At 28.1% G+C, this 576,716-nt stretch overlaps 7 protein-coding genes across 19 annotated transcripts; 5 read left to right on the top strand and 2 right to left on the bottom strand.

Annotated features, from left to right (window-relative positions):
* Positions 1–5,691: 5,691 nt before the first annotated feature.
* Positions 5,692–46,872, bottom strand: LOC129960853 (protein AATF-like). Of its 2 annotated transcripts, none has more exons than XM_056074560.1 (14): positions 46,649–46,872; positions 46,416–46,574; positions 44,589–44,724; positions 41,532–41,638; positions 39,058–39,135; positions 38,582–38,719; positions 32,379–32,499; positions 31,639–31,788; positions 31,122–31,227; positions 29,473–29,583; positions 28,532–28,665; positions 27,644–27,724; positions 26,204–26,275; positions 5,692–5,800 (listed from the first exon to the last, which is right to left on the bottom strand). In XM_056074560.1, exons 1-14 carry the CDS (start codon positions 46,731–46,733, stop codon positions 5,755–5,757), a joined length of 1,524 nt encoding a protein of 507 aa, XP_055930535.1. In that variant the 5' UTR covers positions 46,734–46,872; the 3' UTR covers positions 5,692–5,754. The 2 variants fall into 2 exon arrangements, with proteins under 2 accessions (XP_055930535.1, XP_055930526.1); XM_056074551.1 differs by having other exon boundaries at positions 41,532–41,641; positions 46,649–46,871.
* Positions 46,873–52,507: 5,635 nt separating this feature from the next.
* On the top strand, positions 52,508–67,929 carry LOC129962116 (phosphatidylinositol N-acetylglucosaminyltransferase subunit Q-like). Its single transcript, XM_056075850.1, has 9 exons — positions 52,508–53,348; positions 55,174–55,296; positions 59,535–59,655; positions 61,355–61,481; positions 62,872–63,025; positions 63,802–63,994; positions 64,648–64,762; positions 64,927–64,982; positions 67,742–67,929. Exons 1-9 carry the CDS (start codon positions 52,678–52,680, stop codon positions 67,868–67,870), a joined length of 1,689 nt encoding a protein of 562 aa, XP_055931825.1. The 5' UTR covers positions 52,508–52,677; the 3' UTR covers positions 67,871–67,929.
* Positions 67,930–122,364: 54,435 nt separating this feature from the next.
* LOC129962052 (putative RNA-binding protein Luc7-like 2) lies at positions 122,365–143,676 on the top strand. Its single transcript, XM_056075762.1, has 8 exons — positions 122,365–122,527; positions 125,020–125,117; positions 129,339–129,437; positions 131,235–131,345; positions 140,854–140,997; positions 141,345–141,521; positions 143,096–143,217; positions 143,421–143,676. Exons 1-8 carry the CDS (start codon positions 122,467–122,469, stop codon positions 143,551–143,553), a joined length of 945 nt encoding a protein of 314 aa, XP_055931737.1. The 5' UTR covers positions 122,365–122,466; the 3' UTR covers positions 143,554–143,676.
* An 11,659-nt stretch (positions 143,677–155,335) lies between these two features.
* Positions 155,336–177,753, top strand: LOC129962051 (lupus La protein homolog). 2 transcript variants are annotated; one of them, XM_056075760.1, is made up of 15 exons: positions 155,336–155,467; positions 156,362–156,456; positions 157,376–157,445; positions 157,564–157,604; positions 158,140–158,205; positions 158,302–158,403; positions 158,674–158,784; positions 161,212–161,312; positions 161,397–161,444; positions 161,532–161,598; positions 163,962–164,102; positions 164,698–164,815; positions 169,162–169,233; positions 173,825–173,908; positions 176,942–177,753. In XM_056075760.1, the coding sequence occupies exons 2-15, from the start codon at positions 156,373–156,375 to the stop codon at positions 177,082–177,084; spliced, it is 1,248 nt and encodes a 415-aa protein (XP_055931735.1). In that variant the 5' UTR covers positions 155,336–155,467; positions 156,362–156,372; the 3' UTR covers positions 177,085–177,753. The 2 variants fall into 2 exon arrangements, with proteins under 2 accessions (XP_055931735.1, XP_055931736.1); XM_056075761.1 differs by having other exon boundaries at positions 173,837–173,908; positions 176,942–177,752.
* An 18,029-nt stretch (positions 177,754–195,782) lies between these two features.
* On the top strand, positions 195,783–281,775 carry LOC129961992 (calpain-C-like). 4 transcript variants are annotated; one of them, XM_056075648.1, is made up of 21 exons: positions 195,783–196,188; positions 227,263–227,403; positions 236,776–236,845; positions 241,928–242,210; positions 244,553–244,733; positions 251,530–251,604; positions 253,854–253,945; positions 254,252–254,329; positions 256,006–256,178; positions 258,267–258,385; positions 259,799–259,891; positions 261,385–261,503; positions 263,967–264,012; positions 266,145–266,210; positions 266,307–266,364; positions 266,480–266,538; positions 269,011–269,079; positions 272,200–272,278; positions 273,866–273,982; positions 278,620–278,678; positions 281,523–281,774. In XM_056075648.1, the coding sequence occupies exons 2-21, from the start codon at positions 227,266–227,268 to the stop codon at positions 281,547–281,549; spliced, it is 2,001 nt and encodes a 666-aa protein (XP_055931623.1). In that variant the 5' UTR covers positions 195,783–196,188; positions 227,263–227,265; the 3' UTR covers positions 281,550–281,774. The 4 variants fall into 4 exon arrangements, with proteins under 4 accessions (XP_055931623.1, XP_055931624.1, XP_055931621.1 ...); XM_056075649.1 differs by lacking the exon at positions 195,783–196,188 and adding an exon at positions 212,504–212,544; XM_056075646.1 differs by lacking the exon at positions 195,783–196,188 and adding an exon at positions 212,551–212,683.
* A 3,353-nt stretch (positions 281,776–285,128) lies between these two features.
* LOC129962377 (voltage-dependent L-type calcium channel subunit beta-1-like) lies at positions 285,129–521,495 on the bottom strand. 6 transcript variants are annotated; one of them, XM_056076127.1, is made up of 14 exons: positions 425,760–426,088; positions 323,564–323,618; positions 317,908–318,024; positions 314,922–315,044; positions 313,305–313,438; positions 313,076–313,167; positions 311,217–311,347; positions 310,694–310,833; positions 309,344–309,456; positions 306,178–306,329; positions 301,981–302,076; positions 299,814–300,077; positions 292,853–292,915; positions 285,129–290,051 (listed from the first exon to the last, which is right to left on the bottom strand). In XM_056076127.1, exons 2-14 carry the CDS (start codon positions 323,582–323,584, stop codon positions 289,536–289,538), a joined length of 1,962 nt encoding a protein of 653 aa, XP_055932102.1. In that variant the 5' UTR covers positions 323,585–323,618; positions 425,760–426,088; the 3' UTR covers positions 285,129–289,535. The 6 variants fall into 6 exon arrangements, with proteins under 6 accessions (XP_055932102.1, XP_055932098.1, XP_055932101.1 ...); XM_056076123.1 differs by lacking the exons at positions 323,564–323,618; positions 425,760–426,088 and adding an exon at positions 521,174–521,495; XM_056076126.1 differs by lacking the exons at positions 323,564–323,618; positions 425,760–426,088 and adding an exon at positions 515,987–516,931.
* A 32,296-nt stretch (positions 521,496–553,791) lies between these two features.
* Positions 553,792–560,815, top strand: LOC129961879 (SCO-spondin-like). Of its 3 annotated transcripts, none has more exons than XM_056075495.1 (4): positions 553,792–553,949; positions 556,507–556,677; positions 557,868–558,059; positions 560,539–560,815. In XM_056075495.1, exons 1-4 carry the CDS (start codon positions 553,892–553,894, stop codon positions 560,682–560,684), a joined length of 567 nt encoding a protein of 188 aa, XP_055931470.1. In that variant the 5' UTR covers positions 553,792–553,891; the 3' UTR covers positions 560,685–560,815. The 3 variants fall into 3 exon arrangements, 1 of the variants encoding a protein (XP_055931470.1); XR_008783844.1 differs by lacking the exon at positions 553,792–553,949 and adding an exon at positions 556,083–556,192; XR_008783845.1 differs by lacking the exon at positions 553,792–553,949 and adding an exon at positions 556,256–556,370.
* The last annotated feature ends 15,901 nt before the right edge of the window (positions 560,816–576,716 follow it).

Here is a 576,716-nt window from a genome sequence, read left to right as displayed (position 1 = left end):
AAGAAAACGTAGGTTTTTAGAAGAAATAACAAAAAAAAAAGCTATTTTAGCACATTTAATCGAAAGATAGTTACATGGAAATATTTTATATCTGTCATCCACGAATACTCCAGGATAACATCAAGTGTAAAGGGGAAACTGGTCAGTGTTGGCTTGGTGTGGAAAAAAGAAAGTTGGATATCCAATGTGTCTCAATTCCCGTATCTCCGCACCATTTAGAATAAGCATTTAGTGAATGCGAACGAGAGATTTAGTGTGCCTGGAGAACAAGGGCGTAAAGCATACTCTACCAAATCATTTATCAAGAGGTTTGAAATGAAGTTGGCATGGCATGTAAATGTCACAATTACATAGGTCGTTTAGACAATGAAATGGCATGGGATGTCATCACGTCATTTGTGTGGCGTGGCGTGACTGCGACTTCGGCTTGGTTCGTCTATCTTTCCTTCGTCTGGTTTGTTGGAATGAACGTTGCATTTTATGCATTACGATTTCAAAACGAATATTTGCCTTATTACAACTTTTTATAGAACTAATGTTTGTTTCTTTATTATTTTTTTTTTTATCCAATGGTCGATTTTCGCATAACACATTTTACAACTAGCAATTCAATCTAAAAATATATTTATGTTTAAAAAAAATCGTTTCTTGATATTTTAATTGAAACAAGGTGCTTTTATTGATTTCATGTAAAAAATTTCTTACCCCTCCCCCACTTTATACACACACACACACACACAATAAACATTTTTGACTGATCGACTAATCTGTCAGATTTATATTCCGTTATGAAATTGCAACGAGAAGCTATTAGTGATGAACATTATTATGCTGAGCAGATGTCAAAGACTTTTGCAAGCTCTTTACCACAGCAACACGAAGGTACTTTTCAATTAACCAGACAATTTATTATTTTCTTACCGAACTGATGTGCTCTTCATAGATTGGTTCTATAAAGAATTTCTACCCGAGTGTTTCTCACTAGAAGTAAAGTAAAGATAGTAAATCTACTCTGTAGTTAACCAGGCAATTTATTACTTTCTTACCGAACTAGTGTCCACTACATAGATTCATTCTATAAATAAAGAATTTCTAACTGAGTATTTTTCACTAGTAACTAGATGAGTAGATAGTAAATCTACTAATTTTTAAACTCGGATTTCATACGCATATGATACGCATTTCATATGCATATGACTTTGATAAAATAGATTTTGCTCCTAAAACAATGCTTGATCTATCAAATGGACTATAAAAAGTTATTAGCAATCTTTCGATAAAGACGAAGGATGAAAAGTCAAATTATAAAGTAATAAAAGGATTAGGAAAGACAAGAAAAATTTGTTAAAACCTTAAGATACACAGAGACATTTGGTAATTTGAGTAGATTAATTCACGATGGAAGCAGTTACAATTGTTGCTGCCGCAGATGTAGTTTGTCTTCTTCCAATTTCTTAGTATAGAAAAATGAGACTAAAAAAATGATTATTTATCTAATTAATGAAGGAAGAATGGCTCGTACGTCCACACAAACAAATGGCTTGCTACGAATTTTTGTGATCCGTTTGACTCGGATGTTAGACCGACAACCAGGAAAACGTCTTCCATAGTTCGATGTTTAATGTTAGTAGCTCATAGGTTGAAGTCCTGTCACAAGATGCTACAAATTATCAAGCGCAGCAAATTGGTAGGTGTTAATAACATCTGGTAGCCCCAGTTTAATATATAGTTTGGTTGTCTTCAAAATGGTCACTCTAACCAATAAATAAGTAAGTATTTCAATTATAGACTATTCGTTTTAAATAGATGTTAAGAAAAAGCATGTAAATAATTTCTAAAAATATTATTCAGGTGAAAATTTTATTTAAGGGGACTAATCATTATTATCAGTTTTTTTAATGGTTCTTCAAATGAATAATATTCAATAAAATCATATTTCCCCAATTTTCCTGAGAGAAAATTGAATATAAAAAATAAAGCTGTAAGTGTGGGAGGAAATACTGGAAGGCTCTGACACTTTCATCTTCAGAAGAGTTATTTCAATGTTCACTTAATATTCTGTTGATAAAACTAATAAGAATTTGACAGATGCTTATTATTTGCTTGCAACATCATAGCCAACTTCGAAATTAAAATTTTTGGAGTAGTTATGGGTAAAGAAGCTTTTTTTTTTTTTTTTTTTTTTTTTTGCATTGCATTCTCTCTTTTTTCACAGTACTGCTTTTTTCTGAGCTGACAAGCTACCTCTGAGTACAACTAAAACATGTACTCGGATTTATGTAGTTCTTATATGTAGATATATGTAATTCTTTGCTAAGGTTGGTTTTGACTTTGTTGGTTGAGTTTAGTTCAATTAATGTTCAATGTTGAAATTTAGGGTGGGCTATTTTGTGAGGAACTTCACCATTCTGACCTGTAATTAAATAGTAAAGACGGAAATCCAGACTTATATGTTATATCAAAGTGAGGACATATGATTTATGACATCAAATATAAGGTACACCAGGTTCGATGGACTTTTGGAAGAGCCCTGTGTCTTCCGTCTCTGAAGCCATAAATCTATCATTAGATCACTTTGACTTTGAGGATAGTTGATACATAGTTAAGTGTGGTTCACTTTCGCTAAAGGAAAATGATGCTGGATAATGAAAATAATCTGTCACTAAAATATGTAATCCTAATTATAAATGGTGAATGCTAAAATTTGTCTTTAGTATAGCTATCTGCTAAAATCTGTTTCTTTTACTTAATATAATATATATTTTTAATTTATTTTAGAAAAAATTTACACCCAAACAAACATATTTAAACACTTGAGTAATCTATTGTAGCTAAACGAACTGTTTAAAAGAAAAATTTCAAATTATGAAAATCGTGTTTCGTGAAGCAATTAGTGATTATTGAATAACAAATGCTTCTTCAAAATGTTATTTACAAGTGGATGGCAGTAGTTCTCAGTATGCGATTCAAAGTAATTTCTTATACAATTCTTTTCCATTTAAAATATCAGATGTATACAAATTATTGGATTTGTTTTGAAGTATAATAGTGTCAGTTATTTGAATTCCTTTTAACTGATATTAGTTCTGAATTCATTTAAGAAAAAAAAAAAAAATCCTTACAAACATCCAAAAAGGCAATCAGTAATTATGTTTTCATTAAATTCTTGTTTCTACACTATTCAGATTTGTCAGATATCTTGGTAAAAACTCTCAGAAATGGGATAGCACACAGGGAATATAAATACCCATAACACTAGGGTTTCTGAGGAGGGGCATGGAAACGACCTGAATGATATTTATGTCACTTTTGGATAAAATAAGGTGAATGGTAAGAAAATATTACCATGTTCAGCAGCTATTTGCACTTGCTATCCCAGTAATGACAAATGAAGGCAAAAACGAATAAATCATATTCTTCCATAGACACGCTTGCTGTGCAACTACCTCCTATATTGCCTTACGAGTGCTGTTAGTATTACTAAGTTGATCAATTTTTTAAATATAGTTTTCACTATTTTTCGTTAATTTTGGTTCATGAATGAATAAATGTTGATTAATAGAGTAAAATGATGAATAATAAAAGAGCTCAGCTTATAAACAATGACAGAAATAGCTTGAAAAACTTCCAATTGTGGGCAATTATATTAAAGATATGAACATGAAACTTTTCATAAGATGGTATGGTATAGCATATAACAACAGAAAAGCAAATTATGACCAAGCATCCCCCCCTCTCCTTCAAAAGAAGTAATACTTTTTTTTAGTAGATTACTAATTTAATAGATTTTAATGATGTTTACTTATATTCATAAATCAAAATGCAATTAATATTATAGAAGATATATCCCTTTGAACAGCAATATATCATGAAAAATACTGTTTACAATGAATAGAATATTTTCCAGATGAGCATCCTCCCTTCTTTTTGTCTTTATTATCAGACATTTCCATTCACCCATCCTCAGTATTTTCATGCATTTTGGATGTTTAAGACTAATGTATTCTCTTTACTGAATACTAAATTTACAATAATCTTTTATTTTGCTCATGCTTCATTAAAACTCTTGACTGTAATTTGCAATAGATAACACCTAACATTCAAACTAAGCGTTTTGGGAAGACTATCAACAAACAAAATGTAAATATTACTCCTCAAAGAAAAGTAAATAATATAACTAACACATTAAAAAGCATTTTAGATAAAGACAATTCAAGATGACAGTGTACATAATGCTGTAAGCAGATGCATCAACACTGAATAATGTTTGATTGTCAATACTGAATAATACATTTCTACACAGTTCTACAGAAAGAACTCAAATGATGAAATCAACTTCTTTTTTGACACAGTACGGTTACACATAATATTGATTGTTGATACTTAGAACCAAAATAAAGAGCACTTTTAAGTATTTTAGATTACATTCATAACTATTCAAATGGTCATAATGAAACACTATTTGTTTTTCCTGAACTGCAAATATGAGTAGATTTTATAATAGTTTTTGTAAATGAAATAAAATTTGTATTCACTAAACTCATGATAATTATTTCTCAAAACCAAGCGTGTGATAAAAGAATATTGTAATGAAATGAAAAAAAAATGCATTTATTTCTTGTATTCAAAGCTACATATAATGAAAGCGAGTAAAAATTTACTAAATGTAATTTTTTTTTAGTTAGTGGATGGAGCTATTAAATATCCAATCATTACTAAAGCTTTTTTTTTTTCTTCTTTTTGCATAAAAGAAAAACAAAAGCACAAGTTTAAATACTTCTACACAGAAAAATCAGAGGGTAGAATGTTTCAATTTAAATTGAAATAATAAAATTCATTTAAATAGCAAAATGGGAAATTCTATGAGCTGGAAGATAATACTTGAATAAATATTTAGAAATGTCAAATGAATGAATCATTCATGCCAGCTGATTATTCATTTTCAGAGAATATATATATATATTAAGTTAAATAATCATATCAATCTCTAACCTCTCATTATATACCACAAAATACTGATATCAAAAGTGTCTCTTATTTATTCAAAATTATTAAGACAAAAATATGCAGTTTATTTATTTATTTATTTATTTATTTTTTTACTTTTTGAAACTTATGCTTTCTGATGATGTTGACTATTAAAGTTCAATGACATAAAAAATTTATTTTGACTTTTTATGAACTTATTTTCAGTATATTATAATAAACTTCAAAATATTACAATGATCCTTAAGTCTAATTTTAAATTGTTTTTAAAATGAAGTTTTAATCATTAATCAATTATCATTGCTAAATTAATAAAATGCTTTAACATTCAACAACAAAAACACAAAATTTTCAATATAAAAATATTTGATGATGACCAAGAAGATTTCGAATTTTTGATTACAAGATAGTTTTTCGTGCATAAAATTATCTTCTATATGAAATGTAACATATTGTTAAAATCATCAAAAGAAACTTAAATGCATCATAAAAACAAATTATACATTCAAAAATAATAGTAAAAATGTAAAGTGATATATACAGCTGTTTTAAATAGACAAAGCAATATCATGGTACTCTGATTTTATGCTTCTTTTAATAAGCTCCTATTCTAATTATATAATTTATTAAAGTATAATTAGAATAGGACTTTAGTATTCATGCTATGAACAATTTATACACAAAACAGAAAAAATTTGGACAAAATTTAGGAAAAAATTTATTTTAATATATACATTTATTCATATATAAAACTATAAAAACCTAAGATTATGATGAATTCATGCCAGCAAATATACACTTTAAAAAGCTTTCCCTGGAAAGAAAAAAAAAAAAAGATTTTTTTTGAGATTATATGTATAAAAAAGTAATCCATTTAGTAAAAATTGATTATTAGTAAACAAAATCATCATTATTAGTAATCGGTTTAGTAATAAAAAAAAGTAATCAATTGTGTTATTATAACAAATTAAAAAAATATTGACACTATATTACAATTTTAAACATATTTTCTATAAATTCTGATAAAAAATAATGAAGATATCTATATATAGTACTCCAACATGCAATGATTTATTAAAATTACATTCGAAAAAAAGCATCTGTTTTGCATAGCATTCTTACTGATTTTGATTTAATACATTCACAATGTCAGATCTCAGATTCATAAATTACTAAGTTAAAAAAAGAAAGAAAAAGGGGGGGGGAGTCAAAAAGATTAACGTAACAGTCAGTGTTTATATCACAGTAGTATATAAATGCCTGTTCTGGCACACCTTAAGAGCCATCAATAATTTTAAAATAACCTCAAAATTTAGAGCAAAAATAGTGTAAAAAGGCCATAATTAGCACACCTTAAAATCCATCAATAATTTTAAAATAACCTCAAAATTTAGAGCAAAAATAGTGTAAAAAGGTCATAATTAGCACACCAAATAACATCAATAATTTAAAGTATCAAGTCAAAATTTAGAGCAAAAATAGTATATAAATGCCTGTTCTGGCACACCTTAAGAGCCATCAATAATTTTAAAATAACATCAAAATTTAGAGCAAAAATAGTGTAAAAAGGGCATAATTAGCACACCTTAAAATCCATCAATAATTTTAAAATAACCTCAAAATTTAGAGCAAAAATAGTGTAAAAAGGTCATAATAAAATAACATCAATAATTTAAAGTATCAAGTCAAAATTTAGAGCAAAAATAGTGTAAAAAGGGCATAATTAGCACACCTTAAAAATCCATCAAATAACCTCAAAATTTAGAGCAAAAATAACATTAACAAATAACATCAATAATTTAAAGTATCAAGTCAAAATTTAGAGCAAAAATAGTGCAAAAAGGTCATAATAAAATAACATCAATAATTTAAAATATCAAGCCAAAACCGAAAGGCTATCGTCTTAAAATCAATATAAATTCATGCGTTGTTCACATTATTATACACATTAAAAGAAATAAAAATATAAGAATAAAAATATAAGAATAAAAATATAAAAAAAGAAAAAATTATTCATAAATACTGCACGCACCCCATTGAAAAAAATCTTTATGTTCTGTTAAAGGTTCGCCGTTTAATTTTATACATTGAAATCTAAAACCATATCGATCTACTTCTGTTATTTTAACAATAAAAGGTTCACCATATTTACAAATAGGTGTTACAGTTATTACAGGATGAATTCTAAAAGTTTCTGTAAAACTAACGTTTATTCGATCACTAGTACAACTACCTGTTAATATCTTTGTTTGCTTACCACCCATTTATAAAGATTAAAAAAAGAATTATTATTTATTCAAACACGTTCTTGCTATATACCATAATTTCATCCTTCTATAAAGTTTATTAAATTCTTCATCTGAAAGTTTCAGATTTCTCATAACTCTACAATCTGTTATTTTTTCAACATGTTTCATTATAAATTCAGAGGTTAAATTTTTCTGATATGAATAAATTTTATTCCAATTAACAGTTGTTTCTAGTTTTTCGATTATATTCATACTCATTTCATCTTGATACTGAGAAACTAAATCCATATCTAGTTTTCCAACATTTTCAAAAATAAATTTATCACTTAAAGTTTGATATTGTGAAATTGCAGGCCAGTGTACTTTATGATCATGCATTAAAATAAATTTTTCTGTTAATTTTTGAAATTTCGATATGATATCCCATTCAACTAAATGTTCATTTTCACTTATAAATTTTTCTGATAATTTTTGATAAGCTGATATATTTTTCCAATCAACTTTATCTTTGAACTCTAAAATGAAATTTTCTGATAATGTTTGATATCTAGAAATTAAATCCCATTTCACTTCATCTTTTAATTTTCTAATCAAACTTTCAGGCATACCACGTTCTTTTGAAACTTCATCCCAATTGACTTTTTCACTCATTTATTATAGGATGAAATCTTCACTTAATTCTAGTTTTCGGGATATATAATACCAATCTACTTTATCTTGAAATATTCTTATGAAATCTTCACTTAATTTTTGATGTTCTGATATACCTTCCCAATCTACTTTATCTTCAAATATTCTTATGAAATCTTCACTTAATTTTTGGTGATATGATATACCTTCCCAATCTACTTTATGTTGAAATATTCTTATGAAATCTTCACTTAATTTTTGGTGATATGATATACCTTCCCAATCTACTTTATGTTGAAATTCTCGAATAAAATCTTCACTTAATTTTTGATTTTCTGATATAAGTTTCCAATTAACTTTATCTTGAAATATTCTTATAAAATCTTCACTTAATTTTTGATATTCTGATATAAGTTTCCAATTAACTTTATATTTAAATTCTCTTATAAAATCTTCACTTAATTTTTGATATTCTGATATAAGTTTCCAATTAACTTTATCTTGAAATTCTCTTATAAAATCTTCACTTAATTTTTGATATTCTGATATAAGTTTCCAATTAAATTTATCTTGAAATTCTCTTATAAAATCTTCACTTAATTTTTGTTTTATTGGTTTTTTATAGTCGGAAAGACTATCGTCTTTAAAATAGTTAGATGAACTCATTTATTTAGAAAAAAATTATAAATCAATTTCAGCTAATTTCTCAATATAAAGATAAGATTTCAATAACGTATTAGACGTATCTTGATTATTATTAAATAATAGACGTATTATCAATTGAGAGTCAATTTTACCGTATGTTATAAAAATAATAGGATTTAATTTACCAATTTTGTCACCATATATGATATCAGTTGATTCATCATTTTCAATACTGATTGATATGTAAGGATTAAAATTAAATCTCTTTAAACAAAAGGTAATTTTTACCAGCATATCTTTCGTAAATCTCAGATCAGGAGTTAATAATGATGAAGTGAATTTATCAAAAACAATTGTAAATCTTTCGGGATAAGTATGATATTTATATTCTTGAGTTGCTAAGAATGTTTCAATTTTATTTAAGTTAGGAACATATAATCCATCATGGTCTCTAGTTAACATATTGTCAGTTTTTTTATCATTTATTTTTGTTTTTTTATCAACGTATTGTTTAGTAACTGCATCGTTTTTATCTTGAGGATTAGAAAGATTTTTTAAAGAAATACCTTTCAAATCATAAAATTCTTCAGGTGGAACAGTATTCTTTTGACTTAAAGTTAAAGCATTTTTTTCGAAATATTGCTTATTGACAGCATTCAAGTTTTTTATAGGATCTTTCACATTTCCGATAATTTTACCTTTAGCATCAAAATCACCATGTTCTGAATGAATTAAACTTCTTTTTTGCAATTCTACAATATCTTCTTTTAGTGATATTTGATTCAAATCAACATAAGATTTAGTCGCTGCATCACTAATTTCAACAGGTTCATCAACACGTTTTAATTTCTTCTTTTCCATATCATAATCACCATTATCTGTTAATTTAAATCCAATTCCTGGAGGTCCTATACGTCCTTCTGTCATTTCATCATCAAAAAGTGGATAATAAGCAGCCATTTATTATAGGATGAAAAGCGACTATCACTCTGAATGATCTTTTATACTAAACGTAAATTTATTCTCATACATATTTAAGTAACATTTATTCCTTTCCTTCAAAATAAAATAAAATATATATTCTTTTTGGGTATTATTTTCTAATTTCCAATGAAATATTAATTCTCTGGAAGATACAGAAGTAAGATTCTTATGAGCAGATAAATCTATACAGAGAAATGGATATAATTCTCCAAAATCTTTATATCCAATCATGCAACCTGTTTCTGTATTATTAGCATTATATCCTTCTTTTAAAAGAGCTGTATATGCATTATTATAATTTTTATCCGAAAAATTTACTTTATAATGATATTCAGGATAATCTTGTCCATTTACAGTAACCCAATATTCAACTATCCCTAAATTATCAAATATTAGATTATTTTTAGTATAATCTCCATTTCTATCATAATATTGGGGAATTGCATAAAATGCTGAGACTTCATCCCATTCAGTTGAAAGTTTATATGATCCATATTTTACATTTAAGTTTATACCAGATTTTTCTATTCTATAATGATCCCAATATATATCTATATATGAATTTAAAACTTTCAATTCTGTAAATTTCAAATTTGCGGCATTTCTAAACTTTACATAAGGTAAAAATAATGATATTTTCTCAACTTTTACTTTAAAATCAGGGTTTGCATCATCTGTAATAATCATATCCTTACTAGTATTTCTCGTAAATTCCATTCTAACATGAAATCCAGTCAATACTTTTCTGTATTCATTAAAGAAATCGAATATATATTTCAAAGGAATCCATATATTAACGGTTTTACTATTTTTTGTGAAATAATACCTTTTATCAAAGCCTTTGTTATAATTCTCATTTATTTTTAACTTATTAAAAAATTCAGTTATTTTAGTTGTATCTGTTAAAGTTCCATCATATTTTAATATATTTATATCCTTCGTATCTGCTGTATCTGAGTAAAAAAACATATTTTGAGCTTCAGATTTTGAATAATCACTTGTAAAATGAATATGTCTTAAAACTTGATCTAGAATTGAGCAATTTTCATTAATCGATTCGAGTGTAGTTGAGCCAATTTGCAGTTTTTTACCCTTAAAAAAACCTCCTCCATTCTCAAAAGTTGCTTTTCTATTTCCAATATTTAAATCATTTTTATCAGTAATTTTCATTTCCAGATGAATATAGGCTCCTGAATAAAATATATTATCATTTTCACCTCTAATACTAAACTTATACGTTGCATTTTCATCATAAGCATTACTTGGATTTTCACATTCTTTTTCCTGATATTCAAATTGTTCGAGATCATTATTTTGAAAATAATGAGTATCTGTCAAATCATAAATCTTTTCCATTTATTAAGGATAAAAAGTGTAAAGGTCACTTGGAATACTTTTTAAAGCCTCCTCCAATTTTATTCTTCGATAAAATTTCTTCTACTTTATCATGAAAAATTTTCTTTGTTTTATCTTCTAATACTGGTTTCACTCCTTTAATAGCTGCTAGAAACAAATCTTTAAAAAATCCTTTTCCTTGAATTTTTTCTCTTTTAGATGAAAAGCTATCTCTTTTACTTCTACGATATAATCTATGTTTATTCATTTATTATAGGATGAAAAGACTATCATCTTTAAAGGTGATAACCTTTCAGGTTAAGGATGAAAATCCTTCGTCTTTAAGGATGAAAATCCTTCATCTTTAAGGGTGATAACCTTTCATGCATCAAATTGTAAATTTTCTTTAAATAATTTCCCTCTTCTTCATCATATACAGCTACAAAATTATATTCAACTCTTCCTTTATTCAAATCTATTAGTTCATTATTTTGATTAGTAATTCTCATTCTTATTCTATATATATTCTTCTTTTCCACAGCTGAAAATATCCAATTATTAAAATCTTTAGTTATATTACCACCATGAGGAATTTTACTAACGAATGAATGAATAACATCTGAATCACAATTATTAATTAATGAACCTTTTACGATGTCACAATGAATATAAATATTATCGATTCCATGTGTAATATCTGCAATATATTCACCAAATTGATTTTCCTGATCTAATATTTTAGATTTAAAACCTAATAATTGATGAAGATTTCCTTCTGTTAAATCCATTTTAAAATTTTTCTTCAAATTAACAGAAATTAATTCTCTTTCTTCAATAATACCAAATTTAATGGGTGAATCTATTCCGAATAGTTCAATCATATAACGATTTAAACTTTTAACAGTATAACTACCATTTGGAATTTTAATGATCCTTTCATTGTTTCCTTCAATCAATTTAAACTTATTATTATTAAATTTTTCACTTATGTTATGCCAAGTCTTTTTAATAGAAAACGACTCTAAAGCTAACTTTTTAATCTTCAAAGGAGGCGAATATTCAACTGTAAAGTCTTCAGATTTTTCATAATTATCTGATGTCAATTTTAAACGACTCATTTATTATAGTCGAAAGTCGACTAATTTCTCATTATAAGCACTTGGTTCTTGAGTAAATGAATATAAAACTTCAACAGGTGATTTTCCTTTATTTCTTTCAGTTATGTATTTCATGCAAAATAAACCACATTTTACAGAAGTAGGTTGTTGTAAAAAACTAGAATTATATCTGATTTCTTTCTTAGATGTTTTAAGATAATTTACAATATTTTTAGGAATATCACCTTCTTTGAATTTGATCCCTTCATATTCATATTCACCAAAAGAATCAAAATATTCAACAAATTTATATTTAGGATCATTATAATAACAGACCCAATGAGTTCCAGATCCAGTTGAAATATCAAAATTAATTATCCCATTTTCAAATTTTCTCATTATTTTGGGTAATGTATCTATTGTAAAAACTCCTCGAAATCCTTTCTCTTTTATCATATTTTCATTAATCATTGCATCGGATATTCCCTTGGTAGATATACTCCCTTTCCATTCTTTGGTTTTCGATTTTTTTTTTTAGGGTGCCGGCCCTTCAGTCTAGGATTACCAGAGCCTGTTACTTTATCTAATACTTTTTTAGTGCCCCAGGCTCCTAATCCTGTTGCTGCACCAGTTAAAAGAGGAATAAGAAATTGTAAAAATCCCCCATTTTTATTCAATTGAGCTTTACTGATTGTAATTCTTTTACCTTCATTAATTCGATTAATATTTGTTTTTGTTAAATACAATTCATAATTCGGTGATTTAGATTTATCGATTTGTAAGGTAATTTCCTCATTTTTTCTATAAGCCGATTTTAATTTATCTTTCTGCCCATCACTTAAAAAGACTTTCTTTTTAATATAACTCATTTATTATAAGAGAAATTTATGATAATATCGTATTACTTGATCATTAGTCATAAATCCTTCTTTATGTAATCTATCTATTAATATAACAACTTGATTATATATTTTTGCAGGAATATCACTTTTAAATTGACAAATTTTATCTGTTAATTTATCTAAAAGCATCTTTTTATCTTCTAAACCTTCTCCAATATAATCTTTACCTAAGTTTATAAGACTCAGTGCTTTTATGTATTTTTTCATATTATTCATCTTTTTATCTGCATCTTGTATTTGATCTGTTTTCCTATGTTTAGACGCATTTCCTTTTGCTCGTTTATATTCATCTCGTCTATCTTTTGCTTTTTTTATTATTGTATTCAGTTCATCTGCACTTTTATTTACTAATTCTGACGGTAATTCAAAACCTTCATTTTTAATAAAAGATGTATCTAAATCTTTATTAAAATGCATCTTAAATATATCGTCAGCTCTCTCAAACATATTTGTAATATCTGACGAATAATCAGGCTCAATTTCTAAAGGAATTTTGGATGATTCATGCTGTGGAATGATTGAAAAATCATTTACAACATTTTGTATAGCTCGTATTTGCTCTTTCGTATTTATTTCTTGTTTCTGAAATTCTTCTAAAATAGGCTTATATTTTTTCTTTAAAGATTTTTGTATTCCAATTTCTTCTTCTAATTTTTCTTCATTTATTCTTCTTTTTTCTTCATCTAATTTATTTATATGTAATAAATCTCTTATTTCTGAACTTTTCTTTAAAGGGGTAATCTTTTTATTCGTTCTATTTAAAGGTTTAGATACCTTTAAGGTGATAACCTGTCGGTTTAAAGCTTCTTCATTTATTCTTCTTTTTTCTTCTTCTAATTTTATGATACGTTTTAAATCTTTCAAGTCTTTTTCATTCAAGTCTTTTTCATTCATTTATTATTGTTGAAAAACTTAAGATTTGCAACGAGCAAAAGAATATTTGCAACGAGCAAAAGAATATTTGCAACGAGCAAAAGAATATTTTTCAACTATAATAAATGATAAAAATCAAAAATTATAGTGAAGAAGAAGAATTTACAGATGAAAACCAAAATCCATATATACCAAAACATCCATTTCGTTTATTAATTACAGGAGCATCTGGTTCAGGAAAAACGAATTTATTATTGAATTTAATCTATGATTATTTAGATTTTGATGCTTTATACGTATGTGCTAAAGATTTATTTGAACCTAAATATTCTAAATTGCAAGAAAATTATACATTGTTTCAAGATCTTCAAAAAGAAGATATTATTAGCAATATTAAAAATCATAAAAAAAGGGAAAGGTTATTAAAATTGTACAACAAATTCAAAAAGAAAGAAGTCTTATTTTCATCTGATTTGAATGAATTTATTACAGTGGATGATTTAGATCCTGCTATTAAAAACTTGGTTATATTTGATGATTGCGTTACAGAAAAAAATCAAAAATGTATAGAAGATTTATTCATAAGAGGAAGGAAAAAAAATGCATCAATTATTTATTTATCACAATCTTATTATTCTACACCAATCAATATTAGAAAAAACTGTAATTATTTCATTTTTTTCAATCTTCAACCAAGAGAAATGAAACAAATTATTAGAGAAATAGATGGTAAATTAAACACAGAAGAATTTAAACAATTATATAATAAGTGCATTCAAAAACCATATGATTTCTTTATGCTAGATTTAGTGAATCCAAAAATGAGATACAGACAAAATTTTGACTATATTAAATGGACGAATATTTAGAAAAACGGATCTTTATTTACAGAAAGAGCTATAATTACTTTCACAAGATAAGCATTTCTTTATCTGTCAGTAAGTTTATTTTAAGTGGAACAGGCTTATCAGCATTTGTTTTTATTCCTTTAGCAGCATTAAGTTTAAGTGCTGGAATTGTTGAAATTATTGAAAAATCGTTAAATATTTTAGAAAGAAAAGAAGAATATAAGCAATGTTATAGATTTTATAAACAATTGTTAAATTTATGGAAAGCTAAAGCAATTTCTGAAGAAGAAATATATCAAAGAGAACAAGATTTTATTAATAGTTTAAACTATTTTCCTGTCGAAAAATATGTAAAAAAGACTCAATTGAATGGATATAAATATGTTAATAACGTATGATTTTTTATCCTTAATAAATGGTTTGTGATAAGAAAAAGACACCTTGCAGCTGTAAAAAATTTAAAGGATATTGTCAAAAATGTGAACAACTAATAAGTAATCCGGAATCAGTTAAATATGGAAAAGGATTTATAAATTCAGCTATAAATAATTTACCATTCGAATTGCATTTACCAGGTCATAATTTTACTGGTCCTGGAACTCAATTATTATGGGGAAAACATAGATTAAATCCAGATTTATCATATAAAGATTTGAGTAAACCGATTAATAGAGTTGATAAAGCTGCTTATAATCATGATGTTTGTTATTTAAAAAATAAAGATACAAAAGTAAGAAATGAAGTATGTGATTCAAATATGTTGAAAGAATTGGATGATATTGAAAAGCCAACTATTAGAGAAAGAATTGAAAGAGCAATTGTAAAACCTATTATTAAAACTAAAAAAAGGTTTGGAATGGGAGGCGTTTTCATGATATATTGTGTAAAATGTAAAAAGGAAACAGAAACTAAAGATATGAAAGAAACTGTTACTAAAAATAATAGACCAATATTAAAAGGAATTTGTATACAATGTGGATCTAAAAAGTGTCGTTTTTTAGGGCGCTAGCCCTTCAGTCTAGGGGGCAATCTAGGAAAGGAGAAAAAGCCTTAAAAGGAGAAAAAGCCTTAAAAGCCTTAAAAGTCCTTGAAAAAACATATTATAATCCAGAAACTGGTTATTGTGGAATTAACGAGATAAAAAGAAAAACAGGGATAAAACAAAAAGAAATTGCAGATTTTTTACATTCTCAAGATGTTTATACTAGATATAAACCTGTTATAAGAAAATTTAAAAGAAGAAGAGTATATGTTTCTCATATTGATGATCAATGGCAAGCAGATTTATTATTCATAAAAAAATTTAGTAAATACAATGATGGAACTAATTATTTATTAACTGTCATTGATATTTTTAGCAAATATGCTTGGGCTATACCAATTAAAAGAAAAACAGGAGAAGAAGTTACTGAAGCATTTAAAAAGGTTTTTAAAGGCAGAATTCCTGAAAATCTTCAAACAGATAAAGGAACTGAATTTATTAATAAACATACTCAAAAGTTATTCAAAGATAATAATATTCATTGGTTTACAACAGAAAATGTTGAAATTAAATGCTCTATAGTTGAACGGTTTAATCGCACTATTAATACTAAAATAAGAAAATATTTAGCAGCTAACAATACTAAAACGTATATAAATGTATTACCGAAATTACTAAAAAATTATAACAATTCTTACCACAGATCTATAAAAATGACACCTATAGAAGCAAGTAAAGAAGAAAACGAATCATTAGTTTATAAGAATTTATACCAACAAAAAGTGATTAGAAAACCGAAATTTCAAGTAGGTGATAAAGTTAGAATATCTAAATATAAAGAAACTTTTACACGAGGTTATGATCCTACATTTACTGAAGAAATATTTCTAATCTCAAAAATATTAAAAACTGACCCAATAACATATAAAATTAAAGATTTAAATGATGAAGAAATTAAAGGAACGTATTATGAATCTGAATTGGTTAAATATAATAAAAAAGACAATGACTATAAGACTATAAAATTAAAAGAAAGGAAATAATCGAAAAGATTTAAATTATTAGAAAAAATCGCAAAATAGCCCGCCAGATTCGATGTATGGAACTTCAGTTTCAGAAATTGCAATAAGACACTTCTCGAAGCGATGATAAGAAACCAGGAAGTTACGTAAATATGAATGAAAAAAGGCGTCCTTCAAGACTTTGAAGGACTTTTACAAGGTTCGTCAAAAGCTTTTGAAAAATATTCGTCTTTGATAAGAGTGCAATGAATGTAACACTGTTTAGTGGCTTCATCTTTTAAAATTTTATATTATTTCTTTTTAATATCTGATAGGTTCAAAAAATTCCACGTACACTAAAACAGTGAAAACCTAATAAATGAATACTAATTTTTTAAAAGACTTGGAAGAAGATATTTCTTCTGAATTATTTTAATTTAAATTTTACTAACGAAGCGGATGAATTACGGTTTTTTCTTTAAAAAAATTTGCGAATTATGCAATATACCACACACTTTAAAGATCTGGAATGATTTTATGAAAAGCCTTAATAAAAATGTGTCGTAATAAATGGAAGTGCTAAGAACTTGTACATACTGTCGAATTGTAAAACCATTAGATGATTTCTATAAACATCGTAATTATGGTAAATTTAATCGAGATAATATATGTAAAACATGTAAATCTGTATATAATTATACAAAATATGATTGTGAATGTGGTAAACAATACTCTATGGGTCATAAAAAAAGACATGAAAGATCAAGATATCATATTAGTCGTCTAGCGCAAAGTCCTTTAAAAAATGTTTCCTAATAAATGGAGGTGCAGTTTAAGTCAAAGACTATCGGTGAACTTAGAAAAGCTGTAAAACAGTTAAAAATTAAACAACCTAGAGGTTGTAAGAAAGATGAATTGATCAGATTATTAAGGAAATACATTAAAGAAACAGGTGAATATAAACCGGTTTTGGTAGATTTATTAAACTTGGATGTTACTGATTATTTGAATAAATGTAAAAGAGACAAAAAACCAGAAAAGCGTGATAAGATTAAAAGAGATAGCTTTTCAGCTAAAAAAATATTTGATTCTTTCGTAAAAAATTTATATGATTTTGATAAAGGTGAAATTGAAGGCCAGTTTAATCTTGATAAGTTATTTACAGTGGAAGAAGATAGAAAATGTTATATATGTGGCAAATATTACAAAATCGAAGATATAGAGGAGCATATAAAAAAAGACTTAATGAATAAAAAATCAAAAAAGAAGAGAAAATGTATGATTTGTGGTGAATATTATAACATAGCACATTTAAGTAATCACATATCAAGTCGAAAACATCTAAAAGCATTATCAAAAATAAAAGATGGAGAAATTATAGAATATGACACTGCTTTTGAATCTAGATTAAGATCTTATAGAATTAATAATTATAATAATATTATAATCCCCTTAGAGTTTTTACAAGAGAAAAGAAAAATTGTAATTGATAAAATAAGACAAATTTTGAATGAATTTAATGGAATAAAAGTCAATTTAAAATTGTTTTGTTTGTATAGGTTAGATGATGAAATTCAGGAATTTTCATTCAAAACTGAGAATCAAATTATATTAAATTCTAATGATTTACATACTTTTTATGATAATGCTATTGACAAATTAATTAATGAATCTGATGAATTTATAGCAAAAGGCTCTGGTTGGAGTCTTGAAGAAATTAGATTTTTGGAATTGAGAATAAATAAATATCAACCTTTGAGTGGATCAAGTTATATTGATTTACCTGATGAAATTAAATCTAAAAAAGCTATAATAAATGTTAAAAATACAGATAATAAATGTTTTATGTGGTCTATATTATCAGCGATTCATCCTGTAAAAAAGAATCCTCAAAGAGTGTCAAAATATGAACAATTTAAAGATGAATTGAATTTTAAAGGAATTGATTTCCCTGTTTCATTAGATAATATTAAAAATTTTGAAAAACTGAATAATATATCTGTAAATGTTTATAGTTATGACAGTTCGATTTATCCACTTAGAATAACTAACAATAAATTACAAAATCATGTAAACTTGTTTTATATGAAGGATGAACAAAATGATCATTATTGTTGGATTAAAGATATAAATAAATTGGTCGGATCCCAAATTACTGTTGATCATCGAATATTTTTATGTGATAGATGTTTAAATCATTTTTATTCTGAGGAAAAATTAAAAATGCATGAAGAATACTGTAAAAAGAAAGAAGCTGTCACAATTAATATGCCAGAAAAAGGTAAAGTTATTCGATTTAAAAAATATAATCATAAAATGAGAAATCCATTTACTATATACGCAGATTTTGAGTGTCTTTTACATAAAATGGATACAAGTGAACCAGATCAAACTAAATCATATACTATGAAATATCAGAAACATGAATCTGATAATTTTTGTTATTATATCAAATATGAAAATGAATATTTTAAACCTCCTATTCATTATAGAGGACCTGATGCAATAAAAAAGTTTATATCTATGTTAAAAGAGGATACTCTCGAAATTGAAATTTTTATAAAAGAGAAAACTGAAAAATATGAAAGTCTTAAATCAATGATAGATTTCGATAAAAATCATTACAAAAGAACTAATATTTGTCATATATGTGAAAATGAAATCTTAAAGGATTCTCCTGTTGATGGGGAAAAAAAAGTAATTGATCACTGTCATTTAACCGGAAAATATAGAGGTCCAGCTCATAATATTTGTAATTTAAATTATAAAATTCCAAAATTTATTCCAGTAAAAATCCATAATTTAACAGGTTATGATTCTCATTTATTTATAAAAGAGCTCGGATTTGATAAATCAAAAATAGATGCTATACCTAATACTGAAGAAAAATATATATCTTTCAGCAAAAAAATAGGAGGAATGAAATTGAGATTTATTGATTCATTTAAATTTATGTCATCCAGTTTAGATCAATTATCAAAAAACTTGAGAAAGATGCCTGAAAATGAGTTGAGTAAATATCCGTCAAAAATAAGAGAAATGAAATATATTAATTATTTAAAATCGAAATTTAGAGAGACATCATTACATTTTCCTGATGACAAATTAGATCTCATAACAAGAAAAGGTGTATATCCGTATGATTATATGGATTCTAAAGATAAATATGAAGAAACAAAATTACCTCCAAAAGATAAATTTTATAATAAATTGAATGAATGTCATATAACTGATGAAGAATATCAACATGCTCAACGTGTTTGGAAAGCATTTAATATAAAAAATTTGGGTGAATATACAGATTTATATGTTAAAACAGATGTATTAATTTTAACAGATGTATTTGAAAATTTTAGAGATGTTTGTTTAAAAACTTATAAATTAGATCCAGATTGGTATTTTACTGCTCCTGGTTTATCTTGGGATGCAATGTTAAAAATGACAAAAATTAAATTAGATTTATTAGATGATTATGATATGATTCTTATGTTAGAAAAAGGATTAAGAGGTGGAGTTTCGCAATGTTGTAATAGATATGGGAAAGCAAATAATAAATATATGAAAAATTATGATGAAAGCAAAGAATCCAATTTTTTAATGTATTTAGATGCTAATAACTTATATGGATGGGCAATGAGTCAATATTTACCTTATGGAGGATTTAAATGGATAAATACAAATGCAATACAAAATATTCTTAAATGTCCTGATGATTCAGAAAAAGGATATATATTGGAAGTTGATTTAGAATATCCAAAAGAATTACATGATTATCATACAGATTTACCATTATGTCCTGAAAAAAAATATAAACAAGGTAAGTTATTAACAACTTTATACGATAAAGAGAAATATGTAGTTCATTATAGAAGTTTAAAACAGTATTTGAAAATGGGTTTAAAAATTATAAAAGTACATAGAATATTGAAATTCAAACAATCGAATTGGTTGAAAAAATATATAGATTTAAACACTGAAATGAGAAAACGAGCAACTAATGATTTTGAGAAAGATTTTTATAAATTGATGAATAACTCAGTATTTGGAAAAACCATGGAAAACATAAGAAAACGAATAGATATAAGATTATGTTGTAATTATGATCAAGTTAAAAAATTAATTGCCAAACCTCATTTTAAAAGTCGAACTATTTTTGATGAAAATTTGGTTGCTGTTCATATGAAAAAGACAAAAATACTTTTTAATAAACCAATCTATGTTGGAATGAGTATATTAGATTTGTCTAAATATTTAATGTATGATTTCCATTATAATGTAATGAAGCCAAGATATAAGAATAATATTAAATTATTATATATGGATACAGATAGTTTCATATATGATATTAAAACAGATGATTTTTATGAAGATATGAAATCTATGATTGATTATTTTGATACTTCTGATTATCAAGAAAATAATCTATATAATATGCCGAGATGTAATAAAAAAATATTGGGTAAAATGAAAGATGAAAATAGTGGTGTTATTATGGAAGAATTTGTAGGTTTAAGAAGTAAAATGTATGCAATCAGACTAGAAAAATGTGAAATTAAAAAATCGAAAGGAGTTAAAAAATCTGTAGTTAAAAATAGAATATCATTTGATGATTATAAAAAATGTTTATTTGATAAAATTCATCAATATAGAACACAGAATTTAATTCGAAGTATGAAACATGAGCTGTATTCAATTCAAATAAATAAAATAGCTTTATCAGCAAAAGATGATAAAAGATATATTTTAGAAGATGGAATTCACACTTTAGCATTGGGTCATTATAAGACGATAGATTCTTAAAGGAAATAAATGGAGGATCTAGAACAACTTACACAAGAACTTATGAAACTAAATTCAAAATATTTAAGATCTGACTTGCATGAATTAATTACGAAATATATCAAAGAAATAATTAATTCATATACAAATAAAATATCTAATGCATTGGAAAATATCGATTCAAACACACAATTAATCAACTCAATTGAAGTCATTCAACTTGTAAAATTTTTTTCTAAATAAATGGAAGCTTTCAATAGACTTAAGCCACTTGTAACATATAGATTAAAAGATTTAAAGAATGGTGAATACACTCTATTATCTTTGAAAAAAATTCAATCTGCTAAATATGGATATATAGTTATTGCAAAATTACAAGTTGAAGGGCAAGAAAAAGAATATTTTCTCCCTAAACATAAATCTAATATATCTGATGAAGCAATTGATATAATTAATGAAGGCTCATATATTTTTGGTTATAGAGGTAAGGTTGATGGTAAATATGATGATTGCTATATCAAGAAAATTGAATAGTGAAACCTTTTTCTTTTTATATTTTTATTCTTATATTTTTATTCTTATATTTTTATTTCTTTTAATGTGTATAATAATGTGAACAACGCATGAATTTATATTGATTTTAAGACGATAGCCTTTCGGTTAATTTGTTAACTTTTTCCAAGTTTTGGCTTGATATTTTAAATTATTGATGTTATTTTATTATGACCTTTTTGCACTATTTTTGCTCTAAATTTTGACTTGATACTTTAAATTATTGATGTTATTTTGGTGTGCTAATTATGACCTTTTTACACTATTTTTGCTCTAAATTTTGAGGTTATTTTAAAATTATTGATGGATTTTAAGGTGTGCTAATTATGGCCTTTTTACACTATTTTTGCTCTAAATTTTGAGGTTATTTTAAAATTATTGATGGCTCTTAAGGTGTGCCAGAACAGGCATTTATATACTATTTTTGCTCTAAATTTTGACTTGATACTTTAAATTATTGATGTTATTTGGTGTGCTAATTATGACCTTTTTACACTATTTTTGCTCTAAATTTTGAGGTTATTTTAAAATTATTGATGGATTTTAAGGTGTGCTAATTATGGCCTTTTTACACTATTTTTGCTCTAAATTTTGAGGTTATTTTAAAATTATTGATGGCTCTTAAGGTGTGCCAGAACAGGCATTTATATACTATTTTTGCTCTAAATTTTGACTTGATACTTTAAATTATTGATGTTATTTGGTGTGCTAATTATGACCTTTTTACACTATTTTTGCTCTAAATTTTGAGGTTATTTTAAAATTATTGATGGATTTTAAGGTGTGCTAATTATGGCCTTTTTACACTATTTTTGCTCTAAATTTTGATGTTATTTTAAAATTATTGATGGCTCTTAAGGTGTGCCAGAACAGGCATTTATATACTATTTTTGCTCTAAATTTTGACTTGATACTTTAAATTATTGATGTTATTTTATTATGACCTTTTTACACTATTTTTGCTCTAAATTTTGAGGTTATTTTAAAATTATTGATGGATTTTAAGGTGTGCTAATTATGGCCTTTTTACACTATTTTTGCTCTAAATTTTGAGGTTATTTTAAAATTATTGATGGCTCTTAAGGTGTGCCAGAACAGGCATTTATATACTATTTTTGCTCTAAATTTTGACTTGATACTTTAAATTATTGATGTTATTTGGTGTGCTAATTATGACCTTTTTACACTATTTTTGCTCTAAATTTTGAGGTTATTTTAAAATTATTGATGGATTTTAAGGTGTGCTAATTATGGCCTTTTTACACTATTTTTGCTCTAAATTTTGAGGTTATTTTAAAATTATTGATGGCTCTTAAGGTGTGCCAGAACAGGCATTTATATACTATTTTTGCTCTAAATTTTGACTTGATACTTTAAATTATTGATGTTATTTGGTGTGCTAATTATGACCTTTTTACACTATTTTTGCTCTAAATTTTGAGGTTATTTTAAAATTATTGATGGATTTTAAGGTGTGCTAATTATGGCCTTTTTACACTATTTTTGCTCTAAATTTTGAGGTTATTTTAAAATTATTGATGGCTCTTAAGGTGTGCCAGAACAGGCATTTATATACTATTTTTGCTCTAAATTTTGAGGTTATTTTAAAATTATTGATGGATTTTTAAGGTGTGCTAATTATGCCCTTTTTACACTATTTTTGCTCTAAATTTTGATGTTATTTTAAAATTATTGATGGCTCTTAAGGTGCGCCAGAACACGCATATATATATACTATTTTTGCTCTAAATTTTGATGTTATTTTAAAATTATTGATGGATTTTTAAGGTGTGCTAATTATGGCCTTTTTACACTATTTTTGCTCTAAATTTTGAGGTTATTTTAAAATTATTGATGGCTCTTAAGGTGTGCCAGAACAGGCATTTATATACTATTTTTGCTCTAAATTTTGAGGTTATTTTAAAATTATTGATGGATTTTTAAGGTGTGCTAATTATGACCTTTTTACACTATTTTTGCTCTAAATTTTGATGTTATTTTAAAATTATTGATGGCTCTTAAGGTGTGCCAGAACAGGCATTTATATACTATTTTTGCTCTAAATTTTGACTTGATACTTTAAATTATTGATGTTATTTGGTGTGCTAATTATGACCTTTTTACACTATTTTTGCTCTAAATTTTGAGGTTATTTTAAAATTATTGATGGATTTTAAGGTGTGCTAATTATGGCCTTTTTACACTATTTTTGCTCTAAATTTTGAGGTTATTTTAAAATTATTGATGGCTCTTAAGGTGTGCCAGAACAGGCATTTATATACTATTTTTGCTCTAAATTTTGAGGTTATTTTAAAATTATTGATGGATTTTTAAGGTGTGCTAATTATGCCCTTTTTACACTATTTTTGCTCTAAATTTTGATGTTATTTTAAAATTATTGATGGATTTTAAGGTGTGCTAATTATGGCCTTTTTACACTATTTTTGCTCTAAATTTTGAGGTTATTTTAAAATTATTGATGGCTCTTAAGGTGTGCCAGAACAGGCATTTATATACTACTTATCACTGAAAAATAAATGTTGAGTTTGATTTGATTTAGTAGTTTAGTGGTATAAAAAAACATTCTTGATTATTCTGTGCCAAAATTAATTAATTAATGGTATGAATTAAAGATTTCTTTTATAACTTTTAAATAAAAGCTTATTATTTGTCATGACTTGTCAATGTTTATAGTATACAGTAAAAGGTTGTAAGAAAACAAAGTAGAACTATTTTTAATTAGATCAAATGGTAAAAACCAATCATTTTTAACAAAGTAAAAAGAAGTAGATGATTAGCTTTGAAAAATAGGTCTTTGGTTCAAAATAAATGTTCGGAAAGATTATTTAATACTATTCATAAACATAAAACTTTTCCCCCCTTTTCTGGAAAAAAGAAGAAAATTACTAAATTTCCTAAATTTTTCATTTGCTGTGTAAAAAACATACGGGGGGGGACAAAAATCTAAATCTTCACTTCTAATCATCACATTAGAAGTGAAGGATCAAAATGTGTGAAACATTGAATATAACACAATATTAATGACACTGACAGTGTCTCATAAAAACATTTTGTCATCTATATCAAGCTGCAATATTTAACAACTTCTCGTTTCTTAATTTTTTTAAAAATTCATTTAAAAATGCATATTTTCTTATCAAATTAATCTTAATATTTATTTTTAAAAATCTTTCCATTTTTCATTAATTTTGCCAACTTAAATTACAAAAATCAAATTTAGTATTCTCAAAGTGAAAAGATATTTTAATAATTTAAAGATAAAAGAAAAAGAAAATAGAAACATGAACAGAAAAAAGTATATTAGGGGCAGGTGGGACAGAATGTTACATGAGGTATAGTGTTCTGTGAAATCCATTTCAAAGAGATTCTAACATTGGCTCTAATCATTGGCTCTAATAAATCTAACATTGGCTCTCATTGTTTTTATCAGAAATCCACATGTTTTATAAGAATTCACATCATTACTTATATTTTTATTAATAAATCTCTATTTTTACATGTTAAAAATAAGATTTTGTAATTTAATTCTGAATAATGTTTCTTTTATAATGAATAACTCTTCCATAGTAAAATTAACTCTAATTCAATTGAATTAAATTGAAAGACCTAAATTTACATCATGTAATCATTTTAAAAAATATCACAAGTCTTGTCAGATGGAGTATAATGTTACGGAACAAAATGGGGCACTTTATTGTATACACAATTTGTTCAATCAACATATTTCAAACAAGCATATGTTTTACAAGGTATATTTTATTACTCTTTACAGCTCTGCATTTTTCCTTTACTGTTTTTTTAATTAGAAATATGAATGATAACATAAATAAATAGCTAATTTTTCCCAAAGATTTCTTCATACAGGTTTAAATAACTTTTTTATGAGATATTTATATTATTTTACATTATTAGTAATTTTCTTTTCTAAATATTTGTTTATATTTTGTTTCAGGTATTTAAAATGAAAAATGGGAAGCATGACCTATCATTGGTGGGGAAATACAACCAAATACCATTTCTCTATTCATTACAGCAGTTGGAGCAAACTGCTGATTACTTTGTAATAATTATTACCCCAAAAACACCTCAATAAAGTAGAAACATCTTAAATATAATACCTTTTAAATAGCAATTCCATACCCAAAACTTATTTTTGCCTATTTTAAGATATACTAAGCATGTGATTTTTAAAAATAATCAATATCAACAAATGTTTTTTGCAAAAATATACCAATTTATACATAATACATATACCAATATTAAACTTTTCATAAATATTGCACTGAACATAATAATTTTATATTTTTAATTTGTCTTACCGTGCTTCATCGGGCATTTCATTATTTTGAACTTGAGCAAGAAAGTTAACTAACTTTGGATACACATCATATCTGGAAAAGAAACAAAAAAAAATTATATAAATTTTATACTTTTTGTAGTTTAATTAAAACTGAAAATATAAAAAATATACTAGTAAGCAGTTCTAAACTTATAAACATGAAGAAGAAAAAATTTCAATAAAAGACCTTTAAAAAGGGGGGGAAAAATAATCATTTTTTTAATCTGGTGAATGTACTTTTTCATCCAGTAATTCCTAAATAGTGATAGAACAGTAAATTTAATTATTCTTTAATATTCAAGACTTCAATACAAGATCTGATTGTCCTAATTTTTGCTTAAATTTTTTATTAATATTTTAACAGGCTGATTACCTTAATTCATTGCCCTTTTTTTTTTTTTTGGAAAAAGTGAAAAATTGTAAGAATGTTAATACATTTTTAAAAATATTAATTACAATAAAATTATTCTCAATATAAGTAAGAAAATGTATTGTTTATAATATGAATCATACCAAGTAAATAACATTCTGTTCATACAGTTTAACATTTGGCAATATTTCCAAATGTTTTGAAAATCATATCTTCTAAAATGAAATATTTATGTTACATATTTACTTTACTTTTTCTCCAATTTAATTTTTAGCATATTTAAAAATACTCTATTTTTTTAAATAATCAATTTAAAATTAATAAAAGCGGTCATCTTTTTTAATAATAATTTAATCAAACTTAGTGAGTCTTAGCCTAGAAAATTTGATCAAAATGGCAACATATATATGAATATCAAAATCACATGAATATTAACAGAAAGCATTCTTGTTAAATTTATCATTAGAAATAAAATTCATTTCAGAAAACTAATAATCTCAATTTAAAACACATAAAAATTTTAACAATAAATAAATTTTGTTAAATTTATCTTTGATAATTATCGGATTTTAACTTCCTTCTTCATATGCATGTGTGTTCATGGGGGAAAAAATCCTAGTAAGATCATGCACTCCTCCCCCTCACCTTATAGATAAAGAGAGTTCACAATTGAACATTTTTCAGGAAACTCAAATTTAAATCCAACTGTTATTTAAAGCATGCAAGAAAAGAATAGTATTTCTTTGTAAAGGAACAAATAATAAAAAAAAAACTGAAAATAAATATATAAAATTATTAAATGCAATATAAGCAAAATCCGAAAGAAATAATAGCTAGCATTTAAGTAACAATTTATAATATGTTTCAGAAATATTATACAAGCAAAAGTTTTTGAGCATTTTTTTTAAAGAGTCAGGTTTTGATTTTAAATTTTGCATTACTGTAATCAGTAACAAAATTATATAAAGCACTGAATATGAAAATATAATACTACATTTCAATAAATGTGTGATTCTACTGAAAAAAATATTTTTCATCATGGATACTTACCTAAGTTTCCTTCCTTTACTAGCTTTTGTGTCAACTTTTCGCTTCATTTTATTTCGCATTTTCTGAATATCCATTTGTTTTCTAAAAACAAAAACATTACAAGTATTTAAAAATAATATGAATGAAAAAGATTTGAATAACACAAGGGGTAATACACTTCATATGCAAACATTTAAAACCCCTTTAAAAGCAGCTTTTAAATAAAACATAATTTGTACACTAACAGTATGAAAAAATTCAACTTTAATCTACATTAAGATTTTTTTTTAATTGTTTAGAACCATTAACAAGATTAAATTAGAGAACTTCAAAAATACTGATAAACAGATTTCAAATCAACAAATTTTTGTTGTGAAAACTGAGCTTAAATCTGGCTCTTATGAGGTCTCTTAAAAAATCAACAACAGAACCAAAGTAAAGAAATAAAAGTTCAATCTTAAAAAATTTAACATACAAATGTGCTAAAATATGAATAAAATATAGTTGGATATAATTTATATCCATTGCAGCTATTAAAAGTAATTCTTTTATGGCATATAAGAAGAAAAATTGTTATTTAAAATTAAATTAATGCATATGGTAATTCCGTAAACTTGCTTAATTTTTTAAAACATTAAAAAAATCCTTTCAGACACAATGTTAATTTATATATTTTCTAAATTTCTTTCAACCATAAATAATAGATAAAATTATCTATTATTTATGGTTGATTTTTTTTTTTTTTTTTTTTTTTTTTTACAAATCTAAATCAAAAACAATAGCAATATACAATAAATGATGATACTACTACAAGCTGTTAGATATATGCTTACTTTTAAATTGTTCACTTTCCTCAACGAAATATGATTAATTATTAATTCTGACTAATAAATAATTTTTATTACAAACCTTATAGCAGCAGCATTAACACCAAATGATTTACTTTCAATAACATCTTTCAATATTTGACGATAAAAATCATCATCATCAAAAATTTCAGGATCATAATCTTTCAGTAGCAAATCTTGCTTAGATACAGATGTCTAAATAAAAGAAATTAAAAAACAGCTTTATAATTATGGACAGATATTTTAAAGCAAAAAATAAGAAATATTTTATTTTAACTTTAAAAACTTTGGATTGATATAGAAGTTTTATCAACATAAAATAACAATTTCTAAAACAGATCATCAAGCTAAAGATAAACAATCACATAGCAATTGAGAAATGCACAGAAATATGTATAATTTTTTAATATTGCTTGGGCAGAATACTTAGCAAATAAATGTGAAGCACAATGTAAATAAAATATTAAATGAGAAATTATCAATCTATATAAAAATAACAAATATGGATACAGATTTGTAAAAATCAAGATCACTATTGACTAAATCTATGAACGATTTTCTTTAGAGAATTTAGAGATCAAGACATTATCACAGAAATATATAATCATCAAAACAAGCCTTTCAATCCTACTCTTTTTTCTGACAAAATCAATCTACTTTATATGTAAAAGATTAGAAGAATGCAACTATTTAACATCAAATGTTATACAAACAGTCAAATAACTCTTTGCTAATTGCAATAAACTGAACTGGTGCTGGGCAAAAGAATCAATATGTTAAAGGTTAACTTATAAGTTATCAATTTATGTAAGATAGAAACATGCATTAAATGAGTGTAGTAGTAATCTTTAATTTTACTTATTATTATAATTCTCCTAAAACTGCCCTTATCATTTTTAAAGAAAGCAGATTTTGTTAGACATAATGCCCCATCAAAAATTTTGAAATCAAGATTTCTTCAGCAAAATAACAATAGATGTATATTTTGAAAAACTGACTTACTTCTTCTAAACTCTCAGAATTGTTTAGCTCTGGTTCTGGCTTCCCAAGAACTCTGTAAAGAGATCTTTTGAGTTGAGTTCTTCTAACTAATCTTGCTTTATCTTGTAGATTCTGAAATTAATATTTCTTATCACAAAAGTATGAATATCATATGTAACAGAAAAATATGAAGTCCTGCTGGGTATGGAGAAGGTTGACACAAATATAGGGATGAGAAGTGTAATATAAATAAGCAGGCTATCAATTCTTTGATGAGATAACAGTATTTCTAGGTCATGTTCCTCCATTCCAATGATAGGATGGGATGGGATGGGATGGAAAAGGTAATGGCAATAAATATAAATGCTTCAGTCATGATTCTCAGGACACCAACCTGCCTTTTGCTATTACAATAACTATCACAGTATTAAACCCTGGTTTCTTAGGTGAGATAAGGAAAACTCTATAGGGAATATAATTACAATTTAATAATTATGTTTCTGTCAAGATTTCATCAATTAAACAAAGACAAAAATATGTCATAATTATATATCAAAATATTATGTGTTCAACAGCAGAAATAATTAAAAAAACATATAATTAAAGATTTTTTTTGATTTTGAAGATATTAAATGATTTTAGAGGAAGATATAATAGATAGTCATCATTTCCATTATAATTTTTCATTAGAAATAAATATAATACATCTCACCACAATTTCATACAAATCTATGAAAAAAATAGTTTTTCAAATTAGTAGCAATTTTTTTTCTCAATATAATGGGACAAGTGGGAGACAATATTTAATTTGAATTTTATTCACTGACGTTAATACAAATTGTAATCATTCTTTCATCTTTTGAAATATTATTAATCATCAGTTATAGCCAGATGATTAATAATATTTCACTCTACTGGACATACGATGATATAGTACAGAAACTACTGATTTGATATAGAATTTTGTTTTCAGAATTCTTCAATTATATTGCTCAAAATTTAAAGACTAATAAAAAAGTTAAACTTAACTATTACTAGTATTCAAAGTTTATATTGATTTAAAAGGAAAAAAATAATTATTATTACATTTTATATTTGAAATGTTTCAAAAAAATTATTTACAAATAAAAAATATATATGGATTCCTTCAGAAAATAGAATTCAAACTAATTCCCAAATACTGCATTTCAGACATTCAGGACAAAAGTTTAATGACAAACAAATTAATAACTAAGTTATCCTTTAAAGCTTTAAAAAATTTTATATATATACACACCCACCCACCAGAAGTAGCGAAAACTGCAACTGTCCTATAAATTTTACTCTAATGCAATAAGACAGCATTAATTTGAATATTAACAAGTTTACTTTAAAATATAATTTGTTACAATCAGGGGCAAATATAGATATTTTGGAGCCCTAGGCTGTGCACATTACAATCTTCTTCAATCAATTAAAATTCTAATGAAATTAATCAAATAATTGGTAAAAATGCTCTGAAAATATTAAAATAGTATATTGTCATTTAGAACACATAAATGCACTAAATTTGAAAGACTCAAGCACATCGGGAAATGAGTGAAAAATATATTATTAAATTCAAACTTTGCAAATATGAAATAAATCAAAAAGAAATGTATAATGAACAGGTACATAAATTTATTACTCACTTGTTCAATCTGTTTTAAAGCTGAATTATCAAAAGCAGTAAAAGACTTTTGAGTTTTGCCAGTAGCTAAACGTGTCTTTTCATCCCATTTTTGAATAATTGAATTTCTATAAAGAAAAAATTATTAATAAAAAAATATATAAATGAATCATAAACTTTCCATTAAAATTATTTAATAAATTAACAGATATTAACAATAGAATAAAAATACTTAAAAATAGTAAAAAGTGTATTATTTTAAATTAGCTAATAATAATATTCTGAATGAATAATACTGCAAAACTTTTTATCTGAAGGTATCAGCTATACTATAAAGCATTCAAAGTGAAATAAATACTATACTATACTATAAATATACTATAAAGCATTCAAAGTGAAATAAATACTATACTATACTATAAATATACTATAAAGCATTCAAAGTGAAATAAATACTATGAAAACATATAATTTACTGTTTCTTCTAAATAATTTCTTATTAATGAATTTCTTAACTAAGATCAGTATTTTTTTATTACCTGTAAGGAATCATAGATTTAAACCGTTTATTTAAAACATTTTCATAATCTTCTGCTTTAATTTTTCTTTTCACTCCTTTCTTCTCAACTTCATTAGTTTGATTAGAAATTTCCATCTCATCTTCTGTATCACTAGGAATTTCTTCATCACTTAAATAAATAAATAAAAAATTACATTTGCACATTGTTTTCAAGCATAATGTGAATAAATTTAATGCAAAAATGTTAATTTTATTTTAATATTTCAACATGAAATAAAAATTCAAAAGAATAAAATCAAACAAATAAAACTGCCATTAAACTTCCAAAAACTTCCATTCCTTCCTTCTATGAAAGGACTAGTCTAATATTTCTTATGCGAAATTAAAATTAAATTATTAAAATTTATAATGAAAATAGCAAACTACTAATAATTTATGCATTTATTACTTCAATAAATATGCAAATGCCACATATTGGTTTATTATATTATCATTTATTCTTAATTATTCAACAAACGAAAATACTTTTCCTAACCATTTAACCATAATAAGTATAAATTACTACAGTTGTAATAATAGTAAGTAAATCCTTACAAATCCAGATTATCAGACTAGTTATTTTGGAAAGATAATTAAAAATTATCATTTCTACATTAAATAAAAAACTTTTATGATGCTAAATAATGTAATACAGTGACTTGTAGCCTAAAGAATAATTTCTATAAACAATTATAAACTTCAATTGTAAGTCATAAATACCTATCATCTTCTTTGTTTGAACTCATGCTGTTGTTTGAGCTTGTAATTTCTCTGTTTTTATTGATGAGTTCTGTTTGTAAATTGAGCCATGATTTCATCATATGTTTAATACTTTGATGAGCTGAAATAAAATTAATGCATATCATAAACATAAATATTTTAAAGCACTTAAAAAAAATCTAGACAAGCAACAATCAAATAATTTTAAATTGATTTGAATTAGTAGTATAAAAGTGATAAAAATTTGCATTAGAGTAAATGATTAAAATGTTGTTGTTTTTCTTTAGATCAAATAAATACTGTTTACAAATTTATTCAAAGTAAAAAATACTGTTTTATTCTTTGGAGATATGAACCTAAAACAAAATTCTTTAATAAGAATTCTGCAAGATGATTTGATTTTGTAGTCATAATTACTAAAATTATAGCAATCTATCATAAATCAATTGCCTAATTGTATCATTCAATACAAACTAAAATAAATCAGGAAACTTTTTTTTTTTAATCTTAGATCATTCATGAATTATTCTTTTTGCATTTATTTCCACCATTTCTAAAAATAATAATTGCAGAATATACTATTTGAAAATTAGATGAGTGAAATACAAAATATTGATATATCTTAAGTTATAATTAATTTCAAGCAATCACATCAATGCTTAGATCATAAAGGATTGAAACCATTCAAATAATTCAAATGAGTAACTGGTAATAAGCAAACTGAATTTCCCTAATAGAAGTATGTTCTAGTGTGAAATGATTCAGTACATAATGAAATTATTCCAAGATTTACAGCTTATTAAAAACATGGTTTAGCATTAAAATAAAAAAAAATAAGCTGAAATATAGAGAATTAAATTTTGCAATCTGTTGAAAATCAAAAAATTTAGTATTTAATAATTTTTAAAGACTTGTATATATTTTTGAAAAACTCTTTTTAACTTTGAATAGTAAAACAATATTCAAAGTTAGGAATGCATCTTACATTCTATGAAGATTGTACCTATTGTAATACAAAAGTTGACATATGTTGTTAATTGATTCATGCCATTCAAATCTTGAATGCTCATTGACTAATTCATCCCTATAAAAAACTTTTCATTGTTGAAATCTTAGAAGAAAAAGCCTGCCATTGAAATTTTATTTAAGAAAGATGCAGGTTGTTCAACATCCACAGATGGTTATTAAATATTTACAAAGCTGACACCATTGTTAATAACAGAATGTAAAAATTTAAAGAGGAAATTAGCACAGAAGACAAACTGCCTAATGGGATAGTGAATCATATAATGTTAAACTGTATTAAAAGCAACAATAATATGATTCATTATAATGGTCAATAATAAATGGTGAAGAAACTGATTCATGGAGAAAATGGACTGTGATCCAGAAGCATGAATGTATCATATATGAAGATTTTATATTTGGATAAGAATTATTTAACAGGGTTGCCACTCAAATCTAGAAAAGAAATTCCCTGTGTTTTCTCTGTATGAATATACAATATAGGAGGAAATATACAAACAAAACAGCAATCCCCAACTCAGGTTTATATCAATGGTAAAAACAAAGGGAAATAAGGAATAATCCAATATTGTCAGAAATAATAGTATATTAAATGAAAGTCTACACTTACATACAGAAAAAAAAAAAAAAAACAATTTCTCTTTATTACTATCTAGCATTCAACTAGACAAATTTATATGTTAAGGGGGGGAAAAATTGATCACTTCCTCACACCTTCTAATGTATAGTCACACAAAATTAAAGACTCAAATGAAATAAAACACAAAATTATATTCTTGCTATCATGATACAAACCATTTAATAATATATATATATATATATATATATATATATATATATATATATATATATATATATATATATACACACACACACAATTTAATTTGTAAAACTACTTTGTGTTTTGTTGGGCTCTCTTTTTTCACTCCTTAATTTTTTTCTGCTTTTTTAAAACTTCATAATACCTTGCATACATTAATTTTGCATACTCTATCAAATCTCTTGAATTTTAAACATTTAAGGCACCTCCATAAAAGTTTATGGCATGGAGTTGTTGGCAAAAGTTTATGTTCTTGGATCAATTATAATCTTCTTTCACAATTTCAACAAGTATGACTTTGTGGTTACTACACCCACTGTCCACAGTCTTATTTCATTTGATAATAAAAGAATTATTTTTAAAAAACAGAAAACTCTATGGACTTCAAACCATTAGAATAGAAATCATCTAAATGAAATTCTTCATTAAATAAATCAAGCTGTTCTTTGCATTCACTTTGTAGATATTTCAGAAAAATTTCAAATTGGATCTTTACACATTCTGAACATGCAGTAGAAATTTGCGTTTTGGAATAAAGAAGTTGAAGCAAATCAATCATTTGTTTTCCATATAATACTGTATTGTTTTTCAAGAAACAGGAATTTAAACAAGATGCAGTTCTTAAAAGAGCACAAATTTTTGCCACACATTCAATTATATATATATATATATATATATATATATATATATATATATATATATATATATATATATATATATATATATATATATATATATATATATATATATATATATATATATATATATATATAGTCACTATTCTATTATTGGTATTTTTTCTCGGAATTTGGACAGACTAATGCAATAGAAAATTAATGAGATTTTAGAGCTATAATGATGCACTTTTATTCTTGCAATGATATAAGACATCAGCATATTTTAGATTTAAAAAAAAACCTACAAAACTTAAAATTTCCTGTATTTTTCTGGTATGTAAGAAAAATATCATAACTCCTAATATTTTCATCATTTTATAGATTATTTTTAAATTCCCTGTTTTATTTTTCCAATTTTTCAGATTTCACTAGTGCTGTGACAACCCTATTAAACAAACATATAGAATTTCAAAAATATATATTAATTAATAAAAAAAAGATTGTCCCAATTATGTATTACTTTGATACTAATCTCATACATGCAAAAAAAAGATAAAAATCAAAATATTTATATTAAATGTTCGACTCTTAAAAAGAGAAAATGATTTCTACACTGAAAGAATTTTTAACTTTTAAATCAAAAATCAAGGAAATGGGGGGGGGATGCATAGTTCATCTATACTTATAATAAAGCTCAATGTGTGTGTGTGTGTGTGTGTGTGTGTGTGTGTGTGTGTGTGTGTGTGTGTGTGTGTGTGTGTGTGTGTGTGTGTGTGTGTGTGTGTGTGTGTGTGTGTGTGTGTGTGTGTGTGTGTGTGTGTGTGTGTGTGTGTGTGTGTGTGTGTGTGTGTGTGTGTGTGTGTGTGTGTGTGTGTGTGTGTGTTGGCGCTCTACAGGCCAGGTCATTTGACATACAGCTACCAAATTTTGTTAATGTATACCTTATAGATCGGGAATGTGCACATGGGGTTCCTTTTTTTTTTTGAAATTTTATTTAGAATTTTAATTATTAATTAAAAACTAACTTTCCCGCCAAAAACATCTTCCATTTTCCCCACCGCCAACTTTTATGCCAAAAAAATCTTCCATTTTTCCCACCGCCAAATGATTAAGACTTCAGTTTTTTTTTCTCCCAACAGTAATGAGGCTAGGGTTAACATTTTCCGGCGGATTATTTCAAACGATTCTGTTTATTTTCTTAATGTTTTATGCATTTCAAATTAAACATTGTTAATTAATCCATGTTTCAGATTCGTTCTGAAGTACTTTTGAATTAAAATAACACAGAATAAAGGAAATTAAAAATGTATAATCTGCATAGCGTTACCCCAACTGGCGTAGAAAAATTCACGCATTTACCTTACCGTAACTGGAGAACAAAATTAACCCATGCACATTGTGTTCTGATTGTTGCCATGACAATCATTATCAACGGATGATTTAAATTATTTTTAGTTTCGTTGCATGCTTTTGTAAGTAAATTGTATTTATGTTAGTTATATATATTTTTTGTATATGCTTATAGTTTTAAGTACATCGTTTTTTAAGTAGTTTTTTTAAACCTGTTTTCGACTGATTATTTTAAACGATTCCTTTTATGTTCTTAGTGTTTGATGCATTTAAAATTAAACATTGTTAATGAATTGATCTGTTCATGATAAATCTGAGAAAATTTTGTTGACAAATTCTTGAGATATTACATAAATTAAGAAAGATATTCTTTAGTACCCATAAAGTTTAAACGCTCAGTGACTATTATCAGTAATTATATTATTAAAAAAAAATGCTTTGTTTCAGTAAAAAATATTATTATATTAATTGCAGATTAATCATTTACACTTTAATTTAAAGCATAAATTCCACGAGAGATAACAGAAAATTAGAGACATACATATCACGTTATGACTGAAGGCCTTTATAATATTATGAGTGAATTATATGACAATCAAAACTTGAAGTTTTAAAAAATTTTGCTGAAGAATCTATTAAAGTTGGAATTGCGTAAAATATTTAATGGTACAAGGGTAGTTTAACCCCCTGCTCGGTGCAATTTTTAAAAATCGCCAACAACGGCCTTGCGAAATGTTCGAAAGCAAAGAAGCAGATGTTCAATTATATTGCATAATAAAGATTGCCAGCTTTGGCGCGTTATCGCAACTTGGCGAAGAAGGGGGTTAAACTCCGGTTTAACCTATTTAATTATTAAAATTTAAACGAACATTAAGATTGGCGAACCGGCTGGTCGCCAAAGGCGGCTAGTAATTAAAAAAATTATTTCCTTATTAAAATCTGACAAATGATAAGCACGTAATTTTACAAGAATAAATTATTACATTTGTAAATAATTTTCCAAGCATAATAAATTATGATAAACAGAATGCTTGTTTCTTATAATTTATTATATAAACTCTATCATAAAATATAAACTGATGGATTAAACAGGACAATGATTATTATCAGAATTACCATCCTCAAGTTTTTAAAAAAAAGGGAAAACATTTTTTTTTTCCAAAAAAAAATTAGTCAAATGAATTATTTGATAGATTTATGCTTAATTTTATATTCTGGAAATGATATCTTCACAAGAAAATGAAAAGATAGAAATGATACAACATTAAAGCAAACATTAAATGGAAGCTGTGCAATGTAGTCATGAGGTTGCTGTAACTTATGCAACATTACACCGAGATTGCATTTTTCAGCATAACAAATATTGCCTTTTCTATTTAATCTTAGATAGTTTGATTATTAATCAATACAATCAATGATAAGATTTTTAACCTAATGAACAAAAAACAAAACAAAACAAAACACAAAAAATTTATTATATTAATTGCAGATTAATCATTTACACTTTAATTTAAAGCATAAAACTTTTTTTAACAAAAAAATTTTTTAATTAACTTTATTTTAAAATAAGACCTTAAAATAAATGTTTTTGATTATTTTTCTTCCATTTCTTGTTTATATATGTTTACTCTTGGCTATATACTGTATGATATTTAATGATTTCACAATAAAAAAAAAACTCTTGAAATTATAAAAATTAAAATAAATATTCAAGTAGGAATGTATTTTCATAATTGTTTATGAAAATATTTACTAATACAATATTTTAAAATAATCTTTATTTATCAAGAATTATTCTTTGTTGTTGTTTTTTTATTTACTTATATTCAAATTTCCAGCTACATCTCCATACATTCATTTATTAGTACAAGAAAATATAAGAAATAATTAGCAACTAACATATTTTACCCTGAAATAGACAAGCACAAATGAATGTTTTTACCAAAATTGCATTAAGAAATCTATTTCAAATGGACTTTTAGTAACTATTTTCAGTTACAAAACTGTGAACAATATAAAATCAAGGAAAGAAATGTTGGTCATTCTCTTTTTTTCCTCATACTTTAAATCAAAAGTTTGAAATCCTAGACATAATTTCCTGACATATGACTCATTAAATAAATTTATTTTGCATTTTTTTTAATCATGTAAAATATGTTCAGAAGATTGAATAAAAATAAAATCAATTGAACAACTTCTCTTTGATTTCACAGATGATTAAATATTATCATTACAAAAACACTCAATAAAATTTTATAAAAAATAAAGGAATATATATTTTGATATCAAAAACATTTTCATAATATTCAAACTAAATAATAATAATGCATCAAAACAGACAAAAACTAAAGAGAAAAGCAAAATTTGAAAGCATTACAACTAACACATACCTTTTTTAGAACTCTCTATTAACTCTTTGCCACCTTTTTCTTTTAATTTCTTATAAGCTGAATATTGTGGTAATTTATTAATTATCTGTAGAAGTTTTTGAAGCTTTATACGGGATTCTAATAAGCGATTCCATATCTCTGTAAATTTAAAATATATCATAATCAATCATTAGAAAAGATTCTTCACAATTTTCTTTTACAGAAATATATTTTATTTTTAAAAAACCGATCATAGTTATTGCAAATACATATGTCTCATCTAGAATATATTAATGTAAGTAAGTCCTTTTAACAAGTTAATATTTTGATTGAAAAATAGTACACATGCCTTTTACGTTTCAGAAACTTAAATTTTTATATATTTTCAGAATTATTTTAAGTTATTCACAGAATGATACAATTCTAATGCATTTTATTTTCTTTTACATAATAATATTGATATAAAGATAATATAAAGAAGAAAATGGAGAATGCACCTTTCTGATTTTTTATAGCTTGAGCTCTTTCAATTTCAGTAGTAACATCAATATTTGAAAACTGCTTAGTCATTTCATCTACAAGAAGGAAAAAAAAAAAGTAAAATTAATAAATTACATGGAAAAATTGTAGCATATCATAGTATATTTCATATATGTGTGTGTAATGACATTTTTAAATCTAAATTAAAGCTTAATTCATTTCTAAATTTTTATCTTTAATTAGACTACATTACTTCATTTTAAAATGTTCTCTTACTTCCTGGACCAATTTCCACCTTTTATTTAATTATTTCTAATCGGGTGGCCAGCACTTTGGCTGTTTGACTTTTCCTGATTTTCCTTATATTTCCAGTTTTCTAAAGAAATGTCTCTTTATATATATAACATCTACAAAATAATGTTGCTTTATCTTCTTTTATTTATTTATTTCACAATATTTTTTTAAATGAGTATGAAAAGTTAAATCAATGTAAATACAATAAGTTTAAATCAATGTAAAATACAATTCAATGCTTAGAAAAAAAAAAAATTTCAAATACTGAATTTCAGATAAGCTTCAATTATGTAAAACATCCCTGCTGTTTTACTGTTGATTAATACATTAATCAAAAGTAAGATATGCATACCCATCTAGACGAACTTTTCACCAACCTGTGATATCTCGGAACTGTTTGTTCAGATTTACTCAAGAAAGTTGCAGTAAAAAACCCATACACATTGGCAGAGTATCTAAGAATGAAATTATTGTGCTTCCTACCATTGGGTTCTTCCCTATCCATACTGATCACCAACATGTATATCAGAATTGAGCAATAATTTTACGAACAGAAAAAATAATTCATTTCAAAAAGATTATTCAATGAAAATATATTAAATATTAGCCCGCCAACAATACTAAATAATCCCCTCCATAGAGGCTTAATTTATATCATAAAGAAATAAGTAGAGAATTAGAACTTATTATTATTTTTATTTATTTATTTATTTTTGCTTTTTTTTCATTATTGCATATTAGGGAAAATATTTTATAGGTGTAAATTTTAAAAAAAGATAGCAGAAATGAATTTTATAAATTTTTGTAGTATTTAGTTTTATATACATAAAAATGCATAAGAAAATGTTGCTCTCCTCTTTTTAAAAATTTTTGGGGGGAAATAAAAAATGACATGCATTTATAATGCATCAACCGAATTAATTTCTTGTGTTTAATTTTATTTTAAAATCATAGAGCATTTTGTCGAATATATGGAGAATTTTAAACACAAAATTTTAAAAAAATGCTGGAAGAAAATATTACCAATAATAGTCCATTCCCTGTCATCCACAAGAAAAATTTTATTTAAAAAAAAAAATCTCTGTTCATAATGTTTTTTAAAAAAAGTAGACAAAAACTTCTCGGGAATAACTTGCATTTATACTATATTTTTATATAGCTGATGATGTAGTTCCTAATGTTAATTTAACAATTTTTACTATACCTAACTGTTTTAGCTAATGCTAAAGCCAGCTTCAAATGTGATTTGATCTAAAAACAATGAATTAACAAATTACATCATCAAATTAACACTGCAGTACCATAAATAATGGTAGGAAACAGGATAAAAGAGTAAAAAATTTTAGATAAGTGTACAGAATATAAAAGTAAGGCAAATAATAGCCTGGTTAATATACACAGAACAGCCAGCACAATTTGAATCAAAATTTATTATAATTTAGATGCACAAGAGTTCTTCTTTAGAATTGTAGGAACTTCTCAAAAAGCACTGATGATGATACATACCCGAAATTTCAATCACTCAGATATTTAAATTTAAATCTTCCTCAACCTATTGTTTGTGCAAAAATGTGGATGGCTTCTGTTTTTGGCTATTAGTAAATGGTTAATTTTTATTAGCTACCAAAAATGTTCCTTCCACTTAAAATATCAGGGAATTGTCATTTTCAAGGAAAATTACCAATTTAAAAAAAATCCAGTTTCAGAATAAATTTCTCTGATTTCACCCAATCTTTAAAATTCCCTGATGATTCCCAGTTTTCTGGTTGACTGACCATCCTGCTAATATATGCACTAGAAAATTGATGACTATTGCATTTTCTCATACTCCAAGCGAAAGGATAAAGATCTCTATCATCTAAACATACCTTTCAAAGATACTCCCAAGTCTACTCATGCCAACGAAATCTATATCAGATTCTCTTAGTAATTCAGTGAAGTGAAAAATTTCTGTCACCTTGCTTTTATGCCGCAATGTAAACCAATGTATTTTATCATTGCCTCTCCCCTGTACAAATTATGATTCAATCTAAAATAAATTGAAGTTAATTAAAAAAAAAATTTCTTCTTTATGGCTAAACATCTACAAAATTATGTTTACCTACTCATATACATGTGTGTCTATGCAATTTCCCCAGACTGATAAACATACAATACTAACAATACAATTAATATCATAAAAGTTATTTTTTCATACCACTTTCTTTAGTTTCATCATCGACATCACTTGACTCTTCATCATCATCATCACCATCTTCTTCATCATCATCATCCACTTCATCATCATTTTCTTCTTCCTCTTCACTGCTATTAGACATGAAGTGTAATAAATTTTGATGAATCAAACAATAAATTATTTTTGAATAAATATTTTTAGTGAAACTAAACATTTTAAATAAGTTTTAATCCAAAAATATAAATTTTTAATAATTAATTCCAAGATAATTATTTTTATTTAATGGTGATATAAATTTCAGTATTGTATAAAAGTTTAATAAAATTAAAATAATATTTCATAAATAACAGAATGCACTTAAAATATTTTTTTAAAATATATTTTATATTTTAAAAAATATTGTCTATCTTTTTAAAAAACCATAAATATGTCTCTATTAATAATAAAGATATGTGTGTGTGCGCAAGCATGCTTGTGTACATTGGCACTCTACAGGCCAGATCAATTGACCTACAACTACCAAATTTTGCACACATGTACCTCGGGAATAGGAGCTGTACACATTGAAGCATTTTTAATTAAAAACTAAGCTGCTTTTTGGCATTTTACCACAATAACTTCGGTAAATATTATCACACAAATTAAATTTTGCATCATTTCAAATATTTAAAAATTGCCTCTTGATACCAATGATACCAATTTAACAGCTGTTCAAATTTTTTCTCAGTTTCAGTGATTTTTTAAAAATAATTTTTTTAACTAATTTTCAACAACAAATTACATTGTTGCCTTAAAATTCAAATTATTTTCATTGTTCCATATAATATTTAATCACAAGATTTCCTTTCATTGTTGCAAAATTTAGAAGAAAAATGAGCCATACATTTACATTTTTAACAGATAAATGAGAGTATAATAGATTTAGTAGATAATAGATTTAGATAGATAAATAATAGATTTTGTCATGTCTTCAATAGATAGTTCAATAGACATGATCTGCTATATAATATTAAATAGAAATGAATGAATCCCTGTTAATGGGATTTGTTAATTCAATACTTTAAAAAAGCTATAATGATGATTTACTATAATAGCCATAGAAAAAGGAAAGAGCAATTTGTTGTAATTCATTAAATAAGAATACATTTCATTGATGCTTTAATTCATTCTGTCAACATAAATTAAACCAATTATCTGAATTGAATTGTGAATAGCCTTTTTCCATAGTCAAAAAAAAAAAAAATCCCACCATGCTTTTGAATATTTAAATTATGTATGATTCACATTTCTTTTCATTACTTATATCTTTCTTTAAGTAGCCATAGATTTAGTCTGCATTAGAAACTATTTCACAGTGACATTTTTTTTTTTTATTTTTACTCAAACAAGAATGCCTCTTTGACATTTTCTAGTTTCTATCAATCTAATGTTTCTATAACACTAAGCTTCTACTGCAGTGTGCATGCATTTTTGCACTGTCTCATCAGTGAAAATTTCAATTTAATTATTATCAAATTATTGATAATATAATTTCTGATTATATAAATCTAGCAAAGTGATTTTAAACATTGAAATGTAATATTAAAGATTTTGTTAAATGAAAACAATATCTTCAGAAATTAAAACAAGATCATTTTTTTCAATCTGAATGCTGTCTTTTTTTACTGTGTATCCAACATATGTATTATAAGTATATAATAAAACTTGCAATCAGAATGCAATCAGAAATAACCACAAGGCAGTGAATTACATCCCTTCTGCTTAAGAATTTGGAAAAATGAGGTTGAGACCAAAGGGTCATGCAGCAATCAATCTAACAGGAAGCATATACCATCATTGGAGTAATGCAATATGATCCACACATTATCCATAATGGGGAACAGCTCACTTATCTATATGTCAAGCTTTTAATACTCATGATGCACCCCAGTAAGGGACAGTAATAAATAAAAAATATGTAAAATATTTCTTTGCATTAATATTTAGATCAGACTGTAATATAATTTTACTTTTCAATACAGTAATTTGCTTACAATAGAAAGGATTTTTTTCCATAATTTATACTTATTTCTCAAATAACTTAACTGTTTTGTATGTCATAAACTTTTTTATAAGAAAATAACATGGTTAAGTTTTTTTATAGAAAAAAAATAATTAAACATGTATTTATACATGAGCATGAAATTGTGTTCTTTATACAACAAATCATACAAACTGATCTCAGACTCAATATTGAAAAGCAGTAGAACAATTAGAAAACAATTAGGGATTCAACAAATTTTAGAATATTCTGTATTCTGAATTTTAATTTACTATTTGTAAATGTAATATAATTATATATATATATATCAATTTGATTAAATATAAATAACACTAAAATAAATACCAATTAAATAAATCAAATTTTGGATTTGAATAATTAAATCTTAATTAAAATTATTTCATTCTCAAATATATCAAAGTATTTTATAGAAATTTTGGATATGAAAATTAATTTTTGGCATAAAATATCATAAGCTGTATTCAAACATGTTATACATGCAGAAATTGATGTTGCTGAACTAAACTGAGTTATATTCATTCAGGGATATACAATAAAACTAGTTAGTGCACTAGTGTAAAAAAACTTATTTTACAAGTTAAATTATGTAATTACCATTTTTAATAGAATAGTGTATTTAATAATTAATTAATTTAAAGAAATTTTTTATTTGATACTTTTGACAAAGAAAAATTAACTAAGAAAATTAGACATAACAATCTCTTTAATTCAAAAAGTTCTACTTGTAAAATTTCAGTATAAATAAAATAAGAAGATAAAAGAAAGTTTGACAAAAACTTATTTTTATAATGACTTTAAATAATAAACTTGCATAAACAGCATAATTTAACAAAATGTTGCTCCTTTATAGCAAATTAAAATGAAAACATTAAATAAGCATTCAAACAACTTAAAGAAGAAAAAATCTTGCAAATAATTCTATATCAAAGGAAACACTACACAAATTTTTACTATAATAAATAAATGAACGATATTTTATTTTAAAAATTATCATTCCTAAACAAAATTGGTATTACCTTTCTTTAGATTTGGAAGCTACAAGCTTTTTGAAATCTTTTATTTCATCATCACTAAAATCTCCAGAGCCTTTAGAAAAAGATTCATCATCAGATTCCTCATCTGAATCACCAACACTGGTACCACCTACACCATCTAATTGAAAGAAAAAAAATATTAATACTGCAAAATTTATTTGAATTTGTAATGTCTAATTCCATATCAAGATAAACAAAATCTTCATGAAAAATATACATGCATCTTTGATTAACTATAGTAATACATCAAAAATAATAATAAAGATAAATTTAAAATCATATTATGATTTGCTGCAAAATATTGAATTATTATACTCTTATAGCTTAGGAGTATATATTTCTTGAGGATAGAATATATAAAAGAATCTGCATTAGGTCCATTCTTACTATATAATATCTTGTAATAAAATATTATTATTAAATAAGCAAATACAAAAAGAAATGTTAAATAAGAAAAATAATGAGCAAAGTTATTTACTTATATTATATATATATATAAGTTAGAAACCATAAGATAGTTATATGTGAAACTTTTGTATAAAAATTTGCCAAGAATTTATTTCCATTTTCATAGAATAGATGCAAAACAACAGAATTTTCTAAACACTGGATATCAACTAATCTGCTGAAAATAACAATTTAAAGATGAAAAGTGAAATGATACACAATACACATATTGCTTAAGAACAATCTTCCTGACATGCATTTAAAAAAAAAAAAGGAATGATAAATAATAAGAATCACAAAAGATTTAAAAAATAAAATTGCATACATTTTAGCAATTTTCTATCAAATTTTTGTTTCAATTAATTTTCAGGAGAAAATCTGATGCTGCCATCTCACTCTTTTATAAAATTAATCCAGACTATAAAAATATATAACTTTCAATTTAGAAATTTTTTTTAAATGATGAACTACAAAATAATTCAATATTTATTGTGTGTGTATGTATGAAAAACAGAAATAAAGTGATTACATAAGAAAGTGAAAATATAAGAAACTGTTTTAATCTATGAAAAAAATAACAACTTTATAATAAAGAATTTAGAGATGAATTATATTTTTAATCAACTGAATTTAAATTAAATAAATATCAAATACATCACGTTATGATTGCAAAACAATGATATATTTTAAATTTTGAATAGTCTATAACTTTTATCAACAAATTTTGTATCAAAATCAATTGGGTGAAAAATTACAGAAATTCGCTCCATCAATAGAAAGCTACTACTATCTGATATATGAACTAGGTGCTCTGCTTACAAACTACTAATAATCATAACAGTTTTTCCCATTTTCTGTCAGTTATTGTCCAACATAAATTTTAGAGCAAAATTCTATCAGCACTTCAATCAGCAAACTTAACACTAATGTGCCCAGTAGATTTTTTATTATTATTACTTGTTTGTTTCAATTAAACATTTCGCACCAAAAGTTTATATATTTGGTTGCAAAGCTTGATTGAACATAACATTTGAAACAAATTTTGGTTACAAGCTATAGGAAAGTAATAATTCTCTTATTTTTGTATATTATATTTGCAGTAAATATAATGTGAAATTCTTTGTTCAAAATATAAAACAAATCAAATACCATAAGCATTTCCTCATTAAAAAAATAAGATTTCAAAAATCACAAATATTCCAAAAATTAAGGACTTTAACTTAATAAGACAGAACAACCTATATAGAAATATATTTGCTCTGCTATAGTTTAATGCTGTAACTAAGACTAGCAAGCATAAACAAAGCAAACATGAATGTACAATAAATATAGTAAGAAACATAAATTTTAAATAATTCCTACCTTCATGAAATATATGTCCCAGATCTCGTCTGGAAACTTTTCTACCAGCATACGTTGGATCTACGTCTTCTAATAAGGGTGCATTTTTTCTTCTAAGATCACTAATTTCACTTTCGTCGTTCTGAATGCTATCATTATCGTACACTTTTGCAGCAGAATCTAAATAGAAAATTGAAAATATCAGCATTCTGTTTTAAAAAATTAAATAAAAAGAAGAAAACTTAAATTCTTACCAATATTTACTGCATCTTCAGGATCAAGTATTAATTCTGGAGTTGGATTTGTTAATTTGGCAATTTTCTCACCTAGAGACGACATATTAGAAAATAGAATTAGAAATTAGAATTCGTATATACTCTGCATACAGGAAGGAAGGAAGGAATGAGGTTTGTTTTCCGGCGTATGCTCCTGAACGGATTCTTAGCTTGTGCCGGGTTCACAAAAATCAAAACTCGAATATCACAAAAATTTTTTTAAAATCTGTCAGAAGCCACAAAGAAAGCCAACATAGCCTTCACTTTATCACGACCCTGTACGGAGAAATCACAAATCCAGTCAAAAGAGAGTGGAACACAACCCAACTTAGCACGGAGAGAATTTCTCGCTAACTCGTATCTACTGCAAGAAAGAACAAAATGTTCACAAGTTTCTGGAATCTGGCAATGGGCACAATTTGGTGATTCAATGAGCCTACATTTATGAAGAACTGCATTTACTGGAAGAGTCCTAGATATTAATCGTAATATTAAAACCTCATTACGTCTAGATAACTTAAGTTTTTTAAGATTGAAAGAAACAAGCCATTTGTATTTTTCATAGTATTTAGAATTTTCCCATTCTAAATCTTGTTTATGTCGTACGATTTTAGTATAAACTGAACAAGTGTCTTCGGGCGAGATCCAGTCACAAATATTTGAAGAAGTTAACGCTTGCTTAGCTAAATCATCAGCCCGTTCATTTTCTGCAATTCCAACGTGGGCAGGAGTGTATATCAGTTCTAACGAGGAACATGTCTTTAAGGCATTAAATATAACGCGGGCCACAAAAAGGGCACTTTTGGGAGAATGGAAATTTAGGCATCTCAGGGCTGTCAAATTAGATAAACTGTCAGTCAATAAAATATAATCTTTATGTTCTTTGACAAAGTTCATTACAGCCAGAGCTATGGCAAAACCTTCCCCTGAAAACACAGAGTTAATGTTGTGAACCGTTCCCTTAATGACTTCCTTCGAGGAGCAGTTTATAGCCGCCACCGCAGTAGAATTCTCATTCTTGGATGCGTCTGTGGCCAGTATAATTTGATTTGGGGATAGCTGTGATTTGAACTCGGCGAACAAACGTTTAATTGTAGTCGAATCCAAGCTCTTTTGTTGGAAGCCGAAGTCATGGGTTTTAATGGTAAAATGTTCACAATCATCCCAACTAACCGGGACCATAATCGGGATTATTTGGTCCAGGGACAGGTTTTTTTGATGGCAATATTCTTCTAAAGTGCCTGCGCAGGGAAGTCTTTGGAAAATGCGGTTAGAAATTACAGACTTCACCTCGGAAATTGATCTCGAAACTTCAGTGTATTCGCGGGCTGAGAACTGATTAACAAAGAATAACACGTTTTTCTTTTCAAACCTAAGTCTCATATTTATTTCATTTGATATTTTAAATAAAATTGGGATAGGTGTCCATCGTGGGAGTCCAAGAGCAAAACGAAGGATGTTGTTTTGAATCGTTTGTAAAGCTGCAAAACCAGCTTTATTCATCATGCCAACCGTATGTGCTCCAAATTCCATGGATTGTGTAATGCACGCATTGCAAATGTTTATCAAATTAGATGCGTTTGCACCCCATCTGGGAGCAGCCAAACTTTTGATCACATTTAACTTTTTAAAGGCTTTAGTTCTGATCTGGTCGATATGCGAACGGAAAGACAAGGTTGAAGCAAACTGAATGCCTAGATAGCGAACGTTATTAGACCAAGGGATACTACAGCCGTGAAAAAGGACTCCAAACCCCACTGGCGATTTACGAGATGAGAGGTTTATAATATTACTTTTCTGGGGAGCAATATCCATATGCCATTCGTCGCACCAGCTTTCCAGTTTAGTAACACAGAACCGCATCTTATTTTTGATCGCTTCGATATTGTTTTCTTCAACTAATATAAAAACGTCATCTGCATATATAAAGCAAAAAACATCATTGGGTAAAATGCTATATATGTCATTCATAAAAATTGTGAAGAGCAACGGAGAAAGAACACTTCCTTGCGGAACGCCCCTTTCATGCTTAAAAAGTGAGGAAGACACTCCTCTCCATGAAACAAATGCTTTCCTTTCATGTAAGAACTGTGAGATCCACAGGGCAATCTTACCCTTAATCCCCGATTGTAAAATTTTTAGCATCAAGCCGTCATGCCATACGTTGTCATACGCAGACTTTAGATCAAAAGACATACCATACACAAGTTTCTTATTAGCTCTGGCTGTTAAAATTTTATTGAACAGGGCTGCAGAGAGGCTGTCACCGCCTTTGTACGGGAGGAAACCAGCATGAAAAGGAGAGAAAAATCTTTTTTCCAAATAATACCGCAAAAGCCTGTCCAGAATAATCCGTTCAAAAATCTTTCCCAATACTGATGTTAACGCGATGGGTCTGTAGGATGTGATCTCTGCTGCATTTTTCTTGGGTTTTAAAATAGGAATAATCTTCGCTATTCTCCAGCTTTCTGGAACAATCGTGTTCGCCCATAAGTTATTGAATAAATCGAGAATTTTAAATTTATTTTCATCGGAAAGACAAGACAACATTTTCTTATTTATCTTGTCCATGCCAGGGGATTTGTTTTTTGTTCTTTTTAATGCGTTTTGGAATTCCCTAAAGGAAAACGGACGGTTCAAACTCATTTCATCATAATTTTCTGGATCATCTACTGAGAAATCTAAAGGAATACGCACATTTGGTGCTCTCTTAATTAAGTTAGCTGCAATTGCATTTGCTTGAGCAGTCGGCGCTATCAGAGTAGTACCCGAAGAGAGAACAAGATTGGATTTACAGGGAGACTCATCTTTGTTTAGTAGGGCTTTAACGATGCTAAAAGCCTGATGGGAAGAAGCTACCTCCTGACAAGTTTTCTCCCAAAAACTGCGTTTTTTATACTTAACATATTTTCTGAGAGCTGCCGCCATTTCTTTGTATGCAGTCCAGTTTAAGATGGAGGGATATGATTTCGCCTTTCTTAACAATTTCCTTTTGAGGGCCTTAAGGTAGTTACATCTAGCGTCCCACCAAGGACAGTGCGAGTGTGTTGATTTAGAAAACGAGTACGATGATGAGTTTGCGCTTACCTGGAAGATATTGGTAAGTCTATCAAGGGAAGAGACATCCCCATTACCTTGAAGAAGAGCATTGACCTTCTTTGAGAATTGGCCCCAATTGATGTATTTTCGAGTATAGATAGACTTTGCATCTAAATTGCAAAAGGAAATAAAAATGGGACAGTGATCGCTGTCATACATATCATGCGAGATCTCAATATTAATCTTATTAATTATATCTGCGGAGCAGATGGACAAATCTAATAACGAAGGGGCTTGAGTCCCCTGGTATCTGGTATATTGTTTCGTGTTAAGCAAGCACATATGTTTTGTGCTAATCCAATCCAGGACCCGGTTTGCATCGGAAGATAAATGATCGCTCCCAAGTGCTGGATGGTGTATATTAAAATCCCCCAGTAAAACGAAAGGAGAAGAGATTTGCGAGTACAAGGATTCCAACCAGTTGTCATCAAATTTACCTCCAGGAGAGTAAAGATTGATAACCGTTAGTGGGAATTCTGAATTTGGTCCAATCCATATTTTAACCGCTAAGACCTCCACTGTTGACGGAGGAAGTGAGTGTGACAAAATCTGGGCAGGGATATTCTGTTCTACTGCAATTAACAATCCACCTCTAGTAGAATTTTGTCTTTCAGCTCGAAAGATTTTTTTGTTTTTAAGAGAAAAGGATGCAGACTCATTGAGCCATGTTTCCTGCAAAATTAAACACTGGGCCGCCGAAAAAGGGGGGGCCTGCAGCCAAGGGATCTTATTTTTGATCCCCCTAACATTCCACTGAATAAACCTCATGGAAAAAAATAAATAAATAATAAAATTAATAAAAATTATAAAAAAAAGTAAAAACTTTTAATTTTTCCCTTTTTTTTTTTTTTTTTTAATTATCCGATACCCGAGAAATCCTCCGCAACACTGAAATGATTTATTTCAGCGAGGGACCGTTGATCGTGCACAACGCCTGGGCTCAGAACGTGACTATATTCAAGATTGGATTCCAGAAGGGCAATTTTAGATTGTAGCGAGTCAATCGTTGCCCTTTGAGTCTCGATTTGTTTCCGGAGAGTAATATTCTCTTCTACTTGTTTCTCTAAATTTCCTTGAGTCTCCCCAATACGTGCAATGCACTGTCTGTTGACTTCTTGGAGTTTTACGAGTTCATTCCCTTGGGGTATTAGAGCAGAAATTAGTTTTGTTAAGTCTTGTAAAGCCGAGTAGAGGTCCGTTATTTGTTTTTTGGGGATTTCGGTACACTGGACCGGCTGATCGCCCTTAACCTTTTGTGCAAAAGATTGCGATTTCGCTATCCTCCTTGCTTCCTGAAATGATATGTCTTTTTCTCTAACCAGGTTTATAATCTCTTTTTCTAGATTGTAAAACCTACATTTTTTGTCGAGAGCGTCGTGAGTCTCTTCGCATCTAAAACATTTAGTGGGTACCTTACAATCCTCGGCATGTGAGCCCCCACAATTTTTACACCTCTTATCTTGTTGACACCGGAGTTGTGTATGACCAAATCTTAAGCATTTATAACAAACTTTAGGGTTTTCAATAAATTTGGACACTTTAAAGATAAGTCTGCCGATCTTTATTTCGGATCGATTAGTTTTCCCAATTTCTTCAATAAGAACAATTGGGATAGGTTCTGCCGTCCCCTTCTTTTTAAATCTAACTATTTTTGTTGCGATGATATCCTGTGAAGATAATTCTTCATTAATTTCCACTATGCTGTAATCCGTGTCAACATCACGGATGATGTATTTTGTTACAATATTCGTATCAATGATACGAATCCTTGCTTCCGGAACACTCTTTACAAAATCAGTTACTTTCTCCACTGAGCTTAAGTGCCGAGTAACTAGAACCAATTTTTTGTATTTGTTTAGGGAAAAAGTGTCTTCTTTGTGGGTCAGTGGTCCGAACGTGGCATTGATTGATTTGGGTTTAATCCATGGCGACGGGCCATTATTACTATCAATGCACAATTTTATTTTGGGGCAACCCCTTTGAATTGCAATGTTTGCTTTGTCCCTCTCCGAGAACTCATTTGTAAGAATATAATTTAGTTTCCTATCCTTATATTTCCCCTCTGACTCAAAGTCTTCTGGTTTCCTCTTCGTCATTACTGACGAAGAATCTAATACGATGCAGCCAGAATCAAAACTAGTAGAAAACGAAACAATTAAAAGGAAAAACTAGAAAAATCCTACCTTTATTTTCCAGAATCCAGTGCCAGCCACCTTGGCACCCCAAAAATAAAGAGAAAAACTTCAGCTGAAGTCAACGCAAAAACTGAAAAGCAAGCTAGGGAACCACCCCCAACAGAAACACCATAATGGATTTGTTTAGAGAAAACAAAAATCAAAAGCTGCGAACAAACCAATGGCAAAAACAAACACTCGAAACAAGAACAGCCTTCACTTCTAGCTGCCTTCCTTCCACGCACCAAAAATTAATACAGAAAGTAGAGCCGGAAAAACACAACCTTCTACCTTCCTTCCAAACCTCCTTTTCTACTCTGCATACACATGCGGCACACATTCATAAATATAAACATTGTTAAATACAATGCTATTACACTTCAGTTCATTTTCTTATTTCAATTAAACGAAATTTAACATGGTTCAAGATAATACGATGCTAGATAAAGTAAAACACTAATAGAAAAAAAAAGGAATTAATTTCTAAAATATCTTTTTCCATTCAAAAAATTGTAGTTTTATTTTATCTGTAATTTTTAAATCTGAAATATGAGAACTAGAGATAAAACCAGGCTACTTGTTATTACTGATCACGGCAATTTGTAAATCATAGCATGCTGCAAAATTCGTTAAAATTAATTTGTTAGGGTCATTATTTGTTAAGGCTCATGCCTCATCTGAACAACTTTGATTCAATGCATTCTATTTTAAAATATGAAAAATTAATTGATAGTAATGTCGTTAACTAATACGGTTTCTATTTTTATTCCATCCGATGCTTTAAATAAAATTTCTAAAAGATGTTGGGTTTTCGGATACGTTTCTTCTTCATCAAATAGTACATTAATAAATTGTGCTATTTTCTTAGAAACCGAAAATACGGACGATATTAAGAAAATTGTTGAAAAATTAGTGATACAATCCCCTACTTTTAGTTTTCTGGGTGTATTATACAATGCAAGAAAAAGAAAGGACTTCAAATTTGATGACTTAAAAGTTTTCAGCCAACAAGTGTCCTTTATTCTACGTATTAATGAGAGTTCCAATTCATTATATTTAGAAAATATTTTTATAAAATCATCTGATGCTAGACATAGTATATTAAATCAAATAATATTGTATGATAATTATGAATTTATTAAGTCACAAATGTTTCCACATAAGCATCTTTCATTGCCTGAAGATGGGGAAAATAATTTTGTTTCATTTTTGTCCAGGACTCTGAAAGACAATTGTTTGTATTCTAAAGATCTTTCAGAATTTTCTAAACATATTATCTTTGATTGTACTGAATCTTCTCCTAACTATTATCAATCCAAATTATTCATTTATCTTGCTATTTTGCTGTCTTCTTTATTTGGAATTATTTCCAAGTGCCTAACATTTTTCCCCTTTTTACCATATAGGTTTGTATTTCTATAGTTTTTTTTATATGTAATTATGTTAGTTTTAAAATTCATAAAAGGAAAATTTAATATTTTAAGTTTAAAATACATATTAAAACATAAGATTTTTGTAATATATTTATGATTAATTTATTATTTGTCTATAATTGTAAACTGAATTTTTAAACATATGATTTTTTAAAACAATTTCTTACTGGGATATAGTTTTTTAATTATCAAATACTTGAATTAGTATACATTCCACATTACTGAAATAAAATTAAAAAATCTAGACTTTCAGCTTTAAAATACTAAAATGAAATAATGATTTTGTTATATTTTAGATAGAGAAATTTTTAAGAAGTGCAGCATATTTTTATTGAATACATTTAAGAGTACATTCTAAATGTAGAAGCAAATAATATGTGCAGCCTATTAAAAATCTATCCAATCATTTTCGAGAAGGAAAAATTTTGAAATTTCAATTAGCTTTAGCTATTATATATTTCAGATTTGGCAATCTTTCTGCTTAGTTTATATATATATATATATATTCTTATCATCCAGTTTGCACTAACTTTATTTTTTAAATTAAATGCCTAAAGTGAATTCATTGTATTACATATTTTATTTCTTTAACAAGCAACATCAGATTTCTAGCGAAGCCTTCTTGTCACAGAAATAATACTTTTTAGAATCAGTAAGGAAAAATTTAAAAAAAAAATATGTTATCATAAATCTTAATCCCAAAAAGTCAGTCATAATTTGTAATGTTAATTCATTCACCACTTTATACAGTATAAAAGTACTGCTTTAAAGAATTGCTGTATATAATCAAGTCAAGTTGGAATTATCATAGTGGCACATATACCTATGCTTTGAAGAATGAACATGTTCTCTTCAGAATGATTTGCTTTAATTAATTAAAAACTAGGAAAGATTTTGATGTCATAACTTCTAATAATGTAATGACATAAAAATAATTTTATTATTTTTAATCTATTAAGGATACAAAGATTTTGTTTATTTTTCCATATTGACTGCATTTTTGTCTAAACCATACTTTTCATGAAATTTTATTTTACTTACAAAATTAATTAAATGTTATTTAAGGTTTAATTTCAGAAGTAAGCAATAGGGAGAAAAAAATTTTAAGTTCATTTATTTTTTTAAACTGCTGTTATTTTCTGTTATGTAATTGGATGTATAAAACTATATTATCCCTTTTTTTTTTTTTTTAGCTTGAAATTTGCTTTCTTGATGTAGTTTATTGCAACTTTTTATTGAATCAAAGAAATTTTTATTGAATAATCCTCTGAGATATTATGTAAATTATGAAACATTTTCTGTAGTACATAAAATCTGCAATACTGAATTATTTGAAATTTAATAACATCCCATTATAAAATTACATAGGATAGCTAATGATTAAGGAAATACAAAATATAATGATTAGAATAGTATAAGCATTGCAAAATAGTTCACTTTACATGTCTTCACTTTAATTTTTTTTGAGGATAGTAGAAATGGCAACAGTAAACTATAACTTAACCAAGCTATTTAAATAATTTCAATAAATTTTATTATTTCTCCTTGTTATCATAATAAAATAATTAATATCTATTATTCAATAAAAATGATATTATAATAGAATACTCTATTTGCTATAAAAGATATTAATAAAACTAAGTATATAACCAGTTTTCAAAATATTTCAGATTTTTTTCCCTTATACTGCTTAATTCTACATCTTTATCTTACATAATTGTGAAATTATGTTTTATTAATTATCAAAGACATTATTGTAAATTTTAATTTCAGCTTTAAATATTTTAATTCACTCTAGATTTTATGAAGTTTTCTTGAAAATCCTTACTTCAACTTCAGTTGGCTGTCAGCTTCATCAAAGACACCTGCATTTTGGAAAAATTATCAAAGAGTTCAAAAGTAAACAAATTATTAGCTTAGAGTAAGTTTTAAATTTTTAGTTGCTGTATTTATTCTTCTTTTATACTTATGTAATAGAACTTAACAATGTTAGGAGATTAATTTTTTTTTATTAAAAAATTGCTTATTTCAATGCAAGGAATAAAAGATTAAATAGAAAAAGTTTTCTATGGCTAAATATGATATATTCATGAACAAAAATAATATTTCACCTCTGTAACTTTTTTATTTACTATGTATATTCATAAAATTGGTGTTGATGAAAATTACTTGAGGGATCAGGTTTATTTAGATTTAAAAATTGGGTACCTGAATTAAAATAGTTAATTAATCTGTATCTTCGAATTTTCCCATTATGAAAGTTGGGATGTTTCAACAATTCAATTAAATTTGGCTTTAAGTATATGTGTGTCAAATTTCATCCCAAAATTTTCTGTAGTTTTGAAGATATGATTAATTTTGCTTGCTTAAAAGTTGAAAGAAGTCAACTTACTTAAAACCATATAATAAGTATATCTAAGATTGATAAAAGCAAAAATTGCATTGCATTGCAGAGTTATCTGAATCAAGTTTTCTGAAACATTTAGCGAGATTTCTGAATCATTTTCTTAATCATCTGGAAATCAATCTTTCTGAATCATTTTCAAATTCCAGTAGATTAGAGGATTTATTTTATTACAAATTTAAATATTTAATTACTTTTCAAAATATTTCCAAATTCCTTTTGGTAATTGATCCCACCCCTAGGCATTTCAGTAATCCCCAGAAACTTTATTGTGATTAAGATCTTTGATTCAAATCTTTTTAAGTGAAATTTTACTTCATTGGTAAGAAAGTAATTTGCATAATGACAATTTAAGAAAATGATTTTATCAGCTTTTATTTAAAAGAAGAAATTTTATTTTCAATTGTAAGTAAATGTTAATCAGAAAGGAAAATTATTAAACTAGGCAGTACTTTCTGTTTATAATAAAGTTATTACACTTTGATTTTATACAGATTTCAACAAAATTTTAATCATTCAATGGAATAAATAAGATTAGGATCTTAAATTGAACAGGAAAAATTTGATTTACAAAGTTTATATAATCTGGTTAAAATAACTGCACTTGAATCATATTTATAGTGATGAAACACTGGAATTAAATTTCCATTTTTATTTTCTCATATGCAAATGATTTTTTTATTTGTTTGTTTGGTGCAAAAACCTACCTAAAGTTTTTAAAAAATATATTTGGAATTATCACTATCACTGCAAAAGTGGAAGCTCAAAAATGGAACAAATTAGAATAATAAAATTTCATTTATGGTCTTTATACTAAAAATGTAGTATTATATCAAGTTTTAACTAAACTAACTAATTCTGATCTATTTTAACAATCTAGCCACATGCATACAAACATAATAACTCAACAAAGGCTAGATGGGTGAAATTTGGATTATGGTTTTATAAAAAAGATTTGTATCAAATTTTAGTCCATCTCTATCAAACAGTTGAATGTGTGTTGATCCCTGAGTATTTAGACAAGATTTCTTAGCTATACAACAAACTAGGTGTAAAAAATTTGGTATGTAGTTTTGACATTAAAGCTGTAATCATGTGTAAGATTTTCAAAACAAGTAGTTATTGGCCAAAGACATATTCTTATTACTATAAAATTACTTAAACACAAATACCTTTTCAAATAATTTCAATAATAATATTCATATGTATTACAGATGCAATATGTGTATAGCCATAAGGGCAGTTGCAGTAAAAAAGTTTAAAATGACTGTTAAAATGAATACAATAATGACTGTTAAATGAATACAATTTTTGTGTATGAATACAATATTGCAGCTTTCCATTCGGGCCCATTACATTTGCTAAAGCAGTGTGAGCATGCAGTTAGCAAGATTGTATCAAACATAAACTATAAATATATAATCATATTTTTTTAAATACTTCTTAAAATTTTATTTTAGTTATCTTTATACAAAAATGTTGAACAATTAATGAGAACAATTGATTTGTTGTCTAGTTTGAATGAGAATGACATGAATAAGAATAGATGGCTGAACTAATATCAGGAGGGGTGTAGCCATAAGTATGTAGAAAAAGAAAAATTATCATAAAACAGGTTATTCAATATTAACTTTGATAAGCACCACTTCTGGTGTCCACTATTTTTAAAATAAAAGCATCTGCAAATATAATTCAATCCAAAGAATAGGCTGTTATTGCTGCCATAGAAAAAGTGAAGATACATTTTATTAAATTTAATTGTGTGGGTAATAATTAACCATTATTAAATTTGGTTTCAATAATTTTGTTTTTTAGAGTTACATGATCTTAATTTGCATATTTCAGAAAAAATATAAAATCATATTTTAGAAAGACATGATAGTTATTCTGACCAATAGAATATTTTAAATAAATATAAAATAGTGTTTTTTCTCATAGCACTCGATAAAAAAAATTCTTTTCATCATGGGAAACAGAAACTTGTCATGATCATTGATTGTCATTTATAAATAAGATAGTGTCTAACACTCTTACTTGAAATGCTTATTTTGAATGAAATCTAAAGCATTTCAACTATAGGATTGGTACTTAAATATTAGTTAAAACTTCATAAATGTGCATTATTTGCATTACTATAGTCTGTGTATTTTCTGTAGGTGGTTCAAGGTCACATTTTCTACTGCATTACTGGTACCAGACAGCCAATAACAAGGTAGAAAATGTGACCTTGGACCAACTACAGAAAATACACAAACTATAGTCACTGATGATTAATTCTTAGGAAAAAAGGTAATAAAATCTAAATAGTTTGTTAAAAATCACATTCCAGAAACATAATTATTCTAGTAAGAAATTATTCTTAACATTCTACATTTTTTATATCAACTCATTAAATGTATTTACATTTTATAAGAAAACAAATTCCATTTTATTAAATAATTTGATCTGTAAATGGTAGTTAAAATGCATTTTCATGACAGGTAGATTGATAGAAATAATCAGAAATAAATTTTTTGCAGTCCTTCAATAAGTTGTCTTCTCAAGCCTATTTGATTAGCATCTGTTACTGTCAATCAACAATGAGAATTTTATAGGTTTTTTTTAAGAAATATTTTATTAGTATGTGCAAATTTTTTAGGATTCTGATGTTTTAGTATCACTACTTTGCTGTCATCATTTTACTGTATAACAATTCACTTTTTTATATCAGCAATATTTCAAAATTTGTAAAAAAATATTAATTTTTCTATTTATAGATTTATTTCATTCATTTGTGTTGTATAATTATTTTTATATACTTTTTTTATTTTTATAATGAATACAAAATTGAGAATTATAATTTCTGAGCTATCACAGATGTCATTTTATCATGGACATGCCACTTTTCAAAACTTTATAACTTCTTAAAATTATTTACAGATTTCACAAAATATATTTGGTGTCTAATTCCATGAATAGAATTCAATTGAACTGTAAAACTATGCAAACCTAAGCAGAAAATTTCTAGATACTATTTTAATTAACCTAGTTTATCAATGTGTCTATCGAAATAAACCTGTCCTCTTGGGTTATTTCCGTTGACACCTATTTTGTGAAGATGTGATAATAAATACTAAAGCAAAAGGTGCCTTTTTATTTTTGTAGATGACTGTACCACAATTGATTGAAGTGGTTGAATTTCCAAAATGTTTTTGCAATCCTTGTTACAATTTTATACTGTTTATTAATGTTTGTTTTATTAACGATGACATTTTTTAATGTCATTTTTTTCAATTTCAGATTACTTCCTTTAATTATAATCTTCTATTATTTGAAAGCAGGATCTTTACAATATAAGGAAAACTTTGCATCAATATATGTGTATATATGTAAAATTAATTTCACTTAATTTTATTCATTATGCTTAAATTTAGAGAATTAAGACCAAGTTGTTCTAATGTAGTTTTAGACATTTTGAAAATCTTTGAATCTCTCTCTCTCTTTCTTTCAGAAATATTGATTTTGTATTTGGATGTCATACCATACAAACAATTTTTTAGGTACGCTAAAAATATGATTTGCTTTGTAGAATATGTCAATAATCGGAAGCAGACCTTTTGTTAATATATTTGAAAAATATTTCGCATTTCTTTTAAATATGCTTCTGTTTTGCAATTTTAATCCCATGTGTATTCTTCTGTATTTTTAATAAACAATTATTTTAATGTTTATTCGTAGAATTGCATCTTTTCATTATTAATCTATTTTGATTTTAGAGTAAAAAATCTTATATCAGCTGTTGTCTTTGATTTACTTACTGGATGGCTTATCACTTTCACTTTTTTACATTCAAATGTGCCTTTGCTGTTTTTTGACTTATCTTTAGAGCAAACTAATGTAAGTATATCCTAATTTTTAATATTAAATTCTTAAAACCTTTTAAAATACTGTATATTTTAAGTTCATATATCAGTGTTCAATAATTTTACTTCAGTTATGTACTTTTAGTAACAAGTTATTTATTTATTCAAATTATTTATGGATTATCAGTTTGAGGATAATATTGATATAATTGTTTGACTTTAGCATCATTGAAATTAATTTACTAATTATATCTAATCCATGTACAAAAATTTTATTAAATAATATAATTTTAAATTGTATTTTAGAATCACTTTTCCTATATTTCTTACTCTCATTTATAATTGTTGTTTATAAGGGGATGTACTGCAGTCTTGATTGTGAATATACTGATTAAAAATAAAATAATCTTTAGATAGCTTAAATGTTATTTTTGCTAATCAAGAGATTTAAATTATGTAAATAATGATAAAAATGATGGTTTAAGGAAATAAAATAATCATGAAGACTTGTTTGGTTTTGTGTGTACTTGAACACACAAATTCATATCTTTAATGACTGTATTTATAAGAAAGAAAGAAAAAGCAATACCATTATTGAAATCATTTTATGCTGCTCACCATAGGAACTCTTGCTGTCATGTATTTTTCTATTTGTGGTAGTTGTTATAGAAGCAAGTTACTATAAGAAAAGTCTATCAGATAGGTTCATTGAGGTTTCTGACATTGGCTTGCTTAATACCAAATTGGATAAATCTGAACATTTAACCAATTTAATTTTTGTTAACAAATTATTGGAATACCGTAATATCTGTTGTAATATCTGTTCCTTTTTATGCAAATAAAAATGGAAAAAATAAAAAAATTCTTTGTATGCCTAACAATGGCATTGTAAAAAAAAAAGAAAAAAAGTCAGTTAAAAAATATAAAGTAGTATTCGAATCAGTTTGTACCAAGAAAAAATTGCTTTCATTTAATTGGTACTAAATTCAGATAAGCAATTAATATCAAATTCTTTAAAGCAAATACAGAAACTCATTTAATTGAACTTAGAAATGATAATGTATAGTTGCTAGTAGAAATATTAATCATAATATTCATAAAAGTTTGTTTATATCATAATATAAAGTGAAATGTTCATTATTAAATAAGCATAAAATGCTTTCGAAACCTATATTTATTTTTATTTTATTTATTTATTTATTTTTTGAAATCCAGTCTTCCATATTCAAAATTAGTAACTACTGTACTAAAGAAAAACACTTAAAAAAATTACATAATTTTGACTTGTAACCTAATTTAATATTCACATACATTCTGAAACTTGATTAACTTCATGAATTTTATTTGTAAAAATATTCAGATTTTTAAAATAATTCAACTACACATCCAGACATGTACCATCGCCTCAGACTTAAAGGGAGCCCAAAGAAAACTGTTTTTTTTTTTAATTTAATTTTAAATATTACTCTAAATTATTTTTACCAAAAAAGTTATCAAAATTTTCTTCAAATAGTATTCCAGACGACTAGATAATCATTTTCCTAGGTTTGAAAAAAAAAATATTATTAAAAAAAAATCCCTTCTTTTATTTATTTTAAAATAAAATTTTTAGTCATTACCTAAATTTCTTAGTGTTTCTGGCTTCCTCCCCCCCCCCTTAAATCAATTTAATATATCTCAAATTGATTTGCACTTATATTTTTGCATATATTTTTTTATTTATTTATTTTTAGAATCTAGTCAGCAATTTGCAGAAACTGATACATTGGCTTATGGGTGTACCAGCTGGTTTAAAACTGAATATTCCTCTAAATAGCGCTCTTGGACACTTTTTTCTGTATCATATTTATTTATGGGAAGGTATGTAATCTTTTGAAGAAAAGGGAATGTTGTAATTGTATGATTTGAATTAATTTAAATCACATAGTTATTTGAAATAGTTTTGTACTTTATGTTTGATATATATGAAAGAAAGAAAACAGGTTTTCTTATCATTTTAAGCAAATGAAATTAAAATTTTATTGTTAATCAAAATAAAATTACACTTAACAACAGTGGCTCTTCACTCTTTATTGTAAATGCTAGTAGTATTTTTAAGATAAAATTTAAATTATTTTCCTTAAAAATGGATATTTTAGGAGAAATTGGACTAAGTTGTAAAAATTAAGAAAAATGGTCATACAATTAAATCAAAACTAAAAATTTTGGAATTCAGTCAAAGCATTTGAATGCACATGGCAATTGCTGAAGACTTTAAAGGAATTAATCAAAATATTTACACAGGAATTTCAAAAACAAAGAATGAATTAAATTTCATTTCTCTCTCTCTCATTAAAAATTAGAAAATCTCTCTAATAAAAATCATTAGAAAAAATTGGCTAAGAGAAGCATAGAGAGTGTAAATGTTACAACTTCTAAAAATAAAAGTGTGTGTGCGTGCGCATGTGTGTGTGGGGGGGGGGGGGGTTAAATCGTACCTTTAACTTTTCCAACAATTCTTATATAAAAACTCAAAAGCAATGTTTATACATTACCATATATCCAGCTTAGTGATTCAGAATGTAAATTATCTTGTATCATGAAAATCATATTGCTTGATTGTCAGTCTATATCAAAATCAGATGACAATACTGAAAACTTAAAAATAGATGTAATGATTTTTAATATTGTTTATTGCCTATAAATTCTAGAGTGCTTTTTTATACTTTTAATCAAGTTTTCTTTGAACATTTTGATATTAATATTATTTCATATAGTATATTCAAAATTTTTCATAAACCCTTTTGAGATAATTGATTCATTTAAACTTGAATCTACATTTTTTTAAAAATCCTTCTTATGTTAAAAATAAATATTCAGTATTCTTAAAAATAGAAACAAAAACAATCAACACTATGTGCTAGTAGACAAACATAATTAATTTATTTGCTAATTTTTATAAATAAAATAAAAATGTTCAATTAAAGTAAAAAAAAAAAAATTTATGAAAATTTTTAGATAATAGAAACTATGTGTAATATTGTTAATATGTGATGATTTTGTGCATCTTAATATATAATTTTGTTCTTTAATTCAATAAATTCCTTGGAATCAAAAACATATTTCTGATCATTCTGTGATTTTAGTGTTGTATTAAATTTCCTTTCTACCATTTTTTAAGCTGTATATCACTGCAAATGTTATTCAAAATTAATTTATGGCTTTTTGTGTTATTCTATTTCAGTATTTAAAGTTTGTTTGTTTTTTTCAGCATATATGGCTGTTGTACTGCCAGTATTTACTTTTATCTTAAAGTCATCAGTTGTTATTGGAATTCTTGGAGTGACTTCTATATTATGTCTATTAAGCGATCTTATAGCACTAGCTACTATTCACATTTATTGTTTTTATGGTTATGCTGCAAGGTCAGTTTTCACTGTCATTATTTCAGTTATTTAATTTTTAAATGTAATAATTTTCATGTTGTTTTATTCCAAATAAATTATGATATTAACATGCAAGTACTTATATAATTACTCCAAAAGCATTTATTATATCAAAATATTACATTTCAATTTATATCTAATTTCATCATATAGTGACTTCTGTATTGTTTAATTTGCATTAAACAAATTATATTTTTATGTAGTTAAATTTATAGGTTATTGCTGTGAAATCAATTTGCATGTTCTTGTACTGTCTGCTTTTTTTGTCGTCGTTGTTGTTATTGACACACACACACACATATTTTGTTTTACCTATTTACATAGAAAAAGAAAATTGTTAAAAAGTATTTTAACAGCAATATAAAATTTATTTTTTAATTATTTTATTTTTCCATTAATAATGTTTAGAATAATTACTATACATTTTCATCATTTTTATTGGATGAATAGAATCAGAAAAAGTTTTACATCTATACATAATTAATCAATATGTATGGATGTAAAATACCTTTGTATATCTTTATACGTATGTATATCTTTCTTCTCCCTATATTCTTATATTAAATTCTAGCACACATGGATAGTAAGGCTGTAATTTTTTCCTTAAAAAACTGAGTAGGCATTTATTTGAAACTAAATTCTTGAAAATTTTTAAATAATTATTTGAAATTATTTTACTTATATGTAAGGCATGACTTTATTCCAAAATTCGTATACTTATTAAAACTGACATTTCTTTTTTTTTTTTTTTTAAGGCTCTATGGGTACCAAATAATAGCTTTATCATCTTTGTGGAGACTTTTTCGGGGTAAGAAATGGAATCCTTTAAGAGAAAGAGTGGATTCATATACCTACGATATACACCAACTGTTCCTAGGCACCCTTATTTTCACTGTTTTGTTATTTCTACTGCCTACAGTGATGATCTATTATGTAGTTTTTACTTGTGTAAGTAAATTGTTTCAAATCTTTTCTTGTTTAGATTTACTAATTACTTGCTAACACAATTAAATATTTTATTGATCTATATTTGCGATAAAAACCTCCTGTTTTCAAAATAATATATATTTTTAATTTTCTCCATTATGCACAAAATAAGAAAGAGGGGTTTTCTATATCTAAAAGTTTAACATATTCTTAAATGTAAAAGTAATTATTACTTCCATTGAGAAATATCATTTTATAAAATTTGATATTATAACAGTTAAAATTAATTATGCATTTCATAAAGCTAATTGTTGTTAATATCTTCATAAATTGATGAATGCATAATATTAATTAATGTTTTATTTTTCAATTAATATGATTCTTTTTTTTAAGTTTTTAGAATGTTTTATCATTTTACTGATTGATTAAGTTACTGAAGGTTATTCTGCATCTGTGACATATATTTTTTCTGCTATCAAATAAATAATATAATTCATCTCTCTCTTCCTACAGTATAAATTATATATTTCAAGTGTACCTGCTTTCCTATTTTTAAGTTCATGTGTGCCTGTGTGTGTGTATAGTGCAATGCTAGAACCAATAAGTCAATTCAACAAAAATATGCATCATTTTTATATGTCATCTCTACTTTTTTTTTTTTTTTTTTTTTTCAGTTAAGAATCATGGTGCTTGCAATTCAGAGAATCATATTGAAAATAATCCAGGCAATCAATGTTAATCCATTATATTGTATCATTTCTATGCTGCTTAGATCATCTGAGGTGGCTGGTAATTTTTAAATTTTATATTTTTCTTTAAAATTATAATTTAGATAATAAAATTATTGTACATAAAATTAAATATCACTTATCCAAATTTGTGAACTAAATATCATTACCATATATTAAGCATGAACATCTTTTTATTTTCATCTTTGCGTGTTTTTATTGCAGGTGATGTTTATTTTTCTGTTTTAAGTACTCAAGGAACTTTAACATTTTCCATGGAAGTATGTAATTCATTGATATTTGTATATTATATATTTTCTAATGAGATCTGCTTTTAATTTTTTTGTGTCATGTTCTATGAAAATTAGTTTCTTTTCTTTTTTAAATTATAGTACTGTAACATAGCTTCAAGTGCATAAAATATCTAGTAACATTTGTAACTTTCTTCATACACATACAAAGAATTTTGATGATATTTATACATTTATTTAATTTAAATATTGATTTTTTCCAAAAAGATAAATAAATTAACAAAGTAAATAATTTTTATTTTGTATAATTTTTAAATTAATATAATATTAGTTAAATTTCATTTTTTTAATTGCAGGTATAGCAGAAAAAAACCGGACAAACAAATTTTATTATAACTTAATTAACAATATATAACAAATAATAATAAGAGTAGACTGTTACTGATAAATAAATTTAATTGGTTTCAAAGTGGCCAGCTTTTGCAGTGATGCAGAGGTGCAAACGCGTATTGAAATTTGTAGCAATGGGCCGCAAGTCTTCTTCCTTTAATCTATCCCATTCCCTCAGAAACCATTGCTTTATAGACTCCAAACTTTTATGTCGCTTAGTGCAAGCCCTAGATTTCAAAATGGCCCATACAGCGACGAGTATAGGGCCCATTCTCCAGATGATATCACGTACAGAAAATATTCCTTCCACCACTCTTCTGTCTTTTTAACCTTTTGAGCTGATGCGGAGTCTAGTTGAACTCCCACTTTACATTGCCGAAGTGCGTTTTGCCCACGGAAATATAACAGCTTTTAGAATGTCCCACTGGTACACTTTTTTGAATTATTTTAGCTCCTCATCCACAAAAACCAGAGATGTTTTGCAGCTTTCGCAAATTCCGCCTCAGACCATGACCGACGTCGGATTTTTACGATGTTCAACAATTGCTAAAGTGCTTGGTGCGTCTACAGACCAGATCCTATAGTTCTAGGAGTTACGAACTTTTGGACTGTAAAGAGCTTCTCATTAGTGAAAAAGGATCTCTCTCAATGCTGACATACAGCCCGTTTCAAAAGTTTGCGGCGTCTTTGGAGCCGCACGAATTTGTTTTCTTCAGTGAGAAGCTGAACTTTCTTTGCCATTTGTTGCACTGACTGGTCCCTGATTTCTAGTTCATGAGCGATCTTTCTCATGGGAACCTTCGAATTTCATTGAACTCGCTTTTTGATAACCTTACGGCTACGGAAAATGTTCACCATACGTTTTAGTTCACTTCCTGCCCATCATTGTCAAGCTTTTTGAATCGATAGATTACATCAGACACTTTTTGCCGAGGCACAGTAAACAAATGAACGACTTCATACTGTTCGTTTTCCAACTTTAAAATAACATATATTTTGCTTGGCATTGTAAAAAGGCCAAAAATCAGTACATAAAACAAAAGATACACTATAAAATATGTTATAATTGAAGTGGTAGACAAAAAGAAATGAACAAAAATAAAAAGGAAATTAATTAACTTCTATTCTATGATGTAATAACTCTGTCCGAGTGTTTTTGCCGCACCCTGTATAAATCATAGAATAAAAGAAACATACCGTTTCTAGAGCTTCATTCCTGTACTTTTTTATTTCAAGTATTTATTCAAATATTTTTTTCAGGTGTTAAATTCTTTTACTTAACCAAAAACCATTCTAAAAATTCTAACTTTCTTAAAGAGAATTTATAATGTCTTGATCTTTTTATAGAAATATGTATGTAATGCATTTAGTTCTAATTTCCTTTAACATTTCTGCTGATAAGCAGTGAACATTATTACAATTGATGTATGCAAAACAGATATTAAGTGTAATATAATTACTTATATTGTTTACCTAATATTTTATTAAAGAATTAAAAATTTCTTTTAAATTCAAAAAGTTCTTCATTCGTAGAAATATTCTCAGCATAAATAAAACAGAATTATCTTGAATTGATCATCTTTTTAACTAATCTGTATTCATTTTCTGTTAAGATTGAATAATCATAATCATAGAAGAAACCTTGTTTAATCTAAAGCTAAGAATTTATACTTAGTGACCAGACTGCCATCATATTAATGATATGGATGCTGAGAATCAAATAGACCACACAAAATTTGTGTATCCATTATCAATTCTCTCACTATCAGCAATCAATCCTTGAACTATCCACAATATCATTATTGTGCCACTATAAGGGAGTTGAGAAATTACTTACTTATATCTCAGCTTTTTGTGTTCCTGTTATTATTCCTTATGGCTACTAATAATTGATTACATTTATCAATGATAATATATGTAATTGTAATTTATCCCTTTTTATTATATTAGAACTTAAATTGAATAAATTTGGTATTATGTTAAATTCTTCTTTTAGTTAATGACGTAAATTTGATATATTTGCTTTTTAGTGATACTTTTGACAAAAGTTTCTGAGAGAATATGTTTATTTTGTAAAAACATTGTTGTTTCCTGATCTTGATAGATTAAAATCATGAATTCAAATTATTAATCATTCAAATTATCCTTTTACAATTTTACTTTTACAACATAACTTGGGGAACGAATTTCCTTGTAATATATGATCTTAACAAAAATTCATAGTGATGATAGTATACTTTCAAAAGTATCTGAATGCTAAATTGATACATATTTAAACTTCTTTAAATCTACCTTCATCTTTAATGTTCTGTTGGTTTCTCTTTCTTTCTCTTCTCTCTCCCTATTTTTCCGTGTATATTTTGTGTGTGTGTGTATGAAACTGTTTCTTACCATTTCAGGTAACACAAGTTTCTTTCAAGACTGTGATAAAGGAAACATTACCCAAATTAGACAACACAGAAGAATATTTGACATGGAAAGAATTTTTATCTAGCCTTTTGGTTGGCAAGATTATTTACCCACTTTAGATACGGGTGTAAAGGAATTTCATATTGTCAGCTGAAATAAAAGTATTTATTTTTCATAAGTTATCATTTTTTTTTTCTCTACTTTCTTGTATACGAAAATTCAGAGGAAAAAGTATTGTAATCGTCAAAAAGTTCGAAATTTGGATTTTGACAAATCTACATGAGTTTGAAAAATACATTTTTAGAATTGTATCTGTCTGTCTGTGAACACGATGACTCACAAATGCTTTCAGTAGATGGGAGAAATTTGGTATGTAGACTTAAAAGCACATTTGCAGATTCCTGTCAGATTTTGAGCAAAATATTTTTTTAAGAAATTCGGCTATCTAAATATAAGAGAACACTATAATTGCAAAACATGAAGAGCTAGATAAATAAAATTTGGTACACAGATTTAGCATCTAAAATTAAGGTTCTTATCAAATTTTGAACCATTCTTGTCAAAGGATTGGCCGTCTGTGTATCAGTTCTTTTGCATAAGTGCAAAACCAGTGACATTAAAAAAAATGGAGTTTGATATGTGGTCTTGCGACTACAAATATAGTTCTGTGCCAGATTTTGGTTTCAATCGATCGGGGGAAAAGAGTCCAATAAACAAATCAGATCTTCGGATACTTTTGTATTAGCCCTTTTCACTTGGATATCTCCTCTCTGGCACCATTCAAGATGGTGCATCATTTTGATGTTTCATTTATGTATTTTTTTTAAATTTTGGTTGTTAAAAATACCTACAGAGTGTATAAGAAGATGTAGATTAAATTTTCAGGGAAATGCAAATTAAATCAATTGTATATATTTATTTTTTGAAGCAATAAACTAGTCATTGTATTGTGAATAATATATATTGAATTATTTTTCTGAGTTCAACACATGACAAGGATTCATTCTAAAGATCATATGATGGATTCAGTAAAAATTCTAGATTTACACCAACAGTCAATATCTTTTTGCTATTCTTCAATATTATTCAAGGCTTTCACGGCCTTGCCCTAGGTCCATAATTTTATATTGGCAAGAGAGGGATAACATCTTTATTAGAGAATATATGAGAAAGTTTTGTGAAGGCCACTCCCACAGGTTGTTTAAATTACAGAAGAAGATTACTTTTTCTAAGAAACTTTTTCACTTTCAGTTCATGAAAAATTATTATTCTTTTTTAGTTGGGTTATACAAAAACTGACTTTTTGAAAAACCGGTTTTCGAATTCAATATTTCCAAAAAACCGTTTTTCGCCTGTTTTCGAATTTTTGTCAAAAAAAAATAGAATAGGAAAAAATATTTTATTTAAATAATACAAAATAACAAAAAAGGAAATCAATGTCAAAGTCAAAATATTAAAAAAAAAAATAAGAAGAATTACATATACATATTACTTACACAAAATAACGAAAGCTCAAACAAAAATTTCAAATAATATTCATATTATTTTCATTAATTTTAGTTTCTCCTAAGAAAATAGGATTTTAAAAAACATAAAATATTACTGAACTGTGGTTAAGTCTTGTTCTTATTTTGGACATAATATTGCCTGAAATTGAAAATACTCATTCACTAGCTACTGAGCTTGGTTTTATAGTTTTCATGGCATCAAATAACAATTTTTTTTTTTTTTTTCTTTTATTCGTTGACCCAAATAATAAAAATTCAGCTTTCAGTTTTTTTTTTTTTTTTTTTTTTTTTTTTGATTTTTAAATTTTTTTTTTCAGGGTCTTCAAGAAACTTTTAAATTGATTTTTCCTTGGCTTCTTTTTAAAAGGCATTACTCTGATGAGTAGTTTCTTCGATTTGCTCGTCATCAGAATTGGTTTCCAAATAAGAATTCGGAAATATTCTACAAAGTATCTTTCCAGATAACTTAATAATTTCGGTTTTTGAAGCTAAAGAAAGTACACTAGATTTCTTCGCTGAATTAGAAATGTGCAAATACAGTATAAGAGTTGCTAATTCTACTTCTTTCTTGAAACATTTAATACTTTCAAACTTATTCCAGTATTTAAATTTTTTAGTTCATTTAACAGAAATTCAGATATACCTTTCCTTGTTAATAAATTGGTATCTCGTCGTCTAAGCTTTCCGCTGCTAGACGAATCGGTCCCAACCAATAAAATGCAAAATATTTGTTTGTTTTTTAAGAAGAGGAATATCCAGGCGTTCAGGAAAACCAGTTTTCAAATGTGACAAATTTACTTTTAAAAAAACCGGGTTTGGAGCCCTACTTTGTAGACAAATGCTTGAAAATAAATTGTACATGATATAAAAGAAAATTTCACCTTCTAATAATAGTATTTCCAAATTTTTGTATATAAAAGTGTTTCAAAAAAGCTGAAACAGGATTTTAACTTTTTACATATTGCAGATAAATAGACTTTGTAAATTGTAAAATTATTTAAAAATCATAAATTAGGTCGTGCTCATGAATTAATTGTTCGGTCAGTTTTCAAAAAGTTAAAAAAAAAAGTTTTTAAAATTTTTAGATGATTCTCTTAAATAAAATTGATCAATTAGATTTTTTTTTGAAAATTTTTATAATTATTAAAAAATACATATTTGTTTCTGAAATTGCATAAGTTGTGCCGTTTGAAAATTAAGTATAACTTAACTAATGCTCTTAACTTCATCAGTCAGTTAACTTTAGGAGCGGAATTGCCCCTTGTCGGTAATCATTTATCCCCGACGGCGAAAAATTAAGAGTTCCGTCGGCAAAAATATTTCAATTTCGGATGGAAGTTGAATATTGGATACTGATATTCATCTTTCTTAATTATTTTATCTTATCTTAAAATTATTACAAAATGAACAATCGAAATAAACGAATTTTTTTCCAAGTTTGACGGTGAACGATAGTAAGTCTGCAGAATGGCGGACACCCGATTGTTCTCGTCTATTCAGTTTGTACTGCATTTCGCAGAATAAGCAACATAGCGACAAGTTGAATCAGGTTTCCCGTTTTGTCGATTATTTTTTAGTGAGTCGACTAAGAAATCAATACAATGGATGAAAAAGGGTTTCGGTAATTGCATTTATCGACTGTTTTTTGATCACTTGTCGGTGCAGTTATTTGGGAAAATGAGTGTCGGTTTTATACAAGACCGGGATGTTGGGATAATCCAACTAATGCATGGAAGACTTTTAACTTGTTCTATCCGATTCAAATGGTACGGAACACCTAAGAAAAGAAGCGATATTTTATTTGTCCAATCATTTCTTTTTACAGCAAAAAAAAAAAAAAAAAAACTATAATTTATTACATTTTATTTCTTTATGATATTTCCTTGTTTGGTGAAGAGCAGATGTTGTCACTACTCTTGCAATGTAGGCTTGTTAAGATAAATTGCTTTGTTGTTGCCAAATGATATGAATTCAACGTAAACCAATAGTGTAAATAAATGTAATGGAAATTAAATTTATTTCTTTAATAAAATATTATCAATTGCAGTTTGATTACAAAATGTAAGTATATATGACATAGTAGGCTTTTGTCCACAGTTAATTTATATAAGAATGCATTAAATTTGTTGAATAACCATTCCAGTATGATTCAGTCATTATATTCAATTAAGAAAACGGAATTTTGATTTTTTTTTTTTTTTCCCCTTCTGCTAATTACTTTATGCCCGAAACTATATTATTCCAAATATTTCGTTTAATGACATACGAATGAACGTGTCTGTTTAAAATTATGATTAATTTTAAAAAAATTGATGATAAAATGTCCATATGTACCACTCAGGGAAAAAAAGTTTTTAAAACAGCAAAAAAAAAAAAAAAAAACACTTTTTTACGGCTTTCAAGCTTCCGATAGTTGTAAGAAGAAAAAAAAATTCTTAAAAATAACCTTCCGAATTTTAAAAAATAAAAACAAATGAATTTCAAGAACAGATTTTTTAAATTTATTTTTAAATAAATTCATTCCAAAATAATAATTTCTTAAATTCACATTTCTTCTTAAACATTTTTATTTAAATTTTTCTTAATCAGCTTTTATATTAAATGCCAATATAAAATCCAAGACATAAAACGTTAATTATTTTTCAATAAAGATATACAATTAAAGTATCTTTTTTCCAGCTTATGGAAATTTGCATTCAAATATCCGTTTAGAAAAATAGTTAAACTGTCAAGTAGACAAGCTGTCCTGTGCGTCGTGGAAAATTATTCTCACAGCGTTAATAAAATAAATTTCTTTGATAAAAATAATTATTTATTTATTACTTCACATTCGCTTCGGTAATTTAATTTAATCTGCAGATAAGAATTTTAACTAAGCTTTCTGGGCATTTATTAATCTCGAACTATGGCTTCTCTTTTTTTATGTTTGAATCGTTTGCTTCGTTTACATTACAAGAATAAATCTAATTTAAATTGTATTGGAGTTGTTTTTATTAAAAAAACATATTTGATTAGTTTTTCTTAACTTTTCAGTTGCATAAGTTTTATGTTTGCACTTAACACATACGAATGCCCGTGTGTTATCATTGTCAGTTTGACCTAAAAACACAGTTCACAATTTAGTATAAGTTAAAGAAATTTTCTTCGAAACGAAATTGCGGAATTCGAGTTAACTCAAGATTTTAGATGGGAAATGTATAAAACATATCGCGCAGCAATTTATATTATAGCAGTCTAAAACCGAAAATGTAAAACATTTTCCTCTACTCAAAGAAAATTATTTAAAATGTATTTATAGAAAAGAGCAGGATGTTAAGATTGATACGTCCGGATTATTGGAAGCGGATGCACGTGCAGTTATTCTCGTCAAGGATTGAGTTAACTCCATGTAGTTTTATTTCAAATATTTGAAGTAAAATATTTTTTAAACCGAATAGCAAACTGTAAATGATTTATATATTTTTTAAAATTATTTATTCGGATCTCTAATGTACACTTTTAACACTTTTTATTTTCTAGCATACGAAGTACGCAAGAAGAAAATTTTGCAAAGGTCAGAAAATTTACTCTCGATATTTTGATGAATCTGCACTTTTCGGATGACCGTGCTTTTGAAAAAATACATCATTGAAATTACAATTGTCTATTTTGTTGTTGTTGTTAACACGATAGTTCAAAAATACCTTGAGCTAGACGGATGAAATTTAACATTGGTATTTACACCTAATTTCCGGATTTCTATCAAAATTTCAATGAAATTCATTGACAAGAAGTTTGTCTATCCGAGTGCAAATGAACGTGATACTTAAAAACGTAAATCTAGATGGATAAAATTTGGTATACAATTTTATAAAGTGTAGATTCGATTGAAATTTTGAATTAAGACCGTGAAAGAATTGACCGCCTGCCGCTCTGAATATTTTCTTGCAGATAATCGCTAATCTATTAATATTTTTAGTTAATTTAGTTACATAAACGTCCGGTTTTAAAGCAACACTAAGGCTATTTTATGACGGAATTCATAATTTTAAACCAAGATCAGATGACAAGGACGACATCTGAGCTGACAAAAAAATGTTTTTAAATAAATTTTTTTAAAAAATTTAATTTTATAGCAATATTTTTTATTGTTTTAGTTACTGTGCTTATATTCAAGTGTTTTGCGGCGATGTTAAATACATTTTTTATGAGTACGTTATCAATGTTGTATAAAAAAAAAGTTTAAAAAGTAAAGTGAAAAGTTAGGAAAAAGTTTTAGAAATATAAAAATAAACAAATCAAGCTTAAAACATTATAATGTTCTTTTGTTTCAAGCTAAAGGTTCGAATCTCTTTTAAAATTTTTGTCCAGTTTAGTACCAAACTGAATTTTGCACACGATGGATTATATGCATGGCAATTGCGATATCAATAAATAATTCAAGATACAAAAATAAAAATATACTATTCTTCTTTGGCGATCTGTTCTTTCGTCCAGATTAATGACTTTTTATACATAAGGCATATTTTTTTTTAAAAAAATTCGAGGGTTTTTTTTTTCTTTCTTTTTTTCCCTACGATTGAAAAACATGAATTTAATTGAATCAGTTTACTATAAATAAATTGTAAATTGTTGCAGGAATGGATACAAATAAAAAATTGTATTACCACAAAATAAAAGCTGAAATGAAAATATTACTTCGGAGTTAGCGTCCAAAGAAAGCAATTTTGCGAATTTTAATTTTAAATTGACAAAGCCCTGCAACTCAATATTTCCATGGGTGCATTCGAATTCCACCACCTCCTGAAAAACATGGTAATAAATCATGAAGCGCAGAAAAGAGATTGATTTCATTAAAAAACAAAAACTATTTTTGTGAGATAATAGTTTTTGGAGATATGAATATCAAGATCCATGAATTAGTTAAGCGAAGCAGTTGAAAAAAACATTCAATAAAACAATCAGAAATGTTTGTACAAAAGTGTACTTACATTTGCCTGTTGCCATTAGACAATAAATAATATGTGCGATTTCTGTGCCACGTACATGAGCATTTTATATAGAGATTTTTTTTTTCTTCTTTCTTTTCTTTTGCTTATAAAGAGCATCTAAAAGTGATCTTTTTTTAAATTTGAGATTCTATGTTCTATTGAAAAAAAATGATTTGTTTCAGAATATTTGATCATGCTTTAAATATCTTTGATATTAGAAATTCTTTGTAGAAAAGTAACTGTTGCAAATAAATTATGTGTTCTAGATCTTCTTGTTCCAGATTACATTGATTTTATTCTTGAAAATTTTGTACCAGTTTAACTTTTCAACAATTTAGGGAATCATAAGGACAAAATCTCAGCTTCGGATAAAAACCAAAAACAAACACTCGCTTTGGATATGTGCCGTGCAAACATAGAGGAAAGGACCTGCATATGCAAATTATTCTTTTACGCATACTTCTACACCACATAGTTTCCTAATTGTGTAATGTAGAAGTTTGGAACAGAATACTGGCTTTAAGTGTTATCTTTGTCATTCAATTAAAATTTAAACTCACTTTATAATTGGCGAAAATATACCATTTACTTGTAATCAATATTTTGTGTAAAGATCGTAAAGTTAATTTTCCTGAATGTCAGAATTTTCATCGATGAAGGAATTTCCATTAATTCAGTTGCTTATTGTTGAATCAATAATGGCATCGCAAAATTGTAAATATTTCCATTATTATATGAAAGGAATGGGGCTATATCAGGATAAATTTTGCCTCACATTTTCTTGTATTCGGAATAACAAAGAAAAGCTAAATTTATCGTCGAAAAATTCAATCCTAGAATTTCCACATTTTAGGCCTCCTTAATTTTGAAAAAATTATTTCTGGAATTATATCCGTTAACACTATACCAAAAATGAAACAAACTACGAAATGAAATTTAGTATACATTATTTATATCAGAATTGCATAGAACGGGATGGATGAAATCTGTCAACAGAAAGTTTGTCAATCTATCCGTCCGTGTGTATGTGAAATGAGAAACGCAATTAACTGGGTGGTTGATATTTGGAATATAGTTTTATCATTATTATTGTTAAATAACTCTCAGATTATTAATTATCTCTTTGTTTATAATGATGAATAAAATTGCTATAACTTAACAAATCTAAGCTAAATAATTGATATTTAATATGTGAAATTGACACCAAAATTATGGCTATATATATATATACACAATCCGGGACTAATCGGCCAACAGTAAGAGATACTTTCGTATGAATTCAATTCGTTTCCCTATTTAATGAAGTTAAGCACAAAATGATCCACACTGTAGAAGTTCAGAAGCAGATCGAGGGAGGATCGCCCGATTAGTTGATATTAATGATTACTTTGTCTCTGCTTTTTTATTTTCCTAGTTTTTTTTTATGATAATTCAGCAATTTTTTTTAAAAAAATGAAGGGACTAATTGATGTTTTTAGATAAAATAAAAGAAAAATAATTTTAATTAGCAAATTCTTTTTACATGGATATATTGTATAAACTTAGTTGTAATGATTTTTTTCTTTTTTGCATCATTTTTTCATTTTTCCTGAATGAATGTTGCCATAGATGATAATCTAATTCTTGGATCTTAAATTCCCAGTTCAAACCGCAACACTGAGCTTCTAGCATTTGTGGACAATTTTGTCAAATTGTTGGCTAAACTCATACAAAAACATGATGCGCCTGCAGGAGAAACATGAGAGATACGGTTATAAGTATTAAAGTCACGTTACATAATATAATAAAATAAGTAAATTGCAAATGCCATTATGTTTCTATGATCTATTTACATCGTTATCAATATTTTAATATGATATTTAAAATGAGGAAACATTAACGTGAGTATACTATAAATAATTTTAAAATAAATTAGCTTTTTTGAAAATTTTTATTCTAAAGGTTAATTGTTTAAAATTTAACAAAACATTTCCTTTTTATACTGTATTACATGCAGATTTAATTTGATAATATGTAGCACGAGTTTCAAGCTTTATTATTAGACAAATGAATGTTTTTATTAGGCCTCAGTAGTTCAGTCTTACAATAAAATATATCAAAATCTACACTGAAAATTCCGAGGAAGCTCCATTTTATTAATTTAGAGCTATAAAGATTATCTAATGGAGGTGAGTAGCACAAATTAAATATATCTATATTTTTAAAATGGCAATTTGTATATTTTTCAGAATGAGTCACTCGCTAAATTATAGATTTTTGCAGAAGATCGGAATCCAGTCTTTCTTATCTCATGTCTATAATTAGTTAATTGGATAAATATTAAAACTATTATAAAATTCTTTACAAATACTAAAAATATTGTAATATTTTATTATTCTTAAAAATTAACGAAAGAATAAATAATTCCATATATAATTAAACAATGAACCGCGAATTTTATCATTATACATAATTGCACACAGTGCAATATTTTTTTTACAATATTCAAGATAATTTTTATGAATATAGTCTTCAGTCTAAGTTTACGTTATGAGGTAGAAATTTGCGATTTCTAGAAAAATTTAGCAATAAATGGAAGATTTATTGGTTTATTACTATTTCTTAATCCATGAAACGGCTAAATATATCGAAGTGATCTTAATTGCATAGAATATTTTGGGTAAATTTTGATTCAAATCTGCTTTAATATACCCTTTAAGTTTGTCGCCAATATGGTAAACCAGATGTAGTTTTTCTAACAACTCAATGCACATCGTTTACTCTCCCTCTTATCTTGATTCTTGACTTTGGCAAACTTGGCATCCTTGGCAATATAAAGAGGCTTGTTGAAGTAGCTTTGAACCTTAACTTTTATGAACAGCACAAAAGTTGCATAACTCGGATTCCAAGAACGAAAGTAAACCCTGATCCCTATAATGAAGTTAACAAGTGAATGGAAGCGAACTTTAATGGTTGGCGATTGAATTATGATATTTGAGACAAAGCATGGTTTCACTCACTTTGTCTCTTATTAAAGAAAAACTTTGTCTTACCTGTAATACAAAACATATGTAAACTTTGAGGGCCACATATTCTCTGACTATAGTGAAATTGCATTTCTTTTAAATTCAAATCATTATTGCATTCATTTCTGAAATTAATATTTGCATTTATTTTGTTTTTTATAAATAAATTCATTTATAGGTGCATATAAATAAAAGCCTTGTTTTCTAATCTTAAAATTATAAATAGAAAATTTTCCAGGAAAATCATGGGGGGGGGGGTTGGAATATAAACCTTTTGAAAAATTAAGCGGAAGCAATGAATTTTACAGCATTGGATTTCAACCTTTTTTTGCATAATATTAGTATTACAAGTAATGAATCATAGATTCTTTTGCATGTTCAATTTTCATCGAAAACAAATTACTTTTTGATACAATACTAAAATATTTTTACATATCAAAAAAGTACAGTGGAGAATGTTTGATATTTCACTAACAAAAGTTCTAAAATATACATGATTGCTAATAAAGAATTTTGAAACACAGATTGGTTGATATTTTTTAAGATAGAGCAAAATGGGTTGTACATCTTTAATAATAAGATCTATTCTTTTCAGTCAGGGATCAATTTGGACATCCACTACCTGCAAAAGAAATTTTATCAGAACTGTACAAGAATAAATCTTAGGATTCACAATTTAAAACTTAAAATGTTTTCTTTTTGGAATGGTCAGCTTTTATATTAAAGTTTTAAATTTGCATATCGTAAACTTATTCTAATGCACTGTTTACAGCGTGTGACAGTTTTGTTTCCTTTTAAGTTTATTATTACTGCATTATGCATTATTTCAGCAATGAATTAACCTGTTATAGACCATAAAGAAATAAACATGATAAAAGATAGTAGAATACATATTTCTTGTAAGAGAGCAGCATCATTACATGCTTGGTTAAGAACTAAAAATCAAGGATTAATGTGTGCAATTCTGGATAGAATAAAACTATTTCTTAATTATAATTATGAATTTTTAATATTTAGAGTGATGGGATACCGCTGAAAGAAGATTCGAGCTTTGAAATTTTACAGCTCTTAGATGAAGGTTGGTTTTAATTTTTAAATGATTTTCACTATTTTTAAACTTTTTATCTTAAGTAATATCTTTTCGAAACAGAAAAAGTATCATTGTTGCATTCATTGAAAACTAATGGCTTTCATATGTAAGATAAAAGTTAGATTTCACTGCAAATATATGTTACCTTAGCAGTTCAATTGACTCAAAATTAAAATAAAAAAAGCAAACTGTTTTTTTTTTTTTTTTTTTTGTGATTGGTCTAGTATATTCTAAATTTACTGTGCTGTTGGAAAAATGCAAGAGAAGTGCAGTAAATATCAAGTCCTTATTTTCTGGTAACTTTAAAACAGAATGCAAATCAAATTACATCTAAGACAGAAACAAAAAAAGAGACCATTGTATTTAAGATGAGTGGTAATAAATTAATCAACCGAGCTGTCATGAATTTGTGCTTTAACAAATTATTAGAAATTACCAAATTAATTCGAAAATGAGTAGTATTTCGAAAAAATTATCTGAGATGATCTAATTCAGAAATTAAATTTCAATTTTCCGGATTTATTTCATATATTTTACTGCTGCATCGTATTTTATTTTGTACAGCACACCAATGTCGCTGGGTTTTTTTTTTTTTTTTTTTTTTTTTTTGTTTGTTTGTTTGTTTTTTTCAAAATACTAAAATAAATGTTTGCTTTAATATTGTTTCAGCACAAAATTTAATTAGATATTTGCTTCTAACTTCACTTTCTTTCATTCAGGTTATGCTATTCTCTGTATTAAAAATATATGTAGTGCAAATTAGAAAAAGCAGCACGGGGTTGCCCATGGCATGATGAATGCAAGCGAAATCAAAGCCATAATAGCATATTATAAAGTTATGAAATCAAAAAGGAGAAAAAAATATATCGATTTTGTTCGTTTATTTTTCGTCTCGGAAACGATATCGAACATAGATCAAATCGCAAAAATAACCGAAAAGAACAAGTAATATTTAAAAAAAAAAATTTCAATTGAATTCCTACTTAGCTCAATAAAGAAAAATTTTATTTTAGTTACTTTTTATTAATAATTATCAAAAAAATTATTAAGTATCAAAAAATTATTGACTTTCGCAAGAATTGAACTCGCATTCTTCACCTTCACGTGAAAAATACTGAAATCTTTGTATTTTACCGATTGAGCTACTGTCTGTTGATTCAATTTTCATTACAAACTGCTAAAACTCTATTTAAAGTATTAAAAATTAATTAAATTTTATAACAAATGAAATAATATTTGAAAAAACTGTATTAACATCAAGTGTCATCCACTACAAGTTTTTAAAAATGTATTTGAACTCGAGTGGATGAATAAAAAGTATTTTATTAACGATTGAAAATTTAAGATATATAAATATATATAGGGAGAGTGTGAACTAATAGTAGGAATTGAAAAATATGTTTTTTTTTTAATACCATAAAATAACAAAGATTGTAACAAAATATACTATTTGAATTGAAATTGCATAAAAGTAATTTTCATGATTTTTGGAATGACTAATTGATACGCCCTTTAAAATGAAGTAAAAAAAATCATTTTGAGTTAATGAACGGAAATCTTTGGATATTATATATTTTGGATATTGTTAGTGTGTGTGTGTGTGTGTGTGTGCGTGAGTGCGTGTATTTGTGAGTGTAAACAAATCTGTCAATCGCGTGTATGTGTGCGTGTAGACAAATCTGTTTTTTACAATCGTGAAATTGAAGTTTAGAATTTTCACAAGTAGTCGTTATGATGAATACGATTATTTGTGATTATCGGTATTGGTAGGCAGTCGGTAATAATTTTTTTAAAAAATAATAATTGATTCTGAAAATTAGTAAGGATTAAAAATGAAAATCCTGTTTCGAACATTCGAATTTCATGTTTTCGAATTTTTTCAAGTCATTCTTTAAATTTTCTCTCTAATTTGGAACTATAACAGTCAAAATATCTTTATATGTTGATTTTTAACTCGTTGTTTTTCTGAAAAAATCGATGATTTTTTTTTTCGCCGGAAGAAAGAGCAGATCCATAGAGTTTTATTTCTTTGCTGATTTGGCAAGGAGACAAATTAGAAAACCATTAATCCTTAAAATTTTCACATAATTTAAATCCTAATGACGTCGCTTCAATGTCTTTCTAACTCTCTTTTATGTTGTCGAAATGTTTTTTAAGAGGTGTTAATAGAACTAAACTAAACTATATCTCTCCTTTTTAACTCGTATTCAATTATTTGCTTCAATTTTTATCGTTTGTCATTCACCATTTGATATCATTGCCAAGAAGAAGAAAAAAATAAACATGCATATTGTATGTATTGTTTTTTACTTCGTTTTTATAATTTTATTTTATGCTGTTGTGGTTTTGATTTCGATGACATTCGTCAAATACAGTTTAATTCACAGGTAGTGCTAATTTAAAGCAATTCATATTGTAGAAAATATCATTTATTTTAAAGTGAAGTCATCGAACAAATTGGTCTCATATTGAAGTCATTGTACAAATAGATCGTTATTTTGAAGAAAAAATAAAATTTAACACTTATAAAACTAACTTTTACAAACCTAGTAAAATGTTAAAGCATGAAAAGTGGAATGAAATTTTAAATGAATATAAATGGAACAATGCAATTTAAAAGATAAAGTCAAATATAGTGTCTTCATTATGGGAAATTTTTATATATCTAAAATTGAGCTGAAGAAAAAAAGACATGAAGTTTTCAGGTACATCAAGTTAATCTCTGATATGAAGACACATTATGCAAAGGGGTATATCAGAATTTTTTGTCCAGTTTTGACTGTGCTTTAATTTTGGAATTTTAATAAAACTGTACATATGAACTGAAAAAATGTTTCTAAATCCTAAACAGTAATTGATATTCTCAGTCGGCAGCCTTTTTACATCATTTTTGGGACCAAATCTCTTTAACTAAAATATTTTATTTATAGAAAAAATATCTTAGTTAAGATTCTTTGTATTATTACATTAGATTATGATTAAAGGAGACCTGTTTGGTAGGGCGTGGAATTCGCATCTCTTGGATTGTGAGTTCAAACCCCGCTAGCCGAAGACTCATCCCCTTGTATGTCGTTGCTGGTGCACGGATAAATCTATCGTGGCCAAAAAGTCCTCCAAGTCGAGACAATACCACTGGAAGTGGAGAGGTTCGATAATGATGACGGACCTTTTTTGTATTTTAAAGATTTTATTGTTTCTCCGCTTTCGGGAGTTGGATTGAGCCTTGCCTTTCGGCGTTGCTGCTTCGTCGATGATGTTATAAAGACTGATGGTTTTTTTACATATACCGCTAGAGGGCGTTACAAGTGAGAGGCGGGGCAACATGCTTACGTAACATACTCCCGCCTTGAAATTGTACAATTTCAATATTCAGACACTATATGAATTTCACACATTACAATAAATTCGACAGAATTATTATAAAAAATGAATAAATGTAAAAACAAATTAAAAAAATACTGAAATAATTCTTAAATATAAATTTACACAAAATAATACTGAAATAATTCTTATATATACACATTTATACAAATGAGTTAGTCTCTATATATTATTTACAATCATATACACATATAAATCCAATTAATTTTTTGGAAGTAAACATATTTGACTAATACCTCTTTTAATAACACCATTCAAAACTCTTATTAAAACAACTCTAGACTAAACCATCTGAACCTTTTATTAATTCTTGAATTCTACCCAGTCTCCATTTATATGGAGGCAAATCTGGATCTTTGATTACAACCATATCATTAAGATTTACATTATTCTTAGCAAACTGCCATTTGTTTCTAAGATGTAAATTATTCAAATAATTACGTTTCTAATTTTTCCAAACTTGTTGTACTAATTTAGTTAATTTTGCCATTTTGACAAATAATTAATTTCCTCTGAAAATTCAGAAGGTTGCACCTTGCTTACCATGAAGTTGGATGCTGCTTGAATTTCCATTATTATTATCTTACCTTTTATACATTTTAGAAGAACACTTCAAATGATTAATAAATCTGAAAAGATAACTTACAATTTTAGTATAGTTGTTACTTAAATTTAAAATATTCAAATAAAATTATTAGAAATATTAGTTAGTCAATTCAATTCACAAAGAGTTTTAACTTCTTTCATAAAGTCATTATTGGTATTACAATCTACAGCATCCTTTTTATGGGGAATTTCAGACTGTAGAAATTGTGGTCATTCCAATTTAGCCTTTGTTGCCAAAGTCTCTGAAGAAATATCTTGGCGCTGGTTATAATTGGGCTGATAAGACCCAAAAGATCAAACAGTCTTGCTATGACTGAAAGGACTTCCCGCTTTGAGTAATTGTTGTTCAAACTCAGAGTCACTTCAAACGTGAAAATGTCTGATGTGGGACGCCACTGCATTCCGAGCATTTTAACTGTCAAGTCTGAAAATTCAAAATTTAAGTTTTGATTATTCTCTAATAATCCAGGATGGTTTGAAACCCATTTGTGAAGTTGCATGCCACCTTTACTTAAAAGTTCTATTAACTGCTGTTGTAACGCCTTGGTTTCTGGTAGGTTATTTGAACCAGTTAAAATGTCGTCAACATAAACATCAGTAAGAAGTGCTGCAGATGCTTGAGGAAATTCACTTTTTTCTTTCTCAGCTAATGCCTTGAGTGTTCTAGTGGCTAAAAATGGAGCACATTTTGTTCCATATGTCACAGTCCGTAGTCTGTATGTTTCCACAGGAGCAAATGTATTAGATTTTCACAGAATTTTTTGCAGGTCTGCGTCTGCTTCTGCGACCAAAATTTGGCTATACATTTTCTTTATATCTGCACTAAATGCAAATTGATATGTTCGGAATCTTGGAATGATGCAAAATAGTTCCTGTTGAACTGTTCCGCCGTTCAATGAAATGGAATTAAGTGAAACTCCACTGCTAGAATTTGCAGATGCATCAAAAACGACACGCAAGGGTGTTGATGTGCTTTCTGGGCGAAACACAGCATGATGAGGAATATAATATTCGCTATTGACAATTTCAGGAGAATCTAAAATTCGTTCCATATGATTCAACTGGAAATATTCATCCACAAAAGCCTTGTATTGTATTGCCATTGTTTTATTTTTATCTAATCTTTTCCAAAGTAAATTTAAACGTCTTTCCGCCATTTCTCTTGAATCGCCTAGTGTAGAACGTTTTTCTTCAACTATTGGTAATTTAACAACATACCTTCCGGTACTATCCCTCTTATGAGTGGAAAGAAAATGTTCCTCACAGTAAGTTTGTTCATATGTTTTTGATTCGACTGAATCATCTGTATTATCACCAGGAAAAGATTCTAAGTTAAAGAAATTTTTAACAGAATTCTCCAGATTATCATTTTTTAAAATTAATCCAGAAAAGAAATGAGAATTTCTGCCGTTGATTGTTCCCGTTACTAAATATCCAAACACACTATTTTGTAAGAAGAGTGAATTATCATATGATCTAAATTTTTCTGCCTTCAATAAATCAAAGAACAACTCGCATCCGAGTAATGCATTAATTTTACTAGGAATATGAAAAGTCTCATCCGGAAGTTTTATCTCACTTGGGAAGTTAACTTTTGAGATATCAATTTCTTTAGAAGGAGTTAAATGCGTTATTTTAGGCATAATTAAAAATGATACAGTTCTGGAAAAATCATTGTCTTCATTAAAAATGGTAGTGGTTAATTTATTTTTAACGAAGAATTCTCCTCCGTTAATACCAGAGATGAATTAACCTTTTCCCGCTTCAAATCTAAAGAATTGGCCAAATCTGCAGTTATTATGTTTACCGAACTCCCTGAATCCAACAGGGCTTTTATTTTTATTTTTTGACCAAATGCGTCTTCAATAAAAAACTGAGCGGTGCATAGAAGGTTTGAAGATAGTTTCGAGTTACTTGCAAGCGCTGACTCAGCCTCAGGGGTCAGTTTTTGGGGGAACCTCGACGAGCCAGACGGTTCATTGTTTACATAAAGTTGCTCCCCCGCGTCTGGGGGCGTTACCTCTGCAAGGCGCCTACTTTTAGGATCCAGATGTATCAAAGAATTATGGCCTGATTTTTGACAGCTTCGGCAGAGGAATGTGGATTTGCAGGGTGGCTTATGCAATTTCAAACAGTTCTTGCAAATGTTATATTTTTCTAAAAGCTCGATTCTTTTAGTAACACTCAATTTTAAAAATTCAGAGCATCTTTGTAAAGGATGTTCAAATTTACATAAAATACATGGCTTTGCATTTCTTAGTTTATTCGCATTAAGAAGAAAGTTTTTTGGCTTATTTATTGCGCCTTGAAATTCCTTGTGGTACTTGCTACTTGTAGGGTATTTCCCTAATTGATCGAGTACCATCGCTCTTGATTCTAAAAATTGCAAGAGCTCCTTCAATGAAGGTATTTGTTTTGATTGTATGGACATTTCATATGCCTTTCTACTCTCTTTGTCAAGTCTTTCTAATATATTTACTAATATAGCATTTGTTAAGTCATTACATTCTAAATTCAAACTTTTTAAACTTCTCAGACTTTTATTTATTGTGTCTGTGATATTTCGTAAGCCTTTTGCAGACTCAAAATTTAATTTTTCTAGTTTTAGCATATTTCGAATGTGAATATCAACAACTGCTCGCTTATTTTCAAAGCGTTCTTCGAGAGCAGCAAACAGTGACTCAAATGTATCATCACTTGTTTCTATATATTTAGTTTCACCACGGAGGGCAGCTTTTAAATAAAATAACTTTTGATCATTCGTTAATTCAGTATTATCGTTTATTAGACACATAAATTGATTTTTGAAATTACTGAATTCTTCCATTTTTCCGTAAAATAGCGGTAAGGGAATTTCCGGAAGTTTCGTTTTTAATTCAATATGATTGATATAAGCTTTCAAATTTGAATTTTGATCATTTATATTATGCATTACATTTTCCTTAACATTATAATTAGAGAGTAAGTATTTCAAACTTACCTCTAATTCGTTTCTTTCTTCTTCGATATCCAACATTTCTTGATCGCACTTCTGGCTTAACGTTTCATCTTCGTCGATTTCTAAATAATCCTTGAATAAAATTTCTAATTCATTTTTTATTTCTTCCACAATTCCAAGCTTTTGTTGACAGGTGAATATAAATTTATTTTCTTCTTCAACCGTTGAACTATTTTCAACAAACTTTTTAATGGTTGTGAGTTTCGCCTTTATCCTTCTACGGATTCTATTTAACTCTTTGGCTTTTTGAGTTTTATTTTTCTCCATATTTTCGCTAATTCGTCTCCGGATCGCTAGGACCAGAATGGAGAGGTTCGATAATGATGACGGACCTTTTTTGTATTTTAAAGATTTTATTGTTTCTCCGCTTTCGGGAGTTGGATTGAGCCTTGCCTTTCGGCGTTGCTGCTTCGTCGATGATATAACAAAGACTGATGGTTTTTTTACATATACCGCTAGAGGGCGTTACAAGTGAGAGGCGGGGCAACATGCTTACGTAACAGGAAGTACTGGATCAGAGCTGATCGTTTTCTGATTCAGATCTAAATTACGATCGATGATTAAGTGAATGAAATGTATGAATGAAGTCCGCCCCATAAAAAGGGTTGTGAGGCATGAGTAGCTAAGTCGTACTCTTGGTCCTAGATGGCGCTATTGAAACAAGAGAAGCTCTCTCGGCTTAAAATCGCGGATAAAATTCGTCAGCGGGCTTGTCTATGACAAGTGCCATAAGAAACAACAACATGATTAATGAATCCCCGGTAAGGAGGGAACTTCAGAGTGCTTGACAGTCAATGCTTTACCGATGGGATCTGAAGATGGAGTGAAGGCCTGATGTTGTAGCTTAAATAGTATTGGCTTTGCTTGAGGAGAAGGTGAAGTGGCGAGTGTCAGGACTCATTGTGATTGGTTGATGTGAGAGTGCCGGGGTATGCTGCCGTTCGACTTAATGAGTTTTTACTGATTGATAGACAGAATCGACTATTGAGATACAGTTTAATTTTAGTTAATAAAAAGCTTGGCTGTTCGCAACATCTTTTTATAATTCCTCTGCCCCCTCCCCTCCTCCCTCATGCGCCTCTCTGCCAAAAAGAACAACATTTCATCTTTGCTAATAAATTCGCAACATTTTTATTACCCCCCCCCTCATCCCTCTACAATACGCGTCACTGCAAGAAAAAACATTTCATAACTTTCCTAATAAAAAAAAGATTAATTCCTTCTTTTATTTTATGGATCTGCGACGGAATTCTTTGAATAATTGCTTTTCATCAGAAAAGCAATTATTTAAAATCGCTTTTTTTAAAAAAGAAGATTTTTCCACCCTTTATATTTTAAATGAGAAAAAAAAATTTGCGAGTCTTCATTTAAAAAAAAAAAAAAAAAAAAAAAAGACTGGGAAAGATAACAAAATACAAATATCGGATGCAGATATTTTAGCTAGAACTTTTAAAATGCTTCGGAAAAACTGACTATATATATATTTTTTAAATTCTCAAAATAGAATATTTAAAACAAGTTTCCTCATTCATTTTTAATTCATTCATTGTTATTTATTTGTAATTTCATTATTTATTCATTGATTTGTTTTATACGATGATAGACAAATTTTTTTTTACTATCAATAAAACGATTCTATGGGCAAATTCATGTAAAAAGGCAATGTAGGCAACTGCCTAGGGGCACCGAAACTTTGGAAGTCTACGAGGATTTCAAATCTTTGTAGTATTTTAAGGCTCTTTTTTTTTTTTTTTTTTTTTTGTATTTTATTGAATTTACAAAATTTATATGCTGAACTTATTCAAATCACAATCATGTATCACTTAAATTGTGGACTATTTTTCTAACAGCACTTTTTAATTAACTCCTTTAGTAAGTTTTATATTACGTTTCTTTATGATTCAAAAAAAATATTGCTTTATAATTTTTTTAAATATTTGATCCGAATGATTAAATCAGATTTGAATTCTATTGAAAAATTTTTCCATATTTATTTTCTCGTACATGAAGTATAAAAAGTGAAAGTATTGTAATCGTTAAAAATTCAAACTCCAGATTTTGACAAATTCCCGATTTTCAAACATCTCTGAGTTATGAAAACACATTGTGAACATTCTAACTATTTGTCTTTGAATACGATAACTCAAAAATACTTCGAGCTAAACGAATGAAATCTGGTAAATGGCCTTTTCACCAAATTTGTAGATTTTTATCAAATTTTGAGTGAGATCCGTACAGAGGAAGTCTGTCTGTCCTGCTATCCGAATCAGTTAACTATCAGTTAACTGTTGGCTAATAGACTCTTTTGTAACAATATTTCGTCAATGGTATAGGCTTAATAATATGCAACCACCGATTTTCTTCACTATGGTATTATTTCATAAAACGATATTTTATAAAAGGTAAAAAACTATTTTATAAAGGACAAATTATAATAAATTTCCGGTTTCATATTAGGTTCTCCAAAAAATAACCTTTTTATTACACAGAGCTTGAAATGAAGATAGATATGAAAACTGTAACAATATATTAACTGATTTCTTTAAAAAATGAAAATCATTAAAATTTAAAGAGAATTCACTCATTAAGAAAAAAGCTTTTAATTTAATCTGTATACTCTAAACCTGTTGTATTTCCTGTACCCTAAGCCTGTTGTATTTCCTGTATCCTAAGCTTGTATTAATATAATTAATGTTGTTTTCATATCTTATAAACAAAAGCTGATAGGCAGAGACATGAGATATGCAATAGATGAAATAAGCAATAAAATAATGAAAAAATTCCAGGCGCCAAAAATACGTTAACAAAAATATGTTGGCTGTGTTACTAAAGAAACTTCATTCCATTCCCTTCAAAAAATGAAACTCAAATCTACTAAATAAATATGCAATAATGCTTCAAAGACGTTGGAAGCAAAAGAATTTTTGTATGGTTAAAGAGGTTTATCGCATTGCTTGATTATACCCTCTTGTTCAAAACAATTCAAACTAGAACGAGGAGGACGGAATGTTCGAGGAGGCACCATTGAGTCCTCAACCTCCTACACTTGAGGAAAAATTTCATTTAACTTTTAAATTATAATAACTATTGAAACTTATTTTTCCAAACAATTTAAAGTTCATAGAACTAAGTTGCTTTAGTTTTATTTAATGGAAAGAAACAAGGGAGAAAGGAAAAAAAGGGTTAGACATATTTTATTTAAAAACAACTATAGAGTTAATAATCGGAGATACAATCATTGCCATTTCTTCTATGATGCCGCCATGCTTTGGCCGGGTCAGGTCGGCCCCAATTTGAACTCGAAGCTATCACTGATTTCACTGAAAAATATATCAACAAATATCAGATATTTTAGTCAAAAGTTTAAGATTCGGAAAACTATTTAGCAGTAAATATAGCTTCAAAAATCCTTTATTTTAATTCAGTACATGAAAAATTGATTAAAATTTTGCAAAGTAATACTAATTATATATAAATTCCTTACAAAGAAACTACCTTCCTTCTACAAAAGAAAACTTAGAATTCTCTGTTATTTTGTTGGAGTTTGTAATACAGATAATAAAAATGTAACTAAAATTTTTTTGGAGTAATAGAATACAGAGTTTAAAATTAAAGTTACAGAGTTTTACAGGGAGTTAAAAAATGCATAGTTTTAAATAAAAATTTAATTAAATAAGTCATTGTCTGAGCAATTGTCGAACATAATGCAATTCGTTCATATTATTTGCTATTATTTTTCAGAAGAAAATCAACCTGTGGAAATTTTTAAGCCAAATGACGAAAATTATTACATTTGTGACAAAAAGAAAGGTGATGATTCTTCTAAGGAAATATGTGAATGGACAAACAATGATACGATTCCAAAAAATGAATATAATGGAATCACTTCAAGCAATTTCTCATCCCTTGCCGTTGAATCTGCTCCTGATCCTGTCACCATATACACCACAGATATGAAAAAGAATGAAAATACTGGATGTAAATATCCAATTTTCAGCTCTGATGGTGATGGAATGATGCCGTCTTACAGTTTTATGAACTCAGAAATTAATAGTACCATTCCCCTTAATTCAGAACCAATATATAATCCTAAAACAAAATTTGAAACGAAAGCAAGTTTACCTTGTAATATTCTATTGATTTCAACCGGGCAATTCAATTGCTGTCAAATTGAAGAACAATATGTTTCAAATGAATTTTCAAATTATGAAAACAAAGAGCAAACCAGAAAAGAGCCTTCATCATGGATTTCTAGAAATGTGCAAAGTAACAAAACGCAGTCTGAGAACATTGTCTGTGAAGATGCAATCGAAGATGGAGCTCCTGAATTTTTGAGAAGGTAATTTGTATATTAGAGGGGGGGGGTATCTATGCAATAACATAAAACATATTAATAACATATTCGTTGTTGAGTGTGTCCTGTAACGTTGTAAAGCCTTAGTATTCACGTAATTTAAATTAGATGTAGGCAAGAGGAAAAACTCGGGCCCTGTTCACACACGTTGCAAAAACTAGGATATTCAAAATTAAATCCTATTCGATTTCAATTTTTTTAGTATTATTTCATTAAATTTGTTGAAGGATTGTGTTATTATCCTTAGGCTACCTCATAGTATTTAAAGGAATTCACATTTTTCAAAAAAAGTTATAAAAAAAAGAAATTAACCAATTATAAAATTTAATAACAATTTTTCAATGTTGTATAAGCAATAGCCCATTAGTAAAACAGGACATATCTTAAAGATTCTATAATTCATCATGAAATAAATTGCAAACACAAAAAATCAGCATGATAAAAATTAACATTTAGCAGTGCTTTTTTATACATATAAAAATTAATCTTGCTATAATAATAGTAATATGATAATAATTTGATAATATATGTACTTCACAAAAAAATGTAAAATAATATTAATCATAATATGCTCATTGCTCAGATATAGTAATTAATTTTAAAAATGTTATGAATATAAACTGATGCATTAGAGTTTTAGTGTATTTAGGTTTATATCTCACACATTTCCTGTCTGAATTTAAATAAATAAATGTGTCGGTTCATCTTAGTTCATATATCATTATTAAGAAACTGACTTTTTACAACTTTGACAATAATAATAAAATTGCAAATAAATTCACTTATATCCGTTATAAAATACTATCTCCCTTCACACATCCATGATTTGAGAATCTGAAATGAAATTTCAGCACCTGTAGAGCTCCGAATAAATATTTATGTAAATAAAAATCTAAAATTGGGACTCGATCTCAAATCAAGCCATAATAGAAATTGTCAACAGGTTTGACACTGTCAAGAGATTTTAACAATGGGTTTTAGGTTTAATGACAATGTCAAGAGTTTTTCCAAAACAATGTACCATCTTCTTATGGTCACATGCGTAGCTATCTCAAAGCTCTTGCATAATGTACGATTTTGTGGAAGACCAGAAAAAAAAAAAAAAAGAAAAAAAAAAACCTTTTCAAAAAAACTTTTTTTAATCCACCGTCAGTGTCCTAAAAGACCTCCCGCCCAAGATAGCCTATTGAACAAGGCTTCCACCGATGAGTATGGCATCACCAAGATATTTTATTGAGTTCTACCCCGCAATTAAAGGTTTCTTATCCTCAACAAATTCCTAGTACTGCATCCGATGTAAACTGAGTACCGCTAGATGACAGGCCCAAACTACTAACATGCAAAAAAATAGGAGGGAATGTCTCCATTTATAAAATAAAAATAAGAGTTACAAAGCAACATATACAAAAGCACTATATACTCTTTTTTTAAAGGAATTTTTGTCGGTTATACCTTGTGGCAAAGCAATTTTGCATTCCTCTTAATACTTCAAGTGTTAATACTTTTTTAACAGTTATAAACTTTAAATGGGTCACTACCATTGCCTGAGCCTTTCAAAGTATGCATTCAGAAAGTCAAGCACTGTTAAGAGTGGACAGTATATTGTGAGTATAAGGGGGGGGGATGCAAAAAGGACTTTTTATCTAGCCTTTTGTTCCTGATCATGGACCTTAGACTGAGTCAATGTATATATTTATTTTTCCTGTTAATTTATTTATTTTTTCATTTATTTACTTATTTTTTTCATTTATTTATTTTCATTTTTCTCTTTGCTTTTATTTATTATACTAGCCGCCTTTAGCGACCAGCCGGTTCGCCAATCTAACTCGTTAAAATTTTATTAATTAAATATTTTATGTAACTCCTACTTTAATAGCATCTTCCTTAAAATATATCAAAACTTCAAATTTTGATAGTCATATAATTCACTCATAATATTATCAGTCATAACGTAATATGCATCCCTCTAATTTTCTGTTAGCTCCCGGAGAATTTATGCTTTAAATTAAAGTGGGAATGATTTATCTGAAGTTAATATAATAATATTTTTTACTGAAGCAACGCATTTTTTAAATAATATTATTACTGAAAACAGAGTCACTGAGCATCTAAACCTTATGGGCACAAAAGAATATATTTCTTAATTTATGTAATATCTCAAGAATTTACAACAAAATTTAGTCAGATCATCATGAGCAGATCGATTAAATAACAATGTTTGATTTTAAATGCATCAAACACTAAGAAAATAAACAGAATCGTTTAAAATAATCGGCCAAAAACAGGTTAAAAAAACGATGTACCTAAAACTATAAGCATATACAAAAAATATATGACTAACATAAATACAATTTAATTACAAAAGCATAAAACTAACCTAAAAATAATTTAAATCAAGTCCGCGTCCATTGAAAATAGTTGACAACAATCAGAACTCAATGCGCATGCGTGAATTTTCAACGCCAGTTATGGTAACGCAAATGCATGGATTTTCTACGCCAGTTGGGGTAACGCTTCGCAGATTAGAAATTTTTAATTTCCTTTATTCTGTTTTATTTTAATTCAAAAGTATTTTAGAATGAATCCAAAAGATCAATTAATTAACAATGTGTAATTTTAAATGCATCAAACTCTAAGAAAATAAACAGAATCGTTTGAAATAATCGGCCGAAAATATGTTAAACCTATCCTTGTTAGCTTGGGGAGAAAAGTGAAGCCTCACTCATTTGGCGGTGGGGAAATGAAAAGATTTTTTTGGCGGGAAAGTTAGTTTTTAATTAATAATTACAATTCTAATTAAAAATTTTAAAAAAGAGACCCCAAGTGCACATTTCCGACCACCAAGGTATGCATGTGCCAAATTTGATAGCTGTAGGTCGAACGATCTGGTCTGTAGAGGGCCAACACACACACACACACACACACTCACGCACACACACATTGAGCTATATAAGTATAGATTATTTTATTTTTCTGTTTTCAATGTTTAAACTGTCAATTTTTGGTAAATTTTATTATTTACTTATTATGTTTCAATGAAACTATTGCTGTGGAATATTGTGTAGGCACTTCTGCTTGAGCCATTTAGACCTTCTCCACTTTTTCTTTTTATGCTAGCTCTTTTATTTTTTGTTTCGTTTATTATTATTATTATTTTCTTTGGCTATCTTTAGCTTCTTTTGCATCTAATACATACCCATATAAAAGATTTTTTTTGAATAGCTAGTCCTTTGATAGCTATTTAAATTCTTTTTTATTTAATTATGAGCTTTTTACGGTGTAACGCCACTTTCGGCACACGCCTAATCATCATCAGAATAATCTTTTTAAACAACCGACATGTAATAATATATTTAATCCTACTAAATGAGTAGACAATTTACCAAAACAAAGCTTTCATTTTATTAAATATTTGAAATCACATCTAACAAAATCAATCCATTTAACAAAGTCACATAACAAAATTTAAACAGAATAAAAAAACATATTAAAGATATTTATAATGCTAGAGTAATATTCTGTGACAAAAACAATTGCTTAGTAACCTTTCAGAACAGATTACATTTTAAACTCCTTTTAGATTAAAAAATAATTTACATGTCTAAATTAAGCCTAATTTTTATTATTTGATATATATATATATAAATATTGGAAACTTAGTTTGTCAACGCCATGGGTATAAAATTTGACCAAATATCCAGATTTGGTGATTTTCAATTAAATGATTTCTGTTCTGTCGGACAAAAATATACATACTCATATATCTTCCATCATGCGAAGAAAAATAATTTTCTTATGAGAATCATTTTAATTTATGAACTTTCCAAGTTCTTGATGTAGGTTTGAACTTTAGAAACAAAACTTATTGTTTAAAGAGGAAATAAATTGGTTTAAAAAAGTTTTAAGTCATAAAATCAATTGAGTAAATTTACCCTAAAAAGCATATTGGTCTAAAGTAATTTAATCACTTTTATTGTTCCATTAACATCAGATGAATGAAAGTCAAATAGTTGATAAATGTAGTTAATAAATTTGCTTAACGAACGACTAAATTTATTCTTTTGAAAATCAAAATTATCTAATTATTCCTTTATAGAAATTTTCTACGTATTGATCTATTATATTTATTGATTTATATCTTATCGTAGTCATCAATTTTAGAACAAGCTGTAACCGAAAAATTTGTCAGTTGGTGGACAATGGTATTCAATTCTGTTCTTGGCTTCAAAATAGAAAGTGTGTTCAAAGATTCGTTAAGAAAGCCAAAGTAAGTCCCTTATGTTGGTTTCGAGTTAAAATCGCCTTCTTTCTTTTTCAACAGTTCTTCAGTGTTTCAGAAAATTATACTTATTTTATGCTTTATTTTTCATCTTCTTCCAAATAATTAATCTTTTCATAAATAAAAGTTAATTATTTGTTTTATTATCACACAAGGACTATGTGCAAGGTGATGGAAGTACAAAAATATCTTATTATAAAAATGCTAGAACGAATGAATGTGCAAACGTAAACTATTAAAAACGAATTATTTTGTGAAATAAAAAAAAATTACTCATTAAACATCATTGCAATTTATATTCAGATATAATTTTCCCCCTCATAATCGTCACTATCCCCCCTCTTCAAGATTGAATCCAGGTTCTTTTAAACATTGCTCTTGAATCTCATTCCTCTTGAAGCCATTGCTTCGCAGCTCCCTCTAAGACCACTTTCGGGAATTTCTATACTTTCTTGTATGGTGTGGGGTCGGCTACTCGCTAATGATGATGGGACGTGCTTCCTACCGGAGGGGTTGTACTGTGGCCAGTAACCCTTTGAACTCAATATAGTTCATGCCTGCATTGCGTTTCAAATTTCTATGTGCCGTTGAGCGGATCAAAATAATCGTTTATGATACCTTCCTGTATCCCTTAGCAATATTACAAGCCATATTCAAACCATATTCATATACTATTGGCAATCGATAAATTTGGGCTTAATTTTTCATTTGTATTTATATCACAATAAATTTTTTATTACGTTGGCATTCAATTATATGTTTTTGAAAATATTAGCAATCAATAGAAACAAATATATATTGTTATGTCTCTAGTACTGCTTTGATGAATAATTCATCTCACAGAAGGGGAAAGATTTATTTCAATGACTGCTGAATGGATACCAGGTCTATTAACTCTGGTCTCGGCTATCATTTGGCCAATTGGTAAAGAATTCAGTAAGAACTTTGGCTGCAAAAATAAAAATCTTGAAACTGTTAAAATTTTGGCGATATATCGATTTGAAGCTGAAGTACGAAATCCTCCAAGAAGTTTCTTTCCATGTCATGGTGATTATAAAATCCCGATTGAAAGAGCTCAAGCAAATAGTCAAATGAATTCGTTCTTTGAAATGTTTATCTCCAGCGATTTCCCTCTGTGTGCTTCGTGCTGTTTCGATGGTTTAATAACAATTTGTTGCCTTCTTTTTATTTCTGCAAATATTGTTTTGTGTGCGCTTCGTCTGAGTTTTGTTATTCGCGTTTTCATATAGAACAAAGTATCATCATCTGTTACAAAGAATGCTGGATATTTCGTCGCATAGCCGCCTGCCAGATTTTTCCGTAACAACATAGTGAGTAGTACGATTTCAAATGTAACCACCGATATAATATCTTCAAACAGTTACGGACTATTCATTTCATGACTATATGTTAATTTCTAGAGACAATGCATGAAATAGTCTCTAACTTTATCCACTAAATTCTATAAAACATTCTGTGTGTATTATGCCATACCCTTTGCTTTTGCACAATTAACAAGTATAATCTAATGGGTGAAAACGGCGAGGAATGATTTGATAACAGAGCTTATCTGTTCTACATTTTTTCCAAAAGTTTGCTTTATTAAAAAACACAAAGAAGATTTCTGAAATACAAAACGCTTTCTGTTCTTTAGTCTAATTTTTAAGATACGTGACGTGGGAAATAAACCTCTTATTTCCTTTTGAAAATAGTTTCCACTCATTGAAATGAAAATATAAAAGTAAAATCTTAGCATATCCTTCTTTATCTCCCAAATTAGCACTGAGCGATGTAATAATATTTTCACCAATTATTTTTCCTATATATCTTCCTTCCATCTTACCAAAATAGAGCTTTACAACATCCAACTAAAGATGTTGTATCTCTATGATTTAAACTCCATTTTCACATACTGAATTCATTCATTATCTGCCTTTATGTTTGAATCATTACAAGCTACATTGTTTTCTTAATTGCCTATAAATGTATGTTATATTTTATTTTCAACTATATTTTGAATGATTTTTCCTTTATGAAAAGTGATATTTCAACGAAATTTGATTGGAATTAATTGATTGAAATTTGGATAATTTTAAGTTGAAATCTGCATTTCCAATTCTTGTTATCTTATTAATATACTAGTCGCCTTTGGTGACCAGCCGGTTCGCCAATCTTAATGCTCGTTAAAATTTTATTAATTAACTATTTTATGTAATTCCTACTTCAATAACTTCTTCATTAAAATATTTTAAAACTTCAAATTTCGATTCACTCAGAATATTATAAAGGCCTTCAGTCATAACGTAATCTGTATCTCTCCAATTTTCTGTTAGCTCCTGTAGAATTTATGCTTTAAATTAAAGTGGAAATGATTAATCTGCTATTAATATAATAATATTTTTTACTGAAACAAAGCTATCTTTTTTTGTAATGTGATTACTGAAAACAGAGTCACTGAGCATTTAAACCTTATGGGCACTAAAGAATATCTTTCTTAATTTATGTAATATCTCAAGAATTTGTCAACAAAATTTTTTCAGATTCATCTTGAGCAGGTGTATTAATTAACAATGTTTAATTTTAAATGCATTAAACACTAAGAAAATAAACAGAATTGTTTAAAATAATCGGTCGAAAACAGGTTAAAACAAATCACTTAAAAAACGATGAACTTAAACTAACATAAATACAATTTAATTACAGAAGCATACAACTAACCTAAAAATAATTTTAATCGAGTCCGCTTCCGTTGAAATGTAAACAATCAGAATACAATGCGCATGCGTGAATTTCCAATGCCAGTTATGGTAACGCAAATGCGTGGATTTTTCTACGCCAGTTGGGGTAACGCTATGTAGATTAGAAATTTTTAATTTCCTTTAATCTGTTTTATTTTAATTCAAACGTACTTCAGAATGAATCTGAAAGATCGATTAATTAACAATGTTTAATTTTAAATGCGTAAAACATTAAGAAAATAAACAGAATCGTTTGAAATAATCGGCCGAAAAATGTTAGCCCTAGCCTCATTGCTGTTGGAAAAAAAAACTCACTGAAGCCTTACTCATTTGGAGGTGGGGAAAATGAAAGGATTTTTTTGACGGGAAAGTTAGTTTTTAATTAATAATTAAAATTCTAATTAAAATTTCAGAAAAAGGGACCCCAGGTGCACATTCCCGACCTCCAAGGTATACACGTACCAAATTTGGTAGCTGTAGGTCAAATGGTCTTTTCTGTAGAGCGCCAACACACACACACACACACACACACACACATTGAGCTTTATATATAAGTATAGATAATAAGTTGAAATATTGTCTGAACACTGTAACAGGCATGCATGATGCCAGACAACGAATTTTAGAAATGAGCTCATCACCCTTTCAGAAGAACATTCGCTCCTGTGCTAGTTTCGAGATCAGAAAACGAACAGTAGTGGTGCGAAATGTATGATGCATAGATTATTCAAAATGCTTTACGTGCAGACCATTAGACCTAGAACACCTATTTTTTGGTTCATAATAAAACATTTGTTTTATATTTGGCATAGAAGCGTAATTTTCAAAAAATAAGTTGTTGCTTAAAATGAGGTTTGAATCATGAATTTTCATTATATCTTATGTTTATTTTTTACTAGGCATCCTTTAAAAGCATAGCCAATACTGTTGAGGTTGAAATAAATCAAATTTTAGGTAAGAATTTTGCTTATTTCCCACTAATAATTTGATATCTAAAACTATAAATAACTATTTCTTAAAATTAAGTTGCAATTATACTATTGTTCATAAATGTTGAATATTAAGTGAATTATGATGGAAATGGAATAAGTTATAGCTAGGGATTTAACAAATTAACTTTCAAGGCAAGCAAGGACAGAAAACAATCGAGAACAAATATTAACTCCCTTCTTCGTACAAATTAGCTTTGAAAAGTAACAAGTAGTACTATCCCCTACTTGGTGCGCTTATTCCTTTCCCCTTCTTTTCCAATATATATATATATATATATATATATATATATATATATATATATATATATATATATATATATATATATACTAATAAACAAAAATACAATAACATAAAATAACCATATAATAGCCCTCAAACCAATTATGAAAACAAAAAGGAAAGAATATTGAGTGTTATTATATTTTATGTTATTGTATTTTGCTTATTAGTGGTCGTATTCTTCTAATTTATTGTTTTGTTTTGTTTTCTGTAAAAATGGTGTATCTCTCAGGCCTAATTTCAGGGAATTTTCGGGTCACGAGAAATCAGTACTGTTGGACATTTTAGTCAGTATTCCTCACAGAAAAAATCCCTTTTTTTTTAATCCCTGCCTGAGGGTGACACTTGAGAAAGTTTTCAGGCCGGATTCTTATTTTATTTGGTTTAATTTTGATACTTTTTTTTCCTATTAACTTGGTTTTTATTACTATTGTCTTGATTCATCTGTGTTTTAGTAGTAGCTGCATTTGCGCTCTCTAAATACAATGGTGCTTTTTCTGTTCTTCTTTTAGTTTTTAGTTTGAATCAGAAATAATTTTTAGTTGCGATTCCGAAATAATTTAGTTCCGTTTCCAAAATATTTTAATTTTAGATTGTTTCAAATAAAGGTTTTAATTACCTAATGCTAATATTTTTGGTTTTATATATATATATATATATATATATATATATATATATATATATATATATATATAGAGAGAGAGAGAGAGAGAGAGAGAGGAGAGAGAAAGAGGGTGATTCAAAACTTATCTTTCAAATTTCGTAGGGAGGTAGGGAATATCTCAGAAAATCTATTTCACATAAGAAAGTATATCCGCAAACTTCATCTGCATGGGTAAAATGTACAAGTGAAGGGAACACAACGAAATCGTAAAATTAATTGGTAACGGATCTGACCTTCATTCCAACAAGGTAAAGTACACTCATTACCGTTAGGTGATTCACAGTAGGTGCTCAAAATTGTGACCATTTACACCAACACGGGGTTCACAGCGCTGTTGCATCAGCCACCAAACATTTCTAAAGACGCCTGGCATATCCGCCGAGATATGTGATATCAACATGATATAGCTCCAGATCATAGCACAATTGTTGAGCGTGATTATCTGAACCGAACATTCGGATCTCAATGGATCAGCAGAGGTGGACTGATCTCTTGGCCACCCAGGTCACCTGCTTTATCACCCATGGATTTCATTTTGTGCTGGGCTTTGAAAGACCAGGTGTACGAGACATCCGTCGACAGTAAAATGGACCTTCTTGCATGAATAGTGGCCACCGCAGACAGGCTAGGCCTTTTGAAAATGTTCAACCGTCAATGCGACGGCGCTGTGAATTCTGTGTTCATATAAATTGTCACAATTTTGAGCATCTACTGTGAACTTGTACTTTACCTTGATGGAATAAAAGACACACACACACACACACACACACACACACACACACACACACACACACACACACACACATATATATATATATATATATATATATATATATATATATATATATATATATATATATATATATATATAATTTTTAAAGTAAAGTCGTGGCCGAAGACAGAAAAGACACTTTGAATTTTAAAATTCTCATTTATTGCATCGCGGAAGGCATGGTTTATGTACAAGAGGCGCAGACAAGGGCCGTCCATTCATAGCGCGTTACAAGATAAAAATTAGCGTAAAAAGAGAGGGAAAATAATTTTCCCAGTGCTTATATACAATGAGATTCTGATAGAGATTTCCTTACATGCGTCTACCCAGATAAGGGAATTATAGGGATCTTTTAAAAGAATGTGCTAGGCTTGCGATTTTTTATCCCTTCCCTAGTAGCGAGTGAAAGTGATTTTAAGCATTTTCACAGCGCTTCTGTTGAATTAATTAAATAGAAAAGTGGAAGGGGATCAGAAAATAAGAGAATATTTTATAATGAAGTTAATGTATACTGAATTGAGCTAAAAATTCAAATGCGTCGATATATCACAAAAATTATATCAAACTTTGATTCGATGACAGAACAGTCAACTTTTTTTTTGTAATAATGATCTTCAAGGAGTTTTCAAAACTCGATATTAGAATATTGACCCTATATTCCGTTTCAAGCTAAATAAAAATTAACGTAAGTAAACATATTTTATCATCTTTTAACATAAGAAGATCAATCCAGGGATTTTTACAAATGTAATGGCAAACTTTTAGTTAGTAGCTTTTGGCGACTAAATGACTCGCCAAGAATATTGGTTAGCTTAATTTAAATTAAATCTCTTATGCATAACTTGATTATTATGACTTCTTTGAAAAGCTGTTTTTAAGCCAGATTATTTTAATGATCTTATACCTATTATATTCATTATATGCATGAAGCATCCTATGTCCCATGCCCTCATAGTGCTATTAATGATCAAATCCTCCTAACTTTCGTGGAAATATAACTTCACTTATTCTTCATAAACTACACATACATTAAACAGATTCCCTTTTCCTTTACCTTTAAACTGTATAATAAAATCTAATTATTAAATATATTAATGTAAAAATGAAAACCGCTCGAGTCCCTTTGCAACAATAAAATTTATTTTTGAAAAATAAGCAAAGTAATATTTTTAAACATTACCAAATTGAAGGACAATTTACAGAATTATTAAATTTGTACCAGTGATAGAACAATTTTAAAATAATATAAAAGTAAGTTTTGTGTAGTAATATTTCGGTATTTGTAGTGGATAAGCATCAAATTCTAATTTAGTTTTTCAGTAATAAAAACTTTAATAAAAGTTTCAAAAAAAATGTCTCCGATATGTATATTCTGAAACAGTAACCTAATATCCCACCAAATTTGATAGCTCCGAGTCAATAAGTACGTTATATATATAGTCAACATAAATCAACTGGAAAACATTTACCTTTATTACTAGCAGAGACAGTGTCTAAAATTTTCTTTAAAAACCCTTTTAAAACTCATGTACAAACAAATTGTGCAGCCGTGTAAATTGTTAGAATTTATAATAATTCCTAGTTCAAAACTTTTCATTGAAATTGGCATAAAATTGAAAGATTGATGATGTTCACTGCTTTTCATTTTTAGAGTATGGGGTTGTATAGATTAAAGCAAATTACCTAGAGAACGAAAGGTGAATATGAAAGCTTATCTTTTCCGATGACACTTCGTTACAGGAATCTTGTGTGAAACAAAATTAGGAACACATTGAATAAGATTATTATTAAAATCATATTCCATTATTTACTTAGGTTCAGAAAATCCTCTAATATTAAGTATTATATCCGATGGATCAAGCGCACAAGCAATAGAAGAAGCCTTTAATGAAATATTTCGTGGTCGTGTGCTGGCTTCTGTGATCAATGTGGATCTAGACACAATTCCAGTGTTACCAGTTGGAAATTCAGCGGGACTTCAAGCGGCTGGAATGAAAATAAACTGCGCCAGACAGAACAATTTAGTTCTTGATGATTCGGTGATAGTGTCGACTTCAATTCTGTTGAACCAATCTGTTTCACAACGGTAAGACATTAAATCTTTGTTTTAGCCCTTCATTCTTTTTTATCATTGTTTTTCGTCAAATTTTACTAAATGTCTTATGTATTAAAAATAATTAAATATTTACTACTGAAAATTTTATATTTATATTTTCTTGGTATAACTAACTTAATAGCTCATTTAAAAATATTTTTCTTTAAACACTGGAAATAACTGTACATCATATGTATACTATCTGTTGAAACCAATCATAGCTTTTAACATGCTAATGATCAAAGAACCGAAATTGCGGAATTAGCTAAAAAAATTATGGATATAAAAAAACAATTTATTAAATAAAGGGAAGGAGCATTGAATAGCCTCGTTACCAACAGTGTGACATCGAGTTCGTTCTTCCATCCTACTTCTGGCAGGTCGAGACCAAGTGGCAGTTACAAATAGTGCAACCCTGGAACGGAAGCTCACCAACTTGGCTCATTGATAGTTAAATACTTAGCACTATCTAAAGCAACAATTGTAACGTTCTAAAGGTGAACTAACGATGTTAAAGGGCACAATATATTGTAATGCAGGGTTAGGTTTGGGGATTTATTTTATTTTATTTTTTCGTTTGATAGCTTTGATACCTTGATTATCCGAAGATGGGGTTGGAATAATGCAAATACTATGAAAACATCAAAATCGAACTTTACCTATTATTATTTCTTTTAGAGATTCAGATGCATAGATTATAATACACGCATGTTATTACAGAAAATCCTTCTGGTAAATATACTGCAAGAAGTCTAAAAAGTTCAATAATGAATAATGATACTTTATTCCACAAACATGAAACACTGATAGTAAAATAAAGCGAAAGCGTACACAATGCAACATTTATAGAAGTCACCAACACACAAGCAAAAAATTTGTAATAGAATATTATTTAACATTAATTAACAGACTGAAATTATTAATTAACAGTACAACGCTTTATTGTTCAGATTGCAACATGAAAGCTTCGTCTGCGATCACATTCCAAAAACAGAATTCACTCGGCTGACTTTCCTGTGTGTTTCCCCTTCTTATATACAGGATGATCAAGAAATAACAGGAGATGTTAGGAGCTCTGTAGTGTGTTATGTACTGGATGAAATAAAACGAAATATGGCCACTATACACATAAAAGTATGGTGTTTCGATTTATCAAAAAAAAAATAGTACCAAAAAACACCGATAGGGGAAATTCTGGTGCTGCGATCAAAAATGTTATTATATAATTTGTATATACGGGCACTTTGTGACTCGATATCGAGGATAAAAGAAAGGATTGCGGAAATTCAAGTCATTCTGCAAGAATTCGTTGGTCGATGCTTATTAGTCAAGCAATTTACCAGCTGGAGGAAAATGCCAGTGCTGCTCTTCGTGAATACCGGCTGTCAAAACAGTTACGTAGAGGACCGATGACCATAACTAACTTATGAAGAATGGTTGAAACATTTGAAACAACAGGAACTCTTGGTGTGCAACCAGGCAGAGGACGTAATGGTATCAAGCAGGAACAAGTTGAAAAAGTTGTAACTTCCCTTTTGGATCAGACGATAGGTAATAAGCAGGGTACCAGAAGTGCACATTCAGTATCACAAAAAGCAGATATCCCGTTCTCAACGATGTTGAAGATATTGCGTAATTTTATCCGTATAAGATAGCACCCATTAATTGATGACACTGATCTAAATCTTGGCAATTTCTGGTTCACTTGAAAGGCGTTATGTATCGACATGTTCCTAATATTCCTACTTTAAAAGATCAAATATCGTTACATGTCACACGAATAAATGCCGATATGCTGCGAGCCACCGTCGAAAACCTCGTATACCGCATGCAATTATTGCAACATCAAGTTGGTGGTCACCTTGAACCAAATTTGTAAGTTGCTATAATAAACGTTTTTTCATTTGTATTTGATGTGTTGCTATTTACAGTTTCCATTCACAGTTACGTATTCTTTTTCCATACATTATGCGCTTGCAGCGTTAGGATTTCCTCTATCGGCTTTTTTATACTAATTTTTTTTCCTTGATAAATCGAAACCGCATATTTTAATGTGTATGGTGGCCAAATTTTGTTATATTTTGTCCAGTACATAACATGCTATAGGGATCCGAACACCTCCTGTTGTTTCTTCATCACCCTGTACGTACTCCTATATGTTCGTAATAGTTCGTATCACCAAAATTCATGTACTTTCGAGAACCCTCGTTTTTCTTTAAGATTGCGGATCATTGACTTGGTATACATTGAACATCTATTAAAATATCTATAAAACTCTCTTCTATATTAATAGAAACAATATTACAGATTTCTTTTGTTCTCGTTCCTGTTTTTTTCACTGTTTCGCCAATTAAACGACACAGTTAATTAATTTTTTTCATATTTTATTCTTCAAATAATGAGAATAATTAAACTCCTAGGAACCGATTTTTAAGAGATAATCAATTTTTTGATTGTTGAAATGAATAGGATGTCAATAGAAACGAGATTATTATGGCCTGTAATCTAAGACAGATAACAGGCCATAAACCGTATCATTTTTAAATTTTACAGCAAATGAAAACATTATAATGTCGAGCCTTGTTCTCTTTTTTTTCAAATGGAATATAATAGTGAGAATCACTTAGCTTCCTTCTATCGCAGGAATCTGATTTAAAATGAACAATTTCTTCCACCATTAGAAGAATTATCAATTATATCTGCATCTTTTTCGATGAGCTACTTTCTGGATTTCAGCGGGATCTGAAAATTATTAATGTAAATAAATGTGTTTGTATGATCTTTTATTATGATGAATTTTATTTGTGAAGGCATATTAATGATTTTTTTATTAAATTGTAGATGGCAATTGTCAACTGTCCTTAACTTGGATGATCCCAATTTGAAATTAAGTCTGCATAATTTTACTGCTACAATGCCAGTTCCGAATGAGTATGTTATGGAAGCTGAGCGACAAACTTCGCCGAATTATCATTTGCGATATTATGGTCTAGCCGTGGACATCAGACAGGCCATTGATGCTGTCACTAAAATGACATCGCACGATGCTCAAGAGTTCCTGACTGGTGTTAGTTATTGTAGTACGTTGAAATCTGCAGCTCTTATCTTGGCAGGCATATACAAAAAATATGTGATTATATAAACATCATTGTGATTTAAAATAAACATAAATAGTATTTTTTTTAAGCTCATTGTATGTACTGGAATTTAGAAATAAAATGCCAACATGTAAAATGTCTTACATTAAATTACGTAAATGGAAACTATTTATTTTCTATGTTATTGCGTGATTATAATAAAGATATTACGAAGAACTAAGAATCTCAACGAGGCATTGGGAAAAAAATACTTTAGAATGAATTTAGGTTTTGAAAAAAAAATACTTTCATAACAACTTTGTTCTTCAGCTGTCCATAAGGATTATAAACGAAATACACCTTAGACTTAGCATTAATAATGAAATGAATATAAAACAAACCATTATTGATCCTGAAAACTTGCAGAGAATTTTGCCAAAGAAAGAGGAAATATATTTATAAAAAAGCATCCATTCTATCCACTGACCATTTCCCATCTCTTTGTCCCTTTAAATGTCAATAATGGTCTTCTTAAAGAATTTCACTTCACAACATATGAATAACTTGGCCATCTTTCGGAATCAACACTTGGCATTTCAGCACCTGTGACCCAATGAAAATATCTAAGCAATAAAAAAAAGTCTGTTATCTAATTAACATCTTACAATTTCACAAACAGGTGTCTTTTCACATCACTGTCTATTCCATATATTTAATAAAAAACACAATTATATATATATTTAATATTTGAATTTGTATAATAAAACTTAAATATATACTTTGTATTTTATTTCACATCTTTTTTTTAATTATTTATTTAATTGATATAAAAACATGTATTTTAATTTATAGGGAAATAATTATTCTACCAAATTAATTTTATATATTTAAATAAAATATATAAATTAATATAGCAGTACTAAGAGAATATATGCGTATAAACACTCTTTAACTTATTTGACACTTTTGCAATGATGACATAATATATGTTCGACATGATTTATATGATTGGCATAAATATGTTGAAATTAATTTATGACATTTTATAGTATTTATTGGCTGAAAATTAATCAAATTGGGTTTGGTCGATATTTTCTGATATGTTATAAACTATAGATGAAATACTTTTTCCATTTTGATGTGCAAAATTGCTTCTTTATAAGCATAGCTTAAGATACTATTACTGATTATAATATAAGCATTTTTTTTTGAATTTATGTACATGTTTATTTAAAATAATAAAATCAATTTCTGTTTAGTTACAAACCCTAATCATATAAATCCTTTTAAAATTTTTAATTTATTTTTAAGTGATCTTTTTGATTCTCATTTAAAATAATAAATCAATATCATAAATTTGTAAACATCCTTGAAAATATGGCGCCGCTGGACTGCAACCTAATTAGCTCATTGGAAATCACAATATTGTTCCGAATCTAGTCCTTCACATCACTCCAAGCCGTTCAATTGCTTAGCGTAGCTGTATAGGCGGGTCATTTTCAAATGCTCATTGACCGCTTCATTTCAACCCTTTTAATAGAAAGAATATTTCATTTTTTAATACTCATTTTTAGAATGCCTTAAACAGGTGATATATAGACGGCATAACAGCAATTCAATTGAGGCAGACAAAAGGTCTCATTTCCCTGAAAACACGAGACTAAAAAGCTTTGAGAATTTCTAAGTTGGAAATGTACGCGCCTATCCTTGGACTCACTTATCTCTTGACTGTCTATTCATTAAACCGTCAATGACAGTTTAAAATAATCTTTTTTTAAAACAAACCAGAGCAAATCTTTCTCGCATATCTCTAATGAAGATTTTATACCCCTCCTTCGCGCATAACCTTGATGAAAAATAACTGCAAACTATTCGTTACAATTAGCAATCGCTAATTACAATTTAGCGTAAATTTGTCATTTTTATAAATTCTATTTGGATGCTTCACGATTAATTTCTGACATTTAACAAAAAGTACTCAAAATTCGAATGTGAGATTTAGACGCATTGTTTTCTATCAATTGAAACCGCAATTTGACACAGAGCTGAGTATATTTAATCACAAAATAACACACCAAATTTCACGTATTTAAGTCATTGCATTTTTGAGCTATCGCATGTGATGTTTTCATGATTGTGAATGTACGACCGACGGAAAATAAACCCCTTTCAAATTTGGCAAGTATTTGCATTTTAGATGTGAAATTTATGGATCAATTTTATCTGCCTGGCTCTTCGCTTTGTATTTATCATATAACTGCAAAGCCGGACAGACAGACTTCTTCTGAATATATTTCGCTCAAATTTGATAGAAGTCTATAATTTGAGGTAAAGACAATGTACCAAATTTCTTCAGTCTAGCTCAAAGCATTTGGGAGCTATTGTATCTTTGAATCGTCGCCTTTATATGCATAGGAAAGTATAAACATACAGATAGTAAATCTGTAAACGAATTTGGTTCAAAATATGGTATAAATCTAGTTTAGTTATATTAACGTCCCGTTGTAAAGCAACACTAGGGCTATCTTGGGACGGACCTCATAATTTTGAACCGCTATCAGATTACGAGCACAACACCTAAACTGCCAGCCCCCTCTCCACATCACACCAGCTGGAGGACGTTTGGCCCTGACAGATTAAACGTGCAACAGTTTCCCTTACACGACGGTTCTTTGATCGAATCGGGTCTCGAACCTGAAACCCTACGGCCCATGAGTGGAGACTTTACCACCAGGCCACCGCCGTCCTGATATGGATCTATAATTTAGACGCTAAATCTGTACACCAAATTTTAGACTTTTAGTACTTTAAGCTTTGTAATTATCACGTTCTGGAGTAATGTTGTACTCAGGCGTTAAACAGACAGACTTCCTGTGAATGAATTTCGTTCAAAATTTGATAAATATCTACAAATTTTGTGTAATGACCAAACATGATCCGTCTAGCTCAAAGATTTCAGAATTTTCGAATTTACAGATACACAGGCAGATATAATTTATACCTCCCTGAGTTGTTAGAACTCAGGGAAGTCTAATGTGACCTTTTTGTATTTTCGCATGCATATAAACGCGATAACTCAAAAGCGGAGCAGGTTAGATAAATGAAATCTGGAACAGGATTTTGGCTTTTAAAATGCTTATTAAATTTTGAGTCAAATCTATGAAAATCTTGAGTGTGAATTTTCGATGATTACTGTAGGGATGACGAATATTTTCAGAGCGGTTATTACGTAACCAATATCAAAAAGTCACAAATACAAGTGATCAATACTTTTCAAAGAGGGGTGTGATTCAAATCCTTGATACGACCTTACTGATGATATTTCGATTACAGGTTTTGGATCACGATAGAAAGTAACAATCGATACGATATCACTGAAATTTGCCGGAGCGGTGACTTTACTGGAAAGAAAGAATCGATACGATCTGTCCAATGGAAGCTCTCGACAGAAATCTGTGATTGGATTGAAAAGTGAACGGACCGGTTATTGGAATTATCGGATCGTATCATTGAATTGCATATCACTGAAATTTATCGGAGCGGTGATTTCACCGGAAAGTGCGAAGTCACTGCTGCACTTTACGGGAGTGACCGATATTCGTATTTGATGATGCGCTATTCCATACAGATCATTTTTAATTGCTCGTGACATGACTGACTTTCATTACATGTACTCTGTTTACTGCTGGCGCCATCTATTGGTAGAATATAGGACTAAAGTAAACATTTTAAAGAAATGACATATATATTTAACTCATCTTTTCCAGAAAATGGTTCACTCTAATAAAATAAATAGTTTTGAGAAAAAAATAAAATTTAAGAAGTAAGCTGAAACAGATAAATTAATTCAATCACACGTTAATTAAATTGGTAAATTAAGTATTAATTACAATTAATAAATTTTATATTTAATATTAAGTAATAATTTTTAATTAATAATATGATTGAAATAACAGATATTTGGAACGCATATTTAAAAATAACAATAGCAATATTATTTGTTATTCAAAAAATCGTGGATTATGCATCTCTAGATTACTGTACGCTCTCTCTACTTCATTTATTTATTTATTTTTGTAAATGAGGAATTGAATATCTGTCTTTCGATTTTCTATAAATCAATAATTAAAGGCTCTTTCAGTCTACTGCTGAGATAAAGGTCAGTATCACCCTCGTTTGCAACTGCAATAAAAATATTATTTTTTTTATTTGCAACATTTAAACAATAAAATAATAAGGGAATATCAAAGGTGTTAAAATGATTTTTCTAAATTTTAGAATCAGAGCATCCAATTGCATGCCAAGATGAAGAACTGGATACCTGTTACTGCATATTTATAAATTATTTTTTACAAAATAACAAGTTCTTAATTTCAAAAAATTCTATACACTAGTTGAAAGAGTAAAATCTACTAAATAATTTGATATAGTTTAATAATATGAAAGATGAAAATCATAGTTAATCGAAACGTTTAAATTCAGCAACAATACGTGATTTCGTAAATTAAAATAATTCCAATGTTAATATTTATAGTAGTCAGTGTGTTTGAAATATTTTAACTAAGAACCATTTCATGCGAAGACCAGAGATTATCTTATTGGCTTAGAGAACTGATTTACATATTTGTTGGGATGAAGCGAGCGGACTATTTTTCTCGCGTAGGAATATCTGTGTGACTACGCTTCTGGCGCTTCGTTCCGGCACCATTCCTCCCGCGAACAAGATGCTGTGTGCGTAATTGTCAATACCTGTGTTCTTTTCGTTTTCTATGTCCAATAAATGTGCTGTCTTCAAAAACCATGCTGAGATTATTGAAAAGTAACAACAAATTGGTAGCAGTCCGTGGTTCTGGTTCGTGGTAAATGTTTCGTTAAAATTTCTAAGTGAACTGTGTGACTGAAACGAAACTGTCAAAAACGAAATTGCAAGCATGGATAAATTAAATGTCCCTGAGCTGAATGGAACTAATTATTTCATTTGGGCATTGAAAATACAGGAAGCGCTGAGTTTGACTAATTATTTCATTTGGGCATTGAAAATACAGGCAGCGCTGAGTTTGAAAAGATTGGACTCTGTTATATCCACGGTGAAACCAGATAATCTAAGTGAAAAAGATGCAGCAGAATGTAACCAAAAAAATTCTGACGCCGTTGCTTACATTAAGTTATCATTGTCAGATGAACAGGCCCTACAGTTCGCAGCAGAGGAAAATGCAAAAATTCTTTGGGATAAAATAAAGTCAACATTTACGGGTCAAGCAGAAGACCGGAAAATAGATGCCGGCAATGAATTGAAAAATCTTCAAATGAAAAATAATGAATCGGCAAACGATTATGTGGCCAGAGCAAGAGGAATTGCTACAAAATGTCATTCTTTAGGACTGGATGTCACACCTAGGGAGCTCGTTTATTATACAGTGCGCGGGCTGAAAGGAAAATTCTCTAAAGTGCGAGAAATTCTCAAAACCCAACGTGACAAGTCAATGGACGAAATATTAGAAATTTTACGGGAAGAAGAAAATACCTGTTATTCGCCGACGAGTACTCGCGCTGAAGGAATCAATGCGAAAGTGTTTTATTCTAGAAAAAACAAAAGTTCTGGTGTAAGGCTCTGTTACATATGCAGACGCCCAAATCATATCGCCAAGGACTGTTTTTACAGGAATAAAAATGCTAGTAGAAGTGCTCAATGTAATGAAAATAATCAAAGGAGAAATGCACAACATCGTGCCAATCAATCAACAAAACGACGAAGTGTTAGTGATGTGCTTACTACTTCTCATCAAGAAGAAAGCCTAAGTGATAAAATATGGTTGCTGGACAGTGGAGCTTCTTGTCATATGGCCAAAGACAGTATGTGGTTTGAAAAAATAATCCCTGAAACAAGGGATATTTATTTAGCTGGTAAAGACTCTAAAATTTTGTGTGAGGGAATCGGAACAGTTAAAACTAAAACTGTAAGTAATAATCCTAGAAATTTAACAATTACTAATGTTAGCTATGTTCCTGAACTAAGATATAATTTATTGTCAGTAACTTGTTTGATGGATAAGGGTTGTAAAATTAAATCGAATAATAATTGTATGTTGATTTTTGATAAAGATAATAATTTAGTTACTAAAGCATTTAAAAATAACAATAGATTAGAGTTATATTTGGAACCATTGTATAATTCAGAGTGTTATTTTTCTAAACAATCCACTAGTAATTATGAGATTTGGCATTACAGATTATGTCATTTAAATCCTAAATATATGCTTAAAATGAAATATTATATTGATATTAATGATATAAATGATTTTAGATGTGAAACTTGTGACATAAGTAAGATAACCAGAAAAACTCATCCTAATATTGATGTAAATCAAAGTTCTGAAATTCTTGAATTGATTCATGCTGATCTGTGTGGTCCTATTAAACCTGAATCATTAGGTGGCGCAAAATATTTCATGATATTGGTGGATGATTTTTCTGGCATGTATTTTACTTATTTCTTAAAAAATAAAAATGAAGTGTTTAATACATTTTCACAATTTAAAGCCAAATATGAAAATTTAACCGATAAAAGAATTAAAAAATTAAGAACTGACAATGGCTTAGAATTTGTAAATGAACAACTTGATACTTATCTTGCTAATTCAGGAATATTTCATGAAAAAACTATTCCATACAATAGTGAAAGTAACGGTAAAGCTGAAAGGGCGAACCGCATTCTTTTAGAAAAGGCTAGATCTTTGTTATATGAAAGTGAGCTTCCATTAAAATTTTGGGCCGAAGCCATTAATTGTAGCACCCAAGTGTCTAATGTAACCCCACGTAAAGGAAAAGAAAAAATACCCCTTGAAATTTGGACAGGTAGAAAACCGAAATTAAATTATCTTAAAAAATTCGGCTGTGTGGCTTATTTTCACGTTCCGAAAGTAATGAGAAATAAATTTGAAGTTCCAGGGAAACGTGGTATAATGCTAGGATACGCTAGAGAAAGAAAGGGTTGTCGAATTTATGATATCAAAAGCCGAAAAATAATAGAAGAGAGATCAGTTAAATTCAATGAATCTTTAAAAGGTAGTACGTATTTGGGGAAAACGAAAGCAGAAACTTGGGATATTAATTCACTGCTTGAAACTTCTCCAGCGGCATGCGAGATAAATAAAAAAACAAAAAAATGAAATATCTAGTTTAGAAATTCCTGATGAATCGGCAGAGGATGAGAATAGTGATTCATCAATTCTATACCATAGTAGAACTTCGCGTCAGACAGACGCCGCTATGGGGGATGAAAACGAAACACCAGATGTTGAATCAAGTAGTAAAATATCGTAAATCAGATTCCAGTCAGACGTTTGGAAATCTCAAACCTAAACAAATGTCAGCTAATGTAGTTTATAACATTCCGAATACATACTTAGAGGCAAAAAATAGTGCTGATTGGAAGAACTGGGAAAGAGCAATGAAAAATGAATTGGATTCGTTAAATAAACATGAAGTTTGGGAAATAGTAAATAAGCCTGCAAAAACAAAATTAATAAAAAGTAAATGGGTATATTCTTTAAAACAAGATAACTCTGGTGAAACAAAATATAAAGCGAGACTTGTAACAGCAGGTTTTAATCAAATAAAAAATAAAGAATTTTCCGAGTCTTATTCACCCGTTGTGAACATCGAATCTTTCAGCATGTTAATGGCACTTGCATCTAAATTAAATTTATTTTTTAAGTTCTTTGATGTTAAAACTGCATATTTATATAGTGATATTGAAGAAACTGTTTATATGTTACCTCTACCTGGTTATGAAAAATTAATTGGAGATGAAAAAGTTTGTAAGTTGCAAAAGAGTATCTATGGCTTACCACAATCTGATAGAAACTGGTATTTGACTATAAAAGGTGAATTAGAAAAATTAGGATTGATGCAACTGGACTCTGACAATTGTGTATTCATTAAAACTGTTGGTAAAAATATTTTTATATTATGTATGTATGTAGATGATTTAGCAATTTTTTCTAATAATGATGAAATGTATCAAGAGATTGTAAATAGCATCAAAAGCATATTTGAATTACAAGAGAACAAAACCGGTAAATTTTTAGGTATAGAAATTGTAATACATGAAAATGGTATTGGTCTGTGTCAATTTGAATATATTGAATCATTATTGGTTAAACATAATCTAGAAAAATGTAAAAGTGTTAAAACTCCAATTGTAAAAGGAGAAGATAAGAGTTTCCCTTCCACAAATGAACTGGTTGACATCACGATGTATCAAGAATTAATTGGTGAACTTTTATATTTAGCTAATAGAACGCGGCCTGATTTATCATTTGTAACAACATATTTGTCACAATTTAATCATAAACCAAAAAAAAGGCACTATAATTTAGCTAAAAGAGTACTAAGATATTTAATGGGTTCAAAAGATAAAAAATTGTTTTATGATAGTAAGTTTGGTTTTCTTAATGCAAGTTCTGATGCTAGTTGGGGGAATGCAGAAAATGGCAAATCATTTTCTGGTGGTGTAATTAATTAGGTAATTCATTAATTTCATGGAAATGTCATAAACAAAAAAGTGTCAGTCTGTCAACATGTGAAGCTGAGTTATTTGCTATTTCTGAAATATGTAAAGACATTATTTGGACTGTAAACTTATTAACTGAGTTAAACTGTAAACAATTTATAAATAATGCTGTAACCTTAAATTCAGATAGTCAGGCAGCAATTCAGTCGATTAAGTGCACCAGGTCTTAAAATAAATCAAGACATATGAATTTACGTTTTCATTTTGTGAAAGATTTGTTGAAAGATAATGTAATTAAATTAGAATATGTTCAAACAGAATGTTTAATTGCAGATTATCTTACAAAAGCTGTTAGTGAAGAAAAACTGAAGTATTCTGTGAAAAATATTTCGTTAATTTCTTAATTTTTGTATGTACATATAATTTTTTGTATTGTTGTACATTTAAGTTTTATGTGTAATATAAATGCTCGAAAAATGTCACTAGCAGGAGGGGTGTGTTGGGATGAAGCGAGCGGACTATTTTTCTCGCGTAGGAATATCTGTGTGACTACGCTTCTGGCGCTTCGTTCCGGCACCATTCCTCCCGTGAACAAGATGCTGTGTGCGTAATTGTCAATACCTGTGTTCTTTTCGTTTTCTATGTCCAATAAATGTGCTGTCTTCAAAAACCATGCTGAGATTATTGAAAAGTAACAACAATATTCTATAGCGTTTCTTTGATATTTATTTTCCTTTGATATTTCTTCATAGTTTTCTTATTTTTGTTCTTTCTAAAGTAATGCTTTTTTTTATAAAAAAAAATCGGTTCTTGTATCACTGATTTATAGTTTAATATTTAAATGCATTGAAAAATAATTCAAATCTTTATAAGCTACATAATTAAGAACGCAATTATGTAAAAGCCCCTGAAATTCCTAGAAATATTTTTGATAAAAAGTTTTAATAGATCTTATTATCCCTGGCATTCTTTTCTTTTTACCCCTGAAATAAAAAGATTGTTATAAACATATTTTTAAAAGTATATTTTAAGATTATATTAAAATTAAAGATTTTTTTTTAAATTTCATTCTTAGTGATTGTTAACATATTCTACTGAGAAAGAATTTATCCTAGATCCCATTCTAAAATTTGCCAGCTGTTTTTTAATGTGTTAAAGACGAAATGCATCATAGTGTTAAACCAATGACAAATCTGAGAAAATTTCTAGTATTTCTAAACCATTTTGTGCTTGTAATCTTACTGGCACGTTGATGCTCTACTTGATTATTATCTTTGTTTTTTAATATTTTGTAAGTTCCGAATGGCAACTGTAATAAAAATGGAATAATGTTATGGTATTTTGAGAATGGCTTTTGAGTAGAGTTTCTTACTTTGATGATATTAATAAGCATGATTTACACCAGAAATATATATTTCTGAGTGAAAATTTGGGAAGTTAAACAAAGAGAGTATATATTTGAACTATAAAAAACGTTTGTATTAATGTGGAAAAAGAGAAGTTTCATCCATTTTATGACTACACAAAACATCGAGTTTTAATATACTTCTGGTTCGTAAAGTACAAAGTACGAAACGAAACATCTGGCGTCCGCGACAGGACTCGTCTGCTCATTACTGAGTGAGTTTTATTTCATTTATTTCTTTATCTTATTTTGAGCTGAGCATTTATGGTTTTTGTATTTGAATATTTATGAGCTGAAATGGAAACCGCAAAGAAAAATAGAACTCAGCAGAGGAGATTGTTTACTAAAGCATGTAATGAGTTCGATGCTGAAGAAACAAATTTAGAAACTTCTGATAAAATAATCAAATTAAAAATTATCGAGGAGAAAGCTATGTTAATGATAAATTCTGAAGACAATGTTAAAGAGTTTCTTTTTTCTGAAAACGTTGAAGATGATGTTATAAATAAATAGTTAGATGAATCTGAAAGCTATATAGACCGTTGGCGGTTGTTACAGTTGAAACTGCAACAACTTTCAATTGCAGCAATGAAAGAAGTTTCGTCGAATTGTGGTGTTTCTCAGCAGAATACATTATTACGTTACCCTAAAATTCAGTTACCTACGTTTAATGGAGATATAAGAAGCTGGGTAAGTTTTTGGGGTCAATTTGAGAAAGTCGATAAAGACCAAAATTTAGATTTACATGATAAATTTGCATACCTATCCCAATGTATGGAAAAAGGAAGTGTCGCTGAAGAATTAATTAAAAGTTTTCCACCAGGAGGAAACAGTTATGAGAAAGCTATAGAACAATTGAAATTACGTTACGGCTGAGAAGAATTATTTATACAAGTGTATGTAAGAGATCTTTTATTCTTGGTTCTTAAAAAGCAGAATATGCCGAAAAAATCTCTGGGAAATCTTTATGATTTATTGGAAACAAAGCTCCGTGCGCTTGAGATATTAGGAGTAACAAGGAATAAATATGCGGTGATGCTTTTCCCACTTGTTGAGTTTGCTTTACCTGAGGAAACACTTCTAGCCTGGGAAGGTATAGATCTACAAATCGTAAATCACATGATGAGGAAAATCAAAATAGTAAAACTACTACAAAAACTGATCTAGATTCAATTCTTGAGTTTCTTCAAGATGAAGTACAAGCAGAGGAACGTATAATTTTAGCCTCACAAAACTTTGGATTTGATACCAAGCCTAATTTTAAATCATTCAAGGAGAAAAAGGCTGCAAATAATAAACACAAATATGGGGACACTCGTCAAATAGCTAGTGCAGCTGATCTTTTAACTTCGTCGAAAGAACAAAGACAGTGTATATTTTGCCACAATTTACATAATTCCACTGGCTGTTTGAAGATACGGAAAATGCCGATGAAGGACAGAGAGAATCTTGTTAAGAAATCAGGTTGTTGTTTCCTGTGCTTAAAACCGGGTCACCAAGTTCGTAAGTGTTATTCAAAAGTAACTTGTGTTAGGCTGCGAAAAAAGACATCACATTATACTCTGTCACAACATAAACCAACGAACATCTTTCTCTACTGGAAAAGAAACTGCAGAAGTAGATAGTCTTCCGAATGGTGATCAAGCGCTTGAAAATGTATCCAAAAGTCCTAGTGTTATGCTACTAACCTTAACAGTTCTCATCAGAGGTGATGGGAGAAAACGGAAGGCCAGAGTCATCATAGACACTGCTTCGCAGCGCTCTTACGTTTTAAAAAATACTGCTAGAGAGATGAAATATAAAAGGGAAAGCTGGGAATATCTTCAACATTCTCTGTTTGGTGGAGAAAATACAGAAGTGTGCAATCACGATGTGTTTACATTGTATTTAACAAGTTGTGATGAATCTTATAACTGCCATTTCAAAGTACTGAGTCAACCTGTTATCTGTGAAAGTGTCCCACTGACAATTCCTGCAATTCATTTAAAGGAACTTAATGACTATGGTATTCATGTGAACGATGATTATGACTCTCCTATCGAAATATTAATAGGAGCTGATGAAGCTGGAAAACTCATTACCGGTGGTTTCAAATCTTTATCTTGTGGCTTAACAGCAATGGAAACACGTTTAGGATGGACCTTATTATGGGACAAATACCCCTGATTTCTTCAAAAGAAAATGGAATCTCAGAAGAAAATGGATTCTTCGATTTATTAATAATAGTCGTATTTCTAGGGATGATCGAAAATATGGAATCCTTGATTCCGAGGAAATTTCTATAGCTGAATATGCAGTTATTAGAATAATACAGAAGGAAAGCTTCGTTAATGAAGAAGATGAAAAGTTGAAAACTCTGAGAGCTTTCAAATATGGAAACGACATCATCCGGTTGAAAACAAAGATTTTATATCGACCAGATAGCAAGGACTTTAAGACGCCTGCAATTTTACCCTCAAAAAATGAGCTTGTAAAGCGTATAGTGATATACTATCACGTAAAAAACGCTCATGCCGGTACTCAAATGTTGCTTAACATTTTGAGAGAGCGATTTTGGATTCTACATGGTAGAAAGATAGTGAGATCCATCTAATCAAAATGTGTTGTCTGTAAGAGACGTTCTGCAAAGAAGCTTGATATTCTTACTGCATCTCTTCCGGAGGACCGAATCCGAGAAGCTGCTGTGTTTGAGATCTGTGACATTGACCTGGTTGGGCCACTATTTCTCAGAGATAATAAGAAGTCTTGGGCATGTCTCTTCACCTGCGTTGTCTATAGGGCTGTACACATCGAATTAGTGACTTCTTTATCTACGCAATCATTTTTACTGGCTTTGCGCAGATTCATAGCCCGTAGGGGACGATGCAGCATTATCTATTGTGACAATGGCTCTAATTTTGTGGGTGCTTCTAATCTGCTGAGTAAGCTGGATTGGAGCCTTATTGTAAGTGACACTGCTCTTCATCCTATTAAGTGGAAGTTTAACCCACCGACTGCCTCTTGGTGGGGTGGATGGTGGGAGCGACTGATCGGTATTCTTAAAAGATTATTAAGAAGAGTCTTAGGTCGATCTTCTTTAACATATGAACAGATGACGACGGTGTTATGTGATAGCTAAGCCATAATCATTTCACGACCGATGACGTATGTCACGGATAATGATGCAGAGTTGGTTCCATTGACTCCGTCAATGTTCCTGCAGGATATCAAAGTGAGTGGTGCTCCTGATTGTGATAAAGCTGATCACAAGAGTCTTAATCAAGTGTCAAGTATCGGCAAAATTTACAGAAAGCCTTAAGAAACAGATTTCGGTCGGAATATTTGGGAGCTCTGCTTCAAAGACCAGAACGTAAAACAGCTTCTGCCGTAGCAGTGGGTGATGTTGTATTAATTGGAAATGACTATACGAAACGCATCAGTTGGCCACTTGGCAAAATAATAGAGGTAATGCCAGGGAAAGATGGTATTACAAGACTTGTAAAACTGAAAACTTCAAGAGGGGAATTGCTTCGACCGGTACAACGCCTATACCCTTTGGAAGTGTCAGCAACAGAGTCAGTTCTAATTCGAGAGAAATTGCCAAGTGCAAAATTAAGCGAGCAACCAATAGTTAGTCATTCAGTGGACTGCAATATTGAACCTTCGGAGGAGGAAAGGAAAACGAGATGTGGTCGTATCATTAAAATGCCTCATAAACTAGACTTGTGAACTCTTTATATAATTTTGTTATTGTAATAGTTACTATAATTTGTTGTAAGTTAAATTTTAAGATAAAAATTAACTTAGGTGGGAGGATGTCACGTTGATGCTCTACTTGATTATTATCTTTGTTCTGTTTTTTTAATATTTTGTAAGTTCCGAATGGCAACTGTAATAAAAATGGAATAATGTTATGGTATTTTGAGAATGGCTTTTAAGTAGAGTTTCTTACTTTGATGATATTAATAAGCATGATTTACACCATAAATATATATTTCTGAGTGAAAATTTGGGAAGTTAAACAAAGAGCGTATATATTTGAACTATAAAAAAACGTTTGTGTTATTGTGGAAGAAGAGAAGTTTCATCCATTTTATGACTACACAAAACATCGGGTTTTAATATACTTCTGGTTCGTAAAGTACAAAGTACGAAACGGAATACTTACAATGTTATAAACCTCCACTAAAATCTGCAATAGTACGCATATGTATTTCACTTGATGTTAACACTTACACAGCAAGAATATCATAAATTAAACCATCCCAACCAAAAGGCATAAGGAACAGAGATATAGACCCGCAGAGAGATTTCGTCCAATCGAGGAACTTAGGAACTTGTAGTGTCCAGCACCAGACCATATAATTGTGAACGTAAACTATCTAATGTGTGCAAGCAACAGAGCGCCCATTAAGGTCCACACCACCAATGGACTGTCCATGCCACTGTTTCCCATTTGAAATATGACATAATATTGCATTTACAAATTCATTATAGTATAATACCATTACAATAATGATAAAATAAAATTTAAGTATTTTATTAGTGTAAATTATTATAATATTAAGTATTAACATAATAATTGCACATTGATTAATTAATGTGTTAATAAATAAAAATTCCGTGAAGGAATACAGAACTGTGATATCGCAGCCCTGTTTTCAACTGTGATGTGCTTACAAAAGTTCCCATACTAAATATGAGGATTAAAATGCAAAAAATTAAAATTAAGCATTTATTTTTAAAAATCTAATATTGCAATTGATGAAATATCAAATAATTAAACTAAATGAATTAAAGCAAAAGATTCATCACAAGTATCCACATAAAAAATTGAAAAATGTCATATATTAATTCACGTTTACTTTATTTACTTGGTGATTAAAAACATGAACATGCCACTTCCCCAATAATAAGATATACTCTACAATATTAATACAATATTTTTATTTTTAATTGAATAATATTTAGAATATTGAACACAATTAAGGCGGGGATTCATAAATTATTCATGTCAGATTCATTCTGACTCTCTTAGTGAGCCTCATAGCATCGCAAGTCTTTCGCTTTGAACCTGAAACGTCTCGTTGGTCACTTATGTTTAGTGAATGACCATTAAAGAATTTGCACGATAGAAAATGAATTGAAAGGAAAATTTGTTAAACTTATATTTTTCAGTCCATGACATAAACAATTCTTTGCGATGGCAATTGATTTTAGAGTGTCTTCCCATGACCAACTTTAGCACCTGTGAGGTTCTGTTGGAAACAATTTTCGATTATGCTTGGTTCACAACCAATTTTCATCCTATATAAAAGATTAATTTAATTTTAAAAAGCAAATTTAGTTGTGAACAAATAAATAGATTTTTTCTTCAAATTATTCTTATTAGTTATTAATAATTATTACATAATTATTGAATCTTAAAGTAAAGTTTCTCTTAAATTCATTTGCAAGTGGTACTACTAACACGGAACTAAAAATGTTAGTAAATTGACAGATAAATTCATAAGATTCTGAAAAAAAAAAAAGTTGTCTACCCTTTCTACCCAAGATATTGCAAGATATCTACAAAAAGTTTTACGATATTCTGATTGCTGGACCATCTCGTGAAGTCATTGTAGCAATGCTGCTTGGCATTTTGTACTCATGGAATCTAGTCCTGAAAAACACAAACATGTGTACAATTTTTGTACAAACTCTGCTGCATCAAGAAATGACTGAAATTTCTATTACAAAGAAAGGCGTTCCATCAATGAGAATTCTACTAAAAAATACATTAGAAAGAGAAATAAGTAATGGATGTCAATGTATAAAAATATAAAATAATATATAAAAATAAATATTTTCCAGATTTACGTCAAAATTCTTATTATTATTTAAACGTCTCTGCAAAAAATAATTCAAGCGCAATATTTCAAAATATCAAAATTGCAATCAATAGTAAGGACAAAAAGAAATGGTATTGATATTTAAAAAAAATACTTTTTCGAAATTTATCTCAAATTGAATTTTTCTTCACCATTATAATACCTAGAGCATTCGGACGAAGAAAAAAATACTTATTTCCCATCCCAATATTTGAAATATCATTTTTCCCCTGCATTTTTATTTATTTTTATCATGAACATTCAATGATTGGTTATTTCAGTATTCTTCATATATCTGTTAAAACAAATGATGTTTTTGTAGGCAAGAAAAAAGCAATGGAAAATAATAAAAAGAGTTGAATTTGATTAATTTAAAGTTGCCACAAAAACTCGATTTATTGAAAAATTTGAATTCTGGAAAACTTTTACTAAAAATGCTGCAACTAAAAGAAGGTGAATTCTAAATTAAAATGGTTAAAGAATTATTCTTTCATTATATTAATAGTTGAAATAAATAATATATAATGAATGAATAAACTATAAAGTTTTAAAAAATAATGAAACAATATTTGTTGATAAAAATTTTAATAATTTATAATAATAATTATTATAATAAACTTACTAAAATTTTTAAGAAATTAAAAAAAATTATAGTCTTTTTTTATTATTATTTTATACACTGAATAGCAATTAATTGTTGTATGGAAGTATTAAGGACTTTAGAAAGTTTTTTTTATTTATTATCACTGTCGGCATAAAATACAGAAATATTTTACTAATGAAAATAACTCCGAATGTAAAAAATTATGTATAATTTGTTGGCTTGACTTTGAACTAAACAAAATAAATTCATCTTCTAAAGCAGACGATATTTTAACGTCATATTAGTAAAAAATTTCATAGGCCAGAAAAAAATTCATGTTACCTCTTAATTAGCGGAAAATGTTAAAATTATCAAGTTATCTAGTTTGATTAATCATCTATGAGATTCCAAATATTTAGGGAAAATAGAAGGAAAAATATTAAAATTAGCCAAGTTATCTAGTTCAATTAATCATCTATGAGATTCCAAATATTTAGGGAAAATAGAAGGAAAAATATTAAAATTAGCCAAGTTATCTAGTTCAATTAATCATCTATGAGATTCCAAATATTTCGAACCTCCAATGTACTTCCACAAATGTTGCAATCTGAAGCCATCATCTAATTAAACCAGTTCCAAAATACCGACGGCAGTTGGGTTTATTTACATAGGAGACTACAAAACTGTAGGGAACATCCCCCCGCCTCCCCAAGATGTGCGTCTCAAACAAATAAGCAAATAATGTTGCGGAATGTGATGAGCGAGGATAGAACCTAGAAACTTGTTTCGCAGCCGAGTAACAAGACCATTAGACAAAAGCAATTACTCTGGTTTCGTAGCTGTTATCTGGCTTATAAGCTTTTCCCCACAGTTATAAATTTTGTTTTATAAATAACCTTTTCTGTGGAAGACCTGCATATTTTGTTTTAATGGCTACTGACCACGGCAAAGCAAAAAGAAAACTATCTCTATATGCAGGAAATTGTAGTCCTTTGCAAAAGGTGATAAAAATTAAAGAGGGTTTTTTTGTTGTTGTGTTTTGTTTTTTTGTTCCTTGCATTTTGGTAAAACTGATGGCTGATATAGGTCAGTAAAAGAATATAAAAATATGAAAGAATTCTAAATTTTTTGATTTAAAAATAAGAAAATATTTCATTATGTATAGTATTCCAGAATTATTACCGCTTATATTATTTATCCATCCGCCTTCGACAGCAGATCCAAATCGACAGCACATCCTTCGACAGCAGATCTTAACAAATCCAAATTCTGTTCCATATATATTAATAGACAAACTAAATGTACCAATTAAAAACGGAAAAATTAAAATTTTTAAAAAATGAAATGTTCTAGATTTTTTTTTTTTCAATCTTAAATTTTCTTTTAACTCAAATTGCTAAACAGCAATTGGTACTTCGAATCAAGGATGTATGGCAACAAGTTAATTTGGAACGCATTTGTTTACAATGCTACAGGTGTATTTGTTGCCGATGGATTTAGTTGTGTGAATATTCGAAAGTTCGTTCCGAACCAAATTTTTTGTGAGATTATAAAATGTCAGCCCAAGAACAAATGCGTCGGATGTTAGATGAGTTAATGGGAACTCGTCGAAATGGTAAGTGATGGAAAATATTTATTACTTTTATATAAATGTAATTTTTTTTAACTTGTGAGAAGTCGAAATGTTAGAATCGTAGAATGAGTATGAGCCTTACAATATTTTTCAGGTTCTTGAATTTATACTTTTAAATGAGGCAAAAATAATGAGTTTAATTTCCAAGCAGTATGAAATTTATTATATTATTTCTATGACCATGAAAAAAATATTGTTTTTTTTTTTTTTTTTAATCTTCTGATGTTTTTTTACATTAGTTTGTAGCGATTTAAAAAAAACGCTCTGATCAGCGATATTTTTTTAATGTTTAATATTTCCCTTCATCAAACTTTATCTTAGCTATGTTTATCAAAATATGCTTGTATAAATAATTTTTTAGTTGAATTTCAGTAGTTCCAAAAAGAGAGATTTCGCAATAATTACTTAATTTTGTTTTTGATCTGATCGGTGTTTAGTTATATTTTTATCACATTTAAGTATGTCTATTACCGTTAAAATTGTTTGTCCTATGTGTTCTGACGAACAAAAAATGATTTTAGATGAAATGCAATGCCTGTATAGTTTTCTGGTTTTAACTTTAAAATTTTGTTTGTATAAAGCTTGCTTGCGCGTTAGAGTTAAATATAGATTTGATTTTTACTTTTTCAATAACATTGCAAAGCATTATTATGCATAAACTATTCCATCTGTTAATTATTTTGTATTAAAGAATTATGAATGATGTATGATATTATAAATTATTGTTGTTGTAACTTCTTACCTTTGTGTTATTATTTTTAATACTTTGTTTTATAAAAGTGTCAAAAATCTGTCAAAATTAACAAATGGTTTGCAAAGAATGCAATTTTTATAAATATATAATCCAAATCGGAAAAAAAAAAAAGGAAAAACAAGCAAATAAAATAATCCTGAGTAAAAAACTGTGAAACAATTGATATAATTTCTAATATTTTCAGACAGTGATATTTTATTATTGCAAATTAGTATTTAAAGTATAAACATTGATTTTGTAACTTTTAAATTAACAGGTTTTGGGAAGAATCCCACCCCATCACCTAAGTAATTTCCTTATGTCATCAATTATCTGGATACTTTATTGTTCAGATCAAATCTCATTGTAATAAAGTCTCAACCATCTTGTCTGTAAAATGCTGTTGTAACCAGACAAGTGGCATTTTTTTGTGTATTATTTGAATTTTTATTATAAAAGAAATTCAATCAAGATTTGACAAATATTATTGAAGAAAAATAAATTTTACCTGTTCTTTGAAATGCATAGATTTTTAAGTTTTTGTGTAGTAGATTATGTATGCATGATATTTGCTAAATTAACGATGATAGCAATAAGATAAATAATTTTCTGGTATAAAATCTAGGAAGAGTTGGTACTTGTTGATATTTGTGGCCCAATTTGCCAATTTTCAGATTATGCCAAGCTTTATTTTATATAAAATATGAAGATGGTTGTATTATGCCTTCTTTCTGCAATTTATTGCAGTCATCTTCAGCTAGTGATTTTAAAGAAAATTTTGATTTATCATGCTGGTTGTAAATATCAACATGTACTGAAGTTTTTTGCTAATTTTAATCAATTAAGGAAATCAAAAAATAAAAGTAACAAGGAAAAATTTTGGCATTTTTTAGTTTTATCAAAGAAATTGTTATCATTATATATATTTCAGTAGATTAGTGATTTAGTCTATTTTTAGAATAACAAAAATATAATTTTTTTTCTGAGTAATTCAGATACTATTTTTAGTTTCTTAGTATATCTACATAATGCAAATTCTTCTCAAGTAAAAGTTTACATTTTAATAATAAAGAGTTTTTCCTGTGCAATACAAAGAAAAATTTACTCAAAAATATTGTAACACATATAATAGTGAATGTAACAAATAAATAAATAAATAAAATTGAATTGAAATGTTTGTTTTGTAATTTATACTGTTTTTTTTTAGTATTTTTTATCTCAACTTTTTTATATAAAGAAGCTATTCTATTTATCAGAAAGGAGGGGGGGGGCTTCAAATTACTTCGAATATTTAAGTTGATTGTATAAAATATTATTGTTAAAGATATTGAGTAATATATATATATATATATATTGTGTAACAACACTAAAATAATATAAAATTATTGAAATGTTTGAGAAATTTGGAATATATATATTCATACATTTAAAATTTTTGGATTCATATATTTAAAAAAAAAATTATGGAAAGAAAATCTGTTTCTTAATTTCTTATCAAAAAAAAAAAATCCCTAAGTTCTGAAATGAGACTTAATCTTACTTTTATACTTAGAATTTTATTTTAAAAAGGTTAAAATTTATTAAAACATTGTTTAGTATGAGAAGCAAATTACAATTTGTAAAATCATTTTTCATATTATTCTTATAAAGTGTTTGTTAAGAACATGAACAAATTTCTAAAGTGAGAACTAAATTTGTTATTAAATTAGATTAAAATAATTAATATATTTGATTACAATAGGAGAAGATAATAGGCCAGAAAAACTTCATTATTCCAGTTCTCGTGTATGTAAAAGTTTCCTGTTAAATTGCTGCCCACATGAAATTTTAGCTGCAACAGTTAGTATGATTTTATTTTATTCTTTAGTTTCAAGATTATGTTCATTTTCTGTATTTTTGTTCTCTCCTGACTTTGGGTTCTACTTCCCACTTCTTTATCTCTTCTTTTCCAATTATTATCATACTGTTGATTTTAATTATATAGATTTAATTTTTTTTATGCTGCTTCCCTCTATTGTGTTTAAATCCTTAATTAAACAAATTATGAAATGAATCATTGATTTATTTTCAAGAAACTGCATCTACTTAAAAATAAAAAAAAAGCGGTATTGTACTACATATATTTAAAAAAGTGTTTCATGATATCAAACAATTTTAACTCTATTTGTATTAATAATTAGTTTCTATTCTAGAAACAGAAGCTGTGTTATGAATGTTTAATATTGGAATACCTGTTATTTTTCAAAAGAAAAAAAGAAGGAAAGAAGCAGTAAAATGCCTAAAAAAATGTTATTATTAATAATGTTTATCATTAATTTGATAAATATTTTTAACTAATATTGTCTTTTTTTATTTAGCAAAATAATGTAAAAAGGAAATAATATAGAACATTTAAATATGCATTTATTGCTTTATCAAAGAAAGAATCATAAATGTTGGATTTAACTTTTAATATAAATTATATCTTAATTATATTGATCACCAAATCTGATTCATTCTTCTCTGTCAAATCTGCAAAGGTAAAAAAAAAAAAAAAAAAAAAAAAATTTAGCTTAATGGAAAACCGATATTTTCTTATATTTATATCTCATTATGTACTGTGATGTTTACTTTTTATACTGCTTAAGATGCACATTAAAGGTAAATTAATATTATATTTTATTTATAGTGCAATACCTATGAATTGAAAAAGGAAAGAAATCAAAATAATTAACTACATGAAATTTAACCAGCCAACTCAAAAGACTGCAGATAAATAAGGATACTAGCAAAGTCTTAAAAAAAAAATTATGAATAATTTTATATTAGCAGTTGAATAAGAACAATTCTTAATATCAAAGAGATTGCCATGTGTAAAAACAAATTTCAATAATTCATTGCAAACAATTTTTAAGTAATTTCATTTTGATATCAACTAAGGAATTGTTTTATATAATTAATAAAACAAAATATGAGATGTTATCATTGTGAAAATTAGATAGAATGGGACATATTATATTTTTATTATTATATTTACTTTTCTAGTAAATTTCTTTATCAAAGTTTTAGATGTTAAAAAAAAGTTAAAAATCATTTATATGCTAACAGTTTTCATATGACTTTAAAAGAAAAACGAATTTTTATATAACATGGAAGTAATATTTCATGTTTATACCAATTTTTTCTAATTAAAAAGTTGTTGAATAGAATTAAAATTAGTTCTAATATTCTTTTGCATTTTTTTATACTTGTCTATTAAAACATTGTGTACCACTCGGCAGTTTTCTCATGTGTTATGCATCATCTGTTAAGGGCCTTAGGCCACATTGTCTAATCCTCATTGGAGGAAGCAATGTCATTGGTGGAAACCATACAGATCAATCTGTGAAAAGCAATATTTACTTTTCACAAGCCTATACAATGTTGCAATTATTTTGTATTTTGATCATTCAAACAGTCTTTGTCTTCTAATGTTTGGTGCTTTTGGAAATGCCCTCTTACAGGAAAAGGAGGGAAACCGATGAAACTCATACACTTCCTGGAGTATTTAACAATTTATCAGATATTCTAAGTGAGATCAAATATGCAGATAACTGTTTTGACAATTCTAGAGGAGATTCTACTGATAGCGAAATTATTAGACTTGTAGGAAAATTGCAAGATGTGCCACTTTCAAGTATTTCAAATATTGACAAAGCTGCTGATAATCATTGATCTGAAATTGGAACACAACCAGGCTTACAAATGTATGAAGATCATGCTGAGATATCTACAATTCAGTGCAACTCTGTACTCTCTGTGACCAATCTCTTTTTTTGGTGATGAATTTTTTGAGATGTTATGCAAAGAGCTACTTAACTGTCATGGTCAAACCATAAAGAAATGCAAAACACCATGCGAAAGTGGTCTCCAGTTACAGAGATGGACATCAAGAAATTTCTTGACCTAATTATTCGGATGGGTAAACAAGAGAGTCTAGCTTGAAAGACTAATTGTGAACAGATCCTTTGATATATACCACTATATTTTCACAAATATTGAGCCATAGATTTAAACAAATATAGACAGTCTGGTATTTCAATTATAATGTCAAAATGGGCAATCACTCAGGTAGATTTTTCATGATCCAGTGTAGGCTAAATTATTTCCTGTGTAAATTTTTAACAATATAGAAATCAAAGCAATAGTTGCCTTTACATGAGTGAATGATTCCATAGAGAGGATGTTTGAAATTTTACTCATACAACCTATCAAAAATAGCAAAATACGGTTTACTTGTTCAGAAGATGTGCCATAAGAATATTGGTTCTATTTACAATATAGAGATATATACTACTGAAGGGGGAAAAAAAAAATGTAACCCTTTACAGAGCCATTTTTTTCTAGTCATATTATATTAAAATATTTTTAGGCTTGAACTTAGAATAAGAAAAGGGATTCATTTAGCTTATTGGTTTAATTTGATTAATTAATTAATTTGGTTAATTAATAATTAAGTAACGAATCAAGATGCATCATTTTGTGTGAGATAAAGAACTGAAGCCTCTAAGCTTCTGACTTAATAAAAAAATTTGTCAGAACTTATGCCAACCTACATAATTTCATACAAAGATTGATAAATTTAGTGGAAAGCATACTTCCCACGGCCCTAGAAAGGGTTAAAAAAAACTGTTCTCTCAATCCTTGGTTCCTATCTTGGTATATGTCATTATATTTACCAGGATAATTATTACAATGCTACATCTACTGCTAACATTGCTACTACAAAACAAAACTATGGGACTGTTTGGGAGAGCAGAGGTTTACTGCTAAATTTAAAAATGAAAATATCAAAACTGAAGAAAGGTGACATAACATTTTTCAAAAAAAGGCAATATTCTTCTCCTAGTGTGGGAAGACAATAGAGTTATCCAATTAATCAATAGTCCTTGGCACTTTTGTCTTGACAACAAAGGGGGAAAAAAATGGGAAAGAATATTGTAAAATTTACCTGCATCAAGGAGTATAATGCTCCCATGAAAAGCATTGATTGTATGGATCAATCACTTTTGTATTGTTCCATTTTAGGAAAACAATGAAATGGATAAAAAAAGTAATGCTGTACCTTATAAAAATGTGGACTTTTCAATTCATTTAGCATATACAGTATAAATATTTTCATTTATCAATGGTACAGTATAAACATTTTCTGTTTTTGGTGGTAGGAGACTGGATAATGGATAACAATAATAAAGGCCATGGAATCGGAGACAAATTTATCCGTCCTTCTCCTGGGGGTACAAGGAGAGCACATTGTAAAGATCCACCTAAAAGGTTTTTAAGTGATATGAAGCAGCGTAAATCTATGTGTATTTCATTAACTGGAAGGGAAAAAATTTCTTATGAGAGCCTGCAGAGTTTTTCCTCTCATGGGAAAAGGACCGAATCTACAATAGATACTTATGTAAACTTTGTTTGGTTACTTTTCATAGAAGGAAAGGTTTTAAGTAGTACTATATGTTAAGAAAGTACTAGGAACTGTAATTGTTTAATTAACTGTTTAATTGGTTATTTAATTGTTTCAAAACATAATTGTTTTTGTAAATAAAAATGTTTTAATTATTGATAAATAACACATAATGTGCACAATCATCTATAGTTACAATGATTTAAATAATGTGCAGTAAGCCTAGAAACATGTAGTCCCTGCCATAGAGATTTCTATGTGATACACAATATGTTAACCAAATGTCATTGGCAAACCTTTGGCTTAATTGCAGCATGCCATTAACACTTTCAACACTACCAATGAGATATCCTATCTTCCAGATACTTCCAATTGCAGGTTTCTGTGGTCTAACATTTGTCTCTTATGCCAGTTTAGATAGGTTGAACTTTCTAATACATATTTGAAGAATACCTTTATTTTTTTTATAAAAAATATCAGCAGCTGGAATAATTGATATTTGTCTTTTAATAGAGGTTTTATCTAATTCATCCTCAGCGATGAATGTGTTAATGTAGTCAAGACGAACATTGCATTTTTTTTTTATTGGTTAATCATTAGTATTAGTTTTTGTTAATTTTCTATTTTTATTACAGCGAGGTGATATGGGACAATGCAAAAAAGTGCATGATGTTGCATTAAGAGCAGATTATGAGAATTCTTCTAAAAGATATGAATATGCTTTTCAAAAAGAAGTAAGATTATTTTTTTGTTTTTTGTCACCATTGCAAAATTTTACATATTCTTTGTGTGTTATATACATTTGATAGTTTATGCAATTAAGCAGGCAATTGTAAAAGTATGTTTGTTGTTTAGTTCCCTGCATATTGAAAATTCTATAAGCATTTAATAATAATAAGCAAGAGTGGGGAAATTCACTGCATCTTAGGGAATCTTGTAATAATAAATTTAGCATTGACTTTCCACTGACTAGATTTCAGTATTCATTAAATGCAAGCATTAAGTGCAAAGTGAAAGTAGTTAAAGAACTGCTTTCACTTTCAGCTTATATAGCAAAAGTGTTATATAAGCTGTTTACTTTTTCTAAAAAAAATCTATTTTCTAAAAAGTGCACATGTGTGGTGTTACCCTGTATGGTGGGCAATTCTGCTCACTGAGTGAGGAAATTCTATTCTTTTGGCTTTGAGCTGAAATTTTGTGAATTAAGTGTAAAAACATTGTTTTTTCGGGACTCTATAAATGTAAATATTAATTCAGTTTGATCTAAAATTTGAATACTGTTTTAATAAAATAAATAACAATTTGTTAAAATGATGAATATTATTAAACAAATTTAAAATAAAGTTAAAATTTACAAAATTTTATCATTTTCATGATTTTCAAAACTTGAATACCTTCATTATTGAAAATCACAAACCCCTGCAGCTTACTAAGGATATTGAGGGACATAAATGCTTCATCCTTTTTTGTCCCAGTATTTTCATAAGCTTTTACACTGCTACTATTTGGTTTCATCATTGATTCATTTTTCGATTTAATTTATTCTTTCAAAAATTGCTTATAAAATTTTTAATAACTTTTAATTTCCTCTCAATTAAAAACATCAATACAGTTTATACATGATATATATTTTTGCTTTTAAGAAATAACATCAAATAAACATAACCAACTATTTTTGTCAGTTTATTGAAATTAGTTTATATGGACTGTTTGCAGCAAAATTGTTTGCCAATTTTCAGATGCGTACAAAATAGCCTTTCTAGCTTCAGAGTGTGTCCAGCGAGTTTTGGTTCTTGGGAAAAGTGAGAAAACTGTCTTCCTTCTAAACCAATTTTCCAAAATATTAGATTTGTGTTGTGCAAATATGCTTCTCAGATTTCAAAGGGTTTCCCTACTTTCCTTGATTTTTTAGCTACAGTGCCACCTAACTTCAATAGCTACTTTTAATTGAGCCTAGTTCTGAGACTCCTTATTAGAGCTTTGTATAGAATTCCAAAGTTCATAAAATAAACAAGATACTCATTAGGTAAAATATTTTTAGTATGGAGTAATACTATGTCCTTATTTTGATATGGAATAATACCATGCACCATTTTTCATATTGCCCACACAGAGTTTATTTATTCAACCAGTATTGATTTAATTAAAGTGTACAATAAATTTCCTTGGTTAAAATGTACATATTGTACAAATGATGTAATATAATTGTATTCATTATAAAAGATGACAGTTTAAAGGTAAGAATCTTTTGAGAGAACAAATGCAAGACTGATACTTACTTTTAATGTACACAGTACCCTTAGCATTATACCCAATTTTCTTACGGGTGCTGAAAACCTTAATAGCAGATGCGAATTTTACACTGGGAATCTATTACATAAATATATTATTCCTTTTATAAAAAAGAAAAATTAAAGCACTTTTTAAATATTTAATTAAAATAATAGTAAAAAATTTAAAAACATTATTTTGGCATATTTATTTAGTATTCCTCACTTTTCTGCTATATTTTATCTTTATATTGATTTTAGGCTCTTCAGCATTTGAAAAGCTTTGTTGCTGAAAGTGAAAGGCGAACTCAGTTTGCTAAAGTGAAGCTTGCAGAAACACAAGAATTGCTGAGTACTGAAGAAGCTGCAAGAGTGAGTTGTGTCTTGTTTATTTATATTTTATATTTTGTATATTATAGATGCATTATCTGAGGAAGCAGAGAGTAAATTTCTTTTTCTCTGTCGAACACTCCAAAGAATAACTTGCTAGTAAAATTCTGTATATGAATTCTTGTGTATAAAATACATTCCATTGGCAATGTTTAAGCTTAATTCACATGTCATTGGTGAATGTAGTCAGTTGATTAACATGATATATTTGGCAATTAATCACTATTTGCAGTAAGCATTACATCTTTGCTCATTTGTTGCTGTTATGGTTGATTCATTGTTGGAATATTGTTATCATACAAATATCATAAAATTCCTATCTGATTATCTATAATATAAAGGTATTTTTATTTGTTTTAGTTAAGATATTTTTTGCAGTATATCTGATGAGACATATCCAGACAGTTTTACATTATTGTAGAATTTAGTGTAGTGTAATGAACAAAGTTCTAAAGCTGCAAAAAAGTGCAATTGTTAATTTTAAGTTCACTAATTGCAAAACAGAATAATAAATTACTTGATTTGTGAAAAACTATCAATAAAGTTCTTGTGGAATGATTATATGATCTTAAAATTGCTCAGGAAATTTTGTAAATTAAATTTCAAAAAATAAAAATACTTAGATTTATTTTTAAAAAATATTTGTTAATTTTTAAAAATTTTATTTTTAGATTGAAGACTATTTTAATATTTTATTAAAATACTTGTCACATAAATATTATGGCATTTTATATTTATTCATTAAATCTTTGAGAAATTTGCATTATTTTTTTCATATTTTGTCTTAATAAGAAATTTTCAGTTTACTATACAATTTTTGGATTATTTAAACCTTTGTCAAAAGATCATTCTTATAGACGGGGAAAGAAAAGGGGGAAGTCTAATGTGATGAGAATTCTTTTAAATCAAATATGCATAAAGATAGCTTTATAATTGTAAATCACTTAATGTTCTATTTAAAGCTTTTTATGCATATAATCTGTGCTTTCATTTGTGTCTTATTATACCTAATTTTTGGTAAATTTATACTTTTACAAAAGAAAATATTTTTTTTTCGTTCAGTCCCCCCCCCCCCAAAGAATCAAATATGGCTCCATGTTTTTCATGAAATTTTGCCGTTCTCCTATATTGTGAGTTGAAAAAAAGCAAACTGTGTTTTGCATATTAAACTGAATGCAACCTTTAATTGTTTTCCTTCATACCTTGTATTTCATTTCTTTTGGAAGATAATTTTCCCAAGCTAGTGTTATTTTAATATATATCATACCTTTTCTCATTTAAAACTCAAATTATTGCTGAAAACTCTTTTGCTACTGTTGTTGTGTGTGGTGTTTTATGGTGCAAGAGCCATAAAATTGATGAACATACATGAAAACTCATTTGCATGTATGTCGATGTGAAAATGTCTTCTTTCTCCACCTATCTTTTGTGGTGATGGCAAAGTTCATTATTTTTAGGTATGTAATTGATTTATAATTTCAAGTGAAACTTTGTTAAAGATTTTTAAATAGAAAAAAAAAAAAAACCTTCCTGGAATAAATAGCTTAAGCACCACAATTATTTTATGTAATTGAATATAAGTATGAGTAATGTGTTGAATGCATTTCTTAAACTTTAATGCATAAAAATAAAAGATTTTTATGGATCAAAAGTTTTTATACATTATTCTTTTATTACTAATGTGCCATCTCTTTTATATGCATTTTTCCTGTGAATTGTGTCATTGGAATGATAATGAGTTTCAGCATTATCATTCTTCTATTTTGTATAAAGGTCTCTGAAATGGTTGAGCATATTTCATGAAATTTTATATCTAGTTGAATTTTTAACATAAATAAACCATTCTTTCCTTGTGATAATCAAAAATTTTGTATATGGGCTTGAAGAATATTTAGAAATTGTTTTAATTCTTGAAATACAAAAAAATTGTGAATATGTATTATAAAAGAAAATTTACTTAATTCTTTCGCATACAATGATGAGCCTGACTCGTGCATATAATTATTGAATTTTTAATTTTAAATCTGCTATTAAGTTAAAGTATTAAATTATTTGAAATGTAAAAAATCACTTAAAATGCTACAGTTTCTCAAATGTCTTTATATTATTTTAGGAATTAAAATAATAAATGTTCCAAATAGGATATGTCATCTTTTTAGGGTGTTAAATAAATTCGTAGCTCTAGGGTAATACTGCTAGAGAGTGGTCTGACATACTTCTCTGAAGTTTTAATTGTATATTCTAGTTGGAAGTTATATATTAGCAATATTTTGATCTTAGATTATACTGAGCAGTATTAAATTGTTTTGGAATTGATTCATTGCAAATATTGGAAAAGTGTCATACTTAATTGATCAAATGCATCCGATTCCATATTGTGCTTGAAATACTGTGTAGGTTATCTAAATGTTTTCTAATGATGAATAAAAATTTTTATTTCCTTAAAATTTAATGCATTAAAATCAAGATGAAAATATTAATTTAAAATAATACCATTATTTTGCTACATCATGTTATTAATAAAACTTCTTAGCAAGTGATGAAATGCATGGATTGAAATTAATTAAAGTAATATGTAATGTTAAGAAATATAATTGTTATACTTTTTGTTTCTAAGTTATTTATAATTTGTCTTAATATTCATATATAGTGCAAGTTGTTTAAATTGATCTTTTTTTATATTTTTTCCTTTTTCTTTTTTTTTTTTCCGAAGTGCAGTTCATTTATTTTAGCTTTCATCACTTAACAAGCTAAACAACCTATCTCAGTTTTTCAGTTCCCTTGAAGTTTTTTTCTCCCTTACATAAGGCTAAATGTTCATATCAGATGTAAAAAAAAAAAAAAAAAAAAAAAAAATGAAATTTACTATCGCAAATTTCAAGTTATCATTTGAAAACATTATTATTTTTTAGGTTATTATTTGTCAATTAATTTGTTTTGAGTAATTTGAGTTTGTAATCTATTCTTTTGAGTAACTTTAAAGCTGAAACAATGTTTTCTAAAATTATAGGCTGTTCTTGAAACTTATTTTGAAACTGGCAGCAAGCCTGTTATGTAAGCTTAACTGTTTGGGGTATGTTTTTTATGCTACTTTTTAAAAAGAAATTGTGATGCTATATATATCCACATATTGCGGCCATTTTTAGTTATGGATTTTTTTTTTTTTTTTTTTTTTACATTTATAAAATTTAAGTACTACAAATTTTAATAGTTTACACAATATGCATGAAAATACATTTTATACATTTTTATTATATATTAGTCACTGCGGTCTATCAGCTGGCTTGCCATGAATATGGGATATATTTGATTTCAGATAAATCATTTAGATATAACTTCTTGGTCATGATTCTGCTAAATTGTCTGACATAAATGCCATGTTATTTGAATTGTCTTGCAGAATTTTTATTTATTATGTTCATGAACTTTTCTAATGGAGACAGTCCCATAACATCAGTTCTATTAAGAACATAAATATCCAGTTAATCCAAGATGTGTAGTGTCATGAAAAATGCTTAAATCTGAAAACCACTTTTAAGCACCTTAAAAGGGCTTAATTTTCAGAGAAGGTCCTTAAAAAGTATTTATTTTCTCGTGAAGAGCGAAGGAAGCTTTTTGTTTTGTTTACCCACAAGTTGAATTTGATAATTCGAAATCATGGTCATAAAAGCTTGTTTGCTGGATGTATCAAAAAAGAAAACCAACAAAAGAGAAGTATTCAAAGAAGGAATTCAGGGGTTTCATTTAATACATATTAATATTCATTTTCTTTTTCTTTTCTTTTCTTTATTTTGGTGTTTATTTTTCTTTTATGCTTCCTTTTTCTTCAACAATGTGCATTGCCATTTATTAAAATACTGGAATAGTTATCTGGAAGGAGCATTACGAAATACATAAGGTGTCATACTTATTGCAAATTAGAAAATGTTCGAACTTTTAATTTTTAATGTTTTAGATGTTGAAAAATTTATTTAAGTTATTCCTGGTAAGTATGTATTTAAATTTTTATGTATTATTATCGAAAAATATGCAGATTAATCTAATCAATGGAAAATAAGAAAACAAGATAAATTTGGTGCACCAAAAAGATATATTGATGAGGGTGAAAAAAACTGCTCTAAATATAGTAACATATTCGATCATCATTCTCATTAATATGTCATTTTGAGGCAATCGCTTGAACAACTTTTTAAAATTATTCAACTATACAATATTGAATTGTAATTAATCACTATATGTAATTATGTCAGTCAATTGTATAAAATCTAGTGCTTTGAAATTTAACTTGAAGCCTTTAATTATCCATAATCGTGATTTCTTTCACAGTGTAATTTTTAAATGTACACATTCATTTGAAAAATTTTTTGTTGAACCATCTTTGTTGAATTTGCCTAAGGGGGAGGGGGGGAAACTGCAGACTAAGTTTTTCAAAATTTTTATTTTTCAAGTTTTTTATCGTTTTATAACAATATTTTTTTCCTTATGACTCTTATAGAAAAAAAATTTCCCAATGAAATCCTTCATAATATATAGAAGTTTTTCCAGAGAAATGCCCAACATGAAACCATTTAAGTTAGGTGCATGAAATTTGGGAGATTATTTTTTGTGTGAAAATCGAATTTGTGTTTTAAACACATTATTACCAACAGACATAAACCATAATTTGATGCAGAATTACAATTGCAATCACAAAAGCATGTACCAAATTTGGTATTTTTAACTTGCTGCATTTTTGAGTTATTTTCTTAACATGCTTCTGAAAGTACATACCAATATACTTACAATATCTTGTTAGAATTTGATTCAAAATCTGATAGATAACACTAAATATATGTATTGAATTTTATCTATATAGCTTTTTCATCTTGTAGTTATGGCTTTAGCTTCAAACATCTAAACAGAGGAACTTGCTGTGAATAGATTTTGCTCATAATTTAATTGCAATATACAAACTTAGTTATGAAGATCATATATTAAATTTCATCCATCTTGCTCAAAGCGTTTTTGAGTTATCTTTGTCAACAGACAATTTCCCAAAAAGTATTTTTTGAACTTATGGGAGTTCTAAAATGTGGAAATTTACAATGATATTTTGAGTACAGAAAACATTTTTCCTGTATTCAGTATGGTATACTAGAAAAAAATTTCCAGATTTGAGTGGCAATCCTGGTACACATCTATGTTTTATTTATCAAAATTTTAATAAAAAAAATAATCTGTTCTTATAGTTTTGCAAAATTGGCTTATGTTTGACCTTATACAGACAAACAGAATTTTAAATGAACTTAAAGATTTCATCTGCTCTTGAATGGACAATTTTGTATGTGTGTGTGTGTGTAATATATATATATATATATATAATAAAGTTATTTGACAGGCAAAATTGTCATTGGTAACTGTTGCGTGATTTGAATATTGAATATTTTGCAATGTTTTTGTCTGTGGGAAAAGTGAATCATGTTAATGTGAAAGGAATGAAGTGCTTTTAAATTTTGTATCATAGTATTCTATGGTGTGTGTGTCATTATTCCAATTTTTACAATTATTTTGTTGAAAATGTTATTCTGGATCCCCCCCCCCTCAAAAAAAAACTGCCGATATAAACAAAAGGAAAGAGTTAAGACTTTGTAAAATTGCATTATATGATGGTACGACTTCTAAATAGGATTATGCAGTTTCAATCATTTGAATTACTCAAAACTGAAATTTTCTTTGGTGTTGTATCTGGATTAAAAAAAAAAATATTTCACTGTACTAGATCATGTTTTCATTCAGTATAGATAATTGTTGCATTTTATTATTATTATTATTTTGAAGATTTAAAACAATGTGTTCTTAAATGATAGGCTAAGTCTAATATTTTTGTTTTATTTAATCATGGAAACTACAATCATTATATTAATATTGTTTGATTTCTATATTTATAATCTCTCTTATAATGAACATTAAATTTTTTTTCATTGTTTGAATTTATTATAAAATGAGCATGTCCATAAAATTTCTACTGTTCTACCTCTAAAACTGCATCTATTGCAAAAAAAAAAAAAAAAAAAAAAGGAAATGAATTTGCTGTTATTTTTCTACTTAGATTAGTTTTTAAAAGTTCCAACATTTTCAACTTCAACATACGTTTATTACATGCTGAATAACAACCAACCCATTTTGTGACCAGCTGGTTCGGCAGGATATTGGTTTCATTTAACAAATCTTTTAAGCATAACTTCGTGCCGTTGATTTTGTCAGCAACTATTTTTAAGCTTAACCCTTAAATTCATGTTTTTTTCCAATTTTCTACATCCAGTTTCACTTACTTTTATTCAAAAACCTGAGTGTGACCATTTCCGATTGCACATTGATAACCATAGATAGTAAACCGCATGAAAGAAAAAAGGTTCATGTGGGTTACTTTGACAGGTAAGTTATTGTAAAAGTTTTTAACATTTGAATGTGGTGGGTGATGAAGTTCAGTATGTTACTTGAAGAGATAGCTTCTATTGTCGAGTTCCCTATAAAGGATGGTTTATCTAATTGTCAAAAAAATTACTTCTCATCTGTTGTCAGGTAAGCTATCAATGTCTGATGTTGTATTTGAAAATTATATTAGATGCAAGCTAGATTTTTGGGAAATACTGTATGTTACTAAAAGGCTACATACAACTTTTTTCAAAATAAATATGACATATCATTACCTGAATCTTTTTATTTACTTTTTACTTAACCTATGACTATTTTCCAATAATAAACGATTTTTTTTTTAATTCAAAACAAATAATCATGCATTTAAGGGCTAAAACTGTTTTATGCATGCCTTTTTATTATGTTCCTTGAATTTTTCTGATAGAAATCAACCCCATGACATCACAGTGCTGTTAGTAGCATAATTGTCCAATTCATTTATCTGCTATCTTTTATAGTACATATTGTATGATGCTTGACATTTTTCATAAGTACCCAAAAATAAGTAGTGTTTAGGTTTTAAATGCATTGTTTCCAACAGGTTGAACCATAATTTGATGCTTAATTATAATTTTAATCACATAATAAATTTCATATATTAAGTCATTGGGTTTTTGAGTTACTGCATTTATATGTTTGTGAAAATATAGACTGACAAAAAGTTAGCTACTTGACTGATTTAGTTCCAAATTTGATAATATCTACACTGTAGATGATAAATATGTGTTCTAAATTTCATCCATCTAACTCTTTGTTTTGTATTTATCATGTTAATTTGTATTCGAATAGCTGGGCAGATAGTTTCTCTGAATGGATTACCCTCAAAATGTGATAACAGAAAAATTTGAGAAGATAATTTTGATTTTTTTTTTAGATGATATAAAAGTCTTTTTTTTTTGTGCTATAAGATTTTCAGGTTTGAAGATTTCAAAATTTCATTTAATTTTAGTTATTTAAAATTAAAAAAAACACTTTGAGTTGCACATTTCCACATCCAAAGTGTGTAAATGTCAATTTTGGTAGCTCTAGTTCTGATAGTCAGGCCTGCAGAATGCCAACACATGCACACAGACATTCATTTTTATTATTGCTTATATTTAATTGTACATGTTAGTATATTTAATTGAAGTCTTCTTTATTTACATATTATTTCAGTTTTCTTTATCTATAAATTTTTTTCTATAACTAATTTTTAAAAATATTAAATAATTTTTTCTTTAATAATTCTAATTGCATGAATTTTAAGAATGTTTTTCAAATAATGCATATGGAGTAGTGATAACCAGATTGGACAAATCCTCAATTTTTGTTTATTTGAACTGGTTGTCTCACTGAAAATCAGAATGAATCAATAAATTTTAGCTCCTGTTCAGTAAACAGTAACTTATGTTAAATGCTTTACTTATTATTCACATAAATTAGGATTCTTATCTCATTATTATTAAAAATATTGATTGGTCTTCCTTGGCTGTCAAGGACGCAGTTTTTTTAAAGTATAGTTATAGTCAAATAATAGTTAATGTAAGAGTTGCTACAACTCTTATATTACAATAAATTTCTTTGTTATGATTTCCACATTAAAAGGTAAAATTGTTACAACCTGGCTCTCAAAAGTTTGACATAAGAATTGCATGATATCATATGAATTTTTGATAAATTTAGAGTCATACTTGGGTCTAAATTTGACATATCTGGCTATGCCTTACTCTTTATTATGTGCAATTGAAGATATATCAAATAATGAAAGTGAAGGTGGGGAATATCTGATGTGATGGTATGTATTCCTCTATAATTTTGATTAAATGCAACATTTTGTGTGTCTATAGTAAGTAACTAAAATTCATATTGTATTTGTCACTATAAAATGATCAAGTAGTAAAACTTATGTTGGCTTTTGTATTACTTAAAAAAAACATTAAGAAAATTATAGGGAATAATGGACCATCTCCTTACAAATCAGTATTTGGATGCTTGGCAAAGTAGTATTTAAGCAAAGGGAGTATTAAATAATGTCAGAAATAAAATTGCATGGCTCTTGTATTGTAGAAGATAATCAACAAATGGAGGATTGTAAAGAAGATTTTAGTATCTGGTTATGAAACTGCAAGCTATACAATCTCAAAAATGAAAGATATTTTCCTTAGAAAATATGTGCTTAATATTTCCATTCTTAACATAATAAAAGATTATAGTTCAATATTAGCTGGTTAACTTATTTAAACATCAACAATTGCATATTTTTTAATAGTTACTAAAATAATAAATAAAATTTTGCTGTGCTAAAATAAATTTCTTCCTTTCTTATATGTTTTCATAAATAGAATCACCAAATTTCAGGAGGGTCATTAAATTGATAAGAGCAGATAAATTATTATTATTAAAAGAAACTCCATTCTATGTTTTCATTCTTTAAAATAAGATCATTTTAGCATTTGTCAAATGTTGTGCGTGTGTGTGTGTGATGTTGCTGGTGTTGAATTTTCTGCTGTTAAATCTGTATAAAATATCAATATATATAATTAATGTAATCATTTAAAAAAGTGGCATTAAAGATAAATTTTTTTCCCAAAATGGATATTTCTTCTTTAAACAATTTTGTATTATCTTCTATCCTTTCATGATTTCACTATTAGTATATTTGCGTCAGCCTAAAGTGTATTTATCTATCACGATTTTTAACATCCTCAAAATGTTATTGCAAAAAAAAGCTGTTTTATATTATTCAGAGGAATCTTCCTAAATCTCATTGAATGTTAAACATTTAAAAGAGAATGTATGATAAAAAAATTTTGCTTTGTCATATTTTTTATGTATGTTTATAATTTTTTTTCAGTATTCACTGTTGTATGATGGAAAATAAAATGATTTTATTTAATAAGTTATCTGCATATTACATTGTAATATTCTTTTAGGTCCTATAATCTGTATCATACTCTTAAAAGGTTGTAAATTTGCTTCTATTAATTTGTAAGTATAAAAATCATTGCTATCTTTGACTTCTAAAAGGCATTTATTTTATTGTTAATTTTTGCAGTTGCAAAAAATTCGTCAATTTGATGAGAAAATCAATTCTTTAACAATTCAAGCTGAACAGCTTGGTTCCTCTGGAGATGTTGATGGATTTTTGAAAATGATGGAAACAGTTGAGGATTTGCAAAAGCAGAAAAAAGCAGCTGAAGTACTTGATTTTTTTTAATAGTTTGCATTTATCCTTATATCTATGATTAATGTAGAAGTGCTTTTTTATTATCATTGTTGTTAAAAATGTATGCTGCATATTCCATATTTTGTAATGGGATATTTTGAAAATATGTTATGATGATATAAAAAAATATATATAAAGTTACATTTAACATGCTTGTTTGGGTTATTCTAATGCATTCCGTTTTAATCGAATTAGAAATTATAAAATTTTAAAAATGATAGTATTTAATATATAATAAAAAGAATTTATTTTAATTATTTGTATGTAATTTAAATCTTTGGAAAAAATTATATTTGATATATTATATCCACTTTTTAAAGGAAGAACATAGAAATGCTACACCAGCTTCAATTAGTCAACAGCAAAAACTTAGGGTGTGTGAAGTTTGTACATCATATCTGGGTGTTCATGATAATGACAGAAGATTGGCAGATCATTTCAATGGCAAACTTCATTTGGGTTTTATAACCATTCGGGAAAAACTAAAAGAATTAGAGGTATGTAATTATTTAGTCATTTGTGTATTTTCTGATCATTCAACTTATAAGTTAGAATTCTTACATTTTTAAAACATGTAATACAAGTAGAATTTTTTTAGTTTAAATCAGTTAAGATACTTAAGCTATTTTGCTTCCTCTGTATTCTATTGTTATGAGAGTTCCCTCAAAATGTTTGATTTCTACATTTACCGATACTTAGAATTCTGACTTTGAGTGTTCTTATGTATTTAACTGTCTTTCTGTAATAAAAGGCCAAGTCATGGTCAAGATAATCAGTTAATAAATGATTTTTTTATAATTCAAAATTTTTTATTTAAATTGATATTTAGTGGGTTTTTTTAACCAAAATTGTATCCTTTAGAAATGAGATAAATTCTGTTGTAAATAAATTTCAAGTGATATTTTTTTATATTTATTTTATTATGATATTTTTGTAATATTAAGGTTGAGATTTCCCTTGCAGTAATCTGCTAAATACACTGCATAAGAAAAATATTAATTATCCCCTATATTATCTGATCTTTACATAAATATTTTTCATTCATGTAGTGCTGATTTAAAAAAAAATCATTTTTCACGTAAAAAAAATTCTACAGAAAATGATGTGGCTGTGCTAATTTAATAGATTAGTTGGCTTAACTCACCACCATAAATCATATTACCTACTTATTGGAAGTTGAGTATTTTTTGTTGTAAAAAATGTTCAAATCTGCAATTGCAATATTATTGAATCAAATTTTTTTATTATAAATGAAACGAAAGTTTTAATTGAAGATATAAATTATTTGAAATTTTTAAATCAAAACCAGGGGAAAATAACTAGTTGATTTTCAATTTCAAATTTAATTATGCAAGAAAACATTATTTGAATTGGGTGATTTAATAAAATTTTCCCAGTGAAAGTAAATCCCACCCCATCCCTTTTTCATATATGTATTTACTTTCTATATAATAGTAATAAAATGTTAGTAAATATAGAGTTTCTACAAAATATTTTGCATAAAAAAAATCTCAACTAGCCTTTATTATAAAGTATAAAATAAATGTTAATCTATGGCATGGGATGTCTATAATATGCTAGATGTTTTATTATTATTTATATACCAGATACATAAGATTTATTTGTTTGAGACTACTTGTAAGTTGTTAGCTTCATAAAACTCATGCATGCATTCTAGTTTAAAATTGAATTACTTCAAACAAAAACATGAACAGGATCTCTTATACATTAAAAGTAATGTAAAAGATACACAAAGAAGTAGTATAAAAGAGGGGGTTTTACAAGTTGCAGTTTAGGTTGAAATTATGTCTAATAACATTTTTTTTATATAGTGTTTGATTTTATGAGTTACGGAAGCAAAAATTTTAACTTTTATTCATTAAACTCTACTTAATAAAAATTAATGACAGAGTTAATAAAATGATTATTTAATCATGTTTCAGAAAAGGCTTGTGAAGGAAAGGAGCCTTCATAGATGATTTAAAAAAAATGAGGCTGTTGAAATTATTGTGTATTTATACTTCATTGCATATATATATATATTGTATAAACTTATTTATCTATCATTTAGGAATTAGTGGAAGATCATCACATTAAAAAACTAGTCTCAAGTGAATTTGATAAAAATAAACCAAGTAAAAGAACCCACAGTCACAGTCCTGAGCATTCAAAACATCGTCACAAGCATCGCAGGTTTGTTGAGTATTTCATGATTTTTTATATGCAGTTATTATTTTTTCTCAGCTCACTTTCAAAAAGGGAGCTTAGATCAAGAGTGCTAATTGTATGATTCTACAGCACAAAAATACTTGTATCTTGTATTATTTTATTTCTTATTTTAGGCATTTGCAAATTAAAAGTTATATCTCACAAGTTTATAACTTCTTATATTTTAGATCACGTTCTAGGTCAGAAGAAAGAAAACATAAGCATAAATCATCGAAACATGAATCTCATCACAAGCATAAGCATAGACATCATAAAAAAGATAGTAAGTCTTCACCTGAAAAAGAGCCAAAAAATGAATGATGCATTTATGACAGTTCTGTCCAACATAAGACCAAATGAAGTATCTTTTTCTGATAGAACATGTGATAAAAACCTCTTGATATTTTTGTAAATTTTGTATAAAAATAAATATCCATAAAAATACTAATATTATTTTATTATATAAAGTTTGTTTCATCTCCAGTGTATCATATATACAGTCTATAGATTTATTTTCTGTCTGATGCTGTAAATTAAATGCAGTCTGGTTCATATTGTTTGACTAATTTCTCATTATCTAGTATAACCAGCAATGATTTAAAGACTCATCAAAGAAAGAAGGGAAATGTGACAGCTACTATTAATCAAGATGCATTTGGAACATCTATCATTTGACATATGTCATAAATTTTAGGTCTTATAATTGAACCTCTCTCTCAATGTATACATATATATATAATATTGCTTTCCTGGAGCATTTTCAGGGAAAATAACATCTTTGGTAGAAAAACTTATATTGATCTATCAGTTTCTTAATAAAACTAATCAAAAATTCATTCTCAGATCAAATCCATGATCTTTCTTTAATTTAAATTCCTCGGCCCTTCTAACCTTAATCTACTCAGCTACTAGTAGATTTAAACATTTGTCAGCATATTGATATTTAGGTTGTGCAGCATCATGAAATGTGCTTAAATTTGTGTCAATTTTAAGCACAATTTTATAAACAGATCCTTAAAGAGTGCTTAATTTCCTCTTGAAATGCATTCCCCCTCCCCCCTCAGATTTTGAATATGATGAATTGAAAGCATTTACTCACCCCAATATATTCTGGTGAGGCTCCATGCTCAGCAGATATATTCTACAGACAGAAGAAGGGATGTCAATGCATATTAAGATTTAGTTATTTCCATTTGCTGGTCTTTCTTCAGCAATGTGCATCGCCTGTTATTCAAATATTCGAATTATCTTGAGAAGGCAGTACAAAATACCTTCTGTGTCAAACTTCTTGTGACCCAGAAATGTTCATATTTCAGTGTAGATGGTAAGATATTTTAAATTATGCCTGATAAATGTAAGTTCGACATTTTATGTGGTATTGTAGAAAATCACATAGATTGGTCTGATCAACCGAAAAATAAAAATAAAACTAGATGAATTTTTTGCACCAAGGAGTTAAATATACCGAACTAAAAGAAGCTGTTCTAAAAAAAAAATTTACTGTGAAACTTTTTTACTATATTACACATTCTATCATCGTTCTCATTAATTTGTCGTTTTTGAGTAGTCCCACGAATAACCTATTAAAGTTATTTTACTCTATTGAATTATAATTCATTGTGATGTGTAATTGCATTAATTGAATTCCTGTTTAATGCCATTTTAATTTGACTTGATTCAATATAATCTTGATAAATTTTCAATTATTGTGATTTCTTTCGAGTGTACATTTTTAAATGTCCCCATCCATTTGAAACTTATTATTTGTTGGACAAATCCTGCCAAAGATTAGTTTTTATTTTTCAAAAATCTTGTTAGGTTTAAAATTTTTAAAGAAATGAAGAAAAGTTCCCAAAACTTTTAATTTTCAAAGTTCAAATTTCACCATTTTTTGTAAACAATTTTTACTACTTTCTTTTTGTAATTGTTATAATTTTTTTTCCCCTAGTGAAATCTCTATATACATGTAAAAATTTGTCTTGGCTGACAAAGCAATGTGCAACATAAACCATTGTAGTTTGGAACATCAGATTTGCCAGGCAGTTGCTTCTTGGATATTAGCGGCCTACTAAAAACAAATTTTTCAAAATTTTAATTAGCAGTTTAATTTTTAAAAAATAATTCAAATGCAAGCTTTTTTTTTTAAAAAAATGACTCTAGGTATAAATTTTTTGTGCGTCCAGCAAATAAAACACAAGGTTTACAAACATAAACTAGTGGAAGGAAGTTTCAAACAAAAAAAATACTGGCTCAGATGCAAGTCAAAAGCAGAAAAAAAAATTATATACTGAAATACGAAAAGAAAAAAAAAATGTCCTGACTTGCAAACATAAATATTCAGCAATTTAGATTATATGGGAAAGGTTTGGAAACATGAACGAAATAAGATATTCAAATTATAAATATATAAATAATATATGTAAGTGGACACAGAAATACAGTCAAAATAATACTTTAAAAAAATACTGATAATATATATATACAAAATGATGTAAAAGATCATTTGTTCCAAAGAAAAGCAGAGAAAGGTAGAGCCCATGCTATATTGTCCTTTAGTAAACAATTTATAACTGTACATCATTTGAAAATGAATTTGGTATGTGCAAGTATTAATTGCTTAGTATCTTGGACTTCATCTCTGTAGCAAGAACACTTATCAGTATGTGACTAATTGAAGCGTTTCAAATAGGCTTTAAAGTTTCTGTGCCAAGTCAGAAACTTGGTAGTCCAAGCATATTACTGCAGAAATATTATTTATGCACCATCTTAAAAAAAAAAAAAAAAAAAAAAAAAATGTTTTTCAGTAACGTTTTAACAATACTGATTTTGTTTGAGTGAATGTATATATATATATATATATATTCTCTTTAGTTTTAGAAATATTTGAAAAATTAGTTTTGCACACAATTTGCAAAACAAATGTAAGATTTATTTTTAAGTCCTATTAAAAACAAATACGATATTTTAAATGAACTGCTAATGATAAACTTCCCTTCATATATTTTTAAATACATTTTGCTTAATGCATAACAATTCATCCACATGCAAATGCCTTTTTGAAAGTATAACAGACAATCTAAATTATTTAATTTATTAAAGTTTTTACGTTTTCATTATAATACTTTTTTTTATTGTGGATTTCATCTCAACAGAAAAAAATTACAATATTATCTTTAGAATTATTTATTTCCACTAATTCTTTTTCCCTAAATTAATTTTTTAATTAAAGTATTTTTAATTGAAGTTCCACTTTAACATAAAACTATTTTCTGCTTTTTTTTAAGCTACAAATAGTGCAAGAGTTGCATAAAAGAGAAAAGAGATCATTAGTTTTATAGATTCAAAAATATAATAGCCCATAAATTTGCAAAAATTATTTCAAGAAAATGCCATTAATGCATACTAAAGTTTCTGCATCTAAACTAAAGTTAAAAAAAATGAATAAAAGGGAGATTCCTGAAAATAAAATAAATCGATGAAAAAAGGTTGTAACCCGCTTTGAATTGTCCGTCTGTATATTCTAATATGTAATGTCTACATAATGTGTTTATTGGAATCGTATTTTATTTTTTTCACAGGAAGAGACACACATAGATTGCATTAAAAATTCATAAAATTCCATTAATTATAAATATTTATTAGCAAAATAAAAATATTTCCCAATTACCATTTTTATATGCTAAAATAAGCTACATTTTTTTCTTTGAATTGTAAAGTACTTAACCATATTTCATAGAAAATTTTTAACAAGTTGATACCATGTTTAAATGTAGCTAAATGCAGTGTATGTGGCAATCAAAACTGTATAGTTTTAGGTGTTAAAATACTTAGTAGTAAAATTAATAAATAATTTCCCTAAGTTGAATAATGATTGTATATAATGATATTAATAATTTCATATTAAAAAATAAATTTCTAATTTCTAAATATTGCTCAACAAAATCGTAAAAGGCTTTAAAAATCTCAATTTGTAAAAGTCTCCTCCTCTTTTTAGGTATTTTACCCTTTGAAAAGGTAATTTAATAAAGACCTCTATAAATCTCAGTTCATTTACATAATATTTGGACAAAAAAAAAAAACCTCTCCTGTTGATTAGCAGTTTACACATATTATTTACAAAGACTATGTTATAGCAGTATTAAAGGTAAATACTATTACTATCTTTACTTTATTTGATCCATTAAGAATTTAGAAATCTAGATAAGTCTATAAAATACTCTTATATAGCACATCAAACTAATTTACCCTAAATTAATATTTAAAAAAATTATTATTAATATATGATAAGTTTAATAATATTCAAATTAGGTAAGAACTTTCATACTATTATTAAAATTTTAATAAATATGATGTGTTAAATTTGAAAATATTGTCTACATTTGTTGTTCTCATGCCATGTTTCTAAAAAATTGAAAAAATAAAAAAATTGCTTATAATTAACTGACTTATTAAATTTAAAAAGTTGAAGGAAAAAAGAGTTCCAGAAGATTCCAGCCCCCCCCCCTCTCAAATATATGATTTAATCAATGTCTATAAATGATAAATTTAAAAAAAAAACCAAAGAATCAAAAAAAGTTTAGTTATTACTTTTTTTACTAAAATTTTTTTTTTATATCTTATGAATGAAATAAGTGCCCCATTGAGAACTCCGTCGGAGCTTCCAAAATCTCCTTCAATCTGAGTTGAGGCGCTATAGCGAATTAATTTTTGCTTTCCCAACCACCCTAAAACAATAAGATTTATTCGTTCTATTATTTCTGAACAAAAATAAATGAGTTCGATTTCATTGATAAGTTTTTACAGAAAATTTGAATTTGCAAGCCTATGAATTATTTCTGTTAAGTCGTACTGTTCATAAAAATTCCAAAATGAATCTCAGATGGAGAAGAAAATAAAGTCGCATTTGGATTTTTAATAATTATTAAAAGTTTTGAGAGATTAAAAACAAAACAATAGTGTTGATATTCTTTCATACTAAGTCAGATTCATAGTATATTTTGTAATAACTTAAAATGTGAAAATTTCTTACGAATTTAAAATACTGCATATGTGAAACAATTAATGAGTCTAAACTCAATTTTTCTGAATATATATATATATATATATATATATATATATTATTATTATTATTATTAAGAACTAGCTGCCTTTGTCCACCAGCTGGTTCGCCGTAATTAATACTCGCTAAAATTTTCAATTAAATATTTTAAACAACTTAATAACTTCTTCAACAGACTGTTTTTAAGCTTCAAATTTTGATAGTCATATAATTCATTTCTATTATAGAAGTCTTAGGCCGTTTTGTGCACTGTACAGTAGTATAAAATAATAACAAATAAATAATAACATAAAGGAACACCTCTGAAATTTTGTTATTTATAGTCGCATCTTCACAAATTTGCTGTCGATGGAAATGGATTAGAGGGACATTTTTGCTGTGATAGACAAACTGATTAACTGAGTTAATTAACTACTATCTCGAAACTTTTTCCATTATGGGAATCGAGATTTTCTTAATAAAGCAGGTCCTTTTACGTAGTTTCAAATTTCGTTCTGAAATTCATAGTAGTTTATATGCTATTTTTTGTTATACTAAATTTCATTTGCTGAAAACACCAAAAAAGAACCAACCCACCGGGAACCGTATATTAAATACGTCTCAACTTATTAATTGAAAAATAAAGACTTTTCACGTTTTCATCCCAGTAACTTCGGAGGAACAAACAACACGACTCAGATTTATCTTTAATATAAGTATGTTTATTTTCAAAATATTTTTTTTTCCTTTTATTTAAATATTGAAGAATTTCCAATACTTTTAAAATCCTTTCATCGTTTAGTCTATTTTAGTTGTTTCCATACTAAAAAATTAAGATACATCTTAATTTTTATGAAAAATGAAATACATTGTTTAACCCATTTTGCAACTCCCCCACTTTAAAAAGACGCTGATTGGGGGAATGCGAAAACCATAAAGACATTTTAAGCTAATGAAATGATTGGTGTTGATTAAAAAGATTGACTTTCATTTTCAGGCACAAATAATTGTTAATCGGAGAGAAGATTTATAAAATTTTCTACTTTAAGCTACTATAAGAATGATTGAGTTTCTGCTCAGTAATGGCTAATGTAATCAAGATAAATAAATGCAAATGAATTGAGCCAATCTCATTATTATGCTGTAATATCTCGAATTAAAGTTTCGGAAACAATGTTTTTTGATAAACGGAATTGTAAAGAAGGGATTATTTTATTGCTCTGTGGAAATAATTTTAAGAAAAGATGCAAAAATGTCAATTAATTTTAAATTCATAAAAATTCTAATTCAAATTTCAAAAAAAAAAAAAAAAAAATAGTCCCAAGGTGCACATTCCCGCTTTCCAAAGTATGTATGTGAAGTTTAGTAGCTCTAGGTCAAACATTTGACCTGAAGACACAAAACACTCATCTTTCTTATAAATAAAGACCGATTGTACTAAAAAAAGTGGGGGGGGGGGGAAGAAAGAGAAAAAAAAATTCGTTTAAAATTTGGCTTATAACTTCTTCCCAATATGAAATTAGTAATAATGGACTCTACTTTAAAAGAAGTAAAAGTTACCGATTTTGGTTGGTCGTGGATCTTATTGCTATTACATTTTTTTCTGTTTTTTTATATATAAAAATAGTAATATCATTAATATTTCTAATAATTTATCTAATGAAATCTTTTAATGATAATCTTTGATTTTTAAGAGCGGAGATTTTTTTTAAAATACTTCTACAACTCCTAAAACTATTTACCAATATTATTTACTTAATAATGAAGAGTTTCTTTTACATAGAAAGACATTTTTTTAACAGATAGTTTAAAGTTATTATTCTAGAAATTAGATTAAACTTATTGAATTCCCATGGTTTTGAAAATTTTGGCCTCCCTGAAAATATGCATGTTCCTTTGCTTTTCAACTTGTCAATCATAACATTTCAAAATTATATAAATGACTTCGCATACTATTTATCTTTGTATCTCCATATCTGTTCATAATAATTATATTTTATGGATGGTTTATTACTTGTTATCAGTTAGTTTTATAAATTTTTATTAATTAATTGAAATGCTTTGAATTCAATCATTAAAAATTTAGCGTAATTCTCTAATGAATTTAAATGAAACACAATTTTCTATGAATATTATGATAAAAAAAACACTTTTTAAATTAGGAGTTATGAAAATATTTTCTTTTTAAACTTACTTTTCTAAGAATTATTTACAACTTTTTAAAATTCCTATTTTACTGCATGTGTTATATATAAAATTCTTGTGCTATGCATCGAAAATAAAAACTATAATTGCCGATAAAGGAACATAATGGCAGACAAGATTCTAATTAATTTATACAGATTCAAAACTTTTACAAATAATGAAAAAAGGATATTTATAGGACTATTTTGTATTATTTATTACATTTTAATCTAAACATCATTTAAAAATATGTTTAGTTTAAAAATGGCGTTTAGAATGCCATGTTAATACTAAGAATGACTAATATTTTACGAGCGGTTATTACTTAACCAATATCAAAAAGTCGCAAATACCAGTGATCAATGCTTTTCAAAGAGGGGTGTGATTCAAATCCTTGATACGATCTTACTAGTGATATTTCGATTACAGATCTTGGATCACGATAGAAAATAACAATCGATATGATCTGTCCAATGGAAGCTCAAGAACAAGAGTTCAATCATGTATAGGGAAAGTACCTCCCTATTCCAAAACCAAACTCTGATTTGACTTTACCTCAAAATTTCCGTCCCATCTCGCTACTTAGTAGCTTGAGCAGAGTGTACGAATCTGTGCTTCTCAAACGCCTGAATCAATTTCTCAGCGACAATAATATTTTAATTTCCGAGCAATTCGGATTTCGTAAAAATCTGTCGACGAATCACCAGCTAATTCGTGTTACAGAATTGATTCACAGTGGCTTTGTGAAGTCCCAAACCACAGGTGCACTTTTTCTGGACGTAGCCAAAGCCGTTGATAAAATTTGGCACGAAGGGCTTTTATTCAAGTGCATGCGACTTGGATTTTCGGCGCAATTTGTCAAAATTTTACGCTCGTACCTACTTTCTCGTAATTTTCGGGTACGAGTTAATGATGTAATTTCTTCCCCCAGACCAATCCGAAGCGGTTGTGCGCAAGGAAGTTTACTCTCTCCAACTCTTTTTAACATTTATGTTAACGATCTACCTAGAGCTAGCAAGTGTCACTTAGCAATTTTTGCAGACGATACCGCCATTCTTACACAGCATAGAGATCCAAACATAGTCATAGCAAACATTCAACAGTACATGACCATTTTGCAGTGCTGGCTCATCGGCTGGAAAATAAAAGTCAACCCAAGTAAATGCGCGTGCCTCCTATTTACTAAAAAAGTGAATATGCCTGACCTAGCCCCAATCCAAATATTCGGCCAACCCGCCCCCTTTGTAAATGAATACAAATACTTAGGGTTAGTTTTAGACGCAAAATTAAGCTTTAATAGTCATATTAAAGCAGCCCTCTCCAAAGCTACCAAAATGAGTTGTAAACTCAACAGCTTAATTGCTCCATGGAGCCAGCTATCGATTAGGCTCAAGCTTCTGCTCTACAAAGCCATTTTAAGACCAATACTGATGTACGGCTCCCAAATATGGGGGGCGACATCAGCCACTAACATCAAGAGGTTGCAAGTTTTTCAAAACAGACAACTGAGGAAAATAGTTAACGCACCCTGGTACGTCAGAGGAAAAATAATACATAACGACCTCAAAATTGAACCTGTTTCGGAATTTATTAAAAGAACGTCAATTAAGTTCTTTGAAAAATTACCCCAGATTCGCAACGAGTTACTAAATCTACCTGCATACGATCCTGCTTTACCCAGCTCTAGGAAAAGACCTAGAGCTGCAATTGATAATGTTTACATTAATTTCCCAGCCGTAAAAAAGCTGAGGACATCGTAACTTTGTTGCCAATTTGGTGGCTTAAAACTCTCAAAATTATTACTGTTTAGGCCCTAGATAGCTACGATGTGCTACACGCGTGAAAATTTTCTGTAATTTTTATTCAGCCCAGTTATGATCAGTCCCCCATAGAAAAAAGGCACGTGCAACGTAAATCCATTAAAATTATCTATTTACCCCATAAATAATCTTTTTTATTATTTTAATTAATTAAAAGAGATCAAATATTGAAAAATATGTATAAATTAAATTAATTACCAAATTTCATGACGTTAGAGCTTTACTGCGCTCGTCTAAACTAGTTCAATTAAATTTAACTTTTCCCTAAACTAACAAATTAAAGTATCTATTCCAAATTATGATGTGGAGGTGCTCGTGACCACTTTGTCACATCGCGGAACTCCGAAACATCACGACGTTGCCGTTGCCGAAAGTACCTTACCCACTGATGCACTTTCCAGGAACAGACCTCCCACAAACAGTTGTGGCGGGACCTATTGATAACATGCAGAGACCTTCCTATTTCACAGAGAGTCAGATCTGAGCTCTCCTTATCCCATCGCATGATAACGACTATCGTTGGAAGTTACACGCGGCTTGTTTCATTGTACGAAAACAAGTTTTTTTTCGCACTCAAGTACTCCAAAGAAAAATATTTATTCTGGGAAAAAAATCTATCTGAAAAAGAGGATCAGTATCTTTAATTTAAATAGGCAATTACTAAACACATGTGGAGACTTGAATAGGTTTTTTTTGCACCATTCATTCTGATATTTGCAGTTTTATTTTGTTTTCGGCTTCTTGCATCTTTAAAAGCTTTAGTTTTAAATAAAAAAAATTGTTAGCAGAATAATTTTATTTTATTGTTCACCAAATTTTAAATTGATAATTTTTTAAGAATCTTTTGGAAACCGCTGGCGAATATATTTGATTCACTAATCTTGATTGTGATAATTGTAGATTTCAATTCAAAATGTCCTCAAAATTAATTTAGCTGACTTAATGTTAAAAAAAAAAAAAAGCTAAAACGGAAGATCGTTGGAGACTATACGATTTTATGGAAAAAAGAAAGTTAATAAAGCATTCTGAAAAAATGTGTTTAAATGACATTTGGAAGGACACAAGGGGTATTAAATTTGTCGCTTATTGTATAATACCACTTGTTATAATTTCAATTTTAAGGCAGTTGTACATCGTATAAGATTCTTACCTAGTTATTATCTTATTGTAAAATCAAATTAGTCTCTTTTCATTTTTATGAACACAAAAGAATATATACATGCATTTAATGGCAATGCAGCAGGAAATTTAACCCATATGAAAATTGTGAAAAAAGTTCAAAAGCTAAGTCCTTCTACGGTAAACTTTCAGAATAGTGTAGTAGAATAAAATTATTAATGAAAAAAAATTTTAATACAGTAAAAATTTTATTTTTCTGGAGGTTACGAGAAGCAAACATAGTATTCGCAAAATTTTAGTGAATACTATGAAGAAATGTGGTACAATAAAAATTAATAAAAATACAGAGTAAATAATTAAGATTTTTATTCATTAATGGTTATAAAATATTCTAACAATACTAATTTTTCGATACTATGAAGTCAAATCAATTCTACTTAAAAATGCACACACAAATCACAGAGCAAATATTTTAATAACAGAACGAGAAATAAATCACCCCATATAAACATTATACAAATATATACATATTTTTGTTTGTTTGTTTCAGTAATTAAATATCTCTCCCTAATTTAGAGAAATAATTTTACAATTCAATGTAATAAAAATGTTTTAATAAATTTAAACATTTTTTAAAAAATTCATGAGATTGGACACATTTAATTTTTAACAACTGGAACCTTATCAAAGCAAAAATTATAAAATATTAAGTTTTATGCAATGTTATAGGAACAATCGAAAAACGATTACCAATTCTCACATAGATATACTGCATTTTGAAACTGCAAGGCAATTTTAATTTTTCTCAGAAATCGAAAAAAAGAAGGATCACAAAGCGAAAATTCGAACCGCTAATATCTTTGCCCAATTTGTGACACTTAAAAATAGTAAACAATGTAGCAAATATTAAGCAATGTAGGAAATGCAGAAATTAAATTTAAAAAAAAGTGTATTTGAGAGTAATGCATAAATATATTAAGTCATCGATCCTTAAAAATTAGATTTAAAACAGACATTTTAGGGGAAAAAAAAAAAGTTTTTATTTTAAAAAAAATACTTTTTAAAGAATAAAAAAAAAGCCTATAACAGGAATATAAAATTAGCTATTCTTAGAATAATCCATTCATCGAATGGTTTTTCTAATTGTATAGAAGAAATGAATGGTTTCATTTACAAATATCTATGAAATCCCATCCATAAAAGTATGTACTTTGTATGAGAAATATTTACAAAATATATTTTTCAAAATATATTTAACAAAAAGAATATAAGACCTCTTTGTTGTATAATACGTAGAAAATAATCAACTTAAAAATAAGAAATTTTCTTTACACTTTATTAATATAAAATTAATCATTCTCATGTTAATGTATCATCAAACCTCATGATAAACACTAATTTCGTTATCAAAAACAATAGAAATGAGATAGAATTTTCAAAAACTGCAATTACAAATTCAAGTAAAATGAATTTCAAGTTTTCTCCGTATTGATATTTTTACTATATTGAATTATATTGGTATTATATTGGAATATTAAAAAATATATTGAAAAAAATATTTTATTCATAATTTATTCATAAATATTTTATTAAAATTTATACACGATCGATCATCTTTTGGTGAATGTACCAAAAAGATATTGAAGAAGTGAATCGATTTCAATTTTATGTACGATATTAATGTAAAAGTTATTTAAATTAATAAATGAAATATTAATTACAAATAAAAATTTTATTATTAATACTAAGTAATAATTTTTAATAAAATTGTGATAAAAATTACAGTTATTTGGAACAAATATTTAAAAATAACAATAGCAAAGTAAATTTGTTATTTATAAAATCTTGGATTATACATCTCTAATTTCTTCACCACTAGCAAGAAAAGTAGGATTCGTTATATTAGACTCGCTATTTGCTAAACGTATTGCGTATTCTTGCACAGAGCTGAACTGAACGGATGAAATTACTCTACGTTTTCTGCATTGGTGTGGCTGTTGAAGGACTGTTGCATCATAACGAATTATTTTAGACCGAGCCTTATCTTCGACTACAAAATTGTATTTTTATGAAAGTAAGTATATCATTGATTTATTAACGACTGTAAGAAAGAATTAAATGTTGTATTCGAAATATTTTAATGTGTTGAAAAACATGCCGCTCCACGTGGTCTTCAGTTAACATTCTGTATTACCGGCATGTAAATTGATTTATAAGATATCATATGTATTGTATATGCACATTTTATTAACTTTATTGTCATGCATGCAATTCTTCAAATAAATGTGATCTTAATGATGTTAAACGCCAGAAGATAGAAATCAGAACTTAATTTCTCTCCTTTATTTTAAAAAAACGCTGGCTTTTAATGTTATAATGATTGTGTTTGCTTTTTATTCTGGAAATTCAGAATTATATTCGGTAAAAAGAAATACCAAAGATGCATAAAATTGCAGGAGGTTGATTAAGCTGAAAATAAAAATATTTAATCTGATTATAGTACAAAATTTAAATATTTCTTCAAATTATTTATTAAAATGCCATGGTACAGTGTTTCCAAATTCTTCCAAGCAAATGATTTCAAAATTAAGAATCACTCATTATACAAACTCTTGATCGATCATAAGTTTGTGTTTCTGTATAACAATGCTATTATAACTTGGAGAGAGATTGGACTAAATACTTTAGGTTTTATTTTTGATAACTTATTACAGTTGTGTGGCCTTTATTTCCTGTAATTTTGTATAGGATTATTTAAAGAATACAAAGAAAAAGGCTACTTCCTTTGATCAAATTGGTGTGGCATGATAATAAAAAATTTAACTGCCTTATGAAATTTGTATAATGTTCATCCTTTGCAGTAAATATTTTCAATAATTAGTAATTGGAAAAGTAATATGATGCCATTTAATCTTCAATTTATATTGTGATAATTTATTCATAAATAGTTTAAATTTTACTGTTTTAGACAATTTAAATATGGGTACTGAAGTTATAACTCCCGCTGAAGATTCGAGCTCAGATATATCAGAATTAGAGCAGAAAATCATTCGCCAAATTGAAGTAAGTTTTTTGGTATTTTCATAATTTTTTTTCTTTCAAGTATATTAAGTTAATTTTTATGACTTTACTATTTTTTTTAACCTCATTTTGGAAAGGAAAGATATGGCAAAGATTTCTGTAAAAGAGATGTTTCAAGAATTGAAAGTACTAAAGTAGAAAATGAGATTACTTCTAGTTGCTGATACATTATTTGCATGTTATGATTTATTAAAATTTTTTTTATTAGATATAAATTGAAGATTCTTAATTTTTTATTTACAAATAAGGGATATTGTAGACTTTATTTGTTCTTATTTGTAGCATAGTATTAGATACAATAATAGATTAAACAATTCAAATATATGTAGGTAATATTTCAAGCAATTTCTTAATAAATTTTTATATCAAATACTGATTTTTTTGCCATTCATGGAAAAAAATGTGTGAATGCTATAATACAGTAAACTTAAGTATTATTTGTGTTTATATAAAGAATAGAAATAAAAACAAAAGAATAAAAAGACCAACCAAAGCTTGTGTTATTCAGATGTAGTCACAAATTGGCTTATCATTGAGACACAAGTAGTCAAGTTTCTGAGATGACTAATTTTAAATATTTACTTTTCAAAGCTCAAGAAAATATCAGCTTATTTCCATCTATATATCAGAATTGACTATTCAGCTAAAAATAACTTTTGCTTAAATATGTCAATTCAGATGCAGTTGTCATATTCAAAATTATTTAACTGGGTGAAGGATAAATCATTTTTCACATTCAAGCATTTTTGTATTGTTAATGATAATAAAGAGCTCATTTTGCAGTTGCATAAATGAAATATATATACATTTGGGATGATAATAAATAATTATATATTTTATGCATTTACATAAAAAAAAGCATTGTTTATTGTATATTCTATAATGAAATCTTTTTTTACAGTATTACTTTGGAAATTTTAATTTATGCAAGGATAAGTTTCTAAGGGAGCAGATAAAGTTAGATGATGGATGTATCCTTTGACATTTTTGAATTTATCTTTGAATTATTAAACTTATATTCCTTTATAATTATTTGCTGTTTTTATATACCATTGGAACTTTGTAGTTTTCCTTAATATATATATATAGGGGTTCCATTGGAAACCATGGTGAAATTCAACCGCTTAAAGGTAAACTTAATTTTTTTACTTTAATTTGTACAACAGAATTAAGAATTTGTTGTTGATGTAAATTTTATACCTGAGATTTATACCTAAACTAGGGAAGGGGAAGAAATAGCTTAAGAACAAAATTTTAAAATTTTTACCATTTTTTTTATGTACAGGTCAGGTAAGGTAATTATATTTGCTTTTATTATAAGAAATCTGAAATTATAATATATGACAGAGAAAAATTGATTTATAAATAAATATTATTTAAAAAATATTACATTTATTGTTTTTGGAAGTCTTTAAAGGGTTTATATATATATAACGTGTTTGAGTGTAGGTTTTTAAAAGATGTCTTGCAGACAATTTCGCTTATAAAAAATATGCCTTAACCAATTCTTGAAAGTTTTTATTGTTTAAGTAGAATTCTTAATTATATAATTGTCAAGACAAAAAAAGAAATTTTTAGTTTCCTAAAAATTATCTGGTAACAGATTTTTGTGTTAATGTATCAAATTTATTGTATTTATGTGATATAATCCTTTTGGTATTCTAGATTCTCACTCAAGATTTTAATACAATTTGTACAGCTTTAGGAAAATCTCCAAATGGATTGATTGAGGTGAGTATATTTTATATAAATAAAATTTCAGAAAATTCTAATATAATTAAATTTTTATTCTTTTTACTAGTTTATTAAAATATAGAATTTTTCTAGATTAACGAAGATTCTACTAAAATACGTAGGCGAGTGGAAAAGCCCATTCCTGATGAATCTTATTTAAAAAATGAAGCTGTACAAGATCGAACTCTTTATGTGGTATGTTACGAATATTGATTTTTGAGAATAAATATTTTTTATACTCTTTTTCTTTTGTCATATTGAAATTTGTTTCCAAACTTTTGTTTGGAGTATTTAAAATTGAGAGGAAGAAAGACCAGCATAATTATTTCATTTCTTAGTTTTATTTTTGTTTGTGTGCTTGACAATATATTTGATTTTAATTTTTTTTTAATTTTAAACATTTGAGTAATGTTTAATTTGTGTGTTTTTTATCAAATTATTTTATGCTTCCATTTCATATTTTAGAAAGGATTTAGGAAAAATATCACATTGGATGAACTTTTGGAATTCTTCAAAGAGCACAAAGTTGAAAATATTTTCATGAGACGCTACCCAGGAAATAATAGAGGCTTCAAGGTATTTTTTGTTTATTCTCTAGATAACCATTTTTTTTCCTAAAATACTATTGTACTTATTCCAAATTTTAATGGATACTTGCTTCTAAAATAAGTTTTAATAAATGTATCTCTGATCCTTTTTATCTGTTGAATATTGTTGGTTTATAAATTGCTTTTTTTACTTCCAGCAAAAGCGAATAACTAAGAAATATAACAGACCATTGGGATTTTTTTTTTAATCTGCCGGAAAATGATAAATGTTTTCATTTTTTTAAAAAAAAAGTTAAATCTTAGTTCTTTCATTGTCGTGTGGATGAGCATATGTAATTTATGGTACTTCATTGCATTTATCATGCTCAAGAATAAGAACTGTTGTTGCATATCAATATACAAGTATTAATTTTTCCTCTTGTGAAATATAACTGGCATGTTTCATTGGTAACAATACCTTTGAAGAAATAATATAAACAATATTTAAATACTGTTTTGAGTTACATTTATTATGCTTATTAATTTTCTGTTTATAAATTTTAACATTTAATGCTGTGAATTTTTATTAGTTTGCGGAACTTCATGGTTTGATAACTTACTATGCAGTTTTTGAAAATTTCTTTATTATATTAAAAAACTAGCCACCTTTGGTGACCATTTGGTTCTTAAGCATTGAAGTTCACTGTAGTTTGCAATTAAATATTTTATGTAACTTGGCTTCATAATACATTCTTCAGTAAAATATTCAAGCTTCAAATTTTTATAGTCATCTAACTCTTACTATTATAGAAGAATCAAGCTGTTCTCTTTATTATTCTAGATATCTCTTAATTTTCTGTGAGCTCCTAAAAAAAATGGAGCATTAAATTAAAGTGGAAGTGATTAAGTTCAATTAAAACAAACATTCTTGCTAAAACCTAGTGAGCTTTAAAAAAATGATTATAAAAAAATCCCAGTCATTTGGTATTAGCCTTATTTGCACTACAGATAACTTTCATAACTCATGCAATATCCCAAAGAATTATACAATAAAAATTTCTGATTCATCATTAAATTTAAGTATTTAATTTTAAATGACAAATAACATTTGATTTTGTTTCAGTCAATAAATATTTTTCAAAAAATTATGATTTCTAAATTTTATACAGTCTTTTGGTCCTAAGGAATCATACTTTGAAAAATATTTTTGATGCTCCAAATTTAAAAAAAAAAAAAAAAAAAAAATGTCTTCTGCAATTAAATATGACGGAATTATCAAGATTTGAATATTACAATTTTAGAACAATCGGGCTTGAGGAAACTCTGGATGCTGATTACCATATCTTCGAGACAGCTGATGAAGTAGTCTAAAATCATGCTTTTTTTAAAAAAACAATCATATAGTAATATATGAATTTTCATAATTGACTCTGTTTTAGTTGTAATAGTTAACCTTTTTTTTTTATTTATTTAAAGCTATTTGCTTTTGGTAACCAGCTGGTTCTCTAGAAATATTGGACATAATTTTCTTAAAATCGTGTATACTTAACTTCATGTTCATGTTTCCACCAAATTATAAGACATTAAAGATGTTATTTTAATTGTCTTACATATGGTATTTATTGTGTACATGTACCTTTCTAATGGAGATTAGTCCCATGACATCCTGGTACTATTAAAGACATAAATATGCAGTTAATCTATCTTTTAAATTTCACAATATTGTCACTTCATTTTTTTGTATGTCCCATAAATTACGCAGATATTAAGCTGAATCTTTGATCTATATCTTTCAACAATGGGGGGGGGATCATGCAACCATAGTTGAACTACGATAGAACAATAAAATAGGTTTGGACTTCAAGGCAGCAATCTTATTTATTGTTGGAAATCATATTAAAATATTTTTTAAAAAATGCCAAATTCAGCAAAAATTTTCATTATTATTAATTTGGTGTCACGAGAAAGACAATTTTTAAAACTGAAATGGTGCAAAATTAATTTTTGTACGATAATATTTTAAGAAGTTATTGCTGAAAAACTCTGAAATTCAGCTTAATTTTTAATTAAAATTCTAATTTTAAATCTCTGAGGGACACATTCCTGACTTCCAAGGTATGCATGTGCTAAATTTGATAGCTCTAATGGTCGGCAAATCCTGGGTCACAAACCATGCTTGTGTAAGAATACCCTGATTAAGTGAATAAAAAAACCCAACTACCTTTATAATATAAATTTAAATGTGGCTCTCAAAGAAGGTTTCGATCATTTAAATATTGATAATTAGCTCTGCTGACTGATAACTTTGCCGACCACTGCTCTAGGCTAAGCAGTCTGGCCTGCAGTATCAATGTTCAAATATATATTCATCTTTATTAGTAGTATAGATAATTGCTGGAGTTGTTCTTTACCTTATTTAAAACATTTCTATTCATTCTGGGCTTTATTTTTACCTAATTAATTTATATATGTTTAGGGATCCTGTTTTGTTATGTTTGAAACTGTTGAAGATGCTGACAAGTTTCTAGAAAATAAGGTTATAAAATTTGAAGGAACTGAACTCTTAAAGGAGAAAAAGTAAGTACCTTATATTTGATCAATATGTTAATAAACTTTTTTTTGTGTGTGTATTGTGTTCTAATTCAAGTTTCATTTTAACAGGAAAGATTACACTAAAAGAAAAGATATCTACTTTGCTAATGTAAGAGCGTAAGTATTTATCTTTTGCTGGAAATATATTAAATTGTTTTATTTATGAAACAAATGAAGTTGCTAGTGTTTTATTTTTTATTTTAGTGAAAAAGAGAAAAAATTAGCTAAAAAAGTTGATGGAAATAAGGAAGATGGAGATGAAGACAGTGAGGTAATTTAATATTCAGTTCAATATTTTTTCTAAATTTTAAAAATTGGATTCTATGATTCAGCTTTTTGAATGGATATGATAAAAAGTTGGTTTTCCTTTAGTTTCAGAACAATCATTGCTCTGAGTAAATATTGTGTGTGTGTGGGGGGGGGGATAAGGGATATATTTTCTGTGGTTGAAGTTACCAAACTTTTTTCCAAGCACATGAACCTTGCATTGTAAAGTTAATGATTTTTTTTTTTTAAAGCTGAAATGCTGATAATTTGAGGGAAATATTGGCAGTTACTAAATTGAAAAGTGTGAATTTTGGCAAGTGGGCATAGTTTTTCTTTTTCTTTCTAAATTACAAAATTAAAAAGAATAAAGAAGATTTATGGTTTACATTACTTTTTTTCCTTTGTTTTTGTGTTATAAAAAGATAAATTTTGATTTAAGATGATCAAAAAGAATCGGGTTCTATGTGAAAACGGCATGTCTATCATTGACACCTGTTGATTTAACCCTTTTTGGTGCACTACTCTTTAAATTTTAAACTCAAGCAAAAATATTTGCTGGTAACCTATTTAGGCCTATAGGAGTTCACAAATTAAATTTTATGAAGTTTGTACTTATATTGATTCTGTGGGTATTCTAATAGATCAGCACTCTGAAAAATGTGACTGAGTAAACATTGCAATGCTTAAAGCATTTTTGGTGTTTTGAAAAGACTTGATCTCTCTGTACCATTTTCAATACAATTAATTTGCATTTACAAATTTACAGTTGTATTTAAAATGAATAAGCTATATATGTATATAATTGATATTTACACAATTGTATACAATGAACATCTGCAAAACTCAAAATAAAGAACAGAAAACTTCAGGAAAAATGACTTAGTTTCCAATATTCTGATTTTCTGATTCTGAAAATTCTGATTTTTGTACTAAACAATATTCTTTGAATTGAACTTATTTTCTTTGAAAAAGGGAGAATAGGAAACAGACACAGGTAATCTCTGTCTGCTCCCCCCCCCCCCGCCCCCAAGTAACATGGTTGTTGCAGTGTTCCAGCTGATGGGTCACTTAATTTAATCCAACAATTATATGTTTGTTTTAGGGATAAATTAAAAAATATATTTACTAAGTAGTTTTAAAATATAGCCAGCAAAATAGCATTGAAATTAATTTTCCAGAAATTATTTTTTGCTGGGAAAAAAATTAACTAACTTTTTTGAAAAAATAGGCTTTTACATAGAACACTTTAGCTGAAAATTATGGACTAGCTTGATTTTAGTTGTCATATATTATTCAAGTTAAAAGTTAATCCTGAACCTATTTTTTTCTATTTATTGATGAATTTAACAATTTTAAATGCAAGTAAAGTTCTATGTAGTAGAATACTGCATCGTAAAGGGTCAATATTTATATGACAAAACTTGTGGCTAATTTCATTAATGATTCTCCTTTTGTATGGTTGAAATTAGTCAAAACTTCATAGTAAATTGAAACTTCTCTTAAAAGCGATTTATTGAGAAGTTAAATTTATTACTTAGTTGTTTGTTACTTTTAGTTTTTGTTATTTTTGATATTTCATTTGTGTAAAAAAATGGCATATCTGGGGATACGAAGAGGGGGAGGGACTGAAGTGAATTTTTCCAGCAAAACTTTTTCGGTTTTTGAATTAGTCCACATTGCCATTTTCCATTTAAGTTTTCACTCAGTTCTCTCTTAGTCATTTTATGCTAAAGAAAATTTTTAAAAGACATTGTGATGTATCAGTCAGTATGATGCACAAAACTTTTTTTATATGTTTAATTGGGAAAAACTTATTTATATTTTAGCAATCAGATTATAGTTTTGCAAATGAGTTGATATATTTCTAAGGATATTATTCTAGCTTCAGATATTCTTTTGTTTATCTTTTATTTTAGTAGAAAGGATAGTTTTTTTTTTTTTTTTTTTTTTTTTTGAGAATCTGAAATATATATAAAATATAACAAACTTTTGATAAGACACATAGCAGTTTGATAGAAAATTTCATTTAAAAAAATAAAATAAATGAAGGGGAAAATATGAAAACTAAATTTACTGTTCTAAATTGGTAAAAAATTTGTTTGAACTTTTGCTTTAATTTCAAAAGCTTTGGTATAAGAATTTTTTTAATACTATGTTCCAGTGTTTAGAAATCAATGTATTATACTGTTTAATACATTGTACATTTTTTTAATGTTATGAATAATACTAATTCTGAGGAATGTTTCTTCAAAATTATCTTGGAAAGTAGGAATCTAGATATCCAACTTTGAAGGTTTCTGCTATATTGTTTTTTTGTGTATTATTGTATATTTAGTTTACTTTATTTAATTGTAAATGTATTTTTAGGTTCCTGAGGTTGACATCACCCCTGGTTGTTTATTAAAACTCACTGGGCTAGGTAGTACTTGTTCAAGAGAAGATTTAAAGAAAGCTTTAGGAGAATTTGGAAAAATAAGTTATGTTGATTATGTCAGAGGCAACCCTGAGGTAATTTAATTTAAAAAAATGTTGAAACAAAAAAAAGTGGGGTACATAATGCATGCATTGTGATATTGCTTTTAATACTTGATTTTTTTGTTTAAAGTGAAAATGGTTTTTTTTTAAAGTGAAAAAGTTTTTAAAAATAAACTCTTGATGCAGTTTGTTGTAAATATAATAATAATGTAGATAGTTTTTCTCCCAACTTGTCATCAATGAAATGATAACTTTTTAAAAAATGTTTTTGCTAGTATATGCTTCTTTAAATAAAAATTAAATTCTTAGATTTTACAGTTAGCAACCACTGATGCATGCGTATTTCAGTAATTCTATGTGAATTATGTAACTAATTAAAAGAAGGAGAAAAAAAAATTTGCTTTTTATTTAAAAGGCGAAAAAATATTTTCTCTGCCTTCAAAATTTTGAGTTAATTTGAATTCAATACCTCAATTTAGATTCAACTTTGAAAATTAAAATTTTTATTTTAATTCTGTTAATTTTTTTTAAAACACAAAAGAATATGCTACCATTTTTTTTTTCTTTACCATATACAAAATTGGAAATATTTTGAGATTGATCTATTTCTTTTCTTATATTTTTCTAGGCTGTTGTTCGTTTTGAATCTGGCGTAGCTGCTAAGGTTTTGGAAAAAGCAGATGAAGAAGATGGAGAAAAAAAATTTTCAATTGGTTCTTGTAAAGCTACTGTTTCTGTTGTGGAAGGTAATTTGAAAATAAACAATAATAAATTTAATTTTTAAATGACACTTTATATAACATTGAAATATGATCAGATACCTGAAAAATTTGTCACTAATTATTTATGAATCCATTTTTTATGAAAAAAGTATGACAAAAAAAGAATTATGTTCAAAAATTAAAAAAAGAACAACAAATTATAAAAATTATAGATTTAAAAAAAATGTAACTACAATTTGAATTGCTGGGATATTCTATTCTTTATCAAGAAGAATTCAGAATGCTGTGATGAAGTTAGTCATATATATAAGGTATATATTACTCCTAATTCAATGTTAAATAATCTCTAATGATTTCTTTTAAATGATTTCTCTTCTTTCTTCTAAATGCTGTAATTTCTTCAAAGATTTCTCTGAGTTATACACTTTTTTTAGAATGAATCTGGTTTAAAATAATGGGTTGCATGTTTTTCTCCAGTCAAACGATATTGAAACAAAATCATATTAATGAAGTATCTGTTTTGTATGGTTCTCGTAGACTTTGAATTTTATTTTGCCGTATTTTACCCAGAAAGTACTCAAGAACTTTGGTGATTTTCTTTTGTGGGTCCTTGAAAAATAGACAATATTACTTTTTAGGAGGAGAAAATTGTTTGGGACATTGTTTTACCAAAGGAAAAAGGTATTTTTATGGGTACTCTGTTTAAATGAAACATTTTTCAAATTCAAATTAGCTAATTATTATAACCTACTATAGTATATAATTCAAATATATGATGGAAAGGAAATTATGATAACAGATAAATTGTTTAAGGAGGTAAATTATCTTAACTAGTAATCTCAAGCAATTTTTTTTTTATTATTATTTTTAATCTTGAAAAAGATTTTTCTACTGACATAATAATTAGCAGACCAATATAAGATTCTGAATAATAATTTTCATTCAATTTAAATGACTTAGTTTTGCCATCAAGAATCCCAATATTTAAAAATATCTACTATATGTTGAGTCATTAAATAAGTAAATGCAAATTATATAATTTTGTTAAATTGCATTTAAATTTATATATATAACATATAACCCACCACGTGTCATGTTTACAATAAATTTCAAATTTATTTTTAAAGAAATAACAGCACTTTTGGTTAAAACGAGAATTGTGTAATCAGCACTGTTTGCAAGCATAGTAAGACTCAAAAGTACCTAAACTTAGAATGGTGGATTTTAGATATCCATATGTGCCATATTATTTAAATATATTTATATTTAGAAAGGAAAAGAAAGAGAAAATAGTTAAAAAAAATAAATGAAGTCCTTTTTCTTTTATAAAATTAGTGTTGCAGAACCCTAAAAAAAAGTCTTATGTGCTGCCATTATTCTTAACTATTTTGGGCTAGCCTTGTATTTATTCAGATTTGCCAGTGAGAAGAGAAGATAAAATTTTTACAGAATAGGAAAATTTTTCAAGAATTTTTGTGGAGCCAGGTGCAGAAAGAGCAATTTAAATGTGTATTTGGTGGATCATTTTGGTGTTGTATGTGAAGATTTCTGTTTTATACTTGAATATGTTGAAAAGGATAAGTTTAAAAAAATGTCAAAAAGGAGATACCAAAATCTAAATTATATAAATTTATTGCTAAATATGGACTTGAAAACTTTTTTTTTTTTTTTTTTTGCCATTAATTGAAAGTATTAAACTGCTTTTAATATTTGATTATAAATGGTGTTTACTTTTGTCATTTTTATTTATTTTGTTTTAACATAGGATATAAAGAATATTTCCATAATTTTTGTTGGGCAGCTTTGATATTTTGAAGATCTTGCAACTTTAAATAGTGTTTTTAACAGGGTGCATAGCATCATGAAAGGTTCCTAAATTTGGAAACCATTTTTAAACACTTTAAAAGTGCTTAATTTACAGAAGAGGTCCTTAAAAAGTGTTTCTCATGAAGATGAAGAAAGATATTCATTTTGTTTTGTTTCCCCATAGGTTGAATATGATAATTCAAAATCATGTTTGTAGAGGCTTGTTTACCAGATTTATCAAAAAAGAAAACCAACAAAAGGGAAGAATTCAAAGAAATATTCCAGGAGTTCCAGCCAACACCTCCTAAAGTACTCTACTTTCTCCTCCTGTACTTTAGGAGGTGTTCCAGCACATATTGAGATAATGCTTAATGATACTTTTTCTTTCCTTTTTCTTCAACAATGTGCATTGCCATTTATTAAAATACTGGAATAGTTATCTGGAAAGTGCAGTACGATAAGTGCGTACTATGCCATACTTATTGGGAATCGAAAAACATTCCAATTTCAAATTTGTTTTGATTAAGAAAAGGGGGGGGGGACCTGTGTGGATCTGGTACTTAAATAATTTTAAAGAAATAAAAAAAAGTTTTTTTACAATGTTTTTTTTCTCCAGGATTTAGGTTTTATCATTTTATAATAATTTTGCTTCTTTTTATAACTTGTAGATTTTTTTTTACAATGAAATGTCTCTTAATATATAAACTCTTCTCCTGTGCAATGTCCAGCATAAAGCCATTGAATTTAGGAGCATGAAATTTGGAAAGTTATTTTTTGGGCATTAGAAGTACATCAAGAACGGGTTTCACAAACTTTTTATTAAAAGTTTAATTAAAAAAGTGAATTTTAATGTGTTTTCATCATAATACCAAAGCATTTTATTATTTTAACGCCGTTTTAAAGGTTAAAAAAAATAGCTTTTGAATAATAAGGATTTTGTTTGGTTGAATGTAATTTTTTAAAAATAATTTCTGAGAAATTAGTCTTGGATACAGTTTATAACAAAGATTTTTATTATAATGAAATTTAAAATGCTATTGCTTCTTCGAATCGTTGAAACACATTATTCTTCAGCTGTTAAAATTGTAGTAAAATAGAAGAAAAATATACTTCCTTTGCTTTTATTTAAACTTAAAAAAATTTAAAGCATGTTCGTTGAATAAAATTCTTGATTTGATAAATTTTATTAAATTGTAAAGTGATGCATTATATTGTCCTGTGCTGGCTTCAAGAAAGACTTTTTTCAATTTTCTAAACTGAGGGGGAAAGTCATTTTGGTTACTGATTTTTTTTAACTAAACCATGAACCTTTATTCTATTTTTTTAATAATCTGTTTAATACATAATTCTGAAATATTTTGAGTTTATAACAAATTCAAAATTTTCTTTATAAGCTATACATGTCTTATAAAATTTAAAATTACATTTTTAAGGTTAAAATTTCAATCAATATAGTTTGTGATTGTTTTATAACACAATGAATTGCTTTTTTCCCCTCTTCTAATGTTTTTGAATAGCAGGGTACCATTATTCTTATCTTAGAAGAATATCAGGTGCTATAGACTCATTACATTGTTTAATAATCTTTTAGGCAACTTAAAATAATAAATATTACCATGTTGTTTTAAAAGAAAAAAGTATTAATGTGCTGTAATAGGCTATAGCTGGTACAATGTACATCTGCTGCTCCAAAACCATCATCAGCTGTCACTGTTATCTTTAAGCTTGTGAGTCAAGTCAATATTTGACTGCAACAATATTTTGCCATTTCTTCCTAATTGTCCACAACAATTCATTCATCCACTTCGCATACCGGGATTCTTTTTATCACTTCTGCCAGCTTTTCCAATTAAGTTAGATATTTAGACAGGAGAGAAGTGGGTGGTGGAAAATTCAACCCAAGATTTTGTTTTACAAGAAATGACTTTTCTAAAATAATTCTTTAAAAATGTCTTATAATAAAATTGGCAATTCAATTTAAATGTGTAACAATTTGCTCGTTTATTTTTTTTTAGAGGATTTGTAGTTCTATTATTACAGGTAATTAAAAATGACAGTTGATATTATAATTAATGATTTGTACAAATTTGAAATGAATTTGCAAGAAGTTTATATGTATATAAAATATATGAAGATGTAATATGAGAGCAGCAGATAAAAATTCTGGAATATGATTTGTATTATTGCATGATAGATTTTAATGTTGCAAATAGAAAAGACTAGTTACCAACTTGAGTAATTTTTAAGAATCAAATTAATGTTTTCCTATTCTGTTCATTAGTTTTTTTCTTTCATTTTGAGTTTTTTTGTAGCTCCTTGTTTTATAGCCTTTCAATCTTAATCTGGGGTATAAGATATAAAATGTGCTTGGAACAAATTATGTAATTTAGAATATGGGATTAAACATATATATTTTGATGGATTTTACATACTATATATAGGTATGAAAGTCTGTTTCTATGATATGCTTGTTTAATTTGCTTTTACTATAATTTTACTTTAATTGCTGATGCTTGTAAAATTTGATTTTCTATTATTAAGTTATTAATATTTTGTATTTGTAGGGGACTCTGAAAAAGAATATTGGAAGAGTATTGCTATCAGTAAAGCCAATATGAGACAAAAACATCCACAAAGTAAATATTGATTTTGTTATAATTTTTTAAGTTTTTGAAACATTCTTGTTAATGTAAAATATAATTATTTTGACTGGTTTTTAAACAAATGGAAAACAAGTATGGAAAAGATTTATTAATGCTACATTAAAATTTCATGATTATTTATTTGGATCTATAATTTTATTTGATAAATTACTCATTTTTAATAGTTGAGTTACTAAAATATCCAACTAAAAATTTATAAAAATTAAATTCTTAAATAATTTTATTTGATTTAGTTAAATATGTAATAAGGTAAATACTCTTTTATATTTAATAAATAATTATTTTGAAGATAATTTCATAGGATTCTATTATGAATTAAATTTTAGTATTATTGGTTCTTTAGTTCCTTAGTTACTAATCTAATAATGTGCACATGTTAAAAAATAAATTCTTCCCAGAAAATGTTTTGTATTAAACATGTTAAGTCGAAAGTCGGATATTCAAATGTTATAAGTGGATATACAATTTTAAGGTTAGGAAAATGTCAGAATATATAAATATTAGTTTCTAAATATCTTGGTTGCAATATTTATCTACATAACCTTGAGTGCTGTAAAAGCTGAGTTATTCTTAAGTACACAAATTGATAAATTGCAGCACAACAATTGAATTATTTTTTGAACTTTTAAGCATTTTCAGTGGCTTATGAAGATTTAATTACATTATTAGAAAATTCACCCTTTATTAATTGAAAAATTTTTTAAACTCTAATTGACAAATGATAAAAAGTTGCAGTAAGAATTTTTTTAGTGCACATACTAAGTAATTAGCTATGTATAATATAATGGCATATTGTTAGAAATTTATTTGAATAGAACTAATTTTTATTTTGAGAAACACATTGGGCAGTATAAGCATCTGCTTTTAGTTTATTTGCCATAACCCAAACTGCCAAATTTTGCATCTTATATTGGAATTGAGACCTAGAGCATGTCTGGCTGCTATTTTTTTACCTACAGTCATGAAAGTATAATTAGCAATACTATGCTTAAAAAAGCATTCACTACTTGAAGAGTATAAAAAGTGAAGGATGTAGTGACAAAAACTGCAATTCTGACTACCTAAAGATTACTGTTAGTAGATATCAAAATGCTTGAGGGCTTGAATGAAGGTCTTAAATGGTATTTGCTTGCAAGAGCTTAAGACAAAATAAATGTTTAGTTGTTGGATGTTAAATTTTTTCCAAAATGTAACTCTGTGGACTATATACTTTGAGCATTTTAACAAGATAAAGCATTTAGAAGTTTAACAAGAAAAGCATTAGAATGTCTTTTCACCATTTGTTTCCCTTTTATAGATTAATAGAAGCAAGCTAAATACCAACATATAGATTTGAGCAGCACTCCGTAGAGTTTTGCAGGTGTTCAACGTAATGAAAAGTGCTTAAATTTGAAAACTATTTTTAAGCACCTTAAAAGTGCTTAATTTTCAGAAAAGGTTCTTAAAAAGTACTTAATTTTCTCGTGAAGTGAAGGTGTTTTGTTTTGTTTCCTCATAAGTTGAATATGACAATTCGAAATCATGGTCATAAAGGCTTGTTTACCAGATGTATCAAAAAATAAAACCAACAAAACGAAATAATTCTAAGAATTATTCCAAAGGTTCCAGCACATATTAAGATAATGCTCCATGATTCTTCCCCCCCTCCTTTTTTCTTTTTTTCCCCCACCCTTTTTCTTCAACAATGTGCATTACCATTTATTAAAATACTGGAATAGTTATCTGGAAGGGGAGGTGCGAAATGTGTAATATGCTATACTTTGCTTTAACTACCTACTACAGGTATTCAACTGTACTATATTGAATTGTTATTAATTGCAGTACATAATTACGTTAATCAATCGCTTAAAATCTAGCATAATGAAATTTTAACTTGACGCCTTTAATTTTCAATCATCGTGATATCTTTCGTGGTATTTTTTTAATGTCCCCATCCATTTGAACGTTTTTATTTGTTAGTCTAATCTTGCCTTTTTTTTTTATTTTGATTAAGGGGGGGAAAAAAGGAACTGCTGCATCTGGTGGTACTTATATATTTGTAAAAAAAATTAAAAAAAAAAAAGTTTCTTAATTTTTTTTCAGGATTTAGGTTTTATCATTTTGTAATGATTTTTTCCCACTTTTATAGCTCTTATAGAAATTTTTTCCCTATATAATCTCTCTTTATACCACTCACTTTATCTCTTGTCCTGAGCAACGCCCAGCATTAGGCCATTGAAGTTAGGAGCATGAAGTTTAGGAAGTCATTTTTTGGGTATTAGAGGCTCAAACTTTTTATTCAAATTTTAATTAAAAAACAGAATTTTTTAATGTGTTTTCATAACATCAAAGCATATTATGGCATAAAATTATTTTAACACCGTGTTAAAGGTTAAAAAAGAATAGCTTTTGAATAATAAAAATTTTTTGGGTTGAATGTAATTTTAATTTTTTTATTTTAGGAAATTAGTTTTGGACAATACGATATATTGTCTCAGGCTGGCTTCAAGAAAGACTTTCTTTAAAAAAAAGCTTCAATTGGTATTTTTACTTTTCCGTATACAAAATTAAGAGAAAATATTTCAATTGTCAAAAAATTCGAACTTGAGATTTTAACGTATCTCTACGTTTCATACCTCCTTGAATTAAAAAGCACATTTTTAGAAAATATCTGCCTGTGACAAAGATAACAAAGAAACACTTTCAGCTTGATGGATGAAATTTGATATGCGGTCCTCACACCAAACTTGTAGATTTTGATCAGATTTTCAGCAACATCCATTTAGAGGAAATCTGTTTCTCTGTCTGACTGTTCGAATATAAGTTAGCATGATAACTACTAGTATCTAGTACAAGTAGATAACTAGATTTAGTATCTATTGTATAAACATCTGTCAAATTTTGAGCCAAATCCAACAAGCAGTGCCACATGCACTTTCAGAAATATGTAAACGTGACAACTGAAAAATATATCAAATTTGGTATGTAAGTTTGTGACAATAAGTGTAGTTTTGAGTCAAATTTTTGTTTTAATCAATTGGGAAGAATGCATCTAAAACCCAAATTTGCTTTTTGGATACTTTCAACCGCATGCCAGAGATTAATTCCAAAATACTTGCCGCTCCGTAACGTACGCCAGTGTCGTACAAGGCATTTCTCTGCGAGAAAGTTTTGGGGAGACGCTCTGACTGATTTATTCCTGTTTAACTTCTAACTACTGAGCCTGATTTTTTTAAAAACTTATTTTTCTTTTTTATGAAAACTAGGACTTGTCAAAGCATTTTCATTTTTTCTGAAAAATTATATATATTGTTTCTTCTGCATTTTTTTTTAAGTAAGAATTTTTGTTTGCAGATTAAATAGCAAGTTTTCATTAAATTTTAGGAAAATTAAACATTAAAAAAAAAGACTTGCTACACTTTTAAAAATAAGAGGCGATAAGATGATTCCTTTTTAGCCTGAGCATTTGTAAATGCTGCTATTTTATATAAAAATGACTTAAAAACTTTTTTAGAACACGACTTATCAATTTCTTGGCAATCTTGCCAGTTGTATGATGATAGCCATATAACTGGCTTTAGTTCTTAGCTTTATAAGATTGCAATTGAAATTACTTAATAGAATAAGTCAGTGCTGGGAGAAATTTATTCTTTTCATCCCGGCAATGTTGGATCTTAATTGTTGTTGGTTATATAAAAATCTTGGGTCATGCTGAAAACAAATACAAAATATTTGGTTATGCTGAGCTCCTACATCACTATCGACATTTTCAGAAATGTTGTGTCCATCTGATATTTTATTTTAATTTTAAGAAAAGTTGAAAAAGATCTTTATTGTTAATCTTTTAAAAGTTGACTTAATTTTTTTTTTGGTATTAATAGTTTTCCCCCCTCATTTTTATGATCATTTCTATGCTTTTGTCAAATTTAAAAAGGCATAATTTTACAATAGAAGATGTGCAATATGTATGCATTAATAGGTGGTTACTTTTCTTTCCTATGTTGTAAAATTTTTCTCCATCTGTGATTCAGTAATGCCTGTAATTTGAAGTATGAAGTAATTTGTGTTCTATAATCTCTAAATTTCTACTGTTCTACAACAAGCAACACAGTTCTCGAAGCATATTGTTTGTTATTAGATATATTGCAGTGTTTCTTATATGAAAACTTCTTTCCATAATATTAATAGCAATTCATAATCTTTGAGTACAATTTGAAGATAGTATGTTATGTGTTAGATTACAAGCAATGGCAAAAATCACATTGCAAAGCATGTTAAAACATTCTCAACGGCCTGGATATGTATTGCTATCTAGTGGTAATGGATCAAAGTAAGATATGTATTGGTTACTTTATGGCTTGATATTGAATGACAGCAACAATTTTGCACAAGTCATTTGGAATTTTAGACCTCCCCTAAGAGTAAATGAAGACAACCATGCTTCTGAACAACCTTCCGAAATAAAGGTTTAAATAGTGAATTTTCTAATATTGTCTTTAATCAATGCATTAATTGAAAGACTTTTTTTTTTGTTTTGCTGTCATAGTATATGAAATATTTATTATTATAATTGTGCATTAAACAGTTCTTATTTTAGATCAACATAGACAAGGTAAAGGAAGATTTAAGAAACAGTGGGGTAAGAGACAAAAGGGAAACAGACGAGATGGTATGCATATATATATATATATTTTTCAAATACTTTTTTTGAGGAGAATGTCATTTTATATGAAGGTTAAATAGCAGTTTGGGCATGAAGACTTTATTGGCACCTCTTTCTTTAATCAGTAATTACAGAAAGAGATGCCAAGAGAGAATCTTACTGTAATTTTGTTGAATGAGATAATGCTTTCATTTTATTGGGCATAAAATGGCAAACATTAGCATGATTTTTTTTTTGTTATTGCTTATTATTGATATATTGTAATTACTAATAATTTGAATCTGATATTTGCAGCCTAGATTTTTTTTTATCTTATTATATATCAATTATATATATACTATTAAACAAGTCATCACTAACTGTTGAAGTGGTCATGTATCAAAAATTAAATTTGATTGAAGTCCATTAATCAAACCTCTTGGGTGTTATGTCTTTTTTTTTTTTTTTTTTTTTTTTTGACACTGAAGATTTGGCATTTATTTGTAACATGAAGGAGTGCCAGCTAATGGATTTCAAAGAAATGTAATTTTCTTATGACTTCATGCTCAGTGATCAAGCCTATAATGCACATTTTGCCAACAGAACCATTAAATTGAATGGCCTGTTATTTTAAACTGTGCTAAAAGAATTCCTGTGATAACTCCTCATTTTACTTTTTTTATAGTACTTGAGTTTTAACACATGGATACACTTAGAACATTGACAGTTTTATAATGCGTATATTATAATGAAAATGCTTTAAAAGTATGGGATACATATTAGGAATATTTGATTTGATACTCTGTATTTCATATATTAGAATTTTTTTTGAAATATAGTTAAAGTTTAAAATGTCATCTCTCTATTTTATTTATTAAATTAGTTATATTTCTACAATAATATATACATTTGGACTCTTCAATAATGCAAAAATGAATTAAGATACTATTATGAATAAAAATATTCCTATATTCTTACATGAACATTTTCTTCCAGCTGATTAACAAGACAGTGGGGTTTTTTTTTTCTTTTGCACACCTTACTTGCTCTTGCTTAATATCATAGCTTCAATTGTAAATCTTAAGAGAATTCCTCATTCGACTATTCTGTAATATTTAAGCTTTAAATATTGATACATTTACTGAAATTTTGTGACTTGTAGCACAGTTTACTAACGGATTCATTTGTGTAATGATTCTTGTTATAAAAAAGTGCAAAACCAATTCCTGTGATAACTCCTCATTTGACTGTATTATGGCATTGAGTTTTAACACATGGAGACACTCTAGTCTTATAATTTTGAAATATTTTTCTGAAACTTGAAATTAGTTTTGGATAATATCTCAAGATGTCCAATTAAAGAATTTGCAACAATGCTATGTCAAGAATCGATTCTGTCTTGCTGTTATTTTGCATACTTATATATAATCTGTTACTTAATTACAGTTTGTAGCACAGTTGCTGACAAAACAATTTATATAGTTGTTTTTGTTGTATAACTGTGCTAAATTAAATTCCTGTAATAACTCCTCATGTGGCTTTTGTGTAGCTCTTGAGTTTTAATGCATGGAAACATTATATAATGTAAAGTCAAGGATTGATTCTGTCTTGCTGTTATTTTACATATATAATATAATCTTTCACTGAATTACAGTTTGTAGCACAGTTGCTGACAAGTCAATTTATATAGTTGTTTTTGTTGTATAATTGTGCTAAATTAAATACCTGTGATAACTCCTCATGTGGCTTTCTTATAGCTCTTGAGTTTTAACACATGGAAACATATTTTGAAAATGAAGAGCTACAAAACAACCTAGTTACCAGTTGTGATTTTTTTTCAGTTTTCATGTTATTTTAATGCTGAGCTTTATTAAATTATAAAAACTTTGTAAATGTGAGTATTTAAGTAGACCTTATATTAGAATGAGAAGTAAAATATTCAGAAAGAATTAATTGTTCTGATATCTGCTTGCAAAATTTGCAATGCTCCATTTTTGAAAATAAATAAAATTATACAGTTTTGTCAAAATTTCTTGTATAATTTTAAATTGCTTATAAATTTTTATAAAATTATAAAAAAATTTGTATTTATTATCTTATATTAAAGTTGTCTGAGAAATATATTATGAAATCTTATTTGGTTATTTTCTGTATTAGACTTAAAAGCATGATACAATTGCCAAGTTATATTTCAAGTGATTAATGTCCTTTGTAGCTATGATGTAATATTTAGTGAAGGTGTTGTGAATGAATTTTGCAGCAAGACCATAAAATGCTTTAAGTTACCATATTTATAATTCTGTTGTTTATTATGCTTTAAGTTACCATATTTATAATTCTGTTGTTTATTTTTGCTCATAAATACATATACCATATAAAATTAATTCTATTGATAATTTCTCATTCGACTGTTCAGTATATAAGTTTGAATGCATGGATATGCTCTAATTTTCAATTTTGAAATACATACATAATTTTCATATATAAATCGCATTTTCTGGTAATATTATTTAAATAAAGAATTTTTGCCTTTGAACTTATGCTAAATTAATTTGTTGCCCTAGACATTTTATTTATTCATGCAGTATTTTTTATACCATTGCTAAGAAGTATTATTTTCTTTACAGTTTCAAATAGATAAATCTATGTAATAGGTCTGGTTGTAGAATTGTGTATAATTAAATATCTGTGATAACTTTTCATGTGACTCTGAATTCCTAAAAAATACTATTAGTATTCATATTTAAAGTAAACAGTGTAGTTGCTCAGAAAAATTGTTGTAATTTCTTCTTTAAACATTAAAAATAATAATTTCCTTTATTTTGAGGCATTTTAATTTGATAAAAGTTAAAAGAATAAGATTTAATTTTTTTAAAAAATTAAAAACTATACCAAAGTTTTATTTGGTTGTTTTTTACATTTAAAATTCCTAATGTTCCATTAATTAATATAATAAAAATGAATTTAGATTATTAACGAGAGGCGGGAAACCCCCTATATATTTTTGCATTTATTTTGTTAACAGTTCATTATGATGAAATGAAATATTTTGTTTTATAGGGGAAAATTCAGATCAGCCACCATCAAAGAAATTTAAAGGTAATTCTAAAGAAGGTGAAGGTAAAACGTCAAATGGTCAAGACAAAGAAGTACCAATGGAGCAGAAGGAAACAGGCCAATCTGCTGTAAAAGAAGAGTCATAATTTATCTTGATGGTGGAAGGACAATTTATTAAAATACTGTACATTCTTATTTATGTATATAACTGTGCTTTATGGCTAGACATGGTTTCCTCCCATGTAATATTTCATGTTATTTGTTATTCATTTCTCAGCTGTATTTCATCATTAAATTTTTATGTTGAATTTTTTTTACTACACTCACAATGAAAATGCTTGTGAATAATTTCTTTTGCATTTTATTGTTATATTTACTTGAAATCTTCAAGTTTGTTTTGTTTGGAATGTGAAAAGTTGTCAATTTTCATGTAAAAAATGCAAACCTTAATGCTTTCTCTCAAAATGTGTTATTAATTATTTTTGATTATTTAATTATAAATTATCTGCATCAATCTTTGTTTTCAGATTGTTATACATTCAATCAGTATTAATTACTATTTATAAAGAATTAACCATATCCGATCTATATTTATGGTTCAGTTGCATAAATAAGCCTAAAATCCATCAGCCTTTATGAAATTTCTAAATTTAAGTGATGGGAATAAATGCAAAATTAAGAAATATTTTAGCTACTGACTTTAATTTATTTGTGTATTTTTATACTTAAATTAGCATAAGAACATTTTTTGTGAACTTCATTATGACCGTATTTTGTTTTTTGTAACCAAAAATATGAGAATACCAATAAAAATTTACTTTTTTAATGATGTCATTTCTATTTTACTTCAACAAAATATAGTAAAGCGTTATTTATGTCCTTCAAGGTACTGACATGTAGCAACAGGCGAGTGAATGTTGCTTTGCAAAATGAAATTTTACTAAGCAACTTTTTATTATTGCAAGTTTAATGCTACTAAAATCAATTCATTCAAAAATAATAAATTTTAAAATTATATATTTATCATAAAAGTGGGGGAAAACCCCCCATGCCTTATGCATATCTTGAATACTAATTATACAGTAATTATTTTATATAAATTATGTGATTGTTTACAATCAATTTTTTAATGGTCATTGATATACTAATTATCATTTTAGTATTAAGTACTGCATTCTAATTTAAATCAACTTGGAGTTTTTCAGTATAATGATTACAAATGGATTAAAGATGCATAAATAGTGTTTTAAATATATTAATGTGATCAGGTGTTCACTAACACATGTTATTTGTTTTAATTAAACAATTCTGCCATTTTATTAGTTATTAACAAGAAAGTTCAAACGTTCGCCGGCTGCATTCGCTATTCTCCTTACATTAGGAAAGCTATCGACTGATAACTTGGCACTTAGGGCTCTTGTCCAATTTTTTAAATCAATTATTATAAACAGACATGCAGAATAGTATTCACAAATTCATTCAGTTAATGCTTAAAACATCTGAATTACTGATTAGTGGTATTATTTTAAATTTTTTTCTTCCTGGAGCTTTCTATTGGGCTGTATTGTAGTACTCGTAATATACACCTTTAAAAGAAATGTTTGTAGTTAAAATATATTTGAAAGAAGTTGTATCTATCTAATTCTATAGGAAGTTAATAGCCTCGAATCATTCTTCTTAATCTGCTATCATATCTTTTCTCCCAAGTTCAAGGCACCCCCTGCTTTTTTTTTTGTTCAGAAATATTAAAATAACTAAGGGAATAGCTACTCCCCCCCCCAAAAAAAAGTCATTCTAAAAAATGAATTGGTATGAAAAAATTGACTGCAAAAACAAATAAATTGAATTTTAATGTAATGTGTATCTGTGAATATGACGCATGATACAAAAAAATGCTGTAAAGAACAGACTGTTGGAGCTAAACCCATCAACATACTTTGGTAAAAATGCTTATAAAGGAATGATTTTTCAAAATTTTTATTAAAAGTCAATTATTTAAAAAACTTTCCCTCAATAATTTAGGTGTATAATATTGTGTAAAAATCATTCTTGCATCACTTTAAGTTAAAAATTAGCTTTTCAAAGATACATATTTTATTTGTGAACAAATTTCTTATTTTAATAAATTTTTAAATATATTTTATAACAATACTTTTTTATTGTTTTCATCTTGATCATTATGAAGATACTTGATACTTTTTGCATACACATTATCATTATTAAAGAATTAAAAGTGGATTAAATATATACAGGGGTGTTTGTGCTCCGGGGAAACCCCGGAATTCCGGGGATTTTGAACTTGGATACCCGGAAATTCCGGGGATCGTCGTTCAAAAGGAAGTAGGAATAATAATGAATTATTTATTTTGATCTGGGTAATTTTGTTTGCTTTGAAAGCAGAAAACGCAAGGTCAGTGTGTGGGGTGAAAACTTTTCCTTTCTTTCTCCAAAGGCAGTGATAATGCGTGAAAAGGGGGAAAAAACTTCTTTTTTGTTCTTTCCTTATTGCGAGTTATGACTCATTCCCCCGGTTCTCGGACATTCTCTTCTGGATTCTTTTCGGCAAGTAGGCGCGGCAGAAAAAAAAGGGAGAGACTTCGTTCGACCAGATGTGCGATCACGTGACCTGGGTTCAAAGGTCTTAATTTTGCAAAAAAAGTAATTCATTGAACTTTTATAATTAGGTCATTCAATACTTCATAATCGTAATTTTTCATTTCTCCCCCCCCCCCCTTCTCGAAACTCCAAAATGTCGGTAGTAAGTCCGTAAAAGTTTCCGGGGATTTTTTGGGGTCCCACAAACACCCCTGTATATATATATATACATATAAAGATATCTATAGCATTGTCATATTATGTTTCATATAAAGATTTGAATTTTCTTTATTTTTTAAAAAATTGCCTCAGTCCATGTAACTTCTTTTACACCTGAAAAAAATTAAAATTCTTTTTTGCAGAAAGGCAAATACCCTTTTATCAAATTCTTAAATTATTGAACTGCATATTTTAACATTTTGCTTAACTGCCATCTTTAGAATCCACTGTATTTTTTGAGTCCCTTTTTGATTTAAAATTTTGTTTAACATTATTTTGAGACATGATAAGGAAATATGCAAGATGAAGAAACTTAATTTAAAATGAATGAGGACTAATAATGTACTCTAATAGAAAATACATTTTGCATTTCAAGTAGAACATGCAGTCTTCAATTCAGTTAATTTTTTTTCTGACATTTATGCTGTTTGGAAAAAATTGCTGAGCAATAGTATCTGGCAGTTTAATTTTTATTTAACTTTCGACAATAGTAAAATATAATTAATCACAAAAAAAATTATTTTGATTTAATCAAACTGTGATCTTTAAATCTGTCTTATTCAGTTGGCCACCTTCATTTCTATCAATTCCTTAGATGAAAGAATAATAGCAATACATTCTGGTATTGATGGCACTTGGCCGATCAAAACGATTTGCATTTTATTTCAAAATAACAAAGTTCACTACACGAGTGATCAGTCGCGGTGCTCATATTCCTATTCCCTACCATTGTGTACTAAGAGTGCTTTAACAACTCTTGATAATGTAATGGTGTTAGACACAAAAATAATCAACCTTATATCGTTGCAGGCTTTAAATAAGCGAAAGTTTGATGCTTTGTGAATGAAGTCAATTCGGTGTATAGTGGCTTAATGGTATAATAATGTTGGCCTAAGTGAAGATTAGTGTGCACCAGCTGTTTGTCGCCAATATTGCAACCCATCGGATCCATCTTATAGCAACCGTACTGCTGTTTTGTTTACTACTTTTTGCAATGGTTGAGTTGTACATAAACTATAATTACATTATGAAAAATGTTAAGTTAAAAATATTAAAAAAATATCGAATAAAGATTTTAATTTTGTTCTTTATTATAATTAAAATTTTATTAAATAAAGAAAGTTAAGCTTATAATTAAAAGTTATTTTCTTCTTTCTTTTTTTTAATGTGAATACGAACAGAAAATATTTATTCTTTTGCAATTTTTAATTGTTAGTATGCGCTTTAAACAATCGTCTGCATTCTCACTTTAAAAGACAGCTGCAATAGAATTCTTCGCAGTTCTCGTAATTCTTTTGGTGTTATTTCGGTTGGTTACCTTCATAATTTGTTATGTCGGGAGTATTTCGAACCTGTAGAATGGATGAAGGGTGAGTTAAATATGCATATATATATTTTTTACGAGTTGATAAAGTTAGGAAAGGATGCTTGTTTGAAATTTTGTATTGAGAATGGTTTGATATCGAACCGGCAGAATGGATGTAGGGTGAATGGAATATATTTTTTTTACGAGTTTATGAAGTTGGGAAAAGTATGTTTGTTTGAAATTTCGTATGGAGAATGTTCCGATTGCTTATTTCTTCATTTTTTATTTTCTTTTGGTTATGTACTGTTTCTGTTATCCACACTGTCTTTATGTTCAATGTGGTAGCGAAGCTACTAGGTTCCCGCTCCCGCTGCTAGCGAAGCCGTAGGATGTTTTTTTTAAGTTAAAAAATTATGAAATATATATATATATATCAGTAAAAAGTCCTAATTAGATGGCGGGAAATGGTAACCGTAACTGTTCCGCAGAAGTATTTGTTTATTTTGTCCGCCATCTTTATTGGCGACTTGGCATTGTTGGCGCAGCTGGGTGCACACTAAAAGTCACTTTTACCATAATGTTCATTGGTTGAGTCACGGGAACGTATTTCAAAGATTTGTTGACTGCTTAGAAGAAATCAGACTGTTTCTGTAAAAAGAGTGAAATACCCACAGTTGTTGGATGTTATGTGGCTTTCAAAATTGATGTTTTTTACAGACATATGCCAACATTTCAATGATTGAACATAAAGCTTCAACGCACGCATATATGAAACAATTATCGTCATGATGAATCTCATTCGCGCTTTTGACGCTAAATTGCATGTTTTCAGAAACGATATTATTACAAGAAATTATAAGTACTTCCCAGACTTGGAAAAAAAAAATCAAAGATTTAGATGTACATGAGAAACTAGATGAAGAAAAAGAATTGATTTCCGTAATTGATTCTTCAATCAAGGAATTTTCAGTGAGATTTTCACAGTTCAAAGAATTATCGGAAATGCCCAAGTTTATTATGTACCCTGATGTGACTCCATTTCATAAACTGAATTTGTCCCAATTTGATTGGTTGGAAATTGAAGAATTTGAAATGTAATTGATTAATTTACAGTCTAGTTCAATATGGATTCATAAATTTATTGAAACAGGGAAAAAGTTGGAATTGGTTGAAACAGAAAGATTAATAAGCAATATAAATAAAAATGCCAGTTACGAAATTTTGGAAACATGGAATTCGATTTCAGACACATTTAACTGTTTGAAGAAGCTGGCTCATGCTATTTTAACCATATTTTTATCTACCTATGCCTGCGAGTTGTTATTTTCAGAGATGAATAACATTAAAGACTCGCTTAGAAACCATTTGGCAGATGATTCCAATTCAGCATGCATTCTGCTAAAAGTAACATCTTACAATCCTGATATAAGTTATTCGTCATCTAATCTGCGACAACAGAAGTCGCACTAATGTTACTTTAGTTTGAATTACATTTATAACTAAAAACTTTACTATTATTCAGTGCAAAATGTATTTTTTCGTAGTAAATAAAAAGTTTTGAGTGATATAATTTGTACTGAGAAGAAACGATAGCAGTTAAGTCAGTCTACATATCGACACAAAAGCAAAAGAGAGAGAATTTTTTCCCTTCAATGATTTTATTATGAGATTCTGATAGGGATTTCTTCGCCACGTGTAGACTTAGGAAAGGGAACCTTAGGTATCTTTAAAATAATGTTGGAAGCATTAATGATGATAATGACACCGAGAGGTCGTCGTCCTTCGTGTGGGAAAGACAAAGGCAGCAGAATTAATTAAATAATTGGATCAGGAAATAAAAGAACAATTTAGAATGAAATTAACGTGGAGTAATTTAAGATAAAAATTAGGAAATTAATTGAAGTTTTACATTAGATTTAAAAATATCATTATATATATATATATATATATATATATATATATATTTGAGCAGTTTCGTGGTCGAAAAGGGAGAAGACACTTTAAATTTTTAAACTTCCGATTTATTCCATCACGGGAGGCATAATTTATGTGCAAGCAAGAAGCGACGAGGTATGTCAATATACATCGCAACACTAGAGCGAAAAGAGCGCTCGAAATATTTATCCCCATGATTATATACTGTGAGATTCTGATAGGGATTTCTTTACACATGTCGATTTAAATAAGGGAATAATAGGTATCTTTTAAAAGAATTTGTTTAGACTGACAAATTTTTATCCCTTCACTCGGAATGTGGGAATTTGTCGATTTCAGCAATTTTAGAGGTCGTGTAGCATTACTTAAATAATAATAATAAAAAAAATGGAATTAGATCAGGAAAAAGACAAAAAAAAAAATTAGAATTAAGATAATATGAGATAAATTAAGATAAGAACTAGGAAATTAATTAGGATTTAATTCATATTTAGAAATATCATTCATATATATTTGTGGAAAAATCAACCATGGATGATTTGAGATGTTACCTTCTCCATCTCCAAAATCTCTGTTTCTTATTGAAAGGAGTAAAAATCATCATATACAGATTCTTCTTTCAGCATTACTTTTCTTTCCTATCTTGAGATCAGGTTTTTTTTTCTTCTATACTAGAACGTCAATCAAATTATCATTAATAACAATGCTTTCACGCATAAAAAGTATTAGGTGTGTAGATCACGTGATAGATTCTTTAAAAATATCGGTTGTTAATCTGCACTTATAATAAAGATGAATGTGTGGTTTACAGACCAAACCATAGAACTTCCTAATTTAGCCCAGATATATTTTTGAGGTTGGAATATGCTACTCGGTGCTGGTTTTTTGAAGTTTTAATCAGAATTTTATTGTTAAAAAATAAGTTAGATTTTGATGTTTCTCCGCTACTCTCTCCGTCAGTATTTTCTCACAAAAATGCTTTTCACACAGTTTTAAAGTCCAAAAAATTATCTTTTCGTTGATGCCAATTTAGTTGCTGCAAAATTCTTTAGACTAATTTTAATGAATTTTTAAACTTATTTTTAAGTAAATATTATTACAATATTTTCATTTCACCGAATTCATCTTTACTGATTCATCAAATATTCGATCAAGTAATTTTCTTCCATTGCTGAAAGTTAAGGAAGATACTGTTTAATGTCCATGTAGTTTACAAGTCAGAAAAAAAAAAAAAAAAAGAGTTGCGATATTGTTAAATAAATTTATAGAGGAACTAGACTAATAGCCCTATGATTTCACGGAACTGGCCTCTATTTGAAAAATTCTTATGTGCAATGAGTAGAATATATGCGAGACTATTAAAGTAGCAAAGCTTTAATGTCAAATAATAAGATGGGACCATGGACATGACATTTCATCTAGACGATTTGATTGAAATTAAATACAACCAATATCTAAGGCGAACCAGCTGGTCGTCAAAGACGGTTAGTTTGTCATAACATATTAAATATTATTGGCAAGACAGGACGCTATGGTGTTCGTAGATTTAATTTTAATTCCTATTCAAAATATTTAATAATAATTATTCAAAATATTTGAAAGATATGGTGTTTTATTGTATTAAAAGATTGTTCCTAATTACTGCACAATGGAAATTGTGCAGTAATTTTTTCATTGAAAATTTCATTGAAAAAAAAAGAAAGAAAGAGGAAAGTGTTAATTGTCTTCCTCCAGAGTGCTTTAAAGAAAGCACATATTTCCCATCTAACTAAAGCTCATATTTCTCCCAATTACCCTCATTAACCCTTCATACATTTTTTGAACAAAGATAAACGTTTCAAAAAAATAATGCAGATATACCGATGAGAAATTTTTACCAATTATTCCTCTCTTTGTAACCTGTACTTTGGAATTTCAGAAATTTGGTTCAAATTTTTTAAAAATAATAAAGACGGAAAATATTTTTTCGAAATTTGTTATCTTTCAAAATTTATTCTTGACATAATTAAACTATTATGATGTTCCGCAGCTTATTTTATAGATATTTTGAATTAATACATTTAGTAGTTTCGATACAAATAATTCTTGTTCCTGTAAACTGGTCTGTCGCCTTTCTTTCAGCGGTAGTGGGTCGTAATCATTGGCATTTTACATAAGATAAAATATGGTAAGTAAAGTAATAATTATTAATCCTGTTCATCAATGTCATGTATAAATGATTTGAACACCATTGAAACTACATGTACTTTATTTCTTTTGATATTCTTTGACACGTGATAAGCAGAATTTTTGTAGACGGTCAAATAAATATAAGACTAAACAAGGCAGACTGATTACTTTTTTTTGTGTGATTTTCAAAAAGAAAAGAAAATTTAAAATTGATCAAATGGTAATGAGAACGAACCAATCATTCAGTATAGCACGTAAAGCACAATTATAAATTTGTAACAATAAAAACAAAAGCGTATTATTTAGAACTGGTTGAATAACGAAAAATTGTTGGAAATTTATTCTGAAAGAATATATAAACTATAGAAGAATAGGAAGAATATATTATTATTTATCCAAAACTCACTTTTAAAATTTCTCAAAATTCTCCATTTCTAATAAAATAATAAAGTTGAAAGTGCCTCTATGTGTGCTTGTCTATTTGCACTCTAGGTAAGCCCGCTTGATCTAGAAATGTCACAGAAATTACGAATGTATTTTGGAAGATGGAAATGTGCACCTTGTGGTGATTTTTTTTGAAGTCTTGCTCAATTTAAAATTAAACCAAATTTTGGGTATTTTTGAAAATATCATTGTGGTGTTTTAAAAATATTATTCTACAAAAATGATTCTTTCACTTTAAAAAAAATTTAAATGATTATCTTTTTAATAATGCTAATTTAAACATAGTATAATTTTTCACTGAATTTTGGTAATTAATTTTTTACACAATTTACAGCAATACTTTTCATCGTTACGTTGTTACATTAAAAATGTAATCGCGAGATTTTTCCATTATTGAAATTCAAGGAAGAAAGATTTTATTTATTACGCCAGCCGTTTACATGAGGAGTAAGGAAATGAAGTTACAGAGACATGATAGAAAATGTACAATTAGAAGATAAGATTCCTGGATAGTTACATTTTGAATAGTATTCTGATGGCATGAAATCCACAATTTTTCTGTAATTCTATTAAATTAGTTACTATTTAAAACTTTTTTTAAAAAAAGGGTCGACCAATTCTATTCCGTTATCTCCTTGAATTTCAGTGCCAAATTTAGTAATTCAAAGATTCCTACCATTGCAAATAGCAACATGCGATTAACAACATGCTTTAATTACAGCAGTGACAACAACGTAGGTTATTAATGATGTTAAGATACTGAATCAATGATGTTACGATCTACTTATCAATGATGTTACGATACTGTATAATAAGTTTCGCTTAATAATACTAATCTTCAGCTTTAAAACAACACAAGTTCTCTTTTGGACCAGATGATGTGAATGACTACTGTTCGCATTGAATTAACGCACTAGGCAAATTTGATGTTGAGTTAGGTATCTCATCTCTGCATTTTGCTGAAACAATTTCAAAAATTTAATTTGTTTTAAAAATTAATCTAATAAATTTCATGTTGGGTAGAAATGGATATAGAATCACTTCACACTAATGTGATACACGCTGGATGCGTTTCGATACTTTTATTTTGGAATAATTGTAGAATTTGTAGGGGAAAAAAAATACCTAACAAAGCTTGAAAGAACGTGCAGTCACTTTTGTTTTGTGACTGTTGACTGATGAATGAATTTGCAGATTATTATTTCCTCGCATTTTTAGTATAAAGAAAGTATCATAATCGCCAAAAAATTCGAACTCAAGATTTTGACGAATCTCCACTTTTCAGATCTCCCCGAATTTGGAAAACACATTTTTAGAAAATGGTCGTCTGTTCGCCGGTCTGTGACAAAATGTCCGAATCCTGACTGATGTCCGTCTGTTAAAAAATGGCTGTCTGTTCGCCGGTCTGTTACAAAATGTCCGACTATTAGAAAATGTTTGACTGTTGACTGATGAATGAATTTGCAGATTATTATTTCCTCGCATTCTTAGTATAAAGAAAGTATTATAATCGTACAAAAAATTCGAACTCGAAATTTTGACGAAACTCCACGTTTCAAACCTCCCTGAATTTAGAAAACACATTTTTGGAAAATGCCCGTCTGTTCACCGGTCTGTGACAAAGATAACTCAAAAACGTTTTGAGCTAGACGGTTGAAATTTGATATACGGTCTTTACACCAAATTTGCAGATTTCTATCAAATTTTGAGTAAAATAATTCAGCGGAAGTCTATCGATCCGGCTGTTCAAATATAAGTTCACACGGTAACTACAAAAAGAAGAGAGCTAAATAGATGAGATTTAACATCTGGTACATTTTGAAATTTACCATCTGGTCCGATTTTTGGTGCACAGATTTAACATCTATAGTGTAGACACTCCCTGTCAAATTTTTAGCCAAAATAACAACAAATTGGCTGTCTGTCGGTCTGTACTTTCAGAAGCATGTAAAAGCGTTAACACAAAATTGCGATGACTTAAATATATCAAATAAGCTATAGGATTTTGTGACTACAAGTGCAATTTTGTGTTAAAACTTTGTTTCAATCGATTGAGAAAAATGCGCCTGAAATTTCGGATTAGTTGTAATTAAAGCCTGTTATTATTATGAAAATTTTGGATACTATTACCTGCACACCAGGGATTAATTGCCCAAAACCCTCGACCAAATTCACACGACAGAGTCAGTAAAGACGCCAATTTCACGCCAAAGGTTAATAGTTCGCATACGTCAATTCTTGACATTCAAGACATTCTGTGGGATAACACCTTTCATAGAGAATATGCCAGAAAGTTTTGGCAAGAACCACTCTCAATGGTTTTTTATTCTATATTAGAACTGAAAAGATGGATTGTGAACTGAACAGGGTCCATTGAAACGCAATTTAATTGTTGTAGATAAGAAACCAGCACAATGATATCATAAATTTCAGTAAAATTTAGTAAAAAAATATGCTGAATTAATTATTTTTTGTTACTTCTTCACTGTACTTGCTGAGGAGAGGCACTCATAGAATTCTTCGAATCTTCTTGAGGAATCGAATTTAAATGAGTAGGAAAGATACCCATTTGTATAAGTAATGGTCATGTATGTGCTTTTGAATTAATTTGTATATTTCTTGAAAGTGATATATTAGTGGGGATAAATGCTCTATATAAAAAATATAAAATATAATATAAATAAATATAAAATATAATATAAATAAACATAAAATATAATATAAAAAATATAAAATTCAGAGCTCTATATAAACTTTCTCTAAAAAATTTCAGTATTAAATTATGTCGTGTATATGGAAGAGTTCTTAAGCAGCATTAGTGCTCTTGTCATAAACTTCCTCTATATTCATCAATTTAGGTCTTGCACCTTTCCCTCTGCATACTGTTACGAAATTTCCGGGGTTCGTTTGAATAGTGGAAGTTATATGGTGTGAAGAACGCTCAGTCACCAGAAGAAAATAAAACAACGACGTTTATTTACACGAAGACACACAGGACAGCACAAAGACGACAACTATATACAGCACTGAAGACGATTATCTTCAGCCGAGACGTGCAGCAACAACAGCATACACAGCAGCATATAACAAGACTCTAATGCAGACAGTAGCGCACAGCTTAGTTCAGCACTAGCTTCACTCCGTCGCTGCTCCGCTTATCTCTGGAAGGCCAGTTCTTTACTATCAATTCCGACTACTCTGCCCTAGCAGCTGCGGTTGCCTCCCTTTTATAGGTCTCAGGAGGCGGGGCTAGAAGCCTCTCAACCAATCAGGAACGTTCGAGGCGTATCTCGGTTCCTAATGGACGGATTGGGAAAATTCTCGATGTTTCGGGTATAATCCATTTTGGTCGCCAAATTCGTCGCCAAGTTTGTCCCAAGCTCTGGAACCTCCGACGCGACACCGGACTCCGTCCAATACAAATGACTGTAAAACATTCTTTCCGATGGTGGAACCAACTATGCTGGGAAGCAGCATTACAGATTCGTAACAATACATTTGTGGGCCTTGTGTAAAACCGCGAATGCCTTGAAATGGCATTGGCAAATAATTTATATCTTTTGTGTGAATCTAGCATTTTTATTGAAGTTATCATGAGAATATGTATTTTGGACACCTGTTTTCTGACCGATTGAAATCGAAATTATACACAGAATTACAATTGTAGTCGCAAGATCACATATTGAATTTAATTGATTCAAGTCATTGCGTTTACAAGTTATTTTGACATGCAGATGAAAGGGTAGACTGACAGAGGGTCAACCCCTTGACAGATTAAGTCCAAAATTATATAAAAAAATCTTCACTTTAAATGCTAAACCTATGTTCTAAATTTTATCTACGTAGCTCTTTACATTTTTGCCTGCCTCGTATACGAGGTAAAAAGGAAGTATTATAATCATCAAAAAATTCGAACTCGAGATTTTGACGAATCTCCATCTTTCAGACCTCCCTGAATTTGGAAAATACATTTTTTGGAAAATGTTTGTCTGTTTATGACAAAGATAATCCAAAAACTCTTTGAGGCAAATGGGTGAAATTCAGTACACGGTCTTTACACCAAATTTGTAGATTTCTATCAAATTTTTAACAAATATTATTCAAAGGAAGTCTATCTGTTCGACTGTTCGAATATAATTAACATGAAAACTACAAAACGAAGTGAGCTATATACACTGGCGGAAAAAAAATATCCCAACACCAAGATGGATTTGTGCTAGACAAATAAAATTTGGTAGGCATGTTTATACATCTGAAAGATGATATCGATTCAAATTTCGTGCTTTCCGCATAAGTGTGGCGCTAATAGCGCCACTCAGAATTTACATATCAAGTTTGCTTTAAATGCGGGCTGTAAAGTTCGTGAGCGTTATTTATCTTTGAAATCTGACGTATTGAGTTGATGTTAGCCAAGAATGCCTTTAAGAAGACGAAGAAGCCATTATCAACAGCTCTCCGAGTTTGAACGAGGTCGTGTAATAGGGATACGAGAAGTGGATTTTCTTCCCGCGATATTGCAGAAAGACTTTGCCGGAATGTATCCATTGCGAATGATTGTTGGGAACAGTGGTCAATGGATAGTACTGTCTCAAGAAGACCGGGTTCTTGGCGGCCAAGTGGCACTACTGAGAGGGAAGACCACCATATTCGGCGTACAGCTGTGGAGCATCGCACTGCGTCTGCGGCAGAAGTTCGAGCTGCAATTGGTACCACAGTGACACATAGGTTACTTCAAGGACAGCTCCGAGCCAGGTTCCCCGTAGAGTGCATCCCACTGACTTCAAGCCATTGCCGTTTGCGACACTAGTGGGGTCAAGCAAGAACTCATTAGAGGATGGAATGGAGATCTATTGCGTTTTTTGATGACAGCATTGTTCTGTTTTGGTGCCAGCGATAGCCGTGTGTTAGTCAGGAGGAGGCCAGGGGAACACTGCAATCAAATTGTCTGCAGCCTAGACACACTGGACCTACATCTGGAATCACGGCCTGGGGAGCAATTTCCTATGATAGCAGGAGCATTCTCGTGGCTATCCCAAAAACACTGACTGCAAATTTGTATGTCAGTCTGGTAATTCAACCTGTTGAGCTGCCATTCAAGAACAACATTCAAGGGGGAGTTTTCCAACAGGATAACACTCACTCTCATACCGCTGTTGTAATGCAACGTGCTCTACAGAGTGTCTACATGTTACCTTGGCCTGCAAGATCACCAGATCTGTCTCAAATTGAGCACGTATGGGATATCATTGTACGACAACTCCAGCATCATCCATAGCCAGCATTGACAATCCCAGTATTGACAGAACAAATAGAACAAGCATAGAATTCCATACCACAAAGTGACATTCGGCACCTGTATGACACAATGCTTGAACTTTTGCAGGCTTGCATTCAAAATTCTGGAGAATACACCGGTTATTAATGTAACAACATTTCACATTTGAAATGCATTTTCTTGAGCTTAAATTAACCCGTGATCTTGAAAATTTAATCAGTTAAACATGTTAACTAGACAAATACATTGTCCAAATTCATTACTCTACAATAATTTTTTCTTGGTGCTGGGATTTTTTTCCCGTCAGTATAGAAAAAATTCGGTACACATATATTTTTTAACATCTATAGTGTAGACACCTATTAAATTTTGAGCCAAATAAAACAAGGGATTGTCTTGTGTCGGTTTGTACTTTAAAAAAAATTGTAAACGTGATCACTTCAAAAATGCAATGATTTAAATATATATCAAATTTGGTATGGGGTTTTGTGATTACAGATAGCCTTAATTGCAGATGTTGCAGTTTTGTCTCAAAATTTTACTTCAGACGTTTGAGGAAAACACAACTCAGTACAAATTCGGTGTTCAGATACTATTAATCGCATGTCATGGAGTAATCGCCAAAAATTTCTCCAAGGTTCACACGAAAGATTCAGTAAAAACGCTAAGTTCACACCAAAGGTTGATATTGTACGCATATGCCATGCAAGGTACTTTTTGGGATAACACCTTTATTAGAGAGTAAGCGAGAAAGTTTTGGGTTGGTTGAATTATCGATTTCCCAGACGGACTTCCTCTGAATGAATTTCCTTCAAAATGCGATAGAAATCTATACATTTGGTCTGAAATCCTTATGCCAAAATTCATCCATTTAGCTCAAAGCATTTTTGAGTTATCGAGCTCATAGACAGAGTTACTAAGAGGCAGACAGATATAATGTCAAAAATGTGTTTTTTGGATTCATGAAGATTCATCAAAGTCACGAGTTCGAATTTTTTAATGTAAAATTTTCTGTATATTTCGTATGAGTTAATAAAAAATAATTAGCTCGTTAATAGTTTTAAAAATTAATAAAAAAATAATAAGAAGATTTTTTATTAAATATATGTAAGTTTTAATAATTTTCAGTTATTTTAAATTAGAAATAAAATTTTAAAGCAAGTATTTTCCAGTATTTTTCTTGCTTTTTTTTAAATTTTCATGAATAAAAATTTATTTAACATTGGGGAAATAATTAAAAATTATGGAACTATAAAGTTAAAATAACTACGTGAGTAAGAATATTACTCTCATATTTATTTTCAAAACATTAAAAGTACGATAAAATTAATTTAATTTTTATCAACTTTTAATTTTGTGAATTGATTTTATTGAATTTAATTTTTATTTATTGACAACTTTTCCTCATTTTAAAATTTCACACTCATGACAAAATTTTATGTGTCAGAATACAGTTTAAAATTGTGCATCTATCTTCACAAGAAGGAAAGAAGGTGCTGCATCTTTGACAGTCCCTTCCCTTCACAAACTGTGGTGCGGAACGAATGTGCTTTTATTACTGCGCTAGAGCAGTGGTGGAAATCGTTGCTTTTAGTTTTCTCTTTCTGAAGAAAGGTCATACCGTTTTCCAGCACCGGATTTTCAACTGGGTAGACGTCTGGGCTAGGCTGAAGGGGGTCCGGAAGCAGGCCTATTAATTTTTTTTCTAGCTACCAAATAAATTAGTTTAATAAAAATATAAATTCTATGATTGTTGGAATATCAAGATGATATTCACACGTTATCGAGAATAATGAGTTAAGTTCCTATCAGTTTACATTCACTTAGTAGTTACAATATTTATAAACATCGATCGTCTGTTTAAATAATACTGAGTGCAAATGTGGACGCTGGGTTGTCTATAATCATAATCTATCTTCTATACTAATAATAAATATGAATGTATGTGTTTGTGTTCTCTAGGCCAGACTGTTTGATCTATAGCTATGAAATGTAATACACACGCGCGAGCATGCACGCACGCACACACACCACACACAAACACACATTTGGAGAGTGTACATGTGCATCTTAGAGTAAAATTTTTTTAAAAATTTTAAATTTTTTTTGATTAATTAAAAAGTAAGCTGCATTTTGGCTTCGTTCCGCGATAACTTACAAAAGTATTACAGCACAAAGATAAATTTTACGTAGATTCAAAATTTAAAACAATGTCTTTTTAATGATACCAATTTATTAGGCGTGAGAATTTTTAAAAATAGAAATTTAGAAATTTATTTTTGTGCCTAATTTTTAACAATGTATTATATTGTTGCCTTGAAATTCAAACCATTTTCATCGTTTCATCAAATACTTAATCGAGTGGTTTCTTTCATTGTTGAAAGGAAAAGAAAAAGTTTAACATGTTTGTAGTTTACACAACAAATAAAAAAAAAAGTGAAGTTGCAATATCGCGAAATTTAGGAAATAGATGGGATATTTACGCTTTTAATAACGCTCTGATGTTATAAGACTGTCACCATTAGAAAGGTCCACTTGGTCAATAAACAGAACTGAATAATAATAATAATAAAAAAAAAATAGCACTGCTTTAATGTCAAACAATTTGAAGAAATCATGAACATAAAATTATATTTAAAAAAAAAAAACGATTTTTCCGAAATTAAATATAACGAACATTCCTAACAAACCAGCTCATCATCTGAGGTGACTAGTGGATAAATAAATGTAAATTAATATCAAATAATGTTATATTTAAGTACACAATTACATACTAAAATAAACCAGCGGGAGTTGTCTCTCCAAAACATTCTCGCATACTCTCTAATAAACTTGACATGCCAAAGAACGTCTTACATGACATTGGCGTACAATAGTTATGAAATATTAACTTTTGGTGTGAATTTAGCATTTTTATTGAATATATCGTGTCATATTTGGCGAGTTATTGATCCCTGGCATCCGTTAATAATATCCGAAAATCGAATTTGTATTTTAGATGCGTTTTTCTCAGCCGATTGAAATAAAACTTCGACACAGAACTAAACTTGTAGTCACAAAATCCCACACCAAATTTGATATATTTAAGTCACTACGTTTTTGAATGATCGCGTTTACTTGTTTCTGAAAGTACAGACCTACAGACAGTCAATCCGTGGTTTTATTTGGCTCAAAATTTGACAGGTGTCTATATTACAGATGTTAAATCTGTGTATTGAATTTTATATATATCGTGTTATCTCGTACAGATGGACTTTTACTCAAAATTTTACAGAAATGTCCAAATTTCATGTGAAGATTGTATACCAAATTTCCAAGTTTCAAAGTTTTTTTGAGTTATTTTTGTCAAAGACAGACAGACAAATAGATATTTTCCAAAAATGTGTTTTTCGAAGTCAGGAAGGTCTGAAACGTGGGGATTCGTCAAATTTTCGAGTACGAATTTTTTGACGATTACTTTGCCTTTTTCTATACTAAGTGTACGAGAAAGTTAAAAAATATTAATCTAAAATAAGTCATTAACATGTTAGAAATGTCCTGGAATGTGTGCTGGAATGACTAAATCGACAATTATATTAAAACAGGGGCTTCATAATGCGCATTGTCTCCGACAACAAAACACACCCAAATCCGTAACTGCATTTTTCTGAAAACTGAATGCAATTAGATTGATGTTGATTTTATAGAATATTGCTTGTAAAGTTAAATACATGAGAGATTTTATAAGGGCCTCCCGAATGAAAAGTGGACAAGTTGAATGAAAAGAATATGTTTATTGGAAATCAAAAGAAATTGCCATGGGCGTTGTATCATAGATCGTTTAGGTAGCAGGTCTATGCCTTTGCCGTAGAAAGATGATGGTTGATTCTTGAGGAAATCCTGCACAACTTCCTTCACTTCGAGTCTGAATGGAAACGTGTCCCCTGTAAAGCTCTCTTATGTGGTCCAAAAATGTGGAAGTCACAGGATTATAAATCCAGACTGTACGGAGGGTGTTCCAACACTTTCCAGCGGATTTTTTAAAAAATTCGCCTGGGTTTCATGAGAAATGTGTTGAACTGCATTGTCATGGGGAAGGATCACTTGTTGTATGAGAAGGCCTGACCATTTGCTTTTGATCGCTTTCCGTAGTGTCATCAGGGTACTGCAGTATTGCATTGAATTGATAGTGTTCCCTTGGGGCAGGAAATTAATCAAGAGCAATCGAAGAATCAGAAACCGTACAACCGTGCGTTGTTCCGATTTGGAAGCATCGATGTGCAATCGATCGATAGCACAAGTTTACTTTTGATCAATTTCCTCTAATACGAAAAAGTTTCACTATTGAACGCCGTATGCAGTGCACACCTCTTACTACCCTTTATATCCCTTATCGGTGGTGCTGCTATAGCTGCAGTCATTCTGTTACATTACACGGGTCTAATACGGGTGAAATTAAAACCTATTCCCAAGTACTAACTGAATGTTACTGATTGGAAGTGGCACTTCGACGTAATACCCTTCAGTATACATTTGTATCAATTACATAGACCAAGTATTCTAAACGATTGTGATTTCTTTTATTGATTAGTGAAATAGCTGTCAAATTTTCCACCTTTAAAATTTCAATGTTATTTTAGAAACAAATTGAATATTAAAAAGAAACCGGAACTTGTTTTTGAATATTATGTTTGAGCTTACCTTTTTCTATATACAATAGCGCTACCATCGAGTATGCAAAAGAAATTTTCCAAAACAGACCGCGATTTTAGTGTGCCTGTTCTAGAAAAAGTAATGTACTCAAAAGCATTCTAAGCATCTCCCGCTAATGGCTGCCCGAGGCAAACAACCTTCTTGCTCGACCGCCTATGCCCCACCCCGCCACTGTTTCCCCTTCCATAAGATAGCCAGAAGAACGCTTCTTCGCTTTCCCGAAATTAATTCGGTTCTGTCTATGGCCGAATTTGGGGTACCGCAACAAATTAGGTCGATTTTCCAGGCCAAAATGGACCCTCAATGAGGTTTCGAAGTCCTCTCCAGAACAGTCATGTGACCAGCGAGTTTTTTCTTTTACGTTTCATTCATTGTTTCGAGTTTCGGTTGAGTAGTGTGTTTGGTGACCCTGGAAAAAGAAACCGCGTGTTGAAGTGTGGAGTTGTTTGTATGGACTGGTTCGCTCCACATGTAGCTTAGCAGACGATTTTGAGTGAAGCAGTTTTGAAATATTCGAAACGGATAATTTTTTCCCCAAACATTTTGAATTCATGTAAATGATGTATATAGTCTGATCTGTTGATTGATATTGATATAATACAAATTTGAAATAAGGTATGTTAATTTTATTTTTTTTAGTTTCGTTTTCTTTATCTTTAAAAATATTATTTAATATTTTTATTCTCTTTTTTTCTATTAAAATTATTCAAAAGATATTTTTATTGCAGGAAACGAGTGAAAAGTTTTAACATTTGAAATATAATCATTAAAATTGAATAGTATGGTTTTGTATATATTTACAGTTTATTAACATAGCTATTAAAATCTTAATCGGTGTCCTAAATTTATTCATTTTTTTTATTACAATATTGACCCAATATAAGCGTTGAAAAGGATAATTTAAGAAATAAAAAAGAGTTAAATTTTGATTTAAAAATTATTTAATGATAAAAATTCTTTGTTCACATTTATGAACTAAAATTTAGTTATGAAATGAAAAAAAAGCTATGCCTCGAACAGGAGAATACTTCAAAAATGATTTCAAATTTCAATTCATAAAGTCTAAAAAAAAAAGTACTTTTTAGTTTAAAAACATATAAACGATTTATTTCTGCACATTTTTAGAACAGTTTTTAATTTTTTGTTTTGTTTATTCCTCTAAATATATTATCAATGTTTCATTAGACGAAAAAATTTTTATTTCGTAAAATTTTAAGCTAACAAAAACACCTGATATAATTTTTTATGATTTTCATAATTTCTGAAATTTAAAATTTTAATAATATTGAGCTATTTTTTAATAGGTGGTGAGAAAACAACATTTTGTAGACGAAAAAAAAATCAATAGAATATTTCTTTATACAATGACTTTATTTCTCTATCTTTTATTCTATTTTGTTTTGCATGAAATATGAGCCTTTTCTCTCTTTTTTTTTGACAAAATTGTTGACAGGAGTATCCGATGTTAAAGTAGAAAAATTGAAATTAAATATAGATTACTCATTCAATTGTTTCAGCAAAATATCACAAATTGTTTTTTTTTTATTGCAACTCAAAGGCAACTTAGAAGACACATTATAAACAAAATTGATGATTGTTAAACAACATTATTAGATTATGACGATATGGTTGACATACACATATTATTCAAAGCGAAATAATACTTTTTGATAAAGAACAAATTTCATTATTGTTGATTGAGCAATGATCTAGACAAAACAATCTATTTCTTTATTGTTGTTTATTCCAATTATATTGTTCCTGAAGAGTTAAATTGTTTTGTAAACAAATACGTATCTTTTCAAAACTCTGCGCATATTGATTATTATCAATACGTATGCACGTACAAGTTTATAAAGTTTTTTTTTATTTATTTTGGAATAAAAATAAATTTAAGATAAATTATGATTATATAACTTTGTGATGATTATACATATTTAGATTAGTTAGCATTTTAACTAATATAGGAAGATGAAAAGTTTATTTAAATCGACATGCTTGGTAGCAAATTTCATAGGGAACTATCAGAGATAGTTTATAAGGGTACATTTTTTTTCTGTAAGTTTTGAATAATATTGTCTATAAAGTTTAACTTCATATGTACTTTCTAGTTTATTGCGGAATCTCGTACTATCTCAGTTTAATGAGAATCGATTTTAATTATTTTTTCACATTCTTCTTTTAAATAAAATATCAATAATATCTATATGCATGCATTTGGGATACATTTCTTTTTGGCTTCAAAAGTATTTTGTGAAAAATATTTTCAAATTTATTTTCTATCTCCGAGTTTAAATAAATAAAAAAAAGTTAAGAAATAAAATAATTAGAAAAGATAATTTTGAGTTAGATGAATAATGAAATTTGAATTATTGCTTGGAATGTACATTGGAAAACTTTGTTTGTCATATTTTATTGAAATAATTGAATTTATTGTAGATAGATAATTTATTCTTTTTTCCTCAAGTATTTGGTCTACCGCGTTGTTATTCATTTATGAGTGTTATTTTGATATGCCAAACAACATAATAACATTTTTTTATATCTGCATCCTCTTTATATTCCAAATATTTATATAAAAAATTTATAGAATAACACAGGACAAATTAGAACTATTTTTTTTTAATTTAACTATTAACTATTTAATTTAACTATTTTTGCAATTTATTTTGTTAAAATCTGTGATTTTAAAATATATTTTTCACTAGTTCTCAGAATTTCATAAGTATTCAGAAATAATTTTTAGCATGCATGCAGATATGTTTCTCGTTATTGTGTGTGTATTGTATTGTCATAATAAGCGAGGTGCAATTACATTTGTCTTTAAAATTATGCTCATTCACTGGGACGGCTTCTGCACAGGCACTGCAATCAGTCTCAATTTTTTCAGTTTATAAATAAAATCACCTTCTTTAATTTTGCACGTAATATTTAAATCCATTTACTATACAACGAACTTTTTCTTTTAGAAGTTTCAATTTTCCAGTAAAAAACGCCGAGGAAAACATTGTGCATCTCAAAATGTTCTCCCTCATTTAGAAAGAACATTTTTGATGTACTATTTACCTTACACTTCTATAATTATTTTAATAGTCCAACGGCAATTGTATAAATTTTTATATAAAAAAAGTAAGGATGCAGTGAACATAGTTAAGAAATTTTTTTAAGTCAATCTTTAATTAAATTTAGTTAAATCTTATTAATTGCTTAATTATAACTTTTGTTAAAACTTATTAACATTGAGTAAAATATGTAATTATTATTTATCGATTAAAAGTTTAGTAATTCGATATTAATCAAAAATGACAAAAATTATTATGCCGAATTCAACCATGCTGTATAAGTTATAGCGGCACAGATACAATATACGAACAGCTGTCACTTATTCAGTACCATAATTGAAAATAGCGTAAGCATACTATTAAAGGGTCATTTTGAGATAAACAGTTTTTGTAGGTTATAAAAAAATCAAATTTATCATTTGTACTAATTTTCATTGACTCAGATTTGCGTACAAAATTACACTCCTAGACAGAATTTTCAACAGTAAAACCCGAATCAATTATTACAATTCCAAACTGCATAACTGCGCTTTAATTTATTTTGACTTCTTATTTGATATCCGAAAATATATTAGCATAACAAAAAGCATGCTCATATTTCAGAAAAAAACTATTATTTTAATATTTCAATTAAATTTTTATGGCTTAAATGAGAGATTTAAGAAATAATTTAAATACATGATTATGCTATTCGTGTTTAACTAGTTATTTTTAGACATTGCAAGTTAGATTTTAAAATCAAATTATGTTTGTTTGAAGAAAAATAATTGGATAAAAGCATTCATGAGAAATGGAAAATATTTATAATTTTAGCATAAATTCTTAAATAGATAAAAAAGAAAACTAATTCATTCTTTTTTGATGCTGTTACCCTTTATTTACTCTTAGTTACTAAAAAAAAGGAATGTTATGGTAGATTTTGTGAATATTCTACGAAGATAGCCTTGGTGGCATATTGGCAACTTAGGTCAATGTTAGTAGAAAAATATTCCTTATTTGAATAAGCTTGTCTACGGAGAAATCGGAAAATTTTCGAAATGAAACATTTTCCAATGGATAGATTTTTTTAAAAATTTTTAATTTTTGCTTCTGATAGTTTCTGTTAACTTTGAAAAACTGTATCAAGATATATTCCGCATTTCTGATAATTTATTGCAATTTATTTAGTAAAAGAATCTTTAATAAAGATGAAGTTATGATGGACACGATATGTTTATCACAATTAAAGTTATTATCACATTAAAGTCATGGAGAAGCTGTGATATGAAGTTGTTAAAATTGAAAGTGTTTTGAAGTTCAATAGGCCAGACTGTCTGACTTAGAACCGCCAAATTTTGCACATATATGCTTTGAAGAATGGAAATATGCACCTTGGAGAAATTTTTTAAAGATTTTAATTAATTAAAAATTAGGAAAATTTCTTGTTTTTCTGTGACATTTGAAAATATTATTGCACGAAAAAGAATGTTACACCACATAAAACTTTAAAAAAAAATATGTTTTTAATGATGCCAATTAAATAGTCCTGCAAATTTCTCCTAAAATTTGACAATTTTAAAAAAATATTTTTCTTATAATTTCCAAAAACAGATTACATTGTTGTAGGAAATTCAAACCATTTTCATTGCCTAATCAAAAATTTAGTATGTTATTTTGTTGAAAGCTAAAAAAGGAAGGATTCTTTTTCATTTTGTGTTGTTTAAAGGCAAATAAAAAAAAAATGAGGTTAAAATATCCTAAAATTTAGGATATATATGAATCCTTTATTTACGTTTTCAGTGGCGCTATAATGCTATGGAACTGCTTCTATTAGAAAGGTTTATGCATGCGATGAACATAATATATATAAATCATTTAAAATAACAGGGCTTTAATGCCTGACAATTTAAAGGAATCATGGATATGTAATTATATCAAAGCGATTTATTTTAAATCAAATATAACGAATATTCCAGGAGAAAAAACTAATCGCCTGAGGTGACTAGTTCTTTAATAACAATAGAACAAAACTGATGTTTTGAAAGCAATTGCAAAATTTCATATTAATGTCGGAAATAAAATTCATGTGCTCTGAACGCATTTTAAAATGATTCGATAAACAGACTTTGATTGTCTTGGAGAGACCCTGATAATTTATTATTTCCGTGATGTCATAAGAATTGCTGCGTCCGAACCGATGTTCGTTTTTGCGCGGATGAAGAAATTATCTATATGTAACGAAGAGTTATCTATATGTAACGCTTTACAAAGAGGAATAATTAAACGCATATTAAATACATAAATAATTTTTTTCAAAAAGATTAATGATCAAATAGGAGATTTTTTTTAAAAAAAAATTCATTTTGTCTAAAAATAGAATTTTTTAGAATGACTAGTTGATATGTAATTCAATGAATTATTACTCCGTTTAGATACTTGTAAATACATTTCAGTAGAAAATGACCAATAAAATGAAAACATACGCTTTTTTATTTCGCACGTGTTTTTGTAAGGCTTAGCAAACTAAGCCCTTCTATTTATCTATACTTATAATAAAGCTCAATGTGTGTGTGTGTGAATGTGTGTGTGTGTGTGTGTGTGTGTGTGTGTGTGTGTGTGTGTGTGTGTGTGTGTGTGTGTTGGCGCTCTACAGGCCAGACCGTTCAACCAACAGCTACGAAATTTGGCACGTGTATACCTTGGAGGCCGGGAATGTGCACCTCGGGGTTATTTTTTCGAATTTTTAATTAAAATTTTATTTATTTAAAAAATAAGTGAAATTTTAGCGTGTGTCTGCTATAACTTCCGGAAATATTACCGCACAAAAAAGATTTTTACATCAAGTTAAAGATCAAAAATTTATCTTTTAAATGATACCAATGTTTTAACCTTAAAATTAAATTTCTATTTTTAATTAATTTTTAAATAAATAATTTAACTATATTTTTCAACAATTTTTTTCGTACAAAATAAAAATAAAATTTAAGCTGCACGAGCACGTTTCGCATTCACGGGGAAAAAATTAGCTTTTTTCAAAGTGTTGCCATCACATCGATTAAAGCTATATTTAAAAATAAATTAAATCTTTTTGGAAATGAAATCTGCAAAAATATGATTTTCGTCACGTGTCTGTAGGAAATGAAACAAATATGAAATATTATTTTTTTCTAAAAAATAAATTCAAGAAAAATTATTTTATGATCTTTTACACTATCTGCATTATTAATCCAATAAATCAGTTTTATTTTAAGGCAAGTTTTGTTTAATATGAACAGGATATCCATCCAAATCAGAGCCACACTGCTAATTTGTAAACCTTTAGTAATAGACACAGATCTGCTAAAATGGTCTAAATGGAAAATGATTATATTTTATGTAACTTGATCCAATAAATACTCTAATATATAACGAATTCTTGATTTTACATAAAGCTTCTGCTGTGGAAATCACGTTTAACAAAATGTTCTTGAAACACTAATATTTTAAATAAAAAATTAATTTCCAATCAACAAAATCAATCACTTAAACTGACTGATTTATAAAAATTTGAATATCACTATTCAAAAAGGAAAAGGATAATTTTAGATTTTTTATCGATCGTTTTAAAGAAAATACGCCAATCAGCGCGCAGGTTTCTCAAGATTAATTGGCCTAAGATTATGAAAATGTTGAGTTCTTCTAAATTTTTAACATTTAAAACTTCATAAATCAGTCTTAGTTAATCGTGGAAAATAGAAACATTCATTCATTTATTTAAAATTTGGTGTATCCAGAATATTTCTCAGAATATGATACCTTACTGCATAAAATTTAGACTTCATAATTTTTGAAATATATTTATAGGCCGGAACAAAATATTATTATTGATTTTATTTCAATCCTTTTGAAAGCAAAACTAAAAACTGAATTTTATGCTGAATCTGAGAAATTTTTGTTGAATTATTCTTTGAGATATTACGCAAATTATGAAAAATATTTTGTAGCTCACATAAGACTTAAATACCGAACGATTCTGTTTGCAGTACTCATATTCAATAATAATAATAATAAAAAAATAACAACAAAAATGATAAATAAAATAAAACGCTTGGTTTCATTAAAAAATATCTTTACATTAATTGCAATTTCATTATTTCCACTTTAAATTAAAGTTGAAGTTTTACCGGAAATGACAACAAATTAGCAAAATATATATAGTAAATTGAACGAAACGATCTAAACAACAGTATAAGTTTGGTAGGACTATCAAAATTTGAAGATTAAAAATGTTTTGTTTGAGAAGCTATTAAGAGACCAGTTACTTAAAATATTTAATTGAAAATTGTAGCGAGCGGTAATACTGGTGAACCGGCTGGTCGCCAAAGGCGGCTAGTAGCAAATAAATTTGACACTCCGCAGAAAACTACGAACTACAGCTGCATTAGTTAATGACGATATGTGTGTTTCAACATGCTATAGATTTACAGAAACAGTGTTATGAAATTAAATGCAATCGTTTTAAATAACGAGTTTATTAGATAGAAAATCGGTTGCTTTTAATAACTGATTACTCTTTAAATGCATCAATTAATTTAAAATTCTTATAATTCTTACTATCTTTTATTGTACCAAAGTAAAGGTGAGATTATAGATTATGCATCTAATGGGAGATCTAAAAGAAATTGAGGAAACACGCACAATTTATTGCGAAATTGCGTTATTGCTTTTTGAGATGTTAAACTGTCCGAAAGTTCTAGTCTCGAGATTCTGATACGAACAGTATAAATATATTTAAATGAAAATATGAGTTTCAGGATTTTTAAATTAAAAGAATTTCCTTAAATTGAAGGCTATATTAATCAATTATATTGGAATCAAAATCAATTAATCATTTGGATATTTATTGGAAAAGTACAGATCTTTCTCAGTTTATTAGTTTAATAATCATTGGATTTTAATTCAATCAGCGAAATTCAGTGAATTTCAGTTCAGAATCAATCAGTTTTGATTGCTTGAAATAGTGTCTTATACCTTTTGTAAACCTACCTTTGCCTTTTTTTTACCTGCTTATTTTATCAATTGATGAAAAAAGAAAGAAATGAAACATAAATTCATAAGCAAAAAAAAAATGACTTAGTATATATATATATATATATATATATATATATATATATATATATATATATATATATATATATATATATATATATATATATAAGTAGAGGGAAAATCTGAAAGAAGACAGCATGAAAGTTCTTTTTACAGCATTAATGATAATGGCGCTGTTAATCCTACTTTTGATTTCACCAATTTATGCAAGTCTTTGAGTCAAGAATTCATGATAAAATTTAAATGTAGTGCCTTTTTTGGTTTAAAGTGACCAGTAGTAAAAAAGTATCACTTGAGGTAGAAATATGAATTAGCTCCTAGAAATTGGGGTAAAGCATTCCTGAATAACTTTCAGAAGAAATTAATCCACATTTATGTCTCCTATGGCGGAACATCTGAGAAACCTCCAGGTCTTTCATAGCAAACAATTTTTTACTAAGGTCCATCTTGTCTAAGTATATTTGAATAATGCTGGTTAAGATCGCTTCCAGAGAACAGTATCTTCAAAGTTCTTTCTCCCTCATGCTTTGAATTCCTTTACCCACATTGTCACTGGTTGAACCCCGCCTTCTCATTAGTATTCTTCGTAGCTCAATTTGGGTCCCGACTCAGAGCCAACAAAGTAAATCGTTTCAAAGAATGTTCCCAGAATTGTTTTAAAATGATACTACCAAAAATTTGTTAAATCTCTTATGTTAGAAGTCTTTTAATTATAGAAAAGACTTCCGAGTTGAAAAATGGACTTTGATCAAGTTAAAATACAACGATAAAAATAATCCCTGTTTGAAAAGCAACAATAATAAAATGCAATTTAGATGATATCCGCATGCAGAATTGCTTTGAGAATTATAATCGGAAAACTCTCGATTGCAGGGCTGCTTGACTCCTGACTACTAATATATGTATATTACATTTTAATTCAGTGTGATATGCTTTATTTTCTCACAAATAAAGCAGAATTCCTCATATACTTATCTTCATTTCAACACTTGATGACTTACTTCCCCGGTCATTGAATTAAACGTAGCCCAGCTAACAGGCAAATAAAGACCATTAACACATGAGCGCATTGTTTCCGTTCTTTGTCCGAGGGGATTACTTTTATCTTTCTCCGTAGGAGTGGTCAGCCGATGAAGGTGTTTAGCTAAGAAAGAAAATAAGAGATCTCCGCATGTTTGCAGACCACGAGCACCCAGACCCTGTCATCACATTCTTTCCTGCAACTGTTAGTTGATGTTGATGAACTATAATCTCAGGATATGGTTGGATGGTTATGATTGACCGCTCACTGCCCTTGGTTCAAAAGCTAGGGAACTGAAGTGGCGTTAGAGGCCACTGACTCCTTCGCGTTTGAAGTAACAAATGAAATCGGTTGTGGACTTCTAAAGATTACGTTAGGGATGATGTATTTATTTTAGGTGGATTTAGTAGGAAATTAATGTCTGTTGGCTGTGTTTGATATTAAATCTTTGGCTCAAACATTATTAAATCGTTAATAGTTTATAGGTTGTTGAATCTCTAGTATTACCAAAAAGATTTAATTGCAAATAAATTATTTTTAATTAATATGTATTTGTTTGATTAATAAATTAAATTTTTTTCTTTATAACTTTATTGAAGTACCATAATAACCCGATAATAAAAGTTTACGAAAATAACTAACAGCCATAAATGATATTATTTAACGTCTCGATAATTTTGTAGTAATATTTTTCTAAATTCTAATATCCTGATTCTATTCTCTTTCTGAATTTAGAGAGAAACTATCTGAAAATATTTATTTTATAAAATAAATTTGTAATTTATTTTTAAAAAAAATATTAGTAATTTTCATTGTTATAAAAAGATTTTACACCATAATAATTTTTTAAGAACCTTTTAATTCACATTTGTTAAGAATAGTAATAAGTATATAACAGAAATTATGAGTAGTGGATTGTAAAATATTTATTTATCTCGACAGAACTTGATGCATATGCTCTGTTAATTGCAAATTTTCAAACTTGTTTTTTTCATTTAAGAAATGTAATTACTTATTAATATGATTTTTTAAATTAAGAAATAATTATGTAATGGAAAATAGATTTGCTCTAATTTTCATCAACGTCTTGAACTCAAGCGAATCAATGAGTAAAAAGTCATTCAACTATCCAAATGAACGAAACCAACCAAATATATAAATTAAGTTTTTAACTCTCTTTTAAGCTTTAAATTTAACGCATCTTCAATAAATATCTTATGTAGTTTTCTTTACTCTTTTGATAAAAAGGAACTTAAGCAAAGGAACAAAATAAAAATATACTTAGTGATTAAAATCCTGAAAAATTATTATAACAAAGGATAAAATACTTTGTTTAAGAAAATGAAGTAAATAAAAAAACATATATTAATGTAAAAGACTTACTTAAAAACTGAGCTTTTAAAGTTAGAATTTATAAGATATAACAGAAAAAATTTAAAAATGTAACCGGTTTTTGATAACGTTTAAATTAAAACTTCATCTAGTAAACCAATATTCAAATATTTTCTCGTAAATATTTAATCAAATGTTTTATATTTTACGATCTTTAAATTTGTCTTAAATTTCACATTTTGAAAAGTTTTTTTTTCCTGAATGACACGTTTTAGAAGTTCAGGAACTATAATTCATTTTTTGCATTTTAATGTAGGAATTGTAATAAAAAAAACTGTATTTGATGAAATATAAAGAAGAACCATGCTGTATCTCAACGTCCATATGCTTCAAGCTATTAACTAAACTCAAACTAACTCGAAGTCATGTCACATCGTGACCGGATTGCCCTTTTATTTTAACTACTTTACTCATGCACGAGAATAAAAACAAAATATGAAGGTTAAGATTTTGGAAACAGGAAATAAGTTTTTAATAATTACTAGTCTTTAATTATCTAAGAGTAATAATAAATGGAGTAGTTAAAAATCGGTAATTGGAGTGTATTATCGTAAAATCAGAAACAATTAAAAGCATTCCAGGTGTTTTATTAGAAATTTCATGTACAAAATATGTCTTATGCAACTTATCTTTTTCTATCTTAATTGCAATGCCTATTATTTTGTAGTTTTAAATAATTTATTTTGATTTTAATCCAAAATAAAGAATGATGAAATGTTATCCTAGAATAGAAAAAAAAAAATGAAATGAAAACGCTAGAAAAAACTGAACTTTTAAAGAGTTACCTTTAAAAGGCCATTTTTGTTCTAGTCATCATATATTAAAACATTTTTGCGATTGAGATTGGCTTAAGAAAAGTGATTCATTTAGCTTGTTAGATAAATTTAATTTGATTAATTAATTAATTTGTTTAATTATTAATTAAGTAATAAATCAAGACACACTATTTTGTGTGCGATAAGGAACAGGAGCATCTAAATTTCTGTCTTATTGAAAAAATTATCAGAACTTATGCCAACCTATATAACGTCATATAGATTGAAGAATTTGGGGGGAAGCATATTTCCCATGGCCTTAGAAAGGGTAAATTTCCAATAACAAAGATATTCTGTTATTTCTTCTATTATTTATTTCTGTTATTTCGTTTTCAGTCTACGTATTTAATCTCAGTATTTACCGCAGAGTACACTTTCTAGCATTGAAACTACGTTTAAGAAATAGTACTTGTAAACCTTCAAACATATAATTTTTAAGCATTAACGAAAATGTTTATAGTTATTATATATGGAGGGAACTTATATAATCTAAAATCTATTATTACAAAGGGAATCATAATCCAAATGAAATGTTCGTCACACTGTTAAGTATTGAAAGCCTTAATGACCAATTATTTTGATATTTCTGTGCACTTAAGAATGTAAAAATATTTAAATTGAAGAAATTAGCACTGCTAATTAGCCGAGGAAAAAGTGATTAACTTTACTAAAATGGATTTAACTAAATCATAAAGCAAATATATAATTAAAAATTTATTATTACAAAATTAAATCATAATTCAAATGAAATGTTCGTCACACTGATATTGGTATTGATAGCTTCCAATAATGATAAAAATAAGCAATAAGCACTGAGATTGGAACCAATATTTTTGATGTTTCTGCGCATTTAGGAATCTAACAATATTTAAATTGAAGAAATTAGCGTTACTAATTAGCTGAAGAAAAATTGTTTCGCTTAATGTTTATATCAAACTAATTTCGACAACTAAAAATTTTTTTTGTTTAATGTTACTTGTGTGGTGACAATTATTCACTAGTATATATATATATTTCAAAATAACCATCATTATAATAAATTATAAATTTAAAATAATAATAATGATTAAATAATAATAGGAAACACATTTTATTTCATAATTTTGGTGTAAATGAAATATACTCTTATAATTCAATTTTTGGTGTTTTTTTAGCTATACTCAGAACTGTCTTAGAATTAAATAAGAAATAGATTCCTATAATTCAAGTTTAATTTAAATGAACTGAAAACAACCGAAATAAATTCTGTTAACGAATCTCTATTTCCTTTTTCAAAGATCCGCCATTAAAATATTCCCTTGTCAAACAAAAGAAACATAACTCTAGATTAAATCAAATAGGAAACAAAGCCGTAACCCTTCTACAAATACGATCGTGTGCGAAAGCGATTAGATGTTATTTATTCGGTGAGATATTTTTTTATTGGAACAAAAGGGTTTCACTTCAACCTTACTTGAAACGCTCTATTAAAGAAGTCAAAGTGCTTGATCGGAAAATTACCCGCAGTCTGTACTCCGATTGTCTATGGATCTATCATTATACTTTGGTGAGTGAGAAATAGAATCGATGTCTTGGAATTACTTACAGATGAAGCGAAGATGAACTCCGTTGTTTTCTTTTTGCTTCGCTTGAACACCTAAAATAAGACGATACGCATGGATTTACTTTATGGAGGTGGCCGATACGTTCTGTTAAACACGAGCAACGTGATGAGCTCTGAAAACGTGAAAAGATTTAACGCATACGAAATAATTTGTTAATTGTGTTATTATAATGAATTCGATGCAGTATTAAATTCTTCAGATATTTGAATTTTATTCTATGTTAAGTTGTTGTTTTATATAGAGACCTTTATCAGTGGTTTAACTCATTTGTTTTGTAGATTGCCATAGTCGAATTTTAAATAATAATAATAATATTTTTTTTTCTTTTTTTAGAAACCCGTGGTAAGTTTTAAATCTTTTATTTCGAAATACAGTACACTCTCGACTATCCGGCTTCCGTACTAACCGGCCTAGTTTTCTTTCATCGTAATTAAATGAGGAAGGCAAGGCGTCTGTTAAGTAATTTATTAAAGATTTTTTCAAAATCTAAAGACTAAGTTTTGACTCTTATCTTTGGGTTATCTTTTCATATCTGGGTAATAATTTATTAACGAAAGCTAAAATCATTTTCTTAAGACTTAGGCCTACGACTGAAATTAATGTTTTGTTTATGTTTCCTGCATTTAAGTTGGACATTACAGAATTTATGTTAAAATGTGAACAGTTTATATCCTTTCATTTACTTTTTCTGTAATAAATTCTTGAAACGTGCAGTGCAGTATATAAACATACATAAACTACCAGTACCGAGCCTTTTATTTTAACTCGACACGTTACCGGCAACTGCTTCTATGATTCACCGAGCCATGGCTGCATTCATATTGAGATAAATGAAGGCCTTAGTACTCAATAAAAAGTGAGAAAATATGTATTACAACAGGGAGTTTTGGATAAAATCTTTGTCTTCTGGTATTAGTAGGCAAATAAATGAATTCATAGAACTCCGGCCTATTTGGCTTTTTTGTTATCCGGCCATTCCTTCCACCACATTAGGCCAGATATTCGAGAGTGTACTGTATATCGAATATCAATTTTTAATGGCAATTTCATTTCTTATGAAAATTATAATAGCTTCGAAAGGTATTGCGCTAAATTTCATATGAATTGTACTTTAGTGCAGAATCCGGAAACCGGTATATTCGAAAAATATTTTTTTATCAGCTTTTCTAGATCTGAGTCTTGGTAAATTCGTTTTGCAATGTGATAAATTTGTTATAAATAAATATTTTAAAAAATGAGATATGTGTATTTGGATAATTTAATGTAATTCAATGTTTTTGAATGAAAGAGAATGTCTGTTTTTTTAAAAAACAGTATTATATTGTATAATTTGAAGAGAAGTTATTAAAATTTAATCATTTTTACTTGTTTAAGGGGAATAACTCAACTAAAAATAATGATACATAATATCTTTATTGCTTATTTTTATTTTAAAACATTTCATTTCGAAAGTTTATATAAAATTAGTTAACATTAAATATTTTAGAATATGGTTTTAAATTAAAAAAAAATAATTTACTCTTTATTTTTTGGTATGTATAAAGAGCAAAGATTTCAACTGTATTTCTTCTTGTATTCACTCAATTAAGTCTCAGTTTTTCCTATTTAGACTGGAGATCAGGATTTTGAAACTGAGAAATTTCTTCGTTAATTTCGAGTGAAATTGTTTGAAACGCGATTCTATGGAATTTGGCAAAAGTCAGAAGCTAACTAAAATAGCTCTACTTTTATAAAATTAGGAAAATCATTAATAATACCTTTTGTATAGAAAAAAAAATCAAAAAGCAAACACGTAGATAGATGTAGACACGTAGATAAACACGCAATCTTGATAAAAACATGAACATAACACAGAAAAGTGAATTAAAAGCCTCCGTGAAGATAAAAGTATAGTTAGAGGTCAAATTTTGAAAAAACATTTCAATTCTATATAACAAAGTGAATTAAAAGCCTCCGTGAAGATAAAAGTATAGTTAGAGGTCAAATTTTGAAAAAGCATTTCAACTCTATATAACAACCGTCACTCAGAAGTGAATGAAAAATACAACTTCCATTTATTTATTACTTGAACCAAGATTCTGAAATTTTGATAAGATACCAGAAATTCGTAATTGCGCTCCTATTTTTGATAAAAGTGTATATTGTAGAAAGTTGACTTAACCTCAAGCTTCATGGGTGCTATCAAATGTTGCAAAATCTGGATTCCTTTTTTTTACGTACATAATTTCAAAACATTTTTCTCCATATAAAGTATTGGATGGCACCCTGTCTGCTGGAGTAAGTAATCAGTAAAAAGTTTTAATTGCCTGAAAAATGTGTATAGCTAATAAATGTCAATGCCTTCATCAAAAATAATTGAAATGCAAATTATCAAATAAAAATAATTATAAATAATAAAATTTAAAAATGATGATAGAAATAGAATAATATATATTCATAGAAATCTTTCAAGTATTTGCTTTTCCTTACTTTAGTTAGATTTTCATGAAGTATGTTTACGGTGGGAAATTTGATTCATAATAGATGATTCTTTTTTTATTTTCCAGCATTCTAGTACATAAAATCAAGTTATCACAATATGGCTTATTTACAGCATTTTCCTTTGTAAGTTTCGTTAAATAAAGTTTAGGTTTTGAAGAGGGCTTAGGTTTTGAATTAAAAGGTGAAAAGAACTAAAATTATCTGAAACTTTCAAGAGCGCTTCTGAACATATTTTTCAGAAGTACATAATTAAACAAATCTTTACGAATTAAAAAAAAAAGACTTTTTACTTCCACTATAAAATTGACGAACTTCGATTGAATTTTTTTTTCGGTATTGACCTATTCATAGCTTTAAGTCATTGCGATTTATGTTCCATTTGAAACAACGCGAGGGTTGTTTGAAAATGTGCCTAGTAATTTTGAATCGTATTCAGGTGCCGAAGAGGATAACTGAGCTTGTAGCTCTCTTCAAACTTTCGTGCCTCATCAGCCAAAGGATATTCAACCACTCATCAGATGTAACATGCGCCGAATCCAAATACGGAATCGGATTTCGAACCTGCAATCCACCGATACCAAAATCGAGTCTTTAATACTAGGCCATCATAGCTCAAAAATTGGACTCGAATCAGCAATAAAGAATTTACACTTTATTCAACAAAGCCGCTTCACGTGACATCTGAATCCATGTAAAACACAACTGCCCTGGTCTTTTAATGTAACTGCAATACTGCTAAGCTGAGGTGTTATATCACTTTTTCCCAGTGACATGGGTAATGGATTCAAAAATTGAATCGCACGACGCATTTGAAGTGTATCATATGAAAATTAAATAATTCCCTTTGTTGAAAATATTCCGATTTCTTACTAACAGGACAAAAAAGTCGATGAATTTACGGTTTAAAAATCGGGTCATAATAAGAATCGCTTCTCAAAAATACATGCTTACATCTAAATATATATCGCCTTTTATTAAATGACAAATTTTATTTACAAATAATAAAACAGTCATATTTAGAGCATCTCTATGACAAGAAAGACAATGCTTTTATGTTTATCAATCATGAATAAAGAATTTTTGCCTAAACGAAATGAATACAGAATTCAAGAATTTTCTTTATAACAGTAAACATCATTTTTTATGGTTTGATGAAAGCAGCAAAAGAATATTAGTGTTCTATACCGTTGAGTCCTTGCCGTTTAGAATGCTATTTCACTGCTTATGTTTTCATACAATAGTTGACAAAACTCTCTAGGCGTCGGAGCGTTGATATGACATAACAAAACCCATCTTTTACAAAATTCCACGGCCACCTGACGACGAAGGCCGAACGCCCAGATATTCACATCTGAAAAGACTAGGTTTAAGCGCCGTGTTTTGAATTTTGTTTGTTTCTTTCTTATGATGCCTAGTTGGTTACACGTATAAAGGATGTTACGAGATACGCAAGCGTGGGCTTGGCATAGAACACCCACCGTTCGGCTGAGGAATCCAGAAATGATTATTGGCATCATAAACCTCGTTAGGTAAGCTGCACGAAAGTCTTCGGAATTTCGACATGCATAATTAGCGGTAAAAATAAGTCGGTTTTGCGCTTGAGTCAATCGGCATTTTGCGCTTTCGATCATGGGAGACACCGTGTACTTAGCTGTTACTGATGCATGGGTAAGTAATGATAAAAGCAAATACAAAAAGATACGTCGATTGTAGAGATGAAATAATATATTTGAGATGTAAACACACGGAAGATGATATGTGTAATTGCAACGTTTATGTTCCAATATTTATATTGAGGGATTCTTTAAACTACTTCTGTAGAAATATGTGAGTTTCTTATATATAATTAACAAACGCAATTTTTAATAATTTTTTACTAATTTTATTAGGATATAATAACGATTTTTTTTAGTTTTAAACATATTAATATTAAACAGATATAATTAATATAAAACAGATATAATGGCATGTGCTGTATAATGTGCTTATAATTTTTTTTTGTTTATCTAATGTCGATAAAGCTGTTATTACTTATATTTCAGAAATGAATTTTTTAAAAATATTTTTTAATTGTGTCACTTAATTCCTATGATTTCGTTTTGTATTCATAATGATCTTAATCTACAAAAAGGATGCGACATTTTGTATTTATGATGTTCTTAATCTACAAAAAGAATGCGACATTTTGTATTTATAATGTTCTTAATCCACAAAAAGAATACGACATTGATTCGATTTTAATTTAAACTGATAAACATATATAAATATATTTTCGTAATTTCTCTGATATTTATTAAACTATAATGAGCTACTCTGTTTCTACATATATGAGATAATATATGTGTATGAATTATATGATAGCAGAAATAACTAAATAGTTATATTTTACATTTAATTTTTTTGTTTTATTCTTGGTAAATGAATTTTCATTATTATATACGATTTGATTAAATAGCTATTAATTTCAAATTAATGACATTTTTTCAAAATAATGTCATTATTTTTGAATAAATTCGCATTTTAATAGTGTTCATTTTTTAATAATATCATTTTACTTTTAATGATGTCATTTATTCTTTTAATAATGCCATTTTATGTCCTTTTTTGAATATGTCAAGAAAATGTCAATGATTTATAAATAATACTATATAGTATAATTTACAAATGAGATCTATATAAATGTTTCTGTTGTGCGGTTCTATCCCCCCCCTCCAAAAAACAGGCCACTTTCTACCTTAAGCAAAGGAGTATGATTTGATTTGTTTTCTTTTTAATGCTCTAAATTTAAATTTTAATTAACTATTATTGATAAAAGAAAACGAATTCAAAGCGCAAATGAACTGATTGACAAAATTTTGAAAGGCTTTCAGTAAGATGGAGAAATTATTTGTTTCAAAAACTCAACGTGGTTTCATGAATTGTGTTTCCGAAGAAGTACTCAGAACATTAATATGAGATTGTTGAATATGTAGTTTACTTTTCGATCTGTATTAATAGAATTTTTTTTAAAATACTCCTCAATTGACTTAGGGAATTCTCAGGGACATCAATGCTTCGATTATTGACATAAATACATTCTTTTTGATCATAAAATTCTATGTTTATTATTCTTTTTTCCACATTTTTTTCTTAGTTACATTTGCCTGTTGAATTTGTCTTCATAAATTTTTTTCAGAGTCAGCAAATTTTATGCTGTGTTGATTAAGATGAAAGGATCATAAGGAAATCAATTTAGAATTTTTATTAATGCATAAAAACGTCTTTCTTTTGATAATATCACGAATTTATTTCAAAACTATGCCAACGCGAATCATGCCATAAAACAAATTTTTTTAATAAATTAAATAATTTATTAGTCTTATTTGATAGTTGAATTTGTTTTTTGAATATTTCAAAATCAAGGAAAAGACATTTTTCAAGACCAAATAATTTTATTCTGTATTGATTTAAATTAACATTAGAAGAAATTAAATTGAGTTGAACGTTATTTTTAATAATATCTATTTTAGGGAACATAGTTACACCCCTGTGTTCACTCATTTCGTCAAAGTAGCGCAATTTTCAATTATCATTGAGACGCTTGCATGGCAAATCTGGGAGGATTATTATGCAAACCCTGCTAAGTGGAGATTAATCTAGTGATACTATAAACAGTTATAAAGATATTATATGAAATAATGTTTTATATTTTATTTATATTTGGAGTTTTAAAAATAAATTGCTCAGCTTTTTGCAAGATAAAATTAATAAATTTGCTGCACCTTTTCTATTTTTTTTTCATACAGTCAGTTAATAAATGCTTTTAAATATTAAATATTCCAATTTCTATTCAGGGATTACAAATATATTTTAAAATTTTATAATATGAATAACGAGAAAACATTATGCACTATTTTTTAAAATTAACAGTTCTTACAAAAATCGGTATAAAATTTATTTTTTCTAGAGAAATTTTCTTAGATTATCTTTAGTTATAAGATACAAAACTTTGATTATTCATTTAAGATGCTAATTTATTTGAAACTTTCGATTTTATATTTCCGTTAATGTACGAATTTATTAAAAATCTGGCTTAAAAGTACATCATTATGAATTTTTTTTTAAACATAGGCTTTTTATAATATTCTACACAGAATTCAAAGAAGAATATTTAAATTTCCCTTTCTAATCGCTATGAATTATAATGAGGAATCTTACATAAATTTAAAAGCTATTTTTTGAAGTCAAAGTCATAATTTAAATATATTTTCCTCGTATGCTACTTTTTAAATAATGAAACACATTTTTGAAGTAGAATGAAAATTTTTAAATATGCCTCATTAGAAAAGTATACAACAAAATACGCTTCAAGAAATTTTTCAGAACATTTTGGTGCATAATGGACATGTTTATTCTTCGTAGGAATGGAATACTATGGAAATTCATTCAGAAATGATAGGAAACATCAGAAAAACAACATAAATACTGGGGCAAAAATATTCTAGTAATTGTATTAAGAGTGTTGTTTGTTCACATTAACTTGAAAATACTGGAATCGTGTTTTGAAATAATATACTTTTTTTTAGTTAAATTAATTTTCTCTATTCCTAATTTTTTATCGCTTTTTTTACTTTCTATTTATATAAAGATTTCGCTACAGGATAGTGGATTTTCTTTGAAATTAATCTGCCTTTTCAACAAATGGTGTTACATTTCTGATAACTTATAAGAAGAGATGAACTTTTTTTTAATTACTTAGTACTGTGATTTCTTTTATTATTTAAAATTTAATAATCAAGGAGATATCGAAGCAATCATTTGTCCATCTGTATTTTAAAATAATAACTGATTATTTGAGCAGCTGCTTTTTTTTAAAGAATCAGAACATTTATTTCTTAATGGCTGATTATTTGAGCAGCTGATTTTTCTAAAATAATCAGAACCTTATATGTTTTATTTTATTTCTTAATGACTGATTGTTTGAGCGGCTGATTTTTTTAAGTAATCAGAACATTGAATATTTTATTTCATATAATGAGGTTTTTCTTGACTTTTTGTCAATATCTTATCATATAGTTAGAAATGGAAAAAAGCTCCAACTCTGCCAGATATATGGTGCATCCTCGTAAATTTTCACCAACTGTTCGATTCGAAATATACAGAATTATTAATTCTATGAATCTCTATTATATCAAAATTTTTTAGAATAATTATTTATCTTAAAAAAATCTCCAAAAGAAAATAGAACACAGGAAACAAAACATTATTCCAAAGATGTGCCAAAGCGTATTAGATTTTTTTTATTATATCAAAAAAAATATAACATTTATTTTATAATTTAGGAATTCACTTGATTTTTTTTATCTAAGATTTTAAAACTTTATTTAATTTCTTTGTACTTTCAAATTTCTTTACTTCATTTTATTTTTCGATTGATAATAAAAATTCAAATGATTAAATAAAATGAAGTCAAGAGCTTCCAAGTTTGTTTGTTTTTTACTATCGGATTTTGTTACTTTTTGCATAAAGTAATGACACTCATTAATTTTTTTAAAAAATATATATAATTTGATCATATAATAGTCTTAGCTTTGTTATAGTTATAGCTTGTTATAGTTTTGCATTTCATTTTCAAGTTGACTACTCTCTTAGTCTTCTTTTAATTACATATTTTAATTCAGAATGAGACACAAATTTTCTACAGTTTTTCAATTTTAACTACAATTTCATGCTTTGATAATGTAATTAATTTCATATATCATCTTGAGGCCAGGTAAACGAGCTTGGGTTTTGCTGCAGTGAATTAATTCAGCAATCTCACAAAATAATGAATTTTTTCAAAATTGTACATCACGGAAATTTTTATTTGAGAATTTTATGAAACTAACGTAATGAGCTGATTATGAATCGGAATTATTTGTTTTCAACGTCTGCGCGCCGCCTTAATAATCAAGTTTTCAAGTTAGCGTTGAACATGGTTTTAGAACTCAGACCCGTGAAGGATTGTAATCTGTTTCAGATGAGATCCTTTGTTCATACACAATTAACTCAGCTTTAAAATTCCTTTTCTACTTCTTTTAAAATGATCTCATATTTCATTTGCGAAATCTTGCTAACTCGTTTTCTCACGCAATTTTTATATTTTTTTTTTTGTCGAAATAATAGATGGCATCTTCTCCGAATCTGCAGTTAAGAGCTTTTAGTTATCTTTTAAGATGTTAATCTGAGAAAATGTGGCTTTTATTAGAGGTTGTTTAAACTGAAACAGATTTTAAAGTAGTTGAAAATTTCATACATACAAACAATTTCCAATCACTGTTATCTTTTCCCTGTGCACAAATAGAAAAGGTTATTTAATATAAAGTTATAATTACTTTTAATTAAGGCTCCATCTTTATTTTGCTATTAACTAAGATAAGAGTAAAGCATTTAAAAAAAAAAATTCATTTTCAACAAAAGTGTACATCTTTTTGAAATGAAAATAAAGATTCTTATTGAAATAAATAAGCAGAATTGATAATTATATATAGTAAGAAAATCAATCATATTTTTTGCTTTATTTGGAGAATTATTTAAGAAGTTGTTGAATTAGAGCAATTTATTCCTGAAAAGAAAGTTATTCAACTAATTATGATCATAAAAAATTAAATAAATAAAATTGTTATTCAACATCGCAAGGATTTAAAACCATATGAAAATGCAATAAAAAATACATACCGGACAATTTTCTATTTTGTTTTAGAAAAATCACCAGGAAAAGAAAATTAAATAAGTTAGAAACACAAAATTTACAGAAAAAAAATATAATCCTTCTAAATTTAACCGTCAACTTTAATCATCTTATCAAAATTTGATTTTTAATTTTCAATCATATTATTTCCACTTTTTTATTTTGAGTTTAAATTTCCTTAAAAGTGCATTTAATTTGATATGTAAGTGAATATCAGGTTTCCTAAAGACATTTGATGAACAGAATATACATTGTTTTTGTAATCTTTTGTTAATTTTTTCATAAAGGAAAAAGAATGTTCTTTTAGAAAAAATTGGGGAATTTTTTTTATCGTCTGCAAATGATTTCAAATAGTCAATATAACAATTGTATTCTTTTCATCTGATTATAATATAACGTTTTTTTTTCAAAAATATTATTCATTGCATTATTCATAGTTAATTTTTATTTCTTTCCAGAAACAACAAAAAAAAGTTTAGAAAATAGTGTAAGCAACAAGTCATATTTTTAAATGACAATGCGGCAGATATGTCAAGGAATGTGTTTAATGAGTTATAACAAAAATTATTTATACAAACGTTCAAACACATACATAAAATTAGGAAGGAAGTGTAGTAAATAAAAAAAAAATCTTGAACTACTTTCTTATTGACGTAAATCGGTGGCGTAACGTAGTGGGTGGGAAAATTCCAAATAAATAATAATATCTTGTAATCTGAATTAAAACTTTGAATCCTTTCTTATCATATTTTCCTCACACCTACAATTCGGAACAATTAAAATGAACACGAATCTTTCTATTATTTAATTTGCGATGGAACAGGGGAATCCCCTTTCTTTACATGATTGTAGTCATCTCACTCACTCTAGTGATAGGCAACACTGTCTAAATGTTTGATAATATAAAATTCCTTGCGAAACAAAATTTGGCCTTATGTGGTCACAGAGAAAATGGCACAAGTACTAACAGAGGCAATTTTTTAGAATTGGTGCATTTAATCACTAAGTACGCTCCTGCATTTCATAAAATCTTGAACGATCTTAAATGGGTAGCAAAATTACGAATATTTATAAGTCACAAGAAATTCTAAACGAATTTTTTGTAACTTTGGGAGATAAAGTTCGCCAACTTATTATAAGACAAGCCAAAAAAAAAAAAAAAAAAAGGCCCTATATTATTTGATTATATTTGATAGCACTCTGAATGTTTCTTATGAAGGCCAAACAAGCCAAGTATTAAGACACGTTGTGATTGTAAAACAGGAAGTACAATAGTGGAATATTTTTTATAGATTTCACTGAAACAAAAAGTACTACCACTTAATAATAATACAATTAAAGGAATTTCAAAATGGTTTTGAGGAAGCGTGAAACTGATAATTTCTATATAACGAACTTTAGAGGCCAAGTGTATGATAACGTAGCTGTTATGGCTAGAAGATATTCAAAAGTTCAGCAAAGAATGAAAGAAACATACCGGGCCGCGGTGGCCTGGTGGTAAGTTCTCGGCTTCGGAACCGTAGGTTCGTGACCCGATTCCACTGAAGAACCGTCGTGTAAGGGGGTCTGTTGCACATTAAATCCGTCATGACAAAACGTCCTCCCGCTGATGTGGTGTGGTGTGGAGAGGGGGGTGCCAGCTCAGGTGTCCTCCTCGTCATCTGACCGTGGTTCAAAATTACAAGGTCCGTCACAAAATAGCCCTAGTGTTGCTTCAAACGGGACGTTAATGTAACTAAACCAGACGAAAGAAACAGACCCCAAAATTTAATTCTTACGTTGCTGAAACCATTAATTAAACTTGATTTGTTTACTTAAGTCTCAGTTGAGGCGGTTTCAGTAACTGTTTTGGGTACATTAGAATATTACTATTATTTTTTTCCATGTCTACATATTGAGGTAAATCTTGAAAGCAGCTACAGGCAAATATTTTAAAAGGTTTAGGATATACGGTGAATCGCAAGACACTATGCCATAAAATGACACGGCGTCATTACAAAGACAATCTGGTCATTCGTGAAAAACTGGCAGATGATAGTTTAAACGCAAAAACAGTCGCAGGAGCTTTGCTCGCTACGATGAAGGCATTTCCCTATATTTGTTCCTTGGATTTTTGACAACCAGTGTCACATGAAGTGTACGATGATTAAAAATGTTTATAGACAAAGAGACTTGGTATGAAACTATACTCTCAGAAAATGAGTGCTTTGTAGATGGCACTGATAGAAAAAGAGAGGAATTGGAAAACAGCAAATCGTTATGCAAAAAATATGCATGAAGACCTTGGCATTTTCGTGGTCCATTAAATATGGGAAGAATCTGTAAAAGATATAAATTTATATTAAAAATATTATTAATAAGAAAAAAAAGGCAACATTTTAGATTGTGATTGGTTAGCAATTAGGTTAAATTGTCAAAGTATATCTAAATTTTATGAATTTTAGGGGCACTTTAAAAAGGGCAATAAATTTGGCTTAACCCTCACTACGCCACTGAAGTAAGTATTTTTAAGTCTCGTTTTGGCTGTAAAATGAGTTTGCCGTTTTTCAAAATAGCTGAGATCTGTGAAAGATAGCCAGGTTCTGTTTTTTATTGTTTATTTATCCAATTAAAGTATAAAGCAGAGCTTTATATGATACGAATGGAGTCAATTCGTGCAACGATATGAACTCCAGCGGTCTATAATTGATACATAATAGGTGGAACTACTATGTTACGAGAACCTGCTCTTTGTTTTCCTGGTTTCAATAAATTAAATTGTATCGACGGGTTTGATCTAAATTACATGGAAATTTATTGGCTCTGTTAGGTATTTTATGGGAATCAGTAGAAAGTACCGTAAATGATTTTTAAGTACAAATTTATGAGAAAACTTTAAAAATGGTATTACAAATATTCTAATTGAAAAATATACTGCAAAATTTTAATATTTTTTATTATATTTATAGTTTGATGTTTTAAAATTTTGCCGACAAGTTCATTGCGTTTTCTGATATGACGAATTGTAAATGAGGTAGACTATTACAGCTGTAACCTTTAGTAATCAAAAAATCTCCTTTCTCTTTAAATAAATATTTGTAATACGCAGTGTAAATAGCAGTATTAGATTTTATTAAAGATAAGGATTATTTGATAAAACTTATCAATTAAAAACCATGAACCTTCGAGAAGTGAATGATTTTCTCGGTAAAAAAATCGATATCATTAGTTCTCTTTCCAAATACAGATTAAATTGATATTCGAAATGGATGATGCAAATATATTTACAACAAAAAATAAATAAATGTACGAATGAATAAACGTCTTATGAGTTGAATTCGATAAGACTGCAGAGAAAGAATTCCCTAATCAAGACTTTAGTATTAAGCCATCCAAACTCTGTGAAATTTGTTATGGCTGAGTGCACTTCTGAGAAATAGAATTTTTCTTGCCCTTTAATTATAACAGTCGAATTTCCATATATCGAACTTGAAGATTCATGGAAAACATTTGATATATAGAAATTTCAATAAGCAGAAATACATGTTGCAAACTTTTCATTATTTTCTTACTTCAAGCAGATTTGCGCTGCTAAATTTTTAGCATTAAAAAAAGAGTTAAACTAAGTACTAAAAAAAAGTATTAAAATTGTAGAAATGTGTACGCTATTTGCAAATTTGCTATTTTGTATACACGAAACATAATTAAGTTTTCACTTATTAATAAATACGCTTTTTTTATAATAATATTGATGTCATTCAAAGAGATATAAATCTCTTCAGGAGCGTTTCAGGAAGTTTTAAAACATCGAACAGTTTCGATGCTTTTATTACTTGTTTTGTAAATGGTTTCTCAGCTACTTCTTATCATATATGTCCTGATCAATGGGAAAATTAGTCCCAATTAAGTTCTGATCAATGTGTAAAAAGATATAGAATTCGGCATCGTTATTTAGTTGTTGTAATAAAACAAATTGTTCCTATATTTCTATTTTGGATTTTCGACATCTAATTACCTTTCATATTCTGTTTTTTCTTGGTTTTTTTTGAGAAATTTCTACTACAAAGCCTTATATTTTTGTTAAAGAATATTTAACAAAATATTTTTTTCTTGTAGAAAATAAAACAGCAGTCTCTCACGTTTTAGCTAATGTGCTTATATATATGCTTATATATGTGCCTATATATATTATTTATGATATTCTGATTTTTTTTTGTAAATTAGTCAAATTTGTTTTGCAAATTCGTCAATTTTATGTTAGATAACATTTTGTGAATTTGTTTTTGATGACAAACTTTTATATTTTAATTATATTTTTAATAGGTAAATAGGCTTAATAATTAAGAAGAAAGAAAACCAGCGATAGTAGTAAATTTTCATGCAATTGAAATAGGACACATGGATTAGAAAAAAAGAAGCATTCCATAAAAAGAAGCATTTTTGTGTTTGATCAACCGTTTATCAAAGTTAATTACCCTCTTTTGCAAATTTTTTCTTCCGGTCATCCATTACTTTTTTGTGTTTGATAAAAAATCATGGTCGTGGATTAAAAAAATCGTTGATTTTCGTAGTCAACTTCAAGTAATTTCACGCTTTTGTAGTTATGTGGCAATTGTTTGTTTGTTTCCTATCACAAGGAGTTTAATTTCGCCTTACTGGTTATGTTAGAGCTAAAGAAAAATCGTAATTTTCACTTGTTTCTCAACAAAATATTTATAGTATATATATATATATATATATAGTTTTACAAGGCAAATACTTAAAAAGCTCCAATTTCATCCTTGTTAAAGAACATTGGTTGTTTTCAGTCTTTTAAAATGGTTTTCAGAAATGTTTTGCTGTTTCGGATTCGCAAATGTTTCCAGAAATGTTGCACATCCGAAGCTTAAGTACTGTTATATAATCTTGGATGCCATATAACGTTTTGAATTTATCAAAGCCAAGAATTGAAATTCCCTTATTTTCATCATTCTAAATCGCTTTATCCTTGATGGATCGCAGGCATGTTGTGATGTATCATTTTCGTTTATTTCAATACTGCGTCATTGGCCATATCGAATTGTAAGGATTTCAATCTTTTCGATTTTTTCTTCAATTTGTTAACAACATTCTTGTAAAAATTTCATAATTATTTACCGAATCCTTATTTTTTCACTTTCTCTCTTTCTATACTGTATTTATAAAGTTAAATTTCAATTTAATGCTTGAACATTTCTGCTTATGATCTGTTGTTGTTGTTTCTTATGGCACTTGCCATGGACAAGTCCGCTGTTACGAAGACAGCTATTTAAGCTGGTGGGGGAGCGTCTCTTGTTTATTTTTTTTTAGTAGCGCCAACTAGGGTCAATACGACTTTGCTACTCACGCATCACTCATTCGCTTGAACAATCCCTTTTAAAGGAGGGGACATTCACACATCTCACAGATAGAACAATGGAAGAACAACCATGCCCAATTCGGGACTCGAACGCAGGACGCCCAGATCACGTGGAAGACACGCTACCCCTATGCCAGGACGCCGGCGCTTATGATCTATTTTCACTGTTAGATATCTACGACTAAACTAAATTTAAAATAAAATTCTGGCCACAATTTAAGAAAGAGAGTTTATAAAACAGAATCTAAACTTATTTGCAAGTGTTTATTGTTTTTCCGTAAAAAACTTCAGGTTTTCAGAGAAATTCTGTTGCAATAAAAATCGGTGAAATTGTTTTTTTTTCTTCTTTATTTTATTTATATTACTTCTAACGAAACAAATCAAGGGTTGCTTTGGTCTTCAATAAATATGGTTCATTTTTTACTCGAAATTTTTTGTTCGAAATATAGAAATTTTATTCGATTGAAAATTCAGTGATCTTGAAAAAAATTTTATGGAAAGATAATTTTGATTTATAGATGCTTCTCTGTATGTAGTTTTAGGAAATCAGATTAATGACATTTTTATTACCTTTTCTTTATTGTTAAATAAATGCTAATTTTTATCTTAAATTTGATTTTTTTCATAATATTTTTTTATTTTTATAGGAGATATGAAAATAGATAATAATAATAATTTTAATGATAACAGTTATAAATTTTAGAAGACCATTGAAGTTTTTTACTTGTCTTCCAAACAATGTGTCATAAAGTCTTAAAAGTTCTACTATTTTTTTTAACTGAAAATATTTTAAAAACTTGCTGATAAAGTTTGATAGCAATTTTATCAATTTAAATAAAGAATATCTATTTAATTATTTCCAGAAAATTAGACGACGATGGATTGACATTTTAATGTTGTATTATTAGAAATAATTCACCATTGCTGTCTATTTAGAAAGTTGACCTACAAATTTTGTTACCATTTGAATGAATTACGGATTATACATGTTGAAATAACAAAAAAGATATGTTGATTACTTTATCTCACCAGGGGCTATCTCTGAACATTAGGATGTTAAGCTTTTGGGTAGTGGTTGGTTCTAGCAATCCTGGAGGCTACACAAAAGATGTGGGGTTGGCTACCCCTTACCGATGATCGGGCATGTCTTTTAAGGAAGGAACTATATCGTGGCCGGTGATGGCCCTCAAGTCATAACTTTAGTTCCCGCCAATGCTGTTGTGACTGCTCGGTTATTCAATTTAATCCATGTGTCTTCAAGGTGTCATCGATGTAGTCTTTTGTGGATATTGATTATTTTTGTAAGAAATTAAGAAGCAAAGTTTTTTTATCGCAAACAAAATGAATTATTTCATTAATTTATGTTTCCTCCTGAAAAGAAATCAATAAGTAATAATAATAAAAAAAGGCAGACACAAAAAAGATAATCAAACAATATTTAAAAAACAAACAAACAAGATAAAAAATTAACTATAAAAAGATACCTCCCCCCCCCCCGAAATTCTTGTCTAGTTTTTTAATGCGGTTTGCTTGCGGTTTGCTAATGGTATAAAGTTTGACGTTTTACGTTTTTCAATCGAACAAAGGTTGACATTTTTATTTATAATTTTTTTCGAGCTTCTACAGTTGTAAATTTTTCATGTTGAATAAAAAATCCCTCCTTTCTTTTCTTCAATTAAAAAAATGTAAATACTAATTGTAGATGGTTATAATACCTTTTGATTTACTTTGATAGTATTATCTTGTGAAAGAAAGATGCAATTTCAAGGTCTATAATTTTGAAACACCGGAAGGAGAGTCTGCATCCATAAATGGGGCGTCAACTGCTTTCAGCAGTCGGAACATGTTCTATGCCATTTGGTTTCTACCTCTTTAGAATAACCTTCTTTGGCACATGAGTCAACAATTAGCTAATGATGTCACGCTATTAGGAATTTTGTTACACCTTGTGCCTGTACGGAATGACTGAATTCATTCACAATGGAAGAGAAATGAAGTAGAAATTCCGACTAACCTAAATGTTTCGAGATAGCAAAGGCTTGTATTGTAGTATGTGCAAGTTTATTGAGTCCGTCAGAGTATCATCTTCATACAAAAGTCTCTTGTTCTTCAGTTAGGGCTGAATTTTCCAGGGAAGTTTATCCATGTTCTGCTATAATGGCTTTCTTTGTTCGGTAAGAGTTCTGTTCTAAATGTATGGTAAATTTACAGAAAACTCATGTATTAGTGTAAATATTTATGTTGAAATAGATGGCCTTTATCTTTAGATGTTATACCGAATTATTTAATTTAATACATATCATTTATAAGGGTCCTTTAGAATATTTATTTTTACAAAGTCTCTTGTTCTTCAGTTAGAGTTGACTTTTTCTGGGAAGTTTATCCATGTTCTGCTATAATGGCTTTCTTCGTTCGGTAAGAGTTCTGTTCTAAATATATGGTAAATTTACAGAAAACTCATGCATTAGTGTAAATATTTATGTTGAAATAGATGGGCTTTATCTTTAGATGTTATACCGAATTATTTAGTTTAGTATATATTATTTATCAGACTTTCAATACTTCTTAACTAAATAATCTTTCTTTAAGTTTTTAAACTTTTTTGTTAGATTTAGTTTTTTCCTCAGAAATTTATTGATGCTCTGTTAGGATGGTTTTCTTTGTCTGGTAAAATGTATGTTCCATGATGATCATTATCTAAGTTCGTGGTGAATTTACAAAAAATTCTTTCATTATTATAAATATTTTAGAGGAAATAGAACTTGGACTTTATCTCTATGCCAAACCATTGTTTAGTTTAGAACATATAAGTTATCATGTTCTTATTTATAAGATCTAGGTAATTTTATAAAAGAATAAGATATTGTTATAAAGTCTCTTATTTTTTTAATTCAAATTTATTTTTTCCCATTAAGATTATTGATATTTTGCTCTGTTGTCTTTCTTCGTTGTTCAAAATTTCTCTTCCATTATGATTGTCCTCTAAATTCATGGTAAATTTACAGAAAACTCATACATTAGCGTAAATATTTATGTCGAAATAGGACACAAGATTTATAGGTTTTAAAAAAGGTTATTTTTTTTAAAGCACATATTGGTTGCTAAGTTTCTAATCTTCATTTGGTAAGATATCTTCTTTTCTTTCAAAGTCTTTTATTGTTTAGTTGAAGTTAATTCTTTTCTTGATTTTTATTGTTGTAATCCTCGTCGGATAAAATTTCTGTTTCCTAATAATAATCATCATCTAAATTCGTAGTGCATTTACATAAAAAAAAAATCATGTGTTAATGTAAATTGGTATGAAAAATGTTTAGACCTTTATCGATGTGTATTAAACAAAATTAGTCCATTAAACATATATTAGTTAATTCGTTTTATTGCTGCATATTTGTTGAGATTAAAAATTCAAGATGGATTTGATGCCTTTAATTAAAAAATTACATTAGATGATTTTAAATCTTTTAGTGTTTTTCCGTTTGAAGATTTTAAAACCAATTTTATACTTAATACTTAATAGTTCTAAATAAATTAATAAAAGTTATTCGTGCTCATGTGACTGCGTGTTTTAGATTTCACATTTCTTGCTTTACTTCACGCATTTAGTGGGCATGTACGGATTTTGAATATTAAATATTTATATATTTAGAACTTTTCATTAATAACTGAATAACTGTTTTGAAAAATTAAAAAGCTTAGTGTTACTGGAAATATTCTTTTTCTTCCATTTTTGAATTTTCTAATGAAAGATACAACGTGCAATTCAGCTTTTATATACATTCCAATAAATTGTAAATTTGTATTTTGCTCTAAATAGTATAACAGAAATATAGAATAATAAATTTGTGTATTAGAACAAATGAAAGTTGTAGAATTTTTGTAATAAATAAACAGATTATTTTGTATTTATAATTTGAAAATTTTTGTTGCATGATACCATAGTTGAACTATTTTGTTAAAAAAATAATGTCTACTTAAGTTACACTAGTTTTTTTAATAATAAAAATCTTCTACTTATTGAAAATATCATTTGCCAAAATAATTATTATTTTCAGATAAAAAAAACCTAATTGTAAATTAAAATCAATATTTTATATATTTTTTAGTTAATGTTCAATGATTAGCTAAAATTAGTAACCCATTCAAGCATTTTACACAATAATTGAATAATTGTTCTCATTTCAGACGATGAGTGAGTTTGAGAAGATCAAACGGAGCCATATTAAGAAAGGGGAACTTTTTGAAGATCCAGATTTTCCAGCTACACAAGCTTCTGTCTTTTATCACCAAAAGCCTCCTTTCCAGTTTGTTTGGAAGAGACCAAAGGTAAATATACTTATCAATGCAATTCAAATTATATATTGAGGTTTTATTAACTTTTTATGCATTTATCCTATGTGATAAGATCGCATTATAAGTTATTTTTTGGTACTTTTCCGTTAGCCGGGCGCAAATGACGCCAAATCTGAACGAAACGCGAATTTGGTGTAAGAAATTTGGCGGAATTCTAAATTATTTGGCAATTTTTCGTTTGCGCCCGGCTAAAGGAAAAGTACATACTTTTTTACCTATGGAAGTCAGAAATTTAAAGAAAAACCTTCGCAGTTTGATATAAAAAAACTCATTCAAAACTAGTGCACATTAATCTTCAGTTCCTCAGTTGTCTAGTGGGGCATATCATGGCTGATGACCACAAATGGGAAAAACAAGATAGTGAGTTTTACCATTTGGGCTGCTTGTGGGAATCTGTGAATTCTACCATGCTTTGCTGGCTGATTGGGTTCTTAGCCAGTAAAGCATTGTTCATTGATGTTGGAGGTTTCATATAAAATAAAACACAACTATTGGCCTATTTTCCTTAAGAGTCCTCCAGGAATGAACATATCTCTACATTGAAGTCATGTACTTCATGCGCCCTAAGATTGCTTCGATTAACATTGGACGTCTTTTTCCTTCTGCGTAGGAACTGTTGTAAATGTTGTACTACTAAGTCATTACGATTATGTCTGCAAATATATTTATTTGTTTCCTAATGATCCAGGCTTAATTTTACCTCTGTGCCTTACTCTGCTGCAAATCATAATATGGGTAGACTTACTTTCAATGAAGTTGACAGAAATAATTAATTCCACAGATGGCCAAAAAAGACTGCAGATTTTATCTTCAAGTAACAAAATGGATGGTAAGACGGCAATTTAATGTTTAGCAATTGAAGTCGCTGTTTTAAATAGCTGTTTGTAGGTAGCTTCGACGTATAAGCCAAAGGATAAAGAAAATAAAATTATTGACATTTTCAGAATTTGCCAGATTAAGAAAGAACCATGATTACTATTTTAAATTATTTCTTAAGAATATCTTTTTTAGTAAGTAAATATACAAGACATCTATAACCAAGAATCTTATACCTATTCCAAATGAGTATACAAATATGAAAAATGTAAAAGAAAAAGCATTATAATCGATAAAATGAGTTGAAACCAAACAATTTTACATGAATATTTTGAATAATCTATATATTTTAAATATCCCAGAGACCCCCCCCCCCACTCCTTTCTCATAAAAAAACTATTTTTGATGTTGTTATGAATTTATTATAGTATACTAGTAAAGAGGATAGCTTTACAGGTTTAATAATGGTTACTGAATTGATGCCGAGTCAATGATGGCTGGATTTGGCGGGAAATTTAGTAATTTAACTACAAAAAAAAAAGGACTTCAAATATATGAGAGTCTCGGTGATGGTCTATTATGACTCAAATTTCATCGTTTGTGCTAAAATATTCAATGCCCTGTCACGGGTGCTTTAAAAAAAAACGGAGAGTCAGTCAGTAGTGAGTAGGAATGGTTGAGTGGAGCTCAAGAAAGTTGTTAAGCGAAGGGAGCATTGATGTCTAGCGAGCTCTGTCCACAAATTTTGTGATTATTTAATAACATCTACTGTTTTGTGTATTGTGAATTTCTGAAAGTACTGTTTTTAGTATGCTTCGCCTGTGTTTTGTTACAGTTTTTCAGGTTTTCGTTCTTTTATTTTGGAATAAAGCACCATTATCTTTTACTGAGCTTGTTAGATTTTTCCTTGTATATTCACCCAACTGATTTCTCTGTAACAGTTTTACATCTGTTTATGAAAACGCTAACAGAAAAATGCAATAAGCTAGGGTGATGAGATTTGATGCGAGATCTTGAGACAAAGTATCAAGATCTGTCAAACTTTGAATAAAATCTCTTTTCGGGAAATTTATTATTTGTCCGTCATTGCGCTAGGAACGTAATAACTGAAAACCGAAATAAATTGAAAAGAGGAAATTTGGTAAATTATTTTATTACAACAATTATAGATTTGCATCAAAGTTTGGATTGTCTAAGGATCTGCCTTTCGTACACATCTGAAAGTTTAGTTTAGTTCAGTTATATTAACGTCCCGTTTGAAGCAACACTAGGGCTATTTTGGGACGGACCTCGTAATTTTGAACCACGGTCAGATGTTGAGGACGACACCTGAGCTGGCACCCCCTCTCCACACCGCACCACACCAGCGGGAGGACGTTTGGTCATGACAGATTTAACGTGCAACAGACCCCCTTACACGACGGTTCTTCGGTGGAATCGGGTCTCGAACCTGAAACCCTCCGGTTTTGAAGCCGAGACCTTACCACCAGGCCACCGCGGCCCGTACACATCTGAAAGTTATTAACCGTGGAATAGCTAGATAGGTGAATTACAGTATATAATATTTATTCCATAATTTTTTAAAAATCTGCGTTTACTTTTCTACGAAATATATCAAATAATTATAGAATAGATTTTTTTTTTGTTTTCTGGCCATATATATGGTAACGATAATTCAAAAAGTTCCAGAAGATAGATAAATGAAATTTGCTTGTTAGTATTTACATCAAATTTGCATGTATCGGTGTTTAATAATTGCAGCTGTATCAAATTTTAAACTCATTTGGTCAAAGGAAAGATATTCAAAATGTATATTTGATTCTCATCACGAAGCAAAATGTATATGCTAATGTTAGGATCACCATGTATATTTGATTCTCTTCATGATTTTAAATATAAAACGTCCCCTATTTTGTAAGTATAAGGAACAGTTGAGGGAGAGCACATACATTGGTAATGTAATAATAATGAAAAAGTAAGCAGAAATGCTCTGTTTGTTTCCGTGAACAAAATTCATTGCTATATCAATCTCAGCGTCGGGGCTATTGATTTCGGAAGCCCTCATATAAATGAGATTTGTGCTTATATTTATATTTTCGAATATATTTCCTTTCTGTTTACCTACTGATTAAAAAAAAATACCACATCCCACATAAGAATAAAATTTATACAGATTTTCACCAGATCTTTTGCAAAAATTATTCTTTTCACGTGTTTTTCTCTATTTGAGGTAACGTGAGGCGTCACCTGAACCTTGAAATGTGGCCTTAAGAGCCTTTGACCTTTCATCTGTTTGAGGCTTGCTTTTTTAAATCGTGCTTCGTTTGTGACAGGAAGAACTGAGATTTGTTAACTGCGTAACCTTGTTACCTCATTCTTCGCCACAGGTGACCTCTTTACTATCTGCGCTGTTTGAATGAGATTATGGGGATTCTTCTTAATTTCCGAAGGATATTTTTATGATTCTCCTTCTTAACCTTGAAATAGAATTAAGATGGAATCTGATTCTTGCTCCTATGGATGTCAACATAAGTCTTTTGAAGTTTAAAGCAGTTAAAAATATTTTAGAGTAGAAATATATTCCAAAACAAGAAACTAGCTTATCTATTGTGATTATATTAATTCTTATTTTACATAAATTATTCAAATTTTTTGTCAGTCAAGATAAAGATATTATTCATGATTTATGGCAAATATTAATTAACCTTGAAATAGAATTAAAATGGAATCTGATTCATGCTTCTATGGATGCCAACATGAATCGTTAGAAAATTCACTTGCCTTTTTTTGTTTAAAGCCGTTGAAAATATTATAGAAATATATTCCAAAACAGGAAACTAGCTGATCAATTGTGATTATATTAGGTATTATTTTGCGTAAATTACTTAGATTTTGTGTCAGCCAAGATATTATTCATGATGTATGGCAAATTTTAATTAACCTTGAAATAGAATTAAGATGGAATCTTATTCTTCCTTCTATGGTTGTTAAACATGAAACTTTTGAAGATTCACGGCCTTGTTTGTTTAAAGCCGTTGAAAATAGTATAGAGTAGAAATAAATTCCAAAACAGGAAACTAGCTCATTTATTATGATTATACTAGATTTTGTTTCGCATAAGGTACACAGATTTTTTGTCGGTCAAGATAACGATATTATTCATGATTACTGGCAAATATTAATTAATCTTAAAATACATAAGATGGAATCTAATTTTGCTTTTGAACAAGCCAACCTGAATTCTCTTGAAGATTGAGCTACTGTTTTTGTTCAAAGCTGATGTAAATATATCTATCTTGTATTTTCCTGTAATCCTAATGCATGTTCCTGAAGTAAAGAACTGGTCTGTCAAGTATTAATCGGGATATTTTTTGTATAATGTAATTAAATTTTTGACGTACAAGAGGAAGATATTATCCATAATTTAAGTCCCAACACACTGGATTTGATTATATTTGTACTTTGTTATTGATACAATTTCATTGAATGATTTCGCTTCAAAAGCACAGGGAACAGCGGATTTTATGTATGTTTGTGCGATCAATTTATTGGAAAAAAAAGACAAACAAGTAAGTATATAATGTATTTGATAGAATGACCTCAATATCGATTTTTTGGCAACGATACGTATCGATCGAAAATCGGATTACCAATAGGGCGCAAGGCTAAGAATTACCTGACATGTGACATATACTACAGTAAACAACGAAACCATCCATTATCTTAAAATCAAAGCGGTTCCCTATTGCATAACTACATAAAATTTTAACATGTCAGTGTTAGAATTCAGTTTTTCAGTTTTTTTTTAATTCGAATCGTTCAAAGTTATTATAGTTTTATGCAAAAGTGATGCCTAATTTATAAACTTCTTAAACATTCTTTAGAATCGTATTTGAAACTATAAAATAATACATTTTTATAATACATGATATTATCTAGTTTAGAGAAAGGAACAAATTTAGGGTGTTAATAATTGTCTTTTCCATAGCAGCATTTTAAGAATGAAAATGTAAAAAAAGTGGAGTAATTTAAGTTTTAATTGCTAATAAAAATTATAATTATAAAAATTGTAATAGAAAAATTTAATTAATAATAATTAATTAATTATAATTAATAATTATAATTAATTATTTAACATTATATATTTGGAGCCTTCTTCCCAATTTTTGAGAATATCACGAAAAAAATGTTGAACTGTCATTTACGACCTTCTGGTATAATTTTTTTGTATGAGATTTTGGTTGTAGTTAAGGACTAACTGATAAAGATAGACTATTGCCTAGTGGCGATTTTTTTTACTAGGCAGTTACCTAGAACCATTAAGTTGAGAGGAATTGCAAGTAGCTTAATTGAGTTGTTATTATCTTAGTTGTATAATAAATAAAAATACAATTTCTAAGAATTATAATATATTAAGAAGATATTAACATTTAATAATATACAGTTTATCTGCTTCATCAAGTCCACTTATTTATTACAATAATTATAAGACCAATCATATACTTAAATGATAGTGCATACAGATACAGATGTCGTGATGTCTATAACTGACATTAAATAAATAAAAAGATATTAACATTTATAAAGTTGCTAAAATGATTATATATTAAATGAATAGTGTTTAGGGTCCTATCTGTTTCATTGCAATCACTTATTTATTACAGTATTTATAAGCCCCAAGCGTCTGCTTAAATTACAATATAAACAGATATAAATGTTGTGAAGTCATAAATCATATTCAATAAATAAAAAGATATGCACATTCCTAAAATTATTAAAATAATTGTATATTAAATTCGAAATGAGGAATTAAATGGAACAATTTATTAAAAGAGGAGCCTCATAGGCAGTTCAAAACCTAGGACCGCAAAATGCCTAATCATGCTACTCATTATAGAAGGAAGCACTGCTTAGTATTTCGAAATTTAGGAAACGGAGGCCTTAATTGGGAGATCATCTATTTTTTTGTGAGAAGATTATCTCTTAGTTCGGACTTTTCATTAAAAGGATGAGAAATCGGAGCATATATAATTTTTCCACAGAGAACATTGTCACCATCTCTTTTTCTTTCATGCCCATAAAAGAATGTTTTCAGAATATTTGAATTTCGATTCTATTTAGTTTTAAAAGCTAAAATCATCGAATAAAAAATGTATTTATTATTGTTTTTTTTTCTTTTGGAGATCAAAAAATAAAACTAAAATAGGATTTGTAGAAATGTTAAACTTCTAAACAAAGTCTATTATGCTCGTTGTTCACAGTGCATATTTTTGATTGCCTATCAATATAGTAAAACTTGACAGAATTGTCAACAAAAATTTGGCATCTGAAAATTTTAAAGATTTTTAAACATATCTACCCATAATATGAAAAAAACGTTGTATGGAATTATATGAACTTAGTGTGAAAAACGTAACAGAACTATGTTGATAGCTAAAATTTTGAATAAGACTTTTTTTGGGAATAGATGTTTATTTTCTCTAAATATATTATCTGTTTCTTATAATAATGAGTTATTAATTTATAATGACACAGATTCTTTTCGATTTGATATGAAGGTATGAAAATTCATTGCTTGAATTTTACAGTAGTTTTAGGTTTGTAAACAAATGGAAGTTTGCAAATAGAATAAATATGTTTCGAACTAATATATTTTATAAATATGTTTCGAACTAAATAAGCACAGGGAGTCGTATACACATATGAAAGGAATTAAGGCATGTTTTTCTTCACTATATTTGTTTACAAATATCTAAGAATCTGAAAGAAAAAAGGCATATTAGATTCTGTTAGAAAATAAGAGAAAAATTTGGAATTTTTGCGACACTATATTATATTGTGACTTAAAATTTCTAAAACCTTGATCTCCATATTATTTACAAAATATTTGGAAAATGTGCCTTTATTTTATTTAAATATTTGATTGAATATTTATTAATTTTATTAACAAAATCTTCCAGAAAAAAAAAGAATCTATGTGTATATTGATACTCTAAATATTAATGTAAGCTCAAACGATTAAATTGCTTTCAAAACAAACTTAATTCATTCTGCTAAATTTAGTTAATCGATGCAGCTTGGATGACCCAGTGATGTTGTAAGTACATGTGATTGGTCAATTGCTGCTCTCACTTTAACCTTTGTGTATTCCTTTTCATCCACTCCGGGGGCAATCACCTGATTGTACAGCTGCCGACCCAGACAATCATTTCATCACTGAAACGCTCTCTTTTAACGGCTAATGGTATTTCCATCCCTTCTGGCTTTAGGGGACCCACATACATTTCTAATCATCGGGTTCAAATGAAGGGCTGATCGGATGGTTTACAAATATGATTGATCATCGATGTTTATGTCGTTATTCAATCTCAGATTTAATAAACTTATTTTTAATCCTTGAGACATTTACGAAACGTTATGCAGTAAAGCTTCTATATAATGAACTTTGAATAAGAACCCAAGGAAAATTTGATATATAAAAACCTCAATATACATAAATACATATTAAATTATATATATATATATATTAATGAATGAATAAGAACCCAAGGAAAATTTGATATATAAAAACCTCAATATACATAAATACATATTAAATTATATATATATATTAATGAATGAATAAGAATCCAGGGAAAATTCGTTGTATAGAAACCTCAATATACAGAAATGTATATTAAGTTTATATATATATATATATATATATATATATATATATATATATATATATATATATATATATATATATATATATATATATATATAAAATATACAAACAAAATATTTTTTTGTAATATGTTTACTGAAAACAGTCACTGAGCGTTTAAACTTTATGGGCACTAAAGAATATCTTTCCTAATTTATGTAATATTTCAAGAATTTGTCAACAAAATATTCTCAGATTCATTATGACCAGAACGATTAATTAACAATGTTTAATTTTAAATGCATCAAACACTAAGAAAATAAAAGGAATCATTTAAAATAATCGGTTGAAAACAGGTTAAAAAAAAACTACTTAAAAAACGATGTACTGAAAACTATAAGCATATACAAAAAATATATAACTAACATAAATACAATTTAATTACAAAAGCATGCAACTAACCTAAAAGTAATTTAAATCAAGAATCATCCGTTGATAATATTGTCAACAATCAGAACACAATGCGCATGCGTGAGTTTTCAACGCCAGTTACGGTAACGCAAATGCGTGAGTTTTTCTACGCCAGTTGGGGTAACGCTATGCAGATTAGTAATTTTTAATTTCCTTTATTCTGTTTTATTTTAATTCAAAAGTACTTAAGAATGAATCTGAAAGATCGATTCATGAACAATGTTTAATTTTAAATGCATCAAACATTAAGAAAATAAATAGAATCGTTTCAAATAATCAGTCGAAAAATATTAAGCCTAGCCTCATGACTATTGGGGAAAAAAACTGAAGCCGTACTCATTTGGCGGTGGGAATAATGAAAAGGCGGGAAGTGGCGGGAAAGTTAGTTTTTAATTAATAATTAAAATTCTAATTAAAAATTCAAAAAAGGGCTATCCTATCTTTTAAGTTAGATCAAATTGCACACGGTGTGCAAATTTGATTAAAATCGGTTAAGTAGTTTAGGAGTCCATCGCGGACAAACAACGTGACACGTAATTTATATATATTAAGATATTAATCCAAGGAAAATGGAAAATTCGATATATAGAAACCTCAATATCCAGAAATACATATTAAATGTTCATCTATGTATATTTTTAATGTACAAATGTACAATAAATTTAATGTACAAATAAATTTTTTTTCTATACTACTGTATTGGAATAACACGCAATGACACGCTTTTTACAGCATCTTTAGTTTTATCCTGTCTTATATGCATTCTTTAAATTAGTATGTCTCATCGGCAAGAGGAGTTGATTGCTTTTTCGTGCACGACTTCCGGTCGACCATAAATTTCTATTGTAAGAACGGGCGAAATTTTTTTTCTTCTTTTATTTAATTCTCATTCTTTCTTATGAACGAAATTAGTTCATTACTTTTTAATACATTACGAAATTAATACATTACTTTTTGATTGCAATAGGTATACATAATTTTCGATGCGAAAATTTGCGTTCGATATACGTTTAAAAATAATGAAAAAAAAAATATTGTTTATTCATTAATTTAAAATCTGCTCTTCAAAATGACCATTTTAATTGCTATGCTGTTGTATGTCATACATTTTAAGTGGGAATTTAATTTACTTTTGTTATTATTAGTAAGAGCTAGTTGTTATTATTAGTATTCAATATCTCATAATTGAGTTATATTTCATATTTCTTTGAAAAAAAGAGACTTTTATACCAATTGTTGATTTAAAAATACATTAAAAGTAATTTAAAGAAAATTTCACCTAACAATTTGTGTTTTCAAAGGCAAAAATCAAATGCTGTGCTATAGTGAAAGTACTTTTCAAGAAACGCTGACTAATGCCGTTGCATTTTATTGAAATTTAAATATAATAAACATAAGATAATTTCTTTCAGGAAATCTGCGCAAATCCTGTTTTCATACAAGATGGAACTTTGCAATACGACATAACTCCAGGGAAACTTGGTAAGTTCGATTAATTTCCGCCATTTTAAAATGAAAGAGATGTTTTTTTACGATTAGGAATAGTACTGCTTTGCAAAATTGATAAAATTGCACCTGTTTCAAGCATTTTATCTGAAAAGAATTTGAAAAGAAACCAGAATCTCTGAAGGCAAGAGGAATTAAATATTTTAAACATATATTTTGAAGACAACTGCAACTCTTTTGATGTCTTCTTTACATATTTATTTGATTAACTAAAAACAATAGCAAAAAAAAAAAAAAGTGCCAAACCTGAAAAAAAATAATAAAAACTTAAAACACGCACAGTTTTTTTAGTTCTGTTTAAAATTTAATTCTGCAAAAACATCTGTTTCTTGTTAATAAAGTTATTTCTCTGAATAATACATGCATTTTAATTTTTTTACTATCTCGTAAAGTATGGTAATCATCAAAAAAAATTCGAACACGAGATTTTGACGAATTCACATGTTTTAGACCTTCTTGAGTTTGAAAAACGCGTTTTTGGAAAATGTCAGTCAGTCTGACTGTCTGTCTATTTCACAAAGATAACTCAAAAACGCTTAGACGGAAGAAATTTGGTATGCGGTCTTTGAAAAATAATTGTAAATTTCTGTCAAATATTGAGCAAAATCCGTTAAGAGGAAGTCTGTCTGTTCTAATATAATTTAACACGATAACAGCCAAATGAAAAGAGCGAGATAAATGCTGCACAAAGATTACATAGATTTAGCATCTATAGCATAGAAACTTATAAAAGTTTCAGCCAAATACGACAAGGTCGGTCCTTACTTTCAAAAACAAGTAAACGCGATCACTCAAAAATGCCATGACCTAAATATATCAAATTTGATATGGATTTTGTGACTACAAGTGCAGTTTTGTTTCAAGTTCTTGTATTTCAATCGGTTGAGAAAAACGCGCCAAAAATTCCGATTTTTGGACAGTTTTAACCACATGTCAGGGATTAATTGCCAAAAAACTCGCCAAGGATGACACGATAGATTTAGTAAAATTGCTAAATTCGTGACAAAGGTTAATATTTCATAATTATTGGACGCCAATCCCATGCAAGGTATTCTCTTGAAAGTTTTGAACTCTCATTGAGAAAGTTTTAGGGAGACCTATCCCGCTAGTATTTTAAAATATAAGTTACGAGGTTTGGTTTGGTTATATTAACGTCCCATTTGAAGCTACACTAGGGCTATTTTGGGACGGGCCTCGTAATTTTGAACCCCGGTCAGATGATGAGGACGACACCTGAGCTGGCACCCCCCTCTCCACACCAGCGGGAGGACGTTTGGTCATGACGGATTTAACGTGCAACAGACCCTCTTACACAACGGTTCTTCGGTGGAATCGGGTCACGAACCTAAAACCCTCCGGTCCCGAAGCCGAGACCTTACCACCAGGCCACCGCGGCCCTTATAAGTGACGAGGAATGCAAATACGAGGAATGATCACAAGGAATGATCGTGATAAAATAAAAAGAATTAAAAATCTTTTTTTTTAAATTTGAAGAATATATTTCATTTAACGTTCTCTCTAGAAATCTTGACTGCTGTGATTTATCAAAACCCAACAATGAATTAAGATTTTTAATGTTTGAATACCAGTCTTAGTGTCTTAATGAGTGTCTTACTAGTAAAAGAATAGTGAAAATATTCAACGTGCAATTAACAACATTTTCAAAATGATTCTGAATTTAAAATGGAATTTCTTTCTTTCAGATAATTATTAGATCATTCTTCTTCAAAAGTTTAAATTTATCTTTTCTGGTATTTTACATTCTCATATTATCAAGTAAAAAAATATTTTCGCAGAATGTTTATTTATTCGAAATTACCAAACAATGCGCATAGATTCAGCTAGGTAAGCCGAGAATCAAAATTAGGAAGTGGCAACAGCTGTTAAAAAAGCAACCAATGAAAAGTGATCGATTTTGGGGGAGCGTCGTGTTTTACAAGTAAATTTACGTCAGAAAAAAATACATGTTACAGGAAAAAAAAATGTTTAGTTATTAATTTGAATTTCTTCAATTACATTTCAATAGAAATAAAAGTACCTTTAGAGGGTAATTTTATTGCTTATATTGTTTATTCATGCTTTTATAAGCATTCCATTGGTAGTTAAATTGCTTGGTTATTTAACCAGCCATTTTTTATTTTCTTTCTTGGATACAATTTTTGAAAAGTTTAATTTCATTTAATACATTGAAAAAAAATGAAGGAATTTGTTAATAAACATTTTTATGATCCATTGTAATATTTTATATAATAATTAATTAAAAAAGTAATTCAAACTTATGTGTAGAGTTGCATTGATTTAATTGATAGACATTTCTGCAGAAAAAAATATATTCCAGAATTTTTTTTGTTTAAAATTTTCTTTTAATTTTTTAATTCTGTTCTAGCTTGTTCACAAAATAGATTTATTTCTAAATAAAATTAACTTCTGGAGATTTTTGAAATATGTATTTTTGTCTGCCAAATTTAGTTTTACTGTGAAAGCAAAAAAAAAAAAAAAAAAAAAAAAAAAAAAAAACTTGGGAGTGGTCTTTCCAAAACTTTCTCGCATACTCTCTCTAATAAAAGTGTTATAACAGAGAACGCCTTGCGCGCCATTCGTGTACAATAGTTATGAAATGTTAACTTTTGGAGAAAATTTAACATTTTTACTGAATCTATTTTGTCATGCTTGGCGAGTTTTTTGGCGTTTAAATCCTGGCATGCGTTTAATAGCATCTAAAAATCCAATCGGTGTTTTTGATCCGTTTTTTCCAATCGATTGATTCAAAAATTCGTTAAAAAGCTGCATTTTTAGTCACAAAATCCCATACCACATTTCATATACAGGGTTAGCAAGAAATAAGTTACCCACTTCATAGGGCTCTAAAATGCGTTTTACTGGTCCAAATAAGATAAAATTTGAACTACAGATTATTCAGATGATGCGCTTTACATTTATTAATTAAAAAAATTCGTACAAAAATTCACCAATAGATGATGCTGTAACACAAATGGCATTTATTTGCATATATTGGAAATGTGAAACATAATTTGCGTTACACCGCATGCCTGTTACCCTTTTTCTTTGGATAAAAAGAAGGTGGATTTTGCACGAATATTAGTTTTTTTTCTGTTCATCATGCCTACGTTGCAAGAAAAACTGCTACTGATGAAATTGTTCTACCAGAACCAAAAAAACTCTGTTGTAGCTCTAAAGAAATTTTGTAGTATGAAGCAGATGCCAAGAGGTCCAATGCCTCCAGGTGCCCTACACAAAATAATGCAGAAATTTGAAAGGGGGAAAAAAACCCTGTGTAACTTGGCATTTTCCCAGGTAGATGACGGAAAAAAAAATCCCGTCTTCCAGTGTCGAAAATGTTGAGACCGTGCTCGTTGAAGCCAGCAGTCAGTCGCCGCATAATAGTGTGAGTTTGCCAGTTGTTTGCCGTTTTCTGGATATTCCGTATTCAACTGTACGAAAAATTGTAAGGCAGATTTTACATTTTTATCCATACAAAATCAAGTCGGTGCACCTGTTGGAGAACAGGGATTTAGAGGTCCGTAAAACTTTTGCACTTCAGCTCCTTACTCCAATGGTGATTGACACAACTTGGCCATGGGACTTTCTGTGGAGTGATGAGGCCCACTTTTGCCTCAATGGGCAAGTTAACACTCATAACTGTCGAATTTGGGCAGAGAATAACCCTCACTTTAATGTATTCTTGCATCCTGAAAAAGTGACAGTATGGTGTGGTTTTACAGCTACCTTTATCATTAGACCGTATTTCTTTGAAGACTTCAAATGGAATCCATACCTGTTCCGTCACAGAACAACGGTACCATGATATGCTGAGGGATTTTGTAATCCCAACTCTTCTACAGCGTTGATGTCTTCACGACATCATTTTCATGCAGGATGGTGCACCACCTCATATTGATCGTCGTGTAAAGCTATTGTTAATACAGCATTTCACAGAAGCACGAGTTATAAGCCATCATTTCCCAACAGCATGACCTCCTCGCTCGCCGAATACTCCCCCTTTCGCCTTTTGGTTTGGGGATTATTTGAAGGACAATATCTACCATCAAAGGCCATCATATCTACAAGATCTGGAGGACAACATTCGGCGCTATATTCTTAATATTCCGGCAGACTCACGACGGTCATCTATAGAAAATATGGTTCTCTGATTAGAACATATTGTTGAAAATGAAAGAGGATATATTGAGCAATTTTAATTTATTTAACAATTATAAACCATATTAAATGGTTTTATGTGTTTTAAACGCTACCTAACGTCGAATTTTTGTATTAATTTTTTTATTTAATAAATATAAAGAGCGTCATCTCAACGATCTGTAGTTTAAATTTTATCTCATTTGGATCAATAGAACGCATTTTAGAGCCCTCTGAAGTGGATAACATTTCTTGCTAACCCTTTATTTAACTCATTGCATTTTTAAGTTATCGCGCTTGTATATTTCTGAAAGTAAGGACCGACATATGGTCAATCCCTTGTTGGATTTGGTTCAAAATTTGTTAGGTATCTACACTGTGGATGTTAAATATGTGTATCTTTTATCCGACTAGCTCTCTCCGTTTTAAAGTTATTGTGTTAATTTATATGAACGGAATTTGCCTAAAATTTGAAAGAAATTTACAAATTTGGTGTAAAGATTGTATGTCAAATTTCTTGGTATTGACGTACATTTGTCTAGTTCAAAGCGGTTTTGAGTTATCTTTATCACAGACAGACAGACGGAGATATTCCAAAAATTTGTTTTTCGATCAGGGTGGTCTAAAATACGGAGATTCGTCAAAATATCGAGTTCGAATTTTTTTGAAGAATACTGTACTTTCTCTATACTACTCATACGAGAAAGTAATAAAAGGTGGTACTCTTTTGTCTTCCATAAATATAAAAAACGATCATAAATTATGAATGCCGTATTTAGAGGGTATTCTTTTCAAAATTCTTACGCACTGAAACAATTTTTTTTTTTTATTAGCATTCCATATTATGTTTTAAACACTAAATGACTAATAATATCTATAATTATAATTTTGTCGCAACAGGTGACCATTGGCTAGTCTCTGCTCTGGGATGCCTAAGTATCACCAAAGGTCTATTTTACCGTGTGGTTCCTGCTGACCAAAATTTCAGCTCGGAAATAGAACAGTCCGATAGCCTTGATACTGATTACGTGGGAGTGTTCCGTTTTCGCCTTTGGTGGTGTGGCGAATGGCAGGAAGTGTTGGTGGACGACAGGTTGCCTACGGTCAATGGAAAACTTGTCTTTGTACATTCTCAGCATTCCAATCAGTTCTGGGCTTCTTTACTCGAAAAAGCCTATGCTAAGTAAGTATTTTTATCGGCATATTTTTTTTTTTATCTGCATGCTTTTTTTATCTGCTTTTTTGAAACCTCAGTGACAACTAAAATTTAATTAAGATATTTCACTCGCCATGAATAATAATGATATATTTGTAGATATTACAAATAATATATAAGGCCATGAAAGGAGTTAATAAAAGGAATTATAATGTCGTAAATGTCATATGCCGAAGAAATTATATATTGTTTTTCAAATGGTTGTTTATAAACTTTAAATGTTTGTCCATTAAAACTTTGATAAACAACTTTTATAAACCCCATAAATAGACTATTGGGTTAAGATATGACATGACATATTAGGGTGCCTGAATCACATGAAGATTATCCGTTTTATTATATGTCTGAAATATTCACCAGCATTATTTAAAAACTGAATGGCTGATTAGTTCGTTATTAATTTAATGTAATGTTCACTGCGAGTGGACTGGTTTTTTAATTACATCCAGTCACCCTGTTACCACAGAACAAACCCGTAGAAACAGGGATTATTGTGACTGGTTGTTATGCTCATTAACTATCCAAATTTTTGTATAAGAAAACAACGGCCAACAAAAGTTCAAAGAATCTTCAAACTGTTGGTAAAAGGCTAGAAATCTTTTCCATCATTTCTCGTAATACTTTTAAATTTCCAGGGTATTGTAATGTTGTGTTAAAATTACTATCCATAAAGAGTCTTTCTCTAATTTCTTTGAGTTCGACACATTCTGTTATATAGTGCTGAACTGAGCCTATTTCCCCACATATAAAGTGTGTGGACTGGTTGTTGGAGGTTTTTTTACCCATTTTTCCCTTTAAACTGAATGGAAACGTTGGCCAGTTTTTACTGAAAATCTTCTAGAAAGGAAAACCTATTCTTATAAGCAAGAGCTAAATCAAACATACGTATATTTCAGGTACTAACTATATGCTCTACGTCATTTTGAATTATGGAAGATATCTCACTTTATTTTTACATCCCCTTTATAACTACTTGAACTAGGTTAGATAAGATAAATCAAGTGAGATTTAAATTATCATCACAATCACTTTTGCAGAGAAAGTTGAGTCCGAAAATACAATCATGTTACAATAAAATGAGCAATGGAACTAAGAAAAAAATAATACATGGCATTATTAACACAGAAATAGCTGCTTTACATATTAGCGAAAAATCTTATTTATTTTACAAGCCATATCCAAATTTTTCCATTTTCCATTGTGTAGACTTCAGAATGGAGATGCATGGATTCGCAGATTCATTCAAATTGAGCAAAAGTTTAACTGGCACGAATCGTCACTTCAATGTTCTTAGTGCTGAGATTGCGTTCGATGCTGAGATATTTTATGTACTAGAAATTTCATGATACTTACAGAAAGAAATTTGACGAGGAGGAAAGGTGAAACGTGGTAGATATCTCTCAAAGAAATATTATCAGTATATGTATGTAGCAGCCTATCTGCTGCCATCTACGTAGTGTACATCTACTTGCTTCATATTGCTACACCGATGTATCCATCCTCTGCAGTATTCTAGAAGGAATTTATTATGCTCCCCAACTAGCCTGTGAGCAATGTCTTCTAATAAGTATACATTAAGTTTACGCATAGTATCTTGGGATATCTTGTATATGGGAATTATAGATATCAGTTAAAAATATACCGTTGAATATTGAAAAATGCTGCTGTTATATTTTATATTGTGTTGCTTTTTGTTATTGCTATTTTATTGGGTGCTATTCCATTTTAAATTGATACTGTATTTTGTTGATTTATGTTATCTTTGTTGATTATTTTCTACAGATAATATTGCTGTCAAATGCATAAGCAAATTAAAATTTTCTTTCGCTAAGTTTTTGTATTTGTTTAGATTATATTGTAGGATTTAGTAGATTTTTGGATATTCTACCTATGTATTCTTCGGTTTACTAAGAATACATACGTAGAATACCCTTATTATACCCAATTCTGCTTTTAATAAGTCTTTATTCGATTTTCCTTTTGTTGTTCTTAAATACTCTAATCGTACGGATTAAATAATAAATGCCAATAAAATGAATTGGTTCTACAAAAAATTTGAAAACTTTATCCAAACAACATGATATTAAATCATCAACTGTTTATAGTACATCAATTGCTTGTTGGAATCCATCCGGAAGAATACAAATTCATATGAATATTTCTTCATTTTCATATTAATATATGGGAAAATAAAAATAAAAAAATTATTTGGAAATAGTTTTGCAGTTTGGTAACTGGAACTAAATTCATGTTTACTGAGAAAGATCATCCGCAATTGCTTACTATGTTAAAATTTGTATCCATTTCAGATTACACGGTTCTTACGAGGCGTTAAAGTACGCATGCTCCCAAGATGGCCTTGCTGACTTGATGGGAGGAATAATCGAGACTTTCAGTATCCGTCAGGACCCAACCTCATGTCTTAAAGTACTCGGAAGACTACTGAAAACTACTTCGGTTACAACCAGTATCGTACAACAACAGATGAAAGTAAGAGAAAAAAATTACTGATTTAAAAAAATTTATTTTTTTAGCTCAAAAAATGTCTATGCGCTTCTTCCAAATTTTAGTTCTAATTTTGCAATCATAAGTTAATGAAAATATTGTTTTTAAAATATTTATTATTTATCGTGGAAATTGTCTTAGTGCTTCTTTCAAATTTTAGTTCTAATTTTGCAATTATAAGTTAATAAAAAATGTTGTTTTAAAAATATTTATTATTTAGTGCGGAAAATGTCTGTGTGCTTCTTACAAATTTTAGCTCTAATTTTGCAATCATAAGTTAATGAAAAATACAGTTTTTAAAATATTTATTATTTAATGTGGGAAGTGTCTGTGTGTTTCTTTCAAATTTTAGCTCTAACTTTGCAATCATAAGTTAAGAAAAACTACTGATTTTAAAGTATTTATTATTTAGTGCGGAAAATGTCTATGTGTTTCTTTCTAATTTTAGCTCTAATTTTGCAATCATAAGTAAAAAAAAAATCTTATAATCTTATAAAAATAAATAATCATAATAATGAAAAATGCTGAATTTAAAATATTTATTATTTAGCTCGGAAAATATCGGTGTGTTTCTTTCAAATTTTAGCTCTAATTTTGCAATCATAAATTAATTAAAAATGCTGATTTTAAAATATTTATTATTTAGCGCGGAAAATGTTTGTGGGCTTCTTTCAAACTTTAGGTCTAATTTTGCAATCATAAGTTACTGAAATTTCAGAATATCCTGTAAAATTAAAATCCTACTTCTTCATAGCGAACTATATAATAGAAGCTGAATATCATATCTGTTATCTTATTTTTTAAACTATTGAAATATAAATTATACAATACTTGTATTTTCACCAACTAATTTTTTTTGTAAAGTTTCTATACGTTCAAAAAGAAAAATTATTTCAAATAAATTAATCTCTCTCAAGGCTATATGAGGAGTGATGATAGCAACAAACATACAAAACATATTTAAGTTTCTACCTTCTTTTTACCTACTTATCGTGTAAAGTAAATATAAGCGTATCTTCATTTGCAGTTATTTAACGATTTTAATTCGTAAAACTTAATATATAATTATCTTTCAAAGTAGGAGTTGCATTTCAATGAGTGCATTTAAACTAGGTCATTGTGCTAATTATTGTTTGCGATTATTATCGAATGAATTTTAGAAAGGAACATAAGTAGTTAATTATTGTTATCATTTACTGCTGCAATTAAAATGTGACGTGATTTATTTATTTTTCTTGCCGAAGTAATATTTAGCTTTTTAATAACATTTGGTGACACCTTTTTTTCTGAAGCGAGTAGAGAGTAGAAAATTTGGTTTCTACAATTTCTTCATGGAGTTCAGTTACCTATAATTTAATCTATTTAAATTTATCTAGTTAATTAGAGTAATTTTTTTATGATTGAAAGTTACAAAATTATTTTAGATATCATTCAAAATACGTTTGATTGATGTTCTATTTTTATTTGTACAAATTGTTATTGTACATTTTGTACAATATACTCATTTCAGTTTTGGAAATTCAGATCAGGATAATATCTTAAAATAATTCAGTATTATTTAAAATTGTATTTTTAATTATTTTATGTTAGAAAATGGTAAAAAAATAACCATTTCTATTTATTTTCACTTAATTATTTGTAATTTATTTTACTGAATTGCAAACAAATAAAAATTTGGCATGTTTTATACTTATTCAAATATCAATAAAAACCTTCAATATGCATTCAAATTTAGAATATCAATTTCGATTTTATGATACTTTAAGAGAAATTTACTCATTAAGGCATTCCAATTAGAATGTCCATGGAAAATTTAAAAAAAAAGCATTATATAACTAAATAAGCTTACATCTATATTAATAAAAAAAATTGATATATGCTTGCATCTGTATGTCGGTTAAGGTTTTAGCCTGTTGGTACTAAAGATACTAAAATTGGCATAAACATAATTCTGAAGAAGTTAAATGTGCACTTCGTTGCAATTTTTGAAAATTTCTATTTAATTAAAATGAAATTGCTTTTGGGGCGATAACGTTAGAATTTATTACCATATATGTATTGTGAAATCATAGACTGTCTTTAGGGGTTACATGAATAATGCGGACATAATGAGTTTAAGGCTTCTAAAACACTTCTAATTTAAGTGATTTTAACCAAAAAAAAGCAATAGGATTTCTAGGAGAGAATATATCGATTAATCTACGCATAAAAGATTAAATTGAAATTAGATATTCCCGGCGAACAAACATGGTTAGTCAAGGAACAAAAATAAAATCTTTAATAGAAGCACGTAATAGTTAAAATTAATTTTAAAATCTAATATATAAAAATGAATGTTTGTTTGTTCTTATTTTATGTGCTGCCGTACCGTTCATCCGTTTGCTGTAAAAATTGCCAATTTATTCCTTGCACTTGCGCAAAAGTTATAGGCATAGTACAATTATTAGCACTTATTTTGAAAACAGTAGAATTTGCAAACAAATCGTTTCATACGTTTCTATTATTCAACATTATTTAAAAATTGATAGTTGACAAAAGACAAACAATAAACGGCAGTTGACTATTTGCTTATTATTTTAAATTTGTTTGATCTTCCTGGTGTGTCACCGCACAAATTGTCACTCAAAGTTGGTGTGCCGATTATTTTTTTCGGAAATATTAATCCACCTCGATTGCGTAATGGAACAAGATTCGCTGTAAAGAAATTGATGCCGAATGTCATCGAGACAACTATTTTTAATGGAAAGCCGAATGGAGAAGATGTGCTCATTCCATGTATTCCCATTATTCCCACCAACAGGCCTTTTGATTTCAAACGACTGCAATTCCCCATTAAACTTGCATTCTTGATGACCATCAACAAGGCGCAAGATAAATCACTTCAAGTGTGCGGATTGAACTTAGAAATTTCGTGTTTTTCACATGGCCAGTTGTTAGTTGGATACTCACGAATCGGACAGCCAAGAAATTTATTTTTTTAATTTAAAGACAGAAAAAAAATATTGTCTACCTTAAAGCAGCACTTAAATAATAAAGTAAAAAAAAAAAGAATAAATATTATTTATACTTCTCCTTTATATATATATATATATATATATATATATATATATATATATATATATATATATATATATATATATATATATATATATATATATATATATATATATATATATATATATATATATATATATATATATATATATATATATATATATATATATATATATATATAATATAATATAATATAATATATGTAAGCATTATTTTATGTGAAGCAGAATGCAGTTTGAAGACAGTGAAGATACTCTTAATTTCGTGACGTCGTTTTATTTCATTTTGAAGAAGCAGGCATATGTACAAGCGATGAGCACACAGAACGACACAGAAAGGAATGAGGAAAAAGCTCTTGGACATTTTATCCCTGGTCTTATATAACCTGAGATTTTGATAGGGAAAATATTTCTTCATAGTTTTAATATATAATGAGATTTCGATAGGGATTTTCGTTACACGCGTTGAAGAGGTAGGGGAAACACAGGGAGATTTAAAAAAAGAATTTGTCTCATCAACGGTATTTTGTCTCTTCACGCGGAGTGTGAGAAAGTTAGGCTTTTAGCCGATTCAGCAACTTTACAAAGCTTCTCTTGAATTAATTAAGTAGAGACAGTGGAATTGGATCACGAAATAAGAGAATATTTTATAATGAAGTTACTATGGGATAAATTAAGATAAAATCTTGGAAATTAATTAAATTGAAATTAAAATTTAAAATATCATTACACACACACACACACACACACATACACACACACACACACACACACACACACACACACACACACACACACACACACACACACACACACACACACACACACACACACACACACACACATGTATCATTCAATTTCAATGAATGTATTTATTATCGTCAATAAAATAAATATATCGTTCTTTCTGTCATCATTTCTAATTAAAAAAGGCAGCTATTTCAAAATTCAAATGATATTTCTAAAATTATTTCTTCTTCGGCAGCAACGCGCTGGGTACCAGCTAGTAAGAAATTAAAAAAAAAAAAATTAAATACTTTTCCCTTTTTTGCCACATTCAGACTTTAATTAAATCAAAGTAACATTTTAGGACACTCTATATTATTCGATCAATGTAGATTATAATAACGTGGAATACAGCAGATTATAATAAAGATTATAAGAAAGTACACTGAAAAAATGCCAACCTCTAAAAGTCAGAATTCTTCATTCAGTGAATTCGCTTCCTTTAAGGCAACTATTTCAATAGCATTTCCGCATTCACTTCCAAATTTACATGCATAATAATATGAAATATTCGTGTATTTCGCAAGTGCAACTCATTTCCAAATGCGAGGCGGGGAATTTTCTTACCAAACTCTTTTTTTTCTTATTTTATTCAGGCATACCAGAAACTTGTGAAATGTAAGTTTACTATGATGGAAATTCATATATTTAGAAATAGACAGAGCTGAAGAATTCTTCATAGCTTTCAGACGACGATAGTAAGCTGGAAACTGGTTTCTATTCCAGTCGGTGGGCAGTTAGATGAAAGAACGGGGAAGAATGTATGTAATGTACACTTGAAGAAAAAAAGAAAAATTGAATTCTGTAACCTGTGTATAATTCTTTTGTTTCGATTCAAATGGTAAGAACAGTAAAATAGTTATGGATTCTTTTATAAGATGCATCTAGGTGCAGGCCAAACGCATTTTCTAACGTAAATTTGCAACAAAAAATAATGAGATTTCTCGATCGAAACTAAAATTGCATTCTTTTCCAGTGTGTCTCGAATGTGATTAATTTTTTTCTTTCTCTTTAGAATAGCTAGCGGAAACGAATTGCAAAATAATGCAAATCATAGGTTGTCATTTCGAGTTTTTATTTTTATATGCAAATAATAATTATTAATTCTGAAAACCGAAAGAAAAATTGACTGCCTTTGAATTGTCCCGAAAATGGCTAAAATTTTTTGTAATATTTTTTATAATTTCGTTTTATTTTGAAATGTTGTTAAATATGATTAAACGAGCCACTGTCTTCCCCCTAATTTTTTTAATCAATTTTCAAGCACCAGACACAATAATATCTAAATATTTTTAGATAGTATTCTAAATATTTCATATATGTGAATATTTTAATTCATTTTTAATCCCAATATTTAAAATGATGATTTTTCAGATAAAATTCTTCACAATCTTTCTTACATGTGATAACTGAATTGTAAACTGAAGTTAAAAGTTTTTAATAGACTTGAATTGATTCATAATCATATTTTTTATCATGAATATATATATTTGTTACTTTAACATAACAGCATTTTTAAGTTGTATTCTATTGTAGCTTGAATGATTCGAAAAAGGTTATATACAGAGTGCAGCATTCTGTTACACCAACAATTTCTACATTTGGAACTTGCTTACTTTTTGCTTACTATGCTGTCACATTTAAAACGCTTTTCAAAAATTTTTTATTACATTTTTGATTAACAAAAAAACCAAGCGAAATTTTGATGTTTTACCTCAGTAACTTCGCAACATATTATCCCACAAAAGCCAATTTTACACCACAAAATATTTCCAAATAATACCAATTTTATTTCTGTATGGTTTTTTCTTTAATTTTTATATTTTTCAAAATTAATTGAAACGATTTGTAACAATGTTTTTTTTTCTTGTAAGGAAATTTAAACCAAATTCCTAAAAATCAACCTAAGGTAGCAACAAAAATTTTTTTCACTTGTGTGCTTTTGTTAGTGGTAATATTAATTCCTGGGTTAAAAAATTATTTTTTAGGGGCTAATTTCTGATTAATTCCAAAGCAGAATTCCCTCTTTTCTCTTTTGATTTTTTCCTAATAATGTTTTTATGAAGCACTATTTCTATTATTTGAGCAATTTTAAAATCGTTACACACAAAATTTAACAGTTGATACAATTGAATCATACTAATCTAGCCTTCAATCTTATTATTTCATGATATTCAGGACTAGAAGTTCTAAATTTAAGCAAATGTTTTGTTGAAGCTGATTTATTAAAGTTATTTGATGAAGCAATTTATTCTATTAGTCATTTTGAATTTATCTAAAATTCACAATATTGGCCTGTATACCACATGGTATACGTTACTGACACTTGTAGCATGAATAAATATATTACAATGTATATTTTTATACATACACACATGCATACTTAATCTTCTTCAGATTATAATTAATTAATAATCAAATAGAAATAGGTCAATAAGTCTTGGGTGTATATTTCTAGGCATTTATGAGCTGCAAATCCAACGGTCTGGCCTGTAGAATGTCAACATGCACCCTTAACTTTATTATTAATAGAGAAAATTACGGCTAATATTAATAAACATGATGAATAACATTAACTGTAACGCACGCACACAGACACACGCACGCACGCATACACTTATTTCCTCTTTTATTTATTATTGATTTACAGCTAAAAGTGGATAAGTGAACAAACAAAAAAAGTAAAGATTCTTCATGACTCAAGTTGTTGGAAAATGTCATTTGCATTAAAAGAAAAAAATGCAGTGCACATAAGTATCAATATGTGTGCACTAAATATTGTATACGATATATTAATATGATCTTTTTTCTTTTCTAGAAATGACTTTTTAAGTAGCTCAAAATCCTTTTTATCTTAATCTGGTCACTTCAAGCTATATACTAACAATACATCTTAAAAATTTGATTATGTGTTTTTTAAAAAATTATTGCTATATTCTTAGGTAAGAAATCTACCTGAAAAATTAGCTAATGGAATTCTATTAGGAACAAATTATAGAATACTCTGCATCGACAAGGTAAGACGGAAACCTCTTTTTCCTTTTTAGAGCACTACATTATTTCATTTAATTGATATACAATTCAATGAATCTCATTATTCACTTCTAGTGAAAATTCCCAGGATCTAAATATGGTAATAATAAATTTTTAAACATTTCGTGTATGATTTGATATAGAAATTTAAATCACTATTCTTACATAAAGTAACAAAGAAATTACATTAATATTAATAAATGTAATTTATTTTGTACTTCTATATTTTTGTCTTTGTATGTTTATTAATAAATGTAATTTTTTGTAATGTATATATTTTTTTAAAATTTACATCTCATGTTTATGAAATTTATTAGATTATAATTCAGTTCATCAGTGTAAAGTTTTATACGATTCATGTTATAGTGCTGACAGGAGTGGGCTAGAATGGTGTAGATGACTTGGGTATGTCCGGCGCGGTGTGTGTGCTAGGGGGTGTGCCACGACTATAATATTTTTGAATTCGTTTTACCTTCTTTTGAGTTAGGAATTAAAAAATCTGAGAATGGGCTGAAAGTAAATACTATAACCAGGGTGCAATTTCACTTCGAAAAAACATTCGACCTACACGTGAGGAACGCATTATATCTGGTTAAATTGATCATTTGAATTAAATTTTCGGAAACCTCACATTTTCAGTTCCTAAAAAAAGATGTAAAATTGCGTATTTATTAATAGAAATATCAGATATTATTTAATAATCGTTGGATCAATTATAGCTTGTAACACTATCGTTCGTTACTATTATTGTTTACTATGGAATTTCCTCTGTTTGGGAGTTCTGCGTACTCAGAAGGTACCTGCATTGATAGGAGATGCAGAATAAGCAATCAGATTATTCCTTATTCCGTTGACGTTTGAACAGACAAAAATTTTTTTACAGCTTGTGTCGGGGTGCAGAAAAGATAATGTATATTATTCCAAAAGACCACTTGTACCGCTCCCAAGTGAAAAAAAAACCAGAATTGGTGTGCCAATCTCGATGATGCGATACCAATCTGCGATGATTACAGATATACATCCTTACATTTTACAAAATGCCATGTGACTTGCCAGCAGTCACGTGTTAAGCTTTATATTCTTTGGATAAATCAGAGTGCTATGAGGGAAAGAAAAGCATTTCAGATGATCCACTAGCACTCCCATCAACTATATAATATCGAAGGCCTCGATATATTGTCGGTGATTTTATACACTTTTTCTCAAAATAGAAGTCCACTGGAATGAGATCATTTTATGTTTTATGTTAGCATCATCTGTCCTATCGGGGTTATCTCAGATATGAGGATGAGACGTTTCCAGTGTGGTGGTTGGTTCTTGTCACTCTATTGGGTATAATAACAGCGTGGGGTTGGCTACTCCTTGCCGATGACTGGATTTGTCTCTTACGGAAGGAGTTGTATCGTGACCTGTGATGTCCCTTAGGATCAATCATTGTTCCCTCCGGTGCTGTTGCAGTGTCCAGACCATTCAATTTTTTGGTATGTCTTCGGAGGGGGGGGCTAGTTTGTGGTTACATTATTACCATAATTAATAAATTTCTGGTTGATGGCTCTGTGTTTGTTTTATGTTTATAAATAATAGGAATGGTTCATTCATATTTGAAGCAAACTGTCGGAATCGGAGCAAAAGTGTCCAAAATATGATATCCAGTCTGACGAGCTCCATGATGTAACAATGTTGAAAATCCCAGAAAATATTTAAAAAATGTACCAGTTCTGTTCTACCTTCTTACCATTTCAGAGTGTAAAGTATGTTTTCATACAAAATTGATATTGTTTGAATATTTCTCCAATATCAATTTATCAACTTTATACCTCTTAGTATAAAATTTAAGATCGAATGCTACTTTTTGCTTGGCGGTACTGTGAGAGCTTTCATGATTTATCGTAGATTCATTTTGTTTTACTGTAACTTTTATGATCATAATTGTCAGCGTTGAAAAGGACCGGAGAAAGGCATTCACTGTATATCCAATGTAATTAGAAACTAATTTATTAAATGAAAATAAAAATAATGGTGATTTATTTATTATTAATTTGAATAGTAACAACTCATTTTTACTTCATATATTTAATAATTGCTGAACACCAGAATGTTTATACTTTTTTTTACAAAATATCTCAGTTTAGTGATTTGTATGTTGAAACAACAACAATAAATTATTCCATGTTTCTTGTACAACTAAGTTTTTAAAGAATTTGTATTTATAAATCTAGTTTTGTCTATACAGGTTGAGACTATAAATGGTGACCAAATACAACTGGTGAAACTGAGAAATCCTCTCCCGACTTTATCAGAGTATGTTGGTGCCTGGTCGAAAGAGTAAGATTCTTAATTTTATTTTTAAAAAGGGAGATCTAGGAATTCTTTGTTTGTGATTGTATGTAATTTTTGAATTATCATTGTCTGTTAATTATTGAAAATAGAAATAATATGAATGAAGGAAAAGATAAAAATACAAAACAACATGAAATGTCATAAATATCCAAGTATTTATAAGAAAAATAACTTGAATTGTTATATTAATTTAAATAGCGAAATTTCAAGTTGGAGGAATTTGATTTTAAATAGCTCAATTATTTTAAATAATTAAAGCGTTAAATGAAAGAAACTTGTATTTATTTTTAGTTCTTTAGAATGGGACAAAGTTTTAACAGAAGATGTCGAAAGGCTGAATTGCAGAAATTTAAATGAAGGAGAATTTTGGTAAGAATAAGTGATTTTCTAATTCATTATTGCATTAATTTGATATTATAATAGTAATTTAAAGGTAACGTTTGAAATAATTGTAGCATTATAAAATATTTTAAGTAACGTTGGTGTTTGGAAGTATTTCTATTTGCACAATGCTTGCATTTTAATAATATTTATTTTTATTATATTTTGTGCATCCTTTTTATTTTTTGTGTATATTTACTTTTATTATATTTTGTGTGGCAACCAGTTTGATTTCTGATGCCATAAAATTAGTTTCTTTGTGAATGGCAACGTTGTTTAAAATTAGTTAGATATCCATGGCCGCACAGTGTTGCAGGCATAGTTTTCTGTATTTTTATTTATGTGCCGTCCTCGTCTTGAATATCAAAATAAATTGTTTATGTGTGCAAGACTTCTCTTCATTTTAGTTGAAAGTGACTAATAGATATTTATTCAATAAAAAATAATATTATGGTGAAAGCGAACAATTTTACATAATAAAAAGTATTATGTTAAATACTTTAAAATACTAAAAGCTTCTTTTTCTTAAAATTTTCAATAAATAAAGAGTTTTTAAGAACTTCCTAGACTTTTGTCCAGTAATACTATTTTACTAAAAGTTCATTTTAATTTATTCATAATCTAATACTAAAAAAAAACTCATCTGATTATTATAAATCAAAAATATTTTCGATTATTAAGATGACACTTACTGGAGTCGATGACACGATGATAGAGTTACTGGAATGTTATTCCATTGAATGGTGAAATGTTAGATAGCTTAATATTATTAGTACTGACATTGGAATATTTTTTCATTACGGAATTACAAATTTTTCTCAGCTATATTATCAAATAAAACGAATGGTAGTGGTAAATTTAGTAAACATCATTTTATTTTGTGGAAAAATATCAGTAAAGAAATTCGAAATTACTAGATTTCAAATGTTTTGCACAAGCCGGAATTTCAAAGCCATATGAGAATCGAGATAAAAAAATATATATATATATAAATCTTTATTACAATCTCGCTCCTGTCCGAAATACTTCCAATTTCATTGTTCCAATCAGAAAGACAGGAAAAAAAATACCGAACTTTTGAAGCTCTCCCATTTGAATATTAAATTTAATTTATTTGATTGTTCTTTACTTTAATTTATTAATTTAAATTAATATATAGACAATACAAATGAAAAAAAAATATTGAATAGAATAGTTTCTACAATATTAGTACGCATCATATATACGGCCTAGAGTAGACAAATGAAATTATTGCTCATTTAAATTTCTCCTATAACATGTTATTTTGATTGGAATGTGAGTGATTCGAGATTGTAACTTATATATATATATATATATATATATATATATATATATATATATATATATATATATATATATATATATATATATATATATATATATATATATATATATATATATATATATATATATATATATAAAGTCTCAATATTATCAAGCTTTTTATTTATTTACTTGATTGATTATTTTTTAAATTTTGGTTCATGAAACTTCTTTGAAGTTTAAATAATAGTCGATTAAAATAACCAACTATTTTTCTTCAGTTCAATATATGAATATTATTTAGAGATAATTCTACTGTATAATTCAATATAAATAATTTTAAAAATTTGCCTTGCATATTATTTTTTGTATCCTTTAAGGATGACGTATCAAGATTTTGTGAAAACTTTCACAAGTATCGAAGCAGTACATTTAGATGCAGAGACCAGCAAAGATGAGCCAACACTACGAGCGAAAGTGACTTGGCAAATGAAAGTTTGGCACAGTCAGTGGCAAAAAGGAGTTACGGCCGGTGGATGTAGAAACAATTTAGGTAACTCTAAAATTATTATGTTTTTAATATTATTCAAGCCTTACTTCCTTATTTATTAACTCTATTTACAATATTTAAGCTTAATAAAATTCCTTCTTGCAGTTCTGTTGAACATATTTTAATTTCTCGTATTGTGAATTATAAGAGAAAATATTGCAATCGTCAAAAAAAAATTCAAACTCGAGATTAAAACGAATCTCCACTTTTTGTAGCGAATTGTGATGAGCGAGGATAGAACCTGGGACCTTGTGGTTTGCAGCCGAGTAACAAGACAAAAGCAATTGCCCGTGTTTCGTAGCTGTTAACTGGCTTATAAGCTCTTCACCACATGTTCAGATATCTCCAAGCCCAAAAAACGAATTTTTGGAATTATGTTTGTCTGTTGGAGAACATAATAATTCAAAATACTTTGAGCTGGACGGACGAATAGTATGTGATGCTTACACGAAATATGTAGATTTCTATCAAAGTTTGAACGAAATCTATTTAGAAGAAGTTTGCTTGTCCGGTTGTCCGATTATGAATATGATAATTACAAAATGTAAAAGATAGATAAAATTTGGTACAGAGGTTTAGCATCTAAAATGTAGATCCACATGAAATTTGGAACCAAATTCGTTAAGGGGTTGACTATCTATTTGTATGCTCTTTTACATGCATTTAAACACAAACTCACACCCATAATGTACTGATAATGCAATGCAATGATAACTCAAATATGCAATAACATAAATAAAAAAAATTTAGTACGCGATCTTGTGATTACAACTATTGTTCAATTTTGCTTTACTCAGTCAGTTTTGTTTACAAATTTTGTTTTTAATCAGTGAAAAAAAAAAAGAGGATGGAGCCGTTTTGAATAAATTTTGGGTGTTCTTTATTGTAAACAAAGAACCCTCTTTCATGTGAGAAATCTAAAAATAAAAATCTTAGTGCTCGCGGTATTACGGGGCCTGATTCGGGGTTCACAATTTTATGCGGCGGGAAAAGGGAGGGATAACGCCTTTATTAGAGAATATGCGAAAACATTTCTGTGAAACTATTTCCATTGGTTGTAGATCCAAGTGAAATAAAATGATGGCGCATTTCGTATTAATCAAAGTAAAATATTTATTAGTTGTAAACCTTTATCAAGTGGAGCAAAATTGCAAATTTCAGTTTGCACAGAAATAGGTTTTCAGGATTTTTTTTTAAGTTTTACTTTTTTAAAGCTTAAAATCATATTTTTTTTGATTCCCATAATTCTCATAGGCCATATTCGATGTGATATTTTAGATGATGTTTAAAACTTTTCTTTTATAATTAATATCTGATCGGCATTGAAAAATATAATAGCGTGTATGCAAACTCTAGCCAATATTCACTAAAATGTATTAAAATTTGCATTAAAACATTGTACGTCGTTTGTAAAAGACTTTTTTTTTTTGCTTCAGTCTTATAAAAAAATACCATAATGCCTTGTGACTATGAATGGTAAGATAAAGGAATTGTAAAGGAATTGAACAAGCGATAACTTAGTGATTCATTTATCTAATATAAATTCTTCAAAAACGTATGATAATGCACTTATGTGAATAAAAATTCTTAAAAATATCCATGATATTATTGTTTGCCAACGGATTCTAAAACCATCCGGGCTTTGGTGCATGCATTAGGCTGGGTTTAATTCAACAAAATAGGGGTGAAAGGAAAGATGAAAGGAAGAGATGTTTACATGTATCAATCAAGTAAATGTCGAAAATGCACACATCCTTCGCCATATCCCTCCTTATTGAGATCGAATGTCGAAAAGTGGTCATCTCAGGATACTGAAATAAACAATAGATTAATGAATGGCAAATTTCGTAAGCACCTCAAAATATTATTAATTGATTCTGATAAAGGCTCAGTTTCGTGAAATCTATATATGTTGCTGTTAATTTCAGTAGAATAATACCTTTTGCCCAACAGGAAGAGATCGCTTCCAGTGGGATATAAAATGGGAAATTACCCTGCTTCTTTGATTTCATATGATTACAATTTACATTTTGTTTTGTTTCTTACACCTTTTTGTTTAAACCATCGATTTTTCTACTATCTTTTTGACAGATTCTTTTCACATCAATCCTCAGTTCCACATAGTTTTGCCGGAAGCTGAAGAAGTTGTTATTTCTCTTAGTCAACATAGTATCTTAGAGCCAAAAGTTATAGGATTTGCTGTGTTTCCGGTAAGAATATTTTAATATAGAAAATACTATATATATATATATATATATATATATAAAATATAATAGAAAATAAAATATCGCTGTTACAAGTTCATAATACAATAATAGTATTCGTATAATAGTAAAGATAAGAGTACAAATTCGAAATTATGTCTAGCATGAAATAATAATAATACGTTTGCCATATCTATAGTTTAATTCAGTTCAGTTGTAGTTATGCCCCGTTATAAAGAAGCATGGAAACTATTTTGAAGTAAAACTCGCAATTCTGAATTGTGGTCTGAAGAAACTTGAGCTACACAACTTCTTCAAGCTTCTGCACCAAAGAAACGGAAATATATTTAATTTGATCGATTTAATGTACAATAGATCGTCTTATATGGTGGTATTTCAGCAGAGTACAATTTCGGGCCTAGCACCCTCCGGCTCTACATCTGAAATATCAGACCAGGTCATTGCGACTCCAGTAAAATCTGTTGTAATATTAGTTTTGCGATTTTTTAATTCTTTTTTTACTTCGGTTATGTTGAAAAGCAAAGTTGTGAGTTGGCACTTCTCTAGTTTCCAATTATCATAATAGTTAAGGAATATTGTGGATATTTGTCGCTGTTAGTGAAGTTTATCTTGACCAGTCTTTCGAAGCGAATTTGTTCATAAAACCTATTGATTTTTCCCATTCAAGATTGGTGTATTTGGTGTATTTTTTGTAAAAAATCAAAACTTTTATCTCATTTTTAGTCCTTTTTGAGTTCAGATTGGTCTATAAAAAATAAGTACACATTAATTAGATTAATATCCCAACTTTCATTGAAAAAGATTAAACAAAGTAGTCAAGGTTTTTTTTCTCTTTTTTTTCATAATTCCTGATTAAAAGTAAAAAAAAAAAAAAAAAAAAAAAAAAAAAAAAAAATGGAGATGAGAAAATTGACATAAATTTGATCCGAATTTAAAAATATAAATATTATTGTAAACTGAATTTTAATCAACAATATGTAGGAGCATAAGCAAAAATTTTTTTCTAAAATTTAAGTATAATTCTAACAGCAATCTATGCATTATTTATGTAATTATATATGGGTGATTACATAAATAATGCATAGTCCCAAATCACTTATTCCCAGTTTTCACTTGAAAATTTCCAAATCTTATTATTTTAGATTTTAATAATTTTTTACTAAGTTTGATTTGCTTAAGATGAACTATTTATCATTCATCCGTCTTTGCAAATTTTATCATTAGATTTAATTTAAATTATAAAAAATATCATTTTTGATTATGGATGTTTTTGATATTGTACGATTTATATGGGAGAAATTATTTATTTAATTAAAATTTTCTTGAAGGATCATGTAATAAATTCATAATAAGTTATTTAATGATTTCGATTTAATAAAGCATTTCGTAAAATTGCAGATGTGCAAATCACTTTCAGTCGAAATGATGGACAAAGGATTCTTTAAAAAGACGAAATCTATTTATAGTTCTGCATATAGCAATAGCCGACAAGTAAGTTGAATTTATTTATTTTTTGTGAACTAAATTAATTTACTTATTTTAATTTATTTTTTATTATGAAATTATTATTTCATTTATTATTCTTAAATTATTGTTTTATTACATTATTATTTAATCGTTTTAATGAAACAATTTTTTACTTAATTGGAATTTTTTTCTGGTGCTTAAAATTTACATAGAACTAGCTAAAAAACTAGTTATTTTTAAAAGATAATTAAAATTATATAAAATAGATTTTCTGATGTGGACTTTTGAAGTACACTCTTTTTTATAAGCTATGCAATTCTTAATGTGTATGAAAGAAGTTGAACTGTGTTTAGTATCGTTTAATTATATTGATTGACAAATTTCAACATTTTATTCATTTCACAGAGAAAGTATGTAAATTCTTAAAATTTTAATCGAACTATTCTTGAAATTGACAGTCAAAATCTTGGAACAGGTGGATAATTGCTATGATTTGCCATGGTAATGTTGATATTTTCCAAAACTATTATCTCATACAAATGGATTTTGCATTGTCTTAACACTAAAAAAAATATCACACTATTGATATAAATGTTATTTCATTTAAGTTTTTTTTATTTAAATAAATTTTTGAAATTTAATATGATACAGGATCTGTAATTATGTTTTGAATGCTATGATGAAACTCAAACTCATCCGTCAAAACATTCAAACGCGTGCTTTTGGTCTTGTTAAAATTAAGATATAAGAATTGCTTTCTTTGGAGATAAATTTCGAAGAAGGATTTTAATTAATAGTATATACAGTTTTCAATGTGTAACAGCAGATCGATTGGTTTAGTCAGTTTCATGTTTTTCAATAATATGGGCTTACAAGTTGATCGCCAAAAGCGGCTATTTGCTAAAACTAATTGCCTTCATACTAGGAATGTCGTAATGGAAGCATTTGAAATATTTATATTTATAGTACCAGTTGTAGTAGTTATCAGAGAAAAAGCAATGAGATAATGAAAAAAATTGTATATATTTTTGGAGACAACATTTCATGGATTACGTCTCTCATTTCTACATGGATGAAAAGTTTTTTCACAATGGTTAAGAGGAACATGCTTTATCCTGATTGGTTAGTTTGCAATTAAAATATATTTTGTTGGCTGTTTTTACAATTTGAGATGTATTTGTGGCGAATAATAGTGAATTATTCTCATATTTGACAAAAAGAAATGTCATCACTATTTATGCACTTTGATATTAAAAGTTAATATGTTTCAAATTTTGAATCCAACTAGGGCAATTAATGCATAGCATATTTAATTATTTTTTCTATTCGAAAATAAATTAAATATGAATAATGCAACTTCATCACTATCAGAGAAAGTCAAAAGCACAACATGTGTTTGTACTTATTGATTGTAATATTACTAAAGTTTTTAAAAATTTTGTTTTACGTTAATGAATTTGTAACAAAATCTAACTGTCATCAAACAAATGAGTCATTCAATAATATTATTTTTCCAGGTTTCTGGAAGAGTGCATTTTGAACAAGGCAGTTACCTCATCATACCCACCACATTTGATCCGGGAGATGAATCGAGTTTCACGCTTAGAGTGATTTCCAACAAGCCAATAAAACTTAAGTATGACTTCCGAGATATTTTCATTGCATTCTATAACATGATCATTCGTTTTAGAAAAAGTCACTATTACAGGTATATCGCTTAAATAAGTACTGTTTTAGTTTAAAATAACTTAATAAAATAATTTATTACCTTAATTACCTTATAATTGTCTATTAGGTTAGAGCATGGCATAGGAGAAGTAGGTTTAGTTTTCTTTCTCTTGGTTTCCTTTTATCCGTATTATGTAAAAATTAGCAAATTAGTATTAGTTTTCTTTCTAATAACGGTTTGTCATTGCCGTCGAGCTAACAAATAAAACATAAATGTAGGTCAATTTACTCTAAAAGTACTGCAGGAAGGTAACCTCTCCCACTTCCCATATATAGGAGCTATGTCATACTGATAAAATACCACACTTTCTCTTTACCACCTATCCATGATTCGCGGACTTGGATTAGAAACATCACCATGGAGTCTTTTTTTTAATGGTTCGGAATTTGTTTTCTTTATTCATTTCTGCAAGAATTATCGATAATTAACCAAAATAGCCCCGACCATAAGTAACCCTACGAAAACCCCCAAATTCAAATTTTGAAAAATATTAAATAACAACATAAAAATATATCAACATACAAAACTTACATTTCAAGATTACGTGAAATACTTCGAAGAAAATCCACATGTCTCATGTTCGCATAATTTTCCATTAATGCTCCCGGGCATCGATTAAGCTTATTTCTTGATTTTCAGCATGATATGTAGCGCGAATTCAGCGCATGACTATCCGTCATGATCTGGAAATATCCATCACCCAGCAATGATTTTAGACGTTATTTGGCTATCGTTACTATGTACTTCCAGTTGTGTTTTCTGTTACTTTGGTTCATGCCTTACTATTTTTCAACAGAAAGGCTTTTTCCTTTTTAGCAATGCAATTTTATTCAGTTTACCATTATTTAAAATAAATTCGGAATGAATTTAGATCAGATTTCATTTGCTTTATATATCTACCTTAAGTAATTATTTAAATAATTTTCTGACATTATAGCCCAGCGTAGACTACTGTAGATTATTATCGTAGTCATATAATTTCCACTTTCATAATACCTGACCACAATGTATTGTAAAGCAGACAATGTAAATATTTTCCTGTATATAGAACTTATTTTTTACTCCGGAAAGCAATTTTGTCGAGGCTATTTTGGATAGAACTATTTTTCGGAGATCTTATGTCTTGGGCTATTTTGTCAAAGTATCAGAATGATCACATCATTGAAGATAAGCACTGTTGCTCAGAAGAGGTAAAATTTTTAATTAAAGACTGACAAGTGATGAGATGTATATGTTTCATATTATTCTAGAATCCAAACATAAGTGAATATGACACATGCACACACATACATACTCAGCATCGTCTCACTATGAGGTAGAAATGGAAAAAAATATATATATGGTTAAGAGAACTGAAAGAGGGATTAATATTTGTGGTTCATAAGCATAAAAGTAGTTTAAGCTATGCTCTTTTATGTAATAATAAATTTATACTAATAAGACATGTTTATTTTTTATTTCTATAATAGTACTTACCTCACAAACAGCAATGTATTGTTGCTTGAGACTGAAATATTTTTAATAATTTATATGCGTATGTGAAAAAATTCAATTGTTTGTGTCCTTATTTTTAGGATATATTTAAAAACAATGGTTGAATAAGGGAAAAGTTGGGAAATTTAGTTAAAATACATTTTTTTAAATTATGGAACTCGGTAATATTTGTTTTATTTAACTTTTTAGTCAATAATTAAAAATCTTCAATTTTATTTTAAGACATATAATTTTAATATTTTGAGTATGTCTATATCATCTCATTTATGATATCATCGTTTTTCTAAAGAGTTAAAATTCTTAAGTGTATTTATTGGAATCTTTTGTGATTCCTCTCTTTGTTTAAAAAAGATGTTTCTTTATTTTATTTTGAACTAATTTATCAATTTATAAATATTATTAAAAACCGTATGCTTATTTTTAAAGCACCATTTTCCCTTTTATTTCACGATAATGTTTTTTTTAGTGCAGACTATTTCCAAGATTAAAATTTAGTATAATTGCTAATATTTTTTGTAAATAATTTTAAAGATAGCTTTATTTATTTATTTTGTTTTTTATTCTATTTTAAACGATAGTAATGTTTTTGAAAAGGGAATTTATATTTTAAAAATTTAAAATCCTAATAGTGAAAAATAAACATGAAAAGGAAATTTCTTTACCAAAAAGATGAAATTAATTTTATAAACATAAAAATAACTATGAATATTAATTAACAAAAATATTTTTACAGCTCCTGGAGCAAATGTTCCTATTTTAATTTTTATAAAACTTCCCTTAGATTTATTTTAATCAGATAATAAGATTGCAAAACTAAATGGTTGAATTCTGATTAATATACATTTCAGTGATTTTTAAAAATTATTTTTAATATAGATTACTTGATTGCAACCCTGCTGTGTTGAAACCTGCAATAATGAAGGTAATAAAAATGTTCTTTCAAATCGTTATTTGTTCTTAAACGAAATCGCTGTCTTGGTTTTAATTATTTATATGCATCTAAGAATTAAAAAATGTTTCTTTAAAAAAATAAATTCTTCAAGCATTGAAAATGAATTTCATGCTTCTTTATAAAGTACATTTATTAAAGTAATTGAAATACATTTGTAAATAATTTTTACTGAAGCACTATGGGATTCAGAAAATTTAAGCTTCAATGATTTGCAAACTGATGAAAGATATACTAAGGAAAGACGAACAATAAAGGGAAATTTGAGAAAATATGTTTGTTTCAGTTTTTTAATAATAGAAAACGGAAACATACATTATTTTTCTACATACCCGTCCTGGACTTCAACGCATTTTTTTCAACGTTTCACAAGTTTTTTGATTCCGTCGGGAAAAAAGTTTTTCGGTTGAAAGTCATCGGTTATCACCTCAATGACTTCTTCATCGGTTGCAAATGTTCTTACCCTTAGTTCTTTCTTCCTTGATCCAAACATATTAAAAGCGAAGAAGTAGTAAGGTCTAGACTGTACTTCTTCATCGGTTGCAAATGTTTTTATCCTTAGTTCTTTCTTCCTTGATCCAAACATATTAAAATCGAAGAAGTAGCAAGGTCTAGACTGTACTTCTTCATCGGTTGCAAATGTTCTTACCCTTAGTTCTTTCTTCCTTGATCCAAACATATTAAAATCGAAGAAGTAGTAAGGTCTAGACTGTACTTCTTCATCGGTTGCAAATGTTTTTATCCTTAGTTCTTTCTTCCTTGATCCAAACATATTAAAATCGAAGAAGTAGCAAGGTCTAGACTGTACTTCTTCATCGGTTGCAAATGTTCTTACCCTTAGTTCTTTCTTCCTTGATCCAAACATATTAAAATCGAAAAAGTAGTAAGGTCTAGACTGTACTTCTTCATCGGTTGCAAATGTTTTTATCCTTAGTTCTTTCTTCCTTGATCTAAACATATTAAAATCGAAGAAGTAGCAAGGTCTAGACTGTACTTCTTCATCGGTTGCAAATGTTCTTACCCTTAGTTCTTTCTTCCTTGATCCAAACATATTAAAATCGGAGAAGTAGTAAGGTCTAGACTGTACTTCTTCATCGGTTGCAAATGTTCTTACCCTTAGTTCTTTCTTCCTTGATCCAAACATATTAAAATCGAAGAAGTAGTAAGGTCTAGACTGTACTTCTTCATCGGTTGCAAATGTTTTTATCCTTAGTTCTTTCTTCCTTGATCCAAACATATTAAAATCGAAGAAGTAGTAAGGTCTAGACTGTACTTCTTCATCGGTTGCAAATGTTTTTATGCTTAGTTCTTTCTTCCTTGATCCAAACATATTAAAATCGAAGAAGTAGCAAGGTCTAGACTGTACTTCTTCATCGGTTGCAAATGTTCTTACCCTTAGTTCTTTCTTCCTTGATCCAAACATATTAAAATCGAAGAAGTAGTAAGGTCTAGACTGTACTTCTTCATCGGTTGCAAATGTTCTTACCCTTAGTTCTTTCTTCCTTGATCCAAACATATTAAAATCGAAGAAGTAGTAAGGTCTAGACTGTACTTCTTCATCCGTTGCAAATGTTTTTATCCTTAGTTCTTTCTTCCTTGATCCAAACATATTAAAATCGAAGAAGTAGCAAGGTCTAGACTGTATGGTGGGTGTTCGAGCACTTCAAATCCCAACTACTTAGTTTTTTCATCTGTCCGTTGAACAGAATATGGCTGAGCGTCATTTTGCTGGATATTCAATATGCAACGGATAATATATGCAACGGATATTCAGCCATCTGAAGGACTATCTTGAGATTTAAACTGAAAACTATGCTACCACTTAACTATAGGATGGTTTTTTTTTTTTACATAAAAGTCTAGTTTTGCCTCCATTCTTTCCGTGCAAAGGACATGTATTTTTTAAAACTCTTCATTGATTTACAATGATCATTTTTAACCCATATTTTTGAATCATTCTGTATATGTGTAAATGTCTTCTAGTCAAATGGCTGATATATACCTTTTGGAAACAGAAATATTTATAAAATTTCATTTATAATTCATCTTTCCTGCAGTTTACAAACTATCATGTATAATCTTTCATTTTTATCAAACATTTCCAGGCTTCTCCATCTATTGAAACAAAAATAAACTCGTACGAAGGTATATTTTTGCAATTAGCTGATGAAGTAAGTTTTTGAAATTAAATATATTCATGCATTTAAAGAGTATTAATAATTTATATAATTGATAGTATACTAATATTTACCTTATATTTTTTGTAGCATAAAACATTGAACGCATTTGAATTGCAGGATGTCTTGGAAGTGTGTTTACCTAACGGTGAGTCTCTTTTAAATTGGTTTTCAATCATTTTTACAAATGTGTACAAATACAATACATTTTTAAAAATGTAATTATTTTTACAAATGTGACATTTATTAATATTGTGTTCCAGATTATGTGAAAAGCTGTGCAACTTTAGAAGTATGTAGACAAGTGATTTTAGCTCTTGATGTATCCTTTTTGTTTTATGTATGGATAAATTTATTATTTTTTATTAATACATTATACTTATAGTGTATTTTAAAAACAACTTTATTGATTATATTTCTTAAAAATTGTGAATGAATATTTTAGAAAATCTATTACGTATAGTCGTATAATACGCAACAGAATTTCTCATACACTGGGTCGTGATCCCACATGTTGTAGTATTTCACAATCATGGAAAAAAATAAAAAAAACGTTTGTCAATATCAACTAATAAAGATAATTATTTTATTTGGGGAAAAAATCAATGCAATACGCCGAATAACATTTAACTAATAAAAAATTAATTTGTAACGTCTCGTATATAAAGTGTAAAGAGAAAATTATGTAATAACAATAAAAAAAAATTGATTTCGATATTTTGATGAATGTTCATCTTCCAGATTTCCCTATTTTTGGAATAATATCGGTATAATAATAAGATTCCTCAAAACCGTATCAAGCCAAATGGCTGAAATGTGATATGCCTTCTTTATCCTAAAATTGAAGAATTTTATCGAATTTTAGACAAAGTCTTCAATGACAAATTCTCTATCTGTCCGTCGATATACATGAAAACATGATAACTAAAAAGGAGCGAGCTTGATTCGTGAAATTCTGTATGTTATTTTAATAATAAAACTGTAATTGTGCGTCACATTTTAGGCGAAATCCGTTTATGGTTTGTCTGTTTGTAAATATGTAAATATTATAGCATTAAAACTCAATGAGCTAAAAGGATGAATTTCGATATATTATCTTTACACCAACATTTTAGTTATGAGTCTAATTTTTGAAAAAATAAAATCGAAAGGTAAACTTTATGTCTATCTATTTCTCCAAATCATTTCTATTTCTATGTCTCCAAAATGTATAAATATATGGAAAATATGAAGAGAGATTACTTTCAGCTGGTTACTTTTATTTAGCTTTGCTTATTTATATTTTATTAGCACATCAATATATATAATTGTTCACTGCTGTCTGTAACGCCGGAAAAATTTAAAAATATTCCCGTTCTTTTGATCTGCGTTATCGGCAGTGAAATTTGAACTTCTGTTTTGATATCAGCAACTGGGACATATAATTTGAAAAGATTTAAATTATTGATGCTCTAATAAAGCTAAACATGAATGAAAGTTGTTTATGGAGATCGTAACCCATTCCTCACATTTCATTTACTTTTTTATTTGCTGGATTGTTGCAAAGTTTAATGAACAGAGATTTACATTTTTTATTATTTTATTTGCTAATTCATAATATACTCACTTAAGTAGGAGGATATTAATAATATTTTCTTTCAGCATTAATCATTTTATGTTTAAAATAGCATTTTTTTATGTTAGTGGATCACTGTTTGTTTCAGTCAGATTTTAGTAATTAGTTTTGATTTGAGTTTCTGTGATCTCTACAGATATAGAAGATCCCTCTACAGAGAAATAATAAGTTTTGATTTGAGTTTCTGTGAGCTCTATAGATATAGAAGATCCCTCTACCAATCTTTTAATGTTACTATATATTTAGATTTAACATGTATTATGAATAACACTTTTTTATTTCTTTGAAATTCTTCCATTGTGCCTGAAATTTGGCTGCAACATTAACCAGTTAATCTGTCATAATCACATCCGAGATATTGTTAACGGCTCAACAATTCTTCTAGACTGCCACACTCTCTAGTTTAATAATACCTGATTAACGTACTTTAGTTGTACTTTATTTTTTCTTTTATTATTGGCAAAAATTACTCTAAGGAAAGAATGGGTTACTGGGAAAGTTCAAGAAATTCTGATATTATTGTATCTCTATTAATAATAGTGGAGACCGTGTTCGTATCTGTGTTTGTATGTTGGAGCTCTACAGACTAGATCGCTTAACCTAGAGATACCAAGTCTGGCAAAAATATACTTTGTAATGTGGAAAATATATATGTAAGAGTTATTTTTTAATTAAAATTTTATTTATAATTTTAATTACTTAAAAATTGTCAGATTTTGGCATTCTGTTCTGCTTTGATTCTGTTTATTATCTGTTCAGTATGCATGTGGAATAAGAAAATGAATATCACGAAAGACAACATGCAGTTAAAACGGGAGTATGATGTCATGGGACTTGACACAATTAAGAAATTAAACTCCTAAAACTCCATTCATTTACGCAATAGGCAGAACATTTGTAGGACTATTGAAATTACCTGCCTCTAATGTGTATCACAGTTGGGTTCCAAAAGATACTTTGTTGAAAGAATCATGAGAACTTAAGTTATGCATAAACGATTTAACTGAATTGAAAAATGTAAATAATTTCATTGAGCTAGCTGGTCTCCAAAGGTTGCTAATATTTAATATAACTTTGTAAAAATAAAAATCTGACTTTTCTTAATATTATTAATACAATACAATAATTTAATTTTTGTTTTGATTCAACATTTCAAAATTATTCTTTAACTGTATCTAGACTACTGGTAATGGAAGATTAAAATTTACAGACTACAAAAATTTGATGTGTAGCTTAAAGCATTGGCAGGTAAGTTCATTGGGGTAGTTCATTTGATAATGGCACATTACAAAGGAATTTAATTATGTGTTTATTTTAAGGATATTTTCTTTTGGTTGATTAAATAAGTGTAGTATATTTCCTTTGATATTTTGTTTCAATTATATATATATATATATATATATATATATATATATATTGTTAAAAATGGCACAATGATGTGACAATTTGCTAAGAGAAATGAGGTCGGACTGATATTTTAGTGATCAAAATTCTAGAATTTTCCGGGTTTTTTTTTTTCAAGCCTGAGCAAAAGTTAAAAATTAACAGGCTTAGTATTGGACAGTAGGTACTCCAGCTCTTGCTAGGTGTTTTAACTATTTAATTCTTACCGCAAAAATGTTTGTTTTCATTTTTGTACTTCATTAATCAAATGAAGTTTTTAAAAAATTCACATTGTTCTCGCTTACTCACTGATACCTAAAAATATACATATTAATCACACTTACACACTCAAAAATATTTACATTATTCTCACTTACTCACTGATACCTAGAAATATTCATATTACTCACTCATACTTAAAAATATTCATATCATTCACACTTGCTCACTCATACTTAAAAGTATTCATATTACTCACACTTACTAACTCATACTTAAAAGTATTCACATATTATAAAAAAACCTTTGATATTTGGTAATGACAACAGAAATAATTTAACAAAAATAATTATTAAAAGGAATTATTATTCAAAGGAATTACGTTAATATTCAAAGGAATTATTATTATTATTCAAAGGAATTACGTTAATATTCAAAGGAATTATTATTATTATTCAAAACAATTACGTTAATATTCAAAGAAATTATTATTATTATTCAAAGGAATTACGTTAAAATATTGTTTGCTCTTAAGATAGAATAGTCTACACTCTGGCTGTAATAAGGTGGGGAGTAAAAAAGCTATTTTAAAAATTTAAATCATAAATATAAATTATTAGAATTTATATATATATATATATATATATATATATATATATATATATATATATATATATATATATATATATATATATATATATATATATATATATATATATATATATATATATATATATATATATATATATATATATATATATATATATATATATATATATATATATATATTATTTCTTTATATCAATAAACAAAACTTAAAACCATTGCTTTTAGAAAAATTTTCACCGCAATATCAATATATTTTTTCAGTCCCAAGTAAAAATAAAACTTGTTTTTATTTTTAAAGTGCTAAGCATTACAATGAAAACTGCACTTATTCTTTGAAGTTTCTCAACACGCGTGCGACTTTTTTTTTTTATCTCGAATTCTCCGAAGAGTGAAACACCTCTCAAGTACGTAAACCTAAAATGGCATTTAGAAAAAAAAAAGTGGAGAAATGACAGTTAACAACAAGATAAGCTGCCCCACACGTCTCTTTATTTTTTTTGCTCTGAACTATTTCTGACAACTTTCTCCGAAAAAATAGGTCGTTGGCAATAATCTAGAAATAGCCTTTCAGTTTTTTTCCTTCCTGCCTCTTGAGGCAAATCCCGTTGGAGCATTTCTAACAGAAAGTTGAGGCATCATAAATGATGAGGACAAATAAAGTAAACAATTTTTTCTTATCTGCAAAGACGTCAATATTTAGAGCTTTTTTGTGAGACTTCAGAATTTGGAATTATTTAGAATATTTATTTTTTGAATTTAATTTGACCAGTAAAAGATCTTTAAGTATCTATCTCTTTATCAAATTAAATCATCATCTCTACTATTAATAAAAGTGAATGTGTGTCTAATGGCAACTGACAGGAAAGATCTTTTGCCTCCAATTATCACATTTGAAAATGCATTTATTGCATGGCAGGAAAACTCATTATCCATACGGAATTTCATAGCGATTTTTTTTGAAATTTTAATTTATTAAAAATTAAAGAAATTAAACTCTTTTTTAGTGATATCTTCCGAAATTATTATATAAAAGTCATTTTTACACACTTTAAAAGGCAAAAATTAATTACATTTTTAACGATATAAATTTGTTTCCTGTTCATTGTTCCACTCATCTTCATAAATTTTTAAAAATACTTTATTATAAAATATATTTAAATATATTTTAATTTGCAATAACACTTTTCATTGTTACAATGAAATTCAAAGCATTCTTATAGTTATTAGAAATAATAAATTACGCTTTTCGTTTTCGCTGTTAAAGATAACAAATGAAGATTCTTTTATTTTCATATTCTTCGGCAATAATGTAATGAATTTTACTTATTTTCGATATCATCCATTTTTTTTGCGTGGAATGAAGTTATTTTTTATTTTTTTCTTATTCTATGGAAATATTGCAATATATTTTACTTATTTTTTATTTCATCAAATTTTATGGAATTTAATATGCGAATAATGTTTGAGATATTAAATATGTTAGGAAATATATTTGTCAGCTGAATGATTAGAATTCTACTATTTAAATCTTTTTATTGGTACATTTTAATTTAACTAATATGCTGTTGGTCGTAAAATATACTATACCATTTTAATGTTGGAATTAACTGTGTATTTTGGGTGGGGAAAAAGAAAGTCAAATTGTTTAAAAAAGCATGCAGTTTGAAGATGCCGACAGTTACGGCATGTAATTTGACGCCATTAGGGATGTTTAAGTGCATAGTGCACAGATTAAGAGCAAGGCTACTAGAATAATAAACACATTTCAAATGTCTATCACAATTTTGGAGTTTAAATCATGAATATCGAGTTATGCATAAGCGATTCAATTAAATAGAAACTAATCACTAATTTGGGAATGAGTTGATATAAATAGGGAAAACATTACTTAAATTTGTAAATTGTGTCATTTACTGTACGTATAAAGGAAAAAATAACAAATTTTTTAGCCTTTTAATAAAAAAATGAATAATAATGAAATACATTTCATTAAATAACGATAAATAATTATTACTATTACTGGATATAAAGATTTATATTTTTGGACAACTATATTTTGAGCATATTTAGTAACTATGCTGATTTTGAAAAATTATGTGTTTAACTGATTGTATTTTGCTATGCTATTTCGATTTTTTGAGTTAATGGTTATTTCAGGTTATATTCAGGGCTCATACAAAAGGCACTGGTAGTGTTTTTAGAGCAGAGAAGCTGAGAGATGCTTTAATGGACATAGGTAAGTTTGAAAGATATGAGAAAAACCTACGTATTACTTGCAAATAAATTTAAGAAAATCGCCTTCCTGAAATATTGTTTTCTTTTAAATACATTTTTTTTTACATCCCTAATTTAAGAAGGCTCAATGGCTTGTAGTTTGCTGGTATTAACATGATTAAAAGATTCTTTGTTAGGATAGAAATTATTTGGGTAAAAATTCAAGTTGCCAAAATTCTCCAAAAATTGACTTCTGTTAAAAATTTGACTTGATTGATAAAAAATAAATAATGATAATTATTTTTGAAAAGTTTTCACTTATGAATAATGAAGTTATTATCTGCATTTATATTAATGATTAAGAGATATTTGTGTATATAGGGGCAAGAAACTAAAGCCATCGATTTTCCTGCTTAATTATTTTTAATCATTCATTAAAATGGCATTGGAAATGCTCTTGGATGAATTTTTCTCCTAATTTAGTTACTTGTTTTTAATTCACTAGAACTCACTTTGTTTTTAATTTTATTTTTTTCAACAATTAATTTCGATGATAACCGATGATTATTTTAATGATAATCCTTTCAGGAATGAAAGCCTTATAGAATTAATATTTTTATTGTGTGTAATTGCAAAGAGCTCTTTTTGCATTGAAAATTTAACAGTAATTGGTTGACAAAATCTTTTTTCCTTAATAAAGGAAAAAGTTAAATACATGCATACATGCCATTGTCTAATGATAATTTGCTGAGATCCTGAGAACTAACTAACTGAATTCTATATATTGAACTTTTAAAATTTGAATAAAAGGAAAAATAACAAGAACCAAATTCATTTATTCCAATTTTCTATACAAATATAATATCTATATCTTAAATTAAAAACAAATGGAATTTAATATAATTATATAAGGTTTTAAAGAAATACAATTTTAAACCTATGTACACTACTAATGTAAAACTGGAAATAAATTATAAAGATGCTATTTTTTCTGCTAATGAACTTATATATTCCTTCGTCATTTGTTTGATAACAAATAATTTTACTTTGGGGACATATTTTTGAAAAAAATAAATAGTTTTTTATTCTAATATATCTTACTTAATTCACAACAAATATTATTTAAATGATTTAAGTGGTAGATTGTCCACAGATATTTTTTCATGACATGTTCAAAAACCGTTTGAAAAAATTGTCGACCTTTTTTGAATCAATTCATAATTTTTTAATATCAAAGTTTTTTTTTTAAATAATGAATCAGGATTCGAAGTGAAAAAATTATAGTATTATGAAAAACTCTCAAAAGGCCTTCATCTTTCAAATATTTCACCCTTTATAAACTAAAGCAGACATATCAATAATCTTGACTTAAAACAAATTCCTTATTTGATGTTAAATAATTATTTTCATTATTTTTTTTCTTTTAGTAGTCCTTAATTTATTTTCTATTTTTCTTTTGAATTTGAAAAATTGAGTTTGCATTAAATCCACAAAAATTCAAAAAGAAAAAAAATACTTTGTTTATGAATTCATTTTTGTACTCTTATTTTTAGATGGCTAAAAAAATCACTTATTCTGAACATCTATTCGATTTTGATTTTTAATTTAGGCTTTCAAGTGAATACTGAAACTCTTTCATTGCTGGCATTCCGGTATATGAGGAAAGATGGCACCCTGAGATTTGGTGATTTTGTGTCCTGCATCTTACATCTTTCGACTGCATTCAGTAAGTGAAGTTAAATTATTGAAAAATAGAACTTTGTATTGTTGATAATTAAGCAAGAAAAAAATGCTTACTAATAATTACTAAGCGTTTCTCTGTTTGTGTGAATTATGAACTGGCAGAAGATAATTACTAAAGATACAAGCAATCTACCCAAACTTTTAAGTTAAGCTACCTTAGCTAACAAATTAATTTTATTCTACATTTGTCTTTCTTATATATTTATTATTTTGTGTACTTTATGTATTTTGTTCAGATTTAGATGTTCGTTTTAAATTTAAAATTCAATAATAGAAAGCCAACAAAAATGGAAAGGAAACTAAATGTTTTTTTCTCCCTAATATCTTAATTTATTGGCATAGTTAGATACTGAGTTAAATGATAACTTATAAATGTTCCATGTGTTATCCTCCATTCCAGAAAACAATTTTTAGGTGAAGAATCATATTTTTCGGAGCATTAAACTCCTATTTTCGATTGTGGGATCGAATATGAGCTTTTTTATTATCGTTATATTGGATTGGCAGAATACTATCTCCTTTGTGATGGAGCTAATAGTTACATTGATTTTATATTAAAATCTTGTACCTTAAGAACTGTTGTAGGATGAAAAAGCATTTGCAGGGAGCAAGAATATATTAATCCATTTTACATAGCATTACTAATTGGAAATGCTATGTCTTACTTATATTATAATTTTGTAGTTAGGTTAACTTTCTATATATTGACATTTGAAAATCTGAATGAAAGATAAAATAAATAGGAGCCAAGCTCATTTATTCCCTTTTTTTGACACTACTAATCTTATAATATTTCCATTTATCATCAAATTAATGTTTATGAAAATCTTTAAATATGAATAATGCACGAAAACGGTCTGGCTCTATTTATTTTTTTTAGACGATAAGGCTTTGATTGTAGATTAAAAAAAATTCTAAAATTTTCTTCATGAAAATAAAATGGGATCAGGAGATAAGAAGGATACTAACGAAATTGCAAATTCACCTTCACAAGTATTAGATAATATAAATTTATGTTAAGGCGCCATTAAATGTGGCAGTTGCTTCATATGACCTACTTATCATCACTGTAATCGCCACTTCACGCAATATTCTGTTTATGTGATCACGCTGTGCTCGTAAAGATCATTACCAAAACAATGACGATGCTTCTGTCTCTCCTTGTGTGCTTTATTAAGATTAAATACCGGAAGAAATGTCTCGATTGCTATTACCCATCAGTCAATAAAGACATTTTCTTTTTTTTTTGAAAAAAATTAAATAATCAGGACTATATTACAGACCGATGTCAAATAAAATAAATTCTTCTCGGCAAGCTGGAAGGAAAAAGTAGATTTCTTTTACATCTAAATTATTATCTGGCAAAATAAATTGTTGATGTTAGAAACAGTCAATTAGGGCTTGAAAATCACTTTTCAGCACCCAACTTCTGAGATATTCCAGTTATCGAAAAACTAAATACAAAAGTTGTTCGTCTTAATGAGGCGTTAATTAGGCCAATTGGATTTATTTTTCTATCTTCAGTGTTAAGAAAGTTATAGCGAAATGAAAATTTCAACTCACCACGATTTTCACCGACTTTGAGCTAGATGAGCCATTTACGAACTCGTCCGAGATTTTTATATTAGTTACCCTTTCCTGAAATAACGTGGACAAAGCGTATATATATATATATATATATATATATATATATATATATATATATTCAATTTATCAAAAAAAAAAATTAGTACCAAAACACGCCGATAGGCGAAATCCTGGCTCTGCAAGCGCATAATGTGCGGGAAAAGAATACATAACTGCCAATGGAAACCGTAAACAGAAACACACCAAATACCAATGAAAAACGTTTTTATAGCAACTTACAAATTTGTCTCAAGGTGACCACTAACTTGATGTTCCAATAATGTATGCGGTACACGAGGTTTTTGAAGGTGGCTCGCATCATATCGGCATTTATTCGTCTGGTATGCCACGTTATTTGATTTTTTTAAAGTAGGAATGTCAGGAACATGTCCTTGATACACAACGTCTTTCAAGTGAACCAGAACGCCCCACAACCAGAAATTGCCAAGATTCAGTTCAGTGTCACCAGTTAATGGGTGTTATCTTATGCGGATAAAATTTCAGGATCTTACGCAGTATCTTCTGCACCATCGAGAACAGGATATCTGTTTGTCGTGATATTGAACGTGCACTGCTGGTACCCTGCTTAAGTTATCACCTGATCCATAACGGCGGATGCAACTTCTTCAACTTGTTCCTGTTTGATACCTTTACGTCCTCGTCCTTAAATTCTCGCGCACCAAGAATTCCTGTTGTTTCAAATCTTTCAACTATTCTTCGTAAGTTAGTTCTGGTCATCAGTCCTCTACGTAACTGTTTTAACCGCCGGTATTCACGAAAAGCAGCACTGACATTTTCATCTCGCTGATAAAATAGCTTGACTAATAAGGCTCATCCAAGTAGTGACAACGCAGAATGATTTAAATTCCCGCAACCCTTCCTTTTATCTTCTATGCCATGTCACAAAGTGCCCGTATAAGCAAATTATATAATAGTTTTCGATCGCAGCGCCAAAATTTCCCCAATCAGCATTTTTTATATTAATTTTTTTTCTTGATAAATCGAAACCGCATCCTTTAATGTGTATGGTGGCCAAATTTTGTTATATTTCGTCTTGTACATAACACGCTGCAGGGCTCCGAACACTTCCTGTTATTTCTTGATCACCCTGTGTATATTGTTACGAATCTGTGATGCGGCTTCCCAGCATAGTTGGTTCCAAAGGAGGTCCCAGAGCTTGGCAACAAACTTGGCGACCATTTGCCGTCTTGGCGACGAATTTGGCGACTTTGGCGCCAAAATAGATTACACCCGAAACATCGAGAATTTTCCCGAGCCGTCCAGTAGGAACCGAGATATGCCTCGAACGTTCCTGATTGGTTGAGAGGCTTCTATCCCCGCCTCCTGAGACCTATAAAAGGAGCTGCAGCTGCCGGGGAGTGGTGGTGAATTGAGTAGTCGTGAACCAGACAGAGTAGTCGTAGTCGGAGAGTAGTCGGGATCGACGGTGAAGAGTAGTCGGAATCGACGGTGAAGAACTGGTCTTCCAGGGATAAGCGGAGCAGCGACGGAGGCAAGCTAGTGCTGAACTAAGTTGTGCGCTACTGTCTGCAGTAGAGTCTTGTTGTATGCTGCATGTCTCGGCTGAAGATAATCGTCTTCTGTGCTGTACATAGTTGTCGTCTTTGTGCTGTCCTGTGTGTCTTCGTGTAAATAAACGTCGTTGTTTCATTTTCTACTGCCGCATGCTGATTGAGTGTTCTCCACACCATATAACCCCACTATCCAAACGAACCACGGGAAATTTCGTAACAATATATATGTGTGTCTGTGTGTGGTTTTTGGTTCTTGGACCATGACCGGTGAAGAACTGGAGAAATTTTCTCGAGAACCATTGCAATCAGCAGTCTCCCTATAGGAATTTTCCTAAAACTGAACACTTTATTATAGATTATGCTATACTGAGCCAAAGAATGTTTATTTTTTGTCATTTCAAATTCGTGTGTAGGAAACTTCGTAAAAGGTACTAATAATAACTTTTTCACGTACAAGATTATTCAGGCTAATTTGACTAGAAAATGCGTTTATTATCCATTGTTACATTATTGTTTTGAGCGGGAGTAGTTGTTAAAGACAAAGAACATATTATAGAATGGTTGGAAGTTTGATCAAATTGTATCGCATATATTAAAAATAACATCACTTTTCCTTTCAACAAATCAAATCAAATTATCGGAGGTAGTAATTTTTTCTTTCATTGCATTGAGATATCGGCAAATGCTGTTTCATTTCTTCATAAATTTATTATTGAAAATTCCATGGCCTATTTTTGATATGTTTTCAAACGTAAATCACGTATATAAAGTGCATGAAGGAATCAATTATATATTTCTCGTTTTGTTTGATAATTTTATGCTAGATTTTAGTAAACTTCATAATTTTTCATTGATAGAAAGACCTATTTTTATCGTGAAGAAACTAAATACCTATTTGCAACTGTATTTGACTCCATTCAAAGAGTTTGGAAAGAGCGAAATAAATGAAATTTTTGCAGTGAAAACACAGATTGTGACAAAACAATCTTAACTTATTAATTAGTAATAATTTTTAGGTGGACGATCATACATTATCAATTTCGGTACACCGCTAAGGGATGAATGAGAGGGGGCGGGGTATATGGATAATCGGGCCCCAGCTTTTCAGACTCCCGGAATGGAATCAGAAAGGGAGGGGTGAAAAGTAAATATTATGCTCCGAGCCCATTCACTCTTTTACATCTATATTTACATGTTTAATTAAGAAAAGCCTCTGAGAACATAAATCATTCTGCATGCAGGAGTCACTGTTGAGGTTAGAATATTTTTACTTTGAACTTTATGCTATTTTTCATAAGCTTGATTGAATATCGTCCCTTTTCTGTAGTTAAACACAAGAATATGGTGGAGTTCATGTATAATGTTTTGGAGTTTCAGTCGTTATTTTACAATATTTGAATCAGATCGACTGAATGTGTGTGTGTTACATATAATATTTATTTTCAAACTCTTCTTTCAGAGACATTTGAAAAGAAAGACCCTTTGCAGAATGGATATGTAAAAGTCAGCCTTAAAGAGGTAAGATACTTAAAATATGAATTCATAGAATTTTAATATTCAGTTACTTTTCAAACGAGATAAATCAATGGCTGAGTTATAATCAATTGCAAATAATGTGTACACAAAAAAATACAACTATCTATATTCTTCAAATCTAAAAAATGACATGCACTACAATTAGAATAATGGACTACACTGGTATTTGCATAGGATGGCCGACACGATCGCTTTATCTAAAATGCCTTGATTATTTTTTTGAAGCCATTGAAAATTTTATGTCCATAGATAATGTTAAGGATCTTGTCACACCTGTTTTCATTTATACCACTGTCTACTAATGTGTGAAAAGAATTTCTCAGAATGCCATGCATACATTTAAAGCTAACAGCCGCAATTTCATATTTCGCGAATGTTCTATCTAATGTTATAAATTAAATATTTGTTGTTCATTTCGATTCGTACATACAAAGCACGACATACTAAGTTCCAATCCTGTATTCCTATCCCATTCTGTTCATTTTTTGAGAAACCTATCTCTCAAAAGTTTGTACTACAAAACTTAGTATGTATATTTATTTGCTGGATGTGTTGTATACGTATGCAGCAGAATTCCAGAATTTCCAAATTTGTCAAATGTAAACCTATTAATCCTTTAACACTGATTGTCTAAATGCTGCATTGACAGTAAAATATCCTTTATTTTTATTAATTAAAAATATGTAATGTTTTGGAGATATAAAATCCCTTTAAGGACTCTGTTAAGGATTTTTTGCGATAAATTATTGAATAGACTAAGCAGCATGAAATATTCTTCACGTTATATAAAGCATTTTCATCTTGTTTATCAGTTCCTTATCTTTTACATCTTCAGATTCTTATCTGATGCTTGATAAGTATAATGTAAAACTATTGTCTACATGAAAATGTTCTGCTGATCAAGCTGTAGATGCAATTTTTAACAAAGAAAAATAAAAACTCAGCAATTCTTAAGACTTTTTCTCTTAAAAAAAAGGTTAAATTTAGAATGACTTTAAAATTGCTGAGAACTAATGCAATAATAAAAGGAAACATAATACATATTTAATTGATTTTAAAGAATACATAATTTTGTTTCGAGAATGTTTTTTAACCCTTCATATCCTGACGGTATTTAAAAGTACTTACTGCTTAAGTCTTACTGATGTCTTTGTAATATGACAAATTTTTCTGAGGGTATTGAAACACACACACACACACACACACACACACACACACACACACACACACACACACACACACACACACACACACACACACACACACACACACACACACACACACACACACACACACACACACACACACACACACACACGAAGAACGGAACTTCAACAGCAAGCTGCAGATACTTTCTAAAAGCAAAAATTAAGAACCTTTAATTATTAATTAAGTTATTTTAATTAACTAAAAAGAATTTTTGTTCTTTCTTGGGATTATTCTGCACGAAAATTAATCAGAGGAAGCAAAGATAAAATTGAAAAATTTATAGTAAATGAAGGTTAAATGGTGTTTATATTTGAATGTTTTCATATGTTTTAATACATGAATTATTTAAGATTAAGATCTACTTATTTTTTAATCCACTATTTCTTTCCAATTACAACTATTCCTATTACTATTATGTATTAATACTTTATAACGCATTGTTTTATTAATCATTAAACTTATTACAGATGCATTTATAAATGTAATTGATTTTCATCATTTCCTCTGCATTATCCAAATGATTCTATAAAAGTGCTGGCAAAAAATATTTTCTTCCTTACACCTGCACGAAACACCCTGACGCATTTATAGTAAAGTTACTTTTCATGAAAATGTTAAGGAATGGCTCAGATGCTTAAGACTAGAACTGTTTTTATTTTTCTCTCTTAATAACTTCCATGCATAAAAATCGCATTCTGATAATGACCTTTTACATATATTTGCATTGTAAAAATCAATACCATACACAATGCCGGCATTTTTTTCTATAAAATTTCAACAACTTTATCAAAGAATGAGAGCTACGGGTTCGGTTAACAGACATATCGGTTGATAGATATTCGGTTTATTCAGATCCTGCTATATATTATTGAAAACTAATGCTAGTGGTCTGCGCAAAATTGTCTCGCATACTCACTAATAAAGATATCATTCCAGTGAACGCTTTGCATGGCATTGACATACAATAGTTATGAAATATTAATCTTAGGCTTGACTTTAGCGATTTTACTGAATCTGTCGCGTGATCCTTGGCGTGTATTTCGGCGATTAATCCCTAGCATGTGTTCAAAAGCATCCAAAAATCGAATTTGATTTTCAGATGCATTATTCTAAATCGATTGAAACAAAAATTTGACATGAAACTACACTTATAGTGGGAAAATCACCTACCAAATTTGAAATATTTAAGTCACTGCGTTTTTGAGTTATCGCGTTTACATTTTCTGAAAGTACAGACCGACAGACAGTCAACTCCTTGCTAGATTTTCCACAAAATTGGATAGTGTACACATTAAAAATATCAAATATATGTAACGAATTGTATGCATCTAGCTCTTTTCGTTTAGTAGTTATTGTGTTAACTTATATTATATAACTTATGCCTGTATTCTTAATTTCATCCAAATAGCTCAAAGCATTTTTGAATCTTTGTTAAGGATAGACATTCGGGGATTTCCCAAAAATGCGTTTTTCGAACTCCGGAAGGTCTAAAACATGGAAAATGGTCAAAATCTCGAGTTTGAATTTTTTGACGACTACTATATTTTACTTACTTACCAACTTTTGTTTAATTTTATTTACTAAATACTTACTGCTTTTTTTTTTGCAATTTTCCAGTGGTTGAGCTCATCTCTTCAGTGCTGATAGAAATTTTTTTTTTTCTTCTTCCTGAAATGCCATTCAAAGCGGAGACAACTCGAGAGATGCCAAAATTAATACGAGCACCAAACAGCACTTGTATATAGACGTTTCTTATTAATGTTGAATATATATATATATATATATATATATATATATATATATATATATATATATATATCACTTAATTATTGTGAATATTTAAACTATTTTTGTGTTCGACATAATCTGTGCAATCATAATTTTGTTTAACAACTTATAGACTCTTTTGTTTTATTTTGTACATAAATGATTTTATTGTATTTTTTATAATAAAGAATGTGTTCTTTAAATGAGTTCTATGCTTTATAGTTTTATTAGTGTTTTTTTATGTATTCGAAGAATTTCAAATATTTAACATCTGAGAAAAGCATTACAATTAATAATAAAAAATACATTACAAGTAATTAAAAATATGTTAAAATGTGAAATTTACGCTAATAACGTTTTCAGAAAAGTGATTAATAACGATTCAGTAATTTATTTATTTTTTCTTTTGCTTGTATAAATGCATGCTTAAAATAAGTCTAGCCATGAAACGTTTAATTTTTTTTTTTTTTTTTTTTTTTTTTTGCAATTTGTTATAGCTTTTTTTTAAGTCAGCTGAAAATGTACATTTTATTTTTCGATGATATGGTATTCGAATACTTCATAGAAAAAATATAAATTTAATGGCATCATACTTATATTATTGAACGAGTATAAATTACGAATTTATTCACAATTATGTGAAACTAATATCTGAGGAGAAAAAATTTAATTGCATTTTTTTAGATTCTCAATAATAAATACGAAGTTTTGCTACAGATGAATTTAAATTTATGATGTTTAGTACTTATATCAACTTTCATGTTATAACTCTTATAATTGAAAGTTTCTTCATTAAATTTTTATCAAAAACAATTCTGTAAAACTAATTCAGATTTTTTAAAAGTAAATAAATTACCATCTTCGATGAAAGTCTAAATGAACAGTCGCAACAGATTGCAGCTGAACTTTAGCAAAATGGAAAGATCTGATGCTTCTTTTCAGAAAATTTTAAATAGAGGGATTAGTATATGGTCAAAGTTAATATTTGTTATCTTATAAAACGTTTTAACCAATGGAACCAATTGTTTTAAAGTCTTAGTCGCATGTGAAAAATAATCGCATGTAATGCAATTACTAATGAATATACGTACCATGAAGTTGTTATATATTCATCACTTATTCATATTACAAAAATTACAATATATTTAGCTAATGCTGTCCGATGCAGTAGTATACCATTTTGTATCTATAAATTGATTTTACTTAGCAATATATGGTAGAGAATTCTTATATATTGACATACAGGGAGATTCAAAATTAAACGTAGTGAGTGCCACGGTTGTAATGATCCAAACATCACAGAGGAAAACATGACCAGAAACGCTAATCGGATGAATTTGACGGCACTATTCATCAGCGTAATAACTGGCCAGTTACATTTCCGACTTCATACAGAAAACAAGCCCCTGTTTACGAATCTTGAGTTATAAAATGTAATTCATATTATATTACAAGTAGTTTATGATAGTAGAAGGCAGCAGCAAATGTCAGATGTTTTCAGAATAATGAGTAATTAATTCATCACCGCTGTGAAGTGCGAAGAAAATTATATAAATAATTTTAATAATATATAAATAATAATTGAGAATGAATTGTGAGACTTGACAGATGCTCGTACGATCAAAATAAAGATTTTTCATCCATTATTTTTCTACTTTTTCATGCATCTTTTAGTTCATGTATTCCTGTGTGACTGTTGCTTTTATGTGAGCTTTCTTCCTTTTTCAATACCTTACACGTAGAATTTTGAGCAGAGCTTTTTAAACTATGCATATTGAATTAAAATGAAGGAGTACAAATAATTTTTAAGAATTAAAATAGTGACAAAGAGTTTCTTTAATCACAGAAAAAAATTCAGAAAGCTATTTAGACATTAAAAATTACAAATATTACAGATTTTACATTACATAATTATTATTTTCTGTATTTTAATATAGTAAAATTTATACAAATTTCTCTACTTTTCCCATTTGTTCCTAATAATTAATATTTTTTTTCTGTTATTTTAAAATTCATATTTAATATTTAGCATTTGAATATACATGCCTAATAGTTATCGACATATACTTCCAATTGGAAAAAATATCTTAAATAATGTACATAATTATATTTTATGCTTCAAATAATAAATGCGTTTCTAAAAAAGTTACAATGTCTCAATTTTTATATAGTTCTACAATATTGTCTTATTTGTCAAAGTTTTTACTATTTTGTATAAATATCATTGTTTTAAACGATTTCAAAATAATTTCAGGGGCAACTTATCAATGTTTGCCCTAGGCAGCCATTCACTACTTAAAATAATTAGGTTCAAAATTTTATACAGGGTGATCGGTAAAGTCCTTTGAAGCCCTTTAAACTCAAAATGCCGTTTCCTATATTCAGTTAAGTAACGTGTACCTGCAGTAAAATTATTATGCTGAATTTATTGAAACAGGTTAACGCGTCCCTAGCGGGGGACTAAGAAAGTTAAAAAAAAAGAATATCGGTCAAAAAATTCAGTAAGAAAATTATATGCTATATCATAATAAAAAAGCAGGAAAAAGTTTCATGGAGCTATCTATAAAATTGGCTGAGATATTTGCGATTAAAATTGCGAACTTTCTGCAACTTGAAAAAGAATTACTCTAAAAATTGGAAAATTTATTCTTCGGTATTCTACCTCCTCTCGTCCTGAGCGCGTTTTTTTAAAATATATTTTTTATTAGTTTTATTTACTTTTTTCCTTGCTTAAATTTCCCTTCGCCGTTGCTTAGTTAGGAAAAGAACTGAATGATAATGTTAGAGAATATCTTTTTCAATTTTAAAGTGAAATCTTTTTCAAATCACGTGAAGTTCATAATTTTAATCGCAGATACAGCAAATTTTACAGATAGCCCCATGAAAAGTTTTCCTGCGTTTTTATTATGATATAGCGTATTTTCTTCTCACATGATTTGCTAACCAATCTCCTTTATTTTTTTGTAATTTCCTTCTTCACCACTAGGGGCGCTGTAACCTATTCTCGATGAATGCAGCACAGTTACTAGTATACATTAGATATATGTTATTCCCTGGCTATATGTGGCGCCATTTTGTATTTAAAGGATTTAAAAGGACTTCACTAATCACTCTATATATCGATCAGTTTTTGCTAAAGTAGCGTGAAATGTTTTCTTTAAAATGTTAGCGAGTCAAAAATATTTGGCTAAATATAACAAATAGAATTAGCGAAGATTATATAAATTTCCGTAAATTTTTCAGAATTACTTATTGACTTAAATAAAATATAATTTCTTTACATCATTCAAAGCATTTTCCATCTGGAAGTATGAGTATTTCACGGTTTAGATATTACTATTGGACTATGATTATAGTATATATCCTGAATTTCATTTTAACCACATAATTCATTTCCCAGAGTAAAATGTTACAAATGATATGTTTGTGAGATATCATGAAATCAAAACAATCAAATTTCAATAAAATTTCAGAAATTTAATATATAATATATATATTATGCAGTCAAGCCACAAAAATAATGACAAAACAGGAACAAACGTTTAAACGAGTGTATTAACAGTAATTGTATTACATCTATTGCAGCGTCGATTTTATCACGGGAAACCTTAAAAATATTACAAGTATGAAAGCCAGTGTAAGGAAAAGGTGATCCTGGCTTTGAAAAATATTCCGATTCAAAACTATCCATTCTTCGACGACATGAAATAATCTAAAACAAATAACTTACACATAAATTTATACAACTCTCAAAATAAAATCATAGAAGTGAATTATTTTGATAAATAATAAATAATGCTAAGAAAGTACTCGTAAAATGCTACGTTATTCTTTAGTAGAAGAAACAATGCAGATGTTTATACGTGCAAACATGAGCTGAGATTACTACTTGCTACTTGATGCAGATATTTTATTAGATAAAGAAGTTGTTCCATAAAAATTGTTTATTGCTAAAAGAATAAGCAGCGAGAAATTTTATTTGAATATATTTTAAATGAAAATTAATTGATAAATAATTCTGGCTGATAATTGTTTGAAAGAGATGTTAGGGAGCAATGTACATGTACCTATTAAATATATATCAAATTTTCATATTTAAACAATTATTAATAATAAAATTATTATATAATGGTTTGAAAAACACCTTTTCTATAATTGTATATCATGTAAAAACTATTACACGTTTTGAAATTAAATATATTAATTATTTAAAAATAATGCATAAACAATAGATGCTCCAAAATCTTTAAAAATTATATTTTTCACTTAGAATACTGCAAGATACTTGAATGAATTATTGGGTTCAGTGTTGTATTTCAGAATTCAAATCTTCATATAAAGTCTTTGTAAGATATTTTTACCAGAAGCAATTAAACATTCGAAAATCGGTGCCATGCTTTAAGAAAAAAAAAAGCGATGAAAATATAGATTAGTTATCGTATGTGATAAATTAAACAGTTTTTAATCAAACATTCAGAGATTTAGAAGTGCATCCCTTGTTCCTTCAAAGAACAAAGATGCTGTCATTAAATTTTATCTTATGCTTTTGAGAATTGTTTTGAAAGAATTCACTGTCACAGAGATTCATTTCCTGTACAGATAGATTCAGATAACAGCAATTAAGAAGAAAGTTTATCATTTTAAAAAACAGCCTTTCTTCATTTTGTGAATGCTTTAGTCAACATCGCATACTCAGGTTTCTGGACTACTTTGCTTCACAGAGAAAAATGTTGCCATTTTTCTGAAACAGTATAGCATTTATACAATTACAATTTTTACAAAATTGATAATTTTCAAAAGAAAAATAAACTCTTTGATTTCATTAAATATATATGCATATAAATGAATTAAAATAATTAACTCCTTTTATAACTTTTTTGCAATTTTTCGATTTAAAAACGTGTTGCCATAGCCATACATAATATAAATGCAATAGGCGCAAAACAATCTATCACAATCAGCTCATCTTTGCATTTAAAACATTTTACTAAGACATCAGTAGGATACCAGAGAATTGCATTTCAGTTGGTGGAAATATATAGTGGTCGAAAACAGTTCCAACTTTTAGCACTAACTACTTTTTCTACTAAATAGCAAGTATATTCGAACTCTGCGCGCTTTTCACGACACATTTCACAGTTAAACAATAATTAGATAATAGAAGAAAACTTTCATTTATATTGAGAAAAAGGAAAAAGTGTTTTTTGATTTTATTTTCCCATCAGTGAAAATTTTTAATATAATTTATATAGGAAGATATTTATCGTTTAGCCAAAGATATTATATCTTTTTGATTTTGACTTGTATTTAAATAATTTATGAAAATTTTAACAATGTATAAATACATCTAACAGCTGAAAAACCAATGTTAATGCATTGCACGGGTTAAAGCGCAATTATAGTGCAGTTCACTAATTTTTAATATATGCATTCATTATACAAATCGATACAAAACACATATCGATTAACATTCCAGATAGAATCAATGTTATTTACACTGCATGATTGAGTTGCACTACGCAAGGAATGACAGTTTATATTGTAAATAGATAAATAATATGAAACTGTATACCGCAGTATGAATGTTCCCATTTAATTAAATTTAGCGATTATTTTTAATTGATTAATAGCATTTGTAAACTTTCTGAAATTTAATTTTGAAAATTATGAAGTCAGAGTTGTTTTATAATTGTCATTCATTGATGATTTACCTCTTAATTTCGCTCCAGAAATATGAAAATAAAAATTTGCGATATTCAAAAAATATCAAAAACGTAATAATGAAAAGGAATTATTAGTTTAATAGAGATTACAAATTTACACTTAAAAATATATCAAAGAACGTTGATAAAACACAGAAATTCTTAATTAAGTACTATAAAACTGATTTTTTAAAAATTCATAGTATATTTGCGAGAAATTTTCTTGAAAGTTAGAAAATAGCAGAATACGATCAACTTGTCAAAAAAAAAAAAAAAAAAAATGAAATAATTTTTCAAATTAAAAAGAAAACCCGGAATTTTACTTAAAACCCAACAAACTTGGTTAATTATACATGAAATTTATTATTTTGGTCAAAAAATGCAAATTAAAATAGAATAAAAGCCAAAAAGCTTTTGAAATTTAATAAAAAGTATAAAATTAGCTGACAGTTTTTGAAACAGAATTTAAAATACTTTAAATTCATTGCGATAAAAATAAACAAGAATAAATATCAAAGTTAAATATCAAGTGTACCTGAATTCAACAGTTTTAACCTGAGTTTAATGTATTTTAAGTAGACAAAATTACATTCGTGTAGGTAGAATACATTTGCGAATATTAAAAACAAGCAAATTTGACTTTATACCAATACAGAGTAATTCATGTTAAAAATTACATTCAAGAATTTCAAACAGTTATAAAGTTAAAAATGATTTGTTCGAAATATAACTGTAATTTACAGTTCATGATTTCAGCTTAAGTTTAATGAGTATCACATTAAAAAAGCACAAAATTGGAAATTTAATTAGCAAAAATTTAAATCATAGAAAATTACTTTTCTGTCCAGTCTTTTGTTTAAAAAAAAGGCTAAACAATCACTACATAAATTGAAGTTCGGAAAACAAACTTGACTACATGAATCAATACTGTCACATCTTGTATGTAAATACATCACAAATCAATTTACAGCGTTCATTAATTATTAGAATTTGCGTATGACATTTTCCACTTAACGAAAGTTCTAAACTGAGTACTTCATTTGTCTTCTAAGTAAAAGTCACTTCTCTACTTTTTCAATAAATAATAATGTCCTTTAAGCTTGCAACATTATTTTACATAGATGCGGATAAATAATGTCAGCACATCACAGATGAAACGCAGCTAATGCAGTTTATATAAAAGAGCCAATGTGGCTGTATGAATTTCAGAACACCATACAACGCACATAACACAGTGGAAAAGGCTACATATGGCTAATCGATCCGTTCTTTCTTCAACACTGAAAATGAGCTAATAGATCTTGACCAAAAGAATTTTAAGTGGTGCATCTTATTGCATTAATTTCTAGCAATTTAATAGAAAATTTATTTATTTATATTTTTACTTGCAAAACTCGAAACAAATAAATACTGCTTTGAAATGTGCGAATGTGCGCATCATTTGAATCTCGAGGAAATATTTCCTACAAATAAAAAAATCAATAATATTAAAAGTTGCAGCGAAAGCTCTTCCATTCTTCTTAAATCTAATTTGCATAGATCTTAGAAGATTTATTATTATTTTTTATTATTAAGGATTAAAACGCAATTTGTTTCTTGATTCAATACCGTCGAGTACGTCAACGTCAGTCTCTATGTTTTGAGCATTCCACGTCGACAAGGAATTGTCCTATGAGGTTGAAATACAATCTGAGGTCAGTATATATTTTTTATTTTTTTTTGGTTTTTAGTGTTAAATGATGACAGTGAACAACAAACCAACGAATAGTGCTGGGATGGACTGAGTGAAGGCAGCGATAGATGAAATAGAAGAAACGGCACAAATTCCAGCCCTGGTTTTATATTCCTATACAGAACTGGTACAAACGGACCATGGGCGGGTTTTAATGCTTGATGGAAGTTAAGGAAAGAAGACGACAGACGTGTGTACATTGAAAAATTAGATTAGATAAAAAGTCTCTTTGCGTGTGACGACAAAAAAACGAAAAGAAAGAATTAAAAAGAACATGGATCCAGAGTATAATGTGTAAGATACACGCGTTTATTTCGATAGCTTCAGAATCGCAATTTTCGCGTTTAAGACGTTCGCTGAAGAAAACAGGTACAACGGCTGGATAGAAGTTAGGTTCAGAAGAAGTTCAAATGAAGGTGAAAAGGCCATTCATAAGAGATCCCGATGCACCATGGTTTGTCCTCTGTATGGAGATGGGTAATCTCTGTCGAGCGGGTGATGCGATTGGTGCCTCATGTCCTGGGAGTCCGTCATATCTCGCATTTCTCTCATCTCGGAAGGCCCGTATCGTCCTCCGTAGTCCATCGGTGGCCCACGATCATCCATTCTCACCTTCATCTGAGGATCCACATCTTCCATGTAGTAGTCGTGCTGGACTCGGTCTCGCTCGCGATCTCTGTCTCGCACGATTCCACGTTCCCAGGCAGCTCGGTCGCTGTACTCTTGGTCGGTGAAATCCATCATCATGGCTGGTGGTCGATGTGGTTGAGAATGGTGCGTCTGCGGATACCGGTCGGGCAGAGGATGCATGTCTCTGTCCGATGGGGGTCCGTAACCTCTGTCCCCGGGTGGTACGATGGGGGGCAGTTCTCTGCGAGGAGGTGGATCTCGAGACATCATTCTATAACTACTCGGAGGGTCGACATCCATGCTTGGAGACATAGGCTGGAAAAAAGGAAGGTAACGTCTTGAATCACAAGTAAACAATAAAAGAACAGAAATCAATTCTGCACAATAACTTACACTCAAGTTCGCACCCTTTGGAAGTTCTTAAGCAATTAGCAGATCACGAGCACAAGTTAAAACGAATGAATGACAGTTAAGATGAAAAACCTTTCTTCGACAAATAGAGGTTTAGTTTAGTTATATTAACGTCTCGTTTTAAAGCAACACTAGGGATATTTTGAGACTGCAGTCAGATGACGAGGATGATACCTGAGCTGGCAACAGTCTCTCCAAACTTCCACACCACACCAGCGGGGGGAGTTTGACCCCGACGGATTTAACATGCACCTGACCCACTTACACGTCGCTTCTTCGGTGGAATCGAGTCTCGAATTTGAAACCCTCCGGTTCCGAAGCCAAGACCTTACCATCAGACCACCGCGGCTTCGACAAAGAGGAGGAAATGAACCTTTAAGCACAATTGAATATGATACAATTTACTTTTGGATGCATGACAATTGTTTATAATGTAATTTAAAATGATGCGAGAAATGATTACTCTGAATGACTATGAGCTGAAATGAATATATTAGAGCTTCTGTAGGATAGGAAAAGATCATGGTGATGGATATTTAAACTCGAATGAAAAATAAGCGTATTAGTAACAGATATTCTATCATTTAAAATTTAATGGATTGTAATTAGAAATTATACAGCCAACAATAAAATTTTTACATCTATTTCATCAGCATTTTCAATAAAAACTTCCTATGGAATTTTTTTAATTAAAAAGTTATCTGACTGCATTCTATTGACAATAAATAAATAAATAAAATAAAATCGAATTATGTATAACAACTAAGTGGCTGCATTTGTTTAAAAAATTCAGCCTACAGTTCATAATTAACGTATGGTTCTGTGGTGATTCATATTAACTGCATCCGCGAGCAACTACGAGAATGCTTAGTAAATATTAGAAAATTAAAAAAAAGTTCATCTGAAACTTTTGCTTTTATTTATTCTTGCACACAATCCAAAACAAATTTTGAATTTCCATAACAAATTTGAAAGAATTTCAATAAGTACTTCCAAAGGGTACTGTTACTATATCTATTTACATTATAATATATGCGTTTTTTTGAGTGACATTGCTTTGTTAAACATCATTATGTTCACAACAAGATAAAGCATTTAAACAATCCTCACAAGATTCCCAGTTTTTTTTCAATATAACTATATTGGATACATTTACAAAAAGATCTGATCAGTAAAAAGTTTCATTTGTGATATGATATATTCTCCAAATGTAAGAAATTATAATTTTTTTACAAAAAATATTTCATAATGATCATTTTTCCTGATATACCATGAAATCTTCTTAAGTCAGGGAAATTATGGATTTATAGTAGCAGTAACTGTCATTTCTGGAAAGCATATGTAATTTTTTCACGATAATTAAAAATCTATAATTTTGACTGGAGAACCAAGATTAACTATAATAACAACTATATATTCTTCCTACCGAGTGACTTATTTGCATTATGACTAGAAAAAAGATCAAAAACTAAAATTTTTCAAATAAATGACAAGAAAAATATTGGTGAATACATCTTAAGAAGCAAATGGCAAAATTAAATACACACGTTTTCTACATAAAAGGCATATCAACAAAAGTTAATATTCGTCTCATATACCGATTTCCTTTTCATATAGAAAGCTGTAAAATTTATCAAACAATGGATTGTAGTTAAATAATTTTATTGAAAAAGTTCAATGTAATATTCCAACATCTAATACAACTAATAATAATATATTTTTCCAATTGTTAATTCAATAAATGTTAAATAATCAATAAAATTCATGTATCATCATAAATTAGGTAAAAGCCAACGAATTGCAGTCAACCAATATCTTTATTAAGCTTACAAACTAGTATATTCATTTTATTAACCAAAAAACGCAATGGATTTTTTTTCTTTTTTTGGTTACACAGAAAATTATCCTCATTATTATCAACATTCAAAATTCTTTCCATTTTTTTTAGGTAAATTAATAAACATTAAGTACAGGGCTTTTTCCAAAGAATGGGATTAATCTCAATTTCCTTAAATATTGCTTCTATATAAATTAATCAATTGTGGAAAACATATTAAATGAATTTCATAATTAAAGAGCATTAAAAGCATACATCTGTTTTTTAAAATAAATTTCAATACAATTTGCTAAAAATCGAATTTATACTTTTGATGAAATTTTTCTGCATATTAACTGGATTAAATAATTTAGATTAGCATACTCATTGAAAACTTTACGGAACGTACGAAATATTACCTTATTTATTAATACAAATTCATTTGAAAGCTAATATATTGAGTATATAGTAAAGAATAAATTATCTAATTAATAAATGGGTTCAAATTAAAACTTCTATCATTATTAAAATTTTTATTTATCGGAATTCCTGCTCTTAAAAAGCATTTAATAATGCTTTTTAAGAGCAGGAATTTTTTAAAGCATTTGCTTTAAATTTGAATGATAAATATTGAATACATCTACTGAATTAAAAACTTTCTTCAGTAGAATGGAAAATAAATTCTATTTTTTTTTTAAAATTTAGAAATTTAATCTGCAGTAAATTACTATACATTTAAATTTGATTCTCTCAACAATATTTAAGAAATAAGTATTGAGTCTGGAGACTAGTCCTATCTTTTGAGGACTCCCTGTACATTTCAATAAGTATATTCTTAAGCAGAAATTAATGCAAATATCATTTAATAGAAAAAAGAATGATTGGAGACCTTCTGGTTATCTTTGGTGAGAGTTACCGAACAGGAGTCATCAGAGCTGTAAGGCGATCCTCTCTAATTGGTTAAAGAAATAAGCTAGTTAAGTTATTGGTATAGGAAAATAAATATGGAATGTTACACAGTTATGGAATATTACAAATTGAAGTGTAAAAAAAATTGGTACAGTGAAATCTACTCAAAATAGGCATCATCGCCGCCTACACTTTTGTAGAAATGCGTCCCAATTGATACGAAAATTCAACATTATTTTTTTCTGAAGAATGAAATGCCCCATCCTCCCACGATCAAAATAATTTCAAAAGCAGTTCGAAAAATTTGGGCTCTTTTCCATGGATGTCTGCTTACCGGGCTGTATGTTGAATACAAGAATTGTGGTAAATTTAAACAAAAATATAATCTTTAAAAAAATTACGAATTTAACATTATATGTTTCACAAAACTATAAAATTCACAAATGTAGAGTTTTATCTTTGAATTTTATTAAGCACTGACTTGTGAAAAGCGAGCGAATTTCTTCATGGAATTTACTTTGAAAGTACCCACAGTGATTGTTTCATGATACAAAACTGTGCGCTCTTATAATGCCTGATAATCCTAGCAGTCAATACTTGAAACCAGAAATGAGTAGTCTCATTCGTATAAAACTTTTTTTCAACCATTTTAACAGATAGAAGGATTTAAATTGGTTTAAAATCTAACGAAGAACTTTCAAGATCTATAAAAATTGCTTATGCATTACTTAAGCATTATAAGAATTTCTTCTATTGAATATCATTGTGGGATTTCATGAACTAAGGTATATTTTTCATTGGTAAAAAATTTGAATATATTTTCTTTGATGATACAACCAATCTGTATACACTATACAGTTGTCGATCCATTGAGTTTCAATTTTTTTTTTCTGTTCGTTTAAACCAACAGGTTTCAAAGTCAATACACGTAGCCTGTAATTTGTTGCAATAAACTGTAGAAATGGATCTTTTCCACCAATTTGAAAAATTAAATATGGATTTTATGGTTTACGAGAAATTCGTGAAATCTTGAGAATTCTCTTCACATTTTCATGAAGGATAGATCAAGTTTTAAGAGGGAGTACCAATTTTTTTAGCACTTTAGTCTATAAAAAAAAGGAATAATAATAGCTAATATGTTAGTTTGGAATAGACATATCTATTAAAAAAATTGAATAGTCAAGTACATTTTGAATACAAAATATTTATTATAAATTTTTGAATTTTAATTTCAAAATTTTAATGCTTTTCTGAAGATGATAGTCTTGTGAGAATTTGAGGAGCTATTTTCAGAAGCGTTTTTATTTTAATAAAGTTTTTCTATAAGATAATAATAACCTGAATACTGAAATTTTTTTCTGCCACTGCAAAGTAGAAATCACAACCAATTCTGCAAATAATTTAACAATGCAATACCTCTGAAATAATTCATCGAAGGCCGAAGTAATTTTGATAGTAAATTCAGTAAATTAAATCTGAATTCGAAAATGAGAATAAGAGGAAATATGAAGGAACTTCGCAGTTCAGATTTCGAAATTTTTAATACAAAAATGTGCAAATTTCTGAAACATCATTCCAAATAGACCAGCTTATAAATTTCATATTCAAATAATAAATAAATTTTTGATTAATAATTTCATGATTATGTATAGTAGCATGCAGAATTAAAAGTTATACAAGTATCAAACTATAAAAGGTTTTTCATATAAGTTTATTATTACTGGGAAAATAATTGCTATTCAAAACTTTGCTTAGATCTCCATAATTTTTGTTTTATCTTCGATTATCATAGAAATTATTATTCAGAATTTTAGCTTAGTTTAGTTTAGTTTAGTTTAGTTTAGTTATATTAACGTCCCGATTTTAAAACACTAGGCCTATTTAGGGACGGACCTCCTAATTTTGAACCGCTGTCAGATAACGAGGACGACACCTGAATTGGTACCCCCCTCTCCACACCACGCCATACCAGCGGGAAGACGTTTTTCCCGGACGTTTAACGCGCACCAGACGCGCTTACACGAGGGTTCTTCGGTGGAATCGGGTCTCGAACCTGAAACCCTCCGATTCCGAAGCCGAGACCTTACCACCAGGCAACAGCGGCGCTTTACTATTCAGAAAGGCATTAAAATTAAGTTTGTAAAATGAGGCTAAAATATTACACATTGGTATAATTTTTAATAAAGAATAAACACTAGTTAATGGATTATGAATATTATAAAATAATCAAAATATGAAATACAATAAAAAAGTTTTCAGTTGCATACAAGAAGTTAAAAGTTGGTAACACATATTCTTAAAAAACCACCACTAATAAAAGTAAGAAAAAAACAGCCTGTTATGAAAGAATATTTCATAATTCCAATATTTAAAACATCTCTTTTCAATAAAAATTATGTAAAAAAATTAAAGAAAAAGAAATAGCGAAGCATTTCAAACAAAATTAAAAAGGCTAACATAAAAATTCTTTTGTAAATTAAAAAGAAAAATTTAAGCATTAAAAAATCGAAAATAGCAGTTTTATGAAACCAATATTATTGATCTTAAAAAAATTCAGCTTTTCAAATGATTAAAAAAAAAATTGTAAACAATTAACTGTACAGAAATAAAAGGAAATTCAAGCCTTTTTTTCTTTAACACTATTTGGTTTACACCCTATAATCTCTATATATAAAATAAAGCTGTTAATGCTAATCTAGATGATGTTTTAAAAGGTGCATGACTAGTAATGAGCACTAACTAATACACATTTAATACAGAGAAACTGATTAAACATATGTCTTATGGTATTGTAAAAATAAATATTTCGAAGAAAATCAGTTTGCTTTAAATAAAATTTACACAAACGCAATTTTATATTAAAAAAATTCCCTCTTTAAAAGAGAAAAACATGATTAAATAATACAGTTTTAGTCAAATTCAATAATAGCAAACTTATTACTATAATGTAGTACACAATAATAATAATAGTTAAAAATATATAAATATAGTACATATATAATTTATTATATCGCTAAAAACTAATCTTTAAAATGCCTATCTATTTTATTAACTGTCAAATATATGGATTTAAATTTTAAAATGACAATTTTTTATATAAATAACAAAATATCACATGCGTATGTATCTATTGAGTTAAAAGACAAATAAAACGATAATAAATTTAAATAAATATTTCAAATGCTTTTAACTAAAAGTTAATACATTTTCAATATTTTTTCTTTTTTATCATACAATTTCAAATGTTGAAATATCATGGCATTAAAATATAGGCTTCAAGCATGAAATAAAGCATAATTATAATTCAAATCTGACAAACTAGAAAAAAGAGGTTTATGGACGAGTCATAACATGCTGTTAGCGTTTTTATTAGGAGCAAGGTATGATAATTTGTAGTTATGTATGATAATTGGTGAAACATTTCGTATTTAATTATAAAAAAGCAATCTAAAGGTCCAAATAATTTTCTTTTAATAACTCTTCTATTTGGTGATAAACGAATCTGAAATATCAATCAAGGATTCAATTTTTTAATATCATTTTTTTTGTAAATTACACAATTATGCTGGAATACTAAGGAGAAACCGTCTTCGATTTAGTTGATTTCATTTTTATATTTTATTTTTCTTGTCTGAAATTTTTAATTATCAAAAAATTTAAATATCATTATTATAAAAAATTAACTTTTAGATACAAAAGTGCAATTTCACACATGTATATCTATTCTGGAATACAATTGAATATTCTAAAACTCATCGCTGATGTAAAAGTTTTATTCAATTTACATGCAAACCAGGATGAAAAGCAATGTTGAATTTGAAAATCTATTATATGAAAACCTAATAACATAGGTGAAATACTCCGCTTTTTTGCCAATTGTATTGGAATACTAGTTACTGGACCGAAATTTCCCATACCTTCACAGAATTTTCTTTCAGATTAAAAAAATTATTTTGGGTTTAAAAAGCAAAATTCACCTAAATTTTTGAATGAAAAACTTTAAACATATATATATATATATATATATAAAGTTATTCAGAAAATTAACAGGAAGTTAGTGAGTTGTGAAATAATATATAAATACAATTCATGTTTTTCATTGCAACTATACTTAATATAAGTAAGTCCGGATTAAGCACCTTAATGCAAATCTCAGAACCAGTTATCCCCTTGGCAATTGTTCTTATGCAACAACAGGTATTTTTGTACTAATTTCATTTTGATCTGCATATCAGCAGTTTTAAATAGAAAGTTTTGACAAATTGGAAAAAGTAAAATATTTAATTTCTAGTCATTATCAAGAAAACTAGATTCTGCTATCCACCTATAAAGAATTCAAATATAAAATTTAAAAGTAATTTTAACGAAGAAATTTGGAAAATGACAGTGCTATCCAATTGTTATTTAATTATTGTATCAGACAGTTTCTAAATTATTAATTATTTTTATTTAATTAGAATAATAAAAAATTTAATACGAAACTTGCAAAAGATGATTGTTACAAATGTTGTTAGAGTAATATTCCAGAATTTAAATCCTTGAGTTTATTTGTACAAGTTTGGGAATACGATCTAAAAAATAAATTTCTCAACAAATAGCTTAAAAAAATTGCGAACTCCTCTAGAACTGCGGAATCTGCAATCAATAATCTACTTTGTCTATTTATTAATAAGGTTCAAAGTATAGTCTAGTAAAAATACAGTATTTCCTGTTTTTAAGGTAAATTGTAAATTTCCTATATTATACATTTTTATAATTTGACTATATGAGAGGAGGACATGAAGATAAATAGCTAGATTTAAGATGCAATAACTTAAGGATAGCACAAGTAAAATTCACATTATCAACTTATTTCAAATATATATCACTGTGATAAAACTTTTTCAAAATATTAAAAAAAATATTTAAATTCCCGTGGGAGTAATTATGAAATAGAATACAAAATAAAATGCATAAATAAGGTCATATTTTTAAGCAACATGTACTAAGAATAAAATAACAACACTTATGTACTTTAATAGCTCAAAATTCACATTATCAACTTATTTCAAATATATATCACTGTGATAAAACTTTTTCAAAATATTAAAAAAAATATTTAAATTCCCGTGGGAGTAATTATAAAATAGAATACAAAATAAAATGCATAAATAAGGTCATATTTTTAAGCAACATGTACTAAGAATAAAATAACAACACTTATGTACTTTAATAGCTCAAATTTAGAAAACTTGACTATTATTAAGGACTGTAAAGCATTCAGATACAAGCATCCGAGTATTTCATTCTTTTAATCCTCGAGATACAACGCTTTAAAACTGACAAATTCAAAAACTTTCTCTCTTTATCCTTCCCTCAGTGAGTTTTTGAACTGAAATCCATGTCACATTTTTACAAAAATAAATGCATGTTAATATGAGGAACAATATAAACTAATAATGACTAGTAGTATTTACTTCGATTGAGAGTTAATAATCTTTCCAATAAATTTTACATTCGGAAATACTTAATTTCAATTTTATTGGCAAAAACGTACTCTTTTTGTGGATATGCATCGAATAATGATTCAGGATGCATGAACACAAATTTCTGTTCAGAAACGACTAATGAATCTTTGATTCAAAGTAATACTATATCATAGAATGAATATTTTTGTTTCACTGTTAATTATCCACTTTTATCATTTTCAGTTTTGTTTTTCCTTCTTCTTTTCTCTTCAATCAGTTATCTCTATTTAGTTTACCCACAGCTGGTAGCCTCAAAAATGTAGAGAGGTCGTGTCTGTAAATTATTATTTACAGATTCAATTAATTTTCAACCATTAAGTTTCAGGTATTTTTATTCTCTTCATATAATTATTATTTAGCAAAAACATTAAATATAGCTGCCCAAGATGCGATTTCGAATAGATTCTCTTTGAAGACCTCAAGGAGGATTTGCCGAATCTTTCTTTTTTTCCCCCTCTTCTTTTTTTAAAAATCATATTGTAGTTATCTAACTGGCTAGATAACATAGTGCCTATAGGCGCAGGAGGGAGTTATTTTATTACTATTTTTTATATAATCTCTTGACGACTTCTTCAGGTTCCATTTATTTCAGTACTTCTAAATATTTTTAAATAACTATCATTTGAAATTTCCATTATAAAAGGAAAAATTCCGCTTATTTGCAGTTTTTAAAACAAAGAAAAAAAAATTATACATAAATGTTTATCCATAATTTCATTAAATATTGTGCCAAGAAGTTTTGTCCAAAATTAAAGTTTGTAGATAGATATTTAATTTTTGTGCCTTCCTATAAAAAGGTCATTTGTTCCTAATGTACATTTTTATGATTAAACATGAATTACAAAAAATATTGTTTAATTTAATTTTTTTAAAAATCTTGTTTGAAATTAACATGTTTATAATTTTTTTTTGTTTTAAATAATTCTTGAAAAGTTGAATGTTTCTTTTTTTTTTAAGTTTAAATAATAACTTTGATTAATCAAAGAATATTCTTATATCATCAGCACTTAATGATGTTAGGAATACTTTTAACTGCAAAGCAAAATTCATAAAACTGTTAAAAGCTAAACAAATGTTTAAAATAAAGCTTGGTCATTTCCAATTGCAATTAACTGAAAGCTTTAAACAGTTAGAGCAAGAAGCATTCATTATTTTTCTGTTTTTGATTAATACCCTATTAGCACAAAAAACTCAAAAATATTGCTATGATATCTTGATATTGGCCGGTATTCAGCATACCGAACTCTATCGTGGATATATGGAACAACATACTTGTACTACTAATAATAATGTAACTGTGTTAAGCACCCAAAAGCATTATAATGAGGCATCGTCACAAATGTCGTTATATTCTTATTAATGAATTTTTCTTTTCTTTTTTGTAACAAATTATTTTTGAATACAGCTCAAAGGGCGTTTCTATCGTTTCCTTACCTCATCCATGTGCCTTGGCCTTCTGTCTGTCTCCGGCCTGTAGTTGACGCTGGGAGGAGTAGAATTGTGTCTGAGAAGTCCAGCTCCACCTCGAGGTTCCTCGAGTCGAGAGGGAGGATGTGGGGAAGGGATGGGTCTCGATACTACGGGGGGTGGGGTCTTCACAGGCGGATGGGTAGCCCTCCAGTACGCTTCCAGAAACTCAGCTAGGTGTTCGCAAGCTTCTTCCAACTGGTTCTCATCCAGAACCACGTCGAACATTTCCTGAGGAACAAACTTTTAATTACAAATTTATTAATGTTAGAAACCCATACAAATATTGAATTTCTTTTTCTATCTTTTAGAACTGAATACGTTTCTGCTCAAATTAAAAGCAGAAATGCATAGTAAAATACGCTATTGTTTTAATGCCAAATGACATCAAATCCAAGAAAGGGATAAAAGAAACCAATTAAGCGATTATTATATGCATACACAGATAGTCAACTCCTATTTGCATTCGTTCAAATCTTATAACAGATTATATGCATCTAATAACTTTTATTTTGAAATTATCGAGTTCTTTTATACTCGGACAACCAGCCAATCGAATGTTCTGCGATTAGGTTTCATTCACAATTTGATAGAAATTTACAAATTCGATGGCAAGGCAACAAATCAGATTTCAACATTTCAAAGCGTTTTCGTTATCGTGCTAGCTGATAGATAGATATAAATCTGAAGAAAAAAAAAGTGTTTTTAGGACTTTACACCAAAGTTCGAAAAACATTTTTCGAACACAATTTTACTTTAATCAATATTCTGAAACGTGCAGATTTGTCAGCACCTGTAATTCGAATTCAATACTCTCTCTTTATATTGTATTCCGTATACGAGAAAGTAAAAAATAAGCTTCAATAAGATGAAGTTAATCTAATTTAATTCTAAGCTAAAAACCTGTTACATATATATAACTAATTACAGTATATAGTGCTATATATATATTAACGGAAGTAAAAAGAAATATAATTTTTATATCTGTAGCTGTGGTAAGTGTTTGGTGGATGTATAGTATATTGTTATTTTAAGAATTTTTAATCAGATATTTGATAGATTTCTCTAATACTTTTTAAAGGATATTTCATAATCAAAATTAACAATGACAAACCACAGAAATCAAGTAAGACACTGGGTTGCATGTTATATAATTAGACTTTAACTTCCCTTTGTGCCTTACTATGATCACTACTTTCATCCCTTACAAGATTTATCTCAAGCTTAATTTTTTTTCTACATCGTTTGAGGTGAACACAGACTATCCAGGAATTGAGTGCCTGCAAAAATAAATTCATTTGTTCCTTTAGATTTAGTTTAGACTTACCGTTATTATCAGGTATCTTATTATGCATTTGAAGTCATCATTAAAATTTTTCTTTCATGATGATCGCCTTTGAACTCTTGCATATGACTCCTTTTAATAGTTCATAGACCAAAAGGCTTAATAACAATTATTTAATCAAATTTAGTCATTATTAACAATTACATCTTTTAATGTTTCATAATTGAATATGTGGCAGCAGTTGTAATCCCCCTGGATTTAATTGGCATTAGCCAAATCATATAGCCAAGACTGTATAATAAAAAGGAAATGGAGCATCTTTTAGAGGTACTTGATGTAGAAGTCTATTCTTGTGTGTGAGAGCAAGCTGCCTTTTTAATAGATTACCAGTATTTATTAAACCAAATTTATGTTTTACTGGATTCTAGCAGCTCTTTTGACAGAAGCTAGCAATTCCTGGTAAAACGAACCTAAGTCTGCAATTTTTGAATAATTTAATTTTGGTAAAGAAAAGAGTAAAAGATAATAAGTAAAGGATAAGAGTTTAACCTTCATTTTCTGCGTCACTTTCCTCTTCCATATCCAATCCGTTAAGTAACTGATATGTTACTTCTATGATATTGGTTATAAGTTTCATAACTTGTACAAATAAAATGTTCGAATCCATATTTATTCATACATTTTGTTTTCATATTTTATTTCTTAACTCCACAAAAGGATTAAAAATTTAAAACCTTGAACTTATTTTGTTTCTAGCATATTTGTCAGTATTTACATCAATTAAAGATATTAGCAGCAATTCAGTATATTAAGCTTAAAGAAGGTATAGAAATTTGAAACACTACTCACTGGAGCACACTGGGAAAGTTTTTCTGCGGCTACCATTTGTACATTGAGATTCCTGCTCTGTGATTTCCCCCTGGATTTTATAAGTCTTTGTAAGACCTGAAAATATAGGAAATGGAACATGGTTATAAGTAATTTACAAACATAAGAGAGGCATTTTAATAACATTTAGCAAAATAAAGACTTATGACGATTATAAAACTAAAATGACACAAAATATATCGGATACGAAATCCAATTAATCCAATAAATTTTACCATTTATGACTTTGGAAAAAAAAATTATTCAAGTTATAGATTATTAAGAGGGTAGATATTCTTACCGAAAAAAATTATTACAAAACTACAAAAAAAATAAATAATAATAATTTGAGAATAAATCAACTCTAAGAGGAAATAATCATGTCAGAATACTTTGAAAAACTATAAAACCGAAATGCAGTAGATTCTCAGTAATCCAGCAAATATCAGATCATAAGATAGATGGAGTAAGCAGCTCGTTAGTCTCCCTAAAACTTTCTCGCATACTTTCTGCATTATTCCAGAGAACGTCTTTGCATGATATCGGTATTGCATAGTAAGGAAAACATTAAAAATTGGCTTGGTTTAAGCATTTTTACTGAATCTATCTTCTCAACTTTGGCGAGTTATTTGGTGATTGTCCCTGTGATACGGCTAATAATATCCTAAATTCGAATTTGTGTTTTAGACACGTTTTTTCCAACCGATTGAAACCCAAATTTGATACAAAATTATACTTAGTATAGTCGCAAAATACAATATCAAATTTGATATATTTTCATCGTACAGATCGACAGACGGCTAACCCCTTGTTGGATTTGGCTCAAAATTTGATAATGTCTATATTATAGTAGTTAATTCTATGTGCAGAATTTTGACTATCTATATTATAGTAGTATATCTCTATTTTGTAGTATATATTTATCTCTACGTTTTGTAGTTGTCATGTTAATGTGTATTCGGTGAGGTGGATACACAGATTTCCTCTGAACAGATTTTGCACAAATTTTAATAGGAAGCTACAAATTTGGTGTAAAGACCATATATCAAATTTCAATTATATAATTCAAAAGTCACTATCTTTGTCACAGGCAGACATTTTTCAAAAATGTATTCTTCGAACTTAGAGAGGTTTAAATTGTGGGGATCACAAATTTAAATCACAATCGCAAATTCGAATTTTTTGAACATTGCGATACTTTCTCTATACTTCGTTTACAAGAAAGTAAAGAATTGCCAGATCATTAGGAGTTAGGTTCTGCTACATACACTTTTTTACAAGATACAAAATACATTTTTAAACTATATTAACTGCAAAAAATATTTCAGACTGAAATATATTATATATTCAGTAATATTTATCATACATAGTATAATTATAGAAAAGTATGTTATTTATATTAAATATTTCTAAATATAATTCAGAATCCTAATGTTTATGTTTCCGCGAGTTAATTGTTATTCGCATGCAGAGACTTCTTTTCTTTAATGTTTTTCTCTTTCTTCTAACGATCCCGAAACGCCGGATTATCAGAACAGTCGAATTTCTGCAATGACAGATTTCAAAGAATCTACTTTAAATTCAAATCGAAACTCATTTTAATAAGAATTTATAAATGCAAATTAAAGTTTCCACTAAAAGCAATTCACTAAATAAACATATATTTTTTTAAAATAAAAACAGAAAGGTTGTTTACACAAAAATAATTAATCCTCGGTCCATTTAGTGCCTGTATACACGTGTGGATATAAATAATTTTTTGGCAGAGCTGAAAAAAAAGTATGTTTTGGGGTCGAACTGAAGAGAGAGTGTTCTTAAAATAGATTTAAAAAAAAGTCTCTTAAATATTTTCTCAACGAATTTTTTTTTCATTCGAGAACAAAATGACACACGATTGTCTTAACTGATTTTTTTTCCAAAGGAAAATTTTGCGAAGGAATTCTGTTTACAAACCCTCATTAGATGTCTCAAAAATGCAATCGCAGCAGACACGTGCTAATAACATGCCTGAAGGGGCATCACTATTTTCATCACGATATTGCAAATTGATAATTTCAGTGCTTTGCAGTTGCTTTAATTAATTTCAGGTTTGTAGTTGTCTTAACTAATTTTAGCTTTCAATTTTTACATAACAGCAGATTCAAGTGGGTATATACAATTTATGATATCACAAAAGAAACTAAATGTGATATGCCTATAAAAAAAAAGAGAGAAATTATATAAATAGATATAGCAGTTTATGAAAATTTATAAAAGTTTGCATAAACTGCTATAATACGATGGCAAAAAAGAATTACATCTTTTGCAGGGAAGAAGAAAGGAAGTTCGCATTAAAATGATTGCAGTAAATGATTGCAATAGTAAATGATTGCAATGACAACAAGAGATGAAAAAAAGAGTATGTTTCACCGATACAAAAAAATACCACTATAAAATCGTATAACATAAACATTAGAATTGCATAAGAACTCATTGGAAGATATTCATATTTTTTAATTCAAATCCTGTGGTGTAACGTCCAGAAAAAAATTACATAAAAGTCTAAAAATGAGACTATATAATTAATTTTATTTAGTTTAATCCATTTTTTGATTTAAAATTTTTTCTCTGTGTTTGCAGTTGTGTAATGAAGTATCTAAAGTAAAGGAAACGGGATATGCACTGTAATTGAATTTCTTTTATTTTCCAATAAAAATTAAATGCTATATTTAAAAGCTTGCAAATGAAATTTTCATTTTGCACAGAATTTTTATGTTGTGTCAGATAAAGACGATATTATCCCTTCTTGTTTACTTTTCATACATAAATGGGCCTGCTTACGCTTATTTACGAAATTAGATTTAGATAAATCTTCTATACATGAGTATATAGTTAATAAAACCCTCTTCTATATTTTCTCTTATATTTTTTTAATGCCACCTTATAATACTTTCTTTTGTATATTTATAATCATCAGAAAATTTGATAGCGAGATTTTTTATATAACTCATATTTCAGACCGCCTGAAATAAAAAAAATTTGTTTTTAAAAGTATGTCTATTTATCTGTCTGGGAATTTATCTATCTAATTAAAAAACGCACTAGGCTAGAGGAATGAAATTTTGTGGTTCCAACACCAAATTTTTAGATTGTCATCAAAAAATGTTGGACAAATTAAGATTAAATGATGTCTGTCCGTTCGTATGTATGCAAATTCACTAACTTCAAAACGCAAAGAATTAGAAGGATGGCACTTGGTACAAAGTTTTATCACCAAAAATGTAAGTGTGTATAATAGTTTGAACAAAATTCTCCAACATGTTTACTATAATTTATTAAATCCCCTAGATGCCTCAAATACGCAGTGATTTGGAAAAGTGAAATTTGGCATCCCATCTCGTGATTAAAGCTGAGAATCTATATTAATATTTGGAGTCCACAGCCAGAAAGAAGGTGTCCAAAATTTATTCCCGAATTTCTTCATTGTACTTACGATACAAAATGTAGGATATTCAGCCACGTTGCACAGAAGACGGGAGGTTGGAAATTTACGCGTGCGAAATGTGCCGTGACATTCGGAAGTCCGGGATACCCGAGATAGGTATCCTATCTCCCATCGTCAGGTGAACCAGATTTTTACAAGGAGTACCGAAAAGAAGGAGCTAAACATAAGAAAAATTCGAGGATAGAATACTTCTGCTGATTATCTAGATAAATGTTCTATCTGTGAGATGTGTGAATGTGCCCTCCTGTAAAAAGGGGTTGTGCAAGCGAATGAGGGATGCGTGAGTAGCAAAGTCGTACTCTTGGCCCTAGTTGGTGCTACTATAAAAACAAGAGACGCTCCCCCACCGGCTTAAAATCGCTGTCTTCGTTACAGCGGGCTTGTCCATGGCATGTGCCATAAGAAACAACAACAACAACATGTAGATAAATGATTTATGACTTCAAAGTCTAGGAGGAGCAAATGTTTACCAAGATTTACTTATGTATTGAAATGATAGGGATTTTGAAATGCACCCTTCACATTACAACTTATTTAACAAGCATTTTAAATAGCATTTTCTCTTCTTTGATACAAATTATTTAAAGAGTAAATTAAAAATATTATTCTTATTAAGTTATTATTTTATGAATTACTTCATAAAATCAATGGATGAAAAGAAATAAAATTAATTCGTTTTAGAGTGTGTTTATTACCTTTGGAGACGAAATTTTTACGTAGACGACTATAGGAGCTAGTGAGGTTTTCAGAAGTTGGGAAGGATGGTTGATGGTGTCACAGTCTAGGACAACTAACTGGAGAGTCCGCGCAAGCTCGAAGATTCGTTCTATTTCAGCCTGTACTTCAGCTGAAAAATAAACAATAAGATTTGCTTAGTTTTCTGAAAATATTGAAATCTAATATATAAAATTCTCGTGTCACAGTTTTCGTTGCCATACTCCTCCGAAACGGCTTGACCGATTTTGATGAAATTTTTTGTGCTTATCCGGTATCTATGAGAATCGGCCAACATCTATTTTTCATCCCCCTAAATGTTAGGGGTAGTCAATTATTAATTAAAAACTAACTTTCCCGCCAAAAAAATCTTCCATTTTCCCACCGCCAACTTTTCCGCCAAAAAAATCTTCAATTTTCCCCAACGCCAAATGATTTAGGCTTTAGTTCTTTTTTTCTCCCAACAGTAATGAGGCTAGGGTTAAGATTTTTCGGCGGATTATTTCAAACGATTCTGTTTATTTTCTTAATGTTTTATGCATTTAAAATTAAACATTGTTAATTAATCCATGTTTCAGATTCATTCTGAAGTACTTTTGAATTAAAATAGCACAGAATAAAGGAAATTAAAAATGTCTAATCTTCATAGCGTTACCCCAACTGGCGTAGAAAAATTCACGCATTTGCGTTACGTAAAAGGCGAAGAAAATTCACGCATGCGCACTGTGTTCTGATCGTTGGCATGGCAACCATTATCAACGGACGATTTAAATTACTTTTAGGTTAGTTGTATGCTTTTGTAAGTAAATTGTATTTATGTTATATATTTTTTGTATATGCTTATAGTTTTAAGTACATCGTTTTTTAAGTAGTTTTTTTTAACCTGTTTACAATGATTTAAATTATTTTTAGGTTAGTTGCATGCTTTTGTAATTAAATTGTATTTATGTTAGTTATATATATATTTTTTATATATGCTTATAGTTTTAAGTACGTCGTTTTTTAAGTAGTTTTTTTTAACCTGTTTTCAATGATTTAAATTATTTTTAGGTTAGTTGCATGCTTTTGTAATTAAATTGTATTTATGTTAGTTATATATATATTTTTATATATGCTTATAGTTTTAAGTACATCGTTTTTTAAGTAGTTTTTTTAAACCTGTTTTCGACAGATTATTTTAAACGATTCATTTTATTTTCTGAGTGTTTGATGCATTTAAAATGAAACATTGTTAATGAATCGATCCATTCATGATGAATCTGAGAAAATTTTGTTGACAAATGCTTGAGATATTACATAAATTAAGAAAGATATTCTTTAGTGCCCATAAAGTTTAAACGCTCAGTGACTCTATTATCAGTAATCATATTATTAAAAAAATGCTTTGTTTCAGTAAAAAATATTGTTATATTAATTGCAGATTAATCCTTTACACTTTAATTTAAAGCATAAATTCTACGAGGGGTAACAGAAAATTAGAGAGATACATATCACGTTATGACTGAAGGCCTTTATAATATTATGAGTGAATTATATGACTATCAAAATTTGAAGTTTTAAAATATTTTGCTGAAGAATAAAATATTTTGCTGAAGAAGTTGGAATTGCATAAAATATTTAATTATTAAAATTTTAACGAACACTAAGATTGGCGAACCGGCTGGTCGCCAAAGGCGGCTAGTAATACAATAAGTATGAAAACTGTAACTATAACAAATAGGATAGCTCTCCAGCGGCAATAGAAAGAAAGAAGCAGTCAACTTCTAGCATTCGGAAATGGAGTGACGTTAGGATTTGTCTAAATTGTTTTATGTGTTAATTGTGTTATATCTAAATGTTTGTGAATGTAGCTCATTAGATCTTAAATATAATTTTATTTCATCTAGCCGGCTCTGTTATTCTTAAATCACGCAATCACAAATTGGCATCACGCTGGGAGCCAATTTTTGAATGCGTGACTGTATCACTTGACTATAACAATCAACACATAAAATAATACTATTCTTAAATCACATAGTCACATAACTTGATTTAAGGTGCAGTGTTAAACTTAAGAAAAAATATATACCAGGAAATTTTGTTTGTTATTTCAATACATACTGCAGAAAATATATAATTTTTTATTTTAAAACAACAGACATTATATAGCTGACCGTCTGTAAGAATTTCTGGTTCTCAGTCAGGGGTGTCACCTTGAATACAAGAATGAGAAGCTGCTGGAAAAGCAAGAAGGTTTAGGTCCTCCGTATAATGACGCTTTAGGAGATAAGCGGTTCTATTACCGTTGACATTATTTATTACATTTGTAGGTAGGTTTAAAACATGAAGAGTCCCAATTAATTATTTTGTATAATAACAGCGTCCATATTGTCTTTGGCTGCACAATTATTCAAGTGCAGAGTGTATTGAAAGATGAGACGAGTTGACTCATGTGGTTACAGCTAAACAGGTAAATCCGATTGTTATATAAAAACAAATCTTGATAGGATTAGTAGTTTTAAGAAGAAGATCAAGGAATCATTCCAGTCTTAGAAGAGGATAGCAGAAACAAAATATTTCCGGATTACGATACTTATATAAAAATGACCTTTGATTAAATATTTGAAAATTTTACAGGTTATAAAATCTGTATTTAAGACTAATTTCCTCCCTGAAATATTTAATTTAAACGCGAAAACTATTTAAAAGCTTCAAAAAAAAAAAAAGAAAAAAAAAAAAGAAAGAAAAATTAAAAAAAAAAAAATTTAATCGTTAAAAGCATGCGCAGCCTTATTAGCACAAGATATTGTATGATCTTACCAATATGTTGTCTCCAACATTCTGAATGCCGGCCAATATCAAGCGATATCGTAACAATGTTGTTGAGCATTTTGTGGTAAAAGGGATATTTTCCAAATAATTTTAAATTTGACGAAAAAAAAAGATAATTTTTCTTCCTGATGAAAAAAATTCTCATCATTTTTTATAATGCGATCGTCATTCAAAAACATAGATAAATGCAATTATTTAACATTTTTGTGGCATGTAAAACGTTTATTTATCGCATCAAAGAGCTGGTATGTTTGTGATCATAGTAGCACATGATTTTGAAAGTTGTTCATCAAATTAGAATTAAAAAAAAAAGCAACTAAAGTGTTTCTATCTTACCCAGGCATGTCGACCGACTATTGGCTCTTTCCATAATCGCTCTTTTACTTGGATTGTTCAGCAAAGATCTTTTTGCCAGCGATATATCTGCTGTGACTCTAGTAATAATAATTCTAAAAAGAAAATAGATTCAAATGATTTAAAATAGTTATTAAAAAAATTTTATATTACAGAATTTTATTATCCTTTCAAATCGATTTTAAGAAATTATTTATTAAACATCAATCATTTCTGATTATGAAATAAACGAAATAATAAAAGCATATTAATAATTAAATGAACATTATAAATTTATTATTGTTTTTGAAACAAAGAGAAACAAACTGAGCAAGTTTAATCCTGCGACACACAATGACGTGTCCTTCCCGTGAATAGAATTATAGAATTTCTTTACAATTAAATCTGGAGTAAAAACAAAATAGAAAATAATTCAAGAAATTAAAAAAAAACACAGGTGAATTTGGTTTTTATCCTTTAAATTACTTACTTGCTATTTTAAAAATATTTTGGTTTGATATTTGGTTCTTTAATTGAAATCGAATGTACTTAACTATCTAACTTGTCATATACTAGATCTTAATATGAACTGAAATAATATACGTTTCAAATAGGATTAGAAATTAAATTAACTCAAACGCTGAAGAATTCAGAATTGAAAATTAGTCTTGAAATTTTTTGTTTAGTTCAAAAAAAAAATTATTCACCAAATTAAATTTAATGAAAGGAACTGGCATGTTTAAATAAAGAGCAATATATTTTTATTACCTTACTTTATATAGCTTGCTCGTTTGAGGTGCCATCTTAGACAGAGTATCCAAATCATGATGACGAGCAAAATATATTTCCATCATTTTCATATTTCTTGAGTATGGCAGTTAAAAAAATATCTACCGAGTTGCAACAAGTCACATAGATGTTTTGAAAAAAAAATATTTTTATACTTTTACTATTCAATTTAGAGGCATCAAAATGTGTCTTTATATTCAATGAATAATTTTGCCTCTAATTACCTTTCATCGCGCAAAAAGTTAACTTTCTAATACATAGATTTGCTTCAAAAATATCATTCATTGACTAAAATGTTAATATCGTTATATATGCATGATGCTCCTTTTTTATTGTTTGGAGCAACTGTTTTCTGGTTATCCGGTAGAATTTTACTATTCATTTCCAAATATACTGCTTTTTATCTTTCTTTTTTTTTTTGCGAATTTTTAAAAATGAATAAGAATTTACAAACGCGACTGAAATCAACGATTAAAATATCCAGCTGATAAATGTGGGCACTGCCATGAATTTACTATTATATTTTACCAAGAAATATTTCAATTTATTTCATCATTTCCTTACCTTCCTTCGAACCGATGTTTCAGGTAGTCAAAGAGAGCTTTTTGCATCATGTCTGTGACCTCGTAGCCTTTGAGAGAAGGTCCAACCAGAACCACGGGTCGCATTGAAGGCACTACATCATAAGGGGGAATGTTTTCGGACTGGAAAGGGAGAAGAAAGAAATAAGAAAACGACAATCTTACAAATAAAAAAATAAAAAAAATTCAAATTGATTGTTTTATTTCTATTGCATTTTTATACTACCCTATTAGCGTAAGACATTGTACGATATTCCTACGATGTTATCCGATGTTCTGAATGCCGGAGAATGGCCAAGAAGATATCGTAATAATGCTGTTCGGCATTTTGTGTTAATAGGGTACGTTTTGATTTATTGATAGTTTTTCAAATTTATATGATAAATTCAGTAACAAGATTAACATAATTTCAGTAACAAGAACTTTTCAAGCTTCAATAACATATTTTTCTCGATTTTTTTAAAGAAATAAAATATTTATTAAAAAATAAATGGAAGAAACTTTACTTTTTTAAAGAATGTTTTTTTCTTCTCCTTCGCTGGCGGCGTAGTGACAGTCTTATTGAGTTTATTGTTTCCCAGACTGTCACTGTCGTCCCCAGGTCCAGTTTCCATCCCATTTTGATCCACATCGAAACCTGCGAGGAAAAAAAAAAAAATGCGTTAATATCAAGTTAAAAGTTTTGCAGAAAAAACAACAACTTAACAATAAACGACATATTTATTCCATTTGCACCCAAAAGCGTCAAGGTGCAGTGGATTCAGAATGTACTTCAACTCTAGGTTTCTTAATCTGGACATAACTATTGTTGGTAAGAAAGCACCATAACGATTCAAGTACTTAATGATCATGAGAGTGCTTTTAAGAATATAATTGAGTAAACAAAATAGTAAAACTTATTTAAATTCAAAATGTGGATAAAAAATACATGGAAAAATTTGTAATGATTACTTAATAAGATCTACATTCATAACCAGAATAATCCGCATATGATGTCTGTCAAGTTTCATCAGCCGTGAAATAATTATGTTTACGATGGTTCACCGGTGATGCTTATGATAATTGATCACTATCGTTATTGTATTACTGCGTGGCTGAGCATAATCAATGGAGGATTGAGCATTTTGCAACAGCCAAAGGGAATGCATATAACTATTGCATTCCGAGTTTTTAAATACCTGATCATTAGAGTAATCAGTAATCAGATTTACTAAATGATTTATTTCAATATTTTTATTTTAACGATTGCTAAAATATGTACGTTTTATTTATTTATTTATTTTATTTACATATCGGAAAAAAATGGCAGAAATAATAAAATTCTTGAAAATTTTTAGCTGTTATTATTGTTAATTATTTACTTATTAACAAATAAAAACATTTAATTATTATTACAGATAGCTATGAAATAATAAACCTTAAACAAACATAATAATTAAAATTTAGTATTTTACAGGACCTGTCAAATAAATAATCAGTTCAATGAATAATTTTATTAAAATCTGCATAAATAAGTAAGTAATTATACTTTAAATTATTTATTATTGATTTAATTTATTAAATGAAAACATACATTAAGTTTCTAATATTTTATAACTCAAAGAATTCGCAGTTTTTACAAATTTATTTATGTAGCAAATAGGTTAACACAGTTTTTAATTCCACATCCTGCTGCTACAACTTCTAGATGTTGATAATAATAATCAGTGGCGGATTTACGTATTTTGGGATCTTATGCAGTGCATAATATGACGCATATCAAATTTATTTCATATTTTTGCACAATTTTAGCTTGTTAACGATTTATTTTAGATTAATTTTTTTCTAAATTTGTTATGATTCCACATTGCTTGGTGTGTTTATAAACAATATTATTGAAACAGAGCTTCAGTGGTTATAAATATTTTAATAACTGAGTAAATGTACTGAAGCATATAGGAACCTGACCAATTGCACTTGATCTAGTGTTAAAGATATCCTAATATTTATTCATTCACACAATTTGTGTTTTTTACAAACTTATTTACAGGAACTACGGAAACAAACTTTTCAATCGACTTGCTTGTTGCCCTTCGGTAGTTGCCTAGATTATCTAGTTGAAAATTCGCCACTGATTGACTGTAATCGAAAATAGATTATTTCGCTTACAGATAGATGCAAATGGTTTAATACAATTTATTTGTAATTAAATAATACAATTTTTAAAAAAAGACTTTAAGGATTATTATGAGATTATTTTATTTTATTTGGGATTATTTATATTATTTGAATTATTATTTTGCTAATGGCAGCATTATTAAAAATATATATGTTTCATTTTCACGAATTTATTCCTTTAAAAATCACATGATGCATTTCTACAAACCTGGAGTAGGTGGAGTTGAACCTCTCGATGTTGATTTGGCATTTGGAATATCGTTTGGGATATTACCAAGATTCGTAGAGGAACTATTCTTACTGAAATGAATATATAAGTATGAAAGTATTGCAGCCATAAACACTAACTTCAAATATGAATGAATTCAGAAATATGTTATTGGTTGTTACTGTCAGAAAACTGTTAAAGGCAGTAAAGATAGTATTAAAAATCGTACCTTGTGTACAACTTTCTACTAGTAGTCTGTGTTTGCTGTAAGCGTAAATTTTCTAATTTTACAGGACTAGGGATAAAGCCCACATCACAGCCTTCTTTCACAAGACGACCAATCCACCAGTCATTATTGTATTTCTAGAAGAGAAATGAAACAATCTTTTTTCTAGTGCCTTGAATAATAACATATTTTAATCAAAGGTTAAATTAATCTTTTCTTAAAATTATGTTAATAGATAATTGGATATTTTAAGATTTTTTTATATTCAAATTAATAAAAGCCTTCTGAGAACTTCAATTTCTAAAAGTTTGAGAAGCTATATAATAAATGAAACCTCTTCAGTAAGTTTGATATACAGAATGCACGTTGTAATCGTGCTTCAATAACTAATTTCTTAATCGTCAGAGACAGAAATATATCTCCAAATGAAAAAAAAAATACTTAAAAAGACAAAGAATTGTGCAAATCGCTGAAAAAATAAAGACGTCTAAATTTTTATATAAAGTATAGGTTTTATTATTTTTATTTAGTAAAAACCTTTTGTCAATCTAAATAAAAAATAGTTTTGCAATTGAAACTGATCGACATCGGAGGCTTTAAAAAGTCACTTTTTTCGATATTTCATTTTTTTTTTTTTTCTATAGCGTATCAATGATAATGGGTCATTTACGGATTGTTCTTGCTCGAGGCGATGTTTCATTGCCTCGAAAATACGCTTTTCTATTTCCATACGCTTCAGAATGCCATTGCTCTTTTTATTTATGGACATTCCGCTAAATAGATGGAAAAAATTCTATAATTAGATATTCTGGTCAAGGTTAATAATTAATAACGAAACTGTTTTTTTTTATTAACATGGATGAAAGAGTTTGGTTTGGTTTGGTTATATTAACGTCCCGTTTTGAAGCAACACTAGGGCTATTTTGGGACGGACCTCGTACTTTTGAACCGCGGTCAGATGACGAGGACGACACCTGAGCTGGCATCCCTCTCTCCACACCACACCACACCAGCGGGAGGACGTTTGGTCATGACGGATTTAACGTGCAACTGACCCCCTTACACGACGGTTCTTCAGTGGAATCGGGTCTCGAACCTGAAACCCTCCGGTTCCGAAGCCGAGACCTTACCACCAGGCCACCGGGGCCCCCATGGATGAAAGAGTTTCAATTTCAACTCAGATTTTGAAAATAACTGTATTTGTCGGATTCACGAAATTTAACAACAACATTTTATTTTGAGTCATTCATATGTATTATAATAATTAATATATAACACAAAATGACAAAATTATATAAGTTTTCAAAAGTTTGAAAATGTTTTATTCACGGTAAATGTCTCAAAAATAATTTTTATTACAATGATTCTAATTTATAAGATAATATTTCAATCGAATGATTTCAAATGAATATATTGCTTATAATTGTTATAATATACACATTTTAATGATAAATTAGATGAATTAAAGTTAGCAGGTTTAGACAAAGAAATACCAATACAGTTTCCAAATGGATTATTTTACTGAGCTAAATAATTATTTTATAGCAATTTACTTATTAATAAGCTTATAAACTTTCTCAAAATAACTTAAGTAGGTAAACAGGAGAGAGATTTCAGTACCTCTTTGATGTGCAGATAGTCTTTGATTCCGAATGAGATTGCACAACCGTGCACTGGTGAATCATCGTCTAAGCTCCCATCGTAAGCGACATTAGTTCGTACAGCAAAAGCAACTGCCTTCGTCTGTGGGAAATAACGTAATTATTAGACACTTTAATAAAAAAGATATTTGTTAGGACATTGTTTCTTAATATATATAAAGTTTATGTTTAAATCATTGGCAGGCGACTACCTTCCATAAAATCACTTTTTGATGTTGGGACAAAATTATACGATTGATACTGTTTTTGCGAGGCAGTTATATTTTTCTAATTATTTTTCAAAAGCTTTTGATTTACAAAAATAACGAAGCTATTGATATATATTAAGGTTTTACACAAATAAATAAATAAATAAAAAATTATGAACTCATTTAGAATCAAGCAAGTTATAATACTTTTAATTTAAGACTCTTAAATATGGGTGATTGAAAAAGGACTTAAACACATAGACGTGCAATATCTTTAAATTTCCTCTCTCTCCATATGCATCTGCATTTATCTATAAGTTGAAAAGGAATTTTTGATAAAGAAAAACAAAAAATACTTGTAGCGGTTACATAGCTCTACTGCCTTCTCGTTTGATACAACAGATGGCGTTACTTTATTAACATTATTAGATTATATTCTAGTGATTATCGTGTTCGTGTTTGTTTTATCTTGTGAAATGTGGAATTTAGAAAATAACAAAATAACCGTTCCTAAAACTCGTGAACATATCGTTTTCATCTACCTCATAATGAAATTATAAAAATTCTCTTCCCTCTTCATATTGAATTTTCTTTCCAAAGAACGTGAGGAACGTGAAGTTTTCCTGTTGCAATATTGTAGGGAACTAGATTATTGTTCTCACGCATGCCTGATTAAAAATTTCTTAAACAGAAACTGGGTTAATAAATGATACGTTCTAATTTTTAATAAGAAGAGTTAATATAAATTAACCATATTTATCGTGCTGCCAGAGTCCTTGCATAGGGGTAGCGCCATCTTCACCGTGATCTGGGCGTACTGGGTTCGAATCCCATGGTGTTCTTCATCTGTGAGGTGTGTGAACGTGCCCCCCTGTAGAAAGGGGTTGTGCAAGCGAATGTGTGAGTTTCAGCTTCATATGAGCTAGAAATCAGACTTCCGAACTCGGGTGCTCAGGGGTCTTTACCCTCAGAAACTACTGCACCCCTTTCCGTGGTAACGGGGACACGACATCATCATCATTTATCGGGTTATTTCATTTCAATGATAAAAGTTCTCATTAGAAGAATATAATTATTAAAGTAAGTTTACTGGGAGTTCCAATATCTAACATCAAAGCCATTTTCTTCTAGTTTTAACAAAACCGTTATCTTTTTTCATTCGTCTTAATCTTTTCTACGCGGTTCATGTCAGGCATTTTGAAAGGAGACGTTAAGTCTACAGTTAATTTGCGAGGTGAGCCATTTTTAACATCAAGTATCAGTCAATATATCGATTTTTCTTGAATATTCGAAGGAAAAGGAATTACTTTCTGTGTTTTAAGAAAACTGCAAAAATAGTTTCTATTTAAAAGTGGTCCATTTTTATTATTTCTCAGTCTGATGTCTATTGCAAGATTAATTATAGAACCTAAAAATACAGGTACAAATTTGGACGAATGTGTAATAACATTTACATATTTTATTTCTATCCTTTGCTAAAAAAGCAAAACAAAAAAAGGAGTTTCGAACGCCTAGTTTGAAACAGTGCTGTTTGATAACGTTTGAGGCTTGCTTCCTTCGACTGTATTCTATTTTTAAAATTTCTCTTAATTATAGCAATGGTAACATGCCTTACAAAAATGTTTTTAATATCATTTCAACATGCTTATGCATAAATGTACTTATTAAAACGATGAAAAATATTTTTGAAAGATATATTTAAAAGTATTTTGAAAAAAAATTTATTAAAATTAGAAAAGCATTGTGTAAAATTTAAACGGATATAAAAAAAAAAAAAGCTTTTTGTTCTTTTAAAGTTTTTTTTCCTTCGAAAAATATTAGCGAACGAAAACGGATTTTGTTCGATAACAATTTTCGAAGTTATCGAAGAGTAACAAGTAACATCAAAATTTTGATTAATCTTCAGTTAAAAGTGATTAAAATGTATCAAATCAATGCTTTTGATCAAAGAAGCATTTTGCACTACTTTGAATCATGCTTACAGCAATTCCCGGATCTTATGCCACATATCGTAATAACAGCATGCTTAAAAAATGTATCCCTAAAAAATGCCTTAAATGAAATAAATTTTTCGAAATAACGATTAATAATAAAAACAATGCAGCAAAGTTTTTTAAAAAAAATCTATAAATTGATTATATTGTTTGTCAATGAGTTTCGGTTTAAAGGGAATAAAAACGTCTGCTTAATAATTCGGCATCTGACGTATTTCAAAAACTTTTATTTATATGAATATCAAATTTTAAAACATTGCTATTTTATAAAGAAGTAAAATTTAAGTTTTTAGTTGTTTATTTTCGAATGGACAAAAAAGTTTTATTTTTATGGATCCCTGATTAGCTTATTAATCTTACTTATAATTTAATCATAATAGTTAAAACAAGTAAAAAAATATCTTACTGGGAATTGAGTTTTGATCAAAATAGTTCTGTTTGCAAAGTGGAACTTTCCATTTATAACATTTTCACCAATGTATCTGTACATTCCAATGAACTGTACCAAAAATTATTTATGATGACATAGAATTTATTTAGTATTTTTTTTTTTTTTTACCTACAGGAATGATTTAAGTTTCAGAATTTTTTCCCACCATTCATTATTTCAATGACACTAAATGCAACTTTAATTTTTATCACATTCGAAACTAAAAAATAGTAAATTATAGTTTATAAAGTATAAATAATAATATAAATAATAAATATAAAATATAATATAAGAATAATAAATTATAATTTCTAAAAGCCCCGTCCTACTCACCCGAGCCTTCTCCAGCTGGGCCAGCGCCTGTCGCTCAGTCTCTCGGCGCAGTGCCTCCCGTTCTTCATCTAGAGACAGGTCGGAGGAAGGCTGGCTATAATTTGAGTCCGCCGACCCCTGCACAATACAAAAAACAAACGTCAGTCTTCAATTCAAAAAGTATCAAAAACTGAATCTGGGCTTCTTGAAAAAAAAAAAAGTGATATTTCATAAGCAGCAATAGTAAGGATATATAAAGATTATGAGTTTAGTTTAGTTATATTAACGTTCCGCTTTAAAGCAACCCTAGGGCTAATTTGGGATGGACCTCGTAATTTTGAACCGCAGTCAGATGATGAGGGTGACAAATGAGCTAACACCCCCTTATCCAAACTTCCACACCACACCAGAGGGAGGATATTTGGCCCCGACGGATTTAGAGTCCGTCTCCGAAGCCGAGACCTTACCATCAGGCCACCACAGCCCCATAAGAATTATGAATATGATTTTTATAAGGATTATGTATTTAGTATTTATGTATATTTAATAAAATTCAATAGCCAAATTTCATGAAAATATGATTTATGTTTTTGTAAACATATATAACTTGGAGTAGATGATTTCGGTACAGAAGATGCATCAAGAAGGAATGATTTCAAGAATAGAATTCTTAAGAGAAAAATGTGTTTTTAACAAAAGACGAATTTTGAAAGTTTAAAAATACCCAGAACTTTCAGAAAGTTTTTACTCAAACAGATTACCAGTTTCATTAAAAAAAATAATTACATTCAAACGAACATCCTTCTTCTATTTGAAGTTATGTTCGTGTATCTTCAACAATTGCAACCAATGATACTATATCAGAGTAGATTTACTAGTACTAGTAATAGAGCAGAGTCGATTTCAGATCAACATCACGATTCGGCCATGAAATTTCAAACTATTATTGAAATAATGTTATTCTGTAAAGGCAATTTAAATTGCATAACATCTGTGACTAATAAGAATTTATTATAAATGAATCGTAAAAACATCGAAAACATGTTTACAAAAGATGTTTTTTCGACAAACAACAAAATAAAATGTTTCTTCCGCAATTTATATTAAAATGCATTGGCAACTAGATTTAATAAACTGCTTTTCATTATCAGTTAATTATAAAAATTGTATAATAAAATCGGCTTAAAATTAAATATATTTATATTACTTTTTTGTAACTTATATCTTTTGATAGCAATATAATAAGAATAAAATATCTATAAAAATAATTTTTTTAAAATGTCAAAAGAGATTATTAAATAAAAGTTTTAAATTTTTTTCTACTTTGAAGAAAGCAGCTCTTTTTTCTGTTCGGCAATTTTGATAAAAATGAAGAACATTATTAACTAGACAGACATAGTAATTTAGGTAAGATAAGGTCAACCAAAGCAGCATGCGATTCCGAGATTATTCAGAACAGACAAATAAATTATCCCTTCATAAGCAATAATGACCTTCAAAAAGCATTCAAGTTCATGCATCATTTTTGAAATCATCTACTACCATTACCAGGGGGTTTTATGTAGACTATAATATACAATAGAAAATTATTCTGAGAATGTGAGTTTTTGTAGCTGAGAACAAAGTCCTTTTTTTTTTTCAAATTCCAAGAGTTTATTTCCTACAACAATTAATTTTGTCAAAATAAGAATTAATAAGAAAATGACTAATGTCGCATTTTATGTAAACAAGAAACTTAAGTTTCAAAAGGGCGGATCCTCTCCAATTTAAATTAAAAGTAAAAATGCTTAGAACAGGGTAATTTAGATAAGATAAGGTCAACCAAAGCAAACGACTCCGAGGTAATTCAGAACAGACAAATAAATTATCTCTTCATTAGCTATAATGACCTTCAAAAAGCATCCAAGTTCATGCATCACTTTTTCAATTATGTACTACCATTACAAGGGAGTTTTTGCAGGCTGCAATATAAAATGTGAAAATAGTTTTTGTAAATCAAAGTCCTTTTCTAAATTCTAAGAGTTTATTTCCTATAGCGACTGATCTAGTCAAAATAACAATTTATAAAAATGATTAATGTTGCATTTTATGTAAACAGAAATTTATTGATTCAAAAGCGTGTGTGAATTCTCTCTAGCTCAAATTAAGAGTAGAAATGCATAGAATAGATTATTCCGAAGATGTAATATGATATCACTAAGTAAGGTTACACATGATTTAATAGTTATTGAGATCGTTGTTTTGATGGAAACAATAAAAGTTGCATCACTATATAAAAAATACAATAATTGTATTTAATCAAGCCAACGAGAGTATATATGTTTTAGTATATACTGTGCTCTCAAAGAATATTACAGTGTCTGTAATGTTTAAAAACAGAATTCATGCTATGAAAAAAAGTAGCAACATCAAATTCCAAAAACTTCAAGAAAACAAAAGCGAGCAAATAGTATTTATTTATACGTTAAAAATGAATCAAACATGCCAAGAAATTTGAACACGCAATAATTTTAATTTGCCATTTTTTTCTAAACACATTGACTGACGTGAGAGTTATTTCTGTCTCAAAATCATATTTAGAATAACCATCGTCTCGTTTATAGATGAAATATTTTGAAAATGAACATATTTTTCTCCAGAAAGTCGATTTAAAAGCGAATACAACTCTTCGTCTTTTTCATTCATGATTGAATGGCAAAGAATGTCATTTCAAACGATTTTTTTTTTCAATAAGATTTGATTTTTGGAAAGAGTGAATCTTATCTATTTAAAATTTATAAAAGAGAATTAAAAAAAATTATGACGAGCAATTTTTTAATAATATATTTTACATTAATATTATTTATACTTTAGATTAATATTATTTATACAATAATATTTTAGATTTAAATCTATAATAATTATTCAGAAAAATGTAAATGATTAATATTCCGCAGAGTTCAGTGTAGTTCTATTCAAGAATTTATTCGATAGAATATCTTTGTTGGATATTCAGTCAATATACGGAAATTTAAATATTTAAGTTTAATGGATTTATGTAAATTTATTTATAAAGCTTCTCAGTAACGTAAAATTCTGCAATTCAATGAATAATTTAAGCTATTAGTTAGTTTCTGAATGAAATTGGTATAAATTTTCTCATACAAATATATTGTTTAAATGTTTTTAGAGATGTTAAAGGTAGTATTCTTAAACTGTTGAAAAACAGAAAAGAGCTATTTTGAATAAAAAAGAAAAAAACTTTCGTGTATGCATTTTTAGCGTTGAAAGCTTGCAAAAATACTTCAATTTAATCATATAATCATGATAAAAGAATTGTTGAAAGCCGAATTATTTCACCAGCATAATTAGATGTATTATGCTGTAGGAGCTAATAAATCACCTTTAGCGTTTCAAGCAAAGCTATTAATATTTTATTCTTTTTAAAAACTTTAAAATATTACACTGAGAAATTCGTAGTTGGTTATGGAAAATTTAATGGTAAAAGAACCAGGTCTGGGTTAGTTATACAAAACATTGGACGAAAAGCTTTCTTGTTTAAGGAAATTAATAGTTTAATCAAATTATCATTTTTAATGACAGTTTAAAAAAATGTAAAAATACAAATTTCAGTAATATATTAAACAAAATTGGATAAAATTGAAACCATTTTAGCATTAGTACAGCTTCAAGTAAATTAAAAAGAATTTTTGTGAATCAGCAGCTGTATTGTCAAGAAATGGAAATAATTTTGGATGATGCGTATTTTTTAAAAACTTTTTAATTAATAATGTTTCTAGGCAAGTATTTAAGCTTTTGAACACAATGTAAAAATTCTATGAAAATGTGTTAAGAAATGAAACATTCTGATACCATTTATATATCTACCAATAATAAAAATGGAGGTATGTGTGTGTCTATGCGAGTATGCTTGTGTTAGCGCTCTACAGGTCAGGCCATTTGACCTATAGCTACCAAATTTGGCACATATATAACTTGAAAAAAGGGGATGCCCGAGTCGAAGCAATTCTTTTGGAAATTTTAATTATTTAAAATATTAAACTGAGTTTTTCCACGATAATTTCTAAAAATTCTACTGCATTAAAATAAACTTTACACAGTTTCAAAATTTAAAAACTTCTATTTTTAATGATATGAATTTATTAGTTCTGTATATATTTTCCGAATTTGAGCATTTTTTTAAATACTTCCTCAGGTTAATTAACATGGTTAGCCTAAAATTTAAACTGTGTTCATTGTTTCATCAAATATTTAATCGCATAATTCTGTGCCATTATAAAGGATTCTGTTTAATATATGTGTAAATTAATAATCAAATAAAAAATTGAAGATAAAGTATCATGAAATTTAGAAGATAGATGAACTGCACATATACGCTTTAAATAACGCTATGATGTCATGGGATAAGTCTCCATTAGGATGGTGTATGTGCACAGTAAACAGAACATATGCCAGGCAATGAAAATAATGTGGCTTCAGTGTGAAACAATTTGATGGAATCATGAACATGAAGTTATATCCAAGAGATTGATCTGAAATCAAATATAACAAATGTTCCGGGTGAACCATCTGGTCGCCGGAGGCAACTAGTAAATACATAAATGGAAATTTTGAATACATATATTTGATTGAGTGTTAATCAGACTGAGAATACACAGAAATATATACTATTCAAATACACATTGAGATATTATCTCATTTCCATTTAAAATGTTTAAATATTGAAAAATGGCTGAATTTTATGTGTTTATTTAAAAACTTCTGATCCCAGAAATTTGCAGAGATTTACAAATGCCTTAAACTTTTAGAGGAATGCAATTTTTAACTTGTATCAATTTTTTTTTTGAAAAAGAAATCAGCCCTTGCGTTTCATTAATTTATCCACACTAAATTCATTATAGTATAGATTAAAAAGAAGACTAAAGTTCTTTGAATTGAAATAATTTTTGAAAAAGAAAATAATTTGATTTTCTTTCCTCCCACGGAATAATAGTGATGTCTGATTATCACAAACATCTTTTCACAAAATATTTTATATGAAAATTTCAGCATCAATTTTTGCAATATTATATACATTTACAAATACGAAACTGCAATAAAACATACGTTATCATATACATGAATTCAATATTTCAAACATATAAAATGATCAATCATAAGAACACAAATATTTTACTGAATATTCTAAATAAATGAAACAATCAGTCACTAGTATGATTAAGACAACATGCCATGCTATAAAATCAACTCTTCCATGCCTTCTAATTATCTACAATAAAATTTCTACAACATGCAACAAGCAGATTACCAATATTATGCATTTTGGATTATTTCAAATATTATATTCCAAATTACTATTTGAAATCATCCATAAGGTTTATAAACCCAGACACTATACTAATAAATTCCACTATTACAGAGAACAAAACAGAGATTCTAAAGGTTATTTTGGAATTCAATGACAATAACGTAATTACTACGAAAACACCCAATTACCCTTAGTGATTCACAATGCTATATTGAAAATCCCTTGGTTAAAGCGAATATAAGACAAAAACCAATAAAAAATAAATACAACACAGATAATTAGCAGAGAAAAAGAGAGTAGGAAAGTAAAAATAGAGAAGAAAAAAAAAAAATAGGAAATCCGTATAAAGCAGTAGGCGTGTGAGCTTACCAAAGGAGTATACTTGGACATACCAGATTACCAGGCTAAGTCGTGCAGGCCAACACTGGGGTCAGCAGCATGCGGGAATAAAGTACTAGAATCAGAGCTACAGCATAGCACCCATAGATAAACAGAAGACCTTTGTAAAACGGACAGTTTGTGTGTTTCTTTATCGCATCGCGTAAAAAAAAAAAAATTGTTAATATTTAGGGCATAGTTAAGCAGCAAGTAAAAAGTGAAAGGACTTAACTTTTCACTGGGGATATTGGCATTATGTTTGAACAAACTGTTTAAAAGGAAATTAATTATTTGACCAATAAGAAAAAAAAATGTATAATTTATATAAAAATAACATATATTGAATGAAAAATGTGACATTGGACGTTTTTGGAAATAATATCAATCACCGACAAGTACTAAAGTCTTGACTTATTAAAAGCTCCATTTCGCTTGAAAATCAAGTAGGTACCGATATATCTTGACTATTTTTTAAAACTTAGTCCGTTTTGCAAAGGTAGGTAATTTTTCTGATTATGGAAATTTAATTACTTATATCCGTGTTTATAGTATAGTTTTTCAGTTTTGTGCAATGATTAATTAGCAAAAAGCTTTTGAGATAGCTACGCCTTCAAAAAGCACTTTTCATCAACTAACCTTTGCATTGTGCTGAAAGCAGTTAGGTGCTAAATACGTGGTGCTTTAAGATCTGGAAATTGACCTCACTCAAAGAATATTCTCATGCTGTATTGAGTGAAATTCGTTATAATTTGAACCTAGACTAGAATTACCCTAATGAAAACTAGAATTTAGGTATTTAAATAATGATTTGTAAATTTGAAAATTGAAATGTTGAAAGAAAGTGATAATCATTCTTATGCTAATGATTGCTTTACGAAATTGATTTTTAAAGACAGTTTCTTTTAAGAAATTTAGGATGTATTGGTGGTGAAATTTGGCTTTCCCCCCAAAAAAATTGAGAATATAATGGTTAAAAAGACTTATTGATTAGATCTGTCTTTAGTATCAGTTTGCGTTATGAAATATAGGGCCTTAATGGCACTTTTAGTTGTTAGAAAATGAATTAGCAGAAGAAAGACTGCAAAGCGATGGCTGAGGAATATGACACGTGTTTTTGAAAGGGTCTAAATGCATCATTTATTAATCTCAATGTTTTTGGAAATGCTGATATGTAATAATGACACTAACAACTTTAAGCAATTGATCATATAGGGAATATACACGATCTAAAAAGTATTTGGACACTCATGCAAATGAGGATATCAGCGGGCCTGATCTACGTCATGCCTTCTCTACTTAAATATCATGTGGGATACATAATTGGCAGTAGTCACATGCAAGATGCCACGAAATTCATAGCTGTCTGACTGCGAGAAAGGCGTAGTTGTCGAATTTCATAGAAATGACCATTCTTTAAGGGGCATATCTAGTGAGTTGAAAATTTCAAAATCAATAGTGGCTTTTGTGATTAAGAAGTTGAAGGTGAGTAGTGATTGTAGGAATGCGCTTTGATTCAGCAGATCCACGAAATTAAAAAATAGAGACCAACGACCAAAACAGCGCCAAATCGATTGCCTACATACTCCAGGAGTTTCAATAAGCATCCGAGACTGTTGTTTCCAAAAATACCATTCAAAAGGAAGCATATTTGCTTGGTTTCCATGGTCGTGCTGCCGCCCATGTCTTTCATTACAAAATCCAACTGCTTTGCTCGGTTGAGGTGGTGCAAGACATGTCGAAATTCGACCGTAGATGAATGGAAATAGGTTCTCTAGAGTCATGAATCAAGGTTCAATCACTACAAGTCTGATGACAGAGTCTGACTTTGGCGTATGCATAACGTCTTTTACCAGAATGCATTGTGCCTACAGTCAAGTTTGGCGGAGTTGGAATTATGGTCTGGGGATGTTTCTCGTGGTATGGATTGGGATGCTTGATCCGAATTCATGGTAAACTCAACTCCGACTCCTACGTCACTATTGATGATGATGATGTCGTGTCCGCGTTACAACGGAAAGGGGGGGGGTGCAGTAGCTTCTGAGGGTAAAGACCCCTGAGCACCCGAGGGCACAATTCCGACTTCTAGCTCATTGAAGATGAAACTCATACATTCGCTTGCACAACCCCTTTTTAAGGGAGGCACATTCACACACCTCACAGATAGAACACAGATGAAGAACAACCATGCCCGAACCGGGATTCGAAGCCGGGTCGCCCAGATCACGGGGAAGACTACGTCACTATTCTAGACAACAATGTACTTCTTACGCTTAGGCAATTTTACGGGTTGATTCCTATTGTTATTTCCAGGATGACAACGCTACTTGTCTTATTGAACACCATGGATTGGTATGATGACAGTGGGATGAACCGACTGGATTGGCCTGCCCAGAATCCAGACTTGAATCAAATAGAAAACTCTGGGACAAGTTGGATCGTCGAATTAAGGGATGCTGCAGCCATTCAAAATCGGTGAAAGAACTTACATGTTTTCTCCGAGCCGAGTGAAAGAAAATACCAATGTCCATCATCCAAACACTTGTATAAAGCATGCCCTGGAGGATTAAGGCTGTAATTGCCTCAGCTAGAGGCTCTACCAACTATTGAATATGAATAAATTGTGTTTATCTCTTTTATACATGTGTCCAATTACTTATTAGTAGATAGTGTATATGTGATGCCACTAAGCAATAAATTTTTTTCATGGAACTTGTGCCCCAGTCGCCAATGATAAAACGCTATGCTAGTCTTATTGACAACAGAAGGTGATTAACATTCAAATGCAAGATGTCAATATGAAGAGCCTTTCTTTTGCAATGTACACACAGTAAAACATTGCATTATCCATAGTAAAATAAATTGCAGTTGCAAAAATTAATATAATTTTCTGATAACATGTTTCAAAGTTCTTGTAAAAATATCTATTAGAAAAATTACATGAATTAATTTTAGTAAACAGCTGAAAGTTTAATTATCAATTAGGTGAACTGCTGTTTTAAAGTATAAAGGTATTAAATATTTGTCTCTATTAAAAGTTAATATATTTTACAGAAAATGTTAAATATTTTTGATTTTATGAATATATATATAATTATTCTGAAAAAAAAATGTAAATGATTGCGATCTTATATTCGAACAGTCTAATTAATGCATGATCTCACAACATCTAAAAGTAATTATCAAAAGATATTAAATGAATTATTTAGAATTCTGTAATTGTATACGCGATTATTAAATTTCGATTTGGTGCAGATTTTTAAGACTTTGAAAAAACAACCGTTTAAAATAATAGTCAGCTAAAATAATTTTTGATATAAACTTGTTGCGCTATGAGTAAATAAAATAATAAATAACAAAATAAAAATAAAATTGTTGTTGAACTAGCTTTTAAATAAAATATTAAGGCGAATTCGACGCATTTTTTTTTGTTTTGTTTTGAATGCTAATTTTTAAGATTTAATATTAAGTATAAGAACCATTACAGAACTTCAAATATTCATTTAATATTGAATCATTATACATTTTATATTTTATTTGAAGAGCATTGGGTTTATTTATTTCAATAAATTTGTAAAATATTGAGAATAAATTGAATTGTTTTCTGCATTCATTTTAATTTACACTGAATGTTAATATAAAATTCTATAAGCTTGTAATTACTTCGAAATAAAAATAATTTAATTTAGAAATGTACTTAAAAAGAAAAATGCATTCGTACATATTTTATGCAGACACAAAGATAAGCAATCAAGCATAGAGCACGCACGACACATTCATATTAGACAGGAAAACATTATCATGACTTAGCACTCATTCTCTAATTATCATACATTCATTCATTCTTTCTGAATTCCAAACCATAATTCTACGCTATGTTTGCATTCCATTATATCAAAAGCACAAAATTCATGCCATCCGAACCAAAACATACTCCTATTGTGACGAAAAAATTGCTTTAATGCAATAAATTCTTCATGGAAATCAGATTAAATGCATATAAATATTACAGGTGATTTTAATCCAGATGTAACTGTCTTTTATTTTATTTTTTGAATTTTTTGGGTTTATAACTTAAAATTTGGCAAATAATTCGTTGTTAGGAAGCAAATCTTATATAATTTTTATTTTTAAAATAGCTTTCAATGTAGGTAATTGTTATGTTTCTGAGACTATACAAACCGTATAGACAGAATATATACTTATTTCATACTTATTTCTTCATGAATTTATATCTTTAGAATGTTAATAATGTAACCGAACAGAGAATTAGGTAGTCCGAACTTACTTAACTTGAATTTTTTTCGATCCGTAAATAAATTATTAGAGAATTCAACTTGTCATCATTTAGAATTATTAAAAATCTAATTAAAAAATCTAAATCTAATTAAAAAAATCCCTAATTTTGCCTTCTTTTTTCAAAAAAAAAAATCAGTATTAAAAATTTTACACTTCTATTTCATTTATAAAAATTATTCCATCGTAACCCTAATTCATAATGAGATTTTTTACAAATATCAGTTATATGTTGGAAAATAATTTTTTTTAAATTTACACTATGAAATATAGAATTAAAGACACATATAAATATTAATAAATTCTCCGATATAATGATGCAAGGATTTTAACCTTATTAATTAACAGAATTTGGTTTTACATAGACTGCATAATAAGAGTTCAGACGATTTTTCCCATAAAAAAAAAGAATAAATTCAAACGATTTGCATCAAAACATGAAATTATAATTATGAAAATAAATAAATACAGTATAAAAGAGATAACCATTTAAACTCTTTTACAGACGATTTCCTTCCTTTAAATAGCTATTTTTTTTATATAATCGGACAGACTTTTGACCGACAAGTTGACAAAAATCAACCAAGTTGTTGAAAAAGAAATTATGAATGACGAATTCTTAAATTGAAATTTTACACATATTATAGTGGTTATTGAATCAATAGTGTAAGATTATTGTATTAAGCATTTTAATTAAAGATTTCAAAACATTTTATTGGAATTTTAAATTAATAATAGAAAAGTCGCTGAGAAGAAATTAATAACATATAAATGTTAAGCAAAAAAATAAAATATATGCATAAAAGAAAGAAAATAAAAACATTGTGTAAATTATAAATCAGTTCAGCATACAATCTTTCCACAATTTACACAACAATAGAGAAAATAAAAGTTTGATTAAACATATTTTATTAATCGCATTTAACATTGAACTATTTATGAAATAAAATATTTAAATTTGATTCTTTTTTATTATATTAATTACTATAGAGTTATGTTTCAAACAATAGAGAAATATTTATACTTTGAAAATCGAAAATTATCAAAAATATACATTGATTTGGAGAGCTGAAACTTTTTTAAAATGCAAGGAATTTAATATATTAAAATTCATTAAATGTATTTTACATTTAATGTATTAAATATAAAATTATTATTTACAAGTTATAAATTTTAGCGTTTACTAACAGAAATTCTTGCAAATGAAATCGGCAATATTTTTGTCTCGTTTCCTCTAAAGCAACGGTAAAGTATTCGAATCCGCCAGCATAGCGAGTTTCTTTTTTGTTTATAGAATATTTGTTAAAATCCCCCCCCCCCAAAAAAAAAGATTTTTTTTTTTTTTTTACAATGGTTAGTTACTGCGAGGAATTACTTAGATTCTACTTAGAACACATTATTTTCATTTATTTTTATATAGCAACGAATCTGAAATAAATACTCAATTCAATAGATTGCTCTATTATCAAATAAGAAATATTCTAAATAACAGAATAATGCACTAAAGTTCAACAAAATTCAGAACTTGATTCTACTTCAGCTTTCTTGTACCTTTAAATTACATGTTCTTTGGAAATTTATTTTGAAAGTTAAGAATAATATTTTCCACCGATTCATTGATTTTTTTTAAATATTTTATAAGCTAAAGAAACAGCACGGAATAAAATAATCAATCATGATCGATTGTAGCAGTAATTGTAACACTCACGCTATCATGTTTTTCTCAAAATCTACTTGAAGAGTGATATAAACAAATTCTAATAAAGAATTCATGAATCTGATGATCAATAATTACTTAAATAAAATTGGTACGACTCGTGTCACGGAATAATTAAAAATCAAGATTTTTATAGAAAAACATATTCATTTCATAAAAAATAGGAAGAAAAAAAGTGATTTTTTTATCACTTATTAGAGGAATAAATATTTAATATTTTTAAGCTCGTTGAACTATTTTTCAATGCCATCAAGCGATTTAAGAGCTATCAACATTCACATTTAATGAAATTAAAGATTGATTCTTAATATTTAATGAAATTAATAATTAAAAGCCAAACATTGGGAACAAAATACTAACAACTAAATGGTGATTTATCAATTCTAACAGTTAATACAGTATATATAGTGTGTATAGAACAATAGTTCATTTTAGCCGTTGGTTATTATGACATAACATCATATATTATAGGCCCCATATCATTTTTTTTTTTTGCTAATATCAACTGAAAAAAGTTTTATTTTTACATTTTCCCTAACACTATAAGAAAAAGTCATATGTTGACCCGATATAAAAACAATAGCTATAGAGTATGCTGTATGTATGAAATTAAAAACAATATGGAACATCAAAATTAAAAATGATGGTTTTCCTTTCTTAATTCTCACGATCATATTTTCGATGCCATTTTCTCCATGAACGTTCTAAATTTTATGAAATGTTTCTTTTCTTACCAGAGATCCTCAGTAAATTCCGTATTTCTTCCGCACGTAACACTTATTTCCATGGCAACCATATTACAAGCTATCATGTGACGTTGCTTTTTTCGGACCAGACAGGCGTGTGCCGTCTCGACTATTCTTAGAATAATCCGCTTGAAAACTATAACTTAGACTGTTTTCTAGCTTTTTATAGTACACATTTATTACATATAAAATTGGTAATATTGCTTTAAATAACTAAATGATTAGCTAACGATTTTCATAACAACGGATTATGATATGAAATTCCACAGCAGCAAATTTAGCTAAACAAATCAGAAGCCACTACAATACTAATTTCTTACAAGAGATTCGATTATTTTAAGGGATTAGCTAAATAAAATCAGTATATATTAAACCATACTATTGAATGACAGCCCCGCATGAATTACAATCAATACTAACCAACCAACCAATTACCCCAAACCAACATCTCTATTACATTGAAATACGATATTTTCTATCACATTCAATATGATATTTGTTGAGTAACTAATAAATTAAACAGTAAACAATACATTTGATGACCTACACAATCATTGTTTTTATTTATTTATTTTTTATTTTTTTTTGGAGGAAAGGAAACTTTGATTATTATCATTTCAAAACTTGAAACCCAAATTCAGCCATTAAGCTGCCATTGCAATTCGTAGAAATTTCACATTTAGATCTATCTATATTTGAAACTTTTACTGCTCGTATGTTCTGAAATATTACAGTGGTTTTTTTTTGTTTTATTTTAGTGGTTTGGAGTTTAAAGAAAAAACTTTATATTTTCCCAAAGGATTCTACTTTAATCATAAATGAAACTAACAATTTTTTTTTCTGTCAAAGAATTAAAATCGAGTGGGAATTCAGGAAAAAACTTTCAGTAATTTATGAGGATCCTACATAAAAATAGAGAAATGCTTTTTTTCAAAAAATTCTTGACAGAAATTCCTGTTTAAATTATTAACATGTGGATTAAAGTTCAATTCTTGCACTACGATTACAATTAAAGTTCATTATTAAAACTATTTTAAGTTGTGACAATTTTAATTGGAAATTGATCAATAAATGCAACTTGAAATCATTAACATTAAGGAATTTAATTATGGAACTAATTTTGAATAAAGACAGAATTAATGAAAAAATATTTGAAGTAGAAAATCAGTAAATTGCTCGCAGCAAGAAAACCATGAGTATCTACTTGAAAAATTTGCTGATTAGAGCTATTGTGAAAGGTTATCTAGAAGATACTAATCTATCTTTACTAGATACTTTTTTATACTAAGGAGATAATATCAATGCTATCTTAAATATTATGAATTTATTTGAAGCAAATTCATCACAAATTATGCTGAGTATCTTTTCTGACGAATAATGAATTTCTTTCTTATGTTATCTGAAGATAATTTGTAGAACATGATAAGAAATCACATTGGCTTTTGTTTCTGAAATTATTGAAAATTGTTGTAACATTTAATATAATGATATATAAATTTCTTTTTATTTTAAGTCCTTAGCCATTGTATCTGTATGTCATACAGTCATCGAATTATCGTTTTCCGAGCTTATAAACTGAAATTAAACGATTCAAATATGCTATAATTCGATACAAAAAATTATATATAATCCACAAACACTTCGAATATTCTCTGCATTCTTAAATGAATTTGTAAGACTGTACATAGCAGCAACAGAAAGTATCATCTAATTAGATAACAAAAAATTATTAATAATAAATAATAATTAACCTCCAAATAGAAAGAAAAGTGAAAGCAAAATTACACATTTATTGTAGAATTATCAGCATTTCAAGGATATAAATTATATACTTTTTAAACAATATTTCATTTATAAACAACAGATTTAAAGATAATTGCATTCTGTTTTATAGAATAACATGTTTATTGATTGATAATTTCAGTGAAAGTTCAGATTATTTATAAAGGAAAAAAATATATACGTCTCTTTACAAATTATTATAAATGTAACATTAAATCGAACTTAAATCTGGAAGGCCTAGAAAAGAAGAACGAGATAATTATATAAATGAACTGCGATTTTATTTATTTCTGACTACCTGTGGCGACCAGCTGAATTCGACAAGAAAATCGGTTACGTTTCGCTGCAACTGAATCTCTTATCATGACCTGATATTTATGGTTCACTCAGTATTTTGGAAAAATAAAATCGTTAGACATTTTCGCTCGGCCATTTGCCTGTTTTGTTCGTTGAGTACATGAGCCTCCCTAATTGGAGTTAATGGAGTCGAGCCTCATGACGTCAAAGTTGCATGCAGTCGTAGTTATTCACGACAGCTAACAAATTACATGTTCTCTAAAGTGCGATTTCACTTTCTTATTTTTCATTTAAGGTGAGCGACTGAACTCAGCAGCAAAATGATATAGAGCAAATTATTTATAAGAACTAGTTTAGCAGCATGTTAAATAAATTGGCATTTGCAAATAAGAATTAAAAAATGTAGCCAGTATAATCTTTAAACATTTTTCTTATATTATTTAATATCTTAGAAAACTTTGTAATAGATTTCATAAATAAAAACTGATGAAATAAACTAAAAGAAATTTTTAATGGCACTGACAAATAATGTGAAAATGTTTTTTACAGAATCATCATTTCTTAGCTTTCAAGCACAAAATGAATGCTCGCGATTAAACATTTGATAAAATAGGGAAAATGATTTAAAGTTATTGCTACAATGAAGACTATTGTTTCAAATCTTCATAAAAATAGTTTAATTTTGTTTTTAAAAAATCTTGGGAAAGTCACATGCCAATTAAATCGCTACCACTAAAAAGGATTATTTAAAAAAAATTTGTTTGATTATATTTCCGGAAATTATAAGTCAAAACTACTCAAATTGTTCTTATTTTTTAAATTCAAATTCAAATTAAAAAAATATATATATATATCGCTCCGAGATGCATATATTTATCTTTCAAAGTAGTGCCACATGTTGTAAGTTTAAGTTCAGCAGTCTACTCTGTAGAATGCCAACACATACAGATATATATATTCTCTTCTATTATTTGTAAAGTTACAGAATAGCTGAAAAGAATTGCACCAATTATATACAATAAAAAAATCGAACGCAACTGAATTTTTATTTTACGAGGGTAACAACTTTGCTATGTATCTACATAATTTATGAAAGCAGCATTCATGCTGTAGTCTATTTGACTCCAACTATTGTGAAGCTTTTGAAGCACGTTTGATGATCATATGCATAGTTTGCATACGTGGTTATCTAAATATTTTGAAATTACTTTTTTTCTTTCTTCATTTCATTTGAATTCTGTCTTAACTTGTTCACTGTCATGATTTACACTTGAAATTGCGACTATTTTTCTAACTAGGTGGTCTCTTCATTGCTATCTCTTAAAAGTGGTCATCTAAATAGCTGGTTCGGTACAATTAGATAGTTTGTGTGAATCACAGGTGAGTCAAGCGACAGTCAGTGTGAGAGTAATTAATTAATCATGTGATTATGACTTATTATTAAGTTACAACCTTTTGTAATCGGTGCAACTGTTTTCTATAACCATATGAAATGATTATGGAATTTTTCTAGTTATATGCATTGCATTAACCTCTATACAATGCATGTAAATATCGCTATTAATCAAAAACATACTGAAAACATTTTTTTAAAATTTGCTTTGTATAACTGATTAATGAGTCTACATACTGTTTGTATATTTAACTCCAAAGAAAATGGTTTCTAGTTTCCAGATTTTTTGAAATTTTCACTATCGATTACGAAATTTTCAAATCTTTATCATACTATTATGTAATGATTTATGTATACGTTTCTAATCATAAAAGAGAAAATAATGGACACGTATCAATCAAAATTGATTGTCTTTTTTTTTTTATGTTACTTCCCAAGACGTTTTTCTTCTCGTACTCATGGCAACCTAACTTTTGATTTTGTATCAGTCTCCAAACATCAACATCAAAAAGTCGGATCTTTGACGTCAGAGCTCAATACGACGTCACAATGACGTCAGCGGATGGGGTGGAGGCCTGGTTACGCTTGCGCCGTGTGCTCCCGGAGTCTGAAACTTGACGTCAGAAAATTTACCCTCTTTCGGGTATTCTGAAGAATTAAAACTTTTGTATGAAAAAGAAAAAAGATTAAACGAATTAATTACTTTCGATTTTCAAACCGTCTCTCGGATTGATTTGTTTATTTTTTATTTTTACACCAGATCTATTTTCTCCCAGGAAAGTGCTTGGCAAAATGCCAGGAAAAAATTTTCTTACTCGTGTAGTTAAGACGAGGTTTGTTGCCGGTGGCTTTTAAGAAAGTATTTAAGACATTTAAAAGTTGTATTAAATCAACTGTTTTATAACCAATTTCGGTATTTTTTTTAAACAATTTTTACTGTAAGGTAAAATACATACATAAATTTTAAATTAATTGGAAATTATTTTATATAAAAATAAATTTTTTTCTGACATAAATTTAACATAAAATGACCAACACTTAAATGACAAAAAAAAAAAAAAATCAACTCTTTGAGGGAGGGATCATACTGGAACAAAGGGATGAAAACTAGGACTGTCTAAGGTCATCTTGGGAGTCTTGCTACTTTGACATTTACAAATCAGCGCATAACAGATACTTACTTTTAAAGCCGTTACGATACTGAAGTTTTATTATTTGTGATAATAAAATATATATTTAAAGCATAAGTGATTATGCTTTAACTATATATATTTTAAATATAGTTAATATTTAAAAAACTTAATTTTTTGCAACACATTTTATGCATAGTCAAACATGGAATGGTAAATGTTTTAGATGTGATTATATTTTGTAAAAATTTTTTAGTTTGAAATTATTGCTTCTAAATGAAAAATGGGTTCACGTGAAAAGAATGATCGGGAGATGTGCAAAATCGGGGTAAATTTAAAGTACTTTTTTCAGCTACGACAAGAAGACAAAATCCAGAACTTTTTCTGCTAATAAGGGATGGCTTATTATATTTATCCTATTGTATAGTAGTTGAAAAAAAGTTTTCTTCAAGTAATTAATGAATTGGAGGCCAATGACAGTAATGGACTCATGCCTGTGATTCACTATTTAGTTGTATGATCCCTTCTCTATTATGCCTAAGAGATGATAGAGAAAGGGTCATCTGATTAAATAGGTGTTAATTACAAATGTCACTCATTGGCGCGAATGTGTAAAAATAATTCCCACATTTTTTTTTATCAAGCAGTTCTTGAGAACTAATTTACACAATCAAAAGAGAAAATAAACCAATGTTAAAAAGAAATTTCATTAGTTGCTATTTCAACAATCAGACGAAAAAGTCATCCATATTTTGAAAAATTAACAAATAAACATAATTTTCTCACTTGTGATCTGAAAACCATCAATTTTACACAGAAACTCATCCTTAATATAAAGAAGACTCGTTAACGAAGCATCGAATCACATTCAACTCTTGAAAATTACAGGAAATATCTTGTAATTAATTTTGAATCATCATAGTTAGCAGATCATTAAGTACTAGATATATGAACTCCATCCCAGAAGCAATGAGATAAATTATACAATTTGATATCAAATATTGAAACAAACGTTACACATGTTTTATGTAAAAAAAAATTAATTTAAAGTATTATAATCTTTAAATTAAATTTATTAAAAAATTAGTAGAACAATTATATTAATATTTTATTAGAAATGAATAACAGGTTTATCAAGTAAGATTATCCCACTTTCCATCCTTATTCCATTTACTTAAACATTTATAATTATATCAGAATGTAGAATAAAAGTATATTTTATTTCGTTTTGATTCAGATTCTTGAATTTGGTACCATATGATAACTATGAATCAGTTGGCGCATTTATAATATCTGTATATACCATAAGACAGGTCTGCTGTACAATTAAAAATATTTTATTAATGCTCTGTCAGTACTGAGTTTAAGATTATTAGATACATTTTTATTTTTAAATAAAAAGAATTGATTTTAACGAGAAAATAAGCTTATAATGATATAATACTCTTCACAATGGTTTGAGATATCTCTTATTTTCTTTTTTTGATAAGTTTCCCCCGATATTTTTTTAAATCTTCAGTTAATATCAGCTTTAGAACGTCTTAGGCCAGAGTTTTAGCGTGAAAAATTCACGATGGAGAAAAACATTTAATGTAAAACACTATTTGAACCATTGATATTTCTCTGGCAAAAAGCCATCTTGAATCCACTCTCGAATTTCATATGAATTTATATATTAAGTATATAAGTGATTTCAAACGACTAAATCACATTCGTTTTCATTCAATCATTCAAATGCTAAATCACATTTAAAAACTTGTATTCAGGTATAAAGACTTGAAAAAGATAATTTTTCGAAGGAATATTGAATTCATGATTTATTTACGTGTTAAATTTGTAAACTGAGTAGGGGATCTAAAACCAGAAATTGATTTTATAAAATATTCTATTTTTGGTACGAAATTCTAAACAGCAGCAAAGAAAGAAAATAGAAATCGACATTTTTATTATTAAAATAAAATTTTATATATTGTGATAAAGGAGCAATGCTAAAGGGAAATAATTGAATAGCAGAAGCATAAATTTAATATCTTTTCAAAATGCAATAAATATTATTTTAAAGATACAACAATAAAAGGAAAAAATCATAATTAAAACAGAACAGAAGAAATATATTTAGTGAGTAATAGGCATATAGCTTCATAAAATATTTAATATTAAAGTTATTATCACTTTAAATTCAATAAATAAGACGACATACTAAAAGAATTCTAATTTTCAAGAAACAAATGAAAGTTCTCTTTTATCGAACACAAAATTATTTAATTATATCAAATCGGTTTTTTTTTTTGGTAAATTGAAAAGAGATTGTAATAACACTCATTGATGGTTTATACGCTTTTATGGATATTTTTTAAAAGCAATTTAGATGCACCATACGCAAGCGTCTATATCTTATAATTTATGTCTTACTTGTAAAATCGCAAGAATATATTTTGAAAAAAAAATTTTTTTTAGTTAATTTCTTTCAAAAAAAAAAAAATCTTCTCTCGAATCAAATTTAAATTATGCATCAGAAACTTGCAATGGTTTCAAATTACGATAGAATTCTCTGTCAAAATCATGGTTAAATCTATTATTGTCAAACATATAGGAAAAAGGGTATTGAAGTGAGTTCGCTTCAAATAAGCAGCATTAAACTACTTTATATACTACTTACTTTGCACATTAACAATCAATGTTTACATATAACAACAAAGTACTAATCAAAACTATAAATAAGTAAACATAACACACTAACTGATACTTTACGATGCTAACGTAAGCACTAATACCTTTTATTTTCTGCTACACTATGAATAAAATACTTATTTGAAATCAACGACTATAAATAATCAGGCAAACTATCTACAACTAATCAAATAAAATCATTGTAGAATGAAATCTTAGAGTAGAATTTAGCAACATTAATGCATACTCACACATAATCTACATGTAGACTACAAGTCAAAATGAACGGCAGAACTATAATGTTTAGTTTACCTGTTTTTTGACGCCAGCATTCAATTTCTTGATGGTTTTCGCTAGGAGGCGTTTACTCATAGTACTGGGTGCTATGGGCATTCTGGGGGAAGGGTAATTGCCAACCACGTAATCCTTCACCACAAATGACTACGTTAGAAAGTGTCTGCAATTGCAGTTGACGAGTTTTCAAGAGTTTTTAGTCGCTGGAATTGTGTTATAAAAATTTAAGAGTATAATTCTTCAGTTGAAGGAAAAGATAAGGATTTGGATTATGTAATCTAAAATCAATCTTTGCATAACTTGCGCTGCGAAGCTCAAAACATGCAGTTACTTCAAGAACAATTAAGACACAAATACATACGATGCTTAAACTGTCTTCTGGCAAAAGGCAACTAGGAATTATTCTTGGAAGATCAGAAATTCTACCTGAATTTTCTTATTGCATCAGCTTTCATCAGAATTATGCGATACTGTTTTTTATTTTCAAAATAATCTTTCGTGTTGATAAGAATTAATTTTTTTATTAGATTCAAACAATCTACTATTAGATAAAATTCAAATATTCTTATTGCAATAACATTACACAAATTGAATGCACAATTTTTTTAACTATATAAAAACTATTTTAAGTGGCATTGAATTACGTTGATTACCGATAAGTGTTTATTTATATTTACGGTATCATCAAATGATAAATATATATTGATAAGAATGCAACTGTCCAATTATGCTTTTTAATACAATTACGTTCTGTCAAAATTTCAATCCAGCCTTCTAAATGATTGATATATATATATATATCGACACTTTTTCAAACAAAATATTAAAGGATTATTTGCTTTGAAAAGTAGTTATGGTTGATATTGCTCTCAAATTATTGCAATTCTAAAAGTTTCTGTTCTTGGATATAGGCTTCAAACTTCTTACTTGCAAATGGATGCAATTGCTAGTGACAAAGTTGTGCATAGGTAAGGGACGGTCAAGTGCTTGAGCGTTTTACAGTTCTCCAAACAGATGAAAATGATTACTGTTGAAGTTAAAAAAAACACTATTAAAACATCAAAAACGATTGCATAGATGGTTTTACAAGTTACAATTTATTTGAACACCTAGTGGACGTTTGAAGCTTATGATGAGACGTCAAGCGAAGATTATAGATACAGATTTTGCATTAAATATGTTGAAAAGCTAAGCAGTTTCAGTTGATTGTATGAGTTATGCTAATCATGCCCATCAAAATCCTTGTGAAATAATATGAAGGCTTAACATTTCTTCCGCACCATTCTAAGCACACTTCTCAGTATAAAAAACATTCGTTAAGTTTGTTATTTAAGCACTTGGTGTTTATTATTTTTTTTCCTAGTAAAATAACGTTACAAGAAATTATCTTGGATCTGAATTGTGCGCTTTTTCATAAGTGTAACTTTGTACGGAATATAAGCTTTTTTTTTTAAATAGATTCAACAGATTTTTTTATAAGGCAAACTTTTATCTTAGAATTTTTTTCCAAAAATAGTTCTGATGCTGACTGTGACGAAAGCAAGAATTTAAGAATTTTCTTAGTTGGCTGAATTCAAGAAAATCTTCAGCTGTGTCAGAGTTCCTTGGAATTGTATAAGACACGATTAAGCACTTTCCAACTAAACAAATATTTAGAAGAAATTATTTCAAGTTCATTGAAAAAAATGAATCGATCCTGATTAAAGAGAAATTAAATTAGTTCTTCCTCGATATAATATAGTCACTAAACAACTGAATTTCAGTCAAGAAATATATAAGAATATCAGGTCTCGAATAACTTTATTAAGCATGCGCCGATTTTAGGGAAATAAATTGTTTTATTTTTCCAACTTTTTGGTCCCTGATTTTGAGCAGCTTACACTGAAAAAATCCTCAGGCTTAAACATACACAGCCACTTACCTCCTGAGAAGTTTGCTACAAAGATTTTGAAAAACCAAAACACATTTTTAGTCACACTTTTACCACAACATACAAAAAAACAAACGATGTAGTTTTGTAGCGGAAAATCGTCGCTTTTTAGCGAATTAACGAAAACACAACTTTGAAGAGCGAGGAGGTCGGGAGAAAAATTATTTTCCTCTGCGAAAACTTTTCGCAAGAGTAACGTGAAAATTCCGGAATATAACGTTCACTCGGATGTTTCTTGCCCCTGCACTTTACTTTTCTGGTCCAACCCTGACCAACATGGCAGCGCCCCTGTGACTGTAGCTCTGACGTCAATTGGGTGGAGGCGAATCAGAGAGAAGCTCAATACCTGCTGCAGTCGGAAGAGGCGTAAGCCCAACCTCTGACGATCAGCTGAAGTGTAAGGGTCAAACTTGGAGGGAATTCTTAGTTTTCTCTTGTATTGTTTGAGTTTGGAGGGGACCTAGATTTCATTCAGGAGTCCAGGAAATCGATACCTTTTCGACCACCATTCTAGGGTACAGCAGATGCTATTTATGAAATGGAGGCTTCCACTACAATTTTTGTATTGAACTTATTCAGCCCAGCGGTAAACCAGTTAACTGTTTTTGACAAGTGTAATCGTCGTGGAAAAAGCACAACATTCTGCGTTAGGACAAGTTTACTCGTGAGGAACAATAAGTAGAGACAATTTGCAGTTTGAATTACAATTTCAATAAAAACTCAAACATATTCGTCAATTTCAAGTCGAAATCAAATGAGCAAATAAAAGATTACTATGCATTGTACTATGATTTACTCAATACCATTCTCTTACAGCAAATTAAAATAATAAATTAATTTTTTATGTTTCTTTTCGTTCGTATGCAAAAAAATGTATGTTAGATTAAGTAAATAAATAAATGTGATTATTGAAATAAAAAAAAAATAAAGGTCATTTCATTGCAGTATAATTTCATATCACACACACTCTGTGTTTGACGAGTATACTCGTCATCGCTAAATTTTTGCGACGCAATTTAGATACGCATTTTCCGAAGAGGTTGAAACAATTAACTAGTCAATAACAGCAAAATTACAAATTTTCGTTCCAATAAATTGGGTTAGATTTCAATAAGTTAACCCTTTAGATTTAAGTAATATTTATAATTCACGATATCGAGTTCTAGGGCTAAAAACCATCGAAAATGGAACTTCTGTGATTTTTATTTAGTCATTTCTTTTTAGTTTTGAAAGTAAGCGTAAATTTATTTTGAAGATTAAAAAAAAGTATTAAAACAGATGTCTGATTTTTATCGATTTTATTTCGCATATTTGTGAACAAAGCAAATTAAAAATTCATCTTAGAATGCTAAAAGAAATGATGATTTTCATTCACTTAAATTTTTAGAATTGTTAACAAAACAATTAAAGAAATTCATCCAGAAGTTATGCTAAAGAAATTGAATGATTTTCATAAATTTTATTGACAGAACTGTTAATAAAGCAAATTAAAGATATTCATTCTTGAATTACGCAAAAAGAATGATATGATTTTCATTTATTATCATACTATCTACGATACTGGTCAAAAGTATTGCAAGTTTGAAAATTTTCATGTTTTTTTTCGAGAATAAGACCGCAAAAAGTACTATTTTTTTCATTTAAAGTGATATTTTCTAATATAAATGTGGTGGAGAAGTTTCAAGCTATTCCGTCATTCATCGTAAAGCAATCTTGTGCAACAATTGCGTTATCCCGGTAGTTTATTGTAAAATCTTTCCGACTGCGAAGGATTTCATTTCGTTTGTTGCGCTGTCGAAGTGCCTTCGCTGTGCATTGCTTTTCAATTTAAACCGTTCATTTCTTTTTAAAATGTGTGAATTAACTCGTGAGAAGCACCAGGCTGTTATTTTAATGCATCAAGAAAACATTTCAAATATTAAGATTGCTCATCGGTGTGACTGTAGTGAGTCCAAAATTTCACGTCTCATAAAGAGATTCAAAATCGAAGGAACCGTAGATGAAAGGCCTAGAAGTGGTCGTCCGAGGTTATCTTCTAAACATGCTGATGCTACTTTGACATGATTATGCCGTAAAAATAGATTTGCAAGTTCTGCTACATTTGCAAGAGAATGGAATGAGTCCACGTCTGTCATTGCCAGTCCCACAACAATTTGCAGGGGGTTCCCTGTAGCTGGTTCAAAAGTACAAGTATCTAGGGAAAAAAAGCCAAATACTGACAAAATGCTTAACAAACGATTGGAGTGGGCCATGGTGCACAAAAATTAGAGTATTTCGGAATGGAGATAAATTATATTCAGAGACGAAAATCGCTTTACTTTAATGTCTGATAAGGCTGGTCACGTTTGGCGTAAAGCAAAGGAGAGCATGAGGCCAGAATGCCTGGTTCATGCATCAAAACAACCAGAAAGCTTAATGATGTGGTGGTGCATGTCATATCAGTCAACTGGATGACTTCATTTTGTACAGGGGACCATGAATGGTCACAAGTATGTTGTTGTGCTGAAGGATCAATTGCTTTATAGTGCTCGGGACATAACCCCAAGACAGAAATGGATATTTCAGCATGATCAAGCACCCTGCCATACATCGAAAAAGATAAGACAAACTTTGCAATTAATTTTAAATTTCATTTCAATTCAATTCTGACCTCTATAACGAAACATTCGTTATTTTAGGTTAAAGCTGCATTTGCAAAACATGGCATTAATGTTCTCGCATTGCAAGGAAATTCGCCAGATTTAAACCCCATTGAGAATTTATGGGGTATAATGGGAACAAAATAGCTGAGAATTATTCCAGAGCAAAACGAGAACTTCAGTACACAATAATTAAAGTTTGGCGCCATGAAATACTGAAAGAAGGACCTTGCAAAACCTTGTGGATTCCATGTCTAACAGAGTGGCTGATGTGATTGAAGCCAGAGGCAGCCCAACCACATTTTAAATGCTTTTGAGTTAACTTGAACTTTTTTTTTTATCTATTCTGATCAAAAGAACTTGAAATTTTTTCTTTACTTCATTGTATTATGGGTGAGCAAAAGGGATTCCGATACTGATAACCTGTACATTTTGTTTGCATTTTTTTTTTTGAAATTAAATAATTTTTTTGTTCAATAACTTAATTATATCTTGCTTTTAGACTAATTGTCATATTAACATAAAAATATAACTTTAAATGAAAAGATATTACTTTTGGGTGGCTTATTCTTGAAAAACCTGAAATTTAAATTTCCCAAACATGTAATAATTTTGACCAGTAGAGTAATTAATATGTTAAATAAGTTATGTTAATTAATAAAATTATTAATAAAACAAATTAATGTACTTCATCTTAGAGTTAATACGATTGTCCGAATTTCTTATATTTTAATTTAGAGAACAGATAGCAAAGAAAATTAAAGAATTTCATCCTGAACTTATTCTAAAAAAAATAATAACAATAATAATAATAATAATAATCTGATTTTTATTTGTATTAATTTATAAAGTTGTAAATTAATCACATAATAAATCTTCATTCAATTCTAAAGAAATAATTATTTAATATAATTAAAGATTTAAGAACGAAAATATTGAGATTGAGGGAGTTTAAGATATATAATCAATTAATTTATACTTAATGTAGCAATAGTAAAGTGTAAATATTTGTTAGAAATTGCAAAAAAATAATTACAAATAAATAGGCCGCATCTTAAACAAATACGTTCTGCTTAAATAGATAGAAAAATCAAATAAGAAATCTTTAATTTATTCATGAAGAATAACTAAAAATATTAAATAGGATTCGAAGCACATGGGAAAATGATTCCTTGGATTGTTAAAAAAATTTAAACAAGGGAACAGAAAATAATCCAAGTGAATTTGTTAGAGTTATTTATTCATAAACATGATACAATTTCTTAAAAATTGAGGTTAATAATTGATTGAGGTTAATAAGATAAATCAAATCAATGGACAATACTAACTATATTTGAGCACTTGTTCTCAAGTGCGGGAGATATTAACAGTTTTGTCGGCAAAAAAATTTTACCATTTCGGAATGGAGGCTTGGAAAGTCACTTAAAAAAAAAATTATAACTTAAATCACACTTTAAAACTATTACGTAGTAAAAGGGGACAAAGAGTTAGAGTAACTGTTAAGTTGGTAGAATGATGGACATCAGATTTAGTTTCCGTTCCTTTAACCAGGAATTTGCGCTACATTTGGCAGTATAACTGACTAAACAACATGTGGCGTAGATATAGCATTTAACCTATTTTTTTTATCAGTGAACGAAGAGGTTAACGAATGAAAATTTGAATAAATTGTTATTTCTGACAACTGTTTTGATAATCTTTCTGCAGATTTTTTGGAGAAAATTGGAATATCTGAATTATACATGAGTGGCTCGATAAGATACTATAGTAAACGTATGAAAACTTTTTGCTATGTTTTCCCTGATTCAGATTTTACATAAAAATTAAGAAAATAAGCGACATTTTATCTATTAAGTCTTTTTTTTAAATTATAAACTTGAAATTTTTTCTAATTTATTATGTTTTATTTGATTATTAATTGCTGTAATATTAGAGAAATAGCCATTTAGAAATGAAATTAATGTCACTACAAAGTTATATTTTTTTAAATTTTAAAATAATGAGCAAATTTTTTTATGTAAAGCATCAAAGCGTAAAATATTAATTTACTTTCATAGAAAGAAATATATTATGTCTTTTTTGAATTTGTTTTAAGATTTTTCTTCAAAGATCTTTTTAAAAAGGTAATTAGTAGGTCTAGTGGACAACAACAACTCATGTAGATACTTTGAGAGTCCTCATGCCGTATCTATCCGAATGGAAAACAAAAGTAGATACAATTCGGTTTTAAAGGAGACCAAAAAGAGCCAAGAAAAAATTTCACCAAATTATTAAAATATACTCAAGTGCATTATTATTTATTATGAAAAATTTTGAATCGTGCGAATCACATACTATATAGTTTGATGATCGAAATCGCCAAATTGGCGAACTTTTTTCTTGGCGTTTTTTGATCACCGTTACAAACGACAGGTACCCAAAAATATTGGGTACAATAATATTCTTCAATATTGAGTATAGTGGTTGGTAAAGAAAAGCATATCTAAAGAAGATTTGAATGATCCATGTGTCACTTGATCACCTTTTTGCGTGTAGGAGTAAGAGACACTATAGAGTGAATTCCCGCCATTTGAAGATAAAATACAGACGATAACGCTCAATATACTTCTTGTTCGAAAATTAGCTACTCACGTTTCTTGTTAAAGGCGTGGAAGCTTTTCACCGCATTTATAAATTCATCTAGGTTCTCGTTAAAAATTAATCAGTTATATCAGAATTTAATCAGTATTATTATTAAATTAGAATTATTGGATTGCGTGATACACGACAGGTAATCCAAGGAGTCTTTTCAAAAGCTTGCTTTTCATTTGAACAGTTCGTTATCATCTTAAGCATCAGATATATAAAAGAATAAAATATTCTGCCTGAGGTCTTGGGAATAAGTTTCAGATAATTTATTATATTTTCATCTAGGTATTTATTAAAAAATAATTCGTCTTATCAGAGTGTTATCAATAATATTATATCTTGAAGTACTGGATTACGTGAAACACGAAGGCAACTCATAGAATCTTTTCAAAAGCTTACTTTTCAGTTGAACAAGTCTTTCTGAATCTGAATACCAGCTTTACAGGAAAATAAAATATTCTGCATTTGTTTTTGGACAGAAATTTTAGAATGTTTACTTTTTTCTCTTTGTTCACTAAATAACACTTTTTTCTATATTATGTTAATAATAATTAAAATAAAAATGTTAATATTATTATAGATCATTAATTAAAATAATATCGAAAACAATATAATTTCCATTTGTTTTGGTTCCCATTTGTTTGTTAGTTTTTTGGGTGTTATTGTTACTTGCAGTTATTGCACACAATTAGGACAACAAATTTTTATAAACAAGCAACAATTTATGTCTTTTAATTTTTCATTTAGAGCACTTTTTATTAATAAATGTAATTCATTTGAACTCTTTGTTATTATTGGGAACTACAAATTAATATTTAATAGATTAAATTATAAAATGTGTGAGAAATTTTGAAGATTGATTGAATTTAAAGATCTTCTCTGGAATTATCGGTGGGTTATGTTTAATTGTAAATGAATTTGTAATAAAGCAATAAATTTATTTTTATCCCTTGTTTTTCGAGTTATATAGAATGTATATTTCTTGTTTATTAATGGAAAGACAGAATAAGTTAAAAAATTTAAAAAAAATTCATACATATATTTAGAAATTCGAACAAAAAAATTATTAACATTTCTTTATGCATCATATTTAAGAAAGAAATTTCTTAAATAACTAGAACGTTAAAGATATTCCACTGAATTTTGAGGCGTATGAATATTCTATATTATTAGTTTGTTAAATTGAAAAATGCAAACTGTTACTTAAAAAAATATTTACATAGAGAAATTTATAATAAGAATTATTCTCCCAAAAATTTATATTCAAATTAATTTCTTAACTGTGATGCCTAAATTTGGTTAATGTATCGAATTATAGTATTTTTACTATTTTGTATGCGAAGTGTAAAGAAAGTAATGTAATCGTCAAAAAATTCGAACTCGAGATTTTTACGCATCTCCAATCTCCAATCTCCAATCTTGAAGTCCATGAATAGTGGCAAGTAGTTCCCAAGTAATTGAGCATAATCATTTCCAGTCAATCATTGGTTCAGTTGGATCAGAAGAGTCAGCCTATTCCATGTAAAAACTGTCCACACCTTTATGGGGATACTAGAGTTTGCACAATGTCTTATTGACAACTTGGGTCTATGGTTTTGTACGGTCTGCACCACATACGAACCGTACTATCAGCTCTTACCAACTGAAATCATGACTCATCTGAATAAAATACGGTTTTGCAGCTGTCTAGTGTCCAACCGATATGGTCAGGAGCCCAGAAGAGGTCCTGTCTGTCCCTAAGGTGATGTCTAGCTATTGGTAAAGGCACTCGAATTCGGTCTTCTGTTGACATAGCGCTTTAAAGACCAATTTCGCCTCATTGTCCCTACGAACACGTCCCTACTACCTCCCACATTGATTCCTGCGGTCCTGGCAGTGTTGCTTGTCGGTTAATCTGACAATTATACACATATGTCACTGGTCTCGATCATTAAGTGCACTCAATCGGCCACTACGTTGTCGATGGTGGGAGTTTATGGCTGAAATTGGGTATTCTTGGCACACTTTTGGCATTATGGATCTCGAAGTGTTGAAATCTCTAATGCCTGAAAGCCCTGTAATGGAATACCCCATACGTCTAGCTGTAACTACCATGCCACGTAAAAAATCTGTTAATTCGAACCCCTTTATGCGATCATAATCAAGTCAGAATTATGGTTATTTTTCACATGAATCACCTGAAAAAAAAATGAAAACCCTTCTAATGCATTGCCTACTTATAAATTTTGCACGCCATACTAATGCTATTCCATGACTTTTGTCCCTATAATGTATAATAATAATAATGATTTAATATGTTCGATAGCTTATTAATTCAAATAAAATAGTATCTTGTAATGAAATTTTTAAAAAAATTCGTTACCAAATGGTATCTTTTTTTAAGAATCAAAATATAACTATAATTTACAATTAAATGATAATTCAGATTTGAAAATGTCACCAGAAAACAAAACAGCAGGAAATTTCAGTTTTATAAAACACTAGAAAGAAGATAAAATATCAATAATGCAGATTCTTTTCTTACAAACTTGTTTGAAATGAAAGCCTGTATAAATAGCAAACGAAAATGCAAATATAGAGAAAGATTTTTAAAAAATGGCGCATCAGTATTAATAAAGAAAACAAAGTGTGAAATGAATAACAAACTTAAAAGTAAAGGTTTCATTTATGCTGACAGAAAATATTTTCCTAATAGAAATAATTTTAAAAAAATCAAAGTTCACTAACAACATTCAAAATAGATATTTACTAACTAAAAATATTTATAATAAGATAGAATGTGATACCAAAATAGCATTCATGCAAAATTAATTTTGTTACATTAGTGCAGTCTGCAAATAGACTTTTTCTGGTCCAGTACGCGACTAAGTAAATATCGTTCCCAGACAAAAGAACAGCCAACTTATCGTGAAACCTCACGATATGGGACAAACACGAAAAGTTCGCTTTTATCTTAAGATCAATACATTAAATGCCATTTGGGAAAGAATGGCAACCATTTATTGCTGACTTCTCCTCATTACATCAATGTGAAAAGCTAGTTTTTTTTTTTTTTTTTTTTTTTTTCGGTTCCGATTCTATTATTTTTTAGTAGGGGAAGAAATTAATCATTAGTTATTTTGCTTACTCTTTTAAAAAATTACTGTGACTTGTTGTTCTTCTTGATTCTGTCGATAAACATATATAGTAAGGATTGGAATGAATGGACATAAATGTGTATTTGGATATGAGTTGAGCTTTTTATGAAGTCAGTATTCCAAAATAGCTAAATAGTGACCAAAGATGAATAAAAAGAGAATTTTGGATATCTTTGATTGAACTAATATTTTCCCGCTCTAATCATCTAACTGAATGTTTTGCTTCTTTCACAGAGTCTATCAATACAATTCTTAATTAATAAACAATAGACTTCTACTTTGACAAAATTATTGTTTTACTTTTTTATAAAAAATATTTGCGCGTTTTTTAAATACTTTTATGCCCTATTCATTTACTCTGTGCTTAATAGATCGATTTTTAAAAAGGGAAAGCAAGAAACTTCAAGAGCGTTTGAAGGAAAAAAATAGACCTTCTTTTTTATTACAAATGAATTTCAAATTACCCTCGAAATTTGGAATTTATTGGATTGATAATCTGCAAAATATCGGAAAAATGACTCAAAGGAAAGGTTTTCTAATAATTTTTATTTATAAAAGAGTATCCTACACATATAGTTAATAAACAGTTGATTTCTGTTTTGACAAAATTATTAGTTTTCTTTTTTATTAAGTATATTGGCTTTTTTTTGTTAAAATTTCTTTTAAAAAAAGTTCTGATAGAAGTTTCTTTTAATAAGATTTAAAAAAATAATAATCGTGAATAAGTTTCCAGCGGATAGTCAGGAACTATCTGTACTTCAAAAGAGGGAAAACTATTTTATTGTTTCATCGTTCAAATACTCTTCAAAACTGATGTTTGAATTTCTTCTACCTTCCTCTTTCGAGGTTAGTAAATTTCCTAATAGCATATAATTGAACTATCTTTAAAAAGTAATCAGGTCGTAGCAACTTGATTTATTAGAAATCTGACGGGATTAAATGTCTTTCTTCTGGTATGGTGTTCAAGTTTGAAGAACAGGAGTGTTTATAAAGGTGTTATCTTTCGTAATTTGACAATAGAAGCATTGAAAAACATCTTCATGTATCTTAAAAATAGGAAATTAAAATGATTGAGCTAAACTATCTAAAAATACTTTATTCTTATTGAGAAAATTAAATAAGGAAAAGCATTAAAATTTACATTCTCAAACTTAAATATTACTGCGGATGATCTAAAATGGCTATGCATATGTTAGAATAATTGCAATTGATTGATTATTATCAAAGATAATAATGGGTAATACTAACAAAAATTGCATATTATTAATAATGCCTGTGTTTAGTATCAATAATAAAAAGCTATTGTTCATACCAATCGGATTTCTTAAAAATTTTAAATGACATTTAACACATAGAGTCGATGGCGCAGTACTGGATCATCATCGCCATTTATTCTTATGTATTTCTTCTTATTTTTTCATCTCTTTTTAAATTATAATTATTATTTATTATTATTTAACTTATTTATTTGGACCTATCCTCACTTTACAAATCTTCTGTCTTTGCAGAAAGCAATTATTTAATTATATTAATTCGAAATTTTAAAGTTAAGACTATAAATGAAATGTTAATTTAAATAAGATATTTATTTATTTGTTACATAAATAAGCAAAACTGATACTTCGAAATTTTTATTCTCTAAGATAAACCTGCTTTTAGAAATAAATAGGTACAAGAAAATAAAAAAGAATAAAAATAATTACCCCAAAATATATTTTTTCGTATTTTAGTTTCTGTATTTTTGTATAGGGGTTGCCATCTTTGGCTTGAATACGCATTATTTTTAATTCTTGCTATAGACATTATCTAAAAATGCTAAGTTCTGGCTTTTTATATTTTCACAACGAAACAATGAAGTTTCATCATACTTTGAAAGATAAATTCTATGCTTTAAATAGTTCCTTTTATCTTTAACGCAAACCTAAAAATAAATTGCTCTTTCAAGAGCACAGTATTAATATCTTGAAAACGAAATATCTTTAGAGACTCGCCTAAAAATTTAGAATCATCCATGATTTGAATATTTTTTTTTAAAAATAGTATCTAAGGGGGATAGCGACTGTAGAACCTACGTACTGCACGTATAATTTATAAATTTAGTTTAACTAGATTAAATAATTGAAATTTACAAAATTTGGTAAACATACTGCGCAATATCAAAAGAGTCGCATGTGAAATTACAGGATGTTCCAAAATTAGAAAGAGTAGGTAAAAAGTAACAACCGAAAACAGTGACAGTTGAAGTTTTTTTTCATAGTACTCTTGTACTAGAGCTCAGACAGATGACACTAGACATGGCTTAATGAAGATTGCATGAGAAAATTTCGATCAATAGTCATATCATTCGTACAAAGAAGGTAGTTTTTATTGTGCAGTAGAAGATGAATTTCCTTTTCATTGCAGGGTAAACAATTATTTAATTATTTTTTTCCCACAAAAATTTAAAACTAAGGGTATAAATGAGATGTAATGTAAAAAGAGCAAGTAAAAAGTAACAATCGAAAGCAGTGATTTTTTTTATGCCCCATATTATTAACACGGTCATTGAAGTTTCGTTTCATAGCACTTTTATTCTCAAATTCCGATAGATGTCACTAGACACGACTTAATGAAGATGGTATGAGAAAATTTCTATAGATAGTCGAGTCATTCGTATTACAGAAGTAGGGCATTTATTGTACAGCAGAAGATGAATCGTTTTTTATTGCAGTAAACAATTATTGAATTAATTTTCTTATCTCAAAAATTTAAAACTAAGGGTATAAATGAGATATAATGAGATATGAGTAAGTAAAAAGTAACAATCGAAAACAATGATTTTTTTGACGCCCCATATAATTAACACAGTCCTTGTTTCATAGCACTTTTATTCTCGAATTTAGATAGATGGCGCTAGACATGACTTAACGAAGATTGTATGAGAAAATTTCTATAGATAGTCGTATCATTCGTATTACAGAAGTAGGGTTATTTATTGCACAGTAGAAGATGAATCGTTTTTTTATTGCAGTAAACAATTATTGAATTAATTTTCTCATCTCAAAAATTTAAAACTAAGGGTATAAATGAGATATGAGTAAGTAAAAAGTAACAATCGAAAACAATGATTTTTTTTTTATACCTCATATAATTAACACAGTCCTTGTTTCATAGCACTTTTATTCTCGAATTTAGATAGATGGCGCTAGACATGACTTAACGAAGATTGTATGAGAAAATTTCTATAGATAGTCGTATCATTCGTATTACAGAAGTAGGGTTATTTATTGCACAGTAGAAGATGAATCGTTTTTTTATTGCAGTAAACAATTATTGAATTAATTTTCACATCTCAAAAATTTAAAACTAAGGGTATAAATTAGATATGAGTAAGTAAAAAGTAACAATCGGAAACAATGATTTTTTATGATACCTCATATAATTAACACAGTCCTTGTTTCATAGCACTTTTATTCTCGAATTCAGATAGATGGCGCTAGACATTACTTAACGAAGATTGTATGAGAAAATTTCTATAAATAGTCGTATTATTCGTATTACAGATGTAGGGTATTTATTGTACAGTAGAAGATGAATCGGTTTTTTATTGCAGTAAACAATTATTGAATTAATTTTCTCATCTCAAAAATTTAAAACTAAAGGTATAAATGAGATATAATGAGATAAGAGTAACAACCAAAAAAAGTGATTTTTTTTGATGCTCCATATTATTAACGCAATTCTTGAAGTTTTGTTTCATAGTACTTTTATGGCAGGAAACAATTCATAAAGCATTGCGTAATGAGAATTGTATTAGAAAATTTCCATCAATAGTCGTACTATTTGTAGAGTAGGGGGTAATTTTAGATTTAAACTCCCTGGATTATTTTATGCGGTATTATATAAAAGATAGCTCATATCAGATTTTCAATATTAATTCGCAAAAGTTGAAGTGTCACAATTATTACTTTCTGAAAAATCGAGTATCTCTTGAACGTATTACGTCCAATCAAGGAATCTCATATTAAGATTTCTACACTTTTATGTTTCTACTAAGTTTGTAAAGTTTGTTTCTACTAAGTTGATTTCTTTCTATAAGGTTTAGAATATCGGGGATTTAATAATATCCCCGATATTTCTGAAATATCCTGTATTTCTATATTAAGAGAAACACAATGATTTTTTTTACTCAGGTGTTTACAACTCTTTCAAAAAGTCTCCTATAAAGTCCGATATTACTGATGATTACTTTGAATCATTCGGAAAATAATCATCGTGAATAAGATGTTAGCTGAAAGAGAAATCCCAGTTTCAATAGGAAAGTATTAAATTTGTGATTATTCGTATCGTTTTTTTTTTTTTTTTGTAATATATATCTTTTAAATGAAGCAAAAATTAATATAAATTAACTTTTTACAGTCCATATTCAATCTTTCCTTTTTCTCAGGCTTCAAATAAATTTAGTGCTTGACATGCTTTATACAAAAAAAAAAAAAAAATAATAATATTGGACTCTCCGTTAGGATATATTTTTATATTTTCAGAAAGTATATTTAAGTAGATCGTGCAAAATAATTCTTATTGTGGCGAATAAACATGCAGATTTGAAAAATGCAGATATAATAATTCAAAATAAGTGAATTACATATAGAGATCCCATTTCGTTTTTTTTTTTTTGTATTGTCACATTTTTTAAAAATTACAGTCTTAGTTTCCAAAGGGAACTAACATGTCTTAACTGCGTAATGAACATAAATAATATAATAAACAATAAAAACTAAAAAGGAAAAAAAAAAGATAAAAGTTAGCCTCATTTTTATATAGCAAAGTATAGAACTTGAAGGCACTGTATTAAGACATTGTGTAATTAATTTGAAGGCATTGCATAACTAATTTATCTCAAAATTAAGCGACTAAAACATTCGTGATCAATCAATATAATATTGTCTATCACTTTATAAAGGCCTACAAACCTGTTTCCAAAAATATTCTTTTTTCTTTATTTCTTTGAGTATATTTCATGTAGTCTAGTAGCCATTTTCATCTCTACTGCCATATTCACAAAGATAAAAAGAGCACTTGATGCACTATTTTTTATTGTCTAAAAACACGAACAGAATATCCAAATCACTGTTAAACATCCATTGATCGGCATTCTAATTGCTCTTTTTAACAGCTGCTCAATACTTTCAAGTGTTTTTTTAACAGACATAATAAATGTTAGATGCAAATGGTATAATATTATCATTATGCAATAAATCGTCTTTTAAACTGTTGTTATTTGATGCATCGAAGAGTTCCGTTTTTATATAAATGTTCCTAAATATTCTTGGTTTTTGTCATATTATTTTAACAGAAAATTCAAGTCTCCAACGCCCTCCCTCCCTTGTTTTTTAACGACTATTCTTTTTTTGTAAATTACAGCAGAAAAACACTAAAACTCTATAAACGGCTCACAGTTTATTTCAATTCCCTACTTTCATTCCTATATTAAAAACGGAGCATTTATAACAAATATCGATTCCGTCAATTTTATATTAGACTGTCGTATGTCAAATTTTCAAAGTATTTTATTGATGCAAGACACTCGTATACGTTAACGACGTCAATTCCCAAATTGTTGTACCTTGTAACAAATGTCACATGTCACCAGTGGTTCCATCTTTTACATAAAATTACTTTTTCTGTGCGAAGTTTTTGACACAGGTCATTTTGATGTATCAATGACAATGTATTATGTTTCCGTTCTCGAGTCATATAACCCAATGCATATGGATAATCTAAAAACTCTTTTACACCATTAAACATTTAGATTAACACAGACAATTACATAAGCAATAAATTAATAGACAGCATAACGAATGCAATAAAAATGACAAAATAATCTGCTGAAACTTTCTAAGAAACGAAAAAATTTCCTGAATAGCATTCGCATTGGCTTAGCAACAGTAAACAGCTATTGGGGCTTAGTATTAATTTTATGCCTCTTGTGGATTTCATTATCGCTTTAAGACATAAAATAACTACAAAATATTATCCTGGTGGCATCTTCCAAGACTTGAGCAAGGGGTGTCTGTACCCATTTCTCTATACCATTGAGTATTTGATGCTGTAACGTACTATTGCTTCTATTTACATCTATTGCCTATTAGACTATATACATATCAGTTCATGATTTCTGTACAACTCGTTTGTAAGTTCAGAAACATTTGACAAGTGTTTCTCTCTAACTATATCATTTGTAATAATAATATGAAAAAATCATATTTTAAAGCAAAAGTCGTGTTTCTATTTGATTGAAGATTTTGTATTTTTTATTGAATTATTTGTTAAGATTATTTAAAATAAAATAAACTGGTACGTGACGGTACAAAAAAATAAAAATAATTTTAGAAGCAGGGAATATATTAATTATAAAATGAGCCTTATGACATGAATATATATATATAATAAATAAGATCAGTTTTAATTTGTGATACTATTTTTAGAACATTGGGACTGAAAAGTTTGCATTTTTTTTTCAATAAGTACATATAAGAAATGAAAGATTAATTTTACGTATGGCTTTGAATTAAGAATTATTTTTTTTAAAAAAAAAGATGGAAAAATTTTAAAATTGAAATTTGCATTTTAAAATGAAATGATTGGTTAAGGATTTACAAACATCGATTTTTCAATTCCTTATTAAATTGCTATTTCCGAACAAATTACAAGATTGAAATTTAATTTGAAGAGCATTTGAAATGAGCAGAAAATTTCAGCCTTAAACTTTTCAAATTTTATTGAATTATTATTATTATCCCATAAATTAAAAAAAAAATGCTATTATAAGACAGGGACAAAAAGAAAGCGCACACAAGCAGAGAAGTAAGAATTCTCAATTTCATTATTAAAAACTTTCCAAATTTAATTCAGTAATAATATATAGCTATTTAAGTTATAGATCTTAAAATATATAAATAAAACAAGACGAAAGGAAACCAAACAAAGTTGTATAAATAATTTAACAGCTATTATAAATGAAATTTCCAAATAAAAAATATAGAAGTACAGAGAATAACCAAATAATTTACTTGTTTTTAAATACGAATCTCTAATTGTCAAATAAGAAATACTGATTGCTAATTTAGAAAACAGAAGATAAAGATAAATAAAAGCAAAATTGACGAAAAATATATACTCTATAATTATGTTAATTCTAATTTCATTTGTTAATAAAACGCATGTGTACATTTCACTAAATTCATTTTTACATTTACTACATTTCACTAAAATGTACGGCTTTAAACGAAACATTTATCACTTTTGATATGAAAATGGTAAATTTTGTGGATTTGTAATTTCGGATAAATTTAATTCTACATAAAGATGATAATTATGAAAGATGATAATACCTTTTGGTTGAAAATTGGAATATTTCCAATTTAATTAAAGCAAGGTAATTTTTAAATAAAAAGTTTTCTCTTTATTTTTAAGAAAATGGCGGACTTTATTAAATATTTTTGCAAATTATTGACTAAGAATTAAGAAGTTTTTTTAATGCATATATGCATTAGAATATATAAATACGCCCATTATATGAAAAAAATCTTTAAAACAGAGAGAAATATTTTTAAAAAATTGTAGGAAAATATTTTTAAATATTGTAGGTGAAATAATTTTTAATATTTTTTCTTATTTTTTGTCTTTTTATCATATATATTTGGACCAAAATTAGGTACGTTTTTTTAATTCCATTTAAAAATAAACGCTTTAGAAATATTTTTATGCAAAGGCATTGGATTTTCATAAGAATTTTTTTTTTCTGAACTGAAATTGACATTTAACTATCTAACCAAACTTGTAGCATAATGTGCATAAACAGTTTTAGTTTAAAAATTAAAACAAATTTAATGTTTAAAAAACCTTTTTTTTAAAAAAAAATCTGCAATTTCCTCAAAAGTTAAGTTACCTGGAACATTTGAAAGGCAGTTAAATCTGTAAAGAACATCATTTTAAGAATAAATCGGGAAAAATATAATTACTTGTCTGAACCAATAAAATATTCATTTTATTAAACATTGCATTTTATAAAACTATTTCAATCGCACATAATTTGGAAATGAAATGTTAAAAAAAGAAAATTTTATATTTATTTTAAACTTTATCGTACTTGTTAAAAAACCAAAAATTCCACGCTTATTGAAAATTTAGAGTGAAATTCCGGTTGGCTTTTTTTATTCATATAAAATAATATGATTATATATTTCATTTTTACATGTAATCGTAGTAAATGCAGTATATATTTTTTTATTTTTGTATACTATGACGTCTTTACATTTTTCATAATGAAATAAATTAAAAATATTTCAAAGAGAATTATGTTTTATTATTTCTTTTATTATTTAAAACGACGGAATTATTCCTACTAGTTGATAGATCAAAAATTCTCATTTTCACTTTCTAGCGAGACTGCAGCGCCATCTAGAGGATTTAACAGTAACTACTTATTGATGGTGTCTCTCGCCAGTCGGTTCGATTTTATTAAAATGATAGTGCTTTTACGGATTTTTGTTTTTTATACAGAATATAAAACCATGTTCTTGATTGGCTTTTTTGTATTGTCACTACAAAAAAGAGAAATAGCTTTATAATTTTATATGGTAAATAAAAATAAGAGACAATACAGTCAATATAAAGTTAATGGATGAATTCTTCCCCCCCCACACTATCTTTGAACTTCTAAATTTTTTTTTTTTCGAATTATTATAGAATTATATCCGCTTTCAATTAGTGATGCTTCTAACGGAGAAATTCTTGCCGTGACAAAGGAAATGCATAGACACACAAAAATGTAGGGTAAAAATATCTTTTTGAACTTTTTTTACCCTAATTTTCAAAAACCAATTACATTGTTGCCATGAAATTCAAACTTACTTCATTGTTTCTTTAAATATATAATCGCGTGTTTCTTTCCATAGTTAAAAGCAAAAGAAAAAGGATTCTATTTAATATTTGCGTAGTTTGCAAGACGAATAAAAAAGTGTAGTTACAGTAACGCGAAATTTAGAAGAACCACACATTTACGGTTTTAATAATGCCATAGTATTATAGAACCGTCCTTAATTAGAAGTATTCATGTTTACATTAAACAGAGCATATGTAAAACAATTAAAACAACTCGGATTTAATGTCTGACAATTTGCAAGAAGTTAAATCTAAATAATTTAAGTGAAATTAAATATAACCAATATCCCTGGAGAAACAGCTGATCGCCTAACGTGGCTAGTATTAAACTATGAGAATTCCACAATAATTGTTCATTTTGTGGCAGATTAAATGAGATTTTATTGGGCAAGTGTTGTTTTTAGATTTTCGGCCACTATAATACTTTCCGATAAAGATGGATCCTATAGTTAATTACTTATCTAATTAATTGAAAGGAATTTATTATATTAATATCGCATTCTTCAAGGATATTGTATTTAATAAATTTCTGCGAAATTCGTTTTCTTTATAAATGATTCTTGTTTATGTTATACTGTAAAAACATTATAAATTTATGAAAATATCGAATTTATTTTATAATTTTCTTTAATTTGTTGTTATGGTACAAAAGAAAAAAAAATCAGTTGTGTTACACCATTAAAAAATTTAGAGTTACTAAATGTTGTAAAATACGTTATCTTTTTCAAAATAACAAAAATATTCTATATCTCACAAATAATTTTCTGTTATAAACGTTGAATATTTGATGTTACATGCAAATGCAATGCCAGGAATGAAAACTTCTTGTTTCTGGAGGTGTGGTGGCTTAGTGACACTATCTCAATTTCTGGACTGTTGGTTCACTTATTATTAAACAGAACTGTATTGACTCCATACGTTTTCAGATGAGAATTTCTAGCTTATTGGCATGATTCTTGCTTCTCTGATAGACAAATAAAACTTCCACTCCATTGATGGAAAGACAGAGGTTGGAGTGCTTTCCTACAGGAGAGGTGGAAGCGTGACTAAAGATGGCCCAACCTCAGCTTCTTACATCCTTCCTTTTTCGATATAAGAAAGCCTCATGCCCGAAAGAAGGCAAGAGTAGCCGTTTTTTTTAGATCCCTCAAAATTCGATTCTGTCATAGATTCATCTTATAACTAGCATTAGTATGGTTGAGACACAATCGGTTTCAGTACAGAAGGAACCTGATTCAATCAAAGATTCGCTATGTAAGTTGTTCCAGTGCAAATGTTATCACAATCTCAGCCTCTTCGCTTATTTATATTTTAATCAGAGTCACTGATCCAATCTTAATTTCAACAACGTTTTTTTATGGATACAGTCTCGGTTTCGAAACTGGAGATTCCTAAGTTCAATATTTTCTCCAAAGACTCGCTGTGAGTTAATATGTTAATGAGTATGGTGTAAAAGTTTAAGGAAAAGAGTGTCATTCCAGGAATTTCTCTCACCATCAGATTACGGCTCAAAGTTACGAGGTTCGAATTGAAATAGATGTTTTTTAACAAATATTATTTTACCAGATTAATTTAATTTTATGAGACAAAGAAACCCCAATTTATTTTGTGATGCAATTTTGTCGATTTTATTTAGATATAATTATTAATAAATATTAGTTGCTCCTTATAAATACGAAATAACTTTTTTTATCGTATAGATATTTATCATAACAATAGAATTTCCACTATGATTAATTCTTATTTGAATAAATAATTTTAATAATTGCGTAGAAAAGAAATAACTTTTTAAATGTTCATCAAATGAATTTAATATTATAAAAGGAACAGAATTACAATAGTTTTCATCGGCGTTTTAATATCTTAAAGATGATGATTTAATATTTGAAAACACGAAACCACATTGAAATTCTAATTGCTTCTTTCTCATACAAATAATAATAATAAAAGAAAAAACATTAAATTGAAATAATTATTCTATTCTTTGAAGATGATAAAATGGCATTTTTCCTCCTTCCATTTTCATTTGTGCATTGCAGCGTTACGATAAAAAAAAAACATTCCTAATTACTTTTTTTACTGTATAATGAAAGTATTCCGCAAGGAATCTTAATTCTTTAACATAAAAAATTTTTTGCTTTTATACGTTTAATTTAAAATTTAGCAGGGACGGACTTTTTAATCTTTTATTTTACTAAGATAATTGAAATTATTAAATGTAAGGATATTGCCAGAATTTGAATTTCAGAATTCAGATTTAGTAAAAGAAAGTGATATGTATCAATTGATAAGTAGCTACTTTAAAAGTAAAATTTGGTAGTTAATGCCTATGAGAATATACTGCCCTGGATTTTGCCAAATTTTATTTGTGAAGACGACATTATAATTTAAAGAATGATGCAGCATCGAAATGATACTACTATGATTCGTATTGTAAAAAGAATAATGTTCGCATTGTAAAAAATTATATCAAAGTAATATAAATTTATAATATATAAGTAAATGAAATGGGGACTGTTTAATTTACAATGTATATTCGAAAAGAATGAATTTATTATAAACTAGCCGCCTTTGGCGACCAGCCGGTTCGCCAATCTTAATGTTCGTTAAAATTTTAATAATTAAATATTTTATGCAATTCCAACTTTAATAGATTCTTCAGCAAAATATTTTAAAACTTCAAATTTTGATAGTCATATAATTCACTCATAATATTATAAAGGCCTTCAGTCATAACGTGATATGTATCTCTCTAATTTCCTGTTACCCCTCGTAGAATTTATGCTTTAAATTAAAGTGTAAAGGATTAATCTGCAATTAATATAATAATATTTTTTACTGAAACAAAGCATTTTTTTTAATAATATGATTACTGATAATAGAGTCACTGAGCGTTTAAACTTTATGGGCACTAAAGAATATCTTTCTTAATTTATATAATATCTCAAGAATTTGTCAACAAAATTTTCTCAGATTCATCATGAACGGATCGATTCATTAACAATGTTTCATTTTAAATGCATCAAACACTAAGAAAATAAAATGAATCGTTTAAAATAATCGGTCGAAAACAGGTTTAAAAAAACTACTTAAAAAACGATGTACTTAAAACTATAAGCATATATCAAAAAATATATAACTAACATAAATACAATTTAATTACAAAAGCATGCAATTAGCCTAAAAATAATTTAAATCATTGAAAACAGGTTAAAAAAAACTACTTAAAAAACGATGTACTTAAAACTATAAGCATATACAAAAAAATATATAACTAACATAAATACAATTTAATTACAAAAGCATACAACTAACCTAAAAGTAATTTAAATCGTCCGTTGTTAATGGTTGCCATGCCAACAATCAGAACACAGTCCGCATGCGTGAATTTTCTTCGCCTTTTAAGGTAACGCAAATGCGTGAATTTTTCTACGCCAGTTGGGGTAACGCTATGCAGATTATACATTTTTAATTTCCTTTATTCTGTGTTATTTTAATTCAAAAGTACTTCAGAATGAATCTGAAACATGGATTAATTAACAATGTTTCATTTTAAATGCATAAAACATTAAGAAAATAAACAGAATCGTTTGAAATAATCCGCCAAAAAATCTTAACCCTAGCCTCATTACTGTTGGGAGAAAAAAAGAGCTAAAGCCTAAATCATTTGGCGTTGGGGAAAATGGAAGATTATTTTGGCGGAAAAGTTGGCGGTGGGGAAAATGAAAGATTTTTTTGGCGGGAAAGTTAGTTTTTAATTAATAATTAAAATTCTAATTAAAATTTCAAAAAAAGGGACCCCAGGTGCACATTCCCGACCTCTAAGGTATACATGTACCAAATTTGGTAGCTGTATGTCAAATGACCTGGCCTGTAGAGCGCCAACACACACACACACACACACACACATTGAGCTTTATTATAAGTATAGATTACAAATCTTGAAGTCTCGGGTTATACATTTATTATTATTATTATTATTTAACCATTTTTATCAGATTTTTTTCATGTGTCAGACTTGAAATTTGAATGGCGAAAAAAATTATAAAACGAGTCATTCATAAGTAGTAAAGAAGTTTTTAAAAATTGTTCACTTTTGAATAATATTATAAGAAATTGTAACACGAGGATTTCTTTCATTTTTAGAATAATATGAATTAAACATATATTTGCTTAACTGATGTTTTACATAATAGCAATAGCAACGAATTAAAAAATTTTTTGTGATAAATAACTTTATAAATCTGTTCAATCACTAAATCATTATGCAATTGTTTTTATTGTTCTTTTGGTAAGGCATAATGTTTTCATTTATATTTAATTTTTTTAAAGAAATTTTTTTCCCATTTTTCTTGGAGAAAAATAAGCATATTTTAAAGTGAATATATAAAAATAAACGAATAATATATATAAACGTATTTGAAAGTGAAACTACTTAAAATATATCTGGAACAAAAAAAAGAGGGCATAATAAATGTCCATTTTTGTGTATAGTTCTTCCATCACTTTGTAGATGGCAGCACGATCTAAAGATTTATAAGTTCTAAAAAGCAATCGAAATGTTTTCGATTATAAATTTAAAAAAAAAAAAAAAAGTTAATAATTCCGAAGGGCATTTGTAATTTTTCAGTCGTGAATAAATAAGACTGTTTCAATAAAATACCAAAACAAATAGGAAAATATGGTACTGTTTCCATTTTGCATTGGACAGTAAAATATTTCAGTTAACTTTCTGGTTCTTTCCTATCAAAGGCAATATTTTGATTTTCTTTTGCTTGTGGATGAGCGAGACTATTTTGAATATATTTTAATATTGAATCATGTTTTCATTCTGCTGTTTTTTAATGCCACAAATTAATTTAAATTGATTAATATCAAAGATATCTTGGTTATCTTGAATGAATATATGAAGCAGAAAATTAAAGTGAAAATATCTAAAGCGACACAAGATAATATGTTTAATATTGTTACAATATTGTTTTGAATTCACAATATAAATAAACGTGGTAAATATATTTTCACAACATTGTAGAACATTTTGTACTGTTTGGGATATGTTTCTTTTCTTTTCTTTTTTCTGGCACAAGAATATGTTGGGGACAAATATTTTTTCTCCAATATTTTTTAATGGCATCGCTGCTTATTTAAATGATAATAATATCTCAGATGTAAAAAGAATTATAAATGGGGAAACAAATGATATGCTTGGGAACATTTGTGCTATCTTTTAAAGAATTGCTGACAAAGATTAATTTATTCAGTCACGTAATTTAAAATCATTCTACTAATTTCCACCTCAAAATGGCTTTCCTTAGAAACAGGGTAGTTTTTTTTTTTTCAAACAAAAAAAGTATCAGTAATGAGAATATTAAAATAAAAAAAAACATAATAAAGAAAATATTATAGTCTTTTTCGTTTTAACTATTATCCAATAAACAATATTTTTAAAAAAGCAATAAATTTTATATAAATTATTATTTCTCATACTGAAAAATTGATTCACTTCTTTTGATGGAAAGGGAACAACAATTTATGTCATAATTCAACATAAATCTAATTAAAATCATATTTTAAAAATAAAATATTATAATGTAATGTAAGTTGAATTCTTTAAAGAATGAATTATTTTCTACTTTTTAGTCTCTAATTTATAATTTATTATCATAAACAACATAAATTTTTGAAATTATTCTTTAAAATTCATTACCAATTGATGTCCCTCATAAGATTAGAAATTTATATAAATCAATAGATAAATAGAGGTTTAGTTCTGAAATAATTAAAATAGTTTATTGTCACCAAGAATTCCGATATGCACAAGCTTTCATCACTCTAGTGATGAAAAACCGAGCTAAAAGTAAATGAGAAAATTATATTTATACATACATAAGATTTTTTAAATAAAAAAAAGTATATAAAATAAAGAAATTATTATTTTAGACTACATATTTCATAATGAGAATAAAATAGAATATGATACAAACTTTGCAAAATAATATTTGACCAATTTTTCGCACTATTTTCATTAGAATATTCAAATGTTTAATGTTCAGTTTTTTAAATATCCCAGCAAAATAAATAACTTTTTAACTGAAATTGTAAAATTTTTTCCTGATTTTACAAGATATAAAAATTTAATTTCCCTGTTAATGCATAAGAAATTTATTCGCAATATTTCAATTGGAATAAAATAATTTTTCCTTTTAAAATTGAGAAATCTAATCAAAATAAATAATGTAAAAGTAGTCAGACTAATGGATTATTGTTCTAGAAAGATCAGTTAGAAATAGAAATAAATACAATTTGAGAACAGTGAATTGAACATGGTAAATTTTTTGATTTTCGAATATAATATTATTTATCTGCCTCGAAACATTTTTAACATTTTATAATATTTGATACTCGAGAGTCAGTCGTGCATCGAATAATTTTACAGCAAATAATCTAATATTAAATTACTCACAGATATTAATTTATGTATCAATATAAAAATTAAATGGAATCCATAAACATCTGACCAGTTCTATGAATTCAAATCTGAAATAATATAATTGAATTTCTTAAAACAGGGATTGTCATTTAAATAGATTATAAAGAAACTTTTATGAGATTTAGAATATTATTCTTGAAATAAATTTTTAAAACTTAAACCACAAATTGGATGTCTAAATGACCAAACTAAAGTTTTCTTGTATCGTACCAGTAAAATATGGTCAGATTCCAAAGAATGATATGTGATCAGTTTACATTACAGTATCAGTTTCTTAAAATTTTCATCGTATTTAGAATTCTAAATATAGATAATAAATTTTAGTGCATCCGTCCATCCATGTGTCTTAATATGTGTAACAAGTTAAATTATTATTAATATATCATTTAATTTACGGAAACAATTCGCGCATCGTCACAGTCAGATGAAAAAAGTTAATGTGCGCGCCATCTATTAGAGAAATAAAATTTAGTTCATTATGTGTTGTGGAATCGTGGCTTTTTTCTTTCTGTAAGATCTGTATTAGATTCAAATATCAAACTTTAGAATTACACATTAGACATTATGTGGGCATGATTTTATTTCTTATTTATGATATTTAGAAATACAACTTTATTTTGTAGCTCTAAGCCAATTAAATTTTTAATTGGAATTTCATTTTTTCTAAGGATTATACATTGAAAAATAATTTACCGATTTAGAATAAAACATTCAAATAGAAAATCATTCTATTTTATGCAAATTTTTTGATGTACCGTTTCTTTTACCCATCATATTAAGCCTAAACAGAACACCTTTTAAAAGTTGTATTGCAATAAAGAGATACATTTGTTAAAAAAACATTTCTTGAATTTTTGAAAAAATCAAGGTATTATGTAAGTAATCTGATTCATGTTCGAATATCAAATCGCAAAATGGAAGCAGGTATAGATAAAATGTTCTTTATATACACACGCTCAGATATAACGATTGAAGACATTCTCAAACCTATCCTTTTATCGGAATTAATATAACAGCAAATCTACGATATGATGTAAAAAATTCTAAAATTGGAATTCGGAAGAGAGGCATCGTGCGTAGTGATAAATGATGCTTTTTACAGCTGGAGCAGGTTTTAAAAAAACACTTAAAGAGCGTCTTTTAAAAGAGCGTCCTTACTTCTAAGAAAGAATGGCAAGAGCTTGATATAGGGTAAGTTCGAAGAGTACGGCAAGACTCATTTGTTATAATGAATGGTAATGCATATTTTGTTGGCGTTTTGCATTAAAAAAAATATACCCCTTCGTTATCTTTATATTTCAAGCGATGAAGTAATTTGGAAGATAAATGGGTGTTCTTTAAAAGAACTGCTGGTCTTAACTTCATTTTTAAAGTAACTCACCAGTATGTAAACTCAAGTAGAAGTTTTATTTAAAATATTACTAATATTTATATTTTAAAATATATTAGTAATATTTTAATATTTTAGAAATCGTTATCTTCAGATTTCAAATTTTCGAATAATCTGAAAGATGAATGGATGTTCTTGAAAGGAACTGCTGGTCTTAACTTCATTTATAAAGTAACTCACCAGTATGTAAACTCCAATAGAAGTTTTATTTAAAATATTACTAATATTATATTTTAAAATATATTAGTAATATTTTAATATATTAGTAATCGTTATCTTCATATTTCAAGTTTTGGAGTAATTTGGAAGATAAATGGGTGTTCTTTAAAAGAACTGCTGGTCCTAACTTCATTTTTAAAGTAACTCACCAGTATGTAAATTCAAGTCGAAGTTAATTCTTACAATTTTTAATTTTCTTGCAAAGATTTTACAAAGTTTTAAGGAATGATACAAAATTCGACCCAGAGACAAATAAATAAAATTATTCAAAATAGCTGTAATATTTTTATTCAGTAGGAATGTCAATACTTTAGATAACATAATCTTTAAGATAAAATAATCTTTTCTATACACAAAAACATAGTTTTTAATTAATACAAAAATTACTATTAAATTAATTGTAACGAAACGTTACTAAAAACTTATTTATCTTTTTATAGCATTGCGAATAAAATTAGGAAAAAAAAAATCTACTCAGCAATTAAAATTTCCATAGGAATTCAATTATTAATGAATTTTTATTTATACTTTTCCTAGTTAAGATTTCACGCATCAAATAATATTCTTATATTGTTGTTATAAATGTAACATACTCTACATAATTTCTAATTTAACTGCGCTTAATTTTTGATTATTTTTCAGCTTGTAGTCAGGATTTTCGAAATTAATCAATTCTTTGTAACAAACCCCGATTAAATGCATTTCATAGTATTAAAGAATAAATTTACTTTCTGATTAATTTGACTTAAAAATAAAAATATAAAATAGCGGATTAAACAATTCTCACTGTTCAAAAATCAAAACGAATGTGTGATGCCGCTCGATGGTTGTCTGCTTAATTGTTTATACATTTGTTAAGCTTGTGGCAACACCACCTTTTTCTATTTTAAAAGCTCGCACTTACGTTTTCACGGCACTCCGCAGTGCCAAACTATTAGAGCAGTCTTTTTTTTTAAATCATAAAAGATGATTTTTGAGGTTTTATTACTGTTGTTGTTGTTTAAACTTTTGGCTCTTCCCTCAATTGAGCACGCTGCAGCCATTTTGCCTTAAATTTCACACCATAATAAACGTATATACCATAGCCGAAAGCTTTTCTCTTTCTTCTTTTTTTTTATATTCAGCTTCTGTATCTTGGAGGCAAGTGAGATGATTTACTTAAATTAATATTCCGTAAAAGTAATTTCATTTAATTTAATTCTGCTTAAATTAATTCTTATTGAAGTTAACCAGGGGTTATTTGGCAGTAAATCTTGTAATTTTTGAGCATGGTCAGATGACTTTATACTCATGAAGTTTGTATGATGTGGAATTTTAAGAAGTGAGGCGCATCTACATATTAATGCTCGCTTTTTTTTCCCCGACTCAAATTTTTTTTTGACAGATCCCCCTATAATGTTCAGAAACCAGAAGTCCTTTAAACATTTCATATATTCTTTACTTTTCTAGAGATACGAGTTACCAATACCAAAAGTATATAGATAAGTTAGGTTTAAGGTAATAACCACAAATGAGCTTGCATAACGTTTTTAAAAATAAAGAATAAACTGGATTAGAATACTCTCCTGGTCAAGAAGTCTAGAGTTTAAGGAATTTTTCATAAAATATGTGATTTAAACTTCATGAGAAGCTGAGTGAGTGTATGATATTTTCAAGTTGATTACATTGCATTCAAATATAAGATGTAAATAAATAATTTTAAAAATGTGTAAACTAATTCGCTTTAAAAAGGAAAATAAATATTTTCCTTTTCTGTATTCTTATTGTATTATATTATATTTTTAAGGACAGTTTTCTATTTCCTATGGATTTCGCGATATTCTAGTTTCATAAATAATCCGCAATAAATGAAGAAAAGAATAATTTATTAGAACCTTTAATGCAAAGTTCGAATCCTGTTTATGCGAATTTTGCATAGCATTAATGTTCACAAAACAATAATATTTTTAATATCATTGCAATGTACTTGAACATAAATCCAGTCAGAAAAATATACCAAAGATATTTTGAAAATGTATCAGCATTGTAGGGAAACTGTACGGAAATAAAATTAATAATATTGAAAAAAATATTTTTTGAATTTTCAAAGAATGTAAAAACAATTGATGAGCAATAATATGCCTTGAAGTTACTGTGGAAACACGTTGATTAAAATTTTTAGATAAAACTAATTAAAAGATTAATCAAAATCTTACATTAGCCAAAATTTTTGGAAAAACTATTTCTTAGGGAGTTACCAAAAAGTGAGAATCTATTACCCAAAAATTGGCAACATGCTGAATATAGTAGCATTAGGTTCAAGAATATGCCTTGTAGAGAATTCTGTGTGCACATCATGCTAAACATAATAGCATTAATTTCAACAATATTCCTTGTAGAGCATTCTGTGTGCACAATACACTAAATATAGTAGCATTAGGTTCAACAATATGCCTTATAGGGCATTCTGTGTGCCTTTTTCACCCTGTCATGTCTATCTCACCATTTACATGAAATATGGAAGTGTATAAGCATTTTCATGTTAATAACAGAGTTCTTCCACGGAATAAACTTCTTGATCAAGATTTTCTTTTCTGGTAGAGGAAAAAAGTTACAAATATTGATTTATCAGAAGCTTTAGATTAAGGCTAAGAAGTCTGAGCTCCAGAAGTCACTAAATCATATTACACCAAGCTAAATCATGTTACACCAAATTTTATTTACACCAATCTAAATCATATTACACCAAATAGAATAAAAGAAACTAGATTTTCCTGGAGAGGGTTTCCCAATGCCTGAATAACCCACTTGGATCGTATAAAGAAATATGACTTTCGCAGATGTTTTTATTATGATTCCTTTAATATCTTCAATTTTTGTCAAGAAAAATAGTTTAGAAAATTGTCTTTAAAGATATTTTATTGAAATCCACTAATTAATTCTTTGTTTATTATTAAAAAGAATTTTATATTCTTTTTATTTCATGATCCTGTGAAAGTAAAGACATTTTACTCCTAAGACAAGTATGGCATTCCATGACCGAATTGGAGAGAAAAGAATGCACAAAATAATGAACTTATGTTGCAGATTAAGTTAGAAGTTAGAAGATTTTAAATTACAAACTTGCATTGTTCATTATTTTTTAAATTCAACTAACATTTCGTAAATATGTACAGATGAATATAACAAATATGGTAAACAACAACAACAACAAAACATAAATTAAAAAAATAATTAAAGCTGATAAAATTTAAAATTCTTTTTTTTAATAACATTTTGCATCGTTAAGTCAAATAAATATATAATGTATCAGAGAATAATACGCTGCTCGTCAATTTGAGTAAAACTTCAATTTAGTTTAAACTTTTACTTAAAAAAATAACCTGTCTAATCTATTTGAAAACTACAGCAGCACTATTTACTCGTTTATTTTTCTTTTGAATGATAAAATTAACGTTTGTCTACCTCCTAGAGCGGTCATTCTTATTTAGATCGCAAGTTTATATTTTCATCGTGTGATTATTTAACAGAAAAATATAATCTTGATGTAAATAAAAATCAATGTTGCTTGTAAGTATGCATGTTCCACTTATTCTAGAAAACTGGGCCGGATTCATCACATTTTGTACACTTTAAGATGAGAAAGGATATTGTCATCTTTACAAAGTACAAATTTAATAAAATATTCACTTAATTGGAAATTAACTAATATTTTGTTTTTTTACACACTTTTAATTATTTATCACTATTTTTTAAATTTTCCTTTTGTTTCAATACATTTTTGACAGTACTCTTATAGATTTTTAAGTAGTGATTTAAACTTGTTTAAAACCAAACTTAAGTCAAACGAAGACAACCTCTCTTATAATTCGGCAGAAGTGAAAAAATTTCCGGTAATGTTATAGTAAATATTAATAACTTCTGGAAAAAATGATCTGTCTGTGGTTGTTTTTTTTTTAAAAAAAATCCTCTAAAGTGTGTTATTCCTTCAAAATTCAAGAAATTTGCTGTTTAAATCTTTATTTTTTCTGACCATATTGCATTAGAAAAATGTGCTCAGTAAAAATTTAATTTTAAAAATGAAAATTAAAAGTCAAAGTAGAAACTCTTTTAGGAACTTAAAGAGTGCAAATAACACTAATATTTTTTCCCCCAACGTTACCACAACTATCACGATTTTAGTTTGAAATCAGTGCCCGTATTCTTTGTCGATCAATCTTCACATATTAACCTCAGCTTAGTAAGAAAAATGCTAATATGAAATAAAATTGCAATAAGTAAATTTAATAATTTTTAAACGTATACTTAAATAAAACATTAAATAATTTTTTTCATTATTAAATAAATTATAAATTAAAAAAAGTATTAATTATTAATTCAAAGTAAAAATAAGGCAAATAAATATTTAATTATTAAGTAATGAATATCATTGAAATAGCGTTTTATATTTTCTCTTTTATGTTTCTCTATTTTTAGATATTTGCTACCATATTCTAACTATACCATACCATTTGCTACTATATTCTAAAAATAAATACTTCCTTCAATTCGCTTCTAATATATTGTTGATATATATCGATATCGGTTAATTCAAAATAAACATAAAATAATTATTCATTTTGTTTTAAAATGTTCTCTATATAACAAAAACCATCGTGCGTGTCATTTTATTTCTATATATATTATACAATATATGCAGAATATATTGTATAATACATATAGAAATAGGCTATATATATATTACAATGACGATATTTTTTTCTGTCATAGAGGTGATAGTTTATAGTAAAATGAATACATTCATTCATTTTTTTGACGGCCACTTTTCATTTTATGCCAGTAATATCAATATTTTTTTGATATTTGCACAGAATTTAAATTAGTTAATATAGGAGAAGAATTTAATACATATTTAAGAAGAATTAAATATGAATAGAATGAAATATAAATACATATTATACAAATTTACATTATTGAGAAATTTTGGTTAATATTGAAATAGTATTTTTACTTATTTTTTTTTCGCAATAAGTATCAGAACAGAACGCCAAGATTGGCGATAAAGCGCCAACCCGTAGTACGACTTCCCGTACACGTGATGGGAACAAGACGGTCGGCTGGTTCCACTCGACAAGAGACCTCGAGTACAGGGGTGTGAGAGATAAAAGAGAGAGAGAAATTCTCCCTCCTGCCGAATCCATACGGTCCCCTCTCTTTATCTTCCAGTGAATTCACATCTTGAGAGGAATCAACCGTCTTGCAGTGGTTTAATTTATTCCAAACTATTCTATGCCGCGCGTTCAGAACATATATCGAAAGTATTTGCACATCAATACCGTAGATTCAAATCGAATCCGAAATCGAATTTTTGAAAATAAGTGAAGTAGAATTCAGAATAAGATTTTGGAGATTCAGCATTACATGATGAGATTGGATTAGTTAGGTTCTTTCTGCTTTGTTATTTTATTGCTTTGACTTTCCAAATCAAAAATCATTTTATCTGATGACCGGCTTTCTAGTTTAAAGTCAGAAGAAAAGTGAATCAAGTGGTTATCATTTGCTGAATTGTGGAACTTGGTTAATTAAGATGTTTCTAATTAGAATCAGACTAATTAATTAGAATTAATAACAATTCAGATTTTCTCTACATTGTTGAAATTTTCTATGAACATAATGTTAAAATATTGCTTTCATATATAATATGCTGTTGTTAAATCAAACTAAAATAAAGCAGATTTTATTTCTGATCAATTAATTTAGTTTTCACATCTATGCAAAAACTTTATAATGTAATAGTTGCATTCAAAACGCTGTACATTTCTTGTATAGTTTATTAAAAGTATATCGCCTATTAAAATCATTATTTTTTTAAAAAATAATACTAAAAATACTTCGTTATATTTATGCATTGAAATTGATAAATATTAAAACTATACAAAATTTTTAGTTTTATCAATTTAATTATATTAATAATAACTACTATAAGTTTGATCTAAAAGGAATTAAAATAACAGATACGGAAGAGTCCAACTTTTTTTAGTTTCAAAGATATTTTGTTTTGTTTACTAGTTTCAAAATTTATACAATACGAGCGTTCATTCAAAACGATGCCATTTAGGAAGACGACTAATAGGAAGAAACATTTTGCATTAATTAGTTAAACCATTAGTTGTTAATTACAATTTTCTGATAGAATACATCAGTAGAGCGCAAATGAGTTTTATTTTTCAGAGATTTTTTTAGAAAAAGGCAAAACAGGAAGACGGAACATAAGAAGAAACATTTTGCATTAAACTATAAGAAAATTACATGAATTACTGGATGAAAAAAACCAGACCAGAAAAAAAATTATCTGGTCACAAAAATTCCCATTCATTTCCCCCCCCCCCTCTGAATACTTGAGGATTTACAAGAATAAATAATGAAAACTTTTAAAATCACTTGTTTGATAATTTTTTTAATTTAATTCCCATTTTATTACTACTCATTAATGCTAAATTTTCGTATTTGTTTTTTTAACTTCGAAGTTGTAATAAAATATTTCGGATAGAAGTGGACCATGAAAATTGCTCCACACAAATATGGAGAGTAAGTTGAAAATATGAGAAATTTTTATACTATAATACTCAAATAAATAAAGCTTTAATATATACTATTTATAAAAGATTAGCTTATAGATATAATAATTTATGATTTAAAATAAGCTGAAAGGAAACAGCTGAACAATAGTTTTTAAAATTATATAAAACGAATTTTGATGGCAGCATTTAAATATAGTAACTTATTTTTAGCATTTTAGAGATATTAATTGTATTTTTAAGTATTTAATAAATTTATTTACCAAAATTCAAAATGAAATTGAAATTAACAGAAAAACAGCACAGGCAATATATTTAAATACATTGTAATTCACCATCAAGAGTAATATTGAAAGTACTTGAATGTAAAGAATAGGAAATGGAAAACCATTGATATTTTTTTCCAATGGATTCTAGGAACACGTTTTTTTACTTCCCGAATAATAGTTGTTTGAAAACGCTTATAAAAAGAATTTTTTTTCCAAACAACCATCAAAGATATTCATCCTCTTTCATTTGTATAGCAGGAAAATGAACAAATATACCAAATATACTTCCATATATATATATATATATATATATATATATTTATTTATTAGAAAAGGCTCTGAGAATGAAATTCATATTAAAATATTCATATTAAATATATTCCTATTAAAATATTATTCGGTTTTTAGAATATTGGAATAACTAAAATAAATTCCAAATTTTCATTTGAATTTATTTTGTATTGAACCTATAACGATTTGAAATTTATGAGTTTATGGATTATATTTGACAAAGAATTCCGTTTCCAGAAAGAAGTTTTTATTTAACATGTTCAAGTTTATAAAAATGGAATTTAGTAAGAGAATTTTCGTCTTACTTTCTGCTGCATTAGAGTTTCGAAATTTTGTAAAGCAATATTTAGTGTTTTCAAAATTTACTCTCAAATTTATTGATTAATTTTAATTAAATCTCGATTCTATTCGAAAGGCGACATTTGATGTTGAATTTGAGAAACAGAAAATGATTACAACATTCCGTCATATTCATAAAAGAATGGATTATAAAATGTAGTAAAAACTAAAAAAAAATGTCTTAAAAACTTATTCAAAATCAAAAAATATTTTTATCTTTAACATAGAAATTAAAATAAACTCAGAAAAGCGCAAGGCGCTGAAATAATATTATGAAGAAATATAGCTACAATTAATAAAATCAATCCTAAGCCTTAATTTATGAAGATAAACACACAATAAATAAGATTTAATTTTCAAAGTTCATCTGTTGGTAGTTTAAAAATTTTGTTGCCTTTTTGTTAAAAACGTTTTATTTTTTAGTACACCAAAAAACATGTTTTAAAAAAATTTTCTTTTTTCATTAAGACATTTATTATAAGAAGAAGTACGGAATAGCACAATTTATATTCTTTTAAATCGAGGATTTCTAAAATGTGGGAGATTCAGGTAGAGACTTATATAATATTTAAATCATATAATGTTTGTAAATAATAGTTAAGAAAAACCAAGTAGATTAAAAATATTTATTAAAATTTGTACAATCTATATTTTAAATTGACTTCTTTTATTAATCAATGACCACAACTTCATTTTGTTTTTTTGTTTTTTAATTCTAGGATTAGAAAAGAACTTTTCAAGCACAGATGAAAAATTTTTCCCTACTGAAAAAGAAGTTAAAAGTGGGAATAAATGAAAACTGCTATTAAAACAAATAAGAATTGTCCTTTAAATAGAAAACAAAATAAAATTTATATTAAGGAGAATGCATATGATGATGATTAATAATATTTTTATTTTAATAAAATTATTTGCATCTATTTATCTTTATGCAGCCGATTTGGAATTTTGGTTTGTCCCAATTTAGTTCCAAAAATTAAAAGAATAGGTTATTATTTAGATGAATGGAAGCACGGATAATTAAAATAATTAGTTTTGAAATGCATATTGAATCCAGTAATTAACTATAATGATTAATTCTTTTTTGTCTTTGACAATACGTCTAAATCACAAAATGGAATTAATAAATACTTTATAGTCATTATTTTTCCTTAGGCAGTAAAATGGTAATAGTTGTTTCCATCAACTTTCACATACACTCATAAGTTAAAAAATGTATTTTGAATGATCTGTTGTTTTTATTGTTTCTAATGGCACTTGTCATAGGTAAGCCCACTGACTTTAGAAGTCAGCGATTTTAAGCCAACGGTGCGTCTCTTGTTTTTTCAGTAGCGACATCTAGAGCCAACAGTACGACTTAGCTACACGCACGTCACAACCCTTTTTATGCACTTCATTCACTCATTCATAGATCGTAATTTAGACCTGAATCAGAGAACGATCACCACTGATCCTGTACCCACAATGATATTACTCTCGATTTGGAAGTCTTTGCGACCAAGGCAGATTTGTACGTGCGCCAGCCACCACACACATGGAGAGTCTTCAGCAGGCGGGGTTCAAACTTGCAATCCAAGGGACGCGAATCCATCCATCTCAAGGGATGCCTACCAACCAGGTTATCCCGGCCTTGAAGGATCTCAATCGGACTTTTTCAAATTTATTCATGTCTTTTTCTTGATTTGGAAAAAAAAAACCAAGAGAAAAACGACAAATTGAACAGCTAAAGTTTGACTGCGAGAGTTTAGAATAAAAGAAAAATTAATGAAGGACCGTAATGTTTTTACTATGATACAATTCTAAATGAAACTTTGAAAGTGTCTTCTAAATCAGTTATAAAAAATCGATCAATTTGAGAAAATAGAAATAAAACTAAAAGCTCTGCAAAAATAACCCTCTGAACTTTAATACAAAATTCATTTAAAAGCGATAATTTTTTTATGAAGAAGTAGAATTATGTAAAGTAGATTTAAGGCATTTCTTTTATTATTTTCATTCAAATTGTTAATTTCTAATGTTAATTCAATAAGTATAGTTGATATATTTTAGATTCATTGTCTGTACTAAAATGCTAATAGCATGAAACTCAGAATTACTAAAGTATATTTTATGAATTTAAAAAAAAGGATTAATAAACTGTAGCAAATTAAAATAGTAATATTAATTAACATATAATTCGAATTTGAACATTTTCCTTCAATTAATTTTTTTTCCATCATCGAATGCAATTTATAGAGTATTTAAAATATCTATTAATCATTTTTGTTAACTTTGATTAGTTAGGTGGAAATTATAATGGATTTGTTACTAACTTCTTGGAAAGCTATTTTTTTTTTGTACACACGTAGGTTATCGATGATAGTAATTATTTCAATAACTTCCGTTCTGATTTATGTGGTAATAGATTAATTTAATTAAATTTTAATTCAATACTGAAGGTATTATCGAATAATGAATTTCAAAAGGAAATCATTTCAAGAGTTTAGAATATTTATAACAATGAATTATGAATTGGGGAAGTAAAACATAATTAAAATAGAATATTTCACTTTTCCATTAGACAGGAAGCTAACAGATGAGCACAAAACCTCCACATTTATATAATGATTAATCATAAACAAACAGTTTAATCATAGAAGCGATTTTAATAAGGTATGTAGAGTCCAGTATATATTTGGTTTTCCATTCTTCTTATAACATGGAATGTCAAGGGGAAAAAAACTAAATAATGCAAGCATTTAATACGATTGTGACGTCATATAATCAGGAATAAAAAATGACACAATTAATATAAAGATAAAGAAAAAAATTTTCCCTTCGGTTTTCAGATTAGTTAAAAGAAAATAAATAAATAAATAAATAAATAATTAAAAATCTACGAGAAACAGTATATGAATTAGTAAACTATATGAGCTTTGGAATCTATATTATCTAGAAAAGAAATTTAATCTAAGTTTATAAAAACATAGTCCGATTTTCCTTCATAGATATTTAATCGGATATTGACAAGTATTAAAGAAGTTTCTTTTCGTAAAAGATCAAAAGATGGGAAAGGAGCTTTCTGGTGATTATTAAGATACATTGTGACACGGCATATATTTCTTTTGTAACATCGTTGTTTACGAATTTAAACACAAAAATTTATGAAGAGACTTTGAATATCAGATCAAGATCTTTAATAGTGCATAATGCATTTATCATAGTAATATTCTGAAATCACATGAAAATTATACAATGGATTTTGGCTAGTTCAAACTTTAAATCAAATTTTTTTTTAATTCGAGTTTCTTTTTACTGACTTTTTTGAAGTTTGTATTAACATAATGTTAAAATATCGCCTATAATTCGATTTATTAGTTAATTTAAAATGCAAAAATAGCAAAAAAGGTTTTATTTTTTAATTGCTTTCATAAATTAAATACGTCCCTACCACGACCGCAGTGGTCATAAATGAATAATCGTTTAGCGCCTTTAAAATTTAAAAGGGGACTTATTTGTCTACAGTGCAATGCATTTAAACAAGCAAAAAAGAAATGAAAATCAATCAATTTCTTGAAAAGCGTTAGATGTGAATTGTATTGTGTATTTTCAAGTTTTATTGTATAAACTTAGTATTTATTCCAAATGCTATTCACAATTTGTCCAATAATATTACTCATTAATCCATAGAAAGTATAATTTAAATTGAAACAATCATCTCTTTAATTATTTATTTAAATTCCCAGCAGTTTATTTATTAATTATGCATTATTTATTAAAACTCATAATTTAAAAAAAAACTTTTTACAGCATTTCTTGAATAAAAATTATTGTCTTCTCTTGCTGGTCTCAATTTATTTTTTACAAAATTTTTTTAATTTCAATTTTTAGATAGATCTCAATATTAGTGTGATCTATGAGCATAAAATAGTAGTTGCGATATTTAAATCTTCCAGTGCATATACAAAAGTGTAAATAAAAATAATTCAAATAAACTTTAGTGAATAAAATAATGTGCAATAACCTTTTGAATTTCAGTTTTTTTAGGTAGCTTTGGAACAATGTTTTTTCAAAAGTTTTTTTTTTTTTGTATTCATCATTTTCTTCTTAATTATTTATTTTTTATTCATTCATCACCCAAAGCAAATCTAAATTAAAACTACAATTTTATTTATTTATTTATTTGCGATTTCAAAATTATTATGCAAGAATTCACTTGAGTTCTCCATCCAGCGTTTAGAAATTCTATTCTAAAAGATTGCATGTATTTATAATAACCCTCACGTAAGTAGTTAAAACTTTCAATCTACAATAAATGTTATAAATACGGTATATGTATTGGTTAATGTAACGTACGGTCAGTATGTTACATTAACCAATTGCTTTTATAATAAATAAATGAAGATATAATCAACAATAAGAAATTTTATTAATGTAAATTGAAATATAAATTGCTAAACCCAGACTGTATTTAGCACTTCACAAGCATAACCTGTATCAAACTGAGAAAAATTCATTTTTATATGTAATATCAAGCATTAAACTCACTATCCAAAATTTTAAAATAGAAAATTGCATCAAAACACAGCCAATTTTTAACTATACATATAAGATTTTATCAGCAATGAGTTTTGCTATTAATGATTAAAAGATCTTAATATTTATTATTATTTTTTTATAAAAGAGATTTATTATTTTTTATAAAAAAAAAGATTTGAATATTTATTCCGAAATATAATTGCTTGATTCTGTTTCAATCTTTGACTTTTTTTGCATTAGCCACTGAATCACAATTTTTACATACCAAAATTTATTGAAAGATGCCACCCTAAAATCATTATTATATTTAAAGAGCATGAATAGTTCTGTAATATTATATAACATATTAATCAATAATAAATAATTGAAAAAATTTAATATTTTTTTATGCTTGTGACATGAGATCTATTAAAATTATTAACATTGATTTTAGTCAACATGAATTCACGATTTTGTTATTTTTTTTCCTGCGGTTATTTAAAGAGAAAGTACTGTTAAAAATAATATTTTAAATTAGTTTTGAAAAATAATTAATTAAAATATAAGTAAAAATGTAATCGGAATAAAATTAGTGTCACTGGAAATATATTTTTGAATTAAAAAAAAAATGTTTTTTTTGTTAGATAATGTGTATTGAGGATAGTAAAGAAACATATTTATATTTTGATTAATTTTAATTAATTAAAAATAAAATTAAAATTTTGGAAACCCGATTTTTGACGAGCACACCAATCAAAGAAATATCTACACGCCAAATTTAGTACCTCTATATCTGATGATCTGCGTAATACAGCATTTTGATCCATTTCTGCATTAAGCATGTTTAGTGGCGAAAGTATGCCAATATAAAAATATTATAATAAAAAAAGACTTGAAATACATAAGACAGCTGAAACTATGCACATCTTTTGAACAATCTCATAGAAGTTTCATTAATTAATTTTCTCACAATCCAAAAACAAATAAAACTGTGGCCTTTCTTAATTGAAACAACAGTACCTCTTTTTTGTTGATTAGTCGCTGTTGTCATAGTTACTTGGTTTCAGAGCCAAAACAACCACAATGGCTAGCGGCTCATGCAGAACCTTGGCACACATCTGGATTTCAATGAGTGCAGAAATGCTTTCATTTTCGGAACTGGTTTCATACATGATATATAAATAAATATATTAAATATGGATTATTTTTTTAATTTGATATATATGATGACAAATTTTTGATTTAAATTAATTTTGAAGCAACTTTAGTTTTAAATCCGGTCAAAATTTTCATTCGTTTCAAAATAATAAGTTCATTAAAAATAATCATTCGTTCAAAATGAAACTGATATTTAGTTTCAAATTTAATTTAATAAGATATATGCATTTTTAAATGGTATCAAATGTTAGTTTAAAATTATTTAATATTATACCTGCAAATTTATTTCCTTTAACAATAAAAATTTGGATTTTAAACCATCTAACGATTTATAACAGACATTAAGGGACGATTGACGGTTATTCGTATTATTGGTTCTTTGAAACAATTAAATCAATAAGAAATTTCGTTCTAGCTTTCGTTTCGTTTAATTCTAGTTTCCAAAAATGCGTTTTTCAGACTCGGGAAATTCTGAGATGGGACAAAATCTGGAGTTTGAATTTTTTGGCAATTGTGTAACGACTTCTCTTCCAGTAAGCGTATTCAAGCGATATAATTGACACTTTCCACCAATCCAAAGGAGGTATTCCCACTAGACATTAGTGGAAATTAATTAATTAGTGGAAATTAATAAATTAAAATCAATACAAGTACAAAGGGACTCTTGCGAATGTTATATTTCTATTCATTATTAATATTTTAATTCAATCATTTTGAAATATTTCTTTTATATATTTTCTTTGAATGTAATTGTATATTCATGGTATGTGGCCAATATACTGTGATTCGAGTAGAATATAAATACTAAAAGGTGTTTCGTCGAGATAAATAAATATCGTGGATGTTTTAGTAGCTTTTACTTCTTTTAGAGTGCTTTTTGTTTTATTGATTCTGAGTCCAATAACTGGACTTTCAGTTCAAAGAGCTCCTAGCCCGAGAAAATTAAAAAGGGGCTTAAACTTTAATTATTTTGATTTTACGACTTAAAAAATACAGATAATTATAATTCTTTCTCTTTGAATACGCCGTAAAAGAGAAAGTAAAAATACCATTGCAAGTAAGTAGGACGAAATCGAATCTTTTTGAATTCATTGCATATAAAGCTTTATAAATTGAAACTCCTAATGATCAGTATAATCCTTCCTAGTACTGCCTAAAATAAGTGCAAGAAACTTAAAAATGGAATTTTTAACGATAATCTAATGAGTCAACATATAAATGAACTACCTTTTATGGACCTTTCGTGCATTCACTTATGGAATTTCAAAGCCGAAAATTATGTTGATTTAATTTACAACATTATTAAAATTTTCAGAGAACATATGAGATTAATTACTTAAATTTTCAGACATAAGCATGAAGGCTGCGCTATTTAGAATATTTCTCTGAAAATTTCATCAATAGTAGTGAAAATAAAAGAAACAATTTCCCCAGAACATAAGACAATAGAGAAATTGCATGAAACGGATGGCTGAATACTTTAGGAAACTGTGTAAACAAAATTTACTCAAGAATATTAAGCAAAAGAAAATTTTGGAGTGGAACAAAAAAAAATATCTTTTTGTTTTTATTTGATTTTTTTTTATTTCTAATTTTTAATTAAGTTGCTGTTGATTTGCAGGAATGTTACATTGTTTTTAGACTAAATTATTTTTTTTCAAAATTAATAAAGAAAAACTGTTTTTTATTTACTTATTGTTTATATTCTAAGCCAAAATCAATGCGCTAATGTCAATGACGTAATCCTTATATCTTACAAACATGAACTGATGGGCAAAAGCAAATGCCACATTTATTTTTAACACATGAAATAAATATAAAATTAGTTTTAAAAAAATCTCTGGCACTAAAACATGTTTTGACTTGCGTTAATGGTAGAATTTATCATATTAAAAATGAACACATTCAAACTACTGACTTCTCAATTGAAGCAAACAAGAAATTAATCATCATCATGAAATTTCTTTGTCACATCCAATGTTAAATTTGTTCACCTTTTTTCATACATTATTAATTTTGTTTTTGTTTTTTTATAGAAAAATAAATAAATCCAAATGCATTTTTCAAATAACTTGGCAACGTATCGGTGGACAATTTGAGATAAAGCGAGCAGTTATCTCAAAAACCTTTCAAACTAAACTAAAGTAAACTTCAAACTGTTATTTAAAGTGCCGATAAATAATATTTAAATTTATATAAAAAGTATACATTTCCAATGAGTTTAAAATTGTAGTAATGCTTTAATGGCTTGAGAAAAGTTTAAACTTGCTTTAATAGATATTTTATGAGTATGTTAATCAAAATAATTTCATCCATCATTAAATTATTGATATGATCAATGATGTATTCATTAGTTATTAAAAATGTCAATAAACAGTTAATTCATTATTGATTAATCTAAATTTTTACTTATAGTTAATTTTGAGTCACTACACTTCGCATTAAAATATTTCATAATAGATTTTTGTCTAATATTTTTTATTTTATTTTTTAATATATTCAGAAATAAATTTTTATCTAATACTTACTTTATTTTATTTTTTTAGCATATTCTGAAGTATGTTTTTGTTTTAATATTCAAAATTGTTGATTTTATACTATCCAGTAACACTTTTTAAGTAATTTTTTTTTCTTAATTGATTTTTGGGTTACATTTAAATCTCGATGAATTTATTAACATCCTTAAAAGAATAAAATAACATGAAATAAGTTTTTAAAAAAACAAGCTAGAAAGATTAAAAATAATATTATAGAATAGCTAGAAATATTAAAATACTATAAATATTAATATACTATAGCTAGAAATATTAAAAATAATATTTTTTCTGAATTTTAAATCAACGCTCGAATTTTATAAGACAGTAATATGATAATTTTAATATACGAATGAGATATGTTATCAATCAAAATAAAAAATTAGTTTTTAATATTTTCTTTATTACTTACTATAAGAAAAAAAATATTATATTGTTTTTTTATTCAGAAAATTTCCAATCATTTCGGAATGTTTTAATTTAGTTTTTTAAATGGTACGCGTATGATGTATAAACCTGTGAAATAAAAACAAAAAGCTATCATCTAGTAATATTGCACTCTCAATTATAAATTTTTAATCTATAGATTCAATAATTCTCTAATATAATGCAATTTGTGTTGATATTTTCTCAAAATAATATTCTTTCATTAATACAGCACAATACACTGATTAAAAAGGAAAGTAACATATTTTTTCTAGTAAAAAAATCTTAATACTAACGCACTTTTCAATTCAATTTATTAGCGACAAAAATAAATAAATAAATAAACTCTAATCATTGCAGCAAAATTCATAATTCATCTGAAATGATTGGAAAAAAAAACCAGCACGAAGAAAATCCTTACGAAGCAGGCTTCCATCCAACACGGTTGTCATAGCAACCGTCTGGAGCGGATTACGGATCGACGCAGCGGGGTGGAGGTGGGGCGGAGAGGGGCGAGCAGGTGGGAGCATTCGCCATCCCGGTGCCATCATTGTTGTGACGTTCTATAAGGAGAATTGAGTGGCACTTGGAGTGAGCTATCCAAATACTAATTAACCGTCTCGTATCTCGGAATTTTTCATCAAATAAGGTCAATTCCTTCTATCTCTTTTTTTTTCTTCCTTGAAGAGAAATTTGTCACGATAAAATATCTAACTTGCGCAATTAACCACGAGTACTTTAACTACGGGGTGTGTACAAGGTATTGAGCTCGGTTTGTGCAGTGTGTGCTTTTTCGAAACTATTTAGCGATAGATTTTATAGAATAGTTTTTTTCCCATTTATCCATTTTTTTTTGCGTATTAGAGTGGGATAAATGAGCTATGAAAGTCAGTCCTTAATGGTGATGTTGGAAAAACTTCATTCATTTTGCTTCAAAATTTAATATTAATAGCTGAGAATCAAGTGTGAAAAAATTGAGGTCGAACCGTATTTTGAAAAATGATTTGCTCGCACCATAAGAAAAGAAAGCTCAAATTTTTTAAATAAAAACCCCTTTCAGTCGTTGTTGAAGGCTACAGAAATAATTTAACATTCCTATAAGTAATGAAGTAAATAATTTAATAAGATTACCTATAAAATAGAATTATTCTTATTTTTCAACATAGATATATGATATAAGGTGCTTGCATGTATTTTAATTAGCGACATCTATTGGTAACACATGCGGAGTATCTATGTAAACGACAATGGTTTTCTGTTTTACCAATTTATTATTACTTTATTGTTATCATTTTGAAAGTTTTGCATTTAGTATTATTGAGTTATTCAGTGTATTAAGACCCCAATCATGGAATTCTCCAAATTGCATTTTCGACATTCGTTGCTTTTGTTGTTCGATTTGAAGAAATCTGCTGCCGAAGCCCATCAGACACTTTTTGAAACTTGTGGTGATGCTGCTCCATCATATCCCAATTGTCAGGTTAGGTTTCAAAGATTAAAGAGTGGTGATTTTGATGCCAATGACAAAGAACAGCATGGAGGATAAAAAAAAAATAATTCGAAAACAATTAATTGTAAGACTTATAGGTTAAAAATGGGAAAAAAATTGTAGAAAATGATGGTAAATATTTTGATTGATATATATTGTACCAATTTTTCTCAATAAATGCCTTTTTAAGGTGAAAAAAAATGATCAAAATGCATGAAAGCACCTAATATATTAATTTTAAAGAAAGGAATTTAGAAAGAATATTTAATGAAGAAAGGAATTTTTAAGAATTACAAAATGCATTCAATTCATAATCATACAATAAAAGCAACAATGCTGTCATATGCAATAAGAATCACTAATTGTTATAAATAATGAGATTATTTCGTTAGCTTTAATATTATTAAAGGACGATAAATATTATTGATCTGGTTATGCGATTAGAAGCTATTTATCATTTAATCAATTTTGAATTTACTACCAAAAGTAATGACCTGTGATTGGATTACTTAGGATAATTAATTTTGGGGAAATGCAGTCTTAAAGTGTAGTGTTTTCTGTATTGTTTTGTATAAATATATGCAAGCAGAATTTGATTCCTATACATATATACATTTCTATTGTTTTGTATATTCCTAACATAATTTCTTTCATTTCACATTATAATTAGGGAGGGCTTTCACGAAATTTTAATATTGGTGATTCTAAATTATATTAGTTAATTTAACGGAATGAGATAGTGGGAACTGCCTTCCATGAAGGAAAACTAAATTTTTTGTACCGCAATAATTTTTAGGGATTTTTTTTCTTAATAAAGAATTTTTTTCTACCCATTTCAGAAATTTTTTAATAGAAAATAGATTTATATATATGAAAGTGAGATAAACTCTCACGTATATAATTCGTTGGATCAAAATGAATATATAAAGAATCAAATGGAAAATATTCATTAAAATTTATACATTCTGGAGAATTGATTGATTTAATTAATTAAATATAATATTAACGTTAATTTTTAACAATCATAAGTAGACATAAAGTGAAAACAGTTAAGTGAAAGGTTCAATTTACATTTTGCGAAGGGGAAAAACCGAAACGCGCAAACGCACAAAAATGGCTAATATTACCAGAGAATGTTGCACGTGGGCATTAAAACAATGTATTATAACGTGCTTGGTGAAGATGTGGATATTAACACAGTATATTATAATTTGCTTGGTGAAGATGTGAGTATTAACACAGTACAATATAATGAGTTTGGTGAAGATTATTATGTGGGTATTAACACAATATATTATAATGTGCTTGGTGACGATGTGGATGTTAACACAGCATATTAAAATTTGCTTGGTGAAGATGTGGGTATTAACACAGCATGTTATAATGTGCTTATTGAAGAAAGTTGAATTTGGCAACTTCTATAAAAATGACATCAAATTTAAAATCCAAAATCTTTCCTAATTCTATCTAATTATGTTACTTGAAACAATAAAAATAGTTTTCGAAGTGCAATTTAAACGATTTATATGAATAAAATTGTAATTGCATCTTGTTTTTTTCATGCGCAAAAATCACATTATGTGATAAATGAATACCTAAAGAATCCACTTCGCAAAATTCAAATATTTCAGGGCATACTTCGGACGTTACATAATACTTCTGCGTTATTAAAGAAGAAAATGTGCCTAATCGCGTTGTTAATTGCTAAATGAGTCGTTTCAAACATTCTTAAAGCAAATAAATCATTTTGTACTTCATTTCCTTAATTTCAGAGTGCTTTCTGGCCTCTTTTTGCTGGAGTGTTCTCCAGAAAACCCAATTAAAGATGTAAAATGAAAACTTTGATTAGCTCCACTGGGTGTTGAATAAGTGAAATATCTTTCGGCACCAAGATAAAATTTCAGACCAAAGCAGATTATTAGTAAAATAAAGAGTCTATTTCTTTCTACTTGAAAAATTCAGACTATCTATTGTCCTACATAAATTGCCTTTCAAGTCTTTCAGCGGTACTCGAGAATTAATAATGACTGGTGAAAACTTAATAAGCATTTTAAAACTTAATAAGCAGTTTTCGCAAATATGAAATATACAAAGAGAAAGTTTTATAATTGTCAAAGATTCAAAATCGAAATTTTGATGAATTTTCTTGGTTTTCAGATGTCCCAAGGTTAAAAAAAACCTCTTAAAAAAATCAAATTTTTCTGTGTGTCAGTAAAAACTACAGAAGAAAGATGCAACAAAAATCAGAGAAAAGCAGAAAGAAAGCTCAAAATATAATTTCGCATGCGCTGTTCAATTCATCAAAATCACAGATTTCTGTTAATTTTTAAATGAAATCGATCTTTTGGCCTGTGTATATCTGAACATAGAAACTTAAAAACACACTAAGTTAAATCAATGAAATATAGAATTGTTATGAATTTGTAATGATACTTCCCTGCGCAGTATGTCTCATGGAAATGAAAGCGGTTTTACAAGTACTTTAATGGTTTGAAAGGATACCGGGTCAATGACACCGAGTCTTGGTTAACATTTGGCGACTTGGCGCAAAATTAGGCGACTTTTGCACCACAAATGAAGGTTCCGGAAAGTAGAGGAATTTTTGTGGAATAAATAAAAGGGATCTTTCAAGAGCGTTTCCTAGTTTGTCACGGAAAGTATATAAACGAAGGCAGCATAGAATTCTCTCTCTGGAGTGTAACCTTAGAGAAAGCTGTTTAGCTGTAATCTGAGCGATATTTTGCTGTCCTATTACTTACTCAATTAACAATTTGTTGTATGACTATGTGCTTTTGATATGTACACAAGAGCTGTTTTTATGCACATTCCAATTGTGCTTTTTTCGTGCTTTGTTGAGGAATAAAACGTCCGAGCTTGCTGAAATTCTCATCGTTTCATCATCCGTAATAACATTTTTTTTTCTAATTGATCTTCAGCAATTCTTTATTGTAATTCTTTATCTAATCTGTGTAATGGTAAATCTATGGATTATCATATCCCTCAGTGGGCTAAGTACCTGTCTATTGGTACGATTGAATACGATCTTTTTAGCAAAATTTTATTTTTCTAGTTTTGTACAAAATTTATCAGAAACCTAGGTCTATAGTGAGCAAGCATTGAATTTTGAATGCATTTTATATTATTAAAAATCTCTCTCAATTTCACAGCCTTTCATTGCAATGTATCCGTTTATTTTGCGTTTTATTTTCAGATGATAAATAAAATAAGAATTTACATAAAAAAAATCAATAACAATTTTAAATTTTTAACATTTTATATTTTTAACATTGCTACAAAACAACAACAACAAAAAAAAACCCTGTTGCCGTGTACTGTTAAATGCTAAATGATATCGATAAGATGCATACTTCTGTGAAAAAAACTCAGCAATTTTAATATCTTGTATAAAAATTCAGGACGCTGAATATCTAAATCGCATAAAAGAAATAACAACACTCGTTTTTCTTTAAAAAAAAGCAATTACTCATGCTGAAAGGATGCAAAGTAAATGCCATGTTATTTAACCACTTGTACTTGAATAACGTGGGCGAAAGTAAAGCTTAAATTCTTTAAAGCATTGTAAATCATTCTTCTGATCTTTTGAGCTATAAATCCAATAAAAAGAAGTTTCAATTTGTTTTTTTGACAGTTGATTTTATTCGAAATGCCAAAGAAGCTTTAGAAAAGTTTGTAAAATTCTCGGTACTTTTATTCGTTGAAATTCTGTAAATAGAATACGTTTTATGAAATAAAATTACATAACAGATCCAAGTATAATAAATATCAGGCTGAATAGTATATTTTTTTAGATTCTTTTTCTCAAAAATATTTACGTTACTATTTGCTTCAATGTTTCAGAATTTTACAAATTCTGCCTAAAAATATGAAAATATCCTTCATTGTTTTGAACACACGCTATTTCGTTAAAAAAAAATAATAAATGCCATTTCTAAATTCATTCACTTTAAAAAATGGCATGATATTTGAAATGATTAAAAGTACTTTTAATCTAGAAGGCATGTTAGAAAACTTAAAAAACCAGTTTCTCAATAATCTGAACCCCCCCCCCCCCCAAAAAAAAACAAAAAAAACAAACTATGAATTAATATTTGTTGCCGAAGATAAAATTTTAAAATCAGCCAGTTAAAATAATATTTGATTTAAATCTAAGATTTATTTTGACTTAAATTACTACAATGATTTTTAAAAATATACTTATTAATGTACATTAAATTATTTGTTTTTAATATTTATATTATTATTTTTTTAAATTTTTAATTCATTTTATGTCTATTTTTTCTTTCGGTTTCTCAATCAAATTAATATTTTTATGTCATTAGAAAATCTGTGTAGAAAGTAAACAGATATAAAAAAAAAAAAAAGATATATTTGAAAAAATATTTCACTTGAATCAAAAGCTCAAATAAAAACAGTGGTTGATAAAAAAAAATACGTATAAATAAAGAACATTATTTACGTTATGAAAATTATCATTATCATTTTACAATAAACAACATTAAAAGTGAAATTAAGTTTTATTAAAACACAGTAATACTTTCAATTTCAATACAACTGGGCATAAACTTAAGAACATTTTGGATAATTTTCTCAAAAATATCATGCGCAATTAGAGTTTTATTCTTTGTTATTTAAAATTAAGAATATAAATAAAACATGTAAAAAATAATAAAATGCAAAATTCTATAATTATAATCTCCATAACGTAATTGTCCTTTCTTTTCAGATAATAAAGAACTCATTTTTATAAGCCACTACAATCTTTGAAATAAGCATAATTATTGAAAAACGAAGGATCTTCTGAGCTAGAATGTGCCAAAAAAATGTCAGCTATCTTAAGAAGTTTTGATATATTAAACTGTTGTAGGCCATAACCTTCTCCGAATACAATTTTTTTGGACTGACTTTGTTCGTACTGAGCCACCCCCATCTATCCTTTCTGAAATGACACCTTAAGTCGCTTTAGATGATATCTTGTTATCAATAAATAAAAAGGACATTACTTTTAGAGACAATTATCCTTGTAAAATAACAGTTAATATACTAGCTAAGTGATGAGTAAAGTGGAATGTACAATTCTGAAGACAGAATTTATATAGATGTTTTCGACATTTTACTTGCTGTACAATTACTGAATGCACAATTCTTAAGACAGATTTTATACACATGTTTTTCGGCATTTTATTAGCTTTATTTAACTTTTCTCACAAGTTTGGATTATTGCAGTTTTACTGAGGTATTTTTAATGTACTTTATCTAATTAAACTTTTAACTCCTCACATCGTATCATCTTAAACCATATAATTGACGCAGTATAGCCTATTATTTTGGCTCTTGCGCCACTAAAAACTCAACCAACGAACTTTAACATAGGCGAGCGGGAACAAGCAGATACCTGATTAAGCTGAAGATCATGGTGAAGTGTTAGAAAATATTAAAAAAAAGTTAAATATAAGTGTTAATAATTCAGCTGAAATTTTCTTATTTACTAAAAAATATCAAATATACAGGAAGCAACACTAAAGATATTATTCTGTACAAAAAATATAAATATTACAGGATTATACTCAAATGTCTTCAGAATGCTGACAAATATATAATAATAAATACAATAAATAAAAATTAATAGCTATACAAAGAAACAGGATTTCATAAACAAATATCGTAATCAGAAATTTAGATAAGGATTCAGCAGAAGTAGTGATAATATTCTCCTGATAGTTTTCTCATGTAATTACATAATAAATGCCCATTTTCTGTCCAAAATGAAGCTCATCGAATATACATTTTAGAAAAGTGATTTCTTTCTCAGAAGATATTTGGAAGGAATTCGATTTTGTTTGAAAATCCTATAATAGAGGCAAAAGTTCAGTTCATTCTATTATGTAATTACATAATAAATGCCCATTTTCTGTCCAAAATGAAGCTCATCGAATATACATTTTAGAAAAGTGATTTCTTTCTCAGAAGATATTTGGCAGGAATTCGATTTTGTTTGAAAATCCTATAATAGAGGCAAAAGTTCAGTTCATTCTATTATGTAATTACATAATAAATGCCCATTTTCTGTCCAAAATGAAGCTCATCGAATATACATTTTAGAAAAGTGATTTCTTTCTCAGAAGATATTTGGCAGGAATTCGAATTTATTTGAAAATCCTATAATAGAGGCAAAAGTTCAGTTCATTCTATTATGTAATTACATAATAAATGCCAATTTTCTGTCCAAAATGAAGCTCATCGAATATACATTTTAGAAAAGTGATTTCTTTCTCAGAAGATATTTGGCAGGAATTCGATTTTATTTGAAAATCCTATAATAGAGGCAAAAGTTCAGTTCATTCTATTATGTAATTACATAATAAATGCCCATTTTCTGTCCAAAATGAAGCTCATCGAATATACATTTTGGAAAAGTGATTTCTTTCTCAGAAGATATTTGGCAGGAATTCGATTTTATTTGAAAATCCTATAATAGAGGCAAAAGTTCAGTTCATTCTATTATGTTCCCATGCACATGGACAGACAGATAGTCACTAACAGCCTTGGCGGATTTAGTTCACATTTGATATAGGTCTTCATTTTTAATGATTAAAACACGATCTAATGTTTTTCATCTATTTTTTTTTGCGTGTGTGTGTGTGTGTGTTCCTATGCAAATGAAAGAACAGACATTTTGATTTCGTTCAAAATTCAATAGCGATTTACAGTTTGGATGTGTATCGTATATATATATATATATATATATATATATATATATATATATATATATATATATATATATATATATATATATATATATATATATATATATATATGTAATGATATTTTAAACTTTAATTTCAATTTAATTAATTTCCAAGATTTCATCTTTATTTAGCCCATAGTAACTTTATTCTAAAATATTCTCTTATTTCTTGATCCAATTCCACTGTCTCTACTTAATTAATTCAAATTCATCAAATTCTCGACTTATTACAATTATAATAGTTTCAATTCCTATAGGAGAAAATGAAAACGAAAAAGTACTAACACAAATAAGCTAAATAATATCTAATAACATCAAGAATACTCAAAACAATCATTCAATGCAGCTTATTGTTGATAAGGCTGTTTGCTAAACGCAAGGGATTTCATTCCATTTGATTTTGTGATAAGTGTTAGCAAGCGACTCAAGAGTTTGAAATCGCCAGCAAATACTAGAAAAATGCAAGGTTTTTTTTTGTTTGTTGTGTGTGATACTTAAATATAAATGTCACATGTATCATTTTGTTTAAAAGCTGAAGATTTATAGAAAACTCATGTTATTATATTATTATCATCAATTAATTCTAAAAATAGTAACATCTCTGAAACAGAAAGAATTTCAGATGAAGCGTTAAGAATTTATATTCCTCTCCCACACATCGGGCAGCGGTGAAGGATATTATTTTCGAATTCCCTCACAACTCTCGGAACATTGAGCCCCCGTGCTAATCCCTATAGCAATAACAATTCATTTTTAGCTGCCGCCCCTTCTTTCGGTGTCGTTTTTCTCACTTTCGTCAACCGCTGCAACCGATGCATTTATCGACGCAGCCGTTAACAAACGATTTAAAAAACGTCATCGTAATCGATAAATGCGCCCTCTTCCGGCCGCTGGCTTCTATTGTAGAACAAACATTTGATTTATTCTTTCTTCCGTCCTTTATTCTTTTTTGTTTCGTCTGTTTCGCAGACGACGAAATTGATTTAAAACTATCTGCCGAATGAAGTGCAGTTGTGAGAGAAAAAAAATAATAAAAAAAAAGTAATAAATTTGATTTTTTTGATAAAAATATATGAGGTATAAGTAAATGCGAAATAATAATTCAGATCACATGGGATATTATTAAAAATACTCAAGTTTTGAGCACAAATTTAAATGAAAAAAAAAAAAAAACAGAATTATTTATTACAGATTTTAACATACTTTTATTAGATTACAGAAACAATTAATTCATTTTATCAAAAATATTTAGGTCAAAGCAAAATCGTAAAAGCGCATGACGCTCATATAGATTTGCTCAGAAAATTAGTTTTAATCCTAGTCATAAAGCATTTTAAATATTTAAAGAATGATGAGGAATTTTCGATCTTAAAATGTTCATTTTGGTTTAATATTCTTATAATAGTATTTTAATCTCTCCCCACTTTTAAGATTTTGTTCTAATCTCCATATAAGATGATATGAATTATTTCCCACGAAGTACAATTAAATAAAGCATGTTAGCTTTTTATTTTTATTATTTTTCTAATCTATAAGATTTGAATACGTTTTGTAAATCTCTAAATCAAATAATTTTTTTCCTCAAATTCGTTGCCAATTTAGGTCCTTTATATAGAATCAAAATCAAATTAAAATTAATAGATTAATTGATAGGCAAATACTGAAATATTAGAATATTTTATCTTTATCAGAAATAAACAATTGAATTTTTACAACTGTTTATTAGAAATTCAATGAAAAGTTATTTAGAACTCCATTGTAAAGAAATTCCCCATCATGAAAGAAGGACCTGAATCAAAATATATTAATACTTGGCCAATAAAAAGGTCTACAAACTAACCATACCTATTTTTAATTATTATTTTTAATAGCATTGTAAAATAGTTTTCTCCACTATAAGTATTCACTGTTCAGTAAGACAGTAGAATTCCTTGTTTAAATAAATCAATCTTGATTTAATTTAGCTTTTTCTACCAAACCATGATGTCCTTCCTTTGATCTGACGTGGATGGGTGGAAGGACAGATGCCAAGATGCCAGAGGCATTATCCTCGTCCTCTGACTGAAGCTTAAAATTACAAAATTTGTCTCAAAATAGTTTTGGTTTGATTAAAAATTTACTGAAGGTTGCAACTTTAATGTGTAGTCCACATTCAAATTCTCATTCAACTAACTTGTTTTGCTTTCAAATGAACAAATTCACATATAAATAGACCGCCTGACCAACAAACAAATGCTAAAAATTATATTTCGAACTCATGGTAGTTTAAAGCGTGAAGATTCATAAATATTTCGAGGTTGAACTGTTTGACGATTGCAATATTACAATGCTTTTTTCTTATATCCAAGATATTCCAACATATTGTTTATAAAATTCTAGGAAGAGCAAGATACAGTCGGAATTACAGATTATTGTTTGTAGGGTCAAAAATACAAGAGTAATAACTGTTAACAATTTAAACGTGTTGAAGTAAAGTAGTTGTCGAAATGCCGTCTAGTTTGATATAGACCATGCCTGATGAAATTCTAATATGGCCAGAGCACCAACTTTCGTGCAATGCCATTTACCATATCAGTTAAGCATTATTGATCCATCATTGTTATTCTCATTAATACAAGATACTGAATGACATCTTCATGATATTGTAAAATATTCAGAATGCTGGTCAATATTGCGAAAATATTGCAGTAATTCTGTTGGCCAATCTATGCTAACAGAGATGCGATTCTCATTCATCAAGGCATGCCTTCACTCCTAGAAGTTTGTAAACTTGGTGCTGGAAATACTCTTGCGTATTTCTCATATGAGAAATTAAACATATACTTTAATGAATGGAATTGAATAAAGTTATAATCGCCAATAATCAAAAGTTTTATTTGTATGTAAGTAGTTTTTTAGATTGCCACCATCATATCTCGACAGGAAGACGGGGGTCCGTTGATTATCTGGATAATAAAATCGTTTAAAGAAAGAATAGATATCGATTTTCGAAATGGAGGGTTTTAGTGTGAACATTATCTTAACATTCCCAACAGTTCTGTTTCATTAACGGCTGAAACTCTTGGTGAATGTGATGATGCTTCTCAAAGGAAAAGTTCGCAATGCTTCGTGTCATAGGGATTGGTTCGAGAACTTAAGTATATGATGTGACCAAAGCTCGTCAGGCAATCCTCTATTGAGAGTATTATTTCTGGTAACGCTTATGCTTCTGATAATTCTCAAGAGAATGAAACCCAACAAATTGCTTCAAAATAGATCCTGAATTCTTAGTGAACGTTACACAAAATATGAACGGTTGGTTTTGATATCATTGGGGAAAAGCGATAAAATGCTGAGAAATAAAAATGAAAACGTTTAAATTGCTTTGGTGTTTTAACTGTGCATTAATATTTTTCTGTATTGAGAAATGGATAAAGATAATTTGAGATACCAATCGAGTTGTAAAATTTTAATTCTATTGTTACTGCTGTTACTAGAAGATGTGCTCGTCCAGAGGGGCTGTTAAACTGTAAGTAATATCTCAGATTTCCTTATCACAGATTAATTAATTAGTGTAATAGTAGAAAATATAATGCACATTAATAGAGTGCTTAAGAAATAAGAATAAAAACAAATATTATTTGTAGTACACTTTAGATGTAAATATATGGTAACATTAAAAATTTTGTTTCGTCACAATGGAATCTTCTATATTCATGTTGTTTTCAAATAGTCAAATCAAAATTAATCCTATAATTGAATTGAAATGAATATTAATTCCCTAACAGAAAAAAAATGCAATGTTAAATACAAAATAAAAAAAAATACTTGAGCCCAGAAGGAAAAATATAATAAATCAGCATAAAATAATAAAAATTAAAACTTTTGCGATTTATTCATGCTTAGGTTTATTCACACACAAAGTCAATCGGTTTAAGTCAATCAGCAAATTAAAACATTAAAAAAATGTCTCGATTGCTGAAACAAAAGTTGGGATAAAAAAGAATGAAGATATTATTACTTGGGCCCAGAGTTACAGACGGCGGTGCACGCTTATTTTTGATTGATGAGTTAAAAGATTATTTTTGAGATACATATTAATTTTAAAGACGGGATTCAATAAGCAAACATGTCATGGTTGCGAATTGTTGTTAATATAGAGAAATACACTTTTAAAACTATTATCTCTGAGACCTTATAAAAATTATTCGAACAGAGATGTTATAACCCCATCAGCATAAAATATTAGAAGCTGGTATTAATCTTTAAAACTCCCAGCATTATATAATTTACGATATATATTTCATATATATGGTAAGCATAAAATAAATAATACGTAAATAATTTATAATAATAATAATAATAATGTAAATAATTTATTTACGGATAGTTTTAATAAATTATGTTCTTAATACATTGAAAAATAATTTTCATGGGTTATTATTAACGATTTTAACATTTTATAGTACAATAATATTGAATTAAACGCATAAGCCAGAAAATTATTAAAAATGAACAAAAACATTTTACGATCTAACGTCAATTCCATTTTTTAATTTATTGTACGACTGAATCCTTAGCATTTTATGAATTCGACTTACAACATTTATTACAAAGAACATTAAAAATAATGAAATAAAAATAAAGGCATTAATCTATTTCTTTATATCTTATTAGTTACGATTTGAATTGATTTAAAAAATAAACTATGAATGAAATAAATCTTAAGGAGACACAAAGTAGTAAAATAGAGATGCGTAATAAATAACCCAATAAAAATAGAAATAAATTCTATCTGATGATTTCACGGGATGCTAAAAAAAAGGATTTTAATTATTTTGTTACTATTTTGGTAACAAAGTGGTAAGGGGAAACTTTCTTCTGAGCTACAAAAGCCATCCGAAATAATTATGAAATTGGACGTCTTAATTTAGAAAGGAATCAATTCATTCTAAGTTGATATTGAAAAACACAATCATTGAAAATTTAAAATAACGAGGTCTTTGGGAAAAGATACAGTTTTTTTATGTGTTAATAATACACCTAGAATTTTTTTTCATTAACTCAGGAACATTTGGAGGTAATTAAGTTTTTATATGATTCTCTCTTGCCGTTTAATGGAATTAATTCATGTGCTTTTGACATTATGCAAATGGACATCGCGTCACAATATAGAAGAAAAAAATTTATAGTTAGATGCAAGATGACATGCGCAGTTGCGTTTGTCAGTTGCTTACGCCAAATGAAATTAATAACAAAGATAAAAATATCGCCACGCCAATTTAATTTTAGAATCCATAGTGAGTTTTGTAGAAAAAAAATGGACGGGATAATATAAAAACATAAAACAGTTTTTAGTTAGATGTCGAATGGGAAGGTAGGTAGTATTCTGTTTATTATGTACATAAACCTTTTAATGGAGACTAGTCCCATATCATCATAGCGCTATTTAAATCGAGAATATCCGGTTAATCTTTCTTCTAAATTTCGCGATGTTGTAATTCTAGTTTTTTATTTGTCTTATAAACAGCAGAGGCACTAATCAGAAACCTTCTTCTTTAGCTTGCAACAGTTGAAGAAAATCATGCGGTTAAATATTTGATGAAACGATGAAAATGGTTTGAATTTCAGGGGAAAATGTAATTTATTTTTATGAATGAGACAAAAATAGAATATTTTTTACAAATTGCCAAAATTCAGCAAAAATTCATATCAACTATTAAATTGGTATCATTAAATCGACTATTTTTTGAAATTTTAAAATAATGTAAAAGCCATTTTTGTGCAATAATATCTTTGGAAGTTATTGCGAAAATACTAAATTTTGATTAATTTTTAATTAATCAAAATTTAAAAAAAATTATCTCGTAAGTGCACATTCTTGCCCTCCTAAGTGTATATGTGACAGGTTTGATAGTTCCAGGTCATAAGCCAACACACTTCATCTTTATTATTAATATAAATTATTAAAAAATTACTGTGCATAAGCCGAGAATTTTTAGAATTTTTTCTAAAACTAAATTATAGAAAGTTTATATATGCATTTGCAAATTTTGCAAAAAACGCAGGTACTTATTCATTAGCCAGGTGCATACTTTATCTTTAGCTAAGTGCAAGCGATAAATATCTAAATGTCGTACTTTTTATTTCCATAATTTATATATTTTTAAGTTTTTGAAAAATTTATTTTAAACTAAATGAGTTTTTTTTTGTAAAAATGTTTTATTTTTCCAATTGTTTATTGTTTCTGGTTGTTTGTAACCTTGCCAAAACGAGCTTTTTAATGTAGACGAAATTTTCTCATGGCTAACGGAAAAAATACCAAAAAACACAAAAAAAATAATAGAATACCGTAAATAATAATAACAATGGTATATAAAAATAACAATCGAAAAGGGAAGTTTTTTATACTTTACTCACTTTTTTTCCAACAGTTGTTTTTTTAAAATCAATTACGTTATAAACAATTTAAATTTTCTTTTTAGTAAAAATAATAAAAGAAAATATTTCAGCAAAAGAATTTATTTGAAGTTTGCACAGTTTTAATTCACAAAATAGAGTTACAAGAAAGCATATTTTCCTGCATAGAAATAAAATCTAATTTGCTTAAGTTTTATTCCTTATATTAATCTGGAAAATATAAAAGACAGAATTTGCGAATTACAATTAGTAATGAAATGTTAATATATTCGATTTTAGATTGTAAGACGAAAATACTAATGAGCGTTGGGAATTAATTCAGTCGAAATTTGCTTTAACTATTGGTATTAGTAGGAAATTAGTTTTGATTAGAATTGGGATAAGCAATTAGGAAAAGTCACTCTTTAAGTCGATTGACTAATGTTCAAAACCATTGTGAACAAGGGCATTAGAATCATGAGTGTTAGTATTTTCATTTGCAATACTATTGACTCTAGTTATCATATTAAACACACAACATTCAAAGAAATTATAAGTTATAGTAGAGAAAATGAGAATTTTCCGGAAAATTCACTGAACTAAGAATTTATTATTGTTGTTTTCCCTGAGTTTTAAATGGGAATTACGTAATTCAGTTTTTGGCAGACATATTTCTTTCGTGCAGAATACTTTGTAGGAAGAGTTTTTTTTTTTGACGCAAACAAATTCATAAGCAAAGGGCGTCCCAAAATTGAAGCAAGATTTGAATTTGCCACCATTCGTGCAGTAAAATGTTGGAAGCCCCATTAAAAAAGCCATTTGACAGCTGATAGTTTAAGGTTAGTAAAAATGGAGGGTTACACAATAGAACAACATGTTAATGAAAGATTTGAATTAAATAAAAAAAACCAGTCTTTTTTTTCTTCAAATGGTTTCTTCAATGGTTCAAATGTTTTTATTCAACCGAAAGTAACGGGATAATATTGTATAAGGAACAACACATAGAGCAAATGGCATCCACGGCTTTCCTGGCCCATACACACTCTTTTGTAAAAATTTTCAATGACAATTTTGCATAAATGTGGCTGAATTCCTTTTATGCAACGTTGAATATCCCCCTTCAATGCACGCGTGCTGGTAGGCTTGTTGGTCCTTTGATTTCGAATAACCCCATAAAAAGAAATCCAGTGATGTAGGGGGCCAATTCTCAACTTTTTGATCTGTGGCTCCTATACTTTCATTATTTTTGAAATATTGTTCAAGAATGGAAACACGTTGTTCTATCGTGTAACGCTCCATTTTTACTAACAAACTACCTTAAATTTCCCTTAATTCCCTAAATTTTACTGATCTTCCCTAAAATTTATCAACCCTAAATTTCGTCATTCAATGCACGCATGCTTGTAGGCTTGATGGCATTTTGACTTCAAATAACCCCATAAAACCAATCCGATGGTGTTAAATCACACGATCTACGGAGCCAATTCCCAAATTTTCGAACTGCGGCTGCCGGACTTTCATTATTTTTGGAATATTGTTCAACAATGAAAACACGTTGTTCTATCGTGCAACACTCTATTTTTACTAACTCTACACTATCACGTGTCAAATGGTTTTTTAATAGGGTTGTCAACACTTTACTGCACGAATGGTGGCAGATTTAAATCTTTATTTTAATCATTATAATAAATATATTAATCTTTAAAATAGAGGTGCATGGGATTTGCAAAAGAATTAATCTAAAGTGAGAAATCTGGCGAAGAGATAGAACAAAAGAGTTTCTTTCTTTTTCCAGCTGTTGGAAGATAAGATGTGATCTATGTTGATTGTCCATAGGATTACCTACTTTTGTCTTATCTAATTAATAATATAAGCTTTACACATGGGATGCCACAAAAGAACAAAGGTGTAAAACTTTAAACGGTTATTTATGCGACGAAGATCTGCGTGGTGTGAGAAGAAGTCTTAATTACTAAATGGAATTTTGTTATCAGCCTTTTCAAAGAGAACGAAAGTCTATTACATCATTTACAGTATTTTTAATCATACTTGATTTAGCAATTCAAATTCTAGAGTAAAAATTCATGACTGAGGGAAAATGTAGCACTCTTTATTAATATGAGTTAAAAGTTTGACTAAATTTCCAATATATGAGGATGAATTGTCGCTCTGGAAGATCTTCAGGATAAATTAACACTAATGTTTCATTTAACGAAAAACAAAACTCAATTTGACCTCAATAAGAATTTATTATTAAACGATTTTGAATAGTATCGTTTAAGAACAAAAACTCAAGGAAGTCTGAAACATGAAAATTCATCAAAATCTCAAGTTCGATTATTTTGACGATTAGAATATTTTCTCTTTGGATAACTCATATACAAGAAAATAATTGTTAGAATAAATAGTAAATGCTTGAAAAAAGAATTTTGAAAACCTTGAATTTATGAAGCTAGTACTAAATATAAATCATTGGAATTTTTATCTTAAGCTTCATCTTCTAAAATAAACAATAGTTGAGTTCATATTTCATTGACACGACATTTACATTGCTTTAAATAAGACTGCTCATTAGTTAAGGATTAGAGAGGAAATACAAAAAAATGGAATATATATATATATTTATAGTAACCTGTGTCTACTTCTTTTTTCTTAATTTCGGGAAGAATCCAAAGTTCCACTGTTAAATTCACCGTTGATTAGAAAGATGTTTTTGATTACTTACAAGGACCTTTTATTGAAAATATTCAAATGTAATTGAAAGTAAAAAAAATCAGAAGAAACAGAAAAATAAATCATTGCGCTCTTTCTGTTTAAAAAATGCGATTTGTGTAAAAGCTTAGTTAAAAAAAGCTTAAAAGCTTAATTAAAAAATAAAAGGCTTATCACGCTTAATTAATTATCACCAATATCCAATATGTGCTGCCAACAACATATATGCACTATTGATATCTTTTTGTTACAGAAATATCATTTTAAAATAAAATGAAAACTTTTTTTCTTTTGACTTGGCGACTTTTTGATGTATTTATATACAATTACGATATTTTCAAATCCAATCATAATGGTTTGTCATCAGTTCTCTTTGAATATAACTGTCTGGTCTATACTTAAGAATAATATTGGTCTATATTTAAGAATAATATATTCTACTCTTTTCCAATATGTCCATCCTTTAGGAATTTGACACGATATTAATTGACACAAGGGCTATTGGAGTACTTCGCAATCTTTAAGAATAAGAAGGATTTTACAAACTTCCATATCATATCAAAGTCTTTCATTTGTTTTATTTCGTGGTCGAAGTTAACCTTGCCTTTTTAGTTTTTTCCAACAGACAATTACATATTAACTACAGATAGTGATATAGGTAAAAAGAAACAATAAATCAATATTATATTATAACGTTTGAAACACAAAATAATAACAATATTTAAAATTAAGTTTGACAATTTATAAATATAATTAGCGTTTAAAATAAAAAATACTATTTCTGTCTCATACCTTGTTATTATATATAAACAAAACTGATTCAACTGAAAAGATATTTGGAGTAATATACAATCTTTCCTAATTGAAATTAAATGACTTTTCAATTGTCTAATTATAAAAATAGTTTCAGTTCATTTACAGCCTGTAAATGTATAAAATTTTAGTAAAATTCGTCAAAAAGAAATTTATATAATCATATAATAAATTCATAAATTAGTAGAAACATAATTGACATAATTTATTTGCATTTTTGAATTGACAATTATAATAATTTTTTTATTTTCTTGAAATAAGGAAAAAAAAAATGACTTGAATTGACTTTCAAAATACACTGTTTACATTCATAACAAAGTTAAAAACGTATCAGAATTTTTAAGACCATAAATTTTCAAAAATTCTTTCGTTTATTTTGAGTTAAGTACAAGATATTTAAATATGTATAATCATGAAAATAGTAAATAATTGCTTAAATGTTTCAAAAATTAGAAAAGCGCTTCAATTAAGTTTCTGACTATCTATTATCATTAATTAATTAAATTTATGATAAACTTTCCAATTAAAGCTTTCTATTATCATTCACGTTAAGCTTCAATTCTTGATGAATTCTCTTGCAAAGCATAGAGTCAGATTATTTATTCCGGAGAAGGTTTTGAAACATGTTAGTTCAAAGAAGAAATAAAAATTTTCTCAATAAGAGACAATTTCAAAATGAAATATTCTTGTCTTAAAAAATGGTATTTTGAAAAAAAATGAAAATAATTTTAAAATGGCAACCGAATTTCAATGAACTTTATAAATGCACATAGATGTTAAATGTTAATAATATTCTGATTTCATATTTTGAGAAATAACGCAGATACTATATTGTGTTTTAAAATACTTTTTCAATAACAGAACCTCAACAGATAAGAGAAAATGAAAGATTAAATTTGCTCCAATGATACGTTATTTTGAAGCTAAACAATAAAATGCTGGAGCGCCACAAATTCGCTTCAATTCGTCTTCCGAATCTCTGAACAATTATTGATATATCCAAGATAAGTCAAGACAGTCAGGATCGTCAATTCTCTTCCGCGGGAGACCCAGGTCTTGAATTAAATACCACAGATTTCAGCATTTTTTCGGTTAGCAAATATGTCACATAAAAAGTTTACGTTTATTTTAAAGTTAAAATATAAGAGTAAAAATAGTGTTTTGATAATTTTTCTTTCCAGCTTCCGAAATAAATAGAATATATCCAACTTATTTTAGAAAATAATGACAGTTCAGTTTTTAATTTGTTTTAAGAATTATTTTTATTAAATATTTAGGTTCATGCAAGTACAAGAGTCAATAATAATATGCCACTTCAATGTCAATAACAATATGCTGCTATATATAACTTCTACACAAGCCGTTGGTATTCTTTGGGGTAATATCTGGCCGCTCAAAGGTTGTAGATTTGAATCTTGAATCTAGCAAATAATCACCATGGAAATTGAGGATTCTCAGTAATTCTGACAATAATAGGGTAAATCAAACATTCTTGCGTCTTGGGAAATAGGATATTTCATTCCATAATAATTGAAAATTACGGAATCACGACGGTAAGCTTATGCTTAGATCTGAATAAGTACCACATTTTAATGAAACCTTCACCAAATCAATTCTTTTAAACAGAAATAGCATTCGCAAATTACAGTGATTTTGCGAATGCTTTAAATGAATGAGTTGATTCTTTTAAATGCAGTATGTAATGATATGTAACAATATTAACTCTAAACAAATCAACTGACGAATACTGTCGCCAAATTTATTTTTTATTTTTTAAAGTCAACGCATTCTTGAACGTTTATTAAACACAGCCGAATTTAATGAGAAACAAAACAAAACTAATACCACCCTCCCGATATTCTGTAATTTTTTAAAAAGAGGTATATTTAAATTAAAAAAGGAAGAGGCAAATCAGTACATTTGGGGTATAAAAAGAGGTCATACTGAACAAAAAGACACTGTGAAAATGGCCTAGACTTCATAAAATGACACAAATAGAATTGTCAAGATCGAAAAACTGGCATAAATAGAACGGCGAAGGAATTGACGCAAATATAATGGTTTACAAATCATGTACAATAACTAAGGAAATGGCTGAAATACCAGATGAAAAAATTGACACAGGTCTAATGATGTATAAATGGGGTAGTAGGCCAAAAAAAAAGGGTCTGTGTAAATCAATGGTACAAAGAAATGTATTATCAATTATGAAAGAGTAATGTTACACAAACTAAAACATCAAAAAACAAGTCTGATATGTATCCCTGTTCATACATATAAATAAAAATAATAAAAAATTGTGAAACTTTTCTCACTGATTTTTTTCCTCAAAACGTATAAATCAAATTATTACAAAAAAAAATCTATGATATATCGAGGTTCGATTAACAAAATATCATTCTAAAACGGATTACATTGGGTCACCGCTATGTTCTTCGAACTGTTAAATTCTTACAGTAAAGCTTTTGAATTTAAATGGTGATTTGAAATTAGTTTACAATCCATTATATTTTGTGCAGAGTGTTTCACTTTTTAAAAATAGCAAAAGCTAGGATATCTACATGAATGCTTTTTAACGGAAATGATCAAGAAAAAACGAAAAAAGGAGCAGAACATAAAAGGAGCACAAATTCTGAATAAGAGTTTGGTACAGACAACAATGCAGATTAATTCAATTACGGAGTCAGAAAGCTTTTAAGAGCAAACTTTTAAGAAAGGCAAAAAGAGGTGAGATATAAGAAAATATTCTTTATGTTCCTCAGTTTAAAGGTAGCCGATAATATTTTTCGTCAGAGGAATTTATTTTTATAAAAACCATGAATCGAAAACATTTTCTCCTTCAATGAATAACAGAAAAAAAGGGAAATATTTTTATAAACGATAAATTATTTTCAGATAACAAATGCTATCATCAGTAATTCTTTTGGAATGACATTTATAAGTAAAAAAAAAATATAAAGAAAGAAATTATTTTTATAAAAGAGTATATTAATCATGTTTTTTTTAGCAAGACAAATTGAATTTTTTTAAAAATTAAATTATACATACCATACTACCATCTGCAATTGAATTGAGTCACTTATAAAAAAGTTAACGGTTCTTTATTTTTATTGTAGTTTTCCGACACAAAATTATTTGAAAATTTATTTGAGAAATTTATTAAAAGTTGTATGATTTAGATTATTTCTTTCAACGATAGAATTATAAAACTTTGATATAAATGAAAAAAAAATGTAAATCATCTCAAACATAGTTAAGTCTGAGAGAGGGTCAAAATCTAAGAAGAAATAGTCATGAATTTCTTAAAAATTATTTATATTTAATATTGATTTAAATTTATTGGGTTCTTCGGAAAGTAATTTCGTTTTTTCCCAATATTAAACATATTTGTATTTTTTCACAGCCAACTATACTGATAGGTGATATAGCAAAATTTGCTTGTGGAATGGTTTGTTTAATTCTGAGTAAATAGATAATGCCCGGTCAAATATGGAAAGTCGAAAACATTATTTTTAGTACATTTTGATTTTTTACTAATGAAAAAAAAAATAATTCATATAATGTAAGTAGGAATTCAGTGCCTGTGATTTAAAGAAAATATCTTCCAAATAAATAATTGAAGGGAAATAAAAACGAAATGCATTTTAATCAACGTTTCCTAATTTTGCCATGGCAAATTTAGGCAAATTTTGACGATTAGAATGTTTTCTCTTTGGATAACTCATATACAAGAAAATAATTGCTGAGAATAAATAGGAAATGTTTGAAAAAAGAATTTAGAACTTTGAAATTTTTGAATTTATGAAGCTAGTACTAAATATAAATAATTGGAATTTTTATCTTAAGCGTCATCTTCTAAAATAAACAATAGTTGAGTTCATATTGCCTTTCAAAAATTTGTTCCGTCAGTCAGCCCTTTTTGCAATAAAATTTTGTAAGCAGCACTTAACTTACATATGGTTAAATTTAAAGAATGCACAGTTAAAAATAAGTAACTTATTTTATTTTATTTCATAAATAATATATAAATACACTTTTATAATATTTAACTTAACTTAATACTACATATATAAACATTTAGTATTTTATTAACCACATTAACTTTTTTTATTTAATTGATACTAAAACATATTTTTTAATTTATAGTATTAAGCTAAAGAAATTTGTACTTATTTACTTTATACTTATTTACCAGAGTACTTATTTACTTTTATTTAATTTATTTAATGCTTCAATTATTTTATTACGTACTTAACGATAATATAAGTGGTTTCTATTACATGGACAGTTTAAAACTTTCTCATTGTTTATCTCAGTTGATTATTTTTGAATATTATGTACGTTTATACAATATTACAAAATCGATTACTGCTATTATCAGATTTTTACCTTTAACATATTTAAAAATGTAATTAAATAAATTTCTTGATTAAAAATTAATAGTTAAAAGTGTTAAGTAGTTAATAAATCTTCGGTCCATGATGCCTCTGCAATAGAACCTAATTAACCCATCGGACAAAACAGATACTCTCGCTGAAGCTTAACAGAAAACTGTCCGAGTAAAATATTTTATGACATGCGAAATTATACTTGTGAGACAACTGTGAAGTGACACCACAAAAGAAAGAAGAGGGACGGAGAAGAAATTGACATTCTTTTCAAATTTGTTACATTCAAATATTTTAATTCAAATATTTAAATATTTTAATAAATCAAATTTGTTAATCCAAATACAGTTACTATAAAAGTCAATTTAATATCTGGACACTATATCACATCACATATGTTAGAATTTGCATGTCTCTTGCTATGTCTAACATAGATACAAGTTATTTTTATTCTAAAAATAACATTATCCAAAATAACAGAAACAATAACCCCAAATAACAGAAACAAATGTATCTCTATTGGTGCGATTATCTGATGACATTCTATAAGATAATCTTTTGGACTTAGAGCTATCAAACATTCGTTGTAGGGCAAAAATGTACAAATTGGGCAATTTGTTTTTCAAAATTTGAATTTATTAAAAAGTAAGCACATTTCTATAGTTTCCCTACGAAATCTGTCGATTAAATTAATACAAAAAATTGACTTTTACTTTAAATTACGATGTAAAAAACTTTTTAATAATAAATATTTAATCATGAAATTTTGATCATATTCAAAAAATATTTTTTTAATATATTTTGCAACAATACTTTTCGAGGTTGCATTAAAACTCAAAATATTTTAATTCTTTCTACGAATGTTTGATCTCCTGTTTTTTCTATTGAAAAAAGTTGATAAATGAATATTTTATTAGTATTTCAACGTTTTTTGAACTTTTCATAATAATATTTTTCTTATTTTTTTCATAATGTGGAATTATGTATTCACATGTGGATAATTCCCTAATTTCATATGTAGAATTTCTAATTATAATTATCTTTATACGCTGAATCAGTGCGCTTAACTATGAATCAGAGAAATTGTTTCTGAACACTTCTCTGATATATTGCGTAAATCCTGAAATAAATACTATTATATGAACAAAACCTTAAAATTGAATGTTTCCTTTTTTTGTCTTTTATATTTTTTCGAATGTGCTTCGGTTTAGTAAGCCTTTTATTGCATTAGTTGAAATTTAATCATATTTTACATTTTACGAGAGATGATAGAAAATTGGACAGATGTGCAGCACAGTGAATAAAATTTCACGTGGGTTATAAAATACTATGTATTAAATGAATATTAAATTTTGGAGTTCAAAAATATTTTACTCTTTGAAACCTAAGTTATGTTCAAATGGAATTTTAGCTAATCATAAATTTCTTTTTAACCCATAAAATTTCTTTTGGAAAGAGTGTTGGTGTTGTTTCCCGAAAAATTCAGTGTGAAGGATGGAGTAGGTAGCTATAGATTCAATTTCTAAAAAAGAGGGTCGCGGTGTTTAAAAGTTTGGTAATCCCTGTGTTAAAAATACACTTGATAAAAAACAATTCATAAATATTTTAAAATTTCTGAATCTTAGATATAAAAATTGTTATGGGCCACAATTCCTTAATTCAAATGTCTTAGGATGGAAATAATTTCAACATCCTTTTAACATTTTATTTATTTACGATAAAATCTTCCTGCATTAAAGAATGTAACTTTGGAAGAATGAACGCACAGTTATGTAAGTGCGAAAAAAGCTCTCTTTAATGTTAAAATTCAGTACCCTACTTGTGCGAAAAGTTTACGCAAATTATACATTATCTTTCCTCTCGTAAAGGAGGTGATTCATAATTAGGCCTTATTCACGGGCTTCACCAGAGTTAATGATTCTGCGAAGTTTTATAAGGTAGCGGTTTTTTCTTTGAATGCTCGTTGAAAATTTTCTAGCCCAGAATGCAATCCTTCAGTGAGTGAATCAGCATTTAAGTAGGTGTTTCTGAATATTGAGTTAACTAGAGTGCTGCGACACTGTATAAGCACGCGACTGTATTGATCGGCACAACAAAATTGCGGATTCTAAGTAAAATGCAGGAACGCAGAATTATGACTATTTATTGATAAAGTCGAGAAATAATGTTCGATTAACTTTCACAGATTTTTTTTACAAATCCTGTTTTATTCCCTTTTCTATAAAAAAATATTGCACTCTGAAACGAATATTAATCTGTTATCGGAACTATTTAGTGAAGACGACATGAATTGAAAAAGGTGTAATAAAAAGACACAAAAATTCAATTCACATAAGGCTTAGAATAACACCCTAAAAGATTTGTTCCTAGAATTTTTTTTAAGTGTATTTTTTTTTCTATCTATGACGTTTGTCATAGATGTCATATAAATTTTCAATATGAATAATATTTTATTATATGAAAGTTGTTTAATGAAATCTCTTATGACATGTTTGACACAAATAGGATGATTTTGAAAAAAAAGTGGTTCCTACGTAAAATAAAGAAATACTCTACTAACGCAGTTTTTAATTAAAGTTTTGTAACAGCTTTTTTTTTTATTTGTCTTGATTTTTTTAAAATTGTAATTTGCTACTTTCTTAAGATACACGAAAGTCCTGCAATCCAAAAAAATATTAATTTATTATATGGAAATTATTAAATAATGAAAATAATTTCATGTTATGTATATAACTGAGAGGGCAAAGTTTCTTAAAAAGTAATAGTATATCGATGAAATCAATTTACGTGATATAATATCCCATGACAAATGTAACTGTACATGTTACTTGATACTTAATTGCACGTCGACTGTTCTGTGACATCATATTCTTTTTCTTTCTGAAAGTCTGAAATTCTACTCTAATGAACTAAGACTAACAGAACTTAGGTACTACCTAAAATTAAGGGATAGTGATATTTTTCAGTAGTATATTTATTAACTAAAACGTCATAATATATATATTTTTATTTATAAATTACATAAAATATAATACCCGCACATAAATTGCAACGTGAAATCAGTTTTATTTTTTTCATTTAAAAATACATGCCTATCTGCAAAAGTTTAGAAATTAGACTTTATACTCTGACCTTAAGAACCAACTCATCCTATTAGAATATTCTTATTAGAATACCCTGTGTAACAAATAATTTCTTATTTTTTAATAATATTAATTCATTTATAAATAGGATTCGTGAATCGGCTCTTTTCAGTAACGGAACAAAATAATTTTCTGCTCTGTTTTTGAGAAATAGTACAGCTTAAGAAATTCTGCACTCACAAAATGAAGCATTAGATAATATTAATCGTATGGTCTAAATGTAAGAACATTAATAAAAATGAATTAGTTATGTATCTAATACATAAAACATAAATCGTGCTCTGTTGTTTTATACATAGCGTGTTATGGATGGTATTATAACAACAAATGGTAGTACTTTTTTCTTGAATTAAAGGAACGAGTGATTTGGTTTAGCCTGGTTTTCCAAGGCAAAAAGATCCTTTACAGAAGAGGAAATTTTCAGATACTAGAATACAACGCGTATTTTAGTTTTATTTTACTTTAAAACGTTCAAATGTTACTTTGAAGGATTCTACTGTTGTTAATTGTCCAGCTTTGAAATAAAAGCAGTAATTTATTAATTTTTTTTATTAATTACCTCAAGGTACAAATAATAAGCTGCCTGTTTTATCAAATTGTAAAGTAGGCAATTGCCTATTGATTCTGCAACATTAGATGTCTAAACATTCAGATACATTTTTTGCGTCATTTTCTGAGTATATTAATTTTATGATTGCATTTAATTTACAAGACCCATGCACTCGTTCAAATTAAATTCAAGTCTTGTTTAAATATTGGAAGATTATTGTAATATTCCAAATTAGATATATTTTACAAGTTTTAATTACATTGTTTGAAAACTCCAAAAAATATGTTACTACATAAATTTAGTTATATGGAGAATGAAAATCAATAGAAAAATATTTATCACAGGGAGTTAGAATAGAAGAAACCATCTCAAGGTTTAAATGGCCTAAGGGATCCAAGAGCATTTAACACGGCTAGTAATAAGCAATAAAATTAAATGAAAAGTATAATAAAAAATGAGCAATTAAAATAATTTTTTTTGAGATTTCCAATTAATTATTATTCGATTTTACAAATTTAAGGGTACAATGGACGATGAAATCAAAATCTCTAATTTTCTGAGATATGGTTTTGAAATTTTCTTGGCAATTTTATGATACCAATGTAAGGCTGGAAAAAAATTTCTTCAAAATTCATTGATGACTTTTTGAATTTTTAGAAAAAAAATGTATTAACATATTATAAAACTTCTAATTGTTCCATGCTCATTTAAATAAAATATTAATAACTTTTTTAAGTGTTTTTAAATAGGTATTTTAATTTTACACAATATTTTGCATGCTTAACGTTATTGAAACTATAATTTATAATTCAAATCTTTTTGCATTATTTAACATTTTTTTGAAAATATTTTGAAATTCATTGCCGTCATACTGCCTGAGGGTTTCAATAAAAAATTCTAAGATTCATAAATGATACATTCATACAAAATTACATCATTATATGCTTACAAAGCATAATCGAAAAGTTATAGAATTACAAATAAAATATGATGCTCATGGAGTATTTTAAATTTTGGATAGCACCATAAAACCTTTTTTGAGAAAAACAAATAAATATATATTTGAATATTCATGCTGAATAGAAACGGAATTGAAATAATTTGAATTTGTTAAGTATACATTTTTATTTAAAGAATTACTGCCTTTTATAAAATATATGCAAATACATGTATAGTAATCATATGTATGAAAACGAAACTGTGTCGTACTGCGGCTGTCTAAATGTTAAAAAAAATGGAAGTGGGATTCTAATATTGATAAAAAAAACTGTTAATACTAATAAATATATCAAGATAATTCATTTTTGCAAACTATTATTTGCAATAATTATAATTATTGATAAAAGATTTAAAAATATTGCATTTTATTTCAGTTAGTAAAAATTGCAGGCAGTTAAATTGCAATTTACAGTATGATGAAAATTTTCACATTTTAATCATACTGTATCCTTTAAACTCTAACTATATATAGTTTTCTAATATAAAATAAATCTTTTGTTAAGTGCCTAGTAGATAGTTTCCTTTTCTGTGCAAGAACAACCTCAAAATAATATCCGGCTGCTTATTTGTACCAAATCTTAGTCGCAAATAGTTAATGTGTAAAGAACATCAGAGCAGAATAAGTAGTGCACAATGAGCTTATCTGTTAAGGAGCAGAGAGTAGTGGACACTAAATTTACCGAACGGATTGCATTGCTCCCCTAAAATGGTTCTCCTGCAGATCGTAGAAAATTAAATGGAAGGAAATTCTGCTGCAAAGCTTTAAATTGAGTTTCGATCGCTTAGAGAGTGGATCGACAGCTTGATCTTTGATAAAACCGTTGTTCGAACATTTTCTAGTACTTAAACCACAAGATAATGAACAGGAATGGTTCGATATACTGTCACTGGAGAAATTTTAATAGGACAGAGGACTTAAAGCAATACTTAGATAATTAAACAATAAGTTATGTATTTCATATAATATATGAATTCCCGCTGAACATTATTATAGCGCTTGCAGCACATGCAATGAAACTTGTTAAATCAGCTTGTTATGTTAAAAATTAGTGATAAATTGATTGAATTTAGATTAAGATTTTAATCAACCTTTTAAAAGTTTGAAGATGCTAATTGTCCGTGATAGTACGATGTCTGTTTCGGAATCTCAGTTTATATATCATTGGCAGAAATTTCAGTTCCGTTAAGGATTACAAGAATACAAAGAATTATGATAAGAAATACAAAGAATTATGATACATTCTAGCTCCCTGGATTAAATCATCTAGAATAGAATACATGTAGAATTAATAAGTTTAAGATACGCAATATGGAAAGTATTCTCTCAAAGGAACATCTCAATTTTAAATTTTCTTGTAATTAACAATTTTCTATTTGGTTCTCATATAATTTTGCCTTAAGCATAGATGGATAAAGGTTTAAAATATTTCGTTGATTTAAAAACTTATGATGAATTTTAGATTGTTGCGAAATTAACATAAACTTCCACATAAACAATCATAGTTAGATAACGATAAATTTTCTTTCGCTCGAACCACAACTTTTATTATATAATCGATTTTGTAAGATTTTATTTCAATTTAACAAATAAAAGAAGAAATGTCTGCAAAAAAATCCTTCGAAGAGGTAAAGCGAAATTTAAGATTTGTAAATATTATTATTTTGGTATATTTCCCTTATAAGAACTATTCCATTTTCTGTTCATTCAAAAGTTCAGTCGATAGTACTTTAATCTATTTCAACTTCCTTAAAAAATTATTTGATTCTTCGAAAATATTCGAATCTCTAAATCTTTTATGCGGAAAAAACTTTTGAAAATTCTGCAATTCGATTCTTACACTATTTACTTTATATTCTATTTAGAAAACATTTTAAAATGCTCCATATTTGAGTTAAAAAAAAGAGACAATTTTACTTTTATAAGTTCTATAATGTTACATAATATTAAATAAGAGTTAATCAATTTATCAGTAGTTTGTAATACTACAATAAAATATGATACGCATTTTTGACATATTTATTTTGTAATTTAAAATTTATATTTATTTAATAATCTTGAAGAATTTGTTTTAAAAATGTTTTGTTTTGGGGTTTATTGAAAAACTTAAGAATGAAAAGAAAAGAACAAAGGATTATGTTGCTGAAATTAAATATATAAAATTTCAAACAATAAATAAAAACACATGCATAAATTTCAAATTGGATAAAATGACAAATAAAATAAATATTTAAATTAAAAATTTGATAACAATATATTTTCTTTAGTTCTTAAAAGTTTTACAATCGCGACTCCTTAAAATTCTTTCTTCTTCACACTTTTTCGCTTTTCATTGTGGTTCATTAGATTTTAAAGTAGTTTTTGTGACACACAGTTTACAATTAAATAGAAAAAAAAATCAAAAACAACAAACGAAGCTCTATTCAATGATAGAAATCATTTGCACAATATAATCGAAAAACTTTTATAAAACATCTTAATTAAGAAGACTTTTGACGCTTATTTTTATTAATAATACAAAAAAATTCAGTCATGCAATAAAAATGTTTCCTTCAAAATAGTTCTAATTTGGGTTTGGTATTCATAATATCAAAGCATAATAAATGACAAATTAATATCCGGGTAGTTTGAATTTACTTTTAGATTTTGAGCAAAATGACATGAATGCATAGAATGACCTAATATACACACATACACACGCATGCACGCATCATTCTAAATTTTAATTGATGACGATATCTTTGGTTCGAAATTCGTAGTATCGTTGACAATTGTATTGGAAAAATTATTATTAGATTGAATCACAGTGATTGAAAAATTACCACTCAAATAATTAGATTAGATTTTAAATTTTAAAAACTACTGAAAAACTGAAAATTTGGAAATTTTTTTAAACGACTTAACAACAAACAAATCGACAACGATATATCGACAAGTAAATATCACTAAAACTGCTTTCATAATAATGAATCTAGAAATTTGCTCAGATATCAGTGAAAGAATACTATGACGTATAAACAACCATTACAGTTTTTACTACTTTTATAATAATATATCTAGAAATTTGCTCAGATACCATGAAAGAATATTATGATGTATAAACAACAATTTATGTTTTTACTACTTATATGATGATAAATCTAGCAATTTGCTCAGATATCCATGAAAGAATATCATGATGTATGAACAACTATTAATGTTATTATCAAATCAATGAATGCAGCATAATTGGTAGAATCTAATTTTTCCAACACGAATATTAACCCTAAATGTGTTCTTGAAAACTTATCTTCCCGCTGACAGTTGCTACGCTCCGTCAAAAGAAAATGGCGGCTTTACGACTGAATCAATGAAAAAGCCGTCAACTTCCTCTTGTTGGCTTTTTGTCAAATTGAACTACGCCAACCAGCTTCAGCACATATACTTGCAACTGAAACGAAAGCCAAAACTGTTCTCTGCCAATAACTGAACAACAGGCAGAGCAGACAATGAGCTGCATTCGCGGCTTTTTTTCACTTGGATACTGGAGAAATATGTTTCAGAAGCTATTACTGCTATATGTTATTATTTCGATGATGACTGATTTTTCACAAATTGATAATTCATTGTAGAATTATGATGTAACTGTATTTAGAAGCTTAAATTAAAGAAACCAGCTGTGGAGTTCCGAATTTTCATAATTCATTTTCTTAAATTTTAATTAAAAATCTTGGATTGACCTGGATAAATTGAAGAATTATGATGTAACTATATCTAGCAGATTAAATAAAGGAGATCAGCTGTGGAGTTCCGAATTTTCATAATTCATTTTCTTAAATTTTAATTAAAAATTCTGGATTGACCTGGATAAATTGATGATTAATTGAAGAATTATGATGTAACTATATCTAGCAGATTAAATGAAGGAGACCAGCTGTGGAATTCCGAATTTTCATAATTCGTTTTCTTGAATTTTAATTAAAAATCCTGGATTGTGCACTCTTATTTAGAGGAAAACAGTTCGTATTAATAATATTAATTCCATTTAATTTTTTTAAACATAAAAAGTTAATTTGTAATACCGAACTTAAGCTAAATAAGCTGGAAGTGGCCATTCCACTGCTATATTACTCTGTCTATTCAGAATTGCCATTGTTTGATCAAGGTATGTCTACAATTTTAATTAAATATCGCGGATTATCCAGAATTTTATTTATAGACCAATAGTTCATATTAAAATATTAGTTCAAATTTAATGGATTAATATTTAGATGTATAAAAATGTTAATTTTTAATTCCACTCTTAAGCTATGTATGTAAAGTATTTAGGCGCCGAGTTAATCGAGTTAATCCTGATTCCCGATTAAGTTGTCCTGATTGAAAAAGAGGGTGGCATTTGAATGAAATATCCAGGATTATTCCTGTTTCCCAATAAGTAGTGTCTTGCTTTATTATTTAAAATTAATTACTAGATTTAATTTTTTTGAAAATTCGTTTTTTAAAGAATTTCCTGTTTATCTATACAAAGAAGAGGTTTACTATGATATGAACAATGGAGATAAATCAATTTTAAAAAATAGTGAAAATAAGAGCAAAATATTTATGCTTGTTTACTTTCCTATGTTTATGTCTTATTTTCATAGTCAATTTTTTAAGTATTTAATCATTTCATTGATTTTGAATTTTTATTTTATTTATTCATTTAGATATTATTTGAATTTGCTAGTTCTAAAAAATTGGTTACTTAAGTTGGAATCAAAATCCAATAATGGATTTATAGAATTAAGCTCGTATAATCGTCAGTAGTATTTAATATAAAAATAACTATATAGTTACATTAAAACAATTTTAAAAAATTTTTTATCATATAAAATTTCAAAATTGATGACTGATAATATTTTTTATTAGAATCTCTAAACAACTTTATTATATCTAATTTAAGCAGGATGTAAAATATTTTATTGGTTATTCCGCTAAATTTGCTAAAATAAAAATATCAAAAATAATGTTTTCTACTATGGGCTGTTAAACAAGTGGATCAATTGATTTGACACCATCAATATTTTTCTAAAATCTCTTATTTAAAATCCATATTTTTATTTTTACAATGCCTTTATGACACCAATATCACAACCTACCCTACCCATATGTCCCCTCCCCTTTTGCAGAGATTAAGGAAAATAAATGGCATTCTTATATTACATTTCAATGTAACATAATGAATTAATAGTTACTGTAACCAGATATTACAACATTAATTTATAACCGAATAATGCTATTGTGCCAGATATAATGGTTATTGTAATAGATAAGTTATATACGATGTAATATCTTCTACTTTATTTTTGTTTACTTTTGATTGTTTAAATTGTATGAACAATTTCTGCCTCTCAGTCAATCAATTATTTTTTTATTATGATTTCATTCCTATATACACGCAGTAACATTATGATTCCATCTGCACATGGCATCTAATCATTAACTATGAGTCATCTTAAGCTATACTGAAGTACAATAACTAGTAACGTCTATGAAGATGCCCAAAAATTTAGAAATGGTATTGATGTATTGCATTTGTTATGCATCAACTAAACACAAATAGATTCTTTTGGGATAATTTTATAAAATAGAGGGTAATTACAAAATAATCATTGTGTTTCAAGTCACTACATTTAAAAAATACTGTAATGATGTAAATACACAAAAATGAAAATACACAATACAATATAAAAATACGAAAGCATTTCAATTCTTTTTAACAGTTACAAAAGTTCTATATGCTTTGATTTCGTTACACAACATAAAATCGTTACTGTAATTCTATTCTTCCCAGAGTAATTGGTACACTTCAATATATATGTAAGTAAAGACTTTGGTGATATGGATTTGGAATTCATTCGACATATCTGGAAATGGTGATATATACATATAACTTTAATGTAACCTCAAAGGAAAAAAATTATAAATTCCAGAGATTTTGCGAACCACCTAAAATGGGCTAAGCTATCAGCACCAAATCATATAATATTTCATCTCTTAATATGATAAACCTTTTTGTTGTTGTTTAATGCAAGATAGCTGGCATTGAAAACCTTAGGTATGTAGTTAAAAATATAATATCTGAATTAAAACTGACTTTAATATCTGCTCCATTTTATCAAATTTGGAATATATCTTTTCTTTTCAATCAAATTTAACATCTGCTGCTTTTATCCGAATTAGTACTGAAATGTATAAAGAAGATTTTTAAAGCTACATATTTTTAAAACAAAATAAATTTTTGCCAGTTTTATAGATACTATCTATAAATTCTGATTTTCAAAAACCCAACGCATGATAAAAAAATTCGTGCAAAGCGATTTACTGGTCACACTATTGAAACAGATTTATCACATTTGGCCCTCAGCTATTTTTGAGCAGCACATGATATTTAAATAAGAATTTTCCAAATATAAGTAGTATTTTTAACTGAAAAATGATTCGAAATGTAAAGTTTTTTTTCTCTACAACTTAAGAACATATTGTTGCACAAACACCAATTTTACACTAGTTTGAAATCCCCTACCCAAAACAACTTTTCAAAGCAATGAATTTTTTCTGTACAATTCTGTACTTCTTCTGTACGATTTCAACAATTTCTGTACAAAATGTAAAATTATTTTTAAATATATTTTACAATAACTGTTTTCATTGAATTAGTAAATGCGTTCAAATATACGCAAGTAATGACGATGTTAAATGCATTTTTTATTTGCATGTTATCGCTGTTATAATTAAGAATTTTTTAAAACTATTATAAAGATAGACAAATAAAGCCTAACAAATGATAACATTACGATATTTCAGAACACTTGCTCGAATTACCTTTGAATCTTTTTTATAACCTCTTATTTAGAGAAAAGCTTAATTTGGTTCAGTTTAGTTTAATAGGTTTAATGCGTCGTTTTGAAGCAAAATGATAACTATATTAAAGCAAAACTCGTAATTTTGTTTCAGATTAGATAATTAGAAAAATTTTGATCTTCTTGCAGCGGAATTTTTGATAATATCTTGGGTCAAATTTGTGGTCTCAAAATTGAATTTTTGTTACCAGGGAAAAATTTCGATTTTAAGAACAATGAGTTTTTTTTTAATTGAAAGAAATAAAGTGAAGTAATATGAAGAGGGGAAAAAGTAAATTAAGATTTTGTACTCATATTTATAAAGGTATACAAAATGATAGCAAGTTATATGAATAATTATAAAATAGTTAATAACTTTTTTTTTACATTTCACAATAAATTTTATTTGTAGTTAAATAAAACTCGCATTAATATTAATGCATGTTAGAATTTTAATTCATGAATGGCTTTAAACTTTACTTTTTTATCACTTTCTACATATATTTTTAATTCTTATCCATATTAAATTCAATAATTTTCTTTTTCTCCCTTTTTCTAATAAAAGTCCGGTTGAAATATGCAAAAAAATTTATATAGAAACAGCAATTTAAAGTAAATCAATAAATTTCATATTACAGAGATACGATGACGTAAAACGCTCTATAGGAAATTGCAGAAAAAGCGATAAGCGAAACTCATAACATTCTATAAAGCATAAAATCAATTCATATGATTTCAAGTTCTAAGGAACATTCTGAATAACATAATTTATTTATTTATATATCGAATCAAAAGTTTTAAAACATTTTTTTTTAAATTTAAAGCGGAAATGTTTGTTACGAATTCGTTAAATACTCTCTAGAGTCTTGTTACTTTTTTAAAAAAATATGTACTGATTTTTAATTAATTAAATTATTAAATGAATTTAAAATTAATATGGATATCTTATTTAAATTTTTATTATGATTTGGAAGACATGAGAATCAAAAATTTTGGAGAAACATAGGTATAAAATAGATTCTTCAATTTCAAATTAATTCTATTTAGTTTCAACTAATTTCTAAATTTCATCATTAGTTTTTTTTTTGATAGAAAATGAAATATTGGTCTTCAGTTAATGTTTTAAGCAGAAAAAATTACAATTCAGTATTACCTATTATATAAAGGATGTCGGAACTATATTAATAACTTAGAGACTAGAAATCAAATCGAAAGAATAATGTTTTCTTAGGCTATAAGAAGATCTAAAACGTAGTGGTACTTAAAAATCTTGAAGATTCAATTCTTCGACATTACAATAAATGCTTCCTTACTGAATATTTCGTATATTGAAAAATTATAAATATCGTTTAGATGAATCAAAATTTATCTTTCCAACTGAAAACACACATTGTCTTATCATATAATTTGCATATTATGCAGAAAACATGTATGCTTATCAGGAAATTACATGTCTTTCAAGGTAGAAGTGAAGAAATCGGCTTCGAAGCTTTTCTTCTGCCAAACTTTTTTTTATCCAAACTAGAACACATATTAATTGTCTTACAATTTTAAATTTCAGCTATTCTTTAACTTAACGAAACGCTTAATAATTAAACTTTTGCATCGTGGATTTTATATTTTCTATATTAATTTAAAAATAAATTAAAGATTAATTAAATTAATGGAATTAATTTTGTCTATTATTTCTAGTTAGAAAGAATATTAATGTTCATTCAATAGTTAAACTTCTATGCCATATGGTAGAATCATTTCTTTTTTACTTGCAAGATCTTTTTATTAGCACATTTGTCAATATCGTCTTCCAGTGTGATTAAAAATTGTGATAAATTAGGCCTTTTTTTTAAAAAAATGCAATTATTAAATTAAAAAAGTTTTGTTATGCAATCGGCTACAATTTATTAACTATATATTTACTTTAACGATATTGAAATTAATAATTACAGTTTTAGTTCTATAAAACTCTGTATATTTAATTAATCATATATGTATAGCTTTTAATTTGTTACTGAAATTTAAATAGAGGAAAAAATTTAAAATTAAATTTGTTCCAAGACTCAATTAATAAAATATATAATCAAAATTGAAAATGGCTTAAAAAACAAGGAATAAGAGTATTAAACTGCATGCCAAAATAATAAAGCTATGTTTTCAATAGAAAAATGAATCCACCAATAAATAATTTTAACTTGATAAAAGAAAAACCGATTACACTTTCAGATTATATTTTCCACCAGTATCGCTAAATTGATACTTCAGTAAGACAAATTTAAACTTTCAAAATCTATAACAAATTTCCATTCATTAAATCCTCAATAAGTAAAAATATATATATATATATATATATATTTATATTTTTACAGGCCTTTGTAGAATTAAACCATCAGGGAAATATGATATGAATGTAAAACTATATTGAATGTATGCACATATTAATTATTATTTTTTTCATCTAAAAAAAGGGAACTTGATGATATTTTTCCAAACATAGGATTTCGATTCTTCTTTTAAAAATAGTAACATCAAATTAATTGACAAAGGAAAGGTGTATTTATTTATAATTTTATAAAACACATTTTAAAAGTTCAAAATTGCAGTAATTAAAATTCAGCTTGTCTATTTATTCGAATAGCAGCTAATTGGTGTAAAATTGAATTGTAGAATTATAGAACTCAATATTTATTAGAATTTTATATAATATATATTATTCTTCATTATCATTATTTATTGCATTTATTATGCTTTTAATAGAGTTCTATTTTCCGCACTTGTTCATGAAAGGTTTTATTTTTATTATATGCATAGTAATTTTGTTCATGAAAGGTTTTATTTTTATTATATGCAAAGTAATTTTGTGAAAATAATTTCAAAAGCTAGCAAGAATATTATTGAGATTTAATTTCAACTAGAGATTTGGATCATATTGAAAATTAGATTATTTCAAAGAGAATTTTTGAATAATCAGGTCTGAATCAAAATATGTTACGTATATAATATTTTATGTTACTTCTGAAGCGTACTGACAAATAGGTTCAATTAAAGTAATTGAGAACGAATTTACAGATTTTTCTGATTTAAAATGAACGTATGAGATGAAAAATATGTTTATAGTTTATATGAGTGCATAATCATATTCTAAAGGGTTAATTAAACAATAAATGTTTTCGAAATTAATTTATTAATTTACTAGTTTTGGTTATGGCAGCGTTCATAATTATCCAGGTTTTTCCACAATTAATCCCACAGAGAAAGCATCTGGAGTAATTGGGAACGCGTGTTTTTGCTTCTGATAACAATTACGAATTAATTTCAAAAGAATTTGTCTAAAATGATAAGAAACTAATTATATATTGAGAATTTATTTCAATATTCCTTCTCAACTATATCAGATTCTGTTTTACGACAGTTTTCAATAAAAAAATATATACTATTTCATGGAATATCGCATATAAACAATCATAACTAACTAACATGATTGAATATTATGGCAAGAGGGAAAAAAATTTACGATTTAGAAACGCCTTTAAAAATGAGAATGGAAAAGAAAATCAATTTACTAGTATGAAGTAGAGCTTTCACTTTAAGTAAAATGTTCAATCTTTTGTTCAACTCATTTTTCAATAACATTTATCTATCTGAAAAAAATTTTGTTCAGCGATAGGATCTAATGGCATAACGTTTGACTACTAGACATCACAAACTGTCATTGAGACAAAATAAAAAGGATTCAATTAAATTGGTACTTTAAAAACCTGTCTAATTCAATTCTGTCAATCCCTTAGAGAGAAAAAAAATGGGTATTTATTATGGAGCTTCCAACAGGATCGGATAATATACATATTTTAAAAAATCAAAAATGGATGACTCCATGACTCCATATTACTTCATCCATCTCACAACGAACATTTCTTACTGAAAAGATCCTTCAGATTTCTCCTTCAGCATTCAGTTTTCATATTTTCTTGTATACTTGACGTCAAACAGCATCAAATCATTATTAATAAACAACTTTCAAACATGAAAAGTTTTATGTATGTAGATCATATGTAGATTTAAAAAAATGTCAGTTGTAAACTTGACATCAAGTAATAAACATTATTTGCGTTACAGGACTCCACTGCGTTTCTAGATCTAGATCTAATACCATTACACATCATAGAATAATCAACTCCAAATGATTGAAAAAATTTTTTTATTTTACCCTATGATGAAAATTGTCAGAAATAACTATACAAATTATATTGTTTCTCAGGAAAAAGTTCAGAAATCAAAACTGAATCTTTTTTATAGCTGTCATATTCTATGGATCCAAGAAATGTATAACTTTGCAATTATCCTTGCAAATAAGAGATGTAAAGAATGGATTCTCATACTTAAAAAAGTTTTGGATCCGCTTAAATTTTTTTAATACTGTTTCAACTAAAGTCAGCAAACGTAAGAAAATAACTTTAAAGAAAATGGATGAGGGCTTTTCCTTTTCTTCTAGGGTGGTTTAAAGAAAGGTTTTTAGTTTGCTAAGGCTTCAGAGGTGCATACTGTGAACACCTTATTCCTCGTACTGTGGCCACTGTCATCAATTATTCCTTATTCCTAATGACACTTTCTTACCCTATATTTACTGTAATTTCTCGAATATAAATTTTGAAAGCTAAAACAGTAATATATATTTCAATCAAACTAAAATTATTTTGTCTGACATAGAATTTTAAATAATAAAATGCAAGTCAAACCATTTTGAATGCATTCTGTGAGTAACATTTTCAATAAATTTACCATGTTATTTTACAGAAATATAATTTATTTACTTCTTCTGACAACATTATTTTTATTTAGGCTTTTTTTAAAAGAACTATCACATTTTAATGCTGAAATTTTATCGATGAATTAAAAAAAATTTAAAAAAATAGAATTATATATTTTTTTTCATTTTATTCTTTAGGTTTTTTTTAAAAGGTATCATACTTTAATGTTGAAATTTGATTAATTAATTAAAAAAAACTTAAAAAAAAAGAATTTTCTAAAATCATAATGCAACAATTTATTATATTTTGATAACTAGTCTAGTAGATAAAAGGGTAGCAAAAAGTATAATTTCTACGAAAAAAGCATAAAAGTATTAAAAATATTTTTTAAAATCCTATTTCTGGTAGTGCATAAAAAATTTATATAATTAAAAAAATTAAAAATTTTTTTATCAATGTTTTATTTATAATTTACTATTATAAATATTATGGAGATTGAAATTAGTTTTTAAAGAAATTTATGATTTATTGTTGCAATCATACACATTGAAATTAAACTGATTAAAAAAAATATATGAAATTTTGAAACAATTACAGTCATTAAAAAATACATAAATGTACAAAATTTCAAAACTCTGTAGACATTTCTAGTGTTTGAAAAAATTGTTACAAAATTTATCGTATTAAACATGATAAAAGACAAATCGAATAAAAGTAAAAAAAAAGATTAAAAAAAAGGATTGTTGTCAAGATCACAAAAAAAAAAAAAATATCCTTGAAATTAAAAATGTACTTCTCATATTTTTTGTAGTATAAGGTGACATAATCAACGTATTAAGAAAAGGCAAATAATTTCTTAATAAAGCAAAACAGTGGCATTTTTTAAAATTTCGATTGAACAATATCGATAGCACAGAAAGCATATATCAGATTTCACATAACTCATATTTTTTTATAAAATAATCAACAAAAGTAATCAAGAATTTATTTCATTCTGTAGAATATTTTTTTAATTTTTTATTCGCATAACATGAAATATCATCATCATTATTTTTATTATTTTTGTTATTGAAGATCTCTGAAATTGATACTTTTATTTTATCTTTCAAATGAAAATTTGAAATAAATGATAAATTCTTTCTTTAAGTTTTTCTGAATGTAAAATTAATTAAATTTGCCTATCAAACTAAGCAATTGTATTTTTTATTCAGTAGCGCATTGTGATATATTTTTCAATTTCGATTAAATATTGTATAATCATTTCACAATGTTCTGTAATTCTTTTACACACTCGAAATGTAAATAGTATTTTGTTACATAAAATGATTTATAATTTTTGTTGATTGATTTCGAATTAAATAAGTTATATGAATTAAAAGGGAAAAAGATTCGATAGTTTCTAAACATACAGTGGAGCATGGCTAAATCGAATGTTTTTATTTCGAATCAGTCGTCAATTAGAATGTTCGATACTTTGCATTTCTTATATTAAATTATCGTCTGTAATCCGAATTCAAACTGAATTTAAAACTAAAAACTGTACCATACAGTTTTTTTCTCTTTCTAAAATGTATGCGCAGCTTGTATTCAACGGGTATGCTCCATTTTTTCAGCTAACGTATTCAATGGAAAAAATCTTATTGAAAACACTTCAAACACATTGAACTTTAATATTACTCTTTATTTTGAAGTTTTACTGAATAACTGTTGTATTAGTGATAAGTATTCTTCACATTATTTGTAAAACAATCAGCGGCTTTAACCGGAAACTGCTTCTTCATCTTAAATAAATTTATTCATAGCATCCTTATTTCTATATTAGTTAAGATTTAAAAAGCAACAATTCCAATTTTCCTTTCAAAATCAGTGTTAAAAAATTTGAATTGAAAAATATTTATTTCCCCTGACATTCTTTGTCTGACATTGATATAAAATGCAAATCATACTTTTTCTTGTTTTTAACTTTTGTAGTTTTATTTGCAAAAGCTAAACCGCAGACGAAAATGAAAGTTAATTTGTGCTAACAGACATTATGTTATACATTTTTAACTGCTTATTATATTCTACTTTTAATGAAAAATAAAAAAGAAACAGAAATAAAATTAGGAAATATCTTTATATCAGCATATTTTTTTTATTTACTTTTAAGTTTTTATAGCAAAAACAAAACTATATGTTTACTATTTAAATGACAATTTGTTTTTAGGAAATTAATTATACCAATATCTCATCTACAAAAAAGAGTAAATAAATTTGCTTTTGAAAATGGAACATTTGACTAATTTAAAAATAGAACATTTTACTTCGACTTGATAGTAGGTACTTTTTTAAGGCAATCGTATCTTTTATTAAGTTGTATGTAACTAGGACGATTTAATTTTCGTGTCATTGAACTGCTTTTGTTACATATTTATCATTTCTTAATAAAATTACAAAGTTATGTTTTTCTTCACTTTTTTAATTTTTTCCAAAACGTATGATATTACGATTCAAGGATGCAACGTTCCATTTTGGAAATAAATGTTACTTTTTGTTATTATTTTTCACTTTAATTTTTTTACTTTTTGACTGAAGTTATTTACTAAGGAGCTCATATAAATATATTAAACCTGAGACAAAAACATGTTTTAGGAATGGAATTCACAATGAATTAATTTTGATGCGTTTTATTTACAATTTTTAATTAAATATGTATAAATAGTCAATAATTATGAAAAGAAGAACATTCGGAGCTTTAATTCTAAGGAGAGAAATTTCTTGAAATTTGATAAATGTAGCATTTCTTTTACCATAACATGAATATTATTTTAAATCAAATATTCACAATATTTTAATAATTGAATTATAAATATCCGATTAAAAGAATTATTTGGTATTATTTAAACCATCTGATAAGTGGCGAGAGTATGAATGTACTTCAACAACAATCATACTGCTTATGAGAACACATGTTTAATGGGAGGGAGAGGCTGATAATTTTTTTTCTTTAAATGCCGATTGCAATAACATTGTGACTAGAAAAAAAGTAAAGTTTTGTCTAGTAACGCTCGAAATGAAAATCTAATAAAAATTAAAGAAACTGTAAAGATAAACTTGTAAGTATTAGTTGACGATCTAAATATTTGTGTTCATTTGGAAGCTTGAAAATGCCTTATAATTTTCTTGTAACAGGAATTAGACAAAAACTTAGATAGGCAGGTAAGAAGAAATGGAAAGGTATTAGACATAATTAAAAAAATGTGTTCAAGTACAATTCTACAGAATTTTGCATAGATAAATTATGTCTAGAGATAATTTTTTGTTTATTTTACAATTAAAATATCGAAAAAATGAAAAATATGTACAAAATAAGAGCAACATTCAATCAAGACTTTCAAATTTTACAAATAATGGCACTCTGGTTCTTATATCGTTTTTGGAACATCGTAAAGTGTCTATATTTTACAGAATTTAGAAGTTTCCTTTAAAATTTAAACGTTATATAATTAAAATAAGCAAGAACTTATAAAAGAAATAAATTGCAATACATGATTTTCAGGAAAATTGTCTAGAGCGTTTCCACATTAAACCATATGCTATTTGTTTTAAAATTCAACATTGATTTTAATGGGAAAATAATAATAATATAAAATAATAAATATTAAAAATAAAAAAATTGAAACATTGTGGTTAGTGAAATAATGAAAAATTATAAATTATATTGTTGAGAATAAAAACGTGTGTAAGAAAGTCTGAGTTAAAAATTCTGTTGAAATTTTATTTTAAACAGGATAAATAAGTTTAATTACTAGAAAAGAATGGAAGAATATTGATTAGAAAATTATGACAAATTCATTGCATAAGTTATATAGAAAAAAAAGGAAATTTGATAGAAAAAAAGTGAATATTTAATTAGAATTTAGAGACGGTTAACAGGACTCATTAATTTTTCTTGTTTAGAATCTATTCTTTTCTTGCATTCATAAATTTAAGTAATTTTTTCAAAATGATGCATTAAAAAATTAATGGATAAATTACGTCTTTAAAATATGATTGGAAATGTATTTCTTTAGAGCAATTTATCATATTCGAATATTTTATTAAAGAACCGACGATTTAGAAACATATAATTCACGTTTAAAGCAAATAATTGGACGCAAAAAGTGAAAAATAATCAAATAAAAAAATTAATTTATAAAAAAATATGCTTTAAAACTCTAAAAACATATAAAGCATAAACGTTGTTGTGAATAATATTAAATATTTTAAATACTAATAATTATTTAATAAAATATTTAAAATAGTAAGAATTATTAAATAAATGAAATAACTTATTTGCTTTAAATCATTAATTTATTGGAAAAGATTATTTTATAAATATTATAAATGTCGTCAAAAGTAGAAAATAAGTTCGGAAATTAAATATTTTTATGTTTGTTAAGGATAAAAAAATGTATTGCAGCAAGTTGTGAATAAATCTCCTATTAATTTATGATAATGTAATTATTATATTCCATAATCAAATATCATAATCTTTGGAAGTAGTTTTGTATCTGATAATTGTTAATCTGTAAGTGAAAGAAATGAAGATTTTGGTCATAATTGGATATCCTTTGAAAACTAAAATACAAATGTTGCAGATGTTAAAGCATTTAAACTTCTATTTTGCTGTAAGAAAACTAGATAAAATCACATGTGATTGCGCCAATTGAATTCTAGAAGTATTTATTTTTCAAAAGAAAATGAGTGAAGAGAAATTTTAAATAGTAAAGATGTGCTTATGTTAGAAACTGAAGTAAATCTTTTTAAATGCATTATTACTATTTGATAATGACAAAAACATTTCGAAATGATTGATTAATAGAATAATTCATCTGAAAGCTTTTACATTTTAAGTAAAGTATTATAATAAAATTGATTACAAAAATTAGGAGCTTCCGCTTTATGAATTCTTTTGCCTAACAATGTTTTAAAAAAGTTCCAAGCAATATACTATTCTATAAAAAATTTTATTATATACATTCTGAGATGCATATTTTAATAAAGAAAAATATTTATTATTATTCTAAGTTTTTAACTATGGGGCACTGAATTAACAATGATTCAAAATAATAACAGTAGATATGCACAGTATAGGATTAATTCTTTTTATTAATTTAATGAACATTTTATTAGAAATATAATTGGATATAAGTATTCAGATATTTGCAACAAGTGTTTTTTTAGAAATCATATTCCGAAAGGAATAATAATAATAATAAAACCGAGAATGCATTAAGAAAAATATAGGAAGCAAAAGCCAGAAAAGAAACAAAAAAGTGCAAAAATATATCATCCTGGAAATTTTCTAAAATTCTTTTGTCTAGATCTCAGATGCAAAGTAAGTTTTGTATACTCAGACCCGCCCGTACAACCATCGCCATGTCTGCGAAAGATCTGCGTAGACTTCACTCCCATACACATACACACGCACATACAGACCCACGCGGTGCACGCACATACATACACACATGGACCACAACTAGATAGTAGATACATGTATTTTCCAGCACACTGCAAATGAACATTTCACAATGCTCCTTCAGAGTAAAAAACGGAGCGAAATAAGATAGTACTTACAGTTCTGTGGATCAGTTTCATTGAGACAGTAGCTTCGGGAATTACTATTTCCAGAATGCAGGATGCATAAAGGGTAGGAAATTAAAAAAGAGGAAAGGAAAAAATAAAAAAAAGGAAAACAAAGTTGGATTGCGGAGATATCAGAAACACTTTCCAAGAGGATACTGCACTTTTCCCTCTCAGATAGGGGTTTCCAGCGAACTAGAAGGTCGCTAATAAATAAACATAAATTTCATTACAGGCATTTACTTATTCTGAACTAGAGCGCTAATTCCTAGCGATGTACGGGGTATTCCGTAAGTGCAGTCCGCGGGTTCGACTTCGCTTCTGGAGGGGGGGACAGCAGAGGATGCTTTAGGGTTGCTATTCAGTGAGGTGGGGCTTTCGCGCCAAAGTGGCGATCGCAAAAACCGAATAAGTTGCCAGGTGATATAATTTGTTTTTATTTATTAATCGTCTGCGGGCATCACAACTGAGTAACAAAGTATAGTGACAATGCATAGTTTTGAAAGGTTCTAACAAAAAACCAAATTCAAATAAAATACTTTTTTATTTAAAAATTGCATTTAAATATTTTTCGAAACGAAAAGAACTCAGTAATTAATTAAAGTTGCATTCTTGCGGAATTATTTATTATATTCACATGATTAGGGAATTTAAGTAAATTATTGAATGAAAGTGCAGTTTTAAGTATTAACAGTTAAATAATGAAATGCAAATTTTATGCATTCATGATTTTTATAAGATATTAAACAGAGTAAGTATTTAAATTTTTATTAAATTTATAGATTATGTTGCTTTTTTAAGTGAATTGAATGTAAATCTCCAAAAATAATAAAGAGGCGAAATATCTCTCATTAAGACATGAGGGTACAATTTGATAAACATTGTTTGGTTTATTTATGCATTCAAGATGTTTTTCTTCATTTATTTAGTCTTTCAGTATTTTCTTATTTCTTTTAGAAAATAATAATATGGAAGTTTCTTTTTTCTTAACAAACATGTTGCATTTATTTTTAACTATTTTTGAAATGCTACTTTATTTTTTGTACTCATATTTTAAATAAAAATGGAGAATGAAATATTAAACAAAGGAAAAATTTTTCTTTACCATATAGTTCATAACAGATGGAATGGAAAATGTTCGTAGCAGATGTGAAAAATTTATTTAAGAAACACCTTCGGGAATGTTCGAAAAATCTATTGAAATCATACATTTTATAATCTCGTAATAAAATTTCGTTTCCATATTTCTTGACTATATATGTGTAAAGCGCATTCTTATGACTCATGACAAATTAAGTTAGCCTAGTTTTACGACAATTTCCAATAAATGCAAAAAAAAAAAAAAGATTTTTTTAAAATTAAAGTTTTAATTAAATGGCATCACTTTGGCTTCTTCATTTGCACACTAAATTCTGTTTTAGTTATCGTTCTTTTATAATAATAGTAATTAATAGCATCTTTGGTGACCAAGTGATTTGTTACCATTTAATTTCAATAACATTTCTTGTGCATAACTTGATGTTGAGGATAAAATAATTTTAAGCCTTAAAGTACTGAGTATTAAAAGAATGCTATTTTAATAATTTTATATCTGATTTGATTTGTTAAGTATAAGTATCTTTAAATGCATAACTTCCCAATGAGTCTAACATCTGAAAAGAGATTAACTGTAACAACAGTGAGGGGAAGGAATATTTCCAAACTTTCAACAATGAAAGAAATCATGCGATTAAAAATTCGATTAAATATTTGATTTGGATTTTACTGTAAAAAATGTAAAGTATTGTTGAAAATTATGAAAAATCTAAATAATATACTGAAAACTAAAATAATAAATAACTCAATATTCTAAAAATTTTGGAAATTCAGAACAAAAATTCACAACAACTAAATTGTTACCATTAAAATAAGAAAATTCTAAAATGTTAAAAAAAATCATTTTTGAGCTATAACAATTATAGAATTTGTGGCAGAAAAGCACCAAAAGCTGACTTGTTATTAATTAATTAAAATTTCAATTCTATACGCTCCAATGTGTGGTGACGATAACTTTTAAAATTTTTAATTCCATTATACAAATTTACTTCAGATATCCTGCAAAACAGCGCTGAAAATTTTTCACCTTTCTCGATGCACAAATTGAAATTCTATTTACTATTGATAGTACGTGTTTCTTTTTTTAATATCACATATAACATTTTCAAGTTGTTGGCATTTGAGAAAATAAAGATTTTGCATTTTTATTTAACTTTTTTTTCTCATTTTTTTAGAAGACAAACTCTATCACAATGCTATTTCATAGGAAACTATCGATATTTTAATTGTTATAAGCAGTTGTATTAGTAAATATTACATTATAAGATAAAAGTTATTTATCCGCGTTTTATTCTTTAATTTCTAGCTATCTCAGGTTTAAATGTTTTTTATTTATTTATTTTTATTTATTTCACAATCAATAGTTATTAGTCCTTCTTAAAATTCATCTCCAAACACACGTAAAACCTAATTGATTCGTTTATTATCCATTCTAGTGTTTTTCTGCCTATTTTCCTCCAAAATAATATATTTATCTATTTACTTACGCGTATCTGCTTTTTAAGTTTACTGATAAAAAATGGAGATGAATGGTAGCACAGCATTGAAATGCAAAGAAGGTATATGAGCCTCTGTCGCCTATCCTTGGGGCGTCAAAATGATAAACTATTAGGGCATTAATCTCAATTTTTGATGGCCAAAAGTGACCAGAGAAGGAGAAAAAATAATATTTTGCCCTGGCATTATTTATTTTTACTCTACCATTGAACAGAGTAACAGTGAATTTGTGTCAAGACGTGCTGAGTTTAATTTAAAAAAAGCATTATGAATTCCAATTCAAAAACTTTTAAATAAAAAAATAATATTCTTTTGTTTATATAAGTAAATAAGTTTTTTTCAAGCTGTAAAATAAAATAATCAACCTATATATTTTTTAAACTAGGAGAAAACTGAAACTTCATAATAGAATGGGACAGCGGCGCCATAGAACTCGATAGCTTTGATTTAGAGAAAAACATTGCTCACTTTGTTTTTTTAAATGATAAATGAGCATCAAAATTCATTTCAGTATCCATGTTCGATGCTATGTAAGGCTCATAGCATCGAACGTCTAAAGTTGAATAGGACTATTCTAATTTTGAACCCTCTTTCTCGAATCGAGCTTTTATCCCGTCTTTAAATTTTTATAACATACGAAATTTAGAAAATTTCATTTCATAACAAATGTTCTAGAAATATCTACTATTTTATTAACATAAGGGCATAGCACTATAATTTATATTTCTTCCTGCCTAAGAAATTTTGTAACCGTTTACAAGAAATCCTAATTTCGGAAGAAATTTTGTAACCATGATCTTGGATTCATTGATTGTACGTAATTTAAACACTGATAAATTGATTATTAATATTCTCATTAATAATAAATTTTTGCATTATATATTTATGATTCGTTAGATGATGAAACATGGTTTCATAAAAACTCGCACATGGTTTCATTTAAACACTGATAAATTGATTATTAATATTCCCATCAATAATAAGTATTTGCATTATATATTTATGATTCGTTAGTTGATGAAAGAATGGTCTCATAAAACCACAGTGAATCAGCAAAAGCAAGAAGATTGGTACGTCATAGCTTTGTTAAATTTTTAAAGTAATCGCTGACATTAGTTGTCTTTGTTGATCTGTTGATTCGTTAAGACTATTGATTGTACTTTTTTATGTGCAATTTTGCATTTTTGTGTGCACTTCTTCAGCTTTCAATCTCTTATACATAATATGAAGTTCATGAGTCCTTCAACAAAATATTTTTAAATGTCAAAAGACAATTAAATCTTATTATTTCAATGACGTTAAGTTATTCTGTTTCTAACAGACATAGAACTTCTTAACAGAGTCGAATCCCATGATTTCACAATCCCATTTATAATCTAAGCACATTTTAATTTCACATTGTCTTTCGCGATACCGAACATTTACTTTCCTATTCCGCATGTAAACACGGGAAATAATAAATAGAATCTTTCTCCTTTAGCTTTCAATTATATGAGAAAAACAGGCGACTAAATATTTGATGGATTAATGAAAACAATTTGAATGGTATTATAAACATATATATAGAAAAGCGTTACAAATTTTATTAAAGAGATGTGCATTCCCATTCTCTAATAATAATTTTTTTGCTTTAGAAAGTGGATAATGGTATTTAATTAACATTCATTCAGACATGTACACCTTCCTTTATTATTAACTGAAATTGAATAGAAAAAGAGATTACTTTTGTAGTTATGAAGTTTGGTTTAGTTATATTAACGTCCCATTTGAAGCAACATTAGGGCTATTTTGGGACGGACCTCGCAATTTTGAACCACGGTCAGAAGACGAGGACGACATCTGAGCTGGCACCCCACTCTCCATACCACACCATACCAGCGGGAGGACGTTTGGTCACGACGGATTTAACGTGCAGCAGACCCCCTTACACGACGTTTCTTCGGCGGAATCGGGTCTCGAACCGGAAACCCTCCGGTTCCGAGGCCGAGACCTTACCACCAGGCCACCATGGCCCTTGCAGTTATGAAGATTACTACAATGTTCAATAAAATGTGGCAAAAATAATTTCTGTATTAAAAACTTGTTAATAAAAGACCTCGTCAAATGTCTCATAGTCTCGTCAAATATCTAAAATAATATATTTTGTTTCTAAATAAATAAGGCTTGTAATGCCATTATTTAGTCGGTGGATCAATTACATTTTCTTAAGCTACGAGGCATGACCAAAGCGGGATCGATTAGAATACAAAAGAAAATAATAAATTTTCTTGTTGACAACTTTTATTTTTTCAGATTTTTATCATCTGGAAGCATAAATAATTAGGTAAGTTTTCTTGATTGAAGGGATTTGTCTAAAATTTACTGATAAACAACATTAAATTGAATTTGTTTTCATTTATTAACAAATATTGTGATTTTTTAATATTTATTTTTCTAATTTACTGATGGCTCAAGATTTTCCTTCGGAAACACGGCAGTGAAAAATTTCCTAGTGCAAAAGTTAGTGTTACGAGAATTCCTTGTTTAATGTGATTAATTTTCAAGGATACATAACAATAAATATTCTGATAATTACTGCAAATAATATAAAAATTGTCGTATCCCCTTCTAAATAAAATTTTTGATTTTTGATTTTGCATGTAAATTTATCTTGTACAATAATATGAAAAATGTGTAATCGTTAACTTAAAAATAATTACAGAAGTAAAAATTTCATACTTAAAAAATTCGAATGAAACATAATATTTTTGCCAAAAAATTACCAATGATTGTTACCAAATTTTAATGTTCTTCTGGAATTCTTATGCTTGTGTATTACCTTTTGTCATACAGAATTCTTACGTAATTTTACATTCTTGCCCGAAAATACGCTAAAAATATTTTTTTTGTTTATTAAATAAAGAAAAAAAAATTATGCAGCAACTAATGTGGTATATGAAAGGAAAGTACTAAAATGTTCTTTAATTTTTAACTCACAGTCGACCAAAAATTTAAAAAAATCATTCCGAGTTGTACATTTCCACCCTTCAAATTATACATATGTGCTTTTCTATAAATCAAATAGATATAGATCAAACGGTCAAACCTTTAGAGCTCTAACACACACACACACACACACACACACACACACACACACACACACACACACAGAGAGAGAGAGAGAGAGAGAAAGAGAGAGAGAGAGCTTACAAGATATAAGATTTCATTTGTTTTCCTTACAGAGTTTCATGAACTATTGTTCTCATAAGCAACGGGAGTGAAGATTGTAGATTTGAGATCAAAATTAGACATGCATCTACAATTGTATTTAAAGATTAAAAACGCATTTTATTCACTTTATTTGTGCATAAAGAAGACAGCCTGTTGATGGATTTCCTACAAAATTGGATAATGAAATATAATTTCCATGTAACTATAATATAAGGAATTTCATTTGTCTGGTTCACTGCGATTTTAAGTTTACGAACCTACATATATCCATAATTTGTTTCTCATATGAAACAAACTATTTAAAAACTTTCAGATTTGTTTCTAACTCTAAATTTAACCAAAAACTAGAACAACATTAAAAAAATCCCTATCTTTTAACAAACCCAAGAGAAATTTTCACAACAGAGTCATTCGAACTTATTCAGATAGCTTAAAAGATTGAGACGAAACGAATTGTTAGCTGCATTCAGAGAGGAAAAAGGCGATGCTTTTTGAAAAGATTTGAAAAATCCATTTGCAGAACAGCAAGGAGTACTTCGACTAAAATTCTATGAGACGGAAAATGCCAAAACTTGTTCGCTAGAGTGCTTTATTTTGTTAAAAAGCAGATGATATCATTCACAATATGAGCATAAGATTTTTTTTATGTTTGAGCATTGATTCCGTTTGAAATCAGTGCGATTGTTGAATTTGGTACTCTTCATTTAGTATGAATATTAGAAACGTTGAATCCAACCAAATAAAAAGTGATTTCAATAAATAAAAGGGCTTTATACAGATTACTTTACTTTGTTAAAGGTAAATGATATCATTCATAATATGATGTTTTTTTTATGTTTGAGACTTAGAATAAATTACTTAGAATAGACTTAGAATTACTTAGAATAAAATCACATAATTGTGGAACTTAGTATTCTTGGTTAAGTATGATTGTTAGAATATTTGGGTATAATATTGCTGAATCCAGCTAAATCGGATCTGATTTCAATATATGTAACCAGCCGGTAAGAGTTGGTTGGTGCTATTTCTCAAACACAATCAGTCCATTTTATCAAAAAAGTCTAAATTAACAAGTGTAAGGAGTGTAAAAAATTTACAAGTAGTTTTTGGGAAACGGAAATTCATCGTAAAATGTCTCTGTAATGTGGATGAAAACGGGATAACAACAGTGCAAAAACTGCAAAAGTATTGGAAAGAAAAGTAACGAAATAATTAGTATCTCAATAAAGAGTAAAATGCATCTCAGTTTATGTTCAATGCTGCCGTAGTCTAATCTTTGCGTACTACAATAATATCGAGGAGAGTTTAACAGTTGAATTTGTTGAGGTGGCGTTAATAAAGATTATTGCGGCTAAGTAGGCCCGGATAACCCGGTTGCTACTGCGTCGGATTTCCATCCTTTGGGTTGTGAGTTCAAACCTTGACGGCCAAATACTCTCCGTGCACATGGTGGCTGGTGCATGTCTAAACAATATCACTGGCGGCCCTCCAATTCGAAACAATATCACTGGCGGTACTGAATACTGAATCAGAGGGGATCGTTCTATGATTCAATTCGAAATTACGATCTGTGGATGAATGAATGAAGTCCGGCTGTTATGGCTGTGACGCATGAGTAGCTAAGACGTACTCTTGGCCCTAGATGGCGCTGCTGAAATAAGAGACGCTAAAGCTCGGCTTAAGATCACTTATCTATGACAAGTGCCCTATGTAACAACAACAATTGCGGATGTGTAATGTGAATTTTTATTATTTCATCTTTTTTTTTAATGATTTGTTTGATTTTAATTAAGTATTCGAATTCTAGATCAGATTTTAATAATATTTATATTTTTACTTTCTCATATATAAAGAGAAAATATTGTAATCTTGAAAAAATTCTATCACATGATTTTGATGAATTTCCCTGTTTCAGTCCTCCTGAATTCGAACACCCCCCCCCCCATTTTTAGCAATATATCTTTTTATCTGAAAACGCGATAACTCAAAAGAGTCTTCTACTATATTGGTAAAATTTGACGCATGGACATAACATCAAATTTGTAGATGTTTTTCAAATTTCGAACGAAATCCATTCAGAGGAAATCTATCTGTCCGGCTATCAGAGTACAATTGAGCAAGATAACAACAAAACGTAAAGTGTTAGATATATAAAGTTTGGTACACAGGCTTAACATATCAAATGTACATTTTTATCAAATACTTGGCAAAATTTGTCGAAGGACAGTCTACTGATCTGCACTTTCTAATGCTTGCAAACGCAACAACTTCAAAAAGGACTTAATTAATTGAAATTTGTTATATGAACTTGGCACAAAAATTGTAATTCTACGTCGAATTTTCATTTCAATAGGGTGGGAAAAGAAAGCGTGCGAAATATGTTCAATTTTTTAGTACGTCTGCTTTAACGTCACACTAAAGATTGTTAGTAAAAAAATAAGTCGACAATAGTCGATATTTCGTAACCTTAGTTCAACAATGCCCTGCAATTTGTGTGCATGTATCTGCTTCCTTTATTACACCACGAAGTAAGGAATTTTTATGTCCGGGACTCTGAAAATAAAATTCTGAGGACACGTCGAGTTCACAGCCTTGCACTAGGCTCATAATTTTATGAGAAGGTTGAGTAAAGATAAAACTTTTTTAAGAGAACAATTACGAGAAAATTTTAGGAATGATATTCCCGCTGATTGTTTGTGTAATTTTTAGAAACAGCAATGCTTTTACCCTCTATTCACGAAAGTTCAAACTCAAAGCTATATATGCAATACTCCTTCACTTCATACGCTTCCTTCACATCATATCCTGTAAATGAGTTCTAAGAAGTTGAATTACTTTAAAAAACATAAATTGGCTGTTCAAATATGAATTGCTCTCACTTCACATTTAGTAGCTACATTTAATTATAGAAAAATTGTTGGTGTAATATAATTATTGCATTTACTTTCGTAGAATCGCTTTAATTACATGGAATTCATCATGTAACGTGGCATTTTTCATACCATCCAGATGTAACTTCACCCATTTTCCCCACTCATTGTAAAGAGCCTACGGACCGCTAGATGGGGATTCTTTTCACCAGTAGAGTCATTGTTTCTGGTCATTTGTTGTATCCAGATAAAGGAACACAGATGTCCGTTTTGTAGTTTCAAATAGATTCGTCGTATCTTCATCGTATTATCAATTATCCACCGTATCAAGAAGAACATCAAAACATCCAAATGTCAAACTTTTTTCAATATGAAGTAACTCCTCAAATCTTCGAGAAACGATCAATCACCAGTAACCGTTGTCATTAAGTATCGAAATCAGATGGACTTTAGTCAGTGTTAACTGTGACGTGATTATAATTCACATGTGTTCGGGAGAGGTCTGCTACAAAGAGGAATCATGAACAGACATTCCTATGAATGACTGGAGACCACTGATGAAGCATTGCTGAGCAGCTATTAGGTGATAAGGAACTCAAGTTCATCAATGAGAAAATCAGAGGCGGAGATCTGGCGGAAATAAAATGCTGTATTTTTGTTTGAAGAGGGAGAAGAGAAGAGAGAAGAGCAATGAGAGCCGTCAAAGGAGAGTAGGAGAGTCGTGGATGTTCGAAGTTGTTCCTGATTTTGCGAGAAGCTCCATGTGATTCGGGTTTCTGTGTTAAGATCCACTCGATACAGATCAGTGGATTTCTGAAGCTCCCTGTTTGAGCTAACATCCTGTTAGCGTTTTTTTTGTGAGTCTATTCTCCGATTCGATCGAGGAACTATTTCATGATTAAACCTTCGACTGTTGTGTGAATTTTGGAAATAATATTAACCTAGATGAGAACAAGTTGTTTTTGTGTGCATATATAAGGTTGTAAATAAAAGAATTGTTTCGTCACGTTACTCTCTTATTTGATCGTTCTGGTTAAGACATTACAATCCACTCTCTTCTAATTACTTCCTTTATTATCAAAAAATCCTTGGAACATTCTCAGCAAAAAATTGATTTTTTTATTATAATCAAAACCTACCTTCATTTGATTGATATTTATTTATTTTTACATTTTTGTGGAATGTGAATGAAGTGAAAAAGAACAGAAGTGATAAGAAAAAACAACCCTCCAGCAACTTTGGAATTCCGCAGAAAGCCTTAAAAATTTCAAAAACAAAAAAAAAAAATGCATCTTCATTCTAACAGAAAAAAAAAATGCTTCAGCGAAAACTTTTTTTCCGTGCTTCAACTTCTCGCCTTTGGAAATGCACGCTTCTTCACTTAAATTCAGTCTCTGGAGTAAATAAATTCAGCGAAAGAAATAGATTTTCTCTCCTGCGGCAAAAGATGATTCTTTCGCCTAAAGCTCATAGGAATTAAGGTAATACCTTGACATTCAGTTGCTCTTTATTCTTCTAGAAAAAAATGAATAAACTTGTTTATATCAACTGAGTGTAGGGAATAATTTTCAAAATCTCATTAATGAATCAAATATTCAGCGTAGATATATTTATTATTCAAATAAGATCAACGTTTTACAAATCTGAATTAACTAAATTTGGAGAGATCCGAAACGATGAAAAATATGGAAAATGTAAACTATGTAATGCATTTAAGTTTTCGGTTTCTATCAAACAGAATGCATTAATCCGACGCTCAGTAAAAGTTTTTTTTTTATCTCACAGAAAGCGATTTGTTAAAAACATCTTTGTTACATGCAACAAATCCTTTGAAATACGTTATGTGTCATAATGAAGAAGATTTTCTTCAAGATAATGTAAATTAAATATGTATGAATGATAATTGTAAAAATGATACATATCAAGTAAACATAATTATTACTTATAAGAGGACTATTTTTTCTTTAGATTGTAATTAAGGAGATTAATTTGAGAAAGGCAGGTAATTATTGCAAAAGAGATTAATTAATATAAACGAACCTTTGGTTAAAAATTTAAGGAGATTTCGTTCCATGAGTACTATACAGTTGTTTTAATTCTTACATTATTTTTCCTGTAAAGTTGGCAAACATAGTAAAGAAAGTGAAAGAACATTAATTAGTAATCTGATTAATTCTCATTCGAAATATATATTTTACCAAATAGATAGTAGATAAAATCGTTAAAGTTATTATCCAGATCTTTGCACGTATTCTATAAATCTGAAATGATGTTTAGTCTTATAATTGTATAGTCTAGTTGAAATAAAGATAAGAAGGCAAATAAAGGCTGCTCCAATATTAACGCAAGATTTGAATTTGCCACCATTCGTGTAGTAAAGTATTGGCAGCCCTATTAAAAAATAATTCGACAGCTGGGTAGTTTAGAGTTAGTATAATGGAATGTTACACAATAGAACAACGCGTTAACGAAAGATTTCAACTAAAAAAAACACAGTTTTTTCTTTAAATTGTTATATTTTTATAGAATAGTAAAGTACAGAGGAGAGGATTACATATGAAATAGCACATAGAACAAATGGCTTCCGCGGCTTTGCCAGCACATACGCACTCTTCAGCCAAACTTTTCCATGACCTTTTTCATAAATGTGAAGGAATTACGTTGATGCAACGTTGAATTTCTTCCATCGATGCACGCTTGTTTGTAGTCTTGTTGGCATAGATGTTTGACTTTAAAGAGACATATAAAAGGAAACCCAATGATGTTAAATAAAGTGATCTAGGAGGCTAATTTTCAAATTATCGAACTGTGCCGCTATGCTTCCATTATTTTTGAAATATTGTTCACATTGTTTGGGGTAGGGATAACCTGGTTGTTAGGGCGTTGGATTCGCGTCCCTTGGGTTGCGAGCTCGAACCCCGCCGGCTGAAGACTCTCCGTGTGGGTGTATGTGGTTGCTGGTGCACGTATAATTCTGTCGTGACCACAAAGTCTGTGGATGAGTGAATGAAATGCATGAATGAAGTCCGTCCCTTAAAACGAGTTGTGAGGTGTGTGTGTAGTTAAGTCGTACTGTTGGCCCTAGATGGCGCTACTAAAAAAACAAGATAAGCACCGTTGACTTAAAATCGCTGACTTCTAAAGTCAGTGGGCTTGTTTATGACAAGTGTCATTAGAAACAACAACACAACCATGAAAACACGTTGCTGTATCCAGTAACGCTTCGATTTTAATAACACTAAACTATCAGCTGTCAAATGGTTTTTTAATAGGGTTGTCATCACTTTACAGCCCGAATGGTGGCAAATTCAAATATTGCGTTAATTTTGGAACATCCTTTAGTTAATGATAATTTGAAGATTTAATTTAATTGGCTAATACAGCAAAAAAGGGTTGATTCTATATTGATTCCAAGACTATAGGAAAATGACGAATATTTAGCATTGCCCTTTTCTTCTTATCAAAATTTTGTTGTTCAGGTGCAGTGGAAAAATTATATATATATATATATATATATATATAGGATGTTTCTTCAAATAGTAGCCCAATTAATATTGCCCAAATTGTTAGAAGGAATCATTCAAATGACGTATAACATTATGTTTTGTGTTGCTTGAATTAATAAATGCACTGCCGAGAAAAAAATCATGAAATCTAAATTTTTATACCATCCTCCCCCCCCCTCCCTTCTACTATAGTAGTATTTAATAAAATAGTCTTAACAAATCAAACATTTGAAATAAAAAGAATTTCAATTATTTTGATTTTTTTATAAGCTATGAATCTTTGAATACCTCTTTCAATTGATTTCGAGGAAGATCCATCAATAAAAGATGATGTTTACTTCAGGTGTTCGTTTATTAACTTAAAATGTCGAATTCAAAGATTCACAAGTCTATTAAAGTTGTTTTTCTGAAAACTCCGCAAAATGTATTGTACAAATTATGTACAAAAAAAATGTAGTATATTGTTTTTCACCATTTTAAAGTTTTAAAAATTTGCCTTTATGCAGATAACAATGCAATTGTGCAAATATTTAAATTTTTTCTATTTTTTTGAACAAAACTTAACCTTTTTTGCAGTGAAACAATGTTTTATTAAATATTTAATCGTGTGAATTTCTTTGATCATTGAAAGCGAGAGAAGAAAGATCATGTTTGTTATCTGCTCAATTTTCGTGAGAAATCAGAAAGTGAAGTTACATTGAAATGAGAAATTTGAAATAGATTAACCAGACATTTTTAATGACTTTATAATATTGTAAAACTCCATTAGAAAAATTAGCATATACAATAAATAGAATAAGTAGAAAGCTATTAAAATAACGACGCTTTTAGTTCTATCAAGACTTATTATTCTAAAATATCTTGTTTATGAAATAAGAAACATTAAGGTAATCATTTGAGTTTTATATAAAACTAGCCGCCTTTGGCGACCAGCCGGTTCGCCAATCTTAATGATCGGTAAAATTTTAATAATTAAATATTTTATGCAATTTCTACTTTAATAGCCTCTTCATCAAAATATTTTAAAACTTCAAATTTTGATTATCATATAATTCATTCATAATATTATAAAGGCCTTCAGTCATAACGTAATATGTATCTTTCTCATTTTCTGTTAGCACCCGTAGAATTTATGCTTTAAATTAAAGTGGAAAGAATTTATCTTCAATTAATATAATAATATTTTTTACTGAAACTAAGCATTTTTTTATAATCTGATTACTGAAAATAGAGTCACTCAGCGTTTAAACTTTATGGGCACTAAAGAATATCTTTTTTAATTTATGTAATATCTCAAGAGTTGGTCAACAAAATTATCTTAGATTCATTATGAGCAGATCGATTCATTAACAATGTTTAAATTTAAATGCATCAAACACTAAGAAAATAAAACGAATCGTTTAAAATAAACGGTTGAAAACAGGTTTTAAAAAAACTACTTAAAAAACGATGTACTTAAAACTATAAGCATATACAAAAAATATATAACTAACATAAATACAATTTACTTACAAAAGCATGCAGCTAACCCAAAAATAATTTAAATCATCCATTGATAACGTCGTCATGGCAACAATCAGAACAGAATGCGCATGCGTGAATTTTCTTCGCCAGTTACGTAACGCAAATACGTGATTTTTTTCTACGCCAGTTGGGGTAACGCTATGCGGATTAGAAATTTTTAATTTCCTTTATTCTGTTTTATTTTAATTCAAAAGTACTTCAGAATGAATCTGAAAGATTGATTCATTAACAATGTTTAATTTTAAATGCATCAAGCATTAAGAAAATAAACAGAACCGATTGAAATAATCCGCCGAAAAATTTTAACCCTAGCCTCATTACTGTTGGGAGAAAAAAAAACTGAAGCCTTTCTCGTTTGGCGCTGGGGATAATGGAAGATTTTTTTGGCGGAAAAGTTGGCGGTGGGGAAAATGGAAGATTTTTTTGGCGGAAAAGTTAGTTTTTAATTAATAATTAAAATTCTAATTAAAAATTCGAAAAAAGAAACCCCAGGTGCACATTCCCAACCTCCAAGGTATATATGTACCAAATTTGGTAGCTGTATGTCAAACGGTCTGGCCTGTAGAGTGCCAACACACACACACACACACACACACACACACACACACACACACACACACACACACACACACACACACACACACACACACACATTGAGCTTTATTATAAGTATAGATTAAGTACAACTATTATGCCTAACTTTCCAACTGGTAGTTAAAGGTGTCTAGAGTGCAAAATAAAATTGAAATGTAATGGGATTTCTTTAACATAAAATAATTAGTGATTTAATTTATAAACTTACTTTCTATTTCTTTTCCGAACTTATTAAGATCTTAGCATAATTATCGATTACTGGACTTGTAATTGGCTAAATGGATTTGCAATCAGAGCCTTCAGTATGATCATGTTCTGCCTTTCAGATGTTCATTTTAATAATTTCTCCTTAACATATCAAAATTAAAGTTAATAAGTTAAGAAATAAATATATTTTGAAAGGATGTATTTCAGATTAAAATTCTGTTGGAAAATGTTTACATCACCTCGGATTACTCAAAATTCCTTATAAAAACACAAAACCCTTGAAACAACTGCTTTAAAATTCAGCTGTCAAATACAGGGTGCATCATAAATTCTTGTAAACTTTAGAATTCATAATAAAAGAAGCAATACTCGGAAGAATATCGGTTTGCATGCATATGATCAAAGGGATATTCATTTTTTCCCATACATAAAATATGATTTTAAAAATAACTGAAAGGAAACATTCACTCGACTTACTGAGATGCTTTATGAAAAATCAGACAAATCTGAACAAATGATGAAAAAAATCATATTACCATGACATTCGCGTTTTTTTAAAACAACAGATGTTCAAAATGGCCATAACCACCACAATGTATAAGACAGTGGTGGTGCAGTGGCTGGACAGAATGTGCAGTGGCTTGGTTAGCTTTGTAAGCAATGAAACAGTGATCACGGAAGTTTGACGTCACAAAGACGAGACTTTGTATTTCCGCATCTCATTTTACGCATTAACTTCGCCCTGATGTGAAAAGTGGGCTTTGTTTGTTCACATGATGTTCAGCGACCATAGTGGATCACGTTCCATTTGTGCCAATGCTTATTTAGAAAAGTTTCATCTTTCATCTGTAACTGCCCGTAATGATTATTGAAATGCCTGTATCTTATAACTGTGTACTGTATGTAGATGTAGAACTGTATGTAGATCCAATTATTTAAGCAGAATATGTCCAATTCATGATTCTAGAATGTACGTTGTGCTTCTAGCTTCACGAGCACTACTCTTCACTGATGTATCAGCTTCCAATTCTTTCTTGACATTTCGTAAGACATGGACGTTGTTCGCGTTGAAGGAGGGTTCCACTACGTTGACGATATTCCATATTTTACGTTTTCTCAAAACGTTCTAATAAATTCAGTACCCTATTCAATGGAATATGGCAATTTTGCATTTTCAGTACTTTCCCCGCTTAAAACTTTTGCTATATAATAGTTGTGAATCCACCATACTTTTAACTTTTAACTAACAGTGCTAGATCTGATAATGATAGCATACTACGGGGTAATAATTGTTAGCATATCAGAGGTAAAGATCCTATATATCTATGCTTTGGAATAGGGAGCTTGTGGGCGTCACCAGCGACATATTAATTCATATCGTGCTCCACTCTATTCAAGTCTCCTGCCGGCGTGAGCTGCAACCACTGTCCAGGTTATATATGTATGAGTGGAGTTAAGGCTTTTAAATTTAAAAGTGGTATAATAAATGTTTATTTAATTGGCAGGCAATTAAAGTCATCAAAATCATGGAAACTAACTTTCAACTAACAGCCAGTATTATCTGTGCAATTTCACAATTAAAAAGAGGTTAAACTGTCCCTAACGAAAAGTGCCAACTTAATAATGTGCAAATATTTCATATTTCGGAAGAAGGTAAGGATTCATCAAAGACAAGAGTTACATTTTATTCGTAGAAAAAAATTATGATTGCGCCAATTGGCGCAATCTTAAAAAGCTGCTTACCTTAAGTCAGACAGGCAAAAAGAATATAAATGCAAATTTACAGAGGATTAAATAATTTATTTGGCATTGTTTATACCAATGTTTTGAAAATCACAAAAACTGAAGCAGACGGAAGATTTTTAATGAGTCTAAGACAGTCCAGAAGAAAGGGATGCTTGGGGAGTCAATATGAAACTAATAAAGCATGTAGAAAAACCATTATTGAGAGTCATGAACTTGAAAATAGAATAACTCAGACATGCTGTAATTAGAAGAACGCTGACATTTTCAAGAATTCGTCAAAAGTAACATCAGATTTTCAGGAAAATTCTGATTTATCTGGGCCTTCATTAAATGTTACCTAGATAGTGCGTAGGTAGATTTAGGGATTGAAAATGTCTATAAGGGAAATGTTTTTTTAATTCCATAATTAGTGGCTATATTTGATAGAAACCCTAATAGTTAGAAAAATAGTTTTAATCTTAGTAATTGAATCTTTAGAGTACAAATTGCATTGGAATTTGAATTTAACATTTGAATTAGCAGTCATTCGAATTACAATCAAAAGATATCAGGAAGACTTCCACAATACAAAGAATGCTAAGTGTAAAGAATAATTATTTAAAAAATAAGCCAATATTTGTGTTATTTCATTAGGGTGGTAAATTACTATCTGCTTTAAATGGGATATTTGAAAAATTAAAGTCTACCTATGTTTGTCATATATAAAGATAAAAAAAATTCTCCATATGTCAAAATTAGAAAATTTTTCATGAAAGAAAAAGCTATAGTTGTGAAATACTCTAAAAATATTAGATATGGAAAGATAATACTCAAATTTTGTATTTTGACACATCTAAAAACTGATATGATCAATGGTTATTAAATTTCTGATTTTTTTCGAAAGTTTATAAATTAAAAATAAACCAAGGTTTCGAAATTTTTTCCTCAATATTTTTTGAAATTTTATTCTACTAAAATAATTCCTAAATCATTTTAAAATTTAAAAAAACAATTAATGATGATAATTTTACGCCCTAAAAAGTTTTTCTTAAATAATGACAGTTTTGAAAAAAGTGTTTTTTATGTATAATTTGCACTTATTCTTCTCATCGTTATAACTTAAACTATTTTCTTTTTCCAGAAATATTTTATTGCGTATTTATATTTCATTATCAAAAGCTAATAGCCGAAGCTTTCTTCCATTTATTTATATATTTGTAATGTTAGAATGAAATTTTTCTTCCTTATATTATTTTGTTAAATTATTTGGCGAACATATTAAAAAATATCTCCACAATATTTAGCAATATAACTATATGCTGAAATGATTATACTTACTAATCTTTAATATTTTTATCAGCATTGTTAAATATAATATAGTAAACATATTTTTCGGCTATATGTCATTTTTGGAATCAATTGGACATTTTGCTTGAAAAGTAAGAAAGTGAAGTGACAGACTTGGGTAAGACAACTACAGTGCCTAAACGGATGTGTAATTCATGTAAATTTGGCTCCACGTGGCTTGAATCTACTGGGTTATTACTCAATTGTTAAATATTAGGTCGTTGGTTATTATAAAGAGCAGAACAAGTTAAAGTTTCTAAAAGATGGCAGCTTTAATGAATATCACAATTTGAAGCTTAAAAATATCTCATTGATGCCAAATAATCCAAATAATTATCTTAAATGAAATTAAAGATAATTATTATTTACAGCAAGTCAACTAGTCACAAAAGGAAGGCTAGTGAAACATAAATTTCAAATGCTATGTTCTTTGGCGGTATGTTTTTACCAGATATGTTTTGTACATACAGCAGCACTAGATACCATTTTTTAAAATCCTTTTTAATTTCTCATTTAGAAAGCGCATAAGAAGAAAGTATTATTATGATAAAAAGAATCCAACACAAGATTTTGATGATTATCCGTAAAGAAATCTTTTTTTTTCTTCAAATTATTGCTATCTGTATAAAAAGAATTTATAAAAGAATTAGCTAGATGGTTGAAATTTGACCTCTTTATCACTTAAATTGTAAATCCGTATAAAACTTTTTGGGCAAATCCACTTACAAATTAATTACATGTTTGTTAGTTTATTTCTGCAAATACCAATGCAATAATGCAATTCATACTTAATAGAATTTAGCCTAAGCTCATGATCTGTATCACATTTTGAGTATCGTGAATTTTACAGAAGAAATGCAAAATCAATACTCAATTTCTTTCTCTGCAATACGAAGCTTTAGGCAGCCGTTTAAATAATGATATTTCCCATGAATTTTTGGTATTCACATTGTATATCCGTACCAAATTTCAAATATAATCAGTAAAAAAGAAGAAATATAAAATGAATATCCTATTTGCCATCCTCTATAGTACGGAATTTATGACATTAGTTTTCACAATGGAATTCAACATGAGCTCTTGATAACCAAACTGTAGAAATATATCAAATTTAGAATATATTAAATTAAAAGGATTTGCATAAAGGATACACAATTTATAGATAATTTGTGCTACTATTATTATCATGAAAGGATTTTTTTATTTTTATTTTAGGTATAAAAATAATTGTTAGTATAACTTTAAATGTAATTGTCTGAATAGAGTAAATGAAATGAAAACATAGAGCTGTTTTCTTCTACCCCAAAGTTTTTTTCTATGACTTAAAAAGAAATGTCTAATTCTTTTGAATACTTTCGTTTAGCATGCCTTTGTGAAGTTCCACTCTATTCTTGAGATAGAATTTTAAAATTTTGTAGTTATGTGTTTTAGATGGCGCAACATTGTTTTAATGTTTTCAGAACTCATTTATTGGACATTTAACTAATATATCAAATTTTGATTCTTCTTTAGGCGCGTCTAGAAGTCAATTTGAGAGAAAGATTATTTATAATGTTGAATTATAAATCAAATCTAATAAATAGAACACTTTTTAAATAAAAATATGTGTTTTAACACATTAATGAATGAGTGTTTAAAAAATGTATTTGTTGATTTTTGTTTAATACATTGATGCTTTTTTAGGAAATTTTGAGATTAGCAGAACTATATCTCATTGAATTTTAACTATCATAATTCATGTACTTTTTTATTATTTTCCTTTAATTTAATATGTAATTAAATTAAGTATGCAGTATATATTTAATGTATTTAATTTATAAAAATTTAATTCATTTCAAAACGTATGTTTCATAAATTGTCGGCTATTTCATCTGTAGCCGTAACTTTTCATCTATGAAAGTAATTATATGAAAATAATAATCTACTTAATAAAGTAATCTTTCTTTAGGCATATAATAAGACACTGCTGAAAATATGATAAGATATTCTTCCGCTCAAAGATAATTATTCAAATAATACATAGAATAATTATCATCAAAAATTAAAGAAGAAAGACTTTTAACCTAAATTAATTAACTTTTATATAATGAATCCTTACTGGGAAAAATTAATATTTAAAATTCCTAGACGGTAAAATAAATTACATTAAAAAAAAAGAGAAAATGATAAAATACCGAAATTTTTAAAATCAAATATCAATTTCTTGATTGATTTTATTCACGTTCAACCATGCAAGTGAACTACGCTTTTAATAAATAGAAGACATTTTAATTTAATTTACATTTTTGCCGGATTAGTTTATAATTAAGTTACAACAATTCATAACATATTATTATTTTTTATTTTAGAAATAAGTTTCCAAAAACTCCTTAAGTAAAATTTCTGTAGTTTCCATGCCAAAATAAGATACTACAAGGGTACTTAGCATACACTGCGTATTTGGGCAGTCTTTCTAAAAGAATTTCCTAACCGCATACTAGCAACATTAAATTTTGCTCCCTCCTTGAAATAAAATAAAGAAAAAAAAAGCCCGTGAGATCTGTAATTGTATTAGAGCAGTAAAGGGAAGAGACTAATATGCATAAATAAAAGAAATTCTAGTGTTTAAGACTAAAAACATAATTTAATTAAAATTAGTCTAATGAGTATAAGTTTATAGTTGCAATAAAAATACTTAAATCATTTTAAAGATTATAATAAGTTTATTTAATTTAATTTCTTTGTTTAGTACAAAATATTATGAAATATCAACTATTTTAAAAACGTTTTGATGTAACTGAATCAGCATTATATTTATTTTTCGATATATATATATATATATATATATATATATATATATATATATATATATATATATATATATATATATATATATATATATATATATATATATATATATATATATATATATATATATATATATATATATATATATATATATATATATATATATATGTATATATTACTTGATTAATTTTTTTAATATTATCTCTTATATTACTGTAAAACCAATATTTTCAAGAAAACAGGATTTCTAGGTATTGTAAAAGTCCTTAGAGGATGTATATGCGATATTGTAAATATCTGCAATAAATGAGTCGTATAAAACATTAACACAACATATATAATGCATATAGTATTATTAATATCAAATTTAATATTGGCTAATAATAATTCCATTTATAAAAAAATACTTTCATATTTTTTAAAGATAATAATTAGGTGTTCTCTAATTTTTTACGAAGATGCAACAGAAAAAGTAGCAACAGATAAATCAATAGTTATATATATAGTTTAATATATCAATCGTTTCTAATCTTAAATTGATAGATTACGAGAGAAAATACTTAAATAAGCAGAAATATTTTCTAGTGTTCAGATTTCAGAACATTTTCTGTTTAAACTTAAATCATATATGAAAGCGTTAAATTGAGTGTGGTATGCCGTATAATAAGCATTACTTTGAAATTGTTTAATGCGCCATTTCGCTTGGCGTTTCACTTGCAAGCTAATATCATTGAGTATGCCATGCAATATTTAGTTGCTCAATATATTATGCTGTGTTAGAAAGTTTCATTCTTTTTCTTTCCGCAAAAAGAGGCAATAAATTTTTAAATTAACTTGACACAAATTGCTCTTTAAGCAATTCGAATTCTTTTTACTTTTAAGCGCGTAAATTAATATGTTGAATGGATATTTCATATATAATAGAAGTGGAAGACTTATTCAAATAAATACAAATTTTGTACAGTTGTTCTGTTCAATTTGGCAGATTATTAAAATAATAACTGACATAATTTCATCTTTAGTAGAGATGGAGAAAAACGAATTGTTCTCTTGTAAACTCTATCTACACAAGCTCTTTATCAGAAAAGCTGTCTATAAATTAAGACAGTAACAAAATATTCAAAAGTTTCCAAATTTAAAAAGAAAAATATTTGGTGATATTGTCTGGTGTTTCATGTTCTGATGAGCTGCTTTAACATTTGTTATAATATTATTACATTTTGGAAAAAAAAAGATAAGTAGATAACAATGAAATGAGGTAAGATGTTTAAATTTTATTTATAAAAATGCATTTGAAATATATAAAATAAACTATCAGACGTGTTCTCCCCTGTCTCTCTCGTATAATTCTGCAATATGGTTAATTTTGGGATTTGTTTTATAGTGTAATGAAAAGATATCCATATGCAATTTGTTCATGAATAAATATCCCAATTTTGCAGCGCTGTTAAAAGGAAACAAAGCAAAGTGTAACTTTATTTTTTAAGGAAATCAAAAATAACGGTTGATAATTTAAATTCAACAGAGTTATAAATGCTCAATGTGAGTCAATCAGAAGGGCGAGACGAGGCGGTACCTAATTCATCCCTCGCATTTTTCAGCATGCCTGGGGGTGATGTTTTGAAAAGTGCAGATATGAGTGTCTCAAGTTTGTCTGATGACACCTGCAAAGTAATGTAGCACCAGAAAAAAATAATAGATTATTTACGTTCATGCGTAGTCTCAGTGTTAAGAATTCAAGGAATATAATATCAATACCGGCCTAACTTTTCTGCCGTTCTGAGGACCAGGGATTTTATTTCACTATTAGTTAGATGAAAAAAAAGCCATTTGCGAATTGACTCCATCAAATAAACTGAATACATTCTGGATTAAAAGATTATACTGAATTTCGAAACAAACATTAACACTGACTTATTACTGCACATAGAACATGTACGAAGAAAAAGAATTTCTATATTAAGCTGCGGGTTCATCTCTTGCACTTGAGACGACATCCATCATGACATCTAGCTATATTTTGATGGTGATACAAATGTCAAGCGATAAAAAGAAAGGCCAGTCTATCCTGAATACTTAGTCTTTTGAAACTTCACACCAGGCATTCACTAAAAAAGTGTGATATGAGTTATCATATCCCCTCGATATTGTTCATATTTCTGCATTGAACACTTATAATTGTGTTGAATTTGAAACTTCAACGCTTAGTTTTGATTTCCACTGAACAAAAATTCAGGGGCAGTTTTCTTTTAATTATTCTGCAAAGTCAGAATATTCATTTACAAACACTCTGTTCATTGTAGTTACTTACAACATGTCAGTAGATTTATCTGACATGTTGTCAATTGTCAGTCAATAGATTTTATCTAGAATTTGATGCTATTGTATAGTTTTTGGCAGAAAAATCGCATGTTCAAGCATCTAGCTTATTGCCAATTTTAATAATCGCACTCACTCGTGCACAAATAAGCTACCGACAAATAGTGAACCCAATGATAGATTTGGTGCAAAATTTGATGCAGAAATTTGATAAAATAGAACGTCAAATACAATTTATCTAATAATGAGCCATTCAATAAATATAATTAATCTAATAATGAGCTAAATGAAAGATAGATAAAAAAATTCTGATTGACTTCAACCAAAATGTGACAGAAACCTGCAATTCTGTTGCAAAGGTCATGCACCAAATTTTATACTTTTAAATGTATCATATTTGAGCTATGTTCAGAGACAGATAATCCAAAAGTTCCACCATAGTTCTAGAAATATTCTTTAAACACTCAGGTAAGATCATGAAATTTATTATACTCCAAGTTTCCTCAAAATAAAACGATCGATTTCTTGAAAGTTTTAATATTTTATCTTGTAGATTTTATATACAAGACATTAAATCTACTTTCCTATTTACGGCTCATTATTAAAAGCAATAGCAGTCAGCACTTTTATGATTATATAAAGTAAGTGAAAAATCTGCTATCTTTTTCATTTATCACTTAAGTTTAAATATATCGAATTCGATATTTAAAGTTTTAATTATTCTCTCAGTAATAAACTAATTCAATCTTGTAACTTTAAGAAAATTACATTAATTCTTCGATAAAAATTGTTTTTCTGAACATTTAAAATTAGATCATTATTAAAAAATTTCCTTTGTTTTTAAATATTTCCTTATTGAATTATTTAAAATTAATTAGATATTTTTGTTAATTAATTTTGATAATGACTTTCTTTTAGAAATGAACCATATTTCATTATTCCTAAACGATAACAGTTATTTAAAATAATTCTAACAATCAGTTTTTCTTTTAAGAAAATATTCAATGAATTCTCAATCAAGCGTGTAATGCAAATTCAAGGGTGTAACACAAATGAAAAAACACACTCAGAAGTGTTGGATTTCAAGAATTAGAAGAATACAAAAAGCAAAAAAGGATGTTTTACAAACACATTTCTTTTTCTTCTCTATCAAGTTTCTCTGACTCTCTGCGAGACTTGGTTATTTATCGATTTCACTTCCATTTGTTTACGCGCACCGAGGGTTATAAACCGAGCCAGGATTACTGAAGAAATCTCATTAACTGAGCGCTGCTCGGCCAAATTTGGCAATCTCAGAGTACGAAGATGCTTCCAGCTCTGTTTACGAGACCAGAAAAACCGAGTAGGCCGGTTGCCTTATCCTAATTTTGCTTACTGTAGTGACCAATAAGAATGGATGATGTTTGCTGAGTGACTACGCAGTACATGTTTACTACGGATAAAAACTAGCTTTTGGCGATATTAAGTCATTTTCTATGTAAAAAAATAAATGTGGAATGTTGATGGGTGTCAAATATTGAAAGTTTAATAATGTAGTGCAGAAATACAAAGTTAGTTTATTTTATATTAAGCTATTTTTTAAATAAAATAATATACATTTATTCTGTTGAAAATATTCTTAGTTGATAGAAATTTAAATAATGTACGTTCAAAAAATAGCCATTCTTTGTCGATATTATTGTTTTACTTTTTGTATAAAAAATTATTAAATTTGTGTTGAGTGTTGACTTGCATAGAGACTCTTAGTAGACTTTTAATAATATTAATCTGTTTTTCAGACAAATAATTAATCATTTCGATCAACTCAACTGGTATCATAAACGAAATTTTTAATTACTATTGATTAAAAATACTGTCGCAAAAGGAATATCTGAACACAACCAAAGTGGCTCAGAGATAAAGGACGCGCTTGCATTGCACAAGGTCAAGGGTTCGAATCTCAGCCAAGTCGCGTTAATGTAAATGTTGATTTTAATTAAAATTTCTTTTTATTCATTTCTTAATGTTCTAGAAATTTCTATAACCTTCTTTATAATTCTAGATTATTCTGTAAAGGTATAGATTTTGAGTTCCACAAGCAGTGGGATCAGTTCTTCGCCTGCATGTTACACGTTGCTTAAACCTAATAAACTTGATATAGTGTTACTCTGTGACCTGTTATTTCTTGCATTTTCGTGACAATATGAAGGGAATTCGGACTAATCTTGTGTTAAGCATTGATGCATAATTTATCTACTTACAATCCTAACTTCCAAAAATAAGTTTTGAGAAATATTTTAGTGCTTAATCGAAGAAGGATATTTTTATTAGATGTTTAATATGAATTGAAAAATTATTGAAAACGTTTTATTTAAAGTACTAAGATTTTGGTTTAATTAATTTTAAATAAAAATGTAAAATTATTAGTATTTATATTATTTTTTTTATGTTCTTTATAATTGATTTTATCGAAACAACTAAAAAAATATAATGTAATATTTTATAATATAATATAATAGATAATGTAATATAATAAATAATATGTTATATACTGTAATATAACAATATAATGTAATATTTCGATAAAACAATTTTCAATATATGAGAAACTTTTTTACATATACATAGTGAATCTGGATTCAGTTTTTTATTAGACTCAATGCTAGGTTCAATCCAAGTGTATGCAACTAAATTTTACTTTATTAACTGATAAACTGTGAATTAAATTCTGAAAATACTAGGAAAGTATATTTTCATCGAGAACAAAAAAATACGTAATTGCAAAATATTACCAGATCTGGAAAGTGAGTGGACAAAAATATATAAAAATAAAAGCTTTCAATTTCATATTCCTACTTTTTCTCTTTCTTAATTTTGTTTCATTGAGCTTTGAAGCCCTAATAATTTTTTACATAGATTTTCCTATTCAGATTATTAGGTTTCTATTTATGTGCGAAAAACCAATATTTCCACTCGCCTCTTCCCTATATTTGTTACATACTGGAAACCAAATTTAAAGGCCTGTTTTGGACAGTCAATCCAACCATTTAAAACATTAAATTGCTATTAGGTATTTTTTCTATGTCAAAGTGAAATTCGATTGGGCGGCTATTTGTTTTTTGACTTTCGTGAGTAGACACCGTTATGGATATGACGGGGTACTAAATCACATTTCAACCGATACTGCAACTTTAATGAAATTATAATGAATATCATTGCTTTACTATGTTATCAAAACTATCTACTACATTTTAAGTAGTGTTTTCGAAAATTCAAAATCCATTCGATGCTAAAAAATGAAAATATCATTAAATTTCTCTTTATTTTCTTTGGATGTTATTTTCATTGTTTCTTTCAAAAGTAGATCAAAAGGGCGTTTACAGATTTTTCCTTCTCCGTATACAAGGCATGCATAGAGAAAATATTGGAACGCATAAAAATCGAACATTGGGACTTAACACTTGACTGCGAATCATTTTGATATTTGATATTAAAATTTATCTGACGATAAAAAAACAGAATAGGTTGGGCGTTGAAATTTGGTTTGGGTTTACTTGAAATTACAGATTTTGATTAATTTTGGTAAAATCCATAATCACAAAATCCAGCCTATGTGAAGTATGTTCCCCTATGATCATGAGACCATGATTTCTCTCAAATATAATGATGATTATTGATGGAATTTGGAATATTCCATCAATATTCCAAATTACTAAAATTGTTAATCTATAAAATTGCATCAATTGATACAATTGCTAAAATTGTTAATCTATATAAAATTGCATCAATTGATACAATTGCTAAAATTGTTAATCTATATAAAATTTTAGACTGATTCGGTCAAAAAATATCTGGTTATTTATTTATTTGTTCAAATACATGTAACCACAAAAAAGTGCAGTAGGTTAGATGTATGAATTTTAGTACAACGTATTTAAACAAAAACCATCGAGTAAATCATAATTATCATTTCCATATATCATAATGTAATTTTGACTAATAAGAAAATTGCCTATTTCATTGAGTGTGCGGAAACATTATAAGGGAAAAAATCCCACCTAAGAAATTAGTTTAGAATCCGATTTCAACTTTGAAATTGTTATCTATACCCCACTTCAGATCTATTTGATGATTAAAAATGATTAAAAATGTATATTCAATTTACTTTCTCTATATAACGCAAAATGGGTTATATTGTCTAAATAAACAATGAAGCACAAATGAAAACATAGAGCCTAAATAAGAATATTAGTTTTTATACGCTTTAACTAAATTTAATTTGCTATCTGTTTAAAAAAATACTTAATTGCATAATTGATTTTCAGTATTTTTTTGATGCGAAAACTTCGTTGAAACTTTGCATACTTTTATTTTCTTTGTGAAAGTACATTATTTATTTTTATATTTCGAGCAACGCCATCAAATAATGAATTTTAGAAAATATTGATTTTAAGATCCATGTTATTAAAGAGTATATAAATTAGAGTCGGAAAACAACATTGAGAGATTAACGAGAATGTAATAGACTAATTAGATACAATTGGAATAAAATTACTGTTACAAATAAAAATATTTTCTATTATTCACTAATAAAAATTCGTTTTGAGAAAATTTTTTATTTAGTTTTAAGCGAACGTTCTAAATGTGTTCATTCCCAAGGGAACGAATCAATGAAACTATTCGAAAATTATTTATAGATTTTTTTCCATGAACTCCTCTGCGTTTCTGCAACCAATTTAGTCATATCTCTTGATAAATCTCTGGAAAAGTTTAATCAGAACAGTCGTGTATTTTATTATCTAGCACAGTAAACAAGTATATTAAAATCTGAAATAGTGAAAACAGTTTTAGAAATTCTAACTAATAAGTTTTCGAGGAAAATCACAGCAATTTCGATTAAAATTAGAATTCTAGGGAACGCATAAAAGAATAGATATATTTTACGAATTAAATGTTCTCGGAAAATCTTTCGAGACATTACAATGTTTTCATAAAAGCTTCATCATATCTTAAAGATAAAGATTATTTACCTATTATAAATTAAAAGAAATTTTTCTTATAATAAATGCTTAATGGCGTAAATTCCTTCTTTGTTAAGAAAAAAATGTTTTTCATTTCAACGGTAATTGAAAAATGAAACATTTAATCATTGTAAATAGTTTGCTATACATGTATTTGTATGTTGTAGAATTGTATTTTTTGGTCATTTTATTAAGACAATATTTTTTTTTTGTTGAAATGTTTGTTAGGGAGTTAAAATAATTATTATCTGAAAATAACCAGTTTGGCGACCGTTTTGGATTTCTAGTTGATAAGCAATCAATATGGAAAGAATTTATTTAAAATTTATTCTTGTTAATAGATAAGCCTGAAAAATAAGAATTGAATTGAATCAACCTGCTACAAATTACTGCATGTGTAAATCATGATGCACATTAAGATACGAGTTAACATTCACTACATGGAAAGGGAAACCATTGAAAAAATTAGATTTTATGATTTTTGTAAAATTATTTGCATTCAAAAATGCTATAATATGAATGTTTACATTTGAAAATGTTTTGTAACTATCTACGACCGTCAGTTTCAAAAGTAAAGACTGGGTATTGATAATCCTCCCGCATATAAGCTTTAGAATCTTTGGAAAACGTAAATATCATTTGAAATGTTAACTTCTAGGCAAAAAATAAATGCTTTATAACAGAAAAATAATTATATTTCTTTTCTTTTGAGACTAGTAAGTAAATATCGATTCTAGATTTAAAATTGTAGAACTATTGAAGCATTTTTATAAAAGGGATATTTTTTTCCAAAGAGATTTTACTAAATAAATTAATTTTCTAACTTTTTTGCGTCAATTTATTAAACATACAAACTAAGATAAATTAGATGTTTTAAATTTGTCTTTAAAATTTAATGCAATTTCAAAGGACGGAACATAAAACTAACGATTCACTTGAAGTTCCATTGTCCTCCATTAGCGATATATTCTTAAATAATTAAGTCTCAAGTTCTTAAATATATAACACGTCTCATACCTTTCTCATACCTTTAAATTTGTACAAAATATATTACTCTCGAGTACTTATGTAATTTTTAACATTTTTGCTTTAGTTTAAATGCTGCATTTTTTGTTAGACTTAAATTAAAGAACTTTAAAATCAAAGAGTTTTATTTTAAAGGCTTTAAAATTTAAGTGCCTTCTAAGATAATTTAAATATATTCATCCATTTAATTTCTGTTAATTGTCACACAAAATTCCTGTTTCAATTTATAAGTAAAATTTATTTTAAACGTTAAATTAAGTAATATTTACAGAAGGTTCATCATTCGACAGTTAAAGGAGAGAAATTTGCCATATTCCAAGATAGTTATTTTAAGAAATAAATTTCTACTTTGCTGATTTAATATTAATTTATAAACCGCCTTTGGCGATCAATTGACTAACCAGAAATTTTGGTTGTATTTATTTTTTTAAAAATCTCTGATGCATAACTTAATGATTGTTTTTCCTTCAATAAAATATTTTAAAGTATCAAATGGTGACAAAGATTAAAATCGAATTATTTTAAAGTCTTACACCTGTTTTATTCACTGTGTATATGAACCTTCCTAATGATATTAAGTAACATGGCATTATAGAGTCATTAAAACTTTATTATTTGATATATTAGAGCATAGTTATATCAAAAGCGCAGAAGTTCACATTTCTGATTTGAAATTTAGAAGTATTTGAAAGAATTGAAATTTTAAGAGAAACCTTCAAAATTGAACTAATTGTTATTTGGTTTTCTTAATTCTCTTATATTTCGATTATCTTATCTATGTAATACACTATTTTATAGGGCTTGTGTATTTATCTCTTCAAGTATCTCTTTATTTTAGCATTACATTATATTTTTATATAGTTGAATATAAATAACAATGTTCTAGTTTCGATATTTTTCGAACCTATTTGCAAATATTGCATTTAAACAGCGATTTAATATATTCCTTAGAAAGATTCTGCTTTTTAAGATAAATTCAAATTTTTTCGCTTAGATTATCGAACAAAGAAATTCCAATTTGTTGACTGAAACATCATGGCATGATAATATTTCAGGCGTGATTGTTTTCTCTTTATTTCATTTTTGAGATTTATTCGTTATAAAATAATAATAATAATGCGCACAGAAAATTGCATTTAATATCATTGCAATGCCTATATGTATAAATACAGCAACTTAAATAATAATAAAAAATAGTACAAAGGAAATAAAAATTAATTTAATTAAAAAAATTTTTTTTGTATTCTAAAATCGTAATTTTTTTTGTACAGTAATACGTTTTGAAATAATTGATGAAAAACTCCAAAAGTGTCGAAGAATTTTTATATTAAAATTTTAATAAGACCTTTCTTATTCTACACTTACTACCAAAATGTAATTATGTTCCATGTTGGGTAACTCTACGTCAAAAGATCTACCCTGTAGAGCAAACTATCGTGCAATACAGATTTTACAAAGAAGAAAAAAACTCCTCCTCCCTTCTACAATAGTTAATCATACCAAATATTTTTTTTTAAATGCGTTTTATCGATAACTATTTATCTTTGTGTATTAACAATCATATAGTAGAAATCAAAGCGATCATGGAATGTAATGAAAATTGTTAATTAAAAATTTGATAATAAATGCAAAATCAATCTGACATAAAAATAATTAATGACATTATTGAGACTGGCAGAATTTTAATAATTTATTAATGTCAAATGGGAATTTCGTTAATACCTGTTGGAAACTTTCAAGTTCAGTGCCATGCAATCGGATTCTTTTCTAAGACGGTAATAAACTTCTGATGTGAAACCATGTTCAACCAAACCAAGAAAAAGCACTAAAATATTCCTATATTCTTTCCCATAATCCAACGTAGAGAACAGGTATTTTTGAATACAAATATCTTGATAATCATTTATGAGTTTTATCTCCAGTTCCTTGTTAATTGTGAGTTTTATAATTTTACTTCTTTTTTTTAATTTGATGATTCTACTTGGTTTGCATTTGCAAAAGAATCTAAAATCTTACTTTGTGTATTTATGTAACAACAGCTGACACCCAAATATACCCTTTCAAACACATTATTTGAATTTTTGAAATAGATAGGCAAGCTATGTGATTGCCTTTCTGTCTTAACTGTCCCTACTGCCTTTGTCCCTTCTTTAACTTCGGTATAAGATTCCGGGATTAACTGAAAGGGCAGCGTCTGTTCCGTTGGCTCAAAATATTTTCAAATATTTTTTTTTATCACGCATGCGACATAATTGATATCATTATTTATCAGTCTATAAACATTGTTATAGACTTATGTTTAAAAAAGCCTGTTGTCAAAAGTGTAGATCAATCTCTATAATTACGGTTTCATCGAAGCAGCATTGTTTATCTATATGAAATTTCGGTTGCATAGATGTGCTGTTGTAATAATGTCAAAGCTTTCACACGATGTTAATTGAAATTTCTTATTAGAATGCTTTTATACTGATTATATTGATATTTCTTATTATGCGTTTCATTCTTTTTTGTTTTTGTGACATAGGAGGATAATGATTAATGGAGTCATTCTCAGATGAGAAGAAGTGTTCCTTAACGTATTTCATCATGTCTACTTAAATAGTATTATTATGCTTAGGACCGAATATTGTATTTAGAAAACGATAATTATTATAAAGCAATAAGAAATGTTCCACAATAATAAGATTCTAGTTTGATATTTAATAATAATTAGTATCAAATTTACACAATTAGTATTTTCTAGTTTGATATTTAATAATAATTAGTATCAAATTCAAAGCGATTATTGCTTACTCAATTAAAATGTCGTTTTTCTAGAAGAATTTCATGGTTGTAATTTAAAATATTACAAATGTTATAAACGTAATCTTGTCTAAATAAAAGGAAGAAACGAATAATTCGTTTAAACTATTATTTAATTAATGTATAAAAAATTTCTGTTAGAAATCAATTACGTTAAAAGTACTTTTCTATAAGGAACTCATTTTCGTAGTTTTTAAATCATGAATGAAAGTAGTTCTCCTTTATAGGGTAGAATACTTTTACCGAACATTTTGGAGAGATGCAGTTTTAATAAATTCGATTTCTTTTATTTTAATATTTATATATTTTTCCTTTAATGTAAATAAAAAAATCGCCAAATGTATCATCAGAAAAAAGCACTTTTTCTACATTAAATTAAGGAAAACAGGTCATATATAAAGTAGCATTTCGTATAAAACGAAGAAAAGCAAAGGAAAAAATATCGTAGAGAAAAGATTTAATAAATCTAAATAATTGTTTTTCCGTTTCTACGAACATATATATGGCTTTAATTAAATTGTTACTTTGTTCTTAAAAATCCTATTAGTTTCAATAATTTAAATTACATGCTCTATTTAAAATATTAAACTCTGATGATTCCTTCAATAACGACCTTATTTTGAAACAACAAAAATGAAATAAATTAATTAAATAATAAATATGAAAAAAATTAAAGCTGTAAAAGAATGAATTACATTTTATAGTAGTCACAGCTTTAAAATTAATGATTTTTTTATTGTTGAAGGGCTATACGATTATTATATAAAAACTAATTTTAGTTCAGTTTTATGATTTATTATACAAAAACTAATTTTAGTTCAGTTATATGATTTATTATACAAAAACTAATTTTGGTTCAATTTTACGTTTATTATACAAAAATTAATTTTAGTTCAATTATGCGATTTATAACGCGAAAATTAATTTTATTTCAATTATATTATTTATTATACAAGAATTAATTTTAGTTCTAAGCACAAAGAGCAAAACCTGTATTATCATGTTACATCTGCCATTAAAAGTAGCTTCAATTTCGAAATTTATATACTTTTTGCGCACTTATATGTGCCTTTTTAAAAGGTTTTCCCTACTTGCAAAAAATATTTGATGCATTATTTTGATTAACTAGTTATGTTTCTCATTAGATAAGTGTATTGTTTGAAGATGTTATGAATCAGGTAGTAAGTTTTAATTAATTAACTTATAATAAACCGATATTTGTTATTTGTTTTCTCATTATAACGAAATAAATTGACTCTAATACTTTTTTCATCATTCATCTCATGGATTAGGGAATAGCTAGCAGGGATTAGAAATAAGCATAAAATAAAGAAAATTGTGAGTTCTATTCTATCGCTTTTCTCTTAACCAGAGTTATTCAATTACCAATCGGCTGATGTTTATTTTGACAATAAAGGATTCCCTGTTGTCGTATTGGTTGTCTGCGGTTTTGCTTTTTTTTTTTAATTCTTAGGGCCAATTAATGTTCTAAAACCAAAGTCTGATTCCCTGAGTGTTAAATTAATTAATAAATAAATGTTGGTTTCTCTTTAAGAGCTGTGCAAATTTGGGATCCGCTTCTAAAAGTCCTTCAGGAAAGCAAATTTCTCCCATTTCTTCTAACTAAATTAAATTTCTCTGAGTGACTGTAATCAACATAATATATCTCACTTTATCTCTGGCAATCCTACATTCATGGAAATTGGCTAGGTATACAAATTGGAGTAAAACTGATGGTCTAAATTGATTAAAATTATCCATTATTAATGTGATATGAAAAGATGGTGTTTAGATATATCGACAAAACGTATATTCAAATTATCATAAGATACCATATTGTTATGAGTAGGCAAAACAACAACAACAACAACAAAAAAAACCCAGATGGACAATTAATTCAATCAACATCATTAAAAGCATTTTTATTAAACAATATATTACTATAATCGTCTCACATGCATATACATTAATAAGAAATTGCATAAACGAGTTTTCGACTAAGATTCATAGAATAATGATGAGACATGATTACAATTATCGCTTGACGCGGAACAAAACAACAGATACAAATATTAAAAGAAAAAGTAATCATTTTTTCTTCATATCAAGATAAGAAGAGAGATTGCGATGATAGTTTGATCTCTTCTACGAAAACATATTAAAATTTACAATTAAGGCGTGTAAACAAACTCCATATTTGACCTCAGGTAATTCCATGAGAAAATCTTGTCTTTAAGAAAGCTTCTCTATCGATCTGCTTCTGCTTCTCCTATAATTTATGAAACTGACTTTAATTAAATGAGATTCAGATAGAAGCTAAGGACTAAAAGCTTGATATTATTATTTACGTCTGAAAAAATATCTTTCAGTCTCTTTTTATGCTCTAGATAGCGGGAATTTGTGAATTCTTTACGAATTCACAAGTATTGTGATATTAGGAAACCACATTTAATGAATAATGAATAAGAGAAATAGAGAAGAAATAGAAAAGGAAATGTTGCAGTAGTTTTTGCAAAGTGAAATATTTATGTTTATTATTTTTTGATGCAAAACGTATTGCATTTTCCCCCCCTTTTATGTAGAATAATAAAGCATTGTAATGGTAAAAAAAATTATTTCTGAAGATTTGATGACTATCATGTATCTTTAATTAATAATTGAACCCATTAATGATTTCACATTCTCCGAAATCTTCAGATCATGTGAAATTTCAAACCCACATTAATGAGTAATGCTTAGAAAGGAAGTAGAGAAAAAAATATGCTGATCCAAGGATAAATATTTCTTTCAGCATTTTTTCTTCTCTAAACAAATAGTATGTACAAATCAAGAATAATACACATTCTGACATTCTCCTATACATAGAACACAAAGATGAGGTATCATAATTAATAAAACTATTTTCAAAAGCTTTAGAAAAGGATTTTGATGATGACTGAAGTCTTTTAATTCATGTACAATTTGGAACATATGAATGAGTTCATATTTCCATTTTCTTCAGATCATATAAAATTTGGAAACCACTTTAATGAGAAATGTTTAGAGTAGAAGTAGATAAAAAATTTATACTGATGTAAGAAGAAATATTTCTGTTTATAAGTATTTGCCTCAAAAAATAGTATGTAATGAATATGCAGTTTTACTTTCGCATATATGTAGCATACAAATGTGAAATATCATAACGAAAAAAAAAAAAAATCTTGAAATTTTGCTGAATTGATTTTGTAGAAGACTATATTCTTTTAAGTACATCTGTGATAATTCACAATTATAATGATGCAAACAAACGAAATTATTTTTTTTTCAAACACAAATTTTGTGTATGCAACACTTCCTATTTTTATTTAAATCATTAAAGAATATAGTCTATCAATTCATATATTAATGTATATAAAAATTTATAACTTAAAAGTGCAACATTAGAGGAATCACTTTCAGCATATAATATGTACAGAAAAACTCTCAACGGTTTTCGAATTTTGAATTAAATTCTGCAATGGATGGGCTTCTGTTTACTTACCAATTCATGTATATATGAATAAAATAATTCAAAAATAAAAATTCAAGTGGATGAAATTTGAGGCTGCACTTTTTGCACAAAAGCAAGCCTTTTTAAAATGAAATTTTGATTTGCTCAGACGAAAGGGAAGAAGTCGTCATTTTACTATACTCTGTCATAATTTTATTGTACTTTACTATATTTACTACTTTTCTATACATCATTTTACTATACTCTGAAGTTAAGCATTAATCATGTCATATTATACAAATTGTCCACTCTTATAGTGATCCAATAGTTAACTTCCAAACAGTTAAATATAAGAATATACTTCCAATGGGAAAATGTTTTAAATAATGTGAATAACTATATTTTATGTTCTTCAAATTAATAAATGCACTGTTGTAAAAATTAGAAGATTAAAATATTTATACAATCCCCTCTCCCATCGGTAGAATAAAATTCTCGACACTCTAATATTTAAAAAAAAAGAAACTATTCCCTTTTCCAGCGACTGTAACTATTTGACGTTTAAGAAGCTTCGAAAATCGTTACTTTAAATTAATCTCAAGAAAGATTTATCAATTCAACGGATGGAGTCGATTGATTGGCTTAAAGATATAATCTTCCAAGTTTCATAAATTGGGCAGTTTCGGCCTATTAGAGGAATTATTGTATAAAAATATTTGACTTTGTGATTATTTTTCAGCAGTGAATTTATTGATTCAAGCAATATTAAGTATATTTTCCTAAGCCCATGTAAATCATTTTAGTACTGGAAGTATATGCTTCTCTGTAATGGTTTGGAAGTTACATGTTGAATCATGATTAGAGTGAACATCTTATATAAACTTATGAGAAATACCGACAACTATTTGATGATTCAAATTTCTTTGCTCTATCCATCTGAGACCCCTTCCCCATCGCTGCCGGTTTTAAAAAGCAACTAGTAAACACACACACACACACACACACACACACACACACACACACACACACACACACACACACACACACACACACACACACACACACACACACACACACACACACACACACACATACACACAAAAAAACAAAAAAAAAAAAAACACCCTAAATAATTTGTTACTATATGTCAATGGCGATATAATAAGCGAGTTCCTGGAAAAATATGAAATTTCTAAATTATGATTAACTACAATTTTCCTACTCTTCTCTATGGCAGATTTCATCCATTAAAGCTACAGAAGTGGTATCTTAAAAATTTCCTCGTATAATCTTTAATAAAGATGTTATCTTTGAAAACTCCTCCTGCTGTTTTAAAGGATGAAATCTGCCAATGACATCGACGTACATGATTACAAAATATTAACTTTTGGCATAAATTTAGCATTTTTACTAAATCTCTTATGTGATCCTTGGCGAGGTATCTGGCGATTAATTCATGGCATGCAATAAATAGTATCCGAAAATCGAATTTGAGTTTTAGACGCGTTTCCCTCAACCAATTGAATAAAAATTTTGGCAGAGAACTACATTTGTAGTCATAAAATACCATGTCACCTTCAACAGATTTAAGACATTAAGTTTTTGAGCTATCGCGTTTACATATTTCTGAAAGAAATGACCTAGAGAGAATTAACTTTTACTTGGATTTGTCTTAAACTTTGAAAGTTGTCTACACAATAGATGTTAAATCTGTGTACTGCATTTCATTTAGATAGCTCTCTCCGTTTTGTAGTTATCGTGTTATCGTAAGCAGTCGGACAGATAGACTTCCTCTGAAAGGAATTTGCTCAAAATTTGATATAAATCCAAAATTCTGATGTGAACACCACTTACCACATTTCAGCGGTCTATCGCATAGCGGTTTTAAGTTATCTTCATCACAGACAAACATATGGGCATTTTTCAAGGTTTTTTTTTTTTTTTTTTTTTTTTTTTTTGACACTGAGAAGTCTAACATGTGCAAATTCGAATTTTTTGACGATTATAATATTTTCTCTATACTACCTGTATGAGAAAAAAATAAAAAAAAATAAATAGATAAAGTAAATTTATGCATTGTTTTGATTTAGTTGAATCAAAGTTTGCATGAGTCTTTTCTGTTTATTTGATGAAACAGAAAGCATAAAATAACTATTAATCACAAGAAATTGCATTTTTAAAACGTTATTGTTAATACGATCTAAACATAGTCCTTACATTTGATATTTAAATAATATGAAAGACCAACCCGAAAATATTTCCGTATTTTCAATACTAATTTAGAATTGCTGACTTAAATTAATGTTTAGCCAATGACAGCTGACGCTTCTTATTTTGCCGCTTATTTAATCTAGAATGTACAAATGTAGTCAAGGAGACTTTGCTTTCCACACTAGCGTAGATTCTAATGCGGCGAAGCGAAAGAAGCGTTATTTCCAAGTTATATTAGCTACCAGCATTAAGTACTCTGAGGATCACCCTAGCGTGTAAAGTGGGTATGTTGATTGTGCTAGTAGCTAATTAATGAATCAACGTGAACTTCAAAAAACTGTACAGCAAATAAAGGCATACATTTTTTGTAGCCATATACACCTGAGACACAGTCGGCTTTTATTGAAACAGATTGTTTTTGATAACAATTAGTGGAAAAAATTGATAGCAGTATCTAATACTGAGTTAGGATCTTTCACTATTAGCACAAGATACAATGAGATATCTCTACTAATAATAAAGTTGAATTTGTGTCTGTGTGTTGGTTGTTCACAGGCTGACTAGTTAATCTAAAGCCATCAAATCTATACATTGGGTACAGATTTGGAGAGGGAAATGCGCACCTCTGTGTGAAATGTTTGTAATTATTTATTAAAAATTGTCGCACCTTAGTGAGATTTTTTTTAAAAAAAATTATTAAAAATTAATTTGAATTAGACAAAAATAAGTTTTATATAATTTCCAAATTCAAGAAAAAAAATCTTTTTGGTGATATCAATTTAATAATCATACAAAGGTGCATAGGGTAGGGCGTCTTCCCCGTGACCTGGGCGTCCCGGGTTCGAGTCCCGGTTCGGGCATGGTTGTTCTTCATCTGTTCTATCTGTGAGATGTATGAATGTGCCCCCCCCCCGTAAAAAGGGGTTGTGCAAGCGAATGTGATGCCTGAGTAGCTAAGACGTGCTCTTGGCCCTAGTTGGCGCTACTAAACCAAGAGACGCTCCCTTGGCTTAAAATCGCTGACTTCGTCAGCGAGCTTGTCCATGGCAAGTACCATTATAAACAACAACAGATGCCTGGATTGTTTAAAGTTTTGAAAAATATATTTTTTTTTTGCTTAATATCCAAGAACATTTTCCCTTATTGCTCTTAAATTTAGACCGTTCATTGTTTCATCAAATATTTATCCGTGTGATTTTCTTCGACTGTTGGCAATTTTCTGATAGGATTCTGTTTAATATCTATGTAATTTACAATACAAAAAAAGTGAAGTTAGAATATCGAGAAATTTAGTAAGATAGATGAACAACGCATTTAAGTTTATGACAGCGCTTTGATTTTATGGGACAGTCCTCATTTGAAAGGTTCGTGTACACAATAAATAAAACGTTAGTTAGTAAATAATATGTCTTTAATATCAGATGGTTTTGTGGTATCATGAACATGAAGATATATCTAAACAAGTTATTTGAAATCAAATATAACTAATATTAGCAACGAACCAGCTGGTCACCTGAGGCTGCTCGTCTTCAGTAAGCTGTTCTATGTTATGAATGTAGTAATAATAGAGTGTTAATGTTGTAAAAATGTTGTGTTGTCATTTTGTGCTAATAGCATTCCTCTTATTTTACACTTCGCTTCTAGTTTATTTTTCAGATCAGTAATCTTCAGTAATCTACGAAGTATAGAGAAAGTATTGTAATCGTCAAAAAGTTCGAACTCGAGATTTTCGATGAATCTCCACGTTTTAGATCTCCCTGAGTTCAAAAAACAAATTTTTGAAAAAATGCCGTCTGCCTGTGATAAAGATAATTATAAAAAGCTTTGAGCTAGTTCGATGAATTTTGGCATACGGTCTTCAGATCAAATTTATAGAATTCCATCAAATGTTGAGAAAAATCCCTTCAAATGAAATTTGTCCGATTAAAACTTACACGATAACTACAAGACGAACAGAGTTAGATAAATTTTGGTATATAGATATACATATACCAAATATATATATCTATTTGGTATATAGTGCAGACATCTATTAATATTTAGACAATCCAACAACGGGTCGAAAGTCGAACGAGTCGAAAACGGGTCGAACAACGCTCTATACTTTCAGAAACATGTAAACACAATAACTCCATAATGTAATGACTTAAATATATATTGATTAGCAATATTTATTTGCAATTAGCAATAACGAAATGACTTAAATATAATAGATTTGGTATGTGAATTTGTGACTACAAGTATAGCTCGGTGCAAAATTTTTATTTCGATCGGTAGGAAAAAATTTGTCTAAAACACAAATTCGATTTTCGGATACCATTAACTGCATGCCAGGGAATAATCGCCAAATATTTCGCCAAACATCATACGATAGATTCAGTAAAAGGTCTAAATTTATGCCAAAAGTTAGTATTTCATAATTATTGTACTAAATGCGTTCTCTAAGATAATACTTTCACGCTTTGAGGAGACCTCTTCGGCTGGTAATAAAACTAAATTAAAAACTTTTTTTACAGCTTAAAATGTTTATTGTTGAAACTCTGAAATCATTAATACTCCTGCATTTCCAAAACTGATAAACATAGAGCATGAATCACACTGACCTTTGCATTTTAGGCTAAGCGTTGTCATAATGAATGCATACAAAGATGAAAATACCGTACTTTAACGAAATAGCTCTTATTAGATAAAATATTAATTTTTTATGTTAGAAAAATCGTAGTAAAAATACAGCCGAAAGATGCGAAAATAAATGAAGCATTTTGGAAACATTAGTAAACATAAACCATAATTTTCCCCTCAAAAAAAAAGAACTTGACTGGGAAAGAAAATTTATGTATATTAGTAACACAGAAAATGATCTAACCCCACCGAAAATACACGTACTCACACACACAAACGTTCGATGATTTGTATGTGTAATGTGTTAATTCACTTCCACGCGCACATTAGTTTTTGTACATAGATTACTGGAATATCTCAAACTAAATATTTTTGTTAATGAATTACTAGATAATGACAATGTTAAAATACGTATGCACATTAACAATGCATCTAAAGTTCATTACTGAAATAAGGTGTTTTTTTTCTTTGTATATTTGGTTATGTACAACTATTTCCTTCCACTATTAAACATACATGATTAAAGAGCAATTTTGTCGATGACATGATATCTATCGTTTTATCTCTCTTTCTAATAGATACATATGAGTAAAATGAACATTATTCTTAACTAAATACCAAACAGGTAAAAAAAAAACAAAAAAACAACAACATTGAAATATGTAAGGTGTTAAGGAACTCATCCAAGTATTAAAAACAGAATTAAAGTTTTTTTTCTTCGTCTTCCCAAGATTTTGAGAGAGTTTGAAATGAGATTTTAATCCCCTCTTCGAAAACAGATTAGAATTTAAAATTAAGCTGTGTAAACAACCCCATCTTTAACCTCAGGTAATTTTGTGAGAGGTTGTGGCCGTTCTGAAAGCTCCTCTATCGATCCGTTTCCGCCTCGTCCATAATTTATGAATTTGGCTTTAATTAAATAGAATTCAGTCGGAAACAAAAAGCTGAAATCACATTATTATTATTTAAGACTGTTACCTGGTTTTTATTATGCTGTACATAACAAATAACTGGCAATGACCTTAGTAATGCACTGCTCATGTGGAATTCGGGAGCAATATTAATGAGTTGTGTTTATGGGAGCAGTGAATAAGAAAAGAATCTAAGGGAAAGAGAAATAATTATGTTCCTTATATTCCTTCAAATAGAGCAAGTTTTATGTAACAAAAAGAATATTGTGTGCAGTTAACTATAAGGACGAAGAATTTTACATTTATTTTTCAAAATTAATGTAATGAACAAAATCATTTTCTTATAATTTTTCCATTTATATTTATTTATTGTGTACTAAAGCATACATAGAGAAAGTATAAACATCGTAAAAAAAAACGAATTTGAGATTTTGGTGAATTTTCATATTTCAAACCTTCCTAAATCCTAACAACACATTTTTAGAGTAATGCTTGTCAGTCAGTCTGTCAGTCAAAGATAACTCAGAAACGCTTCGAGATGGATAAATGAAATTTGGATTGTGACCTTATCACACAATTTGTATATTAATTTCAAATTGTGAACAAAATCCATCTGTCTAGTTGACTGAGTATAAGGGAATACTATGAATATAAAATGAGAAATTTTCAATCAAATTAAAAATTTAAAATGCAAATATGCATCAAATTTTGAACCATATCCGACCAGAGATTGACCATCTGTGCCTTTGCATTTTTAACAAGCTCAACAACGACTCAAAAATACAGCTTAAATAAATGAAATTGGATATACAATTTTAGATTTTAACGTGTAGATTCTTATCCAATTTTGAGATACGTTTTTGCATGGGTTAACCATCGGTCAATCCATACTTTTGTATGTCGCTTTCGCATGTAAAAACGATAAATGAAAAGCGCAACGTCTTGTACATAGAATTTAGCCCATGGTGTTAGCCTTTCAAATATTGAATTAAATCTCTCAAAGGGTTAGCCATTTTGTCGGTAGGCATATCGTCATGTATGTGCAACAACATAAATATGAAATCAATGATGTAGATAACTGAAAATTGGTATATAAACCAGAATGGTATATTTACCAGAATTGTACTTCCGTGTCAAATTGTGATTTCAAACTGTCAAAGATATATATATATATATATATATATATATATATATATATATATAGAGAGAGAGAGAGAGAGAGAGAGTACTACGTATCATAGAGTGTTCATGTGCGGCACACTGAAAATAAAAATGCGAGCATTTGTGCCGTTCACATCCATGTTGACAGTTCACAGAACTATACAAGCAAGAGTAATGTAACATCTTTATTAGGTGTATACGAAAAAAAGAAACAAATAGAAATTCTTACAGAAACTATTTCCTTTGTTTATTATGAAGAAATGACGTAATCAAATCTCTGCAGGGAATTAAAAATATTTTTTGAAATGAAAGAGTTAAATTTGATTTCAAGAACATTTCGATGACTTAAAAAAATTTCGATTTTTTAAAAACTTTATTTAAATTTAAAAACTTAGCAGATTTATAGAGCCATGCGTGTACAAAATAGTTATTAGAACACGAATAATTATTACGATATTAAATACTAGACTTTACACCAATTGGAAATATTAAATCAGGAGTACAATCTTAAATAATCTTAAAAGTTTGAGGAAATCAAAGAAAAAAAACCACGACTATCAAACTGATTCAATTGATTAATTTTTTTTTTCACTTTTAACAATGGTCTAAATTGTTTTCTTTGGGTAATAGTTTGCAAAGTTACCCCCCCCCCCCAAAAAAAAAGAATGCGGAATAAAAATACAGTCAAACTTTAGTAGTTAAAAATAATTTTTTAAAATGAAATATTTAATGGCGAAAACAATTACAGACAATTTTACAGCATTTTTATTGATGCTATTCAAGTATGCTTAGTTGCATATAATATAAACGCAATGTATTTTTCCTTCTCGTTAGAGCTTTATTCAAATGTGAAAGCAAATAATAAAGTAGAAGGGAAAAACATTTCTGGATGTTTAATACTATTGAAGCACCTTTTATGTTGTATAGTTAATTAAAAGAATAGCCAAGAATAGCTAAATTTATAATAAATTTTTTTTAGTAGAGGATTATACTTAGACAATGTTCTTAAGCTCTGATTTAGCTCTCTTTTTCTTCTCACAATTGTTCACTACAATAGAAGTGTCACCTAAAGCTAATTTCGAAACTCTGTTTAAAATATAACGCGTCTTCTAAGTGTAGGAATGCCAGCAATAATGGAGCACTCAGACTTTTATATGTTATAGCAGAGAAGGAAAATAGCTTTTTCTGATGTAAAGAAATAGGTATTTTTGTATCTTGTTAAATGGAAAACGCTTTATTTGAATGTTCTATTGGAGGAAATCTGTAACAATTTTTATCTCTTGCTTCAAGGAAAAAAATACTATCAGAATACGATAGAGAATAATAGAATGTTTGCATTCTATTTAGATTAATTTGAATTAATCTATTGAGTATTTCAATGCTTTCTAAGCTCTAAGTGCTTTTCTAAGCTCTATGTATTTTTCAGGGCCACTTCCATAATTATATTTCTAAACACTTAATTTATATCTCAAAAACTCTTTGTTCAGCAATTACAGTGAGTTAGGGAGTTGACGTTGAAATTTCTTGACTTGCAACGGATAAAAAAAAATTGTGTGATGAGTAATCCAATTATACGGAAGTAAGTTAGTTACCTCATATTAGGACCTATGTCACATGACTGTTCTTTTAGTTTTTTTCTCCTTTTTGTCATAAAATTATATTTTCCTTCACCATCTCGGTGCTTGCATATTTGCGTTTCCCTTATGACCTGAAAGTGTTGGAGCTCTGTTTTAAAAGCTTCAGTTGAAGTTTTAAAAGCGTAGAATTCCCTAAGAGCATTTTATTATCTATTGTTCTAATAATTATAAGGGAATAAATGAGAAGTTTATTTTAGTCAAGGGACAAAGGAATTATTACAAAGCTATTTGGAGAATTTCACATTCTTGCGGAATTCTTGTAATAAGAATTTAATGAGAGTTTTACATGTATTAAAATTTAAATAAATCAAAACTTTAAATCAGAATAAAATGTTCTATTATATCTATAGCTTCTAAAATGAGTAGTATAGAGATTTATACTTTGATTTGATTCACTTGGTCATTATAACAAAAAAGAAATTATCCTAATTATAATAATACAAAACAGTTGCGATCAATTAGGGTAATTGGGGAAGAATTTTTTATATACTGTTCTTCTCCCATTTAAAATTGATAATACGATATTGAAAAGAGATTTATATTTACTGCGAATTCTCGATTATGTTCTGTAAGATCTATTAAGCAATACCTTCTTTATAAAGACAATTTATTGATTAATCAGCCTAACTAACAGTAACGTTCCAGATTACCCGGTGTGTTTCTAACTGTTGCAGATCTTTTGAGTAATTGGGAACTTGTGTTTCAGTCTGTGATCATAGTACCAATTTTATTGTTGAGAATATATGTTTAAACATATTTTACATTACCTTAGACTTTATTTTACTTTTGCAACAATTACCATAAATACCATATCATAAATTACCATACCGACAATTACCTTTCATTGCTTTTCAACAAATATATTTTAATTTCATAGAATATTACATACAAACTATCTTAAAAATGTGATACTTTCACTTTGGAGTACCTTATCATCAATGCATCTCCATTTTTGTCTGTAAAAGTCACGAAATAAACTTTTATAAAGGCAGAGATAATTGAATATCTTGATAGATATAAAGAAACATTGTAGACTTAGATTTACACATTGCAATTAAGAAAACAAACAATTGATTTAATAAAAGAAAATTTCAAAAGTTAATCAATACAAATTCAATATTTTACCAATTATCAAAACTAGTCTAAACGCAGGCGATTATTGTTTCAGCACCCTTAACAATACAGGCTACATGAATTTCTGCTTTAAACCCATATTTTATAGTTGGTCTCCAAATATAAACATGTTTGAACTCTTAACACGAAAAGAAAATAAATTCATAATGCATTTTCACGAATGCTGATCCCAATTCTTTTTATTGTTTCTTTGCTTTTGCGAAAATGGTATTGATATATGTTTTCATTTAATTCATATTTCACACTAATTACACAAATGAATTCCAGTGACAATTAAATTAAGGTATGAAAATTTCATGTAAATTTATTAATTTTTACTTTCTTGCGTGCAAAGTTCAGAGGAGAAAGTAATAAAATCGTTTAAAATCACCGATCGGAATGAATCTACATGATGATCTCTCTAACTCAGATGTGACAGTTTTTGGAGCATTAGACTTTTTGATTTATTAACAGGATAATTCAAAAATTGTACGATTTAAAAGAATACAGTTTACTGTTTAATCAAAGTTGTAGATTTTCGTCACATTTTTAATGAAATTCGAATAGAGAAATTTGTCTGTCTGTTTGTCCATCCACCTGCATGAGAGTATAACAAACCCTACTAATGTATACTGCTATTTGAATGAAATTTGTCATTAGATTTATAAGCAATAAGCAATTTCGGCAAGCAAGGTAATTTCATATTGGAATTACGATTGAACCTTTCAAAGGTTTAAAATTCTGCTGGTTATTCTTGGGTATTTATCAATTTGCAATGATATGTCCTTATGAAAATAAATTATAAATAACAAAACTACAAATTTAAATTTTGAAAAAAGAAATAAGGATGAAATAAAAACTTCCTCTTTCCTTTAGTTCCATAGAAATTTAATAATTCCTTCTGTCAGTTCATGGTTAGGAAGTTTATATGACGCAGTTTTCTAGAATTAATCGAGAAGGATTATGTCTTAAAGAAAATTTTAAAATGGAATTTAAAAAGAGTCTTAATTCCCTTCTTTCGCTTTTCCAGAGTTCACAGTCCTGGAAGAATGTGATTAGAGTCGTAAGTATTTTCTCAACACTAACAACTTTTATTCGTTTCAAAAACCGAATTTCTGATAAGTTTTGAAAGTTTCACGTCCTCCATGTGATACAAGATGCCTTACAACATTATACAGTTTTTTTATATATTACATTTTACAATATTAGACAATACTTTGAATATTGAATGATATCTTGGTGTATTGTATAGATTCATATATGTATTTCTGATACTTTTAAAATAAGGCATATGCTTCATGTGACACAAAATATATTATAATTTGTACTCTGTTGTTAGACATTATACAATATTATAGAATATTGTTACGAATCTGTAATGCTGCTTCCTAGCATAGTTGGTTCCACCAACGGAAAGAATGTTTTACAGCAATCTGTACTGGACGGAGTCCGGTGTCGCGTCGGAGGATCCGGAGCTTGGCGACAAACTTGGCGACCATTTGGCGACTTGGCGACGAATTTGGCAACTTTGGCGCCAAAATAGATTATACCCGAAACATCGAGAATTTTCCCGATCCGTCTAGCAGGAACGGAGATACGCCTCGAACGTTCCTGATTGGTTGAGAGGCTTCTAGCCCCGCCTCCTGAGACCTATAAAAGGAAGCGGCTGCAGCTGCTAGGGCAGAGTAGTCGGAATCGACGGTAAAGAACTGGCCTTCCAAAAATAAGCGGAGCAGCGACGGAGTGAAGCTAGTGCTGAACTAAGCTGTGCGCTACTGTCTGTTTGTCTTGTTATATGCTGCTGTGTATGCTGTTGTTGCTGCACGTCTCGGCTGAAGATAATCGTCTTCTGTGCTGTATATAGTTGTCGTCTTTGTGCTGTATATAGTTGTCGTCTTTGTGCTGTCCTGTGTGTCTCCGTGTAAATAAACGTCGTTGTTTTATTTTCTACTGCCGCCTGGTGATTGAGCGTTCTTCACACCATATAACTTCCACTATCCAAACGAACCCCGGAAATTTCGTAACAATATGATATCATGCTATATTATTTAATATGTTTATACAAATAAAGCCTACAAAATTTTAGAAAATAGATTAATATAACCCCTTGTTTTAAATTTTTTTGTCAAAATATTAATCAGCTCTTTTGCCATCAGATGAGTTATTCCACCAGTGCTTCTCTTATAGCATGATTGTATTCTTAATGATGATTTTAATTAGTTTATTGGTTTCTTGGAAGTACATATATTTGTATTAATGGTTAACTGAAATTATCAAATGTGTCGGTAAATCAAAAATCCAAAAAGCGACACAAATAAAATTTGATAGCATTCTTAATTCCAAAACATATTTATCATACTTTAAATCAAACTAGTTAAAAAGAAGAGATCGAAGTGTATACTCAATTATTTTCAATTTATCATGAACTTATCCCATTGCTAACACATGCGCAAGAAAGTTGCGCAGAGAAGATTTACTTTAATTTACATTATAGTCAAACTATTCAAACTATGACTCTTCCCTTTATGTTATCTTTTTAGAAAATCCTGATTAATCAAATAAATCCCAAGATGCATAATAGTTTGTTCATACTGTTTTTTGAAACGAGAAAATACCAATACACATTATCATGAAAGATAGCTAGCTTATTTCGATGAATTATCGAAATGTCTGATTTCATGGTTGAATTCTGGAAATGAATTATCGAAAGCAGAATACAACATTGAAGTTATTCTGAATCAATTTTGAAAAGACATTTCGGAAACGTGTAGTCATCTAATCTGAAATATTGTATTACGATTCCCAGAAAATGAGATATGAGATACATGTTATCCAAAGCATCTCAACTGAAGAATTCGTAGAACGAATTTATTATCAAAAATTGAATTCACGAGGAAAATGGAACCCCATTTATATATACAGAGACTGTAATAAAGAATGAAGTAAGTTCTTGCGTATGTTTGAGTACCATGTAGTGCTTATTTGTTTTTATATTAAAGCTCTTTTAAACTTTTCTTTTTCCAGAGAAAAATTTTATCAGTGATATGGATGATGATGAATTATTAATGAATTAATCATATCTTTCTTTTACTTTTTCATATACATAGTGTAGAGAAAATATAGTAGTCGTTAAAAAAAATTCAAATTCGATGTTTTGACGATTATTTTTAATTTTTTTCTTTTTCCAGAGAAAAATTTTATCAGTGATATGGATGATGATGAATTATTAATGAATTAATCATATCTTTCTTTTACTTTTCCGTATACATAGTAGAGAGAAAGTATAGTAATCATTAAAAAATTCGAATTCGATTTTTTGACGATTCTTAACGTTTCCTACCTTTCTGAGTTCGAAAAACAAATTTTTGGAAAATTCCTGTCTGTCTGTCCGGACAAAGATAACTCAAGAACGCTGCGAGTTAGACAACCGAAATTTGGTATATGTACTCAAAATGTACACCAAATACATAGATTCCTATCAAAATTTAAACAAATCTATTATTATTATTAGTCTGTCTGTACGGCTGCCCGAATATAAATTAACACGATCACTACAAAGCGAAGAGGGTTAGATAAATTAAATTTGGTACATAGATTTAATATCTATAATTCAGACATTTTACAAAGTTATAATCAAATCCAATAATGGGAAACTGTTTTTTTTCTAGTCTATTTTCATTGCGTTTTCTGTGTGAATTTATTTCGCCAATCATTCGTTTTTATTTATTTGTTCTATTATTTTACTTTACTTTATTCTTTTATTCATTTTATATCAAAAATTATTTTGACTTACTGTTGCGTAAAATTTTATATTTGTATTTCCATAAATGCAGGGCAAATTTTCATTTAAAAAATAATGAAAATGAAGTTTCTACATCTATATTCAGATATAAAGCTGATATAAAAAAAACAAAGTCTGAAAAAAAAATTCTGATTTTTTTTATGATGATGATCGATTAATATCAACCTTGAAAAGGTAATTAAAATTCGATCTACGCAACTTTATTAAGCAGTTAGCTTTTTGATGGATTAATGCGCTCATAATGGTAATCGGCGTCATAAATTAAAGTACCCATCTAGCAGGTGATTAAAGATGTTATTATGTATTTTATCACTTACTGTTCAGATTAAATATTACTAATTGGATAGCACAATATCCATCTCCAATAATTTATGCAACAAGCAAATACTGTATAGTCACCTTTGGAGACCAGCTCGTTCTCCAGGAATATTACTTATATTTAATTTTAGTTAAATATTTAATTATAATGACGATTCCCTAAAATGTTCACATTTAAGGCCACGTGATTTTAATTGTCTTTTATATGTTCTGTTCCTTATGTGCGTTGATCTTTCCAATGGAGACCAGCTCCATGATATCAAAACGCTATTAAAAATTAAATATAGGTTAATATGTCTTAATTTTATTGGAATTGTAATTTCACGCGTTTATTCGCCATGGAAGTTACATAAATTTAAATAGAATTCATTCTTCTTTAGTTTTCAGGAATGAAAAAAAATCAGTATTTAAACAATTGATGAAACAATGAAAATGGTTTGATTTCCAAGTAACAACATAATACATTAGGGTTAGATACTAGGCCAAGAAATAAACTTTGAAAATATCAACATTCAGGAAATATTGGTAATGATAATTAAATTGGTATTATTAAAAAGAATTTTTGTTAAATTTTGAAACAACGGGAAATAAATTTTTAGGGAGCAATATTTTTTAAAATTATCGCATAAAAATGCCAAACTTTCGCTTAGTTTTTTATTAAATTTCTTGTTAAAATTCATTACCAAGTGCATCCAAGTCATCATTCTTCACTTTTACACCTTCCAAATTTCTTTGCTGTTTGACAATCGGTCTCGCCTGTAGTGCCTCAATACAAACATATATTCAGAGAAAGAGAGTTAATTATACTGACGTCCTGTTTGAAAGCAACTCTAGGACTATTTAGGAATGGACCTTGCATTTTTGATCCTTGAATTTTCGTACTACACCAACAGGAGGCGACTTTAGATTTAATGAGCACCAGACCCGTTTGCAAGACGGATCGTCAGTGAAATCAGAATCTCGATCCCGGAACAATTTTAACTCCAAATTACACATCTTACTACTAGGCTGCAATGGCCCCGATTAAAAGCGAGAGAAAGGAAAAGATAAATCCATCTTTATTGTTAGAGAAAGTTTAACATCTGCATTCGCCTACTCATTTACATTGCAAAAACATTCTGTTGATATGGCATCTGCAATACCAATATTCAGAGCAAAAATTACATCTGCATTAGACCATATCAACATCGAAAGCTCAATTTGTATAATATCGTACTTAAGTCATATGGAGTGTAAAAATTTACACTAATGTAGCATAGTCCATGCAATCAGGGGTATAGAGACTTGGGGGGTTAGAGGGTTATAAGTTCTCCAAGGTCTGCTTTAAAGAATGCCATGAAGACAGAAATTTTAATACATTTCTCTGAATTTTAAAAGTTAATTATGACGAAATGATAAGAAAGCAATATCATGTTCAAAGCAGCATTGATTATTGTTAAACTATAAGTGACAATAAGTGGAGGGCGAAAAGCCCTTAAAAATTACGAGCACCATCTAATATCATGACTAAATTTCTTGCACTGTGAAATGTTTTTTACTTTTTAGCATCTGAACTAACTTTATACAATACAAAACTTCATCGTCTATTTTAATTTACACATTTTCAGGGCAAATACATTTTTTGAATTTTTTTTTATTATCCTATTTCGTTAGCAATTCCCGATGAAAATCGTTATAATGTAGTTTTTGTAATTTTAACATTGTAATTTTCAATGGTTCGTTCGCATCAATGATTTAAAAATCAGTCTAACTTTACAAAAACTGACTTTAAAACAGCGCAATGTGTCTTGAAATCGACTGTAAAAAACTGTTTAGGCGAAAATAGCTAAATTCGATCTACATACTTTTTCGACAATTTCAATTTGTATGACTAAAATGAGTTGCAGTTGGCCTGTCAACAGAAGGAATTGCAAAAGTCACAATTTTTACTGAACATTTATTTTAACATCGTTGATATAAGTACTTCAATGCATTAAATCATGAAGTGTTCTAAAAATACATTTTATGAGTTGCATGTTCTGCCGCAGAAAAGAGAGGAATCAGGCCCGATCTGTCGGACTTTTAACTTTAACTTAAGCCATCATTCAAGATGATTAAATTATAAACGGTTCTTTTATAATCCTCACATTGCAGATGGACTTCTTATTTAAAATTAAAAGGTGTGAGAACCAGGGAATGTGGCTGTCACTCACACGACAAAATAATACTCTAAGCAATACAAAAAAAAGAACCATTTGCGTTGTTTTATTGTAAAGCATATGAAGCACTATGAATTCACACAAAATAGTATTCTTTGAGGACTACAAGGGTATATCCTGAAATTCAAGAGGATTTTATCATTCTTTTTGCTCATATTCTATATGCTTTATATTCTTCTAGTTTAATATATTGATATGGTATTACATTAGTAACCTTATTCTAATGACAATTGTTTTATATTCTTGTTCTTTTTAGAATTCCTTTTTAACTGTGGGAGTTGATAGGAATATTCTAAGAGGCGTTTAATCCACATTTCTGATGTATTTTTAACTTTCTATGAGTGTACGAAATTTATGGAAAATGTCTTTGATGTGCTTTAATGCCTATAAATTTATAAATTTTCAATACCTTTTTTTATCTTTTATTTTCATTACCTTAATATAAACTTATTTGAAAAACATTTTTTTTGTTATTTTCTACATCTTTGGTTATACTATATTCAATAATTGATGGTTATATATATATATATATATATATATGTCTGTGTGTGTAATGATATTTAAACTCTGAATTTCAATTTAATTAATTTCCAAGATTTTATCTTAATTTAGCCCATAGTAACTTCATTCTAAAATATTCTCTTATTTCGTGATCCAATTCCACTGTCTCTACTTAATTCATTCAAGAGAAGCTATGTAAAATTGCTGAATCGGCTAAAAGCTTAACTTTCCCACACTCCGCATGAAGAGACAAAATACCGCTGATGAGACGAGACAAATTCTTTTTTAAAACCTCCCTGTATTTCCCCTGCCTTGACAGCACGTGTAGCAAAAATCCCTATCAGAATCTTAATAATATGTTAGCACTGTAAAGAAATATTTTACCTATCAAAATCTCATGTTATATAAAACCAGGGATAACATGTCCAAGAGCTTTTTCCTCATTTTCCAATCAAAAGTATCTTCACTGTTTTCAAACTACATTCTGCTTGGCATAAACATATATATATATATATATATATATATATATATATATATATATATATATATATATATATATATATATATATATATATATATATATATATATATATACTAAGGTCAAAAGTATTACAAGTTTGTGAAATTTCACGTTTTTTTCCAGAATAAGTTCCCTCCAAAAGTAATATTTTTTCATTTAAAGTGATGTTTTTTTTAAGTAAATACGTATGTTAAATTTGTCTAAAGGCAAGTCATAATTAAGTTATTGAACAAAACAAATTATTTAATTTCAAAAAAAAATAAAATACAATGAAAATGTACAGGTTATTAGTATCAGAATTCATTTTGGTTCCCCGGAATAAAATGAAATAAAGAAAAAATTTCAATTTCTTTTGATCAGAAAAGATAATAAAAGAGTTCAAGTTAACTGAAAAGTGTTTATAATTTGGTTGGGCCGCTCTGGCTTTCATTAGATTAGCTACTCTGTTAGGCATGGAACATCAAGGGTTTGCAACACTTTTTTCGGTATTTCATAGTGCCAAACTTTAATAATTGTTTCCTGAAGTTGTTTTTTGTTCTGGGATGATTCTCAGTTATTTTCTTTCCCATTATACCTCATAAATTCTCAATGGGATTTAAACCTGGGGAATTTCCAGACCACGCAAGGACATTAATACCATGTTTCGCAAATGTAGCCTTAACCGAAAATAACGAATGTTTTGATATAGAGGTCATAACTGAAATGAAATGAAATTTAAGAGTAATTGTAAAGTTTGACTTACAATTATATATTTCTCTTACAATATATATATATATATATATATATATATATATATATATATATATATATATATATATATATATATATATATATATATATATATATATATATATATATATATATATATATATATATATATATATATATATATATATATATATATAAGTAACCAATCTTAAGTAAGAAAAAGTTTGAAAACGAAACTAAAATGAAAACGAAACAAAACAGTTTCGAAATCGCAACTAAAATTTATAACCTATTTCAACTAAAACCAAAAAAGAACTTCATAGTATTTAGAGAGCGCAATTGCAGCTACTTCTAAAACACAGATGAATTGATACAAAAGTATTAGAATCAAGTTAATAGGAAAAAAAAATCAAATAAAAATTAAACCAAAAAAATTATAAAAAATATAAAAAAAGAATCCGGCCTGAAGACTTTTTCAAGGGTCACCCTCAGGCAGGGATTCAAAGAAAGGGATTTTTTCTGTGAGGAAATACAGACATTGTCTAATAATGATTCCTCGTGACCCGAAAAATATCTCTTGAGCATCTCTTTCTGTTAAAATGGTATATGTCTTGAGCATAATTTCATTGGATTTTCGGGTCACGAGGAATCATTATTAGACAATGTCTGTATTTCCTCACAGAAAAAATCCCTTTTTTTGAATCCTTGCCTGAGGGTGATCCTTGAAAAAGTCTTCAGGCCGGATTCTTTTTTTATATTTTTTATAATTTTTTGGTTTAATTTTTATTTGATTTTTTGTTTTTCCTATTAACTTGATTCTAATACTTTTATATATATATATATATATATATATATATACACACACACACACATTGGTGGCCAAAATTGTAGGCGCCTTTGAAAATAGTTATGTTTTCTAACTTTGTATGCTTACAGAAAATGTTATATTCATCAAATGTAAACTCTTACATCTTATTTTTTAGAGAATTAAATGATTATTTCAATACAAAAAGCAAAATTCAAATATTTACAATTCATTATCTCATTACTTTTATCTCAATAATAAAGTGATGAAGTGGATTGTAATTTCTAACTTTTCTGGCAAATCACTTATCTTGTTCTGGGAACCAAAAAAATGTTATTAACTGCTAGCAGAAGCTGACATCATGTTTAAAGTTGGAACAAATCATTATTGTGCTTTTTCTGTAGAAGTATGACTGTTTTTTATGTAATTAAATTGCAAGTTAGAAGTTTTGTTAAACTTTTTAATATGTAGAGTTGGAATTTTTGTAAATATTTGTAATATCTAATCAAGAATCAGTGACATCAAATAAAAGAATATATTTGTCTCATAGAAAGAGAACTAAGATTAATATGATACATGAATGTGGTCTTTCCTATGCTGAAATTGCAAGACAGGTGGGTGGTTCAGTGACTACATCTGGAATCCGAAAGTTTTGTTTGCGATATCAGGAGACAAATTCAATAAAAAATAAAGCAAGAAAGGGCTAAAAAAAGTGAACCATATCTAAAAATAAAAAATACTATGTCTCCAATATACAAGAATGTCATCAGCGGGCATCAGAAGTCAATTGAATAGTGCTGGCATTTATGTCAGTTCAAGAACATCAGGAGAAAATTATTGAGATTTTGGACTAAGAGGTAGAATTGAACAAAAAAAAAATCCTTATCACAATTTAAGCAAAGTATAAAAAGATTACAGTGGGCAAAGGAACGCTTTAATTGGACAAATGATCAGTAATCACAAGTTATTTGGAATGATCAAACAAACATATTGTTTTTCGGCAGTGATGGTGAAAATAGTTAAGGCATAGAATAGGCGAGGAACTACATCCTGACTGCATTCAGGCAACTATGAAGAATTCAGTTAGTGTTATGATTTGGTCATGCATGTCAGCAAACGATATGAGTCTTCTTCATGTTATCGATGGGACAATGAATGCAAGAAAATACATTGACACTATTCTAGAGTCAAAATTTACACTTCCCATCAGTGATCTATTTCCCAACAACGCATCATTTGTTTTTCAGCAGGCTTCAGCTCCTTTCTACACATCAAAAATATCGAAAAAGTGCTTTAGTACAACGAGCATTGAATTGTTAGCATGACCAGGAAACAGTCCTGACTTCAAAATTATTGAGAACTTATGGCACCGTTTGAAAACTCTTGTGCATATGAAGCGTTTGTCAAATAAAAGAGAATTAATTGAGGCTATAAATGTTTCCTGGCATCCTGTAATATCAAAGGAAGAGCTTTAAACTCTAGTCAGCTCAAAGAAACATCAAATTGAAGCTGTAATAAAAAAATAAAGGCTACCCTACTAAGTACTGATAACTGACTGCAGTCATCAGCATGTAATGTATGTCGATAATTATTGTAACTCAACTTTTTTTTTGTATTGCAAATATTTGAAGTTTGCGTTTTGTATTGAAATCAGGATTAAATTCTCTTTAAAATTATATGTAAGCGTTTGCATTTTGTGAAACATTACTATAAATATACAAACATTTACTATAATATACAAAAATATACAAAATATTACATTTTCTATAAATATACAAAGTTAGAAACATAAAAATTTCCGAAAGTGTTCACAATTTTAGCCACCACTGGATATACTATATATCCACAAGGGGTGTTCAAATGAAAAGGTACGAAACGATACTATGGGTATAAAGAAGGTTTATTATTACCTATGGTTTATTCAAAGTATACACCATAGGCCTAAGCACAAGGAGCCCATTGATTAACGAGCTGAAGGATTCCTTGTTCTCAGAATTCCTGTGGTCGTGATGAAACCCAGTCCTTCACATAGTTCTTGAGTTCACCGTCCTAGTTAAAACGCTTCCCTTTCATATGTTTTTTCAGGAGACCAAACACATGAAAATCGCAGGGAGACATGTCCGGGCTGTAGGGAGGATGGTCGTGCTGCTCCGGCGTGAACGTGGCCAGTTCCGGGTGTGAACTTGGAGACGTGTGGACGCGCGTTATCATGGAGTAGAACCACACACTCTATCCCGGTCTTTTGTTCTTGATGGACCTGCGTAGTCTTCGGAGTGTCCTACAGTATACATCGATGTTAATGTTTCTTCTCGAGGAATTCAACAAGTAGCGGACCTTGGACGGCGTACTCAAGGACGCTGTGAAGGACTGGGTCTCGTCACGGCCACAGGAATTCTGGGGAAAAGGAATTCTTTGGCTAGTTAATCGATGGGATTGTTGTGTTCAGACCTATCGTATATACTTTGAATAAAGTCTTCATTTGTACCCACAGTGTCATTTAGTACCTTTTCATTTGAACAACCTTTGTATATATGTGGATTTGTTGTAATCAGTAACCAATAATTATACAAATTTTAAAAATGCAGCGTATAAAAAAGTGAATGATAAAAAAATCCATTTTTTTGTTCATTTTGTTCAAGTATGAAACATGTAGAGTTAAGCTGAAATGTTTGCTTTGAAATAATTTGGGAAAAGATATAATCTCATTAATTAGCAAACTAAACATAAATACAAATTAATAATATTCAAACAAATAATTGGTAAAAATAGTGGTAAAAACGCATAATAAGAAAATGAAATATTTTATTTAAAATTCTGAAGCCTTTAAGATAGTTCAGCCCGACAAAAACAAAACTAAAAATCAATAAGATAAATTTTTTTGGGGAAGGTTTGAAATTCTTTCCTAAAGGCAAAAAAAATATTTTCCAAAAATAGAAACTATTTTGTTTCGGTTTTTTACCACTGATCTTGGTTTAGGTTTCATTGGAAATCGGCTGCTGCCAACTGGATTTATTCACTGTATTAAATATTTGCCTTCAGGATGTCGGAGATACATAAATTGTTTGAAATTTGATATTTATCAGTTTGATTTATTATCTCTCTTTATAATATATCGTTCATTTGCCATAATTCCCACTGAGCATCAATAATACTAAGATAATCTATTTTTGATGTAATATATTTTATTTTGTGAATATTTGATAAAAAAAATGTCGGTTTCAAACAGTAAATTAGTTTGATTGAATGACATATATATTTACACTAGGAAAAAGAAAGCATGAAAAACTATTTATATACTACAGAAAATTTCGGCCTCTATATTTTGATGAATTTTAATGTTTTTGGTTATTGTTATTCTATTAGCTATTACACTGTTATTCTATTAGTTATTACACTGTTTTTTTATTAGCTATGAGAGATATTATTATTCCCTGTTGTGAAATAATTATATATTTTTTTATTTATTTAATATATTCTATAATTCATGGTTATACATGTAGTGACGAGCGCCTGTTGGCGAGCGCCATCTGCTGGTTGTTATACGGAGTTGACGCTGGTTAGACGGAGGGCAGATCAGACGGATCTGGACGAGAGAAAAGACGTGGCAGATCAGACGGATCTGGACGAGAGTAAAGACGTGTCAGATCAGACGGATCTGGACGAAAGTAAAGAAGAGACGCGACGAAATCTACTGAATGTTCAATTCTTTTATGTTAATGTATATATATCCTAAATGTAATTAAATGTGCGTTCTAAAATAGTAGTGATTTCTGAGTCCTACAAAATATGGGGGTTCGGCCGAGATATTAATGAAGACCGGCACATAGACAAAAGAAGAGCCAAACAGGAGTGAAATTTGACGTGCTACAATAAACCTTTTGGATATCAACTACTTGTGGACTGACGCAGTGTGGATCGACGTTGAAGAAATTGTGAGTACAATTTTGATTTATTCTCAAGTATGGTATTTCTTACACGAGCACGAAAGAGCGACTTACTAACTTTAGTAGACGAATTAGAACTAACGGCACCACAGGATGCCAAAGTGCGACAGTTAGTTACAATGATAACAGAGTCGAAAGACTATGACGAAGAGTTCGTAAAAAACTTACTTTTAACTATCACTCAGGAGCGCGAAAGGTTAGATGCTGAAAAAGCCGAAGCCGAAAAGATAGAGCGTGAATATACTTTGAAAAAGTTAGAACTTGAGTTAAAAAGTAGAGAAAATACTTTAACTGTATCAGATATGCCTAAGTATGATATATTAAAATTGCTAAAGAATTATGATAATAGCGGAGACATAAGTGTTTACCTTTCGTTATTTGAGAAACAAATAAGTAGGGCTAACATTGCAAAAGAAAACTGGATTTCTTATTTACTCGGGTTATTACCATTGGATATAGTCAATTTAATTGCTCGCGAACCTGATCCATCAGCTAATGACTATGATTACATAAAAAAACTGTTGCTTAAAAGATTTAAATTAACTTCCGAACAACTCAGGCAGAAGTTCTTTACTCACAAACGAGATTCTTCTTCATCATGGCGGGATTTCGGTTTTGAACTGAATAACTTTTTTGAGGAATGGATAAATTGTTTAGAAATAACCGATTTTGAAGATTTAAAGCAGCTAATGGTCGTTGACCAGTTAAAGAGTAAAATACCAAATGACGTACGCGATCATTTTCTCGACGATTTGCCCAAAATAAAGAAAGTAGAAGATTTGGTTAATAAACTGGACGAATATGAAGCTGCACGAAGTCACCTTAAAAAGGAAACAAACAGAAATTGGCGTGTTTCCGAAAACAGAAGTAAATTTGATATCGCGAAAGAAGCTAAAAATTCACCCTTGCCGTTCGTTCGTGCTCAAAAGAATTATGCTGATAATAATTACTATAACAAGAGTAATAATAAATGTTTTAATTGTAATGAGACTGGCCATAAATCAACTAATTGCAAGTTTAAAAACAAAGGATTGAAATGTTTCCAATGTGGTAACTTTGGCCACAAAGCCAGTAACTGCCCGCAAAGAGATTTTAAAGTGTCTCTCTCTAATAAAGTATATACTCGTAACTCTCCAAAAACTGTAAATAAGCTTAGTAAAAATGTTGAAATAAATGGTGTAAATTGTGATGCATTAATTGATACTGGAAGTGATATTACTATGATTAATTATGATTTTTATTTGAAAATTGGTAAACCTAATTTAATGACTGATAATGTGAAATTAGCTGGTATAAGTGGAGATAGCATTACTCCTCTAGGTTTTTTTTATTGTGATATATTAATTGATGAATATGTAATATCAACTAATGTGTATGTGTTAGAAATAATGCCGAACGAAATAATCATCGGCATGGACGTATTAAATAATCTAAGCTTTTCATTCCAAGAAAATCAAATTATCATTCATGAAAAAAGAGCCCAAATAAATTACACCCGGCTGGTGAGAAACGAGGTCAAGGTCGTATCACTACGTTCCTCGGAGCTGAAAAGGGACAGTCAGGCACCTATTTTTGCTGAGACTGGCAATAAAATAAATACACATCCTCTCCCATACTTCATTCATTTAACGGATTCGATAAACTATGATGAAATCGACATGAGTCATGTAAAAAAACCGTTGAGACAGGAAATAAATCGTCTTTTAAATAAGTATTCGCCAAACAAAACAAAAAGTACGGATTTGCAAATGAAAATAATATTGAGCGATGATATTCCGATTAGTCATAACCCTCGAAGGCTGCCTTTTAAAGAACAAAAATTCGTTGAAACTCAGATTGATAAATGGTTACAGGAAGGGATAATAAAACCCAGTAGTTCAAATTTTTCTTCACCCGTGGTTTTGTGTAAGAAGAAGGATGACAGTTATAGGTTATGCATTGATTATCGTAAGCTAAATAAAAAGATGATTAAAGATCGGTACCCTTTACCCCTCATAGAAGATTTGCTCGACAAACTTGAGCAATCAAAAATATTTACTACTTTGGACTTGAAAAACGGATTTTTTCATGTAGACGTAGAGAAAGATAGCACAAAATTTACGTCTTTTGTAACACATCATGGGCAGTGGGAATTTCTTAAAGTACCATTTGGACTTTCCAATAGTCCGAGTGTATTTCAGCGTTACATTAATGTGATATTTAGGAATTTGATGCTAGATGGAACTGTACTGATTTATATGGACGACATTATTATACCATCCAAAACCGAGGAAGAAGGGCTAGAAAAATTACAACGTGTTCTAAAGGTTGCATCAGAGTACGGTTTGGAGTTTAATTTTAAGAAGTGTCAGTTTTTAAAACCGCAAATAGAATTTTTAGGCTATAGAATCCAAAACGGAACTATACAACCCTCTGTATCTAAAACGGTAGCTGTACAAAACTTTCCACAACCACAAACTGTTAAACAAGTACAAAGCTTTTTAGGCCTTACTAGTTATTTTCGGAAATTCATACCCCACTATTCAAAAATCGCAAAACCGCTTAGTGATCTACTAAGAAAAGACATTGCATTTAAGTTTGAATCGGAACAAAAGGAAGCTTTTCAAAAACTCAAAGATATTTTAACTCAGGAGCCAGTTTTGCATCTCTATCAACAGGGATCAGTTTTAGAACTCCATACAGATGCTAGCAGTCAGGGATTCGGAGCAGTGCTGCTGCAACAGGGAACGGACAATAAGTTTTATCCTATTCATTATTTTAGTCGAAAAACATCTCCACAACAAGAAAAATATAGTAGCTATGAATTAGAAGTTTTGGCTGTAATCGAAGCGTTAAAAAAATTTAGACATTATTTACTGGGTTCTAAGTTTAAAATTGTGACTGATTGTTCCGCTTTTCAACAAACTATGAGTAAAAGAGATCTTACACCAAAAGTTGCAAGATGGGCTTTACAGTTAGAGGAATTTGATTACCAAATTGTTCACAGATCAGGAAAACAAATGGCACACGTAGATTCTCTTAGTCGAAACGCAGTACTTGTTGTTACTCGTTCATATAGTGAAGTGACCACTAAAATAGCCAATGCTCAAAATCAGGACGAATTCCTTAAGAAATTGAAAGCTTTGATAGATAAACAAGAAGACGGTGAACACATTGTGAGAAATGGAGTTTTATACAAATACGATAATGGTAGAGAATTGCTCATAGTCCCAGAAGCGTTACAAAGAGAAATTATTCGAGAAATTCACAATAAAGGACATTACGCTGTGGCTAAGACGGAAGAAATTTTAAAGCAAGAATTTTACATACCAAAGTTGAGGTCAAAAATAGAAAGTGTGATTGCCAATTGCGTGGAGTGTATTCTTTGTAATAAGAAACGTGGGAAAGGTGAAGGTTTCCTTAATCCCATCCCAAAAGAAAATTTGCCTTTAAGTACATATCACATATCACAAATAATGCATAAAATTTTAATACCCATTCTATCAAAACTCTCAATAACAGACCCTACCAAATGGTATAAACATGTTGCATCAGTGCAAAAAATAATCAATAGTACTGTTTCGAGGAGTACAAAGTTTACTCCGTTTGAGCTTTTAACTGGTGTAAAATTAAAAGATACAACTGATTTACATTTAAAGGAAATATTGGAAGAAGAATACACAAAAGCAATGATGGAAGATCGAAATAATATGAGAGAAGAAGCAAGGGAAAACATTTTGAAGATGCAAGAAGAGAATCGCAAAAGTTTCAACAAACGAAGAAAAGTGGCGCGCATCTACAAACTTGGTGAATTAGTGGCCATACAACGGACGCAGTTTGGAACTGGACTCAAACTAAGACCAAAGTTTCATGGACCGTATCGGATTGTCAAGGTTAAACCTAAGGATCGGTATGACGTTGAAAAAGTTGGATGTCATGACGGACCAAATACAACTTCCACAGCAGCCGATTTCATGAAAGCATGGTCTTCAGACTAAAAGAAAAAAAAAATGTTTATTGTTTTATCCAGATACTGTTTTCTTTTTTTTATTCTTTCAGATTTTTCTACTTTAACTTTCGAGGACGAAAGAGACGTCAGGATCGCCGAATGTAGTGACGAGCGCCTGTTGGCGAGCGCCATCTGCTGGTTGTTAGACGGAGTTGACGCTGGTTAGACGGAGGGCAGATCAGACGGATCTGGACGAGAGAAAAGACGTAGCAGATCAGACGGATCTGGACGAGAGAAAAGACGTGGCAGATCAGACGGATCTGGACGAGAGTAAAGACGTGTCAGATCAGACGGATCTGGACGAAAGTAAAGACGAGACGCGACGAAATCTACTGAATGTTCAATTCTTTTATGTTAATGTATATATATCCTAAATGTCCTAAATGTAATTAAATGTGCGTTCTAAAATAGTAGTGATTTCTGAGTCCTACATACATATTATGGAATCTAAAATCAACATACCTATAATTATATAAAAAAAACCATCCAGTCTCTCTCTTTCCCTCTCTATATAATTTAATTAAAATCTTTAAAATAATATTTATAGTCTATTGATCTGTATTAATCGTGATCCAATAATTGTATAAAGTTTTAGAAATCTGGTATATGAAAAAGAGAATGAAAAAAAAAATCTAACCTTGTATTACTGCAAGCATGGGGCAAGCTGAGTTAAGTTGAATCGTTTTCTTTCAAATAATTCGAGTCAAATGAAAAGTCTAATAAAAGTCAAATAAAACTATTTCTACATGCATGGAATAAGTAGAGTTAAGTTGAATACTTTTCTTTGAAATAATTTGAATCAAATAAGAAGTCATGTTAACATAATAGACTAACTTTCACACACAAAACTTTGTGTCAGAATAATCAATTATCATTTTTTGCTCTACCAGAATCCATCAAATCATTAATGTTACTACAATATTTCGGAAAAAAAAATGGTTTGCCACACACACACAGTTAAAGTCATTGCCAAGAGCTTTTATTTATTTTCTTTTAAATCTCTTGAAACGGAGTATGTAGATATCATAGTTTAATTATTCTGCACAATTTCATGAAAAGTGCTATGAAGAATTGCATATAAATAACCGCTAGTTTATCTGCTAAAGACTTTGGATCTACTCGTTATCTATCAATGGAAATTTATGCAAAAAAAAAAAATCTTTTCAAGTTGGACGGGTAGGGAAAACATCAGCATTATATGTTGAAATATAAAATACAGGGTGGTTATAATTAAAGTTAAACTTTGAAATGGTTATAAAAGGAAAACTACTGGAACAAATATTATCAAACTTGGTAATAGTTTAAAGGAGGTCATGGAAATTTCTTTTCCACCAAAAAAAATAAAGTTCAAAAACTCATCACCAGGAGGGGAAATGGCGCTGTATGCAATGTTGTTAAATAAAATAGGTCATGAAAACAGTGTTTTAAGACGTGTTTAATCGTTTCTGAAATGTGTTACGAAACATATTCAATGTGGCATTTATCATTTTCTGAAAGCAAGTTAAAATGCATTACTGCATTCTCATCAAGAGCTCTTAGCATACCCCTCGCCGTGTTTCTCTTACTGAACGATACCTTTGTAAAGCAAGTCAATCAATGCTATTGCATTCATAATAATATTTAACGAGAAAAGCAAGGCCTTGCATGGTTAGAGACATTTTCGATTCTTAACAATGAGAACTCTGACAAACAGGCTCACTTTTATCTAGAAAACCAAATGATGTGTAAAGCGCATCTGCATAAATCATTTGCTCATCAATGAAGTTACTATGGGCAAAATTAAGATACAATCTTGGAAATTAATTAAATTGAAATTAAAGTTTAAAATATCATTACACACACACACACACACACACACACACATATATATATATACTGCAAAAATTGTTTTTTTTTGGGGGGGGGGGACAACCAACTTTTTGCACTTTATCATTTGCTGAAATTCCAACAAAACAACAAAATAGACTGCCATAAAACACAGTATAATATATATATAAAACTGAATAATTTGAAATAATTAGTAATAATGAGATATTGTGATTTCTGTAAATCCTAATTTCTGTAAATTATTGCAAAATGCTATGAAATATAATGAAGGCTCTATAATGAGAGATGCAACTCATTACGAAGAAGATATTAAAAAAAAGACTTTCACAAGAAAAAAGGTTAACAATAATTGATATAAAACTAAGAGGATTATAGTTTCATGAAACTGATACAGATAATTTCTGGGAACCTTTATAAAAATATATTTAAAAAAAATGTGAATTATAATAAACCAGTGCAAAATAGGATTTTAGAATTTTTACATTTAATTATTTATATAAAATTTTATAAATATATCTCAATTTATTTTTTAAATATTGATAATTCAATTTACAAATTTATATTTAACGAATTTTCTTCCTAACGAAACTTTTAAGTGACACGAGGAGATTTCGTTAAATGGAGCTTCGATTCCAATTGTGTTTATTTAATTCAGGGAAGCTTTGCAATAATTTGAAATAATCGTAATATTTATCTGGAATAAGAAATTAAGGAATCCGTTGAGTTAAATACTTATCTTTAGGGTCTTCATTAAAAGAAATAACTTTATTTATATAAAATGGAACTTTTCACAATTTAACATTCATGTTTACAATACTAATTTGCCCAATAAGCAGTTAAGAATTAATTGCTTATTAGAAGAGTGAAGAATTAAGAAGCAATGAAGAAGCTTTGCGAAACTTGATTAAATTGGGATGGTGGAAACGATGTTAAATGATTAATATTGTTCTTAGTAGAAGTGGAGCATTGAGTACTAGGCATCTTTATCTCGAAAAGAGTTCCATTAATTCGTACTTTTCGCTCTTCAGTCACGTGATCTGTGCCAGCAATTAAGGTAATGTGGCTGAAAGGATAATTTATTATTTATAATTGTGATCGCGACGATAATCGCAAACGACAACTCTTCTTTTGCCTCTCCCAGATAAATATGTTTTAATGGAGCATTGTTTTTGTACTTAGAACACAAGTATTGTGCTAAATGTGCATGATTAAAACAAACAAACAAACAAAAAACTGGTGTTCAGAAAATTTATCAGGAAACGAAAATGAGAAAAGTTTAATTAGAAACTGGGCTTTATTTAAATGGAACAGATTAATACATTGATCGGTAATTTTTCACAATATTACTTTAAAGCGACACAATACTTTAAAAAATCAGCAAAAAAATCGAGAAAATTTTAAGGACTGATATGATAAATTAAATTGTTCTAAATGTGTCTGTAAAATATTACAGCTGCCTCAGCCCTTTTTATTAAGTTATTGAAAATTTCTTGATGCATAAGAGGAGAGAAAACAATTTTGTCACGTCCACTTTTCAGGTCATCTGCTAAAACAGAATCCGATGAAAAAATAAATTATTCTATTTTCATACCACTCGCAAACTTGTATAGATAAAATGAAATAAAGTCAGTTTTGTCTACATGCAATTTTCCTTATAAGAAAAAAAAATTTCAAATTGGAGGGTTTTTTTTCCATTTTTGTTTGTTAACAATTTTCTACACGCTAAGGTACATAAAACAATGAAAATAAATTTTTACATATTTGTTAATTTATGTTTATAATAGAAAAAAGCTTTTAATAAACTTCGGCATATGTATTTATTTTTTTAGGTTATTATGATTAAAAATTTTTGAAATACTGATCATTTACATTTTTTTCTTTATATATTTATCAAACAAGCACAATTTTTAATTTCAATAATTTTTGACAATGTTTTATTTTTAACAATTTAGAATGAACTAATTAACTTCTTGTAAAAGTAACGGACAAATCGGATGGATTTTATATCATGGTATTGATAAAAGAAAATTAAATTTCCTTTCTCTTGTTGTTTATATACTATTTTTCGAAAGTATATAAACAAAATATTGATCATTCATTTATTGTTTTTAAAATATTAAAGTAGTGGTGTGAAATTTTTCGTGAATTTTCTAAAATATATGCTTTGTAAAACTAGTGAAAAAACAAATTACAACTTAAATGAGAGGTGGAAAGATTGTGTGTTTTACCGCATAACTTCAGAATAAATACAGAAAACCAATTTTTTCGTAACCGATTAAAGAAATCAATTATTTAGCAATATAAATTTAATGTCTGTAAGCCTATTTGTCAAATTTTAATAAATGTTTCAAAACTAATTTAAACACATCTCAAAATAATGCATTTTTTTTAATGCAACTTTTTTTTGAAACTTTAATTAAATAAGAATTAAGCTGAATTATAACGTTTTTTTCCAAATGAATATATGACATTACACACACACACACTCACTCACTCACACACACACACACTCACTCACTCACACACACACACACTCACACACACACACACACACACACACACACACACACACACACACACACACACACACACACACACACGGTGTAATCATAATACATTTTTGAAGCAGAAGGCTATTTCGACGATACAGAAGAGACTTTGCATTTTTAATTTCGTTTTGGCATAATTCAGACAAGGAAAGACAATTATTTACAAGCAAGCAAGGACAAAACACGTCCGCTCACATTAACAGATTATGCAAGAAGAGTGGTAAAAATAGAAAAAAACAAATGATAACTGTTTTATATGCCATGAGATTTCTCACACGTGTCGATTATAGTTGGAATTTCTCACACGTGGCAACCTTGACAAGGGAAAAAGAGGGACAACATCTTTTAGAAGAATCTGTTTGTATCAGCGATTTTCTATCCCTTCTCTCGGCACGTGACAAATGCTGACGCAATCATTTTTACAAAGCTTCAGTTGAATTAATTAGAATTGAAATTTGAGTTTAAAATATCATTATATATATATATATATATATATATATATATATATATATATATATATATATATATATATATATATATATATATATATATATACATACACACACACATATATATATTATGTACACAACGTACATAATTCTAATAGAACTAGATAGACAGCGAACTGGATGTTTGCCAAAGGCGGCTAATCACAAATAAATGTCGCATGGGGAAATGTTTCTCCAAAAACAATTATTAATAAGAGCCATTTACAAATTATTTTTTGATCATTGAAAATTTTGGACTTAGTATATTAATTCTGATTTTTTAGCATTGCTAAGGAACCTAATCCATACTGAAAAAAAGAAACTATTAAATATTTGAGCAAACGAATCAACAAGTTCATATTATTAATTTTTTAACTTGAAATTTAATCTCCTGAAAACTCAATTATGAATCAAGAAACTTCATGTTTGTTCCAGGGCCTATTAAAACCTAAATTTTAGAGAAAGTCTCTAAGAATTTTTTACATAGATTCGCCAAACGCTGATATTAAGCGTTTCTTATTCAGATTCATTAGCTTAGTAATTAAATTAAAACATCTTACGAATATAAAAACTTTATAGCTTAGATGTATATACTGCTCGCTTGTTCTTACATAGGTAGCAAACAATTAAGACGCAAGTGGAGATGTAGTTACAGCAGCTAATGTCCTATAAAAATACTGAAATAAATAAATAATAATCGCAAATAATTTTGAATTCTCACTCCATTTATTTTGAATGGAAGATGTCTTTAATATAACAAAAGGGATATTTTCTTTATTCATTTTAAATTATATGATTATGTACAAGAGGATAAACACCTTAAACATTTAAATTATTAAATACATTTATTTGATTCTTTTTATATTCATGGTAATATAATTGAAATAAATTTAATAAAAGCAATTTTTAACACTTTTCTTCGTGTTAAAATATAATTTTTTAAATTTTAAAATTTTCTGCATGATAGGTTTTAATTTGTAATTAATTACTACAAGCATTATGAAATTACCGAATAAAATCTCCGCACATTTGGAATCAAAATTATATTTAATCAATCAATTAACCAATGTAACCTCTCTTGTAATACTAACCATAAATGAATGATGACGTAAGACGTGATGTGACTATTCAAGACTATTGTGACGAATACAGAACAATATACTTCCACTTTTTTTTATTTCTTGTCTCATGGATTTAGATAAGCATTCTAAACCACAAGTGAGATGAAAGCAGTCACAAACTAGCTGTAGTATATTATATTATAAACATTCTATTAAATCATTTGCTTTTAGTTCTAACTGAACAAAGGAATTTATGGACCATTGTTCATCAACATTCACAGACTGAATACGTATATAATTCAATAATCCACTCGAATAAAATATTTAGACGGCTGTATTCCCTCAAGAGTCTTGAGTTGAATGAATATACCGAATCATTCATCAAATTTGTAGAATTTATTACGAAATCTCCGTGAAAGACTTGAAATTCGTAGAATTTATAGCAGGAATGAATTCAAATCCGTGGTAAATAGAGAATTCCTTTATAAAAGGGAAGAAACTGAATGTAACGTCTTTTTTTTTCGAGATAAAAGCAAAATTTTCTGTTTTTTTTTTTTAAAGATAGAGGAAGAAATCCCGGTCTTCTATTCGAATTGAATGAAAGAATGGGAAGAAGAACTTGAAAATAACATTGTGGAGGAAATGATAAAAGGTTGTGGAGTTTTATGGTGGAATTTTGGAAGGCGTTTAGAAATGGAAAGTGAATTGAATCAGAAGTTACTGTGATTTATCATCGATAAAATATCATAGGTAAGCTTTCCAAATAATGCTTGAAGATAAAGTGACGGAAAGAGATGATAAAAAAATTAAACCATCATTTCATTTTTTAAAGAATAATAATTGTATTGAATAAAGTTTAATCATTTTTGTATCAGATATTTACAATAAATTTTACAATTGAATCAGAAGTTACTGTGGTTTATCATCGATAAAATATCATAGGTAAGCTTTCCCAAAAACTGCTTGTAGATAAAGTGAAGAAAAGGATAGAAAAAAATAAAATATTTTATTTTTTTAAAGAATTATAATTGCATTGAACTAAGTTTATTTATTTTTGTACCGGATATTTACAATACTTTTTACAATTGAATAAGAAGTTACTGTGATTTATCACTGATATAATATCATAAGTCAGATTCCAAATAATGCTTGAAGATAAAGTGACAGAAATAGATGATAAAAAATTAAAGCATCATTTCATTTTTTTAAAACAATAATAATTGTATTGAATAAAGTTTTATCACTTTTGTATTAGATATTTAAAAAAATTTTACAAATCAATCAGAAGTTACTGTGATTTATCACTGATATAATATCATAAGTCAGATTCCAAATAATGCTTGAAGATAAAGTGACAGAAATAGATGATAAAAAATTAAAGCATCATTTCATTTTTTTAAAACAATAATAATTGTATTGAATAAAGTTTTATCACTTTTGTATTAGATATTTAAAAAAATTTTACAAATCAATCAGAAGTTACTGTGATTTATCACTGATATAATATCATAAGTCAGATTCCAAATAATGCTTGAAGATAAAGTGACAGAAATAGATGATAAAAAATTAAAGCATCATTTCATTTTTTTAAAACAATAATAATTGTATTGAATAAAGTTTTATCACTTTTGTATTAGATATTTAAAAAAATTTTACAAATCAATCAGAAGTTACTGTGATTTATCACTGATATAATATCATAAGTCAGATTCCAAATAATGCTTGAAGATAAAGTGACAGAAATAGATGATAAAAAATTAAAGCATCATTTCATTTTTTTAAAACAATAATAATTGTATTGAATAAAGTTTTATCACTTTTGTATTAGATATTTAAAAAAATTTTACAAATCAATCAGAAGTTACTGTGATTTATCACTGATATAATATCATAAGTCAGATTCCAAATAATGCTTGAAGATAAAGTGACAGAAATAGATGATAAAAAATTAAAGCATCATTTCATTTTTTTAAAACAATAATAATTGTATTGAATAAAGTTTTATCACTTTTGTATTAGATATTTAAAAAAATTTTACAAATCAATCAGAAGTTACTGTGATTTATCACTGATATAATATCATAAGTCAGATTCCAAATAATGCTTGAAGATAAAGTGACAGAAATAGATGATAAAAAATTAAAGCATCATTTCATTTTTTTAAAACAATAATAATTGTATTGAATAAAGTTTTATCACTTTTGTATTAGATATTTAAAAAAATTTTACAAATCAATCAGAAGTTACTGTGATTTATCACTGATATAATATCATAAGTCAGATTCCAAATAATGCTTGAAGATAAAGTGACAGAAATAGATGATAAAAAATTAAAGCATCATTTCATTTTTTTAAAACAATAATAATTGTATTGAATAAAGTTTTATCACTTTTGTATTAGATATTTAAAAAAATTTTACAAATCAATCAGAAGTTACTGTGATTTATCACTGATATAATATCATAAGTCAGATTCCAAATAATGCTTGAAGATAAAGTGACAGAAATAGATGATAAAAAATTAAAGCATCATTTCATTTTTTTAAAACAATAATAATTGTATTGAATAAAGTTTTATCACTTTTGTATTAGATATTTAAAAAAATTTTACAAATCAATCAGAAGTTACTGTGATTTATCACTGATATAATATCATAAGTCAGATTCCAAATAATGCTTGAAGATAAAGTGACAGAAATAGATGATAAAAAATTAAAGCATCATTTCATTTTTTTAAAACAATAATAATTGTATTGAATAAAGTTTTATCACTTTTGTATTAGATATTTAAAAAAAATTTACAAATCAATCAGAAGTTACTGTGATTTATCATTGATAAAATATCTGAGGTAAGCTTTCAAATACTGCTTGAAGATAAAGTGTCAGAAAGGATGATAGCAATTAAAGTATCATTTCATTTTTTAAAGAATAATAATTGTACTGAATTAGGTTTAATTATTTTTGTATCGGTATTTACTATATTTTGTACAAGTTAATATAGAACACAGGATAATTCAAAAGAGGCTAGAAAAATTTTAAGGATAGAATAAACATACACAAGTTATTTATTTTTTTGCTGTTAAGTTTACTGTGCGAGAGAAGAAAAAATAAATTAGAAAATTTATTTTACAGGACTATACTATGATGTATACTTGAGCAAATATAAATCTCGGGATACTTTCTCCAAAAAATATTCGGTATATTATCCCACTGAATACGTTACTTATAGACATGAGAAGAAAAAATAATTTTTCATTGTTACATTCCAGCAATTGGTCCTTAAATGTTAACTCGTTAAAGATGGCATTTTAGAATCTCCCAAACATCAATTATACACTATCGCCACTCGGAAATATAGTTTTTCCATGAAACAAATGTAGAACAGAAAATCGAAGGCGTTAAGATGCCATTAAACTATCACAGCTTCTTTATTTGTCATGATATGCATTTGCTGTCGCATGTTTCTATATTAAAAGGACACCTCTATGTATATCTCCTGCACTATTATACTAGAGGACTTTTGAATACACTGAAAATTATATTATTAATAATGAAACTTCGAGGAATCATCTGAAATTGGAAGTCGCCGCGTATGGAAAAGGGTTCTCGCTTCCAAGATGGATAGATATGTATATGCAATTATATTGGCCACCTATATGATGGTTCATATTTCCTGCTGGAGGGTTTGTACGTGGATGGGTAATGGCACTTTTGTAATGGACTTTTGCTCTCGTGATCCTCTTTTGCGGTGACCCAGAGAACGTCTAAGAATAAATATTACCTTGAATATTAAATTTTAATGTAATTTTATCTGAAAATCTTTAAATGTACTTTTATAATATTTCGAAAATATTGGAGCGCAATGAATATCAGTTTCTGAGTGACATACAGTTTATTTCGACTTAAGAAAAGTTGAAATTAGACGACACAATTTTAGAATTTTTTTTTCAATTTTATAAAATGCAGATTTTTTTCTTTTCTTTTTATTTTTCGAAAAAGACTACATGCCCAATTTCTTCCGTTAAACTTATCTTTGGTTTGTTTCAAATATTCAATTTTCGTATCTAATTTTAAATACTATTTTTTGAAATAAACACGGAAATAACGGAAATTCATTAAAATATTGAAATGAAATACTATATTTATTTTCTCGTATAAAAAGCATACAAAAGAAAAAATAGTGATCGTCAAAATCTTCGAACTTAATAAGATGAATCACCGTATTTTACACCTCTCTTCCTCAGAAAAATGCACTTTTAGAATTATTTTGTCTGGCTGCAAATATAATAATTCAAGCATGCTTTGAACTAGAGAGATAAAAATTGATCTTAGATTTTACATCATATTTGAAGATTTTTTATCAATTTGAATAAAATGCATTCCGAGGAATTTTGTCTCCCTGGATGTCAGAATATAAATAAACACAATAATTGCAAAACGTAGAGAGCTAGATAGATACAATTTTGTATTCAGATTAAATACCTAAAGTGTGGATACGAATCAAATTTAAAACCAAATCCGTCAAGAAGTTGATCGCTTATTGGTGTGTCATTTCACAATCATATTAATGCAATAAATCTAAAACGCAATGATTTTAACATATGAAATTTGGTGTGCAATTTTGTTACTACATTTGTAGTTCTGAGCCAAATTTTGTTTTTAATCGGTCGGATAAAAGAGTACCAAAATAAACATTTGACTTTCTGTAATTTTGCTTTAATCGCATCTCAGCAATTAATCGCCGCAAAAAAACTTCTAAAGATCGCTTAAAACGTTTCATTGCCATTGGCATATGGTTAAAAAATACAAGTACATTTGTCAGTGAGTATGTGGAAAAGTTTCGGAAAAGCCATTATCGCCGGCTTCTCACTTAGTATTCATATTACATAGTCAAAATAAAACGGTGTTGCAATAAATAGCGTTATAATTCAGGACATAAAATTTAAAAAAATTAAAAACTTTGTATCAGCTTTCTATAGCATTCTTTATGAACAGGATGTCGAGACATCTTAATCGTTTTTCTTTTTTCTAAAATTTACCAGAAAAACCTTCATTCTAAGCATTTTCAGATATTTTGTCATAAAAGCGCCGCTTACTGTTTTGAATTCTTGTAATGATGAAACTCCCTGCGGAGTTTTAGAGGCGTTTCTCTCATTCAGAAGAATACAAGACAGAACTTTGAAAACAGTTTCTATTTGATTCAAGATAACATCTTCATGCGCCATTACCGACGGAGAATATCTTCCAAAAATAAGAATTTCTACGTCTACGATTTAGGCTCTATATTTAGACTCTTCAATTACGTCCCCTTTTGCTACGATTGTTACATTTCAATTAATTAAATTAACGAATAGAGAACACAAAATAAAATCTTGCATCCACAGCTGAGTTTATAATTTTCTGACTTGATTAACTGAGCTGACTCTGCTTGATAATTGTTTAGTAAAACAACGAAGAAGAATTAGTCTTTCATCAATATAATAATGAAAGCAACAATAAATAAAAGCTTGGAGTGTTACGCTTGAAAACTACACGAATTAAATTATTAATGAATGAATATTTAATACTTGGTAAGTATCTCTATTAAAACGTTTGATTGTTTGTATATTTTCACTTTTATTTCTTTTAATAATAAATGAACTTTTCGTAGTTTGTTTTGTTTGTTGAATAATTGTTTAATAAAGCAAGGAGGAAGAAGAGAGAAACAGTTTTTAATTTACATAATGGTAAAAACAGTATTTAAAGCATGGCTGTGATTATATGATATACATGAATATAAGATATAACACGAACATGAATATATGAACATGAACGTGAAATAAAGAATAACATAAATATAAAAAAATGAACATGGATGTAAGGAATAACATGAATAAAAGCACATGAACATGAATATAAGAATATGAACAGGAATATAAGAATATGAACATGAATATAAGAATATGAACAAGAATATAAGAATATGAACAGGAATATAAGATGAAGGTGAACATGAATATAAAATTATTCTTACATATCTGTAATAAAATTCATAATCTAGAAAGAAAATATTTAATTAGCATTTTTCTTCCCTCTTATGGTGATTGAACTTTTTATAATTCCTTCGGTTGTTGAATAATTATAAATTTTTGTATCCTTTCATTTTTTGCATTTACCTAAATTATTTACATATATTACCTGCCTATACTTACTTATATAAAGTATATCAAAACTACGACTATTTCAGTATATTATTATTGATATTACAGACATCATATTAAATTTTTGGTTAGGTAAATTCTGTTTTTAAATAAATTACTGCATCCTCCCAGTTTTACACATTTTAAGAGAACGTAGGACTAGCAGTGTAAAGTGGATAAAGTGTAAATCGAGTTAAACAATTAAAATTATTTATCAATAAAGCAAAATTTATGAGGATCACTAAAGATCTTTAAAAGAAGACAAAGGTAAAGGTAAGGTCAGTTATCAATAAAGAAAAATTTATGAGGATCACTAAAAATCTTTAAAAGAAGACAAAGATAAAGGTAAGGTCACTTATCAATAAAGCAAAATTTATAAGGATCACTAAACATCTTTAAAAGAAGACAAAGGTAAAGGTAAGGTCAGTTATCAATAAAGCAAAATTTATGAGGATCACTAAAAATCTTTAAAAGAAGACAAAGTTAAAGACAAAAAGCAAAAGCAGAATAATATTGTATTTAAAAATGAGATTTGATTTGCACTTGTTATTCCAAAGTGCTTTTCTTTGCCTTATACATACAAAAATATTTACAAATACGTACTCTATTTTTATATCCTAAATATCACTGTTAATCAGAAATAATAAATTTTTTTACCCTAGCCGAATGCTAATTATTCAAATTAATTGCAGTTCATCTGGATTGTACTGACTTATATTGATTTGACGGTTTATTTGATATGTTTATTATTTTAGATAAAGATACTGAGAGGACTGATTATCCTGATTAAAAGTTTACTTGGATACATTTAATTAGTTTATTCTTGATGGTTTTTAGTTTATTCTGAAATTAGTTTAATTAGTTTATTCTAGAAGTACAGATTATTGATACATGATACTGATTAGTAATGAATGAAAATTTCGGTTTGAAACTATCCTGATAGAAATAACGTAAGTTTTTATTTATCATAACATTTTTAAATTTACAAAAATTTATAGTCATTTTTTTACACTCAATACAAACATTACACAAATTGCAATAATTAAATAGCTACATTACAACAGTTAAAGTCATAGAGATCTAAATTCCATGGTTACAAATATAACTGAAAAAAAGAATTCTTTACAAAAATGCACTGCGTTTGATTTTATTTGGACACCAGAAATATACCATTAAATGTGTATCAAAAATAATAATTTACTTTTCTATTTTTAGAAATATCTTTTTAACTTGATAAATCTCAAATAAAAACTGAAATTTCTTCAGTGTTGAAAAAAATAAATCAGAATTTTTTCGCGTGAACTTTTCAATCGAAATAAATATATATTTGCTTTCAGAATCTTAGCTGTAATCCTTAGCTTTCCAGTAATAATATCAAAGAGAAATATTTGTCGATGTATTTATTCTTCAAACCATTATGTTTTAAAGATGAATAAATACATTTTTTTCAACTGTTACAGTGTTTTCAACTTTAAATCTTTCTTTCATAATGATAAAAAGAATATTTTTGCTCCGATTTACTTTTTTTTAAAGATAAACCAAATTAAGAAAAAAATCGTACATTTCAATTGAAATTATTTTGTAATTGAAACATCGACCGCGGAAGTTCGATAAATTATTTTGCTATTCTAAAAGCAATATGTTCAGGAAGTAAATAGAATGAAAATAGTCCCAATTAGAAAATAAAAGATTATTAAAGTTAATTTATTATGGTACTGATTATTGGATAGAAAAAATGGTATCAAATGTAGATAGATATAAAACATCTTTTCATTTAGAAATTTGGTATATTTTACATCAACAGGATTATGTTTATAGATTGCCATACTATTTGTAAAAATCATGATTAAAATTCTTACTCTGCAGTACAGATACTTAAACTTATAGATACTAAATTTAAGTCATTTGCTTCTTCGAGTTATAGGAACTCGCCATGAAAGGAAACTTCAAAATTTTAATTCAATTTTTATTGAGAAATTAATCGAAATTTTTAACTATTTATCTCATTAATTTTTTTAACAACTGTTGCAAAAATAAAATTTTTAACACCACTTTAAATTAAAGAATTATTAGCCTTAAATTTATATCAATTTTTATTCATTAGAACTTTTTCTCTAATTCAAGTAAGCCTTTCAATATATTTTAACGTGTATTTCACAATATTTTTCCTTGTTTAAGTAGCTTTTTTTATAGATATCAATGTTGTATCGAAATTACATAAATATCGTATGATACGAAATAACTGCTATAATTAAATATGAGTTTATAAAAACAAAAATTAACGATTGAAAATTCAGAAATAGCGATTCTAATCTTCTTTAATTTTTCTGTCAGATTTTTTTTTGTTTCATTTTTTCCGTTCATTTGTTTTTCAATTCATAGCTCTGAAATATAGTTTCCGTATTCTTAACAATCTGATGCACATATTCAACCTTCCGATATAAAAATGTTAACTCATTTATTTTGCAACGAATCTATGCTAAGAGAAAATGGTAAATCAATGTTTCAAAGTGTTTTTATGAGAAAAAAATCATCATTATATCTTGCTCTAGAATGGTATTGTAAATATTACAATGTATTTTATGGAATATACGTTATTTAAATACTGTGTTGTCTGAGTTTATACATAAAAATAACATTTCTTTTCTTTGACATCTGCTGAATTCAGTATAGGCTTCTATAATAAATTAAAAGGAAAAAAAAATCAATGTGTCGACTTAGAAAAGAGGTGGTTGTTATATCTATGTAAAGTTTATCTAGTTTTTACTTTTTATATTTAATAAAATATTATTATCATTTAAAATTTCTCCGTTTATATTAAAATAACTTCTTGAATGTATAATAAACATGAAATCAATTAAAATTTAGAATATATATATATATATATATATATATATATATATATATATATATATATATATATATATATATATATATATATATATATATATATATATATATATATATATATATATATATATATATATATATATATATATATATATATATATATATATATATATATATATATATATTCACTTCTGTGTTTTTTCATTAAAGTGAAATGCTCATAAATTAAGTTTTAGAATTTAAATATATAGTGGAAAAAAGTTCAGAATGAAATAAAGTATACATAAATGTATGAGTGAAAGAAAGTATCCCCATTTAATTTATATTTATTTTTCTCTGAGTGTGCCTTTGTTAAATAACGTTTTAAAGTAGAAATGGTTATGAAAATCATTAAAATATACTTTTTAAATATTTTAACCAATTATTCTTCAGTTTGCCAATTTAATATATATATATACATATACATACATATATATATATATATATATATATATATATATATATATATATATATATATATATATATATATATATATATATATATATATATATATATATATATATATATATATATATATATATATATATATATATATATCGATTGTTAAATTGATAAGAAATTAGAAAATTTTTGTTGTTACTAAACGATAAGAATGACACCTGAGCTTGCACCCTCTTATCATAAATATTATCTCTGGGACTATGATTTTTTTCTCAGTGTCATATTTATTTTTACCAGGATTTATTTTTACCGCAATTTTATTTCTTAACAATAAGAACTAAATGACATTATACTGCAAATGCATTAAAAATAAAACAACCACACTCATGTTGCACCAAATAGAAAAAATAATGAACTTTTCTGTGATTTTTCAGTCTTTGTCAGCAAATTTCATTGCTTCAGAATAAAAGATATATAAGAATTACAATCAAGATACAATACAGATTAGGTAAAAAAATTCAATAATTTCATGCAACGTATGAGACGTACTTCGTCGTTAAAATTGGAAATTTTCCACGTTTGCAATTCTTCATTCTTTGCAAATGGAGAATCGAACCGGTGGCATTTAATGTATTTAGCCAAATCAATAATTTACAACATTTGAAAAGTAAGAAATTTCTTTTCCGATTAGTTTTAATGTTTTAAAAGTAATTGGAAATTAATTAATTTTAATGTGTTTTTTTTAATTTTGTAGACAAATTTATTAATGTCCATTTTATTCACTTATTATGCTCTGTAAGGGAAAATATAGTGAAATGGGACATAAAAACTATAACTCCCATGACTAAATCTAATTCCATTTTCACCTGCTAGAAAACACCCATAACTCCTCTGACTTTCCAGAAAAAACATTTCGAGAGCATTAAAAAAAACCCCATCCCAAACCTACCCTTCCACGTCATCCAGTTGCTCTTAGAAAAGACTACCTGCAACCATTGTTCTAACCGTTACGGTTACGGCCTAGTCTATTTTTTGTCTTCTAGTCGTGGCAGTTGCCAACACCGTGTTCAACTGACTGTACCCCCCGCTGACTGAGAATCGGGATTCCATACTTAAGCTCAGGATTCGTTATTTTGTTCTCTTTCGTTCGAGTTTTTTTTCCCTTTCTCCCCACCTATCATGGGCAAGATGATTTTCCCTTATTTTTTTTCAACACGATCGTTAGTATTAGTGTTGAAGTAAAAGAAAGGGATTTTTCTTAAAAAAATTTCCTTCCTGGCATTGAATATTTTTGTTTAGCCAAAGGTTTCAAGAGAAAAAGTCGAAACTGTCAGTCGTTTTCAATCATGAGTTTGTGTGCCTGCTTTTTCTCTATATTTTACGACAATGTTTACGCTGCGGTAAAGTTTTTCGTTTGCGAATTTTCGTTCAAACTTCTCTTTACGTGGTAGCTTAGAGCTTGTTATTCCGTTTTAAAACATAGAGAAGCGGCGGATGTGTTATAGGATGTAAATTCTTTTTTAAATGTCAATAAAATAAGCTCCCTTTTGCGAGTTTGTTTTGTTCCCTTGCAACTTTAAAATGATTTATTCGGAGATAATATAAATTGCTCTATTCCTAAGGATTGTGGTAAAATCTATGACACATAATTAAAAAAAAGTATTAAAATTCGTTTCCTTAAAGTAATTTTAAGTCATACGTGATTCTGTAAGCACTCAATTATTATTGAATTCTTTAGAAAATTGTTAAAACATCTGGAATTTCGCATTCATAAATTACTCACTTTGCATTCTAATGAGTATAAGTACTAATTAGTACAGTGAATTCTAATTAGTATAAGTACTAATTTGTATAGTGCAATCTAATTTGTATAAGTACTAATTAGTATAAGTCAATTTTCGTCAAATTTCCAATTAGACGGAGGTTTAAAAAATCAAACTTTGTAATAAAACAAACTTCAAAATATTAATCCATTGATTGGTAATTTTTGAAAATTCTAAAATATTATATGATCATCAAAAACACATAAATTTATTAATGTATTTTATTATTTCCAACAATAAATTGTTTCACATTTAGTTATTGCAATTAAATTAATTCAATAATTCTTATTTAGCTGAGAAATATGGGATTAGTTTTTCCATTTAAAGGGGGTAAGGATTAACTTAATTTAAAGCATTTTTTAATACCCTTAGATAATTTTGATTCGTTTATTTTATTTTTATTTCTTACATAAGATCGTTTTAATATCCGAAATGAATACCATCAAAAGCCCAAGAATTATTTGAAAGTTTTGCTCGAAATAAGGCATAATTTACATAAATACAGGATAATTCAAAACGACACATTTGAAAACAAGTATCTTTGAAAAGCGAATGCAGTTCTGAAATTCGTCACTTAAAAATTCATCACCATTGAAAAGAGCTTTAATTTGATAACATAAAAAATTCTTTAAATGGAAAACTTTAGTTAAGATTATCCAAATTTAAAATATTTAATACCATTTTTCTATACCTTTTTGAATAAAAATAGCAAATACAGTATCTTTCTATCAAGATATATAGTTATGATCAGCAGTGTTTAGCTAACTTATTATATCCTTGCTGTTTTAATATGCCATATTTATAACAAGCATATTAAGATATAATTGAGAATGGCAGCATCACAATACCTCATCATTATATAATAGATTATGAACATACATTGATGCGCAGAATTTTATCTATTACAGAGATAACATTTTAAGATAAGAACACATTAAATATTTTTTTCTCTATTTTAGTTGTATACTGACTATAGATAAATTGCATAATTGAATTAAAAGAAATTTCGTTTACGGCATCCCTAATTTTAAGTAAAATTTTATTTCCTTCTCGATATATCTCAAATAAATAGGAGATTATATTACTGTATTGTTACGGACTTGTTATTTCCGTTTGGTGTTCTTTTAAGATTTGATGGTCGATGCTGAAATAAACAGTCCTTTAGTAGAAAAAGACGACGTTTATTAACACAAAGTACACGAATACATTAACGACAAATATATACAGCTGAGACGAACACAGGACAGCACATAACAGCCCATTACAGCAAACAGTAGTCCACAAGCAGTAATCGACCACAACACACAAAGCGGCCAGACAGAATTCAGCAGGAGAGGGGATCCTCGGAGCTTCGCTCCACGGTCTCTCCAAACGGCTGAACTTCTCCACTGTCTCCTCGCTTTAACTGTGTCCAACTGCCGACTCACTACCACACGACTGGCTACTCCACACACAACTTGAAGCTGCTTTCCACAATAAACGCCACAGGACTCGGCACACAGCTCAGTTCAGCAATAGCTTGAGTTCCACACAACGTACTTCGCTATCTTCTCAAAGATTCGTTACTTGTCTACGACTCCGATTTGGTTGACTGCAGCTTGAGACTGCCGGCCTTTTATAGCTACCCGGAGGCAGGTCAAAAATATTTTGGGCATATCTCAGTTCCTACTGGCGGGATCAATAAAATTCTCAAAATTTCCAACAATATCCATTTTGTATCCAAAGTCGCCAAATGCGTTGCCAAATTTTTGCCAAGTTTGTCGCCAAGCTCTGAGATCACTGACGCGGCATCCGATTAGCATCCAACAGGGCTCACCGTGAAACGGTCTTTCTTATGATGATACTATTCATGTTGGAAAGCAAAATTACAGGTTTGTAACAGTATCTTCAAGAAAATCAATTAAAATTTCAAATCTTAGACGCTAGTGTGAATTACTAGGAAAAAGTACGACGATGAAGCTATGCGAGGACTATCTTTGTCCTGCGTTCGAAATTTGGATTCATGGCCAGTTACCAATAAGACACACTGACCAGAAACTTACATTCGAATCTCTCACAGCACAGCAACTATTACGATATTTTATCTACAATGGCAGATATAACATATTATAAACCCATATACTCAATAGATATCCTTATTTAGAAGTTCAAAGTTTATTGGATCGAAATTGTTTTGACTTCTAAACTATGTCGTGTTCTTGTAGTAGAAAGTTTAGGAAATAAGAAGTTCGACATGACTGCTAACTACAACTAAGCCTAAGCAGATACTTCATTCAGATTGAAAAAAAATGTATATCATATTTTATTTTCTCAATAGCAATCTAGTTATTTATTGAATTTTGGGTTTCAAATATTTCACTTTAATGGGATATAGAAAATTCTAAGTACTAAAGTAAAGTAACAATAAGTTACTCTAAGTAATAATTTTGAAACAATTAAATAATACTTTAAAAAACTTTTTCTTAAATATTTTCAGAATAGATATTTTTTGAATATATCAACTGGTTGATGGAAAATTATTATTAGATTGAAAACCAAATAAAACTTTCTTTTTATTAATTTTATTTGAAAAATTAATTTTGAAATTATATATATATAACTATAAAAACTATTTTAAGCATTAGAAAACATCGCGCCAGAAATTAAAATTTTCACTGGTTTTGGTGGGTATTACGAATAAACACAAGGTTGTTATAATTAAAGTGCAATTGTTTGAAGGACTGTAAAAGAAAAACTAATTGGAATATATTGAAGAAATTTAGTATATGTTATATTTACAACATGGGGAAATAAATTACAAAATAAAATAAAAAATAGTTCGTTTTTTGCAATAGATGGCGCTATAGATTATTAAAGTGTTGTTTTTGCTCTGTACTATGTCAAAATGAATACCACTTCAATTTAAAAATCTTTATGATGATAAAAGTCATGTATCTTTAGGCTATAGCCATGACTTTGTCGACAACGTATTATTACCAAAAGAACAGTAATTATAGTGCTGCTTTGGAAGAATAGCGCCTGTCTTAAAGATTTGAGAAAAGGACCGATGTCTGTGAATGGCTTAAAGAAAATGATTAATAAATTTGAAGCTACATGAGAACTCGGAGTGCTTCCTGGAACTAGAGAAAAGCATCTGTGATTCAGGAAGTTGTGGAAAAGATTAGGGAAGCAATTGATTCAGGGTTAGTGGATCAACGACCCGTAAGCGTTAGAAGTGTAGCAACGATTTTATCAAAACCATGGGCGACTGCACGCAAAGCCTTGCGCTACATTTTAAGACACTGTCGGTATAAAATTAAAATTTTGCAGTGCTTGCAACCAGGTGATTCGCAAAAAAGAATTGATTTTGCCAACTTCATTCTTGCCAAAATTGATGAAGAAGAATCACGGATTTGAAAGATTTTCTGGACCGATGAAGCACATCTTACTTTATCCGGACAAGTGAACACCCATTACTGTAGGATATGGGGCTCATCCAACCCGCATACTGTTTTTGGGAAACCCTTGCATTCAACGTTTGTTACAGTTTGGTGTGGTATGACTGGTGACTTTATTATCGGTTCATTTTTTTTCGAAAATCTTACACCAACCAGGTGAGTTCGCTGCACCGTAACAAGTTACACTCAAATTTTAGAAAGTAATGTGATCCCTGCTTTGTCTCGGTTCAACAATATTCATGTAAGATGGAGCACCACCTCACATTGCTCATCATTTTGCACAACTGCTTCACCGAACCTTTAGAGAGAATCGTATAGTTAGCAGATGTTTGTAAAATGCGTGTCCACCTCATTCACCTGATTTGAATCCTGGCGATTTCTGGCTGTGAGGATATTTAAAAGATCGCGTCTACAAAGACAAACCTAACTATATTTTTGCTTTCAAAAGCAACATTACTAGACATGTCCTAGAAATTCAGCAGGATTTATTAGGTGTTACAGTGGATCACGCTGTCTTGCGTCTAGGAAAGGACTTGAAGGATCCCAGATTGAACAAATATTGTAATACATTATGCATTTAATATTTTAACAAAGAAAAATGTTATAATTACAATGTAAAAATATTGCCATTAAAATGCGCTACGTATGATAAGAAGTTAAACTAATTCTTTTTATTGTGTAATTTATTTCCAAATATTGTAAATATATCATATACCGAATTTCTTCAATATACTCCAAGTAGTGTTTCTTTTACAGTACTTCAAACACTTGCACTTTACTTATAACCTCCCTGTATTAAATGCGTAATGTATTACTAAATTTGTTCAGACCACCAATCCAGATCACTTAACCAGCTACCAAATATATATATCTTGAAGACTGGAAATGTGTACCCCGGAGCGATACTTTAAAAATTTTAACTAGACATCCTTTCTAAATTTAAAAAACAACATTTTAATAATAGCAATTAATTAGTACTGCTAATTTTTTTCTGAAATTCGGCACTTTATTCAATATTTTCTCATAACTTTAAAGGACTGTTTAAATTGTTGCACTGAAATTCAAACCGTTACGTTATCAAATATTTTATCTCATGATTTTCAGCCATTTTTGAAAAGTAAAGAAAATAATTCAATTTATTACGTTTGTAGTTTATAAGGCAAGTAAGTAAGGCACTGTGACATTTAGAAGATATATGAATCAAACATTTACGTTTTTAATAGCGCTATGTTGTTATGATCCCGGTCTTCAATCATTAGAAATGTTCCTGCATACAATAAACAAAATTTTAGAAAGACAGTTACAATAATACGGTTTTAATGTCAGAAAATTTGACAGAAGCATGGACTTGAAGCTATATAAACTGAAAACAAATGTAACAAATATCAGAAGAGAACTGAGAACAAAAAAATAACAATAGTTGACAGCAAAAAATAATTGCTCTGGTAAATATTTATCTCTTCAAAATTTTTACTTTTTCTCTTTCACAGAAATCGTAACTTAATCTTTGATTTCCAAAAAATAAAACTAATAAACATTGCTGTTTCAAAAAATAAAATCATTTTAAGTAGTACTTAAAAATTTTGTTGTTTCATAAAATAAAATCATTTTAAGTACCATTTAAAATGATTTTATTTTTTGAAACAGCAATGTTTATTAGTTTTATTTTTTGGAAATCAACGATTAAGTTACGATTTCTGTAAAAGAGAAAAAAGTAAAAATTTTGAAGAGAAAAATATTTGTCAGAACAATTATTTTTTGTTGTGAACTATTTTTTTAACGGTGAAATTTAATAGTCGATCCGAGTTCAGAGGAAAAATGACTTCTAGTATTATTTGATTTAATAAGCAAATATACTTTATATAAATTATTTCTTTGTGGATCATTTATAAAGACATTGAATCAATTTTTAGCATAAAGTTTTCTGTAAATACTTTTAAGAATTTTTATTTTGTATTAAAAATATTGAGATTTTTTTTTAAATAAAAAATAAGCCAAATGGTAAATAAAATGGTAAGTCAAATAGTTTTACAAATATGTAGATTGTTAAAGCAAAATAAATTAGGAAGATTTCTCAAATGCGTGGACTTTGTCTTGTGTACATTTAAGCTTTCATACCTGCTTGTCGCTTCTGATTACTAGGTGGTTCTCCAAAATTAAAATTTTCAAAAAAATTCAAATGAATATTATTTATAGTTATGTCTTTATAGTATTCCCCACAAATTATTTTTAAACTTCAAATTTTGATTTGCATGTAACTCATGCTATTTTAGAGCCCTACACCGTTCTAATCACTGCACTATAAATATATCTATTTTTTCATGCATCCGTTGTTTATATATTGAAGTAGTAACACTTTAATTTAACTATGAAAAACATAATTTTTTTTCTTTACTTTATTTTGAAGATAACCCTATTTGAAGGCATAATAAAATTTTAGAAACTTAATTAAAATCATATCTTATATTAGAACCTACTCAACATCAATCTACATCAATCCGACATACAACAAACATCAATCAATCAATTAGAACCTACTCTACATCAACTCAATCTTGATCATAAATAATTGAAAACAACCAGGATGAAATATTAGTTACAATAATAAAAACTATTTAAGCTTCACTTCAACAATGAAATATATCGCTTAAAATATGCTTAAGATTTCTTTTTTAAATCGATTAAAAACAGAAAAAAATTATACAGGGAAATTATCGATGCCATTGAAAAAAGAATTTTTTGATTGTTAAGATTTCGCAAAATTATTCTTGTGATGTAATATTATCAAAAAACAAAACAAACTTTCGCTTAATTTTTAATTATTTAAAATTTGGAATGATCAATTAAAATCAATTTGCAATCCATAAATTAGTTTTTGATTCTCAATTGCGTAATTCCGTGTGCTTAGAAATATTTGAAATACTAGTCACCCTGCGGCGACCAGCCAGTTCGATTGTGATATTTGTATTCAGTTTATAAAGCTTCATGTCCATGATTCCATTAAATTGTCTGACGTTAAAGCCGTATTATTGTAACAGTCTTACTAAAATTCTGTTTATTGTATACAGGAACCTTTCTAATGAATGAAGACCCGGATTATGACATCATAGCTCTATTAAAACCGTAAATGTTTGATTCATCTATCTTCTAAATGTCACAGTGCTTAACTTACTTTTTATATTTGGCGTATAAAATACAAACGTAATAAATCGAATTATTTTCTTTACTTTTCAAAAATGGCAGAAAATTATGTGATAAAATATTTGGTAACATAACGGTTTGAATTTCAGTGCAACAATTTAAACAGTCCTTTAAAGTTATGAGAAAATATTGAATAAAGTGCCGAATTTCAGGAAAAAATTAGCAGTACTAATCAATTGGTATTATTTAAAAAGTTGTTCTTTAAATCTGGAAAGGATGTCTGGTTAAAGTTTGAAAAGTATCGCTCCGAGGTACATATTTCCAATTTTTAAGGCATATATGTTTGGTAGCTGGTTAAGTGATTTGGCCTACAGGGTCAACACACACACACACACACACACACACACACACACACACACACACACACACACACACACACACACACACACACACACACACACACACACACACACACACACACACACACACGCACACACACACACACACACACACACACTTAAATTATGTTTTATTTAGTTTATTTGTTTAGATTTGATTTCAATTACTTGAATCCATCAATTTGTTTGGCATTAAAGCCATGTTGTTTTATTTATCACTCTTATATTTTGTTCATCCTGCTCACTTTCCGAAATAGGCTAGCTCCATGACATCATTGCTCTATTAAAATCTTAAGTATCTGGTTCGTTAATCTTCAAGCTTTCGTGATATTGGAACTTCACATTTTTTATTCATCTTGTAAACTGTAAAAGTGTTTAAAAAGAGCCCTTTTTCTTTAAGATTTCAAAAACGGTAAAAAAGAAATGAGTTTAAATATTTCATAAATAATGAAAAAGTTTGGATTTTAAAGCCTTAATATATTTTTTCATTGAACATTAGGCAAAGAACATAGTTTTGAAATAAAGGACTTACTTTGAACTTGAAAGAATATTAAATTAGTATTGATGAAAAGATATCCTTTTGAATTTTTCAGAAATGTATAATTCATTTTCGTACTGTTATATGCTTGAAAGTTACCGTTAAAGCATGCTAAAATTTCGGCCAATTATTGATTAATTTAAATTCTAATTGGAATCTTAAATAGATTCGTTCCAAGTTGCATATTTCAACCCACCAAAACATATATGGGCCTAGTTTGGCAACTCTAGGTCAAACGGCCTAGACTGGCCTGTGCAGTCTAGGCCGTTCTCTACACGCCTAGACACATTCATCTTTAATATTAACAGATATATCTATTAATATGAATAGTTTATATGAAATTGTATGAATAGTTTTAATATATAAAGTGAATAGTGTAATACATAAAACATAATTATATAAAGTTAATAAAAATGCTTATAGTAAAATAAACAATGATATAAAGTATATTTCTTTTCCAATTTACATTTCAATTTACAAATTACTGCACTAAAAGCTTGAAATTTACTTCAGTCAAATAGATTGAATTTTCTACTGACTTCATTTGAGCCACAATATTCTTTCTGATTTTATATAAAAATTAAAATAAATTTGTTGAATAATTTTTAATAAATGAATACGAATTTTTATTAAGAACTATTTTTATGAACCGTGTGATAGCTATTGTTGATCGAATGACTCAAGTTCAATTTAAAACTGTATATAATGGAAACTAGTTTATTAATAGCACATATCAAAAAATATCCTCATAAATAATTATTAATAAATTTTTGAATGCTTATAATAAGAGAAATAAAGAAAGAATGTCAATTTTACCACAAATTGCAAATCCAATGTTTCTGAATTTTGTATGCTAAACAGAAACGTAATATCATTTAATATACTGACTTAAATTTAATATTATAGATTTTACCTTATGGATTTTTAATATTTTCCTTGATAGAGAATATCTTCAAAAAGGAACAACTAACGTTTATTTCGGATATTCCACGTAAATGGCAAACAAGCTGTTAAACAAAACAGTGAAATCAAATAAGAACAAAAATAAATAAGTCTATCATTCCCTTACTTTTCTTACTCCTTTTCTATTTTCTATATTTTTTTTCTATTTCTCTATTAATATATTCTTTTATTTGATATATATAAGCGTGTATACGGTGCGTTGAGTAGCTGCGTGAATTGAATAGAAGTGGCTTTGCTGTATATGTTTTGGTTACAGAGGTTTAGTTAATTGATTGACTAGAGGTTTAGTTTAGTGATAGCGTTTATTAGTTTTGTGATAATTACATTTTAAACTAGCTGGATTGGTCTTCCCAAAACCTTCCCACTTGCTATCTAATAAAGACCTTATTACCTTCCCACCCCCGTATAAAATTGATTAGGCTGTGAACGTCGTCAGTGCACATATTTTTATTTTCAGAATTTCGCACATGAAAGTTTTGTGTTGCATAGCATATTAAAGAAAACAAGTGTGCATCATTAACAGCATATTATCCTGTGAGTAATTGCTGCGAAAAAGCCTAATAACATGCGATTTTTGATGATTAATCGCTGGAATGCGGTTAATATACAAGCACCAGAAAACCGAATATGTAGTTTGGATGCTCACTACATGACCAACTGAAAGTAAAATTTGGCAAGGAACCATAGTAGTAGTCATAAGATCACAGAACGAATTTCCTTTATTCAAATTTTTAAGCTTTAGAATTATCGCATTTAAAGGCATGAGAAAGTACGATTCGATAGAATGTAAACGCGAGAAACTCTTTGATGGAATTTGTCCCAAATTTGATATAAATCTACATTTTAGATGATACTAACTTTCGTCCAACTGGTTACTTTTGTTTTATATTAATCGTGCTAATATACATTCAAATAGCCAGACGGGAAACATTCTTTGAATTCTTTTCGTTCAAAATTTGATAGAAATCATAAACTTTGGCTTAAAAATCGTATTCAAAATTTCATTCCTTTGACGAATTATTGATTGTACAGACAGATATCATTCCATAAATGTGTTTTTCGGCCTCAGAAATGTCTGAAATGTGGAGTGTCTTCACAATCTTGATTTCTAATTTTTTGACGATTACAATATTTTATATTTGCATATTTTGTCTACAGGATAGTAAAAAAAATCTGCAGGTTTTGCCAAATGGGTGAAACTTCTTTATTTTAGTAGGAAATTGAAGAATCAATACAAATATTAATGCTCAAAGCATATTCATAGTATGCGTAGTGTGTTTAGAAAGTCAGATTAACGCAAAAAGAAATTTTATTTTCACTACTTAACACAAAATGAGACTTTATAAGACATTACCAAAATAAGTAGGATGTTTAAAACATGTTTGTAAACAGTTAACAAGTTTGTACAAAACAAAGCTGATGGTGAATTATTTTTGAAACACGGCATCGGGGAAATGAAAATTTAAATCTTTATACCGGAGTAAACAACATAAAATATACAAAAAGTTGAGAGATTTTTCAATTTATTAGTAAGAATCTTTCTTGTAAACAACAGAGACTCAAACTATAAACCTATTATAGGAATCGTGTTAGTAAATATCAAGATGCTTGGATGTAATACGAGTAAGATTTTACTTTCCCCATCGATTTTAGTTTATTTTTCTGAGAATTTAGATGCAAATCAGCCAGGAACAGGATAAAAGTTTTCCCTAAGGCATGACGCAAATGAAACTGGATATCAAGAATGATGGGATATAAATTTTCAAGTGGAGTTTCATTTCTAATATTGCAGTTTATTGAAATCACAGCAAATTCCAGATATAAAAATGGAAAAAAAGTCTTTTTTTAAAGGCTATTATAACTAATTCTAATCATTTTCATAAATTTATTTAGTACTTTAATTATAACAGCGATGGGATATAAATATATATACACATGCGACATGATAAAGTTAAAAAAAAATTAAAATATTTTGATTTATTTCGCCAGAAATATAAAACAGTTTTGTAAAAAATTCTTACGAGATATGATAAAAAAGAAAAAAATTTCGTTTTCAGAACAAATATAAAAATTTTTGTAAAAAAATCAGTTATCAAAATTAAAATAATTTTGGAAACTTTTTTCGATCTGTATTTTTAAAAAGCAGTTTTCATTGATTAATTCTTCTTTATTGAAACTGCCTATTTCAACTGATTTTTGAAATGGAACATTTATCAATTATTTTAACACTGATCTTGAATTTATCTTTGACGTTAATTGTAAAATAATAGTTTTGGTACTTTAATTCAACTAAAAATCAAAACTTTTACAATAAACTTGAAACTTCTTTTCAGTTTGAAGAAGATACTTGAAACTGACGTTAGTTAAATTTTAGTTCCATTTACATTAAAACATATGTAAATACAATACTCTTTCAAATGTTCGCAGAAAAGTAAAATCAACAAAGTATTTATATACGCGATATTTATATTTTTGTATGAACATTTTAGTTTACTTAAAATTTAGATATTTAAAAAAAAACAGTTCAGTATCTTTTAATTAAAATATAAATTGTAGAAGTTCCAAAAGAAAACGTTCCAGGAAAAAATATAAGAACTGTAGATTTAATAATATCAAATCATTAAAAAAACTGTATTTGATAAAAATAGTTCCAACGAATAATAGCTTTCTACAATTTGTATAACAAATGTGTTCTGATTAACTTATTTGGAATTTCCTGAACAATCCTTAAAATATTTCAGTTCAATGTTGGAAAATGAAATAGAATTAGTATTGAATATATTTAAAAATTTCTCATATGAACAATATAAGTTTTAAATTAATCTTCAATTAGTAAATGCTTCTGAGCAATTAATGCAAACTGAAACGTATTCTTCTCGAAACTACCAAAAAAATTAACTCATTCTATATTTGAAAGTTGAAATCTATTCCTTGAAGTAGTAAGTATAAATATATGATAATTTAAAGTAAAATTCACCAATAAAATAATAAGATTCAAATTATTTATCATTTAAAAAAGTAACTAGGTTTCTAAAACAATACACGCAGTCATGCACAGCCATAAAAGAATATTTCAAAAGAGGAAGAATAAAATTAGGCAGTACTTACACTAACTTTCCGGTTGTACATCATTACTCTGTAAGCATCTCTTTGACCCCTCATATTGTCTGTTATATGTATATCAAAAATTATACAAATTTGCTGATTTCTAATATATCTTTCTTCTATAGCTCTGTTTCAATTATAAAAATATGTTTTCTTTGAACTTTTTAAAGCATTTTTAAGCTGATATCTGGTTCATGCCGCAAAAATGCTTTTAAAAATTACGAAATGAAGCGAAAATTCCGTTGGAAAGTTTTGCTGTTGTTGCAAGATGTTCTACTCGGGTTTTGTCACATTCTAGTCAATCAGTAATACCACTTGTTGAAATATGGTTCCTGTCGATTAACTTTGATTCACAAAAGTAAAGATGGTAAACCAGTTTAATTATTCATCAAATTGAAAATTTGAATCCATTTATATCCAAATATGTTCTATATCTTTATAGCACTATCTTATAGTTATATATCTATATCTTTATAAAATGCCTTGTTATTTCACATTAAAAAACACTATAATTCCAGCGATGCAACTAATTATAAGCGGTTACTATCAGGTTTTGTATGCGAAACTAAAGTTAAGAAATTCTTACACTTTTTTTACAAAGACAATAAATGGTAATCACATTAAGATGAAGAAAAGTAACTTTTCAGAAACGTTTCATTAATTATCCATTATTTATACAAAATATCCAACGATTTCCGAATATATATGACTAACACCACGTGCGGTGAAACATATTTTCAAATCCACAATACTACAGATAGTCATGTATAGCAGATATCAGATTTTTACTTCAGATAAAGTTGCGATCTAATGTAAATCAGCTAGGAAAATAAATCCACGTGAAGTTGTGGAAGAAGATGAAAGATTCCGACCGCATCCTTTGAGGATGAACAGACTTCTGACGGAGAAAACGCGTTCTCTCCTGCACTTCCGCTTCCCAAGCTAGGACTGAGTTGGTTTTCAACGATGAGGCCTGCCAGTGCTGAGTTCCAGCAGCGAACGAAAAATAAACTCGGAATAAACTCGATGAAAAACAAAACAAGGGAGGACGGGGGAAAAAAAGAAGAGTAAAGAGCTTTGCCAAACTTCTTCTATCCCCTGAACTCCTATCTATTTTTTCTTGCTTTATTTGTTCGGGGTGTTGTTTTTTTTTATTAATATTTCCCACCCGCCATATTATTCATTTTTAGTCCTATAATTTTTCCACCCGTAAAGCTCATTTTCTCCCATGCTTTCATAAAATGACAGTGGTCTGTGACGTAATAAGGAGAGGTGGTTCGGCACTTCATATCTTGCTGTGGTGACGATATGTCTAGCCGGTGTGTTGGTTATTAGTTTTTGTTTATTTATTATTGCTTCTTTTTCGTTTGCAGAAAAGAGGATAATGCGATGTATAGCTGAAAAAAATTAGTTCACTTTTACCAGTTAAAAGATATATGTTTTTGACTTTACCGATCTGGATTAAAATGCAGAGGAGAATGTTATACAACAGTGTATCTTTGACAGATAGATAAATAAAAGTTCTAGAAAATTCTATCAAGTAATGTGAACATAAGTAGGTGCACATGGATGGTTGATTTATAATACTACAAAAATGACAAAATCTATACGGATGAATGCGGATTTATTTATAATTTTGTAAAAGTGAATTTGTCTAACTTAAGATTTCTGACGGAACGTACGATATGAGAGTTCAGCTAAGGTTTCATTTTCTTCTGCTAAAACGCATAAAAAAACATATTTATCGACTTGGTAATGTAAAAATTTTCTTTTCTTTTTTCTTTCAATATTATGCATAAAATATTACAATCATCCAAAGATTCGACCACTATGTTTTGATTAGTCTCCACGTTTTACACTTCCATGACTCTGATAAAATCTATCTGTGGATGTATGTTTCTTGTCTGAAAATTTGATGTCTCAAAAAAGTGGAGAAGACTAGGCAAAGTATAAATAATAATTTTATATTTAATCTTTGTATATAATTTTATTAACTTATAGACGAATTTCAAATGTCTGTAGGATAACTTTAAAACCAAGAGAAGTACATGGAGGAAATTTGGGATATGATTCCATCATCATAATTTAAAATATTTATCAAATGCTCGATCAAATCCGGAAAAAAATTTGATTTTTTTATCAGCCTGTTTTTTCAGAATAGCAGTATTAATTTTGACGCAAAAATTATAGATCAGTGTTAAATTTTGGATCTAGTTGATCTAAAGTAACAGATCCAAAATGATAAAACGATAATTATTTGCACTGCAACGAATGTAAGAAAATGTATTTATGGATATAAACATAAAACAAACCAGAAGTAAATAAGAATACTAAGCTAAGAGCACTTTTACTAATTATGTTAAATATTAATTAATAATAATTAACACACTTATTAATTATGTTAAATATTAATTAATAATATTTAACATAATTACTAATTATGTTAAAAAAAACTAAACTATGCACTAAAAATATTCAAATATTACAAAACTTTACTAATAGGTATGAGAAAAAAATAATATAATTTTTCCTTTCATTAATAATATTTCAGAGAACAGTAGTTAAAAAAAATTACAGGGTTAAATGAAGATCGTCTAGTTTTTGCATATATCTCAAAATTTTCACTTTCTTTATGAAAATATAATTCCTCGATTGTAAACGACTTACGTCTATTATGTTGAAAAATTGTTAACATCTTTAAGATGTGTTTTATTGTCAAAACATCATTATTGAATGACTTAATATAATTAATAAATGTTATTGATTGCATAGCTAATTTTATAGGTTATAACTATGTCTAAAAAATAGCAATTTTCAGCTCATTGTCTTTAAATGATCAATAAAGCACATGATTACTGGAAGAAATATTATAATGTGCGCAAATACTTGAATTATGAACACTGAAAACATTTGCATAATTTCAAGCTAGTTAATATTTATTGTTATGGCATAAATTAGCATAGAAAAAACTATTTCTCTAGTAGTTTATATAGATATATCCAGATTCGATTTCCAAATCAATTTCCTAAGACAGCCCATGAAATATTAATAATATTGCATTCTTTCCCTATATTTATTTGATATTTAGAATTAACTCTCTATTAAGAATGATTGATCTCTTCAATCGCTTGGTTATATTTTATATTCCTTATTGAAATAGTTTGACAATTATCTGTATAGATCTAAAAGATGCAGGGATAAACGGAGAACGAGCTATGTCCATTAGAAGATGATTTTTTCGATAGCTCCGCAATTATTTCCGGTATATTGACTGCTGAATAATATCAAGAAGGTCTTTTGTGTTAATAGGGGTTATTATCTATGACCAAAGACAAGATATTAGTCTTTAAAATTATAGCTTTCTAAGTTTTTTTTTCTTTTTCTTTATATATTTTGATATTATAATTGTTTACTGCAAGACGGATTTAAAGTGATAAATGATTTTCTTTTCAAAATAAACGTATTTCTTTTGAATTATAGCATGAAAACAGCGCAATTAATACTAGGCTGTTATTTTTCTATTTCACGATGACACGTAATTCTGTACTATAAAAGCGATTCTAGGTGATGATTTCATAGTATTGTGAGAATAAAATAACATATATATAGGTTTTATATATTATAATTACTAAAAAACAAATTCATTTTTAAACATATATAAAAGTGTTTATGAAAAATGAGGGAAATGTCTATCTCAATGAAAATACAATGTGGTAAATAGATTGGGTTATTACATTACATACATACTAAAATAATATGATTCACATATGCATCATTTTTTTATTTTAAGGATATTTTGCTTAGGAAGTAATTATTGATTTTTACAAAATATTTAATTGAAAGTTTTAGTAATTATCTAATCCTGGTGGACCATTTGGTAATCAAAATCGGTTGCAATTTAGTTGAAAATATAAGAAAATGAATTAAATAAAAAAAAAACACACAAAAAATAATAAATAATACGGAAGTTAGGCAAACAATTCTTAATATAAATTTTAAAATAAAATTATTCTCTTATGATAAATAATCACTCTCTAGATCTAGATTTATTATGAATTGTAAGCAGCGAAGAGTAAAATATTATAACAATTCACAGTATTCTTTCACTTTTAACATTTTTTTTCTAGCTCTTTCTCAAAAATTAATTCATAAAAACTAAAGATTAAATAAATAGAGCCATAAGAAAAATATAAAAGATATCATAAAATTTTATATATTGTATTATCGTCTTTAATATTTTAAATTTAATTTTTTCGCTGAGAAAAACAAATAAAATGATTTTTTTTTCATTTATATTTATTTAATTGGATCTGTTTTATGTATAAAAAGATTAGATTGCGAAACCTATTTTTCATTCGTTTGTTGTTGAACAAGAAGTCCTGAAATTCTGAAAGTTTGTCTATTCTTTGTCTCGGCACTTTATTTTAACAATTTAAAAATTTAAGTGGTAATTAAATGGTTAGATTAATTATTACTGACGCTTCATTGCGTTAAATATCAAAACAAATTGATTTCAAGACTGCATAATATTTTTAGCAATGAATGCGTGATTTATTATTAGAAGTATTATTAAACAGTGAATAGATGAACCATTGTCAGAAATATTATGGAATAATAAATGTATGTCAGAAAAATTATATAATAGTGAATACATGATCCATTATTATAAATATTATGAAACAATGAATGCATGATTCATTGTTAAATATATTATAGAATAGTGAATGCATATCCATTCGTGGAAATATTATGGAACAATGAATATATGATTCGTTGTTAGAAATATTATATAATAGTGAATGCATGATTCATTATATGAAATGTTATGAAACAATGAATGCGTGATTCATTGTTAGAAATATTATGGAACAATGAATCAGCAATCATTATAAGAAATATTAAGGGATGTCGAAATCAATTTGTTCTCATATTTATCGCCGTGATGTGCCAGTATTCTTAATTCCATAATTTCTAAAAAAATTTAAATAAAAAAATATTTTGTAGCATAATAATATAAAGTATATTCATTATTTTTTATTTAACTTAATTAGTTTTTAAATAAAATCTGATATACGAACAAAAAATTTACATTTATGATATAATCAAACAGAACAAATATTTAATTATTTCTTTATTACATGCTAATTCATAATTTTTTATTTGATATAATTTTCAAAAATAAATACTTACCGATTTCAAAAACTCATTCTTAAGATCTTCTAAAATTGATGACGTACTTCTGGGTTTAAAAAGTGTCGGAATGGTTTCATCAGATAAAAAGACTGCTCGCTTTCGAATCATATTGCATTCACACATCATCAAATCACATTTTTCCTGTAGGCACTCAATTTTTGAAATTAATCCTTTAATTTCATCCAGAAGTTCTTCTATCACGTACAAATTCATTATATTAACCTTTTCACCCAGTATATTCAATTCCTTTAAACTGGCTGTCAAATCCATAATGTATTTTACTAAAATTACTTTCAGTGACGTATATTACATCATTACTTATTTAACTAGAAGAAGAATTTCATGCTGTAAAGCATATTTTGAAATGAAATACGCTTAGAGTTTTTTCTAAAACTCTGACATTCCCTATAAGAAAAACAACTTTCATGAAATCCTAGTTCCATTGAATAGAAATTTATTATTTTATAAAAAGAGATTTTCATTCGTTCTTTATGTCAAAGGAAAATACCATTGACGGAAGTAATCAGTTTTATAAGTTCCGATATGCTATTGAAGTGCTGGTTGCCCAGATGGTTTTAGATCTTTCTCTTAGACATTTGAATGGAATACGCAACTTTGCAGATGTTCGATCTTGAATTTCTTCTTCGATATAAAAGCTATTTCTAATACTTTATGAATATGTATAAAATGGAGATATTTATAAATAAAATTGATGTTTTTCGCTTGTTTTTAAAATATTTTATTCTGCATGAACTTGGTTTTGAAAATCGGTATAGGTAATAAAAAAAAATTAAAGTATGCATATTGCATCTTGTTAATTTCTGCCTTTAAATATTTAATTATGAAAAATTTAACTTATATTGCTTTTTCTCCATAATAACTTTTGACGAAAGGAGTCATTGGATTGAAAGTAAATTCAATTTTTCTAGAAAATATAGATACTTTAAATGTTCTAAACTTTAAGAATTACTAATATCATAGATGCATAAAGATACTTGTATTGCTTCTTATTGTAAAATATTATTTGCTTGCTTTTTTACAACTCTAGAGAATCCTTTTTTATTTTTACATCTCATCTCTAAAAAAGAAAATTTTCATCCCAACAGGATACCAATGACTATTAAAAAACTCTAAATATATTTTGTGAGAATTGTTGCTCAATTTCGAATTCTTCCTGTGAAAGTAAACTTGTTTTGCAAAGCAAAGGCTGTTTCTTCATAGTAAAAAAATAAAATGATTGTTTATAAATTATTCCATTTTTCATTTGATCTAGACATCTATTTGATCATTTAAATGAATTTCTATTTTTAAAAACGTCTGTGATTTTCTGCTTCATCGCTGTTACTTAAAGTTTAAATTTTTTTTGAACTTAATGAACATATTGTTATAGCTCCTATAAAAACTAATATTAACTTTTCATATTCTTTTATTTGAGGTTTCAAAAAAAATGCACACATTTCAATTCCAACTCATATATTTTGAAGTTACAAATCAGCATATGATTCACAAAAATATTTTTCGAATTATCTTCCCAGAAAGGCAAATTTCTTCAAATTCATAATCTTAAAATGCATTTAGACTTTTAAAATGGGGTCATTGCATATCATGAACTTTTGTTTTCCTGTTAGCAGAAAAATATAGTTTCCTTTGTTTTTATATTTTGTTTTCTATATACAATCTAATCTAGAGTCTGTAAAAGTCGTTTGTGACTTTTTTTTACATCTTCCTTCAGTTCTCATTTTAAATCGCCTATCATTTGACGATTTGAATTTTGATATTTTGACAGCATGAAATAATTCAATTATGCCATAAATAAATAATTTTAATTTCCTAATTTTATTTAACACATCGTAACTATATGCATGCATATTTTATACTGTTTGAAGCCCAAGATAACGTTTCTCAGATGTCATATAAATAAACCATTAAGTAAAAAATTAAATTAAAACAATTGAATGTAAATTAGAAATTATTCACATATTCGTTCAAACGCTTATTTTTCTTTATTTACAAAGTAATTACTTTTAAAAATTCGAGGATATTACAAAATATATTTGGATCAATAGAATAAAAAAGCAGTTGATTATCTTTTATTAAATAAGAACATTTGTAAAGAAAATGATAAAATATAACCCTGATATTCTTGTTTAATAAAAAAATCACATTCCTTTTTTTATCGTTTTATATAATAATTTTTAAAATATCCCTTAATTTTTGTCAGTTTCAAAGAAAATTTTCTTTGCTTGAAACAAGAATTTTTCCTAAACAAACAGTTTTCAACGAAAAAATAATATTTTAATAGCTACAAATTAATATCATAAAATTCTTCAGGAAAAATAATGAAACTAAGTTAATATGAAAAGTTTTTTTTTTTTTTTTTTTTTTTTTGCGTTTCAAATCTTTGATTTATGTAAAAAAGTATATGTATAAAATAATTTTCTTCATTTGAGAATATTGTTTCAAAACTCATTGCACAAATATTGTTTTAAAACTCATTCCAAAAATTAATTCTTTTAAAAATTCCCAAGGGTCCTAATTTTAGATTTTTCGGAGAATATTAGAAATAATTTAACAAAAAAAAATATTCGTCTTCCATTACTCCCAGTGACAGGTGATTAAAAGATTGATAAAAATTCAATCTTAAACGTGTTACGAAAAGCCACTTCCTCGCCCTAAAAAATTTAATAGTCGATTTCTTTTGAAAGACAAAAATTGTTTCTGTAATCATATTATAGTAATAATGAAATCCAATATTTTTTTTTTTTTGAAATACATTAGAAGATAGAGTTTTATATTTTCACAATGATCATCATGAATCAACTAAGTTAATTCGACGATCGATTTACTGATCATAAGTTAAGATTTCGAAATATTTTAGTATCATGGCTATTTAGTATCATGTGTAAGATTTCAGAACTCTAGTAATATTTCTAATAATAATAACTAGTAAAAATCTGCAGCTGATGACGACTCTTAAAAAACCTGAAACAAATTCATTTATATAAAGATACATAAATGCTGTTGATTTTTTATCTAATAAAATGTAAAACTTTTTATTCATGAGAAATGGCAATAAAATTTCCAAACTGAATGAAACAGCTCCTGAAATAACCAGTGGCATGTGATCATTTTCAATCTGACGATAGAAACATCATTTGATCATCAGAACATTGTGCCAGAGAGTAACAATGATTTCTAAATTTCGCTGGTGAGTAAAACCGACTGTAGGATTTGTCACGTCTTTTACGTAAAATGAATCATAAAATATTTTTTCACAACGTGGACTTTCTCACAATTTGAAATATATTAGGATTTACTCTTACTTATTTTTAGTTACATTGTGAAAGATGATTATATTTATTCTATAGACTACTTTTTACAATTTATGTTACCATTTTGAAGGCAACTTATGTCTGACGAGTTATCCATTCTTCAAATGATATACACAGAAGGATTTCAGTGATGTTATTATTGTTGAAATATATGAGTAGGAGGTATTAAATGTAAAATAAATCGCGTCATTTCAAAGTTTGAACAGATAGCTCATTGTGCATTTGCTGCAGTTAATGGCAAAGCTATTTTTTAACTACTTTATTAACTATTAACTAATTTTTATTTAATAATTAATGTCTGGTTTCTATTTGCTTCAATAATATGATTTTAGAACATATATTAAAAGTTTTATTGATTTTTGATTTTTTTTTTAGTTCTTAAATTTTGAATAATTGGTTTATTCAAGTTTTCTATTTATATAAAATCAATCCTCATAAGAAGCATTTTTAGTTAATTTATTAACTAATTTCTATTTAACTAATGGAAATAATTAGTCAATGTCTGGTTTCTATTTGCTTCAGTAATATGATTTTACTACGTGTATTCAAAATTTAATTACTTTTTGATTTTTATTAGTTCTTAAATTTTGTGTAATTTGTTATTTACGCAAGATAATTATAACTAAACTACATTAAAATATTAATAATCAAAACTAATATTGCATCAAATTAATTAATAATTAACATTTTCTGTTTATATTATAATCATTCCGTATCAGCAATATTAGTTAGTCAATATTAGTAGTTATGTCAAAGCAAGATAATACGGCAGTTAAATCCAGAACTAGCTGATACTACTCATGTTTACAAAATCAATGTAAGGGAATATGAATGGGATGCAAAAATATAACTTCCACTCCCAACAATGTCAGTTGGTTAAAGAAGGTACATAAAAAATATAATCTCTTGATATGCAACACCATCAATTTTCCAAAATTTATTTGTAAAAAACTGGCAATCAGTAAATAATTCTTAACATGAACTCCAATTTCATATAAGATAAAAATTTAGACACCTATATAATTAAAGCAATTGGGAAAAAAACCAAAGAACTTTTTTCCCAATTTTGCCAGTTTCAGTCTTATAAGAAAGCTCATGTTACCTTTATACGCCATCAATAATCGCCTATTTCCACCTCTTCCATTTTCGAGAGAAATTATGGAAACATTATTTCATCCTATGTTTTTACGAGAAAAAGTCTTGACAGAATGATGAATAACCTAAATAGTCAAAACAATTGGAGAAAACCGAAGAACTGGTCCCCCAACTCCAACCTGAGTTCCGAATTTGCCAGTTTCAATCTTATGAGAAAGCTTATATTCCTTCTATACGCCAATCAATAATCGTCTATCTCCATCTTTTCTATTTCCGAAATAAATCTTGAATACAGTATTTCATCGTATGTTCTTTGTGAGAAAAAGTCTTGGTAGAATGATGTGGATTTGAATTCATGGTATAATTAGCAGATATGAAGAAAATATAAAGACGATTAATTGAATAGCTAAAAAGGAACATGTTAGTAATGCCAATGTGAAATGAAACGTAATATCTTAAATCTAATCAATGGTTGGAAAAACCTTAAAATTCAATAAAATATGTAGTTATAAATCTAAAAGTTTTTATTTGCTTGTGAGATTAAACATAACTTGCTAAAAAGGGAACGGTGAGAATGATGTGAAAGAAATAAGTGATGCGTTAACTGTCATTGACGTTAAAATGGTTCATAAATTTGTTGAAAGACATAGCAGAAGGATATTGCAAAATGTTTTCTAATGCTGCTTTCGTCAGTCATCGTGACCGAACTCAAAAACACCTTGGACGATTTGCTGACATCCGTCTTCTTTCTCCCGAGTTTTGCAACATCGGGTGTTTTTTCTCCTTTTTGACGCATTAACCTCTGAGTTTGTCGTAGAATTAAGTGAATACCAAAATGTTTGAGTAGTAAGTTCCGGTTAGTGTTGGATGTTTTAGAAATAATTCGTAACTCCCAATATCTAATTCTAACCTTGACTTACAAAAATTAAATATCAATTTAGACATACTGCTAAGATAAAAGAAATAATTTATAATCTTAGTAGAAACTATGATAAAATCCTAGTTTAGTGTACCCCTTATTTTTCCAAGGATGCCAACAGCACAAAGTCGCCAATTAACCATATAAACAATGCTGTGAAACAGTTACAATTACCATTCTTTTTTATTAAAATTATGAGATTTATTGATCATGATTGTTTTATCTAAAAATACTTCTGTCTGAACCTTTGTTGCCGAATCTCTTTTGAATTCTGAAATAACGAATTTTTGGATACCCGCTTCCCCAGTCAGTACTTTAGACAATAAAATTCGAACAAGCGATGCGATTATTGAATTTTCTAGACTCACCGAATAATTACAGGAAATTCACGAAAAGAACGACAAATTGCGAAGAATTCTGTTAGAAAGGTAAGATAATATTAAAATGAAAAAAAGTGTGAAATAAAGACAATTGAAAAAGCTGGAACTCAAATTTTTAGTTTCTGTCTTGATAAAATTCGCAAACAGACGATTTTAATCAGTCTGTCATAATTCGTTAAGAATTAAAAAGTATAAATGTTTTTTGTTCATAATTCACTTTTAAAATAACATTGAATGTTTTATTAACAATAATAATACTTTCAATTATAAAATGAAATTTAATTAAATTCTTTAATGGATATTTATTAGTCGATTGTTTTTAATTTTTATTTCTTACAAAACTGCTGTAGTACATGTACAACTCAGCAAGCAGAAAAAAAAATAAACAAATCATTTTTAGGGTTACTAGGAAAATTATTCGGCTTGCTTTTTCGGATTACCATATTGGCGACAAACTAGGGGGTACTATACTAAAGTAGGGTTAAACCGAAACTATTTCAAACATAAAAGAAATAAGCCAAAGAGGTTCCTGGCTTGTGAAAAATTCGAAGCTATTATATTATCTTAGTATTTTCGTGTTATAAATATGAATTATACATTAAATATTTTAATAAAAAAGTAAGTAAATTTTATCTAATTTCTAAATAAATCTAATTTCTATAAATCCTATTTTGCTTCAAAATACAATAGATGGATAAAAAAATTAGTTAGCGAGTACATATAAACTATTTTATTACACTTCATTTAAATGTGCAATTTGCACAAAATATCCAATATCATTTTCCGACATTTTTACGATATTATTCAGCATTCAAAGTATTAGATAACATTGAAGAGATATCATCATATTCTACATAATTATTGAATGGACCGGAAATTCAAACATGCATATCGTGACATATTTCTACATTTACCTTTCACTGACAATAACATTTTCAAAAATTTTAACTATAGATACGAAAATGTTTGAGAAATTTAACGTATTTTTACCCATTTTTTGCTTGAATTCGTTTGACCTCCAGTGCGTATGCAATTTTCCTCAACCTGAATGGGCAAAAAGCCTTTTAAAGGCCTCAAAGCTTATCTTAAGATAATTTTAATTGTTACTTAAAGTTATAAAAAATCTTTTAAAATGGATGTCAAAATAAGAGCTACAAACGTGAGCTCTTATTATGTGAAAGCAATATGTACAGTTTAAAATAATGATGTTCCTAAAGTGGTAATTGATTTCCGGTACATGATTATACTCAATTAATGTTATTTTTTGATAAATCTATCTTAGTATAAAGCTGACCTTCATAAAATTAGCCTTTATAAGACCCCTGTAACATTGCAGACCAAAATAATTCTTTTTGAGTATTACTAGATTTATTACTCCGTCAGATTTTTTTAAAATAATTTTATCATTGCTTTCCTTTATCATTTTTGGGACTTATATTTTCTTTTGTCTCTTTTGCTTATTTTCAAACACAATAATAATTACTCACTACATCATCATAATAATCGCCAAATTAAATTCGAATGTAATTAAATTTCCTATGAATTTTTAGAATGAATGTCCAATTTTTTTATTAAATCTACTATTTTGAATTATCGAAATAAAGCATATCGAATGTCATTTATGATATATTGTTTAATCATGCATATGATCAAAATCAAAATTGACAGATTGAAAGTAATTGGGAATGAACTTTCCAAAACTTCCCTTTATTGAATTACTTTACATTCTAATCAATACACAGGATGCGTTTGTTCTTCCCATCAAATAATCTCATGTCTCTAACGAGAAAATATACACGTCATATTAATCGCAAATTTTATCCTTCTTGATGTAGCAACCAGAATCCTGGTTGACATTTTCATAACATTAAATTTCCTTAATAGGGGAGTTTGGATCCATTGGAAATGAAAATTTGCGATAAGCGCATTCATAAAATATTCATGCCATATTTTGACTAACATATAGTAACAATAAAGAGAATCCGCTTTTAAAGAACGCATTGAGCGTTTGATTAGGTTGCACCTTTTTTAATTAAAAACTGTATATATATATATATATATATATATATATATATATATATATATATATATATATATATATATATATATATATATATATATATATATATATTTGCCTTTCAATATGTCTGGCTCTTCTTACTTAGAAATATTCAGAATTTTTTTTTTGGCAAAATTCTTTTGTTAAATATAGCTCCTTCATTTGATATTTATATACCCTATTAAAATACAAAAGATCGACTGTAACATGTACATTAAGGTCGATGATAACATAAATAATTGAATGGTGTAGTAATGCAAGCAATTAAAATTTTGCAATGTTGAAATTCTCGACTTACTATGGTAAATGCAGTTGTAGAACTTCTATGCTTCAAGAGCACTTACAACATATATTTAGTTTCTCTATTTGTAATAAAATAATATAAAATATTTTGGAGTATTTTGGTAAGCCATTGCTAAGAATCACTCAAATCCTGTTCACATAAGGGCAATTCTTGACCGCATTAGAATCCCATGTGATTTCAATAAAATTTGGTTAGTAGTCAGCAATCTGATGTCAAGCTTACTTGGAAAGAAAATGCAACGAAAGTCTGTTCAATCCGCCTTCTTGATGTTCATTACGAAAAAGGTGAACAACTCAGCCTTGTACTTTTGGCTTTAGACTATTAACTAATGAATAGATTTCTTTGTTAGGGACATCATTTTTATTGGGGACTAAATCGGTAAGCCATTGCTCCTATATAAACAGAATCTTAATAACTCAATACCTCATGTCTAAATACATCGGAGAGAAGAAGATAGCAAATTATGCTAGAGGAAGTATCAATTCAAAGTATCACTTACCCTAGCCGAGATTGGCAGCTAATACTGATAAGAATATGATTCCAGTTTCGTATTCGCTTTTTCGAAAGAGACGATGGTCTTGATTTTGACGATGATTGATGGATAGTTGAGAAGAGGAAAGGGAAGGCTTTACTGATGTAGTTAGTAAAGACGAAACCAGAGATTCTTGAGTGGTATCGAAACCGTTGCGTGAAATAAAAGTTTTGGGTAGGGATAAATATATATATAGTTAAAAAACTTGCAAGAAAAGTCTTTACCGATGATGTAGTTAATAAAAGCGAACGCAGAGATTCTTGAGTGGTATCTGCACCTTTATGTGGGATAAAAGACAGTTTTGAATAGCGATGAAATATACATAGTTAAAATAAAACATGCATGCACATAGTATAGACGAGACTGGATGATGAACTAATGTCACATCGACGTGCTTTGATGCTGAGCAATTGGTATCAGTCGAGTTCAAAATCTGATACTCTTAGTCTGTATTGATTTGACATCTATACTTTTGAATACCTGATACAAAGTATAACTTAACTATGTTGTCCACAACGATCTTCAAACAAGAGATTGAAACCCAAGTCACTGATCTGACAAATGCCTGAATCTTCATGATGGTATTGTCGATCTGTGCCTGTGTCTAACTTTTGAGAATATTTTTTTTTCTTTTGTCGCTTTTTTAAATGTTTAATCGGAGGTAGAATAAAAAACTATCCTTTTAGCAAAATTTTATTAGCATGCAACGCAACGCTTAAAATACAGCTAGTATACAATAAGAAATTTTAAAATTTAAGCAAAGAATTTTATTTAAAAACCCTGTTTAATACTACTATGTCTGGTGGCATTAAATACGTTCTTTGAGGGTATATTCTCAGATCGCGGATTTGACATATTTCTATTTGATGTTTCGAAGAATAATAAATTATCACCTCGATATTTTGGATAATCATTCGATTTCCTGCATGGTGGATTCGCCCTAGATATTAGGTGTTGTTTATTTCTAGCAATGTATGAATAAAGTAATTAAATTTTTAATAATAATATTAAAAATCAAATGATTACAATATTCAATAAAGCACATCATATGAATGGCAGCACTTATAATCATTTGAACAAGATGAGAAAATATTTATATCAAACTAGAAGGCTGTGCTTCCAGCTTGCTAGTGATCGTCAATTTTTAGCATTCATTGCTAGGCAATCTTCCCAAGTTAAATATGCAGATCTTACTTGCCTTTCTCACTGCAAAACTTCGAGTCTCAATACAGTTATTACGAAAAAATTAATATAGCAGAACGTGATTGATTTGTTATTGATATTGAACTTACGCTGGCATAGAATAAATTTCATTCACCTTGATATGCTTGATATTTTATTAATTTTTTTGAAGCATTTAGGAGATATATTCAACAATCAAATGAAATGAACAAAGAAATTTAGGAAAATGCCAAAAGAAAACTTTAATTGTTTCAAAATATATAAGGTGCAACCTAAAGACAAATTAATTAGAATTATTATTTAGAAATTTCTAATATGCTTTTTGGTACAATTATTATAAAACAATTATATGGATTAATCGAAATTCTCAATTGATTTCCTTTTGAAGTTCTGCCTTGATCAACATAGAAAAAAGGAGTCCTTTTCATATAATGAAAGGTTAATCAACCGCAAAAAGAAACTAAGAAAATAATAAAAATGTAAGAAAAGGAAATACTGAATTTCTAAAACAAACAACATGCTTATAGCTATATAAATAATCGATGTGTTGATATACCTGAGAATTGTCTAAAACAATAAACTTTATTAATGTTTTTAAAAAAATTAACTAATACAAATATGTAAATAAATCTGAAACAAAATGTTTTCTTTTCCTCTGAGACTATGACTTTTCGTCTCTGTTCTGGGAAGAAAAATGAGCTTTAAATTTTCCTTCATTGATTCATCTATTTATTGAATTATTGTTCTTTCATTCTTACGATAAAATTTAACACCGGGTTTGTATTTAGTTCTTAGAAAAGAAGGTTCAAACCATATCGCACTCGTTTGTTTATGTTTAGAAAGTGAAATCTTATCATTCATCAATTGTTGTAGATATTGCCAAATACAGCTGTTAAATAAAAATGTTTATTAAAAACCAAAATAAGTGAATAAAAAATTTATATATATATATATATATATATATAGGAAGAACGACAAGTTGTGATGATGTGAAATTAAATGTGTAATAAAAATATATTTGCATCATGTGTTTAACCTGAAATAAAAAGTTGCTTACATCGATTAGATTTCAAAACAAGATAGTAAGGAAGCTGCAATGCTAAATCTTCATCTTATTTTTTGCATTATAAAATAAATATTTTCAAATTTCTTATAAATGCAAGTCCTATTTCCCAATTAATTGATTTTTTTTATCAGTAAGTTTTATCAGAATATAAATATGCATTGTGATAAGTCTTACTTGCATTTGTATATTTTGAGAAATACTGTTTATAGAAATAATTGTTAATCAATTCCCCATGGGTGTAGATTACAGTTTGGTATTTGTCAACATAGGATTAGATAAAATTTGTAGTGAAGTTTTAAATATAGTGGGAAAATGAATTCTTTGACTATCCTATACATTGTAAATTTTATAGAAAATAATTTGCATTCAGCATTCAATCTTTTATTTTCTTTTTATGTTTTATTTTATTTGAAATTTCTATGCATGTGAAGTTTATAAAAAAAGTCACTTCCGCATGGGTCCTGATTACAGTTTGAGATTTTTCAAAATAAGTGTAGATAAAATCTGTGGTAATTTTTTCCCATCCGTGAATGAAAGCAGCTGTTAGAGTTATTGATTATTGAAAACACGCAACTCTTGTCACTTCCTAAAGTATACGAAACCGTGTCTCTGATGTTAAAGTCAGGCGACTTTGTTGTAAAGGTGAGCTGAGGGATATAAAAATTCTTGTTATACAGAATGATCCTAATCACATCTGATGAATTGTTTTTCCTTTTTGAAGAGGGTTAATATATCAAGTTTAATAAAAAAAATATTTTTTTCTTTGATGATTAAAATGCATAATCCATTCGTTATGCACAAAATGGTAAAAAATTCGCGCTTTTTGTTACATTAAATTATGTTTAGCACATCAGATAGAGCAAAACGGATTTAGTATTGAGCTTTAAAGAATGTCTTCAACTAATTTTAACAGCAGAAAAAGTATTTGTTTTCAAAATGTATTTGTTTAACTATAGTAAAATTATTGTAAAGTTACTTTAAAAACTTTAAAAAAATCCGTTAAATGGAAGGGGGTAAATAATTTCTCCCGACTTTATTCCAGAGATCCTAATAATATCTCTTATTTTGATGTCAAAATCATAACCCGATTTCATCTAATTTATTGTGTTTTTGAATTATCACTTTCACGCGCACAGGCAGACAAATAAACAGTGTATTCATTTCTACATAAATCCAAAATCAAACACAGATAAGCAATTTTGATGAAAAAGTTATTCACTAAAGCATACTCATAGATATTGTTATTTTTCGATTTACCACATTCAAATGAATGCGATCAAAGTTAATGACAGATTTTTTTTTGCAAAATTTGATCAAAACTTCAATTTTGGTGTAGGAATCCGTAACTAAATGTTAATAATTCTTGCTTTAAAAAAATTGGGATAATTTCGAAAAACGCAGACGACTCGAAAAAGAATTGAAAAAAAATCAGTGAGATCTGAAATCAGAATATTCATCAAAATAATGATGTCGAGTTTATTATTTTTTTATGTCTACAGTAATTTCATTTCTGTAGATTACAGTAAATTTTTTAATTTACAGAAGCCTGACATTTTTTTAAATCACTACGATTTTAGTATAGACATTGAGAAACTGAAAAAAAAAATAGTATACAACAAGGACTTTTTTTTTTTTTGCAATTTTAATTCTTAAAGTATTTTTTTTAATAATTCACCACAAAAAATGTATAAAAAAAGTTTTTTTAAGAAAAATAATTCTATTGAAAAAGGCATTTATCGATTTATTAAAAACGCATCAAACCATTACATGATAAGGAATTAAATTCTAAAAATAATAAGCTAAGCTTCTTAAGAAAATGAGTTCTGCATGATGGATCTTTTTTCGCCTTTACTTTAATATCCTTTTTTTTCCCCTTTTTAATCTTTCCGCCTCCATCCAAATTGAATAATGGCGCAAGAAAAATTTACGCAAAAAATTACGACAAAATTTAAGCGAGTCTCAAATGTCCCTGTAATCCACTTTTCTCTGTTGCGCACAACTTATTAAGTATAAGCATCTCGCGCAACCAGACAAGCAGATAAATCGTCATCCTGTTCAACAAGTGCTACTTTCCCTACAAAATAGCAATGGTGCACTCTTCTCACAGCGTTACCATAGCTACAATTTTTTCTGAAACAACACTATTGTAGTTTAGCGCTTGTTTATAGGGATATCTTCATGGCGAAAGCAGGCTTTATTAACTTGTAAAACTCCCCAAATAGCACATCTGCTATCTATTATTCATTGATTCAATTTTACTTTAGGAAAGTTAGTTGATTGTCGAATTAATGTAATAGAAATAATGCACTGATTATATTTGCTGGAGAGGCATTATCATTAAATTAAGATAAAATCTATTATTTAGCTCTAAGGTTATGAAGTGATTCCCTGAATTAACTTTTAATTTCATAATAGAAAATTAAAAGTTAATTCAGGGAAAATAGATTGGTGATTAAATTACTTTTTGAGACTTATTTTAAATAAATTGCCAGTTTGTTATAAATTTGAAATCAAAATTTTGATAGTTTAATAATAAATTGTATGGTTCATTTTTTTCTCAGAAAATATTATACCAATCTTTATTAGTACATGTAAAATATGCTGGAAAATAAAGGGTTAAATAATCATTTTCTTTTAAATTTTATAACGAAAAGTAGCTATATAAAACAAAAAGCATATATATTATATAAAATTGTAACATAAAATAAGATTTTTTAAAAAAAATAATTATTATCTGCCATCAGCCACAAACTATTTGTCCACATTATTATTAATTTAGTCATGTCAAACAACTTTAATTAATTACATCTTATCAAAACAAAAATTATATCAGTTAATTTTAAATTATACCGGCAAAAACTTATAATAAGTCATGCGTTGAATCTGAATACCCTGTCAAAGTTTTATTTTGATATATCTTTAGAAATTAGAACACGGCGTGAGGGGAAATAGTCGATCACTGCTGCGCATCTAGGGAATGTAAGGTTTCATATAAAATAAAAATTAATGAAATTAGTACTATGGTTTAAACTGGCGAACTCTGTTATTGCTTTTTTTTCAATGAAGAATATGCAATAAAGCTATATTTCAGAGATTTCTTTTGGAAACGGACAATCAATGATAACATTTCTGGATATCATGAAATTCTAAATGAAAAAAATTAAAGAAATTTGACAAAAAGTTGAAACTGGGAGGGGTTTATTTTCCTTATTACTTTACATTTATTATATAGATAATTAAAATTAAATGTTTAATGATTAATGCTTAAATTTTATTCATAAAAATTTTTAGTTGGAAGTTACAGTTTTATACATATAAAATTAGAAGGAATATATAGATTTGAATGCTCTAACTATTCTTACAAGAAATTGGTAAAGGAAAACGAGTGAAATTTTTATCGATAGTAGAGGATTGATAGTTGATAACCTTTCATGAAATCAAAGATTCCATAGAAAACTATGTTTATTTACACACAAGAGAATGTTTACAAATTTACACAAACGAGAATGTTTACAGATTTACATGAAATACTATGTTTACAAATTTACACAAACGAGAATGTTTACAGATTTACATGAAATACTATGTTTACAAATTTACACGAAAGAGAATGCTTACAAATTTCCAAGAGAGAGAATACTTGCAAATTTACACGAAAGGGAATGTTTACAAATTTACATGAAAGAGAATGTTTAAAATTTGCACGAGAGAGAATATTTAAAAATTTACACGAAAGAGAATGTTTACAAATTTACACACGAAAGAATGTTCACAAATATACACGAGAGAGAATGTTTACAAATTTACACGAAAGAGAATGTTTAAAAATTTACACGAAAGAGAATGTTTACAAATTTACACACGAGAGAATGTTCACAAATTTACACGAGAGAGAATGTTTACAAATTTACACGAAAGGGAATGTTTACAAATTTATATACGAGAGAGAATGTTTACAAACATATTACAGCATTAGAGTACTTGTTCGCTGTATCTATATTTCAAGTGACAGTTTAAAAGCGAGTACAGGTTCATTCACTGTGGCGCGTAGCATATTGAGATGGAGATAAGAGATTTCGGGTTTAAATTACTTTAAGGAAAATAATTTAAATTTTTATCCATCAAAGACGCTGCACGCAATGAAAAAAAAAAACTTGTTCGATGTGTCTATATTCAAATGGTACTTTGAAACCGAGGGCTAGATTGCTCTTAACTACAGAGTGTGTATATTCGGACAGATAAAACAACTTTCTTGATTAAGCTGCTCCAAAAAAGACAGTTTCTCCCTTATACATTATCAACTTAATGTAAAGTTAGAGCAAGTTCAGTGAACGAGAGGGTCATTCATTCGTACAATGATGACATATTAATAACAGTTTTATTATGTGGATAATTATTAACTGTGTTTAGTTATGATCCTGCTTTTATTACATGTCATGATCATAATGAAATTTGACCTGAACACAAATAACAGAAAAAATAAAAAGTAATCTGTCAATCAAACATTCTGCATCTTTTGTGCTCTGAGTTTCATACTTCCAGCATTTTTTGAGTATAGAATCCTCTACCGGCAAAAATTTGAACTGTTTTCTTAATATAAATAACTTTATTACAAAGAGTAATCAGATATATTAATTTTATGAATTTTTAAAAATAAAAGGAAAAATAAAAATCTACAATAAATCGTCGATTACAAAGCACGAACTGCAAATTCCGTCTACTGTCTAAGAAAAAAAATTGTTCTAACTTCTGTTATAATCATTAGCGACAGTAAAAATACGTGCCAGTACATTGTACTTTTCTATCAAGTCAAAAGACTCTCTTATGATGGTAAAATATACAAATCGATGCATATTGTCTAGTCGATGCTTTAAAGCTACGTTTTTCTGTTAACATTCTATGGTTAGTTTTATATGTGTAATAATTAGTAAGTTTCATTTGGATGTCTTAATGGGAGATGAATTTTTAAAATATTTAATACATTTTCTTTTAGGTGAATTCTAAGATTAATTTGGAAGTTTACAAAATAGGTTTTTGCTAACAATTTCTGGAAGAATTATGGCTAGTAAATATCTTTGGAATTATCATTTGAAAGCTTGCGGTTTAGTTTCTGTGACATCTTTATTTAAAAGAAATTAACTTCCCTAAAGTCCTGCATTGCTGCCTCATCGCGGCGGGGGAGTGTTCCTGGGCGGAATGGGCGAAGTACGTGGGGAGAGTATTTTCCTGTTAGGGTCACCCAAGGCGTGAAGGCCATTCCATTATGCTCAGCTGAAGGCAATGCAGGCATGAGGCAAAGTCAGACCTTGAGTCAGTCATGAGGCCTTTGGTGCCTCTGGGTCCTTGACCTTTTGAAGCTGCATTTTAAGCCCTTTTCTCATGACTCGTCGATTAGGAGACAATAAGCACACTGCGAGGCTCTGCTACATTGTTTGATGGCGTTCGGGCTCATGGACTTGGTTTGATGTTATTGTCGACCAGGAGAGATAAGCTACAAAAGAAATTTAACCAGTGGGAATGGTCTTCCAAGCGCTTTCTCACCTACTCTCTTAAAAAATAGTTCCTCTCAATGCACAAAGTTATGAATTTTGGGCAAAGCCGCGTAAACTACGAGTATTCAGAATTTATTTCCGAAGTCCCCAAGGAGTTGTGTGCACCTTAGTGCAGTAAAAAAATCCGGTGCTTGTGGATTGATTGCATAATATTGGCTAACGATAAATACGGATTTTCGATATTCAGCTTGAATCTAATATTTTTACTGAGTGCAGATTGCGAATCTTGGTGATTAATTGGTGGCATGAGGTTAATACACAATTTACACAAAACCGAATATCTATTTGGATGTCTTGTTTTCAGTCAATTGAAACCAAAATTTGACATCAAATTGCAATTATTGTCACAAAATCACAAACCAAACTTCATTCATTTGATTCATTATGTTTTTGAGTTTTTGTGTTTACATACAGGTGAAAGTACGGATCAACAGTTTGACAAACTTGATAGAAATCCGCATTTTAGATATTAAAATATTGACCCAAATTTCATTTCCCTAAAAATCGTTCATGAATTATCGTGTTTGTGTTCATGCAAACGTACAAACCAAGAGACAGTCAACCCTTTAAAGGATTCGATACCGAAATTGATATGAGATCAACGTTTGAGATGTTAAAAGCCGGGTACTAAAATTTTATCTATCTAGCTAATTACATTTTGTAGTCATCATATTTACTTGTACTATAAGAAGCGAACAAAAATCTTTTTTCGAATGGATTTTATTTAAAATTTGACAGAAATCTATAAATTTCGTAAGAAGACCATATGCCAATTCATACATCTCACTCAAAGTGCTTTTGAGTTGTAGTTTTCACAGACAGACAAAAAGGGAGATGTAATTCTAATGCATTTTTCGGACTCAGGAAGTGTGAATAAAAGAGACTGAAACGTGAAGAAAGAAAAAAAAAAATTTCCATTTGTATTCTTCGTAAATGAGAAAGAAAAAAACTAAGCATACTCTTTTCAGTTTGGTTACAGTTATTACTTTTTCATTTATTATATAAATCAAGTCACTTTGTTCATCTGTACTCAAAATCTTCAGTCAGCCTCTTGGTTTTTATGAAAATTTATTTTGCACACAAAGTGTCTAGAAATGTGGAACAAGCATTAACACACATACTTCCAATTACAAAATTTCATTAAATTGAGCGTATAATTGTGTGAAAGGTATTTGGCATCTGTAAAGTTTGGTACTAAAAAGTTTTAAATGTTCTTTTGATGTTGTGAATGTGTATACTCGGGCGAATTTTTTTTTAAAAGCTATTACACTTTTATGCTCTGTAGAATATCAGGAGACTGCAAAATATAGACGCAAATTCTCTTTTATTATTTATTAAGATACTGAATTAATATTTTAAAATATGAAAAAGCATTATTAATAATTTTAAGTCTTTCGAAATGCGAAGTATGTGCTTAGAGGAATATTTCTACCATGAAGTATTTTTTGTATAACGATGATAGAATTTGGTGTGTTAGAACTTTCTGAATCTGAAAAAATATTTCTAATATCATGTCAATATATCAATGTACTATCCATGTTTTATGTGAATATGATCTATGATACCATATATATATATATACTTTTATACTGCAATTCTACATCTGTAAGTAACCTTAGCCCAAATACGTGGAAGGAAAAAAACACAATTTCTTTAAGCAATAATCATTTTTTTCCACTGTGTTATAATATCACAATTACATTGTTATTCAATTTTTTTTTCATTCCACTACATGAAAGTATCACATGCATTTTAATTATTATCCTCCTTTGCGTGCATTTATTTAATTGTTGTAGTTATTCCAATTTTTAAATATTTTTAATTATTACATTTAGTGAGATTTACGTGCGAAAATAAATGTCTTCCTTTCTTTCAAATAAAATATAAATATATGTTAGTATTAAATGTTATATTAATATATATTATATTTAAAAATTTAAAGATTGGAAAAAATAACACAGTATGCAATCGATATCGTTTAACTCATAACTTTTTGAATATAAGGTTGCGTGAGAGTCGTGTTTATTAAATGTTAGAGTACTATTCAATATTCGAAAAAAGAAAATCAGAAGCTTATGAAATAGCAATAGCGAAACCTCAATAAAAAAACAGAATGTTGGATACTTTCAAGAATTTTTTTTATTGTTAATCAATAATATTTTGGTACATATAATTTAAAAACAATCATTTTTTATCACAAATTATAATTGAAATAAATATGGAAGTATGGGAGAGAGGGGCGCAGAAGGCTTTCCCGATTTTTACGTTTGGTATTTTATCCAGATATGTTTAATTTAATTTGTTTAGTTATATTAGAGTCCCGTATTAAAGCAACACTAGGACTAAATTGGGACAGACCTCATTAATTTTGAACTGCGGTCAGAAACCGTGGGCGAGACGCTTGAGATGGCACCCCCTTCTTCAAGCTCCCACGCCACACCAGTGGGAGAGCGTTTGACCCCGGTGGAACCACTTAGACGAAGAGTCTTCGTTGGAATTGGGTCTCAAACCTGACATCCTCGATTCCGAGGCCTCATCACCAGGACACCGCAGCCCCAATCTATTATGAGATTGAATGCTAGAAAACTTGTAACTTTCTATTTAATCCAAATAATATGATAGGAAAATGAAAAAAAAATGTAAAAAATAATATACGTATAAGTAATTACAAAAACAAAAATATACGCTAAAATTTATAAGTTCTTGCCCTTTTCATATTGACATGTTTATCCATATTCGTATTAACATGTTTATACATGAATGCAGGTAAAATTACAAAAACTACTCCTTAGAGGTCTTAAAGGTTAAAATGTCAATATTTATAAAAATATTAAAGTTGATTTTTTTTAAACGTTTGGAGAAACTTTTCATTGCTACAATGGATTTATATCTTTCAAAATAACATCATGCATTTTATAATGCAAATTGCATAAGAATTTTTTTTACACATTTTCATCTGCAGTTTTTTTATGCATATGATGTATATTCATATATTATCCTATGTTATTAAAGAGTTATACAGCAGGAAAACAGTTAAATCGAGAAACAAATTTGAATAATGTTACAACGGTAGCCTTTCACTAACACGTAGCAATAAGTTTTGAAAACCTAATGAAAATAATAAATTGATACAAAAATTTTTATGAAATTAATTTATATAGAATTTTGATAATTTGTTTTCATTTTATTTTTTTATAAGAGCAAATAAAATTTATCCCATTTGAAAATTTTCTTATCAAATGATTTGGAAAAAACTAATTTTTTTTATATATTAGTCTTAAAAGTTAAACTATTGATACAAAAAATATTTCCAGTACTTTTTATCGTTATATATTTATAGTGACTTGAAAAAAATATTAGAATTAACTGCCAGATAATATAATAATAATTTTTTACGTACATGAAGACATATTAAATTAAAAGCTTGAAACTGAATTTTCAATATTTTGTTATTATTTCATAATATTTCGTTATTATCTGAATATTTCGTTTTGTATCTTGCCATGTGAACTTTCATATGAACTATCACCGATAGGTGGCGACACAAAGCATTATACTGCCAAATCAAAGGAGTGAATTATGTTTAATAATAATAATTGATTCCATACTTAACATTTTTAATCTTCTGTAAATATAGAATTCCAAACGAAATATCTACAGTTTCATTCATTTAAATCAATTAACTGTTTAAATAAGTTCAATTTATTTTAAGCATGACTCGAAAAAGTTTTGAAATTTCTGTACTTATTAGGATAGATTTCAAAGTTGCGTATGTTTGGCAAGTTTTAGTAATGAAGCCAAAATAAAGTGGAAAGTAAGGCTATTAGAACATAGATTAGAATAAGCATTCTATTTACAAGTGCATATAATGATATTGTTTACCTCATCCCCCCCCTCCCACCTCCCCGAGATAAAAAAAAAAAAAGAAAAAAAAAGAAACATCTGTATGATATTGTCTGTCACATCCTTTATATTTTTAAAATATTTGCTATTATAAATTAAAAGTCCCAAGTAAAGCTGAGTTCCTCCTATTGCAATATGAGATTTGTGGATAATGTATGCTACTGCTAAATTTATTGTTTTAGATTGATTTATTATGGGAACGTGGCCTGAATTTTCAAGTAACGTTTTTTTTATTGACTTTCATGTTAATTATTTGTTGATAAATGTTTTTCTTAAGGCCTTAATTTATATTTAGCGGTATAAACATTAAATTGGAGTCGGGATCATTAATGATTCCTTGAATCGAGGTCCCTAATGATCACTAATAATTGGAATCGAGATCACTAATGATTCCTTGAACCGCGATCAATAACGATCACTAATTATTGGAATCGAGATCATTAATAAAGCCTTATTCTGTTACTTTTTAATGAATAAGGCATCAGTGCAGCAATTCAAAACACACACACACACACACACACACACACACACACACACACACACACACACACACACACACACACACATATATATATATATGCAACGAAAGACTGGGAAGTCACTTTGAATTTTTAACTTCGTTTTATTTCATCCTGGGAGACATGATTTATATACAATAGGGTGAAACGAAAATGGCCTTATTTTTTTTTTTTTTTTTTTTTTTTTTTTTTAGATTTTAGTTTGGTACTAGTGCGGAAAAGTTTCCTTTTAGGTTCAAAAATAATTTTAAAAAATTTGGTTGCAATATCACTTTATCTTGAGGTACCACAAATAGCTTTCTAAATTTGTAAAAAAATTGAAAAAAAAATGGAAATTTTTAAAATGGGCATTTAAAAATTTTTCTTAGATTATAGTTTGTAATAGTACAAAAAAGTTGCTTTTTAGGTTCAAAAATATTTTTTTAAAAAATTTGATTGCAATATTACATTATCTTGAGGAACCGCAAAAAGCTTGAAATTTGTGAAAAAAAAAAATGAAAATTTTTAAAATGGGAAATTTTTCTTAGTTCTTAATTTGATAATAGTGGAGAAAAGTTTGCTTTTAGGTTCAAAAAGAATTTAAAAAATTCTAATCGCAATGCAACAATATCTCGAGGTGCCGCAAAGAGCATAAAGTTTGTAAAAAAAATTGAAAAATTTTAAATTTTGATAAAATATTTTTTTTTGAATTTTTCATTTATATAATGTTAAAAAAGATGATTTGAAATACATATATAAGCATTTCAATTGAAAAAAAAATATTAATTACAAAGTATAACAACAATAAAAATATTTTTATGTCAATTTTTGTGCTTCTTACTTCTGTATCCTTAATGATCACTAATTTTACAGCTGCAAAATATTTGTTTCTACTTCAATGACACATTAAACTGGGTTTTCTTAAATTAAATTTTGTCAGATTCACATGCGAGTCAATTTTTGCTCTTATGTATCCATCTCTTGCGATTGAACCGCAGACATTTTGAGCGGATTCGGCTAACAGTTTAACAGCTCTTTACATTGTTGGCATGTGACAAGGAAGTCGGAGAAAGTCCATAACAGAGTTCCCTATTTTATTTGGTTCAGCTTCTGATGCCTTCTGTATAAAGTCCTTGAGTCACTGGAAACACATTTTAGCAAGCTGGATTCGGTTATGTCAGCGTTTCTTAACCTTTCAGTATTCGTGGCCCAGTTTTCAATCATAATTTTCATCGCTTACAATAAAATGTATACAAAAATAATGTATATTGAGTATTTTGGATTCTGTTTTTAAATTATTTTTAACTAACTGCCAAAACAAGAGTAAAAGCGCACCAACGTTGGCAAGAAACCACATCTGGCATTTTGTCATGCGGGCGGTGAACAGATGAAGCGACTGAAAGCAGGAAAAGTTTAAATATTATATTTGAAATGAAAGCCAAACAGGGAGATGATGTTAAAAGAATATGAAAGCAAAAAAATTGTTAATGAAAGTTAATCTAGATAGGGTGAGCTAAATTTAGAAATTGAGACTACATTTTTTCGAATAATAAAAGAAATAAAACAGAAGCCTGACTAAACAAAAAAGAAAAAAATAAGTAATGTTTGTGGAATGGAATCCACACGACCGATGCTGTCTCCAGCAAGCGCAGAGCAAATGTTTACTCATAGAAAGAATGAAAATGTTCGATAACGCAAGTTTCAATTCCATGCAGTGTAATTCGAGTCGATCCTTCTATCGCTATCGATTCTATCGTGAATGTGTATGTTATATATGTTTTCGTGTTAATTGCAATTCACCATATTAAATATTCACGACTGCAGATTTATGCAGACTCATGGATAAATTTTTAAGCCAAAGAAAGCGAGCTATAGACGATAGTCAAGCATCAACAAGTAAACAGACGAGAGTGGTTCCGAAAATAAAATCAAGAAAATTTCTCAATAGTACATAAATTTTGGGTTTACCAGTACTGAAGTAAATGAAGAAGAAAGAAAACTGTGCATAATTTGCTCAAAAATGTTGGACGCAGACAGCATGAAACCTAATAAACTTAAACGAACATTTGGAAACGCTTCATATTGAGTATGTCAACAAACCCAGAGAATTCTTCGAATTAAAATTAAAATCATATAAAAAGCAGAAATCATTTTTAAAAGAAACTTTGTCTGTGAATAAAAAAGCTTTAATTGTATCTTACAAAGTTCATATAAAATAGCCAAATGTAGCCAAATTTTCATAGAAAGTAGCCAGGTGTAATAAAACCTCACACCATTGGTGAAGAGCTTATTTTGCCAGCAACAACTGAGATTGTAGAAGTCATGTTTGGATATAATTTTTCAAAACAACTGCAGTCCATACATCTTTCAAATGATACTTTAGCTCGTCAATTGGCGATATAGCTGAAGATGTACAGTGTCAGCTTTTCTCGAAGTTGCGTTGCAAATTGTTTTCAATACAGCTTGATGAAACAACAGATAGAAATAAGGATGCTCATTTAATTGCCTATGTTCGATTTTGTGATAATATGTCAGTAGTAGAAGAACTACTTTTCTGCAAACCAATAGAACTTAAAACAACAGCGCTCGCATTATTTGCTATTTTAAATGATTTTATGAACGAGACAAACATAGAATGGAAAAATTGCGTCGGAATATGCACCGATGGGGCTCGTTCAATGTCCGGAAAATTCCAAGGTATACAAGCACTTGTAAAAAAAAATCGCCCCAGTACGTCTGGACACCTTGCACAGAAGCTTTGGCTTCGAACGAAATGAGTCCTGGTCTGAATATTGTGTTAACTACGGTTGTAACCGTAGTAAATTATGTAAAAATGATACCCCAGAAATCGTGAATCTTTTCCGCACTTTGTAAAGACATGGGTTCAGTACACTCAGCGTTACTATTTTATCGCGAGGCAAGATGGTTATCACATGGGAAATTTCTGCAACGTGTTTATGAATTAAGAGAAGAAATCTTCATTTTCTTAGAAAAAGAAAACAGACCGGATGCCGAAAATTTTCGCGATGGTTTATTTGTGATGAAATTGAGCTACTTGGTCGACATATTCGAGAAATTAAATAACTTGAATCTTCAACTCCAAGGAGCAAATACCCTTATGTTGGATATGAATGATAAAGGTAATGCTTTTTGTAGAAAATAGGAATTGTGGAGCAGAAATTTAAAGCAAAGAAATCTAACAATGTTTGCAAATGTGGATGATTATACTAAAACTTACAAGGCTGAAGAAGAACATGTAAAAATGGTTTTTGTAACCACTTGAAAATCATTTAGCCATGCTGGCAAATAATTTTAAAAAGTATTTTCTTGCTGACGACAAACTGATAGCAAGTTACGAGTGGGTTAGGGATCCATTTCATAAGACTCTCGGAGGACTCTCAATTGATGAGGAAGAAAAATTTATGGACTTCACGACAAGTGGCGAAACTAAAAGACAATTTAGTAATAAATCCCTATTTGAATTTTGGACAGGAGTAGAGGATGATTTTTCTACACTAAAAACAAGTGCATTTCGCATTCTATTACCATTTTCAACATCCTACCTTTGTGAAACTGGATTTTTTTGGTGTGGCTTCTTTGAAGACAAAATACAGATCTCGGCTAAATATAGAAAAACAGCTGAGAGTGACTATTTCTAACATTATGCCTTCCATCGAAAAACTTTGCTCTGCAAGGCAGGCCCAAGGAAGTCAGTCATAGTTTTTAAATTTGTTTTTAATTTAGTATATTTTTATTAAGTAAGTTTTGATTTAGTAAATTGTTTTACATAATGTTATTTGAATGTGCAATATGACAAAATGCAGTTTATAGGAATTGTAATGCATTATTATGAAGGATTATTACATTTTAACGTAATACTTTAAAGAGAAATATTGATAAAGACAATAAATCGGATGCGTCATTATTTGCACTTTTAACGTTTCATTTTTGTTAGCAATGTTTTGAAATTTTTTACAATTTTACTATGAAACGCAGTTTGAAGATACTATATTTGTGAACTAAATGTTATTGTGGGTACTGTAATAAACATATTTACAGATATTGTAGCAAGAGATAAAATATTTATCATACATTATCTCCATACTGTTATTGAGTATTCTTATATATTCTCTTTGTATACTATTTTTGCTAATTTCAGAAGTTATCTATCAGTTAATAGATTAACATTGAATTTTTTTTTATATGAGCTTAACAATGAATTTGATAAGAAATTAATGCGCGATTTTATAACATCAATATTATGAATTATAAATTTAAAAAAATCTAAAACAGTTAAAATAAAGAAAAAAAAAATAAACCTCCCAGTTCACTAATCAAATTCTGTATTTAAAACTTATTTATAACTTTTTATCATGTAAAACATTTACAAATAAGAAATTAGAATAAGTCATTTCAAATTTTTCTAATAATAAATTATGTTTGAAGAAACGAAAATATATAAGAAGTCATATAAGATATTAATTTTCTCTAAAGATGAATCTTTTCAAAAAGATTGTTTGAAATTCATTCTTGTTATTGATAAAGAACCATTGGACAAAAAGAAAAAAATGATTTTATTGTGGCATGGATCCAGCCTGAGATATGCGAAATTGATCCAGTGTTTTACTAAGAAAAATGAAAGTGGTGTTTTATATTTTGTACTGAGTAAATAACTATATATTCTATTTCTTTCGTTTTCTTGTTTCGTAATATTTTTTAAGTAATTTTATTTATTTATTATCATGTTCCTTTATTTGTTATGAGATTTTCTTTTTAGCATCTAACTGTTTCATTATATTTTTGTGACGTACAATATCCTGAATGCTGTATAATTTCCTTTAGATACAGTAACAACATTTATTTCATTTGTGTTAATGGAATTATTCTTTATTAACAATCATTGTAAGGCTGCAACTATAAAATAACTAATTTGATATTCAACTGTAATTTTATTTGGCCTTACTGGTTTTCTAAATCATGAGATACTATAATTTAGAAACTCACTACAAAGAGTTTCTGCAAGCAAGAGTAGAGAATATTAGAATATATTTTGAGAAAAGAATTTCGTTGAATATGGCAGCGATATATTGAATTAGATGAATATAATATGCTTCTTAAATTTAAAAAAAAAAAATCCTGAAGCATTTTTGGGTAATGTTTCTTGAAAATAACATAATAAATTCATAAAATGATAGCCTGTTGCTTGCATATGATATAAACAGACTAACCAGCATTAAATGCAAGTAAAATTGCATTTGAAAGTTTATTTTAAGAAAACTAAATAATCCATAAGCCAACACTTCAAGATTGTTGATAAGTATTTTATCGTATTATAGTTCAACAAATAGATTACAAAACAATCAAAAACACACCCAATTTTTAAATAAACTAACACGAATAAGTAATTAGAGTAAGATCTGTTTGTATAAGTTATACTTCAAATGTGATTAAAATTATTTCAGCAAATATTGTTGTAAATACATAGATCGACTATGCATTTCGATTAAAAAAATGTATGGGAACTGGATAGCGAAATCAATAAGAAAACGTTAAATTTATTTCTTATTTATAAATGAATGAAAGTGGAGTTTCTTTCCTTGGGGGAAAAACATTAATCATAGATATGAGCGCTACCTTAGCTATACTGAAGCCCATCCAAATCTAGAAACTCAATTAAAATGTGATGATCATCAAATATGATAGTGAAAACCAAACTAATTAGCGGTTGATGCCGGTTCTGTCGATAACATTTTTACATGTAAATGAGAGTGTAATCTATGTACGAATTTATAAATATAAACATACTGATAACATAGGATTGAATTTCGTTGTGCAAGTATTTGTTTAATAGTAATAAACCAATACAAAACGCAATTTTAATATCAAATCAAGGGTAATTTCTGAAAAATATATTCCTTTACAATGAAAGAATGTTAAAGACGGCTTAAACTTCTTAAAAACTAAGATTTAATTATTTAATAATTAGAATAAATGTCCAAAAAAATTTTTGATGACATTTAAAGAATTAGAATGCACAGATTAGAATTTTAATTAGAATTTTTTTGTTTTTAATATTTTGAATTGCATTTCTGGAAATAGATGCAACAATCCTGATTATCGGATTATTTGATATTCGATTTAGTGTTCTGTTGTTGAAAAGGTGCAGTCACAAACTGAAAGGAAATTACGTGCTGCCATCTGTCGATTACAGAAGAAAACAATAAGAATGATTGGTGAAAGTTTGATAAAAATAAAAATATTGTTTATGTGAAAAAAATAGGCCATGAAGTATCTATAGGATATCCAAATGCTGATCAATATAATAAAAATTTGAGAGAAAATATGAAAGTAATAAAAGTGTGTAATGGTATAAAAAACCATGCGATATCACAAAACTGCATGTTAAATATGTAAAAAAAAAAAAAAAAAAAAAAAAAAAAATCATCGGATGCCATACAAATAATTAATGGGATTATTTAAAAATTAATAAATGCCATAAAGAAAGAATTTTTTTCCTTACATTTAATTCTTCTTCCTTCTTTAATTAAGGAAAGAATAAATACTGAAAAAAATAATTGCAAAATTTTCCTGAAAAAAAAATGATAATTATTGTGAATAATTACTTATTTTTTAGATAAATACTTTAGAGAATACTTTTACAAAAATCTTCTAAAGGGTCTTCATAAACACAAAGACATATTAAAAAGAAATTGATCACTGTCGAATTCTTACCTTTTTCGCATATTAATTTTTTTTCTTCCAAATATGTTACTTTTTTGTTAATTAGAAAATATTTTTGAAAATTATGTAAGAGTCATAATGTATTATATAACTTGCATTTTTATTGTATTGTTTGTTGTATTTATTGTTTACTTTTGTATTGTTTATATTGTATCAGTATTTTTGATAACTGACATTTGATAGATAATGGTGGAAAAACTGTGATCATATTTATTATTACATAAATATCTAAAACTTTTCATTTGCCTTCAGCAAACTTCATTTGCATTTTATTTCTACGAATCATTGATAAATTAAATAATGAAATTTTTTTATATCATTTTGCTTGCTTTATTTTTGTCCAGATGGACTTTCAAAAATTTTTTCGATCCATGATTTCTAGAAATTATAATTTTGTATACTTTCTTATCTGCAACGACAATACGCAATTCAATATTTTAAGAGTTTATTAATCGATTTATTGACTGATATAATTAAAGTTCGATTTCAGGAAAGTGGCACAATATGGGATTAATTTTAAGAATTATATTATTTCAAAATTTGATAATATTTAAAATAATAAATAATAAATTAACATATTAAATACTTGATTAAAAATGTTTTTTTTTAAATTCCCCTTTTTAAGACATTAATATTTGTACATTGAAAAAAAACACACTATATTTTTAAAAACTTATTTCTTTTTCTTAATGTTACACTCGAAAAAACAAACAAACAAAAAGGTTAAACACAAAAAAAAAAAATGTTTTTACAATATTTTTTGAGCCCAGCGATGTAGATTGAGAATTGCAATTTAATTTATATTTTAAGAAAAAAAAATTAATTGACAGACATGAAAATGCAACGCATTTCTTTTGACCATTCTCTAAAAGAAAACTACCAGAATTAAAATACTTTTAAATGTTTGAATCATGTTTTAATTGTATTATTATTAAGTCATTTAATCATATCTTCTTTTCAATTCGCTCGTGCACGTTTTATAAATATTCAATGCACATCTCTGATCGACACTGGGGTATTATAAGAAGATGAAAGACATAACTATATTAGCTATTTTATTGAATCAAACATGGCTTCAAATGTTAATACACATGCAAAAATTTCATTTTGAATCATATTTTAATTGAATTATTATAAAGTCATTTAATCGTATCTTCATTTCAATTCGCTCGTGCACGTTTTATAAATATTCAATGCACATCTCTGATCGACACTGGGGTATTATAAGAAGATGAAAGATATAACTATATTAGATATTTTATTGAATCAAACATGGCTTCAAATGTTAATACACATGCAAAAATTTCATTTTGAATCATATTTTAATTGAATTATTATAAAGTCATTTAATCGTATCTTCTTTTCAATTCGCTCGTGCACGTTTTATAAATATTCAATGCACATCTCTGATCGACACTGGGGTATTATAAGAAGATGAAAGATATAACTATATTAGCTATTTTATTGAATCAAACATGGCTTCAAATGTTAATACACATGCAAAAATTTCATTTTGAATCATATTTTAATTGAATTATTATAAAGTCATTTAATCGTATCTTCTTTTCAATTCGCTCGTGCACGTTTTATAAATATTCAATGCACATCTCTGATCGACACTGGGGTATTATAAGAGGATGAAAGATATAACTATATTAGCTATTTTATTGAATCAAACATGGCTTCAAATGTTAATACACATGCAAAAATTTCATTTTGAATCATATTTTAATTGAATTATTATAAAGTCATTTAATCGTATCTTCTTTTCAATTCGCTCGTGCACGTTTTATAAATATTCAATGCACATCTCTGATCGACAGTGGGGTATTATAAGAAGATGAAAGACATAACTATATTAGCTATTTTATTGAATCAAACATGGCTTCAAATGTTAATACACATGCAAAAATTTCATTTTGAATCATATTTTAATTGAATTATTATAAAGTCATTTAATCGTATCTTCTTTTCAATTCGCTCGTGCACGTTTTATAAATATTCAATGCACATCTCTGATCGACACTGGGGTATTATAAGAAGATGAAAGATATAACTATATTAGATATTTTATTGAATCAAACATGGCTTCAAATGTTAATACACATGCAAAAATTTCATTTTGAATCATATTTTAATTGAATTATTATAAAGTCATTTAATCGTATCTTCTTTTCAATTCGCTCGTGCACGTTTTATAAATATTCAATGCACATCTCTGATCGACACTGGGGTATTATAAGAAGATGAAAGATATAACTATATTAGCTATTTTATTGAATCAAACATGGCTTCAAATGTTAATACACATGCAAAAATTTCATTTTGAATCATATTTTAATTGAATTATTATAAAGTCATTTAATCGTATCTTCTTTTCAATTCGCTCGTGCACGTTTTATAAATATTCAATGCACATCTCTGATCGACACTGGGGTATTATAAGAAGATGAAAGACATAACTATATTAGCTATTTTATTGAATCGAAGATGGCTTCACATGTTAATACACATGCAAACACTTCATTTTGAAGAGCTAAAAACTTTGGAATTTGTTTACCACGATCCATTGCGTTCCACAAACATTAGAAAAAATACACGTGAGTTTTAGTGTCTTCTAAATATTATCAGTCTCAAGTTCTCGTTGATTATAAAGAAATTCTATTAGAAGGATTTTTTTTTAAACATTTCAGTATAACATCTCATATTGTTTCTTTAATTTTTGGAAATAGATTAAATTAAATATTTTCTCAATTAATCACTAAAATTTGTTATTTTCTATGAAACTTATTACTGTTATATTTTTTGACAATAATAGTAACTAATTTGCACATTTTTTTAATTATGTTGTTACATTATCGATGTAACTTGCTCATCGATTCACTATGCATATTTAATCATATTCATTACGTCTTAAATCAAGTTAATCCATTTTAAACTAATTATTTGACAGTATGAAATACCGTATGTTTTTTGAAGGAAAGAGTATCGAACTTTAATATATAAAAGGCAGAATTTACTTCTGAATTTCATCAATGTTTTATGAAATATTTTGACAAGATATGCTTAAAATATATTCTGCTTTGTCATTTTATACGACTGATACAAATCATTTCTAGAAGATCTATTGCAGTAATTCTTCTTGTTAAAAATCATGATTTTGATTTCATTACAAAATTATCGGTTTCTACACTGCGAAATTTTTTAAAGAATATTTTCATTTAACAAGCGTCTGTAAGATATATTAATGTTTACAAATTAATCTTAACTTTTTGGTTCTGAGAAGCTTATTTTTATATAAATTGCAAATAAATGGAATTCTTGAGGAACATTTCAATACAATTTTACAATTTAATTCTATTTTGGGAAGTTATATTTAATGAAAATACATTTTAGGTAGACTTTTTAAGGACCTTTATAACCTTAATTTAACCTATTTTCAAGGTTCACAGGATGATTTTAGCAAAAGTTCTAGAGAATTGCACCAATTATGAACCTATGAACTCGCAACTACTCTTCATAAGATATTATATTTATAACATGTTGCTCTTATTATCTGGTGAATACCATAACTGAAGTAATTTTGAATGGAATTTAACCGGTGTGGAATATGTTAATAGGAGTGTAAAAATTTTGGATGATATTGTAGATGAATCCTCCAGCATAAAGAGAGTGGAAATGGTGGGGAGTTGAAACTTTCATTTCGCAATAACTTCTTTAATATGAAGATAGAAAAATAAACCGAATTAGCTATTTTTCATTTTTATATAGAAAAAAAAATTAACTTAGTGAAAAAAAAATGTTACGATTTTATCAGAAAGATTAAAAGAACTCAGATTACATATAATTGAACATAATTATTTGTTTAACCATTTCATTAAAAAAAGTCTTAAAACTACTGAATAAGAGATTTTCTGAGTAAGAATTTACAAATAATTTCGACACATTTTTCGGAGTTATTCTTTATTAAGTATCATGTTTCTGAGCACTTTACTTCTACTTACTGGACAAATATCTGTTAAAACGATTTAAAAAAATGTAGCATAAGCTTTTATTTTTTTTAAATTGAAATTTAGCTTCTGCTTTACATTATATAATACAGCCACATTTGGTGACCAGTTGGTTCGCTAAGAGTATTGGCTGTATTTAATTTTAACTAAATCTTTTATGCATAAATTGATATTCCTTATTTTCTTAATAATGTCTTTTAAAATTTGTTCTAGACATAAAACTGCGCTATTTAAATAGCCTTATAACTACTCTAATTATTACATACATGAGTCTTCCTAATGAATATGGATTTCATGATATTATAATGCTATAAAAAACTTCATTGTTCAGATTTTTATCTATTGAAAATTATCTATTGCATTTGGAGAGTGTAATTTGACATTTTGATATTTTGTGTAAAATGCGCAATAATAAATAGAATCTTTCTTCTTTAGCTTTCAACAATGGAAGACAATCAAATTATTAAATGACGAAATATTGGAAACACTTTGAATTATAACATTGAAATATATTTTTAGTAAATTAAAATTCTAATTGAAATTTAAAAAAAAATCATTCTAATGTGCATATTTTTTTACAAATAATATGTGCGCCAAATTTGGTAGCTCTGCGTTAAATAGTGTGTTCTGAAAAATGACAATACACACGTTTCCCCCTTATTATTAGTAGAGACAGATATTAGGTAAAAAAAAAAAAACATATTTGCTAAGGATTCTATAAAAACACGAGATAAGCATGACAACTTATCTTAAACAATTTTTTGAGATATAAATAGTTATCGAAATATATTTGCTTTAGACGAGATTTATCAAAATAAAATGTAAAAAAAATTACACTGTTCACCAATTTAACTTTTAACGTAATCTTAACGGTGTCAAATATCAGCAACGGAAACTGAAAGGAATCCATACGATATTTTCCTACACTACTCTTATCAGGTAATTTTAAACGGTCATGTCTGAAGTCTTTTCATGACCGTTTAAAATTACTTGATATAAATAAGCAGCGCTCAGCTAAATGCATATAGAGTTATTTCTCGGAGATCAGTTTTCTAGCTTTTCTCTTAAACAAGCTTAAAATATACAAGAAATCAAGAGTTATTAATAGAATTGGAATTGTTTTCATAGCATTTGTAGATTAAAATGGCGCCTTGGCTTTGGTACTTATTAGGATTATTTTCTTACAGTGATGTGCCTATATGTAAGTAAATATTAATTATATTTTAAAGAAGATGCTTTTGATTTCCAAATGATTTGCCGGAAATGTTGGAAATACTTAATTTCAATTAATCACTTTTTCATAATTGGATTATGAATCCCACAACAAGGTTTTTAAAACCTTGATAGACATAAATTCGTGTTTTTTTAATATCCTTATACATGTTCTATTTATTTTGTACATGAACCTTCCTAATGGAATTTTTATTATTCGATGAGACCAAATAAAACAAATAAAGTAGTATTAAAAGTATTCGGTAATCGTCAATGAGGGTGAAATAATTTTTCGTATACTAAATCGATATTTCTACAATTATTTTTGACTGTCTATGTCATTTATTGTATCTCATATTGTGTTTTAGATTAACATTCAAAATATTTATTTCATCGTTGGTAGGGACTGTTTATGGTGCGAGTGAAACGCGCATAGCCATAATGCTAGTTATGATACTTATTTTAAAGTTATAGCTGTCGAGGCTCAAAAATCAAATGGCAGACGTAAAAAAACCCCGTCTTTACAGGAAAAATTTTGCAATTTATTGATTTAATTAATATGAAATACTTCCTCTAGGAGTTGAAAGTTACATTCAATGAGTTCATTAATCATATAGCACTTTATGTGGAACAATAAATAAGAGTTACACATGAACCAATATTTTAACAAAGATATTCATAAATATAACTTATTTTGTAAATTCTTTAGTTTGCAAAGTATTGATCAGAATGAGGGGGAAATAATTTATGAACATGCAAAACTAAATAACAAATTATTACATTATTTATAAGCTTATCTATAAAAATCACGTGAAGAGGCTGACTAAAATTTATTAATAAAAGAAACCTTTCAAATCCAGTATAATAAAAATATTAAAAAAAAAACGAATCTAAATTGAGAATAAATTCATTTTACAAGTTTATGCTTAGAAATATATTTTAACATTAAATTAATTCATGTCGAGTCAAAGCATAGAATAGCATCTTTTGATCACATTTGTTCACATTTAATTTTGAAATGCTTGTTATTAGGAGAACGACAGCAAAATACTATTTTTAAATTTGATATTATTTAAAAATAGTATTTTGCTGTCGTTCTCCTTATATCCTACAATTTTTCTTATTTAGAGGATAATTTAGGGTACAAAAATTACTTCCAACATTATTCAAAATGAATGATAATCATGCCAAAATAATGTCACGTTTCCTTTCAGAATTATATATAATTTTTCGTGCAACTAAATACTCCCAAACATGCAAATAACTAATGTTAAATTAACTCATTTCACTTCATTATGAAACAATTTTACATTTATATATGCATAAAAGGATTTTTTTCAGTTACTTCAAACATATAAGCTTGTTATGATACTATTTCATTTCTAAATCTTGAAAATTTTCATTTCTCTTTGATATGACTCAATTTCACCTTAATTTAAATTTGAGTGTTAGCTCTGTATTAAAATGGATAATTGAGTCAAATCATACTCATCACCCTTTCTTTCTCATTTGCAAAGCAATGCGCAGGAAACTGTTTCAAAAAGAAATGACGTTATAACAAGGCGATAATAATATGCTTTTAGAATTTCGATGTCCAGATAACCAAGAGGAAATATGAAATATCTAAAAATAAAGATCTTTGGAAAAGTAAAATAATTAAATTAACTAAAATATTAATGTGTTACTGATGCATATTTCCACATAATGGGTTACTAAAACGTATTTCCACATAATGTGTAACAGAAACATATTTCCACATAATTTGGTACCGAAGCATATTTCTACATTATTTGTCACCGATGCATATTTCCACATAATGGGTTACTAAAACGTATTTCCACATAATGTGTTATTTTTACATATTTCCACATAATGTGTAACAGAAACATATTTCCACATAATTTGGTCCCGAAGCATATTTCTACATTATTTGTCACTGATGCGTATTTCCACATAATGTGTTACTGAAAATTATTTCCAAATAATGCGTTACCGAAAAATACGTCCGCAAATGATTTCAACAGCGAATTAAAGACATGACAAAATTTCGCTGCATCATTCAGCAAAATTATTCGCCATTTTTATTTTTTAACAGTTTTCTAACTTCCTTAAATTTATCCTGATTTTCTTTGATTGAAGAGAAAAAAATGCAGACAGTTGCGAAGATCTAAGAACTGCCAAGTGTGTAATTCCTATTCTAATGATCAAACGATCAGTAAGGCGTTTTGAAAGGTACTGATGTTTTTTCTATCCTTAAATTATTTCTTGAAATCTCAAGTATGCGTACTAAAAGATACTGAATATTAGAAATATAAGGATTTGAGTTGATAAGAAATCCGTAATTTTGCATTTATCTGGAGAGTTATCAACCTTGAGTCATTATTGGGGACATCATTTAAAATTTTAAATGGTCATTCAAGGTTTTATCAAACCATAATCATGCGTTAACTCCTGTCATATTGCCTGAGTTTCTAGCTAAGTGAGATTGTTTAAGATTGTTAATGTGATACAAGAATTAATTTATTTAAACTGCATTCTATTTGTAGCTACTTCTCCGTGTTTTCTACAAGTCTATAATGGAACTGTCGGTTGTGTAGGAGACAATACGGAAGTTATCTGCGAGGTGAAATGTGCAGGCAAGTACGAGGGTAGATTTCACTGCTCTGATGCCAAAGGTTGGAAAGAAAAGCTGCCTTATTGTGTAAAACCAACCAAAGGTACTACTTTTAAATTAAGTAATTTTTAAGAATTTTTAAAAGAAAAATTAATAAGAAATTCTCATACATGCTTTTTGTAAGATTGTAAAATTCCAAAAAAATATGGTTTGTATTTAAAAAAATCAGTTTAAAGTAAATAAGACAAGTACTAATATTTTTATGAGCCGCATACATTATGAATAGATTCATGAATAATTATAAATAAATAGCTATACGAACATTTCAGACTGCATCAATGAACATATTTACAGTTGCAGTTATTCACCGCTTCGCTGATAAAAAAAATATTATTAGAAATATTCTGAAGAGAGCTTGCCATCTCATCAATAAGTCCTTTCAATCAGAGACGAGAAGATGTAAAAGAAATCAAGAAATAGGCGTCTAACAGAAAGTTTAATCTAGTATCAAAATTGGCTTAAACTTCATCAAATGGGTATTCGAAAGGACATACTTATGGAAATGACTGATCGAATCTCCCAAAATTGTTATTTCTCATAAATAGCTTTTATATTAACTTAAAACTCAAAATGTTTTCATCTTCTCATTCAAACGTCTCATTTTTTAATATCATTTTCAATTCTGCAGAATGTTTTCTTTATTTTTAATAAAATTTTTAAATGCAATACGCAATAGGTAACTAAGTTGAAGTGAAACTTTCTTAGCTTCTGCTGTTTACAAAACAAGGTTTTTTCAGTGATTCTTTAATGAAGTCGGCTATTCATTTCTGGTTATTCGCTCACAATTATGCTTTTTGAATAACGAACCAAACATAAGGTAAATGTAATTTTGTAATTTGCATTTAACATATGATGAAATTTAAATTTATTCATCATAACATTCATCATTAAGATTAAAAAAACCTCTGCTGGTCATTAATTGCACAATGGGATTTTCTCTTACACTTTTTAGTTTGCATTCACAGTAATTAGCAACGCATTAGAGTAATTAAATTGATTTTTTCTGTCCTATTAAAAACAAGCGGAATTAAAAAATACATTCCTTACTCATGACTTAATAAGATCAAAAGTCAATATTTGTACAAAAAAAGGTTGTCACTAAAGGCTGATAGTTCTAACTTATTTTTACCTGATGTCACAATATAAAGATATAGCCATGCTTCTGATGCAATGAATGAAGAACTTATGCTTTATTTGTTAAAAATAACAATCTTACTTATATTTATTTGTTAGATTTAATCAGCGTAGCAATCTGCCGAGATGATGAAGTATATAGTGAGTGCGAAGGCCATTGTGAGAGAAGTTGCTCTGATTGGACCAAACCGACTGCCTGCGCATCAAATATTTGTGTAGGAGCATGCGTTTGCGGCGCAGGACTGATCAGGGGGCCGGACGGAAAATGCGTTCCTCTTGACTCATGCTCAGGTAATCTGAAATTATTGACTATGAGACGAAAATAAACCATTAATGCAGCTTAAGAATTTTTCTCTATGTGATGGTTTCATTGCTGTATTAGCATTCAATTGGCAATAGTGTTGTACGTTAAATTTGTAATTTTATTTCCCACAAATTATTTTTTATCATAATAACTTTACGAAGTCATCATAACGAGCTATGTGCATTGTACTTTTAGCAAGGTCTAAGATATCATCTGACAAATATTAGTGACGATTCCCTAACAGTAAGTATTTCCACAATAAAAATTTGGTGGCAGTTTGGTCCTCATTAACGAAATAATGCTGACATGTAGCCCTTATTAGATTTAAAAATACTTTTCACAGAATCAAAGGAAAGAACACTGTATTGTTCTAAGTAATGCAAAGGTGACAAGGGATACATAACTGAAGGATATGATGTAGCCTTCTTAATACAGTAGTAAGTGTTTGTTGTATAGGGAATGTTCGTATTCAAACCCAAAAACATTCTTTAAATATTTCAGCAGGTATTCTTAGAGGCAACCACATAAAAGTTTACTAAAACCTTATTGGCTCGATTTCCTTTTTCTTTCGAACTGACTAACTGGGTGTTATGGAATATTTTCTTTCTGAAAGAAGTGCTGTTGGGTTCTTTTCGAAGAAGAATATGATCCTCAATAACTAGATGGTTAAGATGTTTCTAATATTATAGAGCCCACTCTTATATCATCAATAAAGTTGGGCAATATTTAAACATCAGGTTGTAATAGCAGTGGATTAGTTTATAAGACTGATGGATCACTTAATCTATCATTCATTTTTTAAATCTTTATGAAGAAAACAGACATGTAGTCGGAAACCTTATCATTCCAATCTCTAGCTGTCGATAATGTACAGAGAATGCAGGAATCTTTCAAAATATTAAGAATTGTATGTAGCAATTGTGGAACCATTATAAGAGCTTGTAATAGAAATTTATAATTTCATTCCTTCTGTAGAAATTCTAGAATAATGGAATTGCTTTGTTACAGTTCGTTTCTTTTCCTTTTTGTCTCTACTTCTGTCTACTATAGCTCACATATACGCTAATTCTGACTTCGTTTTTCTGCTTGAATTTGTTTCTTATTCCTCAATATGTAGGAAGATTCAGATTTGCATCAAATCGAGATAAATTTAATTTTCCACTTAAAAAGATAAACATGAATGTGATTTTGGATTAGGAAGTGGTGAATTTCTATCTTGAAAATCACTATAGTGACAAATTCTCCCAAATTATTTTATCAAACTTGATGCACATGAAATTGGTCAATGTCATTGATGAATGGTTCTTGTGTTGGAATAGTATGGTGTTTTAAGATTAAAATATCCTCCCAAGAGTTGTTCTTAGCTTCTGACGTCCGAGTGCAATTTAATAAAGGGATGCAAGAAAATATTTATACAGAATCCGAATTGAATGTTCCATATTGTATAATTATTTATATTTATTAATAAATAATTAACGTTATCTAAAATTTTTAAATAGATTTGATTTTTCGAAATGAACTTACGAAAATTTATCCTTCCCAACTTTTACTTTGGGTAAAATAGATAATCCTATTTCCTTCCATATCTACAATCCAATAATGTCGTTCATTTGAATGTTATTAATTTCAGTTATATGTAATCTTGTGATATCATTGATGACCATATAAAGTAACCAAGCCTTCCCCATTTGCCAACATAGGCTACTTACTTACTTCTTGTAAAAAGTTGACTCTTTTTTTACAATATTTTCGCCGTCGGAATTTTAAGTTAAATGAGTTTAGTAATGAAGTAGAGCTGAGAAATTCATTGAATTGCTATAATCTGCAACTTTTTCTGGCGGGATCGATTAAAATCTCCTTCTTGATAGTAGAATAAGAAGTTATATAACATATTATCCACTTAGTTTCAGAAACTCTTAAGTACCAAATTTATGATGGATTTACTTAGATTCTAATAAAAAAAACATTACTTTAAAATTCTTGTAAGTCAGTTCATCGAATAAATGCATCTAAATAGTATTTTATAAAACTATATTAATGTTCTTAGCGAACATTTTAAACAGTTAATAATGTTTCCTGAAAAATTTCCATTTCCATTCCAAACATTTGGAATTACATGGTTTCGTAAGCACGTCGACGATATTCGTAATTTTCTACAAATTCTTAGTTTTCTACTTCCTCAAAATTATTAAGAAAATATATTTTAAAAAATTGAAAGGTTTTTATTCAGATGAAAGAATTCTCGTGTTGTTAAGAGCCAAGAGAAGTTTTCAAAACCTTAGGGAATCTTTTAAAGATAGAAAAAATTCGGAAATCGAAAAATTTTTTCAGAATAATGGGAATAATACTCTTCTTTGAATTTCCATTTACTACATGGTATTGATCATCTTCTCTACATTCAAAGTTAATTTACATTGTATGAATTAAACTGAAAAAAAAAATATAATGCAAATTATTTATTTCCAGTTCAATCAGGCAGCACGAGTACCACAGAAACTTTCGGATGTCCAGACCAAGAGAAGTGTAATGAACTTTGCAATATGCTGTCATATATGACGAAATTGAAAGGGCGTTGCGTTGGTCCAAATAATTTATACTGCACCTGCACTTGATAGTGCTACCATTTGGAAAGATGCCTACAGATTCACACAAATAAGAGAAGTTTACTAAATATAATCTTGGTATTTTTTTAAGTTGAAAATTTTGCTTGTTTTGCTTTTTAAAATGTTATAAATTCTGCTTTATAAGATCAAAATAAAGTTTTTTTAACGATAAAAAAAATTAAAAAAAGGAAGTGTTTGTCTGTATTATTAATTGAAAATTTCTCCAATATTTAAGAGAAACATGGTTTATATATACAATATATCCATTCTAATCTGGTCCCAATAGCTTAGTTCTAAACATTTGGTACTAAGTATATATATCTAAAAAAGTGCTCTGAATGAAGTGAATATTTATATTTTATGCAGTTTGAGTCAATAAATGCTGTGATGAATTAAGAATTTTATATTTTTCTACAGACCCTTAGGTTCGTGATTCATATTTAGTAAAGTTTTCTTGATACAATGATATTAGAAATAGGAAAATGCTCCATTTAATTGAAATCAAAACATTAAATTTTATAAAAAACGTTCTGTTTTAGAATTATCTTCATTGACACGATCTCTATTAACCGTCTCAATGATAGCTCTATCAGCACCCGGAATTTTCCAAGATAGATAGCCTATAATTATGAAATTGTTAATTGTTCTAAAATACCGATATTCATAACTTCACAATTCAGATAGAATTGGTGTCAGAAGATCGAAATGCTTTTATTTAAAAGTGAGTTTCAAGAATGTTTCACTGAATATAATTCCTTATGCTCAAAAAGAAAATCTAGAATTAAAATTTCATAATTAAAAAAAATGCATTTATTGATTCAAACAAAATAAAATATTATTATTTACATTATTTAAATCTTTTTCAAAGTAAAACTAAAAACTGAATTTCATGATTAAGCTGAGAAATGCTTATGAAATAACAATTTGAACTATTGCGTAAATTATTTAAAAAAAATATTCTTTATCGCACATAAGACCTCAATGTTTGGGCATTTTGGTTTCTTTACTTATATTTAAAAAAAATATGTTTGACTTCAGTAAAGGAAATTGAATTTTAATAATTCAGGCTTTAATTTAAAGATAAAATCGTCCAGCAACTGGCAGAAAATTAGCTCAATACATAGTATAATGAAAAGAGTGGCGTAAAATTTTTATAATATTATGCAGCAATCAGATTTGCAAACTGAATTATTTCGATGAAAAGGCATTAGAAGAATAAGTTGTATAAAATATTTCATAGAAAGCTTTAGCGAGCATGAATCTCTGAGAACTAGGTGGTCTCCAAAGGTGGCATATATATATTGGCCGGCCAATTCGCGAACTGGCCAAGAGGTTTGGCCAAAGTCCGAAATACTTGCAATTAATGTTGTATTTTCTACTTTGGCTGGCCATTTCGCGAAGTGGCCGGGAATCCTTGGCCAAAGCCCGATGTGATAATCTATACTTATAAATAAAGCTCAATGAATGTTTGTGCTCGCGCGCGCGTGTGTGTGTCTGTGTTGGCGCTCTACAGTCCAAACAGTTATCGAATTTGGCATATATATACCTTGGAGGTCGGAAATGTGCACCGTGGAGCGATTTTTTAAAATTTTTTATTAGAATTTTAATTAAAAATTAAGCGTAATTTCGGCGTTTTGTCGCTAAAACCAGAAAATATTACAGCACAAAATCGATTTTTGCATCAAATTAAAACTTTTTTTAATTAAAGCTTAAAATTTAATTTATAAATTATGCTTAGATTAAATTATGCTAAAATTTAATCTGCACGAGCAAGTCAAATTTAAAAAAAAATAGCTTTTATCAACGTGTTGCCATCACATTGATAGAAGTTTAAATTAAAAAATAAATCAACTATTATTGCAAATTTAATAAACAAAATTGTAATTTTCTGCAGGTGTCTGTATATATATATAAAAAAAATGAAATAAGATATTTTCTGAAAAGTAAAAGAGGAAAAGTTTACTCTGAGCTTTGACAATACCTATATTATTAATTCTATAAAACAATTTAATTTGAGGCAAACATAGTTTAATATACTTAGGATAATCATTCTAATCAGCTACCATCAGCTAATTTGGGGCATACATTTGCTAACAAAATGGTCTAAATTAACTAAATAATTATATTTAATATAACTTTAGTCAATAAATGCTCCGATGAATCAGGAATTTTAAATTTTTTCATAGGTCCTCTACCCTTTGAATCAGATTTAACAAAATATTCTTGAGACACCAATATTTTTAATAAAAATTGTTGAACTCCAAACCAACTAAATTAATCACTAAAACTGACTGATTTATGAAATTTCAATATCACTCTTCTATAAAAACTGGCGATTTTAGACCACTTCACCGACTGTCTCAACGAAGATACGCTAATCCTCTCCAGGGTTTCTAGACAGTGATTGGCCTGTGAGTATAAAAATGTTGATAGTTCTAAAACTGATGCATAAAAACTTCATAAATGGGTCAGATTTCACTGCTGAACGACTCTGATTTCAATTTTCGTATTTAAAAAAAAGACATGGTTAGCTTTAATATAAAAAGCTTTTATATTGATTGCAGTTTAACATTTCCACTTTAGTTTAAAGTAGAAATTTTATGGATACTGACAGAACATTAGGGTAAGTAGTACAATGAAACAGAACTGTTTAAGGCCTACATAAAAGTACGACTGAATCATATAACTACCAAAATATGAAGCTCAAAAATATTTTGGAGAAAAAGCTACTAAGAGAGCAATTTACATTAACTGAAAATTTTAGCGATCATTAATACTGGTGAACCGGCTGGTCGCCAAAGACGACTAGTGGTAAATAAATATAATGATATTCATGTATAAAATATAAATAAGGACATGTTGTAGGTGAAATTCGACAGATGGCGCCAACAAAGAAATGTCTTTAAATGGTATTAATAACAGAACTATTTGTCCTACATATTTGTTTTAATTAGCCCTTATTTTTGTTATTTGCCTTTGCAAAAAATTTCATATTTTTTGAAGCGACATTTCGGGAGACAATGTGATCTGGGATCTTTAACATTAGGTCCATGGAGCAGAAAAAGACTAAGGATCACCCTTAAAGGTAATTGAAAACTGAATACTCAATTTGTCTTTGTATTCATACACGATACGCAAGGCCTTTGCTCAAGATATAATTCTTCCATTTTGAAGGGTACAAATATAATCTTCACGCTATCACGTTGTTAAAGTATATACGTTCACTGAATAATTTCTATTATGGCTTTAATATGAGAACAGAATAAACGAGATCATATTTTTATATATTACAAGCTTATTTTTAACTCAGAGGTGTCACTTATATTTGAACTCGTTTCTGAAACAATTGTACTTAAAAAAAAAAAAAAAAAACAGTACACAGAATTACTCATTTTTAAGCCGGCGTCCTGGCATAGGGGTAGCGCGTCTTCCCCGTGATCTGGGCGTCCTGGGTTCGAGTCCCGGTTCGGGCATGGTTGTTCTTCAACTGTTCTATGTGTGAGATGCGTGAATGTGCCCCCCTGTAAAAAGGGGTTGAGCTCGCGAATGTGATGCGTGAGTAGCTAAGACGTACTCTTGGCCCTAGTTGGCGCTACTAAAAACAAGAGACGCTCCTTTGGCTTAAAATCGCTGACTTCGTCAGCGAGCTTGTCCATGGCAAGTGCCATTATAAACAACAACTCATTTTTAAATACTTCATTTTTAACAGGGTGTAAAACAATGTACTCTTGATTCCTTTCTTTCTACTTTGGCCGATCGTCCCCAGCCATTTCGCGAATTGGCCGGCCAAAGCCCGAAATCAAGAAAAGATCGGACATTGGCCGGTACGTTTAGAGCAACATCGCGAATTGGCCGGCCAATTCGCGATCTGGCCGATTTCGGGCTTTGGCCGTAACATATATATAAACTATGACAAATCAAGCCTGATTAATAGTCATGTTATGATTAATCAACACTTGACTACTCTGTTTTTTTTCTCTTTATTTTTTAAAACATTCAATAAACAAATTATTGTGAAATTTAATACTTACCTCATTTTAAAAACTACTCAACAAATTAAGATTTGAGCATGTTTCTATCAGAATAAAAAGAAACAAAACGATTAATTATTATAAACATGAATAGAAATCAAAGAAAGAGAGAGCATTAAAAATATTTATTTACATGGTTCAAATATCTGAATGAACATACCTGAACCATGATTAAATACCTGGTAACTAAACCAACATTTTTATTACTATGGATATTTATATAATGGATGTTTAGTAATTTATCTGGAACAATACGGTAGAAATTTATATTAAAATGTATATTAATGTCGACTTTTCATTTCAGCAATGAAATATATTGATGTAAAATAAACTTAGAATATTTTTCGTGAAATGATTAAAAATAATATACATATATATGAAAGTATAAAAAGATATATATATTCTCTTTAATTAAATCGATATGTGTAAAGAAATTTCTTTCAGAATATCATAGCTCAAAACCACAGCGAAAATACAGGGTGATTATAATTAAAGTGCAAGTGTTTGAAGGACTATAAAAGAAAAACTACTTGGAGTATGTTGAAGAAATTCGGTATATGATATATTTACAACATGGGAAAATGAATTACTCAATAAAAAAAGTTAGTTGAACTTTTTGTCATATGCGGCGCTTTTTAATGACAATATTTTATTCATTGTAACTATAAAAATTTTCTTTGTTAAAATACGAAATGCGAATGTATTACAATATTTGTTCAATAGGGGATCCTTCAAGTGCTATCAAATGCTGTAGACGCAAGACAGCGTGTTCCATAGTAGCACCTGTTGTTTCCTGCTGAATTTCTAGGACATGTCTAGTAATCCTGCTTTTTAAAGCAAAAACAGAGTTAGGTTTGTCCTTGTAGACACGATCTTTTAAATATCCCCACAGCTAGAAATCTAAAGAATTCAAATCTGGTGAACGAGGTAGCCACACATTTTGAAAACATCTGCTAACTATACAATCCTCACTAAAAGTTCGGTGAAACAGTAGTGTAACACAATAAGTAATGTGAAGTGGTGCTCCCTCTTGCATGAGTATTGATGAATCGAGGCAGTTTCTGTCTTGCAAAGCAGGGACCACATTACTTTCTAAAATTTGAGCATTACTAGTGCTTTTTATGATGCTACGAACTACTGTAACAAACGTTGAATGCAAGAGTTTCCCCAAAACACTATGCGTTGGATGAAGCCCATATCTTACCGTTATGGGTGTTGACTTGTCCGGATAAAGTAAAATGTGCTTCATCAGTCCACAAAATCTTTCAAATCCATTATTCGTTTTCATCAATTTTGGCAAGAATGAAGTTCGCAAAATCAATCCTTTGTTGTAGATCGCCTGGTTGCAAGTTTCTGCAAAATTTTAATTTTATACCGATAGCGTCTTAAAATGCATCGCAAGATCTTGCATACGGTCACCCATGGTTTTGATAAAATCCTTGCTACACTTCTAGCGCTTACAGGTCGCTGATCTACTAACTCTGTATCAATTGCTTCCCTAATCTCTTCCACAACTTCCTGGTTCACAGATCTTCTTCCTCTAGTTCCAGGAAGCACACCAAGTTCGCCTGTAGCTTCAAATTTATTAATAATTTTCTTTAAGCCATTCGCAGACATCGGTCCTTCTGTCAAATCTTTAAAACGGCGACATTCTTTCAAAGAGCCAGCATTATAATTGCTATTCTTTTGTTAAGAACATTTTGGTAATAGCATGTTCTGTCTTTTACAAAGTCATGGCTATAGCTTAAAGATACATGACTTTTTTCATCATAATGATTTTAATATTGAAGTGGTATTCATTTTGACATAGTACAAAGCAAAAACAACGTTTTATTAATTTACAGCGCCATCTATTGTAAAAAAATGAACTAAAATTTTGTATCGTGTAATTCATTTCCCCATGTTGTAAATATAGCATATACCAAATTTCCTCAATACACTCAAAGTAGGTTACAGTCCTTCAAACACTTGCACTTTAATAATAACCACTCTGTATTTCTATCTCTTTCGCTCTTTTGCTCCTGTGTCGCGATATATGTTTACGAATCTCGTCACCTCTTGCTTGTACATAAATTGTGTCTTCCGGCACGGAATAAAGAGAAATTTAAACAATTCAAAAGTGTCTTCTCTCTTCGGTCACGAAACTGCTAAAAAATGGGTATCTATCTATCTATATCTATCTATCTATCTATCTATCTATCTATATATATATATATATATATATATACAAACATACATACATTGAACATATGCATCAAATTTTATCTACCTAGTTTGTAGTTATCGAGTTTACTTGCACTGGAACAGCCAATCAGAAAGATTTCCTTTGAATGGATTTCGTTCAAAGAAAAATACAAAATTGGTCAAAAGCCCCAAAACTAATTGTTATCCGTCTATCTCAGAGCATATTTGAGTTATGAAGTTCGCAGGCATAGAAACATAATTATAAAAATATGATTTTAGAACCCTGGGAGATCTGAAACATGGAAATTCGTCCAACCTGGAGTTCGATTTTTTTTAAAGATTACAATACTTTCTATGTATTTCTCATACGAAAAAGTAAGAATCATGCAATTCATAATCATAAAAAGATAATTGATTGTCTTCTCCCCCCCCCGTCCCTTCAAATTTTTGAAAATTACTGCTTGTTCCCTGTTTAATTCAACAGGTTGGATCCATAATAACTACGCTTTTATGATGGTTTTAGGCACATAGCAACAAAGTCTTTCCATTTTTTTTTTTTTTACAATTGCGTGATTTCAGCACTAATTCAAACTGTTATACTTTACACTAAATAAACCTTATTGCAAGCAGCATAAATACAATAAAATATTGTATTTTATTGATTACGTGAGATTGAAATCAATAACAGTGTTACAAATACAAATGAAGAATATTGAGGTGGAAGAGATTTTCAATGCAAGTGACGAATTTGTTTCTTTGATCTTTTTGAATACAAAAAATTAACACAGCAATAAAAAGGAGCATGAGAAGTATTTATAGATCGGATTGCCTTAGATATTGATTAACCCTCTGAGCGTTTTCATTCTACGTCTGAAACCTCTAAAAAGGGAACTAAACTTGACTAGTATTCTCTCTCACAATCGTTTCGGTTTTCCTAAAGAAATGTACAGCAAGCGCGAGCACTTTTTTCTTTCCCCTCTTCTTCTTCACGGGTGGTCTACAAACCCTGGGGTATGCGCAAATTACCGCTCATTCATGTCAGATCTTATAGCTTTCGTTTATGGCTAGAAAAGTCAGATGGTTTCTAGGAATAGTGTATGGGGATCCAGTTTTGTTGCTTTTTAACCCCGATAGTAGATAATATCGCTCTGTAAAAAGTTGTACAGAGCAAATATAAACAGAAGGGTTTTCTCTTAATTTTTGCTAGGTATTTTAAGCACAGAAACTCTCATCGGTCTCACTATATATATAATATATATAATATATATATATATATATATATATATATATATATATATATATATATATATATATATATATAAAATAAGTAATTAATGAGGATTCAAATTCCATTCATATTCCTTTATTATTCTTTCAAATAAATCATTGTAATATTTTTTACTGAGTAATCAATATTTGAATAGCATTTGTCTAAAATTAGGACTAATCACAAATAGTTATGTCAATCAGATGTGTATAAATAACAATATAAAACCGATTTATCATTAAAATAGCATTATCTTCTATTATAATAAAATATGCAAATCAGCAAATTGATTGAGTAGCTTAAAAAATATACAAATCTAGAGCCATATGATTTACTATTTATGTATTAATGACCCAGGCTCTAAAATATATCACATCAATTTTTTTAAAGTTCAATACTTTTTTTAAACATTTTTTTATTGAAAAATAATGGCATATTCGCTTTTAAATGTTTCAAAATAATGAAAATTTCAATTAAAACCTCATCAAATATATCAGGGTAAATGCAGATTAAATGACCTTATTTAAAATTTATTTTTGAAATTATAGACTGTTCTATTGATTTTAAAATGTTTTAGAAATTTATTAAAATTATCGACTTTTTTTTGCTATTTTTTTCCCACCTTTTTTCACTATTTTGTGTGCATATTCAAAGAAATTGCTATCTTCAAAAATATTCAAAGGAACAAACAAATGATTCTTTTAAAATATTATACAGGAGTATTTCATTCCTCGTAAATTTCGATACATTTATGATGTTCTTTAAAAAAATACAATGGACGTAATAATTTTCTAATTTTCGTGCATTCTAAAAAAGAAAACACTATTTATTCATTGCTATTTCTGCTAGTTTTATCAAAAAAAAATTTAAATGACAAAAGTTTCAATTGTGCTTACATATTTTTATAAAATTTACTGTGGAAAAGTAATTGATGATTTAAATATGTAAAATTAAACTTGTAAAGCATATGTTGCATTAACGTATCTTTGCAACATTCCATTTTCTTTCTCTTTCTAATGATCGCTAGGAGTGAAGATAACAATCACCGAAAACATTTTTTTTTAACAATAATTCATGACGATGGATTCAATAAAAGAATAAGCGTCTTGCTTTGGTAGGAACCGCAACAATTCCACAATTGAATTAAGAAATTTTATGTCTTAGAACTGTATTTGAAACAAAGTTTGGAAGTTTTAATTGCTTACTAGAAAAGTTTTTACTTTTGTTGATTACCTCCATAGACATTGTAAAAATATCAAACTATATAAGTAAATGGATTTAGTGAAGAAATAGTGATATTCGTATTTCAGTGAAATTGGGATGTATAAATTTTACAAATATTTGACAGCATAGTGTGAAAACTCTCGAAAACCAGCGTAAGAGGTAACTGGTTCCTTATTTAGAAGTAATTACCGGTGTAAGCAATTACTTTCATTTATGAAAGTAGCCTTGTATCCAGAATCATTGACATTAGCCTTGAATCGGTTTTGAAATACACAAAAATAAAGTTTTTTTCTTTTCTTTCTTTTTTTTTTAATTAGTAAAAAAAGGTTTAGTAGTTACGCGTAGGACGTAAACACTTCTTATTTTGATTATAACTTAATAAACCGTATTCTAAATTATATTACAACAATTAACATACTTGGAAATCATAAATAACATTTACATCTCCTGTTATTTCCTCTAAATAAATCAATATTATGATGTTTGTTTTGAAATCTGTTTTATGATGATTTATGTCATGAGTGCTATGGTGATTTATTATATGATTATTCAGAACAATTCAAAATAAATCTGAAGATCGCATTTAGTAAATAAACACATTCAATATTAGAAGGAATATATTAATCGCATACCTTAGTTCATTAAGTATGAAGCTATCTTTTACCATAACTAAATAATCACTCTTTGTATTTCGTTATTGAAAAGAATAATTCACAGATTCTCGAAATTTGATACTTACAAAATATGCCCAGTCTTAGAACATCACGTCGTATTATTATCAAAAGTTGATTTTAGTTTTTAATCATATTTTTTGTCGAAAATTAATAATAGTGTTTAAACGATTACATCTACTGACTTAATTTCACAAACTTATCAAATTAAATCTTGATAAAAAAAAGCCTTTATAAAGCAGTTACTTTCTAATTTGTAAACTATTCCATTGATTTATGGATCCCCCCCTTTAAATCAGAAAGACCATCTCGCGATTAACCATCCGTGTGGCCCTAAGGCTCGTCTCACACTATACGGATTCAAATGCCACCCGTGTCGCTGTGAGTTTGGGCCGCCGTTTTTCTACAGACCGAACATTTTACTCAACTCAACATTTTACTCAACAGAACATTTTACTTACTGTACTTCTTGATAACTTCCAAAAGAACTAACCAAAAATTGAAATCTTTTTCACAGTTGTGTAGGATGTTGGATTTAATACAGGAAAACGCATTTTACTTTATAAAAACTTTATATAATTAAATAACAGCCATTTCAATAAAAAAAAGTTGATATACTTTTTAAATATTTTCAATGTGTTGCTTATTCTTGCGTTGTTTCTATATCCTCACAATAAGGACAATTATGAACAGAATTCAACAGCAAAATCCATTAAAAAAAGTAATAGAATGAAAATATTTTAAAAGGAAATCCTTCACGTGACAACAAGAATAATAAACGCATTACTAAAATACACAAATTCAGTAATTTTAATTTTTTAAAGAGGAAATACATATATAGAAACTAATACTAAAAAGGAGCCAAGCAAAAGGAACAAAAGTATAAATTCATGGCCGCAGTATAAGCTCATAGAGGAATCATGAAGATAAATCCATTTCAACCTCAAAACTCAACCTCAAATTCCTGTCGCTTTCTTTTGTCACTTTATAATATATATTATATAAAGAACAGAAAATTTTTAATATATAAATTATTAGAATAATTAAAATATTATGCAGTATAGTTATAGCGAATTATAATATTCATTTAACTAGTTTTAAGCATTACAATACATATCTGCTTCAGTAAAATATTTATAAACTTCAAGTATCACAGAACTGATTTTCGTAAAATTTATTATACAAAGTTATTCGCATGTTTCGCAGAAATTCTGTATTCACGTTCCCCAACGCGCAGAGAAACATGGTTACAAAAAAAAAAAAAAAATGTTTGAAACAAATTGTACCCATCCACAACGCTTGATACTTTATTTTTATAATTTATCAAATATATCTCCAAGCGGTAGAAAAAATTAATAAACTTGATTGAATTGTTGATGAATCATGCAGCCAAATAGTGGAAAGAAAGAATTTATTTATTTCAAAATGAAAATACATTAAAAAAAGGCGTTTTTTTCTTCTTTCGAAATTGAAAAATTATATAGAGCAGACGATCATTGATGATATATCTAATGGCCAATGGTTTTATTATGAAATATAAATTGACAGATTTGGTCGAATGACTGGGGCAAGTAGAATACCAAAAGGTTTTGGAAGTAATTCCGCCATAGACGTATCAACTGAATATACTGAGAAGATATTATATATATATATATATATATATATATATATATATATATATGATAGGTGATCATTGATGATATATCAATAGTCATTAGCCCTCATATAAAAGGAAAATTAATATATGATTGACAATATTATTTATATAATTGGTTTAAAAAATAAACAATTGTTTCTCAAATTTCAGTTTAATATAGCATACTGGATATGGCTTAATCCCTTTTTTCAACCCTTTAAAACCCTTTATTAACTTTTTTTTAACCTCCCCATTCAATAGCTTAGGTTAAAAAGGCTGAGCATTCAATAGGAATCATTCCAGTCAAAGAATTTGAGAAACGATTTCTTTCTTTATCGTAAATCAACATATAGAAACCTTTCTATAATTAATTGTAATTAATTTATATGTAATCTTATCTTCAAATATTAGATAAACTGATTGATGAGAAATCTGTGTGTAAAAGTCATGTATGCATGTACATGATATCCCAAAACGGAAGCATCGAGATAAATTAAATGTATCATGCAATTTTATCAAAATGTAGATTTGTATTAATTTTTTTAAATGTATTCTGACAAAGGATTTATTACACATGAGTGTTTAAATAATTATTTGAAATCACACGCACACATACAATATAGATAAATGAAGTTTGGTGAGTTGGTTTGATATCGTTATTGCGAATGTGTCGAATTTTTGCTCCAGTCTGAAAGGATAGGAAGACGCACCAAATCCATACTTGATTCTATTCAAAATGTGCTAAGAAATATGGATAGCGCTACACTGCATAAGCAGATGAATAGGAAAAAGTAAGAATGCTGATGCTACCATTGATCTTTACTTTGATTGTAAACCTTGGATTGCTTTTAATAATAATAATTGTTTTCCTGTTTGGGCCCAACAACCTTTAACATCGATCCTGCATTAGTGTGCAGTTTATGAAGTTTTCTTCCATAAGTAACACCAGCATCAGTAAAAAAATCTGAATAAAGTAATGCAAAGTCATTTATTTGATAGGAGAAAATAGCAGGTTGTGATTTCAAGGCATAACTATGAATGCTACGCTTTTGAATATTCAAAAATAATTTATTATCCATGCACCATTCAGGAATTTATCTGCACCATTTTGTATTAGAACATCCTTAAAAACGTATAGTTAAAACTCATTCTGTACTTAGCACAAGATTCACCAAAAGTTATCTCATTTATCCACTCAGATTTTATTCTATATTGAAGAATGCTCATTAACTTATCTACAAAAAAAAAAAAAAAAAAATACTGCTTCAAAGACTTGTAAAATAAGAACAGAATTTTTGAACTACCTACTTATTTTTTTTAGAAGTGTTTTAGAGATCTATAATTTTATCTAAGAAATATATCTTCTTTGATAAACTGTTGAAAAAATATCTTCAGATAGTTTACAATGTTAAGACTTTTACAATGCGATTCGTTTCTTAATATTCCTAACAAAATAAATCAAACCCTGAATTAAATTTATTTTACTATTTGCTTTCATCTACATCAAGGTATATTAAGACTAAATATTAATAATTTTCTGAATATACATAATTCTTAAAAAAATGTTTTTGTTTCTTTTATGAATTTGAATGAAATTATTCTATTCAGTTCTTTAAAAAAAACTTTGAAAAGGAGTCGCATTATAAAAAATGACACATTATTCCAAATTTTTACAAGATAAGAGAAACAATATAATAATATATTTTATTATATTCTGTGAAATTTAGACTGCTTAAAAACGCAAAATTCATTTGCATCTGTTTACTTCGTGAAAAATAATTGGAGGTATAGATTAGCATAAAAATATAAATTTGAATCATAATAACAGTTGAACTAAGAATGAAAAATATATTTAATATTTTAACTATATATTGATGGCAATTTTTTAAATATATCCCTTTCGAGTTGCTAGTACTTCAATGTGATGTTTAATCACAAGTAAGCATAAAACTACATTAAGAAAAAAATAACTCAATGGAACTTTGAGGCAACGCTTAGATCAAAGAAATCCTATCCCTATCGATATCAAACAAAAACTATTGAGACAAAATGCAATTTAAATTTAAGTTCACATAGAGCCATTATGGGAGACACAATTGGGGAAAAATTCCTGTTCCTCTTTTCTTGGGCGAGCCCTTTCCTTTTTCACCCCTCATTCCTCCATAACGCCGGCACCATCACAATGCCCCATGCCTAAAGGAATCTTCGGGCTCTCAGATCCTGTGACTTCCTTAAATGGCCGTAAAACTTCATTGTGTTGTCTCCTCTCCAATTCATCAAGATGTCGAAACTGGTAGGGGGAAAGAAATACGTTAAAATACGTCGATACCATCTGCGGTGCAGTAACACCCCTACGTGATTTTCAGTGCAAAACGAATCTGCATCGTTCGTTACCCTACGTTAAAATCCGTGAGGTGCACTTTAAAGACATCTATGGGGCTACGTCGAAATACGTGTGGAACCCTTAGAGGGTTAATGCTACATCGGGAAGTACTATGAACTTGCAGAGATTGATGTGTATTTATTTACTTTCTGTATTGTGTCTTCTACTTTGCTTGCATCAATTAACTAAAGATATTCACTAAATTTATAAGAAAAAAAATCCATTTTCTTGTGGTTTAAATTTCTTTAGGATTAAAAATCAGTTTAAATGCTCAAAATTATTGTATATTAATTACCTTTGGCCATACGATGGTTTTCTAAAATAACTGGATTCACAAAAACTTAATTTAAAACTTTTAATATTAGATTTGTGTTGGTGAGTCGCTTAAGAAGTATTCTTAGTTATTAGATTTTGAAACATTTAATTCTCATTATTTCAAGAACTTTCTACTTGTTCTAACTATATCGAAAAAAAAATGCTGAAACAATATTGTTATGATGTATTCATAATATTGTAAAACATTAAGATTATCGAAAAAAATATCCTGGAAATGTCATGCTATATTTTGTAATAATAGATGCTTGACTACTCCCTAAAACTACCTGATCTATAAAATATACCATATTCTGAATCTGAAAAAAATCGATAAATTCTTTTTTTGAATAAAAATATGCTCATAACAATTTAATAATATTGTAATCGATTAAATAAAGATTAAATAATAATACTCGGTATCAGAATGATATATTTATTATGGAATATTTTTCAAGTTTACATAATATGTAGGAGGATTTATTTAATGATTCAATAAAAAAAATAACAAGGACGATACAGTGAGGAGAAAAAAACTTTAAGTTAGGAGTGGGAGATGAATTGTAAAGAGCATCAGCGTTAGAATTAGACAAATTAAAATAAAAAATAATCCATAATTGTTTACTTCTTTGCGGATTTCGAACTAGGGAAACTAGAAAGCTACCTAGGGCCACTGGTCAGATAGGTAGTAGTTAGTAGATGGATATAAAAAAGCTTTATTTTTCTAGTTACCAATAACTATGCAACGAGTACAAATTTGTAAATGATAAGAAAAGTAGGATAATATTAACATTTTATGAAATATATTCAGCCAGGTTCCTCTATGTTTCATTATTTTCACTTAATTATTTAAATATTTATAAAATGGAATATCAGCTTTATCGTGAATGGATAATATTGGGTACAAACGTAGATGCCGCACAGTCATACTACATAACTAAATAGAAACACATAATAAGGATATTAATTTTAAAAAACTATATATTAAACTAATATATTTCGTTAGCATGCAAAAAATGTCCTGAAATGTGCAGCTTCATTCACCCTCTTATTTAAAGAGGGGCTTTACAATGTGTATTGCTAATGGCCGCAAAATATATAAACCACCAAAGTGCTGACTTATGAATTTTCGGGCACTTTTTTATAGCATTCCTTACAAAAATTTATTAATGTTATAATATTAAAAAAGAGACAGAATAAATTAATTTTAAAAATTAGATTTTAAGGATGGACAATAAATACGCTATAAAATATTAGCATAATAATGAAAATCTATATGAATTTCGTTGCAACAATGAAAATATTTTTAGAAAATATGCTCTTAAATATATTAATTAAAAAAATTAATATATTAAAAAATATTCATCAATTTATTTTCGGAAAAGTTTTTTGGTAGGTAAATTGAATGACAATAAATTATGTATGATTTTTAAGATAAGTCGTAACAATTTTTGTATAATACTTCCACCAAAAATGAATATAAGAAAATGCGATCATTTCGAATCATTGGAACGTGCTTCCATCTATCTGTTTCATAATAAAGCAATCATAAATTTCAAAAATATAAATAAATAAATCATAATAATAATAATAATAATAATTGCTTACGTAAAGTAGAACTGTTGAACTCTAGAATATAATCCAGGGCGTATTATAAAAGTATCAGGCAAATAAGAGTTAAAATTAAGAATTAATTAAAATTCGTAAGGAATATTGTTGCCAAGTTTACATGCGGAACTTCTAATATATAATTACATCGAATTTAGAAACTCCTGTTGAAATAGTCTTCTGTGAGAGTGAAAAATTGAAAGATAGGCAAAAATATATACAGAAAAGTGTTTTATTGTTAGTAGAGATACTTTGATAATAAATGAATAAGTATACTAATATTTAAGATAGATGTTCTAGTTCGTATTTTTTCTCTCTATGCCTATTAAGTAAAAGTTAATGACGTGCTGCCATCTATCTATGCCATAATAAAACAACTATAGATTTCATAGAAGTAAATGTTTAAGAAAAGCCGAATTTTTTTCAAAAAGAAATTCGACTTCCGATTAATTAACGAAATTTCTGACAAAATTATCACAAAATTAGAAATTAAAAATAATAATGGAATGTATAAATATTTTTGGAAAAACTTAGTTACTAATGAGACTACAATAACAACAATAAAAATCAATGATCTAGCAGTCATTTTCGTTTACCTGGAAACATATAAAATTGAATTTTATCTTATAAATACTATAATATTTCTATATATAATAAATTCATATTAATTACCGAAAAGTAACCAAATTTTTTTAAATAGATTTACAGTTCACCTGCAAATTTAA

Source organism: Argiope bruennichi, chromosome 2, assembly GCF_947563725.1.
Source record: "Argiope bruennichi chromosome 2, qqArgBrue1.1, whole genome shotgun sequence".
NCBI classification, from domain to species: Eukaryota; Metazoa; Arthropoda; class Arachnida; order Araneae; family Araneidae; genus Argiope; species Argiope bruennichi.
Note: the sequence above shows the minus strand (reverse complement) of the source record. Positions and strands in the feature narration are given on the sequence as shown.

Coding starts and splice junctions, on each gene's coding strand:
- LOC129962377 (XM_056076123.1), bottom strand. CDS start 521,446: ATGGATTTGACAGCCAGTTTAAAGGAATTGAATATACTGGGTGAAAAG. Junction 313,439..314,921: donor ACTATCTGCACATCAAAGAG/GTACTGAAATCT, acceptor TTTCTCTTCTAG/AAATACAATAATGACTGGTG. Junction 310,834..311,216: donor AAAAAACATTCTTTAAAAAA/GTAAAGTTTCTT, acceptor CTCCCTTTCCAG/TCCGAAAACATTCCCCCTTA.
- LOC129962051 (XM_056075760.1), top strand. CDS start 156,373: ATGGGTACTGAAGTTATAACTCCCGCTGAAGATTCGAGCTCAGATATA. Junction 158,785..161,211: donor GAAATAATAGAGGCTTCAAG/GTATTTTTTGTT, acceptor ATATATGTTTAG/GGATCCTGTTTTGTTATGTT. Junction 164,103..164,697: donor ATGTCAGAGGCAACCCTGAG/GTAATTTAATTT, acceptor ATATTTTTCTAG/GCTGTTGTTCGTTTTGAATC.
- LOC129961879 (XM_056075495.1), top strand. CDS start 553,892: ATGGCGCCTTGGCTTTGGTACTTATTAGGATTATTTTCTTACAGTGAT. Junction 553,950..556,506: donor TTACAGTGATGTGCCTATAT/GTAAGTAAATAT, acceptor TTCTATTTGTAG/CTACTTCTCCGTGTTTTCTA. Junction 556,678..557,867: donor TTGTGTAAAACCAACCAAAG/GTACTACTTTTA, acceptor TTTATTTGTTAG/ATTTAATCAGCGTAGCAATC.
- LOC129962116 (XM_056075850.1), top strand. CDS start 52,678: ATGTCGTTAACTAATACGGTTTCTATTTTTATTCCATCCGATGCTTTA. Junction 53,349..55,173: donor TTCCCCTTTTTACCATATAG/GTTTGTATTTCT, acceptor AATTCACTCTAG/ATTTTATGAAGTTTTCTTGA. Junction 59,656..61,354: donor TATCTTTAGAGCAAACTAAT/GTAAGTATATCC, acceptor ATTTATTTTTAG/AATCTAGTCAGCAATTTGCA.
- LOC129961992 (XM_056075646.1), top strand. CDS start 212,645: ATGGGAGACACCGTGTACTTAGCTGTTACTGATGCATGG. Junction 256,179..258,266: donor TGGATGTAGAAACAATTTAG/GTAACTCTAAAA, acceptor TCTTTTTGACAG/ATTCTTTTCACATCAATCCT. Junction 261,504..263,966: donor AACAAGCCAATAAAACTTAA/GTATGACTTCCG, acceptor TTTTTAATATAG/ATTACTTGATTGCAACCCTG.
- LOC129962052 (XM_056075762.1), top strand. CDS start 122,467: ATGTCAGCCCAAGAACAAATGCGTCGGATGTTAGATGAGTTAATGGGA. Junction 122,528..125,019: donor AATGGGAACTCGTCGAAATG/GTAAGTGATGGA, acceptor TGATTACAATAG/GAGAAGATAATAGGCCAGAA. Junction 125,118..129,338: donor ATGAAATTTTAGCTGCAACA/GTTAGTATGATT, acceptor TTTTTATTACAG/CGAGGTGATATGGGACAATG.
- LOC129960853 (XM_056074551.1), bottom strand. CDS start 46,733: ATGTCGTCTCTAGGTGAGAAAATTGCCAAATTAACAAATCCAACTCCA. Junction 44,725..46,415: donor GGGACATATATTTCATGAAG/GTAGGAATTATT, acceptor TCTTTCAATTAG/ATGGTGTAGGTGGTACCAGT. Junction 26,276..27,643: donor AGTAAAGGAAGGAAACTTAG/GTAAGTATCCAT, acceptor TTTCTTTTCCAG/ATATGATGTGTATCCAAAGT.